This window comes from Podarcis liolepis, assembly GCF_965112155.1.
Source record: "Podarcis liolepis genome assembly, chromosome: 14".
NCBI classification, from domain to species: Eukaryota; Metazoa; Chordata; class Lepidosauria; order Squamata; family Lacertidae; genus Podarcis; species Podarcis liolepis.
The window spans coordinates 43712931-44183056 of NC_139569.1; the positions used below are offsets into that span (position 1 = coordinate 43712931).

Consider the following 470126-nt stretch of genomic DNA (forward strand, 5'->3'; position numbering starts at 1 on the left):
TCCAGTAGCACCTTATAGGCCAACTAAGTTTGTTCTGGTATAAGCTTTCGTGTACATGAACATGTATCTGAAGAAGTGTGCATGCACACAAAAGCTTATACCAGAACAAACTTAGTTGGTCTATAAGGTGCTACTGGACAATTTTTTAAAAAAATTCGACAGCATGCCACCTCACTGACTTCATTCTTGAATTAATCATGGGAAAGGCCACTAGCACATCTAGACCCATGGAGGAAGTAGACAGTTTTGCATTTTGTCTACGTTGCCAGTCTCTTGTTATTGCGGATGTTGTTTGTTAACTTGAATAAATACTGTTTAGCCATACCAAGCTGAAGTCCCAGGTTTTTTTGGGTGGAGGCACGAGTCAGAAATGAGTACAAAAGGATACTAACACCTAGAGGCTGAACTCATCCCTGTGCGCTGATCAAAGAATTATAATCATTTCTTATCTTTTAAAAAATTATTTATAATTTTTATTTTACAAGCAAAAAGCTCTTAAAAATCAAATTATTACATTTATCATGTTTAGACTCTCCTTTCCCTCTTTCTGCAGTTCCTTATGTTTACAATATTTTTACTGCATTTCCAAATCAAATTCATGAATTATTTATCACATATAATCAATAGTTGTTTCATATCACTGCATGTTTTTACATTAACCCTGCTAATGTCTTAATCTGTTCACAATATTTTTGTAAATATTCAATAAACAATTTCCACTCTATATTAAAAACTTTGTTGTCCCGATTTCTTATTCTTCCAGTAAGCTTCGCCGTTTCTGCATAATTCAATAGTTTCTGTTGCCAGAATCATTCCCTATCAACCGAAATGAGTTACAACAGGTTCTTATTTTCTGTATAAATGCTGAGATACATAGGGAGTGTCAACAGCTGTAATCATGCATTTGCATTTAAACTGCTGAGATTCCACACAAGAATGAATGGAAGTGGTTACTAGGCAAGAACTAGGTTGCCGTCTCGTGTTTATTGCAGGAAAACCCAGCTTAGCTGAACGCGTAGTCTGCCATTAGAAGTTCAAAAAGTAAAAGTGTGCACAGGGGACAGCAGGGACTACAGACCTTTGGCAACGAACTGCTACCAAAGTTGTGGTTCTGTGCATGCAACAGAAGTATGCTTTGGATCCAAGGCAACCCAACTATCTTTACAAATGTATCAGGATTTCGTTCAGACATGTAAATGTATTTCCATAGCTAATTGTAACGTTCAGATGTTTACCATATATGGAGAGGGTGCGTTGTCATCAGAAACGCTGTAGAATGAAACTTCAACCGGAAGAGTCATGTGCGTTGGACAAAAGACCCCACTTGCTCCCACTTCAGCTGTGAAGCCATCTACAATGCCCAGGGGATCTAAACGATAGTTCAGAACAGACTCCTGGAAGAATGGAAAAAACTCTGTTGGAAAAAGCTACCTATGAAGTGTACAAACGGATGACAAGGAAGACGCCCGCTATCAGGTCAGATTACTTGCCCATCTAGAACAGTATGGTCTACACCAGCAGGCAGCACCTCTGATGGACTTTTTCACATCACCTGCCATTGGACGCTTTTAACTAGGGATGAAGGATTTCAACCTGGGGTCTTTTGTTTTTTTTTTTTATAAGATTTTTATTGGTTTTACAAAATTTTAAGAAAAACAAACAAACACTTAAAATGACAAACAAACACGTATAGTTTCAAACCTATTTTCATAAACCTCTTTTCTTGGACTTCCCCATACCCCCCCTCTCTGCATCCCAATGTCCATAATTCAACTAGCAACTCCCAATTGTTACTTTCCAATCTCTGTCATCTTAGTCCTCTTTTATATTCTAACCTTATATCCCTGTACCCCTTTGTTTCTGGAAACCACAACATTTTAACATTCATTAAGTTTGTAGTAGTCCTTAAGATAACTTTTAAATTTTCTCCATTCTTCTTCCACCGTCTCTCAACCTGGGGTCTTTTGCATGCAAACCAAACACTTCACCAACTGAGCTGCACAGTGGTACCTCGGGTTACAGACGCTTCAGGTTACAGACTCCTCTAACCCAGAAATAGCACCTCAGGTTAAGAACTTTGCTTCAGGATGAGAACAGAAATTGTGCTCCGGCGGTGTGGTGGCAGCGGGAGGCCCCATTAGCTAAAGTAGTACCTCAGGTTAAGAACAGTTTCAGGTTAAGAACGGACCTCCAGAACAAACTGAGTTCTTAACCCGAGGTACCACTGTAGTCCCGATGTGGCAAATGTTACCACAAACCTAGTTAACCCCAAGCTGCCATGCGAAGCACACTGACTGGAGTAGAGATTTGAAATGCCTGGTTTAAATTGACTTAAGTCAGTGGGTTTTTAAATTTACACATATTGGGCCGGATTCCTCTAACCAGCCCTTTCAGTATAAGCCCTGCTCAAGGACTTCTGCCTGTGTAATGGGGTTTTCCCCCTGCACCACCATTGGCTCTGGGGGGTTGGCAGACAATATAGTACTGATTCTGTAAAACCCAGAAGAATTGTTCAACTTGGCTTAAAGATACTAAATTTAACAGGGTTTAGCAGAATTTTGGCTATAAAAAATGAGTATTATGCCCTGGGTCTTGTTTTTATTTTTAACCATAATGTTATAGCTGAACCTAATAAAAAAATGGCAAGAACTTCTGCTTAAAGTTATTTGGGCAGATAAATGATCTTGAGTTACATCACAAACTCTCTACCACCAGAAAATATGAAGAGAAATGGCTTCCCCCAAAATAAAATACTATAATAATACTTGTATGCTTAAGTCACCAGAAAATCTGGTTTATTTATATATGCTTTGGCCTAATACAAAAAAGGGGTCTTAAAATTATTAATGCATATCCTCTCACACAAGATATATACATCATGGGGCGGGGATCAAAAGTAAACATAGTCCAGGTCTATAATCTCAAACCAGAGTTTACTACAACAAGGAATGCAAAACCCAAAAAACCTTTTAGGAGACATGTCAGAGTGGGAGGCAAACAGACAAAGCAAATTAGGATCAATGATGAAATAAACTTTAGGCAAATTATACTATCAAGTAATCTATGAAATGGGGCAGCCGCAGGCACCCCTTAATTCAATTCTGTAGATGCAGCACATAATACCATCTTGGGATCTTCGGATGAACAATGATATACAAATGTAAATAACAACCACTGCCACCACCACCAATTAAGAAGATTTTGTACTATTGAGGAAGCACAAGATTTGAAATTTTAATTTCAGAAAGTGACCAGTCAAAGGGAACCTTAAGACAAATATATAAAATAATTACAGAACTAGAACCAGCTCAGGTATCAATCAAAGTGGAATGCTGATATGCCTCGCAATATATACCACCCCCTCAAAATGGACCTGGGTCTGGAAAAATGTTTTGAAATTTACACTTTGTATAGATTTAAAAGAAAATTCCTATAAAATAATGACTCCAGCTAGCCTAAATAAAATATATTCATCTGTTTGAGATGCAGAGCCCCTGGCCTGCCCCTCTTCTGGCGCGGTTTTCAGCATGCATGTCAACAGGAGCACCTGTGCTTATTGCATGCAACTTTTGAGATGGCTGTACAACTACTTCTGTACTTATCTATACATAACATTATATTTATTAATATTTTTTAAAAATCTGCAAAAAAAAGCCAACCACCCCATTTATCTTCAATTAAAAAGTCTGTACAAAGCCATTTGCACCTGGCACCAGAAAATGAAAAGAACAGGCACTAGGTGTGCTGAGAATCACACTGGGCATATCATAGTAGTGCAGGGGTCAGCAAACATTTTCAGCAGGGGGCCGGTCCACTGTCCCTCAGACCTTGTGGGGGGCCAGACTATATTTTTTGGGGGGAAATGAACGAATTCCTATGCCCCACCAGAGGTGCATTTTAAATAAAAGCACACATTCTACTCATGTAAAAACACCAGACAGGCCCCACAAATAACCCAGAGATGCATTTTAAATAAAAGGACACATTCTATTCATGTAAAAACATGTTGATTCCCGGACCACCCGCAGGCCGGATTTAGAAGGCGATTAGGCCAGATCCGGCCCTTGGACCTTAGTTTGCCTTCCCATGTAGTAGCGTATCAATACATCAATTGCAAGAAGTAGAGTATTTTAGGAGCATGTACATACCTCAAAGTTTCCAAGGAGGCTAAGACTTGTTACAGGTGGTGCACTGGAACTCAGAAATGGTTTCTCGTGAACATCTGGATCACTCTCTCTCCTGATACACCCTCGTGGGCTATTTAAAAAGTTTTTTTAAAAAAATAAAGCAAGAGTCACTACTTATATCCTCCACAGTTACCGTATTTTTCCATGTATAAGACAATCTTTCTTCTGAATTTTTTTGTGATAAATTGAGGGCCGTCTTATACATGGGTTAATATGATAAGTAAGCGAGGGCTGGTGCTGCGACGGTAGCAGGGAAATGTCAGAGAGGAGGCTGCTTACCTGCTCTTCCTGGCTTAGGAAGAGTATTTGGTGAGTGCCAGTATGCGGTGTATTACGGCACCAGTTCCATCAGCCAGATCGTCAAAAAGCTGCTCAACAGCTCGGAAAACTTACAAAAGAAGCTCAACAACTGTTTAGGGCTCCCAAAATAGGGGTTGTCTTATACACAGGGTCGTGTGATACATGGAAAAATACGGTATATGCACACAGACATTTTGCATTAAAGCTGCCAAGTCTGAACTTACGTATGCCAGGAGTGACCAACATGTGGCTCTCCTGATATTGCTGGACTACAACTCCCATCATCCCTTGCCACAGGCTATGCTAGCTGGGGGCTGGTGGAAACTGTACTTCAACAATACCTAAAGGACCACAGATCAGCCCCCTCCACTGTCTTATGCCTTGAAGTTAAACTAATGTACATTTCAGAATGTATAAACACTAATTAAAGCTACTCTTTAAAATGTCAGTTTGACACACACTTTTCATAGATTCCGCTTCCACGGACTTGAAAAATTGCTAGTTTGACATTGCACAAGGTAACAGTCTCGCATATATCATCTAGGCATCTTTCTGTGCAATTATTGGGAAGTTCCCAAATGTTTGGATTCATCAGCATTCCACAGAAGGCCTGTGTGCATTCAGCAACACAAGTAAGGCACCAACTCGTCTTAGCCTGCCAGTTAAAACAATGACGATACCGAGGTCATATTGTTGAATCTGGGAAATGCACCATTTTTGCCAAGAAATTAAATAGGTGTGACTAAGTGACTACATACTAAGTGATCGTGATTAAGTTGTATATAAATTGTTGAAATAAATACATCTGTACCTTTTAGAAGTTTTCTCTAAAAAGAATTTACTGTCTTGCTCAGTTAATCAGGGGTATCTTTTTATTTAGTTGGTTTTTAAACCAGCTAATTTTAAATCAACTAGAAGGTTGCAGCGCTAGTTACTGTATGAATAAAATTAGCTGAGTCCGAGGAGAGCTTGTTGAAGATGCACATTTGTGCTTTCTTTGTAATACTCTCTCATGCACACCCACAGTTACAGATTACATTGTAAAAACATACAAATATTATAAACCTTTTTGTAAAAGGTTTTTGGAGGACAAGCGTTTGGAAGACAAACCTTTTGGAGGACAAACATTTCAATTGTAATAATGATGTATCTAAATCAAAGCATCCCGATCGTGTTTTTCTTTCAGGAACCTCAAAGGAAGGAGATTGGGGAGAAAAACAGACTTAGGTTTTGACCACAATACCTTAACAGAGCTTGAAATCTTGGTATCAAACATTTTAAAATGTTTTAGGGGCATAATGGAAGCAAATGGATATAATGAAAGCAGAGTGTATCCAGCCTCCCACCATTGGCCAGCTGGTACATTTGTCCCAGGCATTAGAACTGAAAAGGGACTCTGTAACAGGGGTTCCCAAATTGTGCCCATGTGGACCACCAGTGGCCTGTGAACTTCATTCAGGTGAATGGTTGTAAAACATTCTGCGTCATGTTTGTGAAAATGCAATTAAAAACAATACTGCCTATAGCACAGTGTGTTACAATTGCTGCAGCAGACGGAAAAATAATTAAAGTGGTCCTCCAACACCTTTAGTAATATTCAAGTGGTCCACAGGGGTATGGGTGACGAATCACTACCATATAATCAGTAGTTTGAATAATATTTATTGGTTTGCTTTTTGAGTTAAATCATTTAATATGGCAGATAGCCATCTGTGATGCAGATAGGCTCTCTCAGTTTAAATTAATTGCCAACAACACACGTAAGCAGTACATGCAAATTCGAACACAAATGTATTTCCCCATCAGAGTGCAATCTAAATCTAACATTATGTAGTTAAATCTAAAATTATATATAGAGTTAACCTAACAACAGCCCTAAATGTGCAACAGGAAGCTCCAATTTTCTTGACTTTAATCTATTGTAACCGGGTTTTTTTATATTTTGCTTTTGAATTGTTGTAACCCACTCTGGGACCTCATGGTAAAGGATAGGTATTATTAATAATGCTGAACCAAGAAGTATTATCTGTGTGAAGCTTATCTTTTTGGATGAGATCCTGTTTAAAGGAAGCATCTCCTACATCCATTGTCTGGGGTTGCACACACACAATGACCCAATGTTGTGTGCATTTTGTTCGACAAGTTACCATGATACTGTCACTGACAGTAATTTGTATGGGAGGGAAATGACCCATTCAAGTTTTCTCCTTTCCCAGCAGGCAATCAATGCTATCTAAGCTGATTGCATTGAGAATTCATTTTGTGGGAAGATGCTTTTTTTTTTGGGTAGTGTTATCTATGGATCAGAACTAGGGTCTATGAGTTTCTTCTCAGTCGCTGCCCCCAGACTTTGAAACCCTCTCCCTAGGGAAGTTAAGACAGGCTTCCTTCTTGATGTCCTTTCACCAGAAAGTGAAGACCTTCTTGCTCCAACAGGCTTTTGGGAACTGACCGTTTTAAATGATAGGGTGGGTGCTCTGCTGTCTTTGTTGTGATTGTCTATATTTTTAATAGGTTATAAATATACAATATATAGATATATAATTTTTTTTAACGATTTCCCCCCTGTGTGTTTAGCTGTTCTGCTTTTATCTGTAAACTTTCTCCCTGTCAGGGAGAAAGGTGGGTTATGAAACAGCAGCAGCGGTCCATGTGAGCTAAAATTATGCAGTCTAAATTCTGATCCTTTTTTGGTCATTCCATCATGCTTTCATTTACACTCTGAAACTATAAAAGAGACTACTATAATTGTTATCTCCCACCCATCAACTGAGGCTAGCTTTTTCTAATTTATTGCTTGGTTTCTACGTATAAATATTTTAATAGGTAAACGCCTTAACAAGGAGTAAAAATAATTTGCAGGCAAAGTATCTAAAATACAGCAACTCCTGTGTTTTTAAAATATTATTATGAAACATAACAAAACTATGTAACGGCAACTTACAGGACTTGAAAGTAGAGGCAATCCAGTTCGAGGATGGAAAGCCTTCGTAGAAGTCCCAACCAAATGGTGAAAATTGTTCCTATGCAACACATGTTTGAGTGGTGCTGTGCGCTGTCCACAGAGGAAAAACAATCAGTTATAAATAGGAAACCTATCAAGTTCAGTTCTCTTGCACATTTTAAATTACATTGGCACAGGTGATTTCTCAGGGACAATGTCTCATCCTAAGTATACTGAGCTTCCAAAATTCGTAAGGAAGTGACAAGTGCAACTTACTCCATGCTGGTTCTCCATATGTCAGGGCTACAGACATATGGCAAATGTCGTATGTCGGGAGCAATGTCAAATCAATGCAGGTAACATCTACAGTACAACACCAGTAGAAATCCCATTAAGGCAGGCATCCCCAACCTTCGGCCCTCCAGATGTTTTGGACTACAATTCCTATCATCCCTGACCACTGGTCCTGTTAGCTAGGGATCATGGGAGTTGTAGGCCAAAACATCTGGAGGGCTGCAGGTTGTGGATGCCTGCATTAAGGGATTCTCCAACAGCAAATTCCTTGCTTTGGGCTAAAGAAGGGTCTATCTCCATGTTTCTGATTTAGAACTAAAGAACCAGACTGAAAGCCTAAGAAAGCTCCTTTGCGGATGTGCCTTCAGCAGCATATTTTAAGATTACAGCTCAGTTCAAACAGCTAAATTGTCAAATTACAGTTTACAGAGCAGCTCACTTACATTCCAATCAAAGTAGATACTGCATGCTGACTTGTTTTTTACTTGCACTACTGCACAAACAGGCATTGTTTATTTGTAGAATCAAGAATGCATTATGGAGCATTGATGCTAGGGTAGCCGTATCAAAATTAAGGGATACAATGGAATCAAGGTGCTTTCACTTAGGAATTAAAACAGCTTCTGTTTTATAGCAACATAATGTTTTGGAAAAATAGATAATCTTCTAGATAGTAAGGATTTAAGTTGACCCACAAAACATTGAAAGTGTCAACTTCAGCACTTTATAGTGGGGCCAAGTATGACAGAAATTAAATGCATGAGTAGTAGGATATGTTTAAAAAAGCAAAAACAAAAACATGCAAGTTAGCTAACACCCACCAGCATCTCTGCATTCTTCTTTTGTTCAAACAAAGCCACCGAGCCTTCTTCAACCAGCTTCTTCTGAGAACGTTTTTGAACTTCATAGTCCGTTGGGTCTTCATTCTCATCATGTTCATTTTTTACTTTGTCTTGTTTATTCTTGCATTTGAAACCTTCATGATCTCTATGTAAATAATTTTCAATACTAGTCAATTGGGAGCTTTGTTCACAAATATTTGGTTGTTTAGAGTCTTTGTTTAAGCGCTTAAGTTCATTTCTGTGCAAACTATCAGGTACCTGTGTTACAGTCACTTTTATATTTTCAGGTATTTTGGACTGATCCCATGGTGGATTTGAACAGTCTGGGATGTTGTTTTCGCTAGTGATTGTTTTGTCCTTATGTTTATCTGTGCAAACTACTTCATCAGTGCTACTGAAATCAGAACATTGCTTGGCAATACCTTTCTTTACTACTTGAGATTTATGGGAACAACCAGAAATCACAGATTCTAATTTATCTGCCAGTTCAGATTTATAATCTTCTTTGCTACATGATTGGTTTGTATAGGTTAATGGACTTTTATTTCTATTGACAGGAGATGGCTGAAATGTGTTTTGGACTACTTCATTAGGCTCTGCTAGCAGGAGTTTTCTTCTTGCTTGGGATTTTGGAGATAACTTCATTTCAACATCGTATCTAAATGAATTCAAAGGGGTTGCTGGTGTTTTACCTCTTGTTTTTTGGTTGTCTTCCAAGAAAGTCAATTTTGAACTAGAGAAGGAATCCGAAAATATTCCCTTTCCTTTCTTCAGTGGGCCGTCCTCTTCACAGGAAGTGTGAAAAGTCTTTGGATTAACTGAACTAATTTCATGGACATTAAACACTGGATGACTAACATGAGACACGGGTGGATCACAGTGAATCAGGTGTTGGGCAATCCTTGCTATGACCTCTTGCCGCTCTTGCAGTAAGGAGCTTATCAGAGGGTTAGTTTCCTCTACAGTTTGGCGAGAGCACTGGTTCATTGGAACATAGGCATCAGACAATGGTGTTTCTGGTATTATTCGAGGTTTTCCAACATTGCTATTTTCTGATGAAGGAAGTTCTGAATTAGCAGTAGAAGAAGAGAACAATTCTCTTCCTTTCTTCTGCAAGCCCTCCTCTTCGTACGCACAACGTGCAACTTTTGAGTTAACCAAACCTGCATCACTTGTGTTGAATGGCCGCCCTATGGTGGGTGACGTTGCTGGATCACAGTGAATCAGATGTTGGGCAATTCTTGCTATAACTTCATGCCGCTCTTGGAGTAAGCAGCCTATCAAAGGAATAGACTCTCCTAATGTCTGGCGGGAAGAGTAGCCATTATGTACGTGGGAGTCAGCTAAACAAACTGATTTTAACACTCTCTCTGGCGGTTCCTGCGGTAACCTCTTGCTGTCAACAGAAGCCGTGTAGCACTGAACTTTAGACTCCGATGCCCCAAAGTCAGACACAGGCCCAGTTGGTGGATAAAGTTTCATATTTTTAACAGCTGTACTAAACTCAGGGCCTTTTCTCACACCAAGCAAACCTTCAGTCCTCATTATTCTGCCACAAGCACGCTGTGAAGTGGGCACAGTGCATTGCTCTGCCTTGATGGAATCACAGTGCTGATGTACATTATGATCTTCTATCCCCTTTTCATAAAATCCAAGGTTGGTGTGAATACTGCAGGTCAGGACTGGATAGTTAGATTGTCTAGGCAAAGACTGGACACTGACTTTCAAGGCCACGTTGTGAGAAACGTTGGGAACAGGGAAAAGATGCTCAGTTGGGGTCTGGGAAAATGTCCACTGAAGATCCACATGTGCCGCACTTACTCTGAAAAATTAGAAAACATATGGGATTTTAAATGCAAACCAATTCTTTATACAGAATCCAATATAGTTGTGGGGGGAGGGTTTCTCAGCTCTCAATAGACATATATTTTCTTTAAATAAAGAACCTCAATTTTATCCCAAACTAGGTCATACAGAGAAACACAACTGGAAAAATCATTGCTTCTCTCTAATCACCAGGTGTCTGCTAAGTGAGAGGTAATGTCTCATTAAGGCCTACCTGTAGAGTATATTACGAGGGACTGCTCCATGTGATACACTCAGCCAAGCACTTAACTGAGAAAAGAACACAAAAGAGCGGACAGCCAACAGGAGGGTCTTCTCTTCAATAAATCGATCACCACTTCTAAAAATACATAAAATATAAACAAACATCTGTTGATTAAAAAACATATGGAAAATAAAGCAAAGCATTAGTTTGACTTTGATTAGATTATCCAAAAAGAGAGTGAAAATACCCTCCCATTCACACTTTTGCTACAATAATTCCCTTCATAAAGGGATTATTTTGCATCTTGCAAGAACTGCACAAGGAATCAGAATTATTAAAAGCCAATAGCAATGAGTAGCAAAATCAAGCCTGCTTTCCAATTTCTACTGTACCTACTGGTACAAAATATATCATTAAAAACTAAGGTAAGAAATTAAGCACACAGTGTCATCAAGAATAGAGGGCCTTGTGGATTCACTGAAATCAAAGTCAATGAGTATGTAAAATTACAGAAAAGTAAAAATCAACTTCAATTTAATATTTCCCTTACACAAAAGAAACAATCTGACAAAATGTAACTAATGCCCAAACCAAATAAATGAAACTACACACTAGCCTGTTGTAGACTTAAGATTCTATGCCAACTGTTATGTATTTCACCAACCCTCATATATAAACTTACTGTCGTGGAACTGGCTCCAAAATCCACCTTTCTAGTAACAATGCATCTTGCTTGATTGCAGGATCATTTAAGTCATTTCCTTCTGTAGTAGACCCTTCATCACTATAACAACAGTCTGGAAGTAGCATAACTTCTATCATGATCGGAATATTGTTCTTCCACAACAACGTAACCTCGGACCTAGTGCGCCTAGCTTGACGACACTTGAAAAAAATATGAGAAAGCAGTATATTAGATTTAAATCTGCTTCTTATGTACAAGACACACTTCTGTAAGACACAAAGTTTATAATGTGTTTTTGAAAAGGTGACACAGTTTGGCAAAGCTCTTCTTGAGCTATTTCCAATTCATCCAGTTTCCACTTCATCCTTGATTAAAGCATGTAAGTTTCTATGGCTAACGGTACCCAAGAGGGCAACATGGCCAGAATCAAATGCTGCAGCTTTCTAAATTCAATGACTTGCTTAAGTTTTTAAAAAGGGATTAAACTAGCTCAGATCCAATAAATGATAAGCGTTGAACTCAAAAGCATCAGGAATACAGTCATATTTGCTCAACAACATGGCCACTGTATATCTCCACTGTATATTTGATTTTTGGTACTCTTTCAGTTTCTGATATTCTACAGCCTCCTATTTGAACGTTAGGACATTAGAACAGTTTATTCCCTAATCAAAAGATGCAAATTAGAATGTTCTATTCTAAATTTCTCTCCTGCAAGTTGGGGGAGCTACTATACACTGATTCTGCATAGCATGCATCATCTACAAGTCCCACCAGTGGTTTAAACAGATAAATCTTATCAGAACACTAACCAATTTTTGCCTATTGTGCTTTAAGAAAACTAGGGATTCTAGCATTTTATTGAATGACAGATACTGATAAGATTTAAGCAAAGTGTCAATGTACTATATACATTGTTAAATACAACACACAGTAATATATACCATTTGCATTTTAATTTATTGGAAAAACTACTTTAAACTGTAGAAGATTCTATTGATCATTATACCTGGGCCAATTTGTCACTGCATTCATGTTTAGTTGTTACGGGCTGACTTGATTGCGCTGGAGGGCAGTGGAAGCCTTCGGTCCTACCCTTCACAGAATATTCTGGTGTTCTACCTTCAGTAATCAGCAAGGCTAAATTGACGAGGAATTCCTCTGCTTCATATTCGAAGTATTCGTCCAGAGTGTCTAAGAGAGACCAAAACATCCACTTATATAAGAATACCAATATGCACAATAGTTCAAAATCTATTTCTTTGTTACATACACACACTTTACTTTGACAAAATTCAATCATATTTTTAATTCTTTTTAAAATTATAGTATACAAACTCCATCATCAAACTGCACCATAACACTCTTTTTGCACGTCACAAAATCAGAAATTGTATTCTAAATGTCCTTCGAAATTTTGCCACTAGTTCCAACAAAGGCCAAGCAACTTTCTGTATCCCAGTGCTGATTGGCTACACAGAAGCAGCCTTTCCGCTGGACTGACGGGGAAGTATACAGGACCAATGTCAAAAATGAAATTTGTACAGCTGTATGAAATAGTTCCCACAATATCATTTCTGCCATCTAAGTTTTCAGTCTTCTCATGCTTGCATATGCACAACAGTGGCTATCAGAATATTCTGAATAATGCTAAGGTGTGCAGATGGGAACTAATGGGAGGGAAAACTAAGGTGGAGAGCAGTAAAATTCACAAATCAGCCCAAACTCATTGACATTAAACTGAGAGATTGAAAGGAGGGGCATGACAACCAGGTGACAAGTAGGGCAGAAAAGGAGGAAGGGACACAAAGATATAGAAATGCAGATTTTAAAGAATCTCATCACCTGGATAGTTCATTTCTTGGTATATACTAAGAAGTTATTATAAAATCATCTTGGGGACAGAAGAGAGGGCTGCCCATAGACACCAAAGAGAAACCACAAATACCCTTTAAAAAGATCCCAAAATGGAGAAGAAACCCAAAGCAGGTCAACAAGACCAAACCCAATCAGTTGGTACAAAATGCTGACTAATGAATAAAATTAAAAGGAACATTGGGGGGGGGGTGGCATTTTTGGGACTCTGAACAGGAACACTCAGCACAGCAAATAGTCTGCTGCTCAGCCCCCACTCGTTTACAATGATTTTTATTATGAATGTTTTAAAATCTTTTGTTCCTAAAAATGTTTCCAAGAAGTATATACTTCAAAAGGTTTCTCTGAAGAACTTTTACTGAAACCTGGTATTTCTGATCCCTCAAAAAAATTACTATATTTTGCTGGATTAAATTGAAGTGGCAAAAAACCCAACCCCTTCTAGCCAGGAACAGCAAAATTTATTTTAGTAACACATGGCAAGTTTGAAAAACAAGCACAATTTTATAACTTCTCCTGAAAACTGTCTTTGCTTCTTACATTTGAGAGGCATGGAATGTGTGACTATGATACTCTTGGATTTTATGTCATCTTACCATTTCATGAGGGAAAGTTTTGCTTTAGAAACCAATCTCACTTTGCTTGATGAAACCTTTCAATGTTAACTTTTCCCTTGTTCAATTCTGCTTTTTGAGCAGGGTGGATAAAAATAAATGATTTTTTAAAAAATCATTTATTTTTTATTATTATTATTAAAAAAAATCATTTTTTTTTTATTTACAGTAAATTGGATTTTTTATACTTAAATTAGATTTTTTAAAAAAATTAAATCGGATTTTTAAAACAAAATGCTTTGGGAAGAAAAATCTTTGTAAATAAAATTTTCTATTTAGGTTACATTATAGTCCAAAGGCTATTCATCAGGTAATAAGGATTTGTTTTAAGTTTTTCATGTGTGCTAAGTTGTGTTTTTTTAAAGTTTAACCACATCAGTTAACAAACATGGATACATATGCTATAATGTTATTGCTTTAGTTAAATAAATTGTTTAAATTGTTATTAAGGAAATGATTATTTTTCTCCTTCCAATAAAGTACAGCAGAAAAGTTGTCCAAATATAAACAATTAACTTATTAAACCTCACAATAATTTCATATTTATCTGTCTTATGTATTTCTAATAGTATAACCAAATCAGTGTTGTTTGATATAACGGTAAAAACTACTCTGAAAATTTATTATTCCAAAAATGAAACCTTTATCTGGTTGTAAATATTAAGATTATACCAGCAAGAATGAATCTTTCTGTAAAAAAAATGGTTGAAATCAAGTCTTACTGACCAGTAATTTAAATCAAGTCTTACTGGCTAGCGATTTAAACTGATTTGATTTAAATCAAATCCACCCTGTTTTTGAGCAAAGTTTTATAAATTTAGAGAACTATCTCTGCACAGTAAAGTGCAGCAAGTTACATTGTTAAAACCCTAGGCCCAATAAATACTACTAAGTTTTACAGAAGCATTAATTCCACAGACTGGAGATTTGTATTTGTATCAGTTTATTTACAATCTGTCTTTTTTCTTCATCAAAAGATTCCAGGGCGGTATACAAAAATGTCAGTGTAATCATGTATAATTGAAGCACAACTGAAAAAGCCTGCAAACACCCCATTCTGTCCCACCTCTTTTTGTGATATTTTTGTGATGTTTTCAGGTCACTTCCAGGTTCGGTGCAATGCGCAGTCACGCACATATTGAACATGCAGAAATGGGGGGGGGGGTTGCCTGTATGTGCATTATTGTACATATTGTTTTATTGAATAATTACTTTGCAAAATTCGGATAAATTCAAATCTCAAAAGACACCAGTGCTTTGATTTGTGTGTTGGTTTGAGAAGTGAAAATTAGATAGTTTCTCATTAAAATGTAAATGAAATCTAATTTCTTCACCATTCCTAGTTCCATGTTAAGTCGGGGGTGGGGGGGCAGAAAGCATTAGACTAAATAATTAATATTCACTGGGCAAGAATCAGTACATCAGCTTTAAAAAATTACTTTTGGATAAGTTTTGAAGGGCTTCCACTCCTATATTACAGAAGAATTTTTAAAAAGCAACTTTGAATAATGGACACCTCTTGTGCCAAGCAAGATTTACAGGGAGCACACAGAATACGCATTGTTACAGCACAAGTCCAGTCTAAACTAGTATAAAGAATTAAAATTCACCAACTCTCAGTAGATAAAGCAGCAGCTGGCAATGCTCTTCATAAATTACACTTACTTGATTCTAGCAGATGCATAATGTAACAAATTCCCTTGTTTTATGCTTCTATCACAGAACTCCCCATTGTGAAAAACTGCAGGCCTCATTTGCATTCTGCTTCAGTGGTACTGTGTCCAAGCATTTTTAACGATTACAACGTTTAAAATGTAAGTTTATGTTTCACAATGGTTTAGTTACAGCAAAGAACAAACCCATCTACCACCCACTTTAGCTGAATTACCAAAGGTCAAGCAGAGTAAATAGCAAAAAAAAAAAAACAACAACCCTATTTCCATTTAACTTATATAAGGAAATGTTTTAAGACTTGCATCTTTAGAAAACATTGAGCAACAAGGAGGAAACCCAAAACAGTAGTTCAGGTTTTAGAAACTCAGGCATTTGAATAGTTACTCAACAACCGAGGTAAGTTTACTGAAACCTATAGCTGAAGGCTGAAACTTTGTTCAAGAGATGTTCTAGAATTTAGTTTCAGGGAAGAGGAATGTAAGAAAGGAGACCAGAGCAGCAAAAGACTTCAAATTTGCTTGTGCCTTTCTAGTGTTCTGTTTCCTTGGAATAGTCAATGAAGACTGAGGTTTCTTTAGGATATATGGTTTTATTTACACACATATACAACCTGAGCATACAATGGAAGAGCTCACAACATTAACATTTCAACAGATATTGCCTCCCTATTAGGTTTCCAAGAACCCAGGAGCTACAGCTTTGGGTCCCACGCAGGTCAAGACAAGCCTCTGGCTATTGTTCTTCATCCTAGGAAGATGTGGCACCCAGCTAGGTTAGGTGGGCTAGCTCTTTAAGATGCTAGGAACAGGTACTTAGCTGAGCTGCTAAGGCCATTATCTTAACAAAGGAACTAGTTTGACTGCTTCAGCAGGTTTCCTCTTACAGGTTCTTAACTCACAAATACAGGATCAAAGATTTGGAAAGGATCCATGGGTATCATCAAGACTGACCCTATAACTAGTGAAGTTTTTAAACGGACAGAATCTCTGAATGGTAAGCAAGGAATTCATTGACTGTATGGAAACTCACAACTAGAACATAGGAAGTGGCCTTCCAATTTTTGTTCTACCATTTATGTAGAACAAGTTTGGACTGAAGGAATTTAGAAAGGAGCTGGTGCCTCCCCTAGCAACTGTGAGACAAAATGAGACAAAATTGAGACAAAAATATACGTTTTGCCCATTTTTACAACACCATGTTATTCATTAATGTCAAAAGCAAGCAGCTTCCATAACATCAAGGTACAGAAAATAAAATATGCTGGTACAATTGGACAAATCCATTTCCCTTTGAGTGACTTTGTGGGGGAAAGAGAGAGGGATGAACCAAGTCCACCTGCCCCCCAAAAACCCTTTGAACTGTGTCTTCATGATTCTTTGTGTTCAGAGTAATATTGGGGTGGCTGGAAGACAATGCCATTTTCAATACTGACTGTGCCTACAAAAGTTTTGGGGTGGTCATACTGCTTTGTTTTCAACTGGTGAAATCCTCCAATTGTCTATACCACTGTTGTTTTTTTCCAGGTGTGTGTGTGTCCCCTGCTTCTGTTACACTACGATGCAAGAGTGGCCCTCCAGATAGCAATAATGCAGGAATATTGAGGAAGTATTGCAGAAATAATCAAGTGGAATGATGTATGAACAGCATAGTATAAAACTACCACTAATGCACTATTATTGCATCAATGACATGTTGCAGAATACACCCGTCAAAAAATACCAGTCCGTAGGGGCCCTCATGCAACATAAAAAATTTAAAGCTGGTGTTCAAAATAGGATGATACCCAAAACAAGGAATTGCTATACAGTGGTGCCCCGCAAGACGAAATTAATCCGTTCCACAAGTTTTGTCGTCTAGCGAATTTTTCGTCTTGCGAATCACGAAATCCCATAGGAATGCATTGAAAATCAATTAATGCGTTCCTATGGTCAAAAAAAGTCCAAACGAAGCCAAATTTGGTACAACAACAGTTTATTAACTGCTCTTTAAAGTCACACATACTGTAAAGAGCAGTTCAAAAATTGAAGGGAAAATAAATTAACTTTATAAACAAAACATGTCTTTGTTTTTAGACAAAGGAAACAAAGTCGCAAGACGTTTTCGTCTTGCGAAGCAAGCCCATAGGGAAATTCGTCTTGCGAGGCAAATCGAAAATGGAAAAACCTTTCGTCTAGTGAGTTTTTTGTCTTGCGAGGCATTCGTCTTGCGAGGTACCACTGTATACCTCAACAACACATAACATTCTCAGCTAACACCCCTTTGGTTCCAATTACAACAAATATTAAGTCAAGCTTTGTCCAAGATGCCATGCACACTCTAAGATACTAAAATTGACATTTCTATTTAGCAAGATCTAAATCACAAACAGGTCTCAGCAATTCAACAGGACTTGTAAAATAACTATTGATTATTTCAAGAACCCGTGATTTTCTAAGCTTCAATCAAACATGCCAATTATAGTCATAAAAAGAAAATATTTTTTTTCCACCTGCCGGTACAAACAACAGCAGGACATTCTAATACAAAGGTAGCATAAGCATTGTCACAATTATGATCAAGGCAGTGGGATCTTACAGAGATTTATAGTACAAAGGCAACTACCATAGTCCAACTAACTAAACAAATTCACATACTTTGCAATATTTCATAGAATCATAGAGTTGGAAGAGACCACAAGGGCCATCGAGTCCAACCCCCTGCCAAGCAGGAAACACCATCAGAGCACTCCTGACATATGGTTGTCAAGCCTCTGCTTAAAGACCTCCAAAGGAGGAGACTCCACCACACTCCTTGGCAGCAAATTCCACTGTCGAACAGCTCTTACTGTCAGGAAGTTCTTCCTAATGTTTAGGTGGAATCTTCTTTCTTGTAGTTTGGATCCATTGCTCCGTGTCCGCTTCTCTGGAGCAGCAGAAAACAACCTTTCTCCCTCCTCTATGTGACATCCTTTTATATATTTGAACATGGCTATCATATCACCCCTTAACCTCCTCTTCTCCAGGCTAAACATGCCCAGCTCCCTTAGCCGTTCCTCATAAGGCATCGTTTCCAGGCCTTTGACCATTTTGGTTGCCCTCCTCTGGACACGTTCCAGTTTGTCAGTGTCCTTCTTGAACTGTGGTGCCCAGAACTGGACACAGTACTCCAGGTGAGGTCTGACCAGAGCAGAATACAGTGGCACTATTACTTCCCTTGATCTAGATGCTATACTCCTATTGATGCAGCCCAATATTTATATGTTGGGATTTTGTCAGGCGAGTATTCTGGTTCAAAATAATTCAGAATATAAAATAGTTTGCAAATGAGTAAAGCTAGAACTTGCCCAATGCTTCTGTCTTTTGCTAGCAGTTATACAATGGAGTTATTAGAGATTCATGCCGATACCCACCCAATCAGGCACTTGCCAAAAGAGTGTTTTTAAAAACTTTCCATTAAAACAAAGCTCTATGAAAAATATCACAACATTTAAAACAAAGGGCAACAATTTGACAATATACTCCCTCGACAGTACTTGGAAATTGAGGTGGATTTCATAAAGAAGTTCAATGGGCAGAAGAGGATATTGGATAACATTGCAAGAGATTCAACCTTGGAAGGCACTGGTTGTGAGCTCAGCTTTGGTAAAATACCTATGTTTTGTAATCAGGTCATCAGACATGTTGAGTCCCCGACAGAGTGATCAGCTACAACTAATGAAACTTGAGAAGGTCTATTTTAAATTCTGTAACTTTAGACTATCAGTAAACATACACAAGTTCAAAGTCAGCACAGCTTAAGCTCATATCCCAGGATAGAGTGTTTTCAGTACAGTATGTTTTACTGGAACTGTATTACAGATCCAGTTTTTAAGCAGGTGGTAAAATATTCCCACAGAAATTTTATCGATTTGATTCTAAGAACAACTTTTACTTTCTTGATTAGGTGAAAGTTATAGTCTTTCCATGGTCTATATATAGCTATATATGGCTAAAATGTTAACCCATATATGGTAGAAACTTTAAGCATATCTACTTGACTGTCCCAGGAATCAATGGAGCTGCCATCAGGTAAACATACTGAGAACAGAATACTAATGTGCATAAACATCAAACTAACAGACAAGGGAGTCCTTTACATAAGTATCATTTAACCAGTGGTCAACGACTCATACATTTGGTGAATGTATACTCAGTGCTTTTTTTTCTTTAAAAAAAATGTTTAGGGGTACTCTCATTTTCCTACTCATACTGAAATACTGCCCCACAATGAGGCCAAACTTAGATTCACAAAATGTTTAGGGGTATGCGTACCCCTGCGTCCTCCCAGGAAAAAGCACTGTTTATACTTATTTATAGCATTTGTTTATTGCAACAATTTTACTCCAAAGAGGACACGGTGTGATTTGCAACCCAAAACCCTAAAATCCAGATTGTAAACACACAGACACACAAGAGTACATGAAACAGTATTTAAAAGGAGATAATTGCATGAAATATAGCATTATCTGGAGCCACAGAATGTACAGGCTGATCTCCCATGGTATATTCGCACAGCTCTGACCTAGTTTCACCCGTTATCCCAGGGAGTTATCCCAGTTGCAAGCCTCTCCTGAGGGGAGGTTATTGTTGCATGTGTATTTTGTAACAGCCTGTACTGTGTATTCTTAGAACATATTTTTTGAGGGCCAGGATTCACAGCTCAAAATATACAACTCCAGCGTTAGTCCCACCCCCACTCCCTTGCAATCAAAACAGTTTAACAGCTGCATGGCTTTTCTAATCAAGTGCTGCATTCTTCCAGCCCTGAATAGGGAAAAGGAAAGGAGACCCAGGAACAATGCTGATATCAGATCTAATAAGGAAGCATTAACATTGGGGGGCCTCTGTTCCTAATAACTACTCAAGAAACTACTCGAAAAGTTTCATATAAAAATTGGATTGAATTAATATTAACACAGACAATGGCCTAAGTCTTTTTCTTTTAGGTCTTTGGCTGCCGATGACTGCTTTCCTATGACTATCAGGTTGGGCCTAAGTGCAAGGCTGTTCTACATCATCACATTCTTACACATAAGACTCTGAACATAGGAACAGATTTGATGACTACAGATTCAGCTGACAGTGGGAACTTCTTGTTTTGTGTGTGCTGCTGCTTCTCTCCCCTCCATACTATGCTTGTTTCTCAAGGCTTAATACTGAGGAAAAAGGACAACATACTGGGGTAAAATGGATTCCAGTGCCTTGTTCCCTAGAAGCCTCTAGCTCAGGTATGGGAAACTTTTGGCCATCTAGATGTTGCTGAACTACAAAGCTGATCATCCCATGCCATTATTCATGTGTGCTGGATGGAACTGATGGGAGCTGCAGTACAGCAGCTCCTGATTTGCATTAGCTTCTTGGGACAAGGGCTTAAAAGAATAGCAGGCCCAACATCAGTAGCAGTACCACCAAAGAAGCCACAAAGGATGAGGGCATCAATCCCCTGTGTCTCATCAGTCTGATTCCTGGGCGAGAGGCAGAAACAACCAAAAGGGGAGGCATGGACTTAACCTAGCTTATCGGTAAAAGGTAGAGTGATGGGGAGTGGTGACCTAGGAAGCCATTCATGGACACATACTCAGAATACATAATGGATGATTACAGAACAGGTGCCAGTGTTGGAGGCATTTCTTTTGGGAGGCTCTTTATTCAGAGTTCTGGGTATTTAGGATGTACCCGGGTAGAGGTAGTAGAAGGGTCAGATTCCCTTTCTTCAGGGGGTAAGGTAGAGTAATCAGTCAGATGTAATTGCATACAAGGCCATGGAAGCACTTCCACAAAACTAGCCAACGCTCTTCCATCCAGAGGACATGTCAGTGTGATAGAGGACTCAATCCCAGAAGCCCCAGTACAACCCGAGCCTTCCCTGCTCCATCAGACAAAAAGCCTGCCAGAGTGGGCTGAAACCTTTTAACTGAAAAGGCACGTGGTTGTCTCTGAAGGGTTTGCTACTGGGCCAACCGACTCAAATCTGCTGCTCTCATACGGGGCTCAAACTTAAGTTTGTTGCTAAAGCAATATTTGGGTTCTGCTTTCCTATAGCCTTGTTGCAGGGAGGCCTACAGCTACAGCAACTGGACATAGGTATGGGAAGGTCTAGATGACTACAAAGTGTCTGTTCTACCAGCCCTATCTGTATCTCACAGGTATCTGGGTTGCGGCATCTATGGCAAGGTGATATTGCTTTTAAATGCCAGGCCAATTCATAGCAAGATCTTGCTCATCTGTGACATTCTTATATAGATGAGGGAGCTGATGTGGATGGGTGGGCTGGGTGGAGCTGATCTGATTCAGTTTTGCCCACCCAAGTACTTGGTGCAACATCAACTTTGGCTACAGGGGAGGGTGGAGGAAGTTGTTGTAGTCCATAAAATTTCCATATTGCTCACCATAAAACTTCTCCACCCTGTGCCACACCTATCTTAACCTCTGCACATCAAATGCTGGTCTTAACCAACATAGCTTAACATAAATTGCAGGTTTTGGATGATGGACTGAGGGAACCAGATCCTACAGATATGAGAATATTCAAATACAATGAGAGAAGTCAAGCAACGTTACAATTGACTGCACTGCTAGTTGGCAGATACTGGACGTATATATTGATCTCTCCCATTTCATGAGATTCTGGCCAATTAGCTGGCTTGACATAATCAGCCCCACTGCCAGCCCTGTATTTCCAACTAGATGTCTGCTTCACATGGTGATAGGGATGAAAAGAAAACTTCTGTGGTAATCTATCCCAAAACCTCTCTTGGAGCCAAAATGGATAGTGGGGTACCATTTGTATAGAGCTGAGAGTATCCCATCCCAAAAGGGGAGGGCCACACAGGGACACATTAGGGCTGCTAGTGGCAAAAGATTAGTTGGTACCCATTTTTGACACCTTTGAGTGTCCACCAACACACTGGCCCTGTGGTAAGCTCCAGTTCCAGGAATGCAAAAGCCCTTCTTCAATTGGTTAACTGCATCCCCCCCCCCCCCCGGAGGATAATCATGGAGGGGAAAGAGCCCCAAAGAAATTTATGAAATAAAGCACTGAGATGCTTCTGATATTACTGTGAAATGTATATAAAGGACTGCCTCTCTGAACAGAAATAAGACTAGGCAAAACATTTATTTTGACTACGTTGACCTTGTCCCAGAGACAGTTGTGTCCACCTGTCAAGGTATAACCTTGCTTACACAACTATTCTTTCCACTTTTACCTTTCAATTTCCCAGTATGTTAAGGCTGTAGGATGCAAATAAAATTACCAGGAATCACAGAGGCTTGGGGGTAGGATTTTGTTTAAGGTATTGAGTTCTGATTTAGACCAGTTAATGCTATAACTCAAGAGCAATCCACATTATCCATGTGGTTTGGGCAGGTATCATGCATTCTGAAAGTAGCATGTCATCTACATATAAGAAAATCTTGTGCTCCTCTCATCCAACGTACATCCCCTTGATGCAATGGTTCATACAGATTGCACAAACCAGTGACTCTAAGCAGAGATTTAAAAATAAGACATGGAAGAAGGCAGCTTTGCCCAGTCTACATCTCTAAAGCAAAGGAAGAGAGGACTCTTTTAATCATCACTCACAATGTGGGTACCAAACAGTAAAGTTCCACCCTAATTAACATTTCCCTACATAATAACCCAAAGGCCTTCTATGCCCTAGTGTCTGCAAAGGGCCAGTGTACTCTAGTGAGTGCTTTATCTGCATCTGGCAAGATGAGTGCTGAAGGGGAATTTATTCAGAGTCACAAATATCATATTATCAACCCCCAGGTTGAGTTTTAGAACTCTCACCTGATTTGGGTGGTTTAGGGTTGCTATCGCCTCCTATAACTTATCCTCCAGATTGCTGTAAAATTTTTATCAGCATTAATCAGCGACATTGGCAGACAACTTAAACATAAAGTACAATATTTGCCTGGTTTAAGAAAGAGATGTGTGCCTTATATAGGGAGAGGGGTAAGACTTCTGTTCTACAGCTCCACAGTAGGCTGAAAGTAATATTGGTGCTACTGCTATATGCCTTTTCTACCATTCAACTGGAAACTTCTCCAGACTTGGCTCTTTACCATTTTTCATTAGCTTAATTAAGGGACCTGCAAGAAATACCAACTGGTCTGCATTCAACTGTGGAAGCCCCAGCCACACAAGAAAAGTCAGTTTGCTGACACTATAATTCAAAATAAATTAAATTGAGCACTAATTTCCTTTGGTGAAAAATGTGCCTTATTATATTGATCTTTGATTAGAAGAATGTGGCTTTTGGGGGGCAGGTGGTATGCCAATAGCTGGCTGAGATGGCATGTTCTTGCAAGAGATTAGAAATATATTCAATGAGTAAGGTTTTCACTCTCTCACCCACACTTGGCAAGTCCTTTCTTTCTGTTTTTAGGGGACAGTGCGGCCACACAAAGACTTTGCTGGCGTTCCATTCTACTGCATAGGATATTGTGGTGCCTTTCCACAACCCCTCCTTGGAATTTAAGTGCTAGTGGCAGTTCTGCTGCAAAAGCTTCTTGAAGGAAACCAGATTACCTGTGTATTGACACATTTTAGTCTGGGTTTTGGTTGAAGTATGTGTTATAAGGAAGTTTCCTATATTGTTGCTGCTTGCCTTTTGATATCTCCCCTCATGCCATTGGAAACCTAGCTGCTTATCTGGAGTTCCTCAATCGGATCAGTTACAGCAGACAAGTACAATGAAATACAGCTTCCCCACCACTACTGATACTCACTTCCAATGTGGAAGAGTGCTAGGTATGCTCTAAGTCACACACTACCCTGTGAACAGAATGGGTCCCCTAGAATATACCTCTTGGCATACATTCAGCAGTTCTCTGTTGAAAGCCTACTCTAAGATTAAGATACAGGAAGTTTGCATATCATTTTCATGAATATATGGAAGCCCAAACCACAGCTGGAAGCTTTTAATTGACTCTTTAATCTGGAATTAACTTCTAATGTAAAAACTGCGACAGCTGCATTAGAAAAGATTTTAAATGTACTTGAAAACACACAACTATGTTTAGAAGCCTTTCTATTTGCCACCTTGAATCTGAGCGCTTCTATTTTCAGACTTAACTAAAAAAGGCATACTTCAAAAAACCAAAACAGAACCTAACCAAAGAATGTTTTCTTTAAAAAATTGATTAAGATTAGATTCTGAAGAGCCCACTCCTGTGGAGCATTGGAGTCTATGTTTGAATAATGGAGAATTACAGCACAACCCACATTTTATGTCTAATCATGACTTGTGGAATATATTAATTCCACTGTCCTGAGGTTGATCTGGAAAAGGCACTGAATCATAATTTTCAGAAATCAAAACAGGCACATCCATGTTTATCAAACTAGGATACTGATATATTTTCCAGTTCCCCACAAATTACAGGTTATTAGGCAAAGATTCCAGAATCACAATGTGTTAAATTTGCATCCAATAATGTTGTACAATAAATAATAATGAAATTATATTAGTTGAGTTGAAAGGGAGAAAGCCAATAATTGACAAAGTTCTTGCTCCTGCTCCCTTTCCCAGCCACTATTTTGCATTTTTATTTACTATTATTTATTTCGCTCAATAATTGCTTCCTATAAAACAGCCCAAAGTGATTTAACAAGAAAAACATTTCATCTAATACAGGTACCAACTGGAAAAAAGCCTCTAAATTCCTGTTGAAAAATGAGTGCTGAAAAAACAGGACCGGTCCACCCAAGAAAAGGGTGAAGCAGCTGCCTCCAGCAGTGGAAGTCCTAGAGGTGGCACCCCTCTTGCCCTAGTGGGGTACTTCCCATTTCTCCTCAAATGGTAAAATGGGATGTGTGGCCCTTGTGAAAGGTTAAGAGTGACAGCACCTGCCCAATAGGCAATGGCAAGAAGTTATAAAGCAGAGTGGTTTAACACACAGCCCACGGGCAACATGCAGCTCCCAATGCCTTTTTTGGTAGCCCTTGGCAACATTTGACTCGCACCCCTAACACCTGTGCTGCCTGGCTTTGGGAAGATTTGAGGGACCTGACAGGGTCCTTGAGTCTTCCTGCCTCCTTCCTAAAGTCTAGTTGGCACTTTCTCAGCTTAGGGAAGGAGGACGGAGGGCTCTAGGACCCTGCCAGAGCCTCATGCCTCCTTCTCAAAGTCCTCACTTAGCCATCTTTGGGAAGGCAGTATGAGGACTGAGAAGGGAATCAAGTTTTGGCCTCGCTTCCCCCCTTCCCCATGCGACAAGGCAGTGTGTGGTCCACAGGTTCCCAGTCAAAGTACTCATGGCCCACTTGGTATGAAAAGTTGGACCACCCTGTTCTAAAGGACAGGTGTTACCACACTAAAAGCCCACTTCCTACATCATACAGAACACATCTCCTGATGAGGGGATATTTGCAGAAGGCCCTCTCTGGCAGAGCACAGTGACTGGGCACAGAAGGGGCAAGACTGAAAGGGGCAGATTTCCTGGTCCCAAGCTGTAGAGGACTTTGTACACAAATACCAGAACCTTGAACTGTTGGCTAAATGGCAACCATCTGAGGCAGCATCTTGCATCTCAAAGCTGCTATTTAGTGGTAGCTGAGCCTTGGACAGTGGTACCTCGGTTTGCAAACTTAATCCGTTTCGTAAGTCCATTCTTAAACCAAAGCCGTTCTTAAACCGAGGCACGCTTTTCCCAATGAGGCCTCCTGCTGCCGGTAACCTTCTACTGTTCGGCTTCCGTTTGTAGACCGAGGTAAAGTTTGCTAACCAGAACACTACTTCCGGTTTTGCGGATTTCATATACTGAATAGTTCATAAACAGGGCTGTTCTTAAACCGAGGTACCACTGTACTTGAGATTATATGGCTAGCATCATTCAGTAGCCGTACTGTCATGAATCTCAATTTAAACAAAGAAACTTTTGATTATAGCTCCTAAGTTCTTGCTAAATGACAATTCACTGTTTTAGGTAACTTTCTAGCTAACGTGCACAATTTTAAAGCTTCCACAACTTATTGAATTAAAATTGGAGTTGCTTAGGGCACATACATGGGGTGGGGAGTTGTTTGCCCAACTCAAATTGCTGCAGAATGGTTGGTATACAACTATTTTCAGTCCGGTCTTTTTCAAGTACAACTCCAATGACAAGAACATTGGAATCTGCATTACAAGCAACTTTTGATTGATTTTAATTTTAATACGTTCTCCAGGGACCATGACGATATCTAGTTGCAGGAGGATTTACAGAGTGCCTTGTCAAGGTAATATGATGGCTTGGATTGGTGGCACAATTTTATGGTGCCTTCTGTATCATTCCTGGAGGATGGATCTCAGAATGTAGTACCAATGGCCTTTTAGGTTCTAGAAGGATTGTCTTGTTCCATTTGTTATTCTCTCAGCCTTTCATTTAATTATTTAGGTCATCTGGAGTACAGTGTTGTCAGCATGCTCATCACTCCTCCACCCACACTCTTTCTACCTAGTTCCAGGGAAACTGTGGCAGTTCTGAATCCATCTGAGGTCAACTGAGGACTTGATGTGGCCTAACAAATTAACCTTAATCCAAATAAGATGGAAGTACAGATGGTAGGAGGGAGGGCAGATCTGGATAGAGGTACTAAAACAGTTCTAGAGGGGGCGGAACTCCTCCTGAAGGATCAAGGATGCTGAAGGATCAAGAACACCAGGTCTTGACCTTAGTCCCAGACAGACAGGTAGTGTCTGTGTCCAGAAGCACCTTTGCCCAGTTTAAGCTAATGCATCAAGCACAGCCTTTCCATGGGGGTGGGAACCATGATCCTGCCACATTCCCTGATCACATCTAGATTACTAAAATGTGATCTACATTATGCTGCCCTTGAAAAAAAAAAATGTCCAGAAGCATCAAAATGTGATAGTGATGTTATTGACAGGAGCCTAGCCTTTTGACTGTATCACATCAGTTGCATTATCTCCCTCCTCAAATAAGATATTTCTCAAATATACATCTGTGTTTAGTCTTTTATAGCAACTACCGAGGTAAGAATGATCCGTAGGATTCTAAATCTTTTCATACCTTGTGGAAAACTGTAGCGACTCCCACAGTTAACAAACCATAAACTCTTTGAGACAGCATGAAACCTTACTGTTTTTATTTAAAGTTTTCTGGGCACAACCACTTATAACTCAACTTATTCTGCCCAAGCTGCAAAGATACAACTGAAATCTTGCCGCTTAAGAACATACTATCCTTACCTGGGGCAGTGTTTTGAGAATTGCTTTTAGCATACCTGCAAACCAAGAAGAGTATACAGAAATACATGTAGACATATTGTGATATAGAACTTTGGGGGTTTTTTGCCCAAAGACGTCAGTCACACTTATTGGTGATTCCATTGCCAAGTCTGTTAATGTTGCCCATGCTTCAGATAGAAAGTCCACTTTAAAATATTATTCTGAGTGCCACCTGTACTTTATCACCTCAAGTTTAATCATTGCTTTAGCAACAGCAAAAGTTAAAACACTGCAAAACTGCTCCAGTGAGATAGGGAAATGTCACAAGCCCCAGCCAATCAGCGCTGAACACAGCCTGCTGCTGAAAACTAGGAGAAACAGTTTCCCCTGAACTTGTTCTGGCAAAGAATTAGGTACACGTCACATGTAGCAAATACACTGTCAAGAGTTCAGCAACTCCTCTTGTGTGTACATCTGCACACAGCATTTGCTTGAAAATACTTAACTGGAAGAATACAAAACCCACACTTCACCATAGTAGTTTTCTTTACAAAGAGGTTATTATGAATAAATATCTGGCCTCTATTCACTTTTAACAATAATTAGTGTGCTATTCAAGAGACTTGTGCTCGCTACACATTTTTGCCACATTTTCTTCCTACAAGACTCTTGGCATTACAGTGATCAGAGAAAAAGAGCCTCATGGGATTTTAAGATTTCATCTTGCAAATCCTTTTGTAGAGGAGTCAGAGAGTCAAAGTTAAATCAAGCAATTGCTACCAAGTTTTCAGGGAATTGCTTTTCGAATTAGTTGCCTTTGGATTGAACAGTACTATAGGAAGTGTATTAAGCATTACAGGTGACTATTTCTGGAACAGGTATGATCTGCCTCAACCTGTATCTAAAGACATGAAAAATGTTCTTATCAATATGATCTAATAGTTCCTAATAAAACTAAATATATACATTGTATAGGAAAGATGGTTGTCATATATAGAAAAGATAATACTATCACCAAATGGACTAAACCAGAAATGGGGGGAACCTGTGGTTTTCCAGGTGTTGCCAGCACTTGGAGGGGTCAGTCGCCTAGGAACAAGTACACTGCCTTAGGCTCCATGGCAGAAGGCAGGTTATAGATGTAATAAAGTAAAAACACAATTCGCAAATGATGCAGAGTCTAGAAAGCAGCATAGTTAGCAGAAAAAGAATGTACAGTAACTAAAGCAAATGCAAAGGTTTCTGAGGAAAGGAACCATTAAAATAAAATAACTGGAAAAAGAGGGAGGGTAACTGGCTAACCATGACAGATGATGTGACACTGAAAACGGGTCAGTGACTTGAGGCTAATGCCATTTTAGATTATATACACAAGACAATAATTTCCAAGACTTGAGAAATAGTAGGAGGCAAAAGATTAAAGCTTCGGTAACAAGTCTCCCATTTTGGCCACGACCAAAGGGCAGGTATGTGAAAAAGTGAATAAGAAAAATAGTTCAATTGGAGTGACGGTGGGAAGCATTACCCACATTCTGAATTGGATTCATGTCATCACAAAGGTGTTGTAGTATCAAACTCATTGCATGAATAGTGACAGAATGAGACCATTCAGGAATGGATGGAAACTGGTAGCAGAGAGGAAGAACAGTTGAAAACAGAAAAAGATGCAAAAAAAAAAAAAATTCTCTTCCCCTAGAAGCCCCCCTTTTGCCCTACAAATGATGCAGACATTTTGCTCAGGTCTAGTACCATGTTCACTATTGGTTTGTTACCCTCAAATATGTATTTCTCATGTGATGCAGAAACCCTTGGTCTTCCCTCAAGGTAATAAAGCAGATCACATCTCTACAAACCTACCATCAAAACCAGAGTTTTCCCAGGAATCTTTAGTTTATCCTATTGGTCACTAAGGGCATGTAAATTATTTAAAAACTACAGAGGATGTTAAAAACATTCCTAATCATCATGATAATTTACCACTAGAACTATCATATTGCAGCTTATGTAAAAAGAAAAAGATGCATTGGAAAAATGGGACCATTTCCTTCCTTGGAAATTTTCCAGAAAAGTTTGGGCAAACATCCACCATGAATGGTTTAGATACAGATGTTCTGCCTTAGAGCAAAGAATGGCCTTCATCAGAGACAGAAAGCATGCGTTCTTTCAAATGTTGCTGGTCTCCTAACTCCCATCATCCCTGACCACTGGCCATGCTGAGTGGGGTTGATGGGACTTAGAAAGCCACAAGTTCCTTGTACCTGGTCTACATATACCTTCCAACTCTGTGAGAATTATATAAAACCTAAATTGTATAATCTATGTGTAAAATGTGAAAAGATACAGATATTTTAGCTTGAATTCATATATTTTATTGTATTTATATCCTGCATGATTCAATCAATTTCTGAAACTAGCAAGCCCATTTCTTTCAGTTACAATGCATAAGCTTGCATAAAGGCAAGTATAAATTGATTTGCAATGACATTTAGGAGAAATCCCCTGTGAAAGTTTGTGAGAAACAGAGCATATATACATATATGCCTTCCTCAAAAATGTATTTTATTCTATTTCTAAATAATTTCCCATGAAACATGTACAATGTACTTACATATTTTATTATATTTATATCCTGCATTTTTGCCATTATGGAATGCAAGGCAATATGTAAGGATTTCCCATCTCAGCACTGACCAGACCTAGACCTAACTTGCTTCTACAAAGGAGTCTATCATGTGCCCTTAGACCACAAGTGTGCATATACTGAGCAATGATCCATAAGGTGGCCATAAAACTGCTATTGTGTTTCTTTCTAATATCTTTAATTGGCTGGCCTGATTCATGGAGAATTTCTTGTAGCTTTTTCTTCTTCATATGAGTCATTCTGAGACTTTATAACTAATTTGAGAAGTGGTAAAAGCTCCCAGAAGTTCCACAACAGAAAGACACACACACACACACACATTATTTTTATTTGTTTGTTTATATAAAGGAAGTTGTTATAGATACAGATAACTTCAAACAAGACAGCATAACATTATAGAGGAATCCACTATAAAAAGTGCTAAATCAGGGCTGGCCCAAATATTAAATAACTGCCTCAGGCGGCATACTGGGGGAAAAGAACAAGGAGCTGGAATAGCAAGTGTCGAAGGACAGAGATGTATATGCAATGTGGCCTACCCTGTATCACCATCCCATCGCCACTTTGACCTAAGATTCAACTATCAGTCCCGTTAACTTTTGTACATGAAAAAAAGTCCGCCATCATGTCTCTGACCTCAAGGCAAAATCTCTTGGACCAACATTGGGTGCTTATGGGAACATTATGGCCTGGCCCAGTTATTTGAGCACACTCCAATATGCATATAGAACTCCTGTGTGAGTGGACTTTGCTTTCTTCTAAGGAAGTCAAATGGCAACTCTGTTCATGCAAAGGAATGGGCATGCAGAGTTGCCCCACTCACTAAATGGAACAGGAAAACTGTTGCAGGGCAGAACTCTTCATTGTGCACACTGAAGCTTCCAAAATGAACTTCAAACCTGAGCACATGTCCGCAGTGACCAGGGCTACACCCTCTCAAATTTACCATAGTCTTCTATGGAGAGAGAAACTATAATCAGGTGTATGACGCACATGTAGAACCTCCCAACACCTCCCCCCCCCCAAAAAAAACCTTGAGAAATCCATGCTCCTGTGCCCCCTTTCTATTGCAGGATGATAACTTGGTTTTGGAACTTATTTATCTATAAATATGCTGGATAGCTTTAAAGAATAGCTACTCTGAAAGAACCTTCAGTCCCCTTTGCTATCCCTAGCTGCAACATTCTTTCATAGCAAAGCATAAGATTTTCCTAGACATTAAAAAAAAAGAGCCCAGTGAGAACATTCTTCTTCCTTCAGAGGGCATGTTAGATACCACCATGATCACATAAATCAAATGGTTTTCCCTTTCTAGGCTATCAAGAGATGCTCCAAATACAACTAACATCTGTGTTACCAGGTCACAATTAGACTCTTGTGTTTCTCAAAAACCTCATCTGACTCACAACACCATTGGAGAAAAATGGTGTGGGGGCTTTCAGTGTTTTGTTAACTGGCCTTGCAGAACAGTAGCTTAAAAAAGGTACATACAGTACTGTCTTGTTTAATTCCAAATTATTACTGGTTTTTTTTCTTAGTATCATTAAAATTTGCTTCTCAAAACGGCCAAATAGCTGGGTGTTATTTTTATAACCTCTCTTTGGACCAATGCAAGCAAATGGCAAGAGATGGATAATGCTGTATTTACTAGCACTAGATATACTAGTAGAATAATGTAATCATTTCCTTGTGTTCTGAAAGAACTTTGACCTATATGAACAAAAAGCACACACAAAAGAAATACATTGTCAGCCAAGTCTTCCATTTTCACTGTGAACAATAAAGCAAGCATTATGCCTGGCTATTAGTGGGTCTTCTATGGCAAGTAATATACATCTCTGATATCCAGTATAAAATGCCATATAACAGGGAGGATAAGCCCAAAATTCTGATACTTTTTAAGTTATTCTGGAAACCTTTAGTTAGTTTGAAAAGGTGTATTACTGGAATACTACAGGAAAAGAAAACATGAAGCCATGCAAAATATAAACTTAGTATATGGTAATATAATTTTCATGGCATTAAAACTGAATGAGCTTCGTGATCAATAATGGAGCTGTTCAATAATCAAACACACACAGACTAAATTTCACTATCTACTACTGGAAGTGGCTTTTTTGTGAAGTGGTAAGTTCCTCTCTCACATATCATTTCTCCTTTTTCCTTTCCACCTTTGTTCAGAATCAACAATTAAATGATTTTCATTATTGTTTATCACCACAAGTGAGTTCTAAAACTGTCACAAGGAAATTATCCATGTGTAAGATTTCCATGCAGACAAAAGACAAACTGCAGCTTATAACACCAAGTATACAGAATAGGGAAGAGAAAAGAAGAAACACAGTCAGGGTTCATAAACAACTTAAGAACATTTAAGAATTACTCCTTTCTTTTTACACACCTTCTCTGTGCAGCCCTTTGTTTCCACTGTAAACCATACTGGAATCGGGCGGAAAAAGTAGTTGCCTTCTGGCAGCAAAATGGGCTACACTGTCAGTATCTCGGGAATCCAGATGTCTGCAGTGGCTAACACAAAAATGTTCAGCTTTGGCTACATATTCAGCCTCTCTGTGCAAGACATTTTTTCCACAAAGAAGGCAGAGTAAGAGTGCACATAGCAACAGAACTCGCAGCTGATTGGACGGAAGGCGTGCTTCAACCCTTCACTGCTCACAAGGTCTACTACAGTTTCCTGTCTGTTTGGCAGTAGTATCATGTTTTCTTTTCTCCTCTTATGAACCCAGCTGTGTTTGGGCAATTTGAGAGCAAAGAAAAGCAGAACAACAAGAAGCAGGGCACACTAAATGTGGCACTGAGTGTTGCTATTATTACACTTCAAATATAAAAAGATAAACGGCATTTTTAGCTCAACATACCCAAAATGTGTACATATGACAAACACAAGACCATTTGTTTTGAATAGTAGTTTTGCTCACAGTATGTTAATAGTTAAAAAGGGGGGGAAACAACACATACACTGTTGAGAAATGTCAATTGATACTGCTATTTCTATTTCTACTCTATTGGAAATTATTTCTACATGTATATAAAGTTAATAGTGTGTTAAAGGTTCTTCACATTCTAAACAGCCAGGATTTTTCCAGAGTCAAAGACTGAGGAACAGAAACATGCCCTCTCAGTGTACAGAAATTTAAGATTTTAAAATCACACAACTTCATTTGCCATGAAGTCTGTAAAATTTAGAAAGTTGCAGTGTTTTCACACAACAGTTGCAGCTTTGGAAGCAGGCATCCCCAACCTGTGGCCCTCCAGATGTTTTGGCCTACAACTCCCATGATCCCTAGCTAACAGGACCAGTGGTCAGGGATGATGGAAATTGTAGTCCAAAACATCTGGAGGGCCACAGGTTGGGGATGCCTGTTTTAAAGTCACAGGGCCAGATAGCCAGGATGAAGAACAAGCCTCTAAAATTTGGTTGTGGTTGAGAAATCATATCATCTATCTTTGCTACAGTACCTGAAAGGCCTAAGGCTGGAGTAAGGAACCTGTGGCCCTCCAGATGTTATTGGATTTCTAACTCCTATCATCTCTGATCACTGGTCAAGCTGACTGGAGCCGGGTTTCAAAATTAGCAGGGTGCCAGGCGCATTTTGCACCTAAGGATTCTCCATTTGCAAGCACCTCAAAAAGTCTGGGTGCCATTTTTTTGCACCTGACACTCAAGGATTTCTGAAATGTATGTGCTCTGAAGTCTCAAAGTATATGTTGATAGACAATATGTTAAGAAGTTTAACAATAAAGAGTAGAGTATTTGAGAAACTCAAGTATGGCACCAATATTTTTATTGTAAACACCGAATTAAACATGTATTAACAATTTCTGCAAAAAAATGTGATATTAACAATGTGTCACTTATGTGAATTGTATATTAATTCATGCTTATCAAAATAATGAATAAAAAGTGTTGCCAACTCTCACACACCCCGTGACGACTAGACATTCTGTTTGGTGCCCACAACCCAGGTCCCAGAAGCCATTTGGCTCCTAGCTTTTCTACCCCAGTTTCTAACACTGGCTGGAGCAGATGATGATGAAGAAGAGTTTGGATTTGATATCCTACTTTATCACTACCTGAAGGAGTCTCAAAGCGGCTAACATTCTCCTTTCCCTTCCTCTCCCACAACACTCTGTGAGGTGAGTGAGGCTGAGAGACTTCAGAGAAGTGTGACTAGCCCAAGGTGCATGTGGAGGAGTGGAGACACAAACCCGGTTCCCCAGATTACGAATCTGTTGCTCTTAACCACTACACCACACTGGCTCTCATGACAGCTTTCCTTGTGGTACAAGGAAAGAAGGGCCTTTGTGAATCTTTTATGTCCAGGGCATCAGTAGATAACAACAGGGGTGGGAGAATAACGCTGAATCAGAATCACCTTCAAAAACCTCTATCTTGTTAGGATTCAGTTTCAATTTACTGGGCCCCATCCAGCCAACGACTGCACCTAGGTACTGATTCAGCACCTGCACATCCTCACCTAACTCAGTTTGTAGAGAGAAAGAGAGACCTGGGTATTATCAGCATACTGATGGCAGTTCACTTCGAACAGCTTCACATGGGTGTTAACACAGCAATGGGGACAGAAACAACTTATCAGAACCCCACAACCCAAGAGCCATAAAGTTGAAGAAGTGTCACTCAGTGCTACTCTCCGATAACAACCCCTCATGTAGAACTGCTGCAACACAGTGCCTCCAACTCCCATCCCAATGCATCGCCCCAGGAGGATATCATAGTCAATGCTATCGAACATGGCTGAGAGATCAAGGATAATCAATAGGGTCACACTCTCTTGTCTCTCTTCCAGTCAAGGTCACTCATCAGAATGACCAAGGCTGTTTCTGTCCCAACTCTGACCAGAACCCAAACTATAACAGATCTAAAAATATTTTTGCTTCTTCCAAGAATATCTGGAGTTGTACTGCCACAGCATCTCAAATACTTTCTCAAGTTGCAACCAAGCAACAGTTGTTGCAACAGTGTAGCTGGTACACCAGCAACATCCTCACCTTGTCTCTTTGACCCAAAACCAGGTATAGACCCTCAAACCCGGGCCCATGAAAGGCTTCATGATTACCATACTCAGGTTGATGAAGCTGGGTCAGATCAATGATCCAAGTCACTTAGAAAGTTTATGAACAAAACCAATCCTAGGACAGAAACTTGCACATCACTTTTTGACAGGGTTGTGAGGAACATTTGGTGGTCACTTTTTAAGTTTAGTCAGTTAACTAGTAACACTGTCTAGCCCACACTTTACTAGCTTCTCCAGAAGAATATCACGGGGGACTTTGTCAAAATCTTTACTGAAATCAAGATACATTACATCTACAACATGCCCCTGATCCACCAATATCGTAACTCTATAAAATAAATAAATAAATAATAGTTCTAGGACCCTTTCTGGTATCAGTATCTAGCTGACTGGTCGGTAAAGTAAAGGTAAAGGGACCCCTGACCATTAGGTCCAGTCGTGACCGACTCTGGGGTTTTGGCGCTCATCTCGCTTTATTGGCCAAGGGAGCCGGCGTACAGCTTCCGGGTCATGTGACCAACATGACTAAGCTGCTTCTGGCGAACCAGAGCAGCACACAAAAACACTGTTTACCTTCCCGCCGGAGGAATACCTATTTCTCTACTTGTACTTTGATGTGCTTTCGAACTGCTAGGTTGGCAGGAGCAGCGACCGAGCAACAGGAGCTCACTCCGTCACAGGGATTCGAACCGCCAACCTTTTGATCGGCAAGTCCTAGGCTCTGAGGTTTAACCCACAGCGCCACCCACGTCTCGACTGGTCAGTAGGTCAATATAAGATACAGTGGTACCTCGGGTTGAGTACTTAATTCATTCCGGAGGTCCATACTTAACCTGAAACTGTTCTTAACCTAAAGCACCACTTTAGCTAATGGGGTCTCCTGGTGCTGCCGCGCCACCGGAGCACAATTTCTGTTCTCATCCTGAAGCAAAGTTCTTAACCTGAAGCACTATTTCTGGGTTAGCGGAGTCTGTAAGCTGAAGTGTATATAACCTGAAGCGTATGAAACCTGAGGTATCACTGTAATGGCGAATGATCTCTCATTCTAAAAAAAGCCAGAAATATGTTTTTGCAATAATTTTTAAAAATAGATTAAATAAATAAAATTACAAGATGATACCTTAACAGACTGCAGTAGACTTTTGATGATGAGCTGCAAATCACCCCTGTATCATACCTGCTAATGTGAATATCACACTGCAGGATATATACATAGAAAAACTGCAATATCGTCAAACCTCATGTTGCATCCACTTCAGGTTACATCTTTTTAAGTTGCGTCCTGTGGCAACCCAGAAGTACCTGAATGGTTTCGCCGGGTTTCACCACTCGCACATGTGCAGAAGCTCTCAATCGTGCTTCGTGCATGCACAGAAGCACTAAATTGCACCGCATGCGCTTCTGGATGCAAACGCTTCAAGTTGCAGACATGCCTCCAGGATAGATTACGTCCGCAACTCGAGGTTCCACTGTACTGTACTCCCAATAGCATGGAAAGTATATTGCAATTCCACTTATAGATTACAGCACTAGAAGCCACGTATCTGGAAAATTCCTGCTTGAAAAAGGACAAACTAAGGACTGGTTGAACAGCCTCTTCCTTTAACATGTGAATCAATCTGTGTCAGAGTTAGGGACTAGGTGTTGCTGGACTACAGATCCCAACATCAACCATGTTTACTGGGGCCAATGGGGATTAGGAGTCAAACAAAAGCTGGAGAGCCACATGCTCCCCAAATCTGGTCTACACAGTGGTCTGAAGAATATTTTAATTCCTAGGCATAAGAGTAAATTTGAAAGCATCTGGGTAACAGAAAATGAGTCACACACATTACACTGTCATGTGAATTATGAGTTTCTTGCCCATTATTGTTTGAAGTATCCGATTCATTACTATTCTAAACCAATTATTTCACATTATTAATTTATTTTTATAGTTAGCCTTCTTGTTTATTTTTATTTTGTTTGCTGCTTCCCACAATCAAGGAAGTCTCAAAGTATAAACACTAGGTGAAGTCATGGCGTTTTTTTTTTCATACTATTCACTCTGAAGGTGGCAGATCAATATCAAGTCCCATTGCTCCTAGAGGCACTTGTTGTATTTTCATTCAAAGTCCAGTGTGGCACCATAAAAAACTGATTTTCAGAACTGAAATATTAGAGTGGTTTCTGACTAGATCATGCTCAGAGCCGACCCACTGAAAGACAGTGGACAACTTAAGTCCATTGGTTTTTCAATGGGTCTACTCTTGAGTATAGCTTATACCACTCATGCCTTTTTCTACCAACAAAGATGGTTACATCCAAGGACTACAACCATGAATCCAGAATTGTGACAGGACTACTGCCATAGATCCAGCCAGGCCTCATATAAAGCCATAAAAATTAATCAACTACAAGGATGCACTGCTGAGTGGAAAGAGATAGGTCACAAACTTAACAGCTTAAAATCTTAACTGAATAAATTACAGCTGCCATTTCCATTTTTACTTTCAGTACAAGATGAAAGCACATAATTACTACTTTATTATAGTTTGTACTTCACTTAAGATGTTGTCTCCAGTAAATGCTCAATTATATTTTAATCCACATCCTCCATTTTCCACCCAAGATTCTTCTTCATCATCAAGTTTTCACTTAATCTTTGATTACTAATAAAAGGTCAGTGGTACTAACAACTATGCAATTTTGTTTGGCAGCAACAGAGCAGGTGAAAATTAATTAGGAACCGAAACACCAGAAAGTCCTTCATCTACACAAAAAAATCAGAGCAACCTACAATTCTTTTGTGTCTGTACACTATATACTACAATGGCACATCTGCTTTTCCCATAATTAAGGCCAGATTCCCCACATCATTATCCAAACCACCAGACAATAAGATTGCCATCTGAGCCATCTTTTTCTAGGATTTCCTAATCCTCACATTTCTTATAAAGCAATCCAACAAACATCACAGATCTCTCCCTTATATTTACTTTTCAGGAGTACAATCCAATAGCAAGAAAAACTGCCAGAACAGCTTCCCTGCTAGAACAGGATGCAGCATCACTACCACTTCATTGCCTCATCCCTGCATTTACCTGCGGCTTCTATAACTAGAAGCACAATTTAGGCAATCTTCAGAACAGCTGCCGCCACCCTACTAAACAGGAAGTAACATTACCTGGAGCACATATGCCTCTTGTTTATTATTCATCATCCTAAACTGAATTTTGCACCTCTTATCTGCAAAGATGAACACAATCCTATGCATGTTTACTTGGGAGGTAGTCCTGCAATCTTCAAAACAAGCTTACTCCCTGCTAAATCTAAGTAGAACTATCAAATATGCCTGTTGGCTATTTACAAAACTCTCAATCCACAATTACAGAGTTTCGGGTTGTATGTGATAAAAGTTAGAGATGATACATCAGTGGGCTGGAGTTGGAAAGTTTCAGTTGTCATAAGCAGTTTTACTTACAAATTAATGGGACGTATTTCCAAGGAAGAAGCTTTAAGGCTTCCCTGACACATGACAACAAAAAGCGAGTCTCCACATTTCCACAGTAGGTAAACCATCTATTTCCAGCAACATCTGAAGATGGGTGATAACACTGCCCAGGACTTGTTATAGATATGCATATCCACTTCTCCCCTTCAAATTACTTGATATAGTAAGTAAATTGGAACTAGTTTTTTGTGGAAAATATTATTTTTAAGGTGTTTCTATACTGTTTTTCAGGTGGACCTCACCACACAGCTTAACAAAAATTACAACAACAAGCATCAATTTTTTTTAAAAAAAAATTCTACTTCTTCTCACTCCTCTCAGAGCAAAAGTGTCATTCAGACACCCCTCTGGTGACAGTTGGAGGAGGGAGGGGGCCCTATGGGAGATGAAAGGTGACAAATCCCCAAGTTTCTTTCTTCTCCCCTCAGGGCAAAATGAATTAGGCTACAGTCTTATACTCTCATATCTGGAAGTAAGTCTCCATGAACTCAATGAGATTTCTGAGTAGAAATGTCTATATATATGACTGTGATGCTGTCAGCGGTACTTTAAAAAGTGGTTAAACTTTGAATGATTTAAAAGCAAAACAGAAATGTTGGCAGTTCCCCAAGCCTGGAGACGAAGATCTACTAAACTCAGTGATGCTTAAGGGATGCAATGGAACACTATTTACTGCATACCTTAAGCTTATATAGTACAATCAGTTGGGGGGCAGAGCACTCTCTCTGACCCCTCCCCCTATCTTATAAATATAAGATACCTCATACATTTTGAATATGTTAACCGAAGCCCTTTATTCCAGAGCCAAGTTTCTAAACCTCCATCAACCCATCTTTTCTGCTACCAAATCAATGAAAATGCTTCTCAGTGTCACTGACAGAGAATTAGTAATAAGTGCCCCCTTTCATCTGAATACAGGAAGTTATCAGATTCACTAGCACATTATTTAAAATCAAGAGTTTCATTCTATTTTTACTTCTAAATGCATGTTTTTCTCCCCAAAATCCTAGATCGGACAATCACTTTGAACTTAAGTTCAGCTATTACTACTACTACTACTACTAATGAAAAAGACAAAACTGCTACTGATTAACCAAGAATATCATCTGGAGAAACAAACAAAACATTTCTCCTTTATAGTCAAGTGCAGCACAATTTTCCTCCTATCTGTCCAGTATTAAACAGACTGTACTGCAGCTTAGTTAAATGCTCTGCTCATCCTGTGTCCTTCACTATTAATTTGCAACTAATGGAAGCAGGTGATTTCATGCTTCCCTGTGGTGCAGCTGCTGTTGAGTGGGGGGGGGGATCACATGTAAACATTTGCATGATTATGCCATCACAACTGCATTGGTAGGATGAATATGGCATTTAGGCCACAGTTTAACCCTTTGTAGATGGTTCACAAAGAGTAACAATTTGTGGACAGTTAAAACTATGTGCATTGGAATTATAGTTCTTATTTGCTTTCAAAACTGCAACTGGCACTTAAAGTTCCAACTTCACCTTGCTGCTGCGAAAGGTAAGGCAATTTAAAGCACATTTTGCTACTGTTACGCAGCCTGATGTGTCTCAGAGACATTATAATTTCAATACAGTATATCAAAAGTTGTTTTCTGCAAGAAGTCTTAATTCACCTTTATTTCAACTGCATTACACTGGCTGACTACTCTACAGCTATCTCACCATAAATCGCCACTGTCTCATATCAGATCTATTGTGCCAAAGCATAGTGTGAAAGGAGTTACAAATACTGAACTTCTGCCTTATCTCAGTATATTTAGTAATTCCTGCTTTTCCTTTGAGTATTTAGGCTGCAAACCTAAGAGCACTTATTGGGAAGTAAGTACCATTGAATAGTCAGCTTTACTTCAGAGTAAACATGTTTAGAATCATATTGGACACGACACAACTGAAGTCAAATAAGGATTCTGCAAGTAGTTGTCAATACACAATGCTCCTTTGTTTGACTGTATCCCACCAGTTTCTTTTCTTTCAAGATCAAGCTTTAAAACAGCCATGACACATGTACTTCTGTACATTCACTTATTTAATATATCAATCAGAAAATAACATACTTTTTGTAACAAAAAAAAGGATACTCAATAAGCAAGCATCTCAAAAAACAAAGCACTTCCCAGGTAAGTGCCTATAGGATCACAGCCTTGATACTTTTACACATCCTCAACCACTTTAATATATAATCTTACATGCCTGAAATGATTCATATACAGTAGTAACTGACTGTGTATTTAAAGTTATGGAAGTATAATACAGTATAGCAAATACTCCCGAGTGCTCATTGCTCCAATATGAGATATGAAATTTAACCTGCAATCCTGCAGATGCTTGAGACATCGGTGGTACTTACCTCTGAGTATACATGCATAGGATTGCACTGTTCACTAAAAATAATGTTCAGGCTAGTTATGACAGTGAAATACATTATTGCAAGCAATAACTAATGATGAATACACAGTTAACATTAGAAGTCAGGACTCGCTTAACTCTAGTGGCGTGAACCATTTTTACAATAGCTACACAAGTTCTGAATAAGTAGAACGATGCTATCTGACCCACTGAATTTAACTACTAGCCACAAACACAATTAAAGGAACTAGAGCAGATTCTACTAGAAGTGGTCAGGAGAATATAAATAGAATGAAAGTTTTAGCTGCTTTGCATGAGTTTCGATGCTGTCCTAACCTGTGTTTATATCATCCATTTATACAGAGATTGAGTTGCTAACAAAATTCCTGATAGCAATCTCTGACAGATTTTTTTTTCATGTTGCAATTGTATGATAATAGCCTAAGCCTAAGCACAACACTGTTCTGACATTTAAAATGATCCTCCCAGGGCAAAGGGTATTTTTCACAATGAGTTTCTGTCTTCCAGTTCTTGATTGATGAAGTAAACCCAGCTCTTTATTGACAAAGTCAATCCAATAAATTTTCACAACCTCCTTAAAAAAATAACACTACAGAGACTAACAATAATTATCAATTTCAGGCATTAATCCTTCCAAAACCCTCACTCTCCCCCCCCCCAAAATGGACCCAGTACCCATCTCATCACAATATTATCACCACCCATTAAAAAAAAACATTTATCCAGGATAAAAATGTTAAGCATAGGATTTTTTATTGAATCATTTACCTCGGTCAGGCTTCATTTTCAGTCCAAATCTTTCTTCTTCTTCTTCTTCTTCAAGGAAAAGAGGGGTGGAAGGGCTTATCCGGGCTATTTTCTCTCCCTCTTCTTTGTAGTCTCACTAATGCTGTCTGCAGCTAATTTCTCTCTCTCTCTCTTTGCTATTGTTACAGGAATAATACAATAAAAATCCCCCCTATCCTTAACAGCTCACAAAAATCTGTAGCAGCTAGGCCTCCTCCTGGCATTTATTGTGGTGGCAGCAGAAGTCTGCTGGGAGGGGGGGGGGAGCTAGACCCGGCCAATGCCTGCCTTCTTCCCTCCCTCCTTCTCTCTCTCTCTCTGGATCTTGCCAGTGTGTCCTTCTTTAACACGGCGTCTGAACAGGTCTATTTATAACCTGCCTGGACCAAAGCTCAGACAACAAAAAGTTAAAACTTCCCCCCGACGCGTATGCAACACACTCGCCCGAATCAAAAGGCTCTGAATCACAGAGCCCCAGGGCAGGGTCAAGCCAGGCTGGAGTCCATTGCGTTTTACCTGTTCTACGGAGCCAGGCAGGAAGGAGGAGGGAGAGAGAGGGAGAGAGGGCAGAACTCCCGACCTCCTTCCCCCAAATTCCCTGCTCGCGCGCCGAGACTAAATAAAAACAGTCTGACAACAGCCGCCGACGCTCATTGTCATAAAAGGAGGGAGGGCTTTAAAAAAAAAGAGGAGGAGGAGGAGACGACGGGGAAGCCGCGCAGCGCAATGGTCCACTTTGTTCCTTAAGTCCTCGGAAACGCGCAACAACAAAAAAAGCCTCGCGCTGTTCGTGGTAAATTAAACAGCACCTGGATTGAGCTCCGCGCAAGGAAAAAAAAAACAACCACCACCTTCCTCCTCCCTTTTTCCTTGGCTCGGCTCGACCCTCACCTTACACAACCCGGCCGAGAGGGGAATAGAGGGGGAGGGAGAGGAGGGATGGAAGGCGACTTCTTCCTCACCGCCCCATCGCTCAAGTCCCGTGTCAACGGCAACCGCCAGCCCCTTTCGGCGCTCCGGGCCCTGCTAGACACCCGCCTCTCGCGGCGCGAACACCCGCGGAGGTCCCGAGGCGCCCGAATGTGCCTGACGCGCGCGGCGGCCAATAAAAGGCTCCCGGCTGCTGCTGCTGCTGCTGCTGCTGCTGTCCTCCTCCTCCCACCCGGCCCCTCACCTGCCCCGCATGAGCCTGGCTCGCAGTCCCGCTCTGGCGCGCACCTCAGCGGGTCTAAGTCAAGGCAGGCTGTCGCAGCCGCCGCATCGCTCCCGCTCCCGCTCTCTCTCCTCCTCACAACCCGCGGCGGCGACTCCGGAGAGGGAGGCGAGCGGACACCCGCCGCTGCTGCTGCTGCTGCTGGGCCTCCTCAAGCCCTCACGTAAACAACGCGGCGGCGGCGACGCCACCCGGACCTGCCCGCCTCAGTCCAGTCTCGACGCGCAGGCTCTCCCTCCCCGCCAGCCGGGCTGTTGTTGCTCTTGCGGCGGCTGCCGAGGGTTTTCCATGACTCCGCCGTGCCCTCCTCCGCTGACTAACTCTCCTCCTCCTCCTCCTGACACTTCTCTGCCTCCCAGCCAAGCGGGCCGCCGCCGCCGCCGCCGCCACACGCTCCCTAGTCACGGGCTGAGGCGGCGTCGTGCGAAGCGGGCAAGCGAGGAAGAGTTGGGCAGACAGACCCGCTGGCGCGGAAGCTTAACGCGCGAGGCAGAAGCCGGGTGCGGGGAGAGTCGCGAGGGTCTCTGCCCCGCCTCCCATGCCCCGCGCAGCTCTAGGGCTCTCCGGGAAGCCTGCCTCAGCCGCCCCGCTCCTCGCCTTCCCAGGCGGGCATCCCTCCCTCCCTCCGTCCTTCCTCGCCGTCGCTATCTGGTTTATTTTGCCTTGTCAAAAAAAACAAAAAACCACCACCACAAAAAAACACGGCCGACGTCACGTGGCCCGCCCGTGGCCAATCCATTTGCAAGCTGCTCTTGCCTTCCACTTGTTTCTAAGCCTGGCGAGGAACTGCGTTGTTATGGCAACCGAAGCCCAAGTAAAAGTTGGGCCTGTTGAGTAGTGAGAGACCAAAACAGGCCCTGTATGTTTTTCTTATTTATACAAACGCGCACACGCACTGCCGTTTTCCCCCAGGATCATAGGGGGGGGGGGAATGCCGGTGACGGCCTTTCCTTTCGTACTTTTGTGGGTTTTCGCCTGAAGTTGGGAAAGTTCTAATGCAAACAGTGTTTGCCGGTGCAAACTTCCTCAGTCTGAGCTCTTAACTTGGGACAGAAGTCATTGTTCTTTAACTTCCTTACTCCTACGTGCAAAAATCATCCAGACTTCCCATGCCCTCTTTAGTGTCAGGCTTCATCGGGAAATAAAGTCCTCATTTTACTTGGAATCATCTCTTCTCATTCTAGTTCTAAAACCCAAACCTTGGGGGTGCAATTGCACTCTTTTGCTGTACTGCTCATACAGAAGTAAACCTACTGTGCAAATTCTAGAATGTTGTCACTTGCATAATAGTGAACAATGTCCTCAAATTTCAGCTGCTTAGCATTCAGTTTTCTTTCTGTTTATAAAAGGGTACTGAAAAGGCATGGAGCAAATAAAAGCCAGAAAGTCCATTGATTGTTTTCCATAGAGGTGTCATTGAGTTCCTGCCCGAAAATAACAAAAACTGATGCAAATGTAGGTGATCAGTTTTCTTTTTTGAAAAGCGAAAAAGGGCCTGGGCCAAAAAACACACCCAAAGAAATCATTGTCACTGTGGTGATTTCCCCACCAGTTAGTATTAACATATTGGGGGTTTTTAAATCTCCTGTGGTATTTTTCAAACAAAAACTGATAGCAGTCTGAATTGCCTTTCTGCTTTGGGACATTTTACATCTCCAAGATGCACTGGAATTTAACCTGGAGTAGAAAAATGTCTCAATTTTAAAATAAAAAAATTCCTTCCAGTAGCACCTTAAAGACCAACTAAGTTAGTTCTTGGTATGAGCTTTCGTGTGCATGCACACTTCTTCAGATACACCAATTTTAAAAATAACGTTTTGTAGGGTAGGTTGGGGTTAATTGCATTTGAGATCCTCTGAATAATAGTTTTGTGTTTGGTAGCTCTGGAACACTTTACAGAGAAAAATGAAATGGCATAGACAGCCTGATTCTATGTATCTGAAGAAGGTATCTGAAGAAGTGTGCATGCACACAAAAGCTCATACAAAGAACGAACAGTTGGTCTCTAAGGTACTACTGGACTTTTTAATATATTTCTGATTCTATGCATGTTTACGCAGAGGTAAGTCTCACTGACAATTCAATCTTATGCAGCATTTAGCACACATAAACTTATTAAAATAAATTAATTCAAGTTCACCCAACTCTGCATAGGATCTAAAGGAATTAACTGTGCATACATAAATCAAAAACACCTTTCTACATGGCAACATGATTTCCCCATTGATGCTATCAAATCAACAGGACTGCTCAACATCACACAGCAAAAGATTAAAAATCTTGTGTAGCACTATTAACTAGATGAAATGTACATAAACTGCAATCCTAACCACAGTTACCTGGGAGTAAGACTCATTCTTTTCAATAGGTCTTACTTATGAGTAGACATTGTTAGGATTGCCCTGATAAATATCTGATTCAAAAATCCAAATTAGGATATTAGGCATCACATGTATTTTTTGTGGAGGTGGTTGGGTGGGATGAAACATACTTGGAGTGTAGGAGCTGCAGTTGTACACTTGGAAACAATTGTATTTCAAAGGGAGATAAGGAGAAGGGTTGGGCTTTATCTCCTGTGGGACCTTTCTTCAAAATGTGGTAAACAATGTACCTGACTATCTAAGCCCCCTTCCCCCATTAACTCCAATCCAATCTAAAACTACCCAACTGCATCACTGCCCTCAGGGAATGCACAAATTGCTCTCTCCCTCCCCAAAACTGCCAGCTGCCCTTTAGGTGTGCAAGGGAGAATCTGCTCCCTTCCCTCAGCTATAGAGCTTACTTTCTCCAAAGTTTGATAGGTATCTCACTGCAAAAAAGGGGCTTTCCAAGTATAAGGAGACAGACTACTAACCACTAGCTCCCATTAATGAGACATCCACTGAGGATCATCCTGGGCTATTCACACACCTAACAAAGAGGGATTGAAGCAGCCCTATTCATCAGTGTATTGTGTTTCACTTTGCCTATTTGCTCCTCATATGCTGTAGCAATTTTGAAATACTGTTACAGGGTTGGAGGGTTACTTTTGATGATGGCTATGAGAGCCCTCCAGCCCTGTGGTCTGTTATCTTTAAGATGGGAGTTTGCAATAGAAAGGACCTCTGATTTAATCAAACCAGGCTCTTTGTTAAGGTAATGATGCTCTTCCAGGAGGGCGTAGGCCTCCATCCCTCACCTGACTGGGTGCCAGTCATCTTAGGGATAGTAGAACAATAGGCCACAAACTACCCATAATCTGGGCTGGACCTGGGAAAACGCAGAAGTTTGACTTGCTCGCCTTGCTAAATACAAAGCTATGACTTGGGGGAACCCCACTAGAAACCTAACAGGGAAGTGGCGTCTCTTAGAGTGTTGATCTTTTGAGTCCTACCATCTTATGCTCAAGTTGTATACATGTTCAAGTAAAACCTTATGTCCTAAAGAAACAGCAGTCTCCAGTGAACTTCAGTCCAAGGAAACCAAAGCCTGGGTTAGCCCTGGAGTTTCTCGCCGCCCAGAGATTGAGCTGCATGTTACAACACCTTTCTAAACATTATATCACTAAGTAGAAAGAGTTCACAGTACAACCCTTCAGCATCAAAGCACATTGCCAAACACACAAAACTACTATACTTCTCCAGCCTTTCATGCAGTGTTCAGTTACAGTGACTGGAGGTTTTTATATACCTCTAAATAATTAGAGGTGTGTGACATCATATATGAGCATAACCTTTCTTCATCCCAAAACTCTTTACAGGATGTAGGATGATGGTAAAAGCAGTAATCAGCAAGTGCAAAAAAAGGAATCTCACTGAGCAACAAGGATTACAGATGTATGAATGTGACTATACTCTCTATGAGTCAGCCACCCTCAGAGGGCTTAATATAAAGAGTGACATCCTTTAGGATAGGGCTGATTAATATTTTTCAGACTGAGGAATGCATTCCCTTTTGGTTAACCTTCTGGGGACCACATGCCAGTGGTGGGCAAGGCCAGAAGGCAGAAGTGGGCAGGGCAATGAAAAGAAATTTTATATTTGTATAGTAGGCTAGTTTCTACACATGCTCACACAGCTCTCTATCCACACAAACAAGAGCCATCATTAGAATGCAAGGACACATTCCAGCCAGGCAAAAACATTTGGGGTACAAAGCAGGGACAGTGAAGTCCACCTGCATACGGGACCTTAATATATCAGCCATGCAAGACTGCAGTGTGCATCACTTGGAAACGCAGCTCAATAAAGGCATTAAGGAAACTGAGGGGAATTTGGTCAGATAACTAGCTTTTAAATGCTTTGCTCTCAGGAGTGAATATCAAGGGGGGAAATGGGTGCTTCTGATTAGTTGCAGGTCCCTTTTGGATTCTATTCAGAAGAGTCAATCCCTTAGTTGACACTTATTCAAGGTCAAAGCAGAGTTCAGTTCTGGAAAATAATAATAGCTGCTTTCCAGAGTTGGCTACCCTCCAATTCCATATAATACAGAGCAGGAAAATGCTCAATAGGCATAGTGCAGTCTTTAACTGAGTGCAGTCTGCTCTTGCCATAATTGTTGGCCACACGGATTCTGTAAGAAGAGCTGCTGAGATTCCTGGTGGTAGAGAGTATAGTTTCCGGGTGGAAATATTCAGCTCAGTTGGTAGAGCATGGGTCTGAGCCCCACATTGGGCAAAAAGATTCCTGCATTGCAGCGGTTTAGACTAGATGACTCCCATCATGCCTTCCAGCTCTACAATTCTATTCTATGCTTCTATGACCCTTCCAATGAGGCTTTCATTAAAGATTATAGCCAGGTATCTAAATGAGTCTGTTCTATAGCCAGTCACCATCTATACCTAGAACTCTGTCTGCCCAAAATCACAATCTTGGTATTAAATTTATAGGTAGGTCTTCCTGTTCACAGTAAGAAGAGACTTGGCCCCCCACTGTGGCTTGGCCCCCCACTGTGGGTGCCCAACGTCAGTGCACAATGGGCCACACCATAATGATGTTGCAATGTGACGTGATGCCATCACGTCACGTCCTCATGACAGTGCGGTGCATATGCTCCAGTGCCACAGCAGCGACTGGACTGGGGGCCCCTGCCGAGTTTCCTTCAGCTGATATGAGCATCTAAAAAACTTTCCTTATCAGCTAAATGCTACGTCAAGTCAAAACAGCTGCTCTCCCAGTGCCTGTCCTCCAATTAAAATATATGGCTTTCAAGCCCACATAAAAGTAAAGCAGATAAAGCAGATATGCTCCTTGCCAGCATGTTGCAATTAACATTAACAGCTGACCCAACTGACTTTAAACTTATTCAAAATAAAAACAAATTTAAACAGACTGTGGAGATCAAGAACAAGCAGCCTTACTCGTCGTCCCTGTGAATCTAATAGCAACTTCAGCTGGTGGATGTAGATTAGATAAGCAGCATGGAGAAAGGGTTCGACCAATTACATGGCTGCTCTGATAAATTTCAGATTCCCATGCACCTGCTTTAATAGGTGTTTGTTTTTTAAGTCAGGAAATGTGAACACAGATCTCCTTTGTGTAATTTGGTCCTGTTTCTCTTAATCATGTCAAGTGACCAGAATGTGCTCTGTGTTCTCCCCCCAGACACACACACACACACACACACACACACACACACACACACACACACACAACTGCTGAAATCATTCAAAGGTTCATGATGTTTTGTCCACTTTGATTCATAAGTTACATTGGCCATAACCTAAAATCAAGACTGACATTAAATCCCCATCAATTTGTAAAAAGAATGCCTGAATCTTTCCTTTTCAGAACTCATTTTCTTCTGGCCACTTATATGTAATTTGTTGAGTGCTCTGTTTCAGATTCACTGCACTTGGGCACATTCAAGGAAATGACGTACAATGTTGTAGGTCTAGATTCTTGCGATTCCGAAGGATAATTGCTCCTTCTTAAGTGATGTGGCACTTGGGAGTCAGAGTTAGTATATGTCTGCTGGCAGGGATAGACAAACTTTGAAAAGGTATTTTGAGATGATTTGCCCAAACTTCACCCCCAGCCTCCTCACAGTAGTCTGCCTCAGGATTCCTGGTCAGTTGAATCCATTGCAGTTGCTGTTTCATTCCTCTTCTTCTGCTTCTCCTCTGCTCCCCCTTCTAGTCAAAATAAAAAATTCCTTCCAGTAGCACCTTAAAGACCAACTAAGTTAGTTCTTGGTGTGAGCTTTTGTGTGCATGCACACTTCTTCAGATACCATGCACACGAAAGCTCATACCAAGAACTAACTTAGTTGGTCTTTAAGGTGCTACTGGAAGGAATTTTTTATATTGACTATGGCAGACCAACACGGCTACCTATCTGTAACTCCCCCTTCTAGAACATTCATTCATTCATTCATTCATTCATTCATTCATTCATTCATTCATTCATTCTTTCATTACATTTATAGCTCACTTTTCCTCCAAGGAGCTCAAGGGGGTATACATGGTTCTTTCCTCCCTGTTTTTATCCTCTCAACAACCCTGCAAGGTAGGTCAGGCTGAGAGACAGTGACTGTGACCCAAGGTCACCCAGTGACCTTCACGGTTCAGTGGGGATCTGAACCCAGGTCTCCCAGGTCCTAGTTCCAAGACTCTAAACATTACACCACACTGGCTGTGTACAAGTAAAAGGTTAAAAAAAGGGAGGGCGGGTAAAGGACCCCTGGACAGTTCAGTCCAGTCAAAGGCGACTATGGGGTTGTGGTGCTCATCTTGCTTTCAAGCCGAGGGAGCTGGCATTTGAAAGCTGTGCACAAGTAGTGTGTAGTATGCAAAGTACACACAGAAATAATGTGATCAGACCCCAGGTGCTCTTGAAAAAGTACCTACATCTGGTGGTTGGACAAGAAGTAACCATGTGCTTTAAGATTTTGATTGTACCTGAAGAAAAAGAACTTTGATCTATTCCATCAAGGTACAAGGTACAGCATCACACTGCAACAGCCCCAACTCAGCGGGCACAAACCTTGCAATCAAAATAAACACTGGCCTCTCTTTTTTGTAGCAAGGCAAGGCAGAGAACTGGGAGGGTTTCTGGCCAGTGGGCAAACATTGCATAAGGGAAGTGGGCCTGGAGTGGAAACACCTAAAGGTGAATTTTTCACAACCCTGTCCTACTAACCAAAGTGAATGTGAATCATATTCTTAAACAATTCAATTTGATGTCTGCAGTGTTTTCCTGCTACCTAGTAACTCCAACTAGTCACTGTCTCGTGGGTTGCCTCTCTAGAACAGAGATAATCATAGAGTTGGAAGGGACCACAAGGAATATCTAGTCTAGTCCAATTGCCTGCAATGCAGGAATTCTTTGCCCAACGTGGGACTCAAACCCACGAACCTGTGATTAAGAGTCTCCTGCTCTACTACTTGAGCCATGCTCCTTAAAAACACTCATTTCATTCTTCTTTTTGAAAAACCTAGGAAGTACCAGTTTAAGTATTAGAATGTTAGAATGTCTACAACAGGACTGGCTCCAGGGCTGAAGGCTCCCCAGCGGCGGCAGCAATTACACCGGGATCTGTAGGATGTGTCGGCATTTAAACTTCCCAAATTGCCCTGGATCAGGCATAAGCAACCTTGTCCCTCCAGAAGTTTTGGGACTACAATTCCCATCATTTCTGACCACTGGTCCTGTTAGCTAGGGATCATGGGAGTTGTAGTCCCAAAACATCTGGAGGGACAAGGTTGCGTATACCTGCCCTGGATCAACACTCTATATCCGAGGTATTACAGGTAATTAAATGGATGTCTCAGAGATCCAGGCACTCACATCGACAGACCCTCCAGGTGTCCCTATTTTCCAGGGACAGCCCCTTATTTACAGAAGCTGTCCCAGTTTCTGTTCTGAATGGATGCCAGGGGCTGATACAGGCTTTAATCTACAATCTTACCATTATGACATCCCATAGTACGCATGCACTGCTCTGCTAGATCTGTCCAAGGTCGATATAGTCTACCAGCCTGGTTCTGGCAATGTCCAAGTAGATGCTTCAAGAAGCTGAATGCAAAAGTGGATTGCTTCCTCTTGCTGTTTGTCCCAGGCAGCAATTGGTATTCAGAGATGCTGCCTCTGGACGTGGATGTTTAATTTAACTTTCCAATAGACACATCCTCCATAAATTTGTTTAAAACCCCACTTTGAAAACAGGGAAGGGAGAAAACTATTCAGACCAGAGTGATGGTATTATATATTGCCGCCGAACACAGCAAAGGCAATCAGAATGCAAAAATAAAAGTCAGTTGCTATCACCCCACAAGAATCACAAATCAATATATTTAAGGAAGCAGTATTTTAGGGAGGGCAGTCCTTTGAAGGGCTGTCTGGCCCAATTAGTGTGAGACCTAGTGTGGTGTAGTGGTTAGAGTGACAGAATAGGACCTGGGAGACCCGGGTTCAAATCCCCATTCAGCTACGAAGCTTACTGGCTGACCTTGGGCCAGTCACCAACACTCAACCCAAACAACTTCACAAGGTTGTTGTGAGGATGAAACGGAGAGGCAGAGAAACATGTATGTCACCTTGAGCTTCTTGGTGAAAAGATGGGATACAAATGCAAAAAAATAAATAAATGGTTAAAAATTAAGTAGTGCAAGAAGGGAGAACAGAGACCTTGAAATTGCCCATTTGGGCGGCATACTGAGTAAGCACATTGGTGACCACAGTTTTCCCCACTATGGCGAGATGCATTTTATTTCTATTAAAATGATACTGGTTAATTATAAATCTTGCCTTACAAAATAGCATATGTAAATTGGTATTCCATTTTTTCCACTTTTTTTTGGTGATGCATAAGAGGCCACCCTAAATATATTTAAAGCCAGAATGTTATTTTGTTGGCTTGTTTTTTGCTTGGGCATTTATATACCACACCACATGCTTACCATGTGGAAATTGTTACCAGCTGAGAGTTGTTAAATTGCTTTGCTGTTTTCACTTGTGCTTATGCTATTATGGAAGACTTTGCCATAAGAAATAAAATTGTATTCATATTGTATACCTGGCCTGTCTGCTCTGAAATAAGAAAAAATCCTCTAAAATGAATGTTTACCATATGTATAGATTTGAGTTGTGTTCCCCAGCACACATTATTATAATTGCTATTGATTTATTAATTGCCTTGTCTTGAGGTGACTTACGTATAAGATCATTAAAAACAGTTAAACACACACACACACACACACACACACACACTAAGTAATAAGAACAAGTAATAAGTGGACACTCATGGCAAAGACCCCATTTATCCAGCTGGGAAAGCCCATCAAAACAAAAATATATTCAGGTGTAACACCTATTTGTTTTGCACCAAAGGGAACAAACCACGGGCCTTGGAAACCCAGCAATTGCAACAAGACTTGATTAACAACTGTGAGAGTTTCCAGCCCCTCACTATGGATCCCAGGGATCTTCAGAGCCCTAGAGGTTCTCTGGCCTCTAGAAAACACCTGGTAAGCTCTTCCCCCTGGTTGAGTTAGGATCCTTCTGATATGTCTATTTAGACAGTCTGGTTTCCCCTATAATCCCTCTCTTATCAAGTGCATCAGCGTTGTCTGACCTACTTCAGCAAACCTATTCCTTCCTTGGCTTGCCCCTGAGGTGGCTGACCCCAGAATTGTCACCTTCACCATCCTCCCGCCCTGTCCAAAGTCAGGCTTGCCCATAGCTTAGCTCTTTACTTTTTTCTTTTTCTGCTGCTGCTCCTCCTCCTTCACCCTCCTTCCCTCTCTGCTTTGGACTTACCATTGTCCTCTGGCTGGTTGAGCATCTCTCCTTCTCCAGCAGGGCTGTTGTTCATCTGGTCTGTTCAGCTCACCTAACCTGCAGCTGATGGTGTGAGGAACTGCAGCACCAGCCACTGGGCCACTTCCTATAGTCCTCCTGGCCTGGAAAGTCAGGTGATACTGGGCGGGGTGGACAGGGGGCATCAGCACAAAGGCTTTCAGGCTTTCTGATGTCCTCATTTCAGGCAACTTGTTGCTGGGGGATGCCATTATCTGGTTTTCCCATTGTGTACCTGCTATCATCTTTCCGTCTGCCCACCTCCAAGATACCCATCTGCCCTCAGGCCTGTAAGCCTGACTATGGCTTTGTTGTTGAATAGTCACATGCTGCCAAAACAGCAACCCCACCTTGGAGAATGCTGTATATATCCAAACACAGAGACTTTAGTGTGGGAATTGCATGTATGGTTACCCATAGTTCAGGGAGTATTGCAACGTCTGTAACCCCACGTACGCCAATAATTTAAAAGGAGAAAATGAAACAGGCTGCTTTCCTTTGTGATGGGGAGAATGCCCAAATCATAATAATAGATTTTAATAATAAATTTTATTTATATCCCACCCTCCCCAGCCAGAGCTGGGCTCAGGGCGGCTAACACCAGTAAAATTACAGTAAAAACATAATGGGGGGACCAATTTAAAATACAAGTTAAAATGCAATTTAAAATGCAGCCTCACTTTAAAAGTAGCCCATAAATTGGCTATTTATCAAGCAAACAACTAGTTTTGGAGCAGATTTTCTAGGGCCCCTACAGACTGTAGTGTTGAGCACCTTTCTTCAGTGTTCCAACCAGCCATGCCCTATTCCAGGATACTCCATTCCATTCCTTTTCTCTTCCCTCCCTGGTTTCCCATCTCCCCCTCCCTCACAGCCAGCCAACATTTTATGGCCCCTCATTGGGCTAGTTTCGAGGTCCTGCTCCTCCCAAATATTTGTTGTTGTTCTACAAAACTTAGGGTTCCCCCAGGGCCCAGGCCTACTTATAACCCTTCAGGTGTGTGGATGGTGCCATTTGTCAGAGTAAATAGTGTTTGGGTAGGTAGACCAACGATTTGACTCTGTATACGAAAACTTTGTACGCTCATAGATTTTCTTCTTCTTCAAAATGCTTGCTGCTGCTATGGAACATACCGGTACTTAAAGCATGTGAAAAGCCAGTGCTACAAAGATGTATTCTCAAAGGAGAATAAGTGTGTGTCACCAGGGAATTATCTTCTGACCACAGTTCAGTTTTCAACCCCTGGAAATTTTGCAAGCCTATTGGGTGTGTTTGTTCAAATGAGGCAGGTTAATGATCAGACTGTTGGGTAAACAGAAAGGGGGTCCATACATATTGGCCTTAGTAACCCGCCAAAATTTGTGCTCATCACACTCCTTCCCCACCCTCAAGGCTTCTAGCATCTGCTAAACTTTGGAGGCACTCGGATTACTGCAGGGACTTGCTCCAACCTCTCCTTCCTCCACCAGCTCAGACTGGGGGGCCTATTTGCATTCACGTTTGGAAGTGTCTTCAGCACATCCAAGAGCCAAAATAGTTCTGGAAACATTTACAGATTGTTCCCTATTGAAGGAGAATTACATGAAGATGATGTACAGATGGTACACAACACCAGTGCAGTTAGGGAAAATGTACAAAACTAGTTCAAATACATGTTGGAAGTGTAAGGAAAAGGAGGGGACATTTTATGATATGTGGTGGGATTGTAAGGTAATTTTAAAAATTTGGGAAATGATATACAACGAATTGAAGAAAATGTTCCATTTAACATTTGTTAAAAAACCTGAAGCATTTTTATTAGGGATTGTAGGGAAAGATCTGCCCAAAAAGCTGAAAAACATCTTCATGTATGCGACAACGGCCGCGAGAGTTCTGGTAGCACAAGGATGGAAGACTGAAGAAACCCCAACCAAAGAATCATGGCAAGAAAAATTGATGGACTATGCAGAACTGGCAAAACTGACATACAAGCTACGGGACAAGGATAACTGTGACTTTAAAGATGAATGGGAACCCTTTACAAAGTATTTGAAGAGACAACAAAGCGAACTGGACTCCTTGGCTGGTTTTGAATAAACATTCACAAACTTTTAGTTGATAATAATCAGCTAAATAGTTTGAGGATTTATACAACTGTGTAACATGCAGAAAACAGCATTTTTAGAGAAATCAAAGACTGGAACTGAGGGAAGTCGGGGGTGGCAGTGGGGCGGGTTCTGTGGGGGGAGGGAGGGGGAGGGAGGAAAAATGGGGGGAAATAAGGATGCTATGTTTCTGGATAATATATTTTGTTTTAATTTTGAATAAAAGTTATTTAAAAAAACAAACACAAAATAATTCTGGAAACAAGGTCTCCTTGCAACTATTTCCTGCTATGCTCAGCTTCATTCTTACCAGAGAGCCATTGTGATGAGTGAATTTCTGGACCCTGATTGCGATTTTCTTTTTCTATTATTGACATTATTTATATCAGCCTTTGCCAACCTCTTGGCCTCCATCTGCTTTGGACTGCAACTCCCATCAGCCCTAGGGCTAGGCTAGGGCATCCGCTGGGGCTGATGGGAGTTGTAGTCCAAAACAGATGGAGGGCACCAGGTTGACAAAGACTCATTTATATTTTCTCTTATAACAAAAAAATTCTGGGTGACTTAGGTTGCAACATTAAAACAATAACAGTACTTTGAAAATGCAATAAAAGCAATCAACGCAATCACATCAATAAAATAAAACATTATTAATATCATTAGAAATAAAAGCATAAACCAGATCAAATTAAAGAGACAGCACTTTAAAAGGCACATGATCAGGAACTGGGCGGGGGAAGGGTCACATAATTAGCTTTGCTAAGAATTTGCTTTGCATACAATTAATTCATTAATCTGATCAAGATTTCCTGCTGCTTCTTTCCAAATCTGTTCACTTTACTAAGAATAGCTTTGTTCTTTGGGGCAGCGGCTGTGAAAAGTTAATTGAAGTGAGAGGTCCTGTTGTGTTAACCACTTTGGAAGGCTGTACAGTAGAAGTTTTCAGGCTGACAAAACTAATCTTCTCCGTCTTTAGGCCACTACTGAAAAATCAACAATGTTGAAATAATATTAATATATAGCATTTGAAATATGTACCTTCTTCTTCTTCTTCTGGACTCACTCACAGCCGAGTAAGATTATCTTCCATAAACACGGTTTTAACAATGAATCCGTAGGTGACTGTGGAGGCGTTCTGGATCCACACGTCCTTCCACTGTGGGGACATTGGTTTTGATACGGAAAGGGGGGGGCATGTCTTCTTCACCTCCTTCTTCGCTACAATATATCCATTTATTTCCAATTGTCAATGTCAAAAGGGACTAAAATCTATAAAATTCATAGAAAATCAACGTGCCAATTTGCTCAATTTCTCTAGGACTCCATGACACCTCCCCTGTCCTCCATAATCCCTCAAGCAAGGTATCAAGACCCTAATCCTGTCAAAACACTCTGCCAAGCCTTTCCTCTGGGCAAGGCCAGATGGCAGACCATGCATACTTGGACCATTGTCTTCTCATCAGGTACTCAGGATGTGCTTATCTGCGCATATCTCCAGCTCTGCATATTCCCTCCTCCATATGTTAATCCTGTGTGACCCAACCTTTTCTTTTCTTTTTTTATAAATATTTATTGGCTTTTCACAAATTTTAACAGACACACAAAATACACAATACACAGATACACACACACAAAGACAAACATGCATAATTTCAAAACTTTTTTTTTCTTAAAACTTACTTCTCCGACTTCCCCATACCTCCCCTTTCTGCATCCGAATTCTCAAATTATTTCAGCAAATCCTCCCCCTTAATTTTATCTACTTTTTCCTCATTCTTTTCTTTTACTTAATCTTTTGCTTCTATAATCCCCTATTTTCTATAACCACAACATTTTAGCAGTCATTAATTTTGCAATATTTCTTAAGATAGATTTTAAATTTCCTGACCCAACCTTTTCTTAATGTATTCATGATGTAATCTGTGTAACCCAACCTCTTCTTAATGTATTCATGATGTAACTGGGATGTATTTTGCACTGTATTCTGGGACATGGAAGGAAATTTCAAAAGTTCATGTCACCCATTTCTCGCTGTTCAATCTCATCTTGAACCTGTTGCGCAATAAACTTGGATCTTCTCCAGTTTGCTCCTGTCTCCGGCTGAGCTCATTTTCTTCCACAGGGACCCGCGGACCTAGTCCGACGAGCTGGGTGGCAGAGTAGCCCCGCACCCAGATTTTACCGTAACAGTTTACAGGCAGGAGTTGATCACAGTGTGTATTTGCCAATCGTGCCTTCCGCTTAGCATGTTTCTCCCTTGCGCCCTGAGTTCGAGTGTCTTCAAAGCCCATGACACCTTTGGTAAAGGCTGTTCTCCAACTGGAGTGCTCATGAGCCAGTGTTTCCCAATTGTTGGTGTTTATACTACATTTTAAAAAATTTGCCTTGAGACAGTCTTTAAACCGCTTTTGTTGACCACCAGCATTACGTTTTCCATTTTTAAGTTTGGAATAGAGTAGTTGCTTTCGAAGACGATAAGCAGGCATCCGCACAACATGACCAGTCCAACGAAGTTGATTAATGGTTCCGGGGGCAGAATCATGAAATTATGAAATATATACCTAATGTAACCATCTTTGCAGTTCCCACATAACCAGAAGAGAGGTCATTATCCTGCCAGTTCATGGATTATCCAATTTGATGCAGTGACCATTGGCTGAGTACTAGGTTACAAGCCTGGGAGACACAGCACACCAATATTGCCTGTATGATTTTTTAAATGACTTAAGTTTGGTTCACTTTGCAAGGAGGTTGCTTGAGACACACAAAAGTTGTTGAGCATTTTTTTTAACAAAGTTGTTTGTTTGCTTTTGCCTAAAGTTTGTGAACTTTTCTTTGCAAAATGAAGTTTTTGAGCTATTTTTAAGGAAATTCACAAAAATCTACACTTCTGATGTGGGTTGCCATACATCCAGATTTTCCTGGACATTAAAGCAATTTCCGCCCGGGCGCTGTTTCCAATGGCCGAATCCTGGCTATGTCTGGGAAATTCCGGATGTACGGCAGCCCTAGCTTAGCTATGTCACTCCCTCTCACCTATCTTTTCCTTTTATTCTACCATGTTGTCATGGACTGGCTGGATAAAGAGCAGCAGTGGGAGGCACCAGTCAAAGAATCCTCAAGGGAAACCCCGGGGGAAGAAGGCTCAGAACCAGGGGGTTGGTGGTGAAACACAGAGGAGAGGTCAGAGGGAAAAGAGTGGGATGGCTTGTTTCATGCTGAAGGGGCAACTTCTCTGACAAACTCTACTTCTTGCTTGCTAACCTGCATCTGACTCCAGCCCTGACACAATGTGGACCCCTGCATGTAAAGGTCTGAGCTGGTTGCTTCAAGCTCAGTCCACATGGCTTTCTACAAGTCATCTTTGTGTACCTGTACAAATAACGGGATGCAGGTGGTGCTGTGGGTTAAACCACAGAGCCTAGGGCTTACCGATCAGAAGGTCAGTGGTTCGAATCCCCACGATGGGGTGAGCTCCTGTTGCTCGGTCCCTGCTCCTGCCAACCTAGCAGTTCGAAAGCACATCAAAGTGCAAGTATATAAATAGGTACCGCTCCGGCGGGAAGGTAAACGGCATTTCCGTGCGCTGCTCTGGTTCACCAGAAGCGGCTTAGTCCTGCTGGCCACATGACCCGGAAGCTGTACGCCGGCTTCCTTGGCCAATAAAGCGAGATGAGCGCCGCAACCCCAGAGTCATCCACGACTGAACCTAATGGTCAGGGGTCCCTTTACCTTTACCTTTTACAAATAATTTAGGAACTTTCACCGCTTTGGAACTAACCTAAGTTTTGCTGCCTGTGCTTTCTGAATACTGTATGAAAAGGCGTATGAATCTGACCTCTGAAGAAATTGTAAGTAAACAATTTTTAACTTCTCAAACATGGTCTTTTTCTATGCTGGGGAAGTGGGAAACTTTGGAAGGAACTTAAAAGGGCACATTTTAAAAGTTAAACAGCCTGTAATTTCATGCTTTACTTTTCTGCATGTTTTCTGATTTTAAATCTCTGCTAGGGTTTTCTCACCAAAGAGTTCTTGCTCCTGGATCTTGGCAGGCAGGAAATTCTCCATTTTATACCATTTTTTCCCTTGCCAACCATCACGAGTTCTAGGCCCAGGGAAGTAGACATGGCTAAATTCTTTTGTTGTTGTTTAGTTGTTTAATTGTATCCGACTCTTCGTGACCCGATGGACCAGAGCACGCCAGGCACTCCTGTCTTCCACTGCCTCCCGCAGTTTGCTCAAACTCATGTTGGGGCTAAAGTCTTACTCCTTTACCATTTTAATTGGCACACAGTGGGGAAACAAGTGCTGTAAACACCACAAGCAGCCTCATAAGTACTATTAAAGAAGTAACAGAAACAAATAATAGATATCTGAAACCTTGAAGCGGTAGTATCATCATCCTTTACCCACAAAGAATTCACTTGGACTGGCATGTGTTGACAGATGGATTTATTTGCTACATGCCTTCTTTCCAACTTGTCCAACCTCTCACAGCTTTGGATCAACTCCTTTTTAAAAATGACGCATACACTGTGATGCATATTCCTCTGCAGGTATTTGGCACGTGAGCTGGCGTGCATAGCTGGGTACGGATGATTCAGATTGGAAAATTGATGCCTAACCTGAATTAAGGATGACATGTAGCTGAAATTTGCAAAAGTAGATAACTTTTCATGCAGACCAGCGGTCAAGTTTGTATAGATTTTTCCTTGCCAAGAAAGTTGGGGGTGGGGAGGTCTTCATCTGTTGGTAGGTGGCTGAAATCTTGGAGGGACCTCTGTTCTGTAAAGTGGCAACAAGCACACTTACAATGGGATTCATATTACAGACTCTACAATTAGACAGATGATGCAGCGAAGTATATAATACAATAGACAGAGAGTTTATAATGTTCAGATACAACAAATCTTGCCCTGGGCTGCTTCCAGGAAAGGTGCTTCAAGAAACTGATCAGGACAACAGTGGTCAAAACATAGGACAAAGGTCTGGCTAGGGTTAAATCTTATTTATCCTGATTACCAGTATTTCAGAAGCAAATAAGGTGCCCATTTCCCATTCTGTTGTTTTTTTATATAATGGTTCTAAAAATGAGTGCAAACAAAACCACACAACACCAAAGAAAACAGATTGTAGAGTATCACATCAACAACGGTTGCAGCTTTATAAGTCACATTTCAGAGTAAAATGAGCATCTGTTACATCTCATTAGCTCTCCTGCATATTAGTCCTCGCAGTGGAACACATATGAAAGCAGACATGGAGGTACATGTCTAAGTTTCTCTTCACAAAACTATGAAAGGAATACCACACCTTTTCGAATTGGACTTGCTTTCCCAAACCTTGAACCCTGGGATGGAGAACCCATGGCCCTCCAGATGTTGCTGGACTACAACTCCCCAATCCCTGACCACCGGCAATGTTTGTTGGGGCTGATGGGAGTTGTAGTTCAACAATATCTGGAGGACCAAATGCTCTCCACACCTGCTTTAACCACTCCATCATGTTGCACTACACATTCAGACCTTGCTATTTCCCATAAATAGTCCACCAAACCTTTCATTGGGAATCTGCCCTAATTGTCTGGTGCCTTGCTCTCTCCATATAATAAGCAAGCACAGGGCTATAAGTCAAGATCTAAGACATAATCCGGAGACTAGGTCCAGTTCAGGTCAATGGGGAAAGGACTCTAGGAGCAACGAAGCAGAGGGACACAACTCAGAAACTAGAACTCTGTATTCTTCCCAGAAACTGGAAAACTTAAGAGGTAGGCCCTGAATACTCTGGCCTTGCTCTCAAGGAGACCCCTACTTTGAAAACTTGGGTCACATGACTCTGGGTCTGTAGTTGGGTCTGCCACCAGGGAGTACCCTGGCATGCTTAGAATCTTTCTCATGATTTGGTCCCTGACTTGTGTGTGATCTCAAGTCCCCTCTCCACTTTAGTGTACCCACGTTGGAATTGGGCACGTGTGTCCAGGCTGCAACTAGCTTTTGGTCCTTTAAGAGCAAGTGAACAACTTTCCATGAGTGCAAGACCAGAGCCTGCAATAATAAAACCCCATAGAAAGGCCAAGGCAAAGACACCTCTCTCATGATATGTCCAAACCTGTGCCAGCTATGGTGAGGGCCAGGCGACATGGTTAAATGAAAGCCCTGAGGGGATTCAACAGGATGTGTTGCTGTATCACTATGTCGGTGTGAGACCACAGAAGAGCTAGCTTGGCACCTGAAAACACAAAAACGGTGGGGCTAGAAACGCAAACTGCATTTTTTCAGTCAGTAGTGGACCTTCCTGCTAAATGTAAAGCAGGGCTGATTGTCGCAAGTGCACAGGGCCATCTTAAGCATATGCAGCACCAGGGTGCAAAGATCCACCCGGTGCCCTCCCCAGGTTGCCCAGGTTTTTTAGGGGGGAGACCCCAAAGTTGTTGACCTTTTTTTAGGCCGGTGAGGGGCACGCAGCAGAGCTGGCCTGGCCGGCTGCCTCAATCACAACAGAGGAGCCTGAGGCGGCAGCGGCAGCAAAGCAACGCCAGGGCCAGGGTTCGGGGGGTGGACAAGCAGAGCCCAGCACAACAACAGTCGAGCCTGAGGCGGCGGCGGCGACTGAACGAAGCCGGGTGCCTCATGTGAGCAGGGTGCACTGGGCGGGCCTCTCAACGGCCCGCCAATCCCAGGCATGCAGGAGGGCGGAGCCGGCCGACTGCCTCAGCGCCTCGCTTGCTCACAGAAGAGCTGTGGCTCCAATGGGCTCTGGCCCACTCAGCAGCGGCTGTCGGCTCTTCCCAACCCCCAGACTCCAAATCCTGGCCCCGGACTCTTGGCCTGGCGCCGCTGAGAGCCCGGCGCCCTGCACCCCCAGCGCCTATGGGTAAGACAGCCCTGCAAGTGCAGCAGAGTCTGAAAGCCTCAGACTTTAACCAGAAAAGACATTCCTTGCTGTCCTTTCAGGACTAGAATGTCCTGGTCTGGGCTAGAATGGAGCCAGGGATATCTGTTTCTGTGTGCTTATCCCTGTATATATTTCTATAGCCTATCCTTCACCAAGCGGACCGAGGGTTTCGTGCAGCTCGCTGCAAGAAATATAGCCACATCATGCTTATCTCTAAACCAACAATAAAAAACAGCACATTTTGGAGCGATCAAGTCAGCAGCAGCACTGCAATAGGGAATATTTTTCCCTAGATGGGGTTTGCTGCGTTGTTGTGACTAGGGAGCAGACCTCACATGTTATCCAGCTGATTGATGCTACTCTGAAAGGAAGATGGTTGCTGTGGAGTCAGTAATCAGGTCGAGGCTGAAGAATCAAGGTCAAGCACTTTGACTGAGGGCGAGGCGAAGTACTGAAGTAATGCAAGATAGCTGAACATACGAACCAGAACCGCAAGAGTGAGGGAATCAGTGAAAGGAACTGCTCTGCTGATCAGGCAAGGACTAAAAGCCATGTTCCTTGTATCGGTAGAGGCCTTTTATTGGCTGCTTGTAAATATGGTTAATATTGGAAATCTTTGTTCTTTACTAAGCTTCAAGGCTGGGGGTAGTTTACTTGGCTCGGTCTTAAGGCTCTGTTTGTTTGCCTTTAACACTCAGATGAGGTAGAAAATGAGTGCTAAATCTCAGCCCAGCTATACTTGTTTTGCTGGAAGCCTGCTTCTTGCTTTTGGGAGCCATGGTACACAAGAAACCTTGTTTCTCCATAGAAGGTCTTCATTTTAACCCACAAGTCAGCATTCTTTTAGTAGCTACAAACTGGCAGGTACTCCTCTCCAGCAGTAATGTCATTATGGATGTGATACGGTTCAGTTTGACAGTGGAATACCTGCTTACCACTGCCACCTCAAGTATGGCCATTGATTTCATTGGAACTGGAGTATTAGTAATTTATTACATTTATACCCCTCATCCCCCCCCCCCATAGTGTGACTTCCCAGCATAAAATTCATACATTAATCACGTTTTTAATAGGTGAAGAAGTGGACATTAACGTTGATTTAAAGGAAACAGTGTTTTGTATGTGGGGTGCTTGCCTAAAATCATATGATCAATTCTAGAGTCAACTACATCTCAAATGTCTCATCTGAGCAATCCTACTCAAGCCATTAATCATCAAACAATCAGCAATTCTGTTAATCATCTTTTCAAATTAGTGACCCTGGGGGCTGCTTCTCAGAACATTATTTCCTGCACCAAGATAATCTCTGTACAAGACATCATGTGTACAATATAATGTGCAACGTTTAGCATGACATTTTAGTCCACTTCATTTGTTTCCTGTATTTTGGAAGTAGGATGTTGCTGGGCTCCAGTTCCAATCAGCCCCAGCCAGCCTGGTCATGTTGCTAAGTGCTTAAAAAATTCAACAGGCAAGCACATGGCACATTTTTTCATAAAATTAACATGTGCAAATTTTCATGCATAGATTCCTCTGGGAAAAGTAAAATGGTGGATAACTGAGACCACCTGATCTGGAACAAGAGGGAGACAGACTAAAATTGCAGAGCTTTGAAAAATAAAGTGCGAGATTGGCTCCATTATTATCAAATAATGGAGGCATATAATTTGGACAAAAAAGTTGGTTTCCAGGTGGAAAAATCAAAATTGGAAACCGAATTGTTAGACTCCAAAATCAAGAATTTGTCAAAAATGTATGCTGTTGAAATGGAACACTCAGGATGAAATGGTGAAATCAGCTATGATTAAATGGGCACAAGATGTCGGAACATAATATAATGATGGCTGACTGGGAACAGTTATGGACCACAGGTATAAAATTTATGGCATGTAATGCCTTAAGAGAAAACTTAATGGAAATGATTTATAGGTGGTACATGACACCAGTCAAGCTTGCAAAAACTTACCATTTGCCCGAAAATAAATGTTGGAAATGTAATGAGACTGAAGGTACATTTTTTCACCTTTGATGGACATGCCCAAGGATTAAGACATTCTGGGAGATGATTTATAATGAAATGAAAAGGGTATTAAAATATACCTTCCTGAAGAAACCGGAGGCCTTTCTCCTGGGCATGGTCGGCCAATTGGTGCCAAAGAAGGATAGAACTTTTTTTATGTATGCTACAACAGCAGCAAGAATACTCATCGCGGAGTATTGGAAGACACAAGATTTACCCACCCGGGAAGAATGGCAGATGAAGTTGATGGACTATATGGAATTGGCGGAAATGACTGGCAGAATCCGAGACCAGGGAGAAGAGTCGGTGGAAGAAGATTGGAAAAAGTTTAAAGACTATTTACAGAAATATTGTAAAATTAATGAATGTTAGAAAAATGTTGGAATGAAGTAATACGGCTTTAGTAGAAATAATATAACGAAATAAGTATAGATAGGTTAATAGAGTATTAAAGGAAAAAAATAAGGTTAGAATGAGTTAAGATAATTATAGGATTGAAAACAAAGGAGGATGGAAAGGAATTGCTGAAATAACTAACAGAAGTGGAATACAAAAAGGGAGGTGTGAGGAGGTCGTGGAAATAAGTGAACGAAAGATGGGATAACGAAATTGGTTGATTTATTTTATTGTCTTAATCTTGTTTTGTTAATTCGATGTGTTGTATTGTATTGTTTTCCTTGGTTTTTTTTGTTTTTGTTTTCTTCTTTTTTCTTTTAGTGTTTTTGGAAAAATAATAAATATTATTTAAAAAAAAAAAGAGAGACCACCTGAGCTCTCAGGGTTCTTCCTCAGAGTGAGGCCACTGTGTCTGAGATGACCACAGAGAGAGCCCCTGTGCCACAATCCTGGCAAACATTGGTGAGGAGGAGAAGGAGCAACAGTGGTGATGCAGCGTGCAAATTTATTGTGACATTCCTATAGTATTTCAAGGGATTGAAGGAACAAAGCACATATCCAGATATAAGGCAATACTGTATTACAAGGCAGTAATGAGGCTGCTTTAAACCTGCAGTTTATCCATGGAGTTGGCAGATCAGGGTTTGTAAGATGAGCATCAAGGATACTGCAAATGTATTCTGACTAAGTAGCTGGGTAATTATTTCCTATGTTCTTCCAAAGCCCTTTCATTATGATATTATGCCATTCATTTTTTTATCACGCTCATCCAGATCTGCTAAATGTTGGATTTTGTGCATCCAGCTTTCCTTATCCTTGCATTTGCAATAAAAAAGTTGATGAACTTATAAGAGCAATAAAGCTGGCTTCACATCACACCATAGTCGTGTTAGATACATAGTGCTGAAGGATGTTAGGGAAGAATAATAAACACATGCAATCCTGATTTCTTTTAAATTAATATGGCAAACTGGAGATCACATTTCATTGGGCTGAAAGTGTTTATACTGGAATCGTGCCTTAAACTGTGGACTATTTTTGGAATCCTGTTTGCAGCATTATTCGTACTCAGAAATGATTAGTCATTGCAACTCAGCTTTTCCCAAACCTCTGATAGTTTCTCATTTCTTTCTGAATTATAACTGAAGGCAGTGCTTTTTTCTGGGGAAACACAGGGGGATGCATACCCCTAAACATTTTGTGAATCTAAGTTTGGCCTCATTGAGGGTCAGTATTTCAACAGGAGTAGGAAAAAGTGAGTACCCCTAAACATTTTTTTTAGAAAAAAAAGTACTTACTGAGGGTATAATTCATTTTTACACCCTAAAAGGTTTACAGGATATTCTGGTGGATTATTGGAAGACTGGCAATAGATTGCCAAGCGCATATGCCTCTCAATGTAACAACAGGAATAACTCCCCCTCCCCCACAAAATTAGGATATTAGCATCCCTGCTCTGACCTCAGACACAGATTTGTACTTGTATATGCAGGTCACTGAAGTGTAAGGCTCATGAATGGAAGTTGTTGTTGTTGTTGCTGTTTAGTCGTTTAGTCCTGTCCCGACTCTTCGTGACCCCATGGACCAGAGCACTCCAGGCACTCCTGTCTTCCACTGCCTCCCGCAGTTTGGTCAAAGTCATGCTGGTAGCTTCGAGAACACTGTCCAACCATCTCATCCTCTGTCATCCCCTTCTCCTTGTGCCCTCCATCTTTCCCAACATCAGGGTCTTTTCCAGGGAGTCTTCTCTTCTCATGAGGTGGCCAAAGTATTGGAGCCTCAGCTTCACAATCTGTCCTTCCAGTGAGCACTCAGGGCTGATTTCCTTAATGGAAGTAGGCAACTTCTATTTAGTAAACAAGCAAGCGAACAAAAAAGCATGCAAGGCCCAATCTCTTGCTTAAAATTATTGTTGTTGTTATAATTGTATACCACCCTTCATCCATAGATCTCAAGGTGGTTCACAACATAAAAATACAAGATAAAAACACAATATATAAAATAAAATGAAGAACAAAGAAAAAACACAAACCAGTAACCTCCCCACCCCCTCCCACAAACACATTTAAAAGAGTATTGGATGTAAATCAGCCAAAGGTCTGGTTGAAGAGGAATGTTTTCACTTCTCTGGTGAGAACATTCCACAAACAGGGAGCCACTGCAGAAAAGGCCCATTCTCGTGTTGCCACCTTCCTGACTTCTTGTAGAGGAGCCATACAAATAAGGGCCTCAGAGGTGATTGCAGGGTCCAGGCAGGTTCATATGGAGAGCGGCAGTCTTTGAGGGATTGTGGTCTAGTTTGGCTTGTGGAAGTAGAGACAGGTGACATCCATAGCATACGTTGTTGTTTTAACAGCTTTCCCCTGAAAACTGTAGTTTGTTAGGGGTCTGATAATTGCAGCTCTGTGAGGGGTGAATTACAATTCCCAGGTTTCTTTGGGGGAAGCCATGTGGATGTAACTAAAGCTGTGAGTTGTCCTGTCTCTATCTACCTGGGAGATTTAGATCTGAAGGCAGCCCTGTTCAGCGAAGTTTTTAATGTGTGACATTTTAATGTATCTTTAATCTTTGTTGGAAGCCGCCCAGAGTGGCTGGGGAAGCCCAGCCAGATGGGCGGGTACAAATGATATATTATTATTATTATTATTATTATTATTATTATTATTATTATTATTATTATTATTATTACCTTCATGTAGATGTGATACTAAGGATGAGATCGGGACTTGCATACTTATCAATACGTTCTGTTGCAGGACCTTTTCCTAGGGTTCTACTGCCTTGTTGCAGCAGCGCCTGCTTGCCTCTATTTATTCTCCTCTTGTAAATAAAGCAAAGATTACAGGGGCAGTGGGTCCCTGGGTGCCAGTTGCTGGAAATTGCAAGTAGGTAGGTAGTGTTGCAATCAGGTCCTGCTTTGGGGTTTACCATAAGCTTCTGGTTGGCCACTGTGAGAACAGGATGCTGGACTGGGTGGGATCCTGCCCTGATTCAGCAGGCTCTGATGTTCCCAGGAAGACGTATCGTGTCCACTTTGCTCTAATCCAAACAGACCCCGGTAGCCCTGAAGATAGAACTCATGACTGCTCAGAAGAGTGGTGTCAGGGAACTGACATCAGAGCGAGAGGCGAAGGGGAGGCTCCCAGATGATGCTGGCGAAGGACCCAGCAGCAGGGGGAGAAACAGCTCAGTGGAGGGGGAAGCCAATCAGCGCAACACCAGGGAGAAAGGGGGGCAGATGGGGGAAGCAGAGAGAGGGCTCCAGGACTCTTCACTGGACATCAGTGAGGAGAGCCCAGGTCCTCCGCTACCCACGCCTTCCCTGCGCAGAAGACTCCCGCGCAGTGAGAGGAGGAGGAGACTGGGTGTCAAACAACTTTTATGTTGGAAGAGGTTCAAGAAACGCCCACTGACGGATTCTGCCAGCGACTGAGGCAGCCGCGATGAGCAAGGGCTGTGCAGTCAGAAAGGTTTAACAAGGCAAATTAGCCTAGAGAGGCACCAGTTTACGCACGAGTAACTCATAGCCATTACAAGTGGTAAGCAGCTAGTACAGTGGTACCTCGGGTTACATATACTTCAGGTTACATACGCTTCAGGTTACAGACTCTGCTAACCCAGAAATAGTGCTTCAGGTTAAGAGCTTTGCTTCAGGATGAGAACAGAAATCGTGCTCCGGAGGTGCAGTGGCATCAGGAAGCCCCATTAGCTAAAGTGGTGCTTCACGTTAAGAACAGTTTCAGGTTAAGTACGGACCTCCGGAACGAATTAAGTACTTAACCCAAGGTACCACTGTATTTATTTAAGTAGGTCAGAAGAGTTGGGTTACTGTGAGGTCCACTGTGCTTGACACAAACACACAGTCACCAAGCTTGTTTCAGTTTGTTCTCACAACAACAAAGCCCTTGGCTGGCGTCTCTTCCTCCAGTGTGACTCACAATTTAAATTTTTAAATCTGCTTTGAGGAGCTCAGTATAAGCTGCTCACACCCAAAACGGTATCCCCTGGCCTCTCCTCTAGAGACAGTATTTGTTTCATGACTTACTCTTCCTCATTGCTTACCCGTATGCCTTTTATAATTTTAGAACTGTAATCTTAAGAATGCAGGTAAGTCCAGTTCCGCAGAACTTACTTTCAAGTCAACAAGCGTACACTTAAGATTGGAAATATCCTGAGACGTATCTGCCCCAATAAACTACTCAATCCTTCTACCACTGCCCCAGCTTTTCTTATGTTCTCCTAGTCACACTATAGACCCAACTTTCTCAGCAAAGCCACCACAGCCAGGTAAGCTGTCCAGGAGGTGGCTCATCAGAGAGTGATCTAGGAAAACCTAAAACCCAGAGCTCTCCTTGGGCTTCCTGTTTGAGCGAGGGTTTTTCTTGGGCAATATAAGTGTTCTTTGTTCTGTGTTGTGTTTCACCTTTGATTCCTGACTTTGTTTGCAAGCTCTGGGTGCCAGTTTTTGCCCTCTGGCACAAGTCCTGACATCAGACTCCCAGCTCCTGTCTTGATCATGACAGCTGCCTAGAGACTGGCCCTGGAAACCTGTCCATACAGTTGCCACTTGGCTATCCCAGCAGAGTTACAGGCCTACCAGTGACCCTGCATGTCCCTAAGGGCCAAGTTGTTTATTATTATTATTATTATTATTATTATTATTATTATTATTATTATTATACCCTGCCCATCTGGCTGGGTTCCCCAGCCACTCTGGGCGTCTTACAGCATATATCAAAACATTATAAAACATCAAACATAAAAAACTTCCCCATACATGGCTGCTTTCAGATGTCTTCTAAAAGTTATGTATTTCTTTATCTCCATGACATCTGATGGGAGGGCATTCCACAGGGCAGGCGCCACTACTGAGAAGGCCCTCTTCCTGGTTCTCTAGCTTCTTGCAGTGAGGGAACCAGCAGAAGACCCTCGGCGCTGGACCTCAGTGTCTGGGCTGAACGATGGGGGTGGAGACGCTTCTTCAGGTATACTGGGCTGAGGCCATTTGGGGTTTTAAAGGTCAGCACCAACAATTTGAATTGTGTCTAGAAAGACACAATTCTATGCATCTGCAAAAACATGTTTGACACGTTCACATTTAGCATTTTTTCAGAGTACGCTCAAAACATCTTAAATATCCATCTAAAATGCAACACATCAAGTATTCCTTGTGATTGTGAAGCTTGTCCATTGTTAGAATTTGCCTGATTTGCACCTTGAGGAGGAGCTGTGCAGCTTGGAGCATCATTATCCTTCAGATTTCATACTTCTCCAACTTCTGCAATCCAGTTCTCAGCTAAAGAAAACCCAGAACAAAAAACATTAAGAATTCATATTTCAGAACAGAACATGTTTAGAAATATACCAGTTAAAATAAAATAGGTATCTTATGGAGTGCTTTTTTCAGGGGCTACTCAAGAGTATGCAGTACCAGCACCGCTTTTTGTTGTTGTTAAAAAGTGTGGCATTTGTTGTAACAACTTTATGGCGAGTACCAGCACCTATTTTTCTAGAAAAAAGCATTGTACCTAGGATAATATACTGTATATATATTTATATACAAATTTGTGTGTAGATTCTTTAACAAATTGCAGATTTACATGAAATGGAACAGACTTATGAATGAACATTTGCAAAACTGACATGGACTGGAAATAAGCTAATATGTACTGTATTTTTCTGTGTATAAGACAAGGTTCATTTATTATAAAAAAATGTTTAAAATTGGAGGTCGTCTTATACGCGGATAGTGCAGGGGGTGGGTGGGCGATGGTTGGCAGCCGCAAGCAGGAGATATTCAGCGACGATTGGGCGGGTGATTTGTGGCTTTGGAGCTACTGTCATTAATCCCCCCAAAAGAAGCTCAACAACTCTGTGCATTCCCCCCCAAAACAAGTCTGGGTAATTCCCCCACCCAAAAAAAGCTTAACAACTGTGGGCAATCTCCCCCCAGTTTCTTAATTTGGAGTCCCCAAAAATAGGGTTCGTCTTATACACGGGGGAGGGTGTTGTACACGGAAAAATATGGTATGCCCTTAGTTTATTGTAGGTTACAGTAACATAATTATTATTATAACATTACAGGTTCCCAAGTTGAGCCCTAGTGTTGACAACAGTTTTTGAGGCTGAAATCAAGCCCTGGATAATATATTAAGGAAAGTCTGACTAGGGATTATAGGCAGGGAGGGAAAGGGCAGGATATGACTCATCAGACAAGAAAGGAGTTTCATAATTTCATGGACTAGGTTTTCCCATGTTGTAATGATTTCCTATTTGGATGACAACTTTAATTGACAGTTTTTCAGTACGGATGGACTGTCTCAGATAAGCTGGCACATCCTTCTACAGAAACCATCATAAGAAGGAGATTCCAAACACCCATTATTGAAACAATTTTAATATGCACAAATCTTATATAGCAGCGGTGGCAATTCTTTAGAAAATAAAAACTGTTTCATGATCTGCATTATGTTTTATATTTTTCTACACACTTTTCGGCTAGTGTCTGAATGCAGAGCAGTTTATAAATTCTCAGATCAATCAATCCTTATCCCTCATATTCAGGCTGAAACTCTATAGTTCACATCCTCAAGCTTGATCTCTGTACTTGTTTACAAGAGGGCCAGGAGCTATGTTAAAATGCAGCATCTCCCTTGATGTATCACCTTTAAAACTTGTGTGTATATGTCATAGTTTTCCATATGAAGTTCGGACGCCAGAGCAGTTGCCTGCCCAGCCACCTGTTTTACAGCAGGGGAAGAGAAAAAATCTGATGTAGCGTTTCAGTGAGGTGAAACCCCCTTGAACCATAGAAATCTATGCAGAAATGCAAGAATTTCACGTACTTCCTGGGGCTGGAAATAAGTGTCTACTTATTTCCCACTGAAGGAAACAGGATTAGATCAGGGATTGGGAACCTGGCACCTGCCAGATGTTGTTGGTTATGGGTAGGCAAACTAAGGCTCAGGGGCCAGATCCGGCCCAATCGCCTTCTAAATCTAGTCCGTGGACGGTCCAGGAATCAGCGTGTTTTTACATGAGTAGAATGTGCCCTTTTATTTAAAATGCATCTCTGGGTTATTTGTGGGGCCTGCCTGGTGTTTTTACATGAGTAGAATGTGCCCTTTTATTTAAAATGCATCTCTGGGTTATTTGTGGGTCATAGGAATTCGTTCATTTTTTTTCTTTCCAAAATATAGTCCGGCCCACCATAAGGTCTGAGGGACAGTGGACCAGCCCCCTGCTGAAAAAGTTTGCTGACCTCTGTTATTGGTCTACAACTCCTTTTGCCCCAGCCAACATGGTCAGTGATCAGGGATGATGTGGGCTCTGGTGCAACATCTGGAGGGCAACAGGTGCTCCATCCCTGGACTAGATGAATCTTTCTGATCCAGCAGGCTCCTCTAACTCTCTCTACCTTGTGCCATACCAAGACTGTCTTGGTGTTATGTACTGAAGTTCTCACCCTGGGCCAGCAGGGGGATACTGTAGATACCATAGTTATGCAAATGAAGGATTGAAAGTGACGTTCAGTGATTGGATAGTTTTAGAAAGTTGTTACAGTAATGTTGTACTGCAGCTCTATATAAGCAGGCTGACTGAACCCCTCAGTTCAGTTCAGTTCTGGCCTCTGAATAAATAAGAGCTGTTTGAAGAATTGCTGTGTCGTCCGATATGTTCACCCACAACTTAACACTTATTTTATTTGGTCCGTGTGTCTTGAACTATCTTTTTAAAAATAACTTTTATTAAATTTTACAATTTAAAGTCCTTCTTTTTACATCCTTAAGATATCGATGACTTCCTTTCTTCTATTTCCAAGGTTCATTTTACTTATAAATCCCTGCATATTTTACAAAAACTATACCATACAGTATTCCATTATTTAAAAAGGTAAAGGACCCCTGACAGTTAAGTCCAGTCACGAACGACTCTGGGGTTGTGGCGCTCATCTCACTTTACAGGCTGAGGGAGCCGGCGTTTGTCCAGACAGTTTTTCCAGGTCATGTGGCCAGCGTGACTAAGCCGCTTCTGGTGCAACGGAACACCGACACCAGATCAGCGCACAGAAACACCATTTACCTTCCCACCGAAGCGGCACCTATTTATCTAGTTGCACTTTTTGGGGTGCTTTTAAACTGCTAGGTTGGCAGCAGCTGGGACCGAGCAATGGGAGCTCACCCTGTCATGGGAATTCGAACCTCCGACCTCCTGATCGGCAAGCCCAAGAGGCTCCATGGTTTAGACCACAGCGCCACCCATGTCCCCAATTCCATTATTACCTCCATCAAAACTTATTTACACCGTTGAATTTATCTTAATGCTGCCAGCATTTTCAGCTGTACACAGTTATTTCTCATATATTTATTAAATCTTTTCCAATCTTCTTTAAATGTACAGTATGTTCTTCTTGTTATCTTATTCTATATGTTAAGTCTGCAAGCTGTGCATATTCTGTCAACTTAAGTTGCCACTCTTCTTTGGTTGGGACCTCGCTCGTTTTCCATTTTTGGGCTAACGAAACACAGGCTGCAGTAGTGGCATACATAAATAACCTTTTTTGACACCTGGGAATTTCAGTCTGAATTCTCCCCAATAGAAAGGACTCTGGTTGGGGTTTTTTTGGGGGGGAGTACTTTTAAACATTTTTTTCAATTCATTATAGATCATTTCCCAATACTCTTTTACCCTTTTACAAGACCACCACATATGAAAAAACATTCCTTCTACCTCTTTGCATCTCCAGCCTGTGTTGTGAACTATCTGTGCACCAAGTACAACTAACAAACTGTAGTTTTAAATTCTGTAATGCGTTTATTAAATTGTTTCTGGATATGCTACAAGATTATTTATAAGAGAAATGTAAAAGCCTGGATTTCTCTTACTGCTTCTGCTACTACTATCAAGGTGCAACTAAGTGGTCTACTAAAACTGATTATCCACTACAATAAAACAAAGTAAATATGATGCAGTCTTAGTGCATGTGTATGCGGACACATACCACATCTTTGCTGCTTTTATGGATTGTTAACTTCTTATCCTAGGATGGTTACACAACAAATAGGTGGTGTTAAATTACTGGTAGGGGTGTTTTCTTCTGTTACGTAAATACAGCTCACTGGAGTTTCAGACTGAGTAAACAAGGTAAGAAATCTGCTCAGAAGCAACACTGACTAAAAGCCCACAGGGATTAAAAATAAATAAATATTAATGTTACACAAATTGCACAACAAAGGGCTTGCTCACATAAAATACAGAATGACGTAACAGGCAACACAAGGGACAGAGTGGAGCTACAATTAACATGTGGCTTGGGCTAAACATGGCAGCCCCGTGTGAAATCTTTTCCTCACTTTTGTAAGATCACTTACCCTGTGTTGCTGTGGCTAAGGATGGAAAGACCTGCCAATTTTTGTTCTCTTGGCTTATCATTTTTCCAATCTCAAATTCAGTTTCCCCCATTTCTGCAGCAATTTGATAGCTGTTGTTTTTTTAAAAAAGCAAAGCAAAACATAATAAATGCTCATGAACTGCATTTATTGGTTCTCTGAAACACCCTGAGACTACTGGGTATAGGGCGATATAGAAAGTCAATAAATAATAAAATAAGAATAATGAAAACTTGTCAGAATTTTAGGGTGCATTTATCCTAATAACCCCTTTTTTGTATGCAGTTTTGCCTAACGCCCACATTTTTGTAAAACAATTTCCCCCAATATTATGCAGCTCTGTATTTTATTTTCACTGATAGATGCATTTACTTAGGTGGAGAACTGTGTTGCAAATTTCAGGGAATGGCTATGTTTTAGGAAAATGTGGATTTGGTAGGTTCAGCTTTGAATGTGAACAGGCACCATGACATTGTGTTTTCCCTGTCTTCATCCCTGACACCAGTGGTGACAGGGTGGGTCTGGGAGACACATTATGTGATGATGCCGCAACAAAGGACTAGTTATTATTATTATTATTCAATTGATTCTCCATGTAAGGGAAGAGACAAAGACAAAAAACGGAGATACAGTTTTTCAGTAGCAGCCCTAACTGGAACCTCCGCAGAGAAAGCATTTCAAAGTTGAGTTGCCACCACAGAAAAGGCCTTGTAGATACACAATGCACTGCATCAACTGATGGAACTCAGAGAAGGATCTCATTGAAAGAATTTAATGCATGAGCAAGCTTGTATGGTCTGAGGCAGTGGCGTAGCGTGGGGGGTGCAGGGGGGGCCAGCCGCACCGGGTGCAACATCCGGGGGGGCGCTCGCACTCTCAGCTCTCTGCCCCTACCTGGCTCACTCACTCTCTCTCACTGCAGTGCTGGCTGTGCGAATCCGATCCGAGCCGCCGGGTCGGCGCCCACTGTGGAGGGGGGGTGCCAGGCATGCGGTGCGGAGAGAGAGCAAGGGACTATCTGGGAGAGGGACAGTGCAGCGGCCGCCCAGCGCAGCGCTGAGTGCGGGAGAGAACCACACCAGACCAGACCAGGCAGCAACAAGAAGAAGCTGGCAGCGGCGGCAGGTTAGGGGTTAGGGGGCGCAAATTACTTGCCTTGCCCCGGGTGCTGACAACCCACGCTACGCCACTGGTCCTAGGCATTCCTTCAGGTATTTGGGTCCCAGGCCATGTAAGGCTTTAAAGCAGGTCTTGGCAGGGGCGTCGCAAGAGGCGTGCAGGGGGTGCAGTTCGTCCTGGGTGTCATCACTGGGGGGGTGACAATATGCCCCCCGAGCGGATCAGTGTGGTGGATTTTCACAATTGTGATTATACAGCCTTTAAAGTTAAACGGATCCCTGACCATTAGGTCCAGTCGTGCCCGACTCTGGGGTTGCGGTGCTCATCTCGCTTTACTGGCCGAGGGAGCCAGCGTACAACTTCTGGGTCATGTGGCCAGCACGACAAAGCCGCTTCTGGCGAACCAGAGCAGCGCACGGAAACGCCGTTTACCTTCCCGCCGGAGCGGTACCTATTTATCTATTTGAACTTTGATGTGCTTTCGAACTGCTAGGTTGGCAGAAGCAGGGACCGAGTAACGGGATCTCACCCCGTCGTGGGGATTCAAACCGCCGACCTTCTGATTGGCATGTCCTAGGCTGTGTGGTTTAACCCACAGCGCCGCCCACGTCTCACCCTATACAACCTTTAGAAGACATCTGGAAGGCAGCCCTGTATAGGGAAGTGGTTTTTTTTTAATGGTTAATGTTTAATGTTTTGTTGGGCTTTTATATATGTTGGAAGCTGCCCATGGAATGGGACATCCCTATTTTCATCGGAGAATATTGGAGAGAATGGAAGCAACCTCATTTGCAGTCTGCCCACTGTTCCACCTTGCCTAGCACTTTCTGTCCTGATGAGTTACGGTTCTCCAGGGTCTCAGGATGAGATTTGTTTGGATACAGGTGATGAAATGTGGAACCTGATGCATGCATAGCACGTGCCCTTTCCGAGAGGTATGGCCCTGCCCGCAGCAGCACTTAGCACCAATCTTAATAAGAGGTTAGACATGCTTTTAATTAGATCTCAGCACTGTGGTTGAGTGGCAGGAAGGTGTGTTCACTGATGATACAGGAAATAGGAAATGAGACCAAAAAAATAACCCATCGCAGGCATGCATGCCATTCTTCTTAATTGTTTTTGTGATCCATCTTTCACGAGGAGCAGAAGGAGGCTTTTCAGCCTCACTACAATGCTATGAAGAAGGATGGACTAAAGCAGAGGGACATGTTTTTAAAGCCACCAGGTGAGCTTCATAGCTGACCAGTGATTGGAACCTGGGTTTCCCACATTCTGGTCTAGGAGCCTAGTCACTGCATCACATTTGCTTTCACTAGTAAATGCCACAGAGAGAAAGAGATCTGCTTAAGGCTCTATACACACACTAGGTAAAGGTAAAGGGACATCTGACTGTTAGGCCCAGTTGCGGATGACTCTGGGGTTCTGGTGCTCATCTTGCTTTATTGGCCAAGGGAGCCGGCATACAGCTTCCGGGTCATGTGGCCAGCAGGACTAAGCCGCTTCTGGCGAACCAGAGCAGCATATGGAAACGCCATTTACCTTCCCGCCAGAGTGGTACCTATTTATCTACTTGCACTTTGACGTGCTTTCAAACCGCTAGGTTGGCAGGAGCTGAGACAGAACAACTGGAGCTCACCCCGTCGCGGGGATTCGAACCGCCGACCTTCTGATCAGCAAGCCCTAGGCTCTGTGGTTTAGATTACAGCGCCACCCACGTCCCTTGTGTACCCACACACTACTGTACCTTTAAGAGTAATAATTTTATTATTTATACCCCACCCACCTGGCTGGGTTTCCCCAGCCACTCTGGACACCTTCCAGCAAGATTCTCTCAAATAATTCTGGGCTTGTAGTCTCTACTTTACTGACCCTTGATACGAGATGTATTTGTTATTTATTTGGTGCATTTATAGCTTGTCCTTCGCCAATTCATCAGAGGATGGGGGTGAATATAATATCAAAGCCATAATCGAAAGCATTTCTAAAGCTAAAATGCAGAACATAAAAACACTAATATAAATCTGCATGGCAGCAACGAGGGACGAAAACTGTTAAATGAGTCATTCACTTAAATCAGGATTGGGGAGCCTGTGGCAAAAGTTGATGGACTTCAATACCCAGAAGCCTCAGCCAACATCATGGCCAATGCTCAGCGATGGGAGTCAAACTTTTGGAGGGCCACGGTTTCCTCAACCCTGATTTAAATGAAATGACTCGTCCCTTGCTAAGCATGTTCATTTGGAAAGGGTGCCGTCGATATCAATGGGACTCCTTTCTTCCCAGGTCAGTGTAATTAGGTGTAATTTATCATTTATGTGTGGGCAAGTGTTTATGTCCTTGCCTGGTTTCCTCATTGAAACTTGATCCAGTGACATACATTGTCCTCTTCCACCATGAAGTGTGCCGTGTTTGCCCTCTGCTGGCAAAACTACAAGGTTGCACAGGAAAGATCCTGTCTCACTTCTGAGTTTCTGTTTCTAAATCTTTCCAGAAATTGGTTAGGAAGGCTTCCCATTGTCACAAACAATAAATGTTCGCAATTTATTTTCCTGTGTGACCCACATTGCTCACTTTTATTAACATTAACTGTTAATGATACGGTAAAAATAAAGCTCTGTTCTATAGCAACGGGATGCAGGTGGCGCTGTGGGTTAAACCATAGAGCCTAGGACTTGCTGATCAGAAGGTTGGCGGTTCGAATCCACGCGACGGGGTGAGCTCCCGTTGCTCGGTCCCTGCTCCTGCCAACCTAGCAGTTCGAAAGCACGTCAAAGTGCAAGTAGATAAATAGGTACCACTGCAGCGGGAAGGTAAACGGCGTTTCCATGCGCTGCTCTGGTTCGTCAGAAGCAGCTTAGTCATGCTGGCCACATGACCCGGAAGCTGTATGCCGGCTCCCTCGGCCAGTAAAGTGAGATGAGCGCCGCAACCCCAGAGTCGGTCACGACTAGACCTAATGGTCAGGGGTCCCTTTACCTTTATAGCAACAAATTATCCCATTTTTTGTTTTGTCTAAGCTGGCATTTTGTGCACATGTGAAGTGCTGCAGATAATCTTGCAAGGAGGAGTTACCAGCTGCATACTTCCTAGGATTTCAAAAGGAAATGTGAGGTTGGTGTATTCATTTATTCCTTCACCGATTCAAAAGCCATAGGGTGTTTGTTTGGGGAAGGGCACAACATCTATAGATAGCCAACACCTATGAACCTGCCCATGTTTTAAGATCAGTTTCCGAGACCCACCTTGGGTGCCTGCCATTAAGATCCATTAGGGTGATGGGCACTATAGGCAGGGCCTTCTCGGTGCTGGCTCCCACCCAACAAGCTAGTTCCTTCATTTCAGGTTTTATACAAAGTTCTAAAAACTAATCTGTTTTTGTCCTTGGCTGTTTAAAATTATTTATTTATTTATTTCAAAATAAAGAGAGTACAAAAGTACAAAATCAGCTGTCATACATTAATGTTATAGCCATATCAATGGTTACAGTTCTGTTTTGCTCCATCTTAGAACTGATGGGAAATGAAGAAAAGAACACACCTGCCTCTCACAAGAAAAACAGCAGACATTTATATCCAGGACAAAAAGTTCAACATCCAATTTGGGTTAAGTAAAAACTCTAAATAAACAACGACTCTTTCCTTCTCCCCTCAAAACCACTGCATGTATCCAATAAATACGACTCAGGAATGCAAACTGAAGTTTCATGGTGTGCAATTTTGTGTGGTATGTGAGCAGTGCCGGATTTACGTACAGTGGTACCTCGGGTTACATACGCTTCAGGTTACAGACTCTGCTAACCCAGAAATATTACCTTGCGTTAAGAATTTTGCTTCAGGATGAGAACAGAAATCGTGCAGCGGCGGCGCAGCAGTGGTGCAGCGGCAGCAGGAAGCCCCATTAGCTAGAGTGGTGCTTCAGGCTAAGAACAGTTTCAGGATAAGAACAGACCTCCAGAACGAATTAAGTTCTTAACCCGAGGTACCACTGTATAAGCTAAACAAGCTACAGCTTAGGGCCCTACTTTCTTTGGGGCCCCCCAAAAAATTAAAGGAAGAAAACTCTGGATGTACATTTCCAAAATCTAAGATAAAAAACAACCAAAATAAAACCTACATACAGTAGCAGTGTTTTGTGTTGTGTAGGCTCCTATGATGTAAGCAATGGGCCCTGCCTGCTAGCCTGCTCCCTAAAATATCACATATAAAGGGCCCCATTACCTTCAGTAGCTTAGGGCCTCATCAAACCTAAATCCGGCCCTGTATGTGAGAGATAACAAAGAAAAGAAAAATGGGTTACAAATAAGAAAAAGTCAAGCCCTCCGAATTCTTGCATAAAATTCTGCTTAAAAACCTCCAAGGAGATTCCACCACCTTCTTCGGAAATCCATTCCACGGTCAAACAGCTCTATCTCACTGTCATAACATCTATGCTATGTTTTCGTTATGGATTGGGCTCTCCCTCCTGGTTCTCTTTCTGACTCCAGATTTTTGTGGGGCGGCACTGCTCCTTTTCTTGCAGCCTCTTGCACTGCAGGAGTTTGGACTACATGAACCTTGTGGTCCCTTCCATTTCTGCAATTCTAAGATTAACAACACAGTTCTAACCATGTCTACTGAGAAGTGAGTCCTATTAGCTTAAGCTTTACCTTTACTCAGAGGTCGTTGTGCTAGGTTTGCAGCCTTGTTGTTGTTGTTGTTTAGTCGTTTAGTCGTGTCCGACTCTTCATGACCCCATGGACCAGAGCACGCCAGGCACTCCTGTCTTCCACTGCCTCTCACAGTTTGGTCAGACTCATGTTTGTAGCTTCGAGAACACTATCCAACCATCTCGTCCTCTGTTGCCCCCTTCTCCTTGTGCCCTCCATCTTTCCCAACATCAGGGTCTTTTCCAGGGAGTCTTCTCTTCTCATGAGGTGGCCAAAGTCTTGGAGCCTCAGCTTCAGGATCTGCCCTTCCAGTGAGCACTCAGGGCTGATTTCCTTCAGAATGGAGAGGCTGGATCTTCTTGCAGTCCATGGGACTCCCAAGAGTTTCCTCCAGCACCATATTTCAAAAGCATCAATTCTTCGGCGATTTGCCTTCTTTATGGTCCAGCTCTCACTTCCATACATCACTACTGGGAAAACCAGAGCTTTTACTATACAGACCTTTGTTGGCAAGGTGATGTCTCTGCTTTTTAAGATGCTGTCTAGGTTTGTCATTGCTTTTTTCCCAAGAAGCAGGCGTCTTTTAATTTTGTGACTGCTGTCGCCATCTGCAGTGATCATGGAGCCCAAGAAAGTAAAATATCTCACTGCCTCCATTTCTTCCCCTTCTATTTGCCAGGAGGTGATGGGACCAGTGGCCATGATCTTCTTTTTTTGATGTTGAGCTTCAGACCATATTTTGCGCTCTCCTAGGCATCAGCTATGTTTAAACCACTAGGTGTCAGTATCAACATTTTAGATGCCTTGATAACCAGGCAACTGGGATTTCCCAGGCTCGGAAAGTATGCAGAGCTTTCCTTCCCCCTCTGCAAAGATTCACTGAGCTTAGTCAAACAGAGATCTCATGCGGTACTATAAGAATGACTTCCCTGGGGCACAAGCTTGACGCTTACAGCAAAACTTTCCTCCAACGAGTGCATAGCAAAACGCCCCAAACTACCAAGCAAAGGTTCCAATGGAAGAGCTTGTCTGGGGACTATAAATTGTGCAGGTTGGTTTGAGAGATTTGCCCAAATTAAATAACAGGAACAGAGACACAATTTCTGTGACTCTACTACATTCCGTTTCCTAGCTTTATTTTCGTGAAAGGCATCCTTTGTTGTATTTGCATCCAGAACTGAAGTTCTTTTTTATTCATGCCTAGTAATCAGGCCAGCAGAAAACAAAAAGTTTAAGAGAACTGCATAGCTATATCAAATTGGCAAAAGCTAAAATAAGCATAAACAGCACACAAGCAACAAAAGTTAAATCAGATAAACTGAACAAATGTTTATCTATAATTAGATAAAAGCAAAATGAGCCTTAGTGGTGTCCTTTAGGAATTTGGCAAGGAGGAAAAGGATGGGGGCATAACTAGAATGAGTTTGGCTTTGGCGCCACCTACTGGTGACCTCCATTCTTTTTGCCCTGCCAGTCCCAATGGACACCAATCCCCACTGCATCCTATGAGCAACAGTTATTCATTAAACCTATTCCCTGCTTTCCAGCCAAGAATGGCTCCCGAAGCAGCTGACCATTAAAATCCAAATATAATTTGGAACGTATTTATTTATTTATTTACGGCTATTAGCCTATAAAATATGTACAAACATAAAAGGACAGAGGCATAAAGACCGATATATTCGACACCAGAAGGTGAACACCACGATGCAAGGGTGGGTCATTGAGCAGAGCCAAATAACAGCTTGGGGCCCGGAGAGCTCCAAGGGACGGATCGCAGAAAAGGAAAACTGAAGACGAGATCCGACATGCACTCTCATCATAACTGTCCGATTAGTTTTTGATGTTGTTGTTTTTTGGTGGTTTTTGTGTGTGAGATAACCGCGTTCAGGAATCTCGCCACCTGCAGAGTTACAGAAGGATCTGTATCCTGCAAAAGTAGTGCGGCGTGTAACTCAACAGGCCTGCCAACCAAGCGCTATAAAGCAGGACCCAGGAATTTAGTCCTGGCAATGCTATGTAGGGGACAGTTGAACATTATATGTGGAAGAGATTCAACAGTTTTCCCGTCACACACACATAGCGGAGACACCAAACCCTTGGAAAATCTGTGGCTCAGCAGGTTCGATGGAAGGACATTGAACCTTGCACGAATAAATGCAAGTCGGTGTGGTACAGATGAAAGAGATCTGGAACGTATTGGTGTGTGTATGACCCTTTCAGTCCCGATGGACACCTGCCACCACCACAACACCCTCCTCACTATGCCACTGGATTTGCTTTCTTCTGTATTGTTAGAAGACTGTCTCTTCTTCCAACCAGGTCATCACTTCTCTATAGTACATTTACTGAACATTTCCTACATTAGGACTTTAGAGTGGCATATAGAAATTTAACAAATTCAGCTCAGACGCTGAGATCCAGCACCAAAGGCCTTCTGGTGGTTCCCTCACTGGAAGAAGTGAAGCTACTGGGAGCCAGGCAGAGGGCCTTTTTGGTGGTGGCACCTGCCCTTTGGAACGCACTCCCATCAGATGTCAAGGAGATGGGGAACTATATAACTTTTAGAAGACATCTGAAGGCGGCCCTGTATAGGGAAGCTTTTTAATGTTTAATTTTTTATTATGTTTTTATATATGTTGTAAGCTGCTCAGAGTGGCTGGGGCAACCCAGTCAGATGGATGGGGCAGAAAATAATAAGAATAAGAATAATTCTGCTGAGGCAGTGGGGGGAGAGGAATGGAACCAGGGGGTCTCAAGATAAACCGTGGAAAAGTCGGCCAAGCCTGCTTTTGGCTTGCAGATCTTTGTACTAAACATCTGCAGTGCTAAGAAGTCCTTTTCAGAAAGAAGACACAGAACAGTCCCACCCACAGACCTGCTGCTGAGAGAGAGAAAGGCAATAATCAAAATGATTCAGGAAAAGACTCAGGAAAGGACATGAGTATGAGTCATAGATAGACTCAGGATGACTGTGTTAGCTGAGCTGTTCTCCTAAACCTTCAAAGTCCTGTGATGATTTCAGCGCTGAGTAAAAGAAAATGCTGGTAGTCAAATTTCTGTTGGTGTGAAATTTCTACATTCTGAATTGTATGGTCCTATGGGAAAGCTACACATCCCCTTGGTAAAGGCAAGTTTTCATTATTTTTTTAAAAAAAGAATAAAATTTAATTTGTTTTGCTTTAGGCCAAATGACATATTGCATTAACTACATATCTGTTGCTGTATCCAATGTGGCACTAAGCAACCTTCCTGTCACTGCAAGGATTTAAACTTGCACAATAGGACTCCTCCTGCTGCCCCCTCACATTCCACACCCTCTCCAAATCTGCTCTGGAGGATTAATAATAATAATAATAATAATAAATTTTATTATTTATAGCCTGCCCATCTGCTCTGGGTTTCCCCAGTCACTCTGGGCGGCTTATAGCATATCGAGAAACATAATAAAAACATCAAGCATTAGAAATCTCCCAACATAGGGCTTGGGAGGAAACTACCAGAACAGATTTTGGAGCGCATGAGAGGACAGGATGAGAAAGGGCATTGATGGAATGGCTCCACAGTGTTACAGTGACTACAAGTCTGTGATTTTAAGTGCCGGCACGGACGTACCTTGGGATGCGGGTGGCGCTGTGGTCTAAACCACTGAGCCTCTTGGGCTTGCCAATCAAAGGTCACGGTTTGAATCCCCCCCCCACGAGGTGAGCTCCTGTTGCTCGGTCCCTGCTCCTGCCAGCCTAGCAGTTCGAAAGCACACCAAAAAGTGGAAGTAGATAAATAGGTACCGCTCCAGCGGGAAGGTAAACAGCATTTCTGTGTGCTGCTCTGGTTTCGGTGTTCCGTTGCGCCAGAAGCAGCTAGTCATGCTGGCCACATGCCCTGGAAAAACTGTCTGTGGACAAACGCCGGCTCCCTCGGCCTGTAAAGCGAGATGAGCGCTGCAACCCCAGAGTGGTTCGCGTCTGGACTTAGCTGTCAGGGGTCCTTTACCTTTTTAAATAATGGAATACTGTATGGTATAGTTTTTGTAAAATATGCAGGGATTTACCGTATTTTTCGCTCTATAACACGCAGATTTTTTCTCCTAAAAAGGAAGGGGAAATGTCTGTGCGTGTTATGCAGCGAATGTGTGGTCCCTGGAGCCGAAAAATGAGGCAAAAATCAAACCGCGCTTCAGGGAGAAGGGAGCTCCGTGAGAGAGGAAGTGGCAGCTTTCCTGCATTCTGCCTCAGGGTCTTACTGCCCACCCTGCTCTGTTTCGTTACTGTGTTTGCTCAAACGGAACAAAGAGCAGGGGAAGCCCCTCCCCTCCAGGCAAGAAGAGAGGAAAGCAGAGCGTCCTTTGTTCTATCCTCTCCCTGCTCCGGAGGGAACAATGTTTGTGAAGGGAAGAGAGATTACAGGTTCGGCTTAAAATTCTGATTTGACTTCTTGCTTTTTGTTTTTGGAGACACACAGCATTCAAATATGCTTTCTTCCATTTAAAAGGATGAAATCCTTAAACAGTGTTTTGCCTGTAAATTCATGCGATCTGGAAGATTACAGTGTCTGTACCTCTTAAGGGATGGCAAAGCTTAGGTTTCGCTGCTAAATAGTTCTTAATGCAGTTAAAATGCTTTCTTCTGTCATGCTGGTGGGAGGGAGAGGGAGAGGGAGAGAGAGAGAGAGAGAGAGAGAGAGAGAGAGAGCGCACGCTGGCTGGCTTGTGTGGGTGGGTGGGGGGAAACTTTTGCCTTCCTTTCCTCACGTTATAGCCCTCTCCTGCATTCTTAGCCTTCTGTGTTTTTCCTTCCCTCCCCACTTAAAATGTGGTTACAAAGCATGGATCCACATGGATCCTCAGGATCTTTGCATTGGGTCACCCCAAATTCACCATCAGAGCACACAGCATGTCCATGGCTACAGCCTGCCCCCCCAAAATCACACACCCATTGTTGCCTGGGGCTGCAATGGTGCAAAAACGTGGTTACAAAGCATGGATCCACATGGATCCTCAGGATCTTTGCATTGGGTCAGCCAAAATTCACCATCAGAGCACATAGCATGTCCATGGCTACAGCCTGTCCCCCCCCAAAAAAATCACGCACCCACTGTTGCCTGGGGCTGCAATGGTGCAAAAACGTGGTTAAAAAGCATGGATCCACATGGATCCTCAGGATCTTTGCATTGGGTCAGCCAAAATTCACCATCAGAGCACATAGCATGTCCATGGCTACAGCCTGTCCCCCCCCCAAAAAATCACGCACCCACTGTTGCCTGGGGCTGCAATGGTGCAAAAACGTGGTTACAAAGCATGGATCCACAGGGATTCTCAGGATTTTTGCATTGGGTCACCCCAAATTCACCATCAGATCACATGTCTGTGACCACAGCATGAAGCACAAAAATGATACGTCCACTGTTTCATTCAGAATATTTTTTCCCTTGTTTTCCTCCTCTAAAAACGATGTGCGTGTTATGGTCAGGTGCGTGTTATAGAGCGAAAAATACGGTATATGTAAAATGAACCATGTGACTCAGTTTCTTTCCTTTATATTTATTTTGTATTTTATTTTTTGATAAATAAAAATAAAAAAGAAACCCAATTATCTTTAAAGCTATTTTTTATCCATTTAAATTTAATTAGAATTTTAAGTGAAGAGTGCCTGTGTCCATTCAGGTCCATGATTCTAGAATGATCATGGGCTGGTTCCATTCAAAATGGAGAGTTTAGGTCTAGTCAATGTGGCGTTATGTGACTGAACCATTCCCAACCCCAACCCCCCTCACAAGCATAAAACCACAACCTCAAGGGTTTAATTGTTCAGGAGGAAGTGACTGGGCTTTGAAAAAGATGGGGGAATGACTATTATGTAGAAGTGGAAATATTTCATTCTGAGCTCATTTTCAAAAGTAGCATCTAAAAAGGTTTTCAGTTAAGAGAAACAGAAATATGAAATTGGTACTTGAGCCCCATCTGCAGTATAGTGCAGATTTAAAGCAGCATCATGCCACTTCAAGCACTCATGGCTTTTCCCAGAGAATCCTGGGAACTGTAGTTTGTTAAGGGTTCAGAGAGTTCTTAGAAGAATCCTATTCCCCTCCCATAGCTAATTCTCGGAGTTCCCTGGGAAGCGGACTAGGCTCTGGGAGTTTTAAAAGATAAAGGTAAAGGGACCCCTGACCATTAGGTCCAGTCGCAGACGACTCTGGGGTTGCGGCGCTCATCTCGCTTTATTGGCCGAGGGAGCCGGTGTACAGCTTCCGGGTCATGTGGCCAGCAGCGCATGGAAACGCCGTTTACCTTCCCGCCGAGGTGGTACCTATTTATCTACTTGCACTTTGATGTGCTTTCGAACTGCTAGGTTGGCAGGAGCAGGGACCGAGCAACAGGAGCTCACCCCGTCACGGGGATTTGAACCGCTGACCTTCTGATTGGCAAGTCCTAGGCTCTGTGGTTTAGACCACATATTATGGCCCTCCAGATGTTGCTGAACTACAGCTCACATCATCTCTGGTCATTGGCCATGCTTGCTGGGGCTGAAGTTGTAAATTCAGCGACATCTGGAGGCCCAATGGTTTTCCACACCTGGTTAGCGGATTGGACTAGCGCTGGAGTAACCATGATTAAAATCCTCACTCAGCCACTAAATTCATTTTGTGACCTTCAACCAGACCTTAGCTTGATCTACCTTACAGGATTGCTGAGACCACAAAAATGGTGGTGAAGAGAAATATGTTATCTGAGGGAATGCTGGGATAAAAACACATATAAATATAATTATATTATATAATTTACTTAATATACATACAATACTAAATCATCCAAGGGTCCTTCACCTTTACCTATAATACATATAACCCGACCATACCTTATTCACACTGCAATCAAAGTAAAAAATCATGTTTATTTTGAAGTAAATCTCAGTGAGTTTAATAGAGTCCCCACCTTTTCATAGGAATGCAGTCTTGACAGTCCAATCCCAAAGGTGCTGAATCAGAAGAAAAGTCCCATTAAGCTTATTGAAATTTACTTTCACGGAAGCAGGCTGTCAGGAGTAAGCCAGCAATAAATCACATGGGGTAAGTGAAGTTAATTCTTTATTAAAAGAAACAGGATCTGCTCAGGAGCATCAGGTCTAATGAGCACAGCAGCTCTTCTCTGTAGGCTTTGCCCCTTTGAGGAAATTGTGGAGGCTGAAGGTCACTGCTTTCCAACAGCAGCCAAACTGAGATAAATGGCACCTTAAACCTAGGTTATGGGTGCAACAGCAGAATGTCTAGGTGCACTTTTTTAGGTATGCCCCACGGAGGACCTTAAGATCCATAAATAGCAACACCCTAGAGGTCCCGGGCCCTAAGGAAGTTAGATTAGCCTCAACCAGAGCCAGGTCCTTTTCAGCACTGGCCCCAACTTGGTGGAACGCTCTGTCTCTTGAGACCAGGGCCCTGAGGGATCTGATTTCTTTCCGCAGAGCCTGTAAGACAGAGTTGTTCCACCTGGCCTTTGGCTTAGAATCAGTTTGATTCCCTCCCACTCTTTCTTTTTCCTTTCTCCTCCTGAGAAGAGGCTGCATCCTAATGTTTTAATGTTGTATTTTAATCTTGTTTTTTAAATTGTATTTCAATCAAGTTTTTATTATTGGTTGTTAGCCGCCCTGAGCCCAGTCTTGGCTGGGGAGGGCAGGATATAAATTATTATTATTATTATTATTATTATTATTATTATTATTATTATTATTATACAAAGCTGAAAATGAATGAACGGCAGCTAAAATCTTATACAGTGGTACCCCAGGTTACATACACTTCAGGTTACATACGCTTCCGGTTACAGACTCCGCTAACCCAGAAATAGTACCTCGGGTTAAGAACTTTGCTTCAGGATGAGAACAGAAATCGCACAGCGGTGGTGCAGCAGCAGCGGGAGGCCCCATTAGCTAAAGTGGTGGTTCAGGTTAAGAACAGTTTCAGGTTAAGAACGGACCTCTGGAACGAATTAAGTACATAACCAGAGGTACCACTGTGCAGTCATACCTTGGGTTACAGACTCTTCAGGTTGTGTTTTTTTGGGTTACTGACCCGTCAAAACCTAGAAGTACCGAAACGGGTTACTTCTGGGTTTTGGTGGTTGCGCATGCGCAGAAACGCTGAATCGCAACCCGTGCGTGTGCAGATGCGCCGCTGCGGGTTGTGAATGTGCATCCCGCATGGATCACGTTCGCAGCCCAAGCGTTCACTGTATTCATTTTTCACATGGTCTAGTCCACATCTGAAGATTGCAAAAAACAAAGCCGTGCTTCCCCTGCCTGCCCCCCTAATATTCTTAAGAGGGTCTCTTCTCCAGTCTTCAGAGAGTGGCTGGAGGTGGGGAGGCAGAAAATGCTCTTCCTTTCCTTCCACTCTGCAATTTTAATCTAAAATCTTAGACTCAGTACTGCGCCCAGAGCTCAGAAACTGCTCACGCTAATTAAATTCCTTGTCGCAAAACGCGCCTAGAACAATGTGTTATAAGGAAATTTCTCTGTCTCCTTTGTTGGGTTTCTAGAGCCCCTGTATAGAGTTCCTCATCTCTATCGGTTGGAGAGAAGAAGCAGAGGCCAACCAGAGTATAGTGGTGCCTCGCAAGACGAAAAGAATCTGTTCTGTGATTCTCTTCGTCTAGCAGTTTTTTCGTCTTGCAAAGCAAGCCCATTGACGGATTAGCGGATTAGCGCTATTAGCGTCTTTTAGCGGCTTATCTGCTGATCGGATCAGCTGATAAGCGGCTTAGCGGCTTAGGAAAAGGGGGGGAGGGGAAAAAACCAGCAGGAACTCGCAAGACATTTTTGTCTTGCGAAGCAAGCCCATAGGAGATTCGTTTTGCGAAGCACCTCCAAAACGGAAAACTCTTTCGTCTAGCGGGTTTTCCGTCTTGCGGGTCACCACTGTATATGGAAGCAAGGCGGCTAGTAAGCCTGATCTTTATTAACAGAAATAAGCTGTTGCAAAAGGTCCCCACTCACCACAAGCAGGAGGGAGGAGAACCCAGAACAAAAGAAAACCATAATTTGTATACCTTTTGATCCACAGGCAGATCTTCCTGAGGCCCGCCCAGCAAGAACGTCAGTCGTATATCAGAAATACAGCACGTCATAGAAATATCAATAACATGCTCACAATTACTTGTTGTTGTCTTTTGCAGGAACAAACAGTGGAGAGAGCACATTCCTAGGAATGTGAAAAGGAAGTACCAAAGGAGCGTCTAAGACTTGGAGTTTTTCTAGCGTAACCGTGTATAGAATGTTGTAGTTTAATGTTGAATTTTGGATATAATGGAGACGTAAAAGATTTGGATTATTATAAAAGATGCAGGAGGAAATGGTTAACGAAAGGACCCACAAAGGGGAGGGCATCATGCAATTGGGGGGGGGGGGAGAGAAACACCACTTAACAGCTTATGAATCCATTGAATGGAGTGGACTGACATTGTGAACTGGTGTTATTCATTACATTTTTTTAAAAATAAATTTTTATTAAATTTTTCCACCATAATAACACAAGCCACAAGGCAGAATAATACACAGAAACAGAAAAGGGAAAAAAAGAAGAAGAAGAAGAAAGAAAAGAAAAGGAAAAAAGGGGGGAAGGGAGGGGGGAAAGGGGGGAAAATAAACAAATAAACAATAATAACAAACTTAATTCTTCACAAATCCAACTTTTAAAACATCTTGATTGACTTCCTCAAATCCCTCCCTTCTGAGTTTCCTTGTAATTTAAAAGTAACAGCTTTCCAATATCATTATTAAACTAAAACAATTTCCAATTATTGTCCTCTTATTCACTTTTCTTGACATTCTGAACCCCATTTATTTAATTATAACTTAATTTGTCCTAGGCCTATTTGTTTCTTTCAAGTAATTTCAATTTTTTTATATTACAATATTTGTTCAAATAGTCCTTGAATTTCCTCCAGTCCTCTTGAAACTCCTCTTCTTTCTGGTCGCGGATTCTTCCAGTCGGTGTTATTCATTCCAGATGGAGTAGATGTTGCTGTGTAGCTGTCAGAGCTCCTTCTCTGCTTCTAAAAGGAAAAAAAACCCTTTTCTTACCTTTTGCCAGATGCAACTTTATACCCAAGTATCAATTATTATACCTAGTTTCATTTGGCTTAAGATAATTTCTTCTAACAAATGGGAGTTTTGAACGCTGTGTCCTAGGTATGTGCTTTCAGGGCCTGCCCTATTCCTGTGACTGTAAGTTGTTTAAACTGTTTTTAGTACCCAAGTTTAAATTGTTGTAACATGCCCTGAGACCTGCTGGTGAAGGGTGGGTAAGAAATTATTCTTAATTAGAATAATCAGGGCTATATTTCTAGAGAAAGAGATGCCGGAACTCACTATGAACACCTCCTTTGTTCTCTGAGAATGGCAATGGCGCCCACCTGAGAGGTGCCAGAAATGAGTTCCAGTGAGTTCAGGCTGAAAAAAAGCCCTGAGAATAATAATATTAATAAGAATGGTTGGGATTCAACTACAGTGGTACCTCGGGTTACAGGCGCTTCAGGTTACAGACTCCGCTAACCCAGAATAGTACCTCAGGTTAAGAACTTTGCTTCAGGATGAGAACAGAAATTGTGCGGCGGCGGCATGGCAGCAGCGGGAGGCCGCATTAGCTAAAATGGTACCTCAGGTTAAGAACAGTTTCAGGTTAAGAACGGACCTCCGGAACGAATGAAGTTCTTAACCCGAGGTACCGCTGTAATGAGTCCTGTCAGTGGGTGCCCAGTGCAAGGACTTTCATTTGCGAGACAGGGTCCCCCCCCCCCATGTTCCCCTCAAATTGGCCCTGTGGTGGGGTCAAGAGAACTCCTGGAACAGCACACAAGGGGGGAGAGGAAGATCATTTCACCTGGCAAGCCGAAATGTTCGTGCTGATGGAACAATCCTCGAATTCTTCCTCCTCCTTTTCCCAATAATAATCAGTGCTTCCAATCCTTCCTTGGCAGGCAGAGAGCCACTGGAACCGGCTGGGCTCAGAAGTTTTCCATCAATAACTTCCTAGTGTAGCCAGTGAGGTTCTTGGTTGAAAGCCCAATTGCCTTCTAAATCCAGCCTGCGGACGGTCTGGGGATCAGCGTGTTTTTACATGAGTAGAATGTGTCCTTTTATTTAAAATGCACCTCTGGGCTATTTGTGGGGCATAGGAATTCGTTCATTTCCCCCAAAAAATATAGTCCGGGCCCACACAAGGCCTGAGGGACAGTGGACCGGCCCCCTGCTGAAAAAGTTTGCTGACCCCTGCGCTTAGTTTATAGATGCATGACAAAGGACTTAGCAAGGTTATAAAGTTTATGACCACACTAAACTCTTTTTCTTGTGCATCTGCATTCTGCCCTCCAGCATCTCCCGAGGGAAGAATACAGCTACACAATGAGGGACTTAAGTTGGCTAGAAAGTTTATAGCCATACTGAACTCTTTGTTGTGCGCCTACGGCCTTCTCTCAAGAGAGGTTGGAAGGCATGCACCTGAAGCAGTATGGGGGAAGAATTTCAAACTGTGGTGAGAAAGTGGTCTGTGTTGCCTTTAGCCAGCTCTATGCAGCACAATCCCATCCATGTACCCTCAGAAATAAGCCCCATTATGTTAAATTACGCTAAAAAGCAGAGACATCCCCTTGCCAACAAAGGTCCGTATAGTTAAAGCTATGGTTTTCCCAGTAGTGATGTATGGAAGTGAGAGCTGGACCATAAAGAAGGCTGATCGCTGAAGAATTGATGCTTTTGAATTATGGTGCTGGAGGAGACTCTTGAGAGTCCCATGGACTGCAAGAAGATCAAACCTATCCATTCTGAAGGAAATCAGCCCTGAGTGCTCACTGGAAGGACAGGTCCTGAAGCTGAGGCTCCAAGACTTTGGCCACCTCATGAGAAGAGAAGACTCCCTGGAAAAGACCCTGATGTTGGGAAAGATGGAGGGCACAAGGAGAAGGGGACGACGGAGGATGAGATGGTGGGACAGTGTTCTCGAAGCTACCAGCATGAGTTTGACCAAACTGAAGGAGGCAATGGAAGACAGGAGTGCCTGGCGTGCTCTGGTCCATGGGGTCACGAAGAGTCGACACGACTAAACGACTAAACAAAAACAACATGTTAAATAGGGCATTCTCGCAACAGCCCTATAAGGTAGATATGGCTGAGAGGAGACTTTAATCCAAAGACTTTATGGTAGAGATCTAAGATTGTTCTACAGTGGGCCGTGGGAAGACAGGCTTGGAGGGGATCCCAAAATCTGGGGTTCTTTCCTGTGTATGGAGGCTACAGCAGGCTACCAGCTCTGTTTCTGAGTCTCTTCCATCCTACCTTAGACTCTCCTGCAGTCACAAACATTTATATAGGTGCAGGCTTTGGGTCTGCATTCCTGCAACTTCTGAAACTCTTCCACTGCTCTGAGGCTCTGGGAGTTGCTTCCTTTCATGGAGGAAGGCATTATGTGTGTTCTTTGCAAAGCAGGAACATCCTCTCCCCCATGTATGAATCAAGCATTTTGTCTGGTTTGGTTTCCATGTCTGAGATATTCTCTTTATCTTGTTGATAAAAGAAGTCTATTGTTTAAACAGGTCATGCAGTTACAAGGACTTTTCTTTCATAACCTCAGACATAATTTTCCATCTTGTTATATAACTTTAATTTATTATTCTGCTGTGAACTGACCTACTGGACTGGAAAATAAGACTGTAGGACGCTCTCCCACTTCCCTGACAGTGAGGTGCTCCTGGGACAGGGATGCCTGATCCACAGTGTGATCCCATCTTTGTTCTTACAGATATAAGTCCCACTGAGTTCAATGAGACTGACGCCTTTCTTTGGGTTGCAGCCTGAACAGAGCAATTTCGGCATCTTTACTTGAGGACAAGGGCTGCTCTTATTCAATAGTGCTTGCTCCCTTTTCTTCTATTCGGGATTGCATTTTTACAATGCAATCCTAACCGTGTCTAATCAGACAAGTAAGGCCTATCAAATTAAATGGGAATTGCCCCCAGGTAAATGAACAGATTAGAAAGAAGAGGAGACTAAACATGCCTTTGCAATGTTACATACAGCACAGAGACTTCGGGGGTTCCAGCACATACCCCGGCTTTGATTTCCTTGGAATGAAGTTCACCAGAGACTATGGTGTCTTTGGGGTGTATGGTTTTACTTACACAGATACGTGAGCTGAGTGTAAGATGAAAGTCTTCATAGAATTAGCATGCCAACAAATCTGGCTCCCTCATTAGGTTTCTAGTGGGGTTCCCAAAGATAGTTTTGGGTTCAGCACAGAAAGCAAGGTCTTCCCAGCTCCAGAGGAGACCATGCAAGACGGGCCTCTGGCCTGTTGTTTTCCTTTCACTTGGAATGACCTTGCCTCCTGCTAGGGGAGAGGTGAAGGCCTGCAAGTCCAGCAAGTCTAGGTGCTGTATGGTCCCAGCTCCAGACTAGACCAGACTCTGTTGGTCCTCAGTGGGACATCACCTCCAGCCAAGAGAGGGGAAGGAAGCATCACATCTGTGATGGCCAACTCTTTAGTCATATAAAGAGATGCTTTATTATGAAACCTTTATGATAATATTTTAGTTTCCTATTAATTATGTTGCTTTGAATGCATACATATTTGACTTCTTTTGTAATGCTTTATTCTAGATTGTTTTATTTGATCACAGAATCATAGAGTTGGAAGGGATGCCATCTAGTTCAACTCCTTGCAATGCAGAAATACTGTCCACATCTGTCCCTGGGTGGGCTTGAAACACCAACCTTTTGGTTCACAGCCAGAAGTACTAACCCATGGTGCCACTGGGAGCTCCTTAAATGATGTCTTAATGTAAACAATTTTGAGATTTTTTCTTAAAAATATAAAGCAGTATACAGTGGAACCTCATGTTACGGTACCGTTCCCCCTTATGAACGCTTTGGGTAACGAGCTCCCACTAACCCGGAAGTAGATGCTCCTGGTAGCAAACTTTGCCCCGGGATGTGAGTGGAAGTCGCATGCCAATGGCGCGCCAGCAACAGGAAGCCCCATAGCGAAAGCGCGCCTCATGTTAAGAATGGTTTCAGGTTAAGAACAGACCTCTGGAACGAATTAAGTTCATAACCGGAGGTACCACTATAGAAATAAAAGGAATATGATGACAATGACTTAATGGATTTGGCTACACTGGTTTGACCATTGCAGCAGTTCATTCTGCTACAAGAATCCATTTTACATACATAAAACCACAAGTTTGGATGGGCCCAACAGATAGCATCCAGACTAATCCCCCCCATCCTATTTGCTTTATTCAGACTTCCTTTATTCACACAGCTACAAGCACAGCACAGCTGGATGCAAATATATTTAGAGGGGTCTCTCTGTTTTGCAACAAAAATAACAGTGGGTGTTAGCCTTTAAAATGCCACAAAACTCCTGGTTGTTTTTGGAAGCAAAGAGCCACTCGAAGGACTGTTACCCTAAGTCAGACCCAGAGACAGAGTCCTGCACCTACAAGGTGCCTTTAGACTTCTTACAATTCTTTCTCTTTCTCTGAGATTTCAACTTCCCCCCAGCCCTGCAGCCGCAGCTGCTTAACTGAAGTTCTCCAAATCTCTGATGGGATATCTCATTCAAGAAACAAGACACTTTGAACTGTGAGGAAACCATCATTGACCTGACCATTATCCCCCATTCATTCGACATCAACTGAACATCCTGCACCATTAACCAGGAATGTGCCTAACAGATCCATGACACCTTCAACAATACTCAGTTTGGTTACAGAAAAGAAATACAAAGGAATTAAGTGCCCTTCTTAAGCTCTTTTAACATAAATACAAAGATGAAGCCTCTGAGGAGGAATCCCTCTCCTTCAGAGATGGGGATGGCTTGGGGGGGGGAGTGGGGAACAATAGCATAAGAGGGGGTGGGGAAACTGTGTCCTGCCATGTTGCTGGATTGTAACCTCTGCCACCCAGAGTAAAATGGCCATGCTGACTATTGAGGCTGTTGGGAGTTGGCACCCAACATCTAGAAGCCCAGAAATGTTCCCTCCCCATCATGGGCATTGTTGTTGTTTAGTCATTTAGTCTTGTCTGACTCTTCATGACCCCATGGACCAGAGCATGCCAGGCACTCCTGTCTTCCACTGCCTCCTGCAGTTTGGTCAGACTCATGTTGCTAGCTTCAAGAACACTGTCCAACCATCTCGCCCTCTGTCATCCCCTTCTCCTTGTGCCCTCCATCTTTCCCAACATCAGGGTCTTTTCCAGGGAGTCTTCTCTTCTCATGAGGTGGCCAAAGTATTGAAGCCTCAGCTTCAGGACCTGTCCTTCCAGTGAGCACTCAGGGCTGATTTCCTTAAGTATGGATTGGTCTGATCTTCTTGCAGTCCATGGGACTCTCAAGAGTCTCCTCCAGCACCATCATTCAAAAGCATCAATTCTTCGGCGATCAGCCTTCTTTATGGTCCAGCTCTCACTTCCATACATCACTACTGGGAAAACCATAGCTTTAACTATACAGACCTTTGTTGGCAAGGTGGTGTCTCTGCTTTTTAAGATGCTCTCTAGGTTTGTCATTGCTTTTCTCATCATGGGCATAAGACATAGTTTTTGGATGGGTTTTTCTTTCCTATGAACCAATACAGCTGCCTTGGTAGGGCTTTTGTTGCTGCTGTTATTTTGCAAGTGAGAGACTGTTTTTCACTCTTCCCTTGAAGTAGATTCATCCCAGTGTCAGTGGCGTAGCGTGGGTTGTCAGCACCCGGGGCAAGGCAAGTAATTTGCGCCCCCTAACCCGTGGATTTGCGCCCCCTAACCCGTAGATTTGCGCCCCCTAACCCTAACCCCCAGATGTTGCGCCCGGTGCGGCCGGCCCCCCCTGCACCCCCCACGCTACGCCACTGCCCAGTGTGCCTTCTTAAGAACTTGAGAACAGCCTCTGGATCAGGCCAATCTAGTCCAGCATCCTGCTCTCACAGTGGCCAACCAGCTGCTTATGGGAAGCGCAAAGGCAGGACTTGAGCGCTTTGTGTAATTCAAGGCAGGAAGCCACTACCTGCAGCGACAAGGAGAGACATTCCTTCTCTAGGTAAAAACAGGGCTAGTGCAGACACACCTTAAGTGAATACCGTACATCCTGTGTTACATGCAACACTGGGGTGCTTTGCCTCGAGAAAGCCACACCCAGGTTTAGTTTATTAGTTTCTGCAATGCATTACTGGGAAGACTGCTTGCCTTTCGCCATTATCCTTCTAAAATATCACTTTTAAATCTCATGGGGAAACAAAGCATCCTTACGTTTTCCAACTGTACAGTAATTTTTCAAGGAACAATAAAACCTTCCTGGTTCTGCAAGGCAGATGGAAAACAGACCTATGTGGCAGATGAGTGCCATTCATTCATTATATTTATCCTCTGCTTCTTTCAGCTAAGATTAACTCAGATGAAAATCCACACAAATGTACAATATTTTTATGAGTGGTTTTTTTTGGGGGGGGGATAGGCTATATGCCTGAGTCCCCTAATGAAATCAATGGACAATACTAACATCCTGGTCATTAACTGGATGGGTCTACTCTAAGTAACACTTTGTTGAATGCCATCCCTGCTGCCCTTCAGATGTTTAGGACTACAAACTCCTCATAGCTGTCAACTTACAGATTTGAAAATAAGGGACCAGCAGCCTTGAAAATAAGGGACCAGCAGCCAAAATAAGGGACCTGCAGGCTCACCTGTTCCAGGCACTCCAGTCTTCCTGTCCTCCTGCAGTAGCTTCGAGAACACTGTCCAACCAACTTTGCAACCAGAGGTTCAACTGAATAGAATCTGAATCACATGCACCACAAGGCCTATGCAGCCTCAACTTAAGATGGCTCCCCGGCCTGGCTTTGCACTGCAAAGTTTGCAGCAGCACGTGCAACAAAATGGCGCCCAGCATTCAAAAACCCCCTCAGCTTGCATTAACTAGCCACACACAAGGCATGCAAGCTCCACCCCCCAGTCGTTCTTAGACTTCTTATTGGGTGAGCAACACAGCCAAGCAACACAGTTGGAGCCTCCCTCCTCCCTGGCCAGCAGGGAGGGAGGGAGGGAGAGGAGCTGCTTCCTTTGAAATTTAAGGGACATCATTTAAGGGACATCCATCAATAAGGGACAGCAGCAGGACATGGTGCTAGAATAAGGGACTGTCCCTTCAAATAAGGGACACTTGACAGCTATGAAACTCCTATCAGCAGGAAAGCTGAGACAGAACATCAGCTGAATCAGGTCAGGCTGCTTTATGGTAGTAAGTAACTATTTTAAATCCTTTGACTGCTAACAGAATAAATATATTTAAAAATTCCTTCCAGTAGCACCTTAGAGACCAACTAAGTTTGTTATTGTTATGAGCTTTCGTGTGTGTGGTATGAGCTTTCCGTGTCTCTAAGGTGGTACTGGAAGGAATTTTTTTATTTTGTTTCGACTATGGCAGACCAACACAGCTACCTACCTGTAACTAGAATAAATATATGATACTGCCACCTACAGTTTAACTTAAACTTATGTGCACCAATCTGTACACAGAGGCAGGTGAGCACAAGGAAGGAAGCAGACACAATTTCCTTCTTTAGAAACTCTGGGGCTACCCAGCTGTTCCATATGGTAAGCAGCTTCTTGCTAAGGAGAGCCACCTGATTTATCTCCCAACTCCTGATAGATGATTCTCCTCTCCACCCCCTCACCCCTGGCACCCACAGCAGTGCCACTTCCCTTTGCCCATGGATTACTATTCTGGAGTTGACATTTTGCTGGCCCATGGATTTAGCAGCTGCTTATCTCTGCCATCTGAAACTGCTCCTGCTGCCGGGAGTCTGGCCTTAGCAGACGCGGGAGGCAGTGCAGCCAGGGACAGAACATACGGATATGAGACTAACCCAAGTTGTCTGTTTCTGTCAGGAATGTTCTGTTGTTATATGTAAGATGCTTAAAATCCCCGGCACTATATAAATAATCTAAAACGGGATCCCTCCTCTAAACAACAACAACAACGACTTATAAGGTAAAGGACCCCTGGATGGCTAAGTCCAGTCAAAGGCGACTATGGGGTTGTGGCGCTCATCTTGCTTTTCAGGCCAAGGAAGCCAGCGTTTGTCCACAGACAGCTTTCCGGGTCATGTGGCCAGCAGGACTAAACCGATTCTGGAGCAACGGGACACTTTGACATAAGTCAGAGTGCATGGAAATGCCGTTTACCTTCCCGCCACAGCGGTACCTATTTATCTACTTGCACTGGTGTGCTTTTGAACTGCTAGGTTGGCAGGAGCTGGGACAGAGAAATGGGAGCTCACTCTGTTGCAGGGATTCGAACTGCCAACCTTCTGATCAGCAAGCCCAAGAGGCTCAGTGGTTTAGACCACAGTGCCACTCGTGTATAGTAAGGGAGGGCAACCAGAGGCCTCTGGCCTAATTTCTCGTGGGTGGCAATAATGGAAATATGGGGTGAAGCAGTATGCTTCTGGATACCTGTTGATTCCTAGCAAGACAGAGAGGCACTCTGTGTGTTTCCCATGTTTGAGGAAATGGTCACTTGTACCTCCCCTGAAAGAGCAGGTTTGCAGTCTTGGCTGCAGACTGGAGGGCCAGGCCATTTCAATGGTTAGAACTGACTTTTACCAGTTGAGACTGGTGCAACAACTATGATTGTTCCTTAACCAGGAAAACTTAGTAGATCATGCACTGGTTACTTCAAGACAGAATTACTGCAGTGTTCTCTACGAGGGGTTTCCTTTGCACTTGATCTGGAAGCTGCAGTTAGTGCAGGATGCCGCTGCCTGATTGCTGATGGGAGCAAAACCCTGCCCACTGCTGCTCAAGAGTCCTGTACGGGTGGCTGTTCTGCTACTAGGCCAAGTTCATGGTGTTACTGTTTAGTTCATGAAGCCTTTAAAAGCTTGGGACCAATTTACCTGTGAGATTGCCTTACTCCATATATGCCCACAGGACTACTTTGATCTGTGGAACTGGCACTGTTACAGGTACTCGTTCTGCGTTTGTAAGAAATTGATCTTTTAGTGTAGCAGCACCCAAACACTGAATTCCCTGCCTATTGGCATCAGGTAGATAGATGCCTTCACTGTACACTTTTGTGGATCTGCTAAAAACATTTTAAAAAATAAAGCCTATCCAGACATGTAGAATGTTAACATGTGTTTTCATCTGGTTTTTAGTTTATCATTGATTCTAATTATTTTTGAATGCTTTATAGTTGTTGTTCTTACTGATGATTTTAGTGCTCTATTCCTTTTGTAAACGACTTTAAGGCTTTATTACAATCCAGTAGTATATCCATCTTGCACAATAAAATAAAATCAATTCAAGACAGATGCCAACAAGGACAAAGATTTTAATAAGATTGTTGAAAGAGGAAAGTCTTTAGCAGGTGTGTGAAAAGACAATGGACAAGGTACCTGTCTGATATCCAAAGGGAAGGCATTCCAAAAGGTAAGTACCTTCACACCAACATCTTTAGTGGGTAGGATTATCCAAGTAGCTGGTTTGCAGGAAATTCAAGGCAGGGAACAAAAAGTGTGGTGCATAACAAATGCGTAGAATTAGCTGTCACAAGATGTGATAATGGCTATTAGCTAGAGCTGAGGAACCAGTGGATAATAGCCTAAACAAAAGAATATTGTAGTGCCTTAAATATTAAGTCTGCAAATTCACCTTCCTGGGTGAATTCAATTTTCCCCCACTTGAATTCAATAAGTCTTACTTGAGCGCAAAGAATTAGAATTACACTAAGACATTTAAAGTGGCATACTCTTTGGTTATCAATAACTATTTCTTTCACGATTACCCAGTTAACTATGACCACTGTCTGTACTTTTCTGCATTTCATTTCATTCTTACCTCACTGTTTATAATTCCACACACACACACATGCCTGCAACTCAGGATAACACTTCATGCATATGATGAAGCATGGGGCAATTGTTTTGAAGGAGTTTTCTAGGAACTCAAAAGGCCGCATTAAGAACATGTGAAAGAGCATTTTTAATAATTTTACGTTCACATTTATTTTAATAGGAAATGATTACAATTTGAAGAAACTTGACATTTAAAACTTAACAATAACAACAAAACCCCCTCCAAAACTCCAAAAGGTGGTTTGTTTGTTTGTTTGTTTGTTTGTTTGTTTGTTTTACAAAATCCCACTCAGCATAAATCTCTGCAACAGGCCTCCTGTCTCCGGTTGAAAGGAAGTGGACAACAGCAGGCCAGGGATCATAATAGGCTGTACCAATCTCATTCAGAGCTATGTTTAGCCCTGCATTAACAACCAAACTTGTTCACATGCCATCCACCAGTAGATTAGGCAGAACCACAACTCTTTCAGTTTGCCCTGAGTGGGGTTGGGCTTTTGGTTATTGTTGACAGTTATGGGCAACAGGTGATGAAGACTCACCAATAGTGAACATCCTAAATCACTCCCACATGGGAGATGTGGCGCTTCAGAAAATACTTGCCATTGTTTGCATGCATCATCTACAAATGCACCATCTATCCCTAGGAAGACTCTGGTGCCCAGTATAAACCCTGCTTTCACAAACCATGGGATTGGGTTGATAGCAGATATTGGATATTATTATGGTTCTTTATTCATTGCCTTCCACATATATGTCTTAGGGTGATGTGAAAAAAAAATAACAGAAGCAGCTAAAAAAAGTTCAAAACAGCACAAAATGAATTTAAAAACAATGCAAAGCAGACACCCATGGTACAGACCTATCCATCCAAAAAAGATGTCTTCAATTGTTTCCAGAAAATGCAGATAGCAGGTCTCTGTCATATCTCAACAGACAGAAGACTATCCACAGGCAAATTCTATCCCAGGCTTTCCTCAACCTCGGCCCTCCAGATGTTTTTGGCCTACAACTCCCATGATCCCTAGCTAGCAGGACCAGTGGTCAGGGATGATGGGAACTGTAGTCTCAAAACATCTGGAGGGCCAAGGTTGAGGAAGCCTTTCTATCCTATGTTCCCCTATGGGCAAGCATAGTCTCCCAGATCAAGTGCCTGATGTTAAACCTGGCAAAAGCAAGCTCACACCTCTGATTTTGTATGCATACTTAAGATACATATGTAAGAGACTCGTTTATCATTATGTTTTCGGAATGATTCAAGCTTTTATGTAGCTGCATTATTTTATGTTTTCTGGCTGTCCCTTCATTATATTATAAAGGAGTTGTGTTCCATGTTATAAATCAAGTACTGCTAGCTGTTTGTTTTCGAATGTATTTCTTATCATTTTAAAAATCCTGAAAGTGTGGCCCAGAGAAAAAAGTTTGTGAACTGCAGCTCTAGATAAATCAGTCTCAGACCTGCAGTTGCTCCACAACCATCCTCTCCACCACCTTTGCCAAGAAAGGGGTGATGGTGACCAGTCTGTTGGGTCTAGGGTGGGTTTTTTGAGAAGTGTACACACCGCTTCCTTTCTGAGGACAGTGCAAAAATGTCCATTGTGCAAAAATGCATTTACCACACCTCCGACCCATTCAGTCGCCCCTACCTTGGCCAGCTTTAACAAGGCAGGGTAGACAAGGATCTAATGAAACATCACTGCAAGTTTCTTCTGCAGGCCACGTTAACTGGGGATGATCCCACAATGCATGGTTTCAAGGTTGCATTGGTCACCTCGGCTGGCACTGCTGCAATAATGGCCACTGGGCCCATCACCTCCTGGCAAATAGAAGGGGAAGAAATGGAGGCAGTGAGAGATTTTACTTTCTTGGGCTCCATGATCACTGCAGATGGTGACAGCAGTCATGGGAGAAAAGCAATGACAAACCTAGACAGCATCATAAAAAGCAGAGACATCACCTTGCCAACAAAGGTCCGTATAGTTAAAGCCATGGTTTTCCCAGTAGTGATGTATGGAAGTGAGAGCTGGACCATCAAGAAGGCTGATCACCGAAGAATTGATGATTTGAATTACAATGGTACCTCAGGTTAAGTACTTAATTCGTTCCGGAGGTCTGTACTTAACCTGAAACTGTTCTTAACCTGAAGCACCACTTTAGCTAATGGGGCCTCCTGCTGCCACTGTGCCGCCGGGAGCACAATTTCTGTTCTCATCCTGAAGCGAAGTTCTTAACCCGAGGTAATATTTCTGGGTTAGTGGAGTCTGTAACCTTAAGCGTATGCAACCCGAGGTACCACTGTATGGTGCTGGAGGAGACTCTTGAGAGTCCCATGGACTGCAAGAAGATCAAACCTCTCCATTCTGAAGGAAATCGGCCCTGAGTGCTCACTGGAAGGACAGGTCCTGAAGCTGAGACTCCAAGACTTTGGCCACCTCATGAGAAGAGAAGACTCCCTGGAAAAGACCCTGATGTTGGGAAAGATGGAGGGCAGAAGGAGAAGGGGACGACAGAGGACGAGATGGTTGGATAGTGTTCTTGAAGCTACTAACATGAGTTTGACCAAACTGCGGGAGGCAGTGGAAGACAGGAGTGCCTGGCATGCTCTGGTCCATGGGGTCACGAAGAGTCGGACACGACTAAACGACGAAACAACAACGAAACAAGCTGAACAATTTTATCCTTGATTGCATCTAATTATCAGGTACTCCACAAAGGACCTCCCACCCCGTTTGAAATTATATTTACAAAGAAAAGCGAGGTGCCAGCAACTGAAGTAACCATATAACTGATGGGCTGCAGCACGACAATCCGGCTCGTGTTTTTCCTCGGAGGCAACTCCCACGACGAGCCTTTATCACGTCCCCTTTAAGAGCCGCTTCATCCCGTCCCCTTTAACGGCCGCTGCCGTTGTCATTCAGGGCCCGCGTGCCCGGCGGCTGGCCGTTACCCCATTGGTCCGTTACTTTCTCTTGTCGGCCGATTCCAGCTACGCTGCATCTTATGAGTCCGCCAAACGGAGAAAAAAATAAGTCCAGATGTCCCGCCTACTACGGAATCCTTACGCGGGATTGGAGGGCGAAGGAGGACTGACGAGCGGCGGAAGGATCTTGGGGGCGGTGATGTGCCCTTGCCCACAACTACCTTAAACGCCGTTACCGGCAGCTCGGCTGCTCAGAGAGGTCGAGACTCTCCGAGGTGACTGACGTTTGATAGCCGGGCAGGTAAGGCTGGTGAGCTGGGTAGGGCGGGGCGGGTTTTCCATCAGCCGCTGCACGTAGTTCCTGTAGAGGCGTGAGGAAGAGCCTTCCTCTCTGACTTCTCCCCAGCGCCTCACTTCTTTCTCTGCCCCTCTTTTATTCACCTACGACATAATTCTCCATCTTTAGAGCCACCTCACTCAAGGCAATTTAACGTGTTTTTTTAAAAAATAAAAAACCTAAAGCCGTATAATATATCCTTCCCCAAAAAGAAAAGCATTATTGGGCTTGGGAGCGTATGGGGAGCATTCTCCTCACATCCCCCCCCTGAGGGCGGTTAGGTAACGGCCTGGCACGCGGCCTAACTGTCTGGAGAAAACCCCAGGAAATGAGGGGGAGCTCCTGAGGCGCCGAGGTTTGCGAGGCACAAAAGTGCCCCCTCGTCTCCATAGAAACGCGGAGGGGGGGGGAAAGAAGAGAGGGCCAGGAAGCACGCACGTGTGTGTGGGGGGGGGTGCTGCGCACGCGGGAGCGCCCTTTTCGAGGTGCCCATCATGGCTTCCTCCATCTCCATCTTCACGCTCTTCCTACCCCCTTTGATTTACTTCCTCGTTCTTTTTCCACGCTCTCTTTCTCTCCCCCCTCCTCCCTGAAAGCCGCCTCTGCGCATCCTTGAGCAATTCCCGCCCCCGCCCCCCCCCCGCGCCAGCAGCAGCCTCCCTCTCTGCTGGTGGAAGCGGGGAGGTATCGAGTTTCACCGCATGCCAATTGTGGCCGGGCTATCATATTGCCAAGGGCCTGGTTTCATGAGCGTTATCGGGTCGCACCGATAAGGCAATCAGAGCTTACGGTTTCTTTGCTCCCCCCCCCCCCCCCGGATCTAACCCTAGTACCACGCAGGTTTATGCCGCTAAATCACAGTGGGTTGTAACCTAAGTTATATGCAGAAAAGGTCCGTTGAAATTAATGGACCCGAGTTACCCATGTTCAACCCTTGAGAAGGACCAACACCCCATGGTGCTTACTCATAAAAAAAAAAGCACGCGTAGCATTTGCAGTCTTATTCTGACCTTCTCGGGTAAGGATGCTTTTCTCTAGTTGCCTAAGGTGGTATTTTAACTCCCGCATGCCTCAGAGCGAGTGCAGAGAAGGCAAGACTTCCTTGGGAGCACAGTCTACCATGAGGCGTTTCTCTAGGGTGACCTTGGCCATTGCAGCAGCTCTGTGCAGGCCAAACATTTCACGCTTGCGGGAGTAGGAACAAATACTAAGAGATTCCATCAGTGTGGTTGCCTGCACCAATTGTTGCTTTTGTGACAATACTGGGATGGTTTTTGGAAGAGGCATAACTAAGAAACCATAGCATATTAGTTTTTTTTATCTGGAAGCAAGTTTCACCTTCATACTGGTTTGGTGGGGAATGAATAATTGCAGCTTGTGATCGATCAATATTTCTAATAAATAGTGCTGAATGAAAACAAATGTTCAATAGGCACAGAAGTTGTAGAGAAACTGTTTCACATAGATAAGGTTGTCTGAACCATAACAGGTTAGGAAGCTGTCCAGTCGTCACAATACTGCTGCCACACCAGAAATATCTATATGGTATTCTGTACCACAAATTGGCTACTAACAGCAGGTATTCATTTGCTTCAGGCGGAGGTTTGGTGGTGCTTCGAAGCAGTATCTCCAAATCTTGATGTGAAATGAGATTGCTTCCCATTTTTCTGAGACATGAAAATTTAGAAGGGGAGGAGTCATTACTAGCTGCTCAACCCGTGGGCTTTTTTACAGATGTGATGTAATTTCCATTTACTGGAAGAAGGAAATGACTGAGCGATTAGCACAGTTAATGGAAATTTAAGTAACCAGCTTAAGTTGTTGCTTCTTATTTCAATTCTGCCTGCCTGCTGGAAAGAGATAAAACTGCTAGGGGGACAACCATTTATTTCAGTTTAACATGTTCTCTCTGTATCATAAAGTAGTACAAACCTGTGTCTAACCTGTAGCAGCTTTCCCTTGACATTTGTTGCCATCATGTACAAACATGTCCACAAGCAGATGGTTCAGAGGGGAGAAGCTTTGGCATGCAAAATGTGGTGCCGTAGCCCTTTTATTTGGCTATAATTTATTTGAAATCTCTGTAGCTGAGTCATCTTACATTGCCAAGGCCAGTTGGAACGCATGTAGTTGGTGCAAATCTTTTCAACCAGATGACTTAAACTGGAAATGCTCGTAAATGGAATCAGCTTAGCTTTTCAGGGAACAGAATTAATGACAGTAGCTTTATATATGTTTATAATTGTTTTATTCAAATATGTTTATAGATTTTTAATCAGACATATTAAGAACTCCGCTTTTCCATGATGCTGTTGGCTTGCTGCAGTATTCTGTGACTTCTAGCACGTAGGTTTTGAATGAGACTGTAGTAACAGCCTATCACCACTACTGTGTCTGTGTGCAAGAAAGCTTCAGGCAAATGATGCAGCCAATGAGGGCCCAACCAATGTGTCTAAATTTAGCTGAGGGCTTACACTTTTGACTGGGAATAAATTCATTCATTTCACTTGGTCAGCAAAGTAGTCTTTCCTTTCTGAAAATGAAGGACTATTAAAGCAGCACATCCTTGTGTGAAGTGGTAGTTTAAAAATTATGTTGGAAGTTGATAGAGATTAGATAAAGGCATATTTTAGATAAAGACATGTTTTAGTGAATAGTGCATGTGTTCTTAAAATAGTGATCCACCTTTTTGCAAAAAGAATAGCATGGGGCTAAAATGTTTAAAACCGCTTGCCCTGGGATATCCCAATCTTATCTGTTCTCACTAACAGCTCACAATATACTTATGTTTAAAGCTTATCACATAATTAAGCCTTTCTTTGTTAGTGAGGTTATATTAGATTATATTGCCCTGCCTCCTTATTCATCTGTTCTGTTTTGTGTTGAGGGCCCATGTGATCCTCCATTTAAAATTGATCTGCACTAAATTGAAATCCATCACCTTAAGAGTTGTAGACTACAGATAACCTGGTTGGATCAGAGTATTTAAAATGATATTTGGGGTAACTTGAAGTGTGCGTTTGGTGTTTTGGCATTGGTACATTTCCAAAAACTATTGGAATATGCTAACACAGTCAGGCTACTGTCTTTTACAGATTATAGGGAAGCATTTATATACTGCTTATTCCACTAAGTTTTTGGTAGATAAAATGTGATAAGATAATTTAAGAATTAGATTCTCTAAATTAGGTGATAGACATGGGGGGGGGTCACCTCAGTCTGCAATGATGACGAGTGCTTAAAAGCCCTATTATCAGTTGGGGTGACATATAACTCTGGAGTGGCATATAATTTTTTGAGGTCTAGGCAAATCCCAATACGTAGCTGTCAAATTTCTTGGATAAATTGATTTGATTATCCTGTTCACTTTAAAACAATAGTCTCCTGCTACTTGGCAAGAAAAGAAAATGTGGATTCAGGAGATTACTGTTAAAGTCTTTATTGTTTTTATGTTACCTTATGTCTAATTGTAACATACAATGTAATTGATAGGCAGCATGTTACATTCCTTGTACAAATGACTGCTTGTATAAATGTCTGGATTTAGTAAACATACTGTACTAGGACCAGCTTCCTAATTTTCAGAGGGATGCTTGTTCTACCCCCAAATATTATATAATGGTTTTGTAGTTAGGCCAGCATAATATGTTTACTAATGTATGGGAAGGTGCAAACTTTTATATTTCTTTATTGAAAAATTAAAAGTATAAAATTAAAAGGGCACAAGGTAAAATAAGATGTGAAAATAAAAAAGTAAAAAATTCATTAGTTTTGTGTCATGTATTGAAAAAGTGGAGCAGTACCAAATGTGACAGTAAATGGAGAGTAAGATTCCCAAGTTTCTTAATACTGTTTCCCATTGCAGTGTTGTGCCAAAGTTTTTTGAAGCCCAATGTAAACTGTCTTTACGGACCTACAAAGAGATGCCATTGGAGTAGGGGGTGGCCTCCCCAGAAACAAAATGATAGTTTCTGGATGATAGTTTACCCCATAAGAAAAATGCTAAGCTAGACTAATTTAGTAAAGAGTTGGGGCAAGCTTAAGCTGAAAGAGTGCCATTTTAAATAGATATTTGCAAAAGGTTGTATAAATATGAACCTGGTTGCATAAGAATCTTCCTGTGCTGGGAAGACATTGGTCTGCATCACTGCAGCAGCTATTTCCTCTCCCCCCCCCCCCAGCATATTTCTGTTAATTTGAAAGTGAGTCAGCATCTTCACTGAGGCTAGAGCTTGTATTTCCTCTGAGAATTGGCTTATTCAAAGGGAAGGTGAGGGATGAGAAGGGAGAATGATGCTTGCAATAATCTGAATCGGATGAGTTAAAGCTCTTGACTACGAGGGAAGCCGCACGTACTACAGAGGTCCTAACCAGAAAGGGTGGAGCTAATGCACATAGCCTAAAGCTGCTGGGGATAACTATACAACAAAAAGGGGGAAAGGTTTTACTCTTTGAGAGTAATTAGTATAAATCAGAAGTGCTTGCATTGTAGCTTGTTGAGCACAATATTGAGAACACATTGCTAGTGACAACCATTTGTTCCAGGGATAGCATGTGAAGCCAACATCTTGTATAGTCAAAACACATTGAGTTCAGTGGTAGGTCTTTTCCTGGATGCCTGTCTTATTTTTTTTAGCTAGCTAGCTATGCACACAAGTTAAATGTGTGTAAGTTGCAAGTTACTTATATAGGCTGGCTGCCAAAGTGCAGTATTAAGTGTAAGTCTATTTAGTTCAGGTTTACTGGGTTAGTTTTAAACTTCTATTTAGATTAATCCATTATATGTTTGGCAGTTCCTAAACATTAGTTAAATAAGTGTTTGCAATAATGTGCCCCTTTTATGAGAATAAGGAGCAGCAAACACTCAAGTTGCTCCCTCCTTGGTTGAGCATTCATTAATGCAATGCTGTGCATATGTGCGGATTATATACACTCAAAACTGCATAGGAGTAAGTTGATTTGCTGGCTGGGACAGACCTCAGCCTATTCCTTCATGGCAGTCTGTCTCTTGCCAATCTGAGCATGGGCTGAAATCTTTCCCTTGGAGTTAATCAATTTGCAATGAAGGGCTTCAACCTATCATGTAGGAATCTCTTCTGCATGGCTACATCCCAGGAATGTATTAAATGGGAAACATGTTCAGTTGATTGCTGCAAGGTCAAGCAGATGTATTTCCTTTATTTCTTTTTTTAGATACCAAATCTCAGCAGCCATGTCAAAACAACACGATGCTTTCATCCAGACCCAGCAGTTGCATGCTGCCATGGCAGACACATTCCTGGAACACTTGTGCCGTCTGGACATTGACTCTCCCCCAATCACTGCAAGAAACACTGGCATTATCTGCACAATTGGTAAGTGAAGTTCAATCACAAATTTAACATAAAATTTGAACACTATTTGCTCTGCCATCTTACGGTTTTTACTAGCCTACTCTACATATCAGCTAAGTCAATTGCCTACCTGAGTAAAGTTTTGAAAGAAGCTTTCAGATAAATATTGAAATACAGTGGAACCTCAGGTTGCAAATGTGATCCGTGCGGGAGGCACATTCTCAACCTGCAGCACCACGTCTACGCACGCACGGGTTGCGATTTGGCGCTTCTGCACATGCACAAAGAGTGATTTAGTGTGTCTGTGCGAACGCCGAAACCTGGAAGTAACCCATTCCGGTACTTCCGGGTGCGGTGCGCAACCCGAAATTGCAGAACCTGAAGCGTCTGTAACCCGAGGTACCACTGTACAAATAGATCTTCATATTAGTTGTTGTTATGATATTTTGTACATAATCTCAAGATATGTATGGAAGGCAAGTAACAACAACCACAATAACCGCTGCTATAAAAACAAGCATATTTTCCGATAGATAATTTATGTGTATTTCTTCTAGCAGTATTAGTGAGAAGTGAAAAAGTAATGAATGTAGCTAGCAAACTAGAAGATGGGAGTTAGTCAGGTATTTGGCTGTGTTTGAACAGCTTCACCTTTGCCCTGCACAAGATTAAGGAAGTAAAACCCTGTATGCTGTGGACAACTTACTTATTACATTTATATCCCACTCTTCCTCCCAAAGGAGCCAAGGGGAGCAAAGAACAAATAATAAACATTTTATGGCTGCTATGAATATTTTAATAGTTAGTTGAGAGGCTTTCTCAATAAACTTGTTCATTTTGGCTATGTGCCCCTCTTCATATTATACCAGCTAGAAGGCTAAACATAGGTTTTTAAAAATGTTTTTAAGACTTAAATGTGCATTTCTAGCCTATTATTGTTTACTAATAGCTTAGTTATTTTGCAGAAAAGAAGACAAAGGTGTAAAGTAGTAGAATAGTTGTCTTAAGTAGCTCTGGACCGTTATCTGGACTTTAATACGCTGTTAGCAATGATTTCAGTGGATCTGCTCTGACTTAGTTGAATACCACCCGTAGACTTGTAACTATTAACTGGCATATGCTAAAGAAACTTCATTTTCAAATCTCTAGGCCCGGCTTCTCGGTCAGTGGAAATGCTAAAAGAAATGATTAAATCTGGAATGAATGTTGCTCGTCTCAACTTCTCTCATGGAACCCATGAGGTAAGAGCAGATTTGAGGGCAAATATTGCACTCACTTGAGAAAGAACTGTTCTCATTAGATCAATCCTATGTTTTACCTTGGGGCTAAAGACTTGAGGCCTCATTTATCCAGTCTGCTGTTAAAAAACACACACACTTTAAACCAAGCATTCCAACAAATATGGATGCTAAGAGGTTTGTATATCTAAAAGTGCTACTGAGTCCTTGTTAAAAGGCTGGTAAAATACATTTTCTTGTTGGTCTTCTACTTTCAGATAAATGTGGTAGTCCAGACCTTAAATGAACAGTTAAAACTGCATGTAGCTGGAAAGCAAAATGATGAAATGAGTTAACCAAATAATTTCTCCAAGAAGATCGTGGCCATCTTGAATACGGAACTGTGTCCATGCAGCCACTGTGCAGACTTTGGAGACAGAGCAAATGTCAGAGGCTGTGGATCTCAAAAAAAGATGCCTGTTACAAGTACAGCGTGTCCATTTCAGTATTCACTGAAAGTTCACCTGTTAAAGGTCACTCCTCTGTTACCAGATACTGCTGATGCATGCCTGACTTCCAAACAAGATCTTGAAACATGTTCACCCTTGTAGCCACAAACATCTCCTGTTAGGAGTGGTTAAATGAAACTGCTATGCTCTAGTTCATGGGGTCTGCTCAGGTACAGTGTCATTTGAAGCTGCTGCTCCTTTATTAAGGTTATAGCAGTACCTATATTAAGAAAATTTAAGCAGCATTACTTTTTAGTATATGTTCTAGTTATTTCCCTGCAAAATTATGAGATCTGCAGGGAGCCAGTTAGATATGACTGAAATGGAGTTGCCAGTTGGGTAAGATACAGCACATCTGCAAGGCTTGCAAAGTAAGATTTGGGAAGAGAATTATGTTGATAGGATTTTGGCACTTTAAAAGCAGAGTGCTTAAGGTCACAAGACTTGCAAGTAACTTGTAGTTGAAGGCAACCCCCCTTCTATAAATAAAGCAGCCTTCTCACTATTGCTACAGGATGGGAGGCTCTCAGGCTCCCATTCCCAACTGCAACTTTCCTTAAAGGCCACCTGAATGCCTTTGGGCTGGCTGCTGTTAACTCTTTGAAAGGTCAAGCTGCAAACTGGGCAGCAGCTTGCAAAGTTGTTAGCTAAGAAAGTGTTTTGGCCTCTTCTATTGGTCTTCTCTTTAAAAGGCATCATGCTGAATGTGCATATAATACATCAACACTCCTAGACTGTTTTTTATTATTTTAGAAACTACTGTATGTGATGAATTACAAGTGGTCATTTTTACGCAAGTGTGTGTGCGCGCACACACACACACACACACACACACACACACACACACTCTACTGCAGTATGTGCACATAAGTCTTATTGGTGGTATTATTAATTTCTATACCAGTCTTCATTTTAAAATAAAATGGGTATGCTTTTAACAGGCAGTGGAAGCTCACCACAGTAGGTGTGTGCCGTATCTTAAGTGGGGGAATCATTTCACAAAGTGGGCCACTTTGGAGAAGGCTGCCTTGCACCTCACAATTCTGCAAGACTGACCCAATAGGTTCGCTTCTCAAGTTCTTGGTGAATGAGCAGGTCTATATGGGAGAAGGTGTTCTTTCAGATTGCCTGGTCTTAAATACTTTAGGGTTTTATGAATTAATGACAAAACCTTTGACTTTGCTTGCTAGTAGGGTGATGGTCAGTGCAATCTCTAGCGCAGGTGTTATATTTGCATGGTAGGACGCTTCATTTGGTAATCTAGCTGCTGCAGTTTGTATCACGCAGCTTCCATACCAGCCTTGAAGGCAGCCCCACCTTGGAGTGTATTGCAATAGTCCAGTCTCCAGGTTATCAGTGCATGTGTCCCTGTAACTAGGCTATCCTGTTCCAGCAACAGTTGTGGTTGCCACATGACCTAAAGCTGCAAAAAAGTACTGCTAACCACTGAGGCCACTTAGATCTCCAATAACAAAAGTGGAGGAAGGAGTTCCCTCATCTGAGTACCTATTAACAGAAATAAGGCTGGCTATCATCAGCATATTGATGGTACCATGCTCCAAATCCCCTAATCCTGCTCCCACTTGCTTTATATAGATATTAAAGAATGTTGGGGACAAGATGGTTCACTGTGGCAGCCCACAGGACTACTGTCTGGGAGTCAGAAACAATCACCAAATGCTCTCTAACAACAGCCCTTCAGCTAACACAGTGCCTCCCAAGCAATGGAGACTGTTGTGGAGGATGCCATGGTTGATGGTATCAAAAGCTGCTGTGAGAAGCAAGCAAGAGTAGCAGATCTCACTCCCTTTCATGAAAGGCACCCATCTGGCAACAGAGTGAGATTTAGTTCCCAAACCTGATCTGAACTCAGAGTGTAATGGGTCTAAATAATCAGCATCCTCCAAGACCATATGGAGCTGAACTGCAACTAGTCTCTTGAACTCTTTGCTTCCAAAGAGCTACTCGGCAGTAGTAGCTGAAAACTGGGTTCAGGAGCAAACACACTACTGTCTTCTTACTAAAGTTTCACCTGGGATCCTAATGTCCCACTGTTAATGCAATTACAGTACTTAATTTCTGAACCTGTGTTAATGCTGATTAGTTAAACTGCTGTTCTGTATGGTGATCAAATGAGCTAGTTAGCCACTTCTCCTGTTTTTTCCTGCAGAAACTTAATATTTGGCATGGCATGGTACCTTGCTGCTTTCTTCTTTTAATAGCTGTAACAGTAAAAGTTTACATAACCTTGATTGCAAACTTTGCCTGTCTTCTATTGCTGTTTGATCAAGATAAGCAAACAGTTTTCATAGGCTAATCTGTGAAGTGAAACCTATCTGTTAGTGAGGATTCAGCTAATCTGACTTTGACTAGAGGTGAAGGCTCTTTTCAGCAGAGCTCTGTGGAACTGATAATTCTGGTGCTAGATGAAGATGAGAGCTTGGTTACCACCTAACTTCAATCAATCAGTCAGATCTTTATTACAGTCATAGACCAGCATACACCTAACTTCATTTGCAGCTGGCTGTATCTGTCTGATACATTGCTATCATTGAGCAATGGATGAAACAGAGTTTGTAACTCGCAACTTGCATTTTAACTTGTGTGCATTCAGCTTTAAGCACTTAGCAACTTAAGGGTAAAAAATGGAAAGGGGGAGAGACTTTGTCAGTCCCACCTGCCTTTAAATCCAATGTGTTTTGACTATACAGTTTTGGTTTATTCACTATCCCTGGAATGTAACACTTGTAAAAGTTGAGAATCTCCTATATTGTGTTAAGTTTTCAAAATAAAATGTGGAAATCTTAGGCCATATTTGCCTGTGCTATAAACTGTTCTTCTTCATATTTGACAAGATGGCAGTAAAAGTTATAGGATGTATTAATAATGAATATATATAATTGTCCAGCTTCTAGACAGAGCCCAGGCAAAACAAATTGTAGTGTCCATTGCATCTAGTTAGCCAGACCTAAGGCAGCCAGCTCTGTGTCAAGGTAAGTGATGATTTCTGTTCTGTAACCCTTATATCTTCTGTATTAGTACCATGCAGGAACAATCAAGAACGTTCGAGAAGCTACTGAGAGCTTTGCTTCTGATCCTATTTCGTACAGACCTGTTGCTGTTGCACTGGATACTAAGGGACCTGAAATTCGCACTGGACTCATCAAGGGGGTAAGTGTGTCACACTGTTTTGTTCTTTGTCTTATTACTCATTGTAACAGGTAAGATCACTCCCTTCCAATAAACATCAGTAATAGCCTCCCAGATGACAATGCTGCAGTTTCTTATAGTATTGTGCAGTCTGCTGCTCCATGCAAGGATCTGTAGTCAGGGGTACCAGTCAAACACTGGTAGTCAAAGGAGAATAGAACAGTTCATTTCTGACCCATCTAAAACCATAACACAACTGTATTTAGAACACAAAGTTGTTCATTCTAAATCAGGACAGGATGTAGTCTTCCCCACAAATCCAACAAGAGTCATCTGCCAGAGGGCATTCAATCTACCTAAGTCTTGATGGAAGAAGGGAAACTTCTTCGTTTTCTGCCCTTTAGCTTCAGGTTTCCGCTTCCAGGTGTACAATGCCTGGTTTCAGTACTTGTTCTCAGATTATCGTTGAAAATTGAGGGAATTATAGGGTTATCCTAGTAAGTTTAGTCTTTCTGCTGCACTTGTTGCATTTAGACTGTGGCAGCAGTCAGGATGGCTTAATTCTGAGGGAAGGGGATATCCTCTGGCAATGCCAGTAACAGTTGTTTGTCCTTCCAGAGTGGTACAGCAGAAGTGGAGCTCAAAAAAGGTGCAACTTTGAAATTGACCCTGGACAATGCCTTTATGGAGAAATGCGATGAGAACACACTTTGGGTGGACTACAAAAATATCACCAAAGTTGTTGATGTTGGCAGCAAGATCTACGTGGATGATGGACTCATTTCCCTGAAAGTTAAGGAGAAAGGTGTGTTTGGAAGGCATTCCTGTTATTGTGGGCATACCTTAAATAGGAATACATATTTATGTGGTGATGCTACTTGCTATAACAGTGTGGTATTTAGAAACTGCATAAACGTAATTGCTTTCAGCATATTAGAAACTGATACGAAGAAACCAGGTGTCTGCATCGTGAGAGATTAGGAAAGAAATTGGGGGTAATTATTGTGGACACAAGAGGATAATTATTGTGGAAATGAGCTTATTTTAAGTTATAATGCTGATTCTTGGAACTCTGTGCAGGTGCTGATTTTGTCATCACTGAAGTTGAAAATGGTGGGCTGCTAGGCAGCAAGAAAGGTGTAAATCTGCCAGGTGCTGCAGTAGACCTTCCTGCTGTTTCTGAGAAGGACATCCAGGATCTAAAATTTGGTGTGGAGCAGGATGTAGACATGGTGTTTGCTTCCTTCATCCGAAAGGCAGCCGATGTTCATGCTGTCAGGAAGGTGCTGGGAGAAAAGGGAAAGAATATCAAGATCATTAGCAAGATAGAAAACCACGAGGGTGTACGTAGGTAAGTTGGTTATTAAATTTGTAACAACCCATTTGACGTGACTTTTCTTGGAGCAGATATGTTTCTTGAAAAGTGAGCTGCATGCCCGGTTGCACCTCCTAAAATGGGTCAGTAGCTCTGTACTTGCTGCTGAATGTTGACAGTACGCTGTGAAGGATGCATATTGTGAAATTCAGTGCTTAGAAGGATCCTCCTTGTGTGCTCAAATACAAGGTGGCAGATAATTCTTCGGAAGTCGGCTTGTCAGTGACTTCTTTCTCTTGATATCTGGGACAATGTGTGGTTTTAGTGTGCTACAGTATTCTGAAAACTCCATATAAGGTAGATAAGCAATCTGACTCTGACCCCTTGCACCCGCATTCAGTATCTCACAAGAAATAATTTTGTCTTTTGTGCATTTCAGGTTTGATGAGATCATGGAAGCTAGTGATGGCATCATGGTAGCTCGTGGTGATCTTGGTATTGAGATTCCTGCTGAAAAAGTCTTCCTTGCCCAGAAAATGATGATTGGTCGATGCAACAGGGCTGGCAAGCCAATCATCTGTGCTACTCAGGTACTCGAAGAAAAGTTGGCTCTGAAGGCCTGTCCTTCCTACACATATGGGCTATGTGAAACCTGAATTATTTTATGCTATTAAATGATACCTTCTCTCGCAATCAGTAAACATGGAAAATGTTAGTCTAAAATGCTGAGGTCGATTCCACATCTCTGATTGGATCCAACACTGTTTGAAGAAAGCTTCTTGAAAATCTTAATCAGAATTCTTACGGGTACTGCAACAGTCTAGTTGTAAAAATGGTTTAAAAATGGAGGCTATAGTAATTGGAGTAGTTACAAGTACTAAATAAATTACATAGTTCACCCTTGTTTTCCCCTGCTGGTTTTGAACAAGTTAGTTGAAAAAAACTTAAATGCGTGGTTTAGGAAACATAACACATCATTTTGACAAGTCTTTGAGCAAGCAGAATTGAGATTTGATAGGTTTGCATTTTTGTTACAGCACATTCTGTGATTAAACATCAGAGAAATTGTTCTTTTATAGAGTGTATATGAATACTACGAACTAATGTGAGTTTGGATACCGAAATAATTGCAAGCAAGAAAACATGTTCCTGTGGTGCTTTCATTGGAAGCAAGTCTCAAGGAGTTTGTTCTTCATTGTGCAAATAAGATTGCAGTTACCGTATTTTTCGCCCTATAGGACGCACTTTTCCCCCTCCAAAAATGAAGGGGAAATGTGTGTGCGTCCTATGGGGCGAATGCAGGCTTTCGCTGAAGCCTGGAGAGCGAGAGGGGTTGGTGCGTACCGACCCCTCTCGCTCTCCAGGCTTCAGGAAGCTATCCGCAAGCCTTGGGAGCCCGCGGGAGTTCCCGCCGGTCTCCCAAGGCTTGCAGAGAGCTGCCTGCATCCCGAAGCCCAGGGCACGCTGAGAAGCGCGCTCCGGGCTTCGGGCAGCTCTCCGCAAGCCGTGGGAGCCCGGCGTGACTTCCCGCCGGGCTCCCACGGCTTGCGGATAGCAGCCTGTTTTGGGGTCGGGGGAAGCTCAGGCTTCCCCCGCCCCAGTCCCGCGTCTGGGGGGGAGAAATATATTTTTTTTCTTTATCCCCCCCCCAAAAAAACTAGGTGCGCCCTATGGGGCGAAAAATACAGTACTTTTAGTTTCTTAACATGTCTTTAACCTCTGGATTTTATAATGTTGGCATGGTTACCAAGGATTCTGCCTTGATGAACAGTACAGAAACAAAGCATTTCAAGTTTTATGTAAATAAGATGATTATCTTGCAGTGAAACCTATTAACTTCACCTTGTCTCATTAGATGTTGGAGAGCATGATTAAGAAACCACGGCCAACACGTGCAGAAGGGAGTGATGTAGCTAACGCTGTCCTGGATGGAGCTGACTGTATCATGCTTTCTGGAGAGACTGCCAAAGGAGACTACCCTCTGGAGGCTGTCCGCATGCAGCATCTTGTAAGTGATAACCATTCAATGTTAAAAGACAGTACCTGTATACCTAGAAATATTAGCACAGCTTATGCCCTGTTACCCAATTTCCCATCTGCTCAAATACCATCCAGGTCTGGTGGCTAGCTTAATGTGTTCTATATGACGTGGCTGTTTTCTCACTATAGCTTGCTATATGCCATAGGTCCCTCAGGCTGCCATAGACTTCTTTAATGGCAGTGAAACACAAAGTGCTTTCTTCCACTGGCTGCAAGTATAAAACTTTTTATGCAAAGGCAAGTGGAACAAATTCTGAACTGTAGTGATTAGTTTTGACAGCCTTAAGTGTCTGAAATTGTCCAACTTAGTGTATATTATATTTTGAGACAACTTCAGATACTGTATCGGGCATTCCAATTATTGAATTGTATTGTTTTGATGAATTTGTTGTTTGATTTATTTATATGCTGCTGTGTTAGATATTATAGTGATTGCAATGCTTGTTTTTTTTAATGCTACTGTGATTGTTGTGAGCTGCTTTGAGTTCAACATTTGTTGTTGGAAAAGCAGAATACAAATATTAAATCAAAGCCGAGACAAATCAGGAGTGGGCCTGGAGTATGTTCTCCATTTCACTCCTCATAGGTAAGAGAACTTGTGAATTGGGGACCAGTCTATATTTTAAGTTCTGTAAGTGGCATGGGGGAAAGAGTGTGAGCCCAAGGCCCACTCCCAATCTCATCCTGGAGGGAAAAGAACATCTGATTCACACTCTGTAATTCACCTTTGGGGTTGGCACAATTGTTTTATGCACAACGGTTGTACCCTTGGAACAGCGTTTATTTTTTTTTAAGTGCATGACTGACACTTTTTACATGTTTAAACTGCCAGAAAACTCTCTGCTCTGCTTTTGGAATTCTCCAGTTTCTCATTGACAACATGGCACTTCGTGCCAGAATTAAAGTACTGATTGTGTTGACGGTCTGCTGTGAATTACAGCCTTGATAACCTACTAGTTTGAGAGCTGCAGTTCAGGTTAGCTAGCTTACTCCGAACAACTCTCACATAATAGTATGCTAACTACCTCTTTGCTTGGACTCATCCTTATGTAACCTGGTCCATACTGTCAAGCAGTTGAGGGAACCAGTTCCTGTGAGCTGGTGGCAGATAAGCATGGTTGTGTTGTAATGCAGCCTGATTTCTAGCCATTTTGAACTCCCTTTCAATGAAAGGGTTGACTTTACTGGCCTTTGGTATCTTGCTATTGTACTCATACCTTGCTATTTGCTTGAAGCATGACTGTCTGAAAAAATGGGGTTTCGTCAGTGCTGTTTAACAGCTACAAAAATTACGTATTAAAGTGTCTTCAAAATGCCTAGATAAACCTTCCTGTGGAGTTCAAATGTTCTTTAATTTTCATAATGGAGCTCACCACCATATTAGTGCATGCAGGATCCCTGGCTGACTGTAGTTCTTGATGCATTCTTCTGAAGTAGCTAAGAAAAAAGCTAAGAAAAAACCTGGAAGTTGAACCTGGAACATTGAAAAGATCAGAAGTTAAGTTCAAGACCCTGTCCCTGCTACTTGAAAAACTAATACATGCAATTAATAGATGTAAAGAATGCCTTACTTTTAAGAGCACATGCATATAATTCTACAACTTAACCCTCTCCCAATTATAAGCTAGATTTTAAACCTCATTTGAGAAATGTACAACAAGGTTGTAAGAGTGTTTCATGCAAGATTCAGCCAGTACACGCTGAAATGGATTTACTATTGGGTCGTTCTTGGCCTTCTCAAAGCAGTTTTGCCTTTTTATGTTACCCTAATGACATTCTTAAGTATTCTGGGGGATTTTAAATCAAAGTTTAGTGCAAACAAAATTCTTCCTTGATTCCCATTATGTTAGACATATAAATGTTGACATAGATGCCCTTCTGGGGAAAAAATAATACTTTAAATAGGAAATAGGAGGGGGAAGAAAGATCAGTCAGCTTTGTGTTGTGCAAAGCATCTAACATAACTTAACTGCTAACCCAGAATCTTGTTCAAGACGTGTTGCTCCTTGTTTTTAGTGCTTGGTATGTGTCTGAGATATAGTTCTTACAGATGGGGTTGTAAACCTGTTCCTGGACTGTACCTAGAACAATTTTCACCAACATGCCAGTTTTCTACGTGGGATGAATTTTTCTTCCGTATGGAGGAGCATTCAATCATGTGAGCCTCCATCTGCTGAAGACCTGGGTTTACCATTTCATCTATGAAAACCAGGGCTTACTGTTGTACCACACTGCATAAGATCCCAAGTAACACACTGCAGCTATGCAACACTGAGTATTCTGTTGATTCTGGTCATCTAAATAATGATGGGTTCTCTGGCTTTGTACTTTCTTTCACGTTCACCTACTGCTCTTCTATAAAATATGCCTAATACTGCCTAATGGGGTTGAATGGGAATAAACTGCACTTCTTGCACAGGTGGTCCTAGGAAAGTATCCTTAATATGCCATGCTCTTAACTCCATCTGATCTTATCTAGACTGTCTAGATGCAATAATTCTTGCATAGACCTGTCTGCATGCTTTAAAAATGCTATGCAAGTCTCTGGCTGGTAAGGACACATGTAGCACCCTCTATTGAAATATGATGGCGTAAACCAGTATATGCTGGTAGAAAGCACATTGAATTCAGTGGTATTCCTGAGTAAGTACATAAGATTGTACGCTCAGTTTTCAATCCCAAGAAGAAAGTTCCACCTGAAGCCAGTCTGGGGCATATAAGCCAATAACCTGGACATTAGCAATTATCCTACATGTTGCCTGCCAGCTAGCACTATTACTTGATTATACATGAGACTTGTATTGCCAAATGTGAGAGATTTTATTTCTAATTAAAGGGTAGGGTGGTGCAGTAAAAGAATGAAGCCGTCTGGAGTCAAACCATAGAACTGCCTTAATAGAGGCATTAGCTACAAAAAACTGAGGATTATAAACTTTGACCCAATTAATTGATGTAGTGATTCTGCTTCTATAATCTTAACAGTGTTCAGACCTGCAGAAGCAGAACTTTGAAGTCATGGTCTTAACAGCCGGGGGCTTCTGTCTTCTTTCTCTGCTTGACAGAATAAAGAAACATGTTTAAATTATGAGGCAGGATGCTTAAGGGCTTTTTCCTGATGACCACTAATCTGTGGTTATCTTACATTAGGCCTGTATCATGTCCAAATTATGGCTTAAGTGATTATTTTAACTTTGAAAACCAGGTAGTTGCACCACCCTGCCTTTAATCTTGCATGACTGACAAATAAGCAATTAACTCTCCTTGCAGATTAACTTTTATCATATCACTCTGGTGAATTTCTTTCCTTTCTGTGTCGCTCCTCTTTTTTTCTTCCCTCCCTCTTACTCTGGCCTACAGATTGCTCGCGAGGCTGAGGCTGCAATCTATCACCGCCAGCTGTTTGAAGAACTTTTCCGCCTCACTGCTAACAACAGGGACCCTCTTGATGCCATGGCTGTAGGCGCTGTGGAGGCCTCTTTTAAGTGCTTAGCTCCAGCTGTGATAGTTTTGACAGAGTCTGGCAGGTAGGGTTCAGAGTTAGGTACACATCTAGGATTTGTAAGGTAACTCATAATTCATTCTACAGTGGCTAGAGGTGTTAAAAGCAAGCAGCTGCTTCAAACCTATACTTGATAAAACCTGTTCCTCATACGGCATTCTTCCAAAACCAAACCACCAGTCTGCCTTCATCTTTCTATCAAAGCAGGATTTGAGGTAGGTAGAAGCAGAGCAAGAGTGACTGGCAGTTGCGCATGGATGAGTGTAACGATTTTGGCAGAATGGAGCGGGGGCGACATGGCAGATGTTTTCTTCAGAAGGGAAAAGTGTCTGCCCAGTGGGTGCAGTCCAAATAGCATGTGCTAATTTTGCTTTTGTTGATGGTGCGCAAACAGTATTCTTGGCTGAAGTTCCCCATCAATCGCATTACTAGATGCTCATTTGGGTTTGCTGCTGTAAGCACTCTGCCAAGTCCAGACCCCACCTTCACTCATGCCACTAGTGATGACAGATGTGAATGTTGTCTTCCGAACGCGTGTTGCTCTTATAGATTGCTCGCGAAGCAGAGGCAGCCATCTTTCACAGGCAATTGTTTGAAGAGCTCCGACGGCTGGCCCCGCTGAATCGGGATCCCACTGAAGCTGCCGCTGTTGGCGCTGTTGAAGCTTCCTTCAAGTGCTGCAGTGGGGCCATTATCGTACTCACCAAGTCTGGAAGGTAGGAGGTGGAAGGTTCTGGCAGAAGTCACATGGACTTCACGTGTTTAAGTAACACACAACATGAACATCTGTCTCAATCAAATACTGTATTTTTCATTGTCTGTGTGGAGGAGTGTCTGTTACATTGCTACTTACTTGGATTGACCCGGACCTGAGTAGTTAATTGCACATTAAACATTTTTATATTGTCTTTCCAAAGGAAGTCTCAAGATAACTTAAAGCAATTAATTTAAAATAACTTTTATAGGAAAAACTAAAAGCAACACCCAGATTCACTCTACTGCGAGAGCAGTTAATACTGAAACAATATTGTAAAAACGAGAACAAAATCAAAGCGCAAACCTCAAATTATATGTAAAACCAACCAGCCTGTAAGTTGTGGGCTTACTGTACTAGAATTTCTCTGGCACAAAGGAAAATGGGTGGGAAAATATATGTATGCCCCATTAATGTGGGTTTGGCACTAATTCTATATTTTTGACACATATTGAATCGGTTGTCTTGTAAACGTGCAGAACAAAGGCTTTGTGCAATACTAAGTAGCTTATGTTTTGCCTTTAAATATAAGGTTCCTCAGTGCTTGGCTGCCTGAATGTTCTGTAACTGAACCAGACAGCACGAGACTTTCACTTGAGTTCAGTTTTGTTTATCAACATACAGGAATTGTATTGTAAATGTACGTGGCCATTTATCAGACCAGTAATATCTACATTAATTGAAGCTAGGATCAGTGCAGAGTTCTCATGCCAAATTGTGTAAGGTGTAACAACTGCACAGAAACACTAGGTTGCTCAAGGAAGACATTGCTTTGCATGTTCCATATATGTTTAGTTCTCGTAAATTATAGGGTGTGAAAGGGGAAACAAAGTGCACACCATGATAGGTCATTGTAGATGGTGCTGCAGTGATATTTCTGCACAGATTCTCCTTGAAATTGGGTGGAGGTTTTAAGCTATGGTGCAGACATGCTCTGAGCTGTACCCTTAATATTATTACTTGTTTGTAAAGGGTTCTTCCCAGCCTCGGGCCTGACCTTTCTGAAGAAATCTGAACTTGAAACAAAATCCAGAGCTAAATTAGACTTTCCTTCTAACAGTACTGCTTGGGTCTCCTTGAGCAACTTAAAGGTTTCCAATACTGTAAGTTTGTATTTGTGAATATCAAATAGTTTGTAAAGCAACAAACTGAAAAAGGTCTAAGACAGTTTTTCTGTTTAGATTTATTAGTCATGGTGCAGCAATGAGAATATGGGGCCTGCTGAAACCATAATGTACACATCTTAAATCTTGGGATACAACCTTTTGGTACTTTCTAAAGAAAAGTAAAAGCAATAGTACTTCTTACTCCATTTCTGAGTAGTGTGATTTAGTTACATTTCTTCCCTATTTCAAGCATTTACTACATGGTCCCTGTTCTGTTCAAAATGATGATCTCTTAGCACACTGAGCTCTTAGAAGAACTGAGAAAATTTACAAAGTATCTTCTTCACTGCTGCTTTTGTCACCCAGGAGGGAGCAAACAAAGCACTTTTTTTTTTTGCTAAAATGTCTGGAGAATTGAATGAGCTTCCTGTTTGCTACTGACTTAACAAGTTTGTTTACTGTGCTGAAAATGCAAAGGCATCCTTTTATTATAACAGCATTTGTCAGGAGGCTACAGCGCTAGATTATACTTGCTAAATATTGTCTGGGGGTATTTCCATATATCCAGAACTTGAGGAGTATAATACCATATAATCTGGAGACTAGTGTGATGTAGACATCAAAAGTTGGTATATTAAGTCTCTGCTTGGAAGCTGCCTTGACTCCTTTGTACCCTGGATTCATTGTACATACTGAAATAGCATATCCCAGTGATCTAGTTGAGATGACAATTGAACCTGCCACATGTTCTCCTTTGTAGATCTGCTCACCTGGTGTCAAGGTACCGCCCACGTGCTCCCATCATTGCTGTGACCCGTAATGCTCAGGCCGCACGCCAGGCCCATCTGTACCGTGGTATTTTCCCTGTGCTGTGCAAAGAGCCAACCCATGATGCCTGGGCTGAGGATGTGGACCTCAGAGTTAATGTGGGCATGAAAGTTGGTAAGTTAGTAAATGTTGGTATCCTTTGCTCTCTCCGGAAGCTTCAAAAAAATCATACAGTAATTTTATCTGGCAGCTGGAAATATCCCAGAGTTTTGAACCAATATTTGACAGTTTGGTGTATTAGAACAATCTTACGTGAGATTTTAGGCTACAGTTGAAGCTATTACAGCTTTAACTAGTTTCAGAATAACTTGGTCAATTTGGGTTGTTAGGTGTTACCAAAACCATTGCTATGCAATTCTATAATTTATATGTTTTAGGACTCATTTTCTCACTGCTTTCTTTTTCTTTCCAGGTAAAGCTCGTGGATTCTTCAAGACCGGTGATCTAGTCATAGTACTTACTGGATGGCGTCCTGGTTCCGGCTATACCAACACCATGCGTGTTGTGCCAGTTCCATAAAATCAGACCCAGCAATCTCAACCCTCCTTTTGTCTCACCACCTTCCCCTTGCATTAGATCAGCAAATTGCTTGCAATATTGTCTTTGCCTGTAGAGTGGATAGAGGCTGCCAAAAACCACCAAGTGCAGTAATTGGGGGAAGAAAGACTAAGTCTAGAAATACTTGAAATAGTTCTCTGATAATTAGAACCCCTCCCCAAACTGTCCTGCCTTATTTGTTGGGAACCAGCGTAAAATTGTCTAGTGTGGCAACTTGGGCTGCCCAGTGTTTCTTCTTCGGCTCTCTGGAGTCCAAAGAAACAGGAGGACCTTCATCCAACTAGTAAGGCATTTTATGCAGTGGCAATACCTGCCAAGTCCCTTTTCTGTAGTTCTGTACTGTCAGGTCTCCACGCAAACACTTAGGATCTACATAGACCGACATAGCTCTCCTTTCTGTAACATCTCTAGTCTTGCTGTGTCCCTGTTGGGAATACAGGGGTTTTTGGTACACTGTAACCGGAACTCTACAACACAATCACTTGGATATCTTAACTGTACACTCCAGTAGGTAGTGACGGAAAACATCACATGCTTGTCCCTTGAAGTTCCAGAAAACCTGGTTTTAAAAATTGATTGCTGTATCTTATTGCCAGCACAGCTAGAGAATAGCAATGGAAATGAGTGTCTACAGGGTTCTTTTGCTCCCAGAGTCTACTCAGGTACAGATTGCTTCAGGTTTGATATAAAAACTAAAAATGGCATATTTTGTGTATGGAACTTTAAAGGGCTGAGCAGTGCAGTAAAAAATTCACCTGATGCACTCCCCACATCTCAAGCTGCTTGTGCGCCTGTTGCAGTGTTGTGTTTTGTGTTCAAGTTGAGTCGTGTTTCCTGAGCACTATCCTCTATAAATCAGGATGATTTACCTACTGTAACAGGTGTATTGGTTGTAGAGTACAACTTTGTACATCAATAAAGCAGAGCTCACATACCTATCTGTGCATATTCTGTTTTTCTGATTTAATGGTTCTTTTCAACTTGCCTATGTCCTGATGCCCTGAAACACTGGTGTTTAGTAAAAATAGCTGCTGTTCTTTCAATCTGGATTATCACCAAGGTGCCTGAGAATTATAGCTTATTATAAGGCCTCGTGACAGATGCACATTACAGCAAAGGTGGCCCTCCACGTTTGGACAACTCCTCCCATCCTATGATGGCTATACTGACTAGGGTTTGGAGTTCCAACATATAAAGGGACACAGGTTGGCTCCTCATTATTCTGTCCAATCCAATAGGACATTGAAAACAGCTGCAGATGTTTCCAAACCTCTACTGGGGACAAAAATCTTTGCACACACCGCTGTGCTTTGATATCCTGTGCAGCATTTCCCAGGAACACATTTAGTCTGCCACATCCTAGAGGTTACTGGCTGTTCAGTGGCCTTTTGCTGCTCCCTTCAAGGGGATCTAAAGCTTTGTACCAAATGTATAATTCTTAGTATTTCCTTAACACAGTTAATTATATTTATATACTACTTCACACAAAAGGCTTGTCAAAATGGTCTGGAAGCCAATGAAAATTGAGTAAGAAATTCATTGAAAGTACAAAATGAATGTATAATTTTTTTTAGTGTTTCAATTGGGCTGGAGTGCTAGCAAATGTTTGTGCCCCTGTACAGACATCTCCCCACTAAACACATGGATCAACTCTTGTGTGGTTGTGTATATGTCTGGTGCTGGGAAATAAATTCAAGCTGGGAAATGGTAAGGAGACCCAGGAGACAGAAAAGGACTTCAGTGACAGTGGAGGAAGCCTCAAAGAAGACCACAGAGGCACAGCAGGGCTTTCTTTAGTCTGCTCAGCCTAGCAGTGGATGCACATGGTAGCAAAATAAGTGTACAGCTAGTGAACTGTTTATTGAATTGCACCTTTGAAACTACTGGGAGAGAATAAAGTTGTTGTGCTAATTTTAATACAGTCCCTTTGCCACCCATAATACAAGCGTTTTCACATTCAACACATGATCCATGTTAGGACCAAGTGCTTTTGCACTGAATTTGAGAGCTGTTTTTTTCCATACAAATAAGCGTCTTTAAGAACTGGCCTCTGGGAACTTTTTCAGTAAGCTTACTGTCTCTAGTTACCTATAATAAATCAAGGAGGCCCAAATGCCCATCCTGTTAGAACGATCAGCAAACTCAGCAGGGGGCCAGTCCACTGTCCCTCAGACCTTGTGGGGGGCCGGACTATATTTTGGGAAGAAGAAAACACACTTAATCCCTATGCCCCACAAAGAACCCAGAGCTGCATTTTAAATAAAAGCACACATTCTACTCATGTAAAATCTGATTCCCAGATACAGCCCCCGGGCCTTAGTTTGCCTACCCACATGTTAGAACCTAGGAAGCCCAGGATTTCAGAAAGGGAGTGTTACCTGCAGTTTGAACTTGAACCACTGAGCTATAGTGCTTCTCTGAAATTCCTGCCGCTTTGAATGCAAAGCCTCTAGTACTGCTAGTGGGTGCAGATTTTATATAGTCTCCCCCCACCCCCAATTTCCTTAATCCAAAAAGTGCATCAAATTTATGCCATTTTACAGTTAAGCTGGAAGCAGTGGGCCTGTTGTTTAGTTGTGTCCGACTCCTCGTGACCCCATGGACCAGAGCACACCAGGCACTTCTGTCCTCCACTGCCTCCCGCAGTGGGTCTAGACACTACATTTTCACGGTTGGGAATTTTTGTATTTCACTGAGTGCACTTACTAAATCATGCACTAGAGGGGGAGCTTTCTCCAGAATTTCTAGTAATTATTTTCCTGCAAAAGGAAGCTTAGATTCAGAAACTGATGGCCTAGATTCAGAACTGAACTTTTTTCTCATAACTGGCAAATTACTGATGCGTCAACATGCAGAACAATCAAATCAGACTCCAAAGGCAAAAGCACTGGTTAGGTGACCTTGACAGAACTTTTCCCCCTAGAGAAAACAAAACAAAATGACTCCAAAGAACTGTCCGTTTGCGACCCAGCTGAATGGCAAGTTGTGCAGAAGACTGATGGTTTGTTTATGAATCAAGCCGCTCCTGTTTAGCCAAACTGATAATAGGAGGAACAATCCGCACTGCTCCTGCAAAGGCATAGTCATATCAAAAGTCATATTTGACTGGTCTGAGAAGCTTGTCAAGTTGACAGATCCATAGCCCGCCTCCCTTTATGTGCCTGTTTTAGTCAGTTGCAACACCTGAATAGGTGACAGTCCTAAGCCTCGGAGGGGTTGTATTAAGGCAGGACACTTGAGTGCGGGTGGTGCTGTCGCCAGTTCGAATCTGCGACGGGGTGAGCTTCCTTTGCTCTGTCCCAGCTCCTGCCAATTTAGCAGTTGGAAAGCATACCAGCACAAGTAGATAAACAGATCTATCGCTGTAGCAGGAAGGTAAACTTTCTGTGTGCTGTGGCTTCCATCACTGTGTCTGTCCTGTTGCACTAGAACAGGGGTCTGCAACCTTTAAGACAAAAAGAGCCACTTGGACCGAAGAAAAAAAACCTGGGAGCCGCAAAACCATTGCGACATTTAAAACAGCTGGGAGTGTTGGGGCACACAATTCGCCTCCTCCCCTCGCTAGTATTTGCCCCGGAGCCGCGGTAAAGGTGTAAAAGAGCCACATGCGGCTCTGGAGCCGCGGGTTGCTGACCCCTGCACTAGAAGTTGTTTAGTCCTGCTGGCCACATGACCTGGGAAAGCTGTCTGCAGACAAATGCAGCAGAGATGAGCATTGCATCCCATTGTCAGATTTGACTGGACTTAACCATCCAGGGGTCCTTTACCTTTGTTTTTTTTACTGTAATATTATTTTATACTATGAGCTCATTCAGGATGATTTCTCTGCTGTGGAATTAGATCAGAATAGGGATAAGAAAAAAATTGTGTTCATGTGTTCATGTGATGCTTATTGGGGATACCTTTTCCCACTTCTGGCCAGCCAGGATATTATTATTATTAAAAGGTAAGCAAGCTTTTGTGTTCCCCAGAACTCTTTAGCCTTTAAGACGCAGTGTGTAAACCTAAACCTAACAGGCCAGGTTCCCCCAGGTCCTGTGCAAGTTTATGGTCACACCTAGAGAGGCTGGGATGAAGTAACTGCAGTGGAATCTCGGGTTGCGAACATGATCCGTGCGGGAGACACGTTTGCAACCCGCAGCGCCGCGTCGGTTGCAATTCGGCGCTTCTGCACATGCGCAAAGTGTGATGTAGTGCTTCTGCACATGCACGAGCGCCGAAACACAGAAGTATCACGTTCTGGTACTTCCAGGTTTGGCGCAGTGCACAACCCGAAATCGCGTAACCTGAAGCGTCTGTAATCCGAGGTGCCACTATAATTGGTTGGTTCCTTAGACCTGTCTTCTCATTTGACTAACCAGAAGATATTACTGAGGGGGGGCTGGGTGAGCAGCTAAGTTCTGGATATTCGCTTTTGCATCAGCAGCTCTTCAGTCCTGGTCTGTAGACATCTGGTCTGATTTGCATACCAGCCTTTCACAATGTGCTTGTCCCCCTTTGCAAATGCACTAGGGTGGCACATGTGGTTCTGTCAATGTGAAAACCTTCCATCTGGTCCCATAAGGGCAGTGTGCATTTGCAGTCTGGCACGTAAGAGACTTGGGACATTCAGAAGGAATAATGTATTCAATCTCTGGCTTTAAGTGTTTATCCTGAATCTCTCCTTGTAAGTTCTGGATAGCTTTGTGGCCAGGACTTAATGCAGTCAAAGGTTCTGTGATATTATTTGTCAGGTGCCACCAATATTAGCAGAGCGAGGCAAGAAGTTACCAGATTTGCAGTCTTCTCCATCATTTTAGGCTTTGCTTCCTGTATATCAGCTTTCCACAGTAGCTTATTTGACTAGAACTAGCTCAGTTGTCAATTCATCTTCATATATATATATATATATATATATATATATATATATATATATATATATATATATATAGTAAGGCTGCCATCACACAAGCCATAATGAAAGATATATAATGCCACGTTACAATCCTGGATTTGCATGAAGTCAAGAGCGCAGTCTCCACTGAAGGATCTGTAGTGCCTCACCATCAATCACAACCCTGGATTTGAGTGAAGACACAGTTGGAGGAAGAGAGATGGCAGGTTATAGAAGAGCAGCGGCCATGATATGGAAGGGAAGGGCCCTTGAATGTAAAGTAGTGGGGGAGATTTGAATTGATTGGGAAGGGAGGGTTATTTTTATTTTTTAAAGGGAGAAAAAAACAGAGATGGGTACAACATAGATGCTAACACGAAAAAGGTAACACAACAGCCTTTCCCAACTCCTTTCTGTACTCAAACTTTGTTTTAAACCACAGCTTTAACCCTCAGTGATCTGCTCAAATTTCTTTCCCATTGTTCAGCTGCCTTTTGTGAGAGAAATGATCCAGAGCCCTCATATATTCCATTGTATTTTCACACAATGTATTTTCCTGGTACCCTGTTGTTTTCAACGTAAAAGTTCCAGATTTGATGTAACAATTTATAACCAGCGTATTATTAACAAGCAAATACCCATATATGTACAACATCCCATCTTATATTCCCCTTCCCAATAATATTTTGACATTTTTGCAGCAATTAAAACATTAACAGCCATTAAAAAGTGATTATAATACACTTTAAACATTCAAGTAACACACCTTTTGGGTCTTTAGGAATCATATAGGCTCTAATTAATTGTTAACCTGACAACCTCCTTGTGTTACAGGAGATGCCATCAGTATTGTAATTTGCAAGTTCCATTATGTTTAGTGTGATTTTATTCCGGATGCCCTTGACATCCTCATATGTGCCCCCAAATTTCTCTGAAATCACTTTACTTTTCATGGGAGATTAGCAAATGGTAGAGTCTACCCTTTTGTTGCTTTGGGTTGCATTAAAGGAGGGAAACGTGAAGGAGAAGGCAGATTCCTGTCAGAAGTACTGGCAGCAATTGGAGCTGGCCCTGCGTCCTGAGGCTTGTTAGAGCATCATTTGTTGTGCAGGAGGAGGCTGGGTGGGCCATGGGGAACTGGAGGAACTTCCCTGGGGATCTGTTAATGAGGCAGGTGTCTGCTGTAGAGTTTCCGGCAATGCTGCAGGCTGGCCTTGTAACAGCAACAATGATCTCAGCTGTGCCAGAAGAATGAGGTACACTAAACTCCCTGCTACAGACTCTCCCTTCTCACTAAACCCTGTTAACTCCTCAGTTTCCGACACCTCCTCTTCTTAGTCTTCTCCCTCTGACCCCTCATAGCTGTCCCACCATCAATCCCTGAGCTCTGAGCCAGACTTCTCTTGGGGGTTCCCCAGCTGGTTCCTCTCACCATTCCTCTGCGTCCGTGGCATCAGGATTGGGCCCTGAAAACTCAAGGTCTGGGATACCTGTGACCCCGCAAACCTAATGACAGTTAGTGAGGCCTGGTTAAGCTCCTGCAAGTTCTCATTAGAGAATAGTTGCACATGCAGAGCAGACCGAAAGGGTTAGGAAAAGCTCACAAGGTGGCGTTGATGTCCAGAATTTACTGCCATTTGATACAGTGATGGCCTTAGGCATGGGCGTAGCCAGGATTTGGGAGGAGGCCTTTTTTTGGGGGGGGGACCTCAGTTTGCTTTGTTTATTGATTTTTATTGATTTGGGGGGCAGCTTGGTATCTACCCTACGGGACTCGGGTGGTGCTGTGGGTTAAACCACAGAGCCTAGGACTTGCCGATCAGAAGGTCGGCGGTTCGAATCCCTGCGACAGGGTGAGCTCCTGTTGCTCGGTCCCTGCTCTTGCCAACCTAGCAGTTCAAAAGCACGTCAAAGTGCAAGTAGATAAATAGGTACCACTCTGGCGGGAAGGTAAACGGCATTTCCGTGCGCTGCTCTGGTTCGCCAGAAGCGGCTTAGTCATACTGGCCACATGACCCGGAAGCTGTACGCCGGCTCCCTCGGCCAATAAAGCGAGATGAGCGCTGCAGCCCCAGAGTTGGTCACAACTGGACCTAATGGTCAGGGGTCCCTTTAACTTTACCTTGGTATCTACATGTTGATCTTTTCATTGCCAAGTAAAGTAAATACCATTGTAATACTCCTGGACATTTCAAACTTAATTATTTTTTAGAGTAGCATCTACTTTATTGAGCTAGTCCATTGACAATATTAAAGAACAAAATAAAAAGATATTTAATCAAAAGTATACTCAAGAAATGTTTTATTTTGCCAACTACTGGAAGCCTGTGGCTGGAGATTAGCAAGACTATTGATCTCTCTAGGTCTGGACCAACGCTTTAATGGGAAATTTAACAACACACCCAAACCCTATGCAATCTGAAAAAGGGACAACTTTTCTGAAGTTTGGCATCCATTTATTGAATACATTAAAGTTAAGGAATATGATTGCCACGCACCCCCTTCTCATGGAATCCTATGGTGAAACAACATTGGATAATAGGATTTTGAGGGACAATTGTCTAGAACTACAGTGGTACCTCAGGTTACATACGCTTCAGGTTACATATGCTTCAGGTTACAGACTCCGCTAACCCAGAAATATTACCTCAGGTTAAAAACTTTGCTTCAGGATGAGAACAGAAATTGTGCAGCAGCGGCAGCAGGAGGCCCCATTAGCTAAAGTGGTGCTTCAGGTTAAGAACAGTTTCAGGTTAAGAACAGACCTCCAGAACGAATTAAGTTCTTAACCCGAGGTACCACTGTATAAAGCTATTCTTTGAATGCTACCACTCCGTCCTCTCTCCTCACATCCTTCCTTTCCTTTCTTCCTTTGATCTTTTCTCTTAATTGTTGTTGCTATTGCTTTGTGTATACCAGAAAATAAAAAATAAAAAAATTTAGCAAAAAAGAAGTATTTCATTTTTAAAAAATTGTAAAACCAAACCAATAAACAAACATAAATAAATTGGGGGAATTCATGAGAGAATGAATTTATACCCTGAGAATCTCCACCACACTTGGCTGAAATGGATTCTAAATATCTATCCCTTAGGTGGGAAGCCTTCACTGCAAGAGAACAATCTTCCAGTGGCGGCTGTTGAGACTGGTAGGGCGGAATGCAGGGAGATCAACAGCAGGTGGCGCCAGAGCCAAATCTGCAGACCCAACCAATTCTAGTTTTGTTCCCATCCACCTCCATGTTATAGTTCCCAGAGAGGGGATAGAATTTAAAGCACACAATCATGAATTATGGGAACTGTAGTTTAAGGGTGCTGAGAATCGTGCCTCTATGAGGGGTAAACTATAGTTCCCAGGAGTGGAGGCTGGTCCAATTAAGGCTAATGGGGCACTGTCCCACCAACAACAGTCTGCTCTCAGACAGCCCCCATCTGCCTGTCTTCTAACTTACAACCAGGTCATGGGGTGGTGCCTCCCTGCGGCTGCTTCTCCTTCCAGCAAATATCTTCGTAAACGCAGGAGAGAGTGAAGGGAAAGGCTTCCAGGATCTCCGGTCTCCTCCTGGGTGCCTTTGATTGAGCCAATGTTGTTTTAGTGGCTCTGTGTGTGTTTTCCCAGTTTGTGCCAGAGTGGGCTTAGCAGTGCCGGATTGCGAAAGTTCATTTTCGTGGCAGATGCCCAGAGCAACAAGGCTGGGTGCTTTGTTTGTTTTAATGAATGGAAATAAATAACATAATGACAGGCTGAAGGAACAAGGAAGTCTCTCCACCGCGCTGGCTTTGTGGGAGTACGGAGCCTGGTTGGTATCAGCACACAGTGGCGTAGCGTGGGGGGTGCAGGGGGGGCCGGCCGCACCGGGCGCAATATCTGGGGGTTAGGGTTAGTGGGCGCAAATCCACGGGTTAGGGGGCGCAAATCCATGGGTTAGGGGGCGCAAATTACTTGCCTTGCCCCAGGTGCTGACAACCCACGCTACGCCACTGTCAGCACAGACTAGAAGGTAGGAATGATTATCTAAGGAACTCATGGCAATGCTTGGATATAGCGAGGAGATTGCCTTGACCTTATTTAATGCAAGTTGCAGAGCTGGAAGGGACCACGAGTCATCTAGTCTAACTTCCTGCAATGCGGGAATCTTCTGCCCAACACGGAGATTAAGAGTCTCATGCTCTGTGACTGAGCTATCCAGGTGTGTAGTCAACTCGCTCAACTCTGACCTACTTTGAATTAATAAATGGGGCATGTTGTGACGTGGTTGCGTCAATGGACTCATGGAAGGCGGTCTCTGAGGTCATCAACTCCCTTGTGCAGGATCTGCAGTGCAGTGCACAGTAGAACAGGAACAGTTCAAGGATGGGAGGAGCCACATGTAGCTGGTTCTTCAGCAGAGCTTTCTCTCCTGAGGAAATGGCAGCCACCAGGAAGGACAGTTGTGGGAGGCCACTGAATGGTCACCTCCACACCACATGGAAAGCACGTGGCTCCCCCGCAAACAATCATGGGAACTGTAGTGAACCTTTCTCGGAGCTATAATTCCCAGCACCCTTACCAAACTACAGCTCCCAGGATTCTTGGGGTCAGCAGTGTGGATGCTATGAGAATCTGTCCTTTTTGCATATTAGTGCCCTTTAACATCGAACTTGAAGACTGTTTTCTTTTACACCCATGTGCATGTATATACTATAAATATATTCATATGAGGATTGCTCTTCTGATGCAGTGGACTTTAGTCCCCAAAGGTTCATGTCAGTCTTAATGGTGTCACGTGATTCTTCATTGTTTTTCAATGGGGAATAAGCCCATTTAACTGGCGCTGTGGGTTAAACCACAGAGCCTAGGACTTGCTGATCAGAAGGTCAGCGGTTTGAATCCCTGCAACGGGGTGAGCGCCTGTTGCTCGGTCCCTGCTCCTGCCAACCTAGCAGTTCGAAAGCACCTCAAAGTGCAAGTAGATAAATAGGTACCGCTCTGGCAGGAAGGTAAACGGCGTTTCCGTGCACTGCTCTGGTTCACCAGAAGCGGCTTAGTCATGCTGGCCACATGACCCGGAAGCTGTATGCCGGCTCACCAATAAAGCGAGATGAGCGTCGCAACCCCAGAGTCGGTCACAAATGGACCTAATGGTCAGGGGTCCCTTTACCTTTACCTAAAGTACTTAAAGGTAAAGGTAAAGGTAAAGACCCCTGACAGTTAAGTCCAGTCGCGAACCACTCTGGGGTTGCGGCGCTCATCTCGCTTTACTGGCAGAGGGAGCCCACGTTTTTCCGGGCCATTTAGTAAACATGCACAAGCCGGGTTGCGGCAGCAGGGCAATCAATACTCCTATGCATGCTTCCTTTGCTAGGAAGCAAGCCCCACTGCGATCGGACTTACTTCCGAGTAAACCTCAAAAGGCTCAGGCTGCAGGGCCGCAATCTTTTGCACACTCACACAGGAGTGGATCCTACCGAACTGCACAAGGCTGCTGCTACCAGAGTTTCTCATCTGGAGCGCAAACCGAAGCCACGCCACCAACCGCACATTCCCTGATCACCGGAAAGATCTCCGCCCCGTCCAGCACAGGACGCGTCCCCTTTAAGAAGCGACACCGCCGCCGCTGCGCACCCCGCCCAAACCCGGGGGGAGGGACTTCGCGTGGAGGGTCAGCGAGCAAGCCAATGAGAGCGCGAGGTTGGGATAGCGCGCGCACTCGGGGAGGGAGGGCTCCGCGGCCGCCGCCGCCGCTGCCGCCAATAGGCTGGCGAGTGGGCGTGGCCTGTGCCGGGCGATCGCGAGCTGCCGGGAATGACGGCTCCGCGGAGGGGGGATCGCGAGGGGCCGCCGGGCAGGTATGCGGGTTACATCATCCCCGTGTCAGACTGCACGTGGGAACGCGGGAGGGATGCGTGGCTGGGACCCGGGCGCGGGGAAAGAGGCTCCTCGGCTGGGGCGCGCCTCGGGCAGGCGGGCGGGGGGCTCCCTGTCCTGCTGCTGCCCGCCTGGGGCTCGGGAGCCGGGGGAGCAGCAGCAGCCCTTTCCCCGCGCCTTCTACGTGCCGAGGGTCGGCCTGGGGAGAGAGCGGGACCCGGCGGCTCCTGCCTTCGCCCTCGTTCTGATCAGCGCAAACGGTTTCCCTCCAGGCTCGTCTCTCCTGGATCGGAGCGCTGGTGGGATAGAGGCGGGGAGCTTCGCTGGCGCCTTGGCTTATGCCGTCGTCTGGAACCTTTTGGGCCAGGGCAGCCCCTCGAGGAAAGGGTAAGGGGCGGCACGCCTGACGGGGGTCGGGAGGGAGGCGCGGGCCGGTGCCAAACCGGCGTTTGAGACCCTGGGCTGGCCTTGGGGGCCGAAGGGGGAAACGGGGGCTAGATGGTCGTTGAAACTGTGACAAGCCGCCCAGAATCGCTGCTGCGTTGCTTTTCCTGACTGCAAGCCGCTTTAAAATGCCTTTACATGTTGTGATTTCCTCTTGCTAACTAGCACCGAGACTTTAGGAATGATGGAATTGTAGAGTCGGAAAGGGTCCATAGGGTCATCTAGTCCAACCCGCCGGCATGCAGGAATCTCAACTAATTGCGAAGGGTGTGTAGTTAATAATTATAACAGGTGGATCCCATTTGCTCATTCTGCCCTAAAGTCCTGCCTTGATGGCACCACCAAGTACGGTCGCTGAAGTTGCATCTGCATGACTAGGGCTATGGCAGCATCCTGTCAGGGACTGAGCCTGGTAAGAGAGGGACTTAGTGTGTCTCCCTGATGGCAGCCAGAGTCTGAAGGGGCCACTCCTCAACAGTCTTGGTGTGGGTCTCTAGGCTGAGGGGCAGTGATGCCCAGTCTTAACTCCTATAGCACAGGATAATTCCCCCTTGCCAATGGGATCCCAGCTGCTGCTATAGCAGGTTTTCCTCTCTAAAGCCAGGATGGGGGAAACTGTGGCACTCTGGATGTTGTTGACAATGAAGAATAATGAGAGTTGTTGTATAGCGACACGTGGAGGCCTGTGGGTTCCTTAGCTTTATTCTGAAGAAGGCCTGTGTGGTGTAGTGACGGGGGAGACCCAGGGCCCACCCACTTCCTTTCAGTCATTTGTGAAGCCCACTCTGTAGGCTGTTCATATCCTAACCTACCTCCCAGGGTTGTTGTGATGGTAAAATGCACATGGGGTTAGAGTGGGAACGACTACATACATTGCCCTGACCTCTTGGGAGGAAAGATGGGACCAAAATGCAGTTTAATAAATAAAGTTATTGTTCTGATTACTGGCAGAGTGGGTGTGAAAGCTGATTAAATTGCAGCAGGACGTTTCAGAAATTATCCCTTGGGGGTTTGGGAACATTTGTTTGCACTACCTGGTGTAGTAGAATAGTTAAAATAAATAAACAAAAAACCTGTTTTGCTGATGAGAGAATTATAGTTGAGAGACTACTTGCTCGATGGCACTCAGTTGGTGAGCCCGTCGATTCAGGCATAATTCTCAAAGGCCTTCTCTGTGTTGGCACCCAGTTTACAGGGTGCATTCTTTTCTTCTCAGTGGTACGGTTGTTGCTGATTCTTTTTCTTTTGGCACCAACTTAAGGCGGATCTATCTACTCAAGCTTTTGGAGGATGCTAATTCAGCCAGCCTTGTGATAGAAGTTAGGAGCTGTGCTGCAGTCTTAAAGATTCTTAATGTTTGGTGTATTCTGATTATGATATTTTATCTGCTCTGTTGTTTTTGTGACATGGAATGATTGTTTGTGGTTGTTCTGGGGTCATGAATGATGAGGTGTGGGTCAGAAATATTGTAAATAATAATCAAAGCGGAAGGCTGGATCCTAACCCTTTTCACTCTTACAAAGCTAGGGCATTATGAGGATGAACAGGCTGCAAGAATGAGTTCAGTTTTTGGAGATGAGCCGATGATGTCTGGACTCAGGTGCTTCTGCAAGATAGCAAGGAACACTTCTAAAAATATTTGGATCTGGTGGCCTTTTCGGATGCTTGATCTATTGCTAAAAAGTTTTTTTTTAACTCTGGAATTAAAGCCTTGATGCTTCCTGTCAATGCCCAACTCCCCTCCAGGTTTAAGAGCGATTTCTGCTGTCCAGAGACACATGTCCCAGTTGCTAAAATTGCATCATACGGCCGTGTTGGGCAGGGAGAGGTTGAGTGGCAGATTTGGAAGCCGTGGTGTCTTGCCATTTCTCCATACACAATCCTGGCTTTGTTGCTGCTGAGTTGGAGAACTGAACTGACGAGGAAGCTTCTGCCGTTTCTGATTCCCTAGAGCCCAACAGGGAAGGTCACGGGAGACGAGTGAGGCGTGTTTTGCAGCAGACACATGCGGGCTTCTGTATGTTAATGATTCCCAGGTGGAAGTTTTGTAAGCCTGTGTCTGGTGAGTTAGACAACTTTTATTTCAGGGAGTGCAGTTATGCTCTAACTTCAGCTGGTGCTTGGGGAGCCTGTGCTACCCTCTGCCCCCGTTCTCTTTCGATTTTCCTCTCCTTTGGGTCATCTGCAGGTTAGATTTGCCAGGTTCCTGGGGCTGCCAGCTGACAAAGCTCTTTATGGCATGATTCTGGAAATTCTTCCCCCTGCCCTGGGTGGGATCGCGTGGATGAGACCGTCTGGGAGGCCTGCCGTTCTCTGCTCTAACAGGCCCGGCATTGTTTGCTTTGCACTATTACACATCTATCTCTGCCAGTGAGGACAGAATGTCTGATTTCCCTCCACCTCCCCTCCTTTTCTTTCCTTTTGCTGTGCTGTCTTTTGCTACACTTGGGCATGCTAATTATTTTTGGTGTTTCGCTCTTCCCCCACCCCGCTGCTTGCCAGAGTGCTTTCTTTTTCCCCTGTGACATATGCTGGGATATGAGAAACCGGGGCATCGCGTGACCTTGAAGTTTGGAGGGAAAGCTATGCAGGGTGGCTGAAGCTCTCCCAAAGGACTGTATGTTTCCAAACAACTTGTCCACTTGGCTCTCCGCTGAATGTAGCTTTGTCTCTGTAGCTGGGTCCAGAATCTGCTTTTGATGGTGGCAAAGCAAAGTAACAGAGGCTTGGAGGTGGGACTTAATTGCTCTCTGTAGGTGGGCAATGCCTCCATCCCCAGTGCCAAAACAACAACAGTAGGTCCCAATTTCCCAGGTTGATTTGATTCTTGGATGCCAGTCTGGTGGGTATTGTCTTAGAAAATTTGATTGTTTTGCTTGGCCGGCTGGCAAATTGCTGGGAAAACCCCCTAGAATATTTGGAGATCTAGGTTTGTAGAAGGACTGTTGTAGAGTACTAGAGCCACATGCTGTGCCTCAAGAAATTCCTGGGCTTGGTCTCCAGGTAAAGCTCAGAAAAACTTCTCTCCCAAATTCTTGGGCAGATGAGCTTTAACACAGATGATACTGAATTGGATGGGCTGATGCTACAAGGCATCTTCCTGTGTTCCTAACCTGGGTATGTACCGGCTATGACGTTTGCCTGCGTCAATTCTGATCAATGTCTTGTCTTAAATGACCCCAGATTCTTGAATGTGGCCACTTCCTCCCAAATGTTTATCGTTGTTGCTAGCACGTGTGAGCGGTGGATGAATAACTTGGGATCCATGCATGGAAGACTATAGTGATCGCTTTTTGAGAACATATGACCAGTGTTCGAAGTTCCCCAGGCGCCAGGTGTGTTTTGCTTCTGGCGTGGGTCCAATTGCAACTACCTGGAGATTTCTGGGCACTGGATTGGTGACCACAGTTTAAAAACCTTTGCATTAGTCCATCAGTAATATCACTTCAATTTCCCCTGTGTGTGTTCCTCCTTCTTGCATCCTCGGACAAGTGAATGGTTGTAGGAGCAAGCTACAAGTCAAGCAGCGTAGCTGAGAATTGTAGAATCGTAGAATTGTAGCACTGGATGAGACCCCAAAGGTCATCTAGCTCGCTCACCTGGCGAATAGCCATTTCTTTGTGGCGGCCGTAACCTAGATTGAAGGTGCCATTTGGAACCTGGCTTATATATCTGAGTTTATAACATTGCATATAACAGGGTGGATAAAAATAAATTATATGCAGGTTTTGGTGTCCTCGGGTGTCTTCCCGTGTAAAAGTACACCAAAACCTGCATTCCTGTACCCGTGAAAATCTACGAAAACAAATAAATTATATATATATATATATATATATATATATATATATATATATATATATATGCAGGTTTTGGTGTCTTCGGGTGTCTTCCCGTGTAAGAGTTGGGGTGTCTAGGCGACGTTTCGACGAGGTCTCACTCGTCATCTTCAGGCTGGTGCTTTCGGCTTCTTGTTACTGGAACAGAGCAGGATCTCAGTGTTTGAGTTCCTATAAATACTGTTGAGGGGGTGTGGTGTATAGCCTCCGACGTTCTGGGCAGAGAGGAAGTTCCCAGGTTAGTGTGCCTTTTCTTCTTTTGTTCCTTAATTACTTGAGGGATATCTTGAGTGATTTCTTGAGTGATATTCTGAGTACCACTTAGGAGGGTCATTAAGTGTGGATTAGTTGCTAAAGCTTTCGTGTCTTGACCTCTTGAGCTTGTGAAGAGTTTTTCTGAGAAGATGGCTGTACTGCACTTAGTTGTGCTCTGGCTTGGCTTCGTGTATAGGGGCGAGCTGTGGTTTTGTGCCCTGTGCCAGCCAGATCTGTGTAGGGATTGCAGGGGGGTGCAGCATCCGGAGGTGCCACTATGGTTTGGCTACTGGATGGTGTCTGTAATTTATCTGTGGAGAGGGTCTGGGTTTGGGTCTGGTGTGGTTGATTGGTGATGGCGTTCTGTGTGCCTCTGGTTCTGGTGTCGGTTTTTGTGGGGAGGGCTAATTTCCAGATGTCTGGCAGGCGGGACGTGTCGTCACGCTTGTTCATGTTGTGAGGGTGTTTCTCTATCTCGATGGCTTCCATGATTATTCTCTTGTGGTGATGTTCCATGTTAAAGAGCAATTTGGAATCTGCAAAATTAATTTCGTGTCCTGTTTCTTTCATGTGTTGGAAAAGAGAGGAAGTTTTTTCTTCTTTTTTGACGGCATTCTTGTGTTCTGCGATACGTGCATTTATTCGTCTGTTTGTTTGTCCAATGTACGTGGCTGGGCAGACTTTGCAGGGTATTTCATAGACCCCTTGGTTTTCCAACTGGATTTTATCTTTGGGGTTTCTGAGGATATTGGCTATTTTTTGGTTGGTGCAAAAGGCTGTTTTGATATTGTGTTTATGGAGGATTTTGCTAATTTTATCTGTAGTGCCCTTGATATAAGGAAAAAACTTCCTCTCTTTTCCAACACATGAAAGAAACAGGACACGAAATTAATTTTGCAGATTCCAAATTGCTCTTTAACATGGAACATCACCACAAGAGAATAATCATGGAAGCCATCGAGATAGAGAAACACCCTCACAACATGAACAAGCGTGACGACACGTCCCGCCTGCCAGACATCTGGAAATTAGCCCTCCCCACAAAAACCGACACCAGAACCAGAGGCACACAGAACGCCATCACCAATCAACCACACCAGACCCAAACCCAGACCCTCTCCACAGATAAATTACAGACACCATCCAGTAGCCAAACCATAGTGGCACCTCCGGATGCTGCACCCCCCTGCAATCCCTACACAGATCTGGCTGGCACAGGGCACAAAACCACAGCTCGCCCCTATACACGAAGCCAAGCCAGAGCACAACTAAGTGCAGTACAGCCATCTTCTCAGAAAAACTCTTCACAAGCTCAAGAGGTCAAGACACGAAAGCTTTAGCAACTAATCCACACTTAATGACCCTCCTAAGTGGTACTCAGAATATCACTCAAGAAATCACTCAAGATATCCCTCAAGTAATTAAGGAACAAAAGAAGAAAAGGCACACTAACCTGGGAACTTCCTCTCTGCCCAGAACGTCGGAGGCTATACACCACACCCCCTCAACAGTATTTATAGGAACTCAAACACTGAGATCCTGCTCTGTTCCAGTAACAAGAAGCCGAAAGCACCAGCCTGAAGATGACGAGTGAGACCTCGTCGAAACGTCGCCTAGACACCCCAACTCTTACACGGGAAGACACCCGAAGACACCAAAACCTGCATTCCTGTACCCGTGAAAATCTACGAAAGCATATATATATATATATATATATATATATATATATATATATATATATATATATATATACACACACACACACACACACATACACACACAAAATAATCAGATTTATTTATTTAAATCAGATATTTTTGATTTATATCAGTTTTTTTTATTTAAATCAGATTTTTTAACTAAAATGCTTTTGGAGGAAAAATCTTTCTAAAGATAGTTTTCTATTTTCTATTATTGTCCAAAGGCTATTCATCAGGAAATAAGGATTTGTTTTAAGTTTTTCATGTGTGCTAATACTCAAAGTTTTTTTTTAAAAAAACCATTTAACCACATCAGTTAACAAACATGGATACATATGCTATAATGTTATTGCTTTAGTTAAATAAATTGTTTAAATTTTTATAAAGTAAATGATTATTTTTCTCCTTCCAATAACGTACAGCAGAAAAGTTGTCCAAATATAAACAGTTAACTTATTAAACCTCACAATAATTTCATAATTATCTGTCTATGCATTTCTAATAGTATAACCAAATCAGTAATGTTTGCTATAACTGTAAAAACTACTCTGAACATTTATTATTCCAAAAATGGAACCTTCATCCGGTTGTAAATTTTAAGGAGGAGTCTTTCTGTAAAAAAATGATTTAAATCAAGTCTTACTGACTAGTGATTTAAATCAAGTCTTGCTGACTAGTGCTTTAAATCGTGATTTAAATCAAACCCACCCTGGCATATAACAAGTCCTGCTGCATTAGGCCGAAGGTCCATAAATTTTAGAATTTTTCATGTCCCTCCAATGTGATGAGAAGCACCAGGCCATGTGTCTGAAGCTCCTGCCGTCTTAATTACTCCTAATATCTCTTATCCCTGCCTTGGATGCACACAGTGTTGGAGGTGGGGCCCAGAGGCATTTGGGATAATGAAGATGGCCACTGTAGCTGCCTCCTCCACCCTTTCTCTCTGCCACTTTGGGCTGAGGGAGTGCCAGGAGTCTGCTGCTGCTTTCATCATCCACAGGAGCATGAGGACCTGCCTTATACCGAGTCAGGCCATTGGTCCGTGCAGCTCAGTGTTGTCTGCATGGATTGGCAGAGGCTTTCCAGGGTTGCAGACTGGGGACGTTCCCAGCCTTAACTGGGGATCCCAAGGATTGAACCTGGCACCTTCTGCATGGAAAGTTGAGGTGGGCAACCATCTGTGACGCATCGCTGCTGCAGCCTCCCACTGCCACTCCCTCTGCGCACACAACCCAGTCAACTTTGGAAGGTCCCAGTCATGAGCAGCTCGCTCTGACCTTCCCTAGACCAGCTGCTGCCAACCCTGTCCTGTACAGCTATCCTTCATATGCGCTCATTTTTTAAGATCCCACCAAGTTCTTTGGTCGAACCAGTTTGGCAGGTTTAATAATAATAATAATAATAATTTATTATTTATACCCCGCCCATCTGGCTGGGTTTCCCCAGCCACTCTGGGCGGCTTCCAAAAGAATATTAAAATACTATAATACATCAAACATTAAAAACTTCCCTAAACAGGGCTGCCTTCAGATGTCTTCTAAAAGTCTGGTAGTTGTTGTTCTCTTTGACATCTGGTGGGAGGGCGTTCCACAGGGAGGGCGCCACTACCGAGAAGGCCCTCTGCCTGGTTCCCTGTAACTTGGCTTCTCGCAGTGAGGGAACCGCCAGAAGGCCCTCGGCGCTGGACCTCAGTGTCCGGGTAGAACGATGCAGGTGGAGACGCTCCTTCAGGTATACTGGACCGAGGCCGTTTAGGGCTTTAAAGGTCAGCACCAACACTTTGAATTGTGCTCGGAAACGTACTGGGAGCCAATGTAGGTCTTTCAAGACCGGTGTTATATGGTCTCGGCGGCTGTTCCCAGTCACCAGTCTGGCTGCTGCATTCTGGATTAGTTGTAGTTTCCGGGTCACCTTCAAAGGTAGCCCCACGTAGAGCGCATTGCAGTAGTCCAAGCGGGAGATAACCAGAGCATCTGGCGAGGCAGTCCGCGGGCAGATAGGGTCTCAGCCTACGTACCAGATGGAGGTTTCTGTTGCACTTCCAAGACGTACCTGAGGAAAACCAAAACGAGCTCTCAGAGGTGACCTGAGTACAGCAGCAAGAGACATTCACATTTTTGTGTGAGCATTGTGGTTGTCGGAATTATACCCATGATTGAGGCCCTCTTCTGCCGTCTCCATATATTTTCTAGTTCCTAGAGGAATTTGGTTTTTTAAAAACACCCAAAGGGATGGACATTGAAGTTCTTGTGTGGTGCATTAGAAAAATGAACCTAGCAACACCTTGCAGGAATGCACTGCTGTCCAAGGACTAAGAAATTAATAGAAGTCATTAGGAGTTAAATTGATTAGATCAGAAGTTGCTTGCCCATCTGGTTCAGGTTATTTCATCACTGTTTATGAAAGTGGCTAAGAGCAGCAGTTGTAATTAGGAAAGCCTAAGGAACATTCAGCCACTGTAGTGAGGCTCTGTCCTTCCCCCTCTTATGTTTTGTGTAGTGAGGGTTATTCCTTTGGCATGGTAACAGCTAAAGAAGAACTCAGTCCCATTGCTCCATAGAAGTAACACTCTGTACGCTGCCTAGGAAGTAGGATGAATATTGCCCATACTTGTAGTTATTGCTATATCCTATTGGTGTAAGACATGCTTTGCCAAAAGTAAAGTCCTTGTTTCAAAGCAATTGCTGTATTCTGTGTTCTTGGTAGTTTTAGGGGGAAGGTATTCACTAGGGGGGCCTTGGCGAAGTGTATTCTTATTTTATTAATCTGTGACTTTTAGGAGAAGACAGAAGGGAAGGCTAAAGGAAAAAGGATAAAACTCCTGGGTGCTAGATCCACCCCCAAAATTCCTGGGTCTAGTGGGTGATGGAGTTTAATCAGTGGTTGGAGTATTAAAATGGGCTGCCAGGTGCTGGATTTAGGAAAGTGTTAAAATACAGGTGAAACCAGTTTCCCGTTCAGGAAATTGCCTGGGAGAAGAGCCATTACGGAGAACAAAAGGAAGGTAATGGGCGATTAACAAAGCAAATACTCTGTGCCAGTAGATAGGTCTGAGCCCCTCCTTCAAGGGAGAGATAGTTAGAGACAAAGCAGAGTTGAGTCTTGGGATTGCAGTTGGGGATGATGTGAGCTGGAGGAAAAATAGTTGAAGGCTGTAAACATCAGCAAGCTGGAGAGAAAAGTGGATGTCTTAAATGCAGCAAGCTGAGCAGAGGCAGAGCTATGGGAGAAGCAAGATGCTTTGGAGTGTAATGCTGGCAGCCCCTCCATCGCTGGCTCAGGTTGTATATGTGTGTAAATAAACCATATATCATAATGATAGCACAGTTTCCACTGTGCCTCATTTGCAAAGAAAACATAAGCCCTGGGTAAGTGCCTGGAATCCCTGGAATCTCTCACAACTCAGAGATTGCAGTGGTGTCTACAGAAATATATTCTTATTTTATGAATATCTGGCTGTTTAGGAGGAGGCAGAAGTGAGGGCTGAAGGGGGAAAAAATAAAGCACCCATAATGGGGGGGGGCGGCGGCGGGCTAATGGAGATGTACCAGAGGTGGCCAACATGGTACCATCCAAATATACTTTGACTACAAGTCCCATCATCCCCAGCCATAGGCCATAGCTGGGGCTGATAGGGGTTGTAGTCCAATAACATCTTGAGGGGACCACATTGACTACCCCTCCTATGAGTTCAATTAATATTGGACTCATTATTTGAGTGTGAACCTCTGTGTAGCCAAAATGAGGAAGGTGTAAGCAAGCACAGGGGAGCCCAACATTTGCAGCAGTACAACATACACCTCAACTGTCCTGGTAAAACCAGGATATCCTGGAGGGTTTTTGTGTGAGAGCACGGCGGCCATTTTGGGCGCCATGACTTCACACCACCTCACACCGTAAAAGTGCAATTTTCAGGGCCGCAATCTCAGGTGGTGACCCAAAATGCGCATTTTTGAGGTCCCCGAAGAAAACACATCTTTTGGGGCTGTGATCTCGCGTGAGTCATGTGACTTGTGCACGAGCGTTGCCCCAGAAGACGTGTGCCCTGTTTTTTCACCTCAGCATTGGGGAGAGTATGGTATAACATGGGGGTGGTCGGATATGGGGGAGATAGCCTGGTAAGAACTGAGCATGCTCAGTAAGCTGGAGTACTGACAGAGATTTTTGTGGTGGAGAGAGAAAACAGCAATGAACTGGGAATACAGTGGTGCCCCGCCTCGCAAGACGGAAAACTCGCTAGACGAAAGGGTTTTCCGTTTTTGAGCTGCTTCGCAAGACGAATTTCCCTATGGGCTTACTTCGCAAGACGAAAACGTCTTGCAAGTTTGTTTCCTTTTTCTTAACACCTTTAATACAGTTGCGACTTGACTTCGAGGAGCAACTCATAGAACGCGGTGTGGTAGCCTTTTTTGAGGTTTTTAAAGACTTTGGTGATTTTTGAAGCTTTCCCAAAGCTTCTTTTGCAGCCATTTGGTAAGTTAAGCTTTTAAAACTTTTTTGGGGGGGGTTTGGATTTTGGGTTGGGGTGTTTGGAATTCAAGGACTTGGTGTTGGGAAGGGGTTTGCAAGAATCTGGAAGCTTGTGTGTTTTTTTGTGCATTTTTATGATTTTCTGTGACCATTGGGCCACTCTGCTGTTTTTAAAAAAAATTCTGGATTCGAATTTCTGTGTGCTGGGTGGCTGGGGGAACAGTTGGGGAGGGGTTTGCAAGAATCTGGAAGCTTGTGGGTTTTTTCTGCACTTTTATGATTTTCTGTGACCATTGGGCCACTCTGCTGTTTTTTTAAAAAAAATCTGGGTTTGAATTTTGAAATGCTCTTTACAGTATGTGTGACTTTAAAGAGCACTTAATAAACTCTTGTTGTACCAAATTTGGCTTTGTTTGGACTTTTTTTGACCATAGGAACACATTAATTGATTTTCAATGCATTCCTATGGGAAACCGTGCTTCGCAAGACGAAAAATTCGCTAGACGAAAAAATTCGCAGAACGAGTTAATTTCATCTTGCGAGGCACCACTGTATCCTGAGAACGGTTAGCATTCATTGGCTGGCTGGCAGCCTGCACAGACTCATGGCATTTTGTTGCAGACCCACTTGCTATATAATATTTTTCTTGTCTACCTCGGATCCCTTAACAAGGGACTTTGCTTAGCCTTTTTCTTCCTTGCTAGCATAGCCCCATCCCCTGCAAAAAACCCGCCCAACTCCCTGTGAATAAATATGACTCAAAAAGCTGCCTTTAGCATTTTAGTTATTTCATGTTTGCCGTGCTTTAAGGAGGAGCGCAGTGTGACTTGTCAAGTCTTCACTGCCCTCGTTCTGAGCATGATTTCGCCAACAAAGGATGCCCTTGCTTGCTGCGTGTCTGTGTGTATCCGTCCCCCGCCTCCGGCTGTAGAGAAGCGTAGCATTTCTCCGAATCCGCACGCAAACAATTTCCACTGGAATGCAGGCTGGGGCAGTGCAGCCGTACCCATCTAGAGCAAGGAAATGAGGTCACTGCTGAATGAGGGCTGTGTCTCGGAAATTCAGGCTGGCTGCGCGAAACTCTCGGGACCTGGCTTGGGCATTCTCCAGCAAACCTCTCCTGGGAGTTTGACTCAACATGCAGCAACGCGACGGGCTGCCGACAGCTTGACTGGGACTCTGTCGGGCAGGTCTCTTGCATAAGCTGCCAAGCTATGTTCTCGGAGAAGCCAGGGAGGGTGGTTCTCTGATGAAGAGCTGCTTCCCACATTCATTTTCTATGGGTGGCTAACCTGTGGTTAGGGATACGGGTGGCGCTGTGGGATAAACCACAGAGCCTAGGACTTGCCTATCAGAAGGTCGGCGGTTCAAATCCCCGCGACGGGGTGAGCTCCCATTGTTCAATCCCAGCTCCTGCCAACCTAGCAGTTCAAAAGCACGTCAAAGTGCAAGTAGATAAATAGGTACCGCTCCGGCGGGAAGGTAAACGGCATTTCCATGTGCTGCTCTGGTTCGCCAGAAGCGGCTTAGTCATGCTGGCCACATGACCCGGAAGCTGTACGCCGGCTCCCTCGGCCAATAAAGTGAGATGAGTGCCGCAACCCCAGAGTCATCCGCGACTGGACCTAGTGGTCAGGGGTCCCTTTTACCTAACCTGTGGTTGCTGGACTGCAGCTCCCCTCACCCCTGACGGTTGGCCATGCTGACTGAGGTTTTCAGCGATAGAAAATAGCCAGGTGCCAGGCGCACTTTGTGTCTGGCGAGGGTCCAACTGCGACCACGTGGAGATCTCTGGATGCCAGGCTGGCGACTGGGGAAAGCAAAATGTCCTTTCGAGAAGGATCTGAAATATTTTCCTTGGAGCTTGACTCTGATTTATTCTGGATGGTTTTATTTGATGTTTCAGTGTGTTGTAAACTGCTTTGAGATCTGTTCTTTAAAATATAAAGTGGTATAGAAATGAAAACACAACAACAACAACAACAACAACAACAACAACAACAACAACAACAACAACAACAACAACATTATTGTTGGGAAAAAGGCACTTAGACATTCCATTGTGGCTACCATAACCCAGGTTTAAGGTGCCATTTGGCAATTAGATTGTATTTTTGAGTTACTAACACTGGCTGGTGCCGTTCTGTTTTTACAGTATCGTAATTCTTGGTTTTCTTAGGCTTTATATATGTATATAATTTTATTTTTTTCAATTTTTAATTGTTTATTAATGCTTGTTTCCCCCGGTTCTTATCAGCTGTCTTGAGTCCCGTCAGGGGGTATATAAATAAATATATTATTAAAAACTAAATTCATTACAACCTTAACTGCTGCCCTACTTGATCCACCCCAAAAGTCTGCCTAGGCCGTGGTTGTTCAGATGCAGCTGGACTAAAACTCCCCTCAGACTTGACCCTGGGGCTGATGGGAATCTGGAGGGCCACTGGTTCTCCATCCCTGAATGCCCCCCCCTCGAAGATAACAGCCATGCATGAGTGCTCATCTTCCACCTGCAAATGAGAAACGGTCACCAAAACTCCCCACTAGCAACGTAATCCTAATACCACTGAATTTGTGGGCAGGGTTTTTTTTCATTCAGAACTCCCCAGAACTTAGTTCCGGCCCCTCTCAGGTGGGTGCCATTGCCATTATGAGAAGGAAAGGGAGGTGTTCATGGTGAGTTCTGGCACCTCTTTTTTTCTAGAAAAATAGCACTGTCTGTGGGTAACTGGGTTTTTTAAAACCCGGGTCCTAAATGCTCGTAAAGCGGGCGCCAGGAGGCTTGCTGTGGAAAGGGAATTTCCACAAGTGGACATTGCCACAAGGAAAGCCATCTCCCTGCTAGCTAACACTCCTGGTCCAAACCTCTGAGCCGACCTAGATCACAGCCCCTAATACCCAACTTAAGATACGGGTAGGTTCCTGCGGGAGCAGGTGGTCCTTCAGATTTGGGAAGTGAGTTGTGCATCTTCATCTCCCTGTGGGAGGGGGCCATCTGTGAATCGGTTCTAAAATTCTTGCGGGCAAGATGCAGCGATGAGGATGGGCATATTTCGAGGGCTCAGCCAGTCAGCCGGCAGCCTTTTGCGGAATGAGGCCAACAGCTGTTGGCCTCCTAATCAGGATGAACGTGGTGTTCTAAAAACGGGGAAAATATATCGGCCTTAGTTTTAAGCCTTGGTATGCCTCTGATGTGTTTATGTAACCACATCACCCTTGATTTCGGGTTGCGTTTGGGGGGCTGATGGCATTAAATTGCTACTGTCTTAGTGTTACAGGGTTTTGTGCGTGGTGAAATGTTTTTGCCAGTTTTTGAAAATGAAAACCAGCTTTGCTTGGCAAAATGGGAAATTTGAGCACAGAGGTCACAGGGATGCTCTCAAAGCAAAGAAGGAGCGAGTCATTATTGTAATTGTTTTGCATTTTTTTATTATATATTGTATTACTTTGTGTTGTTCTGGGTGGCTCTGAGGCTGCCTCTAGTGGCTAGAATGCTGTCTAAAATAGTACTTCTGGCTTATGTTCAGCTTGGAATCAACTAAGACCACCTGGACAGCCTTTCTGGAATACAAAAGAAATTAATAAAATAACAAGAACAACAACTGGAAGTCTAACCAGAATTAGCTTTATTAAATATATTTCTAGACAACAATCTGGATTCACACAATAAAGAATTAATAAGCCATTTATTACAAATGACAAGACCCAGCATAACCAGATACTGTACTGGAAATGCCTTTCTGGCACAACAATCCACAACTGACACAAAACAGTTTGGGAAACAGCCCTCCTGGAGAGATTAACAAATAAAGTGTGGTTGACACGTGAACAGATCAAGAAAGATGGCTTTACCCCTGAGCGATTTAATTGCATAACATATGCCAGTACTCCAAAAAATGAACAACCCTCCGCCTCCCGCATTTGATTCAGCCTGGTTGATCTAAATTTAAATTTAAACATAAATTATTATATTTGAACCCCGCTTCCACGTTCATCAATACACCAACACTTTACAGGCAATGACCGTTTTGCACGGGAGTTGAGTTCCTGACCCACACGCATATAAACCCACTCCGCCCTCTTAAGCCCTCGCCCCGCCCCCTTTCCCTTCCACTTCTGGTTGCGATGATGTCTGCATGCACGGTCGTGCATTCTTTGAACGTGTGCAAAATGGGAGTTGCCTGTATATTGTTTCATTAGTAACATAAGAGGAAAAGTGACTATTGCTCATACTTAATCTAAGCATAATCACAAGGGCATTTAGCTATGCTACTGGGCATTTAGCTGTGCAATTTTGAATATTATCTGTTAATTCTGTTCTATCCTGTTTCCCCTTTGTTTAAATCAAATGACAAACCAAGAACCTATACATTGACCACTAATAATGCACCATATGTTGTAGATATTGCTGAAAATTTATTATGCTCTTTTTGTTATGTACAGCTGATGTGAGGCTTCAGTGTTGATTTATTATTCCTATGATCCTTGTTTATAAAACCCAATAAAAAGTTACTAGATCCTTTCCACTTACAATTAGGCCAAACTGCATCCCTCATCCTGCAACACTTTTGATCATCTTGGTTGCCCTCCTCTGCACACATTCCAGCTTGTCAACGTCCTTCTTAAATTGTCCTGCCCAGAACTGGACACAGTATTTAAGAAGGACGTTGACAAGCTGGAATGTGTGCAGAGGAAGACAACCAAGATGATCAAAAGTATTGCAGGATGAGGGATGGTACTATTACTTCCCTTGATCTGGATACTAGACTTCTCTTGATGCAGCCTAGAATAGCATTAGCTTTTTTTGCTGCTTTATCACACTGTTGACTCATGTTATAATAATATAATAATAATTTATTATTTATACCCCGCCCATCTGGCTGGGTTTCCCCAGTCACTCTGGGCGGCTTCCAACTGAATATTAAAAACAGTACAGCATCAAACATTAAAAACTTCCCTAAAGAGGGCTGCCTTCAGATGACTTTTAAAAGTAAAATAGTTGTTTATTGCTTTGACATCTGCTGGGAGGGCGTTCCACAGGGCAGGCACCACTACCGAGAAGGCCCTCTGCCTGGTTCCCTGTAACCTTACTTCTCGCAATGAGGGAACCGCCAGAAGGCCCTCGGTGCTGGATCTCAGTGTCCGGGCTGATCCACTAAAACCCTTTCACATGTACAGTCGTACCTCCGCTTACGTATCCCTCCGGTTATATAAACTTCAGGATACGTAAGCGGCAACCTGGAAGTATATTTCTGGGTTTTTGCCGCATGCGCGGAAGCGGTCTCTCCGGTTGCGAAAACCTCGGGATCTGGCTGGAACACCAGAACGGATCCCACCCCTGTGGAACGCTCTCCCACCAGATGTCAAAGAGAACAACAACTACCAGACTTTTAGAAGACATCTGAAGGCAGCCCTGTTTAGGGAAGCTTTTAATGTTTGATGTATTACAGTATTTTAATATTTTTTTGGAAGCCGCCCAGAGTGGCTGGGGAAGCCCAGCCAGATGGGCAGGGTATAAATAATAAATTATTATTATAATTACTATCTCTGCAACCGGAGGTACCACTGTACTACTAGCAAGCCAGGTGTCCCCCATCTTATATTCTTCCTGCCTAAATGCAGAATCTTATATTTGTCCCTATTAATGTCAAGTTCACTGGTTGGTAGTTTCCTGGGTCTTATCCCCCCCTTTTGAAGATGGGGACAACATTTGCCCACCTCCAGTCTGTAGAACCTCCCCTGTTCTCCAAGAATTCTCCAAGATCATAGGCAGAGGCGCTGAGCTTATATTCGCAAGCTGCTTTAGTACCCTTGGGTGCAGCTCATCAGACCCTGGAGATTTGATTTAATTTATAGAAGCCAGGTGTTCCCATACCACCTCCTTTCCTATCTTGGGCTGCGGCTCCCTCCTTACGTCATTTATTATGTTATCGGCAGGTTGGGCATTGCTCTCCTTTTGGGAGAAGACAGAGGCAAAATCAACGCAGGAATTACATTTGTAAAACATAAAAAAAGAATATCACACATTGGTTTTTTTCAGCCTGGTGCCCCAGCCTGTCAAGAGGGTTTTAAACTTTGATCATAGCTTGTACAGTGTTACCTGTCCCCTCCTAGGCTAATTTGCTAAGCATCCTCCCCATGCCCTCCTCCAAGCGGTTAATTTAAAAAAACAACAACACTGGGCCTGACAACGGAAATATCCTCCTGGTGTTTGTGTGAGAAGAAGTGGTCCTGGATGATAAATGCATGGCATGACTGGGCAAAGTTCGTACGGTGAAGCATCTCGGCAGGAAGCTAGCAATGGGCCATCTGGAAGAATAAAGCAAAGGGTTGCCAGCATAGAGAATCGAGTTTTGCTGCAAAAGGTGATGGACTGTGGCAAAGTGTCACATTGAAAAGGTACTAAAGGGCAAGTCCATGCTGTACTCCATACCGTGTGTGTGTGTGTACACACATGCACACACACACAATGTTGTTGATTACAGCATGTACAATTTAAAAAAGTAATACAAATAAGTGCTTTTAGAAAAGCGCTTGGAATTTGAAATGAGGGCAAAAGCTGGCAGATGGATTTGCAGTTTGATCAAAAAGTGGTTTCCTGTGCATCCAAGGCCACATTAAAGACTTGCTTGTGTAAGTATTCAGATAGCTCAGAATGAGGCAGCCTTAAAGTAGCTTTTAGGATAGAAATGAGTGGCTTTTGGCCCTCCATATGTTGCTGGATTTCATCAGCCCCAGCCAGCATGGGCTTGTGGTGAGGGATAGCAAAAGGTCAAGGCTCTCTCTGCTTTGTGGTGTTGTTTTTGAATGCGTAAGGTTTTGTGCTGTTGTTTCTAGGGTTTTTAAATTTTTTTAAAAAATAATATTTATTGAGATTTTACAAACATTAAACAGTTTCAAAGTTTAGACTTAACAAATAAGAACAAAAAATAACCTTAAAAAAGGAAGGGAAAAAAACTACAAAAATACAAAAACAGAACACATGAAAAATACAAAATAGAAAACAGTTAACGAAAAGAAAAAAAAGAAAAGAGAAAAAAATCAATAATTTCATATCTTATACTTCATTTACTAGTTTCCTGACCTCCTCACGCCTCCCTTTTTGTATTCCAGTTCAGATAATTAATTCAGCAAATCCTTACCCTCTGTCATTTATCTTTACTCAGTATCTTAACCTATTATAACCATATGTTTATAACCATTATCAATTCATATTTACATATTCTTGATAATCTTTTTACCGATACCACTTATTTTCCATCCGACATCATTTTAACATTCCTTAATTTTACAGTATTTCTGCAAGTAGTCTTTAAATTTCTTCCAATCTTCTTCCACTGACTCTTCTTCCTGGTCACGGATTCTGCCAGTCATTTCTGCCAGGGTTTTTTAAATTTTAAAAGGTGGCCTTGGGTTGGGCTATTCCTTGGCTAAATTTGGCTAAATGGAAGTACCCAAAAGAGATTCAGTGGGAGCTGCTGGATGAGGATACCGCCCCAAACCCAGGCAATCTGTGTGCTGATTTTACTTGGCTAGAGATCCAGCATTGACTCCCTCCCTCTTCACTGGCTTCCTGCCTGGGAAGGGAGAAATGAATCTTCTGTGTCCTGTGGACTTACCTCAGGACCATCCAAAGTGAATGGAGTCTTGTTCTTGTTTAACCGTTTCTAAAAATATAAGGAGCCAGGAAAACGTTCAGTGCAATGAATAGGCTTTAGATTTTAAGGAGAAGAAAGCAAAGCGTCTTCCTTCAGTGCTGGGGATGCAACGGCATCCTTCGCCATATGTGACAGCAACTGGCTGGCTTCGATAGAGGGTGCATGGCAATCCGCCATTGGCCCACAGATCTGTTATCCAGCACCTAATCTCTTTTCCCCAATGCTCATCATCTGTTGTCACTTTGCTTAATGGTAGGGCTGGCCCTTTGAAGAACTGTTGTAGAATATGACTTGTGGTGTGGCGGCCAGTGGTATGGCACTTTCAAGGATTGTTTGAATTCTTGCAGGTTAGGAGTAATAATAATAATAATAATAATAATTTATTATTTATACCCCACCCATCTGGGCGGCTTCCAACAAAATATTAAAAATACAATAAAACATTAGACATCAAAAACTTCCCTAAACAGGGCTGCCTTCGGATGTCTTCTAAAAGTCAGATAGTTGTTCATTTCTTTGACATTTGATGGGAGGGCATTCCACAGGGAGGGTGCCACTACCGAGAAGGCCCTCTGCCTGGTTCCCTGTAACTTGGCTTCTCGCAGTGAGGGAACCGCCAGAAGGCCCTTGGAGCTGGACCTCAGAGCTGAACAATTGGGGTGGAGACACTCCTTCAGGTATACTGGGCCGAGGCCATGGGACGGGGGGGCTAGGGAGGGCTGCTATAGGGCAGTGACTGGTGGTCTGACATGGGGGCACCTTTTGTTGTTGGTGTATTGTTACTCTACCTCCAGCCTTCCTTTGAGGAACTCAGGTTGTGGTTCTCCCTTTTTTTATCTTTATGGCATAGGTTGGCTAGAGAAATGATGATATTCTCCCCACTGCCAGCTGAGCAGGGATTTGAACCCAAGTCTCCCTAGTCCTACAGGACATGGGAGGCGCTGTGGTCTAAACCACTGGGCCTAGGGCTTGCCGATCGGAAGGTCGGCATTTCGAATCCCCATGATGGGGTGAGCTCCCGTTGCTCCATCCCAGCTCCTGCCAACCTAGCAGTTCGAAAGCACGTCAAAGTGCAAATAGATAAATAGGTACCACTCTTGCGGGAAGGTGAACGGTGTTTCCATGCGCTGCTCTGGTTTCGCCAGAAGTGGCTTAGTCATGCTGGCCACATGATCCGGAAAAACTGTCTGCGGACAAACGTTGTTAATGGATTCCTGAGAAACTGGACATGAGGCCGTTTGAGCTGTCATGGAAAATGCTGCATAAACGCAATGTGTGCTTTTACTCTTACGGTTCATTATCCATGCTAACCTTTTCCACCAGGGAGATCTCAATGGATTCTTTGTTCAGATGTACATATCAAATTGTCATATTGGTACAGGAACAAGGCGTGTCTCTCCATCTCTGCCCACTGCCTTAATCAGATTGCCTGGTGATCAGATTAAGGCTCTTTGCTTTTCTCTCTAGCGTGCCAAGGTGCCGGATTGTTGGCAGCCATCTGGATTTAAGCCTGATAGAAGTTATACTTGATATTTGCCCTATATAGCCTGACGCGTACACCTCTTTACAGCACACTGTGCTCAGATTGACACGTGTTAGATGTGCATGGCTTTGGAAGCAACTTTCGCAGGAGGTTCTTGGCTGGCAGGATGATCAGCACTTTGGAACAAGCGTGGGATCTGTCTCACTGCCACTTTCATAGGTGCCGCCTAATGTTCATTTCACGCTTGCAAGGAGTGAACCTTTAGTGTGCAAACACCTACACTATGGAACTCCCTGCCCATTTATATTAGGCAAACGTTTTCACTGTATTGTGTTCAGTGCCTGCTAAAACCCTTTTTCTTCCAGCAAGTCTATCCCGACATGCAATTTTAACATATGATTTTAGTAAGTATAAGTGTTTTAAGATAGCTGGTTTTATTTTCTATTTTAAAACTTATATTTTAATTTATACATTTATAAATAATTTTATTAAATTTTGAAACTTTATATGTGTTGGAAGCCACCCAAAATATCAAACATTAAAAACTTCATTATACAGGACTGTCTTCAGATGTTTATGAAAAGTTATATAGTTGTTTAACTCTTTGACATCTGCTGGGAGGGCGCTGCACGGAGCGGGTGCCACTGCCAAGAAGGCCCTCTGCCTGGCTCCCTGCAGTTTCACTTCTTGCAATGAGGGAACTGCCAGAAGACCCTTGGAGCTGGACCTCAGTGTCTGGGCTGAACGCTGGTGGTGGAGATGCTCCTTCAAGTATACCGGCCGTTTAGGGCTTTTAATGGTCTGTGAAGATAGGTAAAGGTACCCCTGACCGTTAGGTCCAGTCGTGGACGACTCTGGGGTTGCGGTGCTCATCTCGCTTTAATGGCCGAGGGAGCCAGCGTTTGTCCACAGACAGCTTCTGGGTCATGTGGCCAGCAGGACTAGAGCAGCCCACGGAAACGCCGTTTACCTTCCTGCCGGAGCGGTACCTATTTATCTACTTGCACTTTGACGTGCTTTTGAACTGCTAGGTTAGCAGGAGCAGGGACCGAGCAAAGAGCTCACCCCGTTGCGGGGATTCGAAGCGCCGACCTTCTGATCGGCAAGCCCTAGGCTCTGTGGTTTAAACCACAGCGCCACCCGTGTCCCGTGAAGATGGGTATTGGATCTCAAAACATATGGAGGGCACCCTTTGCTCCCCTGGCTCTGATAGCTATAGACCAGCAGGTGCTTCGTGTTCCTGAGCTCATGGCACCCTGCTGTCAGTGCCCTGCCTTGCACATGTTGGAGAGGGCATTCTTCTGTCTGCCGGTGAGCAGCTTAAGGAGATCACCCAAAGGCTGCGGGTCTTGAGGTTGACCTGCCAGGAATGCTCCTTTTTAAAAGTTGCCAGCTTCCTGATTCGGAGCTTGTATACTTGCCGTTGCTTGCCGACACAACGGCAGCCTTCAGCAGCTGAGTCCGGCAAGCAAGGAGGCGCCATGGAGAATGTCTCTGCTCTGGGCAGGTAAGGCAAACTGCTTGGAAAGCGCCACTAAAAAAAGTCTGTAGTAGGGAGAAGGGGAGTTAGCTGGAGAGCAGGAGGGATTTGGATTTCAGAAGGTGCTGGAGGGAGAACTGAATGGACGAGAGCAGCCCCCAGCTGAAGATGGGCATGTTGGCAGCTTCTAAGGAAAATAATACTCATGCACACAATGTTAGTATTTTTATTATTATTTGCATGCAGGGTTGTGTGTCCAAAACTTAGTTTTTTTAAAAAATAGTTTTTTATATTGAATTTTCCAAAAAGATGCAAATCCAAGAACAGTCAAACAATACAAAACAAACCACAATAAATCAAAACATTACATTCTATACGTACATTTAAGGGGGGAGGGTTGGGTGGCAGAAGAGCTGGTGGTCCCAGACCCACCCAGTGCTCAGACGTACAAGCAAATTGAGAGCCAGTGTGGTGTAGTCGTTAAGAGTGGTAGTCACGTAATCTGGGGAACCGGGTTCGCGTCTCCGCTCCTCCACATGCAGCTGCTGAAGTCTCTCAGCCCCACTCACCTCACAGAGTGTTTGTTGTGGGGGAGGAAGGGAAAGGAGAATGTTAGCCGCTTTGAGACTCCTTAAAGGGAGTGAAAGGTGGGATATCAAATCCAAACTCTTCTTCTTCTCTTCTTCTGTACATGGAGTTCACACAGCGGAGAAATCCCCATCTTCCTTGTGCTTATGGAAGATCACCTTCTCATAAGCTGCCCATCCATTGTGTGACTGTGGGGTGGGAGGAGCGGACCTCTCCTTCCAGTATTGAAGCATATTAGACATTTAGCCACAATGAAAGCTAATTTTAGGCTGCATACATGCTGTACCTTTGAAGCACATTCTTTTCCCCTCAAAGAATTGTAGTTTATCTCTCCTGGTCAACCTTAGCAATCAACAGTGCCTAGCATTCTGTGTGTGTGTGTGCCTCAAATGTGCCATAAAGTGTGTACACAACTCAGATTGACTCTTGTATATCCACCTCTTGCGGTTTTGTGCATAATTTGTGTATTAGCCCTTTGGGAGATACTGCCAGGCTAGCCAGCTCATGTGTGTGCTTCTCTCCTTGTGTGTGTGGATGTTGAGGCTTCATTTTGCCTTGGGGTTGCTCAATGGGCCTCTGTTCAGGATGGGAGTAAGTAAGGTGAAGGATGGATCCTGAACCCTCCTCAGTACACTGCCTCTTCCCTTCCCTGCTTTATAGCTGTGGAATCCAGCCGTTGCCCAGACAGGCAAATCCTTCTCTTTATCCGCTCTTGAGAAATCCTAGCTTAAAGTATGCCTGAGCAAATCTCTGCCTTGTCTGTTTGAGGCAGAAAATCCACTTAAGGGATGTGTGTGTGTGTATGTGTGTCTTTGTCTAAGCAGACCTGGGCAGTTGCTGCTTTGTGGGTTGGGGCTTCAGGATGGCTTAGAGGGTCAGCTTGGCACTTAGAAGGCAGAGGAACTGCGAGGTTCACAACTCCAAATCTTGTATTTATTTCTGTGATGTTAGTCTGTAAGATTTGTGGAGTTGGGGTGAGCTGTTGAGCAGATGTGTCACACGTATTGGCCTAAGAAGGACCTGCAACCATATCAGCAGTGGCATAGCATGGTGGTGGGGGTACAGGGGTGGTTGCCCTGAGTGCAAAATTGTTAAGGGGTGCAAAATTTCAACACCTGGTGCTGCCTCAATACAGCTGCACACTTCCATCACTTTGAAAACGGCTTCTGCGTGCAAACCAAGAATTGACCTCTCCAAACAACAGAACAGCTCTTATTTTCTTATTGCTGCGGCTGCGATCTCCTGGTTGTTATGGATGCCATTAGGCAGTTGAATGCACACGTGTACTCCGTCCTTTTCCTCCCTCCCCTCCACATGGTCCCAGGCACTGGCAACCCATGCTATGCCACTGCATGTCAGAGTATTAGTGGAGGCAGGGATAGAAAATAGCCAGGCACATTTTGCAACTGGGGTGGGTCCAATTGTAAATGGTTGGAGATCTCTAGATGCCATGCTGGGGACTGGGGAAAGCAAAGTGTCAGAGAAGGACTTGAAATATTTTCCATGAAACTTGAATTTGTTTTGTTCTGGATTGTTTTATTTGATGTTTTAAGGTGTTGTAAACCGCGCTGAGATTTGTTATTTAAAATATAAATGACATAAAGTGGTATAGAAATAAAATCATCATCATCATCATCATCTTCATTGGAAAAAGGCACCTAGACATTCCATTGTGGTGACCATAACCCAGGTTTAAGGTGCCACCTGGGTCCTAGATTGTGTGTGTGTGTGTGTGTGTGTGTAGTGGTACCTCCGGTTAAGTACTTAATTCGTTCTGGAGGTCTGTACTTAACCTGAAACTGTTCTTAACCTGAAGCACCACTTTAGCTAATGGGGCCTCCTGCTGCCGCCGCACTGCCGGAGCACGATTTCTGTTCTCATCCTGAAGCAAAGTTCTTAACCCAAGGTACTATTTCTGGGTTAGCGGAGTCTGTAACCTGAAGCGTATGTAACCTGAAGCGTATGTAACTCGAGGTACCACTGTATGTATATGGGGCAAAAGCTAAATAATAATGGTGCTATATACACCTTTGTTCAGGAGGGAATTTTTAGCTTAGGGGCTGCCACAGAGAAAGCCCTCTCCTGAACCATCACCACCCATAACTTCTGAGGGTGGTGGAATTACTAAGAGGGCCTGTCTCTGATCTCAACTCCAGAGGCTATTTAGGGAAGAAAGCAGACTTTTGGAAATCTGGGGCTTTAAACACTAAAGCGAATTGAATTGGAGCCAGAAACAAGCTGGCAACCAGTGATGTCTAACGCTGCCCCCCTCCCCAACATCACCCCGGTCTTGTCTGGGCTCAACTTCAGCCTGTTTGCCTTCCTTCACTTTCATTTGACTACACTCCCAAGCTAGGAGTTACTGGCACAGTGTGCAAAGAATAAAGGCCGTTCTTAATAGTATTTTTTGTTTATATAGCACCAGTGATGTGCCTGTGCTTCGTAGAGCAATACAAGGAGAAGACTGGTTCATGGAGTATTTACACCCTGACAGACCCTTAGGATAATGTGCCCTTACCTTTTGTTCCACACTTTTCAGGCAGAGGTCCTCAATTTAAAGCTCTGTGTCCAAGTGCTTCCACCACCACCCCCTGCAAAAACCTGCTCTTTAAAGCTGAAGCAGAACAAATGGCAACAAGAAGAGGAGGAGGAGGAGGAGGAGGAGAGGAGTGCTTGGACACAGAGCTTTAAAGCTTAGAAAATGCCTGGAAAGTTTGGCAAAAAGGTAAGTAGGTGTGTCAAGTTCCACAGAATGAGAAGCACACACCAAAAGGAAGTGTATTATTGCACCAGTCCCATGTTCAGAGTGCCTAAAGGAAACGGTTGAAATTTTGCAATGCTATCCCAAGTGCAGAGAAGAGAAAACAGAAAGTAAAATGACCGTTAGGGGGTCTGGGCCATTGCTTAATCAGTGAAGTTGAATGCTTTTGTTCTTTTTTTTAAAAAAACAAAGCACCAGGAAGTGGCTGCACTTAAATGGATTATAACCCAAGAGGTGGAGTGGCCCCGTTGCGTGGTGCTCTCGCTCTCAACAATGTCCGTCCCCTGGAAACGCATTCCTGTGCCAACGCTGGAGTGCCAAACATAACATCCAAAAATAAATGCAACAGTCAGGCTACATAAGAGGTTGACTTTCCCCCTCTGAAGCCAATTCCGTCTTTCCTTCCTACCTCACAAGGTCATGTGTTGTTCTTTAATGTGTGTGTGTCTGTGTACACACACACACACACACACACACACACACACTTCCTAAGGACTCCTATCTTGCTTCAATTCTGTCCTCACCATGACCCTGTAAGGCTGGTTAGGTGAAGGTCAAGGTGAGTTGCCCAACAGCTTTGTGGCTAAAGAAATACCATAGCCAGCTGCTATTTATCCGCAGAATTCTGTCCGTTTTGTCCATAGTTAAGCTGCCATTTGTCCAGGCTTGCCTGCTCTGACTGGCAGGGTTGCCTCTACCTGTGCAACTGCAAGGGAATAGCCACAGCACCAGGCAACAAAATGCAACCAGAGTGTGTGTGGAGACAGCTTGGGCACCCATAGTGGCAGGCACTGGAGGCCTATGTGAGCTGCCTGTGGACCACAGGCAGCCCATCTGTGCCTTAGGATCTCAGGCTTGGGCACCCATAGTGGCAGGCACTGGAGGCCTATGTGAGCTGCCTGTGGACCACAGGCAGCCCATCTGTGCCTTAGGATCTCAGGCACAGAGATCCATAGCATCTATTCTGCAGGCAGAAGGCCCCAGGTTTGACACATGACACCTCCAGGTGTCTCCTGCCTGAAACTACACAGCTGCCAGTCAGTGTAGACCAGGGGTCGGCAAGGTTTACTTCGCCTGGGCTGGTTCACTACAGCGGAGATCCTTCCGTGGGCCAGATTGCACGGCCACCTGCCATTTCCCGCATCTGTGTCCATGCAGACACGATTTTTGGTACCTGTGCATGTGCAGATGCGATTTCCAGCACCGCGGAATCGAGTCAATTTCAATTTCATTGTTCTGCATGGGACAATGACAATAAAGATATTGAATCATATATCGTATATTGTCCCCATGCCACTCTGCGCCTGTTTAGCGCAGCACACGGGGACTAGCCGAGCAGGTGGCTCGGTTTGGGGGCAGCTTGTGGCCCATGGGCATTAGGTTGCCGACCAGTGGTGTAGACAATAATGAGCTAGATCAGCAGTTCCCAACCTGTGGATCCCCAGATGTTGTTGGACTACAACACCCATCATCCCTGTGCTCTGGCCTTGCTAGCTAGGGGTGATGGGAGTTGTGGTTCAACAACATCTGGGGACCCACGGGTTGAGAAAGGCTGAGGTAGATGGACCAGTGGCCTGGTTCAGTATAAGGCAGCTTTCTCTTTGACTTTCCTCTTTGACTTTCAACCTCAGTCTGGTATTGGCGCACTTCATCCATGGGCAGCTGGGCCTCAGCACCCATACTTTGCTTGCTATCGCCTCCTTTTGCTTTCTACTTAAGGTGTTGGAACATGTTAGCTCAGTCAGTAGAGCGTGAAATGCTTAATCTCACGGTCGTGGGTTTGAGCCCCATGCATCGCAGAGGATTGGCTTGGATGACCCTCGTGGTCCCTTCCAACTCTGCAATTCTGTAGGCTTGGATCTGATGTGCCCCAGCTAGCTTCTAGGTGGAGCCACCAATGCCTAATAGAGTGAACTTCCCATCACCTGCTTTCCCATCACCGTGGCCTTGTTCCTGTAAGCATTAACTCAGGTGTTCTCTGATAAGCTATGCAAACATCTGTGCCATTGGGGAGAGAGGCTTCATGGAGGAAGCGCTTGGATGGTGGTTGTGGGGAGGAAACTAGGCATTTCACACATCTTCTTGTTAGTACTTCTTGAGTAATGTATGAATAGTTCACCCTACTATAGTGAGATGCGGAAAGCCTGCCCTTGTTTGCAGCACAAGTCCCATCTTGGCCTGGAAGCTGTGATTTCATGCTTACATGAACGAGAGAAGGCCAGCATGTCTCTGGACCTTCTGGAGAGACTGCCTCCTTTCCCAGTTCCTAAAACGCCTTGCTCGGATGTTTGCCTAGGACAGGTATGGTGAACCTTTGACCCTCCCAGTGTGGCTGAACTAGACAGCTCCCATCAGCTCTAGCAAACATGGCCAATGACCAGGGATGATGGTTCAGTAACATCTTGAGTTCAAAGGTCTAACACACCTAGCTTCATAGCTGCTTGGGGATTTGTACTGTTCGTGCCTATGGACTTCCTCCCCCTTTCCCTACTTCTACTTCAAAGTCTCTGAAGTGCTGTCCTTTTGATCCCCGGGGCCATATCCTGGCAGGGCGGATGAAGCGAGTCCAGTTGGTGCATTCCTTTCCCAGTCTCAACATCTCCAGGGCGAGCTGAACTCCTCTTGCTGCCTTGGCCCTGGGAATGGCTAAAAGTAGCAACAAGGCTGACCCAGAAATAGCTCCAAGATTTCCAAGAAAACAGCAGCATGCTTGAGATCAAAAGATTTCTCTCTCTCTCACTCTATTTCTCCCCCCCCCCTTACAAACCTCTCTTCAGATTGTTCTTGATAGAGAAGTATCTTGCATTGCATTGCCCTGGCTTTGAAACAGTGCAGTGTCTGGAAAACAATCAACTTGGGGGTTTGGCGCAAGGAAGGTGGCATGTTGCTGAGTTAAACAGCGACTTGCTGGTCCAAGTATCCAAACCTGGTTAGTGCATCTGTTGCTCGTGGTGCATTGCACACTGGTGTCTTGGTCCTGGGTGCCATGTGCCTGGGATGGAAGCAGCTGTGGCCATCACAATGTGCACTGGCTGAGAATGAGGCTGAGTGATGCTTACTAATAATAATAATAATAATAATAATAATAATAATAATAATAATAATTTATTATTTATACCCCGCCCATCTGGCTGGGTTTCCCCAGCCACTCTGGGTGGCTCCCAACAGAATAATAATAATAATAATAATAATAATAATAATAATAATAATAAAGCGATCAAACATTAAAAACTTCCCTAAACAGGCCTGCCTTCAGATGTCTTCTAAAAGTTTGGTAGTTATTTTTCTCTTTGACATCTGGTGGGAGGGCGTTCCACAGGGCGGGCACCACTACCGAGAAGGCCTTCTTCCTGGTTCCCTGTAACCTCACTTCTCGCAGTGAAGGATCCACCAGAAGGACCTCGGTGCTGGATCTCAGTCATGGGGGCAGAGACGCTCCTTCAGGTCTACTGGGCTGAGGCCGTTGAGGTCTCTCAAGGTCAGCACCAACACTTTGACTTGTGCTTGGAAACGTACTGGGAGCCAATGTAGGTCTTTCAGGACTGGTGTTATATGGTCCCAGTGGCCACTCCCAGTCACGAGTCTAGCTGCTGCATTCTGGATTAGTTGTAGTTTCTGAGTCACCTTCAAAGGTAGCCCCACGTAGAGCGCATTGCAGTAGTCCAAGTGGGAGATAACTAGAGCATGCACAACTCTGGCGAGACAGCCTCTGGGCTTGAGCTTCAGGCCTTTTGGAGGAAGTAAGTTGACTCAAGGGTAGAGCATCTTCTTTACATGTAGAAAGTCCTGGGTTCCATCTTCATCCATCTGCAGGTAGGGCTGGGAGAAAGCCCTGTCTGAAATCCTGGAGAGCTGCTTCCCATCCATCTAGGCAAGACTTAACCGAGATGGACCATTGGTTCTGACTCTGTAGAAGACAGCTTCCTAGGCTCCCCATATTTGCCTGCGTGGAGCTGTTTTGTTCTCCTTCCGCACGAGTGAACAAGCCAGGAAGTCACAGTTAGCCATCGCTTCCCCATTGTGACCAAACTAAGGAACCAAAGTTAACGGCTTCCAAGCAAGCCAGGATGCAGAAGCCAACTTTCAACCACAGTGTCACAATTTGGTTGGAATGGGAAGGTACGGTTAACAGCAACGATCTTGCTTGTTTCGCTCAGTTGCGCAAAGTGCCTGTGTGCAGGTGCCTGAAGCTCACGCACATTTCAGTTCATCAGAGCCAAGATTTGATTGCCTAAACATGGATGTTGTGAGTTGTGGGGGAAGGTGGGAAGTAATGATGATAGATGAAGCAGTGGAGGACAAAGAGGAGGACCTGTAGGAAACCTGCTTTGCTGAGCCACACTTATCAAGGATGTGCTAAAGCTTCACTTTTAAAATGTTGCTTGGCTGTGCTTGATTCCCATGCCAATAAGTACAGCAGGTTGGGTTCTTCAGAATGTCCCCAATCAAGCTCTCTGTTTTGTATGCTCCACAGCGCCACCTTCCTACCTTTGTTGGACATTGCAGCTCTGGCCTTTTACTGTGGGTTATGCCTGACCAAAAGAAAAAATTGGTAGCTGCGACAAAATGTTGTAGCATAGAGAACTCCTGTTCTTGATTCCACCCAGAATCTGCCTTTCCCTGCCTTAACTGGACTGTTTTAGTGTCTCCATTTATTGTGCCACCAGGATTTTATTTGTGTACTTCTGAAAACATGTGGGTTTCTTCAAACCTGCTGATACTGATCCCTTACATATGAATGATGCCATCTTGCTTTTGAAGGATGAAATCTTGGAGAATGAGTTTGCTAGATGGTTTTTATTTTAAAATAAGATACCTAAATCAGTCTCTCTACCTCACCTCTATGCCACATTTCACTGTCTTCCTTTGTTTATTAGACAAAGTGCTAATTCATATGACAAGACACTTACTGGTTAATTAAATTCACAGGATGAAAGTCAATCTGTGATTAGTCTAGATGTGTGTGTGTGTGTGTGTGTGTGTGTGTGTGCGCGCGGTCCATCATTTCTCCTCCAGAATGGAATCTCTGGTTCAGTATTAACCTGCTGAAAGAATATATAGTAATCTTGGCTAAAACATTCCCTCACTCCCTTCTATGTACTTGACCTAGTTTGAAGTTCGACAAAAAGAGAAAGCGAGAGAGAGAAAGAGAAGGTGATAAGAAAAGAAGTATTGGGATGAATGTATCATATGAGGACAATTCAAGGAGGTTATACGGGGCAAGCTTTTCAGCAGCTACAAACTTCATTATGGCTTTTTGCTGCTGCCTTGCAGGATTTTATCTTTCTTTCAGCTTAGTGGCAGAGTGCGTGTTCTGCTTGGAGGAGCCCCCAGTTCTAATCCCAGGTATCTCCAGTTAAGATAACCAGGGAGCAGGTGATGGGAAGGACCGTTCTCTGCCCAGGAACTTGGAGAGCGGCTGCCAGCCAGAGCAGACAACACTGGGCTAGGTGGGCACATTGTCTGACCTGCTATAAAGCAGCTTCCAATGTCTCAGCAACATAGGAATGTGGGAGAGCTGTCTTGGACTGAGGCAGACCACGGCTCCATCTCTCTGAGTATTGTCTACACTGACGGGCAGCTGCCAGGGACTGAAGCTGGGTCGTTCTGCATGCAAAGCTACACCCCTATCCCAATAGCAAGGTGGATATATGAAGCTCAATATATCTCATAAAAGCCCAATATATCTCATAAAATCATAGAGTTGAAAGGGACGCTGTGGATCATAGTCCATGGGTAGGCAAACTAAGGCCCGGGGGCCAGATCCGGCCCAATCGCCTTCTAAATCTGGCCCACGGACGGTTTGGCAATCAGCGTGTTTTTACATGAGTAGAATGTGTGCTTTTATTTAAAATGCATCTCTGGGTTATTTGTGGGGCATAGGAACTCGTTCATCCCCCCCCACAAAATATAGCCCGGCCCCCTACAAGGTCTGAGGCACAGTGGACCGGCCCCCTGCTGAAAAAGTTTGTTGACCCCGATCTAGTCCAACCCCTGCAAGGCAGGAATATGCAGCTGTCCCTTACGGGGATCGAACCTGCAACCTTCGTGTTATCAGCATGCCTTATTTATTTCCTGCATCTCGTCCAAGGTGTGCAGAGAGTGCTGTTCTAGCCCCACCACAACCCTGCAAAGTAGGTTAGGCTAAGAGATCTGTCATAAAGGTAAAGGGACCCCTGACCATTAGGTCCAGTCGTGACCAGCTCTGGGGTTGCGGCGCTCATCTCGCTTTATGGGCTGAGGGAGCCGGCGTACAGCTTCCGGGTCACGTGGCCAGCATGACTAAGCTGCTTCTGGCGAACCAGAGCAGCGCGCGGAAATGCTGTTTACCTTCCCGTCGGAGCAGTACCTATTTATCTACTTGCACTTTGATGTGCTTTCGAACTGCTAGGTGGGCAGGAGCTGGGACCGAGCAATGGGAGCTCACCCGTCGCGGGGATTTGAACCGCTGACCTTCTGATCAGCTAGTCCTAGGCTCTGTGGTTTAACCCACAGCGCCACCCGCGTCCCTAAGAGATCTGTTATAAGTCTGTGCAAAACTACCCTTTAGCAACGGTGCCATGCTGCGTCTCCTTTCCCCCTTAAGGGCTGCCTCCTCCACTATGCCCTGTTGCAAACTCTGAGATCAGTTGGGGCGCCCCCTAAGTGCCCCCATGTGCCACGTTCAGAGAACAGTACTGCTGCTGTGTATTGTTGCTCACTCCCCCCGGACAATAGGAGCCATGGTTTTCAGCAGCGGCTGGAAGTAAATCAATAGAAGAGCTGGCCGCAGTCCCTAGAGGTTTTTAATCTATTTTTATTATTGCTTAGATAGCACCTAAGGATCTGTGGTTGCGTCAGTCCGCTCACATGCTTTGTACCTGAAAATACTTAAAATAGCTTTGCCGGCCTCTGCCCCTTCCTGTTCCCTGCCTTCTTTTCTTTTGGCGGCTTTGGCTAGTCAGGCCACCTGGGAGATTTTGGCCCAGCAGTGCAAATGTTGGGAACTTCAAGACTGACTTACTGAAATGCACTTCTGTGGATTCTGTGGAAATGGTAGTTAGTACAGAATTCTGCAAAACGGTTGCTGACCTGAGTGAGGTCCTGTCGGCATATTGCACCTCTGCTCAAACATCTGTGCTGGCTGCCATTTTGTTACCAGGACAGGCATTGGACTATAAATGTTTTATTATTGGTAAATAAAAGCCTTTAAGTTTACTTAAAGGATTGCCTTGCCCCATATGTTCCTACGTGATGGCTTCAATCAGCAAAATTTGCACTAGTAATGTTTGTTCCACAACTGGGAATAGTTTTATTTTATTGCACTTTGGAACTTCGTTTAGATTCTTTTAAAAAATTAAGTGGTTTATAAGTGTTTCAAATGAAAACAAACAAAATATAAATAAAATTAAAATTAGTAGTCAAAGCACCTAATAAGGGCACTGACTTTGTGATTTCTTATGTCTTGTTTCCAGTGCTCCTAATCCTGACCTTTATTCCACGGGTTAAAGCTGCAATCCTCAGCCTACTTACTTGGGAGTAGATTCCATTGAACTCATCAAGGTGTCCTTCCGAGTTGACCTGTATAGGACTGCACTGCAAGCCTCTTCCCCTTTCTAGCAGTTCCTACCTCATTCATTTCATATTTGGGGATTGAGAACTGACCTGCTAGAACCCCAGTAATTTGCATACTGGTGAGATGCAGCTGTAAAAGTGATTAAACTGAGCTGGTTTCCTCTGAAGCAATATGTATTAGTCAATCGGCCATAGCAGGTTTCTTGCTTTAAAAATAAATATTTAATAGAATTATTTAGTTCGTGATCTGATCATGCATATTCAGCAACATTTACTATCTCCATCTACTAACTGGGGTGTGTGTAGGTAAGGTAAAGGGACCCCTGACCATTAGGTCCAGTCGTGGCCGACTCTGGGGTTGCGGCGCTCATCTCACTTTACTGGCCGAGGGAGCCGGCGTACAGCTTCTGGGTCATGTGGCCAGCAGGACTAAGCCGTTTCTGGCGAACCAGAGCAGCGCACGGAAACGCCGTTTACCTTCCCGCCGGAGCAGTACCTATTTATCTACTTGCACTTTGACGTGTTTTCAAACTTCTAGGTTGGCAGGAGCTGGGACTGAGCAACAGGAGCTCACCCCATCGCGGGGATTTGAACCGCCGACCTTCTGATCGGCAAGTCCTAGGCTCTGTGGTAATTGTAGTTTTGGGGGCTGCCCTGTTAGATGGCAAAATTTATTTCTTCACTTCAGAATGGGGTCAGCTCAGTCCTGCTGCTGCTGCTGCGTTTAGAGCCTCGCTGCTCATTCTCCTGAGTTGGAGTGGGTGGGGTGGATTTCTGCCCCCCCCAAATCCTTGCTCTATGATCACCGTTCTGCCTGTCTGTGTGTGCATGCATGTTCGCATGAGTGCAGACATGAAAGGGAATAATTTTGAACCTAGACAGCCCATGGACCAGCTCAAAGTTCCTCATGGTTGTGCATAACGGCACCGGGGCACACTGCCAGCACACTGACCGCGTTCCTTCCTGAGCAACTTTCTGAGGGCCGCAAGCCAGTGGCGCGTGGGGCCAAAGAGCAAAGTTGGCAGAATAATGAGAGTGAATTTTAGCTTTGTTGAATATAGGCTAGTTTCTGCACAGACACACACATGGCCCCTCTCGGTCTTCAGTCCAGCCAAGCAAGAAGTATCACGAGAGACATTCTAGCCAGGTGAAAATACTGGCCTGGGGAAATAGGGAGGTTAGGGGGAACTTTTGGCCCCTGGGGCTGAGACCCCCCCATCTGTAGGGTATAGTAATGACCAAGCAGATGAACTACTTATCTTGTATCTCTGAAGGAGAAGTGGAAGTATTTCCTCACTGGTTCTTACTCAATTCAAAATGCAAATATATGTATTTATAGTTGTAAATGTGATTCTGGAGCTTCAGGGGTCGGTGGGTGGAGGGAGTTTTTGAACAGAGAAACAGCCAGCAAGGCAAAGGTTGACACCTCCCCTGCTCCTCATAGTTGTCAACTTTTCCGTTTTCTTGTGAGGAATCCTATTCGGAATAAGGGAATTTCCTTTAAAAAAGGGAAACGTTGACAGCTATGCTGCTCTGCAACCCCCCACTCCCCCCCACCTCTTCTGCTCAAAATCACCATCAACCGCTTTTCATTTACACTCACCTGAGTACATTTTTTAATAAATAAATAACTAAAACTTTACAAAGGATCAACTTGCAGTCCTATATCTACATAGCTAGGAGCAAACGCCATTGAACTGAATGGGACTTGCTGAGTAGCCGTCGGAAGAGCCTTGCAGCCCAGTTCTGATCAAGGACAAAAGAAAGGTGTGTCTATTGGTTGGGTTAAAGATGTACTAGCAAACCATAATTTTCCTATAAAATAAAAGGAATAAATAAAGGTGTGTGTATTTCTTGGGTTAAAGATATACTAGAATCTACCACAATTGCCCCTATGAATTGTTAACACCCAGAGCAGCTTGGAATGGCAGGGACAGTGACTTGCAGTTCAAGCGCATGCATGCGCTAGAGGTGAATTTGCAGCCGCTCAGGTCTCTTAGCTTCTTGAGATGTTAAAGAAGGCGCCCCTTAAACTCTCCCCCTCAGAAGCAAAATAGGGGCAGTAATTTTCTAGGGTCCAACAGTTTGACCCATGCAGCATCTTCCTACCCTGAAGCATTGCGTGGGAACCAACTGGAAGCAGCTTCCCATGCTATGGGGATCATATTAGTCAGCCCTTGGATTACCAGTTTTTGCTCTTTCTTTGTTTTTTGAGAGGGAGAAAGGCTCCTCTTCTGCCTTGTGAGCTGCAGGACGGGTTGAAATCCAGCAGTTTGATGCTGTATAGCCCAGGTATTTGGGATTGGTTGTGTGATGGCATGCTTCCTCCAAGCTTCTCCTAAGCATCTTCACCAGGCATAGACAAACTCGGCCCTCCAGATGTTTTGGGACTACAACTCCCATTATCCCTGACCACTGGTCCTGTTAGCTAGGGATGATGGGAGTTGTAGTCCCAAAAAAGATATGGAGGGTCGAGTTTGCCTATGCCTGATCTACACTCTAATTCTACTTGTGACTAAGCTTGCTTTATTCAGACTGTTGGTCTGCACCGGGGGGGGGGGTGCAGTCACCAGCCTTTTTGGACCAGCAGGTACACTTCGAATACACTGCGCAGCACTCCCTCTCGCTGTTCTGGCTTCTGGGATAGCCTTGCAGCCTGTATTCGCTCCATAAGACACATACACATTTCCCCTTACTTTTCAGGAGGGGAAAAGTGCGTCTTACAGAGAGAAAAATATGGTAGCTCAGGTTAAGAAGTTTGCTTCAGGATGAGAACAGAAATTGCGCGGTGGCGATTTAGTCCCCATTGGCTAAAGTGGGACCTCAGGTTAAGAACGGTTTCAGGTTAAGAACGGACCTCTGGAACAAATTAAGTTCTTAACCAGAGGTACCACTGTACTTTGGCATGGAACCCGTGGGCCGCACACTGCCTTGTACATTGGGGGGGGACAAAAAATTGAAGCCCCCACCCCAGCCCTCCTTCTGCCTTCACAAAGCGAGGCTCTGGCAGAGTCCTAGAGCTGTCCCGCCTCCTTCCAAAAATTGGGAAAGTACGAAGGAGGCTTTGGGAAGGAGACAGGAGGACTCTAGGACCCTGTCAGAGCCCTCAGTCCTGCTTGCCAAACCCAGCGCCAAATTTGGGGGGGGGCATCAAAAGTTGCCTAGGGCTGCCAGAAAAGGCCTTGAGGGGCCGCATGTGGCCCTTCATGTTGGAGCACTCTGCCCCAGATTGCAAACTACTTGAGGTAGAGATTTGTCCTTTTGGACTTTGGGGATTGTAAGAACATAGGTCTGTGCCTCTCTAGGTGCTTATAGTCTGAAATTCAACACAAGGGATATCACAAGAGGAGAGGGGAGAAAATGGAACTGGGGATTTAAAGTGCCATGCACACCGATGGCTCAATATGAATGAAAAAGAAACGAAAAGCGGTGTTTTGGGACCAGGGCCTACATAATCTTTTCTGTGTTAACACAGAAATCAGTGCCCCGCTTCTGTGAAACGATATCCTATTTGCGTCAGCGGAAAATCCCTCAGACCTCTGATATGCTCTGGCATGCTGGGGTGTGTATGTGTGTAAAATCCGCACTCTTTATTTAAAATAAACAAGTTTTAAAGCTTGCTGTGGTGTGCTTTGCATGGGGCTGCCTTTGGAACCCAGAACCCAGAAGCATCAGCCAGAACAAAAAGCAGCAGCTAAGCTTTTGATGGGGGTGGGGTGGGGAAGGGCACTTCTTGTTCGGCATGCCAAATAATAATAATAATAATAATAATAATAATAATAAGGTAAAGGTACCCCTGCCCGTACGGGCCAGTCTTGACAGACTCTAGGGTTGTGCGCTCATCTCACTCTAGAGGCCGGGAGCCAGCGCTGTCCGCAGACACTTCCGGGTCACGTGGCCAGCGTGACAAGCTGCATCTGGCGAGCCAGCGCAGCACACGGAATGTCGTTTACCTTCCTGCTAGTAAGCGGTCCCTATTTATCTACTTGCACCCGGGGGTGCTTTCGAACTGCTAGGTTGGCAGGCGCTGGGACCGAACGACGGGAGCGCACCCCGCCACGGGGATTCGAACCGCCGACCATGCGATCGGCAAGTCCTAGGCGCTGAGGTTTTACCCACAGCGCCACCCGCGTCCCATAATAATAATAATAATAATAATAATAATAATAATAATAATAATATTTATACCCCACCCATCTGATTGGGTTGCCCCAGCCACTCTGGACAGCTTCCAACACACACAAAAACATAATATAACATCAAACGTTAAAAACTTCTATCCCCTAAATGCCTTTATAATCCTACCTTGTCAGTGATGTCATCTGTGGAAACCTTCCTGTGGGTTCTGCCACCAGCTGCAATGAGTGTGTGTGAGTTTGTGTGGTTCCTGGCCTTTGGAACCCCCTGCCACAGGACACCTGTGTGTCTCCCTCTCTGATCTTATCCTACTGCCAAGTGAAAAGAGTTTTCTTTTCCAGCAGGCTTTTATTCTGAGCTCCGTTAACTTTACCTGACTCTCCTTTGTTCTAGTTTATAACCTTGTTCTAGTTTATACCTGCTCCTTCCTTTTGTTTGACTCCTTTATGGCCATCTTTGCATCGTGCTGGGTTAGCCGCGTGATTTTTCATTCCAAAATTGGAAAGGCAGTGGGGGGAGATGAAAAAACTAAAACCCTGGGAAATCCAGAATTTGATTTCCAAATGTTGCAAGGTGATGGAGTACTGATTACCCAGGAAGCGGAAAAGCGGAAGCAAGGGCAGAAGTTTGCACCTTTTAAAACCTTTATCTCTTATCTTAAATCTGTTTATAACCTAACTCCTGTATTTGCACTGCCTCACTGGTTGCAGATAAAAGGTAGACTTGGGGAAAGAAATAGGTCCTCTACTTCCGTTGATGAAAACCTGTTTAGTGTGTAAGAATTTAACAATCCAAGTACAGTGGTACCTTGGTTCTCAAACTTACCGGTAATCTGTTCTGGAAGGCCATTCCAAAACCAAAGCGTTCCAAAACCAAGACGTGCTTTCCCATAGAAAGTAATGCAAAACGGATTAATCCGTTCCAGACTTTTAAAAACAACCCCTAAAACAGCAACTTAACATGAGTTTTACTATTTAACAAGACCATTGATCCATAAAATGAAAGCAATAATCAATGTACTGTACTATAAAATAAATAAGGCAGTATTGTAGGTGATAAAAATTAAAAATATTTTTTTTCTTACCTGCACTGATGATAGTCATTGTTTGGATTGGGGGGGGGGGGTTATGCATTTCCGCAGTCACACAATCAGTCAATCAATCAATCAATCAATCAATCAATAGCAGAGCTGGGTTCCACACAGTCACAAAAACAAATCAACCAAAAAAGCCTCAAAAACAAAAACGCAAAATAAATAACAAAAACAAAAGCGCCAAACTTAATCTGTTCCAGAAGTCTGTTTTACTTCCAAAATGTTCAAAAACCAAGGCACTGATTGGTGCAGGCGCCCTGGAAACAATAGCCGACAGCTGCATCGGATGTTCAGCTTCCGAAACATGGTTGAAAACCAGAACACTTACTTCCGGGTTTTCGGCGTTTGGGAACCAAGGCGTTTGAGTACCAAGGTGTTTGAGAACCAAGATCCACTGTAGGTGGGTTGTGTCCTCAGAGGTGCTGCACACACCAAAAGGGAAAGGGATTGCTGGTTTATTGACTGCAGGTCATGTTTGAGGTGACTTGTAGTTTGCAACCTGTCTTAGATGGAGATGAAGAGTCAGGTGTGCAGCCTGGAAGTCAGTGCTCCTGGATTCGCTGCTCTTGATGGAGAGGCACTTGGATGGAGTGGCCAGGAAGACTTTTTACCAGCTTCACTAGCTTACCAGCTACAGCCCTCTCTTAAAGGTGTAAAGGTAAAGGGACCCCTGACCATTAGGTCCAGTCGTGGCCGACTCTGGGGTTGCGGTGCTCATCTCGCTTTATTGGCTGAGGGAGCTGGCGTACAGCTTCCGGGTCATGTGGCCAGCATGACTAAGCTGCTTCTGGCGAACCAGAGCAGCGCATGGAAACGCCGTTTACCTTCCCGCCGGAGCAGTACTTATTTATCTACTTGCACTTTGACGTGCTTTTGAACTGCTAGGTTGGCAGGAGCAGGGACCGAGCAACGGGAGCTCACTCTGTCGTGGGGATTCGAACCGCCGACCTTCTGATCGGCAAGTCCCAGGCTCTGTGGTTTAACCCACAGCGCCATCCACGTCCTCTCTTGAGGAAGGAAGCCTGATCCATTCTTCTGCTTATCCTGCCACTTTCCCCCAGGGAAACCTGATCTTACCTCTGAATCAGGTTTTTATGGATTGACGTTTGCTCTGAATCAGCAACAAAGAGCAGATTTTCTTGGGGAAAGTGGTGAGGCAAATGAAAAACCTGCTCAGACTTGTGCTTTTCTGAAGATGGTTCAGAAACTTCACTTGGTACAGAATGTGCAGCAGGAATGCCGATAGGGGCCGACAGAGAGCCTAGACCAGGGGTCAGCAAATGTTTTCAGCAGGGGGCCGGTCCACTGTCCCTCAGACGTTGTGGGGGGCCAGACTATATTTGGGGGGGGGGGAATGAATGAATTCCTATGCCCCACAAATAACCCAGAGATGCATTTTAAATAAAAGCACACATTCTACTCATGTAAAAACACGCTGATTCCTGGACCATCTGCGGGCCGGATTTAGAAGGCGATTGGGCCGGATCTGGCCCCCGGGCCTTAGTTTGCCTACCCATGGCCTAGATGGGATGTGGCCCCTGAACTGGAAAAGGTTCCCCATATACTGTACATATTTTTAAAGTTTTCTGATTTTTGGAACAAAGCTGAGTTGGGGGCAGATAAGGAAGTGGGAACCACCTTCAGGAGTCTCTGTCTGACTCTGCTCGTCATGGACCATGGGCAATAGAGTCCACCTTCCTATCTCCCCCTTTTGCTCCGTGGAAGTTTTTCCTGGGTCTCAAACACAAGACAAAAGCTCTTTGACAGCTCTCCCTGGCACCATGCCTGGCTCCTACTGCAGGCTGGGCCTCGCTGTTTGGTTTTCTGGTGCCCTCTTCACCGTTCAGCCTCTCTTATCTTGAATGGTTTGTCTATTTTGGGCGATTCCTTCCCCTCTTGCAGAGCGTGAGTTGCAGCTCTTTCAAGGCAGCTTTGCCAGTCTCTCCAGTGGGATAACCTTTTGGCCCAACTGCTGTTTGCTTTGGGTTTTCCAAAAGCCTCTTGCTGACCTGGTTAACTGATAATCCAGGCTATTGCGAGAGAGATAAAGAGATACAGGCGGTGGCGGCAGCACTGTTACTCCAGGACTTAAGCAGCTGTGTAACAGGATAAATCTCCAAAGCCCAGTGGCTCTCTCACCTCTCTCTATACCTGATCAGTGTGGTGTGGTTTCAAGATCTTAGGGCCTTTTCTTTCTTTTATATATATATATATATATATAATTTTCTATTAGTTTTTTTTTTAACATATCATTTTCAGCAGTAATTAAACATACTTTTACATCTTATTCAAATTTTTGACTTCCATCGATCCTGTCTGAAAATTTTCCAGTCTAATCTCTCAGTATGCATTTCTTATCTTCCCTATTACATTTCAAACTCATAACCAATATCTCTATCTTTTTCTACTTTGTAACACTTTGTATATTTCTCCTTACAAAACTTCTTGTAGTCCTACTAGCGTAATTTGTTGATTACAGTTGCTCTTCAAATAATTCACATACTTCTTCCAATCATCTGTAAATCTCTGGTCCCGCAGATGTCAAATCCTTCCTGTCATTTTGTCCAATTCTGCATAGTCCATTAATTTCGTCTGCCATTCTTCTTTCGACGGAATTTCTTCTTGTTTCAAGATCTCAGGGCCTTTTCGAGCTGCCAGCCCTGGTTTGCAACAAAGCGTGGCGTGACCACATCCACACCAAACATTACAAAACAATATTATTCCACTTGGGCAGTCATGACGTCCCTCAATGAATCCTGGGAACCGTGGTTTGCTAAAAGTTGATAGGCGACCCCCTATTCCCCTCACAGAGCTACATTTCCCAGAGTGCCCAGGGAAGAGGGATTCCCAGCCTGGGAATTCTAGTTCTGTTGCAGGGAGGTGGATAAAGGTAAAGGGACCCCTGACCATTAGGTCCAGTCAACTCTGGGGTTGTGGCGCTCATCTTGCTTTATTGGCCAAGGGAGCCGGCGTATAGCTTCCGGGTCATGTGGCCAGCATGACTAAGCCGCTTCTGGCAAACCAGAGCAGCGCACAGAAACACCGTTTACCTTTCCGCTGGAGCAGTACCTATTTATCTACTTGCACTTTGACGTGCTTTCGAACTGCTGGGTTGGCAGGAGCAGGGACTGAGCAACGGGAGTTCACCCCGTCGTGGGGATCCGAACCGCCAACCTTCTGATCGGCAAGCCCTAGGCACTGTGGTTTAACCCACAGTGCCACCCGGTGTCCCTTATGGGGGGTGGATGGATAGGGGTCTCCTAATAACTCTCAGCACCTTTAACTACACTGCCCAGGATTCTTTGGGGCTAAGCCATGACTTTTGAAGTGGTATAACCGTGTGGCCCGCCAGGGGGCTGCATCCAGAACTGTTAGCCACAATCACATTCCCATACCTATGCCAAAGTTTTGTGCCACAAATCTCAAGTTGCACAGATCCTTGGTATAGTTATTGAGGGAATATCGGATATCAGGCGGGGTTGTAGTTAACGCAGCTGTTGCAGCTGACACCGGACTCTCGGTGTGCCTGTAGGGTTTTGCACTCTTTCCAAACAAGTCTTTGCCTTAGTGGCTGGTACATTTTTAGGTACATGAGGCAACTCCCATTTGCTTGTGTAAGGTGGAGGTGTGTCTACAGGTGGCCTGTGTGTGTGGCGGGGGGGGGGGGAGAGGTGAGGTGAGGGAGATTCCCTCTCCCCAGACAAGTATCTTTCTTTCCTAGGCAACAGGAAGACCCTTATCCCCTGTAGCTGAGGGACAGACCATCTGCCTTGCATGCAGAAGGTCTCAGGTCCAATCCCCGACAATCTCCAGGTTGGAAGAGACTCTTGCCTGAAACCCTGGAGAGATGCTGCCAGTCAGTGTATACAATACTGAACTAGATGGAGCAATGATGTGACTTGGTACAGTCATACCTCGGGATGAATACGCTTCAGCTTAAATATTTTTGGGTTGCGCTCCGCGGCGACCCAGAAGTAACGGAGCGCGTTACTTCCGGGTTTCGCCGCTCACACATGCGCAGATGCTTAAAATGACGTCATGCGCATGCGCAGAAGCGGCAAAACGTGAAGCGCAGTCGCACCTTACGTTCGCTTCAGGGTGCAAATGGGGCTCCGGAACAGATCCCATTCGCATCCAGAGGTACCACTGTATAAGGCAGCTTCCCCTATTCCTATATTCCTTCACCTCATTCAGCCAACATCTCTCCCCCTGCTTCCCTGACCACATTCAGCGGGTGCAGAATGCTGCAGCGAGGCTTCTAACGGGGTTTCTGCCATGGGAGCATATTCACCCAGTGCTTTTCCAGCTGCACTGGCTCCCGGTGGAGTACAGGGTCAGATTTAAGGTGCTGCTTTTGACCTTTAAAGCCCTTCACGGCCTAGGACCCTCGTACCTATGGGACCGCCTCTCCTGGTATGCCCCACAGAGAGCCCCAAGGTCCATAAATAGCAACACCCTAGCGGTCCCAGGCCCTAAGGAAGTTAGATTAGCTTCAGCCACAGCCAGGGCCTTTTCAACTCTGGCTCCGGCCTGGTGGAACGCTCTGCCTCATGAGACCAGGGCCCTGCAGGATCTGATTTCTTTCCGCAGGGCCTGTAAGACAGAGTTGTTCTGCCTGGCCTTTGGCATGGAGTCAATTTGATTCCCTCCCTCCCTTTCTTTTTTCTTTTCCTTCTCCTCCTGCGATGAGGCTACATTTTAATATTTTAATGTTTCAATATTTTAATATTGTATTTTAATTTTGTTTTTAAGTTGTAATCATTCAACTTGTTTTTATTATTGCTTGTAAGCCGCTCTAAGCCCGGCCTTGGCTGGGGAGGGCGGGGTATAAATAAAAATTATTATTATTATTATTATTATCTTAATCTCCCAGGTATGCTTCAAGAACAACGCTTGTAATGACTTAAACTCAGCCTAGTATTAGTGTGCTATTTATTGATTTTGTTTAGGTTTTGTTTTTTGTTAAATATGCCAATTCCCCTTTGAAACAGCGAGTGAATTCACCTTGGATAGAATAGATTTCCCTTCTGATTTATCTCTTTTGCCTGTGTTAACTCTTGGGGTACCTCCAGGTCCCAACAGCAAACGATCCCTGGAACTGAGTGTCTGGATTGCATGTGAGAATTGCAGGTGTGTGTGTACACTGCACACTTAGTAACTCTTGGCAGGTTTTGTGTCGCTGAACAGAACATGGGCTTCCAGCCGGGGCATTTTGTAACCTTGCTCTCTGTTAAGATCTAGGGATCTAGGCCCTAGTGGTCATGCATCTGCTTGGCATGCAGAATGTGTCCCAGGCCTCCGTTCCCAGGTGGGTCTGGGGAAGACCCCGCCCCCGCCGGAAACTCTGGACAGCTGCCATCCGTCTGCCTAGACACTTATGAGCTAGACGGGATAGTGGCTTGGCTGTGTCCTGTGTTATGTGCTACGATCACCACCTAATGGCTGCTTTTTCGCTTGGGATACAACTTGTATTATTCTGTGTCTCCCTTCCTTTCTTTTTCTGCAGCACGAAACCAATGCATGAGAAAGCAGGGCTCATGCACAGCCTGGACAAACTGGAGGCATTACACAAGGAAAAGAGCTTGGATTCTCCAAATGGCAGGTGAGTGCGGTTGCATTTATTTACGTTTTGCTTTGCTTTTTAGAGGGACTGAGTTCATCTCTCTCTCTCTCTCTCTCTCTCTCTCTCTCTCTCTCTCACACACACACACACACACACACACACACACACACCACATTGCTTTCCCTTCCCTTTCTGCTGGGATCATATCTAATAGCTACCATCTGGGTGTTTATAAACTGGGCTCAGCTGACATTAGCCGTCAATCTGATGTGCTCTTACTTGGGAGAGAGCCCCATTCAAGCGCATGCTTAGGATGACACTTCAGCTGTAAGAAGTCAACACAAAGGGCCGAAATAAGTGTAACATTAATTGCAGGAATGTGATTGGGTGTTTAGCTTTCGTATAAATGTTGTGTTTCAGCTGCGGGGAGGCAGCACAGGATCATGACCCTGGCACACAGGGAAGGAGAAATCAATCCTTCTTCCCCATGCTTCATTACCATTCTGCCCTGCCACCAGAATTGGGCTGCCCTGGGAGGGGAGCCTCTGTAGAGCTAATACAGAATATAGGGCTGTCGCTGGCTACTGTTCACAAGGTGTATGTCTGGATCCACATCCTGTGTGTCCACCACCCACATGTTCCCTATGTACACACCCTAGAGATTTAGGATCTTTTGCTGGAGTCAAAATGCGCATTCCTTACTAATGGGTGTTTTTACTCATGACCTTGTGCCTAAGAAAGGAGTTCACGCACCAGGAAAGAAAGAACGGTTGGTTTGTTACATGAAATAAAGGAGGCAGCGTACACAGATGCTGCTTTTGACAGCCTGGTTGCACATAAACAAGCAGGGAGTCATACACAGTACAGACACACCTTAGATCTAAAATGGATCCCTAGCTACCCAATTGCCTGGAGAGTAGGCGCAGCAATCTTCCACAGACCCATGCTAAAGAAGGAAGAGGAAGGGGGAGTGTGTACCTGTCCTGAAGTAAGCGGAATGTAAGTTAGGGGTCAGAGATCTCTGCCTTCCTTGCGAGAGTTATGTGGCCCCCGTTAATATCCTGTACAAACAAGGCTCCAGCATCTCTCTCACCTGTTCCCTGGTCCAGTGAAGCTGGTGGAGCTTGTGAACTACCCAACCATGCAAATCTGAAGTTTAAAATACCATTTGAGGGCAAATGTAACTACGAAGAGGAGAAGGGTCTTCGTGGATGCATGTGTGTCACAACACCTTGATGCCGCTTTTTAAAATTTCCTACAAATTCTTAGTGGCTTGCTATTTTCTTTGACGTGGAAAAGGACACAGCCCTCGTGAGATATGACTAACAGGAAACATACAGATAACCTGTTAGTCATTTCTCACGAGGGTGATGTCCTTGCAACTTCAAACGTCTCTTTACTTTTGGGAGGAAGATTCCATTGTCTACGCGGAACCGGTTTCTTTCTTACAGAAGGTGATAGCGAAACATAGCCGGTATAACCTAGGATTAGTGTGATAATCTTTTACAGTAAGGGTTGGGGGGGCAGAATTAATAACCTGCCTTTTCAGCACGATTCGGTCAAACAGAACAAAATGCAGCATAAAAAGGAATAGAAAGCAGAAAGACGGAACAGCAGCCAAAAGAATTGATTAGGTAAACTGAACTTCATAAGCCTGTCCTGAAAGTGCAGGTCTTTTAAAGCCCATCTTAAAAGAACCAAGACCTCTAATTTGGCAGACCTCAGTAAGTCGATTATGTTTGCAGACCCCAGAATGCCCTCTTGGCAGCCACCACCAGCCTAATTGAGTTTTGAGCGGGATCTTGATAAAAGTGCAGGGTGTTTTTTTGTGTGGGTATGGCCGTAGGGATGCCCATCCGTGGAATCTCCCTTTGTCTTCCAGCCTGCACCTGAGTGATGCCATCAAGGAGGAGGAGCTAAAGAAATGCCGCAGCGAAGTCACGGTGAGTTGGGGCGGGGCAGGGTGCTGGTTTCCAGGACTCTGCAGCCACTGCCCTTGGTCAGGGGCAAACCGTCTGGCCGGATTCTGCTTGCTTTTCCCTTGTAATCTTCCCCCCCTGCTGGACTGAAAGCTGCCTCTTGCATCCTGGTCCTGCTGCTCCACCGTCTGCTCTTAGCTTAAACTTCACAGGAACTCTGGCCTAGTGACACCTGCTAGATACAGTATTTACCTTTTATGGGCTCTCTCCATGCATGCTTTTATTGTTATCGTCACTGACTTCACTCTTCAGGTGCCCCATGGCGGGGGGCGGGGAGGTGTCTAAATAATTGTTAGGCATTGCAGAAGGAAACAAGCTTTGAGCGGACAGCGCAGGAATAGTCATCTTTCCATATAAAGCAGGAACGTTTTCCAGCCCAGGGGCCGCATTCCCTTCGGGGCAACCTGCTGAGGGCCACATGTCAGTGTGGGTGGGCCAGAGACAAAAGGAGGCGGAGCAACAAATGTCATTGTTACCTTTGTGCAGTAGGCTAATGGGTTTTACTTCCCAGCACTTTACTATCCGGACAGTGTGTTCTTTGTCTCTTTTCTGAGCTCTTCATAACGGGTCCTGGGAGGAGGAGGACATGATGAGGAGGATTTAAGTGAAAAGGCTGTGGTCAGAAAACCTGTGGTCAGACTATTTTGCCCAATATCTGCCTGCTGCCAGTACACTCGGGCGTCACCTCTTTGATATCCCTAGCTCTTTTTATGTCTTTTTTTTGTCTAGCCTCCAAATAAATACAACTCTCAGTACCACAAGTTGTTCAAGGACATCCCTACCGAGGAGAGTGTGCTGAAAGGTGAGTGGTAAACATTGCTTAAAGGGAGGAAGTGAATCATAGAGTTGGAGGGTAGTATTGGAGGCTGGCTACTCTGGCCTGGCGGTTCATTTCTGGACGAGGCTCTCAACAGCTAGAGGCATTCCGGCTGAAGCCACCTCCTAGAGGGCAACCTTAGCCCAGAGTGTCTAACCCGCCTGGTTTTCTGAAGGCCAAACTCGATGCGACACAATAAATGTAATGAGTAGTCGCTCGAATGCTTTTTGAAAAGTAAATTGCAGGAGCCACATGGACCTGGATCTTGGAATGGGGGCTTGGGGTTGCCAGCTTTGCCCATCACTGTGTCCCCATTGGAGCAGGGGGTGAACCTCAATTTGCCTTGTTGGTGAGAAAGAAGTTCCAAAGTTCTAAATAACAGACGCATTACCAAAAAGCGTTCGATAATGTGTCTTGGCAGTTTTTGATAAAGAGTATGGAAGCAATGGGGATGGAGGGATCACTTATGAAGGGCATAAGAGCTATATATTCCAACCAAACAGCTAAATTGATTGTCAATAACAATTTGACTGAGTCATTCGATATTGCGAAAGGAGCGAGACAGGGATGCCCTCTATCCCCCTTGCTGTTTATAATGGCGCTAGAGGTGATGGCAAATAGGGCGAGGGAAACATCGGAAATACGCGGAATTAAAATTGGGTCCAAGGAGTTTAAATTGAAGGCATATGCGCACGATTTAGTATTATCTTTAGAGGAACCTCAAACCAGTGTTGGCAAAGTATTGGAAGAATTGGAGAAATTCGGAAAATTATCAGGATTCAAATTGAACAAAACAAAGACTAAAATGATGGTGAAAAATTTGGAGAGGAAGATGATAGAGCAACTAGAACAAAAATATGAAATCAAAGTAGCAAAGTTCCAAATAACAGGGCTGAGGAAACTTTGGTCCGTGGGCCAGTCTTGACCCATCAGGAAGTCCAAGCTGACCGTTGAGGCCATTTCCTCCAAATCAAACCCACCTTCCAATCAGCTGGTGTCACTGGGGGGCAACAGCTGATGGGGTGCTGCTTTTCCAGCAAGTCCCCTTGGGGGAATGTGATGGTGAAGCAGACTCTGCCCCATGGGGGAGCTTTTGACCACTGGGTGGGACCACCCACCTATCAGTGTCCTGATGCCATCATGACACCACCCATCTGTCAGAGTAAATCTACAGTGGTGGGGAAAGATAAAGATCTGATTCCTGCCTCCTGTAGAATAATAACAAGACCTTCCTTAGAACTAACAGAACATCATAAAGTAGTACAGGTGAAACTCGGAAAATTAGAAGATTGTGGAAAAGTTCACTTATTTCAGTAATTCAACTTAAAAGGTGAAACTAATATATGAGATAGACTCATGACATTCAAAGCAAGATATGTCAATCCTTTATTTGTTATAATTGTGATGTTTATGGCGTACAGCTGATGAAAACCCCAAATTAACAATCTCAGAAAATTAGAATATTAAATGAAATCAGCAAAACAAGGACTGCAAATAGAGAAATATTGGACCTCTGAGAAGTAGAAGCATGCACATGTACTCAGTACTTGGTTTGGGCCCATTTTGCATCAATTACTGCCTCAATGCGGCGTGGCATGGATGCTATCAGCCTGTGGCACTGTTAAGGTGTTAAGCTGAATTACTGAAATAAATGAACTTTTCCACAATATTCTAATTTTCCGAGTTTCATCTGTAGGCAAGTTTCAAGTTCCCCTCCATTGTGCCTTTTACAGTGGTACCTCGGGTTACATACGCTTCAGGTTACATACGCTTCAGGTTACAGACTCCGCTAACCCAGAAATAGTACCTCGGGTTAAGAACTTTGCTTCAGGATGACGACAGAAATCGCGCGGCGGCAGCAGCGGGAGGCCCCATTAATTAGCTAAAGTGATGCTTCAGGTTAAGAACACTTTCATGTTAAGAACGGACCTCCAGAATGAATTAAGTACTTAACCCAAGATACCACTGTATTTTATTTGTAACCCCAGTGGCATATTCCGAATCTCCTTTCGTTTATGTACAGCCGCTGCCACCAGCAGGGTGCATTGAATCTAGACTGGGGGCAAACTGCTTTGGGAGGTGATGTTTCCCCCCTGCGAAGCAGGACTAGCACACCCTTTCACACGATGCCTTTTCTCTTTGCAGTCTGCTCCTGCGCTCTCCAGAGAGACATCCTCATCCAAGGCCGCCTCTACATCTCCCCAAACTGGCTCTGTTTCTATGCAAACCTTTTTGGGAAGGATATCAAGGTGAGTCAGTAAACATTAGCAGACTAAAAGAGGAGTGTGTTCGATGGAGATCAAATGAAGTGGCGACAGTAATAAAAACCACCCACCAAATGATTGAGCACAGGAAAGTCTGCCTACTTGCTTTTTCAAACCTGTTGGCCAGTCAAACATTGATTGCAGCATTGGAGGTGCCTTCTCCAAGTGTTGCCTCTCAACTGCAGCATCTCAAATGTAGCACAAGTTCCCGGGGGGAATCTGATATCTATGCTTGGAGCTGCTGGCTGCAGGGTGGGGGGGAAAGCCCTTTTTAAAAGTAAATATTTATTTTGGTTAGTTTTCCAAATTATTACAAATCTGTCCGAATTACTTTAATTTAATACAATTTCTTAAAACCAGGTTTCCAACTTCTGTTGCAAACATATGCCCATCTCTTCCTCATGTTGCCACATCTTCTCATCTTTAATTTCCATTTCAGTCGTTACTTGTTGTTGTCCATTCTTACAGCAGCCATATTTTCCTCCTCACAGACAGCAGCTCTGTCATCTCTTATAAATACAAAATCCATTTTTGCGTGTGCAGTCTTTCGTAATCCTCATGCTGTCTCAAACCTTGAGTGCTGGAAGAGTTGAATATTATCTTCCTTTGTTCATTCTTTGTAGCACATTCAATCTAAGGTCCCAGGGTGTGATGTTTGCCAAATGTTTACATTCCCACTTCCACTGCCCACCCCTTAGATACAGGCCCTTGACCCCACATGGTTTTGGGGCAGAGACTGCCTGTATGCTTGACAGGTGCTCTGAACTTCGGGTGCCCCGTGGGCTTGGCCCTAGAGGCAATCCTGTTCCTCAGCTTCTTTAATTCTGACAGGAGGCCCAACTCTGTCTCTGCTCCGAGCTCAGAACACCACTTGGGTCGCTAGAGGCCACCTCTGCTACCTGAAGACCTGAGCTGAGATTGGCTTTTGGGATGCACACCAGCTTGCCTCTGCCTATAGCTGCAGATTTGGGATCTCACTCTTCTGAGCGTGACTCCCCACTCGCCATGGCAAAGGGGCAAGCAAGATGGTTGAGCCCAGCTTTCTAAGGTGCAAGGACATCTTATGGAAACAAATGTCACTTTTTTGTTTTGTTTTAAATCCTCAAAGCAAGCTGCTTTGGAGGCAAGGCCTGTGTCTGTGGCATAAGAGAAACCATAGCTGAATCTGATAACAGTGCAGAATTCCTGCTGCTCTCCTTGATTTACAGTTCTGGGGTTATCTGGTAAACACTGCCGTTGATGGGTAACGCTCGTCCATATTTAGAACAGACTTCCTTAAAATGGTGCCGAACGGCTGAATTATTTATATCCTGAGCGCTACCTATTTAAATAAACATTGCTCAGGAAGAAGGCTGCTTCCAACTCCACAACGTTCAGCCCATTTAGCAGGACTCTTCTGTCGTTACATTGCAATTTATCTAACTGCAGCCTTGAACTTTTCCCTCCGACTGTTTATTTTCGTTAGATTGAGGGTCATGTCCACAATCCGTGGCAAGTTCTTCTTTCTCCCTCATGTGCTAGGCGCTAAGTAAAGGAGATGGCTTTTCTGCCTTGATGTCAGGAGCCAGTCAGGAATAGCTCAGCAATAAAAACAACAACACGGGAGTCAGTGAAGTTAACTCTTTATTAGAAGAAACCCAAACAGCGCAGGCCTAGTGATCACACCAGCTCTTCCCAGTAGGTCTTGCCCCAATGAGGCAGTTGCGAGGCCTGAAAGTCCCCACCTTCCCACCGCTCTCTGAGGCTCCTCCCCCAGCAACCTAAGGCTCCATCATTTTATCTCTCGTTGCTCCTCCCTCTTCATTTCTCTGTGTGTTCTGGGAGACCAGGGGGAAAGGGAGCTGGTCACAGCGGGAGGGGGAGACTCCCTGGCTTCTTCAGCAGCCTGCCTCATCTCTGTCTCCTGGCCCCACTCCTCTCCTGCCTCTGATTCTGCACCACTCTCTGCCACAGCCTCTTCCTGCTCACGAAACCCTGTTGCCTCTTCAGCTTCTGATACCTCCTTCTTCCAGTCTTCTCCCTCTGACCATACATTTGTTGTCCCACCATCAACCCCCTGTCTCTGAGCTTCTTCCCCTGGGGGTTCCCCAGCTAGTGTCTCCCACCAACACTCTGCATCCAGCCTGCCCATGACACTTGAGAGTCTTCCTAGGCCTTTTGTTTTATGTTGAAGGCCGGGTACATTTGCTTCATGCCAGTCCCTCCCTTACTGCATCTTTTGTGCTTGCTCTGACCCAGCATAATGACAGCTGTACAAACCCAACGGAGGAGAGAGGGAACCTTGCCCTGGGAAAGACTTGGCCCCTTTCTTGTTCTAATCTCAGCTGTTTCCCTGGGGCTGATATGTCACTGCCCTGCACCCACAGGCTGCTGCAAGGGGCTCCCTGACAACAGCAATGCCTGCTGGGGCCCTTTGCCTGCCAGGGCTTCTGCTGTGGGTCCCCAGCAACTTCATTCGTGGCCACTGTCCTAATTCTTCTCAAACGCAATGGTCTGAAAATTGCACCATTACAGAGCATTTGGAGATAATAATAATAATAATAATAATAATAATAATAATAATAATAATAATAATAATGGCCCTGCCATGAAACCTGGCATCCAGCACATGCTTATTTATAGCAATTCTTGGTCCCCCCCCCCAGGATATATAGCAATCTGCCTCTGCACTGTGTCAGACTATTGATCTATCTAGCTCTGGGCCATCTACATCTGCAGCAGCTGTGCAAAATTTGGGAAAGGGGCCTTTCTCAGTTCTTCCTGAAATGGGGGCCTTCTGCCTGCTCTGCCACTGAGCTATGTGGCCTTTTCCTGCAGCTTGGAATTACTATAAGAAGTTGCATAACCGATTTCATCAGAGCCCATGATGGGGCAGGAAACGTGTACTGCAGGCAAGAGCAATTATCTGATGCCTCATTTCAGCCTCTGCAGTGCCTTCTGTTTCATCTGTTCACAGCCTGAGTATTTCTAGCCTTTATTGACAGTGAGCAGAATGTGGGTAGGAAAAAGCTACTCATGGGTTGTTGTTGTTGTTTTTAAGCACCAATGTTTGACTGGCCGATAAGGTTAAAGAAGCAAGTAGACAGACTTTTTTGCTTGCAAGCATTTGATGGGTGGTTTTTTTAAAGGTGCCCCATATTCCCCTCAACAAAACTACAATTCCCATCCTGGTTTTAACAGCCAGTCCCTCTTCCCAGGGAACTCTGGGAATTGTTGCTCTCTGAGGGGTCTCCTCACAACTCTCAGCACTCTGGACAAACCACAGTTCCCAGGATTCTTTGGGAGACGCCACAAATATTTAAAAACTTTTGGATGGCAGGAGCTGTTTGATAGTGGAATGAACTCCCTCGGAAGGGGTTGGACTCTTTTCCTTGGATATTTTAAAGCAGAAGTTGGATGGCCATCTGTCGTGGGTGCTTTAGTTGAGATTCCTGCCTTGCAGGGGGTTGGACTAGATGACTATCGGGTCCCTTCCAACTCTACAGTTCTGTGATGCTAGGAAAGTGATAGGAAACGACTTTAAATGCATAGTGCAAATGGGGTCTTACTTCCAGTTGCGCAAGCCTCCTCTCGTGGCTTGTTTGCAGACTGAATATGGTTAGGACTTGGGTGATGATTCTGCAACCAGAAATTAATGACCCAGGGAGTTATCTTGCGCGATCCCATGACTTCAGCTCTTGGCTCGCGCACAAACTACATCCATTCTTCTCCGTTTCAGGTCGTCATTCCTGTTGTCTCTGTCCAGCTGATAAAAAAGCACAAAACGGCTCGCCTGTTGCCGAATGGACTTGCTATCACCACCAATGCCAGCCGAAAGGTAAGTGACACAGGCAAAGATCTGTACTATTTGAGGTCAAAGCTGTGAACATTTTCACCTATAAATACTTGGCCTTTTAGCCTCTGCAGCAATAAATCTGCTGTGTTTGGGGGTGGGGGTCAGGGACATTAAATGCCCATGTGCAGATATCCCATGTAATCTGCACCTAGGAATGTACGGAGTTGCCTTATGGCCCCGCCCACTCCAGGCCTGCAGCTTCTGATAGGTTACTCCCAAGGGAATGTGGCCCTAGACAGAAACTGGCCTAAGGAATGGGAGCTTGTGACATTCCAGGCGTTGTTGTGTTCCAGCACCTATCAGACCCAGCCTTCATGACCAACAGCTAGGGATGATGGGAGTCGTAGTTCAACAGCCTCTGGAAAGCCACAGATCAGCCACCCTGGCTTTGAGCCTTGGGTCTGCAGCGCAAATCAAGACCTCTCCACATTTCTACCCAGCCCTTCAGAACTCCCCCGGTGCGAATCGTGTCCCTGTACGATGTTGGGTTCAGTCCCAGCCTGCCCTCTTCATGGGTTACGCCAACTCGGAAAGGAACGGGAAGTTGCTGGTTGTTTCAGCAGAGTCTAGTAGGCTCCACATCAGCAGCTAGCAGGTTCTAGTACACTTGAGGCACCCATTGACTTTTACTGGTGAAAGCTTATGCAAATAAACCTGTTCGCCTTAGATGTGTCATGCAATTCCCCCCCACTTCATGTCCTTGGCATTTAGGTCTGGAGGCAACGATTTCCCACTCAGTACTTATACTGTATATGTTTTTTGTGTGTAAAAACCTGCTGCGTTGTTAATTATTATCTAGTGCCCTTTACTCCTTGTGTCACATCGGGGATGGAGAACCTGTGGCTCCCTGGATGTTGACTCATCAGCCCCAAGCAGCATGGCCCAAGGATGAATCGAGCTGTAATCCAGCTTCTGGAAGGGCCACAGCCTGCCCATCCCTGCCCCACATGAAGGGATTGCCAGCGCTTCTGCGGTCACTGTTTCCTCACCTTTGGTTCTGCTAGCACACCCTCTTGAAGGCTGATGGTCCTCCTTGCATCGCCTTGATATTGATCCTTCCTCAAATCTTGTGCCTTGTTGAGTTCAGTTGATATCTTGTTTGAGAGGAGGGAGCTGGAGCTCCCATCTTCAGCCTGTTCGTGCACAATGTACCCACCTGCTCCCTGTGGCCAAGTGTGGCACTAGTTTTGCCACCCTTTTTTGGACAGGGTGTGTGTGAGAAGGGTGCTCAGAGCACAGAGGGCAGGGGGAAAGGGAGATGGAACTACTAGAAATGTGGCATCTATCTCCGGTGAGAGCAGGCGCTCACAATATTTATTTGTTTAAAACAGGCTTGGGACTCCCAATGCCCACCAGCCCCTGCCAACATCAGGGATTTGGGGAACTGTAGTACTACAGCTGGGGCAGGGAGTTTGGGTGTAACCTTCGACGCCTCCCTTTCCATGGAGGCGCAGATTGCAGCTACAGCAAAGGTGGCCTTTTTCCATCTCCGCCACATTAAGCAGTTGGTCCCTTACCCTTCTCGCCCTGATCTGGCCACAGTGATCCATGCGACGGTCATCCCCAGGCAGGATTATCGTAACTCACTCTACACGGGGCTGCCCTTGAAGCTGACCCAGAAACTCCAGCGGGTACAGAATGCCACGGCGAGGCTCCTTACGGGGTCCTTGCTGCGGGATCACATTCATCCAGTGCTTTACCAACTGCACTGACTCCCGGTGGAGTACAGGGTCAGGTTTAAGGTGCTGGTTTCGACCTTTAAAGCCCTATGCGGCCTAGGACCCACGTACCTACAGGACCGCCTCTCCTGGTATGCCCCGCGGAGGATACCAACACTCTGGAGGTCCCAAGTCGCAAGGTGGTTAGATTGGTCTCAAGTAGGGCCAGGGCCTTTTCAGTACTGGCCCCAACTTGGTGGAACGCTCTGTCACAAGAGACTAGGGCTCTGCGGGACTTGACATCTTTCCGCAGGGCCTGCAAGACAGAGCTGTTCTGCCTGGCCTTTGGTTTGGACTCAGTCTGGCCCTTATGTTTCCCTCCCCTTACGGTTTTGATCTATGGGCTACTTTTAAAACGAGGCTGCATTTTAAATTGCATTTTAACCTGCATTTTAAATTGGTTCCCCCAACCATTATGTTTTTATTGTAATTTTACTGGTGTTAGCAGCCCTGAGCCCAACTCTGGCCAGGGAGGGTGGTGTATAAATAAAAATTATTATTGTTATTATTCCTCCAAATGTTCCTGAACTGTCTGGGCTTTCTGAGGTTCATGGGAGTTGTAGTCCACCCACATCTGGAGGAGCAGAGGTTCCCCATGCCTGCCAGACAACAACTGACGGGACACATGTCCCCCATGCCTGGTCTGAAAACATTCTAACCCTGCCTTTCGATTAAGAAAAAGTTGAGTTTTGTGGCAACAGCTTACGATTCAGAATAAATAACATGAAACAATGTCCATAAAATTGCACAGCAACTTGAGCACAGGAAATGAAGGCTACGCCTCTGGTTGAAACCCTAGAAGAGCAGGGGTGGATGGAATGTGGTTTTTCGAACTAGGCATGTTCACCACGGCTAAATGAACTTTTGCTATTTTGGCAGCCGCCTGATGGGTTTTCCAAAACTGAAACCCATGAAACTCTTCCAGATGCATGCGTGGCTTCCATTTCAAGCCACCCATTGCGGGCGGGCTGCTGGCATTTCAGAAAGAGGCCCCAGGAGGCCTGGCGTAATGCAGCCTTGCTTCTGGAGCCTTGCTGGGTCTGCCGGAGTCTCATCGCAGGCTCAGTGAGCCCTGGTGATGTCCTTGCAGGGCAGCTGGTTACAACAGTCCCTTGGGGGTAGGTGACAAAGGTGGCAGGTAGTCATGGGCCTATTGCTACTTGGGTTGTTGTGAGGATAAAATAGAGGGGAGCATGTTCCCTGAGCTCCCTGTGTGATAGGCACCATTAAAAATAGAATAAATAAGGTCTTCTCTCCACCAGAGCACTATGACAACACTTTAGCCCAGGGGTCAGCAAACTTTTTCAACAGGGGGTCGGTCCACCGTCCCTCAGACCTTGTGGGGGGTCGGACTATATTTTGAAGGGGGGAAAATGAATGAATTCCTATGCCCCACAAATAACCCAGAGATGCATTTTAAATAAAAGCACACATTCTACTCATGTAAAAACACACTGATTCCCAGACCATCTGCAGGCCGGATTTAGAAGGCGACTGGGCCAGATCCGGCCCCCGGGCCTTAGTTTGCCTACCCGTGCTTTAACCTGTCATGGCTTTCCCCCAGAGAATCCTGGGAAGTGTAGTTTGTTAAGGGTGCTGAGAGTTGTTAGGACTCAGTGAGAAACCATTCCCAGAGGTCTTTGGGAAGAGGGATTGATTATTAAGGCACTCTGGGAATTGTAGGTATGCAAGGGGAATAGGGAGTCCCCTAACAACTCTCAGCATCCTTAACAAGCTACACTTTCCAGGATTCTCTGGGGGAAGCCATGACAGGTCAAAGTGATATCATAGCGCTTGAAATGTTTGGGGTGGATATGGCCTGTATAAAAGGTTCTGTGAAGCCTCTGAAGCTTGCAGGCTTACCAGTTCTTTGCAAGTGCCCTCTGAAGGGGGCATGTTAATATCCGTGTGTGTGTGTGTCTGTCTTTGTCTTTAAACGTGCAAATGCTGAATCAGCCTGGCCAGCTGCCGTGCTTCAAACTTTGCTGCTTGCACCATGATTATTCACTGCTCCTGATTTTTGTTTTGTTTCCAGTACATCTTCGTGTCCCTGATCTCTAGAGACAGCGTGTACGATGTGCTGCGGAGAGTCTGCACCCACTTGCAGGTACTTCCACTCCCTCCCTGACAGCCCTCATGGTATCACTTAAAAGAATTGGTCAGCTGGTCTCAGCAAAGGGTCAAAAGATCCAGGTTATGGAGGAGCTCGCTTTTAAAAGCCTGTCCGTTGCGATGGTCCTTGGGGGTCCTGCCATTTAAGTTGAGAGGTTGGTGGCAACAAGAAGGGAGAGGGTTTTCTTGGTGGTGGCACCCCCAGGTATGGAAATCTCTCCCTGCTATCCTTTCCGTTGCCAGGCAAAACCCTTCTTATTATACCATACCTTAAAAAACCAAAAAGCATTTCTGCTATTTGATGGTTTTGGATTTATAGAATTATATTCTGAATTGTGGTATTGCCGTTAATTTGATTTCGCAAGCAACAATTTTGTAAAAACTTAAAAAGCAAAATCAATGTTTTGTTATAAATGTTATATAGGATTCAAAAAGTTACAGGATTTGAAAACAAAAGGAGAGATTACTGAGTAGGGATCACTTACTGCATGTAGCCCTTTTGCAGTCATTATAGCCATGGGGTTTTAAAAAAAATCTTACACATGAGTTTCCACATTAATGGCTTCCCCAAAACTGTTGCCCAAGGTGAGTTGCCTCTGTCTAATAGAAGGGCTAGCTTTGAAAGCATGGCACTTTGATTAAGCAGAGCTGGGAGACCTGCTGCCGCAGGATGCCTCCCATTATCCCAACAATTATCCACACTGAATGGGATTCCAACAAAGATTTGAAGGGCCAACTAAAGGCTGTTTTTGTCTATTTGCCACTCCTCGTAAGTTTGTGAGCCATGTCTGTACGAGGCAGCTCTCTCTCTCCATCCTGGGTAAAAAGTAAGTGGGGATCACTTTGCAGAAGCAAAAACAACTATTTTAAAACTCAGGTTTTATCCCAAGACTCTTCCCCCACTTCCCTCTCATGATACCCAGAGAGGAACACACAGAGTCCTGTAATCTTGAGAGAGAATCAGGAGTTGGTGGCGATGGCATCTTGCGGGATGCCTTAAGAACCCAATGTTTGGGTTGCACTGGCCTGAAGGTCTGCTTTCGGTAGGTAACTAGGCAATTAACGCTCTAAAAGCCTGTCTGATATGTCTGCAGTACATTTCGTTCCTTGCTCGGCCGGCAGAAAGAGAGGGGGGCATTTGGCTAACATTTTGTCCTTCCCTCCTTGCTTCTTAGCCGGCCTGTCTCTCAAACGGGCACTGCGCCATTTCCTCACTTCACAATCGGTAGTCATAGGACGTGAATTAGATAACTCTCGTCACAAGCTTCAGCCGGATCTATTTCTGGCCGGTGTTGTGGCAGAGGAGCAGATCGTCTTACTGGGATCTTAGGATCAGCCCCTCGCCCCTCCCAAGCAGTCCTAGGGTGTTTTTGTTCAGGGAAAACTCTCCTGGATGAGGCTTTCGTTTGGAGGTTTTCTTGAAATACAGCCAGGCCTTTCATGACTACAAAAGCATGCTAGCTGGGTGACAGAATGCACGGGAGACACTTTAAAACGCCTTCTGAAGGACAAATATTACTTTTCCAACTTTGCCCTTGATGGCCATGTGAGTGCATGGAATTGTCATGTTGTAAACAAAATCTGCCCTTTTTCCCTTATGGGTGTATAGAGTCCTTACGTGGGTTCCCTATTGGTAGGAGAAACCAGAGGCCAACCAGAGAATATTGAGAAGCAAAGCAGCTAGTAAGCCTGATCTTTATTAAAGCTGTTGCAACAGGGTGCTCCCCTCACACGCAGGAGGACGGAGGAGGACCCAGAACCAAGGTGTGTCTGCCCTTATATAGACATTTTAAATTCCCTGCCCTGGAGCTCAAGACCACCCCTCCACACATCATACATACATCACAGAAGCGGTGTAACCCAAGACCACCCCCCACAAACATCATACCTACATCACAGAAAAGGTGATCTACAACAGAAATTTGAATGTTGTTGTTTTTCCTGTCTGCCAGGTTATCTGATAATGCCTTATCTGATTGCCTTTCCTGGTAGTCTGCCCATTCCTTTGAAATGGTGATTACCCAATTCCTGCCCTCCCTCCTTGCAGAGAAAACATTTGGTCAGTTTGGGAGTCAAAATGGTTTCAGGACCTGTTCTGCTCCAGACATGGGGTCCACATATCTATGTTTGTGCTTGGCTGGTACATTTATGAACATTTATTATATATATAAGACCTTAAATTTATTATTTTGTTTACAACAGTCAAACCACCGGACCACCTTTGGCCCCACTCACACCACCCATTTAAAGCACATGACTCCCCCCCCCCAAGAATCTTGGGAGCTGTAGTTTTCTAAGGGTGCTGCGTATTGCGGCTCTGTGAGGGGCAAATTACAGTTCCAGGGATTATTTGGGGGAAGCCACGTGCTTTAAATTCATGGTGTGGATGGAACCACATCGCTGTGCGTGGCAGTGGCTCTCTGGGGTCTTACGAAAAGGGGGTTCCGATTCTCTGGTCCTCCTAACTCAGGAATGGGGAACCCTTTTCAGCCATTTTTTGCCTTGTGGACATTCGGGGGGGGCATAGGAGCCAACTCCTAGGAGCCGAGGTCCCTTTGGTCCCCCCAATAAAAAAATTGAGGGGGTTTCCCCCCAAGTTAATTGCCATTGCCATTCAAATGGTATGCGTGTGCTGCATCTTGTGATCAATTGTGCAGGGTGGGGTCTGCCAGCCCCCCCCAATATTTTATTCAAGTTAGCACCCCTGGGGGGCAGACAGGCACATGCAAATGGTTTGTGTGGCCAGAGGCAGAAGAGGGTGGAGTAACCAATTCATTGCAGCACCTTGTAGAGCAGCCAAGCACTGCAGCTACAGGAATAAGTCAGATTTCGGCTCACACACGCCCTCTCTCCAGAGGCATAGCTCAAGGATCCATGTCAGCCAGGAAACAGCGCTCAGGAAAGTCATGGTGCAGGGTTGGGAGAGGTGTGGCCGGCGAAGGGTGCTTGCGATCTGAGGAGAGACCTAGAGGGCCACCTGCAGAGGCCTGGAGGGCCACATTAGGTCACCTTGCTGAGGTTTCTCCCACTCCTGGAGTTGCATGTGCTCTGCCACTGAGCTATGGACCTCTCAGTTCAGGAGCTCAGCATGGCTTTCTTTCAATTATTTCTTACTGGATTTTTGGTGCAGAGACCAGTTAAAATACAAAAAAGTATAACTCAAAACAAAGGCAATCTTCCATGACTTTCTCTTAAGAAACAACGAGGACGTTTGTCAAGCCTGCTAGACACTGTGCCATGAAATAGTTTGTGCCCCTCGTTTAAGCTAGACAGACCTGTTCTGAAGCTACTGGTCCTACTCAGTGATATGCCTGGGAATTAAATCAGTATTTGAGGTGGTTTCATCTGGTGCATGTGTGGAATGGCAGCTTTGAGAGGGGGGTGGGTGATTTTGGGCAGGGAAATAGGACAGAGGGAAAAGTCAACCCTCCACCCCTCTCTCTGGTCCTGATCTGGATCAGCTCTCCCTGGTTGCTAATTTTAAAAAGAAGGGCAATAATGAGAGATGTGATGTCGAGGTTTATCACAAGACAGAAGTACAGTTTTTGGGGGACAGGGGGCGGGCGGGTGTGGGGGACTCCCTGGTCCTGAATGGGGTAACTGTGCCCCTGAAGGACCAGGTGCGCAGCCTGGGAGTCATTGTGGACTCACAGCTGCCCATGGAGGCGCAGGTTAATTCTGTGTCCAGGGCGGCTGTCTACCAACTCCACCTGGTACGCAGGCTGAGACCCTATCTGCCTGCGGACTGTCTCGCCAGAGTGGTGCATGCTCTCGTTATCTCCCGCTTGGACTACTGCAATGCACTCTACGTGGGGCTACCTTTGAAGGTGACCCGGAAACTGCAATTAATCCAGAATGCGGCAGCTAGACTGGTGACTGGGAGTGGCCGCCGGGACCACATAACACCGGTCCTGAGAGATCTGCATTGGCTCCCAGTACGTTTCCGAGCACAGTTCAAAGTGTTGGTGCTGCCTCGGTCCTGTATACCCGAAGGAGCGTCTCCACCCCCATCGTTCAGCCCGGACACTGAGATCCAACGCCGAGGGCCTTCTGGCGGTTCCCTCATTGCAAGAAGTGAGGTTACAGGGAACCAGACAGAAGGCCTTCTCGGTAGTGGCGCCCGCCCTGTGGAACACCCTCCCTTCAGATGTGAAGGAAATAAGTAGTTATCCTATCTTTAAAAGACATCTGAAGGCAGCCCTGTTTAGGGAAGTTTTTAATATTTAATGCTGTACTGTTTTTAACATTTGATTGGGAGCCGCCCAGAGTGGCTGGGGTTATTATTATATCATTGCAGCTAGAGAACTAGCAGTGTTACTCGCACTGCTTTCTGGTCCAGGTTTATTACATACACAATATAGTCTGTAGGCGCAGCACAGCCTTGGTGTGGAAGGGGGACAATGCTGGTATTTTCCCAATGTGCTAATAGTTAAAATGCTACGAGTCTTAAGAGAGAGATTTGGGGTTAGGCCATGACAAGAGTCTTACAGTCCCTGAGAACTGGTGATACAGTATTGGCTGCTCAGTCAGCTCTTGGGGGCAGAGGGAGTGGTTGAAGCTTCGGTTGGTTTGCACATCCTTCCGGAGACTCTTAAAGCGAGTGGCGCCTGCGTAGAGAAACTCCTGTCTGTTAACGCCTCTTCTCTCTGCAGGTCTCAAGCAAAAAGAGCCTGAGCTTGAAGGAACTGACTGAAGAGCCTGACACGGTTTCACTGGTAAGATGTTCTCTTGACTCCCCACTACGGTGATGAGCTCCTGTTGCTCTGTCCCAGCTCCTGCCAACCATTAGTTCGAAAGCAGGCCAGTGCAAGTAGATAAATAGGTACCACTACAGTGGGAAGGTAAACGGCCTTTCCATGTGCTCTGGCTTCCGTCTCAGTGTCCCGTTGCGCCAGAAGCGGTTTAGTCATGCTGGCCACATGACCCGGAAAGCTGTCTGTGGACAAACGCCGGCTACCTCAGCCTGAAAGCGAGATGAGCTCTGCACCCCCTAGTCGCCTTTGACTGGACTTAACCATCCAGGGATCCTCTACCTCAGGGGTCAGCAACCTTTTTCAGCAGGGGGCTGGTCCACTGTCCCTCAGACCATGTGGTGGGCCAGACTATATATATGTTTGGGGGGGGGGAATGAACGAATTCCTATGCCCCACAAATAACCCAGAGATGCATTTTAAATAAAAGCACACATTCTACTCATGTAATATCACACTGATTCCTGGACCGTCCGTGGGCTGGATTGAGAAGGCGTTTGGGCCGCATCCGGCCCACGGGCCTTAGGTTGCCTACCCCTGCTTTACCTTTACCTAGGTCCAAACCATACCATACCACGATATATACTATCACGACATACTAAGAATATTTAGGATGGTATTCAATGCTAGTCCTATTCAGAATAGACCCACTGAAGTTAGTGAACAAGCCTATCTTAACTCCATTAATTTCAATGGGTCTACTTTTGAGTAGGACCAGCATGGGATTATGACCCATACTGTCTGGGTATGCTGCATATATACGTTGTGAGTTGCATCCAATGCAGTGCTAAGTTAAATATACTGAGTTGTATCCAGCATTAGTATTACTCGGCGTAGAATCATTGAAATAAACGGGCATAATTAACATAGACCTATTGATTTCAGTGGGTCTCCTTTGAGTAGAATTTTAGTTGGCTGCAACCCAATTAGCAGCATACTTGTTTTGCATAGGTGAGCCTGCCGATTGCTGCTATCTCTTAACCACGTTTATTGGCATAAATGATAACTATTAAAGCTGGGCCTCTATGCCTGGCTAACTGTGTTGCCTCAAAGTACTGAAGGGTACCTTCTTTAAGGGACTGAATTTGGGACTCTGCATGCAAAACTGGTGCTCTGCCACTGAGCGATGACTTCTCCCCGGAGGAGAAGGCTCACAATGTCCAGGAGGGGGCAGTGTTGCACTGGGAAGAACTAGCCTAGCAGGCTTTGTTGACAAACCTCTTGCTGTGTTAGCTCTGCCTGTAGGTTGACACTGCAGTGAAAGATCGTGGCTCCTTCCTGTAGCCAGCTAACCCGCTTTCCATGCCTTCCACAGGAGGTGATTGTCCCAGAAGTGAAGTGGAGGAAGGGCTCGCCGGCTTCGTTGTCCCTGGCGCTCCCAGATGCAGGCTTCCAGTGCATCCATCGGGCATCTATCAGCAGCCTCAGCACAAAGGAAAGCTCTTGTAACTCGGAGGAGCCCCTAGTCTCAGGTACGGGGCAGCAGGAGGCTGGGAAAAGGCCTTTGGTGCCGCTGCATGTTTTTCATCTGCACCTGCGGACTCTCTCGTTTTTAATTTTTTTAATTCAAAATTATAACAAGACATTTTATCCAAAAACATATCATCGTTGTTGTCCCCCCCCCATTTTTCCTCCCTCCCCCCTCCCACACAAAATCCACCCCCCGACTTCCCTCAGTTCCAGTCTTTGGTTTCTCTAAGAATGCTGTTTCCTGCATGTTACAAAGTTGTATAGATCCTCAAACTATTTAGCTGATTATTATCAAGAAAAAGTTTGTGAATGTTTATTCAAAACCTGCCAAGGAGTCCAGTTCACTTTGTTGCATCTTCAGACACTTTGTAAAGGGTTCCCATTCATCCTTAAAGTCACAGTTATCCTTGTCCCGTAGCTTATATGTCAGTTTTGCCAGTTCTGCATAGTCCATCAATTTTTCTTGCCATGATTCTTTAGTTGGGGTTTCTTCAGTCTTCCATCCTTGTGCTACCAGAACTCTCGTGGCCGTTGTCGCATACATGAAAACGTTTTTGGCAGGTCTTTCCCTACAATCCCCAACAAAAATGCCTCGGGTTTTTTAACAAATGTTAAATGGAACATTTTCTTCAATTCGTTGTATATCATTTCCCAAATTTTTAAAATTACCTTACAATCCCACCACATATGATAAAATGTCTCCTCCTTTTCCTTACACTTCCAACATATATTTGAACTAGTTTTGTACATTTTCCCTAACTGCACTGGTGTTGTGTACCATCTGTACATCATCTTCATGTAATTCTCCTTCAATAGGGAACAATCTGCGGACTCCCAGGCAGAGCTTCCTTTGCCCCGCCTGATCTAACAGCTGTCCTGGCAGCAGCACCAACTGTTCAGCTGTCACAAGGACATAAGCTGCATCTCAATTGCCCCATGTAATCTCCGTCATGCCAGCCGCCCCATCACGTCCCTCCTGAGTGCATCCATGTGTCGGCTGTGCACAGATGGCCATGCTCTTTGTTCATGCTCTCCTTTTCCATTTCGCTTCAGACGCCCGGGGCAGTTCATCCCGTCAGCGGCCACATGGATGCAAACAAGCACCATTTCCTTCTCAGAATTCTTGTACAAAACTTTGTTTTAGAGGGCAGGTTGTTACTATCCAAAAACATATAGCCTTCATGTGGGACTTACTTGCGCTTTCTGAAGCCCTAGTGACCTTTGCCCGACAGTAGGGACGGCTACCATCTCTTTGCTGCTGGGTAGCCCACAAAGCAGCCTTTTCCACCAGGGCAGAAGCACCAGTTGCAAACAGGAGTTTCTACCCAGGCGCAAATGCAATAGTCGGCTTTAAGTCTCTGTGCTGTGTTCTCAGTTGTGTGCAGCTCAGCTGCAAATGCACCCCTTGGATCCACCAGGAGCTGTGCACTCAATATTGTGGGCCCAATTTTATGCAACCCCCTTTTATTGTTATAGGTAGCTTTTTAAATTTCATCTCTGAAATATTTTTGTCCCGTGTCCATGTCGTTCTAAGGAAAGCAGCAAGGCAGTATTAACTGCTTGTTGAAGGAGGTGCGCTGCGGCAACAAAAATTCAAATATTTGCTAGCACAGTTTGATTGGCTTTTAAATATTCTGGTCCTGCATATATAAACAAATTCCTTTCTGAAAGATAGGATTTAATCTAATTAATCTCTACCTTCTGTATTGCTCAGTGTGTAACCAAAACCATGCGATGGGTATTCTAACCGCTGTTTTACCCAATCTTTAATTTGGTGAACCTCCACACACTTCCATGCGTGTGTGGAACTAGCCCATTGGTGGACTGCTTGCAATTTCATTTGGCTATAGGTGGTTTTTTTTGTCTTTTTGTTTTTAATATTCTGAAAAGAACCTCTAATCTTTGAAAGCACACCAGTGCAAGTAGATAAATAGGTACTGCTGCGGTGGGAAGGTAAATGGTGTTTCTGTGCGCTCTGGTTTCTGTCAAGGTGTCCCGTTGCACCAGAAGCGGCTTAGTCTTGTTGGCCATATGACCCAGAAAGCTGTCTATGGACAAACACCGACTCCCTCGGTCTGAAAGTGAGATGAGTGCCACAACCCCATAATCACTTTTGACTGGACTTAACCGTCCAGGGGCCCTTTACCTTACTCTTCAACAGAAATATTTCCCCAGATCTCAAGTGTCTCCTAACCTTCCAAAGCAGATGTTGCAGGGGCATAGAAGGCATAAAGGTTGGAGAGAATAGCCCTGTTGGGCTAGGGCAGAGATGGTGAGTTTTTGCCCTGTCCCCACATTAGATGTTGTTGAACTACAACTCCCATCATCCCGGGCCCTAGGCCATGCTTGCTGGGGCTGATGGGAATTGTAGTCCAACAACCTGGAGGGCTAAAATTTTCCCCAACACTGTGCTAGCAGATGCCCACTCACACTGCATTGGATCTCACCCTGTATATGTGTGTGTGTGTGTGTGTGTTTGCATTATATATTGTTTTAATATTTGAGTGCCTGATGCCTTTTTATTATTATTATTCCAGAAAGTGCAATAAACACTGAAGAGGAGTTGGAGGTGGAGCAGAGCTACCAAGCAGAGTTGAGGCCATCTGATTATCAGCTGCTGAAAATCTTCATTGTCTTGTAAGCCTGCAGGCACGCCCCCCCCCCAATTCCTATCCTATCTCCGGGTTGGTTTTCTGACTCTGAGCTCAACGGTGCCTCTCCGTTTTGTCTCTGCTTCCGCAGGATCTGCCTCCTGGTGGTCTCCTCCTCCTACCTGGCTTTTCGCATCTTCCGCCTGGAGCAGCAGCTCTGCTCTTTGAACCGGGACTATCTCTCGCGTGTGCCCCGGAGGTAGGAAAGCCTTCCGAAGCCCAGCGAGTGTCTGCAGAGGAGCCCTTTCTCGGGGTCTGGAAGATGGGATGGATAACCTTCTGTTCTCATTATGCCAATATTGAATGATGCCCTTGGTCGCCACATGAGGAAGGGATGGGGACCCTGCAGGGGTGGTCCGGATGCTTTTGGACTTCAGCTGCCATCATGCATGGCCAGTGGTCAGGGATGAGGGGAGATGAAGTCCAGCGACGGGTCTGGAGGGACCCACAGGCTTTCTATTTCTGCTATAAGCAAAGGTTCAGCATTGCTTAATGTAGCTTGTGAACGTCTCTCTTTTTAAAGAGCCGATTGACACCAGCTTTAGTGGCAGCAAAGCGTGGCCCATGGCCAGTATTACTACTACTACTACTACTACTACTACTACTAATAGTTGGTGACTTGTGGAAGCCCCACGTTGGGCAAAAGATCCCTGCATTACAGTGCGTTGGACTATATGTCCCTTCCAACTCTACAATTCTATGATTCTGTTCTTCTGTTAGACTGCTTCTAAAAATCCCAATTTTGCAGTTAGAATATCCCAGTCCTTGGCTGGAATAAATTGTGCACATTTCCATGAATGTTTACTTGATTCCTGCTCCTGCCACTGCCAAAAGGCAATTCTGCATCTGGGCTTGTTTCCTTTTATGGACTGGGATGTGGGTGGTATCATATTCCTCGAGGTGGGAACACAGATGTTAGGCATGGACAAAGACTTGAGTTGTACTGAGTTGAGATGATTACTGGAATTTCCCTCTCTCCCGCCAAGTGAGCTTTAGTTCCCTTAAATGTATATCATTAATTGCCTTAAAAAGGTCCTTTGACTTGAGTCATTAACCCTGGAACTTCCTTTTAATGCACATGCGTCCATGCCGGACTGGTCCAAAATATTTTTGCTGCAGAGGTGGAGCAACAAATTGTGACATATCTCCCCTCTTCCCACTCCCGCGTTAAGGTGCAGAGAAGTCAAGGCCAGCCAAATTGCTACCTTTTAGATATTGCTGTTGTCTTGTGGTCTTGCAAACCGCCTTGATTTTGCTTTGAAATGAAGGGCGGTGTACAAATAACTGAAGTAAATGAGCAAGTGATGCCATAGGCACCTCTTCCTTCTTCATAGCAGTAAAAATGCAATAGTAAAAAATTAAGTAACTTACAGCTTGATGCCTTTTCATGGTGGCTCGCATCAGCTTCATTAAGCAGACACTTCACTCTGCCTAATATTAGGGCCGGCCCCGAACACACACAAACAAGGAGCTGCATTAAATCAGGAGAAGGTCTCTTGCCATTTGTGGGGCAGTCAGGTTTCCCATAGGATTGGTTCAGAGCCTGCTAACAATGGCCTCTTTGTTTGTTTCTGACAGGTGACTGTGGGCTCAATAAAGACAACGATGGAGAAAACAGCGCCCGTAAACATAGATCTGTGCTGCGTCCAAGGAGTTAACACGACTGCTGTGAAGCCAGAGCAAATGAGCCCCATGCTCTGCGCTCCTCCTGGACCAAAGCTCTCTGCTTCCAGTGGCGAAATCTAGAAGTGCTTTCCTGCCGTCAGCAACCCATTGGGACGCTTGGCCAACAGTAGCCAATGCAGCAGCTTCCAGATGTTGTTGGGCGATGACGTCCATCGTCCCTGGCTGTTGGTGGGAGTCCAGCAACATCTAGAGGGGACTGTGCGGCTGCCGAACTGGTTGTACATGGGCAGCAGTGGTGCTTGTGAGAGTTGCCAAGGGTTGCCAGTGCAATAGTGTCTCCTTCGATGGTGTCTCTGGCCATACCTTCCAAAGGCTCTTCAGCCACTGCAGACGTTGGGTAGCTTGCTCTCTAGAGCGGCAAGAAAATTTGGAACTGCAGGGCTTCCTCTGAGGCTCCCCTTTGTATTTCAAAACTGCAATGTCTTCCCGGGGCTTTGCTCCAGAAGGGCTGACTGTTACCACCAGCTAACTGTTGTGGCTGGTCCTCTTTCACATCCTAATGCATCCTAGCAAGGTCTGAAGAAGTAGCTGGGTTCTCTTCTAGGAGGACTCTGGACTGCTGCTAGTTCTCACTGCTTTCTTTCCCCTGGAGGAAAGGGGCAGCAGGAGAAAGTTGGGGTTGGATTTTTTTGCTGCAGCGAAAAGCTCTGCCTTGGAAGGAAGACGGAATTATCCTTTGCCCAGGGCAGTGAAATCATCTCCATTAGAATCCATCTTCTTGCACTAACAGGATTCCTGTCGTCTAGGGAATGCTGCTGGAGCAATTCTTGTGGCCCTGCAAAATTACTGTAACCGCTGCAGCAACGTTCAGCTAAGGGACCCTGTGAACTGCCAGGCAGGCCCTGAACACTCATGGAAAGAGGCCATGGGTGTGCACTTTCTGGGGACAGATATGACTTAGTGGTGCGTGTGGCCCTCAAAGCACTTTACGTGGGTCTGCCCCACTTAACCCAAGGGCTTTGCAGCTTGGCACTGACATGAGGAAGCAGAGACAGGGGGCTTGGCTGGGGTAAAGCAAGCTGATCGCTCCATTTCTTTGTCGTTGGGGAGGTTTTTGGCCCTTTGCAGATGCGCCAGCTCTCTCCTCAGAAGCAGGGGGAGCCAAGGCCGTGCCCCCTTCCATGTTTCTGCAGCACAGCAACACAAGGCAGCTCTCTGAACCCCAAGCCCTTGAGAGGCCAATTCATATGCAGGCTTGGAGTCAGCCATCTGCATCCCTAGCCATGGAAGCCTTGAATGGCTTGTATAGATGACTTGGGCTGTGATTGGGGGCAGGGGGAGAGGGTTTGTCTGCTCCCATCAGTGCTACTGCCCTGGACAAACTGGGAGAGTTGGCCAAGGGTAGAACCATGGAGGCAGAAATCCAGGGAGCAGTTAAGAACATCGGAAGAACCCTGATGGGTAACTGTGAGAAGCCCCACTGGATCACCGAGAAGCCAGGATCCTGGCCCGTGAGGGTAAGGACTATGCTGAAGAAGCTGGTTGTCTTCGCAAGCAAAGTTCTCCAAGGTGGACTTGAGGCCCCATGAAAAACGCCTCTAGCACAGACTGACTGAATGAATGAACGAGTGTGTGAGCTAGTGTGTGGCCTTTGAATACAGAGCAAGCAGACCACTTTGGGAATGGTCCCTTTCAGGAGGAAGTGGGCCCTGCCTGTGGGACGTTAAGGGATCTGGGACCCTCTTGGGGTTTAAGGGCGTTGCTTTTCAAACTCCCTGCTTTCTGGGAACCCTTTCCTTGTGGTCTGGTCTGCCGGGAACGTTCCTTGACATCTTCCAGTGGACCACTTTGAGTGTTGTGTAAAGATTTCAGCGCATGTTCCTGGGTATAAAGTCATCTCGGGTGACATGTACTGGTCTCAGGGCTCAGTGTGGCGACTGTGCAGCAAGCCAGAGGAGCTGCTTGGGGAGGGGGCAGAATTTAGCTGGGGCTGGGGGTGGGGTAGACAGAGGCAGGGTGGTGTGTTAGCCCTTTGTGTTTGGGGCTTCGCTTCAGATAGCAACATCTTGGAATTGCACAGGAAATTGCACCCACGTGCCAGCATCTTGCAGGGAAAGGAAGGCCATCCTCTAGCCACGCTTGATCTTCTTATTGAGGGAATGCCTGGGTCCCTCAGCACACAGTTTGAAAAGCACTGCTTGGCAGGGGGTTGGACTCGATGGCCCTTGTGGTCTCTTCCAACTCTATGATTCTATGACTGTTCCAGGTTTGAAGGGGCTGCATTCTGATGGAAGCCCCTCACATCTGACAGGGGGACTACTGGCAGTCCTAGGCCACATCTGCACCAAATACTTTTCAGAACTATGATAGCAGTTGTGGCTTCCCCCAAAGAATCCTGGGAACTGTAGTTTGAGCACTAGAATAGGACTAAGGCCCCTCCTTCCTCTCATAGAGTTACCGTTCTTAAGAGCTGTTTCACAATCCCTTTCCCCTAGGAATTCTGGGTAATTGTAACACTGTGAGGGGAACAGGGTTCTCCCGACAACTTTCAGCACCCTTAACCAACCCCAGTTCCCATGTTCCTTTAGGGAGGAATCCTATAAAGTGGTATCAAAGTGCTTTACATGTGTGGTGCAGATGTAAAGGGCCCGAGTGGGTTTATCTGGCTGTGGCGGTTCTTGGGTCAGTGACAGAGGCTGGAAGATGCTGTCAAAATTTCCCAGAATGCCCTGGGGTGCCACCGCTGTATGTATTTTCGTGAGTGTGTCTGTGGGAAATGGAAGCTTTCATACAGTGCTGACCTGATGACTAGGGATTTTTTTGGGTGGGGGGCCAGGGCAGGTATTGTAATTTCTGCAGCTCCGGGACTGCTTGAATGAGCCAGAATGGAGGGTTCAGGAGGCCCAGCAGGTCTGGCTGTGGCATGTCATTTCGAAGAAGCACACCCCGTCTGTGTTCTCCTCTTCTTTCCCTGCTCCCAGTGCCAGAAGTTTACTGGGCTGCTGGACAGCCAGTTGACTTCTTTCTTAGCAATAACGTCTCAGGTGTTCCTCTTCTTTTTAATCAGATCTCCCGTCTCGTGGGAGGTAAATGTAATATTTGTGCTGATTATGATGATGATTACTATTTTGGAAGGAGCTGCTAAGGCAAAGTCCTTTTGTTTACTGGAGAGTTGTCTTGGCCGTGGGGTCCTGGTGCTCTCGGCAGTGGGCACCACAAGGTGTGTTTGTGTGTCCAGAATCTGAGGGGCAGGTGGAGCAAGCAGGCCTAGGAAGTGACAGGAAAACCCAATTTCTAGCAAGGTGGTTGTGCGCTGCATTTTCTATCACTTCCTGCAAGTCTGTGCTCGAGCATAATGGTTCAGAGCATGAGCTATGAGCCAGAAGGCCCCAGTTCAAATCTCAGCTGAGCTACGAATTTGCTGGTTGGCCTTTGGTGAGCTGCTGTCTCTCAGTTCTTGGGAGCCCTCTTTCTTTTCTCTAATGTTGGGAATAACAGTACTGGCTTACCTTACAGGGATGTTGTAAGGATTTCAAGGTAATGTAAAGCGCTTTGAAAAAGCGCTCTATAAATACTAAGTATTATCATTAGTGTTATTCAGTGTAAGCAACGATTCTATTTTTCCTTGTCCTTTCCTTTTCTAAAGTTCAGAACAATTGCACAAATATCCTACAAGTTCGTTGTTTTCTGGCTTTGTTGTCCTGTAAGCGACATGTGTTCATAGTTGTGGGAGGGTATAAACACCAGCAGAGGCACAGCAGACCTTCAAGCCTCTTTAGCCCCCTTGGAATTCTCTTTAAGGCAGTGGGAGGGAATATATGGCTCTCTAGGTGTTGTTGGGACTGCAGCTCCCATAAGCCTCTGCCAGCAAGGGATGATGGGAGTTGAACATCTAAGAACAGATCCTTGGCCAGCAATGAAAGTGTTAAGCACATACACACGCACACCTCCTCCTGTTTCTTTTACCCTTCTGGACACAGCAGCTTTTCCTGCTTTAAGAAAGTACCCCATGTTACACAAGTTACTTCAGTTGCAGACGACTCGTTTATTTATCATCAATCCTTATTTGTTTGCACAAAGTCGGCACGGTACACCCCGGCCGTTTATTGAGCATTCATTCTGATTCGCGTGTGGGGAAGGTGATGCCACGAGTCACATCAAGCGATTGCCATTCCACACACTTCGTGCCTTTTTGAGTCACTTTCCTTTACAGCAAAAAAAGAAAAACAGTGTTGTTTTGTTTTGTTAGTAGGTGTGTCGCACAAGATTGCCAAACCCACTTTAATCACATAACCAGAATTTCCTGGCGTGTGATTTAATCCCACCTGCAAAAGAGCAACATCTGGAAGCACCTGCAAGCCTGCCTACGCTGTCTGATTTGGCCCTGCAAGAAATTAGGGAGTTTCTCGGCAGTATCCAGGCACATAGAACAAAGCTTGAAGGGTGTCTGGCAAAATTCACCTGGCTGCACGATGAGACTCTGATTTGACCATACCTCCACAGCCCAGATTTCTGATTTTATCACAAAAGATAACGTGATCTTACTGTGGGCCAGCTTCTACTGTTGACTAGCTTATTCACAGAGTTGCAGGCCCAGATGTCCGTCATGGCACCAGCCATAACCTGAATCCACCTGTTCTATTAATGGAAAAAGCAAGGCTGCTGAGAAATGCCCAAAAGGTTGAATTATCTGAATTGATCCCAGAGGCACAGAATTGCTCTAGGCAAGGAACAGACATCTGCTTCGTTGTCATAGAGCAGGCATGTTGCACCTATAAGCCTTCCAAGTGTGGTTTGACGAAAAAGTCCCGTTCTCCCTCACCAGAGAATATTGGTGGCTGGAAGCTGAAATCCAGCCCCATCTGGAGGGCCACAGGTTCCACATCCTGGAAGAGCACGGGAGTTGGGCTTTCCTGATTTCAGCTGCCATTTGCAGAGCTGTGATCATGGCGCTGCTTCTGCTAAGGCAGGAGGGAAATGTACAGTCAAAGGTCTGTGTTGGTTTCCCAAGCCTGTGTGCATGCAGCTAATTCCATTTTAACGGCTTGAACACACAGCTGTCGGGAGTTCAGGAGTTCACATTTCAGCTGTTGAGAGCTGAAGTGTTGAGATTCTCTTGTGGGGACGAGCCAGGAACCTCTGCCACCCAAGGCCAGGAGAAACAGCCCTTTAGTGTTTTGTAAATCCTTTTTCGCATGTGCCACGTTCCCATCGAGGCAGAGGCATCACAGATCAGCTATGCTTGAATGGGACACATGCCTAGCAGTCTGCCACTACAAGCTATGCATATTTGGACAAAGTATTTCGGATGCAGGGCAGAATGAACGCTGCTGTGAATTGTGGCAGCACTGGCTTTCGCAGCAATGCAAGTTTGACGCTGAATACTCCTACCTCTGCCTCTTGCACAGTGTGCTGCTGAGGCATTTTTGCAACAAAGGCTGACTTTCCAGTGTGATTCTCCTGAAGGATAAAGGTGTTGTCTCGTCCAACCTTGACTCCCAGATGCTACGCTGCAACTTGGCAGTGTAGGGTAAACCACCTCACCAATATCTTTAAAAGTATTGATGTCCTCAAATGTCTGCAGTGCTTCAGCAAAGTTTTGGGTTGCCAAATATTAAAATGCAGGCAGTGTTTTTTGTTTTTTAAACTGAATCTTATAGCTGAAATTGCTTTGCCTTCCAGCCTGGTGATCCACAGGTCCCTTTGCCCCTCCATTTCTTTGCATGCTTAAAAGGTAAAGGTAAAGGGACCCTGACCATTAGGTCCAGTCGTGGCCGACTCTGGGGTTGCGGTGCTCATCTTGCTTTATTGGCTGAGGGAGCCGGCATACAGCTTCCGGGTCATGTAGCCAGCATGACTAAGCCGCTTCTGGCAAACCAGAGCAGCACACGGAAACGCCGTTTACCTTCCCACCAGAACGGTACCTATTTATCTACTTGCACTTTGGCGTGCTTTCGAACTGCTAGGTTGGCAGGAGCAGGGACAGAACAATGGGAGCTCACTCCGTTGCGGGGATTCGAACCATGACCTTCTGATCAGCAAGTCCTAGGCTCTGTGATTTAACCCACAGTGCCACCCGCGTCCCTTTGCATGCTTAGGATGCAGCAATTATATTCTGCAGAAGAAAAATGTGAACAACGGGGAGAATTGAGAAACCATGGCCCTCCAGAGGTTGCTGGACTCTTATCAACCCCAGACAGCATGGCCAGTAGCCAGGTGTGATGAGAGTTGGGAGTCCAACATCTGGAAGGCTGCAGGTTCCCTATCTCTGTCTTAAAAGTACAGGCACACTGGCTTAACATATGACAACCTTCTGCAAGAATCTGAGGTGGGTTCCTTGCCAAGCCTCAAACCTAGGAGAAGCTAGCCCATGTGACCAACTTCTAGTGAGGACTACGGCAGAACTCTCCTTAGCTGACTGATTCTCCTGAGGACTTTTGGGGGGCCTGTCTGGTGCTCCCCTGCCAAACAGGAAAGCTGCCATCTGGGTATTTCCCGATTTGTCTGCACCAAACCCCCAGGCCTTGGCCTTGTGGCTTAATCAGCTTGGTTTTTGCTGGGGGAGAACTGTAGGTTACGACTTCTGAGGTTCCGCAATTGCAACGAGGACAGATTAACAGCATCCTCTCCTCCTGCTACTTCAGTGCCAAGCAGCTGCTGAGCTTTCTGAGCCCATTCTGACTGAAAAGCTCCCGTGTTTGTGAAATTACAACCTGGTAACATCTGCTGCCTTGTTGGGGTGGTGGGTGGGGAGGGGCTTGCCTGGATGGTGGAGCTGAGAAAGGGCTCGGGGCACTTAGCAATATTTCATAGAATTGTAGAGTCCCCTTCCAGGCTTATGTTTCCTCCAGATTATTCAGTGCCACGGAAATGAATGTCCTCCACTATAAAGGGCAGCATGGGAACCTCTCCCCCCTCTCCCCCAAGTATTTCCATGTTTGTTCACAGAAATACTTCCATAATCCTCTTATTCTAGTTTTAATCACAACATAGTCTGTGGTAGCAATTGCAGAGATTAGAACTGTCACTCTGCCGTTTACTCGTTCTTTCAAAGGAAGGCTGCATTTGTCAGAGGCTCCAGCCAAATATAAGGACTTGGCTGTGTATCACTTACATAGGGATGAGCGGGGAACCTGTGGCTGTCCTGGTGTTTGTTGGACGTGAGGTCCCATCAGCCCCAGCTAGGGTGGCCAATGGTCCATCAACATTCTGGCTACTCCTCAGTTAAATAATCTGTTGCCTTTCAGCATGGTTACAACTCCAGATGTTGCCCAGCATTTGTCATGCTTAAGGGGTCTAGAAGCTCCCATGTGTGTCTTGCTTCCCACAACCATCTACTGTCTAATATAGCAGAGCCTGATAGTTAAGAGAAGAGGAAGCCGCCCCTGGGCTTCAGAAGAAGAAGAAGAAGAATGCCTGCTGCTTGTTTTCTCAGGATGCTTATGAACCAGCCGTGTCCCTCCAGGGTTCCTGATCTGTGCCACTTTGTGTGTTGGCTATGGGGCATTTCCAGGGGGAATAGATTGCACTCGCTTCCTGTAGGGTGTAATGCTGTTTCAAATAAAAACTCAACATTTTTCTTAAAATGCTAGAGCCAGACAAGCAGCTGTTTTTTCACTGTGCTGCAACACTTATGCTGTACAAACTAAGGTTAATAATGCTGGATGCTACCCTCTCATGTGTGAATGATACACATCCTAATCTCTTGCGGTCCCTTCTTGCCTTGAAGACTTTGCGGCAATTCAACAGGATTCTGCAAAGCAAGGGTTTTGGTGCTTAAAGCATGACGTAGGGGGGAAAAAACCTCTCTGATTGTTACTAAATATCAGGGACCATTGTTGATTTCTCATTTTCCTTCCCTGATAAACCACTGTCCGTGTTTTTGGTTTCGGGGAGTGACGTGTTAAAATGTTGATAGCGCACAATGCTAACACTGAGTTGTATCCAAGGTTTTTCATACTCAGAGAAGACCAATTACAATTAATGGGCATGACTAATTTAGGTCCATCCAGCTCCATGGGTCTGAGTAGAACTTAGCTGGATACAACCAATTGATATTTTTCAGGCTTCAGCTCTCTCCTCAGGGTCTCTACAACACCTTTTAAATCTCCGTTTGAAAGATCCCATGAGCAAAACACTCCCTGGAAATGGAAAGGCAGTCAGCTTAAAATGCCTCTTACCGCTTACCCTTAAGAGCCCCCCCCCTTCACTGCCTCTGTATTCTGAGGTGCTAAAATCTCAGAAGCATTGGGAGACTTGCCCCCCCCCCCACTACCAAATGCTGCAGCAAAAAAACAGCACAAAAGCTGTGTGCACCCTTTTTAAAACCAGAAGAGTAACCTAAATGAAGGAAAGTGGAAACGAGAGTAAATGTATCAGGTAGCAGATGCAGGGAAAGACCGGGCCCTGAAATTCTAGGCAGCTGAAGCCAGTCAGAGTACTACTGAGCTAGACAGACAATTTTCTTGGCCTACTATAAGGCTGGCTCCTGTGTGCCTAATGCAGATACAAAGGAAAACAGAACTGATCTGGGCATGGGGATGTTTGGTGTATGTATGTCATAAAGACAGCTGCTTTTCTGGGGTAGATATAGCAGGAGGCTCTAGCTCAGTGCAAGGGCAGCTATTTTGCTTGCAGAATGTCCCTCTCCCAGTTTCAGTCCTTTAGCATCTCCACTGAAAAGTTGGGATAGGGGGAGAGAAGGTGCTTAATGCTTCCTCTACTGTGCTGTTTTCCTGATTTAAGTACCCTGCCCAGCTGCCACTGATTCCTTGGCGCAAAAGCTAGATGTACTAGCTGGCTCCATCAATTGCGTATTCTTCCGCTTATGTGACATTTAAATGCGAGAACAGCAGACAGACCAGGAAGGATTTTAAGAAAAAACAAGTGTGCCCTATCATATAATGCTTTAGGTACTGCTAAGACTCATCTCTTTCCCTGCCCCATTGCCCCCTCTCTTTATGTCTTATGCCTCATTTCACCACACACCAACTATGCTGCTGTGTGCAAGCAAATTTAGATTTAGCACGGTTAGAATGAACTGCAGAGAGGGTAGATTTCGGGGTGAAAATGTATGCCTGCCAATTAGTACTACGTACTTTCTCATAATTACAAATATAACACTAAATATGCTGCAGCCCTTGCAATGTGGGGAATCTCTGGCCCTACAGTTCAAAAGCTGCACTACAACATTTCAAAGTAACAAATGTGGGGACATCATCATTAATTAAAATAAACCATTAAAGCTCCACCTGAACAATAATAAAGTGGAAGAAAACTAGTGCAGCAGAAAATCTCCAGCATCAGTGAATAAAATTGTTTAAGTATTCATTCTGAAAGGTCTGGGCTAATAAAAAAGCTCATCATTCAGCATGAATGTTTGCCACTCCAGCACCAGTATTAGCCTGCCTGTCCGTCTATCCAGAGACTTCTCTACCTTTTCCACAGCACACTGAGTTCTGGTTCTTCTTGCTGCTGTCAATGACCACATCAGGATACTTCCAAAGGAAAGCATTGGGAGCACAGCAAGCCGTTTATTTTCCTTAGAGGTGTTCAGCAGTAAATGCTTAAATGGAAGCGTTTTATCATTCTTATGTACACAAGAGGGCAGTAAAATCCTCCACGTGCATGCAAAGGGGGGGGGGGCATGTATCATAGGCGCACAGAGAACGACAGCTGCAGCCAACTCTATGATCTTCTGTACTGTTTGGTTAGATGGCACAACTATCCACTTTTACCATTTCAAAAAGTTGCTGTGACCAAGTCAGGGCAAGAGGTTAGTGGAGCAGACCTCTGGCTTAATCAATAAACCAGATTAAGAGCTGGTGTGTGGATGCTTCAACTCCCTGCTCACTCGTGCAGCTCACTGGCTGAAGCTGGGCCTGTCCCTACCTGATCTCGGCCTGATCTACTTCACAGGGTTATTGTAAGAAAAAGTGGGGGGCGGGGGGGGGGGAGAGAACCAGGCGTACAGCCTTGATTTTTTTTTTGCACTAAGAGCAACATAAAAACCCACATAAGTATCTAATTAAAACACAGCCCTTCCTCTCAATGGAGGAAACACAATGGTTAGGGTCCTGTCCATCACGTTCCCTCTCCCCAGCTGTTACATCAATATTCCATTAGAGATGGCCCCGGCTGCACCCAGAAAAGAGCAGGCCTTTGGCCTTCGCTCCAGTAGCTGTCCAGCAGGTTTTTCTGGCACTGCGAGTATGCTATAGATTTTTAAGGCTATCAAAAACACAATGCATGGATTACAGTGTTTACAGACTGGGCTTTAACAATCCATTCATGAAAAAGTGGAATAGGCTAAGGGTTAAGAAAAGTGGTTGAGCAGTTTCCTGGGTGAAATTTTTCCGTGATCAACATGACACTTTGAAAGATAAGCCTGCTGGTATGCCCATCCCCCTGTCCCACTCCAGAGGAAGAAAGGTGTGAGGATCAGAGGTCAGCAGGAAGCCTCCAGAGGTTTTGCCAAGGTATCGGCTGGAAAGCCAAGTGGGATTTTGACACTCCCAAACAGCAAAGTTGTTTCACTTATGTGGGTAGAAAGACTTAGCTTTTCCTCTATTCCCCTGTGCAAGTCGTCTTTCTCCAGTTTCCTGAAAAGCTGTTCTGCAAGATTTTTTTTAAAAAAAACATGGGAAAACAACTCATTCCACACTTCATGCACACTGAAACTGCCTCTTCTGTATTTAGGACACATGCCACATATAACGGTTGCTATGAGATACCAACTACTGTACAGACAATTTGGGATTTTCAAATTAAAGGTTCTTTGAAAATATGTTTTTCCCATTATGTCACTCTTTAGAGAGGAGGCATGTAAGTTTTTCGAACACCTACCAAATTGGGTGCAACCCAATGTACTAGTCAGCTAAGTTTATACTTTATCAAAACAGGGCTGGCTGTAGCACACAGCCAGATTAGATGGATACCTTGAGTGGCAGAATAGAGGCTTTCTATTTCAATTTGGAGATTATTGCTCATACCTTCCATATCTATATACAGTCCTTAAGCCAGCTGCATGTCTAAAACATGTGAGAGGTGCTTTCACACCTTCCCTTTCTAGCAGCCTCTTTGAGCGTTTCCACAACCTCCCTGAGCAACTTTTTCCATTGTTGGTCTGTTTAAACGGTTAAGTTCTGAACACTGAAGGCTCCCACTGGCAAGGCATCATATGGCAAGCAGTGAGCAATCTTAACTGGATGCACCGCTGCTTCCCTCTCTCCCCACCCACACATCACACCATCCTTTGTGGCTTATCTGACAAACAGTATATAAGCAGCTCCCATCTTACAAAAAGTGTTTGTCTTTCTCTTTCTACTTGTTGACGCCCTTGCTATTTTGAAATTGTTTGCTTTTCTCCATATATAAAGAGAAGTAGTTTCACCTGAAGGCTACTGTACTAAACTTCTCTAGGCATATTTACCTTGGAGAGAGTTCCATCAAATATGGTGAGAACTACTTCTGAGCGAAGGTGGCGCTGTGGGTAAAAGCCTCAGTGCCTAGGGCTTGCCAATAGGTCGGCGGTTCGAATCCCCGCGGCGGGGTGTGCTCCCGCTGCTCGGTCCCAGCGCCTGCCAACCTAGCAGTTCGAAAGCACCCCTGGGTGCAAGTAGATAAATAGGGACCGCTTACCAGTGGGAAGGTAAACGGCGTTCCGTGTGCTGCGCTGGCTTTGTCACCCTGGCCACGTGACCCGGAAGTGTCTCCGGACAGCGCTGGCCCCCGGCCTATAGAGTGAGATGGGCGCACAATCCCAGAGTCTGTCAAGACTGGCCCGTACGGGCAGGGGTACCTTTACCTTTTACTTCTGAGCGAATGTGCATAGGACCGCATTGCAAGTTTCCTAGTCTTCCGTAGTATGAAGGGAGAGATGGGAGAAAAAGAATATTCCCCAATGCTCAGGATCATGTCACGCAGCGTCAAGCATTTCAAAACAAACAGCTCAAAGTCACCTAAACCTTTCTTGGCTATTTCTTGTGAAAGTTTTATCCCACCACCATCACCTGTACTTACCTTCCTAGATGCTAAACTCCTGCTGCCCCTTCTTCAATCCCAAATAATTCCATTAGCAGCAACTGGAATCAAAGCAGAAAGCAGATATGTGGAGGAACATATAGCTATTTATTAAACTTTTATTAAGTCTTAATTTGTTCTGAACATCCTCCCTACTACAAAAATGAATCATACTCTTTGCTTTCACTGTGATTCAATTCTTTATGTTACATTACCGTTTCACAAATATTTTGACAGGCTGCTAGATAGGCTCCTTTTCTTTTGGGGTAACAAGAAACAAATGGAAGGGGCTCGAGTCTAATGACTTTGTTCTAGCCAGGCACAACAGCAGGTTTACAGCAGGTATGCCCAGAGCAGTTGTTCTAGGGATGCTTGCTCCAAGACCTTCTTCCTCCTCCTTCCTGTTATGTATGTATCCTACGCATCCCTTGCTTATTTAAGTGAGCTACGAGAACAAAAGCCCCCATGATAAACCCGAACACAACTCTTTGAAGTGACAGTTCTCTTTATTATTTTTGGCTGCAGATTTTCCCAAACAGAGTAAAAGTCATCAGGCCTCCTCTCTACACATGTGCAATGAAAAAATGATTAAAGCTTTTCTGCCCCAACAGTGCCATCACACACTTGAATAATTGAAGAACTTGTTTGCTGTGTTTCCTCGTGCAGCATTAGGAAATAGGATATGCAGCTAAGGCATCATTCCTTGGTAAATAACGAAATAAATTAAAAGCTAGCAGGAAAAACAAACGATACAGCCATTTGGGCTCCACCACCCACCAGCGTATGCTATCCAACAGGATAGGTCCACTTACTTTTTTTAAGCAAAGCTGCATGTTTCACAGAATGAAGCAATCCAGTGTTACCCAGCAATAGAAGAGTTTCATATGCAGCTGAGGATAGTTCCCCTCCCACCCCACTTATTGTTACTGGTGAAGAGTAGCTGCAAGCAGGAGACACATCAAGAGGACTAATGAATCCATTGCTTCCTTTTGTTACCAGTATGCTGCTTTTCTAAGTTGCAGATTCCCAACTTACTCCCCACAAGGCATAAAGCAGAATGAAGCAAGCTGCTGTGCACTTGCTGTTGTAGTGGAAATCAAAGCCAATCCATGCCCCTAATAAATACAAAATTGCTCTCATGCCCTCCTGTTTTCATAAGTGTATCCAGAAATCCTTAGTTCTAGGAACTAAGTCCAGCTAAAACACATCAAAGTGATGCAGGAAGTACTACTAGAAACTGAACAGCAGAAACTACCGTATTTCTTGCCAGCAAGGCTTACAATATAGAAATTCTTTGTCATCATACTGATGTGTACAGTTTTCTCAAGGTAGCCAAAACATTTGATACAACAATCCTTATTCAGAAAAGCAGGAACAATATTTTGGGGAGTTCTGAAACAAGATGGCTGCTACCATTATAACATCTTATCTGACTTCTGATGGTTTCTGCATGAGTTCTGAAAGATGGCTGAAACAACTGAATAAAGGCAGAAATATACAATATCACTGACATCACTGAAAATTGATCACACACAAAGAATTTGGGTGTTGTGAGAATTTTGGGGGATATTGGAAGGGGGTGGGATAAATGGCCAAAGCCAGAACTGCCCAACACTTCAGGGAAGACATGTAACTTTCCTACAACTCAGCTCTATTCTGATCAGCAGCAGAATAAGGCAGTGCAGAAACACAGAGGTAAATACATTCTTTCTGTTGGGAAAACCCTATGTACAAGCTTCCCTCCCCTCAGGCACTGAGAGCAAGACAAGAACGACAATAATTGGAGATTGGCAGGTCACTTCTGGGACAGCTTAGCAATGAGTTCCTTCCATTCTTCTCTCTTGCCTGTTATGTAGGAGGGAGTAAGGAGCTGAAGCACTGGCTCCTGCTGTCCCCGGAAAAATTCCTGACACAGAGCTTCTGTGTTACAGATTACGTACATCCCACAGTCATAGCTATTCTGCTGGGCAGGGGCCTTCTCCTCTACAAAGGCAACTTTGCCTTTCTTGCCGAGAAAGACCTCCAAATTCCCTGCTACCCGTCTGGCATGGGCAGAGTTGCTCCTGGTGTGGGAATCATAGTGAGCAAAGCGGTTTTTGTCTTGGAAGTAAACTAGTAGGCTCCAGTGTGTGCCGCCAGCAGCCTGGCTGGAGTTGTCGTTGATGGCCAGGAACACTATTTTCTTGTGGAGGAGGTTCAAAGGCTCAAGAAATAGGGCCAGCTCCTCTTGGCTGCTCGTGCACTTGATGAACTGAGCCACCTCGGGGCCAACGAAGCACACTTGATCGGAGAAGTCTTGGAACTGGTCGCTGGCAAAGTACTCAAAGGCAAACCCGATGATGTGGTCGTTGAGCCAGCAGGGAGGATCCAGCAACAAGACATCTGATTGTCTCAGCAAACTGTCCATGTAACTTAGGACAACAGGGTCCATTCTATCCAGGCAGACTCACGGCAGCCAGAGAAATACCAATGCCTAAAATAAGGGTGAAAAGAACAGATTACTATTAAAATAGGTTGGGCTCTCCTCGTTGCTGAAGATTACCAACACAGTCATGGAATTGTGCCAGTTAACCTGCTGAGGGTCTTATTAGCCTCCCTACGTGATTATGATCGCCACCAAACACCCCCCCCCCAAGTTTTCTGGCACATGCAGAAGAGGAAGAAACAGCATTTAGTCTCCCTGAGGTAGGGAAAAGGTAAGAAACAGTGGGAGAAGACTCCTTTTCATGCTCAAACCTGAGCATAGGTGAGGGAAGATCCTGTCCCTCTCTCAAATTCTGGGAGCTTGAGGGTACTGTACTGGAGTACAGAGAAGGAACAAACAGCAGAAGACTCTGCTGTTTCTTGCCTTCTCTAAACTTCTGCTTAAGCGGCACTGGATATGTGCTGTTAGGCATCCTTCTTATTAAAAGACCAGGGATTCTTTCCCCAACCATCATTTTTGTGGATGCTTGTAACTGATAAACATAAACAGGAGAACCAATTTGTTCAGCTACAACCCAAAATAAAAGGGACAGGTTCACCTACAGCTGCCATATTTCAGCCTAATCTAACTTGCAGGGTTGTAGTGAGGATAGAAAAGGACATGTATATCACTTAAGGCTCTTTGGAGGCAAGGAGGAATATAAACTTAAATAAAATACACACCAGAATAACAGACCAAAGAAACAAGCCTAAGTATTGCAAATAAGGCCATGTAAAACTATGTAGGGGCATGGGTGGCGCTGTGATCTAAAGCACTGAGCCTCTTGGGCTTGCCAATTGGAAGGTCGGCGGTTCAAATCCCCGCGACGGGGTGAGCTCCCGTTGCTCAGTCCCAGCTCCTGCCAACCTAGCAGTTTGAAAGCACGTCAAAGTGCAAGTAGATAAATAGGTACTGCTCCGGCGGGAAGGTAAACGGCGTTTCTGTGCGCTGCTCTGGTTTCACCAGAAGCAGCTTAGTCATGCTAGCCACATGACCCAGAAAAAGTGTCTGCAGAAGCAGACAAACGCCGGTTCTCTTGGCCTTTAAAGCGAGATGAGCGCCATAACCCCAGAGTCGTTCACAACTGGACTTAACTGTCAGGGGTCCTTTACCTTTACTGAACTATGTAAGGTACCACAATACACCACTATAAACAGTAACAACCTATTACACTCCACGGGAGGGGATGAGGTGCAGCTTCTATTTTTAAGCCAATACTAGAATCTGCAAGGCTGTAGATGTTTTGTGCCTAGTACCAGAGACACTACCTGTACACTTCCTCTAGATGGACAAAAAGGCAAAAGCAGGGGAAAAGTCACAGGTATCAAACCACTTTAAAGTAAGTAGTTTTATGGCATAATTTACCAGCTAGATCTGAAGTAAGATATGCTATAGTTGATGACACACTGATTCAAATACCAAAGCTTGCTTAAATAGAACACATCTACTTAGTTGATCATTAAGATGGCTCCTTTAAATATCAAAAATTATTTTTAAAACACAAGAGGGCAGCCCATGGCACTATAGAATACACCCTAGCAAGTGATGGACTTATGATGCATGGTTTATTTAAAAACAATTCCAGAGAACTTTCCGCCTTTCTTCTAACAAACCCACTAGGCAGCAGGAGAGAAAAATTCCACAACCGCCTTCTCTTCTATTCAATAGACTTTTTCAAGATTTGCCTTCAGGCTGCAACTAGACATTATGCCAGGCATGGGGCTGCTGCTGAAAATGACAGCCCCATGCAGAGTCTTCTCTCAAGAACATTTATGCATGCTTACAGATACCTTTCCTCCATTTCTTCAGTTCCTGCCAAAGCTGCCAGTTGTATGGTGCAGGAATGAGGAAATGGTGGCATGCTGCCATGTGTAAATGTACCTAAGGAGTGCAGGACACATGGCTGCAGTTTTTAGCAACTGTCCTGTATCCAGTATAACTTCTAGTTCCGTATTAACTGTGGCATCCAACATGCCCACGCTGCTTCTCTAAAGTGAACTGTCTTTCTAGATAAACTGGAAGGGATTCTGGAGTGCTCTCGTTATGAGGAAGGCTGGCAAGAGTGCAATAGGAAGTGAAAGCAGAAGTCAGGTAGGAAACAATAATCTGATATGCAGGGTCCTCCACGACAGGTGGTCTAACAGCAACTGAACTGAAAGCATATTTTTAATTAGTACTAATCAGCCCCAGATTAGCCCTGAAATCAAAGACTTGTAGAGTTCAACAGGGCTTACTGGTAAAATTAATGTAGCCGTGAAATTATTTGAGGCTTCATGTTCAGTAAATATCAATTCTTTATCACCTAGGATCTGGTCCAGCCTTCTGAAAGCACAGCCTGCACACTGCAAACATTGTCCCTCTGGCATGACTCAGTGCAAACCAGGGAGCACCCACCCAATTCAGCAGGAATGAAATCAAATGTGCTGGTTTATTTACTCATCAGGAAGGAAGTGGGACGCTTCTAACTGCAGTATAAATGATTATGGGACAAAGAAAAGTCAAATTTACCCACTACTTCTTCAGATGAACCAGTGAACCTTGTCAAGCTTTGTTAGGTCAAAAATTAAGCAATATACTTTTAAGATCTGAACAAGGAAACTAAAGTGATATACCGTACATGAAACATACTGGATGCATATACCAGTGGGAGGGAATATCTCCAGGGAAACATTTTTTTTTTTACTCTTTTAAGTGTCTAGAATTTTCCACATTTGTCAAAATGAAATGTCTTACCAACCAATGCACAAGGCACTGATCATTCCAGTTGAGCGTTATCAAACATATAATAATGAAATGTAAGGGGAGCAGTTACAGTTACCTAACACAACTTGTCACTCAGCCAGCTCTATTCTTAATCATCCTTGAGATTCAAAATAAGAAAAAAGGCAGGGCTGGTTCTGATGTTTATGGAGTCATCTTTTGGCTGCAAAAACATCTTTTAATACACGTGAGTAATCCTCAGAGTTTGCTAGCAGATAATACTGGAAACTACTGCTGGAGTCCTGAACTGCTGTGCCTTATGGAATCGTACACAAGGCTATCTATTCTCAATTCCTCCCTCCCAACCACTTGAAAATTGTGGAGGATCTTGGTGGATTACTCAATCATCTTTCTTAATGCTGAGTGTAGATATTCACAGGTGAAAAACAACCCAAAGCAATCTCAGAGAAGGGGTGCTGACCTCACTGTTCTTTAACTCTCTTTGCAGGTGGGGATATGGGCTCCACTGCAAGCCCAAGTACCAGGTGGGTTAAAGGTCTCAGGCAGATGGCTGAGAGTTAATCCTCCAAAATTCCTCTTGTGCCTCTCCGCAGGAGCTCTTAGACCAACTTGATCGCCCTGTGGCTGTGCGCAGCTACTCAAAATCATCAGCAGAAACTCCGTTGTAGCCTTAGCCACCAGGGATTCCATAGGTGGTTCAGATCACATGACTTCACTTAACGCTGGGGTTTAGTACTGACTGGTGGGAAGACAGGGCCAAGGCAAGGAATAGCTAATGTGTTCAGATGCTGGCTAACTTATTGACATCTAGCTGTCGTCCCCACCTCCTCCACTCCTTCAGACTACCTGAGTGGAGCTCGTGGACCACTGGTGGTTTACAAACTACAGCTTGAGAACCCCTGTTCTAAAGAAAGCTGAACAAACAACCCATTTCACAAAAGAGGTTGTTTCCTAATTGCAGCCATAAGTGCAACTTTCAAGACAAGCTTTCAGTTTTCAAAATCCTTAGTTCTTATTCTTCCTGAAACCCGGCATTTTGCACTGGGAGGATCCCTTAATTCTACCACAGCCTGATTTTTGAACAAAATACTTCAGGAATTTCTAATGGCAATGGCAGAGTACTTAAAGTCTAAAAAGTGATAGGATACAAAACCTTACCATTAATCCAAGATGTGGCATTGCTATTATTACTACCATTATAAATAAGATGTGAGATGCCTGCTTGCCACTACATACCAATGAAAGATAAACTACACACATTTTTAAAAGCATTATCAATGCTATGTGTGTCTTGGCTGTGAAAATTGATGAGGGACACTGAGCAATGTGTGACGATCCAGAAATAGAAATATGAAAGCAATTAAGTCTTCCATGGATGCAAATATGTTGTCTTGGGCCAGGCCCCAAGAAACAATTATCAATCTTACCAGTCTTCACAATTAAATAATCTACCATTTTCCATGACGATTTGAAAGGGAATGTCTGGCATTGAATCCTAGAAGATTATGATTACAATCTCTTCTAACGTACGAGTAACCTTGAAATGCCATTATAATCTATTCCTGTGTCAAGTGTGGTGAAGAAGTCAAGTCAAGGAAGTTATTAGAGGCAAGAAGACTTCCTTCAGAAAATGGAAATCTTTCCCAAATTAGAAGAATAAACTGAACTACAAACATGCACCCACAAAAATGCAAGGAGGTAATTAAGGATGCAAAAATAGAATTTCATTAATTATATTGCTAAGATCATTAACACCAACAATAAAAATTAGTTAAATACAAGAGAAGCAGGAAAAACTCTGGTGAGGTGCTTAGAGCGCTGTACAAAAAGGAATTTAAAAGTTGTGCTGAAGGAGAATAAAGATATTGAAGAAAACCTGAATGAATTATTTGCCCCTGCCCTACATCTTGTGGAGGATGAAGGGCAGATACCTGTACCTGAACTGACTTTTTGCAGGACGGGAGGCTGAAGAACTGAGGCAAATAGTGACGACAAAATACATGAACTTCTAAACCTTATTGACAAATTAAAAATTAATAAGAATCACTCCTGGGATTTTGTCTTTTAACACTTGCTTATAAATGACTTAGAATTAGGGATGATCAGTAATGTAGCCAGGTTTGCTGATAACAGAATTTTAAAAATAAAAAGAGATTGCAGATTGCCCCTAAAGGATCTTTCCAATTTGGATGAATAGGCAATAACATGGCAAATATGTTTCAATATAAAGTTAAGTGTAAAATGATACATATTGGGTCAAAAAGCTCCAATTTCACATACATGCTGATGGAGTCTGAGCTAGTGATGACTGGCCAGGAAAGGGATCTTGGTCATGTGGAGAGTCCAAAGAAAAAAATGCACCAGTGTGCAGCAGATATGAAAAAGGTTAATTCCAGCCTAGGGATTATTATGAAATGAAGAAAAAACCAAATTGCCAATATTATAATGCAATACAACTACGTCTCAGAAAAGGATATTGTAGATCTGGGAAAGATGCAGAAAAAGGCAACCAAGATAAAATGGGAGGTGGAGCAATTCCCATATGAGGAAATGAATATTTTTGGGGTTTTAGGTCAGAAGAAAGGTGCGAAAGGAGGAAAGATGTTAGAGATGTGAAATTATGCATGGTATGGAAAATGTAGATAGTTCTTCTCTGTCTCATGGTAGGAGATTCAGGTCAGACGGAAGAAAGAAAACCATTTAGAGGTTTTCTTACAATCAAGTGTTATGTATATTTTGTTAAAGAAAAATAAGTACTACTTCACACGGCACATAGTTAACCTATAGAATTTCCTGCCACAAGATATGATGATGGCCAATGGCCACAAACTTCAAAATTTAACCACCAGGCCTTGCACAGCTACAGAATTAATCTGCATTCTGTTCTTTTCTTAAACACCTGCAAACTCACGTTTACAGCAATGCAGTAGTTTTTCAGTTTTCTCCCAGAGCACATAACTGGCAGTCTTTTGCATACATTTGTTCCCAAAAGCAAAGAAGCACTGCTCGTTCTATTAGCTGTTACTTGAAACTTCTTGACAGTGACTCACCATATAAATCCCACATCTAAAGAAAATCCTTGTTAAACACCAACTCAGTTTCCTGGGAGATGTGACAAAGCATATGGTATATGCTATAGAACGGAGAGGAAATGGAGCCTACAATTAGCAAGGGGGAAAGCATGCCAGGGGCTTTTTTTAGGCCCAGCAAGTTCCCCACATGATGGCAAGGTAGAAATTTTATTGTTGATACCCAAAATTGAGCCTGGAACCTTCTCCAAACAAATCTTAAGTCTCAAACACTGAGCTGTGAAAGGCGAAAGATTTATACGATCCGAAGAGAAACCAGTTAAGCTTGAAAAAATTTACCATTTGCCCGATAATAAATGTTGGAAATGTAATGAGACTGAAGGTACATTCTTTCACCTTTGGTGGACGTGCCCAAGGATTAAGACATTCTGGGAGATGATTTATAATGAAATGAAAAAGGTATTTAAATATACCTTCCTTAAGAAACCAGAGGCCTTTCTCCTGGGCATGGTCGGCCAATTGGTGCTAAAGAAGGATAGAACTTTTTTTATGTATGCAACAACAGCAGCAAGAATACTCATCGCGAAGTATTGGAAGACACAAGATTTACCCATCAGGGAAGAATGGCAGATGAAGTTGATGGACTACATGGAATTGGCGGAAATGACTGGCAGAATCCGAGACCAGGGAGAAGAGTCGGTGGAAGAAGACTGGAAAAAGTTTAAAGACTATTTACAGAAATATTGTAAAATTAAGGAATGCTAGAAGAATGTTGGAACGAAGTGATATGGCTTTAGTAGAAAGGTTATAAGGAATTAAGTACAAATAGATTAATAGAGTATTAAAGGAAAAATAAGGTTGAAATGTGTTAAGATAACTATAGGATAGGAAAGAGGGGAAGATGGAAAGGAATTGCTGAAATAATTAATAGAAGTGGAATACAAAAAGGGAGGTGTGAGGAGAAGCTAATATCTAAGGACATGATGCTATTTATATGTACTAGAGAGCAATGTGTAAGATTGCATTGCTAATTTCATAAGTGGGCCAACTTGATTATATGTTTTTACTTCCATCTTTTTGTGCATTGCCAAATGCAATTATGGGCCATAATGTGTGACTTTCTTTAATGTCTCCTAAGCATGGCTTCTTAGGTTACCTTCAGTTTATTTAAGAAATGTACTGAGTTCCAAGAGGTGCAGAAAATAACAAAGAATATATAGGGGCTGGAGCACCTCCCCTATTAGGAACAAGCACGATGTTTGGGGCCTTTTTCTATAGAAAAAAATGCAAATACGGAAGGACATGATGAAAAATTACACAAATCACTGCCACTAGAGGTAGTTAAACAAATTAATGAAGGGAATAAGTCTGTCAAGAGCTACTAATGATAGCTATACAGAAGCTCCATTGTTTGGGAACGCAACCAGGAGAGGGCTATGCTTTTCTGCACATGCAAAAAATGTTCCTGTTTAGCCAAGCCTACCAAGATGCTTAGAAAGTTGAGATAATTTTAAATCTGTTTCAGCATTTTAACTTTTGCATGCTCTAAAGTAGGGTTATGAAGTTTTCTTGATTTTACTGCTTTATCTTTCGCAAACCGCTCTGGAGGTTGAGTCAAGCGGCCTTTGACTGGATCTGGTACAGCGATTCCTAGGTACATGGCCTGCAGCAAAGCTAAAGCATCGCAGCAGCAGCAACTAGGTAGCATCACCACCACAAAATCCAATTGAAATGCAGACTGGCTGCGACTACTTATGCACTGATATCTACGTAATGAACATTAAAAATACTGTAGTTTCGTTATTGGCGGACATGAATCTATTCATGCAGGTTTCTGGAATGATTAAGTCAAACTTTATTTCATTTGGGAAACCAGCATCCTGGAGGCCAGGGGATCAAGTTCTGGCAGCCAAAGGCCACCCCCCCCCCGCCCGGCTGAGCGGGGGCTGCGACCACCGACCACGGTCCCTGACCCCGAGGGACGGAGGGAAGCGCTGCCCAGAGGCCGGCGGGGGGAAGGGACCCTCGCGACCCACCGCCGACCAGCTCTCTCTCTATCGTCCTCCTCCATAATATTTCTACCCCAGAGGCAGGATAACTCCACACGCGGCGCCGCCGCCGCCGTCGCTCCCCACTGACACACCTCACGGAGGAAGAAGACCTTACCTGGCGCCGGCCTCATTCTCCTCACGACGCTCTCGCGGTGGCTGCGGGCAGCCGTAAAGCGCGGCGGGCTTAGCAACCCAAGGGCTGTCAAACAGGAAAGCAACTTCCCCTTCCCTTTCCTCCCCGCGCTCCCTTTCCGCGCGGTAGTGGCAAAAGGAAAGGGGAGCTCATTAACATACGGGACCACTGTGCCCCAGACTGTGGTGGTGAGGGGGGAGTGGGAGGCGCAGCTGCTCCGGCTGTTGTCGCCCGTGCGCCCCCTTCCTCGCCCGCCTTTGAGGTGCGTGGGCGGGGCTTAGCGAGCGGGTTGGGCTGGGGCGCGGCTGTGGGGAGGGAGAACCAGCCTCGCTCGCTCGTGCGCGCGCGACTTGGGCGTGTTCTCCTCACGGCTCGGCGGAGGAGGGGGCCCGAGAGAGAGAGAGAGAGAGAGAGCGAGCGCGAGAGAGCGAAGGGCGGGGATTGATGAGGGAAGACGAGGCGTGATTGGAGAGGCGGGCTTTGCGCGTGCCTTCGTGTGTGTGTGAGGGCGCGCGAGGGAGGGAGGGAGCGGGCGGGGGGCAGAGGAGCGAGGCGAAGCGGCGTCTCCCTCACAGAGCGGCGGAGGGTGGGGGCGAGGGAAGGGAGGCTGAGGAGCGCGGACGCGAGGCGGCAGCAGCAGCAGGAGGAGGCGGAGACTGCGGCGCGGCGGTGCTGGCGGTCGTCGTCGTCGTCTTCCCCTCCCCGCCTCTCGCAGCCCGTGAGGGGGCACGATAAGCGGAGGGATGCGGCGGCCCCGCCCGACCCACAGGTGAGGCGCCTTCCTCTCATTCCCCGGAGTCCCTGGGCTCCCAATCCTGCCGGGTTGGCGGCTCTTCCTTCCTTCCTTCTGCTCCTCTCAGTGCAGCCGGTTATGAGGCGGCGGGGGGCGACGCGGCACCGCGAACGGAGCCCTTCTCAGCCGGGCTTCCTTTCCCCTCACGGTCTCCGGTCGCCGCCTCGGCACCTGCGGCTGTTCTAGGCGGCCGCCCCGATGCCTCCTGCTTCCTTCGTAACCTGACGGGCGGGAAGATAGGAAATGGTTGGGAGGAACGGGGGAGGAGAGGGGGGGACCTAGTCCTAATCCTAATCCTGATTCTAATCCTGACGGAGCGGGTGGCTGGGCAGGTTTCTAGTCCCTTGCGTCCTAAACGGGGTGGGAGGGAGCTGCGGGATGTTCATTCATTCCAGGGCATCGGTAGCCTTCCTTCTCCCTCTGCCTTCCGGCTTTGCTGGTTCTGTCTACCGTCAGGGGCTCCCGGGTTCCTCTCTGCATGTTTCTCACGAAATAAATTTAAAAGATTCCTCCCCCAGCCCCCCTTCTAGATATTACCTCCCCCCCCCCTTTGGAAACTGCTTGCAAGGTCATGGAGCCTTCTGCTTCGCTACCCACCCCCATCCCTGCGGTGTGGATGTAGTATGAGATCATCCATTTTTGGAACCCTGCTACAGTGTCTTGTATTTCTGGCACTGTTGGGGAAAAAAATGATGGTTGCTGTTGCATTGCATGTGTCTGGGGCTGAAATCTGGGCTACAGCTGCTCCATTGTGATCCAAATGAAAAGATTCCTGGCCAGGCTGGCTGATAAAAGAAAAGAAAAACCAAAAACACTTTCCCCCTCTCCTACACGATATAGAGGGTCTTTTGCCTGCATCTCTTAAATTTCAGAATTCTCCACTTCCTTAAGACTTTGTCAGTGAAAACTTTTCTATTTCAGTTTTTTTCTTTTATTCTTTGCAGTTGTGTGTACTGGATAACAAAGCAACCTTTTCTTATACTTCAGTGTAATAGCAGGATTTCTGGAAGTAGCTATGACTCTTAGTTTAGTCTGTGGGTTTGCTGTGCAGTTAGAACACTGCAGTATGGAGACAAATCAGTACATTTTGTCACATCACTGCTAAGCAGTGTTGGACTGAAACATCACTGTAAGCTATAAAGGATGCACAGAATTTGTTGTGGCTATGTTTTCCTCAAGGGTATTTTCAACATGACTCTGCAGTGTGGATAGCATTGTATATAGAGCTTTTGGGCTTAAATGTAAAAATCCTTTAAAATGGAGCATCAAGTGTGAAAAGGTTTATATCCTGGGTTAGCCAGTGTTTGTTTTACTCTTTCAGTAATGACAAGCCATGCAATCCCCACTCTTTCTTGTGTCATGTTGTGCTTTTTTTCTAAGCCTTCTTAAAAGCAGGCTTTAGTGACTGGGTGTTTGGCAGCAGCATCAACAGAAAATTGGCTCAAAGCCGCCCTACCCCAGCCCACCCCAGCCATTTCAGCAAGCTTCCCTTTTAATACACAAACACACACATTTCAGTCTGTGCACTCCACTGCTCTTGTACATAGTGTATTATGTCTCCTGACCCTTTCCCCCTAAAGAAACCTTGATCAATTTTCTGCAGAAATGAAATTAACAAAGCTCCCTTTTAAAGGAGGAAAAACGGTTATACAGAAGTGTAGGAGAATAAATGTATTAATTTAAGGAACTTGTATGTGAGTCCTGCAAAGGTGAAAATGTAGCTCAGGATCACTGCAGGATGGTGTGGATTTATTTTTATTTTTTTAAAAGGAAGCGACCACAGCCTTTTCGAAGTTTAGCCCTTCTAAATCCATTTGAATTTGTGGAATTACTAAACAAGCATTTGACTTTCTTCCATCAATACCAACAGAACTGAAAAGTTCTTAACTTTGGGTGGATTATGTTTAGCATTATTAAGCATGGAAGTCCATAAATAATCCAGAAAGAAGTACAAGTCTTCCATGGTAACATGCTATGGAAACAAGACCAAATAAATTATTTTGCTATTTGTCCTCAGAAATTGTCAGACTCCTTAAAATGACTAGTCATGCTGAATGGCTTGCACACATTAAGTAAGATTTTTATACTTTTCTTTATCCAAACAGCTGGCCACCATGTGGTATCACAAACTGCTTTCTACAGTTCTCTCAATTCAGCCAGGCTTTCTTATGTGACATTGGCAATGAGGTAGGAGACTGTTGTTGAGAAACACAACTTGAAAGCCCCTCTGAGTACCTAGAATTAGATGCACTTTGCTTTGGATCCTAGTCTCAGTTTTGTTGATTAGGAAAATTACCCAAGACTTACATAACAGGTCTGTACCGGCTGCATTTAATATTAGAGAGCCACGTATAATTATGTACTGCTAGTATCTAGCAATGTATGTTTTACATAAATTTTATGTGATTTAGTTATCATGATGCAAAATAAAAAACATACTTATTTTTATCCATTATATTTTCAACACAGCTAGTTGAAAGTCCATCAACTCAAATAAATACCTGCCTGTAGAACTCCCCCAGTCCTTGCAGTAGCTCTGCTTTAATAGATACTATTGAAAATGTTAGCTATAAATTGATTCTAAACCTACTGAACTCAGACAAAAGCTTTGTTCATTTTTAAATAAAGACAACCTATATTCCATTTATGGAAGGTGAGGTTATAGAATTACATGGCAAGTTGCAGGAATCAGAAAAGGTGGATACGTTTTAAATGTGTACTTATTAGTTATAATAACCACAGAGTTACAAGCAAACACAGTTAATATTACTAACTGTTCACGGTTCAGGTATTTGATGCTACAATCAACTAAAAGAAGTTTCTCTGTTCCTTTCGTATGAATTTAATAACTGTATACCATATAGTGTTTTTGTATATGCCTGCTAAAGATAATAAAATGGGTAAATGAAACTTAATCAGCTGTGCAGTATACTCGCCACAGCGACCATGTCACTAACAAGCACCACAGTGCATGAGAGCATCTGGTGTAAGTTGTTTGGTTTTCATTTAATGTTGTTCATCACCTAAAAAATAGAAAAAACTATTTTTAAAGAGAATATCTATTGTAAAGAAAGATAGGTTTGTCAACTGCATCTCCTTTAAATGTGGCCAAAAGTCTTTATTCGCTATATAGTTTGCGATGTCATACTTCACTGTTTAAATCAAATTTGAGCAAGGTTTGAGAAATATTTGCTGATATTTTGAAAATTACATATAGTAAGGTTTGTATTCATATAATTGTTTGAACTGTTTGGCTTTAGAAAAGCTTGAAAGCAATAGTTGATATCCAGCTAAGTCATACTTGGAATAGACTCATCAGGATCAATGGACTTAAGTAGTTTAAGTTCATTGATTTCAGTGTATCTCCTCCATGAATCAGTTAGCTGAATATCACCCTGTGTTTCAGTAGATCTAGTAGGTTTTTTCATGAAGCTATGCTTAGGAGGGTAACTTAGTATATTACTGTGGCTGTCTGATTAAAATGTTGCAGGTTTTTTTTAATGACTTTATCATGAGAATTCATATTGATAATTCACATGTATTTATGGAGTTTTGCTAATGTCTGCTCTTACAGTGTTCTAGTATGGCAGCAACTTTAGTGAAAGTTGTGAAAGAATAGACATAGCAGCTAAAAATATTTACTTAAAAGGATATTGAGTGCCTTGTTTCATCTCTGGCTTTGACTAATGATAGTCACTCATCAGATGGTTATTATACAACTAGACTTTAGTATCATTTTATCTTTGCTTCAGTTTTTACAAGAAATCTTAAGGATAGAAAGTGACTTTTTGCTGCCCTGCCAAAGATTATGTAATGGGGATTCCATACATATGTAATATTCTCATATACAGAGCACTGAGGCTGAGGTGCCAGATAGTCGGCGGGTACATCTTTATAAAGGGTCACAAAAGGTGCTTTGTACTTAAGACAGTGTGGTGTAGTGGTTAAGAGTGGTAGACTCGTAATCTGGTGAACCGGGTTCACGTCCCCGCTCCTCCACATGCAGCTGCTGGGTGACCTTGGGCCAGTCACACTTCTCTGAAGTCTCTCAGCCCCACTCACCTCACAGAGTGTTTGTTGTGGGGGAGGAAGGGAAAGGAGAATGTTAGCCACTTTGAGACTCTTTCAGGTAGTGATAAAGTGGGATATCAAATCCAAACTCTTCTTCTTCTTCTTCTTCTTCTTCTTCTTCTTCTTCTTCTTAAAGATGAAGAGTTTTATTTATGCTTAACTTTCATTTATGCCTTACCATAAGTTGGTATTTGGTGTTAATATGAATGTAAGAAGATCCCTGCTATGTCAGATCAAAGGCCTATCTAGTCTAGTATTTTGTTCTCATGGTGGCCAGCCAGATGCCTATGGGAAGTCCATAAGCAGGACCTGAGTACAACAGTGTTCTGCACACTTGTGAATCACAGCAACTGGTGTTCAGAAGCATACTCCCTCTGACAGTATCGCCACCATGTCCAGTAGCCATTGATAGTCTTATAAGCCATGAATTTGTCCCAAATCTATTTTAAAATCCAAGTTGGAGGCCATTAATACATCTTATGGCAGTGAGCTCTATAGCTTAACATTGTGCTGTGTAGAGAAATACCGTATTTATATTCTCTATAAGACGCACCAGAACACAAGACACACCTAATTTTTGGAGGAGGAAAACAAGAAAAAAATATTCTGAATCTCAGAAGCCAGAACAGCAAGAGGGATCACTGCACAGTGAAAGCAGCAATCCCTCTTGCTGTTCTGGCTTCTGGGATAGGTGCGCAGCCTGCATTTGCTCCATAAGACGCACACACATTCCCCCTTACTTTTTAGGAGGGAAAATGTGAGTGTTATAGAGCAAAAAATAAGGTACCTCTCTTGATCTGTCCGACATTCAGCTTAATTGGATAGTCTTGATCCTGGGTTCTGGTATTAAAAGAGAGGAATAAAAATGTCTCTACTGCATACATTATTTTTTTTTACATCTTCATCATGTCCCTTCTTAGATGCCTTTTTTAAAAACCTAATTATCATCACTTTACACATGCTTACATTGAGTTGCAGTTTTAATGCCCATTCACTCAGTTTGGAGAGATGTTTTTCAAACTGCTTTCAATCCTTGCTTGTTTTTTACTACCCTGAACAATTTGGTGTTATGGGCAAACCTGACTACCGCATTGATCACACCTAACTCTGGGTCATTTATGAAAAAGTTCAAAAGCACAGGACCCAATGCCAATTCTTAGGGCTTACCTTTTTACATCCCTCCCTTGTAAGAACTATCCATTTATTCCTGTTCTCTGCTTCCTGTTCCTTAACCAGATAGTCATAAGATGACATCTCCTCTTATGCCATGACTGCTAAGGTTAATTGGGAGACTTTAGTGAGGTGCTTTGTTGAAAGCGTTTTCAAATTCTAGGCACACAAAGCAACTGATTCACCTTTATCTATATGCTTGCTGGCATTTTTAAAGAACTGCAAAATGTTTGCTAAGCAGGACTTACCTTGGTGGAAGCCATGCTCATTCTACCCTAGTAGAACTTGTTCTTCTATACAGTGGTGCCCCACAAGACGAATGCCTCGCAAGATGGAAAACCCGCTAGACGAAAGGGTTTTCCGTTTTTGAGCTGCTTCGCAAGACGATTTTCCCTATGGGCTTGCTTTGCAAGACGAAAACGTCTTGCAAGTGTTCTGATTGTTTTCTGCTCCCCCCCTTTTCTAAGCCTTTTCTGCTCCCCCCCTTTTCTAATAGCCTTTTAGCCGCTAATCCGCTAAGCCTTTAATAGCCGCTAAGCCTTTAATAGCCGCTAAACCGCTAATAGCGCTAATCCGCTAAGCCGCTAATAGGGTTGCTTCACAAGACGAAAAAACCGCTAGACGAAGAGACTCGCGGAACGGATTAATTTCGTCTTGCGAGGCACCACTGTATTCCTGGTAATTGATTGATTTGATTTATTGTATTTCTATGCCAATTTTCATTCAAGTGAATCTCAAAGTGGCTTACAAACAATAAATAACAGTAACGTAGCAAAACATAATAGAACATTAAAAATATAGCATAAATCATATAAAATAATTAACAGATCATCAACAAAACAATGATAATCTATAAAACACTTAACAACTAAAAAATAAGCTAAACACACTAACAGCAAAAGTCATTATATGATAAACAAATCAATACAGCATAAAACAATATTAACATTAACAAAAAAGCAACAACTACAAAAATAAGCTAAGCACTGTTAAGTTTATACACACACACTCCATACCCCCATAACTCATAATCTTTCACTCTGTTCAGTTCATTGAAATACATATCATGCCTCTTGTTAGGCCAATTCAGCCAGATGTTGCACTGGTTGGGGTCCTTGGGTAGTGGAGACTGGGGGGCTTTGGGGCCTATAAGTGGTAATGTGGATGCTGACTCTAGGTAGCATGCCTATGTACTGTTAATGAGGAACTTGCCCCTCTTGCTCTTAATAATCAGGAGCTCCATTCCGAAACAAGAAAGTCTGAGATGAGCCTGTCCTTCTGGAGTAGGGAGCTTACGGCTGCACTCAGTGTGGAGGCTGGCCAGGAGGTCCAGCAGTACTGCCACGCTCAGGATGATCTTACTCTGCTACAACCCATCCACCAACAGCTGCTCCAATTTCCTCAGTTGCTCCTTGGCTGATGTGGCAGAGGAGGCAGCTGCGGCTGCTCAGGGGAGCGAGTAGGGTGGCTAGCTGAGTCTACCAGGCAGGAGGGATGGGCCACAATAAAGACAGTTGAGGGTGCCTCAGCAGGGTTCTGGCAGCCTAGATGAGCTGCACCTTGGTCTTGGCATCCAGGCTGCTGCCCATGGAAGGCGTAAAGCAGGGGTGTTGGCCAGCAGGGATGGAGTATGAGATGTTAATTATTGGTGGGCTTCTTCTGAAGTCAAATCCTTGTGGCAGTGCAAAAGCCAAGGTCCAGTAACAGTCCAAGGTCAAACACAGGGCAGTCCAGTGAACGACTAGGTTGCAGGATGAGGAGCTGGTGCAAGTATGTCATTCCAGTCCTTAATTCTATCCTTAATAATGTTTTCCACCAGTTTTCCCAAAAGATGTTGGAACAAGCCAGCTGGTCATTTCCTGGATTCCTTCTGGGATCCCTTTTTAAAAATCAGTACTACATTGGCTGCTTTCCAGTCCTCAGATACAGAGGGTGATCTTAGTGACAAGTTACATATTTTTGTTAGAAGATCAGCAATTTCATATTTGAGTTAAGAACTCTCTAAACCTATCAGTTTGTTGGTTTTTAAATCATTTCTTATCACTATTTTTTGCCTCAGTTCTCACACTCCTTTCCTCAGGAAGTTAGTTAAGGCACAGGAGTCTGCTTTATACCTGCCACTGTGGACAAATACTAATAATTTTGCTTCTCGGCAGTCCCCCCCCCCCTTTAGCACACCTTTGACTCCCTTGTTGCCCAGAGGTCCAACTGCTTCTCTAGTCAGTTTTTTTTGCTTCTAGCATGTTACTTTCCAATCATAATTTTCTTGATCATTTTTTTTTAACGTTTAGCAATGTACTCCTCAAAAACCATTGTTTTTACTTCACTCATTGCCTGCTGGCATTTATTTTGCCAAAGATTTGAGTTCCTTTTTGTTCTCCTTTGTATGAGATATCCATTTTCTGAAGTTTCTTGCATCCTTTTAACCCTGGGGGTACCTTTCCTATATATTCAAACTGAGCTTCTGTTATTGTGGTTTTCAAAAAACTCCAAGCATTCTGAATATATTTGTCTTTTCCGCTTTTCTCCTTCAACTTTCTTATCACTTCCCTCATTTTTTGGGAATTTCTCCTTTTGAAGTCAAATTTTGCTGTTTAAGACTTCCTTCAGAACTGTTAATTTACATATGTTGAATTTGATGGCATTATGGTCACTGTGCCTTGTGTGTTCAATGACATGTCTCGTACCAGGTCTTGGTAGTCATGGTCCTTCTGGTCAGTTTTATAATCTCCTAGGCATATTCTTTTAGGGTACCTATCTCTGAGTGAAACACATACCGGTATTTACCCAATATTTGTGAGAGTAATAGAAGTCACTCATCAAAGCATCCTTTGGATGTATCCCTGATTTCATTATCTATATCAAGGTCACTCTGGGGATTTTGGTCAGGATCGTGACAGTATGACTCTAATAGTGAATTACTGTCAGAGGCTGATACTACTGCCCATAGTGATTTCTGTAGAAGATTCTTCTCCTTTTCCTATTTCTAGTTTGCTGGACTCCTCTGACCTCTTTGATGTATGGCAGTACTGCCACCACCAGTGTTATTTCCTCTGTTCTTCATATAGTTTGTATTCAGAGATAATAATGTCCCACTGGCATTTTCCATTCCAGCCACTATATCTATACTCTGGTTTAAGACCAAGCATGGCATCTTAACCCTCTTGACATAGAGGCCTCAGCATTAGCATAGAAACATTTATTGAAGACTGTGTGCCTTCAAATGTGTTTGATGTGTGAATTTTGCTGTATGGCCCCTTGGCCCTTTTGAATTGCTATCATGTGCCCTGCACTTTCAGTGCCTAGTTCTACCCCTCCCCTGTTTTTGATAATCATAAATGTTTTCACTCTTATCCCTTAGAGGCTGTGTGCGGAATTCACCATGTGAATTTTGCACCTGACTATCGGCCACTTGCAACCAAGTGAAAATGCCTGGGCACCAGGATGGCACCTGATGTACTCACCATCTGGAGGTGCATGCCTGGGGATCCTTGGATCTTGCGTTTCGCACAACAACACATCCTTTAGAATTCCATCTGTGATATTTTATCTGCACGATCAGACTGAATTTCAGGAACCAAAAAGTCATATTGAATGATTTTTGTGCCATCTTACCCCAGAATGGCAGCTAGACATTCCATTTTGGCGACTGTAGGTGCCAAGTCTGGCGTCTTGTGAATTTTGAATGCTGCTTCTAACACCCCTACCCCAGTTAGTATCCTTGGTGAGAGGACATTGCTCAGCCCCCAAGGAATGGGTCTCTTCTAAGGGATCATTTTCCTCTTTCTCAGAGTGATGCCCTTCTTCCTTGAGACTCTGGTTTTTCATGACAGTGGAGGAGCTGTCACCCCAGGTGTGAGATGCCACTATCATATCCTTGAAGGCTTCATCCACCAACCTCTCTGAGCTTTTCCAGGTCAGCCACCTTGGTATCTAGAGAACAAACATATTTCCTGAGAACTAGAAGCTCATTGCATACTCCTGTCCGGTAGGCAGATAGGTTTGTTAGGTGAAGTGCTGTGCAGTACTCTGGATAGCCCTCACACCTTTACTGGCTTTATTCCTGCATACTTGTTTACTTGGGAGCCTGGTTAAAATAGAAGGGTGAGAGTCGTCTGCCCTGGCCTCTTTGCTTGGCTGCTGAGCTCCCAAGCTGCAAAACTTGCTTGTTTTGTCACTAGGGCCAATTCACTTTGTCAGCTGAAGCTCCTCTCTTGCTTGTAAAATAATCTAGAACATTATTTTACTTATTAGGTACAGATGTGTGTATCGGACTCCTCCTTTCACTAAATAGGGTATTTAAATAAATATGGTATGTGATCTTTTTTTCTTTTCCTTTTTTTTAAGTTAAGATTTTGACATGGCAGTAAAAGGTAGTTTGGAAAGAGACTGAATTCCTTTCTTCCAGTTTACAGTGTCAAGTGATTTTACAGCATGTTGAGGTTCTGTTTCTGAAATCACTGAAGCAACTGCAATATCTATTAAATAGCAAAATATTTATTTTAAGGTAGATTAAAAGTTAATTCAAGTACTTTATATTTCAAGTATATTTTTTAAAGTTTCTGTAATTAGTATTCACAATTTTTTCAGATATGTTTCCTTTCAAAACTCTTGTTTAGAGAGGATTGTAGTCTGTCTGCCAGCTGGCCATCCCAGCACTTGGACAGTCTTTCCTGAATAGAGGCAATGGCTGCCTCTTCCTCGAGCCATAGAGTGGAGGAGGGAGGGGTTTACATACACTTCCCACAATTATAGTTTCCCCTTTCCTCTGTGTACTAAAAAGTCTTTAGTGAAGCCATCCCAGCATGCCTACTAGCCAAGTCCTGTCCCACCTGCTGCAGAGATTATCTGTTAATAGTGGAAGATGAGATGAGATGGATAAATGCTTCCTTGGCTTGTGTTTGTATTTGGGAGAGTGGGACTGCAATCCAAAATACAGTGGTACCTTGGTTTACGAACTTAATCTGTTCCGGAAGTCCATTCTTAAACCTAAGCGTTCTTAAACCAAGGTGTACGTTCCCACAGAAAGAAATGGAAAACGGATTAATCCGTTCCAGACGATGAAAAACAACCCCTGAAACAGCAATTTAACATGAATTTTACTATCTAACGAGGCCATTGATCCATAAAATGAAAGCAATAGACCAGGCTGCAATCTACAACCCAGTATAAAAACCCTTACTGCAGCGGTAGCATCCTGCGCACGCCGTCCTGCACCTCACACGGTCGACTCTCCACTCGTCTCCAGGGTCAGTCAGGCTTCCCCTCCCCAATCTTTCTTTCCCTCTCTCTGTTGACGGAGGCAGGTGAGACCCCTGGGAACTGCAGGTCTGCCCGAGCTCTGAGCCCTCCAGCCCCCATTTCTCCAGAGGCGCAGATGCCAAGACACCCCCCTCCCTCTGCTTAAAGACCCATACAAAATTTGCGCTTTCCTTTCCAGATCCTAGAACTCTACTCAGATATATTTAAGCACATGCTGGGTTTTGCTCAAAATTTGAGTTTTCTGAAATATAACCCTACAAAGTAATAAACTTACAGTTTCTGTTTTGTGAAGAATAGTTACACCTCTGTATGTACTGGAATAGCATTTAAAGACCTCCAGTAAATAAGGAGGTGAAGAGTGCTGGCAGAGTCCCAAGTACCTGCCTTCCTGGTCTCCTAAAAATATGGTGCTGACATTGAGGAAACTGAATAATATATTTAACCATGTACATGGGTAGTGGTTTTATAGGGTAATGCTAGCACCCAAGCATTAAGTATTTTTTCCAGTGTTGAATGAAATTGCGTGTAGCTGTAACCCATTCTGCCATGTTAAATGGCTCTTTGATTATTACTAAAGAATTGGTGATAAAGATTAAAAAGCAAATATTTTCATAAACTAAATTAATTTGAAGTTTCTTTTTACTTTGTATTTTATTTTCATTCCTAGTTACAGAAATACACACAAATTTGCTGTTTCACAAACAAACCTTTGGTTCTCTAATTATTGCCCATGAAAATCCTTGTCTATGAGGGGCAAAGCACAGGGCAGCTGTTAAATATTTTCCAAATCAAGTGAACTTGCAACACCAGTAGAGGAAACCAGTCTGTATTACATTTGCTAGAGGAAGAATTTGCAAATGGCTGTTGCCATTCCAAGACACAAATATATGCAGTGGAGTCTACAGTCATTAAAACAAGTGGGAAATTTGCTGCAAGTTAGGTAACCCCGAGTCTGAGGAAGATAATGTGGCAAAGTTTTCTCTTTTAAAAGTGCCCTTTTATACTTTTATATTTTTTATATATTGCTAATGATCTGTAAACTGGGTTACTCATCCTTAGGATAGCGTACTGAGTAAAGATCAGTGTTAATTTTTGATAAAAGTACTGTATATAGACTTTGGACATACATTAGTTATTGTAAGTACGTCATTAGTAAAATTGAGGTTGTTTCAAACTGTGGACATGATCCTTTTGCCAGATGCATCTGCTTTATAGGAGTTGAAATAGGGTAGGAAAATAGGGTAGGAAAATACTTTTTTAAAATGTATTAAAAAATGCTATTTGAGAATGAAAATGCATACATTACCTGATGTGCTGCTATAAGTACCCTTTGTCCCAGGAGGTATAAGTCTCTTACCAAAACACCCACCAATGAAGGCAGGCTGAAGGCTACAGCACAGTCCAAACACAGTAAGATCAGACATAGATAATTTGTCTAGGTCTAAAACAAGACCCAGAGGCAAGATCAGGCAACTACCCAAGGTCAGTATCACAGAGAGTTCAGAGAAGGTACAGCACAGCAAGGAGGGGGCATTAGAATCGGGAACAAAGATCCAGAGACCTGTGGTGTTCCCAGAAACTGGAAAACTCAAGAAGAGAAACCTTATATGCTCTGGTTCCTAGACCCCACTCTGACCACAGCTGCTGGTGATGGAAATGTTTCAAGGATTGCTTACTTATGGGCTGTACAGTGACTCTGGAGTAACAGAGAACGTGTCCATAGGCGGGCAACCAAAATGGTCAAAGGCCTGGAAACGATGCCTTACGAGGAACGGCTAAGGGAGCTGGGCATGTTTAGCCTGGAGAAGAGGAGGTTAAGGGGTGATATGATAGCCATGTTCAAATATATAAAAGGATGTCATATAGAGGAGGGAGAAAGGTTGTTTTCTGCTGCTCCAGAGAAGCGGACACGGAGCAATGGATCCAAACTACAAGAAAGAAGATTCCACCTAAACATTAGGAAGAACTTCCTGACAGTAAGAGCTGTTTGACAGTGGAATTTGCTGCCAAGGAGTGTGGTGGAGTCTCCTTCTTTGGAGGTCTTCAAGCAGAGGCTTGAGAACCATATGTCAGGAGTGCTCTGATGGTGTTTCCTGCTTGGCAGGGGGTTGGACTCGATGGCCCTTGTGGTCTCTTCCAATTCTATGATTCTATGAGACATGCTATGCATGTCATTGCTCTTCAGCCTGAACTTGGGTGCTAGTGTTCCTGAGGACTGGAGGGTAGTTCTGCTCCTCTTCTCCAAGGATTCTTCATCAGGTCTCTCCACAGAAGCCTATTTAGGGACGTCTTCAGCAAGCAGGGCACCAGGCGCCTAAAGATGCTCCATTTGCTAGCACCTCAAAAAGTCTGGGTTTCATTTTTTGTGCCCGGCTGACACTCCGGGATTACTGAAATGTACATACTTTGAAGCCTTGAAGCATATGTTAAGGATAGACAATATGTTAAGAAGTCTAACAATAAAGAGTAGAGTGTTTTGAAAACTGAAGTATGGCACTAAGATTTTTATTGTCAACACCAACTTAAACATGCATTAACAATTTCTGCTAAAATGTGATATTAACAATGTGTCACGTGAATTGCTTATTAATTCATGGATATCAGAATAATAAATTAAAAATGTTGCCCCACCCATGGCAACTAGACATTTTGTTTTGGCTCCTACAACCCAGGTTCCAGAAGCCATTTGGCTCCGAGCTTTTTTACCCCAGTTTCAAACACTGTTCAGCACTGATTCCAGTGAACTCTGCTGTCTCCTCAAGGTCCTTGACCCCTGGGGTGTCTGGTTCACCCTCTGAGGACTTCATGCCTGATACTCGGTCAGGGCCAGGCATAATATGTGGCAATATTTATCAAGGAATCAAGAAGTTAAAATACTTTACACTAACTTTTTTTTTTTGGTTTCAGATATTGAGATCCAAATATAGCATATAGTGTCCATGCAATTGAATCTCAAGCTTATGAATATATTTGGCCCCAGGCACCCATCATGTTTGGTCCACTGTTGGAGGGGAGGGTGAGGGGAAAACACTTAACATTTTATGCAAGAGTTTCTGTTGGAAATGAGTTCCTATATAGGTTTGTGTGGATGTGTGTATTTTAATATATTGATCAAACATTTGTTGTCTCTGAAGAAACAGGAAATAAAGGCTGGTATTCTGCATTATTTCTATGGGTATAGGGTAGTATACTTACTTACTTACTTACTTACTTACTTACTTACTACACACACACACACACACACACACACACACACACACACACTTACACACTTTCCTTTTGCCACCATCCATCACTGGAAGCAAGGCTGAATCAGGACTTTCTGTTTCATTGTGAGATGCTTAGACTCACCCAAGACAATTCATCTACAATGTTGTCCAAACTTTTTTTCAAAGAGGGCCAGATTTGATGAAGTGAAAGGCCGTGAGGGCCGACCAAAGGGGCAACCAGAGTTGTTGACCTTTGAAGTAGTTGAGCTTTTTTATGAGTTTACCCCAAAGTTGTTGACTTTTTCTTAGAACTGAAGTTGTGGAGGCTTTTTTAGGATTTTACCCCAGGAAATGAACTGCCACAGGGGCTGGATTAAACTGACCAGTGGGCCAGATTAGGCCCCCGAAACAGACTTTGAACATGCCTGATCTAGGAACTTTGCTTGCTTGTGGGCTTCTATTGCTTTGTGAAGGTAGTGCAACCATTCTTTATATGCTGAGAAAGCAAGGTGTTATATAGACTACTAGAGTTAGAGAAAATGTCTGGAGATGCATCCTGCACAGAATTGTGTAGCTAACCACTGTTGATTTTAGAAGAAAGCACCCACATAATTGTATCCTAGACTGTGACTGCACATGTTCAAATTTGACAGAGTGCTCTGAGAGAGAACTACAGTCATACCTCAGGTTGAAGTAGCTTTGGGTTGAGCATTTTCGGGTTGCGTTCTGCAGCGACCCGGAAGTAATGGAACGCGTTACTTCTGGGTTTCGCCGCATGCACAGATACTCAAAATGACATTGCGCGCATCCGCGGAAGCGGTGAATCGCGACCTGCGCAGACACGGGTTGCATTAGCTTCAGGATGCGAATAGGGCTCTGGAATGGATCTCGTTTGCATCTAGAGATACCACTGTATACCCTAGGATCGACATAATTATCAGAACCCATCCTAAAGTCAATGAACATATTTCCTCAGTGTTGCTGAAAATTCTTTTAAAGCTGTCCTTCTAGTAAAAACATAACTCTATTTTGAAATAACTGCTGGCTCCTTTATTTAACTAAACCTCTTAGATTTATCATAATAGAGGCATGGCATACTGAAGCTACTGCCCATGTTACTTAGCTAGTGGCCTCATGCCCATTTAAATGTACTCTTGGATACGGCTTCCTTGAATAAACCTTCTGGAAACCCATTCCTGTTTTATTGCTGTGTCATCTGTCTAATATAAGCAAGACCAGCTTTTTTCTAGAAGTGTTCAGCATCTTTAAAAGAGGTGGCTTTACAGAATTTCCATAGCTGGCTCCTTTTACACCAATGTTATTTTGATTTTTTGATTATTGGCTGCTGATGCTTCTTTTTTGTACACCCCTTAGAGATATTTTTAATATATTATGTCGTATAGAAATTAATCATTCAGCTGCACTCTCCACACCCAGTTCCAGGTACAGCAGGTTTGTTGAGTTTCCCAGGGGGTCCAAAGGATGAGGAAAGTGCTCCCCTCCATCCACAGCTCCTTTTTCACCCTTTGTCCTAGCTTCTTCCAACTGCTTAGTAATGTTGGAAAGGATGGGAAAGAAGAAGTAAGTGTCCTCAAAAGGATTCAGTATTCAGGAGGTATTGACCTAGAACATGATACTTTATTGGTGCAGGAGTTAGAATTCCTGACAGGTGTTTTTTTTAAAAAAAATAAAGCATGATGCTGACTATAACTACTTTCCCCTCACTACTTGTGGATTGTGGAGGCAAATTCAGGAGAGCCGGGTGGCCCTTGATTTTTCTGTTTTCATGGTGGGGTGATGTATATACACTGGGCTTTTCCATCAGAGTCAGGGTCACACCATTGAAAGATTTCAAAAATGATGATACTTTGGGAAGAACAGCCTGTTCCCACTCTAGATTCTTTAGCTTTTCCAAACCTAGGACCCACCTTTAACCAAAATATGCACTTGGGGACCTTCCTCCCCCCTTTATATTTTACGATGGTAATGCTGCTGGTTTGATCACCTTTGTCCCAGCAGTGAGTCCCAAGCCACAGTTGAAGACCAGTGCTGTAGATCATGATCAGCACAGTAAGCAAAACTTCCGTGATGGGAACAGCAGCATCCACTCTTTGTGATATTGAGACAGTTTGTTGGTTAGTGTATAGCAGATATAAAACTGAATATCTGGATTCAATTCCCTATCCTTGTATACTTTGTCGTTCGTTCTTTTTAGATTGTTCAAGGTTGATTTGCTCCAGAAAAGTTGTTTGCTCTTTTCTTAATGTAAATAGAGATGTGTAAAGGCAGTAGGAGAAGCTAATGAAGTTCAGTAGCAGAGGGATTAGATTTCATGTTTCTTGTTATAGAGGGAGTCTATAAGTACTGATAACACAGCCAAAGGCAGCAATTACAGTCAGGCCAATACTCTTTGTTGTCTCCAGTGAGCCTAGCCTGTAATATGCTGCACACTCATTATCTACCTCTTCACACCATGCATATGTTTCTGGCCTTTTGTCCATTTTGTTTTGTTTTGGAGCAGTGATAAACTGATGCCATGACTGAGTGGCAGTATTCTAAAAAGACCCAGCGCTCCCTGAATAGTGTGTTAAGTTGGTGTAGCACACAGAGTGCACCATCATTCAGTTCTGCTGATATGGCAGTACTTGTGTGCTATTGTGTGCAGATCTTGGAGTGATGGATGCCTACATCCGTATAAGAAGAGAGGGGATGCTTGTTGGTAGCAGTATGGATGGGATGGTTGCTGCTTCTGAGTGCTGGTTAGGGAGCATGTATATTTGTGTCTCTACCTCTTGTGCTTTTTAATTTCTTCCAGCTCACTCACCTTCCCACTGTGTGCATTAATCAACTGCTCCCAGGATGCCACACCTTCCATTTGTAGGTTTATTTGCTGTGGGGGACATAATGGTGTTGGCAGGACTATGATCATTTGTCTCTCAAATGGTTGTACATGCCTTGGATTTTTTGCGTCAGTGCGTGTTACATCTGGGGTCTTATTTTTCAGCTATACTGTTGTGCTGAATGCTAAAGTTAATGTCTACCTTCCTAGCATAGGAGCCAACTCCTAGGAGCCAAGATCCCTTTGCCCCCACAAATAAGATATTTGAGGGTGGCCCCGCCATTGATGGGCATTGCCATTCAAATGATGTGTGTGTCTTGTAATCAATTATGTGGGGCTTACCTGCTCCCCAATATTTTATTAAAGTTGGCACCCCTGCTTCCTTAAGTCTTTTGACATGTACCCCTTTTACTCTATGCAAGCTTTTGTAATGTGTTGATGAGAGTATTGCTTGCATGTTTCTCATCAAGGCTTATGTTGAAGGGAGGGGTTTTAAGTTGAGATTGGTCATCTAAATGGATTTTTCAGGAAGTATGCACAAGCCGGATATTAGCTTCCTGCCTGTCCTCTTGTGTGTGTGACTTTCTTTAGATAACCAATTTCAGCCAGTATAATCTTTCTCCATGAGGAATCATTTTCAATGCATACTCATGGGAGGAAAATTTTATGGAGGTGATAATCTTCACTGATCTCAACTGGTTAAGTATTAGGTCAAATATAGGGAAGAAACATGTCTGGACAGATTTAATTTAGAAGAAGAATTAATTACCAAAGGAGGTTATAGATAACAGTTTCTGAGATAACTATCAGCTATGGTTTCCATATACTGTACTGGTCTTGTTTAAGGGCTGGGGTCTGACTTCAAAGAAATCTGTCAGCCCCAAACACTATGATTCAAAATGTGGTGGGTTTTAGACTGTTTCTTTCAGTATCACAGTGGTTTGTATTCATTGGATGCATGCCATAGAACTTTGTGTGTGGAGTAGTGAATGACATAATCATGGAAGAATGCAGTCCCATTACTGCTGGAAAACTGCTGCTAGAATATGCAGAATAATTTGAACTGCAATATTCATTTTGTTATTGACACCAGCTAATTTGTACTTAAGTTAATTTATGCTTCACGTATATTATTTTTTACATATGAGTATGGTGCCAATTATCCTCTTCTGCAATCATTTGTTGTAGCAATATTTTTAAGAGAAAGCTCTGCTAGGCATAAACTTAGTTCCAAAACAGATCATGGTAGGTCAACTGAATTATGCCACTGGTTTATATTCTCAAGTAAAGATCTTCCAGTTTCCCTAACTCCTACTGAAATGGAATTTCTGGTAATATCAGTATATTCATCATGTAAGTGCAATGCTAATTTGAATGCTAAATACAAGATCTAGTTGGATGAGATGAGGCTGTTTGTACAATAATGCTGTAGGACTAAGGCCAAGACGTGTGAACTGGCAGTGATCTAGAAGTTTATTCTGACTTTTAAAGAAATATTCATTGACATAATTATTCAATATGATATTGGTAGTAAAGATGAAATTTTATTTTGGAGGTCTAACTTCACTGTAGCACAACAGATTGCTTGACTAAGTTGTTCCAGTTGTTTTGCTGTTTGGATGTGGGCATATCTGATGATTTTGGAGTGAGAAACCCTGAGGTGGTGATGGTGTGAGAGAGGCTGTATCAACTAGGTTTTACTCAAACAACCATTGAAATGAAAGGTTCTGCTAAGTTAGTTATGCTCATTACTTTCAGTGGGTCTGCTCTAAGTATGACTAAAATTGGCTACAATGCAGTACAGTGGTACCTCGGGTTAAGAATTTAATTCATTCTGGAGGACCGTTCTTAACCTGAAACCGTTCTTAACCTGAGGTACCACTTTAGCCAATGGGGCCTCCCGCTGCCGCTACGCCACCGCGGTGCAATTTCTGTTCTCATCCTGAAGCAAAGTTCTTAACCCGAGGTACTATTTCTGGGTTAGCAGAGTCTGTAACCTGAAGCGTCTGTAACCCGAGGTACCACTGCATCCCAATATGGCTTGTTTACTGCTGTGCTATCATTTCTACATCACTCTTTCATTTCCATCATATCTTTTTTTAAACTACAAATCCTAGTATGCAATTCACCAATCACAACACCACAACTTAGAATCCTGAGATCCTTCTCATATTTCAGTTTCCAAGTCTCATCATACATTGATGTGTTGATTTGTTCCCCCACCCCTTAAATGCCGAACATTGTCAGCTGCATTTAATTTACTTAGATTAGAAAAGTGGGCCCAAACTGTCATGGTAACTTTGAATGTCATATTGACACACATTCCCTCTACTCCATAGTCTCTTCCTTCAATCAATCTGCATTCTTTTCAATTCATCTGATTAAAAAGTGGTGCTACTAGAGCACAGATCAAGTTGATTTGGGGCTCAGTCGGACTCACATGCTGTCAGTTGTCAATTTCTGACTTAAATGCAATTTAGTTTCTGCACAAAAACACTATGTTGGTTATACATTACTAAGATTAAAATTGCCTATATCTCATTTCTGCTATTATGTGATATTAATTTTTTATTCCTTTTAAAAAGCTATCTTTATTTTAATTTACACAAAAGTATTGCAGGTTTTGCAAGTGTTCTTATTGTAGTTGTAGATGGCTTCTGTAGGAGTGTTGGAACAGATGAAAGTATGAAATGTAGCTTTTAAAATTCTGTTTTTGTCATTAATGCTGTATTTGTGGCAGTATTTGAAGAAATAAAGTGCTTTGAATATTCTCTTCGTTGAATCACATAAAACTTTATTCCTGTATTGAGAAAGAAGAAAATCTGAAACTGGCAGTAGTGGATTGGGTGTGGCTCTGAAAAGGGCCTGTTTTGGGTGGTGTGTTGTGCTGAGTTTTGTCTAATTATAGACACCAACAGAGAGAGACAAGGATAGGGTCAATTAGACCATCTAGCAGTGTTTCCTTTAAATTACTAGTTGGAGCAAACAAAGGAATAGCAGAGCACTGACAAATTCCAATTTACTGTCAGTATGCAAAATTTCTCATTTGTTGTTAAAGGATTTTGAAATAAAACATAATGCTAAATTTGTAATTCTGCTTTCCAGTAAATTGCCATTTTCATACTGTATTGACTCCTATGCACAGCCTTACCACATCTCCTTCAATATATTTCTTAAATCAATTTATTTTTTGGCAAGGTCTTTTCTGAGCCACTGTACTCTTGCAAATTTATGTGCCTTTTATTGTATATCTATTCATTTTCTCACCCTCGGTAATGTTCTTTTTCATTTTCATCATGCGTGTCTTGGATGGACTACAGGCCATCTTCCTAGACACTAGGTCAGGAGTTCCCAAACTTTGGTCTGTGGACCACCAGTGGTCCATAAACTTCCTTCAAATGATCCACTGCATGTCTCTAAAACTACAGCGTCTAGCACAGTGCATTACAACCACCAGTGGCTCCTGCCTTGTAGAGCACATTGCCCATTGAAGTTAGACGGACTCCAACATGGTACAGGTACACCTTTCATCTGATACTAATAACTCTCCTATTTCTGTAAGCTTTCCCAGAAGGATTAGTTGACTCATGGGCAGTACAGTACTGGATTCCATTTTGGAAAACATTGTGATTTATTGTGTTTTTTGTTATGAACCGCTATGGTATTTGGTAACCCTTAGATAAATATTTCACATAAATAATACACAAAATCAACATGCATATTGATGGCAGATCTCCAGCATTGTATTTTTTGTCCATAGTTATCAATTAACAAAAATGCATAAGCTATTGTTATCAGATGGCTGAAAGAGGGACTGAATTTTTATTTTGTTTTGTTTTGTTTTATTTATTAAATTTGAGTACTACCCTTCATCTGGTCCAGAGACCTATAGACTTGGCAGCTTAATGCAAATTCAATGTTATTTGGCTGAAACCATTATTAATGAGAAAATTATGGGTTGATACACCAGCATGGCTTCATCTGGCACTGCATATTAGGAGTAACAATGAAGAATCTGACACTTCTGATTATATATTTAGTCTTTAAGACAGCCTTTCTTAATCGTGGAGTACCAAAATGTTATTAAACTGCAATTTACCTAATCCCTGACCACTGGCCATTCTGACTAGGAATGATGGGAGTTGTAGTCCAACAATATATATAGGAACCTTAAGCTGAGAGAGACTGCTGGAAGCTGCCCAGAGTGGCCGAGGCAACTCAGTCAGATAGGTATTATTATTATTATTAGGTGTTACAAAAAAGTTCAAGAACTGCTACCCCTCTGGAAATTGGTACATACTGTATTTACTCAAGTCCAATGCGCCACTGAATTTAATGCACACCTCAGTTTTCAGAACCTTGAAACCCAAAAAAGTATTTGCTGGCGAATGTAAATGTGCCATTGAATCTAATGTGCACCTTAATTTTTGCAACGTAATTTGGCCAAAAAAGGTGAGCATTAGATTCAAGTAAATATAGTATTAGAACACTTTCCCTGAATTTGTTCTTATTTGCAAGTGTTCTTTTAATTTAGTAATCCTTTATGTCTTCAAAGGGAAAGAGAGAGAAACCAAAGTGCATATAGTAGTTGTACTTTTTCAGCCTGCCCTGGTAGCTTCTTTATGCTAGTTCCAGACAAATTGCTTTCCTTCTGAAAGTATTTTCAAACAACAAGCTGCATTATCTTAAAAATGTTGCTAATTTATAATCTCTTATTGTGGCCCATAATTAAGAGTTGCTTGCAAACCAGCCTTTCTTTCCATGGCCAGAGAAGTCATATACTGTATAGCCTAATGGGTATATTTGAGTGATATTTGCATCAGTTTCATTCCAAGTACTGTTAATTGTAATTGTTTATTACTGATAGAAGCCTCCCGCCTTTCAGGCTAATATTTTGAAGGGCAGGGGTTAAAAGGAAGTAAATTCTCCAAGAGTAGACAAATGAGTACTGTACATGTGAAACTAAAGAGTCATATGGGAACAGTTACTGAGATGCAGCCATCTTTTAAAGGGAAGACAAGTTAATAATTATTTTCAGTCTCTCTCTCTCTCTCTCTCGGAATAATGTGTTCATCTTATTTTAAGCATCTAAGTCATTCTTCAGTTCTGCTGCAGTTTTCATAGTGGATTTTCATATAAATCTGGCCCCCTCTATCTTTTTTTTTTTACTTTGTTTCTACTCCTCCCATTTGTTTTTGTGGGCAATAAAATTGTATTGAATTTTCTAAATTCCAGAAATCCCTCATTCTATTTTAAGAATTCTAAGCAGGATTCACTGAACGCTGAAAACAAAGAATGGATAGTGCATTGTGTTTCTTTTTTCAATGTTTTAGGTTTTCCACAATCAGTACTTATATTCTGTAGATGTGATAGTTTAGTGAATGCCTTGCCACTCCAGCAATAATCTCTTGGGGCAATCGTGGCTCCAGAGAATTGACTTGTGAAACATAACAATCTTGAACTTGTAGTCCCTTATATTTAGATTGTAATTGCTGGACATTTAATAATAGATTTAAAGATAGTCTCAGTTATTCCTAGATGGCAATCCTCTACATAGACAAGAACCTTTCAGGGTGTTTCAGCCACAACCAGTTATTGATTCTCTTATGCTTGCATCATTCTGTAGGGAACTCTGTACTTCCTCCATTTCAAATGTGAAATATCCCTGTTTCTACATGATCCCATAATGAAATGTGGTAAATCTGGAGCCTCTTACTTTGCTGGGACTTTTTCCTAGAACACTCCTAATTCAGACAAACATAAAATCTGCCTTTTATTTAGGTTAGTTTGATAGATTCAGATACACTTATTTTTAGCAAAATCATTTATTATTGTATCATTCTCGTTTACAGTAGTTATCATGTGAGCAAGTAGAAAATAGTTCTGAGTTGTCTTAAACAACTGATATAAGCTGGGACTGCTAGTGTTTCATTGGAATGGATCATACAAGAAAGCCATATCATCTACAGATGCACTGGAAGATAGTTGGCTAAGAACTGGCTATATCTCAAGTCCCATTTCTAATAATTGAAAGAGGCTCTCCTCTGTTTTATCAAAAGGAACTATATGAAGTAGTGTTTGGAGGGTGCTAATTTCACAGGGCCTTTTTGGTTGTGATCCCCTGTCTATGGAATGCTCTCCTAGCGAGGCCTGCATGACGCAGATGTTAATATCCTTTTGGTGCAAGGTTAAGACTTTTGAGGGATGGTGAGCATCACGTTTCTTGCTGTTTCTTTCTCCCTCTTTGGTTAGGTTTTATTGTTCTATTGCTAAACTTGATGGCTTTTAATTATGTATGTAAGTTGCTTAAAAATGTTTTGCATAAAGTGAAGAATTCACTGAAATAATATTTGGGTAGACCCAGCATTTTGTTTCTGTTACCCTCTTCTCCATTATTTCCAACAATGGAGCATGTGGAATGAGTGTTGTAGGTTCAAATACATTATGCATCATACCAATTATGTGTAGTGTCCATGCCAGCTGGCCATGCCATCAGGGGAATGAATGTGAAAAGAGTTACAAACATTTTAAGGGCCCTGAATGAAAAACAAGGTAAGGGGGAATAAGTTTTTGTTGATTCATAGGATCAACTTTTTTTCCAACAGTGACTCACTGCTCAGTAGTGAAGACTTTGAACCCTTCATGGTTTCTCCAGTTCCCACCTTTTTGGTATGGCAACCCACAAATCCAAATTTACTTAGTATAGCGACCCATTGATTTATTGTCACATGAGGGGTGTGGGTAGCGCTGGGGTCTAAACCACTGAGCCTCTTGGGTTTGCCGATCGGAAGGTCGGCAGTTCGAATCCCCATGACAGGTTGAGCTCCCGTTGCTCTGTCCCAACTCCTGCCAACGTAGCAGTTCAAAAGCACGCCAGTGCAAGTAGATAAATAGATATTGCTGAGGTGGGAAGGTAAACAGTGTTTCCGTGTGCTCTGATTTCTGTCATGGTGCTCTGTTGCGCCAGAAGTGGTTTAGTCATGCTGGCCACATGACGCGGAAAGCTATCTATGGACAAATGCTGGCTCCCTTGGCCTGAAAGCAACCCCATAGTCGCCTTTGACTGGACTTAGCTGTCCTTTATGTTTTTTTTTACCTGTTGTTACATAGAATTTGAACCTTAGCTCTTGAACCAGAAGGTGGTCCCCAAGTGTTAAAATATAAGACTTGAGCCTTTATGAAGTTGGGTTACAAGTGTCAGCACATCATTATAATATGCCAACAAAACAAAATGTAAGAGGTGTTTATCATACCAGTTAAGGATTACAAGCAATAATTATTTTGGGTTTCCTTATAAAGCCTGCAGCCCACTTACACATGCTTCATGACCTACCAGTTGGGGAACACTGCTCTGGTGCTACTCCCCTTTTATTTCCCACTGACTAGTCACACATCCTCTGTATCACACACCTCTCTGAGTTGGTACTTCCCTAAATATGTTTAGAAGGGATTTGCAATAGAAGCTGAATAACAAAGTGCTCACCACTCCCCTCTCCATGGACCCTTCCAGCATTGGTGTCAGGTAGAGTGTTCTCCTCACAGGCATTGACACCAGGCACCTGAAATTACAGGCAGTTATTGCACTCTCCAAAATGTACTTGCGAGAAACCATTAAAAAAATGCTCTTGACAGTACTATTTTTATCTTTTTAGTTTCTGGTTCATGTTTTTGGAGAACTGACAGTATTTCAGTACTCTGTGTCTTGTATATGTATCAGAATGTTCAGTAGCATTTACAAAACCAGCCTTTTTATAGCAATGTGTCTGCTGTATATAACCACCACCACCTATCCCCCTCAAAGGAAATATCACCCTTGTGCTCGTTTGCATTGAATATCAAGCAAGTCAAGCCAAAATGAATAGGCAAGGGACCCATTCCAGAACTAGCTAGAAATACTGAAATATGACATTAAAGAAAAATAAAAAATTAATTCATGTTTTGAAGCTCCAAATCCAGAGCACATAGTAGAGTAAAAAAATGCTATTAGAGATGCTGATGGAGGTTGACAGAGGCATATATCGCCAGGAAAGCAGAATTTGGGGATGTGAAAAAGAACATGTGCAAAGTCACAAGCCAGTTACTTGTATTTTCTGATTAGTCTGGTTACTTACATCTTTGGCTTATTGGTGATAACTAATAGTTTAATTCAGGATAACACAACCTTTTTTTTTTTTTTTTGCTACACCATACACTAGCACTGTTGAGCTAGGCAGGTCTTGCAGGTACCACACACCATAGCGGGCACAGAGCTGTGTATACAAGCATCCCTCCCCCCACTTATGCGGGGGTTACAGTCTGGGCCATAATACTCAACCAAACCATGGCTAAGTATGAGTGAATGAGCATATATATACCTCACAGCGATAATTGTCCTGGCTTTGTTCCTCTGCTGGTCTTGCTGTTGCTGCACTACCTAGAGCTAAGCCATGGTTTGGCTTAACATTATGAATGAAACAAGGCTGGTGGTTTATACTGTTGCAGACAAACCATGAGCAGTAAGCCAAGAACAAATCTTGGCTACAATCTATTCTTTGCTGGAGCAAAACTGTGAGTCTTGCTTCAGATGTAGCACTAAGCCAAATCATGGCTTAGCTCTAGGTAGAGAAGCAGCAAGACTGGAGGTGGGGGGGGGGAGAGCATAGTTTCTGCAATTTTTACCCACATGCTCATTTATTCATTCTTAGCCATGGTTACATGTCACATGTTAACTATTCCGTTACCAACAGCAGTATTTTTAGTTCTTATGTGGTTCAGTTATTTGACGTCAGAACCACATACTGCTCATACAAGGCGTTGCTTTGGGGTTGAAGCCCATGCTGTGTTAAAAATATGTAATGTGCAAGCTGCTCTGTTTGTAATAAGGCATATTATACACCCCTCACATGTGCTTCCTTCCCCAGGAATATGGGGATATGTGTGGGATGTAACATACTGCAGGCAGATGTTGGATGAAAAAAGATAAGTGAATGAAAAAAAGGAAGGCACACAAAGTTCCAGTTTAAACTAATACAATCTAAATTCAGCTGGGAAATCTGAAATTGCAATTAAATTCTGCCTTATGTGTTTAATTTCATTTTAATCTGTACTTGGTTGTCTTGTACTTTCTCAAACTAGTTCGAGGAAATGAGACAGGGGTTTCCTTTTTTGTCACCTATAGGAAGAAAAACTTCTCACTAAGCAACGATTGCTCTTAGTGCTGTGTTATAAATGTAGAGGGTATAAAAAATTGCATGGTTTATAGAAAGTGGATAGATTTTTTTTCTCATTTTCCCAATAATACTTGAAAGTCAGAAGAACTGTGGTCATTCAATGAAATTGATTGCTAATTTCATGGCAGATAAAGCACTTCACCGCAAAGCGTTATTTCTGGAATTTACTGTCTCTGCATTAAAGGCCACCAGCTGAGAGGCTTTAAAGGGGAAATAGACAAATTAAGGGAAGAAGACAGATCCATCAACAGCTATTAACTGTGATAAGTATATACAACCACCATGTTAGAGGCAATATTTTGTTCTATTTGACAAAATTTGTACACCACTTCATTGTAAAAACCTATAAGCAGTTTACAAAAATATAAAAACTAAATTTAAATTTCCAATAAAAGTCAGAAGTTAAAAACAGTACCAGTTGCTGAAAGACTATTGTATTCTTGCCGTTCACGTGCACTTCCAGGAAGCATCTTTTTGGCTACTGTGAGCAGCAGGACAGCGGATTTACATAGAACTTTAGTAGAGTCCACTTGGTGTGTTGTTAGCTTGGGCTTCCTTCAAAGTGAAATGGTCAAAGCACTTCTGCAATCCGGTCAAGTTAGTTTTACCATTTCATTTGCTAGTATACAATGCGTAGAAGATTAAAACAGAACACAGTTGAAACAAACTGCCTCCCTCTCCACAAATTGTACAATTATACAATTACTGATGCAGCATAAAGATTGGTGCCAGCACGGTAATAAGGGGAAGTAGCTTCTGTACTACAAGGAAAAAATGCATGTAGCCTCTGACATATGCTGGCTAAGCTTCTTTGAAAAGTCAGGCTAGTGTTGAAGGTTGGGATTGAAGTTGGGTTCTTGTTCTTAAAAAAGTGGGGGGAAACTACTCCTGAAAATCTATACTGGTGTCATTCTGTTTTTCAGTCTATAATTACATTGAAAAATTGTTGTACCGCCTTTTAAAGATGACCTTTTTAATTTAGCATAACATACCAATTTAAACTACTGGTCTATTTTTAAAAAATAGACGAAGTAGAAAATACAGTAGCTTGAAATATATCCTGCTATTGTTGGGCTCATAGGCATACTCAAAACAACTGCTTTCTGCCACTAGGTTGTTGTCTTGTTCCTTCATACACTCTATCTGCGTGGAAAAACATGGGCCTCCTGGGGCCCAAGTAGCTTTGCCAGTTCTTTGCCTTGTTACACCTCTTCACACTGTGATTGGTCACTGCCCTTTCCTGTCTATATATAAATTTCCCCTTCCTGTTAGCAGATGCTTTTGTGCAGCAACAGGCATGCTGCATTTCATAAATTCTCCTTTTCACTCCTGTATGTTCCTGCTTCGATTCTGTGCCCTGCGAACCTTTCCCCCTCCCCATGTTTCTGATATTCCTGCAACCCATGTCTGTTCTCTTCTGTCTCTCCCCCAGTACATTTACTGTCTCTTCCTGGATTGCCTGCCTAAAATTGACTTCTGTTTGCCTCTCTGGTATTACAGTAGTCTTGTTCTGCTTCAGATACTGCAGTTTGGCCACCTCACTGGAAAACAGACAGATCTGCAAGTCCCTGAATCCTCATGAGTAGGAAGTATGTGGCAGTTATGAGGTGGACTGTTGCAGGACGCAGGTTCTGCCTTCCTGCTTTCTTTGGGACATAGCTTTTTTTTCTAGAGAGAATCACAAGTCCACAAATATGCCTTGGCTTTTATGTTGCATTTGTGCTGGGTTATGAAAAAAGGAAGAAACTGGAGGATTCTGCTGCTGTTTCTTTTCTTCTTCAAACTTCAGCACAAAGAACTTGGGGGTCAGTTGCTCACTTGCAGAAAGGTTTGGCTTAGATATGTTTGATTACAAAAAAAATGTATTTGTTGGTGCCTTTTTATTTTTATTTTATACCATCATTCAGTTGAAATTTCCAGCATGTTTACAATGATAAATATAAAGGCAGTTATAAGATAAAATATTGTTCAATCATAAAACAAAAATAAAGCACCATTAAGAACATTAAAAGGCCTGAGAGAATAAAAACATTCACCTAACACTGAATAAAAACTAGTATAGGTGCTAGGCAAGCTTTCTGTGGCCAGATGGACCAGGATTTTGTATATGATAAGCATGAACCATTGCATTCTTGCAGAATTGCAAAATGGAAAAAGAAAAACCTTTGTGCTTCAATTTGCATGGTAGTTCTGAATGCCCATCTTACTAGAAAATCTTCAGGGCTCTCTTCTGAAACTGACAAATATCCAGGAAGCCAAGCATCTGAGGCTGAGAGGTAGCATCTGCCCTATGACTGATCCATTACTAGTGGACTGTGACAGAACAGGCTGCCCACTGAATGGATCGCTTGTTCTGTTCTTTTTCCTCCGGCAGTTGCCTGCTGTGTCAAGTGCTTCTAAATGTTCCTAATTCTGCTGGTGAAATGAAGTGAATATAATTTTTAAAAACAGTAGGCTAAATTTCCCAGCATTTGACCCTCACCACTAGCACACTTCCTTTGGCATTAAGTCACTCTTCACTATTGCCTTTCCCTGGGTTCCAGAAGTATTAAGCAGCACAATTCAAACATTTGAGCAATTAATATTTTCAGCTGGTTGCTGTTTAATTTGTATACCACTTAATGCTAAAATAGGCACTTAAGTGGTTTATATGTATAAATGTTACAGAAACATTAAAATATAGTGTTGAACAAAGTTGACTCTGGTAATCTAGAGGGCAAATTCTGGAGTGTCTCAGAGTGTACTAGTGCTTGCAGATAGGCACAATGCATTTAAATGATATAGGAACACCATCCTGGCCCCATCCGTTAGAAAAAGAGAATCTGCAGGAAGTTGGTTTTCATCCTCACTTCCATAAGGAAGACTCTTTAAGCTCCTAGTTGCCCCTGAAGGAAAACAGCCTGGCCCTGTCCAGAATACTAAGTGGTGTATGAAAAGGACCAAGGTGTGTGTGGGTGTGTTTGGTATTGCAACCAAAACTGCTTGTAAACTGCTTTGAGAATCATTTGATTGAAAGGCAGACTATCACTTGTAAATAAATGCATCATAATTTTGGTTATATTGATCAGTCCTTAGATATAGAATAGCCGGAAAAAAGGGCAAAGTAAACAAATTTGCCTCTGCTTTAGAGCAAGGGTGGGGAACCTTTTTAAGCCTTAGTTCTGCCCTGTCAGTGGTAGGCGGAGCCAGAGGCCAAAAGTGGATGGAGCAATGGATGTGACTCTTTCTTTTGTAGACTAGGCTACATTCCAAACAAACACAAATAATCAGGGGGGTTGTGTGTGTATAATATACATAATTATTTAATGAAATATATTTACCACTTGATTATAATGAAACTAAATATATATACCACTTGATTATAACAAAACCTCTTAATAATTTGCACGTACCTCCCTCCTTTTCTCCATCTTCCTTTCAGGCAAACATGGTTCAAAGACAAATTCCAGCTGGGCAAAAGCACTTAAGGAGGGTGCATAGGGCTGGAGAGGAGGTGTGGCCTTAGGGAGATGGCTGGAGGGATACTTCTGGCCCATGGGCCTGAAGTTTCCGTCACTTGTTTCAAAGCCTGAAAGGAAAGCTTTTCACTTGCACTAAACCTTTGAAAAATGGTCTAAATAGTGGTCACCATCATCATCCTCAGAATAACAAAGTAAAGCATGAAGGAAGCCAAAGAACATAAAAATCTTTGACCCAAATGCTATTCAGACAACAGACAAAATTTCCCAAATTCTTAAACCACTGAACTCAAGCTGATAGTAGTAACTTGATTTACAGGCATGTCACATCTCATCACGTTTCCAAATGTCTTGTTACCTCAACATACTTGGCAGGCAGGGTGTAACTCAACTCCACATTGTTACAGAAAATGACAATGTTGGGATTATATGGTGAAAAATTATTTCCAATTCTAACTTTTGTTTGCTTCATAGCTTTGATGTTTTTGCTAAGGCGGCACTTGTAGTTTCAGCCTATGAAATGGAAAGCTGAGTTTCTGTGTCTTGATATGGTAAGAGAAATATTATGAATACATTGAAAGATTACCCCATTGCAGTTTAAGTATTTAAGACCCAAAGTCAACAAAAGAAATGTCTCCAACCTCAACTTTAAGGAATAGATGTAGCAAAGAAAGCAATGGGAAGCAATGATACCAGCCAAATTGTTTTGTTAATCCTAGTACTGTACTTTAGTATGAAATGATCCGTTTTAAGGCCCAAATGCATAATAATGTGCCCAGCAGCATAATCAATCATTAATGGTTTGAATAAATGTGCCATAGAAAAATCCTAACCAAAACTTATGAAGAGGTGAAAGAATCTGTTTATGATTGGTTACATTACTATCAGATCAACGAAATGTTTAAAAAAGATTGCAAAATATGTGGCTATGAAGGTAAAGAATCAAAAATCTGTCTAAAATGTATAAAATGTTGCTGGAGTGGCATACAAAAGATGAAGAGGTAAAAGCAGTAATGATACATTGGGCAAGAGATTTTGGTTATAATATACAGTATGATGGCTGGATGAAATTATGGAATGAAAGGTTAAAATTTACGGCATGTACTGCGTTGAAAGAAAATGTAATGAATATGGTTTACAGATGGTATATAACGCCAGTGAAACTGGCTAAAATGTACAAAACATGCAACAAGTATTGGAAATGTAAAGAAAAAGAAGGGACTTTCTATCATATGTGGTGGGAGTGTAAAAGGGTGAAAGGCTTCTGGGAAATGATATACAATGAATTGAAAAAGATGTTGAAATATACGTTTGTTAAAAAACCAGAGGCCTTCCTATTAGGAATGGTAGGAAATAAAATTAATAAGAGAGACTGTAAACTGTTTCAATACACAGTGACTGCTGCAAGGATACTTCTGGCCCAAAGATGGAAGCAGGAAGAAATTCCAACAGTGGAAGAATGGAGAAGGAAATTGACTGAATATGCAGAATTGGATAAATTGACTGGGAAGATTCGATATCAGAAAGACCAAAAGTTTATCGAGGACTGGGGGAGATTTACAGAATATCTGAAAAACATATGTGATGTACAGACAACGCTTGTTGGTTTTGAAGAGACTCTGTGAGATAGTAAGAAATAGTGCAAAAAAGAGAGTAAGAGTAAAAGGAGTTCTAAAAGGCAATATTATGTTTGGAAATGCGTTAACAAAATAGAAATTTTACGAAAGATTGACAGAGAAACTGAGGGAAGTCAAAAATTGAAGAATGAGTGTGAAAATATTTGTTGACTGTATAAAATTGCTTGGAAAATGAATAAAAATTATTTTTTTTAAAAAAAGAAAAATCCTAACCACTCAGTTTTTAAAAAGCAAGCAAAACCATATGATACTATGCATCTGTTCTTGGAAGTCATGTGCTGAGTGTCCTGTGAGGCAGAAGTCCTTTGACAATGGAAGCATTTTCTCTTGTGAACAATAAGTATATCCTTTTTGTGAGATGGACTGATGGTCTGACTTGGTAACAGATATTCATGTCTGGCTTGAGTTGTGCTCGTGATGAAGTGATTTAAGGCACTATACTGGCTCAGAATTGGAGCTTACCAATCTCTGGTTTAGCTACAGAACTCCAGGCTTGAACTAACCAGTATGGCCTTAAGTCACTATTCCTACAGCTTGCCATCGGTAAATAGGAATAACACTGGCCAATTTAACAGGACTGTTTCATGATTTTCTCAAATATATGAGAAGTAATTTACAAATGTAAGTGCACTGTATATATGCCTCATGCATTGTTGCTTTGCCACAAACACAGCTTTCTGTTCACAGTGACATCTTTTGAAATTGAAGCAGAGACAGTTGAAGGCAAATTATGAGTGGAGAAGCACTAAAGGAAATGCTGTTTAGCACAGTCCATGTTCTCAATATGTCAGTTTGGTTACTTACTTAAGAAGGAGCTTCTTAAGTAAAGAAGCCCTAAGCTGTAGTTTAAGGGCGAGTTACCTTCTATTGAGATGCCAGTGGGCACTGGGATGCGGGTGGCGCTGTGGGTTAAACCACAGAGCCTAGGGCTTGCCGATCAGAAGGTCAGTGGTTCAAATTCCCACAGTGGGGTGAGCTCCCGTTGCTCGGTGCCAGCTCCTACCCACCTAGCAGTTTGAAAGCACGTCAAAGTGCAAGTAGATAAATAGGTGCCGCTCCAGTGGGAAGGTAAATGGCATTTCTGTGCGCTGCTCTGGTTTGCCAGAAGCGGCTTAGTCATGCTAATGGCCAATAAAGCGAGATGAGCTCCACAACCCCCAGAGTCATCCGCGACTGGACCTAATGATCAGGGGTCCCTTTCCCTTTCCCTTCTATAACCATGAAAATATTGATGCTGAAATTATGATGTGTTGCCTGGCTACCTAAAACTGTTTTCAGAGACTTGCTGAGTGAGAATAGAAAAAAGACTATCTTTTGAAACAATTATTTTAATTTATTTCCAAATATTCATTTTGTTTTCCAGAATGTTAAAAGCTTTTGTAATTCTGTTTGATAGGACAGTACCAGGAAGCTATGAAATAGAACCCTGTTAGCTTCCAGCTACTTAGATACTCAGTTGCAAATTGTGGTGAGATGTTTTGGCTCTGTTTCATTTTCTTTTTGTTATTTGTGTGCTGCCCTGAATGAACTGGAGCCTGACAGATTATTTTGGGAAGTACTTTCACTTTTAATGTACAACTTGAAGATTTTCAGGAAGTGTAATAAATGCAGACTTCTCACTATGTAGATCATGTGGCTTAGTTTCAGTTGATATCTGTGAAAATTTAACACTGCTGTCCTCTTCCATTTTGGAGTGAAAGAAATGAAGGCAACAGCTCTTTAAAACTGAGGTAAATGAAGGGTGGGGAACATATATTTCTTGGTTTAGAGGTACAGTGGTACCTCGGTTTAAGAACAGTCTGGTTTAAGAACCATTCGGTTTACAAACTCTGCAAAACCAAAAATAGTGTCCCAGTTTGAGAACTTTACCTCGGTCTAAGAAGGGAATCTGAACGGTGGAAGGGCACTGGTGGCGGGAGGCCTCATTAGGGAAAGCACTCCTCGGTTTAAGAACGCTTTCGGTTTAAGAACGGACTTCCATAACAGATTAAGTTCATAAACCGAGGTACCACTGTATTATGGTTCCCTCTAGATGTTAGCTTTCGGGTTAGTTGACTGTGGTCCCAAGGTTTGGGCTTAAAAGCACTTCTGTTTGGAACTTTCGCACAGTACCGTTTATAATTATTTTGATACTTCATTTTGTTCTGCTTTGTCAAAATGTATTTACTGTGTTTTTGGTATGTGTGATATACAGGCGTTTCAAAGTGGAGCTCCCTCAGATCTTTTGAAGCCTTCCCTATGCCCCCCCCCTTTTTAAAAAAGGTAGTGAGTTTTTTGTTTTGCTTTATATAATGTGAACCAAAAAAATACCAAGGATCCATATGTAGTACAGATGTAGAGAAGCATCCTGAAAGTCTTGACCATCCCTTCTTTAGCTGGAGATGCCAGGAATTGAAATTAGGACCTTATGGTTTATCTGTGAACAATGTCCTCTCTGTATTGTTGCTTTCCATTTTTGCCCTTGCTTAATTTTAAGGCTTTGGTGGTTTTTAAAAATATACCAAACAGCTTTGGAGAGGAAGGCACTGCATTGTCATCTTTATGTTTGAGCTACTGTGCTTACTTGGCAGGATTATTGTTCTTAAATGGAGTATAATGCATTGGGTAGCATTTATTGGCCTAATAAGATGTCTTGAAGCAATTGGCTCGGCTACATTTTCCAGTTTGCATTGAAAGCACAGGAGTTGGACAAAAATGCATGCTTTTCTTGTAGTTAGCTTCTTTCCTTTGCTAAAATGCAGATGTTGAGATCTGTGTGAATTTTAAAGCTGGTGATCCTGGATTATTCCATAACTGACTTTACACATTTTGTGGCAAGATGGGTCACTGTATCTCAATCATTATTTGGACCTGATATTGCTAATGAAAGCTACAAAGTGTTTTCAGGGAAACTGTAGCTGGAAACCTTTCATTTTTGTTTAGATTTACTGATAAAAGTTATTCATATATGGGAATATATAAAATAAACTATCAGCAGCTTCATTTGTAGCAGTGATGGCCAAACTTGTCTTTCCAGCTGTTTTGGGACTACAATTCCCACCATCCCTGACCACTGGTCCCGTTAGCCAGGGATGATGGGAGTTGTAGTCCCAAAACAGCTGGAGGGCCAAGTTTGGCCATCACTGATTTATAGGGTTGTCATTTGATATTTGGGAAGCAGATGCAACAAAGATTGGTCTTGTTTGGCATTAAGAGAATGAACTTCAGGCTTGTGTACCATCTTAGATTAAGCACCCACACCCCTGAATCTGGACAAACTATAGCTAATATTAACTTAAAGGAGCAGCAGTAATACTCAGCAAGAAAGGAAGATGCAGAGACAGTGGGAACAGTGAACAGTGTCCTAAATTCCCCCCCGCGCCGCTTCCCCAAAGTGCTACCGAGATGTTTGGTCCAGTTCAGAAGCTTGCTATGGTCCATTGCATTAAAGAGTTTATTGATTCTATTAAAAGTGAGATATTTTAGCCTCATCCTCAAATTTGAGCCATGCTCTATTAAGTACAACACCATGCATATACTGTACACAGATGTGTGTCATTACAAGTACCTATATCCTTGAAGGGGTACTTCTGTTGGGCTGAATGGCTGACTGGGTACTACTACTCCTGTTAGTTTGGAGAAAGTGTGTATCATGACACTTTTTCTTAAGAGTGACTTCTCGGCTAATATTATAGTAAGAAGGTATGATAACACAAGCAGCATTCTGCCCAAGCAGATTATACTGTTAAATATTGGGGACTACAACAAAGCAAATTTAGGTTTTTATTTTATTTTCATGACAAAGGTGGATTTTGAGGGGTGTGATATGTGGAATCTTGAAGGGTTTCTGGGAGGAGTTCCAGGTGGAGAGCGCAGCAAGAGAAAACATAGGGAGCAGAGCTATCTTCAGTTGTCTGATAGTGGAAAATTTATAGAAGTGAAAGTCACAGCAATGATATAATAGGGTATGTAGTCAGAGATGAGCAAGACTATCCTTAGAGGAAAACCTTTTAAGAAATGGACAAGGTGTTTGGCTGAAAACAAACTGTCCCCTCTAGCCTAACTATGGTTCCTGCCTAGACTGTTGTGAGAAACCATGATCCCATCAGTGGTTTAGTTGAGATCCTGCTTTATGTGTTCCTACATCATGTTCCTACATTAGCCGCCCTGAGCCCAGCCTTGGCTGGGGAGGGCGGGGTATAAATAAAAAATATATTATTATCGTTATCATTATCATGATTGGGGCTTGGAACCAGTAGGCAGCAGATCTGCAGGTGGCACTGTAGTCTAAACCACTGAGCCTCTTGAGCTTTCCGATCAGAAGGTCAGCAGTTTGAATCTGCATGATGGAGTGAGCTCCCGTTGCTGTGTCCCAGCTTCTGCCAATGTAGCAGTTCGAAAGTATACCAGTGTAAGTAGATAAATACTTGGGAAGGTAAATGGTGTTTCCATGTGCTCTGGCACTCCTCACATTCCTCTGTGCGCCAGACCCGGAAAGCTGTCTGTGGACAAATGCCGGGTTCCTCAGCCTAAAAAGTGAGATGAGTGCTGCACCCCATAGTCGCCTTTGACTGGACTTAACCATCCGGGGTCCTTACTTTTACCTTACCTAGATAGCAGATCTGCATATAGCTTTTATGTCCACTTGATGACTAAGTTTTGCCAGTGTAATAACATCATGTGGTGATATGGGAAGTACTGCAGACAGGCTGGCACCATAACGGCCTTGCTAAAGCTTCCTGTCCTCAGGAGTTTGTGATGTGTTAACAAGTGAGAGGGGTCAAACTTTTTTCGTTTTAAAGGATTGATTAAAATATGCCATGTCATTGCTGCTCATTCTTTACGTGTGTAATATTTTCCATACCACTGCATCAAAACCACCTGGATTGAAATAATCCCCATTTCTTAATGCTCTAAAGGCACTGCATGTAGTTGTTAGTATGCCCTCATTAGTGTCTTGTTTTGCTGAAGGACCACACTGAGAAGGGATTTAAGTTTGAATGACCAAAGTTCCCACTTCCTCAGCTGGGCTGCTGGTTAAATTTTGTTTCCATAGCCATGACTCTGCCTTCATCCCTGTTCTGGTTGCCAAATTGCGGGGGTGGGGTGGGAGGGAGAAGTAGATTAGCTTTGCTGCTTCCAGTGGCTGATACAGGGCAGCCATTGCAGTGCCGTTCAAATGTTGTGGATTGCATTTTCTGTTGTTCCCAGCCAGGGTAGCCAGTTGTCAGAAATAAGGGAAGTAGTTCACAGCATATGGAGAGCACCATGTTGGTTACTTATGGAAGGCATGTGTTGGTTGCCCTTGCAACCAATAGAGAATGTGTTGACCTAAGTTTTAGGTATTATTTGCCTATTGCTTCTGAATTATAGTTGCAGGAAGATTGAGGGCAGGATTGGTGGGAGTGGACTGGAGACAGTCGGTTGAGAAGCTGCTTAAGGAAGGTATAGCTAATAGCTGAGGTTCTTTTGGAGTATGGCGGTAAGCACTATCTGAATAGAACTAGAAGAAATAATCAGATAATCTTCAGGTGAATGTAGGAGAAACAAAGATAAGGATGCTGACAAAGAGGATGAATTGGGCAATGTGCAGGGAGGCAAGTAGCAGCAAAGATGAAAAATAGGAACATGGCTTAGGCCAAGAGGAAGCAGCATAAGTGAACCAAGTAACCGTTTGCTCAGGAAGGGTATTATAGGCTGTCCTGGAGGTCAGCAAGGGTCAATAAGTTGCTTTGGAGGCATAGCCACACAAAGCAGCAATCCCTTGCTATATTTAGGCTGCCGTCAGAGCATAGCAGTGGAACCCACCGGCGGAAGCCTTTGTGTAGCTGGCAGTCAATCCACATATATAACTGTTTATTGCATCAGTGAAAATCAAGAATCCAAACTCTTCTGATGCTATACAAACTGCCTTGAAAGAGAGGTCTTGTGCTATTTTATGTAATAGAAGGAAGAGTACAAACTCCAGGGCTCACAGATACGATTTTTTTTATTGTAGCTCTACATGTTCTGGTGTGGAATGCTCCTTCTTCAGGAGCTATGATCAAAGATCACAGACAACACCAGTACAGTAGTTCTTCAAATGTGATGTACCAGCTTGAAAAAGTGGCAAAGCAAAAGACTATTTCTGATCATATCTGTACTGAACCTCTGCAATGTATCACAAAGCTAATCCTGCTACTATTTGTAGATGAGCTCCGCATTCCAGAACAGGTATACTAAAAGTATACTTTTTCTTGCACCTTGTTATAATTTGCCTAGCAGGATTTCCTGTAGCATTCTCAAGCACTTGTTGTCCTGTGAATGGAAATAATGAATAAACTGCAACCCTTCTATTGGACTACTACCATACTCTGAAAATGTTTGCCTCCCATTATGTGCTAAGAGCTAGTGACTGGCCTGCTTCATAAAGGGAAATCTGCAGGAGATCATTTCTTTAGCTTGTGACAGCTCAAATGTTCTTTTTAAAAATGTTCATTTACATCTTAATCATTTCATATTGGGGACATTAGAGAGTGCCATTATAATTTATGCAGTCTTTCCCCTCAGATGCATTGTGAAGGTTAAATGTAAAGCTTCCTGGCAGTCAGCTGGCAAGCGTGGGTATCTATATAATAGCTTCATGGGAATTGGCTTTCAGGAAATGTTTCCATTTGTTATTACATGTGAAGTATAATAGCAGTGTTCCCGATCTCCTGCATGTATCCTGAATACATGCAGAGGGTAAGACCTTCTTGCTAAGTTTATTCTTTGGCGTGCTGTTTTTGTGGAGATGTGTATATTTAGCAAACAAGACAGTAATTTGTTTCTGAAACTTCAGCTATGTGCATGAGGATGAATCACATAAACATAAATAAGTAGTCTACAGTGAGATGCAAGGAAATAAAACTTCTTTAAGGGAATGGATGCATAAATAATCAGAATACAGCTGGTTTACTTTTGTCACCAGTACAGCATTTGAATATTCTGTATTTGTGTGATGTTCTTTAAAAATGGTTTGGCCCATTTAAAACTGAACTGGGCATTTGCCTGAAATCTTAGACTTTGCACAGTGCAGAACGTTGATTGACAACAAACAAGTACTCTTGGATGAAGCAGATTACCATCTTGGTCCCAGTTTGTTTAAAATTTATCTGAAGATATTGGGAGGGGTCATTTGGAGATTTGGGGTGAGGTGTCATCAGTATGCTGATGATGCCCAGCTCTGCTTCTCTGTAACACCTAAATCAGGAAAAGCTGTGCAAATCCTGGACTTGTTCTTGGACTTGGTGGTGGGTTGAATGAGGGCCAGTTTACGCTGAATCCAGGCAAGACAGAGACATGGTGGGTGGTTCCCAAGTTCTGATAATTGGACTTTGGATGGAGTCATGCTCCCCATGAAGAAGCAGGTACATGGTCTGGGAGTGTGCCTAGATTCATCTTTGTCACTAGAAGCCCAAGTGACCTCAAGTTTTCAAAAACAAACGAACAAACAAACAAACAAACAAACTTGCTGATTGAAAATATCCTATCAATAAACTATTTTTTGTTTTCATTTTGTAGTGCTGATGCCATGACCATTATTCAACCATTCTGAAGATGGATTACTGTTACTGATGGGAAGAAGTCCAATATGAGTGGAAATGATGTTGGAGGAAGAAGACGCTTTGAGGACAGCGAACACACACTACACATATACCCTGGGAACATTGCTGAAGGGACCATCTATTGTCCTGTTATTGCACGAAAAACTTCCACAGCTGCTGAGGTGATAGACTCTCTCATTAACAAACTTCAACTGGACAAAACAAAATGCTACGTTTTGGCAGAGGTGAAGGAGTTTGGTGGGGAAGAATGGATCCTCAACCCCACAGACTGCCCTGTCCAGCGCATGATGTTGTGGCCCCGAATGGCCCTAGAGAACCGTTTGAGTGGAGAGGACTATCGCTTTCTTCTAAGGGAAAAGAACCTAGATGGGTCAATACATTATGCCAGTCTCCAGTCCTGGTTGCAGGTGACAGAAGAGCGGCGCAGGATGATGGAACGTGGCTTCCTTCCTCAACCGCAGTACAAAGACTACGATGATTTATGTGCTTTGCCAGACTTGAATGAGAGAACTCTCCTAGAAAACCTTAGAAATCGTTTTAAACAGGAGAAAATTTACACATACGTTGGGAGCATACTAATAGTAATAAATCCATTCAAATTTCTCCCTATTTACAACCCTAAGTATGTCAAAATGTATGATAACCATCAGCTTGGAAAGCTGGAGCCCCACATTTATGCAGTAGCTGATGTAGCATACCATGCTATGCTTCAGCGTCGGAAGAACCAGTGTATAGTCATTTCTGGAGAAAGTGGGTCTGGGAAAACACAGAGCACAAATTTCTTGATTCATCACCTCACTGCTCTTAGCCAAAAAGGATTTGCTAGTGGAGTAGAACAAATAATTCTTGGAGCTGGACCAGTACTTGAGGTAAGATGAAAGTCTTGCTGCAGCTTATAATACAGCTTCCCACCCCATCATTCATAGTGTGTTATAAAGTATTTATGTCTTATGATTACCATTCTGTCCTGGAGCCTGGAGCCATTCACCCCCAACTGATAGCGATATGCAAGGCTCTTCTGCTTTTGTAACTTTTCTGTGAAGACATGTGGAAAACATTACCTTGGAATTTTAAATCCATATGGATTTTTTACACCAAAGAACTATGAACAGGATCTGGCAGTCATGCTTTATCCTACTCACAAATCTTTTCTGGAAAACCCTTATGGACTATGTTGTATTATAATATCTTCCATGTATATTCGTCATATGTATTCATCATGTGTATTTGTCACTGACAATCATGGCATTCCAAAACATAGCGTTGGCATTGGCCGAGTTTGTGGTACGTGTCTTGAAAAATGAGACTTCTGAACTTAAATTTGTTAGAAATAACTTCTGGGTTTTTTTCTCTTAATACCTCAGGTAATTAAATAAACATAATTCTAAAAGGTCAGAAGTGAAGCACTGATATTACTGCAAATGGGTTTGCAGTCCCCATTGTTAGTGTTTCAACAAAGGGGAAACTTAATATTAAGAGGAGAGTGCGAGAAGTGGGTAATAATGCCACCACACGCTTATTCCTGGATCAGTTCAGAGTTGCTCCTTCTACTGCGTCCCTCCTCTTTGTAAAGAGGAATGAAAGGTTTTGTTTGTTTAAGAGATTGCTTACCCACCCTTCACCATCAGGCAGCTTACAATAATATAACCATACAGTATTAAAAGTCAATAAAACAAACCAAAGAATTTGCATCAGACAACAGAGGTGGCCTCATAACAATCACACAAGTCTTACTTGTCAAAGGCCCAGGTACAGAGGTGCATTTGAAAACCATATAATAAAGATATTTAACACACCAAAATGGGGAGGGAATTCCACATTTTTGAGAGCTGCCACAGAGAGTTTTTAAAGTACTGTATAAATGTTTTAAATGAATATATTGCATGTTATGAATGCTGCAATCTGATTTGAGAACTCTAGTAAAAAAAAAACCAGGACACAAATCTAGTAAGTAGCAAATCTTGCTTGCTCTGCTTCCAGATTTTGGGAAGGAGATGGGGTGGTGGTGGTTCTAGGTCTAGGACCTTGCCAGAGCTTCATGCCTCCTTCCCAAAGCCCGGCTCCTTGTTTACCTGGCTTAAACCGGCACTGCAAGGGCTGGGGGAGGACATCAGCAGTGTTTGAAATTAGACAGGCACATTTTGCATCTGACTATCAGCCACTTGCAACCAAGGGAAGATGCTTGGGTGCCATGATGGCACCTGGCATCTCAATCTGGTGGTGCATTGACTGTTTTAATACACTAATACCAGATCCTGTAGAATTCTAGCAGTTATATTTTATCTGCACAATCAGAATGAATTTCAGGAATCAAAATGTGCTTTCTGTGCAGCCTGAGCAGAAGCAGTGAATAACGTTATAGTTAATTGTTGTAGCTTGTCTTCACTTACCCACCCCACTGCCTTGCTCACATTTGTGAAGAATATTCCTACGTTATTAATGGTCCATGTCACCATTAAGAAAAAGAGGTAGGAATAGGCCAATATATATGTGGACTTTCTTGGATAAAGTGATTTGCCTTCTTTAAGTTCTCAAAGTTCTTAACGTAACTCAGGGTTATCATCTGAACTAGCCAGATGTTTAACTGATAATCACAATCAGTGTTCAAAACTGCCATTGTTCTAGGCACATTTTGCAACTGATAATTTCATTAGGGCGAGCAGTTTCTGAAATCTGGGTGCAGTATTTCAGATTTAAACTGCAGAGTGGAAGGAAAGGAGGACCTTTTTCTGCCTCCCCACTTCTGGCTACTCTCTGAAAACTGGAGAAGAGACCCTTTTAAGAATATTAGGGGGATGGGCAGGGGAAGGACTAGACCATGTGAAAAATAAACATAATATTTTAGCTGCGGTTCATTCATTTTCAGCTTTGTATTCTTGTTATTAAAAAGTACGCTTAGACATTCCATTGTTGTTCGCATAACCTAGGTTTAAGGTGCCATTCAGCTCCTAGCTTTCATATCTCAGTTCCTAACACTGATTACAGTCAGTCCATAATTTGAAAAATAAGATTTTAGAGCCATCTTGCCCAACTAGACATTCTGTTTTGGCCACTGTAACCTTGGCTTAAGGATCCATTTGGCTCCTAGCTTTTATATACCTGAGTTTCTAACAGTGGCAAATGTTGACCTTGCACAGGATGGCATATAGAACGTAAAACACGCTCTGAATTTTCCCTACACTGGGAATATATTTTAGTTTATTACTACTGGAAGTCAGTTAAGGTGCATTACACTGCAACAGTGATATTCACCAGGAAATTGCCAAGAGCTGCTTTGGATCTTGGAAATGTTTGGAAGTCTGAAGGTGTGATAGCTCAAAAAATGTATTTTTAAGCAAAATTCCTCTGACATCTGCTCTTCGTTATTTCCCTCCCTTATACTCAATCATAACTGAGAGTGAACCTCTCCTTTCTTCACTTCCACTCTCCCCTTCCCCCATTCATGTCAGCAATTTTCCTACCCAGCCCCAGTCACACTTGCCAAGTATTTTGTTGCTCATACCCTCCTCTGTTTCTAGCCTGCTGTTTTGCCCCATGCCCATTCCCCCCCCCCCGTTGCGATCCTCCCTTAATCTGGGTCTCGGCTACTAGTTTTCTTTATGCAGTCCTGTTTCACAGCCCTCTTCCTCACATTTTAGAATGAAATTACTTTTGGTGGTACTTTCCCTTTCTGTCATCCAAGCTCCAGCTGTGCTGCTTCCTAGCCAGTTTGCTTGACAGTGCTCTGATTCAGCATCTCATGCTTTCCCATTTGTCTAGGGATTTAGGGAATTCTTTGTGCTATCAAAATAATATGAAAATGCAGTGTCTGGTAGGTAGCATCTGTTTCAGTCAGTTCCAGCTATTTATGGAGAAGCAATGGACTTTCTTCAATGCTCTTTTATATTTAGATTGATTAAACCAAGTGTCTAAAAGAAGAAAACACTCATTTATTCTTTGGTAAAACAATAAGCATTCAATAAGCAATCATTGTGACAACTGGCATTTGAAATCTGCCAAAGACAATAAACTCTTCTCTGAGAAGACTCATTCTTTCTCTACATGAATCAACTGGATTAACATATGAAATTCCCTGAGCTGTATACGTATAGTGACAAAGCTAATATTCATTCCACTAATTAAAGATACTCAGAATTTCTCAGAAACCTATTAACTACTCAAGAGCCAGTGGTGATCAACTGTGATTTGCGGTGTCTGATATTTTGAGGGCGATTTCATATGCTGTTTCTTCCTGTCCATGTTTTATGTGCATACATTTCTTTTCTGCTCAACAGCACCCGAGACAACATATACTATTAAAAATGACAACTAAGTGACAACAGCGGTCACACTAATGCATGTGGGATGGGGAATGATTATTATACAACAATAACATCAGCAGTGAGCTAAACATAGAGTAAATTCAGCAGCAATTTATGCAGCCATAAGCACTAAGGGCAGCAAAGAAGCCATTCTAACTAAAAGTATGATACTGTCTGCAATGTAGAATCTCCAGCAGTCAGTCAAAGCCCTTTACTATAAGAATTTATTGTATTGGCATGTGGACAGAATGCTGTCAGAGAAGTGGCCAGATAGGTTTCCTTTGAAGATTTAAAAATTATAATTCATACATTTACAGTGACCAAAATGGTTATTTGCTCAAAATGGGAATATTTCATGCCACTGTCTATTGGTTGCTGGTTAAAGGCTGGGAAGTGGCATATGGTGAAACTAACTTTGTTAAAAATAGAGAAGGCAAACAAAGAAAAATTAAAAATAAACTTTATTGGAAATTTATTGGATTAATAAAATGCAATATCAGATTAATCATGCTCTTTACTTGGAGACGTGCAGCTATTGCTGCTACAGTACAGCATATATTTTTGTTTGTAGGATTTCTTTTCTACCCTTCCCTATAAGGTCACAGGGCAGGTTATGACAAAGCAATGGATACAATTTTGAAATCAACACTTAATAGCACATCAAATATGCCATTTTAGACAGAGAATAGAACAACTTCTGCTTAAGCAGTCCAAGAACTCTAGCTGGATTGTTTCCCACAATTGTAGTGACAGCAGCCCATGCTCAGGAGACCAAGTGGCCACTCAGTTTTATGTGGCTTCCTGTGGCAGAGTTGATCTGACTCCAGTACAGAATGATACAGCTTGAGGAACTATAATTCAAATAGTGTCCCAAGTGTTTGTTCCTTGGTATAAGGCAAGTAGCAGGGGATAGGGATCATGTGCCTCCTCCGTGCCATTTCTTGGTATTCCCACTAGGATTTTCTATTGCTCAGACCAGCTGAGCATAAAGGTGCTAAGATGTGTCTTAACTCTCTTCTCTCACTCCTTAATTTCTCCATATTCCTTTAATCAAGGTTCTTTGATGTTCAGTCCATCTTCTCTCAGCTCTAATTAACAACCAAGAATATTATTATGAGCCAGTCTTGCAAGTACAAGGCATAATATATACATGTGTAGATAAGAGAAAACGTGAAAAAATAATGACCGATGTTCTTTAGTGCTATTGTATCATGAGTAAGATATTCTCGTGACTTTCCATAAGATTTGAAACTTGTTTTAAAAGCTTTGAACTGTACATTATACTTTTTAACATTATCCTCATTCTAAATATTTCTCTGGATAATCTGCTTGTGTTGTTGATTCCATTATATTTGAAGTTCTAGCCAGTGTGCCTATCAAAAGTGATAACAACAAATGGATTAAAGCTGGGTCTGCTGACTACAGCTGTATTTGTGTTCTGGGGTCTCTTTTATGTTATCATTCCAAACCTTTAAGAGGAAATATCTTTTATGTCAGGCATGTTGTCACTTGTCATCTTTTTTCAGCAGAGTTGCATTTTCTATATAGATTTCTAGGGGTGGAGAGAAGAGGTGCTTAGTAAACATCCATTTAATGAGCATGTTACTGTTGCCAAATTAAACTCTGTCTTGGTATTTTGGTTTTAGATATGCTAGGTTGGATTTTAGCTTACATCTACCACATTCAACAAATAGAAGTTAATAAGAACCTTCTACATCCTATCCAACTGTAATCATGCTGCTTAGGGTGGTTTTTAACCATTTAATATTACTAAAGTAATAAAGAACCATACCACAAAATAATAATGGTATCAAGCCTAAATGTTTGAGGACTGATCTATTTTCTCAACCCATGGGATGCCCTAGTGTTGCACCCTGTAATAATGTAGAATCTTTTGAGTGGAAAGTTCATAACAAGAAGTCACCATTTTCCTACTGCAGTTAAGTACAGTACACAAATCTCTAGGATATCAGATGTGCTGCCATCTCCAAGATTGTTGTATTATAATCTCATTTTGATGCTTTTAAAATATTGCTTGGGTTTCCATTCACTGCCAAATACACGCACCCATATAGAACTACACAGTCTTCTATTCATATGGCACAGAATTGTGATAGAATCAGTTGGTGTGAGATCAGTTGCTATTGCTGTAAGAGTAGCCTTAGTAAAATTTGGGTTGGCATGCTTTCTGATTCTTGCCCGCATACTGTACAATATAGAGTTAGAGTTATTACAGTTAGCATTTTTTGCAGCTGCTGTCCTTGGTACCTCAATCTGAGGAGCTGGCATTGTTAGGCACTGAGTGATGCAAGGCATGCTTTTTGAAAAATTCAGACAATTATAAATCTACAGTGGTACCTCGCAAGACGAATGCCTCGCAAGACAAAAAACTCGCTAGACGAAAGGTTTTTCCATTTGCGATTTGCCTCGCAAGACGAATTTCCCTATGGGCTTGCTTCGCAAGACGAAAATGTCTTGCGACTTTGTTAAACCGTTAAAACCGTGCTTCGCAAGACGGAAAATTCGCTAGACGGCAAAAATTGCGGAACGAATTAATTTCGTCTTGCGAGGCACCACTGTATTGTAGTATTTTGGCCCCTGGTCTGCTGGGATGCCAACTGGCAATGGAAGCCTGCTGATCAAATAACAGAGGGCATCTTGCTAAAGGGAAGTCATGGAAACAAAAGTTTTAAACTAATTTGTTGCATAGGTAGTATTTGATTTCCAGTTTCATTAGGAATAGTCACTAGGATATTTGAAGATACATGACTGAGTATTGTTTCTAACATTCAGTAATAGTAATAGTAATAATAATAATAATAATAATAATAATAATAATAATAATAATAATTTATTATTTATACCCTGCCCATCTGGCTGGGCCTCCCCAGCCACTCTGGGCGGCTTCCATAGAAACCAAAAATACACTAAAATATCACACGTTAAAAACTTCCCTGAACAGGGCTGCCTTAAGATGTCTTCTGAATGTCAGGTAGTTGTTTATCACTTTGACATCTCGTGGGAGGGCGTTCCACAGGGCGGGCGCCACTACCGAGAAGGCCCTCTGCCTGGTTCCCTGTAGCTTTGCTTCTCGCAATGAGGGAACTGCCAGAAGGCCCTCGGCGCTGGACCTCAGCATCCGGGCAGAACGATGGGGGTGGAGACGCTCCTTCAGGTATACTGGACCGAGGCCGTTTAGCTTATGTGGATGAATTTTGACTTATGGCTTATATACGAGAAAACAGACTCAAACAGTGGTGATGACTGCCTTCCGGAATGCCCCCCCCCCAATTATCTGAGAGCTGCTGACTGTTGAGTGCTTCCCTTATTTTTCATCTAGGCTTTCCCTGTACTGTACCTTTCTGCTGTGTTATCTATGATGTTTTGGTTTCTGTTTTAAATTGTTTTGGTATTTATTTTACCTTTACTAGTTTGAGTTCATTTAATGTAAGCTGTTTAGAGATATTATTAAATAAATGAACTTCAAAAAATCTACAACCAACGTTTTAGTTTGGTATGTAAATCCAGTCACAAACCTTGTCAATTTGCAGACATGGATTTAACAAACTTAAAAACCAGTTGTTCATTAGCTTGCTATAACAGTAAAATCCTCTTTGCACTGTGTTTCACCCTGTACAATTCAAAACCAGATGCGTACTGGAATCTTTATGGACAACCAGTAAGCATGCTAGTAAGGCAAAATACTGAATTCTGGAAAAGTGAATATTTTACTCTTTAAATTTCAATAAATAACTGACAAAAGGATAAAACCTGTGGGTGGCAGTAATTTTATTCCTATGCAATATTGAACTGAAGGGTGAATTACATAGAACTGTAGACTCAGATTAAATGATTCTCCCACAGCCTACTGTTTTAAGCACTGGTTTTATTTTGGGCAGATGTACTTATGAGTGCAATTTAAGTTATTAGAATAAAAATGTATGTGCCTCCTTTCTATCAAAGAATGAAAGTTTAAAATTAGTATTATCTGAATTCTTATATTATTATTTTTAATCTCCCCCCTCTAATTTCATACTGGAAGCCACATATTAAAAGCAAGTCTAGGATGTGCAAATTGTTGAGCCATTTCTCAGTTCTTTTATATCTCTTTATTTCGGCAGGCATTTGGGAATGCAAAGACAGCACACAATAACAACTCAAGTCGCTTTGGCAAGTTTATCCAAGTGAATTATCAGGAGACTGGCACTGTCCGAGGGTAAGTAGCAATGAGCAGTGACTTAAGGAACTTTAAGCATGAATGGGTTGCAGCTGTTGGTATTTGTGGATGCCTGCTGGGAATGTTAAACATCCCATTTAAATCTGATCCCAGTTACTTGTCTGTGCCATATAGGACAAATAATTGACTTGATACAGGTATATTCTGTTAAGGAAGCGTTAACTTCCCACATTCTTTTAACTATAACACTGTTACTGTATAATCACAAGGGAGTTACAAATGCTAAATCTCTAAAACTTGCATTCTCTTTATTTACTGATATAAGAAATTGCTGAACAAAGTCCGTTGTCCACTTAGGAATCAGCACAAATCTTTGTCTGAACTTCAGAGGGATTTGGCTCAGGTTTGGAGTGCACATATCGTCCACAACTGGTTCAAATATTTTGCTAAGTCAGCTTGAATTTTATGAAAGCAAAAGGAGCACCAATTTAAGAGATTTGCACTTAAACCAGAGACCAAATTGCTCTGGATTGTTTCCATTCTTGCTTTTAATAAACAATTTGAATCCAGTCTATTAATGTGAGAATTGAAAGTCTGTTCTAAGCTACAGCTGTTGTACTTTATATTTTAATGTCTCATGTCCTTTGTTTGCCTGACTTGGAGCTCTATCAATCTGTAAAGTCTGAGAATTGTTGAAGCTAGAGAAGGCTTCCGTAGCAGCCCGACGCATCCTATTATTTTGGGACTGTAGATTTTCAGTTTCTGAATGGCTTTGTCCAGTCTGATGTATGTGCTGCAGTTGAGCTATTTGGAATCTTTTAGTTCCGTTTAATTAAGCTCTGCTTTCTTGACTAAGGCTATAAAAGGAAGGGCAGAGTTTCCTCTTGTCTCAGTTCTTCCTTGTTTAAAGTGTGGTGTTGCTTTCCTAGTCAGTGATTGCCCAGTAAAGAGTCATGCTATCAGCTTTTATAATGTATGCTAGTTTGTGATATTTTTCTTATTTGACTGAGTAGGAAGGAATTTTAAAAGGGGCAAGATGTAAATAATAATAATAATAATAATAATAATAATAATAATAATAATAATAATTTATTATTTGTACCCCGCCCATCTGGCTGGGTTTCCCCAGCCACTCTTGGCGGCTTCCACAGAAACCAAAAAACACTAAAATATCATACATTAAAAGCTTCCCTGAATAGGGCCGCCTTAAGATGTTTTCTGAATGTCAGGTAGTTGTCCATCACCTTGACATCCAATGGGAGGGCATTCCACAGGGCGGGCGCCACCACCGAAAAGGCCCTCTGCCTGGTTCCCTGTAGCTTCGCTTCTCGCAATGAGGGAACCGCCAGAAGGCCCTCGGCGCTGGACCTCAGTGTCCGGGCAGAACGATGGGGGTGGAGACGCTCCTTCAGGTATACCCTATTTTGATGGATACACACTGTGTTAGGGAGAGTCAACTGTTCTGCTATCACATCAAGCACTATGAAATGTGTATGGTTAGGACTCCCAGCTTATATTTGTTGAGATGTGAAGATGACTCCGTAGATGCTTATCTTCAGTACCATGAGAAGTTGTAATGCCGTAATTTTGACTCTTAAGGAAGTTATGAGTACCAGACCTTTTTCTTTGGTTCACAATATATTTATTGAGTTTTGCTCAATAAATAATATATTTATTGAGTTGACAAAGAAAAGCTTTTCACTGGGCTTGGGGTTTACTTAGGTTTTTTTTGAAGGGTGCTTTTATTCAAGAAACTTGTGCTTCTACCAATCCTTCTGCAAAGCACATATTTGACTCCCTCATGTCTGTTAGTCATACTAAGCAATCATGAGTATTACTTTACATATTTCCCGTTGGGTAATAAAACTACTGTTCATGAGCAACTGTTGTCAAGCAAAGAAAAGGGAAATGAATCCAAATTTTGTCATCATCCATTAAGTAACAACACACATGAGAGTGATCAACATGTTAATTCTAGTGAGTGCCAACAATCAAGTTAAGTCAGGATCTAGCTTAGTTTTGAAAGTTCCCTTACTTTTCTCATCTCATTTTTCACTATGAATTTCAAAAGAATAGGCTTATCACAATTTAGGCCTTGTTTTCCAACATCTTCTGAATATATCAAAATGCCTGCTTCACAAAAATTGGATTACCTTATACAATTAAGATACAGTGGTGCCTCTCAAGATGAAATTAATCCGTTCCACGAGTCTCTTCGTCTTGCAGTTTTTTCGTCTTGCGAAGCACGGCTATTAGCGGCTTAGCGGCTATTAGCGGCTTAGTGGCTGTTAACAGCTTAGCGGCTTTAAGAAAAAGGAAACAAACTCGCAAGACATTTCATCTTGCGAAGCAAGCCCATAGGGAAATTCGTCTTGCGGAACGACTAAAAAAATGGAAAACTCTTTCATCTTGCGCGTTTTTCGTCTTGCGAGGCATTCGTCTTGTGAGGTACCACTGTATTATCTCCAGTGTTAATGCAGTAACATTGATATATAGACACATAAATATTACTGCAGAGGCTGCAAAGGTGTTTTTGTGTGTGTGTACAGGTTTAATCCAATACACCATCTCTCTGGTGAGAAGGTTGATTTTTGTTTTAATGGTCTGAGCAGAACAGAGATGGAACAGTGGAAATTAGCAGTATAATATGAGCTTGTAGAAGACTCTATCTGGAAATATTTTTTCCAGTTATGTGATTGTGATAAGGGAGGTGAGATAGTGTTCTGCAACAATCTGGGTTGGAGACTAGTTTCTTTACTTTGTTATTTCTGAAAAATATATTTAAAAAGACCAAGTATTTTATCACTTGGTCCCACAAATGATCTTCAGAGCACCCATTCCTGCAACCGTTTGCCCTCGTAAATGTACCTATGACATTTTTCTTCCATGTTCAGACTTTTCTATCAAATAGTAACATTCAGATGATTATATCCTCATCAGTCTATGCAATGACCAGACCTGTTACTTTTTAAAAAGAGAAAGGTATAAAAATCAAACTATTCTCAGGCTTAACTAATATTCTTTTTTCCTCTAGAGCCTATGTTGAAAAATATCTACTGGAAAAGTCAAGGCTTGTCTATCAGGAACATAATGAGAGGTGAGTACTGAATCTAAAGTACTGCTGGGAATGGGGCAGAGATAAAGAAAGGTAAACCAAAATAATGATTAAAATAAAGTACAATTATAATGATTTCTAAGTTTTATATGCATTTATTTTGTGTTTTGATATATATGATGTTAGATTAATCTGTCATGATTAATACTGACAGCAGTTCATGCCCTGGGTTTGAGAATTTGCTCATACAACACTATTCCTGTCTTGAAACTCAGGCTTAGAGGAAGGAAAAGGATGAGAGCAGCTATGAACTCATACATTTGTACATTCCCATTAAGCCATAGTTTGGATTGCTATGCCATGCAAACCAAGCAGTAAATTACCAATGGTTAGTTTTTCATCAGCTTAGCTTCCAGTCGTAGGCTTCTAGAGAGGAGATAGTGGTCTCTTTGGTTCTCAGTGCATTTTGCTGCTATGCTGAACTAAGACATGGTTGAACCTAGGCTTGTGATTTAGCACTCTCTAGACAAAGCAAGAGCTGTAAGAAAGATTTTCCCTATGTTTTATAACTCATGGTTTATTTGGGGAGAGCTAAATGAAATGTGAAGCCAAACCATGTTCTTGCTTATCCATCATTTGATTTAGCAGTACATGCAAACTGGATGTCTGTGTATTTGATTTGTCAAAAATAAATAGATAAAATACTAGTATTATTCATACTTCCAATGATTCTTGCTAACATTTTTGTATTGATGGTGATGGGACTTTTAACACCGTTTTTATTTGTTGCCAGGAACTACCATGTATTTTATTACCTTCTGGCAGGAGCAAGTGAAGAAGAGAAATCAGCATTTCATCTTAAACAGCCTGATGAATATCATTATCTTAATCAGGTGGGAATATACCAAACAGTTTTTAACTGAATGTATATATTTGTCCCTAGAGCAATGAACCACTGTTCAGGTGCTGATGTTTTAAAACTAATTTTATTGTTACCTGTGCATGGATGTCCTAGCACAATAAATTTGTAGGTTTGGGGAATGCAACTAAGTAAGAAACAATGTTTTCAAAGCACTTTTTTCTTGCCTTAAGTGGCCTATAGAAAATATAATGTGTTTTTTGGATTGCACTTTTCCCAAAGAACATGAATGATTTCCTAATTAATAACCAACAATTAATACCATTCATCTGGAAAACCATATTATGATATTTCTACTGAAGAAGAGACAAATCCATTTACAAATGTTGCATGATTTTTGCCATCCTTCCTTGATAGCATGATCTGTTTGTACTTTAACAAATAAGGCTAACCCAAGTCCATTAATTCCAACTATGGTTAAAGAATTGAAATTATTGGGGGAGGGGTACTACATCTCATACTAATACGCCATAGCACTTATATGTTTCCTTTAGGATGCAAGGGTAGCTGATGCAATAGAACAGAGATGGCAGAAGGGAAGAATAGTTCTGGTGATGGCAGGACACTCTCTGCCAGTGCTCTATTAGAATTTCCCAATACAGTGTTTAAGGCTGAATCCTAAATATAAGGCTGAAAATATATAGTGTTCATATAATTGCAAAACAACATGGATCTTCAAGCTTGAGATCATGTGGGATCATTGCAAAAGGTTTCTCTTCAAGGGTTTAGCTATTTAAAAGGGGGGGAAAATTATTCTGACTGAGGAGCGAGGACATATCCCTCTTTATATAGCAGAAGCCGGATTATTACTTCATTTTTTATGTATAGCTAGTTATAAAACATCAAGCAACATTTCACACAAGCTTGCTGTAGATTTCTTTTAGGATTTGGTTAATCATTAAAATAATATATCTGTTACTGTGGTTAACAAAATAATTTTTATTTATGTGGCAAAATGTTCCAGGTTCTGCCTTCATAAGCAGTTCTGATAAAAATGAAAATATAGTGTGGCAGTTCTAGCACTTTGAGGACTGAATGTTCAGAAGGGCTTTCTTTGCTGAAGCTAAGTAATGTAGGTACTATCCTCCAGGTGGAGGAAATGTCTCGTTAATATGCCCAGTGTGTCACATCCTATAATGAAAACAAGGAGGGAGAACCTCTGGATGTACACACTGAGCACATTAACATTGCATGGCCTCAGTCTGGAGGATAGTACTAGCAACACTTGAGCAAATGAAGCCCTTTTGAACATTCCATCCTCAAAAAGCTAGAACTGCCACCTTGGAAATAGCATATTTTCATCAAAACAGCTGATAAAAATGGAAGCCAAAATATTTTGCTACACAAGTAAAATCTGTTTTGTTAATCACAGTAGTGTGTGTGTGTGTGTGTGGTGTGGTGTAGTGTATTGGGAGTTACTATGGTATGTTTGCAAAAACCCTTAAATATTACAGATGCTTCTTGATAAAAGAACTGAGTCTGAGCAATCATGATAGATTTGTGTGGAAGAAAAATCTTCCAGCTCACATGCTTGTTGTAGGAAATAAATGCAATGTATACGATGTAGCACGCTTAGTGTTGTAAAAATTCTAAAGCATCTTAAATTGTACTCCTTTCTCCTTCTAAATTGTCACTTTGTGACAATATTCCCAGTTGCAATATGACTCAATTGTTAGATCCAAACTTAATGAGCATAGCTGCAGTGTTTGGCAGCCAATAGAAGTGGATTTCTAAGTTTAATTGTAAGGTTAGATAGGCTTCTTTTGTAACATGAAAACGTAGCATGATGTATGTGCATTCTCATATCAGATTTCATAAGGTAAGGAGAAATGGAGAAGGTGGATCCGAGCCATCATTTTCTAAAATGGGAATGCTTGTAGCTTAATGATTTTAAAGAAATGCTTAACTTCCTGTCTGTAAAAGTGGGAAGAGGTAGTGGCATGGGATTTGGAATGCTATTTACCCAATCTGCCTTACTTTCAGATGACAAAGAAACCCCCCAAACAGAGCTGGGATGACTGTTACTATGAGTCTGAGCCGGTCAGTACGAGTACATCCATCCATTCTGGGTTACTGGTGACAGACATTTCACTCACTCTGGCTTTGCACCAAATTGTAGGGCAAATACAAAACCATTTCCATTTGATTACTGGCAACACAATTTCTGGGTCCTCATTGGTTTGGTAGATTATTTGTGGTGGTATACCATTTTTTTATGTGTATAATTTTTGTTTTGATAGGTTTTGTTAAGTAGTTGGATGATGTTATTATGTATATGAGACACTGCAAAAAAGCATAATATATACATGATAAAATTATATTCTACGAGAGAGAGAAGAGAGAGTATGCAATGAAGCTTTTGCCTGGATTAAACTATTCAGGATAATTTTTGATATAGCATATTCTGGGTTTTTTAAAGCATAAATATAGTGATTATTGATTAATTAAACTAGTGTAATCTTTTCCATTTTCATGGCCTATACCAGATTATTCTGTGGGCAATTACAGATTTTTTTAAAAAAATCAAGCAGTCTAGTTAAAGGTTCAGTAAAAGTGTCATCTGAAAGGAAGAGGTTTACTGCCATGTTTGTTTACAATGGCCAAAAAAGTGAAAGGGTCTTCCCACTTGTGTGAAGTCAGATTATTGTATTTAAATTGTGGGTTTTGTCTGTCGTGATATCACTCCATGTTAATCTTACCTCAGAGAGCATGGCTGTTCTAATTGCATGTTAACAATTCTAACTTGGATTTACTATTTCCCCCTTAATATCATTCAGGCAAATTTATTCTTGAGTGTTATGTTTGATTGTAAGAAGGTTCACAAACGAAATTTAGGCATTTTAAATTTACTTAATTTCTATTAGTTTTATTGCTTTATTCTTCCCCCTCAGAAAAAAAGCTGTAAGTACAACATGGTTCAATAATGTAGAAAAAAATCTTGAATATTTATTTCATGTGAATGTTTATTTCCTGTCTCTCTTATTTATTTTGATGATTTATGTACTGCTTAATTTACAGACATCTCTAAGCAGCGTAGAGGACCAATGATTTAGATTTGTCTGGTTGACAGATTTATTGCAGAAATATTTGAATATTCTCCCATAGCTTGCTTGAAGCGATTATGAACACATTGGTAATAGCTTACTTAAGCAGAGTGATGTGAGATACTTGCCCTTCTTGAGTAGTTGAACTTTACTTTTTGGTATGGCAGACTACACTGAAATTTTCAGACACTGATAAATTAAAGTGGCTACACTTGAGAGGTTAATACTGTGTTAGTAAATGCTGCTATTACTGCTAATCCACACTCCAATATGTTGATGCTATTCTGCTAATATTTAATTTGCTGTTTCCACACGCTTACAAGCTGTCCCTATATAGATTTCCACTTGCCCCCTTTTCCTATCTGTACCCTACTGTCCCAGCCATTCTTGGTTAGGACTCCCACTTCCTAATACACTTCTATATCCTTTCACATATTCAAAGAGCTTCCTTCTGGCACCCAGAGAACTGGGTCCTATTTTTCACCTGTTCCCTAAGCAATCAACTCTGACATGCATTCTTGTCACATATAGAGGGATCTCAATCACTTTTGAGCTGCCTGCTGCTCTCTTGTAGACTCAGTGGGGGTCTGCAGAATGGTTGAGACCATAAAAACAATAACTTATGCCATATTTGGAAAATAATATTGAGGGATTACATTCTATATTTGGGAATAATAATTGTTCAAAGAGGGAGTGAAAATGAACTCTTGTTCTGGAAGCAGAACAAAATGTTTGGGTATTTGTGAACAGATGGAAGATTTTTCCTGCAGATTTGTCAAGTAATTTTATAGAACTCAAAAATCAATTTATTCATCTTTACACAAATATAATCCATGAGTGCAGACAGCAGACAACTTTGGCTTTCTATTTTAAAATGTAGATCATGCTCTCTGTAGAGTGGAACTTGATTATTTTGCAGTGATGGAGGGCCTAGGCTACATTTACTGTCCAAAGAACGAGGTCATTTTTTAATTCAGGAGAAGGTGCCTTTGGTGGTGGGGAGTGGTGCAGGCGGCTTTTTCTCCACTGTCTTTTGCATAGTGTTTTCATGGGTGGTTCCTTCCTTTCTTTCTTGATGCCCATCTCTTCTAATAATTGCTCCTCATATTTGGCTTCAATAGGATTGCTTCTCTGTTGAAGGAGAAGATCTGAAGCATGACTTTGAGCGTTTGCAGCTAGCTATGGAGATGGTGGGCTTCCTTCCCAAGACTCGCAAGCAGTAAGTTGATGTTCCTTATAACAGTGCATTATTAAGTCGTGGATTGATGTTGTGAATGCTGCAGCATGTGTATTTGATTGATGCTCAGCCAACACTTTCTGAAGTTTATACATGATTGAATGAGTTGCAGTCATAATACTGTGCATCTGTCCTGGCTTTTAGGAGCAGAAAGCCATTGAAGTCAGCCAGTGCCATAACTGTTTTAAAAATGTTAGTGTGAATAAGCTCCAACAGAACTCTGTATGAATTACTATTGCTTTGGTTATTAACAACCTTATTTTTGTAGCCTTCTTTGGATCTCTGGGCTTGAGTAGGCTAAAGATCCCAAACACAGAACCCAATACATATTATATAGCTATACTTATATTGCTTGCTAATTAGTTAATTGTACATGTCACTAAATCAATAGGTTGCTGAACGACCACAGAAACATTCAGAACAGATTTGCTTAATAACATTTTGTTTGTTTTCGTATCATTTGTCCCTTTATTTTTTAAATATTTATGCCTCATAGCTAGACACTGGAGAGACCTGTCAGGAGTAAACATGGACCAATGGTATCAAATTGTATGGGAATCAGCCTTACAAGAAAAGCCAACCAATAAACTGAAACTGACACAGGGACAAATAGAAGAGGACACCTTAACTCTAGTCTGGCTCCCCTTTATCACATACACAGCCCAACAAGACAACAACAAGAATCCACCAACAGCATACAAATCCATCTGGCTTACCTGACCCAACAAGCGTTTAGAAAAAATCTGTATATCAGCTTGTCCCTTTTTAAGTAATCTTAATATAATATCTAACATCCTAGTAAAACAGGAAAAGCTGTGGCATTGTATTATTAGGTGTAGTACTGAATATATTTGCCTAATAGCTGATAAATGCAACACATAATGTGACAATATGCTAGTATATTGAAATACTGCTTAATAAAGTCTGGCATACAAAATCACAGAGCCCAATATCTAGTGAAATGTTGGTAAACTTGCATTTACTGTGAAGAAAAAGAAAGAGAAAATGTGTTGTTTTATGCCCATAGGATTTTTTCCATTTTGTCTGCAATACTACACTTGGGTAACATCTGTTACAAGAAGAAAACCTACCGAGATGATTCCATAGATATCTGTAATCCCGAAGTCCTTCCTATTGTCTCAGAGCTGCTAGAGGTAAGCCATGAAACTTTGACATGATTTACCCAGTTCTTCCCTTTCTTTCAACTTGGGTATTTTTGAAGGTGGGGCTGGGGAGAAACTCAGCCTCTTAAAAATATATTATTGATAATGAAACTATTCGTTTTGGTAGTTTGGTTCATTGGTCTTCAACTGGTGGGTCAGGACCCACTGCCAGGTCACAGCCTGATCTAAGGTGGGTTGCAATAGCAACACTATCATCATCAGCACCATCCAGCTATATGAAAAGAGAGTTCCATTGTCATGTTGCTACTGGCGCACTCTGATGACCTTGTCTCTAGTTACCAGCTCCTTATCTGAGGGGTGGGGACAAGGGAGGGTTCTGGAGTGGATTTGAGTTTCTAAGATGTATATTTTAAACCACACTTCATGGTGGGAGAAAGGAGGTGCTTATAACACTACTTGCCTTAATTTTGAAGTTGTCATCAGAGGCACCTGTGAATAAATGAATCAAATGAATGTAAAGCTTTCTTTTTTTAAAAAAACCCACACCATACTTAAAATAAGGCAGACTAGTGCAGTTCTCCCATACTTTTATAATAGTTTTTGACTTTGATCACATGCAGTTTTTACTTCCTACTGACTTAATTTTGATTTCTCACAAAATGCTCATCTACAGTAAGTTAGGTTTGTAGTAAGTTTTATTAGCATCTCTGGAGTGTTTTCTGCAAGCGTTACAACTGAAATAGCATTGTGTACTTTCTAAAAGTGCATCAGATATGTACTTTCCCCCATGTTTCTTTTTCAAACAACTAGAGTAGAATAAAATCAGTGCAGGTCAGGTGGGCCAAAACTCAGAATGAGCTCAGGCTTGCAAGAGAGGTTAAAAATAATAAGAAAGGTTTCTTCAACTATGTTCAAAGCAAGAGGAAGAACAAGCAAGTAGTAGGTCCTTTGCTTGGAGAAGACAGAGGAATACTCTTGGGGGACAGAGGAGGTGGAACTGCTCAACACCTACTTTGCCTCTGTCTTGAATGAAAAGGAAAGCAGTGCCTGACCTGGTGATAACAGAATAAATGATGCAGGGAAGGAACTGAAGCCCAAGATAGGAAAAGAGGTGGTAAGGGAACACTTAACTATTTTAAATGAATTCAAATCTCCAGGGCCTGATGAGCTGCACCCAAGGAGTTTACAGATGTAATCTCAGAGCTTCTGTCTGTAATCTTTGAGAATTTTGGGAGAATAGGTGAGGTCCTTGCTGAGTGGAGGCAGACAAATGTTGTCCCCATCTTCAAAAGTGGGGGGAAGGAAGACCCAGGTAACTACCAACTAGTCAGCTTGACATCAATACCAGGAATGCTCCTAGAACAGATAATTAAGCAGTCAGTCTATGAACTCTTAGAAAAGAATGTTGTGATTACGAAGACTCAGTATTGGTTTCTCAAAAACAAGTTTACAGGGCTATGGCATGAATGTAACAACTGTCCTACATTTTGTCTCACAGGAACTATCTAGCATACATAATTTGTTGTCTTTGAGCCTTGAGGTTCTATACAGATTTATACATTCATTCATTCATTTTTAAAAAAACAAACCACCCTTCACCAGAATACATTCTAGGGCAGTTTGCAGAAATTAAAATACATAGCATGACTATCCATAGCTAATAGCTCTCAATAGTTCTACCCTCTATGATTTTGTCTTATTTCCTTTTAGAGGTATCTGTGCCACTTGCCATTGCTCACATAACACTCTTGTTTCTCCTTGCTGGTAGTTTGATTTTATTTTGCACACATATATACCATCCTTTAACCAAATTGTTCCCAGGGTAGTTCATGTCAAGATACAAAGCAGTTTTAAGACTCAAAACTTTAAAAGCCAGTGAAAATAAATTGTTTTGGTGCCAGATAAACACCAATAAAGTGGGTACCAGGTGAGCCTCTTCAGTTAGGAAGCTTAATAGGCAGGGCACCACTACTCTTTCTGGTGAGCATTGAGCTCTTCGGTTGTACCAAGAAGTTAATGACACTTGACTTCCAGCATGAAGGTCTTTGAAACAGAAGAGATAATTATTCTTAGCTCTTGGCCTGAGATTAGCTCTCCATTTGCTGCAATTCATCTGCTTTGTCTGAAACAGCATTGTCAGTTCTGGATAAGTAATCTTCAGTCTGTCTTGGCTTCCAACCAGCCTTTTGTATGAGTCTGGCTGCATGATCTCTGCTCTTCCTTCTGAGCTATTTTGACATTTATAGGTATCAGTATTCTTTTACTAGTCTTTAAAGTATAACTGGCCACAGCACTTCATTGCTACTTGACTTGTGGTGGATATCTCAGATCTACAACTGTGTTCATGTCCAGAAACAAATAGGATACTTCACTTTTTTGACAGAATGTAGGAGTGCAGATTTTAAATATTTATAATTTCCGAGAAAAAGGGAGCTTTAAATAATCAATGTTAAGTCATATTTCCTGTTTTGAAATTTGTATTCCTTTATAAATCTGACTTCCTGTTGCATTCAGCATCTGAAAACCAGTTTCTCATTCCACCTCCTTTAGAGGCATGATTGGGTGGGGACAAAAGTATAGGCCTTTGCAGTTAAAGCACCCAGACTATGGTACAATCTTCCCCATAGTTGTCCAACATGCTTTTAAGACTTTTTTTTTGTTATTATCTAGCCTTGCCTCTGGTCTGTGCTGAGTTTCTTCTCTTGCTGCATTAATTTTTATTGTTGATTTTTATCAGCATTGCTTTTATGCATTCATTTGTATAATTATACTTTTAATTGTGAGTTTTCTTGGAAACCCATAGTTCAAGATGAAAGGCAGAATTTAAATCCTGATCAAGGATGCATAGTAGTTGGTTGCTGTAACAAAACATATTGGTTTGCAACTAAGAATAGCTTTTATTCAACATAATTTATTCAATATAATCCAAAACATTTTGGTAATGCAGCCCTTTTCACTTGCAAAATTATGTCTGCTAAGAAACCCACAGATTTGTTTGAGCCTCTCTAAACAAGCCAAAGATATCAAACAAGATTGCTTACTTTAAAGCTAAGGATGCTAAGTAAGCATACACTTACTTGGAATTTAGTCCAGTTCACCAAAAATGGGATTAACTTCTGACTAACCTGAATAGAATTGGGCTGTAGAATTCAGGATCATACACAGAAACGGAATGTGTATTGTAGTTCTATGCATGCAGATCCTGATTACAATCCTGGTAGGGTATAGATTATGGTTTCTCCTGGATTACAGTGGTACCTCTGGTTACGTACTTAATTCGTTCCGGAGGTCCGTGTTTAACCTGAAGCCGTTCTTAACCTGAGGTAACACTTTAGCTAATGGGGCCTCCCACAGCTGGCGGTGCGAGATTTCTGTTCTCATCCTGAGGTAAAGTTCTTAACCCAAGGTACTATTTCTGGGTGAGTGGAGTCTGTAACCTGAAGCGTCTGTAACCCAGGGTACCACTGTATTATTATGCATCTGGCTAGTTCTTGGCTCCAAAATAGCTACAATGCATCACATGTATAATTCTGAAATGCTTAATCTCTGGAAGTCAGACATTCCCCCTCAATGGTATTTTCCCTTACAGAGACCAGGAGAGCTGTATGTAACTAAGTTCTACACTGAAATTAATGGCCCTAAGTTAGCCATGTATATTAATTTCAGTTGATGTCAGGGCTGAAGTCCGATGTAGGTCAGCACGAAGAAGCAGAGGCAGTTGTCAGTGCTTTATTCAAGGAAACGGCATACAACTCAGCAACACTTCCCAGTAGGTCTTGCCCCTGCGGAGCAGTTGCCGGGACTGAACTCCCTGCCTTCCACTCCTAAGGCTCTTCCTCTCCCAAATGTTTCCCAAGCAGTCTCAAACTCTGTCTGCCCATCTCTGACCTCTGTTCCACTCTCCTCATTATCCTGTGTGTTCTTGGAGACCATGGGGAGCTTGTCACAGCAGGAGAGGGAAGACTCTCAGGAGCAGCCTCTTGACCCCCCTCCTCTGCTTCTGTCTCAAAGTCTAAACTTCTCCCTGTTACAGGTTCCTCCTCCTCACTAAACTTCCTTCAGTATCCAGCACCTCCCCCCCAAGCTTCTCCGTCTGATCTCTCATCGGTTTCCCACCACCAATCCCTGGGCTCTGGACCTTCCTCCTCTGGGATTTGCCTTGGGGGTTCCCTGACTGGCACCTCCTTGTTGTCCAGCCAGCCCCTGACAATTGACCTATTTTAAGTATGACTACCATTGGATACTGGGACGCGGGTGGCGCTGTGGGTTAAACCACAGAGCCTAGGGCTTGCCGATCAGAAGGTCGGCGGTTTGAATCCCCGCGGCAGGGTGATCTCCCATTGCTCGGTCCCTGCTCCTGCCAACCTAGCAGTTTGAAAGCACGTCAAGTGCAAGTAAATAAATAGGTACTGCTCCGGCAGGAAGGTAAGCAGCGTTTCCGTGCGCTGCTCTGGTTCGCCAGAAGTGGCTTAGTCATGCTGGCCACATGACCCGGAAGTTGTACGCCAGCTCCCTTGACCAATAAAGCGAGATAAGCGCTGCAACTCCAGAGTCGGTCACGACTGGACCTAATGGTCAGGGGTCCCTTTACCTTTATCTTTACCATTGGATACAACATAAAACCTTTACCTAAGCCTGTTTTACAGGACACCCATGAGCTTTGTCTGCCCTCGTGGTGTCCCTTTATATCCAATTTATGCTTGCAGTAGAAAACCAGGGAGAAAGGAGTCATCCCTCTTCAACACATCTGGGCAGCCTTCTTACGGACAAAGTGGGCTATAGCCCTGCCAAGGTTTTGAACCCTACCCCACCCCAAGGCATGGTCCAATCTTTCTTCAGTCACCCACAATAATATCAATATGTTTCCAGTGACTGAAAGGCTTTAGTCCATCTTCTCTGCTTAGCTAGTCATAAATTTCACTGCTGGTAGATTTCCACCTTGCCTCCAAGGAGAAGAAGCAGTTATTTTAAAACCCAAGTTACTATATTGCCTAGAAATGGCTATGGAGGGTGGGCAGGAATATTGTCCTGCTGTTTTCTCTCTCAGAAGCCATGCCTCCAGGCACTGCATCAAACAAACTGGGAGATGAGCTGCTATGAAGGGTGGTTTGGTCACAGCCCTCTGTACACCATTGTAGCTGTTGTGCACATTATTCCCATCTAGCAGAGGGTGAGTGTGAAGGGGGGGTGTTAACATTCTTGACCACAATGAGGCAGGCGGCAGGGGAAGAGCTCTCCATACACGTTTCTTTGGTTGAGGTAAGTAAGTAAACAAAAAAGAAGTAAAATTTGTTCTTTCAGCTCATTCTGCTGCATATCTACTCCACCGCTAATATTTAATGTTGAATACAGCCATGTACTTGAGTTTCATTCATACTTCACTGTGTGTGGCATTTCTCAAATAACTGTGGACAAATCAGTTTGTGGTTCTTTCCTAAATTGGCAGGGTGTGGAGAAGGGTGACACATTGCTTCTTTCTACATGGCCACTTTAAGAATTGCAAGCCTTTCATATACTGTGAGAAAACACAACATATGAATACTTCAGATAAGTGTTGAGAGCCGTTATTTGGGCTGGCAAAGGTTTAAAGTGCTTTAATTTGGAAAGCCGAGATTGCAATGGGTACATCTGTCAAATTGTTGTTTAAAAATAACCGAGTCTTGTTCAGCAAAGGAACTGAATGCTGCCAGACTGGTTTAATTTATTCCTTGCAATAGCAAATGTTGGCAATCATGCGCCTCTTATACAGACCTGAGATTTCATCCACATGTCATCACATTGAGTCTTGGTTTCCATGTTTCATCTGTTCTCTAAAACAGAATATATAAGCAACTGGAATGTTATTTACTAGTAAAATATTTCACACATCTGATGGGGAGAACTATGTTGTGAAGAAATCTCACAATTTGAGTGCTCAGAGTGTTTACTTTTCAGGCGTGTTGGAAAGTTGTCTTAGCGCTTATGAGTTGCAGAAAGCTTTGGCATTAGTTCAGTTCTGCGTGGAGATTAAAAGAGGGGGGCCACTGTACCTGTGTTCAGTGCACCTCTCCCTAGGGTGTGGTACAGTGCTGGAAAGGCTTGGGGGACGATATAGTGTTCTCACCCTCTGTTCCCTTTGTTATCACAACGTGCTTGTGCATTTTACAGGTTTGGTTGGAACAAAATTCTAGACAAGTGAAAATAAGAATGTAAGGTAGTGCCTTGTTCAGTTTATCTGTCCATTTAGCCTGGTATTGCCACCTCGTTGGCAGAAGTTTTACATAGTGTCAGACAGAGGTCTTTTCCTCATCTGCTACCCGATCCTTTGAACTGGAGATGCCAGTGATTGAACCTGGGTCTTCTGCTTGCCCAGCAAGTGTTCTACCACCAGTCTATGATCCCTCTCCATTTATGAGCTATGCATGAACTGGCTTTGGTTACAAAGATAGATGTAACTGATAGCACTGTATAGGATTATTTATCAAGAATATTTTCCCCAAAGGGCAATATCCATATAGTACACTCTGAATCTCATTGTGCAGGCTAGAACCATTCTTGCTGTGAAATGTGCAATCATTTAAAGTACTGTGTGTTCATATTGGCCTTTTTGCAAGGAAATCCAAGGTCAAAGGTTCAAGATATCTTCGAGCTGGAGCCAGTTTTTGTTTGGAAGTTGGAACTGACTTGGGATCATGAGTGGAAGGCCAACTATTCTGAGACTGTATTTTTCATTTTATTTTACTAGCCTGAAAGTGTTATGAAGGCAAGGTTTATAAATGGTGTCTTTTACAGATACTGTGTTAGAGGAATGTGAACTTGTGTCCAAGTGGAATGAAATGCTTTCAGTGAATCATAACACACACACGGGAGTTTAACCTCTCCAAGTAATACAACCCCACGTAACCATTTCTGCTTCAGACCTTTAGTATGCATTCCTTTTGTGTGTCAATAGCTTTTATAGTGTTAGGGATCCTTCTGTGCTTAGAGCTGTCATTTTGCCTTGCTTATGGCACTGTCATTTTCTCCATCTGCCTCAGATTGGCTCGCTTTTTTGCTTCACATCAGGAGGTCTGGATGTAATCATTAGGCAGAGTTTTACATAGGAGTCACTGTATGGAAAACCATGAGCTCCCTGTGGAACACTGAACCCTCTGTATTGAAAGCATATCTCCTTTGTTTCCTTCTCTGGACTCAATTGAGATAAGGCACTTCTAAAGTCATGGAGCTTATTATAGTGGTACCTCAGGTTAAGTGCTTAATTCGTTCTGGAGGTCTGTTCTTAACCTGAAACTGTTCTTAACCTGAAGCACCACTTTAGCTAATGGGGCTTCCTGCTGCCACTGCGCCGCCAGAGCACGATCTCTGTTCTCACCCTGAAGCAAAGTTCTTAGCCTGAAGCACTATTTCTGAGTTAGCGGAGTCTGTAACCTGAAGCGTATGTAACCTGAAGCGTATGTAACCTGAAGTACCACTGTATTTCATTTTACAGGAAGGTAGTGGACTGTGTTCCCTGATCTGCAGAACTTCCAGATACTTGTAGTGTGGAGAGCACACTAGAAGCAGAATACCCTTGTATGAAAGAGCTTTATGTGTGGGTGTGTGTGTGTGTAGGCAGAAGAAGGCAACTTATGCATCAAAAATATTGGACCTCATGTCCTTTAAACTGACACTTCACACTAGTTTATGATGTTGTTTCTCACCAAAACTTTCATTGAACTAAAGGTAATCTAAATCCAGCCCTTCCTAACTAGGTGCCCTACACATAAGTTGGACTCCAAATCCCAACATCTGCATGGGCTGTGTTCTGGGATGATGGCACCTGTAGTCCAACAACATATGAAGGGGGCTAGGTTGGGAGTGGCTGGCCTGGTCAAATATAGTTTCCAACAATGGCCAGCCAGCTTGCAAGCAAGACCTGAAGTTGATGGCCATTCCTTGTTGTTCATTGACAACTTCTTTTAAGCAGAGGCTCTCCATATAACGGTTCCATATAACGGTTCCATTGAGATCTATCTATAGTCATTCATTATAGTAGCTGTTTTCTATAGTCTTTATCTATACTTTAACAACAACAACAACATGTAAGTGGGTGGCTGTCACCACAACTTGCAATGAGGTCTATAGTTATGTATTGTGCACAGTGTTTTTTTCTGGGGGGACGCATACCCCTAAACATTTTTTTAAAGAAAAAAAGCACTGATTGTGCAAATATGTACTTTCTCCTGTCTGCTTTGAACCTATTGCAAAACTGTCATTTTTAGGCGGATCAATTATTTGGGGGTCAGAGTGGGCTCACGCAGATGAGTTTTAGATGAGACATCAGTTAAAATCAATGTTTACCTATTTGCAAAACAATAGTGATCTACCTCATAGGTTATTGTGAAAATGAATAGAACTGTAAAGTACTTTGTATATTAAATACTGTATAAATGATTAATAAATACTAGGAGAATAAGTGTATATAAAACTTCTTAACAGGAAAAGGAAGTCTTTTATAACTACCTTAAGGAAAATCCTATGTTCAAAAGAAAGATTTCAGACTGCCTGACTCTGTAGTCCCTGGCCAAATGCAGGTCCTGTTTCATGAGTAGCATGGGCTGCCCTTTGCTATGAGGTAGGAACCTTTCATGGGCCTGGGGTAATGGAAATATTTGATCACACTAGAGAGCTATGGGGTTTTGTATAGCTTTAGCAATTGAAAGTAAGCATTCAGATACTAGTGCAAAAGAGAATAATATAGAAATTAGGAAACAGGATGTAATATAGAGTTTATTTTGTGTTTTAATGTCAGGTTTATAATTTGACTAACACTGGTACTTGAGGCACACAGTCTAGTTCTTCTCCAAGTCTTAACCTTTATATGTTTGTAAAATTATGATTAATAGTGATTTTTTTCCTCCTTAGGTAAAAGAAGAAATGTTATTTGAAGCACTAGTTACAAGGAAGACAGTGACTGTGGGGGAGAAGCTTGTATTACCGTACAAACTGGCAGAGGTATGTGTAGCAGATGTCTTAAATTTGGGAAATTACATGAGATAGCCTAGGAAAATACATCTGCACAGTTTAGGTTCCTGGAAAATGTGGGGGTGGGGCATAGGTGGCAAGGCTTACAAATGTGTAAGCAAAGATAAGACCATCTTACAACTGAATCAAGAATGAATTCTAAATTCAAATCATACTGGGCATGAAAACAAACATGGAATATACTTACAGATTTCACTGTTGGCAACTGTGTGTATTTTATTTACCGTCACTACTGTTTAGCTGTTTGACTCCTCCTGCTATATTTTTCTAAACTTATTTCATCTTTTATCACAGTGTGTCTCCAGTTATCTCTCTAGTCTGGGAAGTGTGCATTACTAACTTTCTATTTCAGTTCTTTATCCTCAGCTACTAAACTGAGAATAATTATATAGTCATTTTAGGCATGTAAAAAGTGGACAAAGAAGCAACTTTGAAATGTAGAGTTCTTTATGTAGAGTGTCTTTAAAATTATGACTGTTTTCTGTTCTGAAGTGTAACCCTTGAATGTGTTTTAGTAATCCTGACCACTGAAGGAAAACATATGAACCTACATTGTTTAGAATTCCAGTAATCTGAGGAATTCTGACAACTCCTCAAATCTCTACGTAAATTTCAAATAGGACCAGATGCTATTGGGATAGTTCCAGTTTCCTATACATGTCATCGTGTTCAGCTGTATATTACTAAGCATAGGATGTAATATGGCAATATTGAGCACCTTATCAGGTGTAATTTGGAATAATGTGACTGACATTTAAACACCCCTATGCGACCTGCAACTAAACTGGTTGGTTCAGGTGTGTCAAACTACCTATTGAAACATTAATAAACTGAATTGTTAGTAAGCTGGAAAAGCTTCAGTCACAGGTGAACTGGAAGCAAACATCAAAGGATATGGTCTGAGTCCCCTTGTTGCATTAGTGCCTGCTGCTTGTTGTTACTCAGTGTTGGCAGTGATGATAAGTGTTTTGTTGCAGATTGGGAACATGACAATATCTGTATTTTCAAATGGCTTGCATTTTGTGCAAGGACTGCAGCTGTCTAAGTGAGCCATGAATCCAAATCTTCATCTGTCAGCAGAATGCTATCCCAGCTAGCATCATTTTTAAGATACTGTATTCCCAGACAAGCCTCCAGGGAGAGGTAGCATTTTACATTGTCTTTCCAAAGTAATAAGGAATACCTGTGTTGAACTACAATTGTGACTTCACACAAAACATTGCTTTGGAAGTTACAAAAGATTACAAAGGATTGTCCTAGTTTCATGTTTCCTCCATGATCTCCCGTAGCACTCATTTTTGTAAATTCCAAGATGACAAACAAATAAGACTCTTAGTACAGATATGGACTTTTTCGCTAGTGGATAATGTGAGAATATGTATAGAAGATTAGTTGGACAGTTGCCAAAAATGGTGGACCTCTGTTCTGAGGATGCTATTGTTGTAAAAGGCATTTTGATAACAATGCTGCTCTTTGAATTGGGATTTGAGGGGGAGAACTGAATCAGCAGAATGTGAAGTACATACTCTGTCCTCTCAGACTGAGGGTGTCCCTCCTGTATGCATAAGCAAGTGGTTTTGCAAGAAGCTATATTCAAAAACAAGACTCTATTAAGAAATATTTGTGGCTGGAAAATGGTCTTGAATATATCATCTCAGTGTGCAGTTGATGTTATGCATGTATTTGGCTTTGGCCAAAATATTAGTAGCATATGTAAGATATGACATCAGTAAAGGACATGGAAGAAGAGAAATTGAGAGGAGGGAGTGAATATGGCAAGCATCTATTTCTTGTTTGAAAAAAAAATATGGTATATGTTAAGGGCTCATCTCTAGTTAAATCACACAGTTGGGATTAAAGCTGATTCGGTTCCTATTACTTTTCTTTAAAAATACTTTTTATGGAATGCATGGAAGGTCTTTTTTAAAACTTTCTTCTTTAGCTTATAGAAATGCAAAGAAAGTATCTTGCTCTAATAACTGGCCGAGCAGAAGTATGGCGGAACTATTCTCCAAACTTCTTTTAAAATATCCCCATTTCTATCTTGTTCTCTGTTAACTTAATCATGTGACTTTAGATGTGACGTCTGATAGAGAACAGGTTATTCTGCATCCAGGGGTTCCGAATGTGAGACAAACATCCCTGGAGAAATTCAGGCAATTGTTAAGAACGTTTCTAAATTACCCCTGACACATATGACCCTCCCTTGTTTTTATGTGTCTTATCTTGGGGACTGGTGCCAAATGGAGGAGGCAGGGCAGAGGCAAAGGAGAAGGGAGGTGGATCTGTCACAAAGGATGGCAGTAAAGTCATATTGTTGCAAGGCTGACTGAAATTTTATAGTGGTCATGTTTCACTGTAGATAGATCCTGCTGTGGTTTGCTGCTGTTCCCAGAGGCCAGTTTACCAACCACAATGTAGTTTATTCATTTGGCCACATCCTGATGGTGCCACAGAATCACATAATTGGGATTTTCGCATGGTGCACATGTACTTGGGGAGAGGGCTTTTGCCCATGAGACCATAAACTGAGCAACCTATCATATGCTTTAGCTTGTTTGTTGCTGTTGGGGAACTTGGAACTTTTTTGAGTGTCTGGTACTTGTCAGAACTTGGACACTTTCAGCAATTGCACAGTCTCTGTTGAACTGGAAGAGACTTATTTCCATTCAAAGAAGCGGTGGGTGGGGAAGAAGTAAGGAAGAAAGTGGCAAATGGTGCGTCTTTTATTTTCCTTCCTTTTAATCAAGGTTAAGCTTTGCTTATATAATCTGCCTTCCTTATGCACAGTTTGTTTTACTGGGGGGAGGAAAGCTCTGTTTTTAAAATAGATCATTACTGGCAGTTGAAGTAGTGTTCTTTTGTGGGTTTTGACATAAATACTATCAATAGGAGGACTTGGTGTTTTTTGTTTAATTAGCACTCTAGTTTACAGCTATTCCATGCAATTCCCATACTTGTCAATGGATAAATAAAGTGATCCACATGGACTAAGAATGAAATGCAAAGTGATGCCCCTCCCCGAGAATCACAAAATATGTGAACAAAGAGAACTTCAGCAGGCCACAGTAATCCATTAGATCTCCTAATATGAAACCTTGGCTCATTTTCCTTTCAGAAAATGTTTTGCTTTTGGGAGCAGAAGGTTTGTGGAAGCAGTCTTGCACTGTATAGCAGTATTTTGTCCCTTTTCCTTTAAAATTGTGCAGAAGGTTTTGAATCAAACTACATGGCAGAACAATAAACACACTAAAGGATTTATTGCCTCCCAATATATTTTAGTAAACTCAGCAGGTGTCAATGTAATCTTTGCTTTAACCCTAGAGAATGTAATTATTGTACTAGAAGTAAAGATGTTAATCCATCCTTTAGAGTGTTCATGGGATAAAACTGGGGTATGTGTACAGACATTACTGCTTCCCCAGGATTATTCTCACCAAGAAAAATCAGGAATGGTCTTTGGGCTAATGGGTGGAAAATAACTAGAGAATGTAGTTTTGCTAGTAGTGAAGAGAGGTTTGGGGTGTCTGTGAGACAAAGGTCTTCACCCAGTCTCATCCTGGATGGAAATCCTGCTTGCAAGTAAGTAATGGTATAGAGCCAGTATAGTGCAGTGGTTAGTGTCAATCAAGACAGGGGAGACCTGGATTCAAATCACTTCACTGGATGGCATTGGGATAGCCACACACGCTCAGTCTAACCTACCTTATCGGGTGATTGTGAGGGTTGAATTGGAGAAATGGAGAATGTATGCCTAACCCTTGAACTCCTTAAAGAAAGGTGTAAATGTTATATGAAGATAATGTGACTGACTAGAAATAATGTACTCATTCTCTTTTATTTTTAGGCTGTTACAGTGCGGAATTCCATGGCTAAATCGTTGTACAGTGCTCTGTTTGATTGGATAGTTTTTAGAATTAACCATGCACTTTTGAATACCAAGGACTTTGAGGAGAGCACCAAGGTAACACCTAGGCTCGGTTTAAATGTCTGTTTAGATTTTATCCATCCTTCATATTGCAATTCTATAGGTTTTATTTGTGTTGTCATGCTCAGACATTGCATGTAGCCATTTTGGTAGAAGAAGGTTGGATTTTAGCAGTAGTTTGAGCTTGAGGACAAATCTTTGGACTTTTGTGACCAAATAGAAGCATTGCCTTAAGACTTGTATACAAAGTGTATTTTTATTTAAGATCTGAACCAATTCCGAAATGATTGCAAGTGCTTTAATATGTGTGTTCTTGTGCAACCTATCAAATTCATGTATTAAGGGTAATATTTATAAAACTTCACTTTATGTTGCAGACTTTGTCCATTGGAGTACTTGATATTTTTGGGTTTGAAGATTATGAAAGTAACAGTTTTGAACAGTTTTGCATTAATTTTGCAAATGAACGTTTACAACACTATTTTAACCGACACATCTTTAAATTGGAGCAAGTAAGTCTTTAAAGCTACATAGTTGCTTTTTTAAAAAACTAATAGCGAAGTTTCATTTATTTTATTAATAGTTTACTAATATTGACTATATTACTTTCACCTGAAAGTAATTTCACTACATTATTTGCATTTGCAGATGTTAGTTCTAGTGTTACTATTTTTCATAAAACCATTTAGAAAAGTATTTTGTTGGAAGTTCCTAATCAAACTGCATGCTTGTGTTCTCACCTCTCAATTGATATGAAGATCATAGCAGCCCTCACAGAGCCTTAATTTTTCTCTCTTCAGTAGAATGTTGGCCGGCCATCTCAGCTTAGGCTACATCTTATGCAGTGTCTGACTAACTGTGCAGGTGAACACAGAACTTGAAATTCTAGTCTGTGGACAGTTGGAAACATTTGCTTTACAAAGGCAAGGCTTTCTGCAAACATTCATGGGTACTTTGCTATTGAAACTTTGTACATGTTCAGAGGCCACCTGTCCAAGTTGCCAGAAATTGGGGAGATCTAAGATGGCAACTCGGAACAGGTCATAAGTGTCCAGGGGTCAGGGCTACTGCAGACTACAGTGTATTTGATGCTGGAAGGAGTATAATCAGAGATGAAACTCTGAAAAGCTTCTAGAAGAAATCAGACTCTATTGTTCTCTAAAAGACAGGTTCTGTAATTAAATCAATTTCTGTGTTTTCATTTAATTACTAGTTAAAAACAATATTTAGCCACTATTTGCCTGGTCAATAGAGCATTTTTTTGGCCATCAGAACTTAGGCATTCAGTATATGAAGATAGGACTCACAAACCATCCCCTCCTTGGGGTGCACAATTGCAAGAAGAAAAACCTTCTGATCTTCCTCTAAGGCTCCTTCCTTTCTATATATTTTCCATATAAAACTGGTCCTAAAGGATCTACATTGGCTCCCAGTATGTTTCCAAGCACAATTCAAAGTGTTGGTGTTGATCTTGAAAGCACTAAAATGCTTTGGTCCTGTATACCTGAAGCACTCAATGTGAAAAGTGAGGGTACAGGGAACCAGGCAGAGAGCCTTTTCGGTATTGATGCCCACCCTGTGGAAAGCCCTTCCAACAGATGCCAAGGAAAGGCAGCCCTATATTGATGTTTTATTGTGTTTTTCTGGGAGCTGCCCAGAGTGGCAGGGGCAACCCAATTAGATGGGCAGCATGTTGTTGTTGTTGTTGTTGCTGCTGCTGCTCAAACCTTGTAGTTAAGATTTATCTGAGCAACTCAGCCAGGCTCTAGATGTGAAACAAGCTGCAGGGCCTTCTGTTGGCACCAGGAGGGGAAAAAAGAGGAGCTGAAGGCAGTTCTTTTTTCTCAACTTGTTCCTTTAACTGGCCTGAGATGTAAGTCACCTTCTAACCCTTTGTAGGATTGGAAGGAATTGAGGCACCATTCTAACTGTGCTTAAAAAAAAGTAGGGAGATTTTTCAGTGGAAGAGACCTCCTGCCCTGTTCCCTTATATTCCCTCCCATATCTACACAGGGTGCAGAAATGTGGCAAATCAATATGCTGATAATCGGCACGTTTGGTAGATGCAGCACAGGATGTTGCTGCAGCATCATTATAGGCCACCCTACACTTGATGTAGGAAACCCTTGTATTCCATGACATATTAAAATTGTCTGTTTACGTGGTTGCTGGTATTTGGGGGAAAAACATCAAAGGAGCAGCCCTCATGCACAGGCTTCCTGAGTTTGTTAGCATATGGCTTGACTTTTCACTGTGTTTAGCAAAGCAGATTGCTTTAAAATACTGCTAAAATATTATGTGGGGTTTTTGCCTTAATGAATGTAACTTGCTCCCATCCCAGGAGGAGTACAGACTGGAAGGCATCAGCTGGCATAACATAGAATACACAGACAATTCTGGCTGCATAAACCTTATCAGTAAAAAGCCAACAGGGTTGCTCCATCTGCTGGATGAGGAAAGCAAGTGAGTATGTTGTTGCCCCACTCTTGTGATTGTCAGGTTTCGGATCACTAAAGTCCTGTGTTGTTGTTGTTTGCAAGTGAGTAGCAGCCTAAAAGTGAAAACCAAAATAAGAAAGATCCCTTATGATTATCCATCCATTAATATGTTAAAGATCTCCTTACCCTTAGGGAGGAGGATGCAAATGATCAAGCTGTCCCCAGGACGAGAATGCTCACTCAAGTTAATATGGTCATCTGTATGGGATGTGCTGGATCTGCAACAATATATTACATTGGGTTGTTGTTCAGGGTGCCAACTCATGCCCTTATCCAGTGCTTTTTATCTAAAAAAATGTTTAGGGGTACTCTCATTTTGACTCAAGAAAATCACCATTTAATAGTTCAAATCAGGAAAAATAAATAGGGACAAAAGTACAAAGCGTCACAAAATGTTTAGGGGTATGTATACCCCTCCCCCCCGAAAAATAGCACTGCCCTTATTTATTTTGCACACACTATTCAGTGTCATTCCCCATCTGCCCCACTCAGTCAACATTGCATGACCACTGAGCATGTTAAGTCCTCTATGAAATGTTTTCAGGGGTTTCTTCAAGCCAGCTGATGGCAAGGGTGGTGTCATTTTGTCTGAGGAAAGATTCCCATTCAGAAAATGAGTTTACAGTTGTTATAAGAAAAATACTGCTCCTTTTCCCTTATAGGGTATCTAAGAGCCCGAAATGTCCTTAAGTAGGTTCTCTATCGGTAGGAGAAAATAACAGAGGCCAACTAGAGAATATTGAGAAGCAAGGCACCTAGTAAGCCTGATCTTTATTAACTGTTGCAACAGGGTGCTCACAACCACACACAGGAGGGAGGGGGGACCCAGAACAATGGAGTGCAAGCTCTTATATAAACTTTTGAAATTGCCTCCTCTGTAACTCAAGACCACCCCGCAAAACCTCACACATACATAACTGAAGGGGCGGTCTACAGCAGAAAACCTGTCTGCCAGGATACCTCATAATGGTCACTGATTGCTTTTACCTGGGCATCCTGGCCATTCCTTTGTGATGGTAGATACTTTAGTTCCTGAATCTCTTACATATATTGATAGTTTGCTCAGCTTAACAGATACTTGCCAGACTGTATTTGCAAAGGGAGGTGTAAGCCCCTACAGTCCAAAAACAACGGAAAAGCTTTTCCCATTTCCTTCCTCCTTGCAGAGAAATATTTGAGGTCAATTTGGGACAGTCAAAATGGCTTCAGGATTGCTCTTCTGTACAGTTTCAGACACTATACTTATGCATGTGTGTTTGCCTTATACATTTATGAACACGTGATTTATATATATATGAGACCTTAGAATTCCTATAAAAAGTTACAATATTTATATAGCTTAGATGATATAATCTATTCCATTGTGATAGGATAGCATGAGAATCAATCTTGGAAATGTGTTCTGGAGATATGCATTACTCAGCAAACACTGTCTTTATGTCAGTATTCCAGTATTTCCCCGATTTCCCATTCTTATCAACTCATACTTGAGTCATCAACTAGTAGTTTCCTTTCTTGCATCTAAAAGAGTTCAACTTTTCTTTGAGACTTGATGGACATGAAAATAGCCTTTTCCTGAAAGGGTTTTTGTTTGTTGTTCGTTTCACAATTAAAACTTTGTGGTCATCAAAGCAGGAAAACATGTCTGTGCCCCACTTGCATAATAGTACAATCATAATAGGGACTAGTCAGCATAGGCAGTGATGTATAATGAGGACCAATGTGCACAGACTATGGGGTCCCAAGAGAAAATTCTGTGTTGAAAGTCAATTAAATAAGTTGCAATTGAAAGTGATTATTAGCATAGGAGCCAACTCCTAGGGACCAAGGTCTCTTCATCCCGCCCCCCCAATAAAATAGTTGAGGGAGCCAGGCCTCTCGAAAGTTGATGGACATTGCCATTCAAATAGTGTGCATGTGCTACATCCTGTGATCAATTATGTGGGGCAGGGCTTACCCCCCCCCCATGTTTTATTCAAGCTGGCACTCCGGTTTTTAGACAGTTTTGGTGCATGAATGGATTGTTTTCCCCTTGCTGAAGTGATGCTAAGAAACCAAAAAAGGAGTTCTTTCTAGGACATGCAGTTCTCACAGGAGAGGCTGGCTAGCCCCAGTCCCAAGTGCAATCCCAAATTGACTGCATGCTCTGCAAGTTCTCAGTTTTGCTAGAAAGTTGGACAGTGACCCAAATACCCACAGAGCTACCACATTGTTTGAGCAGGAGTGTCCACAACAAACAGATCAGAAAAATGGAGATAGCACCAGTGATTTATGATACGCTTCTCAGTGTTCATGATCTCAAGGGAGGGTGGGAGGCTGATCTTGTGGTTCAGATCTTAGATTGTGTCTGGAGGAAAGCACCCCTTAGGACAATTGCAGCTTCCATAAGGAAGAACCGGCGTGGTGAGAGAGAGGCCAAAAGGCCCCGCAGGCCAGGAATTTATCCATGCCCTGGGCGTGGTGCCAAGCGCCACTATTGGTCAGTTGGCACTGCGCCCAGGGGAATGCCGTCTGATTCCTGCCACCATTTGCCAATTTCGCGGCAAGGGGACAATCTTGCCTTCAATAGGCTGGTTCACAGAGGAGGGCCGGGGCCTGCCCTCAAAGCTGCCCGCCCGAGAAGGAGTGAGCGGACATCTTCATTTTATGCTATTGACTATGGTGCCAAGCCCCCTCTTTCTTTCTGTGTTACCCTTCATTTTGTCTGAATTTTGATATACATACACTGTGCGTGACCAAACATTATGTTGATTTTTCCTGTTATTGGTCTGTTTGTTTCTTTTTTGCGACTGTATACCATTTACTGAAAGGAGGAGAGAAAAACAGTAAACACTTAAGCAATAATGCTCTCTTCACACACTATTCTTTTCCTGCATGAAAACAAAATTTAAAAATCCAATTTGTTTGAAGCGTGATATGAGCGTAGTTTTTGCTATGATGCGAATATGCTGATCAAGCCGCTACTCCTTTGTCTCCCCACAAAGCTGCCCAGAGATGCTTAGTGCCTGTGTGCTGGAAAAGGAGAGTGAAAAACCAATCAATTTTAGCTCTATAGACATGTTGCTGTTTTACTAATTATCTAATTATCTAATGATTTGGGAACTGAATATACCCATATGTTTTATAGGAATACATGTATTATAATCATCAACTAAAAACATTCTCTTCTCTTCATTCAGTTTCCCACAAGCCACAAATCAAACGCTACTAGACAAGTTTAAGCGTCAACATGAAGGGAACCTCTACATTGAATTTCCAGCTGTAATGGAACCTGCTTTCATCATAAAACACTATGCTGGAAAAGTTAAATATGGTGTGAAGGTCTGTACATTGTTCACTGCTAACATTTTCTCTAAAAATAGATGCAACTCTTGCTTTTAATATTTGAAAGCCATAATAATGCCTTTGGAGGCTCTTGTTGTTGAATTAAGTGATCCTTATCATAGAACCATAGAATTGTAGAGTTGAAAGGGACCTTGAGGGCCATCTAGTCCAACCCCCTGCAATGCAGGAAGCGCAACTAAAACATACATGAATGGGGATTTCAACTTCAGTACTGTAAGTTTTGAATCTGCACTTTTACTTTTTCTCTTCCTGTATTTGTGCCAATATTGGAACTTGGTGGATTGAATCAAGAATATATGCACTTTAACATAATCACCTATTTTGTTTTTCCTTTTTATCCCAGTTGAAGCTGACGTTTCACCATAGTTACCTGCATATAAGTACCATTGTTTTGAATGGAACTTAATGCACCTGAATGTGAGCATGTGTATGGCCTAATTTTTAAATGAAAATATCAGTTATTCTAGCACAGCCCACCTGCAGTCGGAAAAGCTTATCATGTTCATGCGCACAAACAGAGCACATGAAGAACATGTGTACATTGTCTTGAGTTTGAAATTATTATACAGTTCTTATAAGGAAGTGCAAGACCATAAGTGAGATTCCATTGCATTCTTGTCATTCCATGATCCTATTCATATTTCATCTAATTTGTAAATGCTTCAAAAAGTGCTAGAGAATAATGCTAAGCTTGAGGAACGTCTTAGAATCTTATTCGGCCAAGCAGCTTTAACAGATGCATTTAACAGATGTACAGCATACTATTGAGCATATATTATTGCCCTGACTATTGTAGAAATCAAATGTTTTAGGAACATAGGAAGTTGCCTTATACCAAGTCAGGCTACTAGTTCATCTAGCTCAGAGTTGTTGTACAATGATAAGCAGTGGCTATATCCAGGATTTCATGTAGGAATCTTTCCCAGGCTTACCTGAAGATGTCAGAGATTGAACCCAAAACCTTTTGCCCTGAAAACTTGTACTCTACTACTTCAGGACTTGCTGAACACTGTATTTCATTTCTTTCCTCTTTAGGATTTCCGGGAGAAAAATACAGATCATATGCGACCAGACATTGTCGCTCTCCTAAGAAGCAGCAAGAGTGCCTTTATTTGTGGAATGATAGGAATTGATCCTGTTGCTGTGTTTCGTTGGGCGGTCCTCAGAGCTTTCTTCAGAGGTGTAGTTGCATTTAGGGAGGCAGGAAGGCGGCACATTGAGAAGAAAACTGGTAGGTGTTGTATACTGTAACTATCTTCATATAAAATGGGTTCGTCCTCTTGAACCTCTCAAAGGTGTGTGCTGTGTCTTTAAGGGCTAGTCTCCAATTTCAGATCTTGCATTATAAGAAATCAAGGTTTTATATGCTTTACATCTGTTATTCCCCCCCTCCCCCAAAGCTTGTGGCACATAAAAGATGAACCTCATGATCCCATGAATACAAAAATAAGATGGATCTTAATAGTTTAGGACAAACTATTGTGTGAGCCTTTGATAGTGCATAGGTCTTAAAGTTGATTAAACATACCTGATAGTTTTAACTGAGCCTGTTGTTGTTGTTGTTGGCAAAGTCTGAATGCATAGAACATTTAGAGATGATTCCTAAAGAATAGGTAGATGGATTTTATTTCCAGTCTTAGTACCACAGCACCACAATACTACTATAGAAAACAAAGCCCTCTTCCTGCTCTTTAAGAGTAAAAGACAGCATTTCCCCACCGTTCTAGCACTGGTGTGGGAATCACTGTAAATGCTGTCATTTCACTTTGCCCAGAATGATCTGGGCAAAGTAAAATGCAGTTTATTCCAGCCACTAGCACTCCAGCACCAGAATGGGAAGGGCTGGAAATGCCGTGTGCAACAGAGGTGCTATGTGATGGCATGTCTGGTGAGTGTATGGGGTGCATTTCTGTCTGTGTGTGCATACATTGGCCATGCCCGCCACTAGCATGGGACCCTTGGTTTGGAAAAAGTTAGTCACCCCTCTATTAACATTTATAAAATAAAGGTCATTTTAAAAGTCCTTTTGCATTTAATCATAACAAAATTAATTTCTCCCAGGCTGTTTGTTTGGGGCCTGCTGGTTACTGTGAACTGGGCTATAGTCATCTTCTTGTCCTGGTTCTCCTTAAAATCTTTTTATAACCCAACCTCAACCCCTTTCCCCCAAAAAAACTACATTCTAATGAACTCTGAATCTGTAGCCTTGTATATTTGAGGATATTTTGCTTAAGGTGTGCACAGTATTTTGTGAGGCTTGTCCTTGTTTCTCTCATGTCTGCGTTTTGGGGGCCTTTTTCTTTTCAAAACTGAAAACAATTAGCTCAAAACAAATGTGTAATAGATCGTCTTTGGGGAGATTCACATTGAACATACTCAAATGCTGTTACATATTACAATTTGCGTGTAAGCATTTGTACTAAAGAGCATTCAAAAAATATTTGGCACTTAATTGCAAGTTACTCAGGATATTAGTTTTGCAAGTATGCTTACAAATGTTATAGTAAAATCTGGCTGCTGCTAATTTAGAAATAGAATAATGGAATTGTGCCTGATGTTCTAGTCTATTTCACAGTAATTTTCATATGCTCAGCCCTTCCAAGGGTATCATGGCTACCAGTCAGTTTGTTCAAGAAACCAAAATGCAGATTTTGTGGCACTAACTTGTCTATCAAGTACATAGCTAGAAGAGCAAGAATTCGGGCTATTGCACAAGGTATTGTTTTCATGTAGGATGGTGGATGTTTTCACTACAGATATATATGACACAAATGTGTGTTTTGCTGTGAGTGCATATGCTGAGAAGCTATATTGGCAAAAATATACTCATATGTTGATGGGGTACAGGCTTTCCATGTTTGCTCTTCTTTCATTTTTTGGCAGGGAGGGGGGATGTCATACGAGAAACAAAATCTAACCTGCTTTCACAAATATCCAGAGTGTTAACTGTGTCAGTCTCTTGCAGCTTTTATTATTTATAAGAACTAAACACACACAATGCAGATTGCTGTGATCTTATTCCTAAAAATGGGAAACTCAAAGGGAGAGGGGAATAAGAGCTTTCCTTTTGGACAAATGAAAATACATTTTTGCAGATGCTAAAAGGTTTTTGTTCTGGCCAAACTACATGTTACAAATGTATAATGATAGGAGTAGCTGCTGCTTGCATGGGTGGGTGGGAAGGATTATTGGGTCAGATTAGTCATATTGATTTGTACTGGGGGGTGGGGGTGGGGGAGGAGTAGCTCCCACTAAGAAAAGCAGCTTTCAGAGGGGGCATTTTTCAGCGAAATAGTGGTAAATTTTCTAGCCAACTCAAATCTAGTTGGAGGCAATGATGGTGTGAAAAATTAAACTTTGGACCCTTGTAGTTCATCTGTTTTTAATTGTTACAAATGTACCATGGAGAATATCTAAAAGCATTAAGTGGAATAGTCAGGGCTTTTTAGTTTCTTGCACCTGGTATAGCTTGAACGCCTGATGTGAGCATTCCACATCAGCTCTTAGATATACTTCCTTAATCATATACTGCTGTTCTTTACAAGGGTAGCTTTTATCTACAGGTGTGTGGAACATCTCATGGACAGTCAGAAAGCAATAGGAAATATTGTCTGAGAAAGCTTCTACAGTTACATTTATGGTACATATGGAAAGTATCTCATGCCTATGTCTCGTTCGTTTTAAATCACTTTATTTTGTTCTTTCCGTGCCAGTGATGTTGAATATCGGTGCTGTGCATTAACTTGAAGTTAATATTTATTTGCAGTGTTTTCTTCTGTAGCTTTTTTGTACTTCTGTTTATGTAGTTTAGCTTTTCAAATACATCTGTTAAGTTTCTAGAGTTGAATGAATGCAAGTGTCTACAGTTTGTGCTTTTCTTCTCCTGACTCAGCAAGTGATACTGTAGCCCTTCTACATTTATCGTAGCAAACTTTCATCCTGATAACTGAAAGTAAAAAACAAACATCACATTTTCAAAGTTCGTATTTCAAATCTTAGGGAAGAAAGATTTGCATTCCACACTCAAAATTGATTAATATATCTCACATAAAAAAGATCCACATTCAAGTGGGCCTGTGAAATCATTATGAATGCAAACCCTGGCTTTTAAAATTGTAATATTTAGATGATGTGGAAAATTTCAGGCAAAGAATCTATTTCCACCATTGTAATTTCCCTGTAATAGTGGTCCTTTATCATATTTTGCTGTAGTTCTTGGTTCATCCTCTATCTTAACCATTTGTGTTAGGAATATGCTGCAAGGTTAAATAGCCACCCTTCTCTGTTACACGAGACTGTTTTAAGTATCTGGCAACTCTTTCTGTTTTGAGCTATGTTTGTGTTGCATTTAGCTATCCCATGTTACTGTCAGTATAACCCCTATTATGTAACCATTTCTGCTGGCTATTGATGGTGAAACAAGGCTAGTAGTTAAAATGGTATAATGTGAGGTAGACTGCCCAGTCAAGATCATAGAATAAATATGCAGCATCCCCTTTAAAATGAACTTTTTTGTGGTCTGTCCACATCTAGACTGCAGCTGTTCTGAAATTTATTCAGTTTAATCCATTCCTTCGGTCAGTCTTGCATTCCATTTCACCATCAAGGTTGCTTTCAGACAACTTGTTTGTTGAACATTCATCCTGATTTGCTTCTACAAAGTTTGCAGGGAAGTTATATGATGTGGGCTGTTAGTCCTAAGCTTTTTGGTATTGCAACCCACAATTCCAAATTTGCTTGTTAGGATGGTCCATTGATTTGTTGTCACATGAATTTTGGACCTGAGGTCTTCAGCAGCTGTCAATTTCATGTGTCTTAATTGCAAGTTCGCCTATCTAATAACCATTATTTGAGGCATCCAAGCAAAAGTTTACTTAATGCCCTTCACAGTGTAGAATTTGTTGAAATATTTATAGTACTTGCAGTTATTTACAATTTTTTATTTTTAATGGGAATCACCAGTCAACTGATTGCAGGCTATTAATTCATAAACTATGAAAGTTATTCTAAAAACAGGTGATTAAACAGGCAGTGTCAAATATAATTAATGAAAAAGTTCATTATGGCGAGCATCATCAGTAGGATGGCTGAGTTTGCATTTTTCCAACAAGTGGGTCAGTGCAATGTTTGATAGTTGTCAGACATAGTCTGAGATCAGTATTGATAGATAGCTTGCTACTGTCTTCATAGCTGTCATTGCTGAAAAAACCTGCATTGCAAAGATAAGCGCAGAGACTGATTCAACAAGCTCAGGATACTCAGTGGTAACTGAGTAACCAAGCAATTTTGGTAATTGGAAGCCAGATTTTAAATAGCCTCACTTCCAGAAAAATATATTTGATGGTCCAATCACATGATAGTTTCATGGATTGTTCTTTTTGCACAAGTACAACTTTGTGACATCACTCAAATGTCTCTGTTTCTTCAGCAGAAAAGCCTTGGGCAAACTTAAACTATACAAACTTCAAATCTCCCTTGGCTTAACTATGAACTAAACCTTGTGGCATATCTGCTGACGATTCCTCACAAGTTGTTCATACAGAGAATTATTTTGAGTGTCTGTTGTGCCTGCATATGAGAGGTGAACTGTAATAGTCACTCAAAACAACACCCTCAGCACGCGCCTTGTGGTGAACCATCTCCAGATCTGCCACTGAAAATCAGTTCCCAAGTGTTACAGTGCAAGACTTGAGCCTTTCTGATGTTTGGTTACAAACATAAGAGGCACTGCCATTTCGTCTTTATCTTCCTGATTATGTTGTAACAACAGTAATATGAATCAAGCCCAAGACAAATAAAAACTCATGATGCTTGAAAGTAAAAAAACTGTAACAAAGAGAGCGTCTAGAATAAATTATGTAGATTAAATAGGCCTGGCCTGCATTATGAGAGTCCACATGTAGAATCTGGCATAGGATTTCTGCAAGACTGGAAATACAAGATAAGTAATAATTAGAATTATTGGAGACATGGATGATAGTTTTCTGTTTTCAAGATTAAAGCCCTAAGAGCCACATAAAAGCAATAATTGTTATGATTTGTTTTGAATTCCACATTTCAGCAGGCTATACCTAATCTGGAAATAATTCACAGCCCACATCAGATACACATATTTATAATAATCAGAACAGCTTTTTTTAAAATGATGCATTAGGCAATGCCCTTTGGAAAATGTGATCCTAATTGCTAAAGGGTAAGTGAGCTCATTAATCCCATTAAACATAGAAATGTCATGCTATTTTATGAAAATGCTATGATAAAACTGTTAACACATATCATGGCCATGCATTATAAAATGCAGTGCTGTTTCATTGTTGATTCCAATTTATAATTCATTATTTTGGCTGCAGCTTTATCTTTTCAAAATACGAAGGGAAGTTGCCCAAAACCCAGCAACTTGCCTTACAACGATCCAGTAAAAGATCAGTTGATCTCTGTCTTGTGCACTCCTCAGAATTGCTAGAAATGGTGATATTACTGTCCTTAGGCAGAAAGCACCCATCACTTTTGAACTATTCTGTGTCAATAAGGCAGTTGTCCGCACTGTTCTTGACTCTTCGTTGGTTTCTGCTTATGTAATCTTTCTCTTTTCTCCATGTTTTTGTTTTGCTTCCCAAGGGCATGATGATGCGGTTTTGAAAAGTGTGGATAGTTTTAGCTTTCTCCATCACCCAGTTCACCAGAGGAGCTTAGAGATCCTGCAGAGATGCAAGGAGGAGAAGTACAGTAAGGCGCCGTATCCCACCATCTCTCTGACATGACACTCACACACAGCAGGAAATGGAAACCAGGAGCATACTTAGTAGCAAGGGTGGGCAGCCATGCTTGGAACCTTGTAATGCGGAACCTGAAGGCATCTTGAATGACAAGACCTGTTAAAACGTAGGAGGGATCTTAGTGCCCTTTTCTTGGGAATTTATAGGCAGGATGGGCCCTAGAGGTTTGAGTGGATGCTCTGAATCCTGTTTTTACCTCAGTCATAAATATTTTTCTGGTATATAAGCCTGATTAAGGCATGGTGCCATTTTACTGAAGGAACTGTTGATTAAATCTCCTAGATATCCCAAGATTTTAGTTAAAAGCTTTTCATTAGTGACAGCCTTTAGACAGAGGAATAATCTAATCTGTATTTATTCTAACTAGATTATTATTTTTTTGCAAGATTCCACCAAATTCTGGTGCCCTCTTTTTTTATATAGTAGTGTCTACATGTGGATATAAATGTGTATACATCTTTTTTAAAAAGAAAACCCTCCACTTTTTGAGAACTCTAGTGCAATGTAGAATAACTGTTCTGCCTTTGGAGGATTTCCTTCATAGAAGAGAATAGATATGCACTTGGTCTCCATTTCCTTCTCCTCACTTCCGTTTGTTACATAATGAACTAGTCCTGCATGAAAACCAGGCCCGTTTGCCTTTGATACTAATGATGGCTGGATTTCTGTTGTGGGAGGAGCAGGGGTCTAGCAGCATGAAACATAACACCCTCTGCCATAAAGAGTAGCGCATGGTGTTTCAGTGTTACAATTACATTGGGAGCCTACTGAAAGGTACCTTGATGCTAACTTGCTCATTAAACAGCTTTGCATATGCAGTAACCATTCCACCTTAATGATCAGGCGCATCACCATTTCAGACTCTTGAAACAGGAGATATTTTTTTTTAAAGTTTCTTTTCAATGTTTGCCTGACTACTTGGACAGAATTGATTCAGCTTTTCAGTGTGTTGGGTTCCAAGGAAGACTGAAACCTTGTGCCTTCATAGACCTCCATTTTTGCATTTGTGCTGTAATGGCTTATAGAGACGCCACATCGCTGCTAATCTTAATAAAGGAAATGCCTTTCCCTCATGTATATGTTGCGTATCTTTTGGATTACCACCCCCCACAAAGGTTGGTGTTCCCTCTGCAAGGGGTGTGGATGGTGTTACCCTATAAGAAGAGCTGAACGGATGGTGTGATATAAACTGAGTTGAAGAAGTTGCATGAGTCTTGCATTACATGGATTTTCCCCACTGTGTTTGAATATAAGAATATATAATTAACAAGAAAAAATTGTAAAAGCGTGCTCTGAAATCAGTTTTGGATGGAACAGATTAGGAACTGCTCTGCTGGACAAAAGGTCCATCCAGGCTAGCATTCTGTTTCCAGCAGCATCAAACTGAATGCCTGTGGGAAGCCTGAAGTCAACCGCCTTCTCCTGTTTGTCCTCAGCATCTGGTATTCATCCCTTTGTCCTCCGCATCTAGCTCCATCTAGTCAAGGGCAATAGTTGTTGATTAGGCCCAATGAATTTTCCCCACCTTTTTAAAAAAAGTATCAGTTAGTGCTCTTCGCAATAGCTGGTGCTAACAAAATCCATAAAGTGTTTTACGTTTTGTGTGAAACTGTGTTTGTCCTGAGTCTTGTGCTAATCAAGTTCATTGGGTTAGCTCGAGTTCCAGCATAGAGAGAGGAAGAAAAAATGCCTCCCTGTTTTCAACATCATTCATAATTTTAAGTCTTTGCTGTGTCCTTCCCTGATCTTGCTTCTAATTCAAAAAGTATGGAATACTTCCGCCTTTTCCCATTAGGGAAAAAGTGCTTCAACCCCACAGTTACTTTAGTCGCCCTTTGCTTTTTCAAGCTCTACATTATCCTTTCTTAAGGTGACCAGAACTACACAAAAGTGTTTCAAATGAAGTTGCACAATAGATTTTATATAAATATATTAAGATACTGGCTGTCTTTATCAGTTTGCTCTTACACTGCATCTCAATAGCCATTTTGTTGCCCATTCGTCCTATTTGGAGCTTTCCATGGGGAGAATGCAGATTTACCAAGCTGTAGCTTTGCCACAATGTGCGCGTAACCACTTGTTAGGCCAGCCATCCGTGGGCTGTGTCACACAGTGAGGAGAAACTTCCGACTCTTGCTTCTGTGAATTTCTAATCAGGTTTGGAAGGCATGGTATGATTTTACAGACAACTGGTCACCAAATATTATTGATTGATTGATTGATTGATTGATTGATTAATTTATATACCACCCTTCATCCAAGCATCACGGGTCAGTTTACAATATAAAAACACAAAAGTAGTAGTTAGGTGCACATTGCTATAACTTTTACTTTGCAAATTATTTTTGGTATACATCCGTGGTCTGCTTGGGAGTCTTGTGTCCTGAACAATTTGCAAACTTCTGCAGACCTCACTCCTTATTCCATGACTTTAGGTCCTTATGAATCAGTTACGTAGCAGTGGGTGTGATACAAATCCTTAGGGGATGGCATTTATTGCTTTCTGTTAATAGAGTTGAATGCTTCTCTTCCCCCACAGGGGACTACTTATTTTCAGAACATTACAGTAGCATATTATGAAGCAGCCATCACATATGACACTGGTTCTGACTAATATGCTTGTGTTTCTGAGTCTGGCTCAAAAGTGCTGGTTTTAACATAAAAGGGCCTATACAGCTCAGGACCCTGATACCAAATGAAATACCTCCCTTCACTTGAAGATCATGTGAGAGAAGATCAGAGGGTGGCAGCAAGGGAGAGGGGATATTTAGTTGTGGCCTCTAATTTATGGGATGCTATTCCCAGGGATGCCTGCTTGCTCGGCACTAACCACCTCCCAGGCTTTTGAGAGAGTATAATAATCATGCTTATTGCTTTTTGGGGGGGGGGCAGTATTTTATGGTTAAAACCTAATGGTTATTTTAATTTGTATATGTAAGTGACCTAGAGACGCTTTGTATAAGGTGGCTAATAAATTGAATAAATATTATCCCTCGTTGCTCTTAAATCATGAATGATGCAATTCATGCATAGTTGTTGACAAAAGGGCCTCACTAGCAGCTCTTAAGAAAATTCAGTGGTATTCAGTGGTCATGGAAGAAATAATAAAGTTTACAAATGCTAATTTAATGTTTTGAAAATGACTAGGCTCAGAGAAGATTACATTGCATGAGTGATTCTTGCCAAACACAGTAAGACTGCTCACCTTCAAATCTCATCATGAAGCTAGAGCTTTAGCTTATTGAATCACCTTAGTTTATTAATATTTATTTATCTCTTCAGTAATCTTTTCATGTCCTATGGGTATACTATGACTGAAAGAGTTGTTATTATTTGCTCAGTTTTTTGTGGGTTTTTATTTTGCTAATTAGGATATTTGTGGCCTTATTAAAAGCAATAAGTCATGGCTTGACTTCTAGCCAAGTTTGTGTGGCGTGTATAATATATATATTTTTTGTACTTCCCTTACACAAGGGTATATCAAAGGGAAACAAACCAGTAAATTTATTTTGCAAATTTAGTTACCTAAAATTTGGGGTCATTCCATACCAGATGATTGGGTTCAAAGGTTCCAAAATTGTTAAACCAATCTTATCTGCCAGTTGACTCCCTTTATAAATCCAGTTTGAGGATACTGAGTGTTCTAAATGCTGAATATACATTATCAGCTAATCCTTAGAAAACCCTGTAGATTAGGTCAGTTCTGTATCTGATTTGTTATGACATGGTGGAGGAGGGAAATAGGAACCAAGAATTTCCTGATTCATTTCTTGTCCACTGTGCTGCACCATCCCTGAATACCTATGTTAGGGTTAGTAATGCAGGTTAGAACCCCCATAGTTTTGCATTTCAGATGAGACTTTCAGACTCACTTAAGGCAAGCCATGTTTGTGTTAAATTCTGCATAGTATGCTTTGCAATAATAGTGAACTTTGTTCCTGGTAGGTTGGAGGTTGTCCAAGCACAGTATATAAGAAAGATTTCCAGTTAAGCTATTAATAGAATCCAGAGGCTTACTTCTGCACAAATTTGTGGTGTTCATATGGTCTGCATTGTTCTACTTTTATAAGAAGGAGAAAGCAGCTGACCAGAAAAGACCTTTTACAGATAATAATCTTATTGGAGGTGTGGCTCTTAGGTGCAATATTTTCCTCCTATAAAAGCTTTCCCCTCTGTGTTGTTTCTTGGATATATAGAGATGTGCATCTTTTAAAAAATATATTTAAAATATGGCTTTATATGTAGGATTACAAGTAAATTTTGTGGCAAACGAATTTAGGACATCTTTTCTTTATTTTAAGAGCTTAAGTCAAATATACCATTATTACCAGCCATGGCTCCTCGTTTATGGTTCTTCTCTCCCTCCCACCTCCCCCAGTTCCCAGCATGTACCATTTTCAGCACATGTTGCAGTCTGATTTTTTCCCCTCCCAAGCTGGTGCAGAGAATTTATCTAATGCTAAATAGAATGTTAATTTTTTTGTTGATATGCTGCCACAGGTATTGCCCGCAAACGTCCCAGAACACCACTTTCAGATCTGCAGGGAGTTAACACTATCAATGAGAAAAGTCAGCGGTAAGTCAGATTGTGTGATAAGTGTGACTGCTAGAGCAAGAGCTTTACATATGAAATTGTGACTTTGGAAAAGTTACCTTTTTACAAAAAAAAACACAACCCTGGTATATTCTTTGTGAAATCTAAGCAATAAAGTGTATTTGTTTCCCACATTGCAGTGATATGTATGGAGTTGGTTGGAACAGCAAGATGGGCGTGCGACAGAGCAGACTCTCCAGCCAAAGCAGTTTCCTCGACAAAGATGGGATATTTGTGAATTCAACTAACAGCAAACTCTTGGAGAGAGCCCATGGCATCCTCATGTTAGTTCATATTTGTTCTTTGTTACAAAGATAAATTGATCTCTAGGGATAGCAACAAACATGGGACAAGTTGGGGTAAGAGAGGTCTCCATTACCCTTCAGCATTCATCACCCAAGGCACACAGATTTACAATTCAAAAATCCTCAAAAGTGTATCTTAAATCTGGATGATGAGGCAGACTGCAGAACTGGGACACTTTAAAATACATGGAAGCAACCTTTGAACAGTTCTAGGCCTCCATTACTCTCTTCTGGTCTTGGGAGTTGACCAGAGACTCTGATCAGTAGAGCCACAGTTTTTATTATGAACATTTAATAAATTAAAAGGGGTCCCTGTGTTACACAAATCTCCTTTTAGGTACTTGTGAAAGTATTGTAATCACATCAATTATATTCTCTTTTATAATTTCCAAATACCCCTTCAAAGATGCAGCTGGAAGAATACGGTATCTGAATTAATTGTCAAAGAATGTCTGCAGTTCTAAAGAAGCTTGTCACTAGGAGTTGAGTGGGTTTGAAAAAAAGATGTGTGAAACTTGAATTTTCAGTTCAGTGTCTCTTCAAATAGATCAGGCATAGGCAAACTCCGGCCCTCCAGATGTTTGGGACTACAATTCCCATAATCCTTAGCTAACAGGACCAGTGGTCAGGGATGATGGGAATTGTAGTCCCAAACATCTGGAGTTTGCTATGCCTGAAACAGATGCACGCACTTCCACAAGCAAGAGTGTGAGGGACCACATAAAACCAGCACTCACTATAGATTTGTTGACACTGCGCTAGTACATGCTTTGCCATTACACCAGAAGCAAATGTTTTTCTCATGAAAGTTTAGAAATTAGCATTAACATGTCCCTGCTGCTTTAATATGGATCTTTGTTGCTTCTTCCTAGGCGAAACAAGAACTTCAAAGCCAAGCCTAACCTTCCAAAGGTGAGAGTACTAGAGCTAGAGAACCTGAGCTAACATATTTAAACTAGATTAATTTCACAAATTATGCTGTTTTTTACAAGGCTATTCCTTTTTCATAAGCATACAGAAAGTGTACACTGCCCATGAACTCATAGTGTGGTTTTCACCATGTATACAATTGATGTACAGTGGTACCTCTAGTTATGAACTTAATTCGTTCTGGAGGTCCATTCTTAACCTGAAACTGTTCTTAACTAGAGGCGTGCTTTCACTAATGGGGCCTCTTGCTGCCGCTGTGCCGCTGGCACACAATTTCCATTCTCATCCTGGGGCAAAGTTCTCAACTCGAGGTAACTCTTCTAGGTTAGCGGAGTTTGTAACCTGAAGCGTTTGTAACCAGAGACATTTGTAACTCGAGGTACCACTGTATGAATGTGATGGGCACATTTGCAAACCAGAGGTCCAGCTATAATCTCCAGGAAGATCACTGCCGCCCCCCAGCAACAATTAGACTTTGAAGAGGAACAATTTCAGAGGCTTACAGCTGGAGGGTAGAGATTTATTCTTTCCTTGATAGTTGAGACTCCCAAAAGTAAACTTTGCGCTTCCAAACTGCAATCGGGCTTGAAAAAAGCCTTCTATTGGCTACAGTGGAAGCCTAATTTCAGCAGGGGGAGGGTGGGGCAGAGACCTGTGGGTACCAAGCTCCACTGTTGGTTTCTTGCAAAGATTTGTGCTTATGTTGGTTCAAATTTCTCATAACCAAAGTTATAATCTTTGTGTTTCTTAGCACTTGCTTGAAGTGAAATCGCTCAAGCACTTGACGAACCTAACTCTCCATGACCGTATCACAAAGTCTCTTCTCCACCTTCACAAGAAGAAGAAGCCTCCAAGCATCAGTGCCCAGTTCCAGGTAACTTACCATTGTTAATTTCATGAAGTTTAACTTAAGGAAAACCATGTGGAATATCTATTTCCAATGGAAATAAAATAGGGATACTAGATGGACTGGAATGCAGCCTACTCTTCATTTTAGGAAAAAAACAACAAGAACAACAATTGGTTGCAGTTCCCATTTTCTTTATTAGCCCTGGTTGTCCCATTCATTTTTACATCACAGTCTTTTTTTCTTTCTTTTGGCCAACTAGTAAATTCTCTAGTTCCCTCTGGGCATTTCCAGCCTTATGTAAGTCAACTCAGTAACTGACTCGCATTAAAGAAAAGATTGTTGCAAGCCAAGCCATTTATGTATGGCTTAGATCTTCTTTAAAATCCCTTAGACATCAATCAGCCCTTTGGGGTCATAGCTACCATAACACAGTAGTAGAATATATGTGTTGTGTGCATCATGTATCGGCTTCACTCCTATTACCTCCATATTTTTTTTTTAAAAAGTCAGAGGTAGCTCAACTGGGAAATAGAACTCTGATTCAGATCCTGAAAAGTTTATGCCAGTCAGTGTAGACAATACCAGGCTAGACTGATTAATTGTCAGATGTGATATACAGTAAGTCAAACTGATATGATTATATGACTTTATACTTTGCATAGGCTGTGACTGCTAACTCTGCAGATGCCCATATGAGTCCTTAATAAAGTTCAGGACATAAATTGTATGTCAGTTTGAAATTTTTGAACAGTATAGTAATTACTCATATACTTTCTGCCAAAGCTCTTTTAATTTCAGCAGTACTATGCTGAATAGTACTAAATAGCTTTAAGTAGTTTTCTAACCTTCTTTAATTAAAAGCCTTTATTATTTATTTATTTATTTCAGTGCTTAATCACAATAGTCTATAAGCAGTGTACACTAGACACAATACGATAAGTCCAAAAATTATCTAACTGACACTAGTCCAGGGCCTTCTCAGCATTTCCAAGTCAGACATTAGAGAAAAATAGAGTTGGCTATCGTCAGCATACCAATGACACTTTGCTCCCAAATGGCTTCATGTAGATTTTAAATAGCATTGGAGACATTATAGTGCCCTTTGGCACCCTTTAATTCAAAAGCCAAGTGGTTCAGGTATGCTCATCCAGAGCTGTCTTCTGAAACTGTCCCTGGTGATAGTCTGTCCCCATCAACAGTCTAACCGCAGAATTTCCACAAGCTGGATCCTCCGGTCCAGGCCTATAGGTAAGCTGAACACCTTGTCTCTTAATGAAGCTGAATTTTGAATTTTGAATAAAATATGCAGCATTCCAGAAGGAGAACTGCTGAGGGACATGTATGCTATTGTTCTGATCCAGTGACGTGCTTTTGAAGATTTACCTATATGTACTTAATGCCATTATTATGCATTGTATAGGAAAGCCATTTTCATGTCTTTGAATGTCTACAATAAGAAGCAATATTATCACAATTTCTATTTCATATGTGTGTTAAATTACAGTTTAAAAATAGCATAAGGAGAGGTTTGGCAACATGTTATTTTCTTACCAAAATAATTGTTGCAGAAGCCAACTCCATAATTTTATTTTCCACTTTAGGCATCGCTTACCAAATTGATGGAGACCCTTGGCCAAGCAGAACCCTATTTTGTCAAGTGCATTCGCTCCAATGCTGACAAGGTAAATGCCTCTCCAATCCCAAGTAATCCACAATGAAAATCAGTTTTGCTGGACTGTTACAGCCAATCCAAATAACTTGATTATACTAGCCATTGGCCATGACAAATCTGAAAAAAATAAACAAAAGTAAAGGGGTGCCGTGCCCTTTTGATCTTTCAGATCAACATAGCAATAATCCTCAGTACCATCCTGCTATACATCAGGAGCAAGGATTCAGCTAGCAGTGGGGTAGGTGAGCTGTGCCCATATAGTCTCAAATAGTACCTGGGTAGACCAGTCTGAAAACTCAGGAGACAGATTTTCACAGCCTTCTAGTGGCTATGGTGACTCATTTTTCAGAAGTAATGTATTTAGTGTTAACTCTGGAAGTGTATACTCAATTCTGACCAAACCAAGCCTTGCAAAGTCCATACACTAAATACATTACATCTGGTAAATGAGCCACCATAGCAGCTAGAGGGCTGTGAAAAATTTTCATCTCGGGGTCTCATGCCAAAGAAGACAGTGCTTTTTTTCTAGAGAAATAGGTGCCGGTACTCACCATGAAGTTGTTAGAGTAAGTGCCACACTTTTTAATAACAAAAGAGGTGCCGGTACTGCATACCATTGAGTACCTCCCCCCCTTTAAAAAATAAGCACTGAATATACCTCTCCATACCATTAGCCTTGGCAGGCTGAAATCTAGGATTCTTATGCCTCCCCAGGGATTGGGGACTAGATAAACAGACCGCTGATATTTCCTATCTAACTGCATTCTCTGGGGCTTGGGGGATACCCTGAAGAAGGCCTTTGACCAAGGACCAAGTTGCCCCAGTATCTGTGTAAGAGCCTTATTTAGGTGCCCGGACTGTTCTCTGTCTCCACTGGGCTTCTCCCCTTTTCCCTACTCTCTTCGGCTTTTTACATCCTCCCTGTCCCCATATCCTTCGTTCTGCCTGAGGTACAGCAGCTGGGCTCCTTCCCTTCCATCAGGACCATGACTGAGAGTGCTCCACCCTTCCTTTTCCCAAGTGGAGCCTCCTTAGAGGCCATTGCCTGGTTGATGCTGGTGGTGTAGACTGGGATCTATTTAAAGGGCAGCCGTCAGCAAAGGACCGGTGAGCCCTGGTAGCCAACAAAGTCATCCATGGAAACTTGCTTACCTGGATGAACTTGCAGTCAATGTGTAACTGTTTGGCCCTTGTATGTTTTGTTTTTTTCCAGCTTCCCCTGAGGTTCAGCGACAACCAGGTGCTTAGACAGCTGCGGTACACAGGGATGCGAGAGACAGTGCGCATACGACAGTCAGGATATAGTTCCAAATACACCTTCAAGGTTAGATTATTTGAATCTCCCAAAAAAGTATTGGTGAAGTGGGCTCCAAGGCACTATGGTCAGTTGGGCAATTCCTTGATTTAAATGTAGGTGAACGCATAAGTGTATGGAAAGTATTATTTCTGCAGCTGAAAATGATGCAACTGGCAGAACAAATAGCCATGTCAAATTAGCGCTTGCAAGCATGCAGAGTTGTGGCTGGGAATGTTCATTGTGAGCTGCAGCTGCTATTTGGCAAGGACTGAGAAGTAAACAGAAAATCAGTGAAGGAAAGGAGGGGCCATGGGATGCTGTAGAAACATTGTGCAGGAAATAGTGATATTTGTGTAAAAACATATTTGTGAATTATTATACTTTTACAAAACACATTTCCAAATCAGCATGTTAATTAAAGGAAAGGTCGACCATATTCTTGCTACACTAGTCTTGTGCATTGAGCTACTTGGAGTGAGTTATTCACAGTGATAGCCTCTCTATTGTGCTTTGAAAGCATATGATTGGAAAAGTTAGTCTTCTGATTTTAATCTTTAGCTTTATTTTCCATGTAGTTTTTCTAAAGCTACAAATTGGCTGTGATTAGACAGATGTGTCAACTATAATATGTTTTGCTCATTGTTTTTGTAAACATTTTTCGTTATATACTTTGTCGGACACCCAAAGCTGAAGTTCTGGTTTACCCCAAGTTACATTTCTTGAAATGAACTGCAGTGGTACCCCGCAAGACGAACGCCTCGCAAGACGGAAAACCCGCTAGACGAAAGGGTTTTCCGTTTTGGAGGCGCTTCGCAAAACAAATTTCCCTATGGGCTTGCTTCGCAAGACGAAAGCCCATAGGGAAATCTCCGGGGACCTCTTTTAAATGCTAGCGGTGGGGAGCAAAGCCTTCCCCCCCCCCCGGCCTTCAGAAGAGGTCCAGGAAGGCTGGCGGGGGCCGAAAGGCTTTGCTCCCCAGCGCCAGCATTTTAAAAGCAGTCCGGGATAGCAGGGAAGCGCTTCCCGCTATCCCGGACGGCTTTTGAAGGCAGGAGAGGCATGCCGGCAAGTCTCCGCCAGCAGCGGCAGCGCTGCCGCTGCTGGCGGAGCGCTCCGCGAAGCCTGGGCGTGCTAATGTCAGCGCGCGCAGGCTTCGGGATGCGGGCGAGTCTCCGCCAGCAGCGGCAACGCTGCCGCTGCTGGCGGAGCGCTCCGCGAAGCCTGGGCGCGCTAATGTCAGCGCGCGCAGGCTTTGGGATGCGGGCGAGTCTCCGCCAGCAGCGGCAATGCTGCCGCTGCTGGCGGAGCGCTCCGCGAAGCCTGGGCCCGCTAATGTGAGCGCGCGCAGGCTTCAGGATGCGGGCGAGTCTCCGCCAGCAGCGGCAACGCTGCCGCTGCTGGCGGAGCGCTCCGCGAAGCCTGGGCGCGCTAATGTCAGCGCGCGCAGGCTTCGGGATGCGGGCGAGTCTCCGCCAGCAGCGGCAACGCTGCCGCTGCTGGCGGAGCGCTCCGCGAAGCCTGGGCGCGCTAATGTCAGCGCGCGCAGGCTTCGGCATGCCGGCAGAGGTCCGCGAAGCCTTGGCCGGACAGCTTTTGAAGGCAGGCGGGGGGAGCAAAGACTTTCGCCCCCGCCAGCCTTCAGAAGAGGTCCAGGACCTCTTCTGAAGGCTGGCGGGGGGCAAAAGTCTTTGTCCCCCCTGCCTGCCTTCCCAGGGGCTTTTAAATCGCCCCGGACAGCGGAGAAGTCCTCCGCTGTCCCGGGGTTTTTTAAAATGCTGGGGGTGGGAAGAAAAGCCCTTGTCCCCCCCCCCAGCCTTCAGAAGAGGTCGGGGGACAGACTGTCCCCGGACCTGGTCTGAAGTCGGTTTCCCTAGGAACGCATTAATTGATTTTCAATGCATTCCTATGGGAAACCGTGCATCGCAAGATGAAAAACTCGCAAGAAGAAGAAACTTGCGGAACGAATTAATTTCGTCTTGCGAGGCACCACTGTGTTTTAATAAAACCCTCCATAGTCTTACTTAACTTTCTTCCTAGTGGAAGAGAATTAGTTATTGGATAATCTTCTAATCCCAACCATGTACAAATGTTACTCCATTAAGGGCAAATTCTCCTAATGGTTCTGCTACATAGAGGAATGTTTTGAATGAAATTTTGGTTTCAAAAAATCCACGAATTAGTGTTTTTGTGGGTCTTTTGCTGCAGAGATCAGTGATCATGAACTGGTGACGAAACTTCCTTGGAAAGGCTATGTAGATTTTTGCATCCTGGTGTCACATTTTTCATACACCCACCAGAGTGATGTGCATGGGGAGAGCTTAATATTGCTCCCTGCCCCCCCCCCCAAAGATTTCATGCCTTTCTGATTAGCTCAGTTGTGTAAACTAGAGAGCTTTGAATATAATAGGCCATTAAAACTGTTACTTTTCAGTATCCACAATGACAGCCCTTTTCAGGATTGCTGTGTTTATATACTGATTATGCATTTAGAACATTTGTACTCCACTTGTCAGCTGAAAAACCTCCCAGAGCTGCTTGCATACAATCAGTTAAAACAAAGCAGTCCCTTCAGGCTTATGATCTAAAAAAGCATGACACACCAGAGAAAGGGGACACAGAAGGAAGAGGGGAAAAGCAAACTCAGGCACCAGTTCCTAAATAGTAGTTCCTGTAATGCTCAGCCAACATAGAAACAGCTCAGGGCAGAAGCTAATCTTTCAGCAGAGCTGGTGGAATGATCCCTGTTTCTCATCTCATCTACTAAGGCAGCCTGTATTTCAATAGATACAGAGTTGACTTCAATGAACTTTCAGAGTAAAATGACAAACTGTGTTAAGTAACATGCAGAGGTATGCCTAATTTTTCAGGAGTTTGTGGATCATTTTCATGTACTCCTGCCAAGAGGCATGGTACCATCCAAGGAGAATATCCAAGAATTCTTAAGGAAAACAAAGACCAACCCTGACAATTATCAAGTGGGACGAACAATGGTACGTTCAAAGCCTCATTTTCCTTTTGCTTCCTGACACAATATTAAAATACATTTGTCCCTTTCTAGTATCATTTATGGGTGTACCCTGCTGCCATAGTGGTGTTTTTCAGATATACGGTGACCCATTTAGCATGTATTGATAACATAGACCACGGCTTATCAGTAACAAGCAAATGTATGGGCTCCCAGAAAGGAGATTTGGGCTGTTTGCTCCTTGCCAGTCATTTTGCTGCTTCTCTGAGCTAAGCTTTAGTTTGGCTCAACATGTTGTCCAGACCTGAGCTCATAGCTTAGCTTTCTGCAGACAAACCACACACTGTAACAAAGGTTTGCCTTATGGTTTATAGCTTGTGGTTTGTCAGGGAGAGCTAAACCATGAACCCAGACTGGGACAGCATACTAAGTCAAACTGTGACATAGCTTAGCTCAGTGCAGTCTATCAGCAAAATGAGCAGAGGGGGAGCACAGTAGCCACAATTTTAGTGTTGCATGTAAATAAGATAATGTCTGGTAGAACTCAAAATTACAACTCCCCAAGACTTTTTTTGCCACACCAAAGTTACCCCAGACGCTAGGATGAGGCAACTCACCTTTCAGTTCATTTTCAAGTACCTGAACATCAGTTGGAATTTCTTCCTGAAGGTGGGGAGAGGAAGATTCTGAAGTAAATGTGACCCTTATTTTATTTAAAATGCATTTTGTGGATTTGCTTCACTGTGTGTCTTAAAAAATAAAATAACATAAATAAAAAATAAAATAAATTCTTTAAGTTTGTGGTGATTTCCTCATCCCCTTCATTATTTTTTTTTAAGTATTCAGGCTGCAGACTTGATGTAAAACCCAACAAAGAAGTTCATAAGATTCCATATGTTCAGCCAGTTGTGTCCCTGGATGAATATTCAGGCTCTTTTTCCCTTGTGAGTGCCGAGATTGGTGGGCAGAACAGGTTCATCCTTTGTTTTGTTACTTACACCATTGCAATTATTTTGCAGAAATCTTTATAGCTGCATGGTGGGGAACTGACAGTAATTTGTTCATGAATAAATATGCATTTATTATTGCTCTCCACATTGTTAGGTTTTCATGAAAGAGCAGGGACGTCAGCTTCTACAGGGCCTGCTGCATGAGGAGGTGTTGCGAAGGATCACTCTGTTGCAGAGCTGGTTCCGCACTATGCTCTACAGGAGGCAGTTCCTGAATTTGAAGCAGGCAGCTGTGGTCATACAGGTGGGTGTCAACAGTGTGATTTCCAGTAATTTCAGACATTTAGCATGCCTGACGTTTATCTCGAAGACAAAAGCTGTTTCTTTTATGTTACATATAGGCCTGGTTTGTACATAACACTAAGCCAAACCATGCCTTCCTTTGCACTTGCAAATGTGTACACTCCCAGAGAGGAGATTGTGAATGTTTTGCTTCTCCTTAGTTAATTTGTTGCAGCACTGTGCTGATTTTGAACACAGACTTGGGGTTAAACTCGCTGCAGACAAACTGCAAACAGTAACCAAGGCTTAGCCTATGGTTTGCAGCTCATGATTTCTTTAAACCACGAACCTGGGTTTGGACAACGCACAGCCAGACTTAGCACAGCACAGGGCAGCAGTAAGATAATCAAAGGAGGAACAAAGTGATCACAATCTCCACTCCAGATTTGCTCATTTGCACAAAGCCATGGTTTGGATGACACACTAAACCAGAGCTTTCCAAACCGTTCATGTTGCTAACAAACTTTTTAGATATTCATCATTTTGTGACATAGTAATTCAGTTTTGCCAGCACACCGGAGGTTAAACTAACTCCTTATAAGAGCATTCGTGCAGCATACCCACACACTGCAGCTGACACACTAACGTGTCACGACACACTGTTTGGAAAGCTCTGCACTAAATCAAACCATGGCTTGGCTCAGTGCAGCGCAGCAGCAGAACCACTGAGGGGAAGCAGAGACCACAAGCTCTTATCTAGGAACATGCTCGTTCACACGAAACCATGGTTTGGCTTAGTGTTGTGCGGAAATGAGGGCATAGTTATGTGCAGAACAGTGGCATTGTAATAACAAGGAATGTGGAAGTTTAATACATAGTAAGGCATCTGTCAGTATATTTATGCACAGTTCATAAAATTATTTTCATATCATGTGTATATCTTTACTAACACTAAAAGTCCCTTCTCAATTTCATTCATACCACAAAGTATTTGTCCAGGTTGTTATTGAAAAACATGATTGCTCTCTCTTTTGCTTTGTCTTCTGTCATCTTAAATGTCAGTAAGACACCAGCTTTAAAAATGCTTGCACCTCATCATTTTTAAACTTTTTTTTTTAACCTGAGTACAGATTGGTCATCCACAAAAATAAGATAATGGCTGCTCAGCCTTTCTTCTTCATTCAGTACCACTTGGTCTTATTAATAGGCGAAATTGTGGTTATGCTACTGGATCTTTGTTAGATATTGTTTTCAAGGATCTTTCTATTAAGGGAATCTGACATAGTATGGAGTACTGGAAAATATTTTCTCTCACTCTTCCCATAGCAATACTGGCGTAGTTACCAAAGAAGAAAGCAAGCTGAGGAAGAAGAGTCCCTAAACCATTCCATCTATTTAGGCAAGGCAGCAGTTGTTCTTCAGGCCTACTGGCGAGGCTTTGTGGCAAGGAGAAGATTTCAGCAGATGCGGGTGGCTGGCTTCATTATCCAGAGCTACTGGCGGGAATGCTTGAGGCACCGGAATGCTGCGGCTACCATTGTCCAGGCAAAATGGCGAAGCTACCACACCAGAAGTGTCTACAGGGCCAAGAGAAACAAAGTAATTTTGTTGCAAGCAGCGTATAGAGGATACAAAGCGCGGCAGAGGTAATACTTGTAACCTTCATGGGAGGACAAAAGTGCGTGTAAATCAGGATTTCCCAAAGTTGCCAATATTGACCCCCTGAAGTGCGGCAGGTGAATAAAGACCAAGGGATTGAAAGGGAGTAGAAAAGGGCCAAGGGGTGTAAAGAAGTTTCAGTGGGATGCTGCGGAAAATTTAATTAGGAACAATGAGCTCAGAAATAAAGGGCATTAAAGGGTTAATTAAGATGCAAAGTTAATTTGGCTTACAGCATGGTTTTCATACTTGTTAAAGCCCATCACACCCATCTCATCTCTTCTCAGGTATGGTATTGTTACTAACCTCACTTTTCTTTCTTTCTTTTACATTTTATTGTTCCTAGTAATGGTGATTGACTTAATAATCTTGCCATGTTGCTAGAGGAACAAGCATGGAAGAAAAAGGAAAGTCTCGTAGATTTGGAAAGTACCCCAAGGGTCATCTAATCCAAAGTCTTGCAATGCTTTAAAGAGAAGGGTGAGAAATTTGCAACAAATAATTCTAAAATGTCTTTTCTTTCTTTTTAAAAAAGGTTGCGGATTTTAAAGGAGCAAAGCTTAAGAGAGGCTCCATTGAGGAATGGACTGGCAGTTAAAGAAGAGGATGGACTTGCACCAGGGGACAACCTGGATGTTACAGGTTCAGATCCTTCTGAATGGGAGGATCGTTCATTTGAAGAGCGAGTGAAAGCTGTGGAGGAACATAAGTCAGTGATTGAAAACAGAGTGGGTCAAATTGATCCCTTGGATAATTCTGAGGCTTTATTGTACAAACACTATGAGAGAGCCAACAGCCAGGGTGGAGAGAGCATAGATGAGCAAGTTCTTGTGAGAGAGAGACCTAAGTCATTGGAAGACCTCAACCAGAAGAAAGGAGTTCGTGCAAAGCGAGAGAGCCGGCGGATGCGTGAATTGGAACAGGAAATATTTAGCTTGGAATTGCTTAAGGTCCGGTCCACTGGTGGGGCTTCTCCCTCAGAAGAGCATCAGTGGTCACCAGAGATGATTTCTGAAGACACGCAATCTCCCAGGGGAACTCCAGAGAGTGAAAGCTCTCAGGGAAGTCTAGAGATGCTGAGCCATGAAGACACTCAGAAGGGCAAGCAGGACCCAATCTTGCCGCACGAGCCTGTTCCCAGAAACTCGTTACCAAACAGCCCTAAATCTGACAATGTTAAATGCATCCCCATCCTTGATGCAGATGTAAATAGAAATGTGTTGGGTGGAAAAAGTTTGGCCTCAAGCTCTGAATTACCAGAGTGCCTTGCTGCTAAAGATGGGTCAGTTTGCGATTCTCAAGGCGTTGTCTACAACTTGCACACAAGAGAGCCACTCATTTCAAGCAGCCTACCTACATTTTACCTGCCGCCACAGGACAGTCTCAGAACTGGCCAGTCAGTTATAGAGAACAATTTAAGGAACAAGCGAATGGAAATAGGGGGGAAGTTTTTGTTCCCAGAAGCCAAGCATACCACTGAACTGGACGGGGCGGGGCAGAGCAGAGCCTTTCATGGGGAATGTCAGCCTTCCTTCAGAGGACAAGAGGGCCCTGCTTCAGAAATGCTATCTTCAGATCCAGTTATCAAGAAGCTGGAGAAGCTAAATGTGGAGAAGGAAGAGCGCCAGAAACAAAAGCAACTGCAGAACGAGAAAGAAATGATGGAGCAGATTCGACAGCAGAAGGAAATTTTGGGGAAGCAGCGTAAAGTTTTTGAGCAGCAGAACAAGGTCAGGGAGTCCTCTCAAGGAGCCTCTAGCAGGTCACCAAAGAAAACGGACAAGCCTCAATCTCCCCTCATTGGGAGTCCCCAGAGCAAAGAGGAGCCTTGTCTTACAACAAGTGCAGGGCCCACTTCAACGGTAGATATTAAAGGTCTTACTGTCACAGCAAAAAGAAGCCCACCTGCCTGCCAGAAGACCCAGAAAGAAAAGACTATCATCATGATCCTGGAACGAAAGGAAGACAAGACGCCAGTTGTTCAGCAGTCTGCTGGAAGAGATCAGTTAAACTTGCCAATGGCTGCTGAATCTGAAGAAGGCTCGAGCAATCTGCCTGCAAGAGAAAAACGGTTCAGGTTGCCCCGAATTCCTCGCCAGGGTACTGAAAGCTCTTCTAATGAAACCAGAGGGGGTTCTATTTTCTTTACCCCAAAGGATAGTCATGTGGGTCTAAAGTGAGTATGATGTTGCAGTATTTCTATTTCATTTTCACTTTCACAAGGCCTGAACCCTCCTAGAAATATTAACTGCTTGGAGGAAAGCCAAAGGATTCTTCCCCCAGAAAAATCATGCACAGGAAAAATTCAAACATCAAAATGGCATTTGTTTCTTTTGTTTTCTATGTGGTGTTCCTGTAGTAGATTTATATTTTTGGTATGCATATATGTTCTGGCTTTTCCATTTGTATGCATATTGACATATACACAGGAACATGTGTGGCTTACCTCCAACCCAGAACAGTATTAATGGGGAGAGGGGTCTATATATACACCTATTGATAGCGATGAAGTTGGGAGTGTGTATGTGAAAGAATTTCACTGTTTTACTCTGTGCTTAAGAAATCAATATTCTACCCCCAAAGTTAAAACTCTTCAACCTATATAAAGTATGCATCTTAAGTTGATTTACAATATTTTATATTTTCCACAATCTAGGTTTCTGCTATTCATAGGTGTAAGAACCTATTCAGAGTGCTGAAGCACCTGTCCTCTTATTTGGTCATCTTCAGTTTCAGAAACTTTACCCAGACACCGGCTATACACCTCTGAGACTGGGGGTATAGTGTAGTACTGGCCGAGAGGCTTTGCTATGAATAGCAGAGGGCTCAAATCTTGCTCTGTCATGAACTAAATTGGTGGCCTTAAGCAAGCCATTCCATCTTAGCTCCCTCCTGTCCCAGAATATGGGGATAATAATCGTGATCTAACACGCAGGGTAATTGCAAGGATTTCAACAGGGTTGCAGACAGTGTGGCCCTCCAAATGTTGGTATGCAACTCCCATCAGCCCTGAGGATTGGCCATGCTGGTTGAGGCTGATGAGAATTGAAGTCTAGCAACAACTGGAAGGCTGAGTTTCCATCCCTGGATTACAACAATGTATGTGACTTGAAGGTGCCTTTCCCAAACTATGCATCCTGGAGTATGTATCGGACCTGTTGTGGGTCAATCTGCAATAATTATGTTTTCTAGTTTCAGCAAAGAATCTTCAGCATGTCCATTGCTTCCAAAAGAAGAACATAAAAAACCATCAAAGGTTTCTGGACAAAGTAGGGGAGAGGTACGCAACAACCTTTTATTTCTTCAGTAGAAATTTTTTATTCTGTTGGCTACCTAATAATATGAGAGTAAAGGGGTGGAGCAGGATTTTATCAGTAGGGAAGCAATTGCAAGGTTTAAGAGTGCTCTACAGACAGCAATACAAAGATAAACCATTCGCTTGGTTTTCACTGAGGTAGTAAGGGTGTTTGTGGACTGTACCACTTCAGGCTACAGGTGGGAATTCACATGTATGAATGGTCCTTCAAAATAACAAATCTGTGCACATAGAAAACTAGCATGTTCAGGAACTTAGCTAGGCAAAGACCATTCTCCCCAATATTTAGCTTTCTAGATGGAGGGAATATTTTTTAAAGAAGAGCATTCAATCATCTAAGTGCCCACCTGCAGTCTGAAATCCAGCCCAGCCACTGGATTACCATCTCAGTGAGAACTGAGTCCAAGTCCTGCCCTGAATTGACCCTTCACATAAGCTGTGTCAAAAGCAATTGTGCTGTCTGTTTCTGTCCCCGCCCCGCCCCCGCCCCCATTATTTTTATTGGCTTCCATTACAATACATTTTATTTGTGCTGTCCATTTTTGTTGCTTACTACCAACTTGTTAACCCCCCCCCCAAAAAAAACCCCTTGCATTTGGAAATTAGCTTTTTATTTTAATCCTTATGGTTGCATGTTCCCCTTTGTTTGACTTCAAACAGCAGCAGAATCACCTGTTGTCCTTTTTGTTTGTTTGTTTAAAGCATTTTCATGTTATTTGTTTTATCGTTTGGTATCAAGCAGGTTGCCAGACCAGCCCATAAAAAGAAAGCCCGCATGGCACGGACACGCTCTGATTTCTTGACTAGAGGTGCTTTTGCTGATTGGGAGGGGGATACGGAGGAAGAGGATTACGATGACAGTTTTGAATTCCTTCTCTCCCTTGACCAACCTCCTCACCCCGAGCCCGGCTGTGCAGCCAGACTTGGGCAGCCCTGTCACAGTGACTCTGAAATGGTAATTGATCCAACACACAGCTGTGTGGGAGCATCTCTTGGCTAACCAGTAGCTGTACTGACACCTTCCACTGCTGTTTCTCCCTTCTTGTAGTAGCCTGTAACCTCCGAGAACATAGTCACAAGCATGTTTCATTTTTCTCTTTACTTAACGGTATTTATATACCACTTGGTTGCAATAAAACCTCTACGCGGTTTACAAACAATAAAAATAAAACATAAACATTATTCTTTAATAGTTAAAAACAGATACTTAAAAACATTCAGAAGAATCAGAATGAGACGAATCTTTATTTGCATCAGCTACTAGCCATAGCAATAAAATAAAATGTACTAAAGATAGAGGTAAAAACTTAACTACGGTATATAAAATATATTTTGGAGGTTTATATCAATAATCAAATAATAGATCTTATTCTAATTGCCCCCACTAAAAACCTTGCAGTTTTTGCTGTCACCTGATCATCTTGATCTGCTAAAAGACAGGACAGCGATGGTTGAGCGACCTGCCATGGACAATAATAGAGGGGTAATTCAGAAGATTTGATTCAAACAGTAGGCTAAAAAGACATGTGCTTTAATCTCAGCTTCTACATGTCCAGATAAACAATGTTTTAATCAGGTGTCAAAAAGAGCACAGATTACATCAAGTTTTTGGGATGGTCTGAAATATGGGGCAGCCATATTGAGTTAGACTATTGTTGTTTCTCTCTGTAAGTTTCCAACACTTCATCCTGACTTGCAATGGCCCAGTTATGGAGTTTTGCAGGTGAAGGGGCTGGTGTACAGTCTTTTATTTACTTTTTTTGGCAAGTACATTATTGAAGAGCAATGGTTGGTTGCATCACCAGGTGCAGGGAACATGATTAGCCCCCACAGCAGTGGCATTCTTGACTGCCATTCATGCCTATCCTTCAAAGAAAAACTGCTTGCTCTTGTAGGCACCCTTCTGGTTGGAGCACAATCTGCTTTACATCCCTGACACATTTATTTTATCTTATTCATAATCCGCCCGCTCATAAATATCATGTTTCTGTACAAATGAAATCATTAAAACCTCATAAAATGGTAAAATCCTAAAATGCAGAGCAGTGACCAAGACTGAATGAAATTAATTTTCTAAAAACTGTTAAACAGAAATACTTTGAACAGGCAATGGACTATCAAATGAAATAGACAAATATTACTGAGAAGTGGTCTGCCTTCCAGATTTAGAGTACAATAAATGACCATGCCTGTTCCTCAGGGAAACTGGAAATGAATAAGGCAAAGTGTCCCTCTAAAAGTGGCGGTAGAACTGTTTATATGGAACAGCCATTTCCTAATTCCCTGAAGTTCATATTCATTAACTAGCCTTCAAGGCAATGAGTGCTTTTAAGTACTCAAAGCCATAGCGTAGGGGCTTCTCAAGAGAACTTATTTTGAAAACTTTGGGGATATAGTTGTGTTACAACATTGCTACCAGAGCAGCTGGTTAGCATCTTCATTGATTCAGTTCTTGTGATTTTTACCCAGATTGTTATGAAGATCCCACTGAGAGGGTAGTGAAGTAGCTTTAAGCTTTCTCCTTTGTGCACACAGGAAATGTGCTATGTTCTTGGAGGTTTACCTTGTTACAAATCACTAGTTTGACTATCAGTAAAGCTTTTCACACTGGGAATCACTGCTAAGGTGCGAAGGGTGCTGGGCTTACTGTTTGCTTGGAGAGTTCCATCCTCGGAAGGAGTCCCATTCATGCCACTTTTCAAAATGCTCCTCTGATTCCGCTGCCATAGTTTAACAGATTTCATTTGCATGCAAGTAGTCCTAAACTCTCATCTCATTTGATATTCTCTTTCTTCCTACGCTGCCCCTGGGGCTTCACAAGCTTTCTCACTGGTAGTTTGGCACACCTACTTTGGGGCAGCTGCTTGCACCATCAAGCTCTGCTTTTTAGCTTATGCTGAATTACATTCCCGTTGTTATATATAAAAACTGTATAAACATGTACATAGGTATGCCATATCCATGTGTATAAGCATACTGCATAGGCATTTAAAGCTGGATGTGTGAATATTCCCAACATATATTTAGTTTCACTGGACTTAGGTTCCTGCTTTCCTAAAGTTGGTAGTTTTTGACCATTGGGGCCAGTTTCTCTTTCTAATCTGGCTAGTTAGAGTAGGGTATTTGATCAATTTTCCTGTGGTTCATTAGTAGTGGTAATAATAATAATAATAATAATAATAATAATAATAATAATAATAATAATTTATTACGGTCAAAGACTAGCTCGCATAACACAATAATGACAGCGTTCGTAAAGATAAAATATACAATTTGAGCAGATTGCAGCAATAGCTCGTGAGTTAAAATTTAAATATATACATACACCCATACAACTGAGATTTGGGCTACCATAAAAATTGATCCTGAGGCACCCCAAAGGGTTTTCCCTAGTAAGCTATTTTATTCTAGAGGATGATCTATGCCTACAAATCTGGGTGCAGAATCTGGCTACCAGCCAGGTCGTCTTGTGACCTTGCCTAAGAGGAGAGAATTAAGTTTAGATTTGTCTGGAAGATCGGCGAGCGTCTTCAGCAAAGGGTCAGTGATTTCTCTACAAATCTCAGCATAAAAAGGACATTAAATATATATATGTACGGGGCATCCTATTTCCCCTAATGGGCAGGCGCAAAGTCTCTGTGCGTACGGGACACTTCCATAGGAGCCTTCCAGAACCGGTGAGGGCAAGGCCGAGCTTCTAGCAAGAGTGAAAGCCCTTCTTGCATTTCTGGATGCGAGGAAATAGAGATACCTTGCTGGAGTGGCTACATATCTCCTGTTTTTTATGATTTTATAATCGGGGACCCTTGTACAGTGCTGTTGTCTCTCTGTGTCCATGATTCTTTGCCTGACCACGGATCTAGCTTGGCCCAGGCCCATAGTTATGAGGGTTTGGGGAGCAAAGCCCAGTTTCTGAAGAGTGTTTAGAACTGCTGTCTGCCAGCCAGACTGAAACTGGTTGCGCAGAATCAATGGGGCTATTCCTCGGGGGAGCAGTTTCAAAGTTAGCCACTTATATATTGATGTTAGACTAATATGAGCTTTGACTTTCATCATCCCTGTTTCTAGTCCGACCCATGCATTTGAAACAGATCTGGGAGCTTGTAGAAGGGCACTGAGGAGTTTGGATTGCACTCTTTCAACCGGAATGAACGAGGAGGAAGGCGGGCCCAGAAAGGATCCGTAAAGGAGCTGTGCCAACGTTTTGGCTTTATATAATTTTAGTGCCGCGGGGACATAAAAACCCCCTTGAGTTCTAAAAAATTTAAGGATAGCATTTGCAGATCTTTCTCCAGCACACCCATTTGAGTTAATATGAATTTTGTTGGATCCTGATACCTGGACCGCCATTCCTAAATATTTGTAGTTCAAGACTTGTTCTATATTTTGGCCTTGAAGTTTCCAGTTTCTGAGATTTGGTTTTTTCCCCAAAAGCAAGAATTTTGGTCTTCTGATAATTTATTTTGAGGCATTCTGTCTCACAATAGGCAGCAAATTTTCTTAGTGCTCTTCTAAGCCCTATAGGGGTTCTGGATAGTATTGCCGCTTTGTCTGCATAAAGCAGAGCCGTGATGTGGCGATTTGCTAACTTTGGAAGGTGGAAGTGGTTCATTAGTATTCAGATGTTAATGGCTACCCTTTGCAGAGGCTGCATTTTAATCTCAAGTAATAATAAAGCAACCTTCAGTACAGCAGTGGATATAGGAAAGGACACTGGCATATATTCACAAGCCTGTAAGGTATTTAGCTTGAGCTTCCAGTAAAAGAAGCAGGCAAGTCAGGCAGCCTGACTATATGCAGAGTTGATTGATTTCATGAAAGAAAGAAAGTAGGTTATCGCCTCTGCACCAGTTGGTTGTTAGTGAACAAAAGCCCTGAAAGTCAATGTTTTTCTAGTGTTGTACATTAGTCACAGGCTTTTGAGTGCATTAAAGCAATCTTAGGCATAGCGTGTTAGCTATTTGTGATAAAATAAGCGCCTTACACAAGACAGTCGAACAACAAGTATTATTCATATACAGTCATACCTTGGATCCTGAATGCCCTGGAACTCTGACGTTTTGGCTTCTGAATGCCGCAAACCTGGAAGTGATTGTTCCAGTTTATGAACATTCTTTTGAAACCTGAACGCCCGACAGGGCTTCCGCAGTTTCTGATTGGCTGCAGGAGCTTCCTGCAGGCAATCTGAAGCCGCAATTTGGTTTTCGAATGTTTCGGAATTCGACTTCCAAGGTACGACTGTATATATATTAATGAATACAATGTGTTTCTCTCCCTTGAGCCTAAGAGAGGGTTTAGTCCTTTTTGTTTTCAAAACTGCTTAATAACATAAGTTATTAATCCTTAGCTTGCCTGTCCTCACACACTGCTCCAGACAGTGTCTGCTTGAAGTCACCACACTCCCATGTTCTCAGGCAAAGAATCAGCTAACAGAATAACCAACCGCCAACTTCTACCACCTTTCCCCAATACCATTTATTTTTTGTGAAATACATTTACAATTCAAATAGAATACAAATACTAGCATAGCATTGATTTATAAAATCTGATTAAGTGACAGTCCTTCTGTTGCTGACTAGCTTGGCTAACTGGCCATGGCAAAGCAGATCATGATCCACCACTGCGCAAAAGAATTGAAATCTGTTCCTGGACAGTGATAAATGTTGCACAGCAACATATACATGAATATAAGTAGAAACTTGTTTTTTTAAAAATGAAATTAATGGTTCTTTGCATTGAACAGCATAAAGTCTCATTTTATAGCTTTTATAGACACCCTTTTTTGAATAACTTGCTTTTGTAGTTGGGAGATCAATCTCAAGTTTAGGACAAAGAAACATTTTTTTATGTAGCAGGAAACTTTTCTAGTCACATGCTGTGTTGGATATTTATGCTGACAAGCATGATTACAGGTTCTTTTTAAATCTTTTATTTTATTTATTTCAACAATATATTCATCTCTAAGTGGTGTACATAGTTTATTGTGATTTATAGTTCTGAAGCTTCTGAATAAATTACAGTACATAGAGAAGTTGGGAGATTAACATTTTATCCTTCCAAATCTCTGTTGGCTGCAGTTGGAGGTGCAAGCAGAGGCTGCAGTTCATCTTCTCACAAAGTATGGAGATTGATCGCATTTCACTAGCCTGCTATTTTTCCAAAGAAGTCAGCAAAGCAATAATATCTATAGAGAAGCCATTCTTAGTTACAGATATAGTGAAGCTATATGGTCCTTTTATCTTCTACTGCATTACAGCCATGGTGTTTTCTCCTACTTAAAATGTTTGGTTGCTATAGCAAAACTGGGTAGATTGTACTTGTGCAACCAAAGGCCAAAAGTGAGCAGAGCAAAAGATATGACTCTTACTTTTGCACAATAGGTTGCATTCCAGCCACACACTTCAAGAGGTCTTTATAAACCCATACATACTTCTCCATGATTATCACTTTGGATTTCATAGAATTGTAGAGTTGGAAGGGACCCAAGGGTCATCTAGACCAACCCCCTGATAGGCAGGAATCTCAGCTCAAACATCTATGACAGAGGGCCATCAAACCACTGCTTAAAAACCTCCAAGGCCTCCCAAGGGAGACTGTTCCACTATTGAACAGCTCTTACTGTCAGAAAGTTCTTATTAATGTTTAGTCGGAATCCCCTTGTTTTGTAATTTGAAGCCATTGGTTAGAGTCCCACCCACCAGAGCAGGAGAAAGCAAGCTTGCTTCATCTTCCAAGTCACAGCCCTTGAGATATTTGAAGATGGCTATCATATTTCCTCATATATTCTTCTCCTTTGCGATTTCCTCTTGTTAGTGTATATGAATAACTGAGAAATGAATACAGTTATTCAGAATTTAAGCAAGAAATAAGCTTGGATATTTTGGCAAGTGTATGTGGAATATAGTAAGTTGGAATCTGCCTTATAGCACTGGCTAGTAAGAGGTTCTCCAGAATCTCAAGATAAGGGTCTCTTCTCCCATCACCATCTACCTGATAGTTTTAACTGGAGATGCCAGAGATTAAACCTGTGTGCCAAGCAGTGATTTTATCACCAAACACTGGTTCTTCTCCAAAGGAAAGAACAGTATTACATATAAGTGGTTGAACTTCTTTTAAACAAGTTTAAATTTTTCTTTAAATTTCTGGAGCGTTCTTTTAGAGTCGTTATTAATTTTTTCCCACTTGAGAAGCTGAGAGACTTCAAAGAAGTGTGACTAGCCCAAGGTCACCCAGCAGCTGCATGTGGAGGAGCGGAGACGCGAACCTGGTTCCCCAGATTACAAATCTACTGCTCTTAACCACTACACCACACTGGCTCTCAATAGAGTTCAGGCCTGGTCCAGAGCAACTATACAAGGGGAAAACTCCTTCACAACCACACAGCCAATCAGAGCTCTAGATTGAAGAATCAAAGCATTCTGAGTGGTCGCTAGGCAACACAACTGCTCTCTTGCTTGACAGTTTCAGCATCAGTAGGATAATTCCTGGTGTTATCCTGTACTTCAGGCAAAAAAGGACTTCAATAAGTAATTCAAGATGCTGGCTTTTCTGAATTGGGTAACTGTAGTTCCTTGTTTCAAATGCAGTGGGAAACTGTAGTTGATTGAAGACTTTCTGGCTTTTCACAAGTGATCACACTTGGACTGCTGTGTACAGTTCTGGTTACCACAGTTCAAAGATGATATTTTAGAACTGGAAAAGGTGTAGAAAAACTCAAAAGGTTGCGGGCAATTTCTCTATATGGAAAGGTTATCATATTTGGGGATCTTTACTTTCTTTTTAAAATGTGAGTGAGAAAAGTATGATAGTGGTATGCAATATTCCACTTGAGAATATTGAATTAGCTTTGAAATGTAAAACTTAACTGACTGAAGTCCTTATAGTCATTCATAGTCCATCCCATAAAGCAGGGGTGTGGAATTTTTGACTCTCCAGATGTTGCTCCTATCACCACTGGCCATTGGCCATGCTGGCTGGGGATAACTGTAGTTGTAATTCAGCATCATCAGGAGGGCCAAGAGTTCCCGACACCTGCAATAAAGTATGAGCTTGTCTACCAAAGCTAATTCACACTAAGAATGTGTCAATGTTTAAGGGGCCAGAAGGTGCTTGCTGGGTTTTGTTTCAGCTTACAAATGTTTACACTGATGCAGCATCTTCTTTGCTCATGGTAAAGGTGTTGCATCTGGCATAGCTAAGTACCCAAATCCCTTTGGCCCCTGTCTAGCAAAAAAGGGGGAAACAAGCAATTTTCCTGTTCTGCCTTCTAGACATAGAAGCCCCAGTGAACCCCTTTTTGCATGAGGGCAATGTCATGACTCTTGTGACTTGACAGACCAGATCCGTTGGGAAATTATGGTTGCTAGGTTTGGAACAGGCCAGGATCCTAAAAATGTTAGCAGACTGACTAAAATAAAGCAGATGGAATCAAGAGAGAAAAGAACCTGTTACAGTAAATGCACACTGGGACGCGGGTGGCGCTGTGGGTTAAACCCCAGAGCCTAGGACTTGCCAATCGGAAGGTTGACGGTTTGAATCCCCTGCGATGGGGTGAGCTCCCGATGCTCGGTCCCTGCTCCTGCCAACCTAGCAGTTCGAAAGCACGTCAAAGTGCAAGTGGATAAATAGGCACTGCTCCGACGGGAAGGTAAATGGCGTTTCTGTGTGCTTCTCTGGTTCGCCAACGGCTTAGTCATGCTGGCCACATGTATGCTGGCTCCCTCGGCCAATAAAGCGAGATGAGCGCTGCAACCCCAGAGTCGGCCACGACTGGACCTAATGGTCAGGGGTCCCTTTACCTTTACATTAAATACACAACTTGCAGGGGGTTATATACCGGGGGTTATATTGCAGGGGGTTATATCGCACCCAAAGCCAAAATTACGTACAGTGGTACCCCGCAAGACGAACGCCTCGCAAGACGGAAAACCCGCTAGACGAAAGGGTTTTCCGTTTTGGAGGCGCTTCGCAAAACGAATTTCCCTATGGGCTTGCTTCGCAAGACGAAAGCCCATAGGGAAATCTCTGGGACAGCGGGGAAGCGCAGCGCATTTAGAAGCGCTCGGGGAAAGCAGCGCACTTCGCAGCTTTCCCCGGAGTGCTTTTAAATGCGGGCGGCTGGGAGGGAATCCCTTGGCCCCCCGCTGGACTTCCCGAAGCTCTTTTGAAGTCCAGCGGGGGGCCAAGGGATTCCCTCACCGCCGCCCGCATTTAGAAGCGCTCGGGGAAAGCAGCGCACTTCGCAGCTTTCCCCGAGTGCTTTTAAATGTGGGCGGCTGGGAGGGAATCCCTTGGCCCCCCGCTGGACTTCCCGAAGCTCTTTTGAAGTCCAGCGGGGGGCCAAGGGATTCCCTCACCGCCGCCCGCATTTAGAAGCGCTCGGGGAAAGCAGCGCACTTCGCAGCTTTCCCCGAGTGCTTTTAAATGCGGGCGGCTGGGAGGGAATCCCTTGGCCCCCCGCTGGACTTCCCGAAGCTCTTTTGAAGTCCAGCGGGGGGCCAAGGGATTCCCTCACCGCCGCCCGCATTTAGAAGCGCTCGGGGAAAGCAGCGCACTTCGCAGCTTTCCCCGAGTGCTTTTAAATGCGGGCGGCTGGGAGGGAATCCCTTGGCCCCCCGCTGGACTTCCCGAAGCTCTTTTGAAGTCCAGTGGGGGGCCAAGGGATTCCCTCACCGCCGCCCGTGTTTAAAAGCACTCCGGGGAAAGCAGCGGGGGGTCCCGGGGAGGTTTTAAAATGCTGGGGGTCGGGAGCGAAGCGCTGCCGACCCCCAGCATTTTAAAATCTCCCCGTGTCCCGGGAAGGTTTTAAAATGCTGGGGGTCGGCAGCACTTCGCTCCCGACCCCCAGCATTTTAAAACGCTGTTCCGAAGCGGGGGGGCCGGAACACCTTCTGAAGGCGGGCAGGGGGCGAAAGTCTGTGTCCCCCTGCCTGCCTTCCCAGGGGCTTTTAAATCACCCCGGACAGCGGAGAAGTCCTCCGCTGTCCGGGGCGATTTTAAAATGCCGCCCGCCAGCATTTTAAGATCGCCCCAGACAGCGGAGAAGTCCTCCGCTGTCCCAGGGTTTTTTAAAATGCTGGGGGTGGGAAGAAAAGCCCTTGTCCCCCCCCCCAGCCTTCAGAAGAGGTCTGAAGGCGGTTTCCCTAGGAACGCATTAATTGATTTTCAATGCATTCCTATGGGAAACCGTGCATCGCAAGACGAAAAAACCGCAAGACGAAGAGACTTGCGGAACGAATTAATTTCGTCTTGCGAGGCACCACTGTATAGTCAAAGCATATTGGGTTCAGTGGGGGGTTGAATTGTGCAAATCTTTTTCCCCAGACACCCACCTCCTTTCCACTCCCCTTTTAATTTATTTATTTTTTAAAACAACAACTATAAGCCGTCTTTTTTGCCAAAGACATAAAGCAGAATGCACACGAGTTAAATGTCCATAAATTACAGGTTTATTCTACTATTTTACTGAGGGAAAATGGAAATAAAGCAGTGTATAATATTATATCTACAGTACATTATATAATATTTGGAGAAATAGAGTTCAGGCCTGGTCCAGAGCAACTATACAAGGGAAAAACTCCTTCACAACCACACAGCCAATCAGAGCTCTAGATTGAAGAATCAAAGCATTCTGAGTGGTCGCTAGGCAACACAACTGCTCCCTTGCTTGACAGTTTCAGCATCAGTAGGATAATCCCTGGTGTTATCCTGTACTTCAGGCAAAAAACGACTTCAATAAGTAGTTCAAGATGCTGGCTTTTCTGAATTGGGTAACTGTAGTTCCTTGTTTCAAATGCAGTGGGAAACTGTAGTTGACTGAAGACTTTCTGGCTTTTCACAAGTGATCACACTTGGACTGCTGTGTACAGTTTTGGTTACCACAGTTCAAAGATGATATTTTAGAACTGGAAAAGGTGTAGAAAAACTCAAAAGGTTGCGGGCAATTTCTCTATATGGAAAGGTTATCATATTTGGGGATCTTTACTTTCTTTTTAAAATGTGAGAAAAGTATGATAGTGGTATGCAAAATTATGTGCGGAGGAAGACGATAGTGATGTATTTTCCCCTTGTTATACTAGACCCCAGGGTCATCCAGTGCAGTGGCGTAGCGTGGGCTGTCAGCACCCGGGGCAAGGCAAGTAATTTGTGCCCCCTAACCCGTGGTGACGGCCACCAGCTTAGCTGACTTAAAAAGGGAATCGGACAGATTAATGGAGGCTAAGACTTGTAGTGACTACTCATCGTGAGGGCCACGGGGAACAACAACAGGAGAGGGCTTTTGCTCTCGCATCCTACTTCTGGTTTTCCCCCGAGGCATCTCATTGGCCATAATGGCAAACAGGATTTTGGGCCAGATAGATCTTTGGTCCGCTCCAGCAGGTCTTTTCTCAGGCACAAGCACAAGTCTTGTTCCTGTATCATCTTAACTAAACCAAGTTAAGTTCAAGGGACAAGGCAGTGCATATAGCAACTCTGGGAGGGCAGGCAGGCTAGCTATGTCGTGTTGCTGATTCATACATGTATCTATTCAAGAGCTATGCACAGTGAACTTCTGCCTACAGGTCTCACCTGGCCTGAATCCACTTAAGTCCAGAAAAGGGAGAGTGGGGCATTATTTTATTGTTGTTCTTTAGCAATGTTACTATTGCTTCAGTGTTACTGTTGAAACTGAAAATTCACAGCCCACTGATTTTGAGTGTAGTGAGGACTCCAGCTCCTCTCCCTTCCTTCCCCTTATCTAGCCCTACACTCAATCTCATCAGGGGGAAAAATCATTTCCAATAAGCTGCTTTGTGTTCATTTCTCATATCTGAATTTCCAGTAAACTGCTAGACACCCCCCCAACCTTGCTGTGCCTGGAAAAGTTGCTATAGCAAACCTCTCTACCATAATCCATAATCACATCTTATAAAGAGGGTGTGAAGCATTTTCGGAAGTATAACTGGAGTCCACAGGCACCACCTGGCAGCTTCCGAAAATACATCAGACAGAAAATAAACATGGAGCTCCTTGCTGTTTTCTCTGCTATTGACTTTCTGAGCCAATAGTGGCAGGCGACTGATTCCTTCCCTCTGTAACAAGGGACCTGTAGGTGTTTTCCTTATATAGCTGGTTCTTTGGCAACCAAGCAGAAGTCAAGGCAAACCATTTTTCCTCCAAGTATATTTTTCATAGTGAGTTGTATTCTCTGCAGCAGCTTAAATATCTACACTGTTGTAAGATGATTGTGTATCCTTACAATATCCAGCGACCTTGTGGGTTCTGAAGTATTTATTGTGCTTCTAATTGTTGCAGCTGCTACAGCGCTTCTCTTCAAATGAAGGCCAAACAACGCTCCACAAAACAATGTCCCAAGGAGAGATTGGAAAACTGGCAGCTGCACAGAAGACTGCAGCTGCAGATGGAAGGTATAAAATGTCTAGCCAAAAGAAAGGGGGAGATCCTGAGTTAATTGCGTCTAATTTTCTTTTTCCTTCATATCTGCATTTTATTTCCTGTATGTGTGGACAAATTTCAAAAAGCCATTCTGTTCATCAACATATTTTGTTTTCTCGTTTGCATAAAAGATTATACATTTTGGAGGGAGGAATTGGTGCAGATAACATATTTGACTGTATGATTCCATTTGCGGAGTTAGCTCTCATGAGATGATGAGAAATGCATCTGCATGGAATAGAGCTGTCATTGGAATGCTCAGCACAAGAGATCCTGTGGCATGTAGGACGTTACAGGATTTAGTTCAAACAGTTAACCCAGGAGAAATTGTTCATTAAAATCAATCTGCTGTAATTTAAGGTGTATCTGAATGACCAGAAGCGTTTTCTTCAATAATTTTTGTACCACCTTGTTTTCACAACTAATGTGTTTTCTGTATATGTAAAGGAGGCTTTTCACAGGGAGCTGGTCTGTTTGTTTCTAAGGGTTAAGGAAGCAGTTATGAGCAAAGGGAAGTTTGTTCATGGCATGGCAGAGACTTTAGAGTCTCTGGTGATACAGGAGATTAAGTGCAGCAATGATACAGCAACAAAGAAAAATGAACAGTGTAAACTAACACTGCCTTGCAAAGTTTCTTAAAACTCATAGGAAGCCTCTGAGGAGAAACTGTATGAGTGACTATTTCAGACATTCCACACAAGTAAAGAAAGAAGGGAAAGATTGTTAGTCATTAACACTCTTACTTGCAATGTCTGAAGCTGCTCTCAGCTAAAGCAAAAGTGAATTGACTGCCAAATCTATTCTTATAGCCTCCAGCAGCTTTGGAAGAATGGGAAGAAGGTGTAGTCCCAACTCTGGTTATAATACTTGATAGTGATTGGCTGGAATTTGATGGGAAAGGCAAGACCATCTTTTGGTCCCACCAAAAGATGCACAAAATATGATGGGTGGGGCAGGAAGCGATCCTCTCTTTCTCTGTAGAGAGACCTGCATCACACTTTGAGCACCTTAGCTGTACTACAAAGGTTGTTTTTAATTCCAGACTGGCAATTAAAACAACCTGACCTTGTTGGAGGATACATATGACTAAATTCTATATAAATCTCTAGTAGGAGGCAGCATTCTATAATGTGCTATTTAAGTACTGTAGCATTAGTTGACTTGGTTGCTTGACAAATCTTCCTGAGAGCTAATGACTTAACTTAGAGCCAGTTCAGAAGCATGTAATTGAGATGAGAATAATGCAGTTAACCACATTTTAAAAATATATTCCTGAAAGGGTTCTTCATTTGTTTGTTTGTCCCATATTTAAAAGCTGAACTGATGAAGCCTTTGTATGAAGCTGAGTGTGATACAATGTGGAATTGAATTAATTGGATTGAATATTCATACTCTCATTACTTTCCTCCTATTTTCCAAGTGACAATTAGAAAATGTTTAGGAGGGGATATTTACATTGCAACAAGAGCGTACGGGACAAAACTGGCAGCCTGACTTGAAGCAATTTCTCTTTTCATTTGCCTTTTAGCAGGCCTCAAAGAGCCAAGATGAGATTTTGGGGGAAAGGGAGACAAGTGGAGAAGAAAACACACAGGGAGAAGCTTTCTACCCAGTCAGAGCTGTTGGAGTTGCATTCTGATCAAGATGCACCTGGAAGGGAGATTATTTCAGGTCTACAACATGAAGAAGGTAAGAGAAATGGCACTATTGCATTTTTATGCAGATTTCAGGTAGTGAGAGGTTACATATGAGACACAGAGGAAAAAATAAGCAGTGAGGGATTTCATACCAGTTTTGATCTATACTGTTTACAGGGGGGACAAATTCTGATATAAGTGCTTGATACAGGGTGACAATCTCTGGGTTATTTGTGGGGCATAGGAATCTCTGGGTTATTTGTGGGGCATAGGAATTCGTTCATTTCCCCCCTCCAAAATATAGTCTGGTCCACCACATGGTCTGAGGGATGGTTTACTGGGCTGAAAAAGGCTGCTGACCCTTGTTCCATACTGTTTCCAGGGGGAGGGATTCTGACATAGGTGCTTGATACAGGGTGGCTGCAGGACAACCCTTTGCCAAATCATAATGTACCACTCTGTAAGCTAGTTGTCTCTCTTGTCTTGCCAAGTAGTAAGGAGGAACTTTCCCAGTGGTTGCAAGCACACTGTACAAAGTTAGCTCTTGGCAGCTGTATCCAGTATTTGCCCATAATTTGCCTTAGAATTCCTAGAATAATCCTGACAGTGCAGTGGGTTGGGAATCCTTTAGGCAGGCAGCAACTCCTTGCGCACACGTCAAGGTTCCAGAGGAATAAAGAACCTTTGAACTGGAGCCTTGATGCTTGCAATGGATGTCTGAGCTGGAACACCCTGCTGCTTAATGCGACATGCATTACTTTGCCCTTTTTAGAACTGACTCCCCCAAGGAGTCCTGAGTTGTCTGGCATCTATCGAAGGGAATGTAAGGAGAACAAAGAGCCGTCTCCCAAGGTGAAGCGAAAGCGCAGCCTGAAAATCAGCAATGTGACAATGGAACCTGCGCAGTGGCAGAATGACGCCCTTCAGATCATAACCAGCGTCAGTGACTTGAAAAGCATGGATGAGTTCCTCTTGAAGAAGGTAACTGAACTTTAAAAATGGACAGCCCAAGAGTCCTGCATCTCATATCTTTTATCGAGAAAAATTACAAAGGGTAGTTTTGGCACGGCCATTAGCCATTATAGCTATATTATGAAGGCAACTGAATTCCAATTAGGCCACAAAAGCCGGGTGGAATGCACTTATTGCCTGTAGCCCTGTTTTGTGCTTTTCATGGAAGCATCTGTCTGGACTTTGTGGGGAACAAGAAGCTAGACTAGATTGATCTGATAGCTGGATCAAGCAGAGCTCTTAAGTTATAAATAAGTAGAATTGCTTATAAGATGGTCTTTTAATTGTGGGTATCTTACTATTCTGTGACAGGTCGCTTCCGCCTCACAGCGGGGGCGTGTTGCGCTCTGGTCTCCCGGACACACTTCCTCCCACCTCAGCGTGGGTGGGGCAACGTCCCGTGTCACGACGAGGTGTCCTGGCCATGTCACAGCACCGAGCACCCAATCAGGAGGCTTGGGGGCGTGGCCGGGACTATTTAAACCCCGGCGCGACGCCATTTTATTCCCTTTTGAACTCTGATATTACAGTGAGGAGGCAGGTGCACTGTGCCTCTGTTTCCTCATGGTACAGAAACACACTTCTTGTGCATTGTGGCAAGACCTCTTGTCAGTGGGGCAGGGACCACCAGTGTTGTGGGGCTGGTGGGCAGCTACCTCTCCTCACCCCATAATAGCATCTCCAAGGGCATTTCTTAATCTTCAGAGGTGTGCAGCCATTCACTTTACAGTGGTACCTCGGGTTAAGAACTTAATTCCTTCTGGAGGTCTGTTCTTAACCTGAAACTGTTCTTAACCTGAAGACCACTTTAGCTAATGGGGCCTCCTGCTGCTGCTGCACCGCCGCTGAACGATTTCTGTTCTCATCCTGAAGCAAAGTTATTAACCCGAGGTAATATTTCTGGGTTAGCGGAGTCTGTAACCTGAAGCATATGTAACCCGAGGTACCACTGTATATGCAAGAAAGTTAAGAAATGCTCTCAAAGTCCCTCTTTGGCATGGGGCTAAGTCTGCTCCCTGCCCCTAGTGAGAACAAGTTAAGCTCCATTTCAGCTGTGTCCCAAGTTGTAATTACCATATTTACTCGAAAGTAATTGTCAGGGGTTCAGGAGCAGAGGCGAGGGCTAGGGAGGAAACAGAGAGCGAGGGGGAGGAGGCAGAAGAAAAGATGAGTGATGAGGACGACCCGAGATCTCCGAGTCTTTCCAGTGAATCAGAAGATTCACAGAAAGGAGCACCAGTGGCCAGGGCAAGGGGGGAGACTAGGGGGACACCCCAGGAAGATAGAGCCAGAGGGGACTCAGAGGGGAGCAGTTGGAAATCGGGACCAGCGTCACCGCCAGAGAGCAGGGAAGAGGAAGGGCGCCAGGGATCAAGCGCTGGCAGCTCACAACAGGAGGGAGGGCACGAGTCAGGAGTGGCCACACCTCCATCGGGGAGCGAAGAGACGGTTAGACGGAAGGTGGAAGGTTGGGCGCGCGCGCCAAGTTCAAATGCACAGGAAGGTGGCGCAGTAGGCAGCCCGGAAAGGGAGCCAGGTCCTAAAGCCCGGCGCAAGGAGACAGGAGGGTCCGGGGGGTCGGCGTCAGAAGAATCCCGGAAAGAAGAGACCCCGGGGGGCAGAGGGACCCAGAGAAGAACAGTCAGGCGGAAAAGGTGGAGCAGGGCTAGGATATTAAGTTGGTGTACAAGGGGCGGAGATTCAGACGGAGCTTCGCCGATCTAAGCATAAGACGTAGAGTTGCACGCAGCAGCTTGAGAATGGAAACTGTAACTCAATAAAGACTTTTATTTAATGATCGCTGGCTAGCGTGATCCTCTGTGAGCTAGGATCTAGAAGCAACTCTGACAGTAATGCACACTTTTTTGGCCAAATTACGTCGCGAAAATTAGGGTGCACATTAGATTTGATGGCGCATTTACATTCACCAGCAAATAATTTTTTTGTTTAAAGGTTTTGAAAATTCAGGTGCGCATTAGATTTGATAGCACATTCGATTCATGTAAATACGGTAGCTCACACCAGAGCATGATGGAATTAACCGTATCATTCCCTCCGCCTCTCAGGTTCTTTTACTCATTAGCTATTGAAATTTAATGATATGGTTTAACTTTATTCTGTTGTTTCACAGATGAATGATCTTGATAGTGAGGACTGCCAAAAGGACACTCTGGTGGATGTTGTCTTTAAAAAAGCCTTGAAAGAATTCCGACAAAATATCCTCAGTTTCTACTCATCGGCTTTGGCAGTAAGTTGCAGGGCTTCTATGTTATGAAGTGAAGAACTTTAGCTTGTAGGCTCTTGGTTGCTACCAGATTTCAAAACTTTGCAGAATCCTTGAAATATCTCATTATTATTGCATACCAGGGTGACACATTAGCTCTCTTAAAAGTGGGAAGTGAATTAACATCTGACAGCTTCTCCAGGTTGACTACAGCACATGGTTTGTCTAGAGCAGGGGTAGTCAACCTTTTTATACCTACTGCCCACTAATGCATCTTTTTTTATTGTTCAATGGAAGGAGGATTCAGCTTGTGCAATAGAACCCCCTACTCGCCTACTGCCTACCTAGAATCCTGAAATGCCCACTAGTGGGCGGTAGGGACCAGGTTGACAACCCCTGGTCTAGAGCAAGAAAACCCATGAATCCAGTTTTGGACATAACACTTAGCCAAATCATGGCTTAGTTCACAGCAGTGTGGCAGCAGCAGGACTAGAAGGAGGAGCAAAGTGGCTGCAATATTCTGTTCATCTATGTGATAACAATATTAAGAACAAACAAAGCTAATTACCGTATTTTTCGCCCTATAAGACACACTTTTTCCCCTCCAAAAATGAAGGGGAAATGTGTGTGCGTCTTATGGGGCAAATGCAGACTCCTTGGCTTCAGCGATAGCAACGTGAAGCCTCCGAAGCCTGCGCTCTGGAGGCTTCGCGTTGCTTCCGCTGAAGCCAGGAGAGTCTGCTCTTTGAGGCTGGTGGTGGGGAAAGCAGCGCTTCCCCCATCGCCAGCCCCAGAGGATGGGGGGCAGCAGGAAGGCGCGCAACGCCTTCCCGCTACTCTCCAACCCGGGTTTGAGGCTGGCGGTGGGGAAAGCAGCGCTTCCCCTTCACCAGCCCCAAAGGATGGGGGGCAGCGGGAAGGCGCGTGACGCCTTCCCGCTACTCTCCAACCCTCCTTTGGGCTTTTGCGGGAGATGGGGGAATTCCCCCACCTCCCGCAAAAGCAGGCAAAAGCCGCGCGCTCTTTAAAGGGGCTCCGCGGCTTCTGCTGGCTTTTCTACAAGGGGGGAGGATTCCCCCACCTCCTAGAAAAGCCCGCAGGAGCCGCACACCCTTTAAAGAGCGAACGGCTCTTGGGGGCTTTTCCCCAAGGAGGGAGAAGGGACTGACTGGCCGAGTCAGTCCCTTCTCCCTCCTGTGGGCTTTTGGGGGAGATGGGGGATTTCCCCCACCTCCCGCAAAAGTCCGCAAAAGCCATGCGCTCTTTAAAGGGGCTCCATGGCTTTTCTAGGAGGTGGGGGAATTCCCCCACCTCCTAGAAAAGCCCGCAGGAGCCGCGCACCCTTTAAAGAGCGCGCCGCTCTTGTGGGCTTTTCCCCGAGGAGGGAGAAGGGACTCACTGGCCGTTTCAGTCCCTTCTCCCTCCTGGTCGAAAAGCCTGCAGGAGTCACGTGGGGCTCCTGTGGGCTTTTGCGGGAGGTGGGGGAATTCCGCCACCTCCCGCAAAAGCAGGGACAAGGTCTTGGAGTAGCGCACAGGCTGCGTGCAGCCTGTCCGCTGCTCTCAGAGCTGCGGGGGGGAAATCATATTTTTTTCCTTGATTCCCCCCCCCCCCCTGAAAACTAGGTGCGTCCTATGGGCCGGTGCGTCGTATAGGGCGAAAAATACGGTAAGTTTATTACTTATAATTTATGTTTGCACTATTGCTCTACTGTTGTTGAGCTTTGATTTAAACTTATACAGTACTTGTTTTGTATTGCAGTATAAAAATAAATAAATTTGAAAAGTTGCAGATTGAACAAAATCCACTTTCACTTCTTTGTTCCTTATAGATGGGTGATGGAAACTGCATCCGGTACAAAGACCTACATGCCCTCTTTGAACAAATTCTGGAAAAAACGATGAGACTTGAACAGAGAGACTGGCGTGAATCGCCTGTCCGGGTGTGGGTCAATACCTTCAAGGTGTTTTTGGACGAATATATGACAGAGTATATGCCTTCAAATTGTACTGCCTTAAAGGTAAACTGGTCCGACACATCCTACCAAATTATTACTCTTATATCCCACTGGAATAAGGATCACATTCTTTTTCTGTACTTTAAGAACCTCCCTCTTGTGACCTTACTGCCTCTTAAAGCTGTGTTTTGTAGAAAGGGCATTTGTTGCTGAGGTCCTGGCACTAACCACTTTCCTTGCAGTTTGTAATATCTCTCATAGTCTCCCTAATTAGTTTGTTAAATAACAAATGCAATTTGAAATGCTTAGCTTGCAGTAATGAACACACAATTAAGACCATGAAGCGTCAGTGTGAGATGAGAAGGTGAAGTGGCAGCTCTGGGAGGAGAGAAGGCGTTGTGTGCATACCTGGGGAGCAGCAGCTGCCAATCCAGAGCTCCCTCAACCTCAGTGCTACCTCATCTCACCCCAGTGAGCAGTGATGCTACCCCCAGAAGACTGCAGCTTTACCCACACAAACCAAACTCCACTGCTGCAGAGCATAATGCTTTACTGGAGATGGACATCTCTTTTACATGGCAAAACCTTTGTGCTTGTGGACTGCTCATCTCTAGAAAAGCACATGGATGAAGATAATTTTTGCAAGCTATTGACTGTATCATTCACTAATCCTACACAGAATAGGCCCGTTGAAATTAATGAACACAACTAACTTAGGTCCATTAATTTCAGTGGGTCTACTTTGAATAGGGCTTAGTTACAGGGCCAGCCCATCCATGAGGCAAGGTGAGGCAACCGTCTCAGGTGGCAGGATCCACAGGGGCAGCAGATCCTAATGCAGATATTTATTCAGGGCTGGCCCACCCATGAGACAAGGTGAAGTGACTGCCTCAGGTAGCAGGATTTACTGGGGCAACAGATCCCAATGTAGATCTTCCCTCACCCCTTCTTCCCTGGCAGGGAGGGGGACATCATTTGGGGGTCTGCCTCAGGTGCCAAAATGTATTGGGGCCAGCCCTGCTTAGTTGAATACAATCTCATAATTGTGTGCTCACATCTTTTAAATGGCTGCCATTCTAGAATAGAACCAAGTCACTTGGACAGAGCTGGAAGCATGGAAAAAAATGCAGAGGGCAGCTGTTTAGTACTAAAGTAGTCAGGGCAGGATTGTTCTTTAATTTATTAGTCCCTTTGTTGGGTATCTTTTTAAAGGCACTGGTATCACCATGGCAGCAGGATTCTAGACCCATCCAATCACACCAGAGCTAATTGAGCAGTGTCTTAGGAATGCTAGAGTGCTGAAGGTTGGAAGTGAAATGACAGAGGGATGTACTGGGCAGGGGAGAAGCATTATGGGAGATACCAAATGTCCACCTGACATTAATTGGGCCCTTGAAAAGTGCTTGTGAAGGATTGAAAGATACATGAGGAGGCAGAATGAACCGGAGGGGTGACTGGGAGAACAGATTCTGAACCTGTTAATTTCTGATTTAGCTCCTTCTGTTTCAGGTAACCAAAACAGAAAGAAAAAAGAGAAGGAAGAAGGAAGCAGATGTTGTAAGTTGAAAACTTCCTTCTTTTATTGTTTAGTTTAAATGCATTATTCTGCACCAAGTATTTAGGAAGGTCTGTTCCAGGAGTAGGGAACCTGTGGCTCTCCAGATGTTGCTAGACTACAACTTACATCACCCTTGACCATTGGCATTGCTGAGTGGGGCTGATGGGGGTTATATGTGCAAAGGGCACCAGGTTCCTCAGCCCTGGTCTATTCCCCCATAATGAACTCAAACACTACAACTACTGGTCCACAAGTTCATTAGATGTTGCTTGTGTGCCTCTTGAATCCTATTGGCTTACATTCTTGTATGCCAAGTTACATTCTTGTAGTCATAAAGGAATAAAGTACTTTTATATATTTCAGAAATTAAGCAATCAGCTCTGTAACATTTGTGCCACCTAGTGAAGCACCCTGGGGTTATAGATCGGAACAGATCTTCAGAAAGCATGTTTTTTTGGTTAATTTTATAGTGGCTATAAGACAGCTTTCATCAACTTGATGCCCTCCAGTGCCAAGTGTTGGGAGTTGTAGTCCATAACATCTGGAGAGTACCAGGTTGGCAAAGGCTTCTGTGGGATAATGTACTGTGTGTATGGACACACATTGGTAATCTTAACTGAAATATGTAGAACATTGGGGCTTGCCTTTATGGACAATGGGATTCATAGTTCAATTTACTTCAGTCTGCTTTTGGTGCTTATCCGAGTGACACTCTTCGCATTAACTTGGCTGTGGTTGAATTTATAGATCTGCTTGCCCTAACAGCTATTTTTAGAATGAACTACAGACTGCAATTAGTTCACTTTATAATTTGAATCATTAGACTACTGTCCCGCTGTTGAACAACCCAGATCTTGCTCAGCATCATTACTAATGACAAGAAAATTGGGGCTCCCCAGTTGCACAGTCCCTCGTGAACTAAGATATGACAGTGGGAGAATATCAAAATCTCATAAGTCTTAATTATGAGCGTCAGGGACTAGAATTCTCTGCCAGTACTCTGCTTTCTAATAACTTTCTAATGGTTGTAACTTTCTGGGACAGCCACAGCGTTGGATGGATTATGAGTCTGATCAAGTAGGACATTTTTATATGTTAAATTATTTGGCATATCACATGCATTCTGGGATATCAGGGAGCCAGCAGAGCCAAGAATGCGCTTTTAGCATTCCACCCGAACAGTGAAATAGCAGCTGTCTGAAATGCTTCGGTATAGCTTAGTTTAGCTTTTTAGCAGAAGGGTAAACACTCAAAACTGTTTTCAGCTGTCACTGAATGTCAAACTGAATTTTTCTTGTAGGTAGAAGAACATAATGGTCACATTTTTAAGGCCACTCAGTACAGCATTCCCACTTACTGTGAATTCTGTTCCTCCCTGATATGGATCATGGACAAGGCCTCTGTTTGTAAATGTAAGCATGAAACATTTACTTTTACTGATCTACTATGCACTCTTCCCATCTGCACTTTTTCCTTCCTTTTTATTTAAATGCCCCCCCCCCCTTAATAGACATTTGTCTTGGATCCAAAAAGCATATGGAATATAATAGTGACTATTTGCATGTGAAAGTTTTCACTGTTTTCCCTCTTTGAAATCAGTCAGAAAAAGCAGCAGCAAGTTGTAGTGTACAAACAAGCCATATTTATACCATCCTATTTCCCGATATGAGAATTATGCGCCCAATTCCTAAAATCCACCCTGCCACTGTCCTCTGCTTTTCCCTTCCATGCCACAAAGTAGTTCAGGATGGGCACAGGATGGGCACAGTCAGTTGCCAAGAGTGAACAGCGTGTTCTGAAGGCCCTCCAGGTTTTAAATCCTGCATTTGCCCCAAAGTTCTAACGCTGGAGGGAATCAGCAGGTGTGGTGGGGTGCTCAACCAATTCCCCCTTTTTAAATGCGTTCCTGTCAGCAGCAGCCACAGTACAGCAGCATTCGAGTGTATTAATTGTTGTGTTCCTGATTTCAGTATGCAAGCATGCTTGCCACAGAAAGTGCTGCCTGAGGACCACAACCAAGTGCCCCAAAAAGGTAAGGTTTCTTTCATCTTCAGCTTGCAGTGGTATTTCAGTATTCCCTGCTATAACTTGCATTATTGAATAGTGAAGGACCTCAATTTTAGGTATGGAAAATCCAGATTGCTATGGCAAAGTGAGTCTTCTGCTAGGCTCTCGTCTTCAACTCTGCAGCATAGGTTCTTTGTCAGCCCCACTTACCACATGGAGAAAGCTGTTCATATCTTCCTCACAGTATATGGATAATGTAGGACCTGTGTTGCAACTGCCATAACAATATTGATTTTCTAAGGCCTTTACTATAACTTAAGTGCCTTAGTATTGACCATTTGATTCCGCAGCACCCACTAATTTTATACTCCTAGTTTCCAGATAAATGAGTAATGAATATGAAAATAAGGAAAATTAATTTAGTTGCTGGCCTGCCTCTAAACTGTTCCTTTTCATTTTTCTGTGTTTAGTTCATTCAGTCAGTGGCTGATGTGACTTTGGGTAATGTATTAGGACGTAGCATGGGCAGAACTGTGACATTTGAGATATCCTTTGAGATATTCTCAGGGTATATGTTTTTGTGAACCAGGGTGGCTAACTCTTTCTGTATGTAACTAGCAGTCTTTTTCTTTTCACTGGGAAGCCTGGAAATACATTTGGATGTATTTCTTTGAAGCAGTTTCGGTTTACGTTGTCCCTGGTCTGCCCGATCCAACCCCCCCATCCCCCATCCCCCGGATTGTGCATGTGCTGTGTTGTGAATAAACCAGATTTGCACAATTTCTGATAAACTGTAGATGATAGGTCATAACAGTTAGGGTACCAATTACTGGAAAATAAATAAGATGGTGGTACTGTTTATTAGAAATAAAATACTAATCTAGCTGTTTTGCTGGGCCTGCTGTCAAAAATTTAGCAAACAAGAAATGAGGGTATTCCATCCAAGTAAAATCTAGATAATGTGAGGTTTTCCCATACTAGAGGCTAAGTTGTTTGCTGCTTGGATCTTGTGTATTAAATGTTTGAATCCAGAAAAAGCAAGCTTAGAAAGAATAATAGTACAGTAATGCTGGAACAGTTGGCTTGAGATGATTTTGTTATACTGTTGTGGTATCACTGAGATTTTATCTACTTTGAGTCAGGGTTTTCCATTTTAAGAATGTTTCAAGTTTTTCAATGGTTACAGAAAATGTAACATGAAATGTGAATGAAAAGGTTTATTGAAGAATTCAGCCAAATCTCATGACTTCTGTGACCTTGGGGCCTACCTTGTTATTTGGAAACTTTTTGATTAATACTTCCTGGCAGTTTCAGTCTAAAGCAGTATTCTTATATCAGGATGGTGCTTCAATTCAGGAATGTATTGTTATGCCGAATTTAGAAAATATTAGTGGATCTCAGACATTCTCTTATCTCCTGGTCACTTCATTTTAGGAGGGCTGCCTATTTTCCTCCCTTTCAGTGGCAGCCCTGTCATAGTTTGCAGTGACTGATCATTCTTATGCCATAATAAAGAGTGCTTACAGGGCTGTCACAGCAAAAGTTAGATTATGCTGTAATCCTAAGGAGAAGAGTCTGTAATATCTCAACCCACTGTTTGACCCATTTTCTTCAGGCGCATTCCTGCATGGAGAGCCTTACCCAGTGAATATCGCTCCCTTTTTTCATGTGTGAATTGTCATGTTGAATGAGAAAAAAAGATAACCAAATGCTGGAAGATCCTGGTGTTGTGTCCCCTTTCTCATTCATTCCTTGGGTTGGGAACTCTTTGCACTTATGATCCAAGCTTGCTTTATAGCCCTGCACTTTCCCCCTCAGTCAGTAGCTCTTGTCTAGGTGGAAGCGTGGTCTTAACTGTTGGCTGTGGAGTCTTTAAATGGTACAATATGAAAAAAACATGTCCAGGTCTTTCAGTAGCCTCTTTGGCTGTGTCACAGCCTAGTCATGTTAATTTCTGAGGCTACTGATGGTTTATTTATCTCTGCACTGAGAATTCCTACTGTTATGCATTCACCTGCAAAGCTGATGCTTGTGGAATGGGAGTCCTGCACTTCAGCAAACCAAGCAGTAAAACCTAGAGAGAAGGGCAGAGTCAGGAGCAGCCTTGGATGGGGACTGCTTTTCAGAGCCATTTTTTTGACTGCGGCTCCACTTTTAGCTCTAAGTTTTTCCTTTGCTGTTAACTGGGACTGTGGTGCTGCTGCTAACACAGTGGTGTGAACACAGGAGTATAACAAGAACAACATGTATCTAGGAAAAGGCCTTTCCTCGGTCTCTTATTCTTATTCTGTACTATGCAGATTTATAGACTTCTTCACAATATAAAGCCAATGAAGTAGTGCACAAGATAAAAACAGACTAAAACTAGGTGCCAGGCAAAAAGCTATCCTTTATAACCAGCTCTTTGGCCTTTGACTATCTGTGGGCTTTGAGAAGTGGATGGGATGTCCTTAATGTAACGGTTTTTTCCTGAGACTCAGAGTGTTTCCCTATGGGGGTACCAAAGAAATAATGTAGTTTGTCAAAGGAGCTGTAGACTCAAAAAGGTTGAAAACCTCTGCTTTAATGTGTTCCCTCCCAGTTTTAATGTCTCTTTCTAGGGTTGGTTGGTTGTATGTCGCTTTGAATTGCCTTGGCAAGAAAAAATGACAAACAAACAAATAAATACATAAATAATAATAAAACTGACAAAAACAATTTCTAAAAATAATATCAAATTCTAAAAATATTATCAATTCAACAAACTCTAAAAACAATAAAAACCATCTATATACAAACTGTAAAAGCAACAAAAGAATTTCATCAGATAAAGGTTTTAAAACTCCACAACTGTCTTTTAATACCGTCTCTCATAGGTTTGAAAATTTTGCAATTGCTGTTTCTAAAGCTATGTGCTTCTCTCATGCTTGAACCTGTTACCAGGATCCATCCTAATGCATCCTAGGTTCACTGAACTATGGACAGTATTGATTTGTTGCCTCTTAAAAGACACTGATAACCTCCTCTCTGTTCCTCTAGTACGATCCTGAGCTTTCCTCGCGGCAATTTGGGGTTGAACTCTCCCGTCTGACCACTGAAGAGCGAACAGTGCCATTAGTGTTTGAGAAGCTCACCAGCTATATAGAAATGCACGCACTGTACACAGAGGGCATTTACCGGAAATCCGGATCAACCAATAAGATCAAAGAGTTGCGGCAGGGACTGGACACAGGTGAGGAAGCCTTCTAGAAAAGAGGAATCTTCTTCTTCCTGATGACACGCAACACAGATCCACACTGTTTTAGAGCTATAGGCGCAATTTGCACATCCTAATTATGGTTAAGGAAGCTTGATTAGACTTTGGCATAATAGCTGAATTGACAAATAATTTTTAACTATCTGCCAGCAGACCAGAGCTGGAACGTGCTTTGAAGTGAACCATAGTTTGTGCCAGCTTTTGTTCACTCTTTGAATTGATATTTTTTAAATATAATTTTTATATAATTATTTTTAATAAAGATTCCCTCCCCCTCTTTCTTTTTTCTTTTCCTTTCTCCTCCTGTGATGAGGCTACATTTTAATATTTTAATGTTGTATTTTAATTTTGTTTTTAAGTTGTATTCATTCAACTTATTTTTATTATTGCTTGTTAGCCGCCCTGAGCCCGGCCTTGACTGGGGAGGGTGGGCTATAAATAAAAATTATTATTATTATTATTATTATTATTATTATTATTATTATTATTATTAACTATAGCTATGGTCATTGTGTCGTCACCAAGGGCTTATGGATTATAGAATTGTGTGTGCTGAACATAAGGAAGATGAAAACAGATAAGCAGGTCTTGACAATGCGTTTCTGCACGTTTGCAAGCTTGGAAGCTCAAACATTGGTTTGGACTCTAAAATCATAGTTGGCTATGATATTTGAAGTTGACTTTTTGTATTGTATATAAGGGTAACAAAGAGCTCAGTAGTTTCTGACCCATCCCAACAAGCAAATCCTTGAAAGCATCCTCTGTGCTGTGTCCATATGATTTTGTAACCTGTTCTTAGGAAGAGGGGTTTTGTCTGCCTCAACTGTTATGTTAGCATAGAGCTGTTGGCTTGATCACTAAGAGACAAAATATAATTTCCCTCTTAACAGTTTTCTTCCAATCTGCTTGCCTCCCTTCTCTTTTAACTAGATATTGAGAGTGTGAATCTTGATGACTACAACATCCATGTCATTGCCAGTGTGTTCAAACAGTGGCTGCGGGATTTACCTAACCCTCTCATGACATTTGAATTTTATGAAGAATTTCTGCGAGCTATGGGTAAGAAAATGTGTACTTGCAAATGGCGACTGCTAAAAACCTGCACACAAAAAAAAGAATGAAGTTCTACTTAGAGGAGTTCAACTTTTTTTTAAGATACTGAACTAAAAAGTTTCATTTCCCACAATAGGATTGTACAGTATTGTGTTCTCTCTCAGATGATCATTTTTACAGCTTGCTTTTTTGTCCAGAAGGATATTTCCATGCAAAAAGTCTGTAAGGCTGTTGTAGTGTATTCCACTAGGACTAAACTACAGCAACACATTTTACATGGGGCTGCCTTTAGTTCCATGTAGCTGAAGATAAGCAGAAATAACAGCAGGTGCTGTCACCATTATCACTGTATGCCACTTTTCCATAGTTAAACCATCCTCAGAGTGGTTGTTACATAGCTACAAAAAACACTCAAAAGCAATAAATGAAAACATCACAGTAAGTACCGTATTTTTTGCCCTATAGGACGCACTTTTTCCCCTCCAAAAATGAAGGGGAAATCTGGGTGCTTCCTATGGGGCGAATGCAGGCTTTTGCTGAAGCTTGGAGAGCGAGAGGGGTCGGTGCGCACCAACCCCTCTCACTCTCCAGGCTTCAGGAAGACATCTGCAGCCTCGGCAGCCCTACGGGAGGTTCGGCAGGGATGTCTAGGCTGCGGATAGCAGCCTGCCGCCCGGCGGGCGGGGCACCCTGAAGCAGAGCGCCCCCTGCGCCAGGCAGACATCCGCAGCGTGGGGAGCCTTGCAGGAGTTCCCCGCAAGGCTCCCCACGCTGCGGATAGCAGCCTGCCGCCCGGCGGGCGGAGCGCCCTGAAGCAGAGCGCCCCCCACATGAGGCAGACATCCGCAGCGTGGGGAGCCTTGCAGGAGTTCCCCACAGGGCTCCCCATGCTGCGGATAGCAGCCTGCCGCCCCGCAGGGGGGGGCGCCCTGATGCAGAGCGCCCCTCGCGCGGGGCAGACATCGGCCAGCCCCACAAGCTCGGGGGACAGCAGGGAGGCGCAGCTCCGCTATCCCGCTGTTCCTCGACCTGGTTCTGTTTCCCCGACCTGCTTTTGGGGGGGAAATAAAGGGGAAATGTTTTTCCTTTATTTCCCCCCCCCCAAAAAAAAAACTAGGTGCGTCCTATGGGACGGAGCGTCCTATGGGACGAAAAATATGGTATACAGTAAAATTAAGCAATCCCCCCATAACTAACAATAAAGGTACAAAAACATACCAATAATTAAGCATATTCAGAGTTGAATACTAACCCCGACCCAAACTCCTAAACAATACCTTACCCCAGAGGTTTTCAACCTTTTTGAGTCCGTGGCTCCTCTGACAAACTACATTATTTCTGTGGTACCCCCATGGGGAAACACTCTTGAGTTTCAGGAGCGCAATTATGCCTGCGAAGCCATCAACTCCTCACCCCTTTTCAGACACCCTCCCTTGTGGAGGCCTCCCTCAGATTCCTCTCCCCTCTCCTCAGAAGTCCTCACCCACCTGCTTGCTTATTCTGAGGACACCTCAGCTTTTGGCAACCAGCACCCCCTGGCCAGCCCTAGAGGCACCATTTGCCTAGGGAGCTTGTAGCCTTTGGGAGGCAGAGACACAAGAAAGCATCCGAGGGAAGAAAGGAGGGACAGAGGCCGGTGCTGCCTGCAGTACACCTGACCATCATTCAAGGCGCCCCAGGGTGCCATGGTACACTGGTTAAAACCACTGCCCACCCCAATAGTCTCTAGACATTCTGAGCAGCAGGTTTTGCAGGCACAAAGATAAGATTGGCCTTTCACAAGCAACAGCTTTTGTAGCTAGACTCAGTCCTCCCTCCTCCCTCCTGGGCTAGTGGAAATAGGCTAGCGAAGCAGGGAGGTGGTCTATGTATGGGTCACTATATGCTAGCTGGGTTCTTTCTTTGCACTGCAGACACAAGTCAAGTGCTGGTTTTTAAGTCCCACAACCACCCTTATTAGCAGTGCTATCCCTGTGCCACATTTGGATTGCAAGAGCACTTCCTCTCCTAGGAGGCTCACCAAAACCTGAGCATTAGGCAGCTTCTGAGACACGTTTGCTGACATTTGGAGGGCCAGAGTGAAGCCAGTGGGTGTGAGAATGGGATGTCTAGCAACTGGATCTTAGATTTTAATTTGAAGAGGACTTTGTATTATTGAAGAATTCTGATGCGTGTTCCAGTGAATTGAATTGAATGTGCTTTCTGCAGGTTTGCATGAGAGAAAGGAGGCCATTCGTGGGGTCTATTCAGTGATCAGCCAGCTTTCTGGTACTCATCTGAGTACCTTGGAGCGACTTATCTTCCACCTTGTAAGGTAATGAATGATAGCATGACTTTTTCCTCTTTCCCTCAATGTATATCATCATGTAACATATATGTCCCCTATCTTCCTGTAAGCATCCTTGTGGTGGCAAACTGCATGCTCAGAGACTTGTGCATGTATGCTGTAGCCATGCAGTGTGGCAAGAAAGCTACCTTGGATATAAAGTTCTGTGTGTCGTTGACTTGCTTAAAATCACACTGATTATGATCTCCCAATGAGCACTACAATCCAAGCACACAGCAGCAGCAGCAGCTAGTCAGATTGTTCTAGGTAATTAGTCACTGTCCTTCAGTTCTCAAGCAAAACGTTAGAATTTGAGTCTTTACCCTGTGGTCATCATGTTAGTGGAAAAATATTATATTATTCTTATTCTAACACACTTGCAGTGCTGAATGAGGCCAGCGCCTAACAGGCCATAGAAATTGGCACTATTGTATACCATCTCTTTAACCTGTGTCCAAACTTTGTAATGTCCAACTTTCGACCTTCTCACAAAAAAATGATGGTGTCATATTTTGGTGCTGTTTAGAATTGCCCTAGAGGAGGAGACGAATCGGATGTCAGCTAATGCCCTGGCAATTGTGTTTGCTCCCTGCGTTCTCCGCAGTCCAGATACTACTGACCCTCTTCGGAGTGCTCAGGATGTCTCTAAAACAATCAGGTAAAAAAAAAAAAAAGACATGCTGCATTGTAATTTCTGAAGCCTTCTTTATAATGTGCCACACCTCTGTGAGCCTGCCAGCCTTTTTCTGTTGTGCTACTTTGCTTGTGTGGGAAGGGAGGTACCCTCTGGAAGCTGAGAGGGTGGGAAAGAATAAATAGTGGATGGGAAAGAATAAACCTTTTACATAGAAGGGAATTACCCTCCAGTGCCTCTTTCTCCAGAGAACTACACAGGGAGATAGTTGCTTTTTACAGTTTTAAGGAATCATGAATAGCCTTGTGAGACACCATCAGCCATTACACCAACCCCACTCTAATCTTAGACTAATGAGCATGCCAAGTAATAATCATACCTCACACCAAGGAAACAGATGAAGGCCGCTCTCCATACTGGGACTGGGAACAAAGATCCAAGGCTGAATGTGGGCATGTAGAGGTGAATAGCAATTAACACAGTTGTTGTCTGAAAAGGCAACTGAGTGATAGCAATACAGAAGTCAGGTGTGCAGATTGAGAGGAAGAAGGAGCAGAGGTCAAGAGAAAGAAGGGTGAGGCAAAATCAACTGTGAAAGAAAGTGAGACCCATCCCTTTCCCACCCGCTCAGCTTCAGGCCATCGTTATGGCCCCATTTCTGTATTTATTCTCACTGTCTGGTGGGTATCTTGCTATTGATAAATTATTAGTAAAAATGGAAACTTGTGAAAACCCTTCCCCTGAATAGACTAAATATGTACACTTTCTATCTCCACCCCAATTTATTGTGTTCAGCCAGCAGTCTCAAAGAGACTTCTATGTGTATTTAATTGTACATGATGATGAAAAATTGCATTCTTACCTCCAGTGGAGAGAAGGGATGGGTGGGAAGTGATGTTTTTTCTCTCCCTATTGCAGTAAGCCTCAACACTCTTCTTCTGAAATGCTTCTAATCACACACACACCTGCAGAAATTCCAGGGTTGGTGCTTTTGAAGGGGCAGCCTTAGTACCTGCATACAATAGACTGTGAAATTGTGGAGAATGTTTCAGGGGAATCTCTAAAGATGACCCATAGTGAGACTGGCCCTGTCAGTCATGTTGGTGACAGGCAGGCAGGGAGTACTGCTGTAGAAATGAGATTCCTGAAATGGCAGTCATCAGAATATACTTGGTTCCAGTTTCTCAGTCATATTGTTCAGAACAAGAAAAGTTTCAGATTTATCTCCTGTATACATGCTAAAGTCAAATGTAGCTCAGTTTTCCATCTTAACATGTTTTCTCTTTCAGCTGCATTGAGCTGATTGTTGTAGAGCAAATGGACAAATATCGGGCTCGCCTTAAAGACATCAGTAGCCTCGAGTTCGCAGAGAACAAGGCCAAGAGTCGGCTCTCGATGATCAGGAGGTCTATGGTAAGGAAAAGGAGTGGATGAATTCCTGGCTGACCATCATAACAGGAAGAAATTTATACCAAGACCCGTGGTCTTCCTGTTCCCCAGTCAGCCCACATTTGTTAGTGTAACTTTCCTCTTCAAGCGAGAATTTGGAGATGATAGATTGTGTGTGTGTTTCAATGCCACACTTGTTTAACAGCAGATTTGTTTAATACAGTATCTTGGAGCTGAGAACACATCCATGTCTCTTCTCTCTCTCCCCCTCTCTCTCTCTCCTCGTCCCACTTCCCCAGTCTCCTCTTCTTCATGTCTTTCCAAACCTTACACATCCTCAAAACCTTTCAACACACAGTTGGGTCTAGCACATAAGCTAAAGTTTGGCTTTATCCTGGATCGAGTCTTCAGAGCTGCAGATGTGTACAAAGCAAAAACTCAGAGAAGGTGGGGAGCAGTGTGTCTCTGGCATTATCCCACAAAGACCAACCCATTAGTTCCTTGGTGGAGGTCTGATATTTTTACTTCTCGTAGTTGCCTTGGTGAATTTGGGCCACTTTAGCTTGTGTGCAATTGGCCTTCCTCCGTGAGCAACCCTTCTTAGCACCTGGTTCTCCTTAATCCTACAGTGCTCTCATCTGACACAGAACAGGCTTCCATTTGCTTCCCTCCCACATGCACGTGCCAGTGGGAGAACTGTGGTGAAGCTGCCATGCATATTTCAGTCCAGCACACGCTGAGCTGCTTTTAGCAGGTTGCTTCCTGTTGCCTCGCTGCCTTTCTGAAATATGAAAAGCTTGCACACTGTTAGCTGGGCTGCTGAGTTGAAAGGCAGTCTGAAGTGGCCTGTGTTTTCCTCTGTTTGGAGATGAACACATGGCAGGCTTTGTAATGTGTCACATTATCTGCTTATATAATAGGGCTTGGCTAGTCATGTGGCAGGTGACCCAGTTACACTGCTGGAAGCAAGCATGGGCACTCTGAGTCCTCTCAGCATGCTGTATTGAGAACACACAATCAGCGCTAATGCACCTCTTTTATGCAGCACACAGTGGCTTGTGGTTTACTTATGCTTTCTCACAGTTGCAGCTGAGACCTGGCTTCCGTTTGAAAGCCTAGCGCCTCTTTGAGAAGGGTGATGGCACGTGCACTCTAACCTACTCCTTTCCTTTTCCTATCCTCTCTAATCCAGAAACCTGTACTAATTGCCGTTAGATTTATGAGCATAACCCGCAGTTCGATCCCGGTATGTATCAGAATTGCATTGCACTGACCTTGTGCTGTAACCCTCCACTCATTTCAGTGCTGCTGCATGCTCCATGCCCCAACACACTTCATAACTGTGTGTGTGTGTGTGTGTGTGTTCGTTTGTTCTCCCTTAAACTGTCCTTGGGTTCTTCTGGCAGAAAATAGGTACCAACAGGGAGCACAGATGAGGCCAGTTTTCCACAGGGGTGGCAGGAAAGGACTCTGAATAGTGACTGAGGTTGCAGTGAGCCAAGTACCGTATTTTTTGCTCTATAACTCACTTTTTCCCTCCTAAAAAGTAAGGGGAAATGTGTGTGCGTCTTATGGAGCGAATGCAGGCTGCACAGCTATCCCAGAAGCCAGAACAGCAAGAGGGATTGCTGCTTTCACTGGGCAGCGTTCCCTCTTCCTGTTCCGGCTTCTGAGATTCAAAATATTTTTTTTCTTGTTTTCGTCCTCCAAAAACTAGGTGCGTCTTGTGGTCTGGTGCGTCTTATAGAGCAAAAAATACGGTGCATTGCTTTCTTCCAGCATCTGATCTGCAAGTGGTCTCTAGAGGAGTGTAAAACACCAGCCTGTCTCTGCTACTGATGAAACAGCTTTCCAGTCACAGATTGAGGCTGGACTTCCAGGCAATTCTAAACAACTAAAGCAGGGATGGGGAACATATGGCCCTCCAGATGTTGTTGGACTCCAACTCCCATCAGCCCTAGACAGCAGGACCAGTGGTCAGGGATTACGGAAACTAGTCCAGCAACATCTGGAAGGCGCCACATTGCCTGTCCCTGAACTAAAAGTATATCAGAGTAAAGTTGGAAAGTTGTATTTGTGATTTGTGACCTTACCATTCCCTTGAGCTGGTTTCCTTACATTTTTATTTTCTCCTTTTCTGCCTTCTCTACTAACCCTTTATTTTCTTCTAAGTGATTTTTCTCTTCCTTGTCTTGCCCACTTGATCAGTCCTTTTTTTCATGTTAAGATCCTAAGCAACAATTGCTTGGAAGAGGGCAAATTCAAATCCATCCTTCTGAAAAGCTATTTCCCCATCCACCTTTTATTAAACCTAACAACAACAGCAACAACCACCACCACCAGCAGCATAACCTTAGCTAGAATTCTCAAGAAGAACCAGAAAATAAGAAAGCGTCCATTACCCTGGCAGAGAGGGGCAGTGTAGGACTCTGCTTTCCCCCTTTTCTTGCTAGAAGAAATGCCAGTGGTAATTATGAATCTTCCTTGCACATAAATGAACATAGGAAGTTGCCTTGCACTGAGTCAGATCTGTCTAGCTCAGTGTTGTCTCCAGGAACTCACTGCTGCTCTCCAGAGTGTTTCTCTTTATCAGAAGTGGGGTACTGCCACTGTTGGTTCATCTTGACTGGTTTGTTTGCTCTGACCATCAGTGGCTCTGTAGGATCCTAGGCAGGGATCTTTCACAACACCTGTTACTCAGGATGCATTTAACTGAAACGCCTGGGATAGAAGTTGATACCCCTTAGGCATACAAAGCACATGTTCTATCACTGAGATATAGCTCAAATAATTGGATTCAAGTTATATACTAAATATAGGTAAAGGTACAGGGACTCCTGACCATTAGGTCTAGTCGTGACCGACTCTGGGGTTGCGGCGCTCATCTCACTTTATTGGCCAAGGAAGCCAGCGTACAGCTTCCGGGTCATGTGGCCAGCATGACTAAGCCGCTGGAGAACCAGAGCAGCACACGGAAACGCCATTTACCTTCCCGCCGGAGCGGTACCTATTTATCTACTTGCACTTTGACGTGCTTTTGAACTGCTAGGTTGGCAGGAGCAGGAACCGAGCAATGGGAGCTCACCCCATCGCAGGGATTTGAACTGCCGACCTTCTGATCAGCAAGTCCTAGGCTCTGTCGTTTAACCCACAGCGCCACCCGCGTCCCATATACTAAATATAGTCCTGTTTAATTTTTTTCAACAACAACACCGGTGGGGCATAACCACATTAGAGAATCAAATATATTTAAATTTAGATAAGCATTCGGACATTACTGTGAGTGAAACAACCTGTCCCACACATACAAATTTAACACAGGCCTTTTCTGGAGGAGGTGGAGCTCTGGGGGGTGGCAATTCTGAGCAGAGGAGCAGTGGAGATGAGGAGTGAGTGGTGTTTCATCTACCTGCCACATCCCTGCCTCAAATCGCTGCTCCCAAACAACTTTCCCTTTGGGATTGCAAGCACATCTTTCTGAGAGTGCACATCTACAATTCTTTAGGCAGAAAAGCCGCTGTACAGATTGGAGTACAGATCTGGCAGTCTGAGAGAGGGATTCAGTGCCTTCTCCCCACCACTTTTCTCAAGAGCTCTTTCACTTGAAGCTGCTTTCCCCTAAGAAAAACAATTACTGGACATTTTCTGTACCTGCACGTGGGTGTACTGTGCAATTGCCTTCATGCCCTTTCCAAAACCAGCTGGCAGGGTGCTGAAGTAGATGGGACCATTTCATCTGATCCTTCAAAAGTTGTTTTTGTGTTTCTATGCAGATTCTCAATGGTGTATAGAAAAAGATCTTTCACACTCCATTCTCACTTTTGCAGTTATTCTTCTAGATTTAAATGCAAGTGTGCAGTTCAAAACCTTGACTCTTAAGAAAGCAAATTGTATCAAATTTGCTTTCAGCGCTTCGTTGGCTCTTCTAGCACAGAGGCGCAACCTTGGGATATTTTCTATTTATCTGAGACTACAGCACACAGTGTCCGTCTAAGAGGGAAAAGGGAATTCTTTCCTGTTATAAGAACGTCAGCTCCACCCTTTCAGAGGTCCAGGGTTGCTTCTCTAGAGCAAGCTTATTCAAGAAGAAGAAAAGAGACAGCACTAAAGGAAATTGTATAAATAGAGACAGGTGTGATCCTGTAGGATCCAGTTCCATAGGACAGTCTGGAACTGCCTGATCAGAATTTGAATATTTCATGGCACTGTCTTCAGGAATAGCTACCCTCGTGCACTTGTTAGTCATGGAATTTCACTACACAGTGCAAAATGGAGGATAATCAACTATAGGTGGATTTATATCTTGTTCTCAGACTTTCCACCTAGAAAAATACAAAGGTTTCTTACAATATTGTGTGGGAAGATTTTATATAGTACAGTATACTATATATAGTATAGTAATATAGTATATGGAAATCCAGATACTCTCTTCTTGCACAGATGCTTTGGCCAACAGACTGAGGTACCTTTGTTGTAAACTACATCTGTAGAATAAAGGAGTGACTTCTGATATCTGCCAAATTCTGCTCATCATCTGTAGTTGAAATGTTTTTTGTTTTTTTAAGAACCTCTGAAATAATTTGTGTGTCCTTAAGTGTGTATTTGCTTCCTGTTTTGTCTTTCTCTGCCAGTCACAAACAGGTATTGTTTGTTTGCTTATTATATTGCATACATATATCAGGGGTGTCAGTAATTTTCAGAGTGGGCTTAAAAGGCCGTGCTCCTCATTAGCGCTACTGTGCCTGCAGGGAAAAGGTCGGCTACATCGTGGGGCCTACACAAGTCCTTCATCTCCAGCTCCTCTCCGGTTGCCATCTGCCTCTGATGCTTCTGAAGAGGTCCTGAGTGGCGAAGAGGCCATGGAGGCAGAGGTCTCTGAGCAGCAGAAAGTTGCCATGCAGGAAGAAGAGAGGGTTTTGACGGAACAGATTGAAAACCTTCAGAAAGAAAAGTAAGTCTGGATGAGTGGAACTGAGGAGCAAGGAGGGTGGTCAAGGTTGCCACGGTTCAAGAAATGAAAGCCTCACATAGGAGCTGGGTTGCACATTCAGATTGGGAGCAGGTTTGTGATAACCAAATGCCTTCTAGAACCATCCCAGCTGTAAATATCTTACAATGTATCTTCAGTTAAAATTGTTCGGTTTCGTTGCCCAAAAATGTTTGCTCCAGATAATGTTGTGTTTTCTAGTGACCTAAATACTCCGGTACTTCCAGCTCACGCTGCTGGTTTCACTTCTTCCCTTTAGTCCCAATTGTTTTTTGTTTGTTTCCTCAGGGAAAACTTAACTGTTGAGATGCTGGTACTAGACCCAAGAGCCTCTGATGATGAAACTCTGGAATCTGAGGCCTCCATTGGCACTGCCCACAGCTCTGAAAACCTGAACGTTGGTTATGAAGGAGACACTTCGGACAGAGCAGGTGAATAAAGACTGTTCATAGTTAATTTGTCCATATGCACAAGATGGGATTAACTATCTTTGGGTGTCTGTCTTTGCTTATGCATTATAACTGATGTGTCTGCTTTACCATATGTAAAGCTTGAAATATAAATCAGTTTTGATGTTGCTTGGAGAAAATGGCATTCATTGCCTCCCGTGTGATGAATTCAAGAATCCCTCAGAAACCTGAGTATTGCAACTTTTGTGTTAAAGCAAAGTTCTAGACCTCATGGCTGCAGACAAAAGTATGGGTAGCCAGCTCCTGCAAAAGTTGACTGTACAGTGGTACCTCGGGTTACATACACTTCAGATTACATACGCTTCAGGTTACAGACTCCACTAACCCAGAAATAGTACCTTGGGTTAAGAACATTGCTTCAGGATGAGAACAGAAGTCGGGCGGCGGCGCAGCAGCAGGAGGCCCCATTAGCTAAAGTGGTGCTTCAGGTTAGGAACAGTTTCAGGTTAAGAACAGACCTCTGGAACAAATTAAGTACGTAACCAGAGGAACCACTGTATTGGAGAAAGAAATACCCCCTAGGCAATTCTGCATTCTAATAATGGTGATGATCCTAAAGGTCTTCCCAAAGTAATACAGTGGAGAATAACCAACTCCAGCCTTTCCAAATACCTCTGTAATTTGCACACAGCCTGCTCTGTGCAGCTCTCCCAGAGGTGATTTGTCCTATTGGGTTAAATAGCAGAAGAGAACTGCAAGCAAGAGAACTATTGATAGACTGGGTGCCCTTCACCATGGTCCATGAGAGGCAAGAAGAACAGAAGGGATTACCAGTTGGAGAAATCAAATGAGAAGGGAGCACAATGTTTTACATGCAGCGGACCCTGGGAACAGTTGGGTTTGGAAGCAGGGAATATGAGCTCACCACAAAAAAAGGAAGGCTTAGTTACAGTTCCATTATGTAGCAGTTTCTTCCAAGTAGTATTTATTAAGGAATGTAAGGAAAGAAATTCCCAAGATAGTTTTACAAACAAGTTGGGAATCCTACCAACATGTGCAGCTGTCTTTTTGTTTTGGATGTGCCTTCCCATTAGTGGTTTTTCCTGATTGTATTCTGTTTTCCATACAACTCAGTAAGATATGTGCATTTTGGGGTAATGCCAACACTTCTGACACTTCTCTTGTATCTCTTTTCTGCCAGATAGAAATTTAGCACTTGGCTTCGCCAGACCCATCAAGGCAGACACCATCACTACCAGGCCTCGAAGGCATCTGAAGAAGCAGCAGGAATCTGTGGAGTCGGTAGACTCCTCTGTGTCTGCTCCATCTCTGTCACCCTCCCCTTCCTCTTCCTCCTCCTGCTTACCTCATGTAACTAGGAAGCGATTCCAGATATACTCCAAATCGCCTTTCTACCGGGCAGCTCCCTCTGGGGATGCCTCAGCCCTCGAACAAGCGCCAGGACACCTCAGAGGTTTGGACGACAAGCCGCAGTTCACCACTAGAGGGACTTTCAATCCCGAGAAGGGCAAGCAGAAGCTGAAGAATGTGAAGAACTCCCCACCAAAAGCCAAAGAGCTCCCAGAGGCAACTGCCGGGCCAGGCCAGAAAAGACAGCCTGATGCTGCCAATTACAACAATGCCCAGCAGCTGGTGCTACTCGGAAACAATGAATTTATGGTATGAGCCGCACCAGCTGATCGCAGCAAAATTGCAACATCTCATCCGTGACATCTTGCTGCTTCTTTGACACCGTCTGCTGCCACCGGCGTTCTGGAACTCAGTGTGTTGGGACTCAGTGTGTTCCCTCAGTAAACCTGAAGGAAAGAAGGGCCGGCGAGCTGTATCTGCATATTCGGTCAGTCCCCAGTTCTGTCTGTGATGGGCAAGGGAATGTGCAAGCAGACAAGAACACCAGAAGACAATTGGAGTTCAGGGACCTATTGTTGATCCCAGCTATCAAAGCAGCCGAATTCAGGGGTTGGGTTTTTGCACTGGGATTCATAAGCATGGGCCCTCTTAGACGGACCCACAGCATAAAGGAGACCAAGCTCTTGTTTGAAGCTATTCCTTATGTGCTTCATTGTGTTTTCAAATATTTAAAAATGTTCATTTCCACCGAAGCACTTCTCAGACAACCGTCAGGTGCATACCTGTTGTGGAAAAGAGAGCTTTTTGACTTTAAAAAAAAGGTCAGAATAACAAATGCCAGTTTGGTTCCAGGTAGGTCAATGCCAAATATTTGTGCCGAATGTTCAGTAGCCATAACCACAACAGGTGTTCTGTTTTCAGGGCACAGGAGAGGCAGCATAAATATTAGGAGAGAGAACCCTTTGTTTTTCTGGCTATGCCCTGGACACGCTCTGCTGCTAGATGAGCAAAAAGCTCCACAAACAGACTGACGGGCAGGAAAAAAGTCACTCCCACAATCACTTTACTCAAGCAAAATGGAGATGGGTGGAGAAGCAGTAAGGAGGGCTGCTGTCACAATCAGTCTGTTTAAAATGTGATTTAACATCACTTTTTTGCTGAACATCAGTATTAAGCAAAGTCAAAACAAAATCAGAGACTACTTGAAGCTCTTTGATAGTATTATGGTTACTGAAGTTCAATGTAAATATGTTTTGTTTTTTAACTTTCCCCTCACAATGTGGGACTTAACTTTTCCCCCCTTTAATGTGGGACATTTATGCCAGGAAGGTAAATGGGTGGGTGGGGGAAGCTAGAATTAGATCTGAGGTCTTGACAGTGTGAAACAACAGAAGGTAGTCGTTTTTTGCATCCTTATGTCATGAGGTAATTCCCACCAGTACCTTGCATTTGGAGCTTTCAGGAGTTTGTCTTTGTGATGAAATAGCTGTGAATGTGTGTGGGAAAATTTGCTCCAGTTCTTGACTTTAGCAGTAATGTATGTATCTTTTAAAGTGGACCTTTGGGGAGTCCCATTTTTTCAGAGCATCACTGAGGATAGCAGAAAATATTCAGGTGGATAAGGTTTGCCCAGCTGCTTTGTACCACCCATGCAAATATAGGTGTAATTTTAAAAAATCTTTTAATATAAAAAACTACCAACAGGGGCAGTGTACTGTGATTGTATGCATGAGAGCAGGAAATTTGATAACCTTTAGTTTCCAGCTTTTGTTAGTGATTGTATGCAGGTCCTACGCCCCATTTCCAGTCTGAGTGGTCTGACTGGCTAAGAATCAGTGATGAGTTGGTGGTTTAAAACCAAACCTGCGAGCAACCCCTTCTAAATTCAGGCCGGGGCCTCCAATTACAAAAAAGGGCGGGGATTGAAAACTGCAGCTCCATTTGTGTGGGTCTCGTGGCACAAACCAGCTGGACAAACTTCATCCCACTCGATATCTACTGCCACTTTACTCTTTTGCACTTGCCCTGTTAGTCAGACTTTGTCTGGCCTCTGACACAGGAATCCTCAGCTATGCTCTTCCTGCTTCAAATTACCCTTTAAGAAAGAGAGGGAAAGGAATAAAGCAATGTAGGACACCCACAGCCAGAAAGGGTTACCCTACTCTCTGCACCCACCTCCCTAAATGCTAGTATGTTGCAGACTAATAAGCTGCACTCCTCTCTCCCCCCCCCCCAAATTCTGCTATTGGTCCCGAACTGCATGATAGTCATTGCATTTCCCCCACACACATTAGATGCTTGTTTCTGTTTGAGCCACACTCAGCAAGTGCACAAAGATCCTTTGGAAACTTGTCTTCTGGCCCTCATTTTGACTAGTTGCTCTGCTGGGAAGTGCTAGGCTCTGCATACACTCCAGGGTACTAATTCCCATTTCTTCCAGTGCAAAGCCTTCCTTTCAGCACTGGCCTTGTTGGGGGAGGAGGTGACACAATTACATAATTCAGATGGGTCCAAGCCAGAGTTTTGGTTGTTGCACTGTTTGTTTTGTTTTTGATACTGGCAACAGGAAGAAAAAAAGTATTTCCATTCATTTCCACATCCATATTTTTGCCTGATACCTGTCTTCCAAGATAGCAGTCTACTCTCCCCACCTGCACTCCCTGACCCTGTGCAATCTGTAAGTACAGGGTCTTGGATTTTGTTTCCCCACTCATGGTATTAAGTGAATGTACTCACCACTAGAAAGGACGTTGGCTGCATATAGTTATTTTTAATGGATTTTTTAAAAGTAATTTATAAGTATACTGAGTGTAAATTTTAAAAGACTTATGTATTGTAAAAGGATATATTGTCCTGTGTCATACTCTATAAATCTTACATGTTTAAAGAAGAATTCTATAAAGGAAAATGCTTTATTTTGCTCACTGAACCAGCTGGCTTGCAGTTACGCAGTCAGCTGGCACATTGTAATTTCATGTCTGGAGGTTTCTTTAGTTTTTTAAATTAATGTTATTTTTGTTTCTCTTTCCTGGAACAAGGCCGTCATATTCAAAGTGCAATTTGTGTAATATTTTGTAAATATGATACTATATGGCTGTACAAAAACAACTTTATGAACAAATAACTTCTAGCTTATTAAAGAAGAAAACAATGGAAAATAAAGTGATAGTGGCAGATTTTTTTCCGTACATAGTGATGATCATAATCAACCATCTAGACAAAGGCTTTTGTGTCTTTGGGAGACTGTGAGGGGGATATTGAGAGCATGAAACCTAAGTTAGAAGCAGAAGTTTTCCAGGGAAGTCTTAACAAGGCCATGTAAATTACCATATGTGGTTCTGGGACTATGCCACTTCAGACTGCAAGGGCACATTTTAATCACTAGGGGGAGAAGAGCGCACTGGGTGGGTGGGTGGGTGGTGTTAAGGAAATCTTGTCATATGGGAAGAGAGGTCAGGGATCCCCTTCCCTAATGTGCTACTGTACTTTTCTTTCTCATTATAGGTACCTCCATAATCCACCTACTTTTTCTTCACGAAACAGGCTCAAATAATCCAACAGGCCTCAACTCTAACATAGATAAAATTCCATTCCACCCCTACTACTCTTACAAAGATCTATTAGGTGCTTTAATTATATTATTATGCCTTCTCCACTTGACACCTTTCTCACCAAATCTATTAGGAGACCCAGAAAACTTCTCCCCTGCAAACCCTTAGTTAGCCCGGCACACATTAAACCAGAGTGATTTCTCTTTGCCTAAGCTATTCTTCGTTCAATTCCTAATAAACTAGGTGGTGACCTAGCTCTTCTATTCTCTATCCCCATCCTACTTATTATACCAATAATACACCTATCAAAACAATGCACCTTCTCCTATCATCCACTATCCCAAATACAATTTTGACTTATAGTCTCCGATATTATCATTTTAACATGAATTGGGGGCCAACCTGTAGAACACCCATTTATTATTATTGACCAATTAGCCTCAGCACTTTACTTTATAATTATTCTTCTCATAACTGCTGCAATAGAAAATAAACTCCTCAAGAGGTAACTAGCCTTAGTAGCTTAAATTAACCTAAAGAACTGGCCTTGTAAGCCAGAAATGAGACACACCCTCCTAGGACATCAAAAGAGAAGGCCGCAACCCCTCATCGCCAGCCCCCAAAACTAGCATTTTAATTAAACTATCTTCTGTCTCCCCACAGCCAACTAGAGCGGTTTTTTCGCCTCATGCACTAGTATGGAGTGATGATCTAAATACTACTATGTATATATTACATCAACTCATTTACACCATGATAAATTTATTTATTTATAAATAAATATATGTATTTATTTAAATACATTATCCTATATATGAGACATAATACATATTTGTTTAATTATGCATTAAATATTTACCCCATGAATATCCTTATATATTTTAGTACCTATAAATTTTACATAATACATACAGTAACAAGTCTTGTTCCTGTATCATCTTACTAAACCAAGTTAAGTTCATGGGACAAGGCAGTGCATATAGCAACTCTAGGAGGACAGACAGGCTAGCTGTGTCTTGTGGCTGAGTGAACTTCTGCCTGCAGGTCTCACCTGGCCTGAGTTCACTATTAAGTCCATCCAGTGGTGGAGGAAGCCACTTGGGAGCCTGGGGCAGTGCACCTAGGGGTGGGCCAAGCTGCCCACAGAGGCGGGGTGCACCGTGGGGCCTCCGGAGTCTGCCTGCCTCCTCCCACTCACGCCCTACAGCTGGGGTTGAGGCAGCGGGCAGACCGCTTGGGCAGCGCAGGGCATCTCTCACAGGAAAGACGCGTGGCTAGGGCGCGCTGCAGGCCCCGTGGTGAGTGCCACCCAGCATTTTGTCACCCCCCTCAGTGGTGACACCCGGGGTGGTCCACACCCACCACACACCCCTTCCTCCGCCCCTGAGTCCACTGTTGTAAGATGATTGTATATCCTTGCAATATCCAGTGACCCTGCTGGTTCTGAAGTATTTATTGCGCGTGAAATTTTTGCAGCTATTATGGTACTTCTCTTCAGATGCAGGCCAAACAACACTTCACAAAACAATGTCCCAAGGAGAGATTGGAAAACTGGCAGCTGCACAGAAGACTGCAGCTGCAGATGGAAGGTATAAAATGTCTAGCCAAAAGAAAGGGGGAGATCCTGAGTTAATTGCTTCTAATTTTCTTCTCCCTTCATATCTGCATTTTATTTCCTGCATGTGAGGACAAATTTCAAAAAGCCATTCCGTTCATCTCTCCTCTGAGGAGAAACTGTATGAGTGACTATTTCAGACATTCCACACCAGTAAAGAAAGAAGGGAAAGATTGCAAGTCATTAACACTCTTACTTGCAATGTCTGAAGCTGCTCTCAGCTAAAGCAAAAGTTAATTGACTGCCAAATCTATTCTTATAGCCTCCAGCACCTTTGGAAGAATGGGAACCATGCACACTTGCCTCCGAGCAGACATGTACAGCGTTGCACTGTAAACTGGAAGTGCTAGCCACATATTTCTCACCAATGGGAGAAGTGGGAATAAAATTAATACAAGTTAATGGCAAAAACTTTATTGTGGCAAGTTGCACAGTCTCCTTTAGTTGCTGTATATAAGACAAGGCAGTAGTTTAATTAATACATATTAACTGTACAGATTATATCCACTGTGTATAAATGGTGTTCTGTGCTTAATACCATGCAAGTGCTTCAGTGCACTTTGACGCTAAGATATTTCTCTAAGTGAAGAAAGGGGAACAGAGGCTTGAAGAAGAAGAACCTCACCACAGTTCCGAGTTAAATCTCTTTTTTCCTCCCTCGCAGCTCTCCGCTTCCCCCTTTGCTCCTCAGCTCAGCCCCGCTCACCGCCTTCTCCGGGTGACCCACGCGTGCCTCACCTGACAGGAGGAGAGACTTATCTGAAAGGGGCGCTACCCGTGCATGCCAGAGGGGGGCCCTGCGACTCACCCCCTGTGGCGTAGCAGCGCTCGCACCCCCAGTGGGCGGATTTGCGCATTCGGCATGATCGCCATCGTGAAAATCCAACCACTGATCACCGAATATGCCCGGCCGCCCGGCGTATTTGCGCAATCGGCGGTCAGATTTTCGCGATCGGTGGACGGCGCTGGCACGCCCAACGGGCAGTGCTCGCCCCCCCCCGGCTGACCAGCCAGGGGTGCAAACACTGCCCACTGGGGATGCCAGCGCCACCCACCAATCGTGAAAATTCAATCGCCGATCGCATAAAACTGCCCGCTGGGGGGGTGCGAATGCCACCTGCCAGGGGGTGTCAAGCTGATCGCCGGGTGTATTTGTGCAATCAGTGAGCGGATTTTCACGACTATCATGCCGAACGTGAAAAACCGCCCATCGGGGGTGCGAGCGCTGCCACGCCGATCCACCCGATGGGATTTTGTCACACACACACACCCCCCAGGCATGACACCTGGGATGGACCGCACCCCCCTTGCAACACTCCTGGTCCAGTACAACGACCTAAATGTCCTGTTTGAACAGATTCTGGAAAAAACAATGAGGCTTGAACAGAGAGACTGGCGTGAATCGCCTGTCCGGGTGTGGGTCAATACCTTCAAGGTGTTTTTGGATGAATATATGACAGAATATATGCCTTCAAATTGTACTGCCTTAAAGGTAAACTGGTCTGGCACATCCTACCAAATTATTACTCTTATATCCCACTGGAATAAGGATTACATTCTTTTTCTGTACCATAAGAGCCTCCCTCCTGTGACCTTACTACCTCTTAAAGCTTTGTTTTGTAGAAAGGGCATTTGTTGCTGAGTGTCCTGGCACTAACCACTTTCCTTGCAGTTTGTAATATGTCTCATAGTCTCCCTAATTAGGTTAAATAACAAATGCAATTTGAAAAGGTTAGCTTGCAGTACTCAACACAAAATTAAGATCAGGAAGCATCAGCAACTAACTTAGGTCCATTCATTTCAGTCGGTCTACTTTGAATAGGACTTAGTTGCAGGGCCAGCTCCCCCCCATGGGGCAAGGTGAGGCAACCATCTCAGGGGGCAGGATCCACAGGAGCAGCAGATCCCAATGCTGCTGCTTCTTTGGCAATCACCTGTAGCCGAGTAAGATTGTCTTCCATGAACACAGTTTTAACAGTGAGTCTCTAAGTGACTGTGGAGGCCAATTCTGGATCCACATGTCCTTCCACAGTGGAGACATTGGTTTCCAGGTGGGAGTTGATCTCGGTGAGGGTTTGCCAAGCGTGCCTTCCTCTTAGCACGTTTCTCCCTTGCATCCTGAGTTCAAGTCTCTTCAAAGCTCACAACACCTTTGGTAAAGGCTGGTTTCCAATTGGAGCACTCGCAGGCAAGTGTTTCCCAATTGTTGGTGATTATAATACATTTTTTTAGATTTGCCTTGAGACAGTCTTTAAACCTCTTTTGTTGACCACCAGCATTACGCTTTCCATTTTTAAGTTTGGAATAGAGTAGTTGCTTTGGAAGATGATAATCAGGCATCCGCACAACATGACCAGTCCAACGAAGTTGATGTTGAAGAATCATTGCTTCAGCACTGGTGATCTTTGCTTCTTCCAGTATACTGGTATTAGTTCACCTGTCTTCCCAAGTGATATGTCAAATTTTTCAGACACCATTGATGGAATATTTCAAGGAGTTGGAGATGGCATTTATAAGTGGTCCATGTTTCCCAAGCATACAGTAAGGTTGGTAGTACAATAGCTTTGTAAACAAGCATTTTGGTTTCCCTGCGAATGTCCCAGTCCTCAAACACTGCACTTCAATCGGGAGAAAGCCGCACACACAGAGCTCAGACGATGCTGGATTTCGGCATCCGTGTTGGCCCTTGTGGAAAGATAACTGCCCAGGTAGGAGAAGTGATCAACATTTTCCAATATTACACCATTGAGTTGGATTTGTGGTGCTGCAAAAATTTTGTTTTGTACTTGTTGGTGCAGCACTTTTGTTTTTTGGATGTTGAGCGATAGGCCAAGCTTCCCGTAAGCTTCTGCAAAGATATTTAGGATGGTTTGGAGGTCATCCTCTGAGCATGCACACACTATGTTGTCATCAGCATACTGAAGCTCTGTGAAGGAAGTTACGGTAACCTTACTCTTTGCAGATATTTATTCAGGGCCGGCCCATCCATGAAGCAAGGTGAGGTGACTGCCTCAGGTGTCAGGATTCACCAGGGCAACAGACCCCGATATAGATATTTCTTGCCCCTCTGTTCCTGATGTAGATCTTCCCTCACTCCTTCTTCCCTGGTAGGGCGACATCATTTGGGGGTCTGCCTCAGGTGCCAAAATGTATTGGGGCCAGCCCTGCTTAGTTGAAAACAATATAATAATTGTGTGCTCACATCTTTTAAATGGCTGCCATTCTAGAATAGAACCAAGTCTCTTGGACAGAGCTGGAAGCATGGAAAAACATGCAGAGGGCAGCTGTTTAGTACTAAAGTAGGGCAGGATTGTTCTTTAATTTATTAGTCCCTTTGTTGGGTATCTTTTTAAAGATACCCTGGCAGCAGGATTCTAGACCCATCCAATCACGCCAGAGCTAATTGAGCAGTGTCTTAGGAATGCTAGAGTGCTGAAGGTTGGAAGTGAAATGACAGAGGGATGTACTGGGCAGGGGAGAAGCATTATGGGAGATACCAAATGTCCACCTGACATTAATTGGGCCCTTGAAAAGTGCTTGTGAAGGATTGAAAGATACATGAGGAGGCAGAATGAACCGGAGGGGTGACTGGGAGAACAGATTCTGAACCTGTTAATTTCTGATTTAGCTCTTTCTGTTTCAGGTAACCAAAACAGAAAGAAAAAAGAGAAGGAAGAAGGAAGCAGATGTTGTAAGTTGAAAACTTCCTTCTTTTATTGTTTAGTTTAAATGCATTATTCTGCACCAAGTATTTAGGAAGGTCTGTTCCAGGAGTAGGGAACCTGTGACTCTCCAGATGTTGCTACAATCAGCAGGTGTGGTGGGGTGCTCAACCTATTCCCCCTTTTTAACATGCTTTCCTGTCAGCATGAGACACAATACAGCAGCATTCGAGTGTATTAATTGTTGTGTTCCTGATTTCAGTATGCAAGCATGCTTGTCACAGAAAGTGCTGCCTGAGGACCACAACCAAGTGCCCCAAAAGGTAAGGTTTCTTCTGTAAAATATCTGACCAGGAGATAGAAGGGGCCATTCAAAACATGCAATTGGGCAAATCTCCAGGGTCGGATGGGTTGACTTCCAGATATTATAGATCTTTGAAGGACTGGCTAATACAACCTTTGAAGGAAGTCTGTAACGAAATTTTGGAGGGGAAAGGGGCACCAGAAACGTGGAAAGAGGCTTATATTACACTTATACCGAAAACAGAGACTGAAAAGACTCAACTCAAGAACTACCGTCCCATATCCTTATTAAATGTGGATTACAAAATCTTTGCTGATATTTTGGCTAAGAGACTGAAAAAAGTACTGATTCAAGAGATTCATAAGGACCAAGCGGGCTTTCTGCCGGGAAGACATCTATCCGATAATCTGAGGAATGTAATTGATATTTTGGAAAAGTTAGAAGTGAATATAAACACTAAAGCAGTGTTGATATTTGTGGATGCGGAGAAAGCTTTTGATAATATATCTTGGAGTTTTATGAAAAAGAACTTACAGGGTATGTCAAGGTTTTGAAAATGGTAAAGGTGCAATATATTCTGAACAAAAAGCTAAATTAATTGTAAATAATGTGGTTACGGAACAATTTAAGATAGAAAAAGGGACACGACAGGGGTGCCCAATTTCCCCATTGCTTTTTATATCGGTCCTGGAGGTTCTGCTGAATATGATTAGAAGAGACCGGTTGGTTAAAGGTATACAGGTTGGAGCTAAACAGTCTAAATTGAGAGCATTTGCAGATGATCTGGTTTTGACGTTACAAGAGCCAGAATCTAGTACTAAAAGAGTATTAGAATTAATTCAAGAGTTTGGTCAGGTGGCAGGATTTAAATTGAACAAACAAAAAACTAAGGTTTTGGAGAAAAATTTAACATCGATGGAAAGAGAGAAGTTTCAGAATGAAACAGGTTTGAGTGTGGTTAAGAAAGTGAAATACCTGGGGATTAACATGACAGCCAAAAATGGAAATCTGTTTAAAGATAACTATGAAAAATGCTGGACGGAAGTTAAAAAAGATTTAGAAATTTGGTCAAATTTGAAGCTTTCCCTGTTAGGCCGTATTGCTGTTATAAAGATGAATGTATTGCCAAGAATGTTATTTTTGTTTCAATCATTACAAATTTTGGACAAAATGGACTGTTTCAAGAAGTGGCAGAGAGACATTTCTAGATTTGTCTGGCAGGGCAAGAAGCCCAGAATAAAATTTAAAATATTAACTGATGCAAAGGACAGAGGTGGATTTGCCCTGCCAGACCTTAAACTCTATTATGAATCAGCGGCATTTTGCTGGCTGAAAGAATGGCTGCTTCTTGAGAACACAGACATTTTGGATTTAGAAGGTTTTAATAACGTTTTTGGGTGGCATGCATATTTGTGGTATGACAAGGTTAAAGCACATAAAGCATTTAAGAACCATATTGTTAGAAGAGCATCGTTTAATGTCTGGATAAGATATAAAGATTTATTGGAAAATAAAACCCCAAGGTGGCTGTCTCCGATGGAAGCAAAGGCCCAGAAAAAGCTCAATATGGAGGTCAAATGGCCAAAATATTGGGAAATTTTGGAACAAGAAGGAGATAAATTGAAACTGCAGAGTTTTGAGAAATTAAAAAATAAAGTGAGAGACTGGCTCCATTATTACCAGATAATGGAGGCTTACAACCAGGATAAAAGAGTAGGTTTCCAGGTGGAAAAATCTAAATTGGAACCTGAACTGTTAGAACCTAAAGCTAAGATTTTATCAGAAATGTATAACTTGCTGTTGAAATGGAATACTCAAGATGAAACGGTTAAATCTGTCATGATTAAATGGGCACAAGATGTAGGGCATAACATTATGTTTGCTGACTGGGAACAGTTGTGGACCACTGGAATGAAATTTACGGCATGTAATGCCTTGAGAGAAAATATTATGAAAATGATATATAGGTGGAACATGACCCCAGTCAAGCTTGCAAAAATCTATCATTTGCCCGATAACAAATGTTGGAAATGTAAAGAAACTGAAGGTACATTCTTTCACCTTTGGTGGACATGCCCAAATATTAAGGCCTTCTGGGAAATGATATATAATGAATTGAAAAAGGCATTTAAATATACCTTCCTGAAGAAACCAGAGGCCTTTCTCCTGGGCATTGTCGGCCAATTGGTGCCAAAGAAGGATAGAACTTTTTTTATGTATGCAACAACAGCAGCTAGAATACTTATAGCAAAGTATTGGAAGACACAAGATCTACCCACTTTGGAAGAATGGCAGATGAAGCTGATTGACTGTATGGGATTGACAGAAATGACTGGCAGAATCCGTGACCAGGGAGAAGAGTCGGCAGAAGACTGGAAAAAATTTAAGGACTATTTGCAAAAATATTGCAAAATTAAGTGGTTTAAAGCTGTAATTATGATAAAATGAGTTTCTTTTTGTAAGCAAGAATTTAAAGTTATAATAATTTAAGATGTTGGAGAGAAAATAAGGTGTTTCTTTTCTCTATCTTTTTCTTTTTTTCTTTTTAAGCTGTAATGCTTTGAGATAAGGATTTGCTGTATAAACAATTTAAACTGGGAATACAAGAAGGGGAGGTATGAGGAGGTCGGGGAAATAGGTTATAAGAAAATAAACTGTGAAATGTATGTGTTTTTAATATTTTTATGTTTGTTTTTTCTTTATGTTTTGCAAAAGATTGGAAACTTTAATAAATATCTTTTAAAAAACAAAAGGTAAGGTTTCTTTCATCTTCAACTTGCAGTGGTATTTCAGTATTCCCTGCTATAACTTGCATTATTGAATAGTGAAGGACCTCAATTTTAGGAATGGAAAATCCAGATTGCTATGGCAAAGTGAGTCTTCTGCTAGGCTCTCATCTTCAACTCTGCAGCATAGGTTCTTTGTCAGCCCCACTTACCACATGGAGAAAGCTGTTCATATCTTCCTCACAGTATATGGATAATGTAGGACCTGTGTTGCAACTACCATAACAATATTGATTTTCTAAGGCCCTTACTATAACTTAAGTGCCCTAGTATGAACCATTTGGTTCCACGGCACCCACTAATTTTATACTCCTGGTTTCCACCACATTAGATAAATGAGTAATGAATATGAACGCAAGGAAAAATTTAGTTGCTGGTCTACCTCTAAACTGTTCCTTTTCATCTTTCTATGTTTAGTATATTCAGGCTGATGTGACTTTGGGTAATGTATTCATATGTAGCATGGGCAAAACTGTGATCATCCTTTGAGATATTCTCAGGGTATATGTTTTTGTGAACCAGGGTGGCTAACTCTTTCTGTATGTAACTAGCAGTCTTTTTCTTTTCACTGGGAAGCCTGGAAATAGATTTGGAAGTAATTCTTTGAAGCAGTTTCGGTTTACGTTGCCCCTGGTCTGCCCGATCCACCCCCCCCCATCCCCCGGATTGTGCATGTGCTGTGTTGTGAATAAACCAGATTTGCACAATTTCCGATAAACTATAGATGATAGGTCACACACAGTTAGGGTACTAATAACTTGAAAATAAATAGGATTTTATTTCTAATAAATAGTACAGCCATCTTAATCTAGCTGTTTTGCTGGGCCTAAATTTGCTTGGGCCTAAATTTGCTGGGCCTGCTATCAAAAATTTAGCAAACAAGAAATGAGGGTATTCCATCCAAGTAAAATATAGATAATGTGGGTCCCCCCCCATACTAGAGACTAAGTGGTTTGCTGCTTGGATCTCGTGTATTAAATGTTTTAATGTAGAAAAAGCAAGCTTGGAAGCGATAGTAGTAATGCCAGAACAATTGGCTTGAGATGATTTTTTTTTTATACTGTTGTGGTATCACTGAGGTTTTATCTTGAGTCCAGGTCTTCCAGTAGCCTCTTTGGCTGTGTCACAGCCTAGTCATGTTAATTTCTCAGGTTACTGATAGTTTATTTATCTCTGCACTGAGAATTCCTACTGTTATGCATTCACCTGCAAAGCTGAGGCTTGTGGAATGCGAGTCCTGCACTTCAGCAAACCAAGCAATAAAACATAGAGAGAAGGGCAGAGTCAGGAGCAGCCTTGGATGGGGACTGCTTTTCAGAGCTATTTTTTTAACTGTGGCTCCACTTTTAGCTCTGAGTTTTTCTTTGCTGTTAACGGGGACTGTGGTGGTGGTGCTAACACAGTGGTGTGAACCCAGGAGTATAGCAAGAACAATAGCTATCTAGAAAAAGGTGAGGCCTTTCCTTGGTCTCTTATTCTTACTATGCGGATTTTATAGACCACTTCACATCCACTGGCCCCAGTCTGGTGGAACGCTCTGTTGCAAGAGACCAGGGCCCTGCGGGACTTGACATCTTTCCGCGGGGCCTGCAAGACGGAGCTGTTCCACCAGGCCTTTGTTCCACCAGGGCTCAGTCTGACCCCTCTCCTTTTACAAGACCCTGCATACAAGTGGCCTCTCTAACTCTTCTCACTGGCTCATGCAAATAGCTGACCCTGGTGAGTACTTAAAGCAGGGGTCTGCAACCCACGGCTCCGGAGCCGCATGTGGCTCTTTTACACCTTTGCTGCGGCTCCGGGGCGTGTAGTGGTTAAGAGCGGTAGTCTCGTAATCTGGGGAACCGGGTTCACGTCCCCGCTCCTCCACATGCAGCTGCTGGGTGACCTTGGGTTAGTCACACTTCTTTGAAGTCTCTCAGCCCCACTCACCTCACAGAGTGTTTGTTGTGGGGGAGGAAGGGAAGGGAGAATGTTAGCCGCTTTGAGACTCCTTAAAGGGAGTGAAAGGCGGGATATCAAATCCAAACTCCTCCTCCTCCTCCTCCGACACTCCCCACTGTGGCAGGCGCTGTACTGGCTGTGACGTCGCATGGGGGTGGTGCCTGCGTTAGTCACGCACCGTCCCGATGTCACCTTCCCGCCCGCCCACCCACCCACTACATTGTAAGGGGCATGTATGCTGGTCACTGCATTGAAAGGGGGCATGTACGCTGGTCACTGTTTTGAAGGGGAGTGAAGAACACACACACACAAAAAGGTAACTTGTTAATTTAATGTTTATTTCTATGAGGAGGAGTAATTCTGAGGGGTCAAACAAAGAAATAATTAAAAAGTGACAAAAAAGTTATTTTTATAATGACGAGTTTTGCGACTCCCAGTTGTTGTTTTTCTTCGGAAAGGGGTCCAAGTGGCTCTTTTTGTCTTAAAGGTTGCAGACCCCTGACTTAAAGGTTTCCAACTCCTATAGTTATAATTTGTGGGTCGCCACCTGAACTTATTTTGATTTTAATTCGATTTTAAGCTGTATTTCAGTCAATTGCTGAAATTTATGTCTTAATGTAGGCCTTGTTGGGGGAGGAGGAGATACAATTACATAATTCAGATGGGTCCAAGCCAGAGGTTTGGTTGGTGCACTGTTTGTTTTGTTTTTGATACAGTGGTACCATCTTAACCTAAAGCACTACTTTAGCTAATGGGGCCTCCTGCTGCTGCCACGCTGCCGGAGCACGATTTCTGTTCTCATCCTGAAGCAAAGTTCTTAACCTGAGGTACTATTTCTGGGTTAGCAGAGTCTGTAACCTGAAGCATATGTAACCCGAGGTACCACTGTACAGGGTCTTGGAATTTTTTCTCCCCATTCATGGTATTAAGTGAATGTACTCACAACTAGAAAGGATGTTGACCTGCATATAGTTATTTTTAATGGATTTTTAAAAAGTAATTTATAAGTATAAAGGTAAAGGTAAAGGTACCCCTGCCCGTACGGGCCAGTCTTGCCAGACTCTGGGGTTGTGCGCCCATCTCACTCAAGAGGCCGGGGGCCAGCACTGTCCGCAGACACTTCCGGGTCACGTGGCCAGCGTGACATCGCTGCTCTGGTGAGCCAGAGCCGCACACGGAAACGCCGTTTACCTTCCCGCTGGTAAGCGGTCCCTATTTATCTACTTGCACCCGGAGGTGCTTTCGAACTGCTAGGTTGGCAGGCGCTGGGACCAAACAACGGGAGCACACCCCGCCGCGGGGATTCGAACCGCCGATCTTTCGATCGGCAAGCCCTAGGTGCTGAGGCTTTTACCCACAGCGCCACCCGCGTCCCCAATTTATAAGTATACTGAGTGTAAATTTTAAAAGACTTATGTATTGTAAAAGGATATATTTTTCTGTGTTATACTATAAATCTTACATGTTTAAAGAATTCTATAAAGGAAAATGCTTTATTTTGCTCACTGAACCAGCTGGCTTGCAGTTACGCAGTCAGCTGGCACATTGTAATTTCATGTCTGGAGGTTTCTTTAGTTTTTTTAATTAATGTTTGTTTGTTTTTTTGTTTCTCTTTCCTGGAACAAGGCCATCACATTCAAAGTGCAATTTGTGTAATATTTTGTAAATATGATACTATATGGCTGTACAAAAATGACTTTATGTACAAATAACTTCTAGCTTATTAAAGAAGAAAACAATTGAAAATAAAGTGATTGTGGCAGATGTTTTCCATACATGGTGATGATCAAAATCAACCATCTAGACAAAGGCTTTTGTGTCTTTGGGAGACAGTGAGGGGAATATTGAGAGCATGAAACCTAAGTTAGAAGCAGGGAAGTGTTAACAAGGCTATATAAATTATGTGGTTCTGGGACTATGCCACTTCAGACTGCAAGGGCACATTTTAATCACTAGGTGGCAGGAGAGCTCTCTCTCTCTCTCCCCCTCTCTCTCTCCAGAGATCCCCTCCCCTAATGTACTACTTTTCTACATGCAGGAAGGTTGCTAGGTATTTAAACACAGAAAAGTATTCAAACATATGATTTTTCATTAGGATCATTAGATGTTCTGCAATGGTACTTTCACAGGAGAGGTCTGCCATGTAGGTTTTTCGGTTTGTGTCAATTGGCTCTGTGTCTGGGGCTAGGATCATTATACTTGCTGCGACGGCACAACAGCCCTTTCTCACCCTGGTACCGTCGGGCCATCCCTCACTTACATATAGTGCAACCACCTCACGGTACACCAGTTACACAAACTTCTTCAATTTACCCCAGATTATCTAGTGGGGGACTTGTGTGAGGGAAAACTTAATGATTTGGAGTCTCAAGCAAGATTTGATCAAACAAACAAGAAAGGTTTTATTATACAAAGGAGGTTTTTGACACAAAGTGGGTAAAACAAAGGGTACTTCAGGTTATAATGTTATTTCAGGTAACTTCACCTTCATTTATACTAAACCGAACTAATGTTATGGACTCTTAATCAAGCACAGCTTCTTTTAAACTTCAGTTGCTTATGTTCAGTTACTTCGCCTCAGGTAGAGATTACAGGTTTTTAGACTAAATGGTAAATGCTCAGCTTATTTCCAGTTATTTCAGTTCTTTCTCAGGTGTTGCATAGCTGTTGTCGCTTAATACTTTGGTTCTTAAACAAGGTGGCACTTTCTGTTAGTTACACACCCCTTTGACAATCCTACTCCTGAGGTACTCCAAGTAACAGACCCAAGGGATTGCTACACCCCTCTTAACTGGTTTGGGAGTCTTCTCTTTCTAGAAGAATCTCTCCCCTCCTGACTGGAATGAGACCTAAGTAGACTGTCTCTTTTTCAGCTTCTACTTCTCCTGGCTCAGCCTCCCAGTTATTTCCTGGCCTATTACTCTCACGGGACACCACACATTGTCCTTCACACTAAGCTCAGAGACTCCTTTCTGTAGCTTTTGATATATTCCTCAGAGTGGATGTTTCTGCCCAGAACCAACTCCCTATCTCCCAACCTCTCAACCTGTCTCTCCAAATCCTCTCCTTTTAAACTGCCATCCCTGGACCCTGGCCAATCAGACGCTGCCATTTGTTAACCGTTTTCTGGCAGGAAAAAGAAAAGAATAAAAACACTTGCCCAACAATTTGCCCAACAAACAAACAAAAGGTCAAAATCTAAGGTAATACTATGTTTAATTCAAGATATAAGTAATTGATGAAAAGTATGCTAAATTTAGAGGTGTAGTATTTGAAAAGTACAGAGTAAGGTATGAAACAAGGTAATGATTTGCTGATTTTTTTATTATAAAGAATGCAGGGTAAAGGAGATGTGAGGAAATCCAGTTAGTTATTTTAAAAAAATGTTTTGAATGGTTGGTTTTCTCCTTTTTTCTTTTTTTCTTCTTGTTTTTTCATCTCTTTCTTTAGTGTATGTTTCCAACTTTGTATTTGAAAACTTAATAAAATATTTTATTTTAAAAAAAAAGAATCTTGTGGGAATTAGACTCTAGTTCCCATTTACAGAGCTATGCGAAAGAAAAGACTGGGTTGTTTAACCTTTTAATTAGTTCCCTTTCCCCTCCTATAAAAATTACACAAGACACTCTCTTTTTAAAGTTTAAGTAACAAATAACTTTTACTCAGTGTACTTGCAAATGTACAAGACAGGCAGGTGTAACTCAAGTTACTAATACACCCTACATAGATTTGTATCTAAGACAAAAACTCCTACAGAATGACTAACTCTGAGGTAGACACCAGCTGAACAGACCGACTGCTCAGCTGCTGTCACACATAAGACTGTTCATAACTGACATAACTGTACCAACTGCCTCTGGAAAAAGGTATATGACATTCCAGAATACTATTTTGGCATGCTATAGCCCTTGTGAACATTAACCCTTTTCTTTGCATGTTGGAGGCTTTCATCTGGGTGTGACTGCCCTTCCATATAAACGTCTTGTCTTTCCCCTACTAGAAAAGCCAAGAGCAGGGGAACTGGTTAAATTCTAACATCTCATCCATGGCATCTTGCTGCTTCAAGTTCTGGGACCTATTATTGATCCCAGCTGACAAAACAGCCAAATTCAGGGATTGGGTTTTTGCACTGGGATTCATAAGCATGGGCCCTCTTAGAAGGACCCGCAGCATAAAAGAGACCAAGCTCTGTTCGAAGCTATTCCTTATTCATTTCATTGCATTGTCAGATATTTAAAAATGTTCATATATACCCAAACAATTCTCAGACAACTGTCAGGTGCATATCTGTTGTGGAAAAAGAGAGCTTTTTGGCTTAAAAAAGAAAAAAAAGCTCAGAATAACGAATGCCAGTTTGATTCCAAGTACGGTAGGGCAGTGCCAGATATTTGTGCCAAATGTTCAATAGCCATAACCACAACAGGTGTTCTGTTTTCAGGGCACAGGATAGGCAGCAGAAATATTAGGAGGTAGAATTCTTTGCTTTTCTGGCTTTGCCCTGGGCACTCAGTGCTGCTACATGAGCAAAAAGCTCCACAAACAGACTGATGGGCAGGGGGAAAAGTCACTCCCAGAATCACATTACTCAAGCAAAATGTAGATGGGTGGAGAAGCAGTAAGGAGGGCTGCTGTCACAATCAGTCTGTTTAAAAAATGGGGCTCCCCAAAGGTCCACTTTAAAAGATACATACATTACTGCTTAAGTCAAGAACTGGAGCTTTCCCCACACACACATTCAGAGCTATTTCATTACAAAGACAAATTCTTCAAAGCTCCAAATCCAAGGAACTGGTGGGAGTTGCCTCATAAGGATGCAAAAAACGACTAACTTCCATTGTTTCACACTGCCAAGCCCTCAAATCTAATTCTAGCATCTCCCCCCCCCTTTACCTTCCTGGCTTAAATGTCCCACATTAAAGGGGGGAAAGTTATGTCCCACATTGTGGGGGGGGGGGGGAGTTAAAAAAAACCAACATATTTACATTGAACTTCAATAACCATAATCTATCAAAGAGCTTCAAGTAGTCTCTGATTTTGTTTTGATTTTGTTTAATATTGATGTTCAGCAAAAAAGTGATATTAAATTGATTGTGTCAGTTGGCTTTGTGTCTGGGGCTAGGATAGTTATACTTGCTGCGACGGTGCAATGGTCCTTTCATGGTACACCAATTACATGAACTTCTTCCATTTACCCCAGATTAAAGGTATCTAGTGGGGGACTTGTGTGAGGGAAAACTTAATGATTTGGAGTCTCAAGCAGGATTTGATCAAACAAACAAGAAAGGTTTTATTAAACAAAGGAAGTTTTTGACACAAAGTGGGTAAAACAAAGGGTACTTCAGGTTATAATGTTATTCAGGTAACCGTTCACCTTATAACATTTATACTAAATCTAACTGATGTTATGGACTCTTAATCAAGCACAGCTTCTTTTAAACTTCAATTGCTTATGTTCAGTTACTTCGCTTCAGGTAGAGATTACAGGTTTTTAGACTACATGGTAAATGCTCAGCTTTTTTCCAGTTATTTCACTTCAGTTCTTTCTCAGGTGTTGCATAGCTGTTATCGCTTAACACTTTGGTTCTTAAACAAGGTGGCACTTTCTGTCAGTTACACGCCCCTTTGACAATCCTCCTCCTGAGGTACTCCAAGTAACAGACCCAAGGGATTTCCACACCCCTCTTAACTGGTTTGGGAGTCTTCTCTTTCTAGAAGAATCTCTCGCCTCCTGACTGGAATGAGACCTAAGTAGACTGTCTCTTTTACAGCTTCTACTTCTCCTGGCTCAGCCTCCCAGTTATTTCCTGGCCTATTATTCTCACAGGACACCACACACTGTCCTTCAGGCTAAGCTCAAATACTCCTTTCTGTAGCTTTTGATATATTCCTCAGAGTGGAACCAACTCCCTATCTCCCAACCTCTCAACCTGTCTCTCCAAATCCTCTCCTTTTAAACTGCCACCCCTGAACCCCGGCCAATCAGACGCTGCTATTTGTTAACCGGTTGCTGGCAGGAAAAAGAAAAGAAAGAAAAACACTTGGTGACCCAATTTGCCCAACAAACAAACTTTTCCATCACACTTGCCACCCTAGCAAATGTCTGATGCCTGCAGTAGCAGAATCTTGTGGGAATTAGACTCTAGTTCCCATTTACAGGGCTATGTGAAAGAAGAGATGGGGTCATTTAAAATTACGCAAGACACTCTCTTTTTCAAGTTTAAATAACAAATAACTTTTACTCAGTGTATTTGCACTTGTTAGATTAAATGTACAAGACAGGCAGGTGATACTTAGGTTACTAATACATTTTACATAGGTTTGTATCTAAAATAAACACTCCTTCAGACTGACTAACTCTGAGGCAGACAGCAGCTGAACAGATGGACTGCTCAGCTGCTGTCACACATAAGACTGTTCATAACTGTACAAACTGCCTCTGGAAAAAGGTATATGACATCCCAGAATCCTTTCTTGGCATGCTATAGCCATTGTGAACAGTAACCCTTTTCTCAGTATGTTGGATGCTTTCATCCTGCTAACCTGAGTATGACTGCCCTTCCATATAAACTTCTTATATTTCCCCTTCTAGAAGAACAGGAGCAGGAGAACTGGTTATAGGTTTTCATTACTCTGTCCCTAGCAGAATGCTACACGCTTTCTCTCCTTATGCCTCTATTCCAGGCATTAGTCATTGGTTATAAAAAGAGTTTGTTCCTGACATTCCGGCAAGTTCAGTTTGTTGTCATCTGTCATCAACAACCTTATTGATTGTCTTGAAATCGAAGCCTAACCAAAGGGAGCAGGGGTCTTCCACAGAACTGGATCATCAGTTCTTCAATATAAATGATGTTCTCCAGTTTGCAGTCTGGCAATCTCTAGAAAGACAGTGGGTGTCCACTGTAGTAAGTCTAGGATTGGATTGCAGTAGAAAGGCAACACTCTCAAACCCATCTGAACTATAGATTGTGAGCCCCAATCCAGGCCTGAAACTGGATCCGTTCAGCTAGATGACTTTCCAAACGAGGTGAATGGGTCAGAACTGCAAACAGTAAACAGATTTTTTAAAAATAATTCAAAAAGTATACAAGCTTCCAGTTTATTAATACTTATACAAGCCCAAGAGCCAGCAAATTCCTCAGTTCCTGAATCAGCAGCCCCTAAGAAAGGGATTCTGCCTTCAAACTGGTCTCATTTGTCACATAAAAAGTTCAGAGCTAACATCTCCTACTTAGTATGAAAGGGCAGAGTCAAGCATTTCTGTTGGCTTAGGGCCAGGCATGTGCCCCAACCTTTTCTTTGTTTCATGTACAAGCTGTGGTGTGCCTTGATTGTCCTCAAAACTTACTTCAATACAGGATGTTAGCCAAGAAAAGTCTTAATTTTTAAATAATCAGGAAGCCCCCTTTTAGAGGCTGCATTTTGCAATCACTGTGTTCTTATACTCTTCCATGGTGCTCTCCTTTAGTAAGGTAGAGGAAAACGCCCCCTTCCACTGTGTTTCCTCTTCTATGAATTGTAGAAGTACACTTGATTGTCTTTAAAGGAAAATGTGCTACTTGTTCATTCTAAGCTTTGTGGGCTAGAAGCACTTTACAGCACTAAGGAGTGAGTTTTATAGTTAAAATTAGAGCTGAATTTGAGTCCCAGAACCTGTTTTCAAGGCCAAAACTCGGCCATGGAAACAATGGTGAGTTCTCTGAGCAGGTACACAGTGCATCTCCACACATATGCATACATACATCCAAACCTACTGCCTCTTTGGAAAGAATAAGAAGGGTCCCATAATAAGAGGGTGTGACTTCAGGCAACTATTAACACTCCTTGTAAAAATTCAGTGTTTGGGTCCTAGCAACTTTCCTGGTCTGCAGCCAAATGCCACCTTCCAGTCTATGACAAGCCAAAGCCTATTCACGAGGAAGCATTTGCTTGTGTCTTGTGCTTGGTTCAAGGTTTTTAAAATAGAAATACTGGCATTCTGGAATCTTGGAGGTGTCAGTTCTTGAACATGTCACAGAGCAGCTTCTCCATGGGAGTGTTCCCGATGGTCCTACGAAAAAAAAGAAGCTCAATGCGGTCTGAAGAAATAACTTTCAGCGAAGGCAGAAGCAGAAGCAGCTTTCCAAACCTGGGAGGAGGAGACAAAAGTTTAGGTTAGGTTAAAATTATATCCCAAAATTTTCCACCACATTTGAGAGCGGAGAAATGGAGACGACCTTCTTCCAACAATTTCTAGTGGTCAGGGATAATGGGAGTTGTAGTCCAACAACAGCTGGAGAAACACTGGCTTTAGTTAGCACTACCATGTTGCCTGGGCTGGGTTGGAATGAATGCATTCCGAAGGAGGAATTGAGAAGATAACAGCAAGGAGGAGCACTCGGCTGTAGGTACCTGACTGGCTGGCTGGGGTAATGTAATTGGTTATGTTGTCCCAGCATCACTTGAGACTGATCCTGCAAATTCTCAACCTGGTCTGGATCCTTCAGACCTCGTGTTTCTGCAAAAGAAAAGAAACAGAAGACTTCTGCTTAAGGAAAATATGTGTACACCGATGCTGTTCTACTGCAGATCTTAAAACAGGATTAGGGTCTCATGGAATATTTTGAAGACAGAGGATGCAGCAGCCTTGAAGGAGGATTGGAAATGGACAGTAACTCATTTGGCACACCATCTTCCAGCTTTCATGAATGCAAATACTTCTTTGAAAGTATATGGGCAATGCCTGCTGAGATGTCAGAAGAGTGGTCCTCCAGTGCTAAGCACAAGGAGGGGAAAGGAGCAAAGCTAGGATAAATTATTCAAAAACAATGATGTAATTTTCATGGAAAACCTTACTGGGGGGCGCTTTTAAATTATAACTGTAATTTTGAGGAAATGCAGAATTTTCTCTATGATTTACGTACATGTTCTTCCTGACAGCCCGCTCACCTGGTTTGAACAGTACAATTGCCTTCATACAGGCAAATTCAGTGGGATCCACACCAAGTGCTTTGAAACGTGCAATTATTTCCTGCAGGACACGAATGTCCATTCCTGAAGACACGACCTTTCCATTGAGGGTGGGGGTCAGCTCTGACACAGAGAGGAGGGGGCAGCTTTCCAGTGGCAAAGACCACTGAATGGCACACAGCAAGAACAGCTCACTCCAGGCTTCCTCCAGTAAGATCACCTGCAAAGGACAGGACACCCTAGACTAGATAACAGATTATGGATGCTCTGTGTTCACAGAAATGTATTTTACACTTCCAACAAGCACCAGTTTTCACAAAACCAATTACCTTGTTGTCTGCCTTCCTTAGTCCTTACATAATATGACAAAGTAGCCAAAATGCCTGTGCCTTATTTCCCCATTTTTAATAAATTGGACTGGGGAATCTGTGGCTACCAACTCATTCATCCCTGCCAGTTGACCATTCTGGCTGGGTTTGATGGGGGTTGGAGTCCAATAAGACAGAGAGGTCCACAAGTTCACCACCTCAGTTATAGATAAAGATACATCTGGTTCTAAATTTGTCAGTATCACTGTATAGCAATATATGTAAATTTAGGCTCAGCTGAGCATTGGTGCTTACAGAGTGCTATGTGCAAGCCTCTGCAGATGCCACTGATCAGCAGTCGCTCCTGCAAATCACCTTTAGCCTAGCTGTGTGTTCAACTGCCCCATACCTGATGTCATATATAATGTTAGGTACATGGCAAGTTGGTGTGGCTTAGCCAAGAGGGCCTCGTGGGCCACGGAGGGGGGAGCTTTCAGAGGTTCCCCACCCTGATTTAGAGCATGTGCTATTTTTACCTGTAGAAGTTAACACATCGAGCTAGTATTTTGGTACAATTGGATGCTTCCTGGTTCAGTGAATAAGCTCAAGTAGAAGAGAATAAGAGCCAAGAACAGAAACATAGGAAGTTGTGTTATACTGAGTCAGATCATTAGGTCATCCATCTCAGTCTTGTCTATAACGACTGGCAGACACTCTCCGGGGTTTCAGGCTAGAGGCTCTCTCTCTCTCTCTCTCTCTCTCTCTCTCTCTCTCTCTCTCACACACACACACACACACACACACACACTTATTAAAAAATTACAATAAAGTTTTGTCCACTTCCATAGAATCAGAATGGTCACTCCAATCCTCAGTCCTACAGCACTGTCATGTTGGCTCACCAAATACCCTGAATAGGAGCCCAACTACCGACCTGGTTTACTAGACATTTTCAATCAATATATCCCCTCCACAGACGCCTCTGTGATGATGATGGCATTAAAATATCCTGTTCTTCAATAAAAGAGAAAAAAGGAGATTCTCTTTATCCAACCTAGAAATGCCAGCGATCGAGACCTTCTGCAGGCAAGGCAAATGCTCATCCACTGAATTACGGCCCCTCTTCAACATATGTTGCCAGCCACCACCCCTGCCTTAGCCTGAGCCCAAGTAATCCACCACTGGACTTGGCCCAGGAACTCACCTGGTCTCGGAAGGGCAGGTTTGAGAAGACTGGCAAGTTTTTTGCCCATTTTACAGCCATAAAGAGTAGCCGGGCGGAGGTTTCATAGACACTCTCGGAGCTGGTCGGGGGATACGGGGACACGTGTGCCTCTCCCGCTGGGCGCTCTGGCTCATTACTGGTGACATCAATGTTCTCCTCAGCTGCAGAAGGGAGAATCATCCTGTCAACACTGTAGAGCTGCAGATTTGCAAGTTTAGAGGCACATCTGTTCTGAAGGAAATGTTCGCAGAGGGCGGCCACTTAATACATCGCCACCTGAGATCACTTGGCATAAATGCACAACATTGATGGACAATTTCAATTATGGTTCTTTAGTTGGTCTAAAAGCCCTTCTAACCGAGCTCTCCTCTGACAGCCCTCCAGATAAATGACTGCACAAAGCAGTCCTATTAAGATGGACACCTGGCCACTGTAACTGCAGAGACTAGAAATTTCAGTGAACAACAAGGCAAAACTAGGAGGAGCTGGAAGCCTAATTGAGGCAGTACTATCAATGTTCACTAGGGGGGCAGCAGAGGAAGGTCTCACAGGCTTGGTTGAATCCAGTATAGCCACTCAAAACCAGCCATGGTATGTATCAATGCATCTGCACCAGCTGTTTTCTGTGGTTTTAAGGAAGCTGGAAGTAGGATGTCACCAAGGCCACATGTTCAGAAGCATAAGTGGGGAACCTGTAGACCTCTAGCTGTTGTTGGACAATGAGTGGGGAGGCTGGGAGTTGTAGTTCAACAACAACTGGATGACCAGATGTGCCCTATCACTTCCTTGGCATACTGCCTGCCTTCCCCCCTCTGCACCCATGCCCAGCCACTGACCATCCTCTGGCTCCAACTTGGCACAAGTCTCAGCTGTCATCAGGCTGGCCATGAAGCGGTGGTTGCTGGGAGGAGTTGTGGGTTGGCCCCTTGGAGCCCCCGTTGCAGAGCAGGTGGTGGGGCCCCTGTGGCTCGGCAGGGAGGGGCAGGGTGGCGGCGGCGGTGGCAGCAGGACATCCCGCGTTGTGGTCAGGTGTTCAGCTTGCCTCTCAGGATCCAAGTCAACGGCATCGAGTCGCACCTGGGCTGTGCTGCGGGGCTGGCGTTCGTTCTGCACAGCTGAGGCAGGACAGGCAAGAGGTCAGCAGCAAAGCAAACAGATCAAAGGGTTGGCAGCAGAGCCATCTTTCCCATAGGGCTCAGTGGTGCGTTGCGCCAGAGTGCCAGCCTCTCAGGGGTGCCCCAGCAAGTGGAGGAGCTGCGCGGCTTTGCCAGTGGCCTCCCCTTTCCCTGCATGCCTGCCAGCTGCACCCTGCCAACGATAAGACTGGTGGGCACGCTTCTTCCCTCCCAAGCCTCCTCAGGAGGAGAGCAATCCCTGCAGAGGCTTGGGAGGGAAGCTGCGTGCCCACCAGCCATATAGTTAAGTCCAGTCAAAGGCGGCTATGGGGTTGCGACGCTCATCTTGCTTTCAGGCCAAGGGAGCTGGCATTTGTCCACAGACAGCTTTCTGGATCATGTGGTCAGCAGGACTAAACTGCTTCTGCTGCAACAGAACACTGTGATGAAAACCAAAGCACACAGAAATGCCGTTTACTTTCCTGCTGCAGCGGTACCTATTTATCTGCTTGCACCGGCATGCTTTCGAACTGCTAGGTTGGCAGGAGCTGGGACAGAGCAACGGGAGCCCACCCCGTCCTGGGGACTTGAACCACCAACCTTCCAATCAGCAAGCCCAAGAGGCTCAGTGGTTTAAACCACAGCGCCACCCATGTTCCCACAAATAAAGTATTATGCATTGGAAGCCCAACAGCTGAGAGCCTTTTCCTGGTCTCCCGGTCTCTACTCACCATCCTTGTTCATTCCAGCCTGCAGGCATTTCTTCAGCCGGCAGGCTTGGCACTGGTTCCTGTGAGCTTTGTCCACCGGACACATACCTGTGCCAGCTTGGCACCTGTCAAAAGGAACAATGCAGTGCACTGGATCAGGCGGCAGATCAGGGGTGAGGAACATGTGGCCCTCCAGATGTCACTGAACTACAATTCCCATCATTCCTGTCTATGGACTATGCTTGCTGGGTCTGATGAGAGCTGGTGATGACTGTGGTGCAGTGGTTTGAATGCTGGCATGGGTCTGGTAAAATCCAGATCCCTAATTCAGATCAAACCTGGAGCCCCCATAACTATCTTAAAGTAGAGAAGGAAGGGAGGGAGGGAGGAATTGAGAGGGACCAGCCCTACCATTAGGCAGAAGGAAAGATGGGGGTATAAATGCAGTTAACACATTAATGCATTGATACATTAAATATTCTGAGCCCTACTGGGGACAGATGTCACCCTTACCTGTAGATGAGCTTCCTGCGGACGCTACGCTTGAAAAACCCACTGCAGCCATTGCAAGCATAGATACCATAGTGCTTTCCACTGCTGGTGTCTCCACACACCTTGCACAGCAACATGGGGCTGCCAGCTTTGCTGGGAGTCAGGCTGAGTCCTATTAGTGACAAACAAGAGAGGTATCAGGGGGCTGGACAGATCACGGAATCATAGAATTATAGAATTGTAGAGTTGGAAAGAGGCCCTGGGGGTCTAGCCCTCTTGCAATGTAGGAATATGCAGCTCTCCCATACGGGGATCAAACCTGCAACCCTGGTGTTATCAGCAGCATGCACTTACCAATGGAGCTGTCTAGGCATCTTAATGGAGCACCACACAATGAAACAGGGGCATTTTCTCCACACATGTTTTGAGTTTTCTGCATAGATTTTTATTGAAACTTTTCACCATAAAATACAATGAAAAACAAACTAAATAATAAAAAAGAAGGGGGGAAGGAAAAAAGGAAAGGAAAAGAGAAAGGGGGCGGAATACAAAGCTCTCTTGAAGGTAAATCTTAACCCTTGTCTCTCACCAAAAGTGGTGAAGATCTCTCCTGCCCTGCCTCTCACTCAGGGTCTTACACCAGCCAGACATCACCTTCGAGTGCGTACCCTCTTTAACCCAGAGCAGAGGACACCAAAGAACAAAACAAAACATAAACAAAAGCAAAGCAAATAAAAGAAGAAAGGAAGATAGAGATAATTTTAAAATGAAATGAAAAAGAGAGACGATCTCCACATGTTTTGAACGACAACAAATCCAGGGGAAAGGTGGGGGGTAGGTAAAGAGCTTGCTCCCCCATTGCGGGACCCCTATATTTACTTGACACACACCCCCTCTCTGTAAAAGAGCAGTTCCCCGTGGACTCACTTCCATCTGTTGGGGACAACTGGAATAACAAAGAAAACAGTGGGCTGTATTCTGTGTCCCTGTCCACCGGCACAGGGACGGACAGGTGAGTTTTAATATCGCACAACAGAAGAATCCAACACAATTCTGATCAAAGTAATAGGAACTTAATAAATTACATAGCAGCAGAAGAATCCAACACAACAATTGTGCTAGAAGAAACTTGTGCAACAGATTGTGCAATCTATTGTGTGGCGAAGTTACCAGCCACCTGCTTATGCTTTATTTTGTACAACAACAGTCCACCGGTGTGAAATACACACACACACTTTATTTTCCACCCTTCAACACAAGGTCCCAAGGGAGGTTACAAGTAAAACAGTTACAAGTTAAACAAGAATAAGTAAAACTAAACCAAAGCGCAGCATTGCACCTGGAAGGTAACCAACAGGCAGCTTCTCTTTTAAATTAAAAAAACTTTTTAAAAAATTGAGTTTCTAATATACCAGAGATACAATTAGGATTCCCCTCCCCCGGGTCAACAGGACCCCATCCATCACATATGATATTTTACTATATCAAAGCACAACTCAGAGAGCAAAGTAATAACAGGAAGCTGCTTTCCTGACATCATTATCTTTAGTTATCAGACTGTTAATTTTGTTTATTCTACACCACACCACAAACTGAGTTTATACTTCCCCACCAATTTCTAGGTTTGCTCAATGTATCTGATGGGTCAAGCCATAATAAACTAGCTAGGTAACAAAACTCTACTTCGTTTTGTTTTTTATCTTCAGATTTATTTATTTTTAAAATCTTCTTTTATATATCCTATTTCACCTGTAAAAGAGTTCAGCATGGTATACATTGTTCTCCTCACATGCTCTCCTCACAGCAACCCTGTGAGGTACTCCAGGCTGAGAGATAGTGACTGGGTCCTCTTTGAACCCAAGTCTCCCATATCCTCGCCCAACACACTGATCACTAGTCTACTTTGGCTCTCAGGATCCTAAATTTACCTGATAGTTTAAGAGATAAGTATTTAGCCACTCTGGTCCACCTTTTCTTTTCAGGGGGTGGTGGGAGAGTTTTGTTTAATCACTCATTTGTTCAGTTTTATCCGAGTGCTAGAAAATTGGCAGTTTGAAATGTCCACATCTCTTAATCATTGGTCTGCACCTAGTGGGTCGGGCCCCTTTATTGGGTTGGGGCCTGACTTAAGATGGGTCACGACAGCTGTACCACAACCATACAAATCTATGGTAAAAAAAATAATTAAGAAATGAGTCCCCAAATGAAAACTGCTGCCCTAAATGAATTCATTACGTGCAAATAAACAAAGGCCACTCCTCCACATGTGGTGGCCTTGAGGATTAAAGGTGTCACCTGGACTGAAGTTTTCATAGTTTCATTTGTGGGACTCCAGTGACCTCCCTCACTTTCTGATTCTTCAGAAGAGGTCTGGCTCTTGCTCAGTGACAGATCACATGCTTTGTATCCAGAAGATCTCCTGTTCCATCCCTGTCATCTTCAAGTAGAGCTGGGAAATACCCATGTCTTAAATCTTGGCAAGCTGCTACCAATGGGTGGACAATTCTAAGGTAAAAGGAGCAATGATCTGCCTTGGTATAAAGTATATTCCTATTACTTTGCTCCAGGAAAGCCTGCCTTGTTCAGATGAGATGAGCTCACCATCTGAGCTCAGAGGTGAAACTATGGAATCATGACGAGAGAGAGGTTCTCTTTGGCTCTAACGCTTTGCTAGCATCATCAGCCACATCCATTGCCACAGCTTCCAGTGCCTTTGGTACCCAATTGCAGTACCCATTGGTGCCCTTCCAGTCCATTGCAACTAGGCCTGTTCCAAGGAAGAAGAAGAAACCCCAGACCTGAATGGAAGGGGCAGGGGGAAGAAAGAAACATGGTCCAAAGGGCAGTGATGCCACTTACTTACCTGCCTGGCTGCCCTCCATCCGTTTGCTCATTGTTGAGTCTGTAGGGGAGACAGCCATGCTGGTAGCTGATCCTGTTGAGAGGCTGGATGCCTCAGCTCCCTGCTTTCTGCAACTTGTCCTTTGCTGTGTTAACTAATCCAGCCTCTTGCTCCTCAGGTGTTGGCCCAGAAGCAGCTGCATCTAGTCTGTGGGCTGGCCACGTCTCTCCAATAGTGACTGAACTCTTCAACCCAGCCAAGAATCTTCCATGGGAAGAGCTCTCCAGTCTAAGCCTACCAGGTGTCCTTTGACAAACCATGGAGAGCCTTGCTCTCCTTGAGAGTCTCTGGGGTAGTTGTGCATGTGTGCGTATTACGCCTGTGTGAGAATCCCCTCTCTTCAAGGCTCTTGCAGTATAGCAGGGCAGATTAGCCCTTAACGCTGTGTAAGCAGATGCCTATTTGTCATCCTCTTAATCTTTAGCCTCTTTCTCCAAAGGTGGAACCATCAGCCGCACAAGAAGAGGCGAGGAAAGACCCATCAGCGAGCCCGGGATGGTGCCAGGATGCTGTAACCAAAACCCACCTGTGACATTGAATCTGTCCGCACCATTTCTCTCCAACGCAGCTTTAACAAAACTGCTGCCAGGCCCTGCTCTCTCTCGGTGCTGCCGTTCCCCAGGGGGATGATTACAGCTCATTTGTTCAGCCATCAGCTCGGAGGCCAGAGAGATGAAGGCTGCCTGTGTTCTCCAGACATCTGATCTACCTCTCCCCTGACCCCTCAACATCATCAACTTTTGCTCGCGCCCTGAGACTTGATAGCAAACCTTTTAGGAAAGGGAAAGGGTCGGTCAACCTACAAAGGCAGCTGCTGATCAGAACTGAATATTTTATGGGGCATTTCCCCCCTCCCCCAGGCAGGTGAATGCCCTGGATCCACAAGTAGACCCAGTGTTACTGATGGAAGAAAAAGTGGTGCATGAGGAGCCACACCAAGGAGATCACATGGGAAGGAGGCCTCAAACTGAATTATGGAACTCCTGTGAAATTCTTGGAATGAAGCTCAACTGCAACCATGGTGTGGTTCACACACTGCAGTCCAGGAAATGGATACATTTGGCCCATCATATGTTGAAGGCCTGCAACTCCCATCTTCCTTGACCATTGCCCACAGATTTCCCACCCCCTGTTTTACTTTTGCTTTATTTAAGGAGAAGCATGCACACAATTTTCCGCTCAATTGCTTGTTAATGAATCCTTTCTATGTCCTGGTCAAAACATGCCAAAGAACTGGCTTGATTGACAAGCACTTGAAATCTTTTCTTTCCCCACCCCTATTTGATTTAATATTAACCGTGATGAATTAACAGTGAAGCCTTATGCTTATTTGCCCAGAGGTAATCCCCAGTGTATTCAGTGGAGCTTAACAGTACAATCCTGTGCATGTCTACTCAGAAGTAAGCACAATTAAGTTCCACGGGACTTATTCCCAGTTTAAATGGTTGTGGGATTCCAACTTCAATCACTCTGAAACCTGCAAGTCTGGCTGAACTTAGGTTTTTGATATTTCACTTTGACTTACATGGTGATGATACTCTGGTGTTCATCTTTGTTTAGTTTTTAGCATCTGATGCTATAGGAAAAATCTAGTGCAGGGAAGGCAAGAGAAAAGGGTGAGGGGCTATCACCTACACTGCTGCCACCAGCCAGACCTCAATATCTATTCTCTGCAATCTGCCAACTAATCCATTTACTCTGTGTAAGCAAGGAGGGGGGCAAAAGATAACAGAGCAGGCCTGTAGGGAGTCTGCTAGTTTAACAAAAACAATTAGCCCCAGGATTGAGATAGCTGCTCTGAGTCAGTCAATCCCTGTGACCAGTCAGAGGCCAGATGGTGATGGATGCTTCATCAGCCATTAGTGACAAGGTCATAATTAGTCTGCAGCCCTGATCTCTCCCTCCCTCCCTCCCTCCCTCCCCCAACCCCCAGTGATCGCTCTCTTCAAGAGATGCCCAGACTCACATGGCTACCCCCTTGTGAACATTTGCACTAGTGCAAAACAGTTGTCTGGCATGGTGCCATGAAATGTAGTCATTCAGCTATTGCACACACACACCCCAAGTTGTTCCATTTGTTTGATAGGCTCACATGTGCAAAGAAGTTATTCCACCTACAGTTTCTCAATCGACTCCATTCTGCCACCATAACATTTCCAATCTAAGAGAACTAGGACACCAGTGTGATAATCCAACATGGTGCGGTAGTAGTATTATGTTAGTGCAGGGCCTGTGTTCAAATCCCTACTTGGTCATGAAGCTCACTGGGGTGAGCCTGGGCCTAATCTACCCCACAAGGCTGTTGTGAGGTAAAAAGTGGGGGAAGACCTTGAGCTCCTGGAGTGGAAATTAGTATAGAAATGTAAGAACAAAATGCAACAACAACAACAACAACAACAAAAAGCTCACAATCTGCAAAATGCCTGGCTTTATTATGCACGTATTTCAGCCCAGATATACACAATCAACACCAATCTCTTCATGTGAATAACTGTCTGCAAAGCCAAGGCATGTGCTTGTATCTACCTACATCAAATTTGTGGTGGAGATCTATTACTGGACTGCAAGCTTTTTTCTACAGCTCATATGCGAATAAAGAGTTAACTCCAACTTGAACAGTGTGATTTTCTGCCAGCTAGCTCCTGACACGACCCCCGCAGAGGTCACATCAGTGTTGCTAACGCAACAAAAACAACGCATGTGGCATTTACAAGTTACCGGTCTCTGCAGCCACAGCAAGTGTTGTGATTCTCCAGCAGCTAGACTTCATCCCCATTGTCTCTCAAGGCAGATGCTAACAACAATGCTTGCAGTCTCCCATTTCGGCATTCAGTCAAGCAAGGGAACTGTCCATGGTATGAACCGTTGTGAATCTGATGCTGAGCAAGAGAGCAGCTGGCTAGAAGCTCCCCAGGTCTAGGGACTGGTCTACAAAGGTTATTCCACCAGCAACTTCCAAGCAATTCCAAGGGTTTCAATTCTTAGCTTGGTTGCCCTGTCCCTTCCTGGAGAACTAAGGTCCATGACCATGAAGGTGATGATGTTCCTCCTACAAGAAATGTCCTATGAACATTGCACTGCCAAGCTTCCATTCAGATTCACGCTCTGGCACATTACGCTTCTTGGGGACCAGGTAGTCATTGTCAGGGGTGAGCCCAGTTGTGGCAAGTAGCCCCCCAAAATGTTGCACATTCCCCTGAGTGGGTTACAATCTTGGGGTGTGATCTCAAGGGTTCTCTATAGGTTCCCTGTTCCACCCTATTCCTGGCTCCTGCTAGCCCCAATATCCAGTTCTCTACTAATAAGGAGGTTTTGTCTGTTTCCAGTTCTGAAAGGTGGCAGGGCCTGACACTCAAACTAGCCTACCTCATAGGGTCGTTGTGAGGGCAGAAAGGGATAATCCTATATATGTTGCCCTGACATTTTGGGGGAAAGGACAGAATACAGCCGTCATAACCCTAATTGACAATGTGATTATCCCACTCAACCACTTCCCATCCTCCCTGACCTAACTCTGTCCAAGATACGTTTGGCTATTTGTTCCTCTGCACTGCAGGCTCCACCAGACTGAGCTATTCCCAGATTAATATAAGCCCTATTGAGAAAGCCTCCATGAATTCTCCTCTGTCAGTCTTCTTGCAGGAGCATGTAATGAACAGAGCCCTGCTGATTACTCAAGGAGTTCACTTCTTTTTTCGTTATTTATGGAAAGCTGTGGATTTTTCAGTCCCAATCAATCATGAACCAGTGTCAGAGCCCTATTTGTGAAGGCATGCAGGAAAAAAGTAGAGAGTTGAATGTATCAGTTGCTCTCAGTGTTGGTTCTCTTACATTATTATATTTGAATATTGTTTAATATTCCTAGTTTTGTGTCGTCCCATACACATGCACAAGATGGTACACCAAAAAATGATACTTATAGAACCAGATTTATCTATCTATTTTTGTGACCCTGGAATAGTCCCCTGGTGGATCCCTTTGTGGGGAAAGATATTTCCCCCTGCGGAGGAGCCAAAGGAGTGAGATGGGTGACCCAATGAGGACCAGGAAGGGTGCATAGCAGGGCTGATGCACCTGAGAGGAGTCCTGCAGGCCAGGTGGAAATGCCTGGAAAACCACACTCAGTCCCTGACATAGACCACAACATTATGACATGCCTAGCTAGTTTAGTTGGTTAGAGTGTGGTGCTGATAACACCAAGGTTGCAGGTTCGATCCGCATAAGGGACAGCTGCATATCCCTGCATTGGACTAGATGATCCTCAGAGTCCCTTCCAATTGTATTCTGTGATTCTGTGTGCACCCTTAATGGAGAAGGTATATTCCATGATACAACTGATGCTGTTGCATTGGATGTGCTCCAGTTTGCCAGAGTCCTTCAGACACACCCCACCCCCACCCCCTGGACCTGAACACAAGACCCCTGGTCACTTGAACCCGGGCCAGCCTTCTTCCCAAAGCTGGCTGATCTGTGCCACTTGGTTGCAGCAACAGCAGGCAGCCTGTGTAGAAGGGCAGGATGGCTGGAGTAGAATTATCTCTCATTACATGGAGAAGTCATTAACTTCCCTTCTCCCTCCTGGAAGGGTTGGTAATTAATTGCTTATGGAGGGAGCTTGGGGGAAGGGTCCTGGAGGGGTCTTTAATTACCACTTTGTGTTATGCTTCCTAAAACCCCTTAGCGCTAGGGCTTAGTTGCTTAAAGGGGCTTTAGCTGGAAAGAGTGCCCTCCCTTCCCCATGTTTCCAGATTTGTTTTAGAGAGCACAGCCACACTCCTGTGCTTCGGAATGAAGGTTCCTGCACAGGGGAGGGTGAATGGAGGTTAGGGTACACAGAGCAGCCTGGTCAATATACAGACAGCTGCCGGTCCAATTTCCATACAAATTAGCAGAGTGCTCTTCCGTCTTCGGTTCACAGATATTTGCTGGACTACACCTCCCATCATCCGGAGTCACCTTAGCCAAAGTGAGGGATGATGGGAGTTATAGTCCAACAATATACGGGGCCTCAAGTCAAAGCAAACCGATTTCGTGACATAATAGGGGTGTGTGGAATCCCCCAGAGAAATCTAACTCGGTTAACCAAAGCTGTTCGTTCCCAGTGTCTCTTTATCTACCTGCAGTGTGGAGATGAGAGGGTCAGGCTACAACTGGCGAGACCCATGCTCAAATCCTCACAGCCGTGACACTCAAAAAGATGATTTTGGACCAGTTGCTATGATCCAGCCTGGCCTTCCTCACAAAGTTGTTGCGAGGATAAAGTGTAGCAGGGGAACCATGCCACCTTGGAGAAAATATAGGATAAAAATGTAGTGGTTTTGTGGGCCATCTCTCCACCATCAGTTTTCTTTCTCATCCTTCCTTCCTCAAACAAAAGGGAGAGGAATAGTATCCTGACCAACAGTTCCAACAAACAAAAGAAAAGTCAGGGTGACGAACATGAATTCTCCTTACAACATATACACGAAATGTAATATAGTATGTTAAAATCATACATACATACGCAATAATAAAATATCACATCAAAAGCTTCTCAGTCATCAACCACAAACATGAATCAACTAGTTCATATAAAGTCCTTCCCCAACTGAGAGCCATGAGCTCTCTTAACGAAAACTGCCAGACGCATTTCGACTAGAAGTCTTCTTTGGTGAATATTCCTTAAAAGAGATCCAGAAGGGGCAATAGTTCCAGCCTGCCTCATATATAGCAAAAGAAATAATAGAATCATAGAAATGTAGAGTTGGAAGGGATCCCCAAGGGTCATCTAGCCCGACCCCCTTCTATGCAGGAATCTCAACTAAAGTATCCATGACAGATGGCCATCCAATCTTCTGCTGTTTAGGTAATCAGGTAACAAACAAATATCATGTAATATGAAAAATATCCAAACCTCTTCTACTCAGACAAGTGGAGTTTTAATACTTACCTTATTTGAATATTCAGATAACAAACATTCCTTCAGGAATCTATATCTATCTATGTGTGTTTTATGCTACCTTGAAGTGCTGACTAGATGATGATAATGATGATAATGATGATAATGATGATAATGATGATGATGATGATGATAATAATAATAATAATAACAACAACAACAACAACAACAACAACAACAACAACAACAACAACAACAACAACAATTTTATTTATACTCCGCCCTCCCCAGCCAGAGCTCAGCTCAGGGCAGCTAACACCAGTAAAATTACAATAAAAATAAAAAATAAAGAATAAACCAATTTAAAATACAGGTTAAAATATAATTTAAAATGCAGCCTCATTTTAATAGTAGCCCATAGATCAAAACCATAAGGGAAGGGAAACATAAGGGTCAGACTGAGTCCAAACCAGTCCAGGTGGAACAGCTCTGTCTTGCAGGCCCTGCAGAAAGATGTCAAATCCCGCAGGGCCCTGGTCTCTTGTGAGAGAGTGTTCCACCAAGTCGGGGCCAGTACTGAAAAGGCCCTGGCCCTAGCTGAAACTAATCTAACCACCTTGCAACTTGGGACCTCCAATGTGTTGTCATTTGTGGACCTGGGGCATACCAGGAGAGGCGGCCCTGTAGATACGTGGGTCCTCCAAATGTTAAATTACAACATCCATCATCCCAGACCATTTGGCTTGCTTGGGTGATGTAAACTGGTGTCCAAAAAAGCTATAGGGCGCCACAGGTTCCCTGTTCTACTTAAAATAAGACTGGGCTGTAAAAATGCTTAAGTGTGGCCGGATCGTGTCCCTAGCATTCCATGTTTTGAGATGCACCAACTCAAAGGCATGTCAGAGGTGAGTCAAAGCCAGGGAGCTGTGCTGCTCCTTCCTCGTCAACAGCAGCCCCCACCCCACCCCACCCTGGAGTCCATCCACTTGCAAACAGCAGCAGGGTTTATTTACAAGAAGATAAGACTATCAAAGCTCTCAAATCTCAAAATGTGCTAGGCTGTCAGAGCTGGTGTTACTGTCATAACCTGTTACATCATCATCAGGGACACCTAGGTGTGTGATGGCGGGGCGAGGTAGCGGTAAATAGCAGGGAGGAGGAAGAAGGATCAAGCTTCGGCAAAGTGTCCGTGTCAGCACTTCGGAAACAAATGAGATGCTCTATATATACACACCAGCTTAATTTCACGAGATCCCTGGCTCTTGATAGCTCTGTACCTCATGACCAGTTTTGATTAGGGCAGAACTCCACGCGGAAGTGCAATGCAGGTCTACTGTCAAGAGGAACGCCTCTCGGTCAAGTTATCTGCATCCCTCTTTCTGTAACACAGGGGTGGTGAAGGACCATTCATGGAGCCATCCGTGATGGAAGCTTGTCTGATTCGTTTTGCAAGGATTCTGACGGCCCAGAGCCAGTGTGGTGTAGTGGTTAAGAGCGGTGGATTCGTAATCTGGTGAACCGGGTTCGCTTCCCCGCTCCTCCACATGCAGCTGCTGAGGTGACCTTGGGCTAGTCACACTTCTCTGAAGTCTCTCAGCCCCACTCTGCTCACAGAGTGCTTGTTGTGGGGGAGGAAGGGAAAGGAGAATGTTAGCCGCTTTGAGACTCCTTCAGGTAGTGATAAAGTGGGATATCAAATCCAAACTCTTCATGAGAGGACCAACCGGCCATTTTGAAACAGCGACTTCTCCCATCTTCTTGGCAGCCCTGTTCTCTGCAACCCACCCACCTCTGTTCTGGCTGCGGCTCTGCCTTATGACACAGTAAACTGGGTGCCCCCTTCACCTCCTCCCATGAGAATTAGGCCCCTCTGTGCACTGCTCCTGACCTAGATCCCCGGCAGCCACCATCTGCGGCCGCAGCCACCTTCCTGCCCTTCGCAGAACGATGGCGGTGGGTTAATTCAGGGAGGAATCAGCTGTCAGCTTCCTCTCCTCCAATCCCTTTGATGGGGCTTAGGCACTCGGAGATAATTTAGAACACCCAGAGACCCGCAGCCCCTCACTCCCTGCTCCATCCTGTCAAGACCCCAGGGCTGCGGAGTGGGAGAGGAAAGAGCAATTTCTTAGGCTGTGGATACATTGCCGGCTGAGACTGCAGCTTTGTCCTTCTTCCCCCCCCCCCCCAATTTGGATTGAAGCTGGTTTGGGGAGGGAGGAGAACGTGACAAAACTTGGCATTTAGTTTTAAAATACTATGGGGTAGATGCGGATTGCAGTTAACCTGTGTACACTACTTCCTTAATCCTAAACAGTGAGTGTAGTGTAAATGGGTGTATGTACCCAGCCTTAAGGGACGCGGGTGGCGCTGTGGGTTAAACCTCAGAGTCTAGGACTTGCCGATCAGAAGGTCGGTGGTTTGAATCCCCGCGATGGGGTGAGCTCCTGTTGCTTGGTCCCTGCTTCTGCCAACCTAGCAGTTCGAAAGCACGTCAAAGTGCAAGTAGATAAATAGGTACTACTGCAGCGGGAAGGTAAACTTCGTGCACTGCTCTGGTTCGCCAGAAGCGGCTTAGTCATGCTGGCCACATGACCCGGAAGCTGTATGCCTGCTCCCTCGGCCAATAAAGTGAGATGAGTGCCAAAACCCCAGAGTCGGTCACGACTGGACCTAATGGTCAGGGGTCCCTTCACCTTTTTGTACAGCCTTAATGTTTGCACTTTCTTTTCTGCATTTAGTCTAATGTTGAATGCACTGAGGGCCTTTGGTCATTGGCATGTCTTTGTTCAAAGCAATATATGCACACACTCAATATCACACTTTGCCTGGCATAGACGCCCATGTTTAATCAAACAGTGAGAAAACACTGGATGCTGTGGACACAATCCAGCCAGTATTAAGCATCCTAAAGGTAAAGGGACTCCTGACCATTAGGTCCAGTCGTGGATGACTCTGGGGTTGCGGTGCTTATCTCACTTTATTGGCCGAGGGAGCCGGTGTACAGCTTCCGGGTCATGCGGCCAGCATGACTAAGCCGCTTCTGGCGAACCAGACCAGCACACGGAAACGCCATTTACCTTCCCGCCGGAGCGGTACCTATTTATCTACTTGCACTTTGATGTGCTTTTGAACTGCTAGGTTGGCAGGAGCAGGGACCAAGCAACGGGAGCTCACCCCGTCATGGGGATTTGAACCGCCGACCTTCTGATCAGCAAGCCCTAGGCTCTGCGGTTTAACCCACAGCACCACCTGCGTCCCTATTAAGCATCCTATGCATGTCTATTTAGTACAAAGATGGGGATGCTGCGACCCTACAGATGTTGCTGAACTCCATCTCCCATCGACCACAGTCAGTGTGGCCAATAGTCGGGAATCATAGGAGTTGTAGTTCAACAACATCTGAGTGCTGCAAGTTCCTCACCGCCCCCAGAGGTGAATGTTTACATTCTCAATAAAATGCATTCAAAAGAACTGAATTACCAATGATTAAAGAATCATTTTGTCTCCATCATCATGTTATATATGACCGCTCTCTCTGAACAGACTTTCTAGGCATCCATAAAAATCTGACGATTTGCTTCTAAGATCACATATAAACCTTTGTTGGTTTCCATGTAGTGGGTAGCATGAGCAGAAAATTTTCCCGGACCTTCCACTTATTTTTGTCCATAAATGCTGATAAACTCACTCACTCCTGTATTTTTCATCCAACAATGCCAAGATGACGGCTTGGAAGCCTAACAAGTGAACGCTTTTCTCAAACATAATAGGTTCTAACAATTCCAACAAATACCTTTAGAGGCAAATATTAACAGTTAAGTTCACTAGCAATGGTTTATTTGCAGGGCTGTTCTGACGCTTAACAGCTTTGAGACAGGCAGAAATTCAGTTGGTGAAGCTTCTCCCATTCTTGCAGGAAAACCTTACAGGGTAAATTTTTGCTTGCCACAATAGGAATAGGAATCGGTGGCCCTCCATATGTTATGGGACACCAGCTCCCATCAGCCCCAGCTAGCATAGCCTATGGTCAGGCATGATGGGAGTTGTAGTCTAGAAACATCTGGAGGACCACAAGATCCCTGTGCTAAGTGCTGCCAGAAACAAAGGTGGTGGCCTTTTCCCAGGACAAATGATCGCGTAAACAAGCCCTCGGCAAGACCTCCTTCCCATTCTGCCTTCTGAATTCCTGTGCTAACTAGTAGGCCGCCTTTGCTTAGGACGGCTTTGTACAGCTCTGCATTACATGCTGACTTGGCTAATTTGTGCCCTGGTTGATCTTACCTCAGCTCAGTCAGTAAAAAGCCAGCTCTAGGGTGGGGATTGGGGGGGGGGGCAAGGGATTAGCATGGCCACCATCTGTCACTAGGCCAATAATCATCAACTGAAGCAAATCCAATCATCTTGGAATGAATATATATATATATATATATATATATATATATATATATATATATACATATATACACACACACATATACATATATATATATATATGGGGTTTTTTGGTGACAGTACTCAAGTCATCAGTAGGAAGTAGCTCATGGAAGCCATTTTGTGCTGGCACCCACGGCACTTATATCAATCTGTGAGCACCGTCACCTCATTACGGGGCGAGGACAGACATGAGATGAGATATGACAGGGACCAATGGTGCCCTTGTGCCTTTTAAAAGGAAGCTAACTGTGAGCAGAAATGCCCACAGCATCTTTGGAAGACTTGCTGGTCAGTGGCAGAGCATCTGCTATGCATGCAGAAGGTCCCAGGTTCACTTTCCTGACATCTCCAGGTTAGGACTGGGAGAGAACTCTGCCTGAAATCTTAGAGTCACTGGCAGCCAGTGTGTAGACAATACTCAGCAAGATGGATCAGTGGCACGACTCTGCAAAAGTCTCTGCTTCCTAGGAAGCTGCCACATACAAGTCAAACCACTTGTCCATCCTTCTTCTTATTATTATTCAATGATCCCTTGTAGCCATGTAAGATTGTCTTCCATGAACATGGTTTTAACAGTGAGTCCATAAGTGTCTGTGGAGGCCAATTCTGGATCCACATGTCCTTCCTCAGTGGGGACATAGGTTTCCAGGCAGGAGTTGATCACGGTGAGGGTTTGCCAAGCGTGCCTTCCTCTTAGCACAATTCTCCCGTTCATCCTGAGTTCAAGCGTCTTCAAAGCCCATAACACCTTTGGTAAAGGCTGTTCTCCAATTGGAGCGCTCGCAGGCCACTGTTTCCCAGTTGTCAGTGTTTATGCTACATTTTTTAAAGATTTGCCTTGAGACAGTCTTTAAACCTCTTTTGTTGACCACCAGCATTACGCTTTCCATTTTTATAAGTTCGGAATAGAGTAGTTGCTTTGGGAGACAATAATCAGGCATCCGCACAACATGACCAGTCCAACGAAGTTGATGTTGAAGAATCATTGCTTTGATACTGGTGATCTTTGCTTCTTCCAGTTCACCATTAGTTGGCCTGTCTTCCCAAGTGATGTGTAAATATTTCCAGAGACACCGTTGATGGAATGTCCATGCTGAATGGCAGTGGTTCTGCAGAATATCAGGTGCAGGTCTTTCCCGTCACTTGCAATCCAATGCTCTGATCTGGAAATTTGCTCTTCCACTGGGTTACAGTGCCTCCCAAGATGGCGAGTGGTCTTGGGACTCATGCATGAGCCTGAGTAGATAGTAAATGCAGTCATACCTCTGGTTCTGTTCGCTTCATGTTGCGGATTTTCGGGTTGCGAACGTGGCAAACCCAGAAGTATATACCTCCGGGTTTCGCCCTATGCACACACACATAAGTGATCTGCGTGCTTTGCACATGCACAGAAGCGCCCTATTGTGCTTTGCACACATGCAGTAGCAGCACTCTACTTACGGACTCTTTGGGGTGCGAACATCACCCTGAAACGGAACAGGTTTGTAAGTAGAGGTACCACTGTATGAGGGAAGACGGCCTGTGAAGGCCTTAGCTGTCTTCTACTCCAACCAAGTAGTGGCAGAGAGGCGTTCCTGAGTGTAAAATGATGGGGGAACACACTGACAAGTGGGGGATGAACAAGTGACTTAAAGGAAGACATGTAACATCCTGTAAACAAATTGGGGTGAATAACAGACGGACACTCATTGTCCTATAACCTCCCTGCAAAAAAATCAGAACAAATGCTCAATAAAGATTGGATATAATCTAATTTCTATGCAAGCTTTGTGCCCACAAATCAGGATGAATGCTCACTCAGCAGGTAATCTGGAAAAGCCCTGGTTCTTTACCCAGGCCTTTATTTATTTTTCTACTTCATAAAATTTATACACCTCTTGAGTATATTAAAAAACAACCAAAAAACCCTCAAAGCAGCAATGAAATTATTAACAACTATAATTTAAGGCTTTTGAAAAGTTGACATAATAATAAACTAAAAACAGATTAAAACTCTCAGCAACTTTCTAAATATCTGGGTAGACTTACCTAAACAAAAATGTTTTTTAGCAGGCACCCAATATAAAATAAAATTATTATTATTTTATTTTATTTTATTTTATTTTATTTTATTTTATTTTATTTTTTATACCCCATCCATCTGGCTGGGTTTCCCCAGCCACTCTGGGTGGCTTACAGCACATAGGAGTACAGCAAAGGTGCCTGCCTGATATCAATAAGCAGGGAGTTCCAAAGTGTAGGTTCTGCCATGCTAAAATATCAAGTTCTTATAAATACAGAACAGGGATTATGTGGCATCTAACAGCCCCAGTTCCACCAATCAAAGCAGCTAAGTGGGCCCATGTGGGGTAAAGTGATCTCGTATGTGAATTGGTCCCAGGTTGTTAAGGGCTTTATATACTAATAATGACACCTTGAACCTGGCCAGGTAGCAAATTTGAGCAGAGGGGACAGATGCTTACAAGGCCTCACTCCTGATATGTGAGAAGTATATTTTTTAGGAGATTAATTCTAAGTTTGCAAGTTGTTTTAAACTCTTTTTTAAAATTATGCTTTAACTGCTGTAACTGCACTGGGACCTCAGGGTGAAGGATGGATAAATAAAATAATACAGTGGTACCTCGGTTTTCGAACGTCTCCATTGATGAATGTTTCAGAACTCAAACACCGTAAACCCGGAAGTAAATGCTTTGGTTTTTGAACACGCCTCAGAAGTCGAACAGGAAACGCAGCTTCCGTATTGAGTTTTCCGTTTTGAGGCTTCCATTTTGAGTTTTTGGTTTTCGAACATTTCGGAACTCGGTTTTTGCAAGCATGCACACACATATCATAATTCGCTATATCTTTCTGGGTCAAATGAAACCGATATCACAATATAGACTTCAGACCAGTTTTGGACAACATATCAATATTTTGCTCAGCCCTAGAGTTAAGCACATGGCACCAGCATGCACATGATAGTTAAACTCAATGGCTGTGCAGGGGCAAGTCAGCACATTGGGGAATGGGCCAGCTTTTCCCCAGCGTAAACCCACATTCCCTTAGGGGTAACCTGGGGGCGGGCATGCAGGCTGGTGGTGGGCAGGTCAGAAGCCCAGAATGGGCGAAGCCAGAGTCAGAAGTGGTCCTGCCCCCTCTCTGCTCTCATTCTGCCACCCTGTTTCTCTCTGGATCACCCCCATTTCTCTTGCTTTCTGCTACTACCACCCTCTCTCTCATCCTCCCCACCCAGCAGACTGCCAGAGGAAGAACAGACGACAAATTACAAATTACAGTTACAAATTGTAAAATCAATGAAAAATTATTTACAAAAAACCACCATAAATCTCTCTTGCTTATCCAGTCCTGGGCCAAAGAAGACGAGGCCTCCTTGGTGGTTTTTTTGAGCCCTGAGCGGCCGCCAAGACCATATAACACCGGTCTTGAAAGGCCTACATTGGCTCCCAGTACGTTTCCGAGCACAATTCAAAGTGTTGGTGCTGACCTTTCAAGCCCTAAACGGCCTCAGTCCAGTATACCTGAAGGAGCGTCTCCACCTCCATTGTTCTGCCCGGACACTGAGGTCCAGCACCGAGGGCCTTCTGGCGGTTCCCTCATTGCAAGAAGCAAAGCTACAGGAGGGAACCAGGCAGAGGGCCTTCTCGGTAGTGGTACCCGCCCTGTGGAATGCCCTCCCATCAGATGTCAAAGAGAACAATAACTACCAGACTTTTAGAAGACATCTGAAGGCAGCCTTGTTTAGGGAAGCTTTTAATGTTTGATGTATTACAGCATTTTAATATTTTTTTGGAAGCTGCCCAGAGTGGCTGGGGAAGCTCAGCCAGATGCGCGGGGTATAAATAATAAATTATTATTATTATTATTATTATTATTATTATTATTATTATTATTACTGAGCCACCCTTCTGTTAGAGAAGGCATCTACTCCAGGTGTCTGAGCACTGCAGACCTACATAATCTAACACTGAGGCAAAGGAGCAAATGTTAAATCCAGCATCTTGGTGGGGTCATGGCTGATATTTGTGACAGACTCTGGGGCAGATGCTGCAGGATTACGGAGCCTAAAACTTCCGAACTGGCTCCTCCAGCAGGCAGAGAAAATTTAATTACTAATTTACTAATTACATGGAGACACCCTTGTCAGCTGTTTCAAAAATCACAGCTTGGCCCTGCTGGTGCCCTGGCGTGCGGTTCAGAGAGCAGGAGGAAGGGGGGGGGTTGGGTGGCAAGGGGCAGACTCTGCCTTCTCAGGGTTATATCTTTGTCCTTGAAAAACACTTCCTTCCTACTTCAAGTTCTGTTTTGTTTTGTCAGGCTGTGCTGTGTACACACAATAACTTTAGAGCACAATCAAGGCACAATCTTTCCCTCGGAGAATTCTGGGCACTGTTCATTAAGCATTGCTGGGAATTGTGATTCTGTGAGGAGCAAACTGCAGTGCTCAGAATCCTTTCAGGGGTAATGGAATATGCTTTGGATGTATGGTCTTTAAGGTTTTTCCAAAATTCCTCGTTTTTGTGACCTGTACCCCCTTGTTTCTTTTTTATAATTTTATTGCATTTTCTGCTTTACCATTTAGAATATTCATTTAACCAACCTTAAAATATCAGTGACTTCCCATCTTCTCCTTTCATGGTTCATTTTGCATAACATAAATCCCTGCATATTTTAAATAAACCAAGCCATTCAGTATTCCATCATTACAGCCATCAAAAATTATTTACAGTGGTACTTGGGGTTACATACACTTCAGGTTACATACGCTTCAGGTTACAGACTCCGCCAACCCAGAAATAGTGCTTCAGGTTAAGAACAGAAATCGTTCCCCCAGCGGCACAGCAGCAGCAGGAGGCCCCATTAGCTAAAGTGGTGCTTCAGGTTAAGAACAGTTTCAGGTTAAGAACGGACCTCCGGAACGAATTAAGTACTTAACCCGAGGTACCACTGTACACTGTTGAATTTATCTTAATGCTGCCAATGTTTTCAAGTGTACACAATTTTCCCCCATATATTCAATAAACATTTTCAAATCTTCTTTAAATGTATGCTCTTCTTGCTGTCTTATCCTATATGTTAGATCTGCAAGCTGTGCATATTCCATCAGTTTAAGTTGTCATTCTTCTTTAGTTGGGACCTTGCTCGTTTTCCATTTTTGGGCTAACAAAACACGGGCTGCAGTAGTGGCATATATAAATAACCTTTTTCGACACTTAGGAATTTCCATCTGAATTATCCCCCCAAAAAGAGCTCTGGGGTGCTTTCCCCCCCAATCCATTATAAATTATTTCCCAATACTGCATCGCCATGTTTCATGTGGAAGGGCTGTGGCCAACCCACCTTCAATTGTGGAGGAAGCCATGCCTTTGGTGTGAGAACTGGGAGCAGGGTTTTACTGGGGATGGCCCCTTCATGTTGCCTTAATTACCAAATACCTAGCATTCATTGCCGACAAGTCATGGCACAGCCTTTCCTGCAGGTCTTTAGGAAAAGATGCAACACCCCTTTTTAATTCAACCAGGCCATCAAGTTTTAGATCAATGGCTATAAGGCTACCAATGGCTATTAGTCATGATGGCTATATTCTCCTTTCACTGTTGGAGGAAGTGGTTGGGAATTACTGGAGAGGAGAGTGGTGCTTGCAGTGGCTGATGTGCTCAGGTCCTGGATATGGGTTTCCATGGCCACCTGGTTCACCACTGTGAGTGCTGAATAGTGGAAAAGATGAAGGACACAGCTCTGTTGGATTCACAGCTCTTTATTATACCAGTTAGAACTGCTCCTGGAATCAGACTGACTGCAGCCTAGCTGGCTGCTTTATATAATACCAAGTAAGTTGAAACAGTAACAACTCACAACTAGCTAACCAATCAGGAGCGGCAGTTTTCAACCCTTCATTTACATACTGGTATCCCTGAGTGAGAACTGCCACTAATCTTAATACATAACAGTGAGAATAGGGAGCTGGACTAGATGGTGCTTCAGCCTGAGCCAGTAGAGATCCTATGTTCTAGATCAGTGTTTCCTAAACTTGGGTCTCCAGCTGTTTTTTGGGACTACAACTCCCATCATCCCTAGCTAGCAGGACCGGTAGTCAGGTATGATGGGAATCGCAGTCCAAAAACAGTTGGAGACCCCATTTTGGGAAACCCTGTTCTAGATATATTTATAACCATATCCTATCCTATCCTATCCTATCCTATCCTATCTAGCTGAGATTTCTGCATTGCAGGGGATTGGACTAGATGTCCCTTCTGGGTCTCTTCCAACTCTACAGTTTATAAGTCTCTGAAACTGGTGCATCCTCCAGCCAGCAATATTTGCCAAAGGTCATACACAGCTTTGTCCTTTCTGCTCTGAAGGACGGTCGTGCCCTCTGTCACCCTCAGCTAAGCTGCATGTCACCCGGCTCCTGTTTCATAGATAATTAGGTCTCCTTGATTGCTGCGATCCTTTTCCCTTTATTCACCTTGCTCTGCGGCAGAAGCATGCTCTCCTGACATGATCAATGGTGTCTCCTGCACTCCGTGATAAGTGAATGACAGAGGGCTGAGGACGAGCGCTGTCAGCTCTGCTCCTGCCACTCCTGGGATCAGTGGCTGCCAGGTCGGACAAAGGCTCCAGTGGTGCTTGCAGTGCCTGGAATTAAAGTTTCATGATGTCCCAAGCATGACCTGGTGTCATCCAAACCTAATCTTTGAAGGCAAGTGTCAGCCTGGCTGCGAAGCTCCTCTCTTGACAGGATGACCCGGGCCTCCCTTAGTGTTCGCACTGTGCCATCTTCAGTCCCAGGAGAGGGAAAGGAAAGACAGCTGGGCTTTTGATTGGCGTGTTGTAAAGTGCTTTGGGGTGGTGCAGCTCCATGGGGGATGTTATGTACTGAAGTTCTCATCCTGGGCCAGCAGGGGAATACTGTAGATAGTTTTCACTCAGGTCCACATATGCAAATAAGGGACTGAAAGTGACGTTCAGTGATTGGATAGTTACAGAAAATGGTTACTGTTGCGTTCTAGTGGAGCTCTATACAGTGGTACCTCGGGTTAAGTACTTACCGTAATTCGTTCCGGAGGTCCGTACTTAACCTGAAACTGTTCTTAACCTGAAGCACCACTTTAGCTAATGGGGCCTCCTGCTGCTGCTGAGCCGCTGGAGCACAATTTCTGTTCTCATCCTGAAGCCAAGGTCTTAACCTGCAGCAATATTTCTAGGTTAGCAGAGTCTGTAACCTAAAGCGTATGTAACCTGAAGCATATGTAACCTGAAGCGTATGTAACCCGAGGTACTACTGTATAAGCAGGCTGGCTGAACCCTTCAGTTCAGTTCTGTTCTGGCCTGTGAATAAACAAGAGCTGTTTGAAGAATCGCTGTGTCGTCTGATATGTTCACCCACAACTTAACAGGGAACATAGGTGCCGGCTCCAGGGGGACTAAGCACTGTGGGCCCCCACAATGGGTTTTTTGAGGGGGCCGGGGGGGCATTGTTGGGGCCGGGTGCAGAGTAACATCAGGACGTCATGTCAGTCCCCCCAAAAAGTGCTTAAGGATATGGCGCCTCTAGTAGTGGATCTTTGTGAGCAGAAGGTCCTGGGTTCAAATCCTGGCATGAAGAACTGGGAAGCACCCCATCGGAGTGCCTGGTGAGCTGCTAACAGTGTGGACTAGGGCTTCCCAAAGTGGGGTCCACACAGACCACCTGGTGGTCGAGAGCGGTGACTCTGATGAGCGGCACATTCCTCTTCTTGTTGGCATTTGTCTGTCTCAGGAGACAATGGAGGAGGGCGCTTTGTGGGTGAAGTCATACTGTTGGAAGGTTGCAGTATCTGCTGAGGCTGATACAGGAGAGACATGTTTTGTTGCAGCTGGGGCAGATGGAGGCGTCCGGTTGTGCTGCTGCAGGCGCACCATGGTGCATCTTCTTTCTGCGCTCCTCTCCTCTGGGAACTCCTGGTATAAACAATGCTGAGCTGGACGGTCGAGTAGTCTAATATGATACAAGGCAGATCATTTGGCAGAGCACGAGACTCATAATCTCAGGATCAGGGGTTCGAGCCCCAAATTGGGCAAAATAATTCCTGCATTGCAGGGGGTTGGACTAGATGACCCCCGTGGTCCCTTCTATGATTCCTACTTTGCCCTGCTACAACTTACTACTTATGCACTGAGTTCTACTTAGACCAAGCAGGGGAGGGGTATTTGCCCATTTTTGAGCTTCAGGACAGGGACAGGCAAAATTTAGACTATCAGGATCTACTTCGTTGCTGTTGATGATGTAGTGGTAAATTTTGAAGGGCAGAAATGCAGGCAGCTGTGTTGCCCCAATATTTGCACACACACAAAGACATCACTGAGCAGCATTACATAGGCTAATGTCCAATTTATTAAGAGCAGCATGGCTTCTATTTGATATTTTACTGGAATTGTTTATATATATATATATAACACATAAATCTGTGCAAGAAAATATAGACAATATAAGCAGTATAATGAGAATTCTTGGAAGTTTTGTATTTCAACCTGTTATTGTAATATACTGTATTTTTTCTTTTGCTATTTTTTTCTCTTTCTATTATTGTTTTTCTCTATTTGTATTGATTTCCCTTTGTATGATTTGTTATTTATTTATGTATATATGTCTATGTGGGAAATAAATATATATCAGCATGGCTTCAATCCTGTGCGAAGCTTTCTAGGAGTAAGCGCCACTAAACTCAGGGGTGCTTACTACTGACTGTGCAGGTCCCAACTTCGCAAAAGACATGGAGCTACTTTAACAAAAGATCTCCGGACTGCTGAAATTCAACCTTGAGCTTTTAACCGTCTTGCAAAGAAGTGTTGCCTTTTGAACTGCTAGTGTGTAGTAGGGATCCCGCATCAAAAAAAGGAAAGGAAAAGGAAAGGCAATTTTGCATCAAACCTCCGCTTGACTATCCTCCTCCTCCTCTGAATTCCACCACGTCTGATAATCTGCTGCAAAACGAACTTGAAAGCTTCATTATCACCTCATTCATTTGCGGGAGAGAGGAAAACCCTACAGCTTCCCTCACTCTGCAACGGAGCATCATGCCATTGATTCCGCTTTGCAAAAAAATTAAAAAGATATCGAGCTGCACTCCCTTGCTCCCGCCACCCACATCTGCCTGGGAGACCAGCCTTCAAATCTTCCCTAAACCAGGAAACTCACGGGATGACTGTCAGTCAGTGGCGTAGCGTGGGTTGTCAGCACCCGGGGCAAGGCAAGTAATTTGCGCCCCCTAACCCGTGGATTTGCGCCCCCTAACCCTAACCCCCAGATCTTGCGCCCGGTGCAGCTGCCCCCCCCTGCGCCCCCCACGCTACGCCACTGCTGTCAGTCGCCATCATTCAGCCTCGCCTATCTTCCAGGGGGGTTGTTGAGGGTAAACAGGGTGCCCCCTTTCGCTTCTGGTTAGAAAGGCAGGAAATAAATGTAACAATTAATTTTTTAAAAACCAAAAACAACTAGCTTCCAGAAACAAGAATCGTTCTCTTCTCCAGTGCAGAAGTTGACAGCTGTCAGAACTATCGTTTTCCTACGCATGAAGGCAAATTTACAAGTGGCACTAACGACCCTAACCTAGGCGAGCAAGGTGGGACTTGAAACTTGTAGACCTGGAAAAGTCTTTAGGGTTGTGAATGCCACCCCACCCCCCTCGAAAGGAAAACGAATCAGCCAATGTGGGATTATCAATGCGCAGCGCCCCCTGCTGCTTGTGATGGCAATTGCCACAACAAATGCCCTTGCATTGTACATGCTCTCCCAGGGGAATTTTCATTCAGGCGGGGGAGGTTTCTATTTCCGTGGAAAACTATGTGTGCATGTTGCTTATGCAAGAAAGTAATCTAGACAGCATCTTAAAAAGTAGAGACATCACCTTGCCAACAAATGTCCGTATAGTAAAAGTTATGGTTTTCCCAGTAGTGATGTATGGAAGTGAGAGCTGGACCATAAAGAAGGCTGATCACTGAAGAATTGATGCTTTTGAATTATGGTGCTGGAGGAAACTCTTGAGGGTCCCATGAACTGCAAGAAGATCAAGCCTATCCATTCTGAAGGAAATAAGCCCTGAGTGCTCACTGGAAGGACAGATCCTGAAGCTGAGGCTCCACACCTGATGTGAAGAGAAGACTCCCTGGAAGAGACTCTGATGTTGGGAAAGATTGAGGGCACAAGGAGAAGGGGACGACAGAGGACGAGATGGTTGGACAGTGTTCTCGAAGCGACCAGCATGAGTTTGACCAAACTGCTGGAGGCAGTGGAAGACAGGAGTGCCTGGTGTGCTCTGGTCCATGGGGTCACGAAGAGTCGGACACGACTAAACGACTAAACAACAACAAAATCTTAGGAGTGAGTCAGAGCGATCAGCTCAGGAGTGGCATCACTCAGGACTGGAGCAACCTATTGTTGGTCACCTTGCCTTCAACCTCACCATGGGCACCAGGCAGCGCTTCAAGTCTTTCTGATGCTTTTTGAGGCTCAGCCATCAGCACAAACCCTGTTCTCAGCCACTCATCTTACGGGCCCTTCTCTACAAGTGTTTCTCTGTGTTCTTCAATTTTGACAATGCTTCTCAGTTGCCTGGATGAAAGATAGAAAGTTGTGTGTGTAGAAACTAGCCTACTATACAAAAAATAGCATTTGTTGCTCTGCCCACTTTTGCCTCTGGCTCCTCCCACCACATGCATCTGGCCCCTGGAACAGGCATAAGCAAACTCGGCCCTCCAGAGGTTTTGAGACTACAATTTCCATCATCCCTGACCACTGGTCCTGTTAGCTAGGGATGATGGGAGTTGTAGTCCCAAAACATCTGGAGGGCCGACTTTGCCTATGCCTGCCCTGAAAAGTTGCCCAGAGGTGAATGCGGTCCTTGGGGTGAAAAAGACTTCCTGCCCCCAATTTCAGTTATTATATAGCTTTAATTATGTGGGAGGAGGTGTAGCTTCCTGGTGAAGCCTTGCAGACTCCTCATGGAAAAAGCACCCATTTTTGTGTGGGGGGAAAAAACCCTTCCTTTTCCCATCAGCCTGGCACTATCAAACCAGGCAGGTGAGATACCTTTTTTTCCCTGGAAAGCAGGAAAAAAGCACAGCTGCTTTTCTTAACAGCTGTATGTGGCAGGCAGAAATCCAGAGTCGACGCTGTCTTGCCTTTGCAAGAATGACACGCCGCTGCACCTGTTTCATTTCTGCTTGACAGGTAGTCCCTTAAATTGCCAGGAGCCTCGCTGAAAGCAAAAACTTCCTTATGCCACAAAAGACCAGATGAGGAGTTTTGCACATCTTTTATGCCTGGTCTGGCCTGCTTTTGGGGAAGCTACAGTGTGTCCTATCACACACTGGTTGATGTTAGCATGAGACAGCAGGGCCTTTTCCGTGGCACCATTCCATGGAATTTCCTCTACCAGTGGCAGACTTCGGGCTTTAAAATTCCAGCAGCGCCCTGTGCAGTACCAAAATTTGGCACCCCACCCCCTGCCTCTCACCTTCTGTTGTTTGCCATTGTTGTGGCAGCCCCTACAATGCCCTCTCTGGTCAGCACCCATTGCGGGGAAAGCAGTCTCACTCCCCATAATCCACCTCTGCCTCGAGGGCAGTGGTTTTCAACCAGGGTGCCGTGGCACCCTAGGGTGCCTTGAATGATGGTCAGGGGTTTCATGGGCTCCTTCCCTCTTTCCTTCCCTCCCTCCTCTGGTGCCCTCTCACATCTCTGCCTCCCAAAGGCTTGCGCAGCTGTTTTTTTGCAGCAGCCCTGATTTATAAGCTCCACAGGCGAATGGTGCCTCTGGGAGGCAACCTCTTTGGGGTGGGGAATCTGGGGGGCATCTGGGGTGGGGCAGCTCAGAGACCAGAAGCAGCAGCAGCTGCCTGGAGGACCAGTGGCGTAGCGTGGGGAGTGCAGGGGGGGCCGGCCGCACCGGGCGCAACATCTGGGGGGGCGCGCTCGCACTCGCAGCTCTCTGCCCCTACCTGGCTCACTCACTCTCTCTCACTGCAGTGCTGGCTGTGCGAATCCGATCCGAGCGGCTGGGTCGCCGCCCACTGTGGAGGGGGTGGGTGCCAGGCGTGCGGTGCGGAGAGAGAGCAAGGGACTATCTGGGGGAGGGACAGTGCAGTGGCCGCCCAGTGCAGCGCTGAGCGCGGGAGAGAACCACACCAGACCAGACCAGGCAGCAGCAAGAAGAAGCTGGCAGCGGCGGCAGGTTAGGGGTTAGGGGGTGCAAATTACTTGCCTTGCCCCGGGTGCTGACAACCCACGCTACGCCACTGTGGAGGACTCCCAAGGAGAGGTGAGAGGAGGCTGAGGAAACACTCCCAAAGGGAGGGTGTTTGAAAAAAGGTGAGAGGCTGCCAGCTCTGCAGGCAAGGGGTGACATAACTGGGCTCCTGAGCCCCACAGGGGTGCCTCAGAAAGAATGTAGTTGGTCAAGGGAGCCGTGGACCCAAAAAGGTTGAAAACCTCTCTTCTAGGGAGATTGGACTGGCCCCATCCCTGATGACTTTTAGGCAGGCATTGAACCCATCTTAATTTCGCTTGGCTATTTATTTTCATTTAAGGTTCACACCCATTTAAACACACACACATATAAAGAATCCTGGGAACTGTAGTTTACCACCCACAGAGCTGTAATTCCCAGTACCCTTTAAAAAAAATATTAAATTTTCCATTTCAACAGTCCAATCAAATCACATTAAATATTCCAAATTATACAAATACATATCATATAGTCCAAATATTCTGCCAAATTATAAATTTTTATTGAGACTTCCCATGCTTCAAGTTCGGGGGGCCTCTGATCATCTTATATCTCTACTGCCTTGAGTTTCTAATAGTTCCTTTAAATCTTCCTGTTGTTAACCTGCAATTCCCATCACCCTTAAACTACAGTTCCCAGGATTCCCGGGAGAAGGGGGAACTAATGTGCTTCAGATATTAGGTGTGGATGCTTTAATATTTCGTTACAACTCTGTGACGGTTTAAACCGGGTGCTTTGGGGGCGGGGACGTTGCCTTCTCTTTTATTGTACATCGACTTGAGGGCCAAAAGGCGGTCTAGGTTTTAAAAAATGAAATGAGCCAGCCCCGGAAAGGGAACCCCCCGCCCCCAGCCTCTCCCCTCGGCGGCGGGGTCGTGTCTCTTTAAGGGCCGGGGGAGGCGTGCCCAATCCTGCCTGCACCAGCCGCTCCCACATGACACTGACATCAGCCGCAGCCGCATCCCGGACCCGCCGTCGGGGCTGCCATCGCCCCCCCCCCGCTCCAGCCTCCCCCCTGCCATAAGGCGCTCCAGCCAGCCCAGCTTTCCTCCGCGCAGCCATGTCCGCCGGCCAAGCTTACAACGAGGAGAAAGGCGGCTCCTCCAGCCTGGGGGAGCCCGAATATGGGCACGATCCGGCCAGTGGAGGGATCTTCTCCTCGGATTACAAAAGGTGGGGCTGTCGGGGGCGCGCCTCCCACCCGATCCCAGGCTGCGTGTGCGGAACGGAACCTGTTTCTCCCTCCCCTCCCCTCATTTTATTTTATTTTTTTGGGGTGGGGGGAGGAAGCAACCATAGCTGGCTTGGATGGGGGGGGGGAGATCAGGATTGCTCCCTTCGTGCTGCGGCCAAAGGCAGGGCTTTCCCCCGGCCCCGGGTCCATCCGCGCGCGCGCGCTCCCGCTTGGCGATTCGCTTGGCCTTTGTTATGGATGGCCCAGATTTCTCTCTCTCCATCCCGGGGATGACGCGAGAGGCGCTGAGCCAACCTGAGCGCGCCACCTGCGCCCAGGCGAGGCTGGCACCGGGCGACGTGGGCCCGGAAAGCTTCCCCTGCCCTCCAGCCTTATAAAGATTTTGCCAGGGGGAGGAAGAGCCGGGGCTCTTAAGGCAGCACCTGCCGGGTTGCTACCGCGGGGGCCCCCACCTGCCGCCGGCCGGCCTTCTTACTTAACCACCAGGGCGTGGCACCAGCTGTCAGCTTCAAGGCTGGGGGTTGCCCCCTGCAGAGCTTAGGAGGGAGGTGGCATAGAGGGAGACAAGATTAGAAACCACTTGGGCTCCACCTGCCATTGGCTACCCAGTGCCGTAGCAGGGGTTGCCGGCACCCCGGGTGGGCAAGTGTTATCCCCCTGGTGGACTGGGGTGGGGTGAACAGAGCCGCCCTCCAACTGGCTCCCCGCCTGCTCCCTCCATCCACCTGCCCACCGGACTGACCCGCCTGTTGCTGTGCCTCAGCTGCCAGGGCTCCTGCCTGTCGTGCCTGATTGTGCCCCTCAAAAATGTGGGCCCAGGGCCCCCCTGGCCCCTCGCGCTACTCCTCTGGTGCCCCCTACTGTTGGCCTCCCTTTTTTCCAGGCTACCAATCCCAGGGGGCATTGGCATCCTCTGGGAGGATGAGACCTGGCTCCTTATTCCTTGGTATGTGGGGTGTTGGAGTGAGATTGTTCCTGTGGACAGGTGCTCTTTGCTCGTGCTCAGGGGTGCTCTTTTCTGAGGGTTTTTCATGGCTCACGGATATTGGGAGTTGTAGTCCAAGGACATCTGGAGCAGCACAAGCAACCCGCTCTTGTTCCACAGGGTTTGTTTCCCAAGATGTTGCATTGAGCAGGGTGTGGAACTAAATGATAGGTCTGAGGTTCCTTTTCAACTCCGTGGCTCTATGATCTGCTTCCAAGTTTCCTACGCCTTACAGAGGTGGCCTAAAATCTATTGTTAGGCTGTTACATGTGTATGTGCAATAATGGCTTGTGGCAAAGATTTCAGCCATGCTAATATGCTAATATGCTGCAGTGCGAGTTCGATTGGGGGGGAAATTTCTCAGTTTAGGTCAGGGAAGGTTGGTCCCACCTACATTTGTGCCGCAACCACACCATAGACTTGCAGCTCTATGACACTACTTTAAACACTTGCGGCTTTTCCCAAAGAGTCCTGGGAACTGTAGTTTGTTAAGGGCGCTCCTTAACAAATAGGTCCCCTATTCTGCTCAAAGAGCTACAATTCCCAGAGTTCCCTAGGAGGAGAGTTTAACTATTAAAACACTCTGTTGCTCAGTGTGGGATTAGGGGTCTCCTAACAGCTTCTGGTGCCTTCAGTAAACTATGGTTCCCATGGTTCCTTGGGGGAATCTTTGACTGTTTAAAGTGGAATCAAAGTGCTTTAAATGTGCAGTGTGGATGTGGCCTTGGTTTATGGCCTTTCATTGGCTAGGTGGGCACTGAGAGAAGCACCTGGGAGGAAGAGACTGGCTCAGGTGCAGTCAGGTGGAATTGCTTCCCTCTGGCTGTCGCCTTCCATCAGCTCTGTCTGCTGAAGTTTACGTGGCACTGCTGCACCTTAGGAGACCAAATGCCCTTTGAAGTTAGACCTTTATTGGACCGGCCCAAAGTATAGCTATGTATAACTGACAGCTGCCTGTTCTTGAAGCTTTGTGGACGCAGACCCAAGGCATGCTGCTCAAACCCTCCCAGAATAAAAGCAGTAACTATAAAATAGTTTGGCCAATGAGAGTTGGCTGAGGAATTTGCATCCCACTGGTCTCTCCTGAGGACTACTCACATGACACTGGCACTGCTGTAGGTTTCAGTAAGCCTGTACGGAAGGGCCAGGCAACCTGCAGCCATAGCTTGAGTCTTAAAGCCTTGGGTGTATGAAAATGCTCTGTGCAGATGCCTGGCAAGAGTCATCTGTTCTTCCTCTGGCAGTCTGCTGGGTGGGGAGGATGAGAGAGAGGGTGGTAGTAGCAGAAAGCAAGAGAAATGGGGGTGATCCAGAGAGAAACAGGGTGGCAGAATGAGAGCAGAGAGGGGGCCAGGACCACTTCTGACTCTGGCTTCACCCATTCTGGGCTTCTGACCTGCCCACCACCAGCCTGCATGCCCGACCCCGGGTTACCCCTAAGGGAATGTGGGCCTTCGCTGGGGAAAAGCTGGCCCATTCCCCAATGTGCTGATTTGCCTCTGCACAGCCATTGAGTTTAACTATCATGTGCATGCTGGTGCCATGTGCTTCACTCTAGGGCTGAGCAAAATATTGATATGTTGTCCAAAACTGGTCTGAAGTCTCTATTGTGATATCAGTTTTATAATTTTTGTCCTGGCAATATATCGCAAATCATGATGTGTGTGTGTGTGTGTGTTCACTATGCAAAAATCACAATGTGGGAAAACCCGTGAATCTGGCCAATGCTTCTCTCGATTCCTGCAGCCCTTGCTAACTTTGCCAGCTCAATTCTCCCCTGCCATCTGCAAGAGGCAGCAAATCACAAGAGCAGGCGCCGGCAAAAATCACGATGCAGGAAAAGGCGTGAAGCCAGCCAGTGCCTCTACATAGCTCCATCCTTATTTCAGACATTGTGATATATCAGTATATTGCAACGTTTAGCTGGTGAGATATCACAATGTTGTAAACCAAATATTGCCCTACTTAACTCATAATGAATTGGCTTTTGGCACCCAATCACAACTGCAGTTTGAGCATTTGGAGGTAGTGCCAGAAACTGACCTGTACTGAGTCCAGCCCAAGGGGTTGGCATGTACACTGCTGACTCTTGTCTGTGGTGCTGCATGGATAAAAGCTGGCTTGTAGAGCAGCTTAAAAAATAACATCTGCCATGGATGAAATGGGTTTTCCTTGGTTCTTAGAGCATGATTCTAGCAGAAGCTAATGGATGTTATGGGGAGAAACTATTAACCTGAATCAGGCCTTCCAGGCAAATGAGCTTGTGGTTAATTGGGTCTCTGCTATTCACTTGCAATCTTTACACTCAAAGTGGTTGTCTAGTTGCTAACACTCTAGATCAGGCGGGAGCCTTTGAACTACAACTCCCATCAAGCCCCAGCAAACCTAGCCCAGGGAGGTTCCCCATTCCTGAAAGAAGGGGTTGCAGTTTGTGCTTTTCTGGCTGAACTCGACCTGGGGTTCTTGGGATTCTTTGAACTCAAGAGTTGCGGGAAGGTGGCATGTTCAGGATATGCATCATTTGTGTATTCTAAGCATGTTGAGATTCTTGCATTGCAGGGGGTTGGACTATATGACCCTCAAGGTCCCTTCCAACTCTACAATTTTATAATTCTATGTGATGAGCGGCACTGGGAACCCATGTCAAGGGTTGCCACAGCTAGTACAAAGAGATGCTGTCAGTGTTTTCCAACACTAATGAGAGGTACCGTATTTTTTGCTCTATAAGACTCACCTTTTCCCTCCTAAAAAGTAAGGGGAAATGTGTGTGTGTCTTATGGAGCGAATGCAGGCTGCACAGCTATCCCAGAAGCCAGAACAGCAAGAGGGATTGCTGCTTTTGCTGCGCAGTGATCCCTCTTGCTGCTCTGGCTTCTGGGATTCAAAATATTTTTTTCTTGTTTTCCTCCTCCAAAAACTAGGTGCGTCTTATGGTCTGGTGTGTCTTATAGAGCGAAAAATATGGTATATTCCTATGCTCTCATGCAAGATGAGCAACAGACAGTGCACTGTAAACCTATGGTCCTTTAAAACTGGGACAGGTAACTTTTTAATCCTGAGGGCCGCATTTCCTTCTGGGCAACAATCTGAGAGCCACAGACTGGTGGTGGGTAGGGCTAGAGGCAAAAGTGCGCAGAGCAACAAATGTGCATTTTAGCTTCCTAAGGTAGACTAGTTTCCCCACACACAAACCTCTTTAGACTCCATCTGAAGAGGCAAGATGCATTATCAGAGTTCAATGACATATTCCAGTCAGGCAAAAGCATGTTGGGTATGAAACAGGACCAGCGGGGATTGTGGCTTGGGGGGAGTTTCAGGGGCCAGGCAGAGGGGCTTGGGGGGCTGCATTTGGCCTCTAGGCCTGAGGGTCCCCATCCATGGCAGTGCCCTATGATACCACGTAGGTCTTGGAAAATGCAAGATGCAATATGGATTTTCTTCTTTAAAGCCCTAACTAGAACTACAGTAACTGAAATATAAAAACAGCATGAAATACAATGAAATAGATTGCAATGGATTGCACAGCAACTGGGGGCATTTGCTGCTGATCTATACAAGTCAGGAACCCCTGGGTACACAGAAAGGCTTCAGGAATTCACTGAAACCACAATGTTGTTGCTACCTGCCTAATGCCTACAGTGACACCAGAGTGCTGAACGCTTTGACCAAATGAGACGACAGGGAGAAGGCCACCTTTTAGGTATCCTGGCCCTAAATTGTTGGGAGCTTTGTAAATGAAAAACAGAACCTTAAACACGGCACAGTAGCATATCGACAGGCAGTGTAGTTCTTTTAACAGTTATGCTATATGCTGGCAGAAATTAGCTCCGCTCAGCAAGCAAGCTGCTGCGTTCTACATCAGCTGCAGTTGCCAGACCAACTTTAAGAGCAGCCCCACTCAGAGTGCATTGCAATAATGCAGTGTTGAGATTGCTAATGTCTGAATGAATGGTCATGTTATCCCTGCCCCAAAAAGGTCGCAGCTGGCCATACCAGTTGAAGCCAGTGAAAGGCAATCCTGAGTGACGGATTGAGGACTACACCCAGACTGCAAAGCTGTGCCTTCGGAGAGAGTGCAACCCCATCCAGAACGGGCAAAGGACCAAATTCACCTTCCACTAGGCATCACTGCCTGCCGCTGGAGGAAAAACACAATCCTACACATTACAGGAAAAACTCAAAAGGGATGTCAACCCAGGAATGCCGTCTGCTGCAACAGGCCACATGAAACATTTAATCTCACCCTGCCAATTAAATTTAAGGAAGATTGTACGTGTTAGGAACATGGGAAGCTGCCATATACAGACTGAGGCCATTGATCCGCCTTGTTTCTCACTATGCTGAGTGGCAACAGTTTTCCAGGGGTTCAGACAGAAATCCTCCCCAGCCCTACATTGAGATGGCAGTGATTGAACCTGAGACTTTCTGCTTGCAAATCTCATGCTCAACCTTTGAGTGAAGACTCTTCCCCTGGCTGTTGTTTAAATCTACAATAGGCGGATTTAAGAGGTAGCACCTTCCTGAAGTGGGACTTCTTATTTAGGGGATTTGTGTTTTAGGGCTGCAATGTTGGCAGTTGTAGCTCTGTCTCATCCGCAACTGCTTCTGGGCGTGGAGAACCTTTGGTCCTCCAGATGGTGCTAGACTACAATGCCCATGATCCTTAGCCATGCTGACATGGGGATGGGAGTTGTACTTCAGCAACGCCTGGAGAAAGTTCCCCACACCTACCTTATATAATAAAAAGTTGCATCCAGGAGCATTTGTGTGTTCGAGATGCTCTGCTGTTGAAGCTGATTCAGGGAATTTTAGTGCAGAGATGACCGAATGAATAGGAGGGCATGTTGTGTCTGCTATTATGGAAACCCTCTTTGTAGTACTAGAGAGACTTTCTGGAATTATGCTGCCTGGTAAATATTAACATTTGTTTTCAAACACTCTTGATAGACGGAATGCTGTGTGATCCATAGTTGACATCTAAATTAGCGATGCTTTTGCAGAATGTATTTGGCTTCTGGGAGCTACGGGGTAGGGCAAGCAGCTCTGCAGGCTTCCTGCCATCCTTGGAACAGAGGTTGCTGGATTCCAGCTCGCACCAGTCCCAATCAGTGTTATGCTGCTGGCTGCTGCTAGACTTTGTGTGCTCCTTATTCAAAAATCCAGATTCACCCCCTTGATTGTTCTGCCTCCCAAGTTCTTGTTTCGCAGCATTTCATATTATTTCCTCGGAGCCTGCAGCTGCAAGGACAGACTAACCACTTTCATGGTTCGGGTAAGAGCTGCTCTGGTACATTGGACAGCTCACTGCTTCCAGAAAGCGCGCCTTGATTTGATTTGCCTGCTTGTTCCACAGCAGCAAAATGACAGGACGTTTCCTTCTTCTCCATACCTTCCCTTTGCATTTCAGTGAGAAAACTGAGCTTCTGTTATGGAAGTGGGATCTTCTGCAACATGGTGTGTGTCTTTGTGTGTGCGTTTTGGGCCCCCTCCACTTTTTCTGATTAACTTTGGAGGCTGTTGCTTAATAATAATAATAATAATAATAATAATAATAATAATAATACTTTATTTATACCCCCCCCAATCTGGATGGGTTTGCCCAGCCATTCTGGACAGCTCTCAACAGAATATTAAAAACGCGATAAAATATCAAACATTAAAAACTTCCCTAAACAGCGCTGCCTTCAGATGTCTTCTAAAAGTCAGGTAGTTGTTTATTTCCTTGACATCTGATGGGAGGACATTCCACAGGGCAGGTGCCACTACTGAGAAGGCCCTCTGCCTGGTTCCCTGTAACCTCACAATGAGGGAACCGCCAGAAGGCCCTCGGCGCTGGACCTCAGTGTCTGGGCTGAATGATGGGGGTGGAAATGCTTCTTCAGGTATAATGGGCCAAGGCTGTTTAGGGCTTTAAAGGTCAGCACCAACACTTTGAATTGTGCTCAGAAACGTACTGGGAGCTAATGTAGGTCTTTCAGGACCTATGAGCTGCAGATTGAGACAAAAGCTTTGGATGCTGCTGAGACTGTAAAATCATCAATGAACAGCTAACTGCACTAATATCCTCCTTAGGGCACTCCCGCAGCATGTTGTGGACTGATAATGTGGAGGTCTGTGCTGTTCCCTCACTAGCTAGCAGCATTCCTGACAAGGTAACTGGAAGGGACATCACTCATGTGGACGTGTGTTGGGTTTTCTGTCACCAGGGACTGGGATGGAGAATGCTACTATTACATGGATCATTTGTGTTGCCTCGAAAGACCATACACTACCGCCAGAGATGGCCATAGTTGAAACTTGCCACATGATGCAGAGGTTTCATGTAGTAAGCAACATCATGTGCCACAGATCACGCATGAAGGAGGCAAGGAGCCATCACATAGTAGTGTTGGGGCGGGGGAGGTTGCAGCTTGTGCCTGCAGATGGTAGTAAATATTTCAGCTCCAAGAGCATGCATTTGGAGTCTCTGGCATACAGAGAAGTATAGAGGCATCCGCCTCAGTTCAGAACAGCTAGATGGCGGCCGGGCAAAGACCTCTGTCTGAGACCCTGGGGAGCCACTGTCAGTCAGAGCAGATATACAGTGGTACCTTGGGTTACAGACGCTTCAGGTTACAAACGCTTCAGGTTACAAACTCCGCTAACCCAGAAATAGTACCTCAGGTTAAGAGCTTTGCTTCAGGATGAGAATAGAAATTGTGCGGCAGCAGCGGTAGGCCCCATTAGCTAAAGTGGTGCTTCAAGTTAAGAATAGTTTCAGGTTAAGAATGGACCTCCAGAATGAATTAAGTTCTTAACCTGAGGTACTACTGTAATGGGAAAGGGTCAGAGCTTGGTGGTGGCAGTGGCGTAGCGTGGGTTCTCAGCACCCGGGGCAAGGCAAGTAATTTGCGCCCCCTAACCCGGGGCAAGGCAAGTAATTTGCGCCCCCTAACCCGTGGATTTTAGCACTCGAGTCTCTTCCGCCCCCCCCAGATGTTGCGCCAGGTGCAGCAGGCCCCCCTGCACCCCCCATGCTACGCCACTGCTCCCACCACAAGTCTTCAGGACAGCCATCCGAAGCCTGGCGCAGGGAGAAGGTCTCTCCGCCCCACCGCCAGCCTTCGGAGGAGGTCCGAGGACAGTGGGGTTCCTGCTTCCTCCAGGAGGGCCGGCCAAACGCGCCCCCCCAAATGTTGCGCCCGGTGCGGCCGGCACCCCTGGCACCCCCCACGCTACGCCACTGGGTGGTGGAATCATAGAATTGTAGAGGTGGAAGAGACCCCTGCAGTACAGGAATCCTGCCCACAGCAGTCTCTGGCGGGCTCAAGCCACCAACCTTCTGGTTAACAGCCAGACATGCACATGTTCTGCATGTGCTCAGAGGCACTTCCCTAGCCAGTGAGAAGACAGACATGGTGCAGCTCTGGAAGGTTTAGTTTCCTTTGGATAAGACCGCCAGGACCATAGAACACTGGTCCTAAAGGATCTTCACTGGCTCCCAGTACGATTCTGAGCACAATTCAAAGTGTTGGTGCTGACCTTTAAAGCCCTAAACGGCCTCGGTCCAGTATACCTGAAGGAGCGTCTCCACCCTCATCGTTCTGCCTGGACACTGAGGTCCAGCTTCAAGGGTCTTCTGCTGGTTCTATCGCTGCAAGTAGTGAAGTTACAGGGAACCAGGCAAAGGGCCTTCTTGGTAGTGGCGCCCGCCCTGTGGAACACCCTCCCTTCAGATGTCAAGGAAATAAACCACTATCTGACTTTTAGAAGACATCTGAAGGCAACCCTGTTTAGGGAAGTTTTTAAGGACTGATGTGTTTATTACATTTTTAGATCTGTTGTAAGCCGCCCAGAGTGGTAGGGGAAACCCAGCCAGATGGGCGAGGTGTAAATAATAAAATTATTATTATTATTAGACAGATTGAGACTTTTGATGCCTTTCACTAGGTGGGGCTATTCATCCATCTAGTCCAGGCATAGGCAAACTTGGCTCTCCAGATGTTTTGGGACTACAGCTCCCATCATGCCTAGCTAACGGGACCAGTGGTCAGGGATGATGGGAGTTGTAGTCCGAAAACATCTGGAGGGCTGAGTTTGCCTATGCCTGATCTAGTCCAACCTTGCCTGCACTCACTGGCAGCAGCTCTCCCTGATCCCGGGCACAGCTCATTTCCTATGACTTGATTCTTTACCAAGGATTGAAGCGAAGACCTGCATGCAAGACGCATCCTCTGTTTGGGCTGTGGGTTCCTCCCTTACCCTCTGCACTTCTAAAGGGTGGCCTCAAGATGGCAGTGTTCCCTGCCCTTTGAATAAAGGTAAAGGGACCCCTGACCATTAGGTCCAGTCGTGACCGACTCTGGGGTTGCAGTGCTCATCTCGCTTTATTGGCTGAGGGAGCCGGTGTACAGCTTCCGGGTCATGTGGCCAGCAGGACTAAGCCGCTTCTGGCGAGCCAGAGCAGCGCACGGAAACACCGTTTACCTTCCCTCCGGAGTGGTACCTATTTATCTACTTGCACTTGACATGCTTTCGAACTGCTAGGTTGGCAGGAGCAGGGACCAAGCAACGGGAGCTCACCCCGTCGCGGGGATTCGAACCGCCGACCTTCTGATCGGCAAGTCCTAGGCTCTGTGGTTTAACCCACAGCGCCACCCGCGTCCCCAGCTCTATCAGTACATAACATCTGAATCTGGAGAGGCTGTGTGCAGGTTCTGGACCACTGTGTGGGATGGATGAGGGAACATAAGCTGAGCTTGAAATTTGGCAAGATGCTTAAGGCCCTGTGGGCAAGTGGTTCCCGAGAATTTGGTTGATTGCTTGACCAGGTCAGGGTTACATTCCCCCTGAAGCAGCAGGTATGCAGTTTGGAGGTGATTCTGGACCCATCTTGAGGCCCAGGTAGTCTCAGTGCTTCTTATCAGCTGTGACTGGCCCAACAGCTATGGCCTTTCCTGGACTTTGGATAATTTCCCCACAGTCGTTCAGGCTTTGGTAGTTTCAAGACTGGATTACTGCAATGCACTGTACTTGGGGCTTCCCTTGTGCTTGACCCAGAAACTGCAGACCATGGCAGCATAGAACACCTCGCTTGGAGGCCTGCACTGGTTACCAATTTGTTACCAGACCAAATCTGAACTGTTGCTGTTGGTGTATATAAAGCCCTTAACAGCTTGGGGTGAGATTACTTGCAGGACAGCCTTGACGTCTTCGATCTGCAGAACTTGCACTGTTATAGGTGCCACACATTACCTGTTCTGTATTTTAAAGAAATTGTTATTTCATTCCTGCGGCACCTAAACATTGGAATTTCCTGCCTACTGACAGGCGCCTCCACTGTACTCTTGCCAGCATTAGAATGCTTTTGCTTAGAGAAGCCTACCCAGACCTATAAGATGTTGACGGGTTTTAATTGCTTTTTAGTTTACTGCTGGTTTTAATCGTCTTTTAAAGGTTGCAACTACTTGCTTTTCTCTGGCTTTTGGTGATAATTTTAATTTATTGTAAACGAATGAGAGATTTCGTTATAATCAAGTGGTATATAAATTGTATTAAATAAATAAATAAGAGCGTATGAGGGCCATAGAGGAAAAGCTTGAGGTTCACCACCCTGGCCAAAAATGTAACACAAGGGAGATGGAGGCATAGTTTACGCAGGGATTACTCATTCCAGGTTAGCTACGTCTTACCTTGCTTTATGCTGCAATCCTGTATGTTCAGGGACGGGGAGCCTGTGAGCCTCAAGATGTTATTGGACTTCAACTCCCATCAGCAGCATCTGCTGTGGCCAGCAGTGAGGGATGATGGGAACTGTAGTCCAATATCTGGAGGGTCGCAGGTTCCCCACCCACTAATCTACTTCCTATGTCTCCCCTGGCAATATCTCATGGAACTTCTTTGTTCTAAAACCAATTATTGTGTGTATTTTTTTTTTTTTAATGGCCGCTGTTTTGCACGAAGTACTCTGAAGTCAGCTTTGGTTATATATAGGCTTAAAGGTAAAGGGACCCCTGACCATTAGGTCCAGTCGTGACCGACTCTGGGGTTGCGGCGCTCATCTCGCTTTATTGGCCGAGGGAGCCGGCGTACAGTTTCCGGGTCATGTGGCCAGCATGACTAAGCTGCTTCTGGCAAACCAGAGCAGCGCACGGAAACGCCGTTTACCTTCCCACTGGAGCGGTACCTATTTATCTACTTGCACTCTGACGTGCTTTCGAACTGCTAGGTTGGCAGGAGCTGGGACCGAGCAACGGGAGCTCACCCCGTCGTGGGGATTCGAACCGCCAACCTTCTGATTGGCAAGTCCTAGGCTCTGTGGTTTAACCCACAGCGCCACCCGCGTCCCATTACACAAGATTTAATACGAATCCTTGCAAGACTACATGCATTTGGGATTATACCCTTTGCCCATCCATCTCCACTTTCAGCAGCAGCAATAAGAAACTTCTAATTATAGGAATCCTACATTGCTGTTGGAGAGGTAATTCAGAGCCCAGTCCTATGCATGCCTAATCAGAAGTGAATCCTACTGTTTTCAGTGGGACTCACTCCCTGATTAAGTGTGCTGGGATTGCAGCCATAGGGTGTATTGATGGAGGAGGTGGGGCTGGGGGGTGGTGTCTAAAGCAGGAATGGGAAACCTATGACCCTCCAGCAGCCGCTTGGACTCCAACTCCCATCAGCCCCAGCTTCCATGGACAATGTTGAAGGATGATGGGAGCTGGAGTCCCAACAGCATCTGAAGGGCTGCCAGTTCCCCAAGCCTGGTCTAAAAGCTTATCACGTTAAACGGGGCAGAACAGCACATGTAGAGAAATGTAACAATCCACCAACAAAGAGAAGTGTGATCAGGGAAGACGCTTATCAGCAAGTTCTGTGTTGCATCAAATGTAACGTCAAGATCTTGCAAGAATAAGTTCACACACGGTATAGCCTTGAGGCTTACGCTTAGAGAGTGAAGGCCTGGGGGAAGAATTTGAGTGGTTTCCCCTCCCCATTTTTACATCCTCAGCCCTTCACATCTTTCCTTAACATTGGTTACGGCTGAGTGCTTTGCTGCTCCCAATGTTGAGTTGACAGCTCCGGTCCTAACACCGCTTACCTGGGAGTAAGCTCCATTGTATTCCACAGGACTCCTGAGTGGACACAGTTAGGATTGCACTGTTAAGTAGGAGGGGGCTGATTTGCTTTCCTGCGAAGTTTGAATGCATGCTGGTTTGAAACAGTGGTGAAGATGATTGACTGTAGTCCGGAGTTAACAGTTTTATGGAGAGATCATCTGTTGTTGGCATCCATCTGTCTAGGGAGACAATGGAGGGGTGTGCCTTTGGGAGTGCAGTCACATTGTCGGAAGGTTACAGCACCTTCTGTGGCTGTAGAGACTGATATAGGAGAGACATGTTTTGTTGCAGCTGGGGCAGAAGATGATGTTCGGTTGTGCCTCTCTCTCTGCTCTTCCCAGAGGTCATTCCTTCTCTGGTCGCTGCTGTGGATGCATAATCTGACTTTGTCGCCAAGCACTGCCATTGTCTGTAAGGGATTCCCATATGGCAGCGTTAATGTTGCTAGCCTTTGTGTCATGGAGGAGATGATCTCCCAAGAGGCCTGGTGTCTGAAGGCAGCTTCCCTTAGAGCACGTCCTTATGGATCCTGCCATCTTCCCTTCTGTGGACATGGCAATGCCAGCATGGATGTCACCGAGACAGAAGTGTAAACATTCTGGGAATGTGGGCTTGGGAGAGCACATCTTTCAGACTCTGTCCTTTGAAGATGACCCGGAAACTACAACTAATCCAGAATGCGGCAGCTAGACTGGTGACTGGGAGCAGCTGCTGGGACCATATAACACCGGTCTTGAAAGACCTACACTGGCTCCCAGTACGTTTCCAAGCACAATTCAAAGTGTTGGTGCTGACCTTTAAAGCCCTAAACGGCCTCGGTCCAGTATACCTGAAGGAGCATCTCCACCCCCATCGTTCTGCCCGGACACTGAGATCCAGCGCCGAGGGCCTTCTGGCGGTTCCCTCATTGCGAGAAGTGAGGCTACAGGAAACCAGACAGAGGGCCTTCTCGGTAGTGGCGCCCGCCCTGTGAAATGCCCTCACACCAGATGCCAAAGAGAAAAACAACTACCAAACCTTTAGAAGACATCTGAAGGCAGAGCTGTTTAGGGAAGCCTTTAATGTTTGATAGGTTATTGTATTTTAGTGTTTTGTTGGAAGCCGCCCAGAGTGGCTGGGGAAACCCAGCCAGATGGGCGGGGAATAAATAATATATTATTATTATTATTATTATTATTATTATTATTATTATTATTATTATTTTATGTGCTTAGGTGTAACGTGGTAAACCAGTCTTGCTGTGTTTGGGGTGGAGGGCTCCTAATTCTGCTGAGTGGGGCTCTGCCCCCAAAATCCTGCCCTGACGGCACCTCTGGCTTAGAGAAAGGCAGCGGAGGGTGTTCCATTTGGTTGAATGCAGCACTGCCTCACCACCCTCAGCCTACCCCCAGCCAGGTCCTGCCTGCCTTCTTACTTCCAGCGGGGTGGGTGTGTCGCCTTGCCTTTATAAATCTCCGCAGGAAGGAGGTTATGGGCAGGGCGGAGGGGTAGATAACTGTTCGGAGCATGGATGGCCCAGGAATGCAATAAATTTTCTTTTGCTTATTTAAAATCTTTCTCAGCAGCTTTTCATCCTTATACAGTGGTACCTCGGGTTACATATGCTTCAGGTTACAGACTCCGCTAACCCAGAAATAGTACCTCGGGTTAAGAACTTTGCTTCAGGATGAGAACAGAAATCGTGCTCCGGCAGCGCGGCAGCAGCAGGAGGCCCCATTAGCTAAAGTGGTGCTTCAGGTTAAGAACAGTTTCAGGTTAAGAATAGACCTCCGGAACGAATTAAGTACTTAACCCGAGGTACCACTGTAATACATAATACGGCAATAAATCATACCGTCAGCCCCATTGCAGCCACCTTAATGAAATGCATTGCATTTCTTTCCTCCAAGAAGCAAACGTCGCCTCCACATTTCATGCTCACAACCACCCTGCGAGGTAGGTAAGGCAGAGAGAGAACGACTGGCCCAAAATTCACCCAGGAAGCAATTCTGGAAAAGCAGGCATTTGAACAAAGGTGTAGCAGTGTCGCTCCCCATCTCTAAGATGAGCTAGTTTATCCATGCCCACCCCCTTACAAAAAACAAAGACGAAACAAACGATCCTATTGGTTGGGTTTTTCGCCCACGGGTGTTTGTGGGCTCCTTGCTCACGACGCCTTCCCTCCCCGCGGGAGCGAGGGATTCCCATGGGCGTTGCCTGACTTTTCTGCAGGCGGCCGCCAGGTGGCGCTGCTCCTGCCTTCGCCGCCGCTTCAGCGTCCCGGGCGGGCGTCTAAGAAGCGGCTGCTGCTGCAGCAGCGTCTGGTTTCAAGGCGAGAAGGCGGCGGCGGGAGGGACGGGGCCGCTGGCTGGCTGTCGTCGGAGTGGTTGGGAGCTGCAAGAAGACCCGCCCCCAGCCCGGCAAGCCAGCGGCAGACGTGCTAACGTGGCTGGCCGAGTAGGGGGAGGCTGAGCTTTCGAGGGGGCGCACGCTAGGGGAGGGGGGTCCATGCTTTCCCTGGCCAGCTTTCCGGCTTCAGCGACCCCCTGAGTTTCGGGACTTGGGAGCCAAGGAGCAAAGGGAGTGGGGATTCCCCCCCCCCCAGGCAAACCTTGGCTCAGCCGTCTAGGGTCGCCCGCTCTCCCCGCTCTCCGTGCGCCCCGCGTCCCTTTCGGAGATGCAGAAGCTGCTGCAGCAGCTGCCCGCCAGCGCGGCCAACTTGGTGAAGTCCCAGCAGACGGGGGCGGCGGCGGGCGAGGAGGCCAAAAGCCCCGTCTTGGTGCCCGACGGCGCCCAGCAGAGTTGGTACAGCACCTTGGAAGGCGATGAATCCAGGCAGCTCAAGGCGCCCGAGCAAGACGCGGTCTCCCAGCACGAGAGCAGCCTCGACGGCAGCGTGGTGCAGCCGCTACGGTAGGGTGGGCTGCTGCCTTGGGGGGCGCGCTCCCCGCGCCTCCTCCGGCTAAACGGGCGAGGTTATCAGTCGCCGTCGTCGTCGTGAAGGGTGCTTTAAGGGATGCAAGGAGGCAAGCTCCTCCCCAGGAGGTTGCAAGGGGTAGGGAGCCCTTTGCAAGCTGGAGGCCGCATTCCCTCCTGAGCAACTTTCCAGGGGCCACATGCCTATGGGGGGGGGCAGGGACAGAGGCCAAAGTGGGCGGGACAATGAAAGTAAATTGTATCTGTGTTTTGGAGGCTGGTTTGTCTGCACTCTCTCACGCTTTTCTCAAAATCTCCATCTGGGAAAGCAAGAGGCACTTATCAGTGTTCAAGGACACATTCCAGCCAGGCAAAAACACTCAAGGAGGGTGCGAAGCAAGCCAGAGAGGCATGGGTGTAGGCAGGGGGGCAGCAGCCAAATCAAGTAGAGTGGACTCTCGGGTTGCGAATGTGATCTGTGCGGGATGCATGTTCGCAACCTGCAGCGTTCACAACCTGCAGAGGTGCATGCGCGGGTTGTGATTTGGTGCGCATGCGCAAGCACGATTTAGTGCTTCTGTGCATGTGCGACCGCTGAAACCCAGAAGTAACCCGTTCCGGTACTTCCGAGTTTCGGTGGTCCGTAACCCAGAAAAACGCAACCTGAAGTGTCTGTAACCCGAGGTATGACTGTAAATAAATAAAAATACTTAACTAACTGACCAGTTGCATCACAGATAACCTGCAATATAATGCCTGTCTCCCCTAAAATAAATTCTGGCTACGCCCATGCAGAGAGGGCTGCAAGTTTAGGAGAAGGTGAGGCATGGAGGGAGAGCTAGGTAGAAGGGCTTGGAGGGCTGCATTTTGCCCCAAGATTCCCCACCATTCATATAAAGCAGGGTTTCCCAAGCTTGGTTCTCCAGCTGTTTTTGGGACTACAACTCCCATCATCCCTAGCTAGCTGAACCAGTGGCCAGGGATGATGGGAGTTGTAGTCCAAAAACAGCTGGAGAAACTAATTCCTATCTTGCTATATGCTGCACTTCCATATATTCAGGGGCTGGAAACTTGTGGCCCTCCACATGTATGTCATTAGTCTTCAACTCCCATCAACCCCAGCTGGCATGGCCTGCAGTCAGGAATGATGGGAGTTGTAGTCCAACATCATCTGGTGGGCTAGTGGTTCCCCCTTCCCATTGCTAACCTCTCATTGAACTCAATGGGACTTCAAGCAGACATGCAAACCACCTTTTCAGTATTCAGGTGTTTCTGCAAAGGCATGGGCTGTTATTCCTCCCTTCTACTCTGTGAATGCTTAGGGGAGAGTAATTGTCAGTGTAGTAGCTACCGTATTTTTCGCTCTATAACACGCACCTGACCATAACACGCACGTAGTTTTTAGAGGAGGAAAATCCGTAGGCATGCCACCCATAGGCATTTCCTCCATAACACGCACAGACATTTCCCCTTACTTTTTAGGAGGAAAAAAGTGAGTGTTGTGGTGCAAAAAATACGGTATTTTGGGGTAGTTAGGGCTATCCCGCCCAGTTAAAGTAATGTTAATCAAGTAATTTTGTCAGCATTGAATGCACAAATTAAGATTTTTTGCTTATAAACAGAGGTTGTCATAATGGAGATGGACATAACATTACTAATGAGATGAGGGATAGAACAAAATTAAACTTTTTTTAAAACAACTTTGTTAAATTAGAGGGGTTAACCCAGAGAATACAATAATTACTGAGGCCACCTTAACCAATTATAGACTGAAAAGTCCATCGTACCAGTTTTTTTTGATACTAACTATTAACCATGTATAAATAAGATAAACAATATTTCTAAAGGGAGGGGGATGTACTTTGTGGTGCTAGCACTTCCCCCCCCCCCCCCGCTGCACCACCATGTATGCGTCTGATTCAGCAGGTAGCGTGTTGCAAGAATGGTTCTCCTATTTATTCACTAATGCCTCTAAATGCCCCTTGCTGTGTTTCACGAGTATGGGGAGTGCAGCTGTGCTGTACTCTTGCCCTGTTTGGTGGCTTCCCAGAGATATCTGCTTGACTACTGTGAGAGCAGTATGCTGGGGTCTTTGGTCTGATCCAGCAGGGGTAATCTTTAAGTTACCTTGTGCAGGAAGGAATGCAAGTTGCCATGTGTCTTCTGCAGTTCTTCTTAGTACTTGGATGAATACTTAAAAAAAAAGAAAACCCTCTTTGGTTAATTGAGCACACTTCTTTTAGTTGTTCAGAATATTTTGTATGTATTACATTTAGCTAATTCATTGACCAAGGCTGCAATATTCTGACCTCACTTACCCAAATGTAAGTCTTACTGTGAAAACTTGACTTCTGAGTAGAGGTGGTTAGGACTGCAGTCTAAAACTCTAATTCTGAAGTTGCTTAAAGGTAAAGGTAAAGGGACCCCTGACCATTAGGTCGTGGCCGACTCTGGGGTTGTGGCGCTCATCTCACTTTATTGGCCGAGGGAGCCAGCGTACAGCTTCTGGGTCACGTGGCCAGCATGACTGAGCCACTTCTGGCAAACCAGAGCAGCGCACGGAAACGCCGTTTACCCTCCCGTCGGAGTGGTACCTATTTATCTACTTGCACTTTGACGTGCTTTCGAACTGCTAGGTTGGCAGGAGCTTACAGGGGAGCAAATCCCATTTAACACTATGATTGACTTCTTGTTTTGTTTAATGTGTCATGGAAGGGTCCAGTTCCTGAATGTCTTAGCTACTTGGATTCCCCTATCTTCTACCAGCTTGGTTGGCTCTTACGACTGGAGAGATGCTTTGGCATGATGGGTCAAGCCTGGTAGAAGCTCCCTGTGGTCATCCAAAGCAGACATCAAAGGGAATACTTGGGGACCGCAGGCAGTGGTGCAATTGTAGACCAGGGTGAGGGACTGGATCCTTATCTCTGCCCACCCCAGGCAGGCCAAGTTTGAAATCAAACTTTACAGTGCTTTGCAGGCCCCATTGCAGCTCTAGCAAAGCCCTGAGCACCAGACTTTGTAAGCACCGACAATCAGCTTTAGACTGGACATGGTTTGACCAGGGTGGCCTTCCAGGCCAAATGGAGAGTCCCAATGAGGCCCGTGGGCTGGAGGTTGCCCACTACTGTTTTAGATCCTGGACTTAATGGTGGTATTGGGTGGGTGGGTAGCGCTCCTGAGATGGCAATGTGTATTACATGCTTCAAAATGTGAGCATGTGTTTGAAGGGTGTCCTTCTGCTCATTCTGCAGAGAGGGCCTCTGATCTTCTGTCCCAAAGTCCTATCCTGATGGTACCACTGGAGGCATATATAGAAAGAGTGACTGAAACGCAACTGGAATGCTTTTGCATAGATGTGGCAGAAGCTGAGTCCTACCGGCCGGCCAGTGTTGTGCTTCCTCCATGGCTGGGGAGATAACCTGTAGCCTCCTCCTAAGGATGCCAGCTGGCTATGCATGATCTCAGCCTGGAGTTTAATGCCTGGCATGGACATGTTTCTGAAATGCCTGGCATTGATGTTGCTGTGGCAACTGCCTCTGAGCCATGGGTTCTTTTTCAGGCTGCTGTGAATAAATTCCGGAGGGGGATAAATATTTCACAGGCTGCTGTGGGTTTGGATTCCTTTTGTGCAAGCGGTTTGCCAGGATCGAGTTTCTCTCCCTGCCTCTGTTCCTTTGTGTCTTTGCTCCTTCAGTCTCTGCTGGAGGAAGGGAGGCTTCCTCTGGGAAGCAGAGTCTGGGGGAACTCTATGGTACGCTAGTGAGCTGTGGCCCTATGAGGAGGAGTGGGGATAGGGCTCAGAAGCCCTGCCCCATGCATGTGTGGACGTAGCTGGGCTTCCTTTCTCAATTGGCTTTGCCAAAGACTTTGTTCGTTGACCCTCCTGTGAAAAGGGCAGATTCCATGTTAGGGGTCATTAGGAAAGGAATTGAAAATAAAACTTTCAATATCATAATGCCATTATACAAATCTAAGGTACGACCACAACTGGAACATTGTGTACAGTTCTGTTGTGTTTTTTTTAATATGATATTTATTGAAAATTTTTGTTGTTTTTTTTTTATAAAATTTTTTATTGCGTTCCTTTTCATAGGTTCACAAATTAGTTTACATAGCAACATGCAAGAAACATTTTTTTTTATATATAAAGAAAAATAAAAAAAAATAAAAAAAGAAAATTAAATATATTACACATCATGTTTCATAAAATTTACTTTCTTTTGGACCTCCCCACATCTTCCCAACATTGCATTCATTGTTCTAACCTGATCAGCAATTTGTTACCTTGTTTCATAACTTATTGTATCTTTAACTTTATTATGTTACCAATTTCGAAAGTTTGTAGTTTACTTTTGGTACCTTCACAATAAACATAATATATTGTTTCAAATTTGTTTCCTTTTCTTTTTTTTTTATCTAGGCTTATTTTATCCTTTGCTTAAATAGATTGCGGAAGCGTGACGTTTCCTAATCATGCACAATCTTAACATTCAAACAACTTATAATATTTTTGCAAATAATCCTTGAATTTTTTCCAGTCCTCCTCTATTGTTTCTTCGGTCAGATCTCGAATTCTGCCAGTCATTTCTGCCAACTCCATGTAGTCCAACAACTGTGTCTGCCAGTCCTCCAGTGTGGGTAAATCTGGTGTCTTCCAGTACTTTGCGATAAGAATCCTTGCTGCTGTTGTCGCATACATAAACAGAGTTCTGTCCTTCTTTAACACCTTCCGGTCCACCATGCCCAGCAGAAAGGCCTCTGGTTTCTTAAGAAAGGTATATTTAAATACCTTTTTCAACTCATTGTATATCATTTCCCAGAAGGCCTTTACTTTCGGGCAGGTCCACCAGAGGTGAAAGAGTGTCCCTTCTTCCTCCTTACATTTCCAACACTTATTGTCAGACAGGTGGTATATTTTAGCCAACTTGACTGGGGTCATGTACCACCGGTATACCATTTTCATAATGTTCTCTTTCAAGGCACTACATGCCGTGAATTTCATACCGGTGTTCCATAACCTTTCCCAGTCCTCAGACATAATGTTATGTCCTACATCCTGTGCCCATTTTATCATAGCCGATTTAACTGTCTCATCCTGTGTATTCCATTTAAGCAGCAAGTTATACATTCTCGAAAGTACCTTAGTTTTGGGTTCTAATAACTCCGTCTCTAGTTTCGATTTCTCCACCTGGAAACCAACTTTTTTATCCATTTTGAAAACCTCTTGCATTTGAGCATAATGTAGCCAGTCTCGCACCTTATTTTTTAATTTGTCTTGGCTTTGGAGCTTCCAGTTGTCTCCAACTCTTTCAATTAATTCCCAATATTTTGGCCAATAGGCCTCCATATTGGGCCTTTTTTTGGAAACTTTGGCTTCCACTGGTGATAACCACCTCGGGGTTTTACTTTCTAGTAAATCCTTGTACTTCATCCATACAGCAAATATTGATTTTCTGACAATATGGTTTTTGAACAATTTATGAACCTTTGCCTTGTCATACCACAAGTATGCATGCCAACCATAAACATTGTCAAACCCTTCCAGGTCTAGGACATCAGTGTTTTCCAACAAGAACCAATCCTTCAACCAGCAGAAGGCTGCAGCTTCATAATACAACCTTAAGTCCGGCAGGGCAAACCCCCCTCTTTCTTTTGAGTCAGTTAGTATTTTAAATTTTATTCGGGGCTTTTTGCCCTGCCAGACAAACTTGGATATATCCCTCTGCCACTTTCCAAAACATTCCATTCTGTCCACGACCTGTAGAGTTTGAAATAAAAATAACATTTTTGGCAAAACACACATCTTTATAGCTGCGATTCGGCCTGACAAGGTAAGTTTCAATCTTGCCCATATATCCAAATCCTTTTTGATTTCCAACCAGCATTTTTCATAATTATCTTTAAATAAATTTAAATTTTTGGTGGACAAAAATACCCCCAGGTACTTCACTTTTTTCACCACACTTAACTCTGTTTCTTTCTGATACCCCTCTGTCTCTGTAGGTGTCAAATTTTTAACCAAAACCTTAGTTTTTTGTTTATTAAGCTTGAATCCCGCCACCCGACCAAACTCCGAGATAAGTTCAAGAACTTTTTTTGTGCTAGATTCTGGCTCCTGTAATGTCAAGACTAGGTCATCTGCGAAAGCTTTCAGTTTGTATTGTTTCGCTCCGACCACTATACCCTGCACCAACCGGTCCTCTCTGATCATATTCAGCAATACCTCCAGGACAGAAATAAATAACAGAGGAGATAGGGGGCACCCCTGTCGTGTCCCTTTTTCAATTTTGAGTTCCTCCGACACCACATTATTCACTATCAGTTTGGCTTTTTGTTCTGAGTAGATTGCTTCTACTCCATTTTCAAACCCCCTTCCCACTCCCATCCCTTTCAGGTTTTTCTTCATAAACCTCCAAGAAATGTTGTCAAATGCTTTCTCCGCATCAATAAAAATTAAAGCAGCCCTTGTGTTCCTAATTCTCAAAAGCTCCAATATGTCAATAATGTTCCTGGTATTGTCCGACATATGTCTACCAGGGAGAAAACCTGCTTGGTCCTTATGAATTACTTCATTTAATACTTTTTTAAATCTATTTGCTAAAATGTCTGCAAATATTTTGTAATCCACATTCAGGAGTGAGATGGGACGATAGTTCTTAAGCTGGGTCTTTTCCATTTCCGACTTTGGAATCAATGTGATGAATGCTTCTTTCCACGTTTCCGGTGCCCTCTTCCCCTCCATAATCTGGTTGCAAACCTCCAGTAATGGTTGTATCAAAAAGTCCTTCAAAGTCTTATAATATTTGGAGGTGAGCCCGTCCGGGCCTGGAGATTTGCCGAGTTGCATATTTCGAATGGCACCTTCAATTTCCTGTTGGGTTATTTTACTGTTGAGAATTACTCTTTGGTCTTGACTTATTTTAGTTAGCCCATTTGTTCTCAGAAATTGGTCTATTTCCGATTCTTTTTGAAATTACAAAGAGAAAACAAAGCAGAAAAAGAAAATAGAAAAAACAAAAAAAAACCCACATTCAAAAAACAAAAATACACCGCACACAAACAAAAATAAGTCCATCATTCTCGAATCCCCATGTCTCATCACCTTCTTTCTTAGACCTCCTCCTCCTCCCTTTTTTTGTATCCTGGTTATTAATTATGCAGCAAATCCTTTCCATATTTCATAGTATTCTGTCATTACGTTACCTTAATCTATTTTCATCTTATCGTATAGAAAACCTTGAAAACTTAAAACTTAGATCTTATTTTTACTGACTTCTCACAACCATAATATTCTTGCCTAATTCTTTAAACATTTCTGCTAGTGTTTTCATCTGCTTACAGTGGTCCCTTAGATAAATTTTTAAAAATTCCCATTCTTTGTTGAAGTTTTGATCTTCGTGGTTCCTGAACTTTGCGTTCAGCCTTTCCATTTCAGCACAGTCCAACAGCTTAATTTGCCATTCCTCTCTGGTAGGGACTTTATCTTCTTTCCATCTCTGAGCTAGTAGTATCCTTGCGGCTGTTGTCGCATGCATAAAAAGTCTTTTCTGCTCCTTTGGAATATCAGTACCCACAATTCCTAATAAAAAAGCTTCTGGGTTTTTTTTTTACAAAAGTTTTTAAAAACATTTCCCCCCCCCCCATTTAATTATGTGAGGGAAGAGTATGGTTGCTCACAAGTAAACAGCCAGGACTCTGACCTGCCTTTTTACAGGTTTTATTTGGTGCAAACTACGTACAGTGCAGACACCCAAAGTTCATGTCTCCCTCAGTTGCTAGCAGATTCCGAGAGTGGGCTTTTCCTGTCTCCCCCCCCCCCCCAGCATAAGAACCTCGACACGCCCAGTCTCCACCTTTTTCCGTTATGCTTGACACTCCTGCCAAAACTAGGCAACGGAAGTTGCATCTCTGCGTCCCTTTTTGCCTCCCTGGGATCGGTGCTGGGGCTCTCAGATAAGTCTGTGAGCCTTTGCCTCCCCTCTCCCCATCTTTCTTCTTCCATTTCGCCTGAGGCTTCGCTGACACCAGTCTCTGACAAAGTGTTGTTGTTGTTATTGTTTAGTCGTGTCCAACTCTTTGTGACCCCATGGACCAGAGCATGCCAGGCACTTCTGTCCTCCACTGCCTCCCACAGTTTGATCAAACTCCTGCTGGTAGCTTCAAGAACACCATCCAACCATCTCGTCCTCTGCCGTCCCCTTCTCCTTGTGCCCTCCATCTTTCCCAACATCAGGGTCTTTTCCAGGGAGTCTTCTCTTCTCATGAGGTGGCCAAAGTCTCGGAGCCTCAGCTTCAGGATCTGTCCTTCCAGTGAGCACTCAGGCCTGATTTCCTTAAGAATGGAAACGTTTGATCTTCTTGCAGTCCATGGGACTCTCAAGAGTCTCCTCCAGCACCATAATTCAAAAGCATCAATTCTTCGGCGATCAGCCTTCTTTCTGGTCCAGCTCTCACTTCCATACATCACTACTGGGAAAACCATAGCTTTTACTATACGGACCTTTGTTGGCAAGGTGATGTCTCTACTTTTTAAGATGCTGTCTAGGTTTGTCATCACTTTCCTCCCAAGAAGCAGGCGTCTTTTAATTTCGTGACTGCTTTCACCATCTGCAGTGATCATGGAGCCCAAGAAAGTAAAATCTCTTACTGCCTCCATTTCTTCCCCTTCTATTTGCCAGGAGGTGATGAGCCCAGTGGCCATGATCTTCGTTTTTTTTATCATGTTTGGTCAAAACTCTCCACTATGACCTGTTCATCTTGGGTGCCCTGCTCGGCATAGTTCATAGCTTCTCTGAGTTATTCAAGCCCCTTCCCCTCGGCAAGGCAGCGATCCATGAAGGGGGACAAAGTGTTACTGCTGATCAAAGTGGGAGGCTCTCTGTATGTTCCTACCTCCCTCCCCCCTCTTGATGGCAGTCCCCTGACTCATTATATATGATTTCTGGGATCCTGCAGGCTCTTCTTAATTTCTTACATTAGAGTGTTATTGTGCTTGAATCCTGCATGCACATGGTCTGCCACTCTGAAAACAAGATGCTGGACTGGATTGGGTCACTAGCCTGATCCAGGAAGGCTCTTCTGAAGTTCTTATGGAGCTCTTATACAGAGAGATGGATCTGCCTTGGAATTCAGTAATGCAAGGAGTGCTATGCCAAAGACCCATTTAGTCCACCATCCTATTCTCACCAGTTGCCTGTGCGATACCCACAAACAGGACCTGAGTGCAATATTAGCATGGGCACTTTTGGATTTGTTAGGGTTCTGGTCATTTCTCTTCCCCCGGTCCCAGATCAGTCCCCCTGCCCTGGGAGAGAGAAAGGGAAAGGGTACCATATATACACTTCGCTTTTCCAGCAGATCTGGATCAAAGTTGAATCCAGTAGAACCAGTCTGAGCCTTGAGGAGTTCATAGAGCTGAAAGAGGAAGTGAAAAACTTCCTCCTTCAACTTTTATGTACTTTTTGAGGGAGAAAAAGATAACCACCCTTAGTGCCTCATAACTAAGAGGTAATTGTGTGGGTTGTGGTGGATCTGAGGCTTTGTGTCTGTTGGAGGAAGACCTCAAGGAGACCCTTGCACTGTGTGGCAACCTCTCCATGTTTCTCACTGCTCTTCAGGTATCTGGAAAAGTGGTCTCCAACTTACGGAAGCATCTGCATGCTTACCTGGGAGTGAGCCATATTGAACTCAGTGGAATTTTTATTTCTTTTAGTAGGATGGTGCTGCAAATCTGCTAGCCTTAAAAGCGGCTCTAGATCCTGCAACAGTGAGCACCACTACTGCCTCCCTGGAACGTATCTGTGCCCATGGCATGATTTTTCTGTATGTTTTGCAGACACGATGACCTGAAGGAGATGCTGGACAGCAACAAAGATTCTCTGAAGCTCGAGGCCATGAAGCGGATTGTAGCGGTAAGTTCCCCGCTTGCGACTGGCTACGGCGTGAGAATAGGGAATTGTACTCTTGGGGTGAAACCTGGAACAACCAACCGAGTTTTGCTACTGACAGTCTTTGCTGTGCATGCTCTCTCAGTGCTTGGTGAAAGGGCCCTGCCATCCACTTGTACAGTGGTACCTCGGTTCTCAAATGGCTTGGCTCCCAAACAAATCGGCTCCCGAACGCCGCAAACCCGGAAGTAAGTGTTCCGGTTTGCGAACATTTTTTGGAAGCTGAATGTCCAACGCAGCTTCTGCTTGTCTGCAGGAAGCTCCTGCAGCCAGTCAGAAGCTGCAACTTGGTTTTCGAATGGTTCCGGGAGTTAAACAGACTCCCGGAATGGATTAAGTTTGACAACCAAGGTGCCGCTGTATTAGGCCCTGGCACCAATGCCTGCAGTGTTGCCCTGGCACTTAATAGGTTGTCTGTTCCTTGTGCACAGCTGTGAGCACCACTCCCCGCCCCGCCCAATACTCTGAGGCCTCGATCCTGAGAGTCAAACCAGACAAACTATTAGCAATTGTTCACATTTCAAAAAAAGTAATTGGCAGCTGTGGAGGGCCCACTTAAACACACACATTTGCACACTTGCTGACTGAGTGAATAATGCCAGGTCCAGAGGCCCAATTTGTGCCGTCTTCGCTATGCATTTAAAGCAGGGTCTTACTACTTTAAACAGTCACGGCTTCCCCCGTCTACGGGAGAAGAAAAAGCTAAGGACTAAACCCCACACAAATCCAGATTGAAGTCCCTAAGAAGGTTGGATGGCGCCTTGTACGCCTCCTTCCAGCGACTCTTGCAGCCAAGCTGGTGCCAAAGGTATTGCCTTGCTTTCCTCTGGACCACATGAGTGAGGCCAAGAGAGGGGACTTCTTGTCTGGGCAGCCCAGGACCTCCAGCCACAGGCCTGTGTCCCAGAGAGGTCACTTCAGTGCTGCTAACACAGCAAAAACCTCCTCCAAAGAATCCTGGGAACTGTGGTTTGTTAAGGTTGCTGACAGTTGTTAGGTGACCCTGTGCCTCTCACGCAGTTCCAGTTCCCAGAGTGGTTTCACAGTTTAGTTGCATTTCCTAGGGAACTCTGGAATTGTAGCTGTGGGAGGGGGGAATTGGGATCTCCTAACAACTTCCAGCATGCTTAGCAAACTACAGTTCCCAGGGTTATTTAGGGGGATGAGACTGCTTTAAATACAGAGTTCCGATGGGCCCCTCCTTTGAACCATAGGATTTTTGAATTGAAAGGTCCACAGTCATCTGGTTCAGCTAAGTGCAGGAGTTTTGTAACTCAAGAGACAGATGGTCGTCACATCTGTGGTTCAGCAAAGGAGAGGGGGGGGGGAAAGTTTGGATTTGATACCCCGCTTTATCACTACCCGAAGGAGTCTCAAAGCGGCTAACATTCTCCTTTCCCTTCCTCCCCCACAACAAACACTCTGTGAGGTGAGTGGGGCTGAGAGACTTCAGAGAAGTGTGACTAGCCCAAGGTCACCTCAGCAGCTGCATGTGGAGCAGCGGGGACGCGAACCCGGTTCACCAGATTACGAGTCTACCACTCTTAACCACTACACCACACTGGCTCTCCTCAAAATGAGGAGAACCCACTCCTCATTTTGTTTTGACTTTCCAGGCCCCATCAGCAACCTGTCCTTTCCCTGAATTTTACGGGGGTTCTCTTAGAGAGGAACACCTAACCGCTGTAATTTTAATGGGCTGCTTGGGAGGTCAGGAATAGCAGTGGGCGATGTGCAGTTTGATGTGTTTCCTACCATAAAGATACTGGAAGTGACAGGGCACCAGTGTACACATGGGAGGGGTGGTAGCAACTGACCAATTAAAAGTGGGGGTTCTTAGTTCAGATTTCTTGACTAGCTACCCCGCTGCTGTTTCTCCTCTCCCAGATGATTGCACGAGGCAAGAATGCATCCGATCTCTTCCCAGCTGTGGTAAAAAATGTGGCTTGCAAGAATATAGAGGTAAGCTTCTGTTGTTGCTGTTGATATTATTTTCCTTTCTTTTTATATGCTGCTCAATGCTAAAATAGGCAAAATATCATACAATCCTTTGCAGACAACGGCAGCAGCCTGGGGCAGTTTCCCCAGGTCTTTCTCTGCAGTGGCTGCTTTTAGCTTGTACAGATATTCTGGAAGAACATGGGGCCCTCTTAACATTGTTGGACTCCATCAGTCTAGATAAGTCTAGATAAGACTTTTCCTAATCTAGGGTGACTAGAGAACAGCTATCCAGCCCACAAGAGACTTTTAATGCATTGATTTCTGTGCAACAGAGGGACTCTCAGAGAACTGCTGTGGTTTCCTGGAAAGAAGGTTGCCGGGTAATTTGAGCTGGAATAGCAGGGATTGGGAATGTGTGTCCCTCCAGATATTGCTGGACTACAGCTCCCATGGGTCATGCTGGCTGGGGCTGATGGGAGATGGAATCCAGCCACATCCTGAAGGCTACAGACTCCATGTGATATAATGTCATGGCTTAGAATGGGAGCAACAAGCCAAGAAGTCCCTGGTTCAGTTCCCCATCCCCACTCCTGTCCAATCTATAATGCTTGCCCTACCCTCACAGTGTTGTTTTACAGATTGCTGAGATCATGTACTAAGATTTAATATAGGGCTGAGTCCTGAGGGAACATCTCTTTCCCACCCCCACTCCAACATTTAAGATTGACTAATGTGTCTCTGCTTAAAATCTCATATTGCATGGAGGGTGACCCACTCCTCTTTGTGACAGCCCCAGAACTCATAGGAAGTCCATTGGGTCCTTCCCTTTTGTCTTTAGTTATTTCTATTGCTGGTTCTAATCGTTTTGAATTTCTTTTTGTGTTCTGTTAATTACTATGGAAAATGCATGTAAATAGATTGTGATTCAGTTGTCTTCTATTTATCTTTATGCACCTTTTGGAAATTAGTACAGTCATACCTTGGGTTACAGACACTTCAGGTTGCATTTTTTTGGTTTACAGACCCGCCGAAACCCAGAAGTACCGGAATGGGTTACTTCCGGGTTTCGGCGGTCGCACATGTGCAGAAGCGCTAGATTGCACTTTGCGCAGAAGCGCTGAATAGCAACCTGTGCGTGCGCAGACGTGGTGTTGCAGGTTGCAAACTCTGCGGGTTGCGAATGTGCCTCCTGCACGGATCACATTCGCAATTCGAGCGTCCACTGTAAATAAAAAAGGAAGAAGTGTTTTGTTTTAGAAGTGCCATTTCCATCCCCGTACAGACAAGGTGACCAGCCACTCTCCTCCTAGGCATTGAAAGTGATTCCAGAGTGCAACCATGTTGGGCGCTATAATAGATGGTCTTGAGGAAAGTGTGCCACAAAGGATTCTGGGAGAAATCCACTCTCCTGGAGTGCTTTTTCAATGGCCGGACATTGCTTATAGTGCTAAATTGAGAGTGGGACACTGTGGTCCTCCAGATGCTCTCGAACTTCGTTCCCATCATCCTGACCTTTGACCATTGTGGATTTTGCTTATTTTCCTCTTCCCTCCCTTTTCCAGGCCAATGGAAGGTGCCTTGCTGTACCAGCACTTCCTCCTTGCTGTCACCCAGAAAGCCTTCATTGTAGAGTTGGCAGGGGGGAACTGGTGGCTTGCTTAGTTCTAACTAAGGATGCTTTTCCTCTGGCAGGTGAAGAAGCTTGTGTATGTTTACCTGGTCCGATACGCAGAGGAACAGCAAGATTTGGCCCTGCTCTCCATCTCTACCTTCCAGAGAGGACTCAAGGTTGGATGCTTTTGGGGGGGGAGGCAGAGTCTAAGCTTTGCTTTTGTCATTGAGAGTTGCTCTAGGGTGGAGCGAATATATGACAGACTTCTCAAACTGCTTCCTGAGGTCCAAAGTGGGCACTTTCCATCTTGCAAATAGCAGGAGGTGGGGAGCTTGATTGGGTGTGTGACAGGGCAAAGGCTTCATGCCCCCCCTACAGTGGAGGCTGGTCCATTTGGATGAATGGAGCACTGCCCCATTTACCTCACTCTGCCTTCCTCCAGGCCCTACCTGCCTGCCTTCTTACTACCTGGGCAACTCAAGATCCAGGTCAATTTCAAATAGTTATTTAGAGAGATAGCTGGATTGCCTATGCTTGTCAGCTTCCCCTTCCTAAGTCTTGGTAGTTTTCTTCAGCAGGAAGAAGAATGGGACCAAACTAGAATCAGTTGATTCTGCTGGTCATTGACTCTAGCGCCACCTACTGTTGACCTCCCTTTTGCCCCACCTCTCCCAATGGCCGCTAGTCATCGCTGCCCTGCTCCCAGCTATTGTTTAGTTTTCATTTTTACAAAAGGCTGCTATACAGTGCCAAGCTCCATGGCAAACTTCACATCTAGTTTGATCATTAGATTATTCTGTGTTTTCAGAGGGTAACCTCCCCTTGCCCCCGCCCCCAAACATGTAACATTTCCTCTTTGCCAAGATGGCCAAACTAGGCTTCCTAAGATGCTGCTCTTTTTGTGAGTCGGGTTTTAATCTTCTACAACCATCGTTGCCAAAGGAGACTTGGGAGTTTGTCTGTGTGTCTCAGTTGACAAGCTCAGGTTTCCTGCTGGGATATAAATCAACCAGGCACGGCTGAGTTTGACCGAAGGGAACATGACACTTGCGAACAGAAGGAGAGACCTCATGAAAGAGATCTGGAGGAAAGGGGTCTTCTTGATGTTGCTGGACTATTTTACATTGAACTGGCTCCCATGTAGTTTGAGAGAGTTCCTTGTGAATATAGAAACACAGAAAGCTGCTTTGCACAGAGTCAACTCTTGGTTCATCTAGCACAGTTTTGTCTACACTGACTGGCCGTGGCTCTCCAGGGTTTCAGGCAAGACTCTCTTTCAACCCTACCTAGAGATGGGCTTTCTGCATGCAGGGCAGATGTTCTGCCACAGAATGAATGAATATTTACTGCTAAAAGCTATAAGCCGTCACAATTGGTCACACCGCATAGGATACAAATAATTGATTTAAAACTGAACAACAGCAAAGCAAGCATACAAAAATGCAAAAATCACTCTTGCATAAGTTTAGGATCATTGGACAGCAAAGGGTTCCACATCTCTGGTCTAATGTAAGGAGACGGCAAGAGGAGGAACCAAGCTTAAAAAAGGTAAAGGGACCCCTGTCCATTAGGTCCAGTCATGGCCGACTCTGGGGTTGCGGCGCTCATCTCGCTTTATTGGCCGAGGGAGCCGGCATACAGCTTCCGGGTCATGTGACCAGCATGATTAAGCCGCTACTGGCAAGCCAGAGCAGCGCACGGAAACGGCGTTTACCTTCCTGCCGGAGCGGTACCTATTTATCTACTTGCACTTTGATGTGCTTTTGAACTGCTAGGTTGGCAGGAGCAGGGACTGAGCAACGGGAGCTCACCCTGTTGCGGGGATTCGAACCACCGACCTTCTGATCGGCAAGTCCTAGGCTCTGTGGTTTAACCCACAGCACCACCCACGTCCCTAGCTGTATGTAAAATACAGCTTAGTGGTTTTATTCTTTTGCCTCCCTAGCAAGGAGTTGTCTCTCCCAGGAACAGATGGTGTTGTGGCTTAGGGACGAGGAACCTCTGACCTTTCAGCTGCTGCTGAACTACAATTCCCATCAGGCACGGCAAGCATGGCCAGTGTCCACAGGTTGATGGGAATTGCAGCTGAGCAACCTCGGAAGAGCCAGGAGTTCCCCGCACCGCCTGTAGATTTATTGGGATGGAGGTTATCCTGAACCCCTTCCTGGTGGAAAAAGTCTGCTAGGCTTCAGTGCCTGATGCAAACCTCCTCTTTGCCGCAGGATCCCAATCAGCTGATCCGAGCCAGTGCCCTCCGCGTTCTCTCCAGCATCCGTGTGCCCATTATTGTGCCCATCATGATGCTAGCCATCAAGGAGGCGGCTTCTGACATGTCCCCCTATGTACGCAAAACGGCGGCTCATGCCATCCCCAAGCTGTACAGGTAAGTGGGAGCCTCTTCCTTTCACTTTTTCCAGCCTCCTTTTAAGGCCCCGGAACCCAGACTGCCTTTACAGACTTGCAGAACCTTCATTCATTTGTGCTATTGCAAAGTGAAAGCAGCATGCTGTGTTTGCATGCTGGAATTCCATGGTGCCTTTTCCTTTTCCTAAAGCTCCTTTTGCACTATTTCTTAACTAAGGTAAAGGTAAAGGGACCTCTGACCATTAGGTCCAGTCGCAGACGACTCTGGGGTTGCGGCGCTCATCTCACTTTATTGGCTGAGGGAGCCGGCGTACAGCTTCCGGGTCATGTGGCCAGCATGACTAAGCCCCTTCTGGCGAACCAGAGCAGTGCACAGAAACGCCGTTTACCTTCCCGCTGGAGTGGTACCTATTTATCTACTTGCACTTTGACGTGCTTTCGAACTGCTAGGTTGGCAGGAGCAGGGACCGAGCAACGGGAGCTCACCCCGTCGTGGGGATTCAAACCGCCAACCTTCTGATTGGCAAGTCCTAGGCTCTGTGGTTTAACCCACAGCATCACTCACAACCTCCTAATTCCTGTTGCTCAGGAATTGTAAACAAACAAACAAAATCAAGTGCAGTTTTTAATGATTCAGTTTGACTTCCTGATTCAAAATGGCATCCAGTTGTATCCAAACATAGAGGAAAATCTGCTCCTTCATCCCAGGAGCCATCATGCAAAATCTGGTTATGATACATTTGGTTGGTTGGCATCCGTCTGTCTCGGGAGACAATGGAATAGTATGCCTTTGAGGGTGAAGTCAAACTGTTGGAGACTAACATCGCCTGCTGTGGCTGTAGAGGAGACAGTTTTGTTGTGCGGACGCATGTGTACCATGGCGTTCCTGCTTTCTGCGCTTCAACCTTACGAGTTGGAAAGCTAGACGATAACTCCATTATTTTCTCTCCAGCAGGCTATAGGATACGCCTTCCTCCACCCCCAGAGACAACTAAATCGAGTGCCACCTCGTGACTGAAGGTTATAATAACACTTATTGACACTGATTTTGTCTTTCTTCTTTTCAGCCTTGATTCAGACCAAAAGGACCAGTTAATAGAGGTCATCGAAAAACTTCTGTCAGATAAAACAACTGTGAGTAAGCAGGGCATATCTGAACCATTTTTTTTATTTGGGTGGGGGTGAACACATTGATTTAAAAAGCACTAAAACCCACAAAGGTCTTGTCACACCTTAAAGACCAACCAATTTATTATGGCATACATTTTTGTAGACTAGAGTCAAATGCAATTCTCTAACCCAGCAATGGGGAATCTGTTGCCCTCCAGATTTTGGACTACAACTCCCATCACCCTTTACTGGCTGGGGCTGATGGGAGTTGGAGTCCCAACAAAGACTGCAGAGTTTCATGTTCCCTTTCCTTGGTTTAGTTCATGAAAACCATAGTAAATATGTTGTTTTTTAAGCTGCTGCAAGACTCCTTTTGTAGATTTTCCTGCAACTAACCCACCCCACAACTACCCCATGGAATTGTTATTATTTTGGGATCTCTTTCCTCCAACTACTCCCATCTCCCCAGTACTTAAGGCTGTTGCTTAATTTTCTAAGCAGGCTGGCAAAGTTTAGCCTGTGAAGGGCTGGGTGAGGTGCAAAGATGCTGCACCTTGCCTATTCATCCTATTTTTTACTGTTGATTTGTTGCCAGCTTGGCACCTGCGTTTCCATGCCAGGTGGGGGATCATCCTTTCAGTGGCCCAGATCCTAGGTCTGCAAACCCTCTCCTTTTGGGGTTGCATGAGCCCCACACAGTCTCTGCATTGGTGCACCTCATTTTCTCCTCTTTGTTTTTTTTATATATAATTTTTTATTAAATTTTCTGTTTTACAATTTAAAATACTCATTTTACATCCTTAAGATATCCATGACTTCCCTTCTTCTCTTTCCATGGTTCATTTTACATATCATAAATCCCTGCGTATTTTACAAAAACTATACCATTCAGTATTCCATTATTACAGCCATCAAAACTTATTTACGCTGCTGAATTTATCTTAATGCTGCCAGCGTTTTCAGCTGCACATAATTATTTCCCATATATTCAATACAGTCATACCTTGGGTTGAAGTTGCTTCAGGTTGAGCATTTTCAGGTTGCGCTCCACGGCGACCCAGAAGTAACGGAACACGTTACTTCTGGGTTTTGCCGCTTGCACATGTGCAGACACTCAAAATGACATCACGCGCATGTGCAGAAGCGGGGAATCATGACCTGCACATGCGCAGACGTGGGTTGCATTCTGCTCTGGATGCGAACGGGGCTCTGAAATGGATCCCATTCGCATCCAGAGGTACCACTGTAAATGTTTTCCGATCTTCTTTAAACGTCTGTTGTTCTTGTTCTCTTATTCTATATGTGAAGTCTGCAAGTTGTGCATATTCCGTCAGCTTAAGTTGCCATTTTTCTTTGGTTGGGACCTCACTCGCTTTCGGTTTTGGGGCTAACAAAACACGGGCTGCAGTAGTGGCATACGTAAATAACCTTTTCTCCTCTTTGTGTTTCCCTTGGCCAGCTGGTGGCTGGCAGTGTTGTGATGGCCTTCGAGGAAGTCTGCCCCGAGCGCATTGACCTCATCCACAAGAACTACCGCAAGCTGTGCAACCTGCTGATTGATGTGGAGGAGTGGGGCCAGGTGGTGATCATCAACATGCTGACGCGTTATGCTCGTACCCAGTTCCTCAGCCCCAACCAAAACGTGAGTGGAGCAGATAGGAGAGAAGCCTGTGCGTTCGCTTGCCTGGGTTCTGGAGATAAGCTATCCTGAATCTGGGGCATGGATGTTGTAGCTCAGAAGGCCACAAGTGCAGCCCTTGGTTATATTCAGCAGGTGGCATTTTCTATACACAGATACATTTTTTTTGGAGGGGGAAAGCTAATAGCTCAGTGGTAGAACATTGCATGCATAAGGTCCATAATCCCCGGCTTCTCCAGGCAGGGCTGGGAGAATCACCTGCCTGAATGCCTGGAAAGGTGCTTCCAGTCAGTGTAGACAGTACTTTTTACTATTACTATTTTATTTATGATTTTTCAATTTCATACATTTCAATAATTTTATGATCATTTTAACATTTCAGAACTTGACTTCCTTCCCCGTCTTTCTGAGGTTCCTTAGGTTTATTTTTAATAATTTCTGCACATCCAAATTAACTTAATTTGCTCATTTAGTCATCTACTTTAAGTATATACTCTTATAAAACTGCAGGTTATTACAATAATCCTGCCAATATTCTTATCTGTTTACCGTTTATTTGTAAATATTAAAGAAACCATTTCCATTCTTTTATAAAAAAACGTTTGTTACAGTCATACCTTGGGTTACAAATGCTGCGAGTTACGTGTTTTCGGGTTGCGGACAATGCCAAACCTGGAAGTACCAGAACGGGTTACTTCCGGGTTTCGGCACTCAGGCATACGCAGAAGCTCAAAATGACGTCATGTGCAGAAGCACTGAATTGCGTCACATGCATGCGCAGACACGGCCCTTCTGGCTGTGAACACTGCAGGTTGTAAACATGCCTCCTGCACGGATCATGTTCGCAACCCGAGGTATGACTGTATTTTGATTTCTTATTTTTGTAATTTCTACATATTCCATAGGTTTTTGTATCCATTCTTCTTTTGCTGGTATTTCTTCTTCCATTTTTGGCCGTGCCCTTTTCACCATATTTTGCAGTGCCCTTTTCACCATATTCTGGGAATGGGGCGGTAAAATAAATAAATAAGCAAAGTGGCACGATCTGCGCTGGTGCCTCTGTGATGTAGAGTTACCATATTTTTCTATGTATAACATGCCCCTGTGTAGAAGACAGCCCCTATTTTGGGGGACTACAATTTAAGAAAATGGGGGAAGATGGCCCAGAGTTTTGGGGGAGGATTGCCCAGAGTTTCTGAGCTTTTTTTGGTGGGGGGACGACCAACAAAAATCATTCCCACAACTGAAAAATGCGGCCAAGAACACGCAATGCCGAAACCGCCAAGTGTCTGCCCACTCGCAACTAGCAGCCGAAAATCGCACACCCAGTTGTCACAGCGGCAGCCAATCGAAAACAGCCCTTGCCGCAGCCACCAATCACTAACCCAATCACCGCTCACAAGCTCCTCCTTGCGGCTGCAACCAATCGCCTGTCCCCTTTCTGCACTACCCATGTATAAGACGACCCCTGATTTTGAACATTATTTTAGAGCAAAAAAACCTCATCTAATACATGGAAAAGTACGGTAACTGTTATACCACTGTTTCAACTCTAGGTGGCAGTTACAATAAAGCTGTCCCCTCTGTTAACCAACCATTTTTGGCCTGGCCTCTTCTCTGAAACTACTCTGCGTGGGGCTACCTTTGAAGGTGGCCTGGAAACTACAACCTAATCCAGAATGCGGCAGCTAGACTGGTGACTGGGGGCGGCCGCCAAGACCACATAACACCGGTCTTGAAAGACCTACATTGGCTCCCAGTACGTTTCCAAGCACAATTCAAAGTGTTGGTGCTGACCTTTCAAGCCCTAAACGGCCTCGGTCCAGTATACCTGAAGGAGCGTCTCCACCCCCATCGTTCTGCCTGGATGCTGAGGTCCAGCACCGAGGGCCTTCTGGCGGTTCCCTCACTGCGAGAAGCAAAGCTACAGGGAACCAGGCAGAGGGCCTTCTTGGTAGTGGCGCCCGCCCTGTGGAATGCGCTCCCATCAGATGTCAAAGAGAAAAACAATACCTGACATTCAGAAGACATCTGAAGGCAGCCCTGTTCAGGGGAGTTTTTAATGCGTGACATTTTAGTATATTTTTGGTCTTCGTTGGAAGCTGCCCAGAGTGGCTGGGGAAACCCAGCCAGATGGGCAGGGTACAAATAATTGATGATGATGATGATGATGATGAAATATCCTGACAGCCTCCTCTCCTTCCCTTGTGCCTGGCAGGAGTCCCTCCTGGAAGAGAGCTCCGAGAAAGCTTTTTACGGTTCCGAAGAGGAAGACTCCAAGGACGACAAAGCAGAGCCGGCGTCCTTGGTGAAGCGCAAGCCGTACGTCATGGACCCCGACCACCGCCTGCTTCTGCGCAACACCAAGCCCCTGCTGCAGAGTCGCAATGCTGCGGTGAGAACCACCCTCTCTAGCACCCCCCAGTGCTTCCCCTGCAGGGAGGCAGAATTCCTTAGGAACGACAGCTCCCCTTGCCACCACGATCTCTGAAATGGGTGCAGGCAACCCATCTCTCCCCAAGTACAAGCGAGGAAAGCCCACCACCCCATGTGCAGATTTGCATACAATTTGCATATGGTAATTGATATGTATAGATGCATGTTGTGCATGCTCAGCTACTCTGTAAGAAAAGTTTTCAAAAAAGGGGGGAAGGGGCAAAAGGTCTTTGGCCCAGTGCAGATGACCTGGGGCTTGGAACAGTGCCCCCTAGTGGTGGATTTTATTTTATTCACTTAAAAGCATACATATCCTGCTTAATCTCTGTGGTTTACACAGAGCCTAGGACTTGCCGATCAGAAGGTCGGGAGTTCGAATCCCCGCGGCGGGGTGAGCTCCCGTTGCTTGGTCCCTGCTCCTACCAACCTAGCAGTTTGAAAGTACGTCAAAGTGCAAGTAGATAAATAGGTACCGCTCCAGCGGGAAGGTAAACAGTGTTTCCGTGCGCTGCTCTGGTTCGCCAGAAGCAGCTTAGTCATGCTGGCCACATGACCCAGAAGCTGTACGCCGGCTCCCTCGGCCAATAAAGCGAGATGAGCACCACAACCCCAGAGTCGGTCACGACTGGACCTAACAGTCAGGGGTCCCTTTACCTTTTTATCCTGCTTAATATTTCAAAGATCTCTAAGCGGTGTACAGTCTAAAAAAGAACAGGCAATATATAATTGAAGCAAAAATGAAACATAAAACCAGTAAAACAGCAATGTAAAGACCTATAAAGGCTCTAATTTCAATTATAGCAGAGGGAAGGGCATCCCTCAGTTCAGGGGCAACAGCAGAAAATGCCCATTTCCAGGCCAGGTGATCTTAGTGGTCTTCTAGGCAGTCTTTCTGGTAGATGCAGCAAGCACAAATGAATCCTGTTTCCTAGCTTTCGACGCCTTGTGGCACAAACCCTTTCTCTCTGCAGGTAGTGATGTCTGTTGCTCAGCTCTACTTCCACCTTGCTCCAAAGGCTGAAGTTGGGGTCATCGCTAAGGCACTGGTGCGTCTTCTCCGGAGCCACAGGTCTGCAAACACCTCCCCTCCTTCTAGTCTCTCTCTCTCTCTCTCTCTCTCTCTCTCTCTCTCCTTTTCCTGAAGTTGCTCCCTCTTACTTGGAAACATCCCAAGGACAGGGCAGAGCTCTGCATTTCTGTTAGGAAACCAGCTAAGCTCTTGACCACAGTTCATTATATTTGCTGTGTCTGCAAGGGACGTGTTAGATCTGCAACAAAACATTGCAGTGTGGCACACTCCTGTTCAGGGTTCTAGCCAGCCTGTGCCTTTTTCTAGAATATAGCTGGATATATAACTGTTGAGATGAGTCAAGTGAACAGAATCCAAAACCAATACAGACTACAATTCCAAAATTCCCTTGCCAATTTAGTGTAGTGGTTGGGATGTTGGACTAGGATCTGGAAGACCAGAGTTCAAAAACCCGCTCCGCAGTGAAGCTTGCTGGGTGACCTTGGCCGGCTGCAGACCCTCAGCCTAACTGTTAAGTTGTGGATGAACATATCAGACGACACAGCGATTCTTCAAACAGCTCTTGTTTATTCACAGGCCAGAACAGAACTGAACTGAAGGGTTCAGCCAGCCTGCTTATATAGAGCTCCACTAGAACGCAGCAGTAACCATTTTCTGTAACTATCCAATCACTGAACGTCACTTTCGATCCCTTATTTGCATATGTGGACCTGAACTATCTACAGTATCCCCCTGCTGGCCCAGGGTGAGATGGTGTACATAACACCCCTCCCCACCGAGATACGGCATTAGTTACAATCGTAATGGTTTCCTTATATACAGCACTACACGTAATGGTTCAATTAGGCACAAAAGCATATCGGTTACATTTCACCTGCTTCCATTAGACCAACAGTATTACATGTCCAACAACATAGTCCTTTAAATAAGTTGGGCGCTTGGAGGTAGCAGTGAACCGAGCGAGGTAGGAGTCCTACGATTCAGAGGCTGGCGCAAACGGCGGTAGAGGCACAAGTGAAGCCAATGGTTCCGATGCCGATGTGGAGGCGATGGATGGAACACAGTGCTCTAGCCAGAACGGTCAGCTCTGAATTGGTTCTGTTCAGTGATTTCGCTCGGTGTTTCAGCTCAGTGATTCAGCTCCGCTCAGAGGGTGGCTGCATCTGGCTGTGCTCTGTTGTCCATCGATCCCACCTTCGTCGCCAGTGTTAAGTTGTGGGTGAACATATCAGACGGCACAGCGATTCTTCAAACAGCTCTTGTTTATTCACAGGCCAGAACAGAACTGAACTGAAGGGTTCAGCCAGCCTGCTTATATAGAGCTCCACTAGAACGCAACAGTAACCATTTTCTGTAACTATCCAATCACTGAACGTCACTTTCGATCCCTTATTTGCATATGTGGACCTGAACTATCTACAGTATCCCCCTCCTGGCCCAGGGTGAGATGGTGTACATAACACTAACCTCTAACTCAACCTTGCAGGGTTGTATGGAAGGTAAAATGGAGAGGAAGAAGACAATGCACAGCACATTGAGCTCATTGAAATGAAGGTGCACTGGGCAGAAGCATATTTATTAGGAATTTTGAATAAGGATATTCCCAAAGATAAAATTAACATATTTCTGTATGCAACAATGGGAGCGAGAATGTTGGTAGCCGGTCAATGGAAAGGAATTATATTCCAACAAAGGGGGAATGGTTAAGTAAACTTTGTGAGTACCTGGAGTTAGCACAATTGATGGATTTAATAAGGCATTAGTCAAAAAATTTAATTCAGAAACAATGGAAATGTTTAAATGATTATTTATACAAGCAGGGCTCAAATACGAAAGTTTGGTTGTGTCTAGACTAACCTTGTGAAGAATACAGAGAACATAAAGATTTGATTGATTATGAAAGAATCTAAGGAAGGGAAATGATTGAAGAACAGATGTAAATGTGAGCAAGACAACTAAGAGACGTGTGGTGAATGCGGTGGAAGTCTTTTATAATATTTTAACTAAGATTTATATATTGCAGTATTTGAAGCAAGAATTTGGTAATATTTCAGGTTATGAAAAGTATTTTTTCTTTTGTTTTTTTTCTTTATATCTTCTATTTTTCCTTTTCTTTTTTATTAGTTTTCATTTTGGAAAATATGTACATAAGTGTGTTTACAGTGTTATGTGTTGTTCTTTGTTTAATTTCTATTAAACAATTGAAAAAATTAAATTTATTTTTTTTTTGAAGGAAGGAAGGTACACTATAAATGTAATAGTAATGAACATAGTGCCCTCAACTGCCTAGGGCAGGACTGGGGCCTTAGGAGCCAAATGCTGTTGAACTCCAACTTCCATCAGCGCCAGCCAGCATAGCTAAGGGTTGGTGATCATGGGAGTTGTAGTCCAAAAGGCTAGCCCTGTTTCAGGGAGATGTACTTTGTGGATTACCACAAAGCCCTGCCTGAACTTGGGGGTTTCCGTGGCTTTTTTTTTAAATATTTATTGAGATTTCACAAATTATATAAACAGACACAATAATACAAACAAACACAGAGAAAAAAAGAAAAAAAATACAAGTATAATTTCAACTCCTTATTTTCTTAAAACTTACTTCACCGACCTCCTCATACCTCCCCTTTCTGCATTCCAATTTCAAATATTAGTTCAGCAAATCCTCACCCTTAATTTTATCTAGTTGTTAACCTTTCTTTTCTTTTGACTTAATCTTTACAGCTGTAATCCACCTAATTTCTAAACCAACATCATTCTAACATTCATTAATTTTGCAATGTTTCTTAAGATAATTCTTGAATTTCTTCCAATCCTCTTCTGCCGTCTCTTTTCCCTGGTCTCGGATTCTGCCAGTCATTTCGGTTTCCGTGGCTTTTCAGAGGCAGTCAAGTTTCTGAATACCAGTGACTGGAAACCGCAGGGAGAGGAGAGAGCTCTTGTGCGTGGGTCCTGCTTGCAGGTTTCCTACAGGGAGTTGGTTGCCCACTTTGAGAACAGGATGCTGGGGCACATGAGTCATTGGCCTGTGCCACCAGGCTGTGTCTACGTTCTTATGGTTCTGGCTTAGCAACTTCCGACAGACATCTCTGGATGACGTTGCAAGCAGAGCAAAGCATGCTGGGGGGAAAAGCATTCCCTCATTGTTTGTCCATGCAGCCACTAATCAGAGGCATACTGCCTCTTTGAATACGGAGGGTCTGGTTTTGTCTCTTAATGACCATTGGCAGACCTGAGCTTCATGCATTTGTCGAAACCTTTAAAGAAAAAAAGGTGGTCATCTTTACATCTGCTGGCAATGAATCCTGCAGGGTTCCTGCCTCATTGACAAGTCCTTGTCTCTCTTGTTATGGCAGTGAGGTCCAGTATGTGGTGCTTCAGAACGTGGCCACCATGTCAATCAAGCGCAGGGTGAGTGCCTCTTTCCTTTATTAAGGGATTCACCTGGGCTGGGAGACGTGAAATGCCAGGACTCTGGATGTCTGCCACATTACTGCTGCTGCTTCTTCTGCTGTACAGGCTGCCTTTGAACCAGTGATGGGGAGCAGCCCAGATGGCTTGAAGAGAGGTTTTCTGGGTCCTTCTGTAAAACCAGAACTCACCATGGGATTTTCCCAAGGATGCTACTGCTGCTGATCTTGCTTCTTTCTCTCTGCAGGGAATGTTTGAACCATACCTGAAAAGCTTCTACATCAGATCCACAGACCCCACCCAGATCAAGATCCTCAAGGTGTGTGAGATGCACCCATAGATGGGTGCTAGGCTGCACTGAAGATAACAGCTTTTTTGTTTTTTGTTGTCGCCTAGAGTAACTCCTCCCTTTTCTCTTCTGCCCTCCTAGCTGGAAGTTCTGACCAACCTTGCAAACGAGACCAACATCTCCACCATCCTGCGTGAGTTCCAGGTATAGCATGACTAATGGGCTGGAGGAAGGTCTTAGCAAAGGAGCTAGAGGTGGAGCAATATGTGCAGAGCCAGGAATGTCTCTGTACTTGCTAAATTCCTAGCATCCTCAGTGTCAAAACCTAGTTTCTAACCCACAGGAAGGTCAAACCACATCACCCGCCCAAAACAAGCCATCACTATTTAAAAACGTATTCTCGCATTGCATTCTGTAACCTAGTTAAGATGGAGCATTTGACTTTAAATTGGGTTTTTGTTTGAATGCCACTGAATTCATCAACCCATATTATCGCATCCAGTTTTAAAATTCAAGAATTACATTACACAAAGGCCCCATTTGTATTGTACATTAAAAAGCGATATCCTGCTTTAAATGCATACTGTGGATGTGGTGTGAGAGTTCATCTGATCCAGTGTATTGATTCTGGCAGTGACCAGCTAAAATCCACAAAATATTTTGTTTTTTAAACTACCCTTAAAATAATTATTAAAACCACAAATAAAATCATTAACACTTCAAAAACTAAGACAGACAACTAAATTACATGTCTTTGTAATCTTGGTGAATTAAAAAAAACTTTCCGCTTGCATCTAAAGTGAGGGGTACCTGGCTAATGGCAACAGGCATGGAGTTCTAAATATCAATTTCTTGCAAATCTGGAAGAGCGTTGTGTGGCACTCGTAAAAGTGCAATTTCTGCAGATCAAGGCAATGGACTGGGCACACATGGGGCAAGATGCTGTCTTAAGTAAATTGGTCCCAAGCTAAGCTGCAAAGGGATATATATAGTAAAACCTTGAACTTGGCCCAGTAACACTGACAGCTAGTGCAGCTGTTTGAGAAGAGACATTATATGCTGGCAGAATTTCAATCCTGCCCGCATTCTGCGCTAACTGCAGCTTCCAGATCAACTTCAAGGGAAGCCCCACATAGAATGCACTGCAGTAATCCAGTCTTGAAGTTACCAGTGGCTAAACTGCTATGACCAAGGTATCCCAGTCCAGGAACAGTCACAACTGCTTTACCATCCCAAGATAAACTAGCTATGCCTTGTTGTTTGTCCCCAGCATCCTATAATCACAGGGCAGACTGCTTCAAATCAAGAAGTTTCTGTTTTTCTGGTTTAAAGGGTTGTGAATGAGGTCATTAGAAAGAGACTTTGGTGACAAGGGGGCTTTGTTTTTGACACATTAGGGGAGACTGTACAGTTTCGTTAGCTGAGTCTCCTGGAAGTCACAGAAATGCGGCTTAAGGAAGGAGAAAAGGGTGGAATTATCAGAGCTGTATCCCAGCTGTTGTGATTCCAAAGTTTATCTTAAAGACCATTAAAGGTGCCCTTAATCTAGCTGTCCTTGAACAGGGGTTGACTTCTGTTCTATTTTTGCAACTCTCTAATTTATTTGCTTTTTTTGTTAATAATAATAATAATAATAATAATAATAATAATAATAATAATAATAATAAATTTTATTTATATCCCGCCCTCCCTAGCCGAAGCCGGGCTCAGGGCGGCAAACAACAATAAAATAGTACAACGTTCTAAAATCATTTCATTATAAAATTAATTAATTAATAGCAGGTGTGGGGAACCTTTGGCCCTCTAGGCATTGCTGAACTACAACTCCCATCAGCAGCAGCAAGCATGGCCAGTGGCCAGGGATGACAAGAGCAACATCTGGAGAGCTTAAGGTTCCCCATGCCTGGGAGAGCAAGAGTGTGAGACAGCGCCAGAGCACAATTCATGCACGTTATAAGGAATAAGAAACTAGATATGGACATATAGTATATAGGAGAGGAAATGAAGACGGGGCGTAGCCTGCATATTTTACAGTGGCTTTTCAACCAGTATAATGCCATGTTCCTTACTGAATGGGCATTGCCAGTGTAACTACATACCCAAAAAGGAAACTCTAATAAGTTGGCTAGGAAACAAAGGAAGACGCCTTATAACAGCTCAGATAGTTTTGTCCTATTTAGTCCAGCGCAGACTGTTATTTTTATTTATTTAATTTATACCCCACCTTTCCTTCCAAAGGAGCCCCAGGGTAGCAAACAAGAAGTGATTAAACCATAAAAGAAACATTTAAAATAATGTGCAAACTTTAAAACAAATGCAGATGGGGAAAGATCTCTGCTGAAAACGTTGTTGGGAGTGGAAGGTATCCAGTAGACACTGAAAAGACAACAGAGATGGTGTCTGTCTAATATGCCAGGGGATAGAATTTCAGAGGCCGCCTGGGACTCTAGTGACACAGATGGATCCAGGAGCTCCTCCAGACTGCAGACCTGCTTTAATGGGGAGTACGACCCCATCCACAGCTGGCAATTGACTCATTATCATGGTTTGGGTATTGCCTGCCCACAGCATCTCCATCTTGCCAGGATTCAGCCCCTTAACCGGCCATCATCCAGCCCACCACTTCACACCCACTCCTGATTCAAACAGAAGTAGAGCTAGGTCATCAGCAGCAAGTGGATGAGATCTCATCCTAAATCTCCTGATGACCAATCCCAGCAGCTTCATATAGATGTTAAAACAGCTCTGGTAAAAAGGATGGTACCTTCCGCACCCCAAAGCACAGCTGCCAGGGGGGCAAGATATAAGTACATTTCCGAGCACAATTCGAAGTGTTGGTGCTGACCTTTAAAGCCCTAAACGGCCTCGGTCCAGTATATCTGAAGGAGCTTCTCCACCCCTATCGTTCTACCCGGACACTGAGGTCCAGCACCGAGGGCCTTCTGGCAGTTCCCTCACTGCGAGAAGCCAAGTTACGGGGAACCAGGCAGAGGGCTTCTCGGTAGTGGCACCCGCCCTGTGGAACACCCTCCCACCAGATGTCAAAGAGAACAACAACTACCAGACTTTTAGAAGATATCTGAAGGCAGCCCTGTTTAGGGAAGCTTTTAATGTTTGATGTATTACGGTATTTTAATATTTTTTGGAAGCTGTCCAGAGTGGCTGGGGAAGCCCAGCCAGATGGGTGGGGTATAAATAATAATTTATTATTATTACCACCCAGCCTTATTCACTCTGGAGATAGGATTGGAACAACTGTGGAAGAGTGCCTCCAATACCCACCCCTCTCAGTTGGCTCAGAAGGGTACCATGGCTAATGCTCCTCTGAGAGATCAAGCAAGAAAATAAGGGTTGCATTCTCCCTGTTCGTCTCCCAATAAAGGTCATCCCATTCAGGCCCATTCAGCCCCATAACCCAACCTGAACCCAGAGTGAAAAGGTTCAAGAAAATCTGTTGTGTCTAGGTGCACCACTAATTGCTACGCCGCAACCTTCTGGATCACCTCATCTGAAAAGCTGGCATTTGTGGCTGGGCAGTAGTTGTCACAAGCTTTTTCAAAAGTGGTTGGATCACCCTCTCTTTCAGGATGGCCAGGACCACTTCCTCCCACAAGGATGCATTGACCACACTCTGTGTCTACTCAGACATGCCCGCTTGTTGTTGTTTAGTCGTGTCCGACTCTTCGTGACCCCATGGACCAGAGCACGCCAGGCACTCCTGTCTTCCCCTGCCTCCCACAGTTTGGTCAAACTCATGCTGGTAGCTTCGAGAACACTGTCCAACCATCTCGTCCTCTGTCGTCCCCTTCTCCTTGTGCCCTCCATCTTTCCCAACATCAGGGTCTTTTCCAGGGAGTCTTCTCTTCTCGTGAGGTGGCCAAAGTCTTGGAGCCTCAGCTTCACGATCTGTCCTTCCAGTGAGCACTCAGGGCTGATTTCCTTAAGAATGGATAGGTCTGATCTTCTTGCAGTCCATGGGACTAGTTTTAATAAGCCAAGAGGCGAAGGGTTCGAGGAGACCCTTTCCTGGGTGACATGAACCTTGTGCACCTCACCAGGCCACGTCAACTGAAACTGATCCCAGGAAGTTTGCAGGTGCTGCAGTCAGTGCGGATGTGGCACCAAGATTGTTATGAAGTCAAGCAGCCTTACCCACAAAGTACTTGTAAAAAAAAAAATTCATAGCGGGCTTCCGACTGGCAGCTGTGCTCCAAGGTCTCAGGCTAGGGTATTCTCCCTCACCTGAATACAGGAAGGTTCTGCATGCACAACATGAGCTTTGCCACTGAGCTATGATCCCTCCCGTTAATAATTATGGTGTATTTGAGGGCTAGCATGCAGCCCGCATGGGCATTCCCAGACATCTCCTTGTGTCTTTTTGTTCCTGCAGACTTACATCCGGAGCATGGACAAAGACTTCGTGGCAGCCACCATCCAGGCCATTGGCCGTTGCGCCACCAACATTGGCAAAGTGCGTGACACATGTCTCAATGGCCTTGTGCAGCTGCTGTCCAACCGAGATGGTGAGAGCCCTTTTTCAGTGCGGCATAGCTAGGAAAATAGGGGCGTGTGGTCCAGAGGGTGGTGGCTTGAAACGCAAGAGCTCAATTCTTAGTATACACGTTGGCATATAGTTTGTGAAATTTTTGTTGGAGCAGAACTATGTGGAGCACTGAAGCTCTACCTTATGGCTGTGAGATGGGCTACTCACCCCTGAGATTGCCCAGGGCACAGTCATGAGATCTACAAACTTGGTTGCTTTTGTTGGAAGTTTTTAATTGGAGGCTGGAAGGCCACCTCTCAGGGTTCCTTGTAGGAGTGGATTTCCTGTGTCAGCAGAGGGTTGGACCACATACTCTGTGATTCTACAAAAGGAACACGGCCACTGGGGAGATGAGAGGCAGATTGAGCATCCTTGCATACGGCCTTAACACTTTCCCCATCCTGTTACTTAGAGCTGGTTGTGGCCGAGTCTGTGGTTGTCATTAAGAAACTCCTGCAGATGCAGCCGTCTCAGCACAGCGAGATCATCAAGCACATGGCAAAGCTGACCGACAACATCCAGGTGGGGGCCTGAGCTGGCAGAAGATGCTCTCCTGATGGGTGGGCTCTGATGAGGAAAGGGTGGGGGGGAGTGGGAAAGGCTGATTCGGGATCTCAAGAGGAGATGCAGTGCTGTTTCTTGTGCATAGGTACCCATGGCTCGTGCCAGCATCTTATGGCTGATTGGCGAGTACTGTGAGCATGTGCCCAAGATTGCCCCGGATGTGCTGCGTAAGATGGCCAAGTCCTTCACCAGCGAGGAGGACATTGTGAAGCTGCAGGTCATCAACTTGGCAGCCAAGCTTTACCTGACCAACTCCAAGCAGGTAAAGATCTTTCCTAGGAGTGGCAGCTTTCCCGTTGAATGCAATTAGCGGGGTGGGTGGGATTGCTGTCTGCATGCCAAGGGCACATATTGAATATACTGTAACTGGTTACAGCATATACAGTATATGCTGTGGGTTAGAAGGTCGATGGTTGCTGATCAGAAGGTCGGTGGTTCGAATCCCCGGGACAGGGTGAGCTCCTGTTGCTCAGTCCCTGCTCCTGCCAACCTAGCAGTTCAAAAGCACGTCAAAGGGCAAGTAGATAAATAGGTACCACTCCGGCGGGAAGGTAAATGGCATTTCCGTGCACTGCTCTGGTTCGCCAGAAGCGGCTTAGTCATGCTGGCCACATGACCCGGAAGCTGTACGCCAGCTCCCTCAGCCAATAAAGCGAGATGAGCACCGCAACCCGAGTCGGCCGCGACTGGACCTAATGGTCAGGGGTCCCTTTACCCTTTACCTCTGGTTTTGTGCTGAAGGTGTTAATCATCTCAAGACAGAGGAACTTTGGACTTGGGGCTGGGGCAAATGTGGCCCTCCAAGCCTCTACCTGGCCCTCAAAACTCTCCAGTGGCCCTGCTTCACAAATGCGTTGAGTGTTTTGCCTTCCTGGAATCCTATAATGTCTCTTGCTTGCCTAGATAGAGGGTGGGCAGGCCACAGAGTCTTAAGTGACTTGGGCAATTCACCTCCCCAGAGCTGGAGATGAAGCCTGGGACTCATTTTGCCACTGTGCTTCTGAGATGCTCTAAGCACCTCTGGAGCGCAGCTCCGAAACAAGCCCCAGCCAGTTAAGTTTTAACACACATATGTTATTTATGTATTATTTCAGAACATCTCTCTCCCACCTTTCTCAGCATAAATAGATTTCCCAATTCTCTAGCGACTGAATGTGTGTGATAGAAATAATGAAAACCCACACATCCAGCAGCTGTAAAAACACCAAGAGTGGCTTTAAAATATAATTAGTGCAAAAACGCAGGAAAACAATGTGGCACCAAAAAGTAGGTCCCAGGTGAGTTCCATAAGAAGGGCAACCCACAATCAGTGGGGCTACAGTCAGGGGGCTGTCACCAAGAAGGTCCTACCTTTGGTCTATCTGTTTCCGCTGGGGCCATTCCTCCTCTCTCCCAGCTCCACCCAAAAGGGGGGTTGCACCAAACACAGAGAAGCAAGAACAAGAACTGAAGCTTCAGAACGGTGCTGGTTTTCGAAAGACATCCATCTTTTTTTTATATAAATTGGTTTCTACACATACACACACACCACTCCTTCCAGGCAAGCAAGAAGCATTGCTCAAGTACGGGGATACATTCCAGCCAGGGAATACGCATGAGGAGGGTGTGTCCTGGGCAGTGTTCCAAGGGCCAGTTAGAGAGGCTTGGAGGGCCACATTTGGCTTCCAGGTCTGAGATTCCCCACCCATGAGCTAAGTTCATAGTAGACCCATAGAAATTAGTGAATCTAAGGCGGCCATGCCAATTTATTTGGACACCAAAAAACTGATCCGACTGTGTGGACTGACTTGTGTTTGTGTTGTGGGGGGAGCAAAAGGCAAAGGACATGCCCCATAGGTGCAAGAATGCACTTGAGCGCCATATTTTTAATATTCAGTTGGAAGCCGCCCAGAGTGGCTGGGGAGGCGCAGCCAGATGGGCAGGGTATAAATAATAATAAATTATTATTATTATTATTATTATTATTTATTTATTATATTCTGTTATGCCCCTATTTTATTTTAACATACTTCTTAATGCCGAAATAGGCTTCTAAGAAATTTGCAAGGTAAAAAAAAAACCTGTCGCACCAACATTAAAATTTAAATATTCATAATTAAAATACGCAGTAAAGCAATCCCATGAATCCATGAATGCATTTTTTTAAGCACCCTTTTTGCTGTAGTTCTGTATTGGTTTGTTTTCTGCCACCGGCCTAAGAGACTTTCGGGGAGGCCACTGGCTTGCCCAACTCTTTGCCAGGGCCCAGTTCCTCTTGCGCAATGCGGTCTTCTCTGCCACAGAGCAAACTGCTGACCCAGTATGTGCTGAACCTGGCCAAGTACGACCAGAATTACGACATCCGGGACCGTGCCCGCTTCATCCGCCAGCTCATTGTGCCCACCGAGAAGAGTGGGGCCCTCAACAAGTACGCCAAGAAGCTCTTCCTGGCCCAAAAGCCCGCCCCAATCTTGGAGTCATCTTTCAAAGGTAGAGTGAGGGGCCGCGTATAAAAGGAGCAGCCGAGGGAACAGGTCATGGGTGTGTTGACGGTAGCACAGCAGGGAGAAATCGGTTCTCATTCAGAATTAACCTACAGGTTATATAAACAGAATTTATAGATGAATAAATGAGTAAGTTAATTTGGAATATGCAGAAAATATAAAAAATTAAGGAACCGCAGAAAGAGCGGAAGGGAAGTCGAGTTTCAAAATGTTAAAATAATTGTAAAATTATTGGGTTAAACCACAGAGTTTAGGACTTGCCGATCAGAAGGTTGGCGGTTCGAATCCCTGTGATAGGGTGAGCTTCTGTTGCTCGGTCCCCGCTCCTGCCAACCTAGCAGTTCGAAAGCATGTCAAAGTGCAAGTTGATAAATAGGTACCGCTCCGGAGGGAAGGTAAACGGCGTTTCCGTGCGCTACTCTGGTTCGCCAGAAGTGGTTTAGTCATGCTGGCCGCATGACCTGGAAGCTGTCTGTGGACAAACGCTGGCTCCCTCGACCAATAAAATGAGATGAGCACCGCAACCCCAGAGTCGGTCACGACTGGACCTAATGGTCAGGGGTCCCTTTACCTTTACCTATAAAATTGAAAATCATTTTTTAAAAAAGAATTTATAGTTAGCCAACCAAGAGGGGTGTTTGGTAGTGTTGCCTAGCAACTGGCATGATCCTTGCTGAGGTAACTTGTGCTCTGATTGGTTGTGTAGTTCTGTGGGAGTTTCCCCCCGTAAGTGTAGTTGTTGAACGTCTCCATGCTATGAATTAGGCCTGTAAATAAAACGAACCCCTCTGTTTGTTTCTCCTCATATTTTATACTTCTTTTGACCAGTTTAAAGTATTATCAGGATTTATGTTCTCTCTGGGCTCCACCTGCTTTACACAAATCACTCTGCCTAACGAAGGGCCACGGGTGGCGGGGAATCGGCGCTGTTGGGTGGGCCTGTGCGGATGCTGATGCTTTGCTGCTCCTTGCAGACCGTGACCACTTCCAGCTGGGCTCGCTTTCCCACCTCCTCAATGCCAAGGCCGTAGGCTACCAGGAGCTCCCGGACTGGCCCAGCGAAGCTCCCGACCCATCCGTGCGCAACGTGGAGGTATTGGCTTCCCCTCTGCCCAGGAGTAATGGGAAAGCTGGTGTTTCTCTGAGAAACATTGGGAAATGGCTTGCCAGCCCTTTGCACCTAAAAGGGAGTCACCAGCCCTTGCTGACAATGGCTGCCAAGGCAATGGTCTTGCCTGCCCTGCCTTCCTTACAATAGTAGTAGTAGTAGTAGTAGTAGTAGTAGTAGTAGTAGTAGTAGTAGTAGAGGTGAAACTCGAAAAATTAGAATATCATGGAAAAGTTCATTTATTTCAGTAATTCAACTTAAAAGGTGAAACTAATATATGAGATTGACTCATGACATGCAAAGCGAGATGTGCTTCCACTTCTCAGAGGTCCAATCTTGCTCCATTTGCAATCCTTGTTTTGCTGATGTCCTTGTATATTCTAATTTTCTGAGATGGTTAATTTGGGGTTTTCACCAGCTGTACACCAGGATCATCACAATTATAGCAAATATAGGCTTGGCATATCTCGCGTTGCATGTCACGAATCTATCTCATGTATTAGTTTCACCTTTCAAGTTGAATTACGGAAATAAAGGAACTTTTCCACGATATGCTAATTTTTCAAGTTTCACCTGTATAACAAATCAAGGCTTGACATATCTTACTTTGCATGTCATGAGTTGATCTCATATATTAGTTTCAACTTTTAAGTTGAATTACTGAAATCAATGAACTTTTCCATGATATTCTAATTTTTCGAGATTCACCTGTAGTAGTAGTACAATTTTTCTAGAAAAAGAGGTGCCGGAACTCGCCATGAATGCCCCCTTTGTTCTCTTAGAATGGCAACGTGCCCACCTGAAAGTTCTGGCGAGTTCCAGCTGAAAAAAAGTTTTTGTTGTTGTTCCTGCTGCTGCCCCAGCCACTCTGGGTGGCTCTCAACAAAATATTAAAAACACAATAAAGCACCATGCAAGGGAAAACATGCCTTCAGATGTCTTCTAAAAGTCAAATAGTTGTTAATCTGTTTGACATCTGATGGGAGGGCATTCCACAGGGAGGACCCCACCACCGTGAAGGCCCTTGAATGTGGGCCACTCTGATTGTGGACCTCCCATAGGCCAAGGGTAGGGAACCATTGGTAGCCCTCCAGAAGCTGCTGAACTGCAACTCCTGTCCACCCCAGCAGGCATGGCCAATGGTGAATGGGAATTGTAGTCAGGAACATCTGGAGGGTTCATCACAGCTGCCACAGCTGGTTGGCCATTGTGCTGGGCTTGGTGGGTCTTTAGCTTGATCCAGCTCTTGTGAGTCTTACCCCCCCCCCCTGCTTTTTCGCCCTCCTCAGGAAGAGTCAGTCGGCCCCATGGAAAGCAATATTGGGCTGCTGGGCGAGCGGATAGAGGTGGTGTTTGCTGGTGCAGTGATGTTCTTCCCCTCTTGCTCTCATGCTGCTATTTCCTTCCTCTTCCTCCTCCTCCAGTTTTCTTCTCTGCACTGTAGCTCTGACTGTGTGTGCAGTGTGTTCAAACTAACCTTTAATTGACCAGTTTGGACTAATGGATTGATATGCCTTTTGATCAGCTAAAGATCGCCCCTTTCGAAAACAGCAGGTGGGAAACACAATCTTAGCAAAGGTATTCTCATGTTCTCTCTCACCTGGGAGGGAATGCTTTTTCTGAGATGGTGACTTCCATGATGTGCGTGCATTTATTTATTTTGCACTGGGTTTTACCCCAGTGCAAATCTAACCCAATTTTAAGGAATCCGTTGAACAGCTAAGCTGCATTTAACTGGGTGACAGATTGCCTTGAGGCTTTCAAACAATTCTGCCGTCTCCAGAAGTGTGAGCCAGCAAGGTTAGGTGGTATATGGTCCAGAACTGGGTGTAGATCAGCTGGGAGCGGGGGACTCATTTCAAGGCCTTACTCTACCATGGAACTTGCTACACCTTCCTTCCCTTAGATGGAACCTACTTCACTGCGTTGCTGTGAGGAGAAAATAGAATCAACTCATGTTTGCTACTCTAAAGTGGAGGGAAGATAGGATTCAGAACCTCTAGGTACATGTACAGTGGTACCTCGGGTTACATACGCTTCAGGTTGCATATGCTTCAGGTTACAGACTCCACTAACCCAGAAATAGAACCTCGGGTTAAGAACTTTGCTTCAGGATGAGAACAGAAATTGTGCTCCGGCAGCGTGGCAACAGCAGGAGGCATCATTAGCCAAAGTGGTGCTTCAGGTTAAGAACAATTTCAGGTTAAGAACGGACCTCTGGAACGAATTAAGTACTTAACCCGAGGTACCACTGTACACATGTCTTCTTCTGGCCATCTCACCAGAGCAGGCCTTAGGGAAAGGCTATAACTTTCTGTGCAGAATGACCCAGATTTAGTCCTTGCCATTTCCTGTTAAAAGGGTCAGGTTGCAGGTTATGAGGAAGATTTTGGACAGCTGCAGTCAGTCACAGGAGATGTAGTACTTTGATCTTGGTGTAATATGCAAGTTCCTGTGTTGCACCAGATCCTAGACGGGCTGTGCTTTGCTGCAGCGATTCCCGCCTGGATATTATCACCACCATCAGTTTATTGATATACCACTTTTTAGCTAAGGCCCCCAAAGCAGTGAACAGATTAAGAGAAAAGAAAATATAGTAAAGCTGCAGTCAATACACAAGTACAGTAAATCAATAAAAATATAAAATAGCAAAAGCCCAGGTGGATCATGAACCATGCTCTGTGCATTCGTGAATTGGATTTGTGCTGCCACTGCAAATGCTAGCACAAACAATAGGCTTCTCCCTGGAAACAACTGCAGTTGTGGCAAAGTTCTTGCAGTTGCTGTCCATGAGTGGGACTCGCTGGCTCAACCTGTGAACTTCCTGCCATAGAGCCATGCATGCTTTGAGTGCATCAAGCAGGATTCCAAAAACCTTGACTCATCTTGGCTCACCCTTCTGAGGGCTGCTCCATACAAGGCTATATTCCTACATGGATATCAACGCCATGTGGAAAGTGCACATCATATGCCATGTGCATGCAGCAACTGCATGCGTCTCTGTTTCACCTTGTGCACACATGGCATTAAACAACCTGCCTTCAGTTGCAGCAAATAAGCACATTGCATGCTACAGTGTGACATTGCACACTTATTTTTTATTTTGTCTGATGCAGGGAAAAAATTAACTCCCTTTGGTATGATGTGGATCTAAGTCTCTCATTCTTTCAGGCTGCTCTTTCTGGTCCCATTTCATTCACATGCAGGCCTTTTTAATGTGCTCACTTCTGTGTAATGAAATTTCTCTCTCTCTCTGCTCTGGCCAGGTTCCAGAATGGACCAAGTGCACTAGCCGCGAGAAGAGGAAGGATAAAGTTGAGAAGCCCTTCTATTCTGATTCAGAGGGAGAGTCTGGGGCAACAGAATCTGCTGACAGTGGTGAGAGGAGAAGGGGCCATTGCTCAGGGTTAGAATACTTGCTTTGCATGCAGAAGGTCCCAGTTTCAGTCTGACATATTTGAGTTTCAAAGAGATAAGATAGCAGGTGACAGGGAAAACCTGTATCTGAGACTATGAAGAGCTGGCAGTGATGAACTAGCTCAGGCATAGGCAAACTCAGCCCTCCAGATGTTTTGGGACTATAACTCCTATCCTCTCTAGCTAATAGGACCAGTGGTCGGGGATGATGGGAGTTGTATTCCCAAAACATCTGGAGGGCCGAGTTTGCCTATGCCTGAGCTAGCTAGATGAATCCATCTGATCTGCTATAAGGTAGCTTGCTGTATTCCAGCAGTTTTCACTAGTTTGTAATGGTGAAACACCACCAGCACACAAACACTAGAGGGTGCAGTTTTCTTCAGTCAAATGCAAGCACTTCCCAGACTTTAATTAATACTGTCTTGTGTGTTGCCTCTCAGTGGAAGTGGGTGATCAAGCTTAAACCAGCAGCTCTGACATGCGAGAAGTTTGGAATTCTGAAATCACCACGGCTTCTGCATGTGGGCAGCACGTACCATGTTGGGCTCCACTCTTAAAGGGAAGGGACGTAGTATTGGTGTTTTGCAGCTTTTTGACCTGTGGCAGGACCTTAGCCAGACCTTAGCAGAGTATATGCAGAGTTCACGAAAGCAATCGGTTGCAGGCAGGATGGACGAAGAGGAACCAGTAACTTGTTACTTATAGGTGTTTATTATATACAGTGGACTTCAAGTTACTATTTACAGGAACAGAGCAGAACACGGATCTTTAACTAGCTCTCTCACCACACGACTCTCACACTAACTCTTAACTCTCAACACTCTACTAACACATTCTGTTCTGTAGGCCATAAATCATTATTCCTTTGAGTGAGCTTGACCAATGAGGGAGCTGTCTCCAGGTCTCTATATCTCTAGGCAGATTTTACTCCTTTACAATGTCTTGGCTGTCAGCCAAACTCCTAATTGACTGTGTGTGAAGCTGCACGTATTCAGATTCCCAGCACATAGTTCAGTGGTAGAGCACATGGCTTTGCAGGCAAAAGGTCACAGGTTCAATCCCCTGCCTGAAACCCTGGAGAGCCTGGTACTGGTCCATGTACTGAGCTACTTGAACCCAAAAGTCCGACTTGGTGGAAGGTAGACAAAGGAAGACCAAGGAAAGGAGCTGGGCACCTGGGCCACTGAAGATGCAGGCCAGTTGCCAGTAGCTATTTTGAGAATTAGTTGGATTGCCTATGGGACACAAGGATGGCCCATAGTAGTGCAGTGGTGACTGGTCCATTATGGCAAGTGGGGCAATGTCCCACCAACCTCAGTCTGCCCTCAGCTAGCCCCCACCTACCTATTTACAGCTAGTCCAGGGGGCAGCCCTGCCTGTCATCTTCCCCTTGCTTCATCTTGGAGGACAGGAGCAAAACTAGAATTGAGTGGCTCTCCTTGTCATTAGTCCTGACACCCTGCCTTCCAGCCACCCCACCAGTCTCAATGGGCACCAGCTACTGCTGCGGGTGTTCTAACACAAGGTGCACCCAGCTGCAATGTCTACGAGAATGTGAACGACTTCCGTGCAACAGGGAGGCAGGGTCTTTTCTGTGGTGGTGCCCCATGTTTGTGGAATTCCATCTCCTAAAACAAGACTGGGGAAACTCAGGCCTGGGAGCCAATTGCAGCCATCCAGCCCTCTCTGTCTTGGGGCTCCACTCACACCATGCCTTCCCAAGTCACACCCTCCACCCTCCTCTAGTCATCTTACCTGGTCGGAATGAGTCTTTGACCTGGGCTAATATCACCTCCTGGCCTTGATGGAGGATGGAGAATGGTGTGTGTGTGTGTGTGTGTGTGTGTGTGTGTGTGT

The 470126-nt window shown here is 43.6% G+C and overlaps 7 protein-coding genes and 4 long non-coding RNA genes across 37 annotated transcripts in view; 7 read left to right on the top strand and 4 right to left on the bottom strand.

Annotated features, from left to right (window-relative positions):
- Window positions 1-75339, top strand: part of LOC310693666 — a 321657-nt gene extending 246318 nt beyond the window's left edge. The window contains exon 3 of the long non-coding RNA XR_014519296.1: window positions 75208-75339. This is a non-coding gene — a long non-coding RNA (uncharacterized lncRNA). The remainder of the gene's footprint in view (window positions 1-75207) is intronic.
- Window positions 155-43902, bottom strand: ATOSA (atos homolog A). The gene is made up of 9 exons (XM_083475669.1): window positions 42009-43902; window positions 12312-12496; window positions 11300-11502; window positions 10627-10752; window positions 8547-10389; window positions 7432-7542; window positions 5598-5677; window positions 4149-4257; window positions 155-1394 (listed from the first exon to the last, which is right to left on the bottom strand). Exons 1-9 carry the CDS (start codon window positions 42022-42024, stop codon window positions 1224-1226), a joined length of 2844 nt encoding a protein of 947 aa, XP_083331795.1. The 5' UTR covers window positions 42025-43902; the 3' UTR covers window positions 155-1223.
- LOC310693686 lies at window positions 1402-4142 on the bottom strand. Its single transcript, XR_014519327.1, has 3 exons — window positions 2226-4142; window positions 1955-1996; window positions 1402-1593 (listed from the first exon to the last, which is right to left on the bottom strand). It is a non-coding gene; the product is annotated as an uncharacterized lncRNA (long non-coding RNA).
- A 27106-nt stretch (window positions 75340-102445) lies between the features above and the next one.
- Window positions 102446-123949, top strand: PKM (pyruvate kinase M1/2). 3 transcript variants are annotated; one of them, XM_083475836.1, is made up of 11 exons: window positions 102446-102666; window positions 107896-108056; window positions 109185-109276; window positions 112801-112932; window positions 113530-113716; window positions 113992-114262; window positions 114666-114816; window positions 116082-116234; window positions 120315-120481; window positions 122386-122567; window positions 122866-123949. In XM_083475836.1, exons 2-11 carry the CDS (start codon window positions 107915-107917, stop codon window positions 122970-122972), a joined length of 1584 nt encoding a protein of 527 aa, XP_083331962.1. In that variant the 5' UTR covers window positions 102446-102666; window positions 107896-107914; the 3' UTR covers window positions 122973-123949. The 3 variants fall into 3 exon arrangements, 2 of the variants coding, with proteins under 2 accessions (XP_083331962.1, XP_083331961.1); XR_014519230.1 differs by having other exon boundaries at window positions 102507-102666; window positions 119624-120481; XM_083475835.1 differs by lacking the exon at window positions 120315-120481 and adding an exon at window positions 119624-119790 and having other exon boundaries at window positions 102507-102666.
- A 9669-nt stretch (window positions 123950-133618) lies between these two features.
- GRAMD2A (GRAM domain containing 2A) lies at window positions 133619-203651 on the top strand (the record flags this gene model as incomplete). 7 transcript variants are annotated; one of them, XM_083475923.1, is made up of 13 exons in its annotated part: window positions 133619-133712; window positions 134004-134118; window positions 176697-176792; window positions 178636-178696; window positions 179462-179534; window positions 181695-181798; window positions 185532-185630; window positions 189402-189473; window positions 194131-194193; window positions 195545-195701; window positions 198237-198336; window positions 198442-198549; window positions 199929-203651. In XM_083475923.1, the coding sequence occupies exons 3-13, from the start codon at window positions 176707-176709 to the stop codon at window positions 199930-199932; spliced, it is 927 nt and encodes a 308-aa protein (XP_083332049.1). In that variant the 5' UTR covers window positions 133619-133712; window positions 134004-134118; window positions 176697-176706. The 7 variants fall into 7 exon arrangements, with proteins under 7 accessions (XP_083332049.1, XP_083332046.1, XP_083332045.1 ...); XM_083475920.1 differs by lacking the exon at window positions 134004-134118 and having other exon boundaries at window positions 133643-133712; XM_083475925.1 differs by lacking the exons at window positions 133619-133712; window positions 134004-134118 and adding an exon at window positions 135987-136237.
- Window positions 203652-209627: 5976 nt separating this feature from the next.
- Window positions 209628-211935, top strand: LOC310693724. Its single transcript, XR_014519366.1, has 2 exons — window positions 209628-211463; window positions 211810-211935. It is a non-coding gene; the product is annotated as an uncharacterized lncRNA (long non-coding RNA).
- A 151-nt stretch (window positions 211936-212086) lies between these two features.
- SENP8 (SUMO peptidase family member, NEDD8 specific) lies at window positions 212087-222730 on the bottom strand. Its single transcript, XM_083476032.1, has 2 exons — window positions 222378-222730; window positions 212087-214470 (listed from the first exon to the last, which is right to left on the bottom strand). Exon 2 carries the CDS (start codon window positions 214426-214428, stop codon window positions 213793-213795), a length of 636 nt encoding a protein of 211 aa, XP_083332158.1. The 5' UTR covers window positions 214429-214470; window positions 222378-222730; the 3' UTR covers window positions 212087-213792.
- A 95-nt stretch (window positions 222731-222825) lies between these two features.
- Window positions 222826-394238, top strand: MYO9A (myosin IXA). Of its 19 annotated transcripts, XM_083475480.1 has the most exons (45): window positions 222945-223164; window positions 225294-225375; window positions 261565-262477; window positions 270031-270125; window positions 273121-273183; window positions 273935-274034; window positions 276044-276100; window positions 278226-278323; window positions 279369-279495; window positions 288349-288438; window positions 292316-292432; window positions 292774-292908; window positions 294738-294859; window positions 298074-298215; window positions 299275-299470; window positions 304858-304965; window positions 309516-309591; window positions 309750-309893; window positions 310787-310826; window positions 311596-311718; window positions 313296-313376; window positions 314580-314690; window positions 317531-317653; window positions 318733-318882; window positions 320187-320506; window positions 321055-322695; window positions 323712-323799; window positions 324575-324790; window positions 336130-336242; window positions 337799-337959; window positions 338680-338888; window positions 341050-341166; window positions 342974-343162; window positions 344609-344656; window positions 345958-346069; window positions 346628-346689; window positions 349683-349875; window positions 350830-350958; window positions 353161-353266; window positions 353805-353936; window positions 355202-355325; window positions 356494-356547; window positions 360050-360252; window positions 360577-360719; window positions 361900-365231. In XM_083475480.1, the coding sequence occupies exons 3-45, from the start codon at window positions 261635-261637 to the stop codon at window positions 362382-362384; spliced, it is 7986 nt and encodes a 2661-aa protein (XP_083331606.1). In that variant the 5' UTR covers window positions 222945-223164; window positions 225294-225375; window positions 261565-261634; the 3' UTR covers window positions 362385-365231. The 19 variants fall into 19 exon arrangements, 18 of the variants coding, with proteins under 18 accessions (XP_083331602.1, XP_083331600.1, XP_083331612.1 ...); XM_083475470.1 differs by lacking the exon at window positions 225294-225375 and having other exon boundaries at window positions 222895-223164; XM_083475481.1 differs by lacking the exon at window positions 225294-225375 and having other exon boundaries at window positions 222895-223164; window positions 324578-324790.
- Window positions 370832-376568, top strand: LOC310693678. The gene is made up of 4 exons (XR_014519318.1): window positions 370832-370926; window positions 371160-371220; window positions 373955-375725; window positions 376438-376568. It is a non-coding gene; the product is annotated as an uncharacterized lncRNA (long non-coding RNA).
- On the bottom strand, window positions 383487-388913 carry NR2E3 (nuclear receptor subfamily 2 group E member 3). Its single transcript, XM_083476072.1, has 7 exons — window positions 388746-388913; window positions 388254-388357; window positions 387244-387522; window positions 386387-386568; window positions 384854-385094; window positions 384317-384422; window positions 383487-384053 (listed from the first exon to the last, which is right to left on the bottom strand). The coding sequence occupies exons 1-7, from the start codon at window positions 388859-388861 to the stop codon at window positions 383921-383923; spliced, it is 1161 nt and encodes a 386-aa protein (XP_083332198.1). The 5' UTR covers window positions 388862-388913; the 3' UTR covers window positions 383487-383920.
- A 35555-nt stretch (window positions 394239-429793) lies between the features above and the next one.
- The window catches only part of AP3B2 (adaptor related protein complex 3 subunit beta 2), a 59743-nt gene continuing 19410 nt past the window's right edge, over window positions 429794-470126 (top strand). The window contains exons 1-20 of the mRNA XM_083476191.1: window positions 429794-430378; window positions 440217-440292; window positions 442216-442290; window positions 443962-444057; window positions 446104-446264; window positions 447313-447379; window positions 448815-448997; window positions 451213-451389; window positions 452402-452499; window positions 455811-455865; window positions 456113-456184; window positions 456296-456358; window positions 460545-460677; window positions 461110-461219; window positions 461347-461523; window positions 463544-463730; window positions 464719-464837; window positions 466142-466198; window positions 468119-468298; window positions 468710-468801. Of these exons, the coding sequence (XP_083332317.1) occupies window positions 430143-430378; window positions 440217-440292; window positions 442216-442290; window positions 443962-444057; window positions 446104-446264; window positions 447313-447379; window positions 448815-448997; window positions 451213-451389; window positions 452402-452499; window positions 455811-455865; window positions 456113-456184; window positions 456296-456358; window positions 460545-460677; window positions 461110-461219; window positions 461347-461523; window positions 463544-463730; window positions 464719-464837; window positions 466142-466198; window positions 468119-468298; window positions 468710-468801 (2414 nt within the window). The 5' untranslated portion in view covers window positions 429794-430142. The remainder of the gene's footprint in view (window positions 430379-440216; window positions 440293-442215; window positions 442291-443961; window positions 444058-446103; window positions 446265-447312; window positions 447380-448814; window positions 448998-451212; window positions 451390-452401; window positions 452500-455810; window positions 455866-456112; window positions 456185-456295; window positions 456359-460544; window positions 460678-461109; window positions 461220-461346; window positions 461524-463543; window positions 463731-464718; window positions 464838-466141; window positions 466199-468118; window positions 468299-468709; window positions 468802-470126) is intronic.

What these genes read in the sequence shown, in the direction of transcription:
- NR2E3 (XM_083476072.1), bottom strand. Translation starts at nt 388,861, where the DNA reads ATGTTGCTGTGCAAGGTGTGTGGAGACACCAGCAGTGGAAAGCACTAT. An exon ending in ACCTGCCCTTCCGAGACCAG is followed by an intron (nt 385,095 to 386,386) that starts GTGAGTTCCTGG and finishes TGTCCTTTGCAG; the next exon opens with GTGATCTTACTGGAGGAAGC. An exon ending in AATTGTACTGTTCAAACCAG is followed by an intron (nt 384,423 to 384,853) that starts GTGAGCGGGCTG and finishes TTTCTTTTGCAG; the next exon opens with AAACACGAGGTCTGAAGGAT.
- PKM (XM_083475836.1), top strand. Translation starts at nt 107,915, where the DNA reads ATGTCAAAACAACACGATGCTTTCATCCAGACCCAGCAGTTGCATGCT. An exon ending in CCTGAAAGTTAAGGAGAAAG is followed by an intron (nt 113,717 to 113,991) that starts GTGTGTTTGGAA and finishes AACTCTGTGCAG; the next exon opens with GTGCTGATTTTGTCATCACT. An exon ending in TAATGTGGGCATGAAAGTTG is followed by an intron (nt 122,568 to 122,865) that starts GTAAGTTAGTAA and finishes TTTTCTTTCCAG; the next exon opens with GTAAAGCTCGTGGATTCTTC.
- ATOSA (XM_083475669.1), bottom strand. An exon ending in TTGGAGCCAGTTCCACGACA is followed by an intron (nt 10,753 to 11,299) that starts GTAAGTTTATAT and finishes ATGTATTTTTAG; the next exon opens with AAGTGGTGATCGATTTATTG. An exon ending in CCTCGTAATATACTCTACAG is followed by an intron (nt 10,390 to 10,626) that starts GTAGGCCTTAAT and finishes CTAATTTTTCAG; the next exon opens with AGTAAGTGCGGCACATGTGG.
- MYO9A (XM_083475470.1), top strand. Translation starts at nt 261,635, where the DNA reads ATGAGTGGAAATGATGTTGGAGGAAGAAGACGCTTTGAGGACAGCGAA. An exon ending in ATCAATGAGAAAAGTCAGCG is followed by an intron (nt 309,592 to 309,749) that starts GTAAGTCAGATT and finishes CCCACATTGCAG; the next exon opens with TGATATGTATGGAGTTGGTT. An exon ending in GATGTCTCTAAAACAATCAG is followed by an intron (nt 353,937 to 355,201) that starts GTAAAAAAAAAA and finishes TTTCTCTTTCAG; the next exon opens with CTGCATTGAGCTGATTGTTG.
- SENP8 (XM_083476032.1), bottom strand. Translation starts at nt 214,428, where the DNA reads ATGGACCCTGTTGTCCTAAGTTACATGGACAGTTTGCTGAGACAATCA.